A 523,322-nucleotide genomic window follows, 5' to 3' on the forward strand; every position below is an offset into this window, starting at 1 on the left:
TTACCGCCGCTTCCGGGGGCGCAGGAAATGCGCGTTGTCCGGGATCCTCCGGCGCGGGCCACCTGCGCGCGGGGCGGGAAGGCGCTTGGAGAAAACGTCCCGCGCCGCGACCCGGGACAGGCAGTGATGGAGCAGGGACTTAGTTTGCCTTTTAGTTCTTGTATAAAAAGAAGTTTTGACGTGAATATGATTCACGCTAACAGTGGGAAACTCTGGGCGGGGCGCGGTAGCTCACACCTGTGATCCCTGCGCTTTGGGAGGCGGAGGCGGGCGGAGCTCTTGAGCCCAGCAGTGCGGACCAGCCTGGGCAGCGTGGCTAGACCCCATCCCTACAAAAATTACAGCAAGTAGTCGGGCGTGGTGGGCTCCTGTGGTCCCATGTACTCCGTGGGCTGAGGCGGGAGGATCGCCTGAGCCCGGGAGGTCGAGGCCGCAGGGAGCCGAGATCACTGCAACTCCAGCCCGGTGGACAGCGAGACTCTGCAAAAAAAAAAAAAAAAAAAAAAGCAGGCCGGGTGCGGTGGCTCATGCCTGTAATCCCAGCACTTTGGGAGGTCGAGGCCGGTGGATCACCTGAAGTCGGGAGTTCAAGACCAACCTGGCCAATATGGAGAAACCCTGTATCTACTAAAAATACAAAATTAACCGGGCGTGATGGTGCACGCCTATAATCCCAGCTACTCGGGACGCTGAGGCAGGAGAATTGCTTGAACCCGGGAGGCGGAGGTTGCAGTGAGCCGAGATCAGGCCATTGCACTCCAGGCCTGGGCAACAAGAGCAAAACTCCGTCTCAAAAAAAAAAAAAAAAGGGCAAAACACAATTCGGGTGGGAAGGGCAGTGTGCAGCGTTCTCCGTTGTCTGTTCTGCCCCGAAAAGCTTCCCCCCTTTAGGTTTAACCTGCGCCCCAACGCTCTGCATCAGCGCCGCCCCCGACCCCGTGCAGTTGGAAACACTGGGCGCCTCCCTGCTGGGCCCCTTCACACCCCGGTGGTGGTGCAGCCCTGCCTCCCGCAAGACAGCACTGCCTTCGTGCTGGACACAGTTCTACCGTGGAGCCTGGAGTGCCTGTAGCACAAATCCCCAGAATTGGGAAGTGCCCAGCTTTGGGCCACTGTGATCCCTGGGTCTTTCCTGTGCGCGTAGTCTCGTGCCGCCTTCCACCCCAGTCCTGTGTCCTGTGCCCCGGTTCAGGATACTACAATTATTCTCATTATTTCATGGGGTTATTCCAGCTTTTCAGGTTCTTCAGTGCCTGATTCCATGAATGCTAACTTTTTTCATCCTCATAGTTCCTCGGGTTGTCTCTGAATTTTCACCCAGTTGCCTACCAAGATGTTCTTTGTGTCTAATGCAGGGGATGGTGCAGGTCTGAATATCTTACTCACAGCTCACCTTTTTGGTGCCTTTGATCCGTGTTAGGAATTATCCACATCTTCTCTCTGGGCAGTATTCTACTTTCTTTTTATATTGACCCAATTATTTTACTGCTTTGGTGTGTCTTTTCTCCTAACACATATGGGTTCACTTTGAAACCCTGAAACCCACATTTACAAAAACATTTTCAATATGAAACATCGTTCCATGACTCTTTACTGGAGCACCATCAACATTTACATTTCCAGACCACCCACTGCCCAGTGGTTTTCTTGGTCTCAGTACTTATGAAAACGGTCTGAAGGTTTGTTTTGTGTTCCTAAGCGGTAGACACGCGCACAACACTGCCTGTCAGTTATTTCTCGGAAACTAAATCAGCCCTTCTGTTGCCATCCTATCATGCTTCAGGGGTGCCTGTGCTAGTTTTTAATTCTTTGTTCTAACACTTAAATGTTTGCTCAAACGCCCATATTAATACTTCCTCTGAGTTTCCAAAAGGATTTACTTTCTTACTGGTTGGGATGAAGCTGCCTGAGGTTCCCACCTGTTACTTTTCCTTCATTTATTGGACCATGTCATTCCATTACATGTCAGCCGTGGAGGTTTTCAAACTGTGGTCCCTGGACATGTTAGAAATGCAAATTCTCAGGCCGAACCAGGACTGAATAGGAAGATCTGGGGTAGGGTCCCTCCAGGACTGAATTGGAAGATCTGGGGTAGGGTCCCCCCAGGACTGAATCGGAAGATCTGGGGTAGGGTCCCCCCAGGACTGAATCGGAAGATCTGGGGTAGGGTCCCCCCAGGACTGAATCGGAAGATCTGGGGTAGGGTCCCCCCAGGACTGAATCGGAAGATCTGGGGTAGGGTCCCCCCAGGACTGAATCGGAAGATCTGGGGTAGGGTCCCCCCAGGACTGAATCGGAAGATCTGGGGTGGGGTCCCCCCAGGACTGAATCGGAAGATCTGGGGTGGGGTCCCCCCAGGACTGAATCGGAAGATCTGGGGTGGGGTCCCCCCAGGACTGAATCGGAAGATCTGGGGTAGGGTCCCTCCAGGACTGAATCGGAAGATCTGGGGTGGGGTCCCCCAGGACTGAATCAGAAGATAATGGGTGGGGTCCCCCAGGACTGAATCAGAAGATCAGGGGTGGGGTCCCCCCAGGACTGAATCAGAAGATCTGGGGTAGCATCCCCCCAGGACTGACTAGAAAGATCTGGGGTGGGGTTCCTCCAGGACTGAAATCGGAAGGTCTGGGGTGGGGTTCCTCCAGGACTGAAAACGGAAGATCTGGGGTAGGGTCCCTCCAGGACTGAATCGGAAGATCTGGGGTGGGGTCCCCCAGGACTGAATCAGAAGATAATGGGTGGGGTCCCCCCAGGACTGAATCAGAAGATCTGGGAGGGTCTGGTGCTGTGCACCCCGACATTCCCTCACTACCCCACTGCCTCTCCCTGCCCTGTGGTCACCACAGCAGCCGCCTCTGCAACCTTGACCATCAGCATGCAGGTCCCAGGGCTTGGGGGTCTCCCAACCCAGGCACCCCGACATCCCTTCACTATCCCACCACCTCCCAACCCGGGCACCCCGACATCCCCTCACTACCCCATCGCCTCCCAACCCGTGCACCCCGACATCCCCTCACTATCCCACCACCTCCCAACCCGTGCACCCCGACATCCCCTCACTACCCCACTGCCTCTCCCTGTCCTGTGGTCACCACAGTTGCTGCCTCTGCAACCTTGACCATCAGCATGCAGGTCTCAGGGCTTGGGGGTCTCCCAACCCGTGCACCGCAACATCCCCTCACTACCCCACCGCCTCTCCCTGGCTCTGCCTCTGCGTGGCTCCTCTCCTGCTGCCGCCAGAAGGTTTTTGTAAAGCCCGACTCAGGGCGTGCATGGCCTCTCCCTCTCCCACACATGGGCTCCCCGTCCCCTCCAGCTCAGCAAACACACAGCGCATCCAGGAGCCACGTGGGACCACAGTGTCCCATGGCCGGTCCCCCAGGTCCCTTGGATGTCTCACCCTGGTGAACCCCTCGCTCCAGCGCCCTCCAGGAAGCCCCCGTCTCCCCATACAGAAGGGATCTCTTCCCTCCTGAGCCATCGGTGCCCGACCCTCCCTCTCCTCTGTCGCCCCATTTGTGGCAAGTCAGCCACACCCGTGAGCCCCGGAGCTCTGTGAAGGCCGTCACGGCTCCTTATGACGGCGCCCAAACAGTGCAGGCGGCCGGAAGCTGTTCCCTGATGAAAGAAAGGAAGAGGAAAGGAGGAGGGAGGGAAGAAGGCCTTTTCTTGTCCCGAGAGACTTCTGTAGGAATTTTTGGGTGATACTGAGCATGGTAGACCCAGGTCATCTTTCCATGAGAGGGGCCAGAGTACCGCAGGCTCAGCCGCGGTCAGGGGCTCAGGGCGCCGGGGAAGCATTCCCGTGGGCTGCCCCCACAGGCCGCCTTTGCCACCAAGACCCACTCTTCCAGCCAGGCCTTGGGCCGGCCCTGCTTTCCCTTCGGACAAGGTCTTCAGTCCACAGAGAGGATGGCCCACCTCCTGCCCCTGGGTCAGTGCGCAGCCCCAGGGAGGAGCTGTGTGAACCTGGGAGGTGCTGGGGAGCAAGGGTGCTCCACCAAGGGAGGCAGGAGGCCGGAGACCAGCCCAGCCCAGGAGGAGCCTGACCAGGAGTCCCACCAAAGCCACTGGACCCGGGGAGCCTCCAGTGACCCAGCCTTGGAGGGTCAGCACTGTCCCTAGGAGCCTCCAGTGACCCAGCCTTGGAGGGTCAGCACTGTCCCTAGGAGCCTCCAGTGACCCAGCCTTGGAGGGTCAGCACTGTCCCTAGGAGCCTCCAGTGACCCAGCCTTGGAGGGTCAGCACTGTCCCTAGGACAGAGTCTGCTTCGCACACAGGTCTCGCTGTCTGTGGAGGCTGCAGGCCCCGATGCCTGGGCACACGGACTGACGGCAACCCTCGGGGTGGGAGGCCCCAGATGGGACTTCCTGGCCTGCCCGGGGTGGCGGGGGGGCGGGTGTGGGAGAGGACGGAGCGTCTGTGTGCATGTGTGAGAGCCTCAAGGACGGCATGTCTGTGAAGATGGCTTCTCCCAGCCGCGGCTGCCTTCCGTGTGTGGGCAGCGGTGACGGAGCCGTGACCTCACGGGACAGACAGCCTTTGCCGTGTGGTTTTCCCGCCTCTGATCCCTTTCCTGGGCTGAGGATCCTGGCTCTGGGGCTCAAGGTGTGGGGTTCGCCAGCACCGGCTCCTGCCATAGACATCCTGGTGGCCCTGGCACAGGCCCGTCCTCCAGCATGGTTCCTAGACCCCCCACGCAGGACCCCTAGGCCCCTGAGGGTTGGCAGGAGTGAGGCAGGCAGTCACCAACTGCCCTTGGGTGAGGCTGGTGGCTGGGGGGGGACCCAGCAGGTGCAAGCCAGGCCATCCCCAGCAGCCGCCGGAGCCCATGTCTTTCCCACCGCACAGCACAGCCAGGACATGGGGGTCAGGCCATTACTTACGCTTCTAGTCCTTACATCACCCATAACTCACCCCTAACCTGTGCCTGGCTATGGGGCCCGCAGCCTGGGCTCCACATAAACACAGGCCAGGAAGTCCCATCTGCAGCCTCCCACCCCAAAGGTTTCCGGCAGTCCGGGCTCCCCAGGCACCGGCCCTGCAGCCCCCACAGACAGGGAGACCCGTGTGTGAAGTCCGGGCTCCCCAGGCACCGGCCCTGCAGCCCCCACAGACAGGGAGACCCGTGTGTGAAGTCCGGGCTCCCCAGGCACCGGCCCTGCAGCCCCCACAGACAGGGAGACCCGTGTGTGAAGTCCGGGCTCCCCAGGCACCGGCCCTGCAGCCCCCACAGACAGGGAGACCCGTCTGTGAAGTCCGGGCTCCCCAGGCACCGGCCCTGCAGCCCCCACAGACAGGGAGACCCGTCTGTGAAGTCCGGGCTCCCCGGGCACCGGCCCTGCAGCCCCCACAGACAGGGAGACCCGTCTGTGAAGTCCGGGCTCCCCGGGCACCGGCCCTGCAGCCCCCACAGACAGGGAGACCCGTGTGTGAAGTCCGGGCTCCCCGGGCACCGGCCCTGCAGCCCCCACAGACAGGGAGACCCGTCTGTGAAGTCCGGGCTCCCCGGGCACCGGCCCTGCAGCCCCCACAGACAGGGAGACCCGTGTGTGAAGTCCGGGCTCCCCGGGCACCGGCCCTGCAGCCCCCACAGACAGGGAGACCCGTGTGTGAAGTCCGGGCTCCCCGGGCACCGGCCCTGCAGCCCCCACAGACAGGGAGACCCGTGTGTGAAGTCCGGGCTCCCCGGGCACCGGCCCTGCAGCCCCCACAGACAGGGAGACCCGTGTGTGAAGTCCGGGCTCCCCGGGCACCGGCCCTGCAGCCCCCACAGACAGGGAGACCTGTCTGTGAAGTCCGGGCTCCTCAGGCACTGGCCCTGCAGCCCCCACAGACAGAGAGACCCGTGTGTGAAGAATCCGTTTGAGGGACACTGCTGACCCTCCAGGGCTGGGTCACGGAGGCTCCAGCGGCTTTGGTGGGACTCCTGGCCAGGCTCCTCCTGGACTGGGCCTGGGCTGGTCTCCGGCCTCCTGCCTCCCTTGGTGCAGGATCCTTGCTCCCCAGCTTCCCTGGGAAATCCGACGCCTTCTGATCCTGCATGCATCCCGCACCCCTGACGCTGGCGGAGTTGCCTTTCTGCGTGTATAGCTCCTAACAGGGCAGCACAGCCGTTCTGAAACCTCACACGTCCTCACTGGGGTGGCTGAGGCTGGGCCACCTGGTGTTCACCTCCTGACCCTGGAACTGTGCAGAGAACCTCTCTTCAAATAGGGGGCAGGTCTTTGTGGCTGTGTTTAAGTTAAAGATCTTGAGATAAGGAGGTCATTCTGGATGAACCCGTTGGCCCTACATGCACGGCAAGTGTCCTTACACAGAGGCAGAGGGAGGTTAGACGCAGGCAGAGGAGGAGGCCGCCTGGCGACCGAGGCAGAGGTGCAGCAGTGCGGCCGCGGCCCAGGGACGCCCGGAGCCACAGAAGCTGGCGGAGGTGGCAGGGTCCTCCCCTGGAGCCTCTGGAGGGAGCACGGCCCGTGGACTCGATTTCAGACCCCTCCCTGCTGAGCGGGGAGAGAATGAGTCCCTGTTGTTTTGAGCTGCCCAGACTGTGGGGATCTGCCATGGCAGCTCCAGGACCCTCAGACCTTCGGCTCAGAGCCCCTCCAGCACTGAGCAAGACGACCACTCAGGACTGCCCCTCCCCGCCCAGCCAGCGTGTGCCTCGCTGCTCACCCGACCATGCGGCCCTCAGTTACAGATGCCTGCCCGGGATACGTGGGACGGGGGCTGCGGCTTCCCTGGGGACGGGGTGCGTGGAGCCTGCCTGCAGCCGTGTTCCTGTTTAGGTGCTGAGTGAAGCTGGACCTGGGTGGGACGGGGCATTCTGCCCAAGGGTCTCTTGGGGGGGTCCATGAGGACTGTGTTCTGACGATACTGCCCTCCTTCCTGAGGCTGCCATGGGGCTCCATGGAGGCCATGGGGTGGTGAGGACGGAAGAACACCTAGGCTGGGCTCCCGGGACCCCAGCAGCAGCTGAAGGCACTTGGAGCACCACAATTCCCACCCACGGGCCAGGCAAGGCCAGAACCGTCCCCAAAGAAGGGAGCAAGGAGACACGGCCTTTTAGTGATAATATCATAACCAAAAAGTTCTTTAACATTTTTTCATTTTTTTCTGTCACTGAATATTTTTTAAATTATATGTCCATTTTTTTATTATTTCACCCATCTAATCATTGCCATCTATACCAAACAAAAAAATCTATGCACCAGTGTTCACAAAGCATTTAAGATGCCTGTGAAATGTAATAAGAACTAACTGCAGCTGCACAATATTCCCTCGTATGTATGTTATCACCATGCTGACGCTGGGCACTCAGAGCATTTACAGGTTTTTATTATAATGAATTCTGCAATGAACATCTTTCTATATACATTTTTGTGAGTACTTTGCATTATTTCCTAAAATAAATTAGAAGAAGGAATGATGAATCGGAGAATGTAAACACTTGGGGCTTTTGAAACACACAGTTTTTATAGAGTCTGTAGTTTTAATTCAGGGAGATTGTTGTGTCTCAGAAGATATTTCATGGTGAAGTCTCATCTGATGGCCCTTCCTCGTCCTCTGCAGAGCCGTGTGTGCAGGGCCCGGGGTGCGGACCGGGCGGTTGTTCAACACAGTGAGTGGCAGCGGGAGTCCCGAAGGTTCTCAGGCCTTGTCTCCGTGGAGGGCATTTTGTGGCCTCTCCCAGGGCAGCCGGCAGGAGCCAGGCGAGAACAGATGCGTCTGTAGCAGGAGGGCGTTGATGCCTCTGAGGTTGTAGCGAGGTTGGTATTTACCTTTTCCTCCTGGTCCGTTCTGAAGCTCCAAAGAACGGTCAGTTTAATACAGAGACACAATTACAGCAAGCATCTAGTGTGAGGCGAGTCACGCATTTTGGCCAGAATTACTCAGGGCGTTGGAAAATCACAAACCTTTTCAAGTAACTTGCAAATTGCTAGCATTCTCTCTGCAAGACAAGAGACGCTGTCTGTGCCCTGACCCCTGACTCCACACCCCAGCTTGTTCTGCCCCTTTCTGATTGTTCTAAGTAACTGACATACTTAGAGCAGTTTAGAGCCACGTCGTGGCCTTTTGAGGCCGGCGTGCTGTGATATTTTCCTACAGAGCACGGTCACTTCCAGAGGCGAGAGAGGCACAGAATTCTATTCTGAGAATCCCTGGGACGCACGCCACGGTGGCTGTGAGTATGAAGGCAGATGCTGCGGAACAGCCTGGAAAGGATGTGGGGTCCGTGGCCCCTGGCAGTGCCCGGAGCCGAGCAGCCACCTTCCTGGAGGAGAAGGCCTGGGCCAGATGCCTGAGAATGACACACGCAGGCCCAGCTGTTCTTCAGAGATACAGAGCGACCCACCGTCTGCTTTGCTGGGACTGTCCAGTGTTCGCAGGGAAAGTCCGGCATCCGGCATGCTGGGGCGGTGGCTGCACCAGCTGAGAACCAGTCTCTGATTTTCGGGGTGAGAAAAGTAGAGGTGGGTGCTCTACCTGAATGCTCACCAGCTCAGGGGTGCGGCTGAGCAGTGGACATCAGTCAGACATCTCTGTGAAGTGTTAGCGAGAAGAGTATCATGGAACCATTAGCAGCCGCTTGAGGTTAGGCCCAAACCAGTGGGGCCCACCGCATCCAAACACTCGGGGCCACCTGCCGTCATCGGGGATAGGCCCTCCTTTCTTCTGAGCGGGGATTCTCTTCCTGCCTCGAGGGAGCAGTTTGGCTACAAAGCTGCCTTTGAGAGCGAGACCCCGTCTCCCCTCCCTGCGTTCCCAGGACTTTGTGAAGAAGAGAAAGTGAGTGGCTCTTCCTTTCTCCTGGATCTCGGCTGTGGGGCTGCCCGCCGCCCTCCTACTCTCACCCTAGGCTACCTGACCCGTGGAGGCCGGCCTGAGACAGACGCATCCCCGAACACCAAGTGCCCCATCTTCTAGGCCATTCCAGGGACTGATGAGTCAACATGGGCTTCTTATCCTAATGTTTTAATTTGGAACTCTGCTATTGATCTGATGTTTACAAAGGAACCCATGCGTGACATTAAACTGTCAAAAGAGAAGCCTGCACCCTGCGAGAATTCCTGCCTGAGATACTGTCTTTTTGTGAGTGTAAGTGCAGAGAGAGCCCACGCAAACCGCAGGACACCAGAGCCACCGCCCTGCCCCTCCAGGCTGCCGGCACTCAGGCTCACCCTCTCTGGAGGAGCCATCATTCTGGCCTCAGATTCTCCTTCCAAAACACTGCAAATAGAATGTCAGGCAAAGAAAGAAAGAGCCAGGCACACATGGAGAGATGGCAATGTGAGTATAAGCAGTGAGAAACCCAGCGAATGAAAACGTCTACACGAGAATGCAGACGCAGCACCCTCAGACGCCAGCTGCAGAGAGCGCTGGAGACATTGTCCATGAGAAGAAAAAGAGAAGGTCAAGAACTGCAGTGGAGAAATAAAAATTACACAAAAAGGAAAGATTTGTTTTTTTTTTCTTTGCTGATTGTATTCTTCCTATTCTCCCTCCACTTTCTTTCTAGAACTCCAACTTTTCTCATTGCGTTCTCTATTTTCTCATTGCAGTCTCTATTTCCATGCCTATTTGTAAATGCAATGCAAAAATGATTGCCTGGGAGAAATACAAGCGATGTTTCAGAACTCAGTAAGTGGGTTTAAAAATAGTTTAGATATCACTGAACAATAATGAATAACTAGAAAGTAGGTCAGAAGAAGATTCTCAGAATGAAGGACAGAAGCATAAGGAGGAAAATAGAGAGAGCAAGTGTGAGGGACTGAACCACGTCTTCCCAGAATGCACATGCAGAAGCCTGGCTTAGTTCTGGCTGCCATAACAAAATGCCATAGACTGGGGGCTCAGAAACAACAATGCATTTCTCACAGCTTTGAAGACTGGGGAGTCTCAGATCAAGGTACCGGCAGATTCCGTGTGTGGTGAGGACCGGCTTCCCTGGTGTGTCACTGCGTCCTCACATGGGGGACGGGGGAGGGGCGCTCTGGGGCCTCTTTTATGAGGACACCGATCCCATGATCAGCGGTCCACCTTCAGGACCCCGTCCCTACCACAGGCCCCATCTCCTAACACCATCGCCTTGGGGATGAGGATTTCAACAGATGAATTTTGGGGAACATGGACATTCAAACCCTCACAAAGCCCCACCCACCAAGGTGAGTCTGTCTGGAGAGAAGACATTAGGGAGGTAATTAAGGTGAAGTGCAGCCAGCAGGGTGGGGCCCTGATCTGACAGGACTGGAGTCCTTATGAGAAGAGGAAGAGACACCAGATTGTGTGCGTGTGTGTGTGTGTGCGTGCGTGTGTGCATGTGTGTGCACGTGTGTGTGGGGTTGTGTGTGTGTGCACATGCGTGTGCACAGAGAAAAGGCCTTGTGCACACAGGGAGCAGGCAGCCCTCCACAAGCCAGGAAGAGAGGCCTCACTAGACTAACCCTGTCCCTGTGTTGATCTTGAACTTGCAGCCACCAGGGTTGTGGAGCCCCTGGTCTGTGGTGGTGGCTTATGGCAGCCCTACTGCCCCAGTGAGATGGGAAGAGACAGCAGATACAATGAGAAGACACCACACGTGAGTAACTGGAGTTCTGGGAAGAAGAGAAAGAATAGGCAAAATCAGTATTTAAAGTGGTAATGGCTGAAAATGTTCCCAAACTGACGCAAGACATCCCGGCCCCGGTGGGCTGCTTCTGACCCTGTGACCCAGGGCTGTCACCGCAGGAGCCTCCCTGGCCGCCTGGCTATTTGCTGTCACCACAGCAGGCCTGCTGCGGCTGCCCCCCCTCTGCAGATGCCACCGGGTGCCCTGGGGAGCGGCAGGCACTTCCTTTCCTGCACTCAAGATGCCCACGTTTTGAAAACCCGAGGGGGCGCATTGGATTCTCCACCTACACATTTTCAAAAACCAAATCCGGTCAGTTCCACCAGGACTCCTCCGGCTTGTGCCAGAGTCACACCCTCCCCGAGAAGACACGGGAAAGAGGAGGCGCTCGGGCACTCGGTGGAGCGGCTCCGCCTTCAGGGGCAGCCCGGCGGGAGGTCGGGAGGAGCAGAGGCTTCTGTGACGTTCTGGGGTTCTCAGAACATGATCACCTCACAGGGTTTCTCCAGAGGCCCTTTGGGTAGCATTTGGCAGACCCTGTCCCCACCAAAGACCAGTGGTGAGAGCCCCCGCTCCAGTACAGAGCTGTCTACGCAGCTGGCCATGGGCGGTGCGTGTCTGCAGGGGACTCTTCTCCCACTCTCCAGCTCTCCTCACTTCTGCCTCCTGCCCCCTCGGGGAAAAAGAGAGGCTTCCTAGGCAGAAGTGCCCCTCCCAGCTCTGCACTCTCTGCCCCTGGGGGGGAGCCAATGTCTGATCATAAATCTCTTCACACACTCACACTTGCACCCCCGAATAGACCCCACAGGCTGCCCCGCCTCCCAGAGAACTTCCCCCAGAGACAGCCTCTGCCTGTCAGGGAAGCAAAGTGACGTGCTGCTCAAGAATGTCCCCAGAAGGCTCCGGCGCTTGAGACAAAGTTCAAGGGCAAGGACATTCGTCATTTCCTGTGGTGTGCTGAGGGCATTGATGATGTCTTTCGAAAACACCCCACCTGTGTTTCTCCTCTGCTCTTACACCTCCCAACAGCAACAACACCGACAGACGACTTCTGTGAGCAAATATGCGGCTTTTTTCACCAACAAAGAAGCAATAGATTCTGCAGTGGACGCCAGCTGGCTTTTCCCTGTCCCACGAATCCCTGGCCAGCCCTCAGTTCTTGCATAGACATGCCATTTCAGTGTAAATTTATTTGAGAGCAAGGCCATTGTTAGTAATTTTCCCAAATAAAGAAATGCAGTGTTAATTTGATATTTGAAATTCCTTAGAATTGAGATCTGCATCCCAAGAAGAGCAACCTCCTCTCTTTCCTTCTTGCTTTTTCTCTTCCCTCCTGCATTTTCATCTGTCTCCCTGTGTTTCTTGGTGCCTTTGCCCCTCTGCTCTCATTGGCAGGCATCTAGCCTGGGCCTGATGCGTGGCTGCGACGATGGTAACTGGCTGTGTAACCAGATCCTGACGTTTGATCCGTCACCATCTAGCGAGGGTGGATGAAACCCGCCTGGGACTTGCTGTGCAGAGGGGACGGGGTCAGGAGCCAGCTCCCAGGCCGACTGCGGCCTTGCAGGTGATGTGGGAAAAGTCGCCGAATCCAGCCATCCAAACATCACACACCCATTAACTCCGGCAGATGCGAATGGTTGATGTTGGTGATGCCGGTAGCCAGCTTCACGCTGGCCTAATACCTGGGAGGGGGACTGGCTGGGACACTGTGGACCTGAATCTTCCTCGGATATGCTCATTGCAGAACGAAGGTTGGAAGAAAGCCATTCTGGTGACTTGGCCAGCCTCACCAGCCTGTCCCCTCCTCGAACACACACCTGCCCTCACTCTGTGCTGTCTCTGGGACGGGATCACATTTGGAGCTGGCCAGGTCTCTACCTGGTCTCTGATGGTCTGACCTCTGGGAGGACACTTCCGTCTGCCTGCCACACTTGTCCTGGCTGCAGTAGGTTTCCTGAGACTGGACAGGAGCCCCATCCATGCCCGGGAAGATCCCAGCTCCCCTCAAGACTCCTGTGACCGCTCCAAGTTCAGGTCCTCAAAGTCATCCTGACTCCAACCCCTGGCTCTGCCCCCAGCTTGGTTCTGCTGCACGAAGACCCAGACCCCAAGCCTGGCCCCACAGTTCTCCCCAAGTTCAGAATTCGGTGACCCCACCAAGGGCGGGGCCGGGGAGCAGGGGCGATCGCGTGCAGGAGACCTTCAGGGGAAGGGGAGACATGGCTCCCGACTCAACTTGCTGCTATTTTAGGGCTGGGCTGCTACCAAGTGCAGCTTCCAACCAAAGGGCCTCGGCCCCTGATTCCCTGCAGAAGGCGGTGGCGTCAGCACATCCTGCTCTTAGCACCTCTGCTCCTTCCACCTACCCCAGGGGTGCCCTTGGGGGGCCGGGTCTTCAGGGGAGCATGGCTGGGCTCCCTGCTCCCTGTGACTGCATGCCCACTGGGCGGTGACTCTCCCAAAGGAGGAGGGTCTGAGGGCCTCCGGGCTCTCCTGGCAAATACTGGGGTCAACAGAGCTGGCACGTATCCCTCTCGGCTGATTTCCTCCTATTTTTTAATGGAAATAAGCAAACAAAAAAACAAAACAAGACATAATTTCTAGACAAAAAGGCTTTTTCACATAAAATTATGAATGTTGCAAGGTTTCACTACTTGTCATTCTAGGAGGGGGTACAGAGAACTTGCAACACCTCCCCAGGTAAAACCAGCCAGGGCTGCCTTTGCTGGTCCTGCCGGTCTCCGTGACAGGGATGTCACAGGGCTGCAAAGAGGGTTCCAAGGGCCCCAGCTGGTGCCCACCTGCCAAGAGGGAACTGCAGAGCCTTGGCCTCTGGGCCACCAGCTTCCCTCTCCCAACCGCTGCTCACTCCAGCCACCCAGGAGTGAAGCCAGGTGCCTTTCCTCGTCCTGCTCCTGGTCCCCGGTTCACCTCACTTCCGGCCGCCTCAGTTCCTTGCTCCATCTCAGCCCCCAGGGAGACCCCAGGCAGTGAAGAGTGAGACGTTTTCCCCAAGCAGAGAGAGTGCCCTCCTTGCCTGCTGTGAAGGTGACTTCCGCACAGACTCCGCCCCGTGCCCTCCTTGCCTGCTGTGAAGGTGACTTCCACACAGACTCGGCCCCCTGTCCCTCTGCTCTTGCCGACGGGTCTTATTTTGGGTCTCGTGTCTCCAGGCCCTCAATTTGTATTTATCCCCCATTCCTAGAGTTTCTGCAGGATACTGAAACCAGCCCCCCTGGTTTTGGGGTGGTTGTGAATCAGTGTCTCCTGTTCCTTGGAGCCCCCTCTGTGCTCCCCAGGAAGCAGGAAGTGGAAGCCCCCACTTTAATCCTACCAGGGCAGCCTCACTTTTACCTACATTGATTTGTCCGTGTGTGTTTTGACGTCCTCTCTGAGCATGGCTGGGCACAGCAAGTCTATTTCCACTCCCTAAGCATGGGTGGTCCTGGCTGGCAGAGGGGACGGAGGCAAGGTCCAAGACTCTGCTGTCCCTGAGGTTCTGGGGCTCAGGCTGCTGGAGGCGGTGCCAGGCGGGATGGAGGTGTCGAGGTGCCTGGGCACAGATAGTACCCTCAGAGAGGGGACCGGCCTGGGGGACCACGCAGCTGGTATTACGGCCTGCTTGCACCCCATTGGCTGGAGCCTAGTCACATGTCATTCACTGCAAGGAATGCTGGGCCGGTCACAAGTCACTCGCTGCAAGGAATGCTGGGAATACAGCCATCCTGTGGGCTGGTGAGCAGCCGGGCATCTTGGCCACTCTCCTGTGGAGGGTTAGGTGTGGACAAAAAGTATTTGGTAAAAAGAGTTTGAAACCAGCAATGAGACCCTCCCCAGCTCTGCCCTTTCTATGTCCCACATAAGTTGTTTTTCTTTTAGTAACAGGGAGGGGCCTGAGCCAGCCTGGCCTGCTGCTGCTCCCACACCTCCAGGACTCCTCCACAGGCAGGGTGGGGCCGCCACCAGCTCTGCCCAGCAAACTGTGGGCACAAGGGCTGGGGGTCAGGCTAGGCTGAGGCAGCTTCTATTATGCCTGCTCTGTGACCCAGAGACCATAGCCCTGGGGGCTTTAGGAGGGCCACCGGCCTGGGTTCAGCAGTGACATGAGTGACACACAGACCCTTTGCTTTGAGCCAGTGGGAGGTGGGTGTTACTGCAGCGCAGTCCCCGCCTTGGTGATGCCACCAGCATGTGCGGCACTCACCTGCACTGCAGGACCACCCCCTCTGTAGGACCACCTGCCTCCTCGCCCCACACACAAGCCCTCGGGGGCACCTCTTGGCCCTTGTGCCTGTGCGGAGCCTGATGCCTATTTGAATAAATTATTAGAAAAATTATTAGGTGAGGCCGGGCACGGTGGCTCATGCCTGTAATCCCAGCACTTTGGGAGGCTGACACGGGCGGATCACGAGGTCAGGAGATCAAGACTCATCCTGGCTAACATGGTGAAACCCCATCTCTACTAAAAATACAAAAAAATTAGCTGGGCGTGGTGGCAGGTGCCTGTAGTCCCAGCTACTCGGGAGGCTGAAGCAGGAGAATGGCGTGAACCTGGGAGGCAGAGCTTGCAGTGAACCAAGATTGTGCCACTGCACTCCAGCCTGGGTGACAGAGCAAGAGTCCGTCTCAAAAAATAAAAATAAAAAAAATTATCAGGTGAAAGGAGCCAGACATGAAAGCAACCATGTGTCCTGTGATGGCGTTCATATGAAATGCTTGGAATAAGCTGCTCTATGGAGGCAGAAAGCAGATAGGGGGCAGCCCGAGGCTGCGAGGAGAGGGAGCTAGGAGTGAATCCAGGGCTCCTTTTCAGGGTGATAGAAATGCTTTGCAATTAGATCCTAGTAATGCCAATATACTAACAACTACACCTCTTTCAGATGCTGCAGGTGGACAGGTGACAGGTGGGGACGCGGTCCCTGTCCCTGGCACTCCCGTCAAGAAGGCACAATCCTCTGTGCTTAGGGTGGGGGTGACTTGGCTGCAGACGCTCCTGCCCCGGCAGAGGCCGTTTCTTCCCAGACTCCCATGTGGCCCTGAGTCACTGGGGATCAGAATGAGCATGAGAATGTGGATTCGCGGGGCCCAGGTGGGGTTTTTTCACAAGCCCCCGGGGGCAAGGCTGAAGCTGGTAGCTCAGAAACTGGAGCTGGCTGTCAGCATCAAAACACTGCTCAGTGACAGGGGCTGTATGGCCTGGGGCAGTCCAAGAAAATCATCCAAGAGTGAAGGAAGAACTGTTCTGAAGCCTTCCGGCCTCCAGTGAAATTCCTTGGATGGGAAACCCTGGGGAGGGAGGGTCCCCATTCCCCCAACCCCACTCACCCCGACAAGGGACAGCTTCCCTGGGGACGTCCTCGGACCCGCCCTGCGTACTCAGATATTTAGACGATGTTCTGATATTCAGTGATTTTCAGAGTAATGGTGTTAAAGTTACACATATATATGCAAAAATAAGAAAATAAACGAATTCCTATTCCTCCATCTAGAGAACACTACCCGTTTTACCTTTTTTGGCGTTTCTAAATAAAATCTTCAAACGAGATCGTGCTGTTCCTGCTATGTAGTTACTTTTAATTCTCTCAGCGATGTCTTAGAGCACCTTCCTGTTTAAAGGAGCGAGCGCCTGACGCGAGCGAGCCCGCGTTCACGGGCAGTTTTACAATGGGATGCCGCAGATGCATTTCAAGGCATAAAACAGAGCTCCCCCGCACCCCGCCGGCAGGTGGATCTGATTTTCCTCTGCTGCAGCGTTTGCTGAAACCGAGCTCCGCCGCACCCCGCGGGCAGGTGGATCTGATTTTCCTCTGCTGCAGCGTTTGCTGAAACCGAGCTCCCCCGCACCCCGCGGGCAGGTGGATCTGATTTTCCTCTGCTGCAGCGTTTGCTGAAACCGAGCTCCCCCGCACCCCGCGGGCAGGTGGATCTGATTTTCCTCTGCTGCAGCGTTTGCTGAAACCGAGCTCCCCCGCACCCCGCGGGCAGGTGGATCTGATTTTCCTCTGCTGCAGCGTTTGCTGAAACCGAGCTCCCCCGCACCCCGCGGGCAGGTGGATCTGATTTTCCTCTGCTGCAGCGTTTGCTGAAACCGAGCTCCCCCGCACCCCGCGGGCAGGTGGATCTGATTTTCCTCTGCTGCAGCGTTTGCTGAAACCGAGCCCCCCCGCACCCCGCGGGCAGGTGGATCTGATTTTCCTCTGCTGCAGCGTTTGCTGAAACCGAGCTCCCCCGCACCCCGCGGGCAGGTGGATCTGATTTTCCTCTGCTGCAGCGTTTGCTGGGGGCTAAGGGTGAGAACCGCGGGAACGAACTCACGCGCGGCAGCGTCGGGAAACCCGGCCCACAGCGCCACCGTGTGGTCTCCGCGTCCCCCGTCCGGAGTCACCCCGAGCCGGTTCCCTTCCTGCCGTCCCCAGGAGCCGACGCTCTGAGGGTTTGTTTTCAAACACTCCAGCTGCGCAAGCATCTTCTCAGGGCGTCCTGCGCGCCGCCCACACTCTCCTGTGGATGGTCCCCCGGCTCCGGCCGAGTCCCTCCCGGGAGGGCTTCCCCGAGGCCTCCCTCCGTCCTGGGCAGTGGCGGGGCTTGCAGGAGGCCTCGGAGCTCTGTCGGGGCCGGACGGACCGCGGTCCTGGCCAGCGCGGGGACAGAAGGGAGGACGCCTTGGAAGGAGGTGGAGGCCAGAGTCGTGAGCGGCCCTGAGGAAGCCGGCGAAGGCGCAGACGTGCATCCCGCCGGCAGGAAGCCGCGCCCGGCGCGGTCATGCTCGGCCTCAGTGATCCGGGCGGGAGAGACCGAGGCAGATTCTTCTCACACCCACCAGGGCCCCGGATCCAGCCAGCGCCGGGGCAAGCGGACCCCGGGCCGTCTACACCCGGGCTTTCCTTCCCAGCTTCCCCGCTCTCAAATTCAGTTGAAAGTGGGTTTGTAGGCCGGGCGCGGTGGCTCACGCCTGTAATCCCAGCACTTTGGGAGGCCGAGGCGGGCGGATCACGAGGTCAGGAGATCGAGACCACCCTGGCTAACACGGTGAAACCCCGTCTCTACTAAAAAATACAAAAAATTAGCCGGGCGTGGTGGCGGGCGCCTGTAGTCCCAGCTACTCGGGAGGCTGAGGCAGGAGAATGGCGGGAACCCGGGAGGCAGAGCTTGCACTGAGCCGAGATCGCGCCACTGGATTCCAGCCTGGGCGACAGAGCGAGACTCCGTCCCAAAAACAAACAAACAAACAAAAACAAATTAGGCTGGGCATGGTGGCTGATGCCTGTAATCCTAGCACTCTGGGATGCTGAGACAAGTGGATTGTCTGGGCTCAGGAGCTCGAGACCAGGCTGGGCAACATGGCAAAACCCCATCGCTACTAAAAATACAAAAAAAAACAATTAGCTGGGTGTGGTGGCACATGCCTGTAGTTCCAGCTACTCGGGAGGCTGAGGCAGGAGAATGGCGGGAACCCGGGAGGCAGAGCTTGCACTGAGCCGATATCGCGCCACTGGATTCCAGCCTGGGCGACAGAGCGAGACTCTGTCTCAAAAAAAAAAAAAGAAAGTGGGTTTGTAAGAAACCACGTTTACAAGCAAAAGCCACCCTCCGACCTTCTGTCACAGCAGTTTTAAGCGTGTGAGGTCTCCCGCCCCTGGCTCTCTGCGGCAGCAGCAGCCTTGCGCTTTCCGAGGTAATGGCAGCCCCACCCTGCTGGGCGCCCGCCAGCGTCTCCCTGTCACTCGAAAGACAGTGTCCAAACCCCTGCCTGTTACCCCGGGCCCTGTGGGTCTATCCCGGCTGCTCGCCAGCTGTGGCCTCCTCAGACAGCCTCCTTTCCCCCAATCCCAGCCTCAGCCCCTCGGACGCTTCTAGGTGGGGAGGCCCTGGCAGGCTCCAGGAGGCTCAGGTAGACCTCGGGGGATCAGCCACCAGGCGTGGTGGCTCATGCCTGTAATCTCAGCACTGTGGGAATCCGAGGCGAGCAGATCACTTGTGATCAGGAGTTTGAGACCAGCCTGGCCGACATGGCGAGCCCTGCCTCTACCAAAAATACAAAAAAAAAAAAAAATTAGCTGGGCGTGGTGGTCTGCGCCTGTAATCCCAGCTACCTGGGAGGCTCAGGCATGAGAATCACTTGAACCCAGCAGGCAGAGGTTGCAGTGAACTGAGATTGCACCACTGCACTCCAACCTGGGTGACAGACTGAGACTGTCTCAAAAATAAAAGGTGATCAGGAAGTTCTTGTTTTTGCTTTTTGTTTTTCCCCCTGTGGAACCCTTTGCTCTGCAAAAGAGAAGCGTTTCTGTGGTGGGGCACTCAGCTCCCCCCATCCCCCCAGAACTGCTGATCCCACCGTCATGTGTGCATTCTTGAGGCGGCCTGAGACATGGCTTTGAAAAACACTGCTTGCGCCGGGTGCAGTGGCTCATGCCTGTAATCCCAGCATTTTGGGAGGCCAAGGTGGGAGGATTACCTGAGGTCAGGCGTTCAAGACCAGCCTGGTCAACATGGTGGAACCTCGTCTCTACTAAAAAATACAAAATTAGCCGGACGTTGTGGTGTATGCCTGTAATCCCAGCTACTTGGGAGGCTGAGGCAGGAGAATCGCTTGAACCCACGAGGCAAACGTTGCCGTGAGCCAGGATTGCACCACTGCACTCCAGCCTGGGCAACAGAGTGAGACTCCGAAAGAAAGAGAGAAAGAGAGAGAGAGAGAAGGAAAGAAGGAAATAAGGAAGGAAAGAAAGAGAAAGAAAAAGATAAGCACCGGTTGAAACAAGAAAGGAACACAAATATTAAAATCTTAGACTTTTCCATATACCTGTTGGCCACTTGTATGTCTTCTGTTGAGAAATGATCTCTTGTCCACTTTCTATGGGATTACTTATATTTTTTTTCTGTTGTTTGATTTTCTTGTCTATTCTGGATATTGGCCCCAAAAAGCAAGCGAAAAAATGCTCAACGTCATGAATCACTGAGGAAATGCAGATCAAAACCACAATGAGATATCATCTACCCCAGTTCAGATGGCTTTAATTAAAAAAAAAAAACATAACAAATGCTGGCGAGGATGTGGAGAAAGGGGGCCCATGCACACTGTAGGTGGGAATGTAAATGAGTACAGCCGCTATGGACAACAGGATTGAGTTCTTAAGAAATTAAAAATAGAGCTACCCTATGATCCAGCCATCCCCGCTGATGGGTATTTATCCAAAGGAAAGGGAATCCTGTGTGAAAGGGAATCTGCGCCCCCCTGTTTACTGCAGCACTGTTCACAATGGCAAAGATATGGAACCAACGTGGGTGTCTATCAATGGATGAATGGATACAGAACACGTGGTATCTGTACGCGATGGAACACTCTGCAGCCATACACAGGAATGAAATCATGTCGTCTGCAACAACATGGATGGAATTGAAGGCTGTCATGTTAAGGGAAGTAAGCCAGGGTAGAAAGACAAATGTACCATGTTCTCACTCATTTGTGGGCACTGAAAGAGTGGCTCTCACAGAGGCAGAGAGTTGGCTGGTGGTTCCCAGAGGCTGGGCAGCGTGTGTGGGTGAGAGGTAGACATAAAGTGAGGCTGGCTACGAGGCACAAACATGCAGTCAGGTGAAGGAGTAAGTTCCAGTGTTCCATAGCACAGTTCACAGACCAAAGGCAACAATCAGTTACTGTATATTTTTCTTCTTTTTTTTTTTTGGAGTCTCACTCTCGTCCCCCACCTCAGGCTGGTGTGCAGTGACGTGATCTCAGCTCACTGCAACCTCTGCCTCCTGGGTTCAAGAGATTCTCCTGTCAGCCTCCCGAGTAGCTGGGATTACAGGCACTTGCCACCACGCCCGGCTAATTTTTGTGTTTTCAGTAGAGACAGGGTTTACCAAGTTGGCCAGGCTGGTCTCAAACTCCTGACCTCAGGTGATCCACCCACTTTGGCCTCCTAAAGCGCTGGGATTACAGGCGTGAGCCCCGCACCTGGTCCACTGTATATTTCAAAATAGCTAGAAGAACCGGAATCTTCCCAACACAAAGAAATAGTAGATGTTCGAAGTGATGGATACACTATATACCCTGATTTGATCACTACGTGCTGTGTGCACAATCAAAATATCACAACTGCCCCATAAATATGTACAATTATGTATCAATAAACACTTTTCAAAAACATTTAGCTTTGATTACAAAGACATTAAAACCTGTGACACTTCAAAAAACACCATAACAAAACAAGCAAAATCCAACAAAAACCGGAAGCACGCTGTGACAGTTCTGACATCTGATGTCCTCAGTGTCTAGAGGCCTTACGAGAAGAAGGAAGGCACAATCGAATGAAGTTAGATGTGGAAATAGAATCACAACAACCCAGAAAGATGCAATTTGAGTTTTAACAATGAGTTTAGCAACCTGCTTAAGATAGTAATAGTCAATGTTGGCAAATATTCAGCGGAATACACATTTTCAGATACTAGTAGCAAAAGTATCGATTAGTGTAATTTTGTTCTGGAGAGGGGTTTGGTAATATGCACCAGAAGCCTTCCAATTTGGCTGAGCTAGTAATGCTGCCTTTAGGGTGATAAACTGGCAAGTGGTCCAAATCCGCTCTGCGGCCTGTTGCTGCACGGCCAAGAGCTCGGAACGGTGCGTGGTTACGTTGAAAGGGCTGTGAAAACAGCGAATAAGGAAGAGTGTGCGGTGGAGACCATCTTCCCCGTCCCCGCCCCCAGCACAATACTGACTCTAGCTCTCTGCAGAGCACGTTTGCAGACCCCTGATCTATGTGGAGGAGTAAACAAGTAAACAACAAAACGGTCCAGGTGTTCATTTTGCAGCATTTAGAAAATGTTGGTAAAAATAAAGAAGTAAAGGGCCTAAATGTCCATCTTTCCAACCTCATGGAAGTAGTTCAATCGATTCTGGCAAATGCAAATCCTGTCATGTTCGGCAGCCGCTACAGGTAGACAGTGCTGCCGAAGAACTTCCCGTGACATGAGAAAACACTCATGAGAGGGTCGTGCTAAGTGAGAGCATTAAGTTATACAGACAACTTTATTCCATTTTTAATTTGAAGGTGTATAAATAGAAATTGAAAGAAAGAAAATACTTTAACATCTTAATTACTGGGTGTTCATCCTGGGCGTGGGGAAGCAGGAGCTGCGGGTGAGGGTGATGGGGGGTGTGAGGGGTTTGCGGGGTGGTGGGAGGGGATCCCTAAAGTGACAGAGTCCTGGGAGCCCAGGGCTTTGACTCACCACCTGGCAGTGCAGCCATGGGATCCAGCTGGCCTCACTGGACACTGACATGCTGTGAGAGCTGGGGTGGGTCCTGGGGAGGGCAGGGCCAGAAAAAGGTGGGGCTGGGGAGGGTGGGGCCAGGGGAGGGCAGGGCTAGGAAGGGGTGAGGCCTGGGGAGGGTGGGGCCAGGGGAGAGTGGGGCCAGGGGAGAGTGGGGGATGGGGAGGGGTGAGGCCTGGGGAAGGTGGGGCTGAGGAGGGGTGGGTCTGGGGGAGGGATGAGGCCTGGGGAGGGGTGAGGCCTGGGGGAGGTGGGGCTGGGGAGGGGTGGGGCCAGAGAGGGCGGAGGTGGGGTAGGACAAGGTGGGGGAGGGATGACGCCTGGGGAGGGGTGGCCTGGAAAGGCCAGGGCTGGGGAGGGTGAGGCTGGGGAGGGGTGGGGCTGGGGGAGGACCGGCCTGTGGGGCAGGGCCTATGGGGACATGGGGCCTGGGTCCTCGGGGCCTGGGACAGTGTCACTCTTCCCTTCCTTGGCTCATCCTGTGATTGGCAGAACCTCTGCCAGGCCCTGGGCTCCTGCTGAGCTCCTGCTGAGAACAAGGCAGCCTGGTTTTTCTTTGACTTCCTGCCCCCAAGGTTGATGAGGGGATGGAGGGTCTGGAGCAATGGCCCAGACAGGGTGGAAGTTCCCTGGGGAAGAAGAGGGTGCCTGGAGTGGGTGGGTGCTCAGGGACCTTTCCAGAGGAGGGGTCTCAGGGTGAGGGCTCCTCAGGCCCCCGAGTGTGGGGCAGGGTGGGTGCACAAGCAGAGGCCGTGGGGGAGGTGCTGGGCCAGGGGAGGGCAGGGCCCATTCTTAGGAGGAGCCTGAGGGTGGAACAAGAACAGATAAATTCTCGGGAGGAATGGGGTCCCTCGCCATGGGGGGTCCTGGAACAATCCATGGAGGCCTGTCCCTCTCCCTTCTCCCACCCCAGTTCCGTGCTTCTCCAGAGGGCCAGGCTGGCCACGCTGTCCCTAACCCACTCCAGGGACCACATGAGTGTAACGTGGATGTTGGAGAGAGCCAGGGCTTGGAAGTCCACAATCTGGCCGTGTGGCCTTGGGATCCGGCAACCTCGCAGGACGCTGTGAGGCGGGGCGAGGGCCGTGTGCAGGGAGGATGCTGTGCGTCCCCCAGGTGCCCTGTGCAGGACAGTAGCTGAGTGCTCCCAGGGGCCACCCTATGTCACACCCAGTGTGGGGGGCCCTGAGGGCAAAGGGTCCAGGGGAGGACATCAGGAGTGCCCTCCCTGTTGGAGGCTGGACTGGCCCTCCTTCCCCACAACTGGGTTTTAGGTTGGGGCAGGAGGGAGGGACTTAGGAATGAACACGATCAGAGTAGCCTCTGCTCCTGCTTCCCTTGGGTCCCCACCAGCCTGGTGACTTGCTGGGGGGACACGAGGAAGATGGGGCGTGGCTGAGGCTTGGGTGGTGGGGAAGAGCCAGCTTGGGCCGGGTGTCTCTCCGTGAGGAGAGGGACCCTGGCAGGCCACGCCGAGGCCTCACAAGGAACTTGTGGTTGATGCTTTCCAAAACAGGCCCTTGGCATTTGGGCGACAGCCAGGCAGAGCTAGCCCGGTGGTGGAAGACACCCTGCAGCACCGGTTTCCCGATGAAAACTTGACGTTCGTGTTTTAAGAGCTAGCTGGGGGACTGGGAGCCGGGTCCTCTCCGAGTGCCAGGTCAGCCGATGGCCTGTGACCTCAAGTGTGGGGTGGGGTCCCCTGTCCAGGGGTCTGAGCTTCTCATGCGTCTGGGCCCTCCGTGCTCCAGCATTCTCAGGTTCTTTTTGGGGGGGGCACCTTGTGGGGGCCACACATCGTGCGTGACTCCCCAGAGGGCTGGACCTGGCTGCTGCCTCCCCCTCCCCGGGAAGCGGCTGGCCAGTGCATCAGGGAACACAGGTCTCTTTCCTCTGTCTTCCTCCATCAGGCTCCGGAAAGCTTTCCCCAGAGAAGATGCCCGAGAGCAGGGGTTGCCTCCCGGGGCTTTTGTGACCCAGCCTGTTTCTCCATCCAAGCTGCATCCTCTGGGTGGGGGTGTCTGCACCTGGGGTGTGTGAGAGAGAGTGAGTGAGGGAGCGTGCCTGTGCCTGTGTGCGTGCATCTGTGTTCCTGCGGGCTGTGCCTCTCTGTGCACGTGTGTGCAGCCATGCATGCGTGTTCACACGTGTGGAGTGTGTGCGTGTGTCCGTGCCTGGGTGTTGCGGGTGGTGAGGCTGGCAGAGCGTCCTGACCCCTCGGGCCCCAGGCCTTGTCCCTCTTCTCCGTGTCCCAATCTTCCTTCAACCGCCCGCCCCGCCCCTGCCTTTGGTGGCCTGGAGTCCCCACCAGCTCTGGGTACTAGGGCGCCGGGCAGCGCGGGAACTAACGGGCAGAGTCTGTTGGGTCAGGATGACTGAAAACAGGCCCTGTCTTCAGTTTAGGCTCAGGCGGAAACCCCCCGGGGGCCTCTGGGGGCTGCGGTCGGTGCCAGGGGTCCCGGGCAGCTGCCTGAACGCGCACAGCGGCTCCTGCCCCGCAGCCTCCGCCCCGCGCCCGCGTCCTCGGGCCGGCAGCGCCCCCTGGTGCCGCCTCGGGTCTGTGCAGGGCCGGGCGGGCTGCGCGGAGCACCTGCAGGCGCCTCCGTGGGGGACAGAAGACAGAGGGGCTGACCAGGTCTTCTACAGGTCAATGGGCGATCAACAGCTGGACGCGTAGCAGGGGGCAGCCAGGTGGCCTAAGAGAATTCAGCAAGGCCGACTGCAGGCCGAGAGTCACCGGGAACTCACCTGGAAGGAGTGGATGTGGCCGCCCCAGGACCACCCTGTTCCAGGTGCCCGGCCCTGGCCGTGGAGCCCTTGGACGTATCTGTTTCTTTAGCTGCAGCGAGCGGGGTCCCGGTGCTGAGCAGAAGAACCTGTGCTGCGGTCCCTGTGCTCCCTGGCAGCTGTGCGAGGAACTCTGACCTTTGGGGCCCCTGGGCACCTACCCTGTTGGTTCCTGCTCTGGGCTGCCGAGGGCTGGGTGCTGTGCTGTGTAAAAGGCTGTATGGACGGGGCTTCTGTGTCCCCAGTCAGGCACTGCACCCTTATGCTCCCCTCAGGGGCCACACCACCTGCAGTGGTCCCTGGAGAGCAGAGGAAAGGTCCCCCTGGGCCAGATGGGGGCAACTGGTGGGCATCCTGCCCACCGACTGCTGGCGGGGCCTGGCTCTGCAGGAACGGGGGTGCGTGGGGGGCAGGGCCTTTCCCTCCAGGAGTGGTAACAGATCAAAGAACATCTACCCCAAACCAGACCGGACTCAGCACACACCTTACCCAGGGCTCCAAAGACACCATAGTGGGGAGTAGAGAGGGAAAGAGACCGACAGAGACAGAGAGAGGGAGAGATTCAGAGCAAGGCGGGGTGGGGTGCGGAGGAGAGGAGGAGAGACCCCAGCCCTTCTCACCTCACAGACCGCTCGGGCTAACTTGGCCCCACCCCCACCATCCACCCTCCAACCCCACCCCCACCCGCCCCCAGGGCTGAGCAGAGACCTCTGGGACATGGTCACGCACACACAGAGCCTGTCCCAGAAGGCAGGACCCCGTCCCTGCCCCAGCTTCCGGCTGGCAGGGCTGTGTCAATGACTTCTGGCCAAGCGACCCCAGGAAATGGCTTTCTGTGGGGTCAGGTGGCTCCTCAGTGCCTTTTCCCGGCTTTTCATGTAAAATCATGGCAGGCGGCATCGCGAAGTGTCCCACACCCCTACAAGCTCAGGGGGAGGCCACCTTTACCCACAGGGCCAAAACGTGGGCGCAGGCTCCCCTCTGCAGTGGACGCGCTGAGGGCACACCGAGGCCCCGGCCCCCTCAGCGGCATCAGAGCAGCACACAGGGCCCGGTGAGGGTGGCCTCCACCCCTCCACCACACCAGGCACGGCTCGGAGCCAGGCCGGAGGGAGGGCCCGGCTCTGCAATGCAACCAGTAGTTTCCACACTTGGCTGTGAAGAGCGGTGTTTCCTGACAGAAGTTTCTAGCACATGTGTGCTGGCGAGGATGCGGTCGTCTACTTGCTGGGCACACACGGTGCCAGGCTGAGTGGAGGCCCCCAAAGATGTGCAGCCCCGCAAACCTGTGAGTGCCGCCTCAGATGGCAACATGATGACAGGTCTGGAGCGGGGAGAGTCTCCCGGGTCACCCACCTGCACCCTGTGCTGGGCCAGGTAGTGCCCCCCACCCCACCAAGATTCACATCCCTTCTCCGGGGAAGACGTGCGCGATGTGACAGCCCGTGAGTCCGTCCATTCCGGGGACACTATGGGGGTCACTGCGGGGGGCGGGTAAACAGAGGTGCTTCAGCCCACACAAACAAGCTAATTGAGTTTTTCTGTTTGTTTGGTTTTGAGCGAAAACGTGAACATTTTGTCCAGCTGCTTTTTAGATTCAAGAGCAGGAGCAGCCAGCGCTGCTGAGGCAGTCACACGTATACAGCTTCACGGAGCAAGCACCCAGCCAGGGCCTTGCTGACTGTGGCTGCTAATAAAACAGCAGCAATTTAGTTTCATAAAATTGCTAATAGTTTTCTTAAAATGCCATTGCACTTAAGCATACACAGGGACACCCCCATCGTCTCTGCCCTCCAGCGGGAGGGTATGAAGCTGGAGACTGGAGACTGGCCAGGGACAGAGGCAACTACTCCCTGAAATGATGTCACCCTGTGCAAGCACCTTCCCCAGGCCAGGCCAGGCCTCAACACCCCCCAGCACCTTCCCCAGGCCAGGCCTCAACACTCCCCAGCACCTTCCCCAGGCCAGGCCTCAACACCCCCCAGCACCTCCCCCAGGCCAGGCCAGGCCTCAACACCCCCCAGCACCTCCCCCAGGCCAGGCCAGGCCAGGCCTCAACACTCCCCAGCACCTCCCCCAGGCCAGGCCAGGCCAGGCCTCAACACCCCCAAGCACCTTCCCCAGGCCAGGCCAGGCCTCAACGCCCCCAAGCACCTTCCCCAGTCCAGGCCAGGCCTCAACGCCCCCAAGCACCTTCCCCAGGCCAGGCCTCAACACCCCCCAGCACCTCCCCCAGGCCAGGCCAGGCCTCAACACCCCCCAGCACCTCCCCCAGGCCAGGCCAGGCCTCAAACCCCCCAGCACCTCCCCCAGGCCAGGCCAGGCCAGGCCTCAACACTCCCCAGCACCTCCCCCAGGCCAGGCCTCAACACCCCCCAGCACCTCCCCCAGGCCAGGCCAGGCCTCAACACCCCCCAGCACCTCCCCCAGGCCAGGCCAGGCCTCAACACCCCCCAGCACCTCCCCCAGGCCAGGCCAGGCCTCAACACCCCCCAGCACCTCCCCCAGGCCAGGCCTCAACACCCCCCAGCACCTCCCCCAGGCCAGGCCAGGCCTCAACACCCCCCAGCACCTCCCCCAGGCCAGGCCTCAACACCCCCCAGCACCTCCCCCAGGCCAGGCCACACACCCAGGGTCCAGGAGGTGGGAGTGGCAGTCTCATCACCAAGCTGGAAGCAAGTGCCAGCCCATCTTTTCACTCATTGTCTTATTTCCTCAAGGTCCAAATTCTAGGGAATGAATTCAGACAATCCAGCTTGATCCATATGCCCAACCCTTGGTGATAGGTTTTAAAAAAACAACTGTTGGCCAGACAAGCGGCTCACACCTGTAATCCCAGCACTTTGGGAGGCTGAGGTGGGCAGATCACCTGAGGTCAGGAGTTCGAGACCATCCTGGCCAACATGGTGAAATCCCGTCTCTACTAAAAATACAAAAATTAGCCGGGTGTGATGGCGTGCACCTGTGGTCCCAGCTACTCAGGAAGGTGAGGCACGAGAATCGCTTGAACCCAGGAGGCGGAGGCTGCAGTGAGCCAAGATTGCTCCACTGTACTCCAGCCTGGGTGACAGAGCAAGACTGCGTTTCAAAAAAAGAAAAGTTTCTGATAAAGTGTTTCTGGGGAAAAATGTTATCTAAGGAGTAAAGAGGGGGCTTACTCTGTTCTCTGAGACTCGTGAGTTGACTGGGCACATTGTGGAAAGAATGCAGGCTAGGTAAATATTTCTGTTTGGCTGGTCACCTCTGCCTTTTCGGTTGTAAGACTTTACTTGTACTTGGGTTTGAAGAAGGGTGGCCATGGCCAGTACATGCTACTGAAGGAGTGACTCTGCTTACAGGTGCTTATGGCGAGAGCTGCAGGCCAGTCCATTAGTGCTGTTTGTAGTGTTTGGAATAGTTACAGTCTGGGAACCTTCTGCAAAAGTGTTCAGGTGGCCATTGGCTGAACCTTCCACTCTAAAACCTGACCTTCAAGAAGGCTTTTCCTGAGTCCTATGAGCCCTCTGCCTCCTACTCTTACTCCTGCCCCAGCCTTCCCGGAGACCCTGATGAGTATGAGCCTACCTTGGAAGCCACAGTTCCTCCAGGACTAAGGTAATGCTGAGAACCCTACAAATCAGGGACGAAAACCAAGGTCGCGAAGCCTGGATTTTCAGGGTTTATAGAAATTCTTAGGTGCCTTCTCCCTGTGTGCTGTCAGGGCAGTGGGGCTGACAGAGGCACCCATTTGCAGCAGAACTGGGGTGAGGCTGAGGGGATCAGAAAGGGAGGAGCAAGGGGTATTTTCTGGGTCAACACGGGCCAGCTTATCTTGTGCAGAAGGATGTCTCAGGGGTATTTTAAAGCAGCCTTTATCTTGACTACCCTTCAATACAGATATACTTTTGTACATTCCCTCTGTATTTCAAGGAAAAGAATTTTTTTCTCAAAACGCCTCTAAAATTAACTCTTTAATTTATGGAAAATGACTCATTTACAGCTAATTCAGTAAGCAGATAAGAGGAAAAAATACTCCACAATGCCACCATTCTAACAGAACCACACTAATTTTTACGTATGTTTTCCTTACGTATTTTTTCTCACCATATTTTTGCATAACTGTAATTATGATGTACATATGCTTTTTATATAGGTAAACTTCTTAATCTGGAATAATTTTAGATCCGCAGTAAAGTTGCAAAGACAGTACAAATTTGTCACACAGCCCTCACCCGATTTCAGCTCTCCCTAACGTTACCATCTTACATTACTGTAGTACTGGACATTTCCCAAAACTAAGGAACCAACACTGGTACGTTACTTTTAACTAAACTCCAAATTGTATTCAGATTTTGCCAGTTTTTTCAGTAATATCCTTTCTCCATTTCGGAATCCCACCCGGGATCCCACGTGGCATTCAGTCATCCTATCTGCTTAGTCTCCTCTCGTCCGTGACGGCATCTCTCTTTCCTTGTTTTCGAGACCTTGGCAATTTTGAGTATGGTCACGTGTTTTGTAGAAAGTTCCTCGAATTTTGCTCCTGTGTTTATGTTGTTTGTTGTTTTTCTCATGATTAGACTGAGGTTATGGGTTTCTGGAAGAATGTCAGGGAAGATGCACCCCTTTCATTGTATTAGTAGGTACATGACATCCAATGACATCTTTGGAGATGTTAACGTTGATTACTTGGTTAAGGTCGTGTTAGCTCTCTCTACTGTAAAGTTGCTATTTTCCTCTTTCTATATCCTTTTATTTAAAAAAGTGAATCACTAATTCCAGTCCGCCCTCAATGGGAGAAGGAATTAAACTCCACCTCCTGGGAGAATTTACGTATTTTGTTTAGAATTCTTCTGTGAGAATTTATTTATTTGGTCATTTATTTATGTAAGTATGGACTAATAAATATATATTTGACATACACTTTTTCTAACTTCTTCTCACATAACATTGTGTTACAAGACTTTTCCCCCGTGTTACTATCATAATTTATTTTTTTGTTTGAGACAGAGTCCCACTCTGTCGCCCAGGGTGGAGTGCAGTGGCGTGATCTCGGCTCACTGCAACCTCCGCCACCCGGGTTCAAGCAATTCTTCTGTCTCAACCTCCTGAGTAGCTGGGATTACAGGCGCCCGCCACCATGCCCAACTAGCTTTTGTATTTTTAGTAGAGACAAGGTTTCACCATGTTGGCCAGGATGGTCCCAATCTCTTGACCTCGTGATCCGCCCGCCTCGGCCTCCCAAAGTGCTGGGATTACAGGCGTGAGCCACTGTGTGCGGCTCACTATCATAATTTTTATAACTGTCATTTTGATGGTTGCATCAATTTTTTTATTTTCCATTAACTTTTTACTTTCATAAATTATGCTGCAGTAAACATCTTTAAACAATATTCTGTGATTCTTTGTACTCTCAGCTCTGGCATGGTGTCTGGAACACGGAAGCATCTATAGATGTTTGGGATTGACGGATGATTGAATGAATAAATAAATGCTGGGCTGCCATTGTGAATCAATGGTCCTTGTTTTCCTCTTCCACAGTCTTTCCAATTTTGGAATATGATCATCTAAAATCTAAGTTAAATGTTGAGAACAGAAGTTTGGGAACTTACTGGAAATCAAGCTTTGGCTTTCTGTGAACTACACCAGTTTGTAACAATGAACAAAAGGGCCTTAGAACAAAGTGAAGGTTTTGTACTGTAAGCTATTTTCCTATCTCTAGTTGAAAAACATTTGAACATTTTATCAACTTCAGCAGTCTTTCACACGGCTTTTTCATTCTCCTCTCAGTTTAAATTGTAAATATGAAGATTTTTAAATATGTAGGGTGTGTTTACAGCATATAAATATCATCTTATCTCCTGGTTTAGTCCCTGGCAAGGAAAGAGCTGGCAGTTTAATAATAAAGTGACTGAAGGACATTTGGGATGTGTGTCCTCTGATGATGACTGCTGGACAAACACAACAGGAGCAGTTGCAGACAAAGTAGCTGAGGAAGAAGACAGGAGATGAGGACACGCTCACTACTGCAGAGACTTGGTGAGCACTAAGAGGGGAGGTAGAGGGGGTCACAATCCCGCCCCTCATGCCACAGTGTGCTGGTGCTTTTTTTGTTTTGTTTTGTTTTTTTGAGACAGGGTCTCACTCTTCATCCAGGCTGGAGTGCAATGGAGCAAGCTGGGCTCACTGCAGCCCTCGCCTTCCAGGTTCAAGTGATTCTCATGATTCAGCCTCCCGAGTAGCTGGGATTACAAGCACATGCCACCATGCCTGGCTAATTTTTATATTTTTGTAGAGATGAGGTTTTGTGATGTTAGCCAGGCTGGTCTTGAATTCCTGACCTCAGGTGATCCCCCTGCCTCGGTCTCTCAAAGTACTGGATGACAGTCGTGAGCCACCGCGCCCGGCTCCTCATCCCACGAAGTGCTTCTAATCATTGTTCCACTGAGGAGCAGGGAGGAAAATAATGTATGATCAAGAACACCTGAATTTGTGTGCTAGTGGCAGAAAAGTAATGAGAGATTTATTTTAGAGGAAAACATCGACAGAACTTGATGACAGGGAGTAGGAAGGAGACGATGCCTGATGAGCTCAGTGTGCCACTTACAGAGGAAGTTGAAGACAATTAATTTTCAAACCTGGGTGACTAATGGTTAGGTTTTGGGAAATACGGAATTTATGCTGGTTTTAGACACGCTGGTTGGAGATACATGGGAAATACGGTATTTATGCTGGTTTTAGACACACTGGTTGGAGATGACACGGGAAATATGGTATTTATGCTGGTTTCAGACACACTGGTTGGAGAGGACAAGGGAAATACGGTATTTATGCTGGTTTTAGACACGCTGGTTGAAGATGACAAGGGAAATATGGTATTTATGCTGGTTTTAGACACACTGGTTGGAGATACATGGGAAATACGGTATTTATGCTGGTTTTAGACACACTGGTTGGAGATGACAAGGGAAATACGGTATTTATGCTGGTTTTAGACACACTGGTTGGAGATGACAAGGGAAATACGGTATTTATGCTGGTTTTAGACACACTGGTTGGAGATGACATGGGAAATATGGTATTTATGCTGGTTTTAGACACACTGGTAGAAGATGACACGGGAAATATGGTATTTATGCTGGTTTTAGACACACTGGTTGGAGGTGACATGAGAAAGACGGTATTGATGCTGGTTTTAGACACACTGGTTGGAGATGACAAGTGGACATTTAAGGGGAAATGTTGAGAGAGTTGCAGCGTAGAGCTGGAGCTCCAGTGGGCCAGGAGCAGAAGGGAAAGATGCTAGCTGCTCACAGAAGTGGGAACTGAAGCATCTAAGGCAAGTCAGATGTTGCGGAGAGAAAGACACCTCATTTTAAGTGACAGTTACACCAAGGGTATGGGCATGGGGCACATGTCCCATGCACCAGAAACCCAGAGAAGTGAAGTGGTTCGCTCGAGGTCTCATGGCAAGTTAGAGACACGGCCACTCCACCTCACTTTCCTTGATGTGTGTGGTCCAGTTTGCTTTACATTATAACACAGAAACCTTCTCAATGTTGTTCAGATATACCTGCTTTACAGTGGACACATACCATTTCTTGACAGTCAAGGCAGGCTGACAAAAGACAGAATTTTATTTCCTTAGTTTATTAAAGATGACAATGAACTGCCAGGCTGCACAAGCACCACGGCAGGTGGAAACGCAGTTCAGAGCACAGGCTGCACACACGGGACATCTCTACTAAGACTCGCACTCCTTTTATGTTAATTCAACGAAAGCTCTAAATCCTTGGCAGAGAACGTCAAAAACAGCCTCATTTAAGTGGAAAATATTTGTCTTCCACTCTTCTGCTATGTCTTGAATCTTGTCTCCACCTGGTAAGCAAACTATGTTTTTTTTCTTTCCCTTTACTTACAGAAAGAACACTATCACCTGCCTTCATTTAGAAGGAATTCTCTTCAGTGCATTCAAAGCTTCTCCCCGCAACAGCAGGGAATTTTCAGATAGTGGTAAGTTGCAAAGTGCTTCCAAAATATCCCATCCTCTACCCACTTCCCCCCTCTTGAATAAATAACTGGGTATTTGGACGGTGATGACGGCATCGTGTCAGAGTCACTAAAACAGACGCACGATCTAAAGGGATGGGGTGCGGTTGAGGGAGCTGGGGAAAAATAAGTGACAAGTGAGGAGCCTATGAGACTTTTATAAACTCCTGGGTCTGAATCTGGGACCTAACCCCTAGTTAAACTTGAGTTCTGTGGGGTCATTCTTAAAGCTCCCTGAAGGACCTGGGCACTTCTAGTCACAGCGCTTCAGAACTTCTGGGACTTGGCTTTTTGAGTCTCACTATGAACAGAAGGAAGAACAGCCTCAGGGTCTTCTAGCCCTACATGGCTTTCAGATCCCAACTTTGAGGCAGAGGAATCAAGGGCAGGGGCCAGTTCCCACATGTTCCCTCTCACGCTGGTGGAGCCTCAGCCCTGGCCATCACCTTAATGCCTCTCCCACTTCCCTGGGAGACTCCTTCTTACCGCCAGCTCAAGCTCTCATCAGCTTCCACCAACCACAGGCAACTTTCCGTTCAGCTTCCGGGGCAGCACCCACGCCCATTTCTTTCCTACCAGCAAGCAACTATGAGAAGACAAGCCCATGGGCAGAATTCAATCCCAGAACAAAAATGATGCAAGCTTTAGTTCACAGAGCTGCCAGCTCTTGGAGAAGCCACCCTGACCAGTGTTTTCACAGAGGTTAGAAGCTGCATCAACTTAAGGAACATCACAAACACACACATGGCCCCACCCAAGGACTTCACCGTCAACACGCACATTAACGGGGGGGGAGAGGGGAGGCAGCACACCAAAATCAGCATTATCAAAAGGACTTCACCATCAACACACATTAACGGGGGGGAGAGGGGAGGCAGCACACCAAAATCAGCATTATCAAAAGGACTTCACCATCAACACACATTAACGGGGGGAGGGAGGGGGAGGCAGCACACCAAAATCAGCATTATCAAAAGGACTTCGCTGTCAACACACACATTAATGGGGGGAGGGGGGCAGCACACTAAAATCAGCATTATCAAATGAACAGATAAACATTACCAGGCTACACAGAGTTAAGTGCATAATTGGCATAAAGGCTCTTGTTACCCCAAGAACACAGGGACATTCACACTCACATCCACAAACCGTCAAGTTCTGTAACAGCACTAATAGCAGGAAGCTTTTCTCCAACTTTGACCAAAGAAGCTAAGGCAAGAGAGACTCGGCCACCAGGGAAGGACCCAGCTCTGCTGCAGGAAGGGGAGAGAATGGAGTCGGGTTGTACTTTTACTCAGAAGCACAATGACCATCTAACAGAGGACAGAGTCATCAGGGACACGCTAAGAAGATGGTGGGTGAGGTTCCTGTCCTCACCTTAGGATGGCATCAGGGACCTGCCTGAGCTTCAAAGATCACACCTGCACCAAAAAGCCAGGTTAACTAAGAGACCTTAACACCAAGAGGGGGCCGACCGCTCCTCCGAGTAAGCGCTCCTTCAGCGACAGAGCTGTCGCCTCACGTATGCTTGCGGCGTAAGGCTACAGGTGAGCCTGGCCTAAGCATCAGTTCTGTTCTTTGCTTCAAGATCACCAGGGTAGATGAAGAAAGTCAGCCTGTGGCATCATCTATGCTTCAAATATTTCAAACAGGAAATCCCAGCAACACAGGGACATTCACAGCTGCCTCTGAGGTCTCTGAGGAGTCCAGGATAGTCATGATTGTTCTGTGGCCCCCAAAATACCCAAATAAGTGGACGAAATGCCCATGATGTAGTCCTATTCTCTGCTGCTTCTCCTCGGGGCACAGTCTGACCCCAGTCCAGGACAGGGAGAGGGAAAACGCCATCCCCGTTTCAGCAGCAGGAGGAGAGGTGGTTGAGAAAGGCCTGGCTCAGAAGCTCCAGAACTGAAACAAAGGAAAATTGGAAATGATACCTGACATGCAGGTGAAACCTAGAGGAGAAGGCCACAGACGCTGGAAGAACTTGGTCTTGCTGTCTCTTCCACTGACAGAGGCACTAGAAGCTTCACTGAAGGACCCGCATGTCAGTTCTGATGAAAACACCTGGTGTTTACAAATTATCTGTCACCACAGACTCTGGACCCATCAACCTGCCGACGGCTGACTGCACACAGACGTCAGACAAGTCAGTAAAAAAAAAAAAAGAAGCCCCAGGTGAGGCGAGTCCTTCAAAGAGTGGCTCAGTTCTGCAACAGGTGTGACCCGGCCCGGAGGGAGGGCTGCACGTGCTTTCTTCAGGTGGCCTCCAGGACGGCGGCTTCCAGGGCCAGCGCTTCCGCGGGCTCCTCCTCGTAGTCTGACAGGTAAGATTCCAGGCTCTGCCTGGCCAGTGCCTCCCGCCGGGCCTGCAGCCGCTCGCAGCGCGGACAGCTTCCAGACTTGAAGCAGGCTTTATGGTAACACGCTTTACACTCTACTCAGGTTGGGAAGGTGGGGGAGAGAAGAAAACAATTTGTATTATCTCCAGCTAGAGGTCAGTTGCTGCCACAGACCCTTCTCGCCACCAAGGCGTGGTGTCCCCTGGGGAGGCCCCGCGAGGTGCTGAGTGGCACCGAACTCTTGCTAACAGGGGTGGCTCCGGGGAATCAAGGAGCCCTGTGTTCAGGCTCACTTGCCCGATGCCTGCACCTGCCCTCACCTTCACAGGTCCGGCACTTATGGAGCTCAAAGGGAAAGATGACGTCATCCTCATTCTGACAGAATTCACAGATGAAGCCTTTGGCTTGGCAGAGCTGGGGAGGAAAAACACAGATGGCAAAATGAGGAGTGGCACATCAGGAACTGGCACGGGAGGGTGAACACCAAGGAGGGGAGTGGTCTACAGGGTTCTGCTGCCCACAGGGAGGAGGCCTGGGCTGGACTCAGAAGCATGAAAGCTAAACTAGGGCCAGGGCCGGGCAGCGTTAGACAAAGCTGTAGGCAGGAGATCAGACAGGCACCAGCCGGAGAAGCTCCGACTCCCAGCGCGGCTCTCCATGAAGAGAGGAGGAGGAAATGGCCACAAAGGGCTTCCTAAGCCGACAGTCCCATCTGGGTCATGATTTTATTTCAGAATAGGAACCACAAGCAATTAAGATAAAATGTGGAGACGAGGCTGTTCCTGAAACACAGCTCCAAGCCTGGAGTCAGGTTGTAGTGAAGGATTTCCAGTTCCTCCCAGACACACAGGGTTTCCTACCTGTGCCCAGCTCGAATTCTGGGACGGTCACAGGAACATAAACTGGGCATAGGCTAAGACAGGAAGTTCTAAAAGTGTAATGTCTGCATTTTCAACATGTTGAGTAGATGACGACAATAACGACGTGCGTTTGAGGAATACATAAAGTATACAAAACGCTGTCATACAAATTACCCCATCAACCCTCAAAAATACTGAGAAGAAAGTAAATTATTCTCTTCATCTTAGAGCCAAGAAAATTGAGGCCTCAGAGGGGACAAAGTATTTATTTTGGTCATAATGACTGAGAACAACAAATGACGGCCGAGGGTAGACTCCCTCTCCAGATTCCAGTCCAGAGCTCTCCTCTCACATCATGACAACTGCCTTTTTTTTTTCCACTCTTGTCGCTCAGGCTGGAGTGCAGTGGCATGATCTCGGCTCACTGCAACCTCCGCCTCCTGGATTCAAGCAATTCCCCTGCCTCAGCCTCCCGAGTAGCTGGGATTACAGGCACCCGCCATCATGCCCGGCTAATTTCTGTATTTTAGTAGAGATGGGGTTTCATCATGTTCGTCAGGCTGGTCTTGAACTCCTGACCTCAGGTGACCCGCCCACCTCGGCCTCCCAAACTGCTGGGATGAGAGGCCTGAGCCACCGCGCCTGGCCAACACTTCCTGAGTGAAAGTCTACTCGGTCTTGCCCGGAGCTACCCAGGACCGCAGCCAGCACCAGCTCCTCCCCTCACTCAAGGTTCTTTAGATCGGGACGATTTGGCTGCTCTCCAGGCTAAGGAACAGCAGCCCTTTCCAGTTCCTCTCCCAGTGCTGACTAGCCACTTCAACTTCCTCAAGCTAAGTGGCAAGAACCCCAGGTCCACCACCCTCCCTGTATCCCTAAAAGCAAGGGCTCAGCTGCATGCTACAGTGAGACTTTCTCACCATGCATCTCTCCACATGGGCAGCCCCTGCCCTGGTGAGCTCAGCAAGCCGGGGCCCCAGCTCCCCCTTCCTGGTCGCAGTCAGGTCATTCAGTGAGTACAGATGGAGATCCTCTGTCAGGTGGCCTGGGACTGTGTCGAAGGCATCCAGAAGCCTACAGGGAGTGACAGGAGGCAGGGGAGGGAATGATGGCCTGGGACTGTGTCAAAGGCATCCAGAAGCCTACAGGGAGTGACAGGAGGCAGGAGAGGGAATGATGACCTGGGACTGTGTCAAAGGCATCCAGAAGCCTACAGGGAGTGACAGGAGGCAGGGGAGGGAATGATGGCCTGGGACTGTGTCAAAGGCATCCAGAAGCCTACAGGGGGTGACAGGAGGCAGGGGAGGGAATGATGGCCTGGGACTGTGTCGAAGGCATCCAGAAGCCTACAGGGAGTGACAGGAGGCAGGGGAGGGAATGATGGCCTGGGACTGTGTCGAAGGCATCCAGAAGCCTACAGGGAGTGACAGGAGGCAGGGGAGGGAATGATGGCCTGGGACTGTGTCAAAGGCATCCAGAAGCCTACAGGGAGTGACAGGAGGCAGGGGAGGGAATGATGGCCTGGGACTGTGTCGAAGGCATCCAGAAGCCTACAGGGAGTGACAGGAGGCAGGGGAGGGAATGATGACCTGGGACTGTGTCGAAGGCATCCAGAAGCCTACAGGGAGTGACAGGAGGCAGGGGAGGGAACGATGACCTGGGACTGTGTCGAAGGCATCCAGAAGCCTACAGGGGGTGACAGGAGGCAGGGGAGGGAACGATGACCTGGGACTGTGTCAAAGGCATCCAGAAGCCTACAGGGGGTGACAGGAGGCAGGGGAGGGAATGATGACCTGGGACTGTGTCGAAGGCATCCAGAAGCCTACAGGGAGTGACAGGAGGCAGGGGAGGGAACGAACAGTGCATGTGCCACATCGTAGTAGAAGGATCCCTATCCAGAAACTGCAGAAAGTAATGAGGGTGGGCACCCATCAGCCAGCCCAGGGTTCCAGGCCGCCGCAGCCGTTCCACGCTGCTAGGTGTCTGGATGGCAGGAGTGACTGATTTATAGGCTCCTGCAGAGTGGCCCATGTGAGACCCAGCCTGCGAAGAGAGGTGGCCTGTCCTGGATGGAATGACCACAGATCCCCTTCCAGAGAGAAGGACACAGATACAGTTACTGCTGTGGCCTCCTGTTTACCACTTTACAGTTCTGCAAAATCTCTCTACTCTCCTTCGTTACATAACAAGAGCCAAGCGCTGGGATGTGTCCCTTTCGGAGACAGCAACGTGGCCAGAGGGCTCTAGCTCCAAAAGGACTTACTCCTTGGCCAGTCGGCAAGTCTTGAACATGTTCTTCATGTGACACAGCTGGACCCGCAGCAGCTGAAAAGAAAGAGAGGGGGGCAGGAGTGGGAGGGAGATGTGAGAAGAGGAATCCAGTGTGGGAAGCCCAGGGCCTTTAAACCCTGGGGTTCTAGAAGCCTTGCATGCTGCACCCAGAGCAGACTGTCCTACGCTCTAACTGACAACTGGCTTCAGACTGTCCTACGCTCTAACTGACAACAGGCTTCAGACTGTCCTACGCTCTGACAACTGGCTTCAGACTGTCCTACGCTCTAACAACTGGCTTCAGACTGTCCTACGCTCTAACAACTGGCTTCAGACTGTCCTACGCTCTGACAACTGGCTTCAGACTGTCCTATGCTCTAACAACTGGCTTCAGACTGTCCTACGCTCTGACAACTGGCTTCAGACTGTCCCACCCTCTAACTCGACAACTGGCTTCAGACTGTCCTATGCTCTAACTGACAACTGGCTTCAGACTGTCCTGCGCTCTAACTGACAACTGGCTTCAGACTGTCCTATGCTCTGACAACTGGCTTCAGACTGTCCTACGCTCTAACTCGACACCTGGCTTCAGACTGTCCCACATTCTGACTGACAGCTAGCTTCAGACTGTCCTACGCTCTAACTGACAACTGGCTTCAGACTGTCCTATGCTCTAACTCGACACCTGACTTCAGACTGTCCCACACTCTGACTGACAACTGGCTCCAGAGTGTCCTATGCTCTAACTGACAACTGGCTCCAGACTGTCCTATGCTCTGACAACTGGCTTCAGACTGTCCCACGCTCTAACTCAACAACTGGCTTCAGACTATCCTATGCTCTAACTGACAACTGGCTTCAGACTGTCCTACGCTCTAACTGACAACTGGCTTTAGACTGTCCTATGCTCTAACTGACAACTGGCTTCAGACTGTCCCACACTCTGACTGACAGCTGGCTTCAGACTGTCCCATGCTCTAACTGACAACTGGCTTTAGACTGTCCTATGCTCTGACAACTGGCTTCAGACTGTCCTACGCTCTAACAACTGGCTTCAGACTGTTCTACGCTCTGACAACTGGCTTCAGACTGTCCTACGCTCTAACAACTGGCTTCAGACTGTCCTACGCTCTGACAACTGGCTTCAGACTGTCCTACGCTCTAACTGACAACTGGCTTCAGACTGTCCTACGCTCCGACAACTGGCTTCAGACTGTCCTACGCTCCGACAACTGGCTTCAGACTGTCCTACGCTCCGACAACTGGCTTCAGACTGTCCTATGCTCTAACTCATCAACTGGCTTCAGACTGTCCTACGCTCTAACAACTGGCTTCAGACTGTCCTACGCTCTGACAACTGGCTTCAGACTGTCCTACGCTCTAACAACTGGCTTCAGACTGTCCTACGCTCTGACAACTGGCTTCAGACTGTCCTACGCTCTAACTCGACAACTGGCTTCAGACTGTCCTATGCTCTAACTGACAACTGGCTTCAGACTGTCCTATGCTCTAACTGACAACTGGCTCCAGACTGTCCTACGCTGTAACTGACAACTGGCTTCAGACTGTCCTACGCTCTAACTCGACAACTGGCTTCAGACTGTCCTACGCTCTAACTGACAACTGGCTTCAGACTGTCCTACGCTCTAACTGACAACTGGCTTCAGACTGTCCTACGCTCTAACTGACAACTGGCTTCAGACTGTCCTATGCTCTAACTTGCTCTAACTCGCTCTGACAACTGGCTTCAGAGTGCCCTCTAGTCAGGGAAGGCCCCTCCACCAGGTCTGTCTGCCCGAGTCACATAAGCAGTCTGGGCAGAGGAGTGCTCCGAAATTCCAATTTCTTACTCGATACCCGATTCCTCATTCATTCACTAATGTTTTTAGTGAAGGAAGAAATTCTGCTTTTGCCCTCGAGTGCTATCTACAGCTTCCTAGCTGCCATTGCCACGTTTGAGGCTCCAACTAGACAGATAACCTGGGAAATGGGAAGAGATTAAGAAAGTACATAGTGAGGGCATGAATGGAGAGACGGTTATAGCTTTGACGCTGCGATAACCAGAAGTGTGGTAATTGTGGGAAGCCCTATATAACCAAGGGAGGGGACAAGGGGAGGAGACGAGGGGAGGGGATGGGGGAGGGGACAAGAGGAGGGGATGGGGGGAGGGGACGGGGGAGGAGATGAGGGGAAGAGACGAGGGGAGGAGAAGGGCAAGACTCTAAGGTGGCCTTTTCCAAGGTCTTACCCGGACTTGATTGAGCAGCTTGACCTTCCTATAGAGGGCACTGTTTATGTCCTGCACGTTGAAGAGAGGATCATTCCAGATCTTAATGAGCAGGTCCTTGGAGAAGTTGCTGACGTAGTACTTGCTGAAGTCCCACTTGCGCAGAACCCGGCTGGGGATGGCCATCTGGGCATTCTCGTGGCAGCACTGGCAGAAGTACTTGCCCAGGTACTCACAGTACCGCAGTCGCTTGATATAATCTGGAAAAACCGGAAAGCCAGAAAGCCAGATGTAACTTTCCCATCTACAAGCTGGGAAGGCGGCTCTGCTGTTCCCTTGAAAGGGCAGAGAGGGACAGCCAATGGCCTCCAGCAACCTCTGTCTGAGTTCCCCAAAGCTTGCAGAAATCCACATAGTCGATCCTGGGGTGATAATGTCCTACCTTGGAGGCCCTGAGGAAATAAAACCAGCTGGAGATAGTAAGATCCCGCCTTACCAGCTAGCTGGAACTACCCAACTTTCCACAGGATACAGTCCTGGCCATGTGCTCCCAGAAATCATTTCCCTCCGATTGCCAGCACTCTTGCCTACTACGAACCTTTCTTTCTCCTTCCCTACTTCTGCCATGCCACCTCCTGCTACTGCCTTTGACACGCCACCTCTCCCTACGTGTCGGGGAGGGTACAGAGCCTCTGGAGGCAGCATGGTGGAAGGGAAGGCACTCACCAGGGTCAGTCCGGATGCCACATCCTGCACAGCGGTAATTCTGCTTGGCCACGGCAATCTTCCTCCTGAGGAAGGGTAAGGACAGGGCATTGGCACAGAGCAGCTGCGTGAGACCTTGGAGGTGTGAAGGAGTGAGCACACATACATACAGCTCCAGTTAAGTATGGGAAGAGAGGGGAATTCACCTATGTTTTAGTTGGACAAAAATGAACCTATTGGGAGAGCCAACTCCATATAGGATTTAGGTCTAGGCAGTGACTCTGCCCAGTAATGAACCACACATTCTGTACAAATATAAGGAATGAGACGTGGTAAAGGAGAGAGAATGACAGGAGAGAAAAGCATCCATCCATCTTAGAAAGAGAAGAAAAACCAGCAAGCCCACACAACTACTGGGAGGAAAGCTATAGGTTGGGAATGCCAGCAAAACAAAACCCGCCTCGTTTCCAATTAGCTCCAGGAATTAAGAGTAAGAAACGAAGGACCAAATGGACGACGCCCCCCTCTGCCTTTAGATGAAGAGAACGGTGTGGGAAGGACAGCTGGAGGCACGGACAAGTGGGTGAGACGAAAACCCTGACAATCCAAAGAGGACGGATCTGTGCTCCAAAGGGCACAGACACTGGCCACTCACGTTGGGGCTGGATGAACATTAAAAATTATCTGAGGCCGGGGGGGGGCCCACTCCAAGTTGCCACGAACACGAATCCGCAGCTTGTAGATGTCAGCGTGCTGCCCGTCATCCGGTGAGATGGGCAGTGAGTCAGGAATGGGCAGGAGCTGCAGGAGAAAAGCACAGTTGGGGTAAGTTCACACGGACGGGCTTGGGAAACACAAATGCAGGACCCTTTTGGCCATGACAGAGCATAACGAGTGAAAGACATTTCAGGAACACCACAGGATAAGGGCTTCAGGGAACCTCAGAAACAACCAGGAGGCGCCAAGGTACTACAAGTGAGGGCCGTGGGTTCCAAGAAGCAAACAGAAACAGCCTACCAGGGCAGTGGCCCCACGGCTCATGCTGTCCCTGCACCCATCCCAGGACCCTTGCTGTGCCAGTGTGTTTCATGCCTTAAAGACAACTGCAGAGCAAAGAATCCAAGCGATTCACTTTTGCGTAGTGTCTCCGAGGTGGTCACAAACCAAACATGACTGAGTCTGGCGAGCAGTCCTGTGAATAAGGACCGCGAACACGCCGTCATCTCTGCTCTGACAAGGCGAGCAAGCATTCACTCGTTCATTTATCACTTGACACATTGTAATGAATGGCTTCCATGAGTAAGGGGGGAACACCCAGGCTCATTCCAGACTAGGGACATGTGACGAAGGAAAACAAGGTCACAGAGGCTCACGATGGCCCCTGGGTAGGAAGAAGAGCTAAGGACCTACCTTCTGAGGGGCATCATGCTCCGGGACAAGCCACTCCAGCTCCGAGGCGGCTGGAAGCTGCATCCCCTCAAACTGCTTCAGGAGCCCCATGGCCACCGCCTCAGCAGACGTGGAGTGCAGGAAGCAGTGGGAGCTGGAAAGGGGAGAATCAAGGACGGCTGAACACAGGGAAAGGATGGGCAGATGCGAGGCTTCCCTTCATGATCTCATCCCCCACGCAGCAACTTCTGGGCTGGGAGAACACCCACAGCACCCCGGCCTGTTCATCACCCTCACACATGGGACAGTCAAAGTCCACTAGTCTCATGGTCCTAAGACTTCGGTTCAAGCCCCACTTCCTGCCACTGCACGGCACTGCTAATGAAGGACTCTGTCACTTCCTTTCTCTGAACTTCAGCTCCTCTAACAGCAAAATGGAGATTATAATGCCTGCTTACAAAACAAAGTGAGTAAAATTGCTTTGTGGACTACAAAGCGATTTTTCCTCCCAAATGAGCTACTGTTTCCCCTGGTTGGGTCTATGATGTGGAATCTGTTCAATTTGATTTCATAACCAAAAACCATCATCACTGCTCTCTTTTGAGACCTTCTGGGGCCTCTGGTTATGATGAGAGTCAGCAGAGAAGGAATAACTCACTTCCAGCTTTGCCTCCACGAGAGCCCATCCCAGTGGGACCAAAGAGCTTCTGCTTTCTTCCCGTGGGCTCGGCACCATCAGCAAGCCCCTCCCTTTAACCTCGCCTCCTCTTACATCTGGATGGCTTTGCCCAGCCATACACCAAGAACTGGGTTTGTTTCTCTACATATCCTAAGGTTTTCTTTTCTTTTTTTTTGTAAAAAAAAGTACTCACAAGGACTGGGAGGAAACGAAGGATTTGCTGCTTGAGGCTGTGTTCCTTCTGATGTCAGCATCTACATGGAAACCAGAGATAAGGGGAGCGCAATGGAAAGGGGGTGGGTAAGGGAACCTGGAATCTATTACAAGGTGCTCCCAGCTAAGCTCTCAGGGTAACAGCCAGGTGCCACACTCTATGCAGGAGAAAGAAGCAGGTGAAGCTCTAAACACAGGTTATAATTTGCCTCTATCCAAATCAAAACCAGGCTGAATTAGTAACATTATGCATAGCACTGAAAAGGTCAAAGTGTTACAAACTCAGGCAGAAAGACAAACTCAGCTTTGGTGTAAAACAGTGAATGAGAAGACGAGCATCCTAAGGCACACAGGGACACAACCCCTCATATGCACAAACACAAAACAAAGGACTCAAATCTCTCCCTCACTCTCCACATCTTAACCTTTCTCAAATGGTAAGCTCCCTTAGGCAGTAACTCTGTCTGGCTTATATATATATACATATATATATATACACACACATACATATATATATATATACACACACATATATACATATATATACACACGTATATACATATATATACACATATATATACGCACACACATATATGTGTATATATATATATACACACACGTATATATATACATATATAAAAAACATTTAGTGCCTAACACATAACTGGGATCATAGAGGTTCTCATGAAATATATGTGAAATTGGAACTTTGCTTCTAATATTTCACCACTGTTGCCATTACCCAGAATGTTAGAAGTGTCTGCAGTTTTGCCTCTAACATGTCATCACTGTTGCCATTTTACCCCTGAATGTTAGAAGTCTTCTGTATCCTTAGAAAAGCTTCATGGAGGAAAAGGAACTTCTCTACAGCTTTGCAGCTCTCTGGAGATGCCTGGTTACCAACACGTTTTGACAAAGATGGTCAACATGACCTCTGAGGCTAGTTATACAGGAAACTGTGGCAGACTTTCCGTAGCCTATTTCTGACAAAGGATTTAGAAGACGATTTCTAATAATGATGTGCTGAACCTCCAGAGACCTCAGAGGCCTCATCTACCCAAATACTTTTGATGGGGGGGATGTGAAATACAGCAGTTATGTTCAAGCCAGGCAGACACAGCCTATCCAGGTCATGAAAACAAGACTGTTCTGATAAATACTCTCTCTCACGTCCTTCGCTGCCCAGTGAAAAGACCTTTCTTTCCTAATGAAGCTGACACAATGACCAATCTACCATGAGCACTCAGAAGGACACCAATCTTGTATGGCATCTCTGTGCACTGGGCTGTGAGCAGCTCTACTGTTCCTCACGTTTCCTCTGTATGCAGATTTTTGTCTGGACAACTAGATTATAAAATCACCCTAACAAGAAATAAGATTGTGTCTTATTCTTCCCTTGGCTCTAAAATACTTAACACAGGGCTCATATACAAACATACACTCAAATAACATTGTTGACAAACTAATGTCTTCAAAGCTACATGTATGAGTAAGATAACAGAAGTCAAATCTGTTGGTTTTCCTATGTTCTCTGAGCACAGGACAAGACATCCACACATTTTTGCTCGTAATTAGCACAGCCTATTTCACAACAAAGATGTTCAAGTATACCATGTTTTCTGGCGGAATCTGTGCCACAAAATCCAGATCCCAGTGCACTGCTAGCTGTCTTATTTCTAGCTAGTTAGTGCTGGTAGAGAAAAGAAACACAGTAGAGGTGACAGTAGGCCAGACCTTCACAGACTGTTTGGTTTGCAACATTTATTTGGGTAACACTTACACTGCCTTGGGCTGTACCTAAGTCTTGCCTTGTGCTAGGGGCCCTCAGAGTGCTTTGTACATAAAGGTTTTCAGAAAACGTTTTCTGAATAAATGATTAATTGGCTAAAAGCAATTAACAGCTATTTCAAATTCCATCCTGTTTGGGAGTAACACAAAAGAAAAAAAAAATCTTAGCTATCCCTGAATAAGGAGCTAACCAATTTTCTTATTTTCGTGCCAGGCTATTAAAGAAAATACTACATGCCAGAAAGAACAGACAGGTGGTAATTCACGGTTTCTAAGGAAACCATTGCCTTCATAAAACTATTTAGCAGTTCTTTATCCTCACAGAGAAGAAACCTTTTTTTTTCCTTTGAGAGAAAAAATCATTCTCTCTTCAGAAAATACAATTGAGTCACACTGTAACGTGTTTCTTCCTTTTACTAGAGGTAAAGTGAGGTCGGAGGTACATGCAGGGGCTTCCTAGGCAATCATGAATATGTCCAAGAGTGGGGAGGGGCCACCCAGCTTCGGAGGCAAGGCTCTGACCCCAGACTGGAGGGAGAGAAGCACACTCGTCAAAGGGGCCATGACCCCTGACCCCGGCCAAGGACCACGCAGCTCTGCTGGTCCTGGGCCTGCACTGCAGCCCTCATCACTCTCTGGTCGGTTCAAGCAGACAACTAAGTTGATGCGGGTGAAACCCTACTGAAGATCTGGATAAAAGCAGACCAAGGGCTAAGCCAGAGAACTGAGGAGTGAAGAGACGGGGAGCTGCCCATCTGGATGGATTCAACGTGTCCCAAGTGAGAGCACTTAAGAAGGAGGTCCGAGACGCTCAGCATCCAAGTGGAATTTAACATAATTCTGAAACTTTTTATTGATTTTTTTGTACAAAAACAAGTATTGTTTTGCAAAAGAACTGATTTCAGGTGCTTCTGATGCATCAGATATTAGGTTGAGTCATTGCAGTTTTTGCCATTACTTTTGCACCAACTTCATAGAATAAGGCCATTATTACTGACTGAAAAAAGTTTAAAAATATAAAAACAAGTAACAACAAAAACAATGACAAGTTATAAGGAGAAGAATTTGCTGCGTGTCCAGACACTGGTATTGAACGATCAGAGAAGAGCTGGTTAAAACCTTGGTATCTCAGCAAACTATGCAAATTTTTAAACAAAGTAAGTGAGTCACAAGAAGAGTCAACTTCAGAATGTACTGGCCAGTTTGATGCCGGTTTCCATCCTGCTTTCTTTCTAGAAGATAAGGTGATACCCAACGTATCTGGGAATCCAACTTCAACACATTTTCTGTAATTGCTGACTCAAAAGGAAACACTTCAAAATGGAGAACCCAAAGTATTCTTGTTTTATAAAGAGAAAAAAAGTAATTAAAAAAGGGATGGGGGAGAAGGAACTGATTACCTTGACCTTGAATTGGATATAATTTTGAAACTTGTCAGAAAGTATAGCTCATCAACGTTCCTTTTTATCTATTATGCCAGCTATCAATTTATTGTCTTTCAACTCCAAATCTGCCCTTGTTTTTGCCTGCTCTGCAATAACGGAGCTGGACACAGAAACATTTCTCCTTTGCCAGCTGGCATGATGTGAGGCTTTGCGGTAGAGGGCGCTGGAGGGGTGCTGGAAGCAGAAGGGGTTTCTCCGGCTGGCTCTGGTTGCTCCTCTAAGCTGACTCCGGGGGAAGCACACCTTGGGCAGCTTTGCAGCAGAGTGCCACGAGTGACGCCCTCATAAACAGCTCCCTCGGCACCTGCCGGAAGAGCTTCCCTGGAGAGCTTTACAGTGAGTGCCACTGGCCTACCACCTTCCCACAGAGGGCTTTCACCAGTACCCTTGGGTTCTGAGATAGCACCTCCCATGGGCACCCTCCCTCAGCACCCCAGAGAACAGTTTCCTGGTGACAGCTGCTGGCATGCCACCTCCCTGTGGAGAGCGTCCCCTGGCACCATCTCAGGGCAGCTCTGTGTTTCAGGGAACCCCACCATCCAGCAAGCCAGGACGTCTGGATCTCAGCCTTGGGGATGTATCACTCCTTCACATTTATTCCTACCCCAGATGCTCCATCTCAGCCCCAGGGATAGTGACTGCTCCTCTATCTGCTCCTCCTGTGCACCCCCCCCTTTTTTTTTTTTTTGAGGTGAAGTTTCACTCTTGTCACCCAGGCTGGAGTGCAGTGGCATGATCTCGGCTCATTGCAACCTCCACCTCCCAGGTTCAAGCAATTCTCCTGCCTCAGCCTCCAGAGTGGCTGGGATTACAGGTGCACGCCACCACACCCGACTAATTTTTGTATTTTTAGCAGAGACACCGTTTCACCGTGTTGGCCATGCTGGTCTTAAACTCCTGACCTCAGGTGATCCGCCCGCCTTGGCCTCCCAAAGTTCCAGGATGACAGGCGTGAGCCACCGCTGGTCTCAAACTCCTGACCTCAGGTGATCCGCCCGCCTCGGCCTCCCAAAGTTCCGGGATGACAGGCGTGAGCCACTGCTGGTCTCAAACTCCTGACCTCAGGTGAGCCGCTCGCCTCGGCCTCCCAAAGTTCCGGGATGACAGGTGTGAGCCACTGCTGGTCTCAAACTCCTGACCTCAGGTGATCCGCCCACCTCGGCCTCCCAAAGTTCCGGGATGACAGGCTGAGCCACCACGTGCGGCTTCTCCTGTGCACTCTTGAGAGTCTTCTTTACTCCTCATGAGCCAGTTTCCCATTCCATGATTCCCACATTATAGTAGAAATAATTCTTTATATTAAACTTTCCCTATTCAAATTACTGTGTAGTTTCTGTCTCCTGATCGGACCCTGACTAGATACATCTATGCACAAGATGAAAATTCAGGAAGAATCTACAAAGGAAGATAAAGAAAAATTGATGCAGCTATAATAGAAGAAGATGGAGATGGGGAAAAAAATAGCAACAACAAAACTCTAAATCCAAAGAAGTTGAAAAGACTGTCTGAGATTGGGACCTTATGAAAGATATCAAACCAACTTGGCAGACACCATCAGCAGAAGTAGATGACATGAAAGACACAAAAGATGACGCATCACACATTGGATAATTCCATTTATACGAAGTGTCCAGAAAAGGCAAATCTACAGAGACAGAAAGACGAGCAGCTGAGTGGGGCTGGGAGTGGAGACAGGAATTCACCGTAAACTGACACAAGGGATACTACTGGGGTGATGACAATGTTTTCAGGCTGGATTATGGTGATGGCTGCACAACTTGGTAAATTTACCAAAAATCGTTGAGTTGTACACTTGAAGTGGGTGAATTCTTTTTTTTTTTTTTTTGAGACAGGGTCTTGCTCTGTCACCCAGGATGAAGTACAGTGGCATGATCATGGCTCACTGTAGCCTCGACCTCCCCAGATCAAGCAATCCTCCCACCTCAGCCTCCAGAGTGCTGGGATTACAGGCACGCACCACCACACACAGCTAATTCTAAAATATGTTTTTGTAGAGATGGGGCCTCACTATGTTTCCCAGGCTGGTCTCCAACTCTTGGCCTCAAGAAATCCTCCTACCTCAAGCCTCCCGGAGTGCTGGGATTACTGACATAAACAGTCAGTATGCCCAGCCTAAAAAGCAGCTTTTTAATTGAAAAACATTTCACATTCTTAGTGTAAAACCTGTCATGTGTATAAAAATTTTAAAGCCCCCAAAATGGGGAAAGGAAGCATGCTAGAAAGACCAAATCAAGGCCTGCCTGGTGGTGAGAGCAGATTGGACATGCTCTGAGGGAGAAGTGGCTGACACTCAACACATGCCCCCACAAAGGACTGGGACTAAACACACCGGAAACCAGTTAGAAAGGGAGTCAGGATAACTCCTCCTCAGGCAGGGAAGACTCATGTTAGAATCAATGACAGTCGTTCAGGAGTAGGAAAAAAAGGAACCTAATTACTTTTATTTCTCTAATCTTAAAAAAATTAAGTTGATACCATAATATTTGTACATATTGACAGGGCACAAGTGATATTTTGATACATGCATACAATGTGTAATGGTCAAATCAGGGTATTTACAATATCCATTGATTGAACATTTATCATTTCTCTGTGTTGGGAATACTTCGAATCTCTTCTAGCTATTTTGAAATACACAATATGTCAACTACAGCCACGCTACTGTGCTACTGAACACTAGAACTCATCCCTTCTAACTGTATGGCTGGACCCACTAACCAACCTCTCTTTACGCCCCAACCCACCTCCTCCCCAGCCTCTGTAACTATCACTCTCATCTCTACCTGCATGAGATCAACTTTTTTAGCTCCCACATATGAGTGAGAACACGGGAGCTCCTGTAATATTTGTCTTTATTTCTCTAAATCTTGATCTAATCTTACGTAATTATTTCAAATTCTAATGCCCAACAATATTAAAAGTTTTAATAAAAAGTTCTGGGCCTGGCGTGGTGGCTCACTCCTGTAATTCCAGCACGTTGGGAGGCCGAGGCAGGCAGATGACGAGGTCACGAGTTTGAGACCAGCCTGGCCAACATGGTGAAACCCTGTCTTTACTAAAAATACAAAAATTAGCCAGGTGTGGTGGCAGCTGCCTGTAGTCCCAGCTACTTGGGAGGCTGAGGCAGGAGAATTCCTTGAAACCGAAGGCAGAGGTTGCAGTGAGCTGAGATTGCGCCATTGCACTCCAGCCTGGGCAACAAGAGCGAAACTCCGTCTCAGAAAAAATACAAAAGTTCTGAGTTTTGTTGTTGTTTTTGTGTTTTAAAGCCATTCTGAGTAGAAAACTGCTACTTTCTTTCAATTAACCTCACCTACAAGAAACCTACTTGTTTGGATCACAAAGCAAGAACAAACATCTACAGCAGTAAATCCTACTTGTACACAAAGTACCCAGAAGAGATGGTACACAAAGTACTCAGAAGAGATGGCTTTTTAAAAGTTGGCTCTGCAAATTCAAAGTTCTAAAGAGACAGTAAGCTTCATATCATTCTATCCTACTTTTGCTGTCTGAATGTGTGGCAGGAGCTTAGGTATAGGTTTGAACTAAAATTCTTCATCTAACTATTCCTTTCTAAACTATCCACTACCTCCATCAGTCACAATGGCCACTAAATCTAAATTTATCACCGTAGGGAAGGATCACCAAGGACAAACTTGTGAGGAAGATTGTTGGGGTCACATGAGGAAGAATCAGTGAGTATCTGAATTGTTCCTGGCTTGTTGTTCTGGCTTAGCTCCAGTTTCTTCCAACTAGTTCTCCAGCCTCTACAGTCCTCGTAACCTTGACAGTTATCACATGATTAAGTATATACGAAAGCTGGTGCAACATTCTCACACATGCATCTACAAGCACATCCACGCTTGCAAAGTAGGCTACCTGAGAACATCGAGGCCAGTGACACTGACAGTCCGTTCTTTGATATGTGAGTCAGGTTAGATCCTTCGCTACCATCTGTGTAATAATGATGATAAAAGGGGGCCCTTAGTATTCCAGCAGGAAATAAACTAATATTCTATACCACATGTTCCTGGAATCAAAACTTGCCATTTGCTCCCAAACATGAAATGGCGTTTAGGAACTTGCATCCTTGGGTAGGTGCTCACTCTAGCTTGGAGGAGAGTTACTGCTACTTCCTATGCCAAGCCCAGCCTCAAGGACCTCCTACGACAGTGGTTCTCAGCCACGGGTGATTATGGCAATGACGGAGGCATTTCTGATTGTCTTGATACTGGGGAGGGGTTACCGCTGGCATCTAGTAGGTAGAGGCTAGGAATGACGCTAAACATCTTACAGTCCACAGCCCAATCCGTCACAGCAAAGAATGACCTGGCCCACGTGTTGGGAAACCCCGGCCTAAGGTCTTTTCCTTTAAGGATTTCTGTTCTGAAACAACTAGAGAATTAGCTGATTGAACATCTCCTCAGGGCCTACAACTGCAGCAACAGTTTCTAACAGGAGTGCGCTTTGGGCCTCTCTCTCGGCAGGCTCCTTACAGACTGCACAGCTTCCCGGATCCCTGCTTTGCTGCAGGACACAGATGTGGTAGTCAAGTGGACGGATCTGAATTTACCTCACTATTCTCCTCCTGAAATTCTGACTGCTGATCCCGGGAGTGAGGTCAGACCCTCTTTCTTTTTTTTAATTAGGAGATGAAGTCAATCACAGACTATGGTATAACAGTAAATAGATATTTTGTCTTTGTCTCCAGTTCCTGGTGAGAATTCCTAAAATTCTTGGAATTTCTTGAATCATTCAAGAAATTATTCAAAAGACGCCCCTTTCAATCATACCTGAGTTTATGCTAATGAGGAGACTCCTGGCAGGCCCCTAGATAGACAGCTTCACAATTGGGGCAATTGGGGGCTATCGAAAGAACCAACCACGTCATTAGAGGGTTGGAGCTTTTACTCCCCCATCACCTCCAGGGAGGGGAGAGGGATCGAAGACTCAGCCCAGTCACCAGTGGCCGATGACTTAATCGATGGTGCCTATATAATGAAACTTCAATAAAAACTTGAACAATGATGTCCAGGCTTCCTGGTTGGCGAACACATCAATGCACCTGGGAGGGTGGTGCCCCAGACACCACGGGGGCAGGAGGAGTTCCTGTGCTCGTGATCTCTTCCTTAGTCCCTGTGTGCTTCTTCATGTGGCTGCTCATTGGGATCCTTTACAACAGGCTATAAGCATAAGCTTTCCCAAGTTCTGGGCATCATTCAAGCAAATTATCCTGCCTTGGGGAAGGGGGTCGTGGGAATCTCTGAATTTGTAGTCAGCCTACAAGCAGAAGGGCAGGTAGCTTGGTGACCTGTGTCTGGCATCTGAAGCGGAATTAATCTCACAGGACTGTAGCTGCAGGATCCGTGCTAACTCCAGGTAGTTAGTGTCAGAGCTAAATTGTAAGTCACCCAGTTGATGGTAGAGAATTGGAGAGGAGTTGGAAAATCACATACAAACAACCAAACAAACAAAAGGAGTTTTAAATGACTACCTATTGTTGTCATACATAGAAATCAGAGACATTAAGGAGAACATAGAAGGAAGACTTCCTGAATACCTCGAAAATGTGGGAAAAAACGGAGTTTCTGAATGGGAAGAAACGTGTGGTTCCTCCATCTGGAGGCCTGTGCAGGCGAATGGGCTCTCTAGATTGTGTAAACAGGAAATCAAAGCCTCTTGCAACACAAGACCTATCTGTCATCACATTATGTTATAATGGAGAATTATAGATACAGTTCACCTCTGTCTACATACACAATGTTGTGACAGAGAATTATAGATACCATTCACTTCAGTAAGGAAACTACTCTTAGTTTCACCCATGAAGGAAGAGCGTTTGTCCCTGAACTGTTTTTTTTGTTTGTGTGTTTGTTTTGCTGATGGGAACTTGAAGAGATCTATGATTTGCAGGAGTGGGACATTAACCTGATTTAACACAACTGCCTTCCCAGACTGGAACCCCACTGTTCCTCTATGCTGATACTCCCACCACCACCACCACCACCAATAAAAACAGAGTCTGTGACTGTGCTGAGCAGTGAGCACCGACCGCAAGGGCAGAAATTCAAGCTCTACTTTGTAAACCTGATGTTTTTCCTCTTTTGTCCCCCTGCCCCCAATGATTCTTTTTGTCCTTTTCTCTTTTGAACACTCTGAAACAATTTCAGTTGTGTTATGGAACCCAAGAGAATAGGACTCTAATTTCAAGTGGTATGGACCAGCCCTACAAGCTGAAAGGAGGAGTCAGAGTGGGAACCCAGGAGAAAGACACCACTGAGGAGGACGCGTCAGGGTGACATCAATGAGCAGCCACTCCACCTGGAACACCTGCTTCCGGTGTTCTTCCCTACTGAAACTGTGAAGGGGTTTTGTTTTTAGCAGAAGGCTGTCCCTTACAATAGCTAACAACAATCCATAATGAAGATCTTCTACTTAGGAAACACTTCGCAGCTTATCATTCTAAATGGAAAGAAACGGAATAAAAGTTCCCTTGTAACAAACTGTCACTTCTTACCTTGGATTTCAAATTCATCAACCTCATCAGCAGAGCCAGAGTCAGAGAGCTGTGCCGAATCACGTGAGCTGAACTGGGAGCTGCTGGAGGTGACCCGAAAGCCTGTTATGTTTAAAAACAAAAAGGAATAAACAGGGCAGAAAGAGGTCTTCTTGTCCTTCCAGTGTCACAATATAAGGGACCTGATATGACCTCAACAGAGAGAAATGGAAACTTTCCCTTTAGAAAGTTTCAAGTAAATAGAAGGTACTACTATCTGGGAAGCAAATCTGGGAGCAGTGTTCTTAGGTCTCCTCATATCAGAAAGCTATTTTGGAAGGGAGCTATTCCTTTATTTATATATATACATATATATATTTAGAGCTGGGGTTTCACCATGTTGGCCAGGCAGGTCTCGAACTCCTGGCCTCAAGTGATCCACCCGCCTCGGCCTCCCAAAGTGCTGGGATTCCAGGCGTGAGCCACTCTGCCTGGCCTGGAAGGCAGGTATTTCTGATGCAGGAAACGGAGCGACTCTAGGATGAGTATTCCTAGCATGGTAGAAAAAAAGCAGGACTACATAGAAATATCTGACAGCAGAGGAACCACTGGTTTGGGCACCAGGCCTTATGCTGAAGCTGGGAAAATGTGGGAACAGAAGCATCCACAGGCTCCACTGACTTCCGTGCTCAGCCTCCTGGTACATGGGGAGCAGGTTCTTGGTGCGGATTTGCTGGCGCCGAAGGCGGATCTTCTGCTTCAGCTCCTGGATCTCTCTATCACTGTCTTCCTCTTCCACTTCCTCCTCCTCTAGGCACTGGCTCATCATGTTGCACTTCATTAGCTCGATGGCAGCAATTAAGGACTCTGAGATGCTGAAGTGGGCATTCTCCTGGCGGAAGGAGAGCACCAAACAGGCAAAGAGTTAGAAGTATTGAATGACATACTCATTATAATGTGGAAAGGGGAGTTTCCAAGATAGGAACTGTTCCTGCCAAAAACACCCTGGAGAAATGGACATTTCTACTATGAGGAAAGCTGATGGCTGGAAAACCTATTCTAGGTTTTCTTCACTCTCTTACTTTGCCAAGCCTGTCCCTTCCTGTCTCATTTCTACATAAAAATATGATAGAGAAGAGGCCCAGGATTTCAATCAGGTTCTTTCCCAAAATCATACACCTGTACACAAAATATTAAGGTAAATGCTATGTCTCAAGATAAAAGTGCTTTGTAGTCTATAAAATGCTACACAGATGTCATTTATTGCTTATCTGAGCCTTAGAACAAAAGATAGAATTTGATTCTGGAAACAGTATTTACCTAAGGTGCCAGAGTCAAGGGAACCGCAATCATGCAGCAAAAACAATGCTGCCAGATGCAGCGGCTCACACCTGTGAATCCCAGCACTCTGGGAGGCCAAGCCCAGGAGTTCAAGACCCCAGACGCAGCGGCTCACACCTGTGAATCCCAGCACTCTGGGAGGCCAAGCCCAGGAGTTCAAGACCCCAGAGGCAGCGGCTCACACCTGTGAATCCCAGCACTCTGGGAGGCCAAGCCCCGGAGTTCAAGACCCCGGACACATGGGCTCACAGCTGTTAATCCCAGCACTTTGGGAGGCCAAGCCCAGGAGTTCAAGACCAGCTTGGGCAACACAGGGAGACCTCCCCCATCTCTACAAAAAAATAAAAAAAATAGCCAGGTGTGGTGGTGCGTGTTTGTAGTCCCAGCTACTCGGGAGGCTGAGGCGGGAGGATTGCTCGAGCCCAGGAATTTGAGGCTGTAGTGTGCCATGACCGTGACACTGCACTCCAGCTTAGGTGACAGAGCAAGACTCTTGTCTCAAAAAAACAAAAACACACACACAAACTTGATGCTTCTCTGCCCAGGTTGGCTTCTAAGATAAAATCGCTAATAATTTGGACTCAGTGAGGGGCACGTGCTCCCTGCAGAGTTCCTCAGAAACAGAACTTGCTGAACTTCCCTTTACTGTGAACTTATCTTTACTGTAATCTATACCCAAAACCTCATCAGAACAAATGGCACCACAGACCTTCAGACCCAGTCTCCCAACTCACGAGCTCTTCATGAGGCCCTCGATTTCCCACCTTTTCCAGGTCGGCACAGCTGCCGAAGTCTTGCTCAGAGAGGTAGCTGATGAGGGACTGTCCTTCTGATGGTCTTCGGAACATGCCTTCCCCTGAGCACAGGTACCGACCACCTTCTGTGGGAAATGGAATGTGGATGAAACAGCCAGGCTTCTTCAGGAAGTCTTAAGCTTTTGTCATTAAAGATGCTCCCAAGTCTTCCCAGGTAACTGGGAATTAGAGGTTGGAAGAAGATGTCTACCTTCTAAAAGAATTTCTTGCACTTTGGGAGGCCAAGGCAGGCGGATCACAAGGTCAGGAGTTTGAGACCAGCCTGGCCAACATGGTGAAACCCCATCTCTACTAAAAATACAAAAATTAGCTGGGCGTGGTGGCACATGCCTGTAATCCCAGCTACTCAGGAGGCTGAGGCAGGAGAATCATCTGAACCTGGGAGGCGGAGGTTGCAGTGAGCCAAGATCGCACCACTGCACTCCAGCCTGGGCAACAAGAGCAAAACTCTGTCTCAAAAAAAAAAAAAAAAAAAAGAAAGAATTTCTTGGACTCTTAGAATCCCAGAACACTAAGCCTCTTGGTTGGAAAACAGTAGAATAAACAGAGAGAATCCTTCTGCCATCTAAAATTAAAGAGAACATGCTCTCCCTCGTACCATAAAGAAAAAACAAAATAAAAATGTAGAACTTTGGGCTGGGAGGCAGAAAAGGACACAAATGGCTTCCTCCTCTGCATGATTTCCACATAGAGTCTGTCTGCTGGTTACTAAGCCCAGATACTCCAAGGCCTCTTTTCAAGGTCCGTCTCATCCACTCAGAGAGCCATCCCATCTGGACCAGCCGACGTACCCAGTGCCAACACCCAGCACGTAAGAGAGGGTGGGACCCCCAAGTCAGAGAGCCATTCCATCTGGACCAGCTGACGTACCTGGTGCCAACACCCAGCGCGTAAGAGAGGGTGGGACCCCCAAGTCAGAGAGGAGCAAGAGAAATGGCAGAGCAGTGTGATTTCTAGCACGGGGGTTAAAAATGACAAAAGAGTGACTGAGACTGTAACAGTGTGTACCCTCTGGAGAGCTGAGATGAACCCCAAAACTCAGAGCTTAGCAGGCACAAGGGGTGAGCAGAGAAAATATACAATTTTAGCCCTGGCCTTCCTAGTACTCACCATATTCCATGTACAGAGAGCTGGGTGTGCTGACTTCACTGCTTTGACCAGAGTAGGGCAAAGGGCCTCTCAACTTCGCCTTATCATTGCAGGATTCTAATGACGATGACCACCAGCGAGTAAAAACATACAAAATGAGCAACAGGTACATTCCCAACTCTGGAGTTTCAACATTTAACTGCACCCCTTCCCAAAGCCCTCCCAAGCAGAAGAGAGGCGGCACACCAATGGAACAGCCCAAGGGTACAGAAACACAGGCAGGGAAGGAGATGGCAGGTCAGTACATTCTAAGTGGAAAAGAAGAAACGTGATCCAGAATGGGGCAACATAAAGGAAAGAATCAAATCAAAATGGATTCATGGAATTTGCTTCTCTTTACTTACATCTTTTAACCAAACATTACAGGAATATCAGCTGATTCCTATCCTCTTGACAAACCAATTTAGAAAAGTCTTTAGATGGTAAAACAAAGACAAGTGCATTGAAACTTTTCTGACATCTTGACATTAGGTTTTAAAGTAACATCAGAAGATTTACATTCACTAAGGAAATAAAATTCAGCAGCATCCTAAAAAGAAGCATCAAGGCAGTGCTGGAGAAGCCCAGGGAGAGGGCCCTGTAAGCAAAGGGCTCCGTTACGGGGCTCGGCTCGGCCTTACTGAAGAAGGGAGGGAGGGAAGGCTGGCGAGACAGACAATGCCTGGGACAGGAAGAGCGAGAGCTGGGAGGGAGAACAGTAGCAGGCAGGGTTTGCAGGAATAAGAAACTGATATTCTTCACAAGGAAACACAACATTTCCAGGACCACAGAAGGAAGAACAGGTGGAAAAGCAGGTGGGTGGTTGAAAATGAGCAGGATGCTGTGGGAGAGTGAATGACTGAGCTGCATCTAACCCTTTTCCCTGACAGATGTTACCAACTTGCTCCTCTCACAAAAAATGCTACTCTGTGCAAGAGACAATTTTGTGTTCTTCTTGGGCCTCAAAGACTTCTGGTAGCCCTGGCCATGGGCTCTGTTCCTTCCTACTGAACTGAGGACAAACTAGTAGTCGCCACGATGCCTTGGTAAAAAACCATGACATGACTTGGAAGGGACCTTCAAGATTCCCAAACAGCACACAACACAAACTCCACCACGACCTTAACCTCTTTACAACATGTGGCCATTCAGCCTTTATTTACTGAGTTCACTACCTCCTAATGCCACCATTTAACTAATTCTTAGAATTCCCTTACACTCACTTGTTATCTGCCTTCTTCCAATTTCTTATCTCCTTACGAAGAACGCTATTCTAAATGATGGTCCTACAGACTTTATTCCTCTTTAACCATCTGTTTTCCAAGCTAACATACCCAATGGCCTCACCCACTTCCAGGAGGCCACGGCTTTCAGCCCTCTCTCACTACTCTGCCTTGCAGACACATTCCAGTGTTCATGTCCATGAATTATGGTACCCAGGACGGAACACAAATCTCAGTTTGAACACCACCATGAACACCAAGGAAACAGACTGAAATCACTAGAAGAATCCTATGCAATAGCTGGAATGGGGTGCAGGGATTTACAGGGAAATGAAAACAGGTGAAAGAAAAAGGAAACGGAACTGCAGGAGAGGGGAAAAAAACAAAAAAACAAAAAACAAAAAAACCAAACATGCAAGTATATCTAAGACCACAGAAAGGGGATAAAATACATTCTGGTGTTAATTCAAGGAAAATAAAGTAATCCATAGGAAGTATTCGGTTATAAGAAAAATTCTGGGCCAGGTGTGGTGGATCACGCCTGTAATCCCAGCACTCGGGAGGCCAAGACAGGAGGATCACTTGAAGCCAGGAGTTCAAGACCAACCTGGGCAACGTGGTGAAACCCTGTCTCTACAAAAAAAAAAAAAGTAAAAAAGATTTTAAAAAAGAAAAAAAGTCTGCTACTGATTCATCATGATGCCTCAGACAAATAGCAGGCCTCAGTTTCACCTTTGGGCAAAACTGAATTGATAAGTCTTGACTCTGCCTCCCAGAAGCTGTTGAGAGACTGAACGAGGCCTTTGGAATTGTGTATAGAAAACACATCATATGAAACACTGGTATCATTTTATAGACAGTTCCAAGCATCACAACAAGACCAGGCTAGCCAGACTTGATTTGACACCAGACTGAAGGAGGTTCTGAACTAAGAAAGGTGGTCACAGAACAGAACAAAGAGGAGGTGGAGGACCGATTCCCAAACCTGCAATGGGATCTTCAACTATAATGGTGATATTCCTGGGGCCTCCTGCCGGTAGACAGACAGGTGCAGAGGAGAGTCCAGATAGAGCAATGAGAATACAGAGAGAGAAAAAAAGTGTCCTAAATTTTACCCAGCAGAAGTGGGGATGGAACTCCCAAGAGGAAACCCCAGTTGTGAAGGATGGATGGCTTGTCCAAGAAGCTGCGCGTGACCCATATTTCCTCAGATCCTTCCGCACACATTTTCGCGGGCTCCCTTTTTCCAAGGCAGGATTCCACTGGAATCCATATGGATTCAAGAATGGGGCGGGAAAGTTTTACATGCTCAAAGGCCAGTGGCTTGGAGTACAGCAGACATCAGGCCTGCAGCAGGAGATGTGAAGTGAGGGTCCAGCCCAGTCATCTTCACATCTAAGAAAGCTCATGGGAAGACAGGCTTTGATTTGGAGATTCTTCTCCTCAAGATTTCCAACAAGTTAAATCACATTCTTGAGGGAAAACAAAGACAAAAGTTTGCAATTCTGAAGGTTTCAGATGAGGGCCTTAGCTCTCACCTTTCCAGAAATTACAAAGAGAAAGCAACGCTATCTCCAGTTGCTAAAGAAACCGCCCCCTCTTTTTTTTAGGTCCTTGAATTTTTCACATTTTATTTTTATATTTTATTTCTGGGGCTTTCCTGACCCAGAATGGCTTTGAGCACAAAGCTCCATGCTATACTTCCTCTTATGGAGATCCTACTACAAACAAAACCCAACCAAAGCCTGCCGGATACCACAAGCCGGGAAGGATGATGGCAGGGAGATGGCAAAAGCAAGGAGCCCCACCTTCCCCACGAGTAGGCTGCCCCTGCTATCAGCTGGTGTTTGGTGAGGGAGGTCCCAGCTGCCAGGGCCTCCTTATCTGACGGCCTCTCAGCCTGAATCAGTGATGTGGCCGTCAGCCCCACCGACTCAGTTGCTGGATCGCATCACCCTGCACTCACTATAGCCTTCGTTTTAATTAGAAACCCCAGTATCTCTCTGCCTCTCTCACATTGGTATTATTACACCCTGGGCAAACTTCTAAGACGTCACAGGAAATGACAGAACTTAATGGGATTATTTTTAAAGCTCAATGATACTTTCCCCAATCCAAGAGATACTTTGAAAACTCGCACTGTGATGAGTCACGCTATCCTCTGATGTTACCAAACTAGTAAAGAATCCAGGAAAACATTTAATATTAGCAATGTATAAAGAAACAAACATAAATAGACTTAGAGATTTTGAGTCTCAGTATTTCGTTATAAACTTCTTTCATTACAAAACAAGATGTCGTATCGCCAGAAACAGAACATCTCTTTCTGCCATCTGAAGAGTCCCCATAACAAGCCCTCTCTTACTCTCAATTCAGGGTCATCTTGCTAACTAGCAGCCAGTGTTCCTCATTACCTGGAGCTCCTCTGGAGGCAATGCTGGTATCCGAATGGGAGCGAATATGGCTTTTCTTTGCCCCACTGGTGACGGTGAGTGTCTGCCCCTCTGAGAAGCTGGACCTGCGGAGGACACTGGACAGCTGGCTCTCCCCACCTCCTTCCTGGTCCCCTAAGGAAGAGGCAGCAGAATCTGGCTTCTGGGAGCTGCTGGAGGAGAACAAATTGGAACTGCTGCTCTCGGCATTGCTGCTGTGACTCTGACAGCTGGCAGTCCGGCCTCGGGGGTCCAAGTTGCCAATGGCCAGGTACTCAGGCCCCTCACTGGCATCACCTGGGGAATCATTCTGGCTGCTGACCCAGGATGCCTCTATGGGGCTGGTCAGAGTACTGGAGCTCATTTCATTTGGGGTCAAAGGGGAATCCCTGGCTAGTGCAGAGACTGAAACTGGGGGGGCTTGGATGGTTTGATCCTCTGCTGGTGAGACGCGCCCTCTGCTTTCTTGAGGTTTCCGGGGAGGGCCAGAGAGTGAAAAGGAAGTAGATCTTCTCTCTAGAATATAAAAGGAAATGGTAAGGGGAGCAAGGGTGAGGTGGAATCCTGCAGTATGTATGAAGGACTGGGTGACCAGGACATACGATGTCACCTCAGAAACGGCAAGTCAAATAAAGTATAAAATTATTTAGAAGCAGCTAAGTCAAGAGTATGGGCTCCTGAGACAGTGCTTTATTGCTTATTAGTATGCATTCCTCATCTGAAAAATGAGCATTAAGAGGACCGTTTGAAGGCTCAAATGGGATAACACATACAAACTGAACACAACAGAGCCTAGTACATGATTGGCAATCATTCGGTGTTAGCTAGTATTGAAATGCCTTCTTGGCAATGTGGATTAGAAACCCAGGGGAATCTACAAACATCTCTCTCTTCTGTTACTTCATGATTCTACTGAATTATTTCAAGCTAGTCACTATATAACTTGTAAAGATGTCCCTTATTAAGAAAAACTACCAACCCAAGTCTCAATTTTCCAAGCCTATGAGCAACCACAAAGTCTTCTTACTTTCCAGGGCTGGGGATAAATGTAATGACCACTTTTTCCTGTCCCCATACCTGAGCCATTGTTGGGCACGGATTGTTGGAGGCTAGAGAAGGACCCAAAGTAGGAATGCTGAGCATAGCTGTTTGGAGGGGTGTATGTGGAACTGGGCAGGGCTGTCAGGCTCTGGCTCTTTGTCACCAGCAGCGGGCTCTCGTGCTTTCTGGCAAACTAAAAAGCAAAACAAAACCAAAAAATGTGTCAGAGTTGAGGACAAAGGGCCTCAGAGTGGGGGCAACGCAGTACTGCAGAAATGCCGTAGAAGCTACCTTTGCAGTAGGCCTGGACTTTAGCCAGAGCCTGTAGATACAGCAAGGCTACCTTCTACTACAGTATGTAATTTACAACTGTGAAACCACAGCATCTGCACTGGAATCCTTCCAGGTGTTAAACCAGGAGTACTTTATTACAGAGGCAGCACAACAAAGTGCTGATGTATGTGGAATCAGAAGTCAGACAGACTAGGGTTCAAATCCAGGCCCTGACACTTATCAGCTATTTGATCCAAACTTTGGACCACGTATCTACTCTGTGCCTCAGCAGCCTCCTTTATAAAATGAGATCAATGCCCACTTCACAGGGTTATGAAGATTCAGTGAGATGATACATTTATCATACATAGCACCGTGCCTGGCACATACAAAGTAGTAAATGGATAGTAACCAACAATCAAAATTAAACGAATCAGGCCGGGCACAGTGCCTCACACCTGTAATCCCAGCACTTTGGGAGGCCAAGGCGGGCAGATCACTTGAGGTCAGGAGATCGAGACCAGCCTGGCCAACATGGCTCTACTAAAAATACAAAAATTAGCTGGGCGTGGTGGCGTGCACCTGTAATCCCAGCTACTCAGGAGGCTGAGACAGGAGAATCACTTGAACCCGGGAGGCGGAGGCTGCAGTGAGCCAAGATCATGCCACTGCATTCCAGCCCAGCCTGGACAACAAAGTAAAGACTCTGTCTCAAAACAATAATAATAATAATAATTAATTAAAAGAATCTGGAGAGATAGAGGATCTGCTTCTCTAAGAAGTGGGGACTCTGATTCCATTCTAGCTAAGGCACTGACTGGAGTATTAGTGATGGGATAAGTTAATTTTAGGCAACAAATTTTCTTTGTACTATAAAATTTTCTTTACATCAAAGAAAAAAACACGAAAAAACTGACCCCGTGTAACATTAAGCTATGCCAGGTCTGACACTAAGCCCTACCCAATTCAGAACCATCCCTCTTTTCCCCAGATCTTTGTCAAGGCTTGGTATCCTTTGTCAAAAGATACCACAGGTTTAACAAAATCTACCTCCCCACTCCCCAGCTTAGGTCTACTAAGCACACGACCTAAGCCTAGACTTTCTACTTCAATAGGTACTTAATGGTACCTCCCCTCCTCCAAGCATTTTAAATGAAAGCCGGCCGGGCGCGGTGGCTCAGGCCTCTAATCCCAGCACTTTGGGAGGCTGAGGCGGGAGGATCACAAGGTCAGGAGATCGAGACCATCCTGACCAACATGGTGAAACTCTGTCTCTGCTAAAAATACAAAAAAATAGCTGGGTGTGGTGGCGGGCGCCTGTAATCCCAGCTACTCGGGAGGCTGAGGCAGGAGAATCGCCTGAACCCAGGAGATAGAGGTTGCAGTGAGCTGAGATTGCACCACTGCACTCCAGCCTGGGCAACAGAGCGAGACTCTGTCTCAAAAAAAAAAAAAAAAAAATGCAAGCCTTTCAGCTCACAAAAATGGCTAAGTGAAAAAGTTTGCTGTAGAGGGCTACATCCTGCTGAGCTCCAGGGACCCAGCATAGACGTGGATAATTCCTTGTCCCCTGTACCATGGACGCGTCGATCTGAGCCAGGAGGCGGGGGTTGTTCTGTTCCACTGCTTCCAGGCACTGCAGCATGGCCGTGACGTGAGCGTCACTTAGCAGGAAAGCAGCATCTGGGGAGAGAAAAGCTGCCACAGTGATAGAGCCCATCAGGGAGGCCTTGAGAGAAGCTTGAGGAAGCAGAAAGGGAGAGGTAAGGATGAATGAGGAGGAGGGTGAAGGCAGATCAGAAACAAAGTAGAGGAGAGGCTGAAGAACGCGAGGTGCATCAAAATGGCCAGGGCAAGAGGCTTCAACGTCAGAAAAATCCAGATTTGAATCCTGGCTCTGAGTGACTTTGGCCAAGTCGCCTAACCTCCTGGAGCCCTGCAGATTGGAAACAGTAGCACCAATGCCCAACTCTCGGGGCTGCTGTGAAGATACTGGACAGCAGTGACGGGCACACAGGAAACTCGTGGTAAATGGTGGCTATTCTTACGGTTTGTGTGTGTGGCCGTAGGGGACGACCTTAACATAAAGTTGGATTGTGTCTTACTTGGGAGGTGAGAGGTAAGTCTGGATATATGTTTCTGAGTAGAATCCCTATGGCATCAAGTGAAAAACAGGAGGCCCTGCCGGGCACGGTGGTCACGCCTGTAATCCCAGCACTTTGGGAGGCCAAAGCGGGCAGATCACCTGAGGTTGGGAGTTCGAGACCTGCCTGACCAACATGGAGAAACCCCATCTCTACTAAAATTACAAAATTAGCTGGGCATGGTGGCACATGCCTGTAATCCCAGCTACTCGGGAGGCTGAGCCGGGAGAATCGCTTGAACCCAGGAGGCGGAGGTTGCAGTGAGCCGAGATCACGCCATTGCACTCCAGCCTGGGTGACAAGAGCGAAAGTCCATCTCAAAGAAAAAAAGAAAAATAGGAGGCCCTGGTACCAGAGGGGTAGAGGATAGTGAGGTGGGTGACAACGAGGAAGCACAGATAACAGTCCTAAGTGGCCTCTACCTACCTGTGTAGAATTTTCTGATATACTGTCTATCCCCGAGCAAGGGCCGGAGCTGGGCTGAGAGGCAGTGGTACTGCAGGCTGTGCTGCAGCCACAGCTCGGCAACAGCATGTTCACTGGCACCATCGGCACTGCTCTGGTCGTTCTCGTGCACGCTGATGAACTGGGAAGCAAAGGGGCATGAGTCAAAACACACATCCTGGTAGATACGGCAAGATTGAGGCCTAATGACCTGAGAACTAAATTGAGACAGGTAAGGGAAATGCTTTGAAAGGCTTCACCCTGGGTCCCATGTAGGCAGGCTTTTTTGAAAATAGCAAAACTTTTTTTCCCTTCCCCAGAGGAGAAAAAGTGGCCTGGACCAATGGGTTTGCATGCCTTTTTTTTTAAAGCAAATAAAGTCAGTCCCTACAGGGATAATTAATTTCCTTTCCTCAGCTGATAGGCAACTGGACATATTCCCTCCTTGGAGCCTAGAAGATTCTTCGGACAGAGCCTCAAACAGTGAAGACCCACAGCTCTGCCAGCACAGCCGCTCTGCTCTCACTCTTACCTTCTCCACGTGAAGGGCTGAGTGGGGACTGAGCCACCGGATGTCTTTCACGAACTGCCAGTAATCAGTCTGGCGGTGGCACGCCTGCGAAGGGAACACACACGATGAGCAAATCACGACCATTCTGGAACAGATCTAGTTCTAGGGTTGGCATTCAAAGACAAGAAAAGGACCACAACCTTCCCTTGCCTCATCAAAGGTTCTTAGCAGCAATCAAAGGATACACACAGAGGCCAGGGGTGGTGGCTCACACCTGTAAACCCAGCACTTCAGGAGGACTGCTTGAGTCCAGGTAGACTGGCCCATCTCTACAAACAATTTAAAGCTTACCCCGAGTGGTGGGACATGCTTTAGTCCCAGCTACTCAGGAGGCTGAGGTGGGAGAATCACTTGAGCCTGGGAGGTCAAAGCTGCAGTGAGCCATGATTGTGCCACTGCACTCCTGCCCAGGCAACAGAGTGAGACCCTAACTCAGAAAAAAAAAAAAAGGAATTAAAAAAAAAAAGGAATACTACACTTGACATATGTTTACCCTTTTAAAGAATAATTGTTAAAGATTATTTTAATCATTCTTTTGAACAGGTAACATATGCATATGACATACAAGGTATACAGTAAAAATAATGTTTTCTTTTTCTTTTTGTTTGAGACAGAGTCACTCTGTCGCCCAGGCTGGAGTGCAGTGGCGTGATCCAGCTCACTGCAACCTCCACCTCCCATGCTGAAGTGATTCTCATGCCTCAGCCTCCCGAACAGCTAGAACTACAGGCACATGACATCATGCCTGGCTAATTTTTGTATTTTTAGTAGAGACAGGGTTTTACCATGTTGGCCAGGCTGGTCTCAAACTCCGAGCCTCAAGTGATCTGCCCGCCTTGGGTCACTTGTGTTGGGATTACAGGCATGAGCCATCGTACCCGGCTGAAAATGATGGTTTCTACTCCTTTCTCTCTACCGTTCTGTTTTCTAAAAAATAATTCTTAAAACTGGTAAAGAGCTATTTGTTAAAAGCCAGAGCTGGATGTCTTTAGCCCCTACTGCAAAAGCAAAATCAAATAAGGAAACATCTATTTTTCCACGCCACCCAGGTCAGGGAAGAGCTGTGGAGGCAAAGAAATGCCCAGACCAGATGAAATGGTCTCTCGCTGGGACAGGCCTCAACATGCAAAATGTTTGTACCATAACAACCCAATTGTTGTTTTTCGATAACCTTTTCTGAGACTACTGGGTAGGGATTAAAACTAAAATCTAAATAATTAAAAATATATAGAGCTAGCACAAGTATCAAGAGACAGACCAGGCCAGGCATGATGGTTCATGCCTGTAATCTCAGCACTTTGGGGGGCCGAGGTGAGCGGATCACTTGAGCCCAGAGTTTGAGACCAGCCTGGGCAACATAGCGAGACCCCATCTCTACTAAAAAATCCAAAAAGTTAGCCAGGTGTGGTGGCACATGCCTGTAGTCCCAGCTGCTTGGGAGGCTGAGGTGGGAGGATCACAAGTGCCCAGGAGGCAGAGGTTGCAGTAAGCCGAGATCGTGCTACTACACTCCAGCCTGGATGACAGAGAGAGATCCTGTCTTAAAAAAACAAACAAAAAAAGAGATAAAGACCAATCAATGGAACAAAATAAATAGCCTGAAAGAGACCTTAAGATATATCAGAACTTAATACACGATCTAAAACCACCTCAACAGTCAGAGGTGCTTCTTTGTAAAAAGTCTTTCTTCTTGCCTCTATACTGGGAGGGTAGAAGTGAGAACCGGAAGTGTCAGATGTGCAGGCTCTTTTGACAATAAACATCATGAAGACCTTCAGTATTCTGGTGGTAGTGTGGCAGGGACTGTGGTATCTGGTTGAGTGGATTTTAAGTGGCCAGCCAGTGTTGGGCAGCCATGGGACATCAACTCCAGCATGTCTCTTGGTTACATCATTTTTAAGTGAAAAGCGTGTAAAATTGTGGCCAGGTGCGGTGGCTCACACCTGTAATCCCAGCACTTTGGGAGGCCGAGGCGGGCGGATCACGAGGTCAGGAGATCAAGACCACAGTGAAACCTGGTCTCTACTAAAAATACAAAAAAATTAGCCGGGCGTGGTGGTGGGCGCCTGTAGTCCCAGCTACTCGGGAGGCTGAGGCAGGAGAATGGCATGAACCCGGGAGGCGGAGCTTGCAATGAGCCGAGATCGCGCCACTGCACTCCAGCCTGGGTGACAGAGCGAGACTCCGGTCTCAAAAAAAAGAAAAGCATGTAAAATTGGTTTCTTTTCTTCAGACAAAATTTTAAACTAACTTAAACCCTTAAATAAACTACTTTTTTGTTTGGGAAAAAAATGGAAAAAATTGATTATTCAAGAAATATAGTTGAGAAAATTGGCTGGCTAGAAGTAGACCAATTTAGGCATTCTCCTCAAATCATATAAAATAAATATGATTTATTTTATAAATTCCAGAATAAATTCCACCTGTATTGAAGAGTTAAAAAGGAAAAGGGAAACTACAAATCCACTAAAGAAAAGTAAGGATATTGGATTTCTATGCAGATAAAACTTTCAATGTTTAAAAGCAGAAGTGCAAATCAAGCCGGGTACAGGGGCTTACGCCTGTAATCCCAACACTTTGGGAGGCTGAGGTGGGAGGGTCACCTGAGTCAGGAGAAGTTCGAGACCAGCCTGGTCAACATGGTGAAACCCTGTCTCTACTAAAGATACAAAAATTAGCCAGGCATGGGGCACATGACTGTAGTCCCAGCTACTCGGGAGGCTGAGGCAGGAGAATCACTTGAGCCTGGGAGGTGAAGGTTGCAGTGAGCTGAGATCAAGCCACTGCCCTCCAGCTTGGGCAATAGTGCAACTCTGTCTCAAAAAAAAAATAATAATAATGCAAGTTCTGATTCAGCAGGTCTTTCCTTGCTACAAAAGTGCAAATCATAAAGGAAGAGAGAGAGGGATAAATTTTATTAATAAATTTCTTTACATAAAAAAAGAATGTTTAGCATTTTTTATAATAGCAAATAAAGAAAAATATGTAAACAATTTTTTTTTTTTCCCCAAGACGGAGTCTTGCTCTGTCACCCAGGCTGGAGTGCAATGGTGCAATCTCGGCTCACTGAAACCTCTGCCTCCCAGGTTCAAGCGATTCTCCTGCCTCAGCCTCCCGAGTAGCGGGGATTACAGGTGTCTGCCACCATGCCTGGCTAATTTTTGTATTTTTAGTAGAGATGGGGTTTCACCATGTTGGCCAAGCTGGTCTCGAACTCCTGAACTCAGGTGATCCACCCACCTCAGCCTCCCAAGGTGCTGGGATTACAGGCGTGAGCCACCACACCCGGCCTATATGTAAACAACTTGAACATTTATCAGTAGAGTACTGATTAAATTAGGGTACACTTGTAATATATACACATTAAAAGCAATGCTACAAAGAAAAAAAAAGACTACAGTGGTAGACTCAAAAAAAAAAAAAAAGAGCAATGCTATATTCTTTGCTGAAAGAATGGCTTTCCAATTCTCCCAACCTTGACAAAGAAGCACTCAAGTTGGGTACAGATAATTCTCTAGAATAAACATGCACTTTTACTCCCACCAATTGAGTTGTGGCTTACCAAGAATCAGTTATTTTTGTTTCCAAACCTATTCCTGTCAGTTGTACTTGTTATAATTTCACATTTAAAGTAATGATTATGCACTTTGAGGAAATGACTGTATTTATAAACACTAGTATGCTCTGAAAAGCCTTTTCAGTAAAGGTAAGTCACTATAAAGAGTTGATACCGAATTAGGTGGAGGCAAGACAATTTTCAGAAGTTAGGGGAAAACTGAAAAATGAAAATTTTATATTCATACTACAGGATTTTTTAAATTGCTGGCTCAGTATAAAAGAAATTGAAACTGGAAATTCTATCTGATGTATGAGGGGCATAGTTTATATAAGAAAGATGATACAGACTCCATCAGTGGGCCCATACTCACAGAATAGGCTTTGACCCAATATCCTAAGATTGTTGAATAGATATAAATTCATGTTTTAAATTAAAATAAAATGTTTGAGTTACATATATTATCACTACTTGATTTCCCTCACTTCAATCAGTTAATGATCCAGGTCATGTTGCATAAGTAGTTTTTTCCTGTTCTTATCGAAAAATGCTGTGGAGTTCACAGGGTAAATAAAAGAACAAATGTTTGCATGTTGAGGGAAAAACCACCACCATCACCACCACCACCACCAACAGATGCTGTAAGAATGAGGAACTACCCGCTACCATAATGAAAAGCTACTATGGGTTTTTTTTTTTCTTTGAGACGGAGTTTCTCTCTGTTGCCCAAGCTGGAGTGCAATGGCGCGATCTCGGCTCACCGCAACCTCCACCTACCAGATTCAAGCAATTCTCCTGCCTCAGCCTCCTGAGTAGCTGGGATTACAGGCATGCACCACCATGCCCGGCTAGTTTTGTATTTTTAGTAGAGATGGGGTTTCTCCATGTTGGTCAGGCTGGTCTCAAACTCCCCACCTCAGGTGATCTGCCTGCCTCGGCCTCCCAAAGTGCTGGGATTACAGGCGTGAGCCACTGCGCCCAGCCTGAAAAGCTACTATATTAAAACTGAGTGGTGATGGCAAATAAACAGAGAACAACACACCAGAATAGAAATCGAGAAGTTGATACAAATGCATAGGAAATTAAATACATTCCAAATAAATTACAGATGGAACAATTTGAATGTAAAAAACTAAGCCATAAAAGTAATAGACAAAACCATGGGAAAACACTCTTAATAACTGCAGAGAAGGCTGGGTGTGGTGGCGCACGCCCGTTTAATCCCAGCATTTTGGGAGGCAGAGGCAGGCGGATCACTTGAAGTCAGGAGTTGGAGACCAGCCTGGCCAATATGTGAAACCCCGTCTCTACTAAAAATACAAAAATTAGCCAGGCGTGGTGGCATGCACCTGTAATCCCAGCTCCTCGAGAAGCTGAGACGGGAGAATTGCTTGAACCCAGGAGGCGGAGGTTGCAGTGAGCTGAGATCGTGCCACTGCACTCCAGCCTGGGCAACAGAGTGAGACTCTGTCTCAAAAAAAAAAAAAAAAAAACACACAGTAGAAAAGCCCTTTCTAAGCACCACACAAAGCCCTAAGAGAAGTCATAAAAGAACTGATTAATTTGACTTACTAAAAGTCAGATATTTTGGCACAGTAAAAGCCACCATAAGAAATGTCAAAAGACGGCCGGGCGCGGTGGCTCATGCCTATAATCCCAGCACTTTGGGAGGCGGAGGCGGGTGGATCACCTGAGGTCAGGAGTTCAAGACCAGCCTGACCAACATGGTGAAACCCCATCTCTACTAAAAATACAAAATTAGCTGGGCATGGTGGCACATGCCTGTAATCCCAGCTATTTGGGAGGCTGAGGCAGGAGAATCGCTTGAACCCCAGAGTCAGAGGCTGCGGTGAGCTGGGATTGTGCCATTGCACTCCAGCCTGGGTAACGAGTGAAACTCCATCTCAGAAAAAAAAAAAAGAAAGAAAGAAATGTCAAAAGACAAACTAGGAAAAAATATTTGCAACTCCCATTACAAAGACTAATTTCCTCAATAAATAAAGAATATCTATAAATCAGTAGGAAAAGACTAAATCTATTGAAAATAGGAATAAAACAGGAAAAAGTTCACAGGGAAAAAAATTCAATGACACTTATAATATCTTTTCATGCTAAGAGAAGTGTAATCTTTTACTTTTTTTTTTTTTGAGATGGAGTCTTGCTCTGTCGCCCAGGCTGGAATGCAGTTGTGTGATCTTGGCTCACTGCAAACTCCGCCTCCCGGGTTCAAGTGATTCTCCTGCCTCAGCCTCCCAAGCAGCTGGGACTGCAGGCACATGCCACTAAGCCCAGCTAATTTTTGTATTGTTAGTAGAGACAGGGTTTCACCATATTGGCCAGGCTGGTCTCAAACTCCTGACCTCATGATCCACCTGCCTTGGCCTCCCAAAGTACTGGGATTACAGGCGTGAGCCACCACGCCTGGCCTCTGGTGAGGGTATTTATATACATAACTTCCTGGAGAGTAATTTAGCAATAGCTATCAAAATATCAAATACACATGCCCTTTAAGAATTCTAGGAATTTATCCTACGGTAAAGGGCAAAATTATTTATACACAAGCACTGTTACTAATAGCAAATGATTGGAAACAATCTAAATATCCATTCACCAGGGGACTGGCTAAATAAGTGATGGTACATACGTACAATGGAATATTATAAAATGACAGCTGTAAGAAAGAATGAAGAAGCTCTCTATGTAATGATTTCAGATGAATTACAAAACATATTAAGTAAAAAAGGCAAGATACAGAATAGTTACTACAGTATGCTATTATTTATATTTAAAAACTTGCAGGTATAGCAAAGAAAATCATTGGTAATTGCTTTTATAAGCATAAAAATTCTCTGGAAGGGCTGGGCATGGTGGCTCATGCCTGTAATCCCAGCACCTTGGGAGCCAAGCTGGGAGGCTGCCTGAGGCCAGGAGCTTGAGACCAGCCTGGGCAACATAGTGAGACCCTGTCTTTAAAATTTTTCTTTTTTCTTTTTATTTTTTATTATACTTTAAGTTTTAGGGTACATGTGCACATTGTGCAGGTTAGTTACATATGTATACATGTGCCATGCTGGTGCGCTGCACCCACTAACTCGTCATCTAGCATTAGGTATATCTCCCAATGCTATCCCTCCCCCCCTCCCCCCACCCCACCACAGTCCCCAGAGTGTGATATTCCCCTTCCTGTGTCCATGTGATCTCATTGTTCAATTCCCACCTATGAGTGAGAATATGCGGTGTTTGGTTTTTTGTTCTTGCGATAGTTTACTGAGAATGATGATTTCCAATTTCATCCATGTCCCTACAAAGGACATGAACTCATCATTTTTTATGGCTGCATAGTATTCCATGGTGTATATGTGCCACATTTTCTTAATCCAGTCTATCATTGTTGGACATTTGGGTTGGTTCCAAGTCTTTGCTATTGTGAATAATGCTGCAATAAACATACGTGTGCATGTGTCTTTATAGCAGCATGATTTATAATCCTTTGGGTATATACCCAGTAATGGGATGGCTGGGTCAAATGGTATTTCTAGTTCTAGATCCCTGAGGAATCGCCACAGTGATTTCCACAATGGTTGAACTAGTTTACAGTCCCACCAACAGTGTAAAAGTGTTCCTATTTCTCCACATCCTCTCCAGCACCTGTTGTTTCCTGACTTTTTAACGATTGCCATTCTAACTGGTGTGAGATGATATCTCATAGTGGTTTTGATTTGCATTTCTCTGATGGCCAGTGATGATGAGCATTTTTTCATGTGTTTTTTGGCTGCATAAATGTCTTCTTTTGAGAAGTGTCTGTTCATGTCCTTCGCCCACTTTTTGATGGGGTTGTTTGTTTTTTTCTTGTAAATTTGTTTGAGTTCATTGTAGATTCTGGATATTAGTCCTTTGTCAGATGAGTAGGTTGCGAAAATTTTCTCCCATGTTGTAGGTTGCCTGTTCACTCTGATGGTAGTTTCTTTTGCTGTGCAGAAGCTCTTTAGTTTAATTAGATCCCATTTGTCAATTTTGGCTTTTGTTGCCATTGCTTTTGGTGTTTTGGACATGAAGTCCTTGCCCATGCCTATGTCCTGAATGGTAATGCCTAGGTTTTCTTCTAGGGTTTTTATGGTTTTAGGTCTAACATTTAAATCTTTAATCCAAACGGAGATATAGATCAATGGAACAGAACAGAGCCCTCAGAAATAATGCCGCATACCTACAACTATCTGATCTTTGACAAACCTGAGAAAAACAAGCAATGGGGAAAGGATTCCCTATTTAATAAATGGTGCTGGGAAAACTGGCTAGCCATATGTAGAAAGCTGAAACTGGATCCCTTCCTTACACCTTATACAAAAATCAATTCAAGATGGATTAAAAATTTTTTAATTAAAAAAAATTCTCTGTAAGGAAACTAGTAAGTGGTAGTTTTTTATGTGATCAGAAGGGAGCAAGACTTTTCACTGTATACAGTTTTATACTTTTTTGATTATCTAGCTACGTAAAATACAGTGTTCAAAAATTAAATATTTTTCAAGTTATGGAGTGATATATATAGTACAACCTTAATGTTTTTTTAAAACACATAAATACATAGAAAAAAGCAGAAAATATACCTCAATGTTAGAGTGGTGACTATCGCTTGGTGTTGGGATTATGGGTGATATTTACTTTCTTCTAAAGTCTTTTAGGTATTTTCTGAATTTTCAACAAAGAAAATATATTACCTACATTACATATTCAGAAAAAAACCACAGAGGTCTTTTTTTTATTATTGATTTTTTTTAAATTGGACCATCTATGCTGCCAAGAACTAGTTTCTTCTTGATTGTGGCAAAAGGAGGAATCCTTTCACTTCTCCTATTCAGCTGAGCAATCTCAGGGGCTAAATGTCTCCACATTTCTAAGCAACAGAAAAGAGGCTATCAAATATGCCTTGCCTTCTGGAAGGACTAAAAAGGTAGCCCAGATGCAGCTGTCAAGAAAACTGAGATCCCTCTAAGAATACGATCATGATGTTACAGCTTTCCTAAGGCCCTGAGTGAATTTTTAAAAATACAATTCACATTCCACAACGCATCCTCCTGAAAGCCCAGAGGGGACATGAGCAGCATGAATCACCGTATCAGCCCCTCCTCCCTACGAGGGCACAACACCCAGAATAGCTCGGTGATGACGCAGCAGCCTGAAACCTTTGAAAGCCCTCATCTTTCTGAGGGAGGAAATGAAAGCGAAAAACAAGTTCTTGACGCAGACTTTAATTCTCAGATCTTTACCAGGCAGAACAGAGCAGCAAGGAAACCGGCACGGATCTTTTGATTCTTCCCACTAGAGCCTGCAGTTGCTAAATGTGTGTGTGTCCATATGACAAATCTGCCTGATTTGCTCTGCTTCTGATTACTAACACTACTGGGGTTCTCAGGATAGGAGGCATGTAAAAAAGGCGAGAGAAAAGATAAAATAAAAACAAATGAAAAAAATTAAAAATACTATTGCTATTTTGCAGATGATCATATGCTTTGATATTTTTCATTCTGATGACCAGATACTTTCACAGATATTATCACTTTTTTTTTTTTTTCTGAGACGGAGTTTCGCTCTTGTCACCCAGGCTGGAGTGCAATGGTGCACTCTCAGCTCACTGCAACCTCCACCTCCCAGGTTCAAGCGATTCTCCTGCCTCAGCCTCCCGAGTAGCTGGGATTACAGGCATGCACCACCACGCCCGGCTAATTTTGTATTTTCAGTAGAGATGGGGTTTCACCATGTTGGTCAGGCTGGTCTTAAACTTCTGACCTCAGGTGATCTGCCCGCCTCAGTCTCCCAAAGCGCTGGGATTACAGGCATGAGCCACTGTGCCTAGCCAGATATTATCACTCTTAATAACTATAACAAGATATGTGAATAGTGTTTTGCATTTATCAAGCAGCTTTCATTTGAGATTCTCATTGATTTGACTTCCATTTCTCTTTCAGGCACAGATAGTGAAACTGTCTTGTAATATGGTTAAGTGATTACTCTAGATGACAGTTTAATATTAGTAACAGGGCCAAGAGAAGAACCCATTTGCTATTAGGACACAAGTACCTGACCCATTGAGTGGCAGTGCCACTAATCTGGTAGCTATTTTGGTCAGCAGCCTGGGAAACTTGCACTGAGTTTCTGTAAAACACACTGGCAGGATTCCCAAGTTTCTGACTTGGGAGACTGAGCAGGTCAATGCCACAAATAGGAAGAAGGGCAGTCTCATGAGAGAACATAAGTTTAGTTTTGGTCATGTTGTGCTCGGGCCTGAAAGACAGCCAGACAGTAAGGTACAGGAGACAGCTAATCTTCTGGATTTAGAGTTCAGCAGAGAGGTGAACCTGCTGAACCCTGAGGTGGGGGTCATCAATGGGTGAGTGATCGTGCAATGTGAGCGATGAGACTGCTTCAGGAAAATACACAGAGTAAGAAGAGAGAAGGGCATACGGCAGAATTGCATTAAAAAAAATTCCAGGCCAGGCATGGTGGCTCATGCCTGTAATCCCAGCACTTTGGGAGGCTGAGGTGGGCAAATCATGAGCTCAGGAGTTCAAGACCATCCTGGCTAACACGGTGAAACCCTGTCTCTACTAAAAATACAAAAAAAAATTAGCCGGGCGTGGTGGCGGGTGCCGTAGTCCCAGCTACTCAGGAGGCTGAGGCAGGAGAATGGCGTAAACCCGGGAAGCAGAGCTTGCAGTGAGCTGAGATCACGCCACTGCACTCCAGCCTGGGCGACAGAGCAAGACTCTGTATCAAAAAAAAAAGAGAATACAAAGACAAAAGAGTTATATAATTTGCCCAGCACCACTCAGTTAATGGTGAAGCTGAGATTAAAATGTGAGCAGTCTGATTCAAAAGTCCGTAATTTTAACTGCTACGTCACTTTATTTCCCATGGATGTGAGCAATGAGTCTAGATTCTGATCTAGGTTCTAACTGACTCCAAAGACTTTTGTCAGTCTATGATACAACGTTGCCTCCTCAGTCCTAGGATGGTGCTTTTTGCTGTTTTGGGTTTGCTTTTTTTGTTGAGACAGGGTCTCCCTCTAGGCTGCAGTGGCACAATCACAGCTCACTGGAGCCTCAGCCTCCCAGGCTTAAGCAATCTTCCCACCTCAGCCTCTGGAGTAGCTGAGTCTACAGGCATGCACCACCATGGCTGGCTAATTTTTTAAATTTTTTACAGAGATAGGGATCTTGCTGTGTTGCCCAGGCTGGTCTTGTATTCCTGGCCTCAAATTTCTAGTGATCTTCCTGCCTCAACTTCCCAAAATGCTAGAATTATAGGCATGAACCACCACGCCCAGTCAAGTATACATACTTTAATACCAATTAGTTGATTAGCTCTTTTCCAATGTGATTGCTGGCTGAGAATAAATTCTGATAAAAAAGAAAGATGAGCTTAGAGTTCCAGGTAGTTATACTAGGCCCTGACAGGGGAGGACGTGAGAGAGAACACACAATTATGCCTGTATTTGTGAGGTCTGATTTTTTTTTTTAAATAGGAGGATACTAAACCCCAGTGACTCACTTGACAACTTTATCCAGAACCAAAATGTATTTAAAACACTGCAAATGGAGTAACTGCCAAAGAGAAAGCAGAAACCTTTAAGTATTATTGGATTCTACTCATTTCAAAACTCAAAGCTGATTATAGAGTTTTTGAGGATATAAAGAAAAAGAAACTCGGCCAGGCGCAGTGGCTCACGCCTGTCATCCCAGCACTTTGGGAGGTCAAGGCGGGCGGATCACCTGAGGTCAGGAGTTCGAGACCAGCCTGACCAACATGGAGAAACCCTATCTCTACTAAAAATACAAAACTGGCTGGGCGTGGTGGTGCATGACTGTAATCCCAGCTACTCGGGAGGCTGAGGCAGGAGAATCGCTTGAACCCGGGAGGCAGAGGCTGTGGTGAGCCGAGATCGTGCCATTGCACCACAGCCTGGGCAACAAGAGCGAAACTCTATCTCGAAAAAAAAAAAAAAAAAGAAAAAGAAACTCAACATCAATAAAGTTTATATTTTAAAAATTTAAGCTACAATCAAACTACCATTCATAAGCATCAACAAGGTATCTATAAAGTAAAACTCAAAGGGTATTCTAAATATGACAACATTTTATAAATAGTTCTCGGATTGTCCTAGGATGCTAGGAGGAAAATTTAATGAGTTGAGTCATTGTGTCCTCCTCCTCTTCCTCCCCATCATAGCACATACTAGGAGAGCTCTTCCTATTCTCTTAATGCTTTACGTACCACACCAACCATAGAGGTAGGCAGATGCTACCTCATTTCACTGGTGAGGAAACTAAGGCACAAAGAGGTGAAGTATTTTGCCCAAGGTTACACAGCTAACACATGAAGGAGCTGAAAACTGAATCCAGGCAGTCTGGCTCTACCCTGAGCCACAGTACCTATTAACTACTCGTGTCGTAGTTAACATGAGTTAACTACTAACTCTTCTTTTCCCTAGTCACTTTTATGCCTGCTAGTTTTCACAGATACTTTGAGGATAAAGTCTCACTATCCTTACAAAGAAAGCATATTAATTCTTTCTTCCCATTATTAATTTGAAGTAAAGATAGTAATAATAAAAGTCTAAATTTAGGGAACAAGATGAAAATTCTAATTCAAAAAGAATCACAGGAAGAGCTGATTATTTTGTCTCAGGAAAGAGACGCTGATTCTAATTACACGAATCTTATCAAGCCTAAGCAATTAATTATCACTAGAACACACTGGCTTCTAGACAAAAGGATTTCCCACAGGGAAGTACTTTTAATGTAACTGAGCACATGGAGTTTCATCTTTTCATTCTTCTGTTGTTGTGAGATAGAGTCTCACCCTGTCGCTCAGGCTGGAGCGCGGTGGCGCGGTCTCGGCTCACTGCAGCCTCCGCCTCCCGGGTTCAAGCGATTCTCCTGCCTCAGCCACCTGAGTAGCTGGGATTACAGGTGCGCGCCACCACGCCCGGCTAATTTTTGTAATTTTAGTAGACAGAGAGTTTCACCATGTTGGCCAGGCTGGTCTTAAACTGATCTCAAGTGATCTGCCCCACTTGGTCTACCAAAGTGCTGGGATTATAGGCATGAGCCACTGTGCCTGGCCACCTTCTCATTCTGTAGAAACATTTCATGCATGAAAGTCAGAAATAAGTGAACATATTTTTGCCTTGGCTGTTTTTCTTCCTTTATCCTACCTACTTCTGAAAAAAACCAGCATGGTTTTAAAACCAAAACTAAGATTCAGAAGAAAAAGCTTCCTGGCTGTGGTTGGCTAAGACTGGTCCTCCAAGATGTCTACATTCTAATTCGTAGAACCTGGGAATGTTGCCTTTTATGACAAAAGTGACTTTGCAGGTGTGATTAAATTAAGGATTTTGAGATGGGGCAATTATACTGGATTGTCCACGTGGGCCCAGTATAATTGTAAGAGTCCTTAAGAGGGAGGTAGGAATGGTCATAAGGAGGGGGGAAGGCAGGAATGGTCCATAAGGAGAGAAAGGGATGTGAAAGCAGAGAGGGCTGGGCACGGTGGCTCATGTCTATAATCTCAGCACTTTGGGAGGCTAAGGCAGGAGGGTCACTTGAGACCAGGAATTCAATACCAGCCTGGGCAACATGGTGAAATCCTGTCTCTACAAAAAACACAAAAATTAGCCAGGTGTGGTTGCATGTGCCCGTAGCCCTAGCTACTTGGGAGGCTGAGGTGGAAGGATTGCTTGAACCCGGGAGGTCGAGGCTGCAGCGAGCCATGATTTTGTCATTGCATTCCAGCCTGGGTGACAGAGCGAGACCCCGTCTCAAAACACAAACAAACAAACAAAGGGGGCAGAGAGCTGGGTGTGGTGGCTCACGCCTGTAATCCCAGCACTTTGGGAGGCCAAGGTGGGCAGATCACAAGGTCAGGAGATTGAGACCACTGAGACCATCCTGGCTAACACGGTGAAACCCCGTCTCTACTAAAAAATAGAAAAAATTAGCCGGGCCTGGTGGTGGGCGCCTGTAGTCCCAGCTACTCGGGAGGCTGAGCCAGGAGAATGGTGTGAACCCGGGAGGCGGAGCTTGCAGTGAGCCAAGATCGCACCACTGCCCTCCAGCCTGGGTGACAGAGCGAGACTCCGTCTCAAAAAAAAAAAGGGGGGGGGGTCAGAGAGAGATTTGAAGGTGCTATGCTGTTGGCTCTCAAGATGGAGGAAGTGGCCAAGAGCCAAAGAATGCAGGAAACCTAGAGAAGCTGGAAAAGGCAAGGAAGTGGATTCTCTGTGGAGTGTCCAGAGGGCGTGTGGCCCTGCAGACACCTTGGTTTCAGCCCCGTGAAACTCATTTTGGACTTCGATCTCAAGAACTGTAAGATGATAAATCTGTGTTGTTTTAAGCCATTAAGTTTGTAGTTACTTGTTACAGCAACAATAGGAAAGTTTTAAGTTGACCTAATCTTTTGTTGCTGATTTGCTGTCCTACCCAGTGATTTATTCATTCCATTAACATCTATGGTCCATCAGACACGATGTGAAACGTTCTGTATATTAAAAAAATGAATTAAGTCACAGCTGCTCTCAGGAGTCCACAGACCAGTGGCCTCCTCCCTGCCAATGCGACTGTTTCTTTTCAACAAGTGAGTCAGCCAATCTGGCAAAAAAAGGAGTTCTGCGTACCTGGTCACGGATAAGCCCGTGATAGAGGATGCTCTGCATGTCCCTGCAAAGCCGCTCCAAGCCACCATACTTAGACCAGACGTTGGGGCTGTTGGTTGATACCAAACCCTCCACCGTCGTCTTCAAATTACCCAGCAACTGCCAGTGCTCCCTCCTGCAAGGGCATCAGTTACACCAATGGTTAGTTACCTTTGCTGTACTTGATCCTGATCATATCAAAGAAAGTCTAAGCCGAGGAGCCTCCTGCCCCACATCCTAACATTCTCTCCCCTCTTAATTTTCACTTGGGCGCAAAACTCAACTCTTGAGAGAATTAAAGTTGTGAACGATACTAATTTAAAGACAAAAAACAAAAAGCAAAAACCCTCACATTCAAATGGTACATTATGCTTTGTAAAGGGATTCTCATCTACTGTCTCACTCAATCCTCACATAAGCAGCTTATAACCCTAACTTTATAGGGGTATAACCCATTCAGATCCATTTTTATTTTTTGAGACACTTAACTCTGTCACCCAGGCTGAAGTGCGGTGGCATGATCACAGCTCACTGTAGCCTCCACCTCCCAGGTAGAGGTGATCCTCCCACCTCAACCTCCCGAGTAGCTGGGAACTACAGATGTGCACCAACACACCCAGATAATTTTTAAATTTTTTGTAGAGATGGGGTCTCACTATGCTGCCCAACTCCTGGCCTCAAGTGATCCTCCCACCTTGGCCTCCCAGAGAGCTGGGATTACAGATGTAATCCACTGCACTCAGCCTAAGATCCATTTCTTAACAATGACAGTACCTGCACAATATACAAAAAGATGAAGGCATCCACACAGAACCAGACATCTTTTGCCAAACAAAAAAGGCCAAAAACAACTTCTTATTTCCTATATTTCTAAGCGCTAACTACAGCATCATGAAGGACAGAAACTGTAGGACTAAGGCGGTCACTAAAATGTCATTTATGATCATACTGTAAGAAATGGCCATCGCAGAGGCCAATGGACTGCCAACTTTTGCCCAGTGACTCTGCATATCCTATGCCTCTTCCTCAGAGCAAACTAGCCTCTGATTTCTTAGTGACACAGTCTTCACATGTGCCAACAGGTTACAATCTGGTCTCACAGGCCTGAGAATCAGTCTGACTCATGACGTGACTCTGCATACCTGTGTTCTGATTCATTCTGTACTGATCTTACAAGGTTAACTGTTAAAGAACATCATGAGGCTGGACGCAGTGGCTCACACTTGTAATCCCAGCAATTTGGGAGGCTGAGGCGGGTGGATCACCTGAGGTCAGGAGCTGGAAACCAGCCTGGCCAACATGGTGAAAACCCATCTCTACCAAAAAATACAAAAATTAGCCAGGCGTGGTGGCACATGCCTGTAATCCCAGCTACTCGGGAGACTGAGACAGGAGAATCGCTTGAACCTGGGAAGTGGAGGTTGCAGTGAGCTGAGATCACGCCATTGCACTCCAGCCTGGGCAACAAGTGTGAGATTGTCTCAAAAAAAAAAAAAAAAAAAAAAAAAAAAAAAAGAACATGATAAATCCCAAAAGCAAACATTAAGTACTCTATCATCCTAGGGCTTTGATTCCAAAATTACACAAAGAGCATTGACATCTTAGAAACTTTGAGCATTCAGATCTACCTATAATTTCCTCTGGACAAAGCTGAAGAATTTCCCTTCCTCACAATGAAGTGTCCCTAAGGTGCCAAAGCTACAAAAGAATGTGGCTTTTATTCTAAGATACACCAAACAATCTATATTTGGTATCTGCTCATGTAGAAGAAAACTTCTGTAAAAATTTGATTTACATAGCTACCGTATTTAGTGTCACCTTTTTAAAAAATTTTGATTGATACATAATTGTACATATTGATAGTATACAATGGATACATTGTGCATTGATTGCAACAAAGTAATTAGCATATCCATCACCTTAAATATTTATCATTTCCCTGTGATGAGAACATTCAAAAACCTCTCTTCCAGCTATTCTGAACTACACCATACACTGCTGTTAACCCTCGTCATCTTACTGTGCACCAGAACGGACTCCTTCTGTCTAACTGTCTGTCCCCTTGGCCCTGTTGACCGATCTCTCTCCATGCCCTTCTCCCGCCTTACTGTGCAACAGAGCACCAGAACGTACTCCTCCTGCCTAACTACAACCATGTACCTGTTGACCAATCTCTCTCCATGCCCTTCTCCCGCCTTACTGTGCAACAGAGCACCAGAACGTACTCCTCCTGCCTAACTACAACCATGTACCTGTTGACCAATCTCTCTCCATGCCCTTCTCCCTCCTACCCTCCTCATCCTCTGGCAACCACTATTCCACTCTCTACCTCCATGAGAACAACTTTTTAGATTACCGAGTAATAGCATGTGACAGCTGTCTTTCTGTGCCTGGCTTATTGCCCTTAATGTAACATCCTCCAGGTTCACCCATGTTGCCAAAACTGAAAGAATTAAGGTTGAAGTGTATTCCATAGTGTATATACACCCCATTATCTTTAGCCATTAATCAGTTGATGGACATTTTTTTTTTTAAGACAGAGTCTCACTCTGTCGCCCAGGCTGGAGTGCAGTGGCATAATCTTGGCTCACTGCAACCTCTGCCTCCCAGGTTCAAGCGATTCTCCTGCCTCAGCCTCCCGTGTAGCTGGGACTACAGGCGCAGGCTACCATGTCTGGCTAATTTTTGTATTTTTAGTTAGACGGGGTTTCTCCATGATGGCCAGACTGGTCTCAAACTCCTGGCCTCACGTGATCTGTGCACCTCGGCCTCCCAAAGTGCTGGGATTACAGGCGTGAGCCACCGCGCCTGGCTGTTGATGGACATTTAAGTTGATTTCATACCTTGGCTATCATGAATAGCACTGCAATAAATAGAGGAGTGCAGGTATCGCTTTGATACACCGATTGCGTTTCCCCTGGATATATACTCAGTATTGGGATTGCTTGATCACACAGTAGTTCTATTTTTAACTTTTGGAGGAACCTCCAGACTGTGTCGCATAATGGCTGTACTAACTTACATTCCCACCAGCAGCGTGTAAGGGTTCCCTTTTCTCCCCATCCTCACCAACACCGGCTATCTTCTGATTTTTTTTAAATGTGCAGCGATTAGATTTGGTTTGCTAGTATTTTGTGAAGGATTTCTGTAGCTATGCTCATCGGGGGTACTAGCCTGTATTTTTCCTCTTGTGCCCCTCTGTAGCTTTGGTATCAGGATAATGTTGGCCTTGTAGAATGAGTTTGGAGGAATTCTCTCTCCTTCGATTTTGTGGAATAATTTGGGAAGAATTGGTATTAGTTCTTCCTTGAAGGTGTGGTAGAATTCGGCAGTGACGACATCGGGCCCTGGGCTTCTCTTTGATAGGAGACTCATTACCGATTCCATCTCATTACTCATTATTGGTGTGTCCAGGTTTTCTGTTTTGTCATGATTCAGCATTGGTAAGCTGTATGTGTCCACAAATTTCTTCACTTCTTCTAGGTTTTCCAATTTGTTGGCACAGTTACCCATAACAGCCTCTAGTGATTCTTCATAGTTCTGTGCTGTCAGTTGCAATGTCTCCTTTTTCTCTCTGATTTTATTTATTTGAGTCTTTTTTCCCCCTTGGTCTAGCTAAAGGTTTGTTAATTTTATCTTCTGAAACAAACAACTCTTTTGTTAATCTTTTATATATATATTTTTTCATTCTCTATTTCATTTATTTCTGCTCTGATCTTTATTATTTCTTTCCTTCTACTAATTCTGGGTTTGGTTTGTCCTGGTTTTCTAGTTTCTTGAGGTGCAACATTAGGTTGAGATCTTTCTACTTTTTGATGTAGATGTTAATTGCTATTTTCTTCCCTCTTAGTACTACTTTTGCAGTATCCCACTGTTTTTGGTATGTTGTGTTTCCACTGTCATTTGTCTCAATAAATTTTCTAATTCCTTCTTAATTCTTCATTGACCAACTGGTTGTTCAGGAGCATGTTGTTTAATTTCCACATATTTGTATAGTTTCCTAAGTTGTTCTTGTTATTGATTTCTAGTTGTATTGCACTGTAGTCACAAAAGATACTTGAATGGCCGGGTGCGGTGGCTCATGCCTGTAATCCCAGCACTTTGGGAGGCCGAGGTGGGCGGATCACTTGAGGTCAGGAGGTCAAGACCAGCCTGGTCAACATGGCGAAACCCCATCTCTACTAAAAATACAAAAAAAAATTAGCCAGGTGTGGTGGTGTGTGCATGTAATCCCAGCTACACAGGAGGCTGAGGCAGGAGAATTGCTTGAACCCAGGAGGCAAAGGTGGAGCTGGGATTGCACCACTGCACTCCAGCCTGGGTGACAGAGTGAGACCCCATTTCAAAAAAAAAAAGAAAGAAAAAAGAAAAAATACTTGGTATGATTTCAGTTTTTAAAAGTTTGTTGAGACCTGTTTTGTGGCCTACCATATGATATCATATATCCTGGAGATGGTTCCATGTGCTGCTGAGAAGAATGTGTATCCTGCAGCTATTGAGTAGAATGTTCTGTAGATGTCTGTAGTCCATTTAGTCTAGGATATAGTTTAACACTGCTGTTTCTTTGTTGATTTTCTGTCTGCATGATCTGTCCATTGCTGAAAGTGGGGTATCAGAGTTTTCAACTGTTACTGTATCAGACTTTCTCTCCCCATCTAGGTCTACTAATATTCACTTTATATATTTAAGGTGCTCCCATGTTGGATGCATGCATACATATATACAGGCATCCAACATGGGAGCACCTTAATATATAAACACACACACACACACAACTGTTATATCCTTTTGCTGAATTGACTCTTTATCATTAATGACATTGACTCTTTTCACAACTTTGGATTTGAAGTCTATTTTCTCTGATATAAGTATAGCTACTCCTGCTGTCTTTTGGTTTCCATTTGCATAGAGCATCTTTTTCCATCCCTTTAAGTCTATGTATGTCCTCACATGTGAAGTGAGATTCTTGGAAGCAGCATACGGTTGGGGCTTATTTGGAAGGTTTTTAAAAATTCATTGAGTCACTGTCTTTTATTTGGAGAATTTAACCCATTTACATTTAAGGTAATTATCGATAAGTAAGGTCTGTTACTTGTTTTCTAGTTTTTTTACTGTTCCTTTCTTTCTGTTACTGTCTTCTGTTGTGGCACTTGATTTTCTCTAGTAGTGTGCTTTGATTCCTTGCTTTTCAATTTTGGTGTGTCATAGATTTTTGCTTTGTAGTCAGCATGAGGCTTACAAAACACATTTTGTAGTTATAAAAAGTTATTTTATTTATTTTTAATTTTCTTTTTTTTCTTGAGACATAGTCTCACTCTCACCCAGGCAGGACTGCAGTAGCATTATCTCAGCTCACTGCAACCACCATCTCCTGGGTTCACCCGATTCTCGTGCCTCAGCCTCCTGAGTAGTTGGAATTAGAGTTACAGGCACCTGCCACCACACCCAGCTAATATTTGTATTTTTAGTAGAGACGGGGTTTCACTATGTTGGCCAGGCCAGTCTCAAACTCTTGACCTCAAGTGACCTGCCCACCTCAGCCTCCCAAAGTGCTGGGATTACAGGTGTGAGCCACCATGCCAGGCCCATAAAAAGTTATTTTAAACTGACAGTGACTTAAGTTTGATCATAAAGATAGGAAAAGGAAGAAACAAACAAAACCTATACTTTAACTCCATTCCTCCCCAAATCTGGAATTTTTGAAGTCCCATTTTACATATTTTTATATTGCCTATCTCTTTAGTGTCTTCATCTTTTTAGGATCGTTTCTCCTAATGATATAATTATCAATATCAGAGAGTTGAAATACTAAATTCAACTGAAGCTCATACACACTGGTTTGATTAAACCATTATGCCTGAATCTTAGATGCAAGTAAACAGATCACAATGGAGAAATAAAATATCCTTTCCCAGCCAGGCGCAGTGGCTCACGCCTGTAATCCCAGCACTTTGAGGGGCTGAGGCGGGCAGATCACCTGAGGTCAGGAGTTCGAGACCAACCTGACCAACATGGAAAAACCCCGTTCTCTACTAAAAAAATATAAAAATTAGCCAGGTGTGGTGGCACATGCCTGTAATCCCAGCTACTCGGGAGGCTGAGGCAGGAGAACTGCTTGAACCTGGGGGGTGGCCTAAGTGGCAAGGGAGAGTATAACCCATCCCTACATAAATCATTTTCATCAACGCACAACGAAGCCAATCTCAGAATAAAATCCCAACTACCTTCTTCTGGGAGGATCTTGACCACATCCCTCCTTTAAAGAGGAACAGAAATTGCTTAAGTGACCCAAATAAGTATATCTGGGGAAAACCAGTTTTCCTAGATGCCAACTCAGTCTTAAGCTCACCATGTTATAATAAGTATGTTATAATAAGTAACACTCAAGATTAAAGTAAAAAGCTACAAAACTCTGTAAAGTATTACACTATATAACTAATACATAACTAAAACATAATCACTAAAAATATATGACATGTGAGTATCTTATATGTGATATATATGAAATATATAATAAATAGTAAATAAGTGAAAGTACTATGTAATTGCAAAGTGTGATTCAAGGTAAGAAATAGATACTGGTCTATCTTCAATCCCCAAATACTCTTTTTAGTGGTAAAGGAAACAGCTTCAGCTTACTGGCATGTCCCTTCCACAGTGAGCTCTTTATCTGGGACAGGCCCATGGATCACAGCTGAAAGTCAGGTTGTCCCAAGTCAGGTAATGATTTGATCCCCAAAGTGAAGGAAGAAAGATGTGACATCCACATAATGGAATACCATGAAGAATGAAAACTTTTGACCAAAAAGTTTCTAAAGCTAATTATAGCATATTAAAGTATAAAAAGCAGAATGTAAAATTAGATTTACGATCTCAATATAAAAATATGAAAAGAAATAATACGTTAATAGTGGTTACCTTTAGTAATATGGGGGAACTGTAGAGAAGAGCAGAATTGTTTAGGGCTTTCCTGAGACTAGCAATTAATAAAGGATCAGTAGACTGGGTGTGGTGGCTCACGCCTGTAATCCCAGCACTTTGGGAGGCTAAGGCAGGTGCATTGCTTGAGCTCAGGAGTTCAAGACCAGCCTGGGCAACATGCAAAATCCCGTCTCTACAAAAAAACTAAAAAAATCCCTCCCCACAAAAATAGGAGCAATAATCTGAACAAACCAGAAGCTGGAAAGTACCATAAAGGATTTTTTAAATACTCAGTATCAAGGGCTTCGAAGTTGGAAGACTGTGGTCAGGCAAGTGTCCCTGGGACTTTTAATGCCAGAAAGTACTTCCTGGAAAGAAGTAATGGGTTCCTCCTTCAGGTAGAAAAAATATAATTAAGTGAAATAATTATTGGTAACACTGAGGTAGCAAGAGACTATCACGTGTGTTTAATGTTTCTTCTTATCTGGCCATATATTTGCTATTTTTAATTATCTAGTATTTAACTTGCAGGCTGTGTAGTTGAATGTGCTCCTTTTTACATAAATAATATGCTTTAAATAAATAACATGCTTATAGGAAAAACATACTTGACTCTCTTATATAGTCTCTCAGCTCTGGGGCACCTGGGAGAATGTAACCATCGGCCAGTCCCATACATTTCATGGCTGACAGGAGAATCTTTTTTTTTTTTTTTTTTTTTGTAGAGACCAGAGTCTTACTATGTTGCTGAGATTGGTCTCAAACTCTTGGGCTCAAGCAACCATCTGCCTCGGCCTCCTAAAGTGCTAGGATTACAGACGTGAGCCACTGCACGCAGCCAAAGGAGAATCTTAATGTACAGGAGGGAATAAGCAGTACCTGTAAGTATGCTTTGTAATTCGACACCTATTTAACACCTGAGTAACATCAAATGCATTGAATTTCAACAATCAGTGGATTTAACATACGGATGAAAAATCCCTTATGTCAGAAACCTAACCACCAACAAACTCCTTAGCATGGAGGTGAAAAATTCTCCATCATTGGCCCCAGTCTAAATACCAACTTTGCTGCCCAGTACTCCTCAGGTTAGGTACGGGGACCTCATCACACACTATTACAAACGTGCCAACCTCACTCTACTGCCATGATCTTATTCATGCAGAGCTCTCCACCTGGAACGCCTGTTCTCACCCCATTCAGGGATTCAGGTCCAGCTCTAATTCAACTTTCTCTCAAAAGGTTCTAAATAATCTGACCCACTATAGCTCCTTTATTAGAACTCCAAAAGCGTATGATGTCGCTATACCATTCCTTCTAAAAATACTTTAAGACTGTTGTTTAATATTATATAGCTTGTTTCCTGAAGGAAAGGGACTATGTATCTTCTATTTCTTTTGTATTTTATTTTATTTTATTTTTTATTTTTATTTTTATTTTTTGAGACGGAGTCTCGCTCTGTCGCCCAGGCTGGAGTGCAGTGGCGTGATCTCGGTTCACTGCAAGCTCTGCCTCCTGGGTTCACACCATTCTTCTGCCTCAGCCTCCCGGGTAGCTGGGACTACAGGTGCCCGCCACCACGCCTGGCTAATTTTTTGTATTTTTAGTAGAGACGGGGTTTCACTGTGTTAGCCAGGATGGTCTCGATCTCCTGACCTCGTGATCCACCCGCCTCGACCTCCCAAAGTGCTAGGATTACAGGCGTGAGCCACCGCGTCCGGCCTATTTTATTTCTGAGACAGAGTCTCGCTCTGCCACCCAGGCTGGAGGGCAGTGGTGCGATCTTGGCTCACTGCAACCTCTGCCTCCTGGGTTCAAGCGATTCTCCTGCCTCAGCCTCCTGAGTAGCTGGGGATTACAGGCACCCACCACCACACCCAGCTAATTTTTGTATTTTTTAGTAGAGACGGGGTTTCACCAAGTTGGTCAGGCTGGTCTCAAACTCCTGACCTCATGATCCGCCCGCCTCAGCCTCCCAAAGTGCTGGGATTACAGATCTTTTGTATTTTAATAAGCAGGAAGAAAATGTCACCCAGTAGAAAGAAAATAGACATCATAGTCATTCAAACTGAATTTGAATTTGAATCTTAGCTGCTCACAAACTAGATGCACATTCTATTTTTTTTTTTTTTTTTTTTTTGAGACTGAGTTTTGCTCTGTCGCCCAGGCTGGAGGGCAGTGGTGCGATCTCAGCTCACTGCAACCTCCGCCTCCCGGGTTCAAATGATTCTCCTGCCTCAGCCTCCCAAGTAGCTGAGATTACAGGTGCCTGACACCATGCCCAGCTAATTTTTGTATTTTTAGTAGAAATGGGGTTTCACCATGTTGGCCAGGCTGGTCTCGAACTCTTGACTTCAAGTGATCTGCCTGCCTCAGCCTCCCAAAGTGCTGGGATTACAGGCGTGAGCCACCTCACCTGGCCTAGATCCACATTCTTGACCAAGCTATTTAAACTCTTGAAGCTTCAATTCCCTCACTGTAAAATGGAGACAACAATTGCTTCACAGAGGAGGGTGTAACTGACAATCTAGGGGAAGCATTATCATAGAGCAGAGAATAATATTCTCTTTTCTCTGTCATTTTCCCCCTGTGAACTTCCATTGCATAAATCTAATAAATCCAACAAAATCAGGAAGGGTACCTAGAATAAAGCCTTCTTACCCATTCTGCTTAAAAAGAAAATTCTGCCAAAAATTGTAAAGGATTGGACAGTCTGCAGCATAATGAAGTTTGGTTACAGTGTTCCACATCCAAACAGTATCTCCACTGCGTTTAAACCAAGGTCAGGTCTGCGGGTAAGCATGGATTGCAAGGCCCTGTTGATGCTGTTGGCCCTCTCACTGAAGTAGGAAAGCTAGGAAGGACTTCCTCAAATACTGGATATGACTTTTATATGGTAAAGACTTAAATCTGCTTGACGGAATGGAAGAAACTGTCAAGGTGTTACTGCGGCACAATAAGGCTGATTTCACGAGACATATAAGAAAGACAATCTTATTACTTCACCAGGCTCATGTTATACTGTCTAGGTAGCAGAATGCTTTACAAACAAGGTAAAGCAGGCACACAACACCACTTTAATAGCAATGGCACGGGAGGAAAGACAAAGTGTTTCAGTCTTTTCAGTTTCAGGTAGATGATTTAAAGGTAAAAGGCACGCTGGGCACAGCGGCACATGCCTGTAGTCCCAGCTCCTCAGGAGGCTGAAGCAGGAGGACTGCCTGACCTATGCTGGGCACAGCGGCACATGCCTGTAGTCCCAGCTCCTCAGGAGGCTGAAGCAGGAGGACTGCCTGACCTATGCTGGGCAAAGCGGCACATGCCTGTAGTCCCAGCTCCTCAGGAGGCTGAAGCAGGAGGACTGCCTGACCTATGCTGGGCACAGGGGCACATGCCTGTAGTCCCAGCTCCTCAGGAGGCTGAAGCAGGAGGACTGCCTGACCTATGCTGGGCACAGCGGCACATGCCTGTAGTCCCAGCTCCTCAGGAGGCTGAGGCAGGAGGACTGCCTGACCTATGCTGGGCACAGCGGCACATGCCTGTAGTCCCAGCTCCTCAGGAGGCTGAGGCAGGAGGACTGCCTGACCTATGCTGGGCACAGTGGCACATGCCTGACCTCAAAAGTTCAACTCTAGCCTGGGCAACAATGTGAGAACCGTTCAAAAAACAAAAACAGCTGTGGGGAGAGGAAAAGCTTCAGGCTTAGAGTCCTTGCAGTCCCCTCCTGGGTTCTGACAACAGCAGCTTCCCCCAAAGCTTCAAGGGTATGTTTCTGTAATTTTTGTACTAAAAATCGAACTAGCAATTGCTAGTTTGCTTTAAAATCATGTGATCATCCTGCTTTGCTACTAGCTCTATGTAAACTGTTAACTCCTAGGATAATCAAACAGGGACGGGAAAGAAAGAAAACAGGAAATATAAAAACGTGAAAAAGTGAAAATGAATAGGAGAAATGCGAAGAAAGTGGCACTTCCAATGACAACAGTTCCACTAGCATCTGCCCATCTGTAAGAGGGATGACCACAACGTTAATGTCTTCATTCCTCAAACAAATATTCACTGAACACCAACTACATGTCAGGCACTGGGCTAGGCACTGGTGCTTAAAGAAGCGTTATAGCGGTTAAAGAGGAAGAGTCCCATCTGTCAGAGAATTCAGAACGTGATGGGGGAAATGGACACTTATATAACCATGCTATGAAGGGAGATGTCAGATGTGCTCTAACAGAGAGGGGTGCCTTCTAAAGGAGCGTCATTTAAGGGACGACTAAGAGCTCTCCAGGCAAAGAGGGAGGTATTGCAGTGAGTGTAGAAAAGCAAGAATGAGAATGGCGAGAAAGATGTGAGAGTGGGTGTGTGCCATGGTTTTGTAATTGGAAACTTCATTAAGTACTAACAGAAAGATTCAGGTCGGGCGTGGTGGCTCACGCCTGTAATCCCAGCACTTTGGGAGGCCGAGGCGGGCGGATCAGGACGTCAGGAGAATGGCGTGAACCCGGGAGGCGGAGCTTGCAATGAGCCGAGATTGTGCTACTGCTTTCCGGCCTGGGCGACAGACCGAGACTCCGTCTCAAAAAAAAAAAAAAAAAAAAAAAAGATTCAATACCAGGGTGAGGAGTTTTGACATGGAAAATATTCTGTTTTCAATGGGAAAACCACTGAACCGTGCTTTTGTTTTTTTTTTGTTTTGTTTTGTTTGTTGTTTTTGAGACGGAGTCTCGCTCTGTCGCCCAGCCTGGAGTGCAGCGGCGCGATCTCGGCTCACTACAAGTTCTGCCTCCCGGGCTCACGCCATTCTCCTGCCTCAGCCTCCCGAGTAGCTGGGACTACAGGAGCCCGCCACCATGCCCGGCTAATTTGTTTGTATTTTTAGTAGAGACCGGGTTTCACCATGTTCGCCAGGATGGTCTCGATCTCCTGACCCTGTGATCCGCCTGCCTCGGCCTCCCAAAGTGCTGGGATTACAGGCGTGAGCCACCGCGCCCGGCCCCTGCTTTTGTTTTGTTTTGTTTTTTTGAGACAGTCTCGATCTGTTGCCCAGGGTGGAGTGCAGTGGCATCACCTGGGCTCACTGCACCCTCCGCCTCCCAGGTTCAAGCAATTCTCCTGCCTAGCCTCCTGAGTAGCTGGGATTACAGGCGTGCACAACCACATCTGGCTAATTTTTTGTATTTTTAGTAGAGACAGCATTTTGCCATGTTGACCAGGCTGGTCTTGAGCTCCTGACCTCAGGTGACCCACCCACCTCAGCCTCCCAAAGTGCTGGGATGACAGGCGTGAGCCACCGTGCCCAGCGTAGTGTAGTAGTTTTACCAGGCAACCTCAAAATAACTGGCATTTAGGAAACGGAGGGAAAGTGAAGTATCATCCCTAAGCCCCAGAGCATCTGGCTGGAGTGATAGCTAGACGGAAAACAATAGGGAAGCCTATCACATAAGCACACTACCGGGGGAAGTGGGAAGCTAAGCCAACACTCTAGGTCCCAATGTGTTCAACTCGGATGAAGGAGCCACTGAAAGAGGAAGAACAAGTGATACCCTTGCAAACAGTCACTTGTGGGGGAGACACTCGCCTTATTTAAAAAAAACTAGCAAGGGGTGGATTCGACATTTTTCCTACTTCCTACGTATCAGGCTCTCAGGAGCTTTATGCACATTGTTTTATTGAATCCTCAGAACTTCTCAGGCAGGAAAGTATTACTCTTCCTACTCAGGCAGGTTACGTAAAGTAACTTGATCAAGTTAAGCCAAATTAATCCGTGAACTAGGATTCAAATGCAGGTCTGACTTTAAAGCCTATTCACATTTCATTATATCAACTACTTAAGGAAAATACACTGAAAACTTTCATCCTTCATTTTTAAAATGACACTACCGGCTGGGCACAGTGGCTCATGCTTGTAATCCCAGTGCTCTGGGAGGCCAAGGCGGCAAGATCCCTTGAGGCCAGGAGTTTGAGACTGGCCTAGGCAACATGGTGAGACTCTGTCACTACAAAAAATCTGAAAAAATTAAAAATTAGCTGGGAGTGGTGGCACACACCTGTAGTCCTAGCTACTGACGAGGCTGAGGTGGGAAGATCACCTGAGCCCAGGAGTTTGAGGCTGCAGTGAGCTACGATTGCACTATTGTACTCCAGCCTGAGTGACACAGTGAGACCCTATCTTTAAAATATATAAATAAATAAATAAAAATGATGCTATCTCATCAAGAAGACTGTTTCTGAACTGGGTATTTCATTGGCCATAGAAAGGTTATGTTTGCAGTAACCCAGTCACAAAGCCTCAATTAATAGGCACAAGGAATGTGTATTTACCAGTTGTGTATCTGGAGCTAAGGAGGCCATCAGTACCATGAAGCCTCATTAAACAACGCATTCTGAATTAACCAGCCGCCAACACAGTATGCCTATAACAATGACGGGAGTGACTTTGTGAGGATAACCCCACTACTAAAATTAAGTTTTGATTAAAGTTTTTTGGTTAAGAGGCAATCATACAAAGAATAAAAGACGGGAAAAGATTCTGCAAAGGAGCTATCCTACTGGCCTGAATGACAGGCACAGAATGCTGTGAAATTTATTCACTATCTTATACTTCTGTTGTTACTATTAGCATAGTGAGAGGCAGCATAGGGTCAGTATTAAAAGTACAGACTAGGGCGGGGCACAGTGGTTCACGCTTGTAATCCCAGCACTTTGGGAGGCGGAGGCTGGTAGATCCTCTGAGGTCAGGAGTTTGAGACCAGCCTGGCCAACATGGCGAAACCCCGTCTCTACTAAAAATACAAAAAATTAGCTGGGCGTGGGGGCAGGCACCTGTAATCCCAGCTACTTGGGAGGCTGAGGCAGGAGAATTGTTTGAACCCGGGAGGCAGAGGTTGTAGTGAACCAAGACGGTGCCACTGCACTCCAGCCTTGGCGACAGAGCAAGACTCTATCTCAAAAAAAAAAAAAAAAAAGTACAGTCTCGGGCCGGCATGGTCGCTCATGCCTGTAACCTCAGCACTTTTGAGAGGCCGAGGCTGGAGAATATCTTGAGCCCAGGAGTTTGAGACCAGCCTAGGCAACATAGTGAGACCCTGTCTCTAAAAAAAGAAAAAAAAAAAAAAAGCGCAGACTCTGGTGCCGAACTGCCTGGGTTTGAATCCAGTTCTGCCAGGGATTAGCTGTACAACCTTGGCAAGTTACTTACCCTGTCCATTTCTCAGCTTTCTCATCTGTGACATAGCGATAACAGTAGTACCGACCACATACAATAGTTATAGGGATTAAAGAAGTTAACGCAGTATTCATATCTTAATACCTTAAAACAATTCCTGGCATGTGGTAAATAGCGTTTGTTACATACATTAAAAAAATAACTAACCCAGCCTCCCTCACATGAAGTGGTAGAGGGAAATCAAAATAATCCTAAAACGTGTTTAGAATTTACATGGGACCTTTCACACGAAGCATGTCACAGACATCTGCAGGAAGAATAAATAGTTCAAATAGGCAAAGCAGAAACTGAAACATGGAAAAGGGAAGTAAGATGTTCAGTTTCACTTAGCACAGATCATTCTCAGATCTCAGGCAGGAGCCCCAAAGTCCTGTCAGTCCAGGTTTTGTTCAACAGGCCACTTTGCACATAAAAGTAGAGTCACCCTTAAAAATAGCAAGTCTTCACCCAGGAACATCTCATAAATCTTCCCTTGTTGATATTTTCTCAGAGGTAAATATTCTGCTTCTAGTTTTTGGATCCCAGCTGCTCCTGAGACCATCATTATATCTGAAACTGTTTCTAAATGTCAAGTGAGGTCAGGCCTGGTGGCTCACACCTGTAATTCCAGCACTTCGGGAGGCCGACGTGGCGGGGGAGAATCGCTTGAGCCCAAGAGTTAGAGACCAGCCTGGGTAATATGGTGAGACCCTGTCTCTACAAAAAAGTTTTTTAAATTAGCCAGATGTGGTAGCTGGCACCTATATCCCCAGCTACTTGGGAAGCTGAGCTAGTATAATGGCTTGAGCCCAAGAGTTGGAGGCTGCAGTGAGCCGTGTTCACGGCACTGCGCTCAGCCTGGGGGACAGGGTGAGACTGTGTCTCAAAAAATAAAATAAAAATAAAATAATAAATGTCAAGTATGACTCCCTTAAGCCACATTCCTGCTCTCGCCTGTCAGCATTCCAGCCTCTTTAAAAAAGATTAAGACCAGAGTTATTAATGAAGCAAACCCTAAATATGGAAGGCATCTCTACAGACTCCGATTCATCATTTAGTCAAAGTAGTTCGGGGTTTCTTTGGCTTTTTGTTTTTTGAAGACAGGGTCTTCCTCTGTCACCCAGGCTGGAGTGTAGTGGTGAGATCTCGGCTCAATGCAGCCTCGACTTATTGGACTCAAGTGATCCTCTCGCCTCAGCCTCCCGAGTAGCTGGCACCACAGGTGAGCACCACCACGCCGAGCTAATTTTTGTATTTTTGTAGAGACAGGGATCTCCCTAGGTTACCCAGGCTGGTCTCAAACTCCTGGACTCAAGCGACCCGTCTCAGCCTCCCCCAAGGTGCTGGAATTACAGGTGTGAGGCACCGCACCCGGTCCAAAGTAGTTTTTATATTTTAAATCCCCAATTTCTAGAAGATATGAGCTTTCTGACATGGTTCCATATAAATAAATGTGAACTTGCTTAGTTTGCATTGGAGGAAAAAGTGACAGGTTTGAAGACGAAAAGGAAATGACACAGAGGTCCTGCCACTCTCTGACAGGGATTCGGCAATGACAAAGTGCAGAGTTTCTGGTCTCATTAGCAGCCCCCGCCCCCACCGCACTGCCATGACACTCGCTCACTTTCTCCCCAGGCTCTCCTCGCCTTCATCCCCATGCTCATCTCTGCCTAAGCTCCTTCCGAGGCCACTCATAACGCTTCACCTCTGCTCCCAGGAATTCTTACATCCTCTTCGCGTTGGCCCCACTTGCTGTCACGGCAAGTTTCAGTCAGGGTGGTGCCCTGCCCCTACCTATAGACTCTGGCCTGTAAAACCTCACTGCACCCCTCTGGCCTCTTCGCCCAGTCTCTCAGCAGCCACCTCCTCTCCAGCAGTCTTGGATCTGAGCTTCACCCTCCTCTGCTGCCCTTGCCCTCCGCAAATCCCACCCACCCTCTTCACCCTAAGCCCGTTCCTTCGTCCCATCCCCGCCCCGCCCGTCCCTCCTCTGCGAAATGCTTCCCAAACAAGTCCTCCGCAGCCGTCGTCCTCAAGACTCGTCGCGCCCGGCCCTTCTCTCCGTGACCCCGCGCCCTCCCAAGCCTCCCGGGGCTCCGGCGCCTGTCGCTGCCCCGACTCCGCGGCGGCTCCCAGCCCACCTGCTCTCCTCAGGCAGGCGCTCCTCGCCGCCTCTGAGCTCCATTCCCGCGCCCTCCGGCCGCATCCGGGGCGGTGAGGCCGCCTCTTCGCCCAAGAGAGGCGTCCCTGCCGCTTCGCCCTTCAGGGCTCCCGGGGCCCCCTGGGGCCGGAGGAGGCACCTGCGGCCGGTGGGCTCCGGGTGATGCGCTACACCCGGGCGGCGGCAGCGGGAGGGACTGCCGCCTGGGCTGCGGCTTCTATCGCGGCCACCCCCACTTCCGGCTCCGGGGACTACAGCTCCCGGCGAGCACTCCGAGGCTAGGCCGCTCCCGCAGGACGCGTCCTCCAATCCCAGGCCGCGCTCGCAGACCGCGCCCCTCAACGCCAGGCCGCTCCCGCAAGCCGCGCCCTCCAATCCCAGGCCGCTCCCGCAGGCCGCGCCCTCCAATCCCAGGCCGCTCCCGCAGGCCGCGCCCTCCAATCCCAGGCCGCGCCCTCCAATCCCAGGCCGCGCTCGTGGATTACTACGCACCCGGTGGTTGGCTGGGCCGGCTTGCAAGCGGCGGGGGACCTTGGTCTCAGGCATCCGTGCCGGGGCGGACCCTTATTCACCCCCGTGACATTACACGCTGGGGACCGAACTCAGTCCGAGATGTAGGCTAGGCAATAACGCTAATCTAATCCCGGTACGATTAACCCCACTCAGCCCGCCCTGGCTTAATGTCCGCTGGTGGTGTTTGGAGACCTCGAGCATTTAAATGAAGCGCTCACAAACAAGAGCACAGGTTGCTTTGGGATCATAAAAGAGCAGGAGAGAAAGGCTTCTGGGGGCTCTCGGAAGATGGATGTCAACGCAGAGTTTTGAAGGCTGAGTACGGGTTAGTTAGGAGAAAGAAGAGAAGGTGGAGAGAGCAACACGGCAGATACAAGGAAGGAAGTGCTGGCTTGGGAACTGCAGGTGCTGGGTAGCCAGAGCTGGGAAGGAGTGAGCAGCAGCATGGTGTGGGCATTCTGGTGTGGGGAAACCAGATCATGAAATGCCATTTTAAGGAGTTTGGATTTTATCCTGAAAACAATCAGCAAATCAAGCATATGCAAATCAAGAAGTGATTTGATCGAATCTGATGAGAAAGCCACTTTTGACAATGTGGACAGGAGATGGGGCAGATATAATACTATATTGAGGTAACGGTGGAAGGCTAGATAGGAGACTGGTCATCCTTATGGGGGATAACCAAGTAATGCTAAGAAGTGAAGCGAACCAGTTGAAAGAAACGTGGGCCTAGGGTTGCCAGATACTCTGGTTTCTCTTTTTTCTTTTTCAAAGACGGGGTCTCTCTCTGTCGCCCAGGCTGGGGTGCAGTGGCGCAATCATAGCTCCCTGCAGCCTGGAACTCCTGGGCTCAAGCAGTCCTCCTTCCTCAGCCTCCTGAATAGCTGGGACTACAGGTGCGAGCCACCACACCTAGCTATGATATTTTGATTTTTTAAAAGAAGCTAGGATCTGCATTTTTAAGCACAACTTCCAAATTTTTAAACGTTGGCAACAAATTTTTTAAACTTTCAACTTTGCACAGGCCAAACACAGCTTGTCTGTAGGCTGAAGGTGGCCCTTGAGTTGCTAGTTTGCAAACCCAGGCTTAAACTACAGCAGCGGTTGAAGAGAACAAGGAGGCTCAGATTACAGCAATGTGAAGGCAATAGAATCAGCACTACTCTATAAAGGACTGACTGTGGCAAGTGAGGGAGAAAGAGGGATCAAGAATAACTCCGTGAAAAACTAATGACTCTATTAAAATAATATATGGCTTTTAGGTATTTTCAAACTTGACAAAAGTGTTTTGGCAATTAAAAATGAAATGAAAGAGCCTCTTAAAGCCATTTATGATTTCATTTAGGTTAAAAAAATACTCTCTTTCAAACTTTCTCATTTTCCTACTAAACGATTATACTTCTTTAAGAAAGGGGCAATATTACTCATTAGGGTTTCTCTTCCTTCTGTGACTTTCTTCTCTTTTGGAGACGCAGTCTTGCTCTGTCACCCAGGCTGGGGTGCAGTGGCGCTGCCACAGTTCACTGCAGCCTCAACCTCCTCAAGCGGATCCTCTCACCTCAGCTTCCCAAGTAGCTGGGACCACAGGCAGTGCCACTATGCCCAGCTAATTTGTTTTTTTTTTTTTAATTTTTGGTAGAGACAGGGTCTCACTATGCTGCCTAAGCTGGTCTCAAATTCCTGGGCTCAAGCAGTCCTCCTGCCTCAGTCGCCCAAAAAGTATTGGGATTACAGGCATGAGGCACCATACCTGGCCTTACTTCTAGTTCTATAAATGTATGAACTTTATTTTTTGGCATACAGTATAATCCCAAATTAACACTATATTATTTATTTATTTATTTTTGAGACAGAGTTTCGCTCTTGTTGGCTAGACTGGAGTGCAATGGCGCGATCGGGTTCAAGCGATTCTCCTGCCTCAGCCTCCTGAGCAGCTGGGATTACAGGCATCCGCCACCACGCCCGGCTAAGTTTTTAGTAGGGACAAGGTTTCTCCATGTTGGTCAGGCTGGTCTTGAACTCCCGACCTCAGGTGATCCGCCGGCTTCGGCCTCCCAAAGTGCTGGGATTACAGGCGTACTAAAAAATACAAAAAAATTAGCCGGGCGTGGTGGCAGACGCCTGTAATCCCAGCTACTCAGGAGGCTGAGGCAGGAGAATGGCTTGAACCCAGGAGGCAGGGCTTGCAGTGAGCCGAGATCGTGCTACTGCACTCCAGCCTGGGCGATAAGAGCAAGACTTCGTCTGAAAAAAGAAAAAAAAAAAAGGCCGGGCGTGGTGGCTCATGCCTGTAATCCCAGCACTTTGGGAGGCCAAGGCGGGCAGATCACGAGGTCAGGAGATGGAGACCATCCTGGCTAACACAGTGAAAACCCGTCTCTACTAAAAATACAACAAAAAATTAGCCGGGCATGGTGGCGGGCGCCTGTAGTCCCAGCTACTCCGGAGGCTGAGGCAGGAGAATGGCGTGAACCCAGGAGGCGGAGTTTGCAGTGAGCCGAGATCGCGCCACTGCACTCCAGCCTGGAAGACAGAGCGAGACCTGGGCGACAGAGGGAGACTCCGTCTCAAAAAAAAAGGCAATCAGCTTTATCAGGAAATCCTAGGGGCCAGAAGCGGTGGCTCACGCCTGTAATCTCAACACTGGGAGGCCCAGGCAGGCGGGTTACTTGACACCAGGAGTTCGAAACCAGCCTGGCCAACATAGTGAAACCCTGTCTCTACTAAAAATACAAAGAAAAAATAGTCGAGTGTAGTGGCACACGCCTGTAATCCCAGCTACTTGGGTGGCTGAGGCATGAGAATCGTTTGAACCCGTGAGGTAGAGGTTGCAGTGAGCTGAGATTGTACCACTGCACTCCACCCTGGGTGACAGAGTGAGACTGTCTTAAGGAGAAAAAAAAGAAATCCTAAAACTAAAATTGTAGCAAAAAGGCTGGAAAACAGGCTTTTTCTCATATGTCCAAGTTCAAGTTACATGTACTGGATTTTCTTTAAAGCCATTAATAAATATGACAATAATCTGCACTAGCCATGCATTCACCGATCCCATCCCTGTACTCTCCCTCATAATCCTGAACCCCTTCTTTTGTTTTTTTTTTCTTTTGAGATGGAGTCTCGCTCTGTCACTCAGGCTGGATCATGGATCCACTGAAAATACAAAATACGAAAAATTAGCTGGGCATGGTGGCAGACACCTGTAATCCCAGCTACTCGGGAGGCTGAGCCAGGAGAATCTCTTTAACCTGGGAGGCGGAGGTTGCAGTGAGCTGAGGTCATGCCATTGCACTTCATCCTGGGCAACAAGGCAAGACTCCGTCTTAAAAAAAAAAAAAAAGAAAAAGAAAAAGAAATTTTTTAGTATAATTGGCAAAATTTGAACATGAACCATAATTGGATAATAGTACTGCATCAATGTTAAATTTTCTAAACTTGGTAATTTTGCATGGTTATGTTAAGGAATATCCCTAGAAATATATTCTCTTTTTTTTTGAGACAGAGTCTTGCTGTGTTGCCCAAGCTGGAGTGCAGTGGCACAATCTCAGCTCACTGCAACCTGTGCCTCCTGGGTTCAAGCAATTCTCCTGCCTCAGCCTCCCGAGTAGCTGGGATTACAGGTGCCCAACACCACGCCCAGTTAGTTTTTATATTTTTAGTAGAGACGGGGTTTCATCATGTTGGCCAGGCTGGTCTCGAACTTCTGACCTCAAGTGACCTGCCCACCTCAGCCTCCCAAAGTGCTGGGATTACACGTGTGAGCCACTGCACACAGCCCTTAGAAATAGATTCTGAAGAGTCATAATTCCTGCAACTTCCTCTCAAATTGTCTAACAACTAATATCTCTATACAGAGAGAAAGCAAATGTGGCAAAACATTAATTGGTGAAGTAGAGGATATATGGGTATTCATTGCGCTATTTTTGCAACTTTTCTCTACATTTGCAAGTTTAAAAAATAGTCAAGGTTCTGCTTTCATGGGGACCTAAAAAAATGGTCAATGATCTTAGTATGGTTTTGTTTTCTTATGACTGTATCCTGCTAAATATAACAAAAATTTTAGTGTTTCACGTGGAAATTTTTAATCTTGTAATGATTAACTTTAAAGATAGTTTAAAATTAATTTATGTTTTCCCCATAGGTAGCAGTTCTAAAAGTCTTTTAAGCCAATTTTGCCAAATGACCAATTCACTGACTTTACCAAATTTACTGATTTACCAAAATTCTTTTTCTGTTAGGCATATATAAAGTTTATGGTAGTTCATCTGATGAGATGATTTTAAAAGCTTTTGAAGAATTTTGCCAAGTTTTAATTACTTAGCTTTTATTCTGTCTTTACAGCAACATTTCCATCCCCTCTAAGCATTTAGTAGTGGTTCATTTATTCAATTATATAGGAACTGGCTGGGCGCAGTGGCTCATGCCTGTAATCCCAGCACCTTGGGAGGCCGAGGTGGGAGGATCACTTGAGGTCAGGAGTTCAAGAACAGCCTGGCTAACATGGTGAAATCCTGTTTCTACTAAAAATTCGCCAGGCATGGTGGTGGGCGCCTGTAATCCCAGCTACCTGGGAGGCTGAGGCAGGAGAATCCCTTGAACCCAGGAGGTGGACATTGCAGTGAGCTGAGATTGCACCACTGCACTCCAGAGATTGCACCACTGCAACAGAGCAACACTCCGTCTCAAAAAAAAAAAAACCCAAAAAACTATATAGGAACACTTTTGCCAGCCACGAACGGTGGATAAAAATGTGTGCTTTTTCTTTTTTTTTGAGACGGAGTCTCGCTTTGTCACCCAGGCTGGAGTGCAGTGGTGCGATCTTGGCTCACTGCAACCTCTGCCTCCCAGGTTCAAGCGATTCTCCTGCCTCAGCCTCCTGAGTAGCTAAAATTACAGGCGCCCGCTGCCGCCTGGCTAATTTTTTGTATTTTTAGTACAGACGGGGTTTCACTGTGTTAGCCAGGACGGTTTCGATCTTCTGACCTCGTGATCTGCCCGCCTCGGCCTCCCAAAGAAAATGTGCAATTTTTAATGTTAAAATGAAAATTTAAAAAATCTTATTTCTAACCCGAGTGCAGTGGCTCACGCCTGTAATAGCAGCACTTTAGGAGGCCAAGGTGGGCGGATCGCTTGAGGTCAGAAGTTCGAGGCCAGCCTGGCCAGCATGGTGAAACCCCATCTCTACTAAAAATACAAAAATCAGCTGGGCGTGGTGGCGGACGTCTGTAATCCCAGCCACTTGGGAGGCTGAGGCAGGAGAATCGCCTGAACCTGGGAAGCGGAGGTTTCAGTGAGCCGAGATCCCGCCACCGCACTCCAGCCTGGGTGACGAAGTGAGACTGTCTCCAAAAAAAAAAAAAAAAATCTTATTTCTAGACTGAGCAAATCCTTAACATAGTCGACGAATGTTCGTTTTGTCCCTGCCCCAGCTTCCTGCAACTCTCGCTGAGTAAAGCTGCACAGAAGGGACCCTCCACTGCATGAAGAGGGTCAGAGCTTGAGTGGCTGCTATGTGCAAGACGCTGTGCTTTAGTTAGTCTCCCCCAGCCTGGGCTCCTCATCCCAGAGCAGGGAACCTGCGGGGCACAGAGAGAAGAAGCCTGGGAGAAGGAGGAATGCCTGAAGACCCGCGACCCAAGAATCCTGGCTCCCTAAGCCTTCCTGGACTACAAATCCATCCAGTACAAATTGAGGATATCTTTGAAAAACAAACAGTTTTATGTAAATGGGGGGAATTTTGCACTTTATGTAAATTTGTTTAGCTTTGGAAAATGCCACAGTTGGTCATTCAGTGAGTCAATCTAGAACCCCTGGTGGTCAAGACTCCTGCCTTCCCTAGGGAGGGCAAGGCCTAATAAGCTGAGAGTTCAGGAAGAATTCCCCTTCAAGTTCCCTTGTCCACCCAGAGCAGGTTCCCCAGTCACACAGAACTGATGCTCAGGGACTTAGTGGCCAGGAGTGCTCCTTTAAACTTGCTAGCTGAGGCGGGCAGGCTCCTCCGGAGCGCTTGAGTTTCTTAAGGGCAGCGGCTATGCCTGCCACCCCGTCTGTCGTGTTCTCTGCGGTATCCCCAGCCTCTAGCGCAGTGTCTTGAGTTTCTTAAGGGCAGCAGCTATGCCCGCCACCCCGTCTGTCGTGTTCTCTGCGGTATCCCCAGCCTCTAGCGCAGTGTCTTGAGTTTCTTAAGGGCGGCAGCTATGCCCGCCACCCCGTCTGTCGTGTTCTCTGCGGTATCCCCAGCCTCTAGCGCAGTGTCTTGAGTTTCTTAAGGGCGGCAGCTATGCCCGCCACCCCGTCTGTCGTGTTCTCTGTGGTATCCCCAGCCTCTAGCGCAGTGTCTTGAGTTTCTTAAGGGCGGCAGCTATGCCCGCCACCCCGTCTGTCGTGTTCTCTGTGGTATCCCCAGCCTCTAGCGGTGTCTTGAGTTTCTTAAGGGCAGCGGCTATGCCTGCCACCCCGTCTGTCGTGTTCTCTGTGGTATCCCCAGCCTCTAGCACAGTGTCTTGAGTTTCTTAAGGGCGGCAGCTATGCCCGCCACCCCGTCTGTCGTGTTCTCTGCGGTATCCCCAGCCTCTAGCGGTGTCTTGAGTTTCTTAAGGGCAGCAGCTATGCCCGCCACCCCGTCTGTCGTGTTCTCTGTGGTATCCCCAGCCTCTAGCACAGTGTCTTGAGTTTCTTAAGGGCAGCAGCTATGCCCGCCACCCCGTCTGTCGTGTTCTCTGTGGTATCCCCAGCCTCTAGCGGTGTCTTGAGTTTCTTAAGGGCAGCAGCTATGCCCGCCACCCCGTCTGTCGTGTTCTCTGCGGTATCCCCAGCCTCTAGCGCAGTGTCTTGAGTTTCTTAAGGGCAGCAGCTATGCCCGCCACCCCGTCTGTCGTGTTCTCTGTGGTATCCCCAGCCTCTAGCGCAGTGTCTTGAGTTTCTTAAGGGCAGCAGCTATGCCTGCCACCCCGTCTGTCGTGTTCTCTGCGGTATCCCCAGCCTCTAGCGCAGTGTCTTGAGTTTCTTAAGGGCAGCAGCTATGCCCGCCACCCCGTCTGTCGTGTTCTCTGCGGTATCCCCAGCCTCTAGCACAGTGTCTTGAGTTTCTTAAGGGCGGCGGCTATGCCCGCCACCCCGTCTGTCGTGTTCTCTGCGGTATCCCCAGCCTCTAGCGCAGTGTCTTGAGTTTCTTAAGGGCGGCAGCTATGCCCGCCACCCCGTCTGTCGTGTTCTCTGTGGTATCCCCAGCCTCTAGCGCAGTGTCTTGAGTTTCTTAAGGGCGGCAGCTATGCCCGCCACCCCGTCTGTCGTGTTCTCTGTGGTATCCCCAGCCTCTAGCGGTGTCTTGAGTTTCTTAAGGACAGCGGCTATGCCTGCCACCCCGTCTGTCGTGTTCTCTGTGGTATCCCCAGCCTCTAGCGGTGTCTTGAGTTTCTTAAGGGCAGCGGCTATGCCCGCCACCCCGTCTGTCGTGTTCTCTGCGGTATCCCCAGCCTCTAGCGCAGTGTCTTGAGTTTCTTAAGGGCGGCAGCTATGCCCGCCACCCCGTCTGTCGTGTTCTCTGTGGTATCCCCAGCCTCTAGCGCAGTGTCTTGAGTTTCTTAAGGGCGGCAGCTATGCCCGCCACCCCGTCTGTCGTGTTCTCTGTGGTATCCCCAGCCTCTAGCGGTGTCTTGAGTTTCTTAAGGGCAGCGGCTATGCCTGCCACCCCGTCTGTCGTGTTCTCTGTGGTATCCCCAGCCTCTAGCGGTGTCTTGAGTTTCTTAAGGGCAGCGGCTATGCCTGCCACCCCGTCTGTCGTGTTCTCTGTGGTATCCCCAGCCTCTAGCACAGTGTCTTGAGTTTCTTAAGGGCGGCAGCTATGCCCGCCACCCCGTCTGTCGTGTTCTCTGCGGTATCCCCAGCCTCTAGCGGTGTCTTGAGTTTCTTAAGGGCAGCAGCTATGCCCGCCACCCCGTCTGTCGTGTTCTCTGCGGTATCCCCAGCCTCTAGCGGTGTCTTGAGTTTCTTAAGGGCAGCAGCTATGCCCGCCACCCCGTCTGTCGTGTTCTCTGTGGTATCCCCAGCCTCTAGCACAGTGTCTTGAGTTTCTTAAGGGCAGCAGCTATGCCCGCCACCCCGTCTGTCGTGTTCTCTGTGGTATCCCCAGCCTCTAGCGGTGTCTTGAGTTTCTTAAGGGCAGCGGCTATGCCTGCCACCCCGTCTGTCGTGTTCTCTGTGGTATCCCCAGCCTCTAGCGCAGTGTCTTGAGTTTCTTAAGGGCAGCAGCTATGCCCGCCACCCCGTCTGTCGTGTTCTCTGTGGTATCCCCAGCCTCTAGCGCAGTGTCTTGAGTTTCTTAAGGGCAGCAGCTATGCCTGCCACCCCGTCTGTCGTGTTCTCTGCGGTATCCCCAGCCTCTAGCGCAGTGTCTTGAGTTTCTTAAGGGCAGCAGCTATGCCCGCCACCCCGTCTGTCGTGTTCTCTGCGGTATCCCCAGCCTCTAGCACAGTGTCTTGAGTTTCTTAAGGGCGGCGGCTATGCCCGCCACCCCGTCTGTCGTGTTCTCTGCGGTATCCCCAGCCTCTAGCGCAGTGTCTTGAGTTTCTTAAGGGCGGCAGCTATGCCCGCCACCCCGTCTGTCGTGTTCTCTGTGGTATCCCCAGCCTCTAGCGCAGTGTCTTGAGTTTCTTAAGGGCGGCAGCTATGCCCGCCACCCCGTCTGTCGTGTTCTCTGTGGTATCCCCAGCCTCTAGCGGTGTCTTGAGTTTCTTAAGGGCAGCGGCTATGCCTGCCACCCCGTCTGTCGTGTTCTCTGTGGTATCCCCAGCCTCTAGCGGTGTCTTGAGTTTCTTAAGGGCAGCGGCTATGCCCGCCACCCCGTCTGTCGTGTTCTCTGCGGTATCCCCAGCCTCTAGCGCAGTGTCTTGAGTTTCTTAAGGGCGGCAGCTATGCCCGCCACCCCGTCTGTCGTGTTCTCTGTGGTATCCCCAGCCTCTAGCGCAGTGTCTTGAGTTTCTTAAGGGCGGCAGCTATGCCCGCCACCCCGTCTGTCGTGTTCTCTGTGGTATCCCCAGCCTCTAGCGGTGTCTTGAGTTTCTTAAGGGCAGCGGCTATGCCTGCCACCCCGTCTGTCGTGTTCTCTGTGGTATCCCCAGCCTCTAGCGGTGTCTTGAGTTTCTTAAGGGCAGCGGCTATGCCCGCCACCCCGTCTGTCGTGTTCTCTGTGGTATCCCCAGCCTCTAGCACAGTGTCTTGAGTTTCTTAAGGGCAGCAGCTATGCCCGCCACCCCGTCTGTCGTGTTCTCTGCGGTATCCCCAGCCTCTAGCGCAGTGTCTTGAGTTTCTTAAGGGCAGCGGCTATGCCCGCCACCCCGTCTGTCGTGTTCTCTGTGGTATCCCCAGCCTCTAGCACAGTGTCTTGAGTTTCTTAAGGGCAGCAGCTATGCCCGCCACCCCGTCTGTCGTGTTCTCTGCGGTATCCCCAGCCTCTAGCGCAGTGTCTTGAGTTTCTTAAGGGCGGCGGCTATGCCCGCCACCCCGTCTGTCGTGTTCTCTGTGGTATCCCCAGCCTCTAGCGCAGTGTCTTGAGTTTCTTAAGGGCGGCAGCTATGCCCGCCACCCCGTCTGTCGTGTTCTCTGCGGTATCCCCAGCCTCTAGCGCAGTGTCTTGAGTTTCTTAAGGGCAGCAGCTATGCCCGCCACCCCGTGTGTCGTGTTCTCTGTGGTATCCCCAGCCTCTAGCACAGTGTCTTGAGTTTCTTAAGGGCAGCAGCTATGCCCGCCACCCCGTCTGTCGTGTTCTCTGCGGTATCCCCAGCCTCTAGCGCAGTGTCTTGAGTTTCTTAAGGGCAGCGGCTATGCCCGCCACCCCGTCTGTCGTGTTCTCTGTGGTATCCCCAGCCTCTAGCGGTGTCTTGAGTTTCTTAAGGGCAGCAGCTATGCCCGCCACCCCGTCTGTCGTGTTCTCTGTGGTATCCCCAGCCTCTAGCACAGTGTCTTGAGTTTCTTAAGGGCAGCAGCTATGCCCGCCACCCCGTCTGTCGTGTTCTCTGCGGTATCCCCAGCCTCTAGCGCAGTGTCTTGAGTTTCTTAAGGGCAGCAGCTATGCCCGCCACCCCGTGTGTCGTGTTCTCTGTGGTATCCCCAGCCTCTAGCGCAGTGTCTTGAGTTTCTTAAGGGCGGCAGCTATGCCCGCCACCCCGTGTGTCGTGTTCTCTGTGGTATCCCCAGCCTCTAGCGCAGTGTCTTGAGTTTCTTAAGGGCAGCGGCTATGCCTGCCACCCCGTCTGTCATGTTCTCTGTGGTATCCCCAGCCTCTAGCACAGTGTCTTGAGTTTCTTAAGGGCGGCAGCTATGCCCGCAACCCCGTCTGTCGTGTTCTCTGTGGTATCCCCAGCCTCTAGCGGTGTCTTGAGTTTCTTAAGGGCAGCGGCTATGCCTGCCACCCCGTCTGTCGTGTTCTCTGTGGTATCCCCAGCCTCTAGCACAGTGTCTTGAGTTTCTTAAGGGCAGCAGCTATGCCCGCCACCCCGTCTGTCGTGTTCTCTGTGGTATCCCCAGCCTCTAGCACAGTGTCTTGAGTTTCTTAAGGGCGGCAGCTATGCCCGCAACCCCGTCTGTCGTGTTCTCTGTGGTATCCCCAGCCTCTAGCACAGTGTCTTGAGTTTCTTAAGGGCGGCAGCTATGCCCGCAACCCCGTCTGTCGTGTTCTCTGTGGTATCCCCAGCCTCTAGCACAGTGTCTTGAGTTTCTTAAGGGCGGCAGCTATGCCCGCAACCCCGTCTGTCGTGTTCTCTGTGGTATCCCCAGCCTCTAGCACAGTGTCTTGAGTTTCTTAAGGGCGGCAGCTATGCCCGCCACCCCGTCTGTCGTGTTCTCTGTGGTATCCCCAGCCTCTAGCACAGTGTCTTGAGTTTCTTAAGGGCAGCAGCTATGCCCGCCACCCCGTCTGTCGTGTTCTCTGTGGTATCCCCAGCCTCTAGCACAGTGTCTTGAGTTTCTTAAGGGCAGCAGCTATGCCCGCCACCCCGTCTGTCGTGTTCTCTGTGGTATCCCCAGCCTCTAGCACAGTGTCTTGAGTTTCTTAAGGGCAGCAGCTATGCCCGCCACCCCGTCTGTCGTGTTCTCTGCGGTATCCCCAGCCTCTAGCGCAGTGTCTTGAGTTTCTTAAGGGCAGCAGCTATGCCCGCCACCCCGTCTGTCGTGTTCTCTGCGGTATCCCCAGCCTCTAGCGCAGTGTCTTGAGTTTCTTAAGGGCGGCAGCTATGCCCGCAACCCCGTCTGTCATGTTCTCTGCGGTATCCCCAGCCTCTAGCGCAGTGTCTTGAGTTTCTTAAGGGCAGCGGCTATGCCTGCCACCCCGTCTGTCGTGTTCTCTGCAGTATCCCCAGCCTCTAGCACAGTGTCTTGCACATAGGAGGACCTCGAACTCTGTTGAATGAACGAATAAATGAGCAAACAAATTTTGAGATTAAAAGGCAGAAGACTAGAACAGGAAAAGTTTACAACAAAGGAAAAGGGCAACACAGAAGAGGGACAGAAAGCTACAGCAAAGTGGCAAAGAAAAGCTACTGCAGCAGAAGACAGTAGCAGACGGGTAGAATGGAAAAAATTGAACAGAAAAGAGAAGAGAACCTGTAGTGTATATGTAAGTAGTTTAAGGGAGCTACGAATTAGCTATTGTTTATTAATAACTAATATTGGCCAGGCGTGGTGGCTCACGCCTGTAATCCCAAAACTTTGGGAGGCCGAGGTGGGTGGATCACGAGGTCAGGAGTTGAAGACCAGCCTGACCAACATGGTGAAACCCCGTGTCTACTAAAAGTACAAAAATTAGCCGGGCGTGGTGGCGGGCGCCTGTAATCCCGGCTACTTGGGAGGCTGAGGCAGGAGAATTGCTTGAACCCGGGAAGCGGAGGTTGCAGTGAGTCAAGATTGCGCCACTGGACTCCAGCCTGGGTGACAGAGTGAGACTCTGTCTAAAAAATAAATAAATAAAAAATAACTAATATCAGCTAATAATTAGTTATTATACCTAATACATATTATCTATATATCATATAATATAAATTATACCATACTCCTTTAATATACCAGTATAATACATATTACATCAATATGATTTCTAGATATCCTCTTTTGAAAAGCAAAAGAGTTAACATAAGAAACAGACAAATGAATTACAAGAAAAGGAAATTACATACCAGTGTCATTCATGAAAAGACAAAATTCTTGGCAAAATATTAGCAAGTCAAATCCAACAACATGTAAAAAGGATAATATACCATGACCAAGTAGGTTTATCCCAAAAATGCAATATTTGGAACATCAACATTCAAAAACAAAATCAACATTCAAAATTTGATAGCCAATGTAATTCGCCATATTAATACATTTTGTAAGAAAAACCTTTTGATAATCTCTAGATACAGAAAAAGCATCAGATAAAACTCAGCATTTATTCATGATTAACTCTCAGCAAATCAGGAGTAGAAGGGAACTTCCTCAACCTAATAAAAGGCATTTTTAAAAATTAGCATCATACTCAATGTTGAAAGACTGAACGCTTTCCCTCTGGGGTTGGGAACAAGGCAAAGACGTTCACTTTCACTACTCCAATTAAACATGATACTAGAGTCCCTAGTCAGTGCAATAAGGCAAGAAAAAGAAAAGGCATACAAATAAAAAACAGTTATGCTATGTGAAATAATCCAGTTAAAAAGTATATACTGTATGATTCCATTTATTAAAAATACTAGAAAATGCAAATTAATCTACAGCAACAGAAAACAGATCAGTAGTTGCCTAGATAGTAGGTGGGGGGTAAGGATTACAAAGGTGAGCAAGAAAACTTTAGAAAATAATGAATATATAATAATATTTATTCATATTATCGTAGTGTTTTCACAGGTATATATCCTGTACACCTGTATAAACTGCATACTTTCAGTATGTGTCTTTTATTATCAAATATATCTCAAAACTAAGTAAAGGGGGATTTAGGCTGGGCGCGGTGGCTTCACGCCTGTAATCCCAGCACTTTGGGAGGCCAAGGTGGGCAGATCACGAAGTCAAGAGATCGAGACCATCCTGGCCAACATGGTGAAACCCCATCTCTATTAAAAATATAAAATTTAGCCAGGCGTGGTGGCACGCACCTGTAGTCCCAGCTTCTCAGGAGGCTGAGGCAGGAGAATTGCTTGAACCCGGGAGGCGGAGGTTGCAGTGAGCCGAGATCACGCCATTGCACTCCAGCCTGGGCAACAGAGAGAGACGCTGTCTCAAAAAAAAAAAAAAAGAAAGAAAAGAAAAGGGGGATTTAAAAGGCAAATCAAGCCAGGTGCAGTGGCTCACACCTGTAATCCCAGCACTTTGGGAGGCTGAGGCAGGCGGATCACCTGAGGTCGGGAGTTCGAGACCAGCCTGACCAACATGGTGAAACACTGTCTCTACTAAAAATACAAAATTAGCTCAGCATGGTGGCGCATGCCTGAAATCCCAGCTACTTGGGAGGCTAAGGCAGGAGAATTTCTTGAATCCGGGAGGCAGAGGTTGTGGTGAGGTGAGATCATGCCACTGCACTCCAGCCTGGGCAAAAAGAGCGAAACTCCATCTCAAAAAAACAAAGGCAAATCAAACTGATAAAAAGTTAAGGGGTGAAGTGTGTAAGAGTTTACTACCTTTGAAGAAACGTAGATTTCTGTGCACATTATGAGAAAGGAGCCAGAAAGTGTTAACAGAAAACTATGAGGTTGAGCTGGGCGCGGTGGCTCACACCTGTAATGCCAGCACTTTGGGAGTCTGAGTCGGGTGGATCACCTGAGTTCAGGAGTTCGAGACCAGCCTGGCCAACATAGTGAAATGCTGTCTCCACTAAAAATACAAAAATTAGCTGGGCGTGGTGCCATGCACCTGTAATCTCAGCTATAGGGGAGGTTGAGGAAAAGAATAGCTTAAACCCGGGAGGCGGAGGTTGCAGTGAGATCGTGCCACTGCACTCCAGCCTGGGCAACAGAGTGAGACTCTGTCTCAAAAAAGGAAAGAAAGAAAGGAAGAAAAGTATGAGGTTGAGAAGGTTGCCAGATTTAGCAAATAAAATAAGACTCCCAGTTAAACCTGAATTTCAGTTAAACAAATGTCAACCTTCAATAATGAGATTCAGAAAATATGACTAAGTATAAAGTTTACTGCAGCACAAAGCTTGAGGATAGCCATCCAGAAACATGATTCCAAAGGAATGGGGTCAGTGCTCCAAAGTGAGGAGGCCAAGATTTCACTTATATAGGCAGAAACAGTTGTAACAGTTTGATTAGTATAACTTGCTACATTCCAAGGAAGATTCCTTTAAGATTCTGTGAGGAGGTGTAATGTTCTCAGGGGTCTTATCTCTGGCACGCCTCAATCATTCCAGATCACTTACAGGAAAAAGCAGAAGTTACAACTACATGCTGCTTGACTCATGCCATATAGCCATGTCCCTCTCAAAGCTCAGAATAATTTAAAGTTTCAACAGCTTTAAGTTTGAATTATTTTATTTCACACAATGAAATGATTCTCTGTTGTAAATATATCCTAAATATTACATGAAACTTACTGTAGTTAAAAAAAAATCACTGTTTATCTGAAACGTGGGACATATTTGTACTAAACAATTGTCCGTTGTTTATCTGAAATTCAAATTTAGCTGGCCCTGCATTTTATCTGGCAATCCTGGAGGTTGTTTTATCTACATTGTGTGAAACGAAGTCTTTTAAAAGGGCAACTGCTTGGATCCCATGTTTATTTTGACTTAGGCGAAGCTGCGGAACTGCTGTACACCAACAAAGGCTGAATGCCCACGTCCAGTCCAGGGCCTTGTTCACAGCAGGTGCTGAGATATTCTTTGCTCTTCAAGCTGTGTGAAGATAGGGTGTGCATCCGTCTTGCTCACTTTTTTTTTTTTTTAATCCCCAGGGCCTATTACAGTGCCTGACGCTCAATGAATATATGATTAAATGAATAGCTACCTCTCCTGCCCCAGAAAATTGCAGGGTTGACCTTTTAACCCTGGCCCTTGTGGTTGGCTGATGGACTTCTTGGACAGGACCCAGTTCCGATTTCTTGGCTTGTCTTCCTCTTTATTTTTACTGTGTGTTTCTCGGGTTGCTATTTTGTTCTGTTTTGTGTATGAAAAGACCTGCCATTACCCACAATGCTTCACTCTTGCTTTCTTGCCTTTCCCTCTGGAATCTGGGGATGGCTCCTAGGCCCCACGACTCTCAGCCCTTGGGGAAACCTGAAAGTCTGAAACACAACAGCTAGGACTGTTTAATCAAATACTGCAGCATGGCCTTTTGCACTATAGAGACTGGGGATAAGGCTTTGGTTTGGGGGAGAAGATCAGGATAAAAGAGAATCTTTTTTTTTTTTTTTAAGACAGGGTCTCACTATGTCGTCCAGGCTGGTCTTGTACTCCTGGGCTCAAGTGATCCACCTGCCTTGGCCTCCCAAAGTGCTGGGATTACAAGCGTGAGCCACCGCACCAGGTCGAGAATCTTTTTTATATTAGTGGTAGGGAGGATTTTATACATTTGGGATTTTTATCTGTCCTATAAATACCTGAAGTACAAAATGCCTCCAAACTCTAATTGCATTAATTTTCTTCCATAAAATTAAGAACTTAACCTAAGGATCCTCTCTGTAGTTTACTCTCACAAATGAGCAGAGATGGTAGAAGTTATTTCTAGTGACAGAAGGTGAATGTGGAGAAAAATGACTTGTGCTTAGAGGATTTTAAATATACTTTTCATACTCACTATTCTTACTCCTTTTTCTGGTTTTGAAGATGGGTATGAGGTCCAGAGACTCTCCCAAAATCATACAGTGAATAACTAAAGTCAGTGAAAAAGTTATCACTCAATAAAACTCAGGTCTGGGCCCACGACCCAGTTTCTGTAGGTTTTTTTTTTTTTTTTTTTTTTTTGAGATGGAGTCTTGCTGTGTCACCCAGGCTGGAGTGCAATGGCACGATCTCAGCTCACTGCAACCTCCGCCTCCCGGGTTCAAGCGATTCTCCTGCCTCAGCCTCCCAAGTAGCTGAGATTACAGGTGCCCACCATCATGCCCAGCTAATTTTTTTATTTTTTATTTTTTTATTTTTTTTATTTTTTAGTAGGGGTTTCACCATGTTGGTCAGGCTGGTCTCAAACTCCTGACCTCAGGTGATCCGCCCGCCTCGGCCTCCCAAAGTGCTGGGATGAAAGGCGTGAACCAGTTTCTCTGGTTTTTAGCAGTCCAGACAAAGGAAGGGGCTTCAGGGTGAGACAGTAGTAAAATCAAGCACATTATGCTAAGGACATACATGATATTCTCCTTGACATGCCAAATATTATTCCTGAGTTTCCGAGTCCACACTTTCCTCCACTATTAAAGTTTCTTGTGCCCCTTGATAAGTGTGTGGTTCACTCTTCCTATATTGTTATGTCTTTGTCATGAGAAAAAAAAGAGACATCTTAACCTTTGAGAATAAGAAGTTATTTAGAATATTCCCAAAAGCCTAACAAAAATCATACATTTCCCCAAGATAAGACTACTAGGCTTACAAAAAAGTCATGGTTCTTTGATTTCAGCTGGAAACATAATCTGTGTGAAGACTCCTGGTTTTATCCGTGCTACATATACAGGAAACGTTCACATTTACTTTTATTGTTAAGGTGACCGCAAAATTGTCACTGCAAGCTTTGCTTTAAATTCAGGCCTGGAAAGGGGAGCTGGAACAGCTGGCTTTACTTTTTAAGTGACATGCATAAGAAATATTTTAAAACATGGGATCCCCAAGCAAAAAATAGTAAATGTGTCATTGGTGTTGAAGTTGGAAGCCACATGACATTGTGACATGACTAAATTAAGCAGAGGCTACTGTGGTTTTGAGATGGCTGGTTTCCATGCTAAAGGAATTTCTGCATTTTATGAATTGGAGAGGAGAAAGGCGACAGAGATTTCTAGGTGGACAGAATGCACCTGGCATTGTCCTTAGATGTAAATATCCGAGATAGTTTTAAGCTGTATGAGGGTGATATAACCTAAACGCTTCCACATAAACGCAGTTACTTCAGGGAAGGAGAATGAGGTAAGAAGAGAGGTAAATACCGTATGTTGTAAACGGAAAAAAGTTATCATGCAGGAATTCATCAAATATTAAATTGTTTTCCCGTAGGGATGATTAAAAAGTAAACGAACCCTTCTATCCATTCCCAATGCAAATGAATTAGAAGAAAACGCAGCTACATCAACAGAGGTACTTACCCCTCCCGAGGGAAGCTGAGGTCTTATCAGGGTAGTGAACACCGTGCCAGATGTTTTGAGAGTGCCGACTGAGAGAAGGTACAGACACGGGAAACGTTAGCATTTACTTTGGATGTTAAGGTGACGCAGGAACCGTCACTGCAGCGTTTGCTTTGCGTTCAGATGCGGCAGCTCAGCGCAGCTGTAGGTGGAGGAGCGTGCCAGGGAGCGGGGAGCTGGGATGCAGCTGCAATCTACACTCGCAGGGGTCTGTCCTGCCTCCCGAGGCTGCGTTGCAGTGGGCGCGAAAGGCTCGTGTGTACCGAAGTATAGGGGACCTGTCTGCAGCAGGAGGGACTCGAAGGACACGGAGGATTATGATATCACTGAAGGCATAAGATTCAGAGGTGCCCGCGGTCTAGCATCCCCCAGTTTGGGCGGAAAGTCGAACTGCTCACAACGGCGGTCCTCGCGAGCGCCTAGCACAGCGGCTGCAATGCCTCGTCCGATCCTGCGAGGGCCGCTAGGAGCGAGTCACGGCGCGGGGCCGCTCTGGTCGCCCGCGAGTGTCGGTGGCCCCGCCCCGCCCGCAGCCGCGGGTGGAGACCGAGGACGGCGCCGGCGCGTGCGCGCTCCCTCGGTGCGGCGGGCTGCGTGCGCGGGTGGGAGGTGGCAGGCCTGCGACTCCGGCCTTGTCCGCGCCCGCTCTCGGCGCGACGTCCCCAGCCATGAACCGGTTTGGTACCCGGTTGGTGGGAGCCACGGCGACTTCTTCGCCGCCGCCGAAGGCCCGCAGCAATGAAAACCTCGACAAAATAGATATGTCTTTGGGTGAGGGGCCGAGTTGGACCGAGTTGGAGTGCGGGGGAGGGCGCGGGTGGAAGCCGGCGGCGCGGTTTGTGGGGGCAGGGGCGGTCGGCAGCAGTTGCCGGCGGAGTTTTCTCGCTGGTGGGCGGACCCGAGCAGAGGCCCCGAGGACAGCCGGGAGCGCAGGCTCGACGCCAGGTGCCCGGCTGGACCGCGAGGGACCCGGGCGTCCCCTCGGCCGCGGCTGTCGGAGGAGGGGCTGTGGAGGCGGGGGCCGGGGCGCTGCGGGCCCGAAGGTTCGCAGGGTCGCGGGGGGCGTCTCTTCTCCCCAGAGGGGCTACGGCTCGCCGCTCGCCGGCTCTTTGTGAGGAAAGATCTGCGGGTTTCCCCGGAGCGCGTTCGCGGTGGGCGTTATCGGGGAGCGGGGGGAATGGTCCGACCGAGCCGTTCTCTCTGAAGAAACGCCTTGGAGAGGCCGGCCGGGGCTGCGGTCGGTTAAACCAGCGCTTCCGGAGCTTTCCCTGGTCGCCGGGCGTTCCAGGCCGGCGCCGGCCATGGCTGCCGGGCGCGACTCTCGGGGCCACCTCCGGCCGCGGCCCCGGAGCGTCTGTCAGAAAGGAAGCAGCGCTCGGCCGCCTGTGGGATGTGGTTGTGTATTGAGCGCTGCCTAGAAAAGCACAGTCTCCCTCTCCAGGCCTCAGAGCTAGTTAATGGAGGAAAAAGCAAACATCTTTGAAGGAGAGATGATTGCTGTGGCTCGCTTGAGAAGCCAGGTAAAGCGTGGGGTTCTTGAGCGCATCTGAGAGGGTGGCGTGGTTTCTTGCCGATTATATAAAAACCGGGAGGTTGGTGATTCCATTAAAATCCAGCCCTGACACTACCGAGGCACGAGCCGCTGTGGTTAGCTTAGGTGGGCTAAAAGTACGAATATTTTTGTCGGGATTCAAGTGATGGCGTTGGGTGTAAGTCAGCTCTGCCAGGTGTTTGGCCGGCAGTTTTTCGGATATTTGTAAAGTACCTGACTAGTGGATTCCGAGGCGTACCCTTTCCCAGGACGGTCTTTAGGGTGATAACCGTCTTGGAAACCTTCTTTCGGTTTTCATTTCTTCCCATTTGTCTTGTGTGTCTTTTGTTGTGGTTTATCTGGAACATTTTTGGTTCCAGGTGAGATGGGAACTATTGATTTCTACGATTGCCACAGTCAGAATCCAGTATGTGAACTAAGCAAATGATCAGAAATAATAGGTTTGGCCTCAAGTCTTGCCTTGCTGCTGGTTAGTAGTGAGCTTGTAAGAAATGAGAAAGCCGGGGCTGGGCGCGGTGGCTCACGCCTGCAATCCCAGCCCTTTGAAGGCGGAGGCGGAGGCAGGCAGATGGCTTGAGCCCAGGAGTTCGAGACCAGCCCGGGCAACAAGGTGAAATCCCATGTCTACTAAAAATACTAAAATTAGCCGGGCGTGGTGGCCGCGCGCCTGTAATCCCAGCTAAGACATGAGAATAGCTGGAACCCGCGGGCGGATGTTGCAGTGAGCCGATTGCGCCACTGCACTCCAGCCTGGGCGGCAGAGCGAGACCCTGTCTCCCCCCGCCCCCCACCCCAAAAAAAGAGAGAAACCTTTTGAGGTAAGGCCAAGAAATAATGTAATAATGAATAGTTATTGAGCGCTTACTACCTACCAGGTCCTGTACTAATAAGCATTTTATATGTTAACTCAGTTTATCCTCATAATAACTCTGTGAGGATTCTAGCGATGGAGAGCACGGAACCCAGAACCACATTGTCTCAGTTCAGGTCCTGGACTAAGCATTAAATTAATTAATTAATTAATTATTTGAGACGGAGTCTGGCTCTGTCGCCCAGGTTGGAGTGCAGTGGTGTGATCTCGGGTCGCTGCAACCTCCGCCTCCCGGGTTCCAGCAGTTCTCCTGCCTCAGCCTCCCGAGTAGCTGTGATTACAGGCACACGCCAGCACTGGTGGTCGGCTAATTTTCATATTTTTAGTTGAGACAGGGTTTCACCATGTTGGCCAGGCTGGTCTCGAACTCCTGACCTCAGGTGATCTGCCTGCCTCGGCCTCCCCTACAGGCGTGAGCCGCCGCACCCGGCCAGCATTTTATATATTAACTCAGTTTATCCTCATGATAAGTCTGTGAGGGTTGTACTCCTAGTGATTGACAGCATGGAATCCAGATCCACACTGTCTCCTTTCAGGTCCTGCCTCTGCCACTTTGTAACCATGTAACCGTGGGCAGATGATTTCCCAGTGCCTCATCTGTAGAAAGGTGATAGTAAGTAGTGTTTACCACATAGGGTTGCTGAAAACATTAAACGAGTCAGAAGGCATATGTGAACTGCTTAGAACAGGACCTGGTACACAGCACTGTATTTTTCCACATACACTATATATATGTGTGTGTGTATGTATGTATGCCTTTATTTTTATACATACACTATAGTATGTCTGTATATATGCCTTTATTTTTCTACATACACTATATGTGTGTATGTCTATATATGGCTTTATTTTTCTACATACACTACATATATGTGTATGTATGTCTATGGCTTGGTTATTTTTATACATACACTATATATGTGTGTATGTCTATATATGGCTTGGTTATTTTTATACATACACTATATATATGTGTATGTCTATATATGGCTTGGTTATTTTTATACATACACTATATATATGTGTATGTATATATGGCTTGGTTATTTTTATACATATACTACATATATGTGTGTATGTCTGTATATATGGCTTGGTTATTTTTATACATACACTACATATATGTGTGTATGTCTATATATGGCTTGGTTGTTTTTATACATACACTATATATATGTGTATGTCTATATATATGCTTTTGTTATTTGTTGTTATTTCCATTTTACAGAAATCAGAGGCATAGAGAAATTAAGTAACTTGCTCGAAGTCATACAAGGTAGTTAAGTGGTGGTGCCAGGATTTCAGTCTGATTCTAGAGCCTCAAGCTGTTTTACACCTAGATTTCTTACGTTTCTAGGTTTTCTGTTTACTTTTTTGTATGTGTTTTGTTTGATGATTAGTACGTTCAAGTGAAGAAAACTGAGGGGTAGTTCTCTTGGAGGTAGCAATGAAGTGCTGTGGAGAGCTGAAACAGCTTGATATCTTTCTTTCCCCCAGGAACATGCAGCAGTCCCTCTATTGCCTTTCTTTTGGTGAGAATTTTACAGAAATGGGATGAAGAGATCATCCCATTTCTATCCTAGACATCATCTATCCTAGGCAGTTACTATGCTTTGTGAATGTTTAATCTTACCAGGTTTGCAGAGGTTTTTTTGTTTTAAATCATGGCTTTGCCAGGTGTATATGAATTTCACATAGAGTACCAAGTTTACCAATAGCTGGCCTCGTGGTTCAATTCCTTAATTTGAAAATCGGTGTTACGATGATACTTATTTCATAGGATTGTTGTGAATTAAGTGAATACATGTTAGAACTGTTGGTACTAACATTGCTGATGCCTGTGCTGTAGTACTTACCACCACCACTGCTGCTACTGCTGCTATTACTATTACCATGTATATTCCCCTAGTGCTATGGAAGAAACTTAAAATAGCTCATTGTAAGGAATTTTTTTTTTTTTAAATTCTGATACCTGTGTATCTATTCATTGGGCAGGAGAAAGTCGTTTTCTTTTTTTACATTGAAAGAATCCTCTCGGCCATGGTAGCTCATTTGACTTATTTGAAGATATAGGTAGTAAAATGTTGAAATGTGAAATGTAATTTTATATTTAATATGCTCTGCTACTTCTAATTTTTAGTTATATTTAGACTTTATATGCTGTATTTTATTTTATTTATTTATTTATTTTGAGACGGAGTCTTGCTCTGTCGCCCAGGCTGGAGTGCAGTGGCACGATCTCGGCTTCCCAGGTTCACAACATTCTCCTGCCTCAGCCTCCCAAGTAGCTGGGACTACAGGCGCCCACCGCCACACCCGGCTAATTTTTTGTATTTTTTAGTAGACACGGGGTTTCACCATATTAGCCAGGATGGTCTCGATCTCCTGACCTCGTGATCCGCCCACTTCGGCCTCCCAAAGTGCTGGGATTACAGGCGTGAGCCACCGCACCCGGCCTATATGCTATATTTTAAGATGAACTTTGTTAGTCAGAATTGTACTTTGCCTTTTTTTTTTAATGCTCCCCAGACCAAATTCATTTTTTTTGGTTTACTCTCAAGGCTTGAGATTTTAGACTTTTGATGAAGAGTAAGTAGCACTTTGTGAAAGGAAAGTAGTGTCTCATAAATAGTGTCTTCCTTGGTATTCCCTTTATGCTTGTTGAGATACATGTTTATATATCTGATGTTGACCTTTTAATTTTTTACAAAAGTTTTTGAGTGCCCTTAACTTTGATGAACTTTTTCGTAGTTGGACATTAATTTCAAGAAGACAACTAAATATTTTGGGGAGATTTGAGATATTTTGTTTGAATATTTGAGTGTAATTAAGAGTCTTAAAGATTAGAGATTGGTTAGGTAGAACAGTAATATATTACAAAGGACCTTCAAGTTATATTTCCTTCTCTGACTTCTGGAAAGACTATAGTGACAAAAAAATGAGTTTAATTAGTTTCATAGAGTTTTATTAAGAATTTGTTGACTGTATGCAATTTCTTTGTTTTATTTGCTTTCTCAATTATGAAATAATACTGGAATTAGGACTATGGAGGAAATGTTTGTGTTTTTTTTTTTTTCTTTTTTTTTTTTTTTTTTTTTTTGAGAGACAGTCTTACTCTGTTGCCTAGGCTGGAGTGCAGTGGCGTGATTGTGGCTCACTGCAGCCTTGACCACTTGAGCTCAAGGAATTCTCCCACCTCAGCCTCCTGGGTAGCTGGGACCACGGGCATGCACCACCATGCCTGGCTAATTTTTAAAAATTATTTGTGGAGATGAGGTTTTGCTGTGTTGCCCAGGTTGGTCTCGAACTCTTGGTCTGAAGCATTCTCCCATCTCACCTCTAAAAGTGCTGAGGTTACAGGCATGTGCCCAGCTGGATATTTCTCAAATGAGTATTTTTGTCTTCTAGTAACCTCTTTTAACAGATATAAATGGGAATCTGGAGTACATTTAGTTTTCTGGTCTTCACTTTGTTCTGTTGTGTATTTTTGTTTGTGAATTACCTTGGGGCAGTTTGGAAGTATGTTTGGAAGTAATGAGGCTTAGATCAGTGTAGAAAGAAAAATAAGGTAACCTTGAAGTACTTTGCTAGAGGTGAGTCATCAGTATTTTTTGTACTATACCTTTATTATGGCACTTGTTTAATTTTGTATTTGCTATTTGCATGTCTGTTTCCATCAGTACTTTTAAACTTATTTAGAAAAGGGACTGTATTTTACTTTTGTTTCAGTTACAGCACAACCTGACACATATATTCGTTGCATGTAGTATATGCTCAATAAATATTTGCTGAATTTCAACATTTAGTACTTTAGTTGAATGGTTTAATTTTTGATTACCTATATATTGGAAGGTGGTCATCTTTTTTTACTTTTTCTTTTTTTTTTATGGAGTCTCGCTCTGTCACCCAGGCTGGAGTGCAGTGGTGCGATCTTGGCTCACTGCAACCTCTGCCTCCCGAGTTCAACCAATTCTTCTGCCTCAGCCTCCCGAGTAGCTGGGATTACAGGCATGCACCGCCATACCCGGCTAATTTATTTATTTATTTATTTATTTGTATTTTTAGTAGAGACGGGGTTTCACCATGTTGGTCAGGCCAGTCCCGAACTCCTGACCTCAAATGATCTGCCCACCTCAGCCTCCCAAAGTGCTGGGATTATAGGTGTGAGCCACCGTGCCTGGCCGGAAGGGGGTCATCTTTAAAAAATGGAGGCTTCTGTGATTATGGGAAGTAAGTAGGAAAATGGAGGCTTCTGTGTTTTTGGGAAGTAGGTAGGAAAATGGAGGCTTCTGCGATTATGGGAAGTAGGTAGGAAAATGGAGGCTTCTGTGATTATGGGAAGTAGGTGGGAAATTAGAGGCTTCTGTGATTATGGGAAGTAGGTAGGAGAATGGAGGCTTCTGTGATTATGGGAAGTAGGTGGGAAATTAGAGGCTTCTGTGATTATGGGAAGTAGGTAGGAGAATGGAGGCTTCTGTGATTATGGGAAGTAGGTGGGAAATTAGAGGCTTCTGTGATTATGGGAAGTAGGTAGGAGAATGGAGGCTTCTGTGATTATGGGAAGTAGGTGGGAAATTAGAGGCTTCTGTGATTATGGGAAGTAGGTAGGAGAATGGAGGCTTCTGTGATTATGGGAAGTAGGTAGGAAAATGGAGGCTTCTGTGATTATGGGAAGTAGGTAGGAGAATGGAGGCTTCTGTGATTATGGGAAGTAGGTAGGAAAATGGAGGCTTCTGTGATTATGGGAAGTAGGTAGGAGAATGGAGGCTTCTGTGATTATGGGAAGTAGGTAGGAGAATGGAGGCTTCTGTGATTATGGGAAGTAGGTAGGAGAATGGAGGCTTCTGTGATTATGGGAAGTAGGTAGGAAATTGGAGGCTTCTGTGATTATGGGAAGTAGGTGGGAAATTAGAGGCTTCTGTGATTATGGGAAGTAGGTAGGAGAATGGAGGCTTCTGCGATTATGGGAAGTAGGTAGGAAATTGGAGGCTCCTGTGATTATGGGAAGTAGGTAGGAGAATGGAGGCTTCTGTGATTATGGGAAGTAGGTAGGAGAATGGAGGCTTCTGTGATTATGGGAAGTAGGTAGGAGAATGGAGGCTTCTGTGATTATGGGAAGTAGGTAGGAGAATGGAGGCTTCTGTGATTATGGGAAGTAGGTAGGAGAATGGAGGCTTCTGCGATTATGGGAAGTAGGTGGGAAATTGGAGGCTTCTGTGATTATGGGAAGTAGGTGGGAAATTAGAGGCTTCTGTGATTATGGGAAGTAGGTAGGAGAATGGAGGCTTCTGTGATTATGGGAAGTAGGTAGGAAATTGGAGGCTTCTGTGATTATGGGAAGTAAGTAGGAATAACTTTTGTAAACAGGCTTCTGCTTGATTCATCAGGTAAAGAAATACTGTGGCCAATAGCACTCTTCATTAATTGGTAGATCTGCTTTGGGCTATTGTAAAATGGCTGATTCTTGTTATTATCCTCTTATGGAAGTGCTTTCAAAGTAGAAAAGAAGTTAGGAACGTAGGACATCTATCAGCTAGAAAATGAAACTGATTAATTGAGTTAAGTTAAAATGAAAATAATTGGCATTTCCTCTGTCTTAGATGATATCATCAAGTTGAATCGAAAGGAAGGGAAGAAGCAGAATTTTCCAAGACTAAATAGAAGACTCCTCCAGCAAAGTGGTGCCCAGCAATTCAGGATGAGAGTGCGATGGGGAATCCAACAGAATTCTGGTAAGTTTTGAAAGTAAGCTTTAATGGAAAGCTGTTATTTGTGTGTTCATAGTGTACTGTCTTTAGCATATGCTTAACGTGGAGGAAATGCGTCAGTACTCTTTGTGTTTTGCGTTTCCTCTATGCCTAGGTTTTTGTTTAGATCTAAAACCTGGTAAAAATTTCAGTAGCCTTCAATAGGCGTAACACTGTTTCTTAAACGTTGTAAGTCATTTAAAAGTAACTTCAGTTTATACACAGTCTAAATTATATTCAGAGTTTAGAATTGCAAAGGATCTTATATATCATGAGCTCCTATCTCCATCCAAGTGAGATGTTCCTTTAACAGTCTGTCTAATGGATGACTAACTCCAGCTTAAATATATTCAGTGAAAGAGCATACTACCTCACAAGCATGAGCCACTATGCCTGGCCTCTTAATTTGAATTAAAGCATGCCTATCACTTCGGTAAAGTTATAGAAAGCAAATTCTCTTTTGTATATGAGAACTCTTTAAGTATGTGGAGACTACTGTTAAATTCTGCATAGAAAATGACCTCCAGACTCCTTATCTTATCATCCAAGAACTTTAGGATTTGTGAAATCTTCCAAAGTTGACACTCAGAAATGAATGCTTTAGATATAATGTGGAACTCTACACATTTAGTTATTTTTGATAATCTGGAAGCTTATTTATAACCATCTTGATTGAAGGCAGTAATTGAACACTAATATATATGGCTTGTTAACTTCTTTATCAGCAATATCAGAATTTTAGAATAAATATTTGTTGAAATAAAAGAACTAAATCTTTTTCAGATATGTAAAAATATGTTTGACAAACTAACTTCCAAATTGATTTTTATTCTATATGTTGAAAAACATAAAAATAATCTCCAGTAGGTTGAACATAATTAGTTCTGTGTTTACAGCTAATATCCCATTATATCCTCAAAATATGTGTAACTGAAGCTGAGCACAGTGGCTTATGCCTGTAATCCCAGAACTTTGGGAGGATCAGTTGAATCCAGGAATCTGAGACCAGCTTGGGCAACACAGGGAGACCCTGTCTCCACAAAAAATATAAAAATTAGCCAGGCGTGGTGGTACCTCTTTCTGGTCCCAGCCACTCAGGAGTTTGAGGTGGGAAGATGGCTTGAGCCTGGGAGATCAAGACCACAGTGAGCCATGATGGCACCACAGCACTCCAGCATGAGACTCTGTCTCAAGAAAAGTACATATAACTGAGATTGGGCCCTTAAAAAAAATTATTCATCTCTAATAATTTTTTGAATAGTTGAACCTAAGGGAGTAAATTTCATGACAGGTATTTAACTGTAGCAAATGAAGTTTAGTTCCAGTGATTTATATTTAAATTTTTTTTTGAGACAGAGTTTTGCTCTTGTTGCCTAGGCTGGAGTGCAAAGGCACGATCTTGGCTCATTGCAGCCTCTGCCTCCCGGGTTCAAGCGATTCTCCCGCCTCAGCCTCCCAAGTAGCTGGGATTACAGGCATGCGCCACCATGCCCAGCTAATTTTGTATTTTTAGGAGAGACAGGGTTTCTCCACGTTGGTCAGGCTGGTCTCGAACTCCCAGCCTCAGGTGATCCACCTGCCTCAGCCTCCTGCCTCAGCCCCACAAAGTGCTGGGATTACAGGCGTGAGCCACTGCGCCTGGCCTAAATATTTCTTATAAATGTTATTGAACATACTATATATTTTTGTATTATTTGTTTTTAAAATAACTGTTGAGAGTTCATAGAACCAGAAATATATTTATTAATTAATGTTTATCAAATATTTAACATGAATATATTTCAGTGTTAAATACTTGATAGAAACCCTAAACTGATTGGGTCCTAGGGGGTACATAAAGATGTGGTCTTCTACTTCAAGGAATTAATTTCCAGTGTTAGAGATAAGATGGAAAAGGTAGTGTGGGAGAAACGTTGTAAGAGAAATTCAAATAGTATTATAGGACTTTAGAGATTTTGTACTAAGAAGATCAGGAGTGATTTAATGGATAAGGTGAAATATGATCTGGTCCATGAAGTGTCAGAAAAGCTTTCCTTTTATGGATGTTATGATCTGAGCCTTGAAATAAATGATATCTAGGGGCAGCTTAGGATCTCATAAGATTGAGCTTGCCCTTGTATGTTTATTGCTTACATGTGACATGGGCTAAAATAGAACAGCTGCCACTGTTACTGAATGTACAGAGATAGAGGATTGTCTTAAACTCTGATTGGCTAGGAAAAAGTTCAGATTTCCATGTTGTAATGTCAATGAGGATGTTAGCTTGAGGTAAGAGAAATAAGTAGGACAGAGGAGCTCTTTGCAGATCCGCGGTATGATTTCTGATGGCTGAACAAGTCAATGAATGAAATCTTTAACTTCGTGTGTGAAAAATAATTTAGGCACTCAGTAAATACTTGGAGAAACAACCCAAATGTTCTTCAGTGGTAGAACGTATAGAGTTGTTCTTCAGTGGTAGAACGTATAGAGTTGTTCTTCAGTGGTAGAACGTATAGAGTTGTTCTTCAGTGGTGGAAAGTATAGAGTTGTTCTTCAGTGGTAGAATGTATAGAGTGTTCTTCAGTGGTAGAATGTATAGAGTTGTTTCTCAGTGGTGGAATGTATAGAGTGTTCTTCAGTGGTAGAATGTATAGAATTGTTCTTCAGTGGTAGAATGTATAGAGTTGTTCCTCAGTGGTAGAATGTATAGAGTGTTCTTCAGTGGTAGAACGTATAGAGTTGTTCTTCAGTGGTAGAATGTATGGAGTTGTTCTTCAGTGGTAGAATGTATAGAGTGTTCTTCAGTGGTAGAACGTATAGAATTGTTCTTCAGTGGTAGAACGTATAGAGTTGTTCTTCAGTGGTAGAATGTATAGAGTTGTTCCTCAGTGGTAGAACGTATAGCGTGTTCTTCAGTGGTAGAACGTATAGAGTTGTTCTTCAGTGGTAGAACGTATAGAGTGTTCTTCAGTGGTAGAACGTATAGAGTTGTTCTTCAGTGGTAGAATGTATAGAGTGTTCTTCAGTGGTAGAACGAATAGGGTGTTCTTCAGTGGTAGAATGTATAGGGTGTTCTTCAGTGGTAGAATGTATAGAGTGTTCTTCAGTGGTAGAATGTATAGAGTTGTTCCTCAGTGGTCGAATGTATGGAGTTCTTCAGTGGTAGAACGTATGGAGTTGTTCTTCCGTGGTAGAACGTATGGAGTTGTTTTTCCGTGGTAGAACGTATAGAGTTGTTCTTCAGTGGTAGAACGTATAGAATGTTCCTCAGTGGTAGAACGTATAGAATGTTCCTCAGTGGTAGAACGTATAGAGTGTTCCTCTGTGGTAGAACGTATCGAGTTGTTCCTCAGTGGTAGAACATATCGAGTTGTTCCTCAGTGGTAGAACGTATTGAGTGTTCCTCAGTGGTAGAACGTATAGAATTGTTCTTCAGTGGTAGAACGTAGAGAGTGTTCTTCAGTGGTAGAAGGTACAGAGTTGTTCTTTAGCGGTAGAATGTGTAGAGTGTTCTTCAGTGGTAGAATGTATAGAGTTGTTCTTCAGTGGTAGAATGTATAGAGTGTTCTTCAGTGGTAGAATGTATAGAGTTGTTCTTCAGTGGTAGAATGTATAGAGTTGTTCTTCAGTGGTAGAATGTATAGAGTTCTTCAGGGGTAGAATGTATGAGTTCTTCAGGGGTCTTCAGGGGTAGAATGTATAGAGTTCTTCAGGGGTAGAATGTATAGAGTTGTTCTTCAGGGGTAGAATGTGTAGAGTTTTTCAGTGGTAGAATATATAGGGTTGTTCTTCTGTGGTAGAATGTATAGAGTTGTTCCTCAGCGGTAGAATGTATACAGTTGTTCTTCAGTGGTAGAACATATAGAGTTGTTCTTCAGTGGTAGAATGTATGGAGTTGTTCTTCAGTGGTAGAATGTATAGAGTGTTCTTCAGTGGTAGAATGTGTGGAGTTGTTCCTCAGTGGTAGAATGTATGGAGTTGTTCCTCAGTGGTAGAATGTATAGATTTGTTCCTCAGTGGCAGAATGTATAGAGTGTTCTTCAGTGGTAGAATGTATAGAATTGTTGTTCAGTGGTAGAACGTGTAGAGTTGTTCTTCAGTGGTAGAACATATAGAGTTGTTCCTCAGTGGTAGAATGTATAGGGTTGTTCCTCAGTGGTAGAATGTATAGGGTATTCTTCAGTGGTAGAATGTATAGAGTTGTTCTTCAGTGGTAGAATGTATAGAGTTGTTCCTCAGTGGTAGAATGTGTAGAGTGTTCTTCAGTGGTAGAATGTATAGAGTGTTCTCCAGTGGTAGAATGTATAGAGTGTTCTTCAGTGGTGGAATGTATGGAGTTGTTCTTCAGTGGTGGAATGTATGGAGTTGTTCTTCCGTGGTAGAATGTATAGAGTTGTTCCTCCGTGGTAGAATGTATAGAGTTGTTCCTCAGTGGTAGAATGTATAGAGTGTTCTTCAGTGGTAGAATGTATAGAGTTGTTCTTCAATAGTAGAATGTATAGAGTTGTTCCTCAGTGGTAGAATGTATAGAGTGTTCTTCAGTGGTAGAATGTATAGAATTGTTCTTCAGTGGTAGAATGTATAGAGTTGTTCTTCAGTGGTAGAATGTATAGAGTTGTTCTTCAATAGTAGAATGTATAGAGTTGTTCCTCAGTGGTAGAATGTATAGGGTTGTTCCTCAGTGGTAGAATGTATAGAGTGTTCTTCAGTGGTAGAATGTATAGAATTGTTCTTCAGTGGTAGAATGTATAGAGTTGTTCCTCAGTGGTAGAATGTATAGAGTGTTCTTCAGTGGTAGAATGTATAGGGTGTTCTTCAGTGGTAGAATGTATAGGGTGTTCCTCAGTGGTAGAATGTATAGAGTTGTTCCTCAGTGGTAGAATGTATAGAGTGTTCTTCAGTGGTAGAATGTATAGAGTGTTCTTCAGTGGTAGAACGTATAGAGTTGTTCCTCAGTGGTAGAACGTATAGAGTTGTTCCTCAGTGGTAGAACGTATAGAGTGTTCTTCAGTGGTAGAATGTATAGAGTGTTCTTCAGTGGTAGAATGTATAGAGTGTTCTTCAGTGGTAGAATGTATAGAATTGTTCTTCAGTGGTAGAATGTATAGAGTGTTCTTCAGTGGTAGAATGTATAGAATTGTTCTTCAGTGATAGAATGTATAGAATTGTTCTTCAGTGGTAGAATGTATAGAGTTGTTCTTCAGTGGTAGACTGTATAGAGTGTTCTTCAGTGGTAGAATGTATAGAGTTGTTCTTCAATAGTAGAATGTATAGAGTTGTTTCTCAGTGGTAGAATGTATAGAGTGTTCTTCAGTGGTAGAATGTATAGACTTGTTCTTCAGTGGTAGAATGTATAGAGTTGTTCTTCAATAGTAGAATGCATAGAGTTGTTCCTCAATGGTGGAATGTATAGAGTTGTTCCTCAGTGATATAATGTATAGAGTGTTCTTCAGTGGTAGAATGTATAGAATTGTTCTTCAGTGATATAATGTATAGAGTTGTTCCTCAGTGGTAGAATTTATAGAGTGTTCTTCAGTGGTAGAATGTATAGAGTTCTTCAGTGGTAGAATGTGTAGAGTGTTCTTCAGTGGTAGAATGTATAGAGTTGTTCTTCAGTGGTGGAATGGTATAGAGTTCTCAAAATGTCATCAGGCACCCTCGGGGATCCCTAAGACATGGGGGATCCACAAGATCAAAACTAATTTCATGTTAATACTAAGGCGTTAATTGTATTTTGACTCTTACTCTCTCAGGAATGTACAGTAGCCTTTTCCAGAGTCTACATGATGTCTGATAATTAAAGGAGATTGAATGCAAAAGCAGGATCTTAGTTCAGTGGGCTGTAACAAAGTACCATAGACTAGGTAGCTTATAAACAACAGAAGTTTATTTTGCACAGTTTTGGAGATTAGCAGTTCAAGGTCAGGATGTCAGCAAGGTCAGGTTCTGGTGAGAGTTCTCTTCCAGGTTGCAGACTTTGGACTTCTTTTGATGTCCTTGTGTGGCAGAAAGAAGGCTAGAGAGCTCTCCAGGGTCACTTTTGTAAGGACACTAATCCCATTCATGGTGGCTCCATCCTCATGACTTTACCTCCCAAAGCCCTCTCCTGTTAATACCATCACATTAAGTGTTAGTATTTCCACATGTGAATTTTGGAGAGTTACAAACATTCAGTCCTTAACAAGCAGTTGTGAGAATCTAGTTGTCTTCTATTAAGGCAGACACCAAAGAGATCCAAAAACAATATACCACTCTTCTTACTAAATATTTTTATTTGTTTTGGAAAATAAAAATAACTAGGCCAGGTGCGATGGCTCACGCCTGTAATCCCAGCACTTTGGGAGGCCGAGACAGGCAGATCACAAGGTCAGGAGTTCGAGAGCAGCCTGGCCAATATGGTGAAAGCTTGTCTCTACTATAAATATAAAAATTAGCCGGGCATGGTGGCGGGCACCTGTAGTCCCAGCTACTCGGGAGGCTGAGGCAGGAGAATCGCTTGAACCTGGGAGGTGGAGATTGTAGTGAGCCGAGATCGCGTCACTGCACTCCACCCTGGGTGACAGAGCAAGACTCTGTCTCAAACATAAAAAAGGCCGGGCGCGGTGGCTCATGCCTGTAATCCCAGCACTTTGGGAGGCCGAGGCAGGCAGATCATGAGATCGGGAGATTGAGACCGTCCTGGCTAACACAGTGAAACCCTGTCTCTACTAAAAATACAAAAAATTAGCTGGGCGTGGTGGCGGGCGCCTGTAGTCCCAGCTGCTCAGGAGGCTGAGGCAGGAGAAAGGTGTGAACCTGGCAGGCGAAGCTTGCAGTGAGCCGAGATCGCGGCCACTGCACTCCAGCCTGGGCGACAGAGTGAGACTCCGTCTCAAAAAAAAAAAAAAAAAAAAAAAAAAAAAAAACTAATGGATACTAGGCTTAATACCTCAGCGATGGAATAATCTGTACAGCAAACCCCCGTGATACATGTTTACCTGTGTAACAAACCTGCACATCCTACACGTGTACCCCAACCTTAAAATAAATGTTAAAATTTGTTCTTTTTCATTTAAAAAGAGATGTTTACCCTATGTGTAATGAGTTTATTATTATTTTTTAAGTGAAATGGTTTTTAACTATCTTATTAATAGTTTTTATTTTGGCCGGGCGTGGTGGCTCACCCGTGTAATCCCAGCACTTTGGGAGCCCGAGGTGGGTGGATCACCTGAGGTCAGGAGTTTGAGACCAGCCTGGCCAACATGGCAAAACCCTATCTCTACTAAAAATACAACAATTAGCCGGGTGTGGTGGCACATAGCTGTAATCCCAGCTCCTCGGGAGCCTGAGGCAGGAGAATCGCTTGAACTGGGGAGGCGGAGGTTGCGGTGAGCCGAGATCGCGCCATTGCACTCCAGCCTGGGCGACAGAGTGAGACTCTTGTCTCAAAAAAAAAAAAAAAGTTTTTATTTTAATTGCAGTAAATATAACCCACAGACACAAAAACTTTGGAGTCCTCAATTGTTAAGCATATGAAGAGGTTCGTGCTTGTAATCCCAGCACTTTGGGAGGTGAGAGCAAGAGGATTGCTTAAGCCAAGGACTTCAGGACCAGCGTGGGCAACATAGGGAGACCCCGTCTCTACAAAAAAAAAGAAAGAGTGTAAAGAGGTACTGAGACTAAAAAGTTTGAGAATGCTATTCTTACTAGAGGTAGAAGAGTTGGGAATATTTGTATGTTGCTTTGGAAAGGAGCCAATAATATGATTACATATACTGTAGAATGTGACATTTCCCAGAAAATCCCTCAAATCTTTATTTAGATGATAAAGCTCCTGAAATTATTGGGACATATGATGTATGTGGAAAGAAATTCATGAATAGATTAGTCTTGGGATTCAAGAGAAAGATGAAAATGTCTTTCTCTAGTTTCAGCTGTTGTCAACCTTAGTTGCACCTGCGGAGCTTTGTGAACTAGACGCTCTGGCGGTATTTTATTTCTACTGAACCAGGACCTGTAGAGGTAGGGCTTGGAGGATTTTTTTTAAGCTCCATGGATGATTCTGATACCTAACTGGTATTAAACTACTGCTCTGGTGGAGCTGAAAATGTAAAAGGGTCTTCATAAAGGGTGGTAGTTGAAGTACATGGAGAATGTGGGTACTCTGGAACTCTGCAGAGAGGCTCAATGAATGAAAACTAAGAAAAGACTGTTGCATTGGATGATGTCTTTAGTACCCCTTCATAGTGCTTTTTAGAATATAAGACAGTTACAGAGCATAAGAGGGAAGGGGAGATAATTGGGGCAGTATGTATACATTTTTCTTACTTTATGTAATGTGACAATGAAAGGGTAAAGAATATAATCATTGCTAAAACAGATACAGCTAATGAAGTTTGTTCAAAGGTAGAAAGGTGGGAGAACGAATCATATAGGCCTGATTAGAAAGCAGAGGAGGAGGCGGGGCCAAGTGGCTCACGCCAGTAATCCCAGCACTTTGGGAGGCCGAGGTGGGCAGATTACGAGGTCAGGAGTTCAAGACCAGCCTGGCCAACATAGTGAAACCCCGTCTCTACTAAAAATGCAAAAAAATAGCTGGGCATGGTGGTGGGCGCCTGTAGTCCCAGCTACTCAGGAGGCTGAGGCAGGAGAATGGCGTGAACCCGGGAGGCGGAGCTTGCAGTGAGCCGAGATCGTGCCGCTACACTCCAGCCCGGGTGACAGAGCGAGAGTCTGTCCCAAAAAAAAAAAAAAAAAAAAGCAGAGAAGGCAACACCTTGGATAAGAGAAAAAAAAAAAAACAGCAGAAAGATTGATAAGTATGGGACCAATGTACTGTACTATCAATAGAAATAGAAAGCGCCAAGGGATAGAGTTCTATTCCATACTTTTTTTTGGGGGGGGGGGGATGGAGTCTTGCCCTGTCACCCAGGCTGGAGTGTGGTAGTGCGATCTTGGCTCGTTGCAACCTCCGCCTCCCAGGTCAAGCGATTCTCATGCCTCAGCCTCCCCAGTAGCTGGGATTACAGGTGTGCACCACCACGCCTGGTGGCTAATTTTTATATTTTTAGTAGAGACGAGGTTTCACCATGTTGGTCAGGCTGGTCTTGAACTCCTGACCTCAAATGATCCACCCGCCTCACCCTCACTAAATGCTGGAATTACAGGCGTGAGCCACGGTACCCAACCTTATTTCATACTTAAGATCTTGTTTTAATCCATTTGATTCCTATTTATGAGAGTTTCTTGTCAGTCTTTCTCATCTAGTCCTGAAATTTTGGTATAATAATGGGTTCCTCCTCCTTTTAATCGTTTCTTTTTTGCCCTGCAAACTCACTTATTCTTTTGGAATATTTTCCAGTTTCTTCCTTTCTCAAGGAAGATTGTTAGCATCAGTCTTATCAGATTATCATACAAATTATAGTACTCAGCCCAGTGCCTAGCACAGTGAAGGGTAGCTGTTACATTATTTAACACAAATAGCAAGTCATTGTATATTGGAATTAATTTTAATGTACAGTTTTTCCCAATATGGTTTAATCTTCATCTAGTTGCAATTTTAGAAGGAAACCACACATAGGGCAGCAATAATTTGATTTAAAAACTAAAGACTTTAAGCCAGCCGTGGTGGCTCACGCCTGTAACCCCAGCATTTTGGGAAGTTGAGGCAGGCAGATCACCTGAGGTCAGGAGTTTGAGACCAGCCTGGCCAACATGGTGAAACCCTGTCTGTACTAAAAATACAAAAATAGGCCGGGCGCAGTGGCTCACACCTGTAAACCAAGCACTCTGGGAGGCTGAGGCGGGCGGATCACGAGGTCAGGAGATCAAGACTATCCTGGCTAACACAGTGAAACCCTGTGTCTACTAAAAATATAAAAAATTAGCCAGGCGTCGTATTGGGCACCTGTAGTACCAGCTACTTGGGAGACTGAGCAGGAGAATGGCATGAACCCGGGAGGCAGAGGTTGCAGTGAGCCGAGATCACATCACTGCACTCCAGCCTGGGCAACAGAGCAAGACTCCGTCTCAAAAAAATATATATATGTATAACTGGGTGTGGTGGCAGGCACCTGTAATCCCAGCTACTCGGGAGGCTGAGGCAGGAGAATTCTTTGAACCCAGGAGGTGGAGGTTGCAGTGAGCTGAGATCATGCCATTGCACTCCAGCCTGGGCGATAGAGCGAGACTCTGTCTCAAAAAAAGAAAAAAAAAAAGAGTTTGCTTTACTGTTTAACCTAGCATTTCACCTTCTAGAAACTCACATCTTCAGAAAATAATCATGGATGTGTTTAAAAATATATCTGTGGTTCTATTGTGATATTATTTATAATTAGAACTAACTGAAATGATTAGTATAAAGTTGGTTTGGATCAAGTATGGCATATTAAAAAGTAATGCGATAAAAGGATGTCAAAAACATGGGATAATATTTTTGCAATATAGGTGTGTGTTGTGTTTGAGACTGGTGTGTGTGTGTGTGTGTGTGTGTGTGTGTGTTTGTGTTTGAGACAGGGTCTTGCTCTGTCACCCCAGCCTGGAGTACAGTGTGATCTTGGCTCACTGTAACCTCTGCTTCCCAGGCTCAAATGATCCTCCTGCCTCAGCCTCCCTATTACCTGGGACTACAGGTGCGCGCCACAGCACCCGGCTAATTTTTGTATTTTTTCTAGAGATGGGGTGTCGCCATGTTGCCCAGGCTGGTCTCGAACTCATGGGCTCAAGCAATCCATCCTTCTCAGTCTCCCAAAGTGCTGGGATTATAGGCATGAGCCACCATGCCCAGCCTGCAGTACAGGATTAGTGTAGGGCTACAAAATAGTATGTAGAGTTGTGTAGTTGCCGAAAGATTGACTCAGTTCACCTTCTACTATAAAATTGAGGCACTACTATAAAATTGAGAATTACTACAGATGATAGTCTTGAGTTGCTTAAAAATAGTTAAAATCAAAAATGTTAACTTTTAAAATATATGTATACAAGTAAAAGAAAGACTAGAAAGACAGAATGTCAGTGGTCATCTCTAGGTGGTAGGCTGATGGGTGATGTTTATTTTCTTATTTGTACTTTATGTGTTTCTAGGAATTCTGCAGTGAACATGTCTATTTTTTAATTTACCCTTTTTTTTTTTTAACGGGCAGCCCCTGAACCAGAGTAGGTTCAGAGACACTCCCAATTTATTTTTTATTTATTTACTTTTTTTGAGACGGAGTCTCGCTCTTCGCCCAGGCTGAAGTGCAGTTGCACGATGTCGGCTCACTGCAAGCTCCGCCTCCCAGTTCACGCCATTCTCCTGTCTCAGCCTCCCGAGTAGCTGGGACTACAGGCACCCGCCACCACGCCTGGCTAATTTTTTGTATTTTTAGTACAGATGGGGTTTCACTGTGTTTGCCAGGATGGTCTCAATCTCCTGACCTTGTGATCCACCTGCCTCGGCCTTCCAGAGTGCTGGGATTACAGGTGTGAGCCACTGCACCTGGCTGCTATTTTTTTTTTTAACTAGAAAAAAGTATTTACTTATTTATTTATATATTTATTTATTTTTTAATCTATTTATTTTTTGGAGACAGGGTCTCACTCTGTTGCAGCCTAGAACTCCTGGGCTCAAGCAATCCTCTCACCCCAGCCTCCTGAGTAGCTGGGACTACAGGCATGTGCTACTATGCCCAACTAATTTTTAGAGGCGAGGCCTCACTATGTTGCTCAGGTTGGTCTTAAACTCCTGAGCTCAAGGGATCTTCTTCCCTCGGCCTCCCAAGTGCTGGGATTACAGGTGTGAGCCACTGTGCTCAGCCTAAAAAAAGTATTTAAATAGGTAAGATATGTAATGGAAAACCAAAGTTGGTAATGTCACATGCTACAGATTAAAATGTGTCTGTTGGCACTCACTGGCAACTTTAGCAAAAGCAATTTGAATGGAGTAGGGTTGAAAATGAAGCCAGATTGCAGTGTGCTGTCATAAGTAAATTGGAGATGAGATAGTGATTCCACTCTAGATCAGCACTGTTCAATAAAGATTGAGCACATATGAATATATTTTAGTAGCCCAATATCTTTAAAATATTTCACTATATAATTTATATAAAATCATCAGTGAAATATTTTACCTTGAAATACCTCGAATCAGACTAGTGCTTAACTTCAAGTACTCAGTAGCCGCATATGGTTAGTATCTACCATAATGCACAGGTAAAGACTCGACAGACTGTCCTGTTTGTTGAGAAACTAATGACAAAAGAGTATGGCCAGAGGCAGCATGTGAGAATCCTCTAGTTATTTATAGTCCGGTATAGCCACAGAACCCTTCCCAATGCAGCAGATTGCCTTTTTAAAATGAAGTATTTTATGTAATTTAAAAAACATAAATAATAACATAATAAATGTTCATAAGTTCCCCCTTCCTTGGGAAATAGAATATCCTGTGACCGTCCCAATTGAATTGTTAAATTGACATTTTCTTCTCTTTTTGCCCTCCTATAGGTTTTGGTAAGACTAGTCTGAATCGTAGAGGAAGAGTCATGCCTGGAAAGAGACGTCCTAATGGAGTTATCACTGGCCTTGCAGCTAGGAAAACAACTGGAATTCGAAAAGGAATTAGTCCTATGAATCGTCCACCTCTAAGTGACAAGGTAGGATGATGGCTTAATCCTGGATTAGATATCCTTTTCCTTTATTTGTACTAACATTTCTGTGAATAAGCTTAAGAGAGAATTTTATTTGTTTTTATGTAGTACTTTGGGACTGATATAAAAAAATTTAATATCTAAATTAAAATCATTGCCATGCATAAAGAATACCTAAATTTCCACATTCTCAAATATAAGTAAGTTTTTTGTTTGTTTGTTTTTGTTTTTTATATATAGAGTCTTGCTCTGTTACCCAGGCTGGAGTGCAGTGATGTGATCTTGGCTCACTGCAATGTCCACCTCCCAGGTTCAAGCAGTTCTCCTGCCTCAGCCTCCCGAGTAGCTGGGATTACAGGTGTGTGCCACCACTCCCAGCTAATTTTCATGTTGGCCAGGCTGGTCTTGAACTCCTGACCTCAAGTGATCTGCCCACCTTGGCCTCCCAAAGTGCTGGTATTACAGGCGTGAGCCACCGTGCCTGGCCGAAAATTAAGGGTTTTTTTGTTTGTTTGTTTGTTTTTGTTTTTTCAAGACAGAGTCTAGCTCTGTCGCCCAGGCTGGAGTGCAGTGGTGCAATCTCGGCTCACTGCAACCTCCGCCTCCTGGTTTCAAGCAATTCTTCTGCCTCAGCCTCCCTAGTAGCTGGGACTACAGGTGCGTGCCACCATGCCTGGCTAATTTTTGTATTTTTAGTAGAGACGGGGTTTCACCATGCTGGCCAGGCTGGTCTCAAACTCCTGACCTCATGATCCATCCGCCTCAGCCTCCCAAAGTGTGGGGATTAAAGGCGTAAGCCATGGTGCCTGGCCAGATTCAGAATTTTTAATGTGATTTAGTCAATGGATATTTATAAAGTACTTCTCATATACTTAATAGAAGAATCCAGATAAAGTATAAGATAAGGTGCATATTTGTCAAGAACTTTAGAGAAGTCTTTATGGACAATATGGATATCTGAATTAGGCTTTAATGATGGATTTAATTTATGCATGTGGAGGAAGAAAAAGAGGATGTTTCATGTGCTTTTGTTTTTTATGATACTTTTCGCCTCTAACCACGTCTACTCCAGTGTCTTTGCTGTCATAACTTCCCCGCTTTTTCTTTTTTTTGGCATGCATTTGTTTTGGAACTTGGCTTTTTTAAATATAGAGTATCAAAAATCATGTTTATAGAAATTATTCCCTGATTTATATCTATGGCTCTCTGATTCTTCTCTTGAGTTCCAGAGCCGCGATTCCCCATCACCTGTGGGTCCCCCGAGTACCTCACATATTTTAAATATAATGTGGGGTTTTCATCTTTTCAGTCATGTAGACTGTACAGTTTCAAGTTGTTTGTTTCTCCGTCTCCCTTATCTGCACATTCAAGCAGTTGTCAATCCTTGTTCTTTCTGCATCTGAAATGTTTATTGTAGTAGAGTATATAGAAAAATGCAATTTGATTAACATAGTTTCTTGCCTTCTGATAGAATATAGAACAATATTTTCCAGTGTTAAAAAGGAAGGCAAACCTTCTGAGACAAAATGAAGGGCAGAGGAAACCAGTAGCAGTTCTCAAGAGACCTAGCCAGCTAAGCAGAAAGTAAGTGCTCAAAAATAATAATGTGTTATTTTGCATTAAAAACACTTCCTGCATTAAGTGGTGTGAAGAATGGATTTGCAGTGATTTTTTTAGTTATCTGGTCATTTTCAAGACAGGTATTTGGGATGTCTATCTGAACATCCACATGGATGTATCCAGTAATAGCTTGTTTATTAGATGAATTCTTACTGATGAAGTTAACCGATACAAGCTTTTTAAAAAGCATCACTCTGCTTCTTTACCTCTTTGACATATGGAATAAAATTGCAAAAGCTGATCACTTTAGTAGAACTCTCTTTTTTTTCTCCCTGTTTTTTGAGACAGGGCTTCTCGATCTGTTGCTGAGGCTGGAGTGCAGTGGCGCCATCACTGCTCCCTGGAGCCTCGGCCTGCCCTGGGCTCAAGCGATCCTCCCACATCAGCCTCCTGAGTAGCTGGGACCACAGATACATGCCACCATGCCCTGCTAATTTTTTTTTTTTTAATAGAGACAGGGTCTCACCATGTTGTCCAGGCTGGTCTCAATTCCTGGCCTCAAGTGATCCTCCCACCTCAGCCTCCTAAAGTGCTGGGATTACGGGCATGCGCCCCTGTGCCCAGCCCTGGTAGAACTCTTAACATCTTAGTGGGAATTATTCAAAATTGAGAATTCTGAAATCTCAATTTGTTACTCAGTCTGGATGGCTCTTACTAGAACACTGAATCACAGTGTATGTTATTTGTGGAAAAATCAAACTAGAAAGGGAGAATTCTTCATGAACACTTGTTAAACTGACATTATTTTTATACTAAATTGAATAATAAAAACCAAAAATTATGGCCTGTGAGCTGGGTGCAGTGGCATGTGCCTGTGGTCCCAGCTACTTACGAGGCTGAGGCAGGAGGATCACATGAGCCCAGGATTCAGGGCTAACCTGGGCAACATAGTGAGACCCCCATCTCTGAAAAAGAAAGAAAAGAAAAATTATGATCTGTTGTTACGGCATTCTGTTCTCTGTAAGGACAAAGTAGATGAAGTTGATGAGGTGTGAAGTTTCCTTATTCAGTTTCAAGTATTATTTATTTATCTTTCGTGGAAGATAAGTCAGCAAAAAAAACCTGGAATGAGGTTTTTAAAAAATGCAGTGGCTGGGCACAGTGGCTCATGCCTGTATTCCCAGCACTTTGGGGGGCTAAAGCAGGCGGATCACCTGAGGTCAGGAGTTACGTGGCAAAACCCCATCTCTACTGAAAATGCAAAAATTAGCCCGATGTGGTGACCGGCGCATGCCAGCAATCCCAGCACTTTGGGAGGCCGCTGCATGTGGATCACCTGAGGCCAGGAGTTCGAGACCAGCCTGGCCAACATGGTGAAACCCCATCTCTACTAAAAATACAAAAATTAGCTGGACGTGGTGGTGCATGCCTGTAGTTCCAGCTATTTGGGAGGCTGAGGCAGGAGAATCGCTTAAACCTGGGAGGCGGAAGTTGCAGTGAGTCAAGATGGTGCCACTGCACTCCTGCCTGGGTGACAGTGAGACTCTGTCTCAAAAAAAATAAAAATAAAAAAACAAAAAATGGAATGGCTGGAATTGCAGTTTTAACCATCATCTTTTGGGAATCACTTGATAATACCTTTTGTGAAAGGAGACCTTCTCAAATAAGAACCCATCATTTACGTGAGACTTACATGTTAATTGGGTTAGCTAGGGCAATTTTGAACTTGAATCTCTGAAAGATTGGAGGTAAGACTAGGGAATCTGTTAAACACTTGTTTATATAGTGTTTCATATTTATCAATACATCAGTTGAAGACATGGAATGTTAGAGGATTGAATATTTCATAGATAAATATGAAATTTTAATTTTTCGTACTTCACTAACTTCCTATAGAAAGCAAAAGAAATTAGGTGCCGCAAACCACCATGGCACATGTATAGCTACGTAAGAAACTTGCACGTTCAGCACGTGTCTCAGAACTTAAAATTAAAAAAAAGAGTTGGTGACAGTCATAATTAAGAGCATTGTTCTGTGCATGAAAGAACAAGAAATAGAAGAGTATAAGTTTTTCTGTGGTTTGTATATTTTTTGAGATGAAGTCTGTGTCGCTGGGCTGGAGTGCAGTGGCGTGATCTCGGCCCACAGCAACCTCTGCTTCCCTGATTCAAGCAATTCTCATGCTTCAGCCTCCTGAGTAGCTGGGACTACAGGCGTGTGCCACCAAGGCTGGCTAATTTTTGTGTTTTTAGTAGAGACGGGGTTTCACCATGTTACCCAGGCTGGTCTCAAACTCCTGACCTCAAGTGATCCACTCACCTCAACCTCCCAAAGTGCTGGGATTACAGGTGTGAGCCATAATGCCTGGCCTCTATGGTTTATATTAATACATAATGGTTTCTGAGTGAGGAAGGAAGAGAAAGCTGGAGGAGGAGATGTTATTTTTCAAAGCTTTCTCTTTATTTTTGGTCTTCAGTTTATTTTAGGTCTTCAGTTTGGCCTATGTGTGGTTTTTCTTTGTACTAATCCTATAAATTGTAAAGTTATGTTTTCACCAAATATAGGAAATAGCACTAAAAATGTGATTATTAATGTCTTCAGAAGATATATGGGATATTAGAGGATTGAATATTTGGAAGATAAAGTGGTTTGAAATTAACAGGTGGTTATGTGCTATGCTTCGGAGGGAGGTATCTGTTAATCAAATCTCAGTAGCTTCATGTTAATAAGGAAATAATTCAGAGTTGTTTGTTTCTTGCACCTCATGTTTGCAGCCTGTGAATTTAACTGTTTTTGCTTATTTTTCCTCAAGATGTTTGAAAGTAGTTAAATGGCTTAGCATGGCCTATGTGTTTTTGTTGCAGAAATAACATTCCAGCTAATTTTACCAGGAGTGGAAATAAATTAAATCATCAGAAAGATACTCGTCAGGCAACTTTTCTTTTCAGAAGAGGCCTGAAGGTATTTAAAAACTTTGGCAGTGTTTTTGTTTGTTTGTTTTTTCCCAAAGAGGATCCTGAGCAGCCACCTTTAGTAAGCCTCAGTCATAGGCAGCATTGGGTTCAGGATGTGAGGCACATGGTAGTAGATTAGTTCTTTCTGTTGTATGTTTTTTATTTCCCATCTTTTCTTACCCTCAATAGCAATGTCTTATAAGAATTTAACTCGTTATTTGGGAATAAACCTGTATTTGCCACTCGTTCTCGTGTAGGAATTCCAACAGGGAACTGTTGCCAGAATAGCGTGGGCCCCTCCGCTGCACTCACGCACACGCCCCACTGGGTTAGGAAGTTCTAGAATAGCACGGGCCCCTCCGCTGCACTCACGCACACGCCCCACTGGGTTAGGAAGTTCTAGAATAGCGCGGGCCCCTCCGCTGCACTCACGCACACGCCCCACTGGGTTAGGAATTTCTAGAATAGCGCGGGCCCCTCCGCTGCACTCATGCACATGCCCCACTGGGTTAGGAAGTTGTAGAATAGCGCGGGCCCCTCCGCTGCACTCATGTACACACCCCACTGGGTTAGGAAGTTCCAGAGCAGGATCACTCTTTGGATTCAAATCCTCTGCTTTCTGTGGTACCTACTGCTTTTTTTTTCCCTTCAGGTGCAGGCCCAGTTGAATACAGAACAACTGCTAGACGATGTAGTAGCAAAGAGAACTCGTCAGTAAGTTTCCATTTGTTTTTTAAGATGTTATTTCAAAACTCCCAGAATACTAACTACCCAAATTATCATGTACCTCAGTCCAGAAGAAATTAATTGAAACCCAAAATAAAATTCAGTCTGAAAGCTGGGCATAGTGGTGCTACACACCTGTAATCCCAGCTAGTTGGGAGACTGAAGCAAGAGAATTGATGGAGCCCAAGAGTTCAAGGCTGTGAAGTGCCATAATCTCACCTGTGTATCGCCACTGCACACCAGCCTGAGCAGCATAGCTCAATGCCACTGCACACCAGCCTAAGCAGCATAGCTTGATGCCACTGCACACCAGCCTGAGCAGCATAGCTCGATTGCCACTGCACACCAGCCTGAGCAGCATAGCTCGATGACCAGTGCACACCAGCCTGAGCAGCATAGCTCGATCGCCAGTGCACACCAGCCTGAGCAGCATAGCTCGATGACCAGTGCACACCATCCTGAGCTGCATAGCTCGATCGCCAGTGCACACCATCCTGAGCAGCATAGCTCGATCGCCAGTGCACACCAGCCTGAGCAGCATAGCTCGATCGCCAGTGCACACCAGCCTGAGCAGCATAGCTCGGGCTATGGAGACTGTCTCCAAAAAAATTTTTAAACATTGAGGCTAAAATAAATAAATCTTGTTTTGTCCTTTGTTAATTTTCCCCAAAAACCTTTTGAGTTTTCATGTGTCGATATTTTAACAGTTTTAGTGCCACGTAGATTACTTCATTTTTATTATTTTTATTTTTTATTGGCTATACCATTTTAATGAAACAGCTTTTTCTTTTTCTTTTTTTTTGCTATAACTGCTTTCATATAAATGAACCTATTTAGGGAATGAATAGAATAAAATTCAGTAGAGCTTTTAGAAAATTTGTACAACTTTAAAAACAATAGTTTTCCTTTTCACAGTCTTTTTTTCTTAGCCCTATAAAAAATCTTTTGAAAATCTATTTTATCCTGTTATAATCACACCTCCTAAGTGTGAGTTGTAACATACTAATTCCATCAGTGTGATTAGGTTTTGAGATTAAACTATTTAAAATTATGACTACTTTTTGGAAAATAAAATATATACACTTGGCCCTCTGTGTCTCAAGGGAATTGTTTCCAGGCCCATTGAAGAGATTAAAATCGTCACATACTCAAGTCCCTTTCAATCCGCGGATTGTCTCTGTGTCTCAGGGGAATTGGTTCCAGGCCCATTGAAGAGATTAAAATCCTCACATCCTCAAGTCCCTTTTAGTCGGCCCTCCATATCCGCGGATTGTCTCTGTGTCTCAGGGGAATTGGTTGCAGGCCCACTGAAAAGATTAAAATCCTCGGATACTCAAGTCCCTTACAATTGGCCCTCCATATCCGTGGATTGTTTTCATTCTGCGGTTGCAACTGATTGAATACATGGACGTAGAACCTGTGGATACAGAGAGCTGGCTGTAAAACATGGTCAGGGTCCAGATATGGCGCCAACTGTGGGGCATGATTTTTAGCAATTGGAGTGTTAGGAAACTGTGAAGCTGATACAGGTGGTATTCTTTAGCACAGGGGTCATGACATTAGAAACCATGGGGAAAGAAATAATAATTGTAGCCTTTTTGCTTCTGCAGTGAACAATATTTACATAATCGTGATCATATAAATGTTATTTGTTTTGAACTTTGAGAATCAACCTGTTAGACAAAGCACAAAATAGTTAATTTGAGAACAATATAATGTAAATGTCCGATTTTGACTAATGTGAATATAAAGGAAGAGCTGACAGAAAGTGAGAGGTACAAACAAAGGAGCAGAGGTGGAGGGAAGGAATAGAGGCACTATTATCCTTTCACATAAAGCTGGGGGTGGCTTCAAGAGATTCTACTGAAAGAAACAGAGATTTAAGTATTTTCAGTTACAAAGGCCTGGAAATAGTGATACAGCCATCAAAATGTTTCATGGTGGGTAAGGAAACTGGAGGATAGTTTGACGAACTAAATCTTTATTCATCATAGCAATTTTTTTTTTTTTTTGAGATGGAGTCTTGCTCTGTTGCCCAGGCTGGAGCACAGTGGCGCAATCTCAGTTCACTGCAACCTCCCCCTCCCGGGTTCAAGCAGTTCTCTGCCTCAGCCTCCTGAGTAGCTGGGATTACAGATACCCACCACCACACCCCACGCCCGGCTTAAATTTGTTTTTTTTTGTTTTTGTTTTTTTGGTAGAGATGGGGTTTCACTATCTTAGCCAGGCTGGTCTTGAACTCCTGACCTCATGATCCACCTGCCTCTGCCTCCCAAAGTGCTGGGATTACAGGTGTGAGCCACTGTGCCCGGCTGCAGCAAGGTTTTTTTTTACTATGTAAGCATCTTGTTTAGTGAATTGGAAGTAACCAGCAAGCAGTAAAAACAGGTTAAAAGTGCTGCCTCTGGAGAGTAGGAATAGAAAGCAGGAGAATAGTGGGGTGAGGGACTGTTGCTTTTTATTAGAAGTTCTTTTGTACTATTTGATTTTTTTTAATTTGTATACATTTATTACACTGAAAAATATTTAATAAATTAATTCAGATGCCCAGTTCCGCACCCAAGATGTTGATTTATTATATCGTGGTGGGGTTCAGGTACTTATTTCTTACAAGCTAAGAAAAAGTAATGGCTACTTTTAATGTTCATTTTTATTTTGAATATACATAGGGTTTATCAACTTACATTTAATGAATTTTTTGGATTTTTTTTGAAACTAGATGGCGGACTTCCACCACAAATGGAGGGATTTTGACTGTATCTATTGACAATCCTGGAGCAGTGCAATGCCCAGTGTAAGTTGTTTCTTTCTTTTTGCAAAAATTATAACCTCTCATTACATGAGATCATAAGAAAGTATTGGACTTCTGCTCAGAGAATGATGTCCAAGTTAGGATGAACCAGGAAGACAGTAATACCTGTGATACAATATGGAAACAGTATATGGTGTAAAGTAAAGTGAGAGCTTTCTTGATTCCTGATTCTGCAGCCCTAAATGACCACGTTGGAACAGTGTTTTTTATGTTTTAAAAATTATGTGCATGTATACTCTATGTACCCTTTTTTTGGAGGCAAGGTCTGGCTCTGTTACCCAGGCTGGAGTGCAGTGCCATGATCATGGCTTATTGCAGTCTTGACCTCCCAAGCTCAAGTGATCCTCCTGCCTCAGCCTCCCGAGTCCTGAGGAGCTGCAGCGACAGTTGCCCACCACCATGTCTGGCTTTTTTGTTTGTTTGTGCCCAGACTGGTCTTGAACTCCCAGACTTAAGCCGTCCTCTTGCCTTGGCCTCCCAGAATGCTAAGGTTACAGGCGTGAGCCACTGCACCTGACCCAATATGTATATTTTTGTGTACAATAATAAACGAGATGATGGTATACATGGTACTTCTCCTAATCCCTGTAATGTTTTCGATGTCTTTATTTTTCAGACCATACAGACCTACGTTTTCTTTAAATTTATTGCTTTATAAACTTTGTCAATTTATGGAGCTTATGTTCTATTCAACCATCTCTTGATTTTTTTAAGAGATAACGTCTCACTCTGATGCCCAGGCTAGAGTGCAGTGGTGCCACCATAGCTCACTGCTGCCTCGAACTCCTAGGCTCCAATAATTCTCCTGCCTCAGCCTCCTGAGTAGCTGGGAACATAGGCATGCACCACCACACCCAGCTAATTTTTTTTTTTGTACAGATGGGGTCTTGCTGTGTTCCTTAGGCTGGTCTCTAACCCCTGGCCTCAAGCGATCCTCCTGCCTTGGCCTCCCAAAGTACCGGGATTATAGGCCCGTGCCACAGTGCCTAGCCCTCCAGCCATCTTAATGATTGAAATGAAAAGAATGTAGGATGGGTACCTAGGACTTTAGAGGTTGCTTTATTTTAATGGAAGATCAGGAGTTAGGAATCACCAAACATTCCAACTTGTTGAAAAGTTTGTAGTTCTATTTAAAGAGATATTCTCTGAACAATTATATATTTTAGTCTAGAGTAGCCAGTGACACTTTTTTTTGAGAACACAAATAAAATGGCCCTAATACATTTGAACATGTGTACAAGATGTCTTAAGTACCAAGTGAATTTATTTTTCTTTTCATTGTTAAGCTGCTCTGATATTTTAATATTTTTCTAATAGAACTCAGAAACCACGATTAACTCGTACTGCTGTACCTTCATTTTTAACAAAGCGGGAGCAAAGTGACGTCAAGAAAGTTCCTAAAGGTGTTCCCCTGCAGTTTGACATAAACAGTGTCGGAAAACAGGTAAAAAAACGTTTTCTGTATTTTCTTGGGTCATTTGCTGAGAATATTTTAATTAACAAAGTATTTATTATAGTAGTGAATTATAAACAAGGTATCCTAACTGCCCGCGAAACCTAGGGAACCACTAATCTGCTTTTGTCTGCCATTTGCCTATTTTGACATTTCATATAAATCAGCTCATACGGTGTACATTTGTGACTGAATTCTTTCACTTAGCATAATGTTTTAAAGGTTCATCTATATTGTATGCGTGTTTAATTTTGTTTTCCTGCTGAACGGTGTTCATCATATGTATATACCACATCTTATTTATTCCTTCATTACTGGATGGGTATTTGGGGTGTTTTCAGTCCTCGGATATTAGGAATAATACTGCTCTGAGCATTTGTGCAGAAGTTTTTGTGTGAGCATCTGTTTTCATTTCTCCCTGGTAAATACCTAGGAGTAGAATTGCTAGGTTTATAGTAACTCTGTATCTAACCTTTTGAGGAACTGCTGGACTGCTTTTTTCCTAGAAGAGTCTGTGCTACAGCTTAATATTCCCACCAGCATCTATGAGGGTTCTGAATTTCTCTACATCCTCACCAACACTCACTGTTATCTGCTGTTCGACTATAGCCATCTAGCAAGATTACAGGATACAAGGTTAATAACAAAATTGTCAAAACCAACCAGGTGCGGTGGCTCACACCTGTAATCCCAGCACTTTGGGAGGCCGAGGTGGGGAGATCACCTGAAGTCAGGAGTTCGAGACCAGCCTGGCCAACGTGGTGAAATCCTGTCTCTACTAAAAATACAAAAATTAGCCTGGTGTGGTGGCTCATGCCTGTAATCCCAGCTACTAAGGAGGCTGAGGCAGGAGAATTGCTTGAACCCAGGAGGCAGAGTTGGCAGGGAGCTGAGATCGTGCCACTCACTCCAGCCTGGGCAACAGAGCAATACTACATCTCAAAAAAAAAAAGGTCAAAACCACATTGACAATTTTGAATTAACCATATTAAGCTTGTATCCTGTAATTTTGCTAAATTCACTTACTTTTGTATTGACTTTGTGGATTCCTTAGGACTTTTTTTTTTTCTTTTTTAATGAAACGGTCTCACTCTGTCACCAGGACTGGAATGCAGTGGCATAATCATAGCTCACTGTAGCTTTGACCTCCCAGGCTCAAACGATCCTTCCTCCCACCTCAGCCTCCTGGGTAGCTGGGGATACAGGCACACATCACCACACCCAGGGATTCAGGCACACACACCACCACACCTGGGGATACAGGCACACACACCACACCTGGGGATACAGGCACACACCACCACACTTGGGGATGCAGGCACACCACATCTGGAGATAAAGGCACATACCACCACACCTGGGGATACAGGCAAACACCACCACACCTGGGGATGCAGGCACACACCATACCTGGGGATGCAGGCACACACACTACACCTGGAGATACAGGCACACAGCGCCACACCTGGAGATACAGGCACACACCACCACACTTGGGGATGCAGGCACACCACATCTGGAGATACAGGCACACACCACCACACCTGGGGATACAGGCACACACCACCACACCTGGGGATGCAGGCACACACACCACACCTGGAGATACAGGCACACACCACCACACCTGGAGATACAGGCACACACCACCACACTTGGGGATGCAGGCACACCACATCTGGAGATACAGGCACACACCACCACACCTGGGGATACAGGCACACACCACCACACCTGGGGATGCAGGCACACACCATACCTGGGGATGCAGGTACACACACTACACCTGGAGATACAGGCACACACCACCACACCTGGGGATGCAGGCACACACACCACACCTGGGGATACAGGCACACACACCACCACACCTGGGGATATAGGCACACACACCACCACACCTGGGGATACAGGCACACACACCACACCTGGGGATACAGGCACACACACCATACTTGGCTAATTTTTATATTTTTTGTAGAGACAGGGTTTCAGATAGGGTTTCGCTACATTGCCCAGGCTGGTCTTGAACTCCTAAGCTCAAGCCACCGCCTGCCTTCTGTGGCTGGCCAGCTTAGGATTTTCTGTGTAAACAATCATTTCATTCTCCTAATTCCTTTCCAATCTTTAAACCTTTTCTTTTTCTTGCTTTGTTACAAAGGCTAGGACCTCCAGTCCAATGTTGAGTAGAAGTGGTGAGATGTATACTTGTATGCATGCCTTGTTCCAAAGCCTGAAGAGAAAGCATTAAATATGTCACCATTTAGTATGATATTAGGCATAGATTTTTTTTTTTTTTGAGATGGAGTCTTGCTCTGTAGCCCAGGCTGGAGTGCAGTGGCGTGATCTTGGCTGACTGCAACCTCTGCCTCCTGGGTTCAAGCAATTCTCCTGCCTTAGCCTCCTGAGTAGCTGGGATTACAGGCATGTGCCACCACACCCGGCTAATTTTACTGTATTTTAGTAGAGACAGGGTTTCACCATATTGGCCAGGCTGGTCTCGAACTCCTGAACTTTTGATCCGCCTGCCTCGGCCTCCCAAAGTGCTGGGATTACAGGCGTGAGCCACCATGCCTGGCCCAGTTTCTTTTTTTTTATTTTTTATTTTTATAGATTCTCTTTGTCAGATTGAGGAAGCTCCCTTCTATTCCTGATATGCTAGAATTTTTATCAAGAATGGGTATTCAATTTTGTCAAATGCTTTTTTTGGTATCCTTGAAATAATGTGAAATTGAAGATACAAAGGATGGATAGAAATTTGACCAAATTGGCCTGGTGCGGTGGCTCACGCCTGTAATCCCAGCACTTTGGGAGGCCGACACAGGTGGATCACTTGGGGTCAGGAGTTTGAGACCAGCCTGGTCAACATGGAAAAACCCTGTCTCCACTAAAAATAAAAAAATTAGCCGGGCGTGGTGGCACGTGCCTGTAATCCCAGCTACTCGGGAGGCTGAGGTGGGAGAATTGCTTGAACCCAGGAGGCGGAAGTTGCAATGAGCTGAGATTGTGCCACTGCACTCCAGCCTGGATGACAGCCAGACTGTCTCAATAAAAAATAAAATAAAAAAAATTTGACCAAATTTGTTTTGCTTATTTTTATTTTGTTGCTATTATTGTTTTCCAGAAATGGTATAGTTTGTAGATGCTGTTGTTAAAAAAAAAAACAGATTTTCATTTGAATTTGATTTGAATTTCTGTGTTGAACTCACCATAATTCAAGAAAATTTGCTATAAAATATTTACAGGTCTGAAGAGTTCTTACTTTTATCAGTGACATCATGAGTTGGTGGCAGTGTTTACAGAGCCTGAAAATAATTCAGATAGGGGCTCTGGGTATATGACTTCTAGGCATTATAGCATATGTGTGTTTTATATAGTATATAATGTAGGCTTTATATGAGGTCATACATGTAAATATTTAGGAAATTTTAGCTGTCATTACTTGTAATTAATCATAAGATCACATTATTGTTCCAAAGCAAATATGGCTTTCAGTAAAGTTGTTAATTGTTGCTTTGTTGTTGTTTTTGCTTTTTTCTTTTCTCTAGACAGGGATGACGTTGAATGAGCGGTTTGGGATCCTGAAGGAACAAAGAGCCACTCTCACATACAACAAAGGGGGAAGCCGCTTTGTCACCGTGGGATAGGTCCCATGTCAAAGGAACTTTTGAGTGATGACTCTGAGAAGTTGAATTGCTTGAAGAGTTCATCACGGAAATTCAAGAAACTTTACTTCAAAATATTCACAAGGCTAAATAACTCTTATTTTTATTTTTGAAGGTTTTTTTTTTAAAAAAAAAAAAACGTATAAAATAATGCCCTGAAAGAATAATAGGGATTATACCTGTCTGTTCTTAAAGATTTCATGGTTGGCTCAGACAGAACAATCATCTGTTTGACTTCTTTGGTTCCTCATGCAGCAGAAGGAAGACAGAAAGATAGAAATTGATTATTTTTATGATAGTGGTATTCAGGATCTCATCACCTTTGCCCGTGTTTTAGACTTTGTCATGGTAAATCCTGGTCTTCATAAACATGAGTAGGTCCCTTTGTTGCTGTCACTTGCCCTTTAATAGTGTTGATGTAGTCAGTGCCATTGCCTTTTCTTCATTAGAGACACAGAACAATGTATTAGAATTTCCAGCTGTGGGTTTGAAGACTTAGGGGGACATCCAGAACGTGCTTCCTCTTTCAGACGGTGTAAAGTCCCCTGGAATTACACAGCTTTAGTGCTGAGCTTTTAACAGGAAATGTGGCCCTAGGTATTAGTCTTAGTTTAAAATGTTGGTGTTTAGAGACTGTAAATGCGTATTCACAAAGTTATCTGATAGGGCCTTGGAGGAGAAGGTCCAGTTTTAAAAAATGACAGTTTGTGTTTAATAAATGAAGGCATGAGAGGAAGTAAGTAGCAAGTTGAAGGACAGGTGGTTGAGATGAAACACTTCAAAACCCTGGTTATAGGTGTACTGTTTGGATGTAGCATAGTCTTGAGTCTAGCGTCCACAAAGAATTATTCAAATGATATTTAGAATAATTATAACTATTACATTGAATGGAGTCCCTTGGATATTTTGATAGTAAAATTAATAGCCATAAAGTCCTAGACTTCTTATTTGAAGTTAAAATTTCTTATTTGAAAAGTTGAAATTTATGAGCTTTGAAGATTGCTAAATTAAATAATTTATAGCTCCAAAAACAAAAATATACTTGTATATGTCACAGAGAAAAAATGCAAAATTTATAATAGAGTTACATTAACCTTGTTGTTTACCTTTCACTGATTTCTTATATGGTATAAATTAAAGTTCAGGCATTTATGGGGAGAAAAGGCCCTCCCCACCGACCCGCCACCTGCCACCTCTGACGGAGTGGGAGAAGTTAGTCTGTGCCAAGATAGTACTGAGTCCTCAGATGTTGTATACTGTAAATTACGGTATAATGCCAAATGCAGCAAAATCTTCCAGCTGTACAAGTTTGGTCATTTTGAAGCTTGACATTTTAGTTTGCCATTATGTTAAAAACATCTAAATAGGTGTTAGTTTCTCAGGAGTAGATTGTTAGTGTTGACTTTTCCTGTAAAGCAGACATTGTTCTTGGCCTGCCCTGCGTTGTATACTAGATTTCATTGTTGTCTCTCATGCTTCTTGAGTTGCTTCATGGTTTATGCTCGCCATGGAAAGCTATCAGTAACAGTTTCATGCTTATACCAAAGAATTAAATCTGATCTTTAATATCTGATATTTTCCTGGTACTCGTACTGATAAGGGATTATTGGAAGTCAGTCACAGAATTTGGAAATAAATTCTAGTCTCTCCTTAGCTATTTGATGCTTTTCATATAGGCCAAGAACTCATTGCAAAACATTTTTGCAAGGATGAATGCCTGTATTTGGTCTAGGAACAGTACATTTTAGTCTGATTTAGAATTACTGGTAGCTTATTTTAAAGCAAGGAAAAGCAGCTGAGCTCAAGTTTGCTGTCTTTAGAATGGTTTGTGAAAATATGGTATAAAGGTGTTTTCATTTTCCTGTTCTTACCTATTATTGTATAGAGCTATTCATGCCATTTTTTGGGAAAACTTCAAAAATTGCCCCAAATACTGACATTGAGTGCATTAAATAACAAATTATCTTTGGTATATTAAACTTTTATTCTTCATGCATCTGTAATTTAATTTTAAGTATAATGTTTTGCCTTTGGTACAACTAAATTAAAACTCTTGGTGGTCACATATTGTATATAAACAAAACAATATGCTTTGTTGAAGGAAAATTTTCTTTATTGGAATGTGGTTGTAATCCTTGTTCAGTTCTTAAGTTTAGGTTTTTTTAAAAAACAGGATGCAACTTAAACTTTTCTTTGCATCAAGGTATATGCAAAACATTGGTGCCATGCATCACCAAATGAAAGTTTGTATTTAACGAGGAGGTGCTTTACACTGTACTTTTTGGTGTTTTTTGGAAAAGTTACATTTAGATCTATTCTGAAGCTGTTCATTTTTAACAAATAAAATGTTACAGGTTTCACATGATTTATTCTCAGCTCTAAAGATTGAGTTGTGGTTTTTAGATTGTTCTATGTTACGAAGAACTTTGTAGTGGTTATCTATATTTGTAGTTTTTAGGGTGTGAAACCTTATCTACTAGCAAAATTGGTAAATCACTGTAGACTCTTCTATTAGCATCCCTCTCTCTTTTGATGATTTCATTTGTAGCTCCAACAAATGAATCTAAAAAGAAGAATCCAGGCCGGGCACGGTGGCTCACGCCTGTAATCCCAGAACTTTGGGAGGCCGAGGCGGGCGGATCACGAGGTCAGGAGCAAGACCAGCCTGGCTAACATAGGGAGACTCTATCTTTACTAAAAATACAGACATTAGCTGGTGTGGTGACATGCGCCTGTGGTCCCAGCTACTTGGGAGGCTGAGGCGGGAGAATTGCTTGAACCCAGGAAGCAGAGATTGCAGTGAGCCGAGACCACGCCATTGCACTCCAGCCTGGGTGAAAGAGTGACACTCTGTCTTAAAAAAAAAAAAAAAAGAATCCAGTATACTTTGCAATGCAGAATATTGGGTTAGATGAGCCTTTAGAGACCAATCCAGTTTAACCCCTCCTTTTACACCTTGGTAAAGTGAGTCCCAGTGTTTTCAAGACTTGCATGTGGCAGAGTTATTTTTTGAGCTCAGATCTTCTAATTCTTAATTGATAATAAACTGCTTTGGTGAATTAACACCCACAGAAAATAGTGGAATGGTGTGTGGTTTTCAAATACGTAAGAATTGGTAATAGCCATGCTTTAGCATTTTTAGCATGGTAAGTAAATCTATTCTACCAGTGATGGTTATACTTTATTACTTTGCTATTCGGGTTAGGTAGACCTGTTAGAAAAGTCCAGTGTTCCTAATCAGATATGCATTTTTTAAAAACAGGCATAAACCCTTCACCACAATTTTAATTACAGTCATCCCTCAGTATACACGGAGGATTGGTTTCAGGACCCTTGTATATACCCAACCCTGCGCAATACTGAAGTCCCACATCTGTGTAAACGAAAAGTTGGCCCACTGTGTACATGGATTTTGCATTCCAAGATGTTGTTTTGCTTCAAAACAATTTGCTTATAAGTAGACCCAGGTAATTCAAAGCCATGTTGTTGAAGGGCCAACTGTTTAAGCCAATCGTAAAATACTGTGTCTGAGGAAACAGGCCTCATTGCTCAGCAGTGAGTTTTTATTAGACTAGGTATGTATATCATTATTAATATTTTACTGTTAATAGCTTTGTAATTCACACAAAATATACGGGCCCAGAGTAATTTTTGTTGATTTATTTTTACTATAAGGAGATAAGAGAAAAAATAGCTCACTTGGCAGCACAGAAAATGAATACCATATTGGCAATATTAAAGCAGAAAATAATTCATTTCTGATCAGTAGTGCTTTCAGTTTTCATCAGAATTATTATTATTATTATTTTGCCACTGTGAAAAAGCAGTTAAGCATGTAAAACTTCCCTTTAGAGAGGGTTCTTTTTGGATAGATCAATTTGGAACTAGCTTCTTTTTTTTTTGTTAAATGATACTTCAGTAAACACAGCATTTACAACAAGAATTGTGGACTGTGGTGGACCATTAATAGGGTTTTAAAGATTTACTTAGAAATTGTAGACTTCTGATATCTTTTATTTCCCTCTCACCACAGTTTATTTTCTTTTTTCCTTTTTTTTTTTTTTCTTTTTTTTGAGATGGAGTTTCACTCTTGTTGCCCAGGTTGGAGTGCAATGGTGCGATCTCGGCTCACCCCAACCTCCGCCTCCCGGGTTCAAGCAATTCTCCTGCCTCAGCCTCCCGAGTGGCTGGGATTACAGGTGCCCACCACCACGCCCAGTTAATTTTGCATTTTTAGTAGAGACGGGGTTTCTCCATGTTGGTCAGGCTGGTCTCAAACTCCCGACTTCAGGTGATCTGCCTGCCTCGGCCTCCCAAAGTGCTGGGATTACAGGTGTGAGCCACCGCACCCAGCCTACAGCTTATTTTCTACCTATGTTTAACAGGAAGCTTGATAACACAAGCAAATGTGATGCCATTCTGGGACTGAAATGTCATCTTATGAGTGTATTCAGATGAGGTATACCAGTGTTTAAAGATTAGTTGGAAGTTATTCTCCTAGTGTGCATATTTAATTTCTACTTACTCCATTTCCCTTTAATGAGAAAAGAATCATATTGTCTGAATTTTCCTGTATAAAGTTTAAAAAAGTTAATTAGGACTTGTTTTTAAAGGAGTAAGCAATGGAAGGATCAAACATTTATTAAATATATTCAGCAAATATTTAAATGTATTCAGCAAGGAAGAGAATGGGATTCATACTGCTTTGAGTTTATAAAAGCGGAGTTTTTTTATTTTTTGAGATGGAATACTCTGTCACCCAGGCTGCAGTGCAGTGGCACAATCTCGGCTCACTGCAACCTCTGCCTCCCAGGATCCTTCCCGGGTTCAAGCAATTCTTGTCCTTCAGCCTCGTAAGTAGGTGGGATTACAAGCTTGAGCCACCACAGCCAACTAATTTTTGTGTTTTTAGTAGAAATGAGTTTTCACCATGTTGGCCAGGCTGGTCTCGAACTCCTACCCTCAGGAGATCTGCCTGCCTCAGCTTCCCAAAGTGCTGGGATTACAGGTGTGAGCCACCACGCCCGCCCTAAAAGTGGAGTCTTTTTTTTTTTTTTTTTTTTTTGGAGACAGTCTTGCTCTGTTGCCCAGGCTGGAGTGCAGTAGTGTTCTTGGCTCACTGCAGCCTCTGCCTCCCGGGTTCAAGCGATTTTCCTGTCTCAACCTTCCAAGTATCTGGGATTACAGGCACGTGCCACCACACCCAGCTAATTTTTGTACTAAGACGAGGTTTCACCGTATTGGCCAGTCTAGTCTCAAACTCCTGACCTCAGGTGATCTGCCCGCCTCTGACTCCCAAAGTGCTGGGATTACAGGCATGAGCTACGGAGCCGGCCTAGAAGTGGAGTCTTAGAAGGAGTGACCATGATATGTTTCTACTGAGTAGAAGGGGGAAGGGAGGACATAACCTTTGCATGATATAGTGAAATGCGGAGCTGGAAAGAACTATTAAGATTTGAGTGAAACTTTTGCCCCCTGTGTTGAATGAGTTAACTTTCAGTCTGTAAAATAAACAGGAAGAAGCTGGGAAGTACACTGTATCAATTGCTAACACTGAATAACCTGCGCTGCCTGTTTTTTCAGCTTCTGCTCCCAGACCACAGACCAGTGGTGGAAGAAGTTACAGATCCCTGTAAGCCACTTTGCTCCTGGCCTTTGTACAACTATCTTTCATCATTTCTTTTATTCATCATTAGACTCTTTGGTGAACTCCCCACAAAGACTCCATTTCCTATGTCTCTTTCTCATAAGACGCTGTCACCGACTTTATGGAGATGACTGAGAGAGTGGGGTAAGAATTCCCTCATAGTCTACCTTTACTTTGTAGCTGAAGCCTCAACTCCTTAGAAGTCACAGCGTTAACTGCTCAATCTATCTTTCCTTCCATCCTTCCTTTACCTAGGACTTGTTCTCATGTAATAGTATATATAGCATCTTCAGTTTCCCCCATATGCACAGGTCTTTCTTTTGGCTTTTTAAATATCTACATATCTTTTTTCTTTTTATTTTTTGAGACAGAGTCTTGTTCTGTCGCCCAGGCTGGAGTGCAGTGGTGCGATCTCGGCTCACTGCAGCCTCCGCCTCCCGGGTTCAAGCAATTGTTGTGCCTCAGACTCCCGAGTAGCTGGGATTACAGGTGCCTGCCACCATGCCTGGCTAGCTTTTATATTTTTAATAAAGCAGGGATCTACTGACTTGGGAACCCTGTTTTCCTTAAAAATTGTAATTCTTTCTTTTTTTTTCCCTAGATGGAGTTTCCCTCTTGTTGCCCAGGCTGGAGTGCAATGACATGATCTCGCCTCACTGCAACCTCCGCCTCCCGGGTTCAAGTGATTCTCCTGCCTCAGCCTCCTGAGTAGCTGGGATTACAGGCGTGCACCACCACACCTGGCTAATTTTGTATTTTTAGTAGAGAGGGGGTTTCTCCATGTTGGTCAGGCTGGTCTCGAACTCCCGACCTCAGGTGATCCGCCCACCTCGGACTCCCAAAGTGCTAGGATTACAGGTGTGAGCCACCACACCCAGCCCAAAAATTGTAATTCTTTTTCCTTTCCTCATAACCTCTCGTGTGTGTACGTAATCTATTTTGGTTTCTACTGCTTTCCACTCATTTTTATTATTTTTTAAAATTATTTTTCATTTTTAGAGATGGGATGTCATTCTCTCCTAGGCTAGAGTGCAGTGGCACAATCATAGCTTGCTGCAGACTCAACTCCTGGCCTCAAGCAAACCTACCTCACCATCCCAAGTAGCTGGGACTACAGTCAGGCACCACCACGCCTAGCTAATTATTTTAAAAAATTTTAGAGACCAGAGGGTGGGAGGTGGGGTGCCCTCACTATGTTGCTCAGGCTGGTCTCGAACTCTTGGCCTCAAGCAATCCTCCCACCTTACCCTCCCAAGTAGCTGGGATTACAGGCACAAGCAAGGGTTGACTAATTTTTTAACTCCTAAAAATATACTCAGTCCTAGGATAGCATAGAGTTTAATATATTAAGGACCTTAAAATCTTGTTGAATATTCAAGCATCAATCTATAAGCTTGGTCAGTTCAGGGCTAGCATAGTATGTTGCTATTACAATGGGATGTATTCATACATATAGATAGGAATGAGGCCTATTACAGAGAACTTGACAGAATTTAGTGTAGATGTGGAAGGTAATAAGCAATCAGATGACAATGGTGCATTTGAAAAGGTACATCTGGCAACTAATTCTACAGCATTGTAGCATTAGTGTGGAGTATATGAATAGATAATCAGTCATCGTAGTTGAAATCTCCCTAAAAAGTAAAAAAACTGCCCTTAAATAGCTTAATATCTTTCGAAGAATAACAGTTTTAGGAAGCCCAGGATAACAAAAACCTATATATGCATTGGATAAATGTTATTTGCTGGGGATGACAAATACGTCACCTGCCATTGTGACCCACGCTCATAACATGTATGAGCTCATAACATATGTATGGTTATGTATCATGGAACTCGTTGCTGAAGTAACTAGAATGTATTGAGAGTTTATAGAACAGCTCTCTGGGCAGCTGTTACTAATCAACTTTGGCACTGGGATTAAACATTTTTATACCTTCTAGCATTTAGCAATTCATGCCAATTGAGGTGTCATTGAAGAGTTGGGGCTTGAATGAGAGGATCTCTCCATCCTTATTTTTCTTTTGCTCTCTGACACGAACTTTCTGATCTGTGGCCTTCGTATCCTCCACAATTTACCACTTTAAGTCGTATCTGGATGTGTTCATGCTGATCCATCTTCTAGTCTCACCTTCCAGTTTGTCCTACTTTATAATCCTTCAGGTTTAATTCAAAACCTAATTTATCCATGATATAGCTTTCTTTTCTCTGAACTCATAAGTAAGCCCCATCACTCTTAGCCCTTTTTTGTGGGCCTGTCTGGGTTCCATAATTAGATTGTGATCCTCTAGGAAAGGATTGTACCTGACAGCCTCTTCTATTTCCCATAGTAAAACTAGTTGATTAATTGTTGGTAAAATTTACATCATATAGCAGAAATGGCTTCTTCAGTAAAACAGACTGAAGAATATGCTAGAGACTGGCTGCAATATAAGTGAGGTCTAATTGGTTTTAAATGAAGTATTTTCCACTCTTTCATTACTTGAGTGGTTTCAATTTAGAGCATCTCTTCGGTTCTACCTTTAATTCCCACATTTAGATTACAGTGAGATCATTTTCTGTTCCTCAATTTTGGTTCCAGACCAACATTTTAGATTTTAATACTACTCTAATCTTGCTTTATCCAACAATAAAATCTTGCCAAAAGTACAAGTACTATTGAAGATATTTGTTGTATTTTCATTAAGAAAAGCTATTTTATAAAAGGGATGGATGATATAAAATAATACGTTTTTAATGAGAATTTTGAGCCCAATTAGCACGTTTGTTTCTTTGTTTTCTCTCCAGCAACCATAGTAAGTCCACCAAACCTTGATTTAGATCATCTGGTAATACAATGAAGTTGGGAAACGGTTTAGGTCGTATCTCAGAGGGTCCGCTCCTCTCACCGTCCAAGTTTCTGCAGCAACAGTGTTAAGAAAGATTCCTTGCCGGGCGCGGTAGCTCACGCCTGTAATCCCAGCACTTTGGGAGGCAGAGGCGGGCGGATCACTTGAGGTCAGGAGATCGAGACCATCCTGGCCAACATGGTGAAACCCCGTCTCTACTAAAAATACAAAAATTAACCGGGTGTGGTGGTGCGTGCCTGTAATCCCAGCTACTCGGGAGGATGAGGCAGGAGAATAGCTTGAACCCAGGAAGCAGAGGTTGCAGTGAGCCGAGATCGCGCCACTGCACTCCAGCCTGGGCGACAGAGCGAGACTCTGTCTCAAAAAAAAATAATTCTTAATTTAATGCTTAGTCGACTCCACTACTGAGGGAGCAAGGCGGAGAAGTTTTGATGCGGAGCGTTGCCTGAAAGATGTTTTTGTAGAGGCATTTTAGAAATGCCCCTGGGAGGTTAGAGTAGGGGGCTGCTCTGGATTTGTGAGGTCCGTTTTAATTTCCCTTGAAAAGCGCATCATGTGGGCGGGGGCAAGCGCCTGGCTGCGCCGGGGGGCACCGCGGTGCTGCCCATCACGAGAACCGTCCGGGGTCGGTCCGTGAGCCCCTTTCTCCGCCCACCCAGCGGTCCGGCCGCGCATGCGCTGAGCTGGCGGGCCCGAGTGTTGTCGGCTGGGAAATGGCGGCCGCGGGCTTGGTCGCTGTGGCAGCGGCTGCCGAGTACTCTGGCACGGTAGCGTCGGGAGGTAACCTCCCTGGTGTTCACTGCGGCCCAAGCTCCGGGGCAGGCCCTGGTTTTGGCCCGGGCTCGTGGAGCCGCTCTCTCGATCGAGCCCTGGAGGAGGCGGCGGTCACTGGGGTGCTGAGCCTGAGCGGCCGGAAACTGAGGGAGTTTCCCCGGGGAGCGGCCAACCACGACCTGACGGACACCACCCGGGCGGGTGAGCGGGGCGGGGGGCGTCTCTGCCCGTCGGAGACCGGGCGCCGGGAGCCGCCCCGGCCGGGGGAGGCGGATGCGGGGGAGTTACAGCAGCTCGTCCCGTAGGCGCCGGGTCCGGACCCGGGTAACGGGGAGAAGCCGACGGCGCCAGCCCTCCGGGCCTGCGCCAGACCCAGAGGCTGGGGAGAGGCGGCGGGCGGCGGCATCTCTCGGGGAAGGGGGCCGGAGTGATTGATGGATGATTTTTTAGGCTTTCTGAGGAAAATCAGTTTCTGCCACGGCGGAGGTAGACCCTTGCCCCGCCCCGGTTTCTGCAGGCCCTTTCGGATTTGGGGTGCCGAATGGACCTGCTAAGACGGGAACGTTAGCGCGAGCTCTTCACAGATCAGAGTAGCAGGGGTGTCTGGACGAGCTGCATTGTCAGGAAGGGTCGGTCTCAGCCCTGGAGTTTTTTCGAAAGAACTGTTGGGGAGCGTGTGTTTAAAGTGGACCCGAAAGAAGGGTTGGGGTGTGTGTGTTTAAAGTGAACCCCAAAGAAGTGCTGGGGTGTGTGTGAAGTGAACCCGAACGCTGGAACGTCTTTCTTCGCCTCCATCTAGTTGACTTACAAAATAAATACGCTTGTAGAAATAACTAGAGCCCACCTTCCGACTCCCATTAGTTTCCTCTTCCACTCCTCATGTCCTCCAAAAAAAAGTTGAAGCAAACTACTTAGAAAAGATAGTCTAACATATCTGTACTTGCTATTCCTTTTTAAAGCATTACTTCGTGTTATGTATGTTTTCGAACACAGGAAAGAGAATAAGAAAGTAGGTATTATTTGGCTTTCTTAGTTGTGGCGAACAGTGTCTGGTGCCCGAGTTGTTCATCATCATGTTTGCAGTGCCGTCATCACTGCTCACTGCAGCCTCGACCTCCCGGGCTCAGGTGATCCTCCCACCTCAGCCTCCTGAGTAGCTGGGACTACAGGCAGCCGCCACCACGCCCAGCTAATTATATATATATATATATGTTTATATATATATAATATACATATAAATATTATATATAAAATATATATATATATTTTTCGAGACGGTATCTCGCTCTTGTCTCCCAGGCTGGAGTGGAATGACACAATCCCTGCTCATTGCAACCTCTGCCTCCCAGGCTCAGGTGATCCTCCCACCTCAGCCTCCCGAGTAGCTGGGACTACAGGCGCCCGCCACCACACCCGGCTAATTTTTGGATTTTTATTAGAGACGGGATTTCACCATGTTGGCCAGGCAGGTCTCGAACTCCTGACCTCAGGTGATTCGCCCGCCTCGGCCTCCCAAAGTGCTGGGATTACAGGCGTGAGCCACCGCGTCCGGCCAATATTTTGTATTTTTTTGTAGAGACGGGGTTTTGCTATGTTGCCCAGGCTGGTCTCCAACTCCTGGGCTCAAGCTATCCGCCGACCTCGGCCTTACAAAAGGTTGAGATTACAGGCGTGAGCCACTGCGGCTGGCAGTACTTGGTGTCTTATTTTATTTTAAAATCTTAGATTGAGCACATTTTCTGTGCTTTGCAGTCATTAAAAGTTTATAAGTATTACATATGATTCACTCATTTTGGAAAAATAAACAGAACTGTTAAACTAAAGAAGCTATTCTTTCCAAAGAAACTTTTGCTGTAGTTTAAAATAGAAGAAATTAAATGCCTGCTTATTTAATCTCTTTTTGGAAACAGTTGAACTGAATATTTTTTAGTGATTTAAAGTTTCTTGCTAAGGTAAATATGAGCAGCCACTTTCCTTTTGTGTGTGTTCTGGTAGACGGCATGTAAAATTATCATTCACACCCCAAATTTCCTGCTTCTGTTTAGGAGATGGCTATATGGTATAGTGATTTCATATTGGTGTGAGTCATTTCATTGTTACTACATCAAGCCTGAAGCTAAGGAACAAGTTGATTACAGGAGTCTGTCTAGCTTATTATCTCACCTGCTTTTCAGTAGTTCTAGGAGCACCGTGTTGAGTCCTTAAATATTTTATTGACTAAGAAAATCCAAGTGCATTTATGAAGAATAATAAGTAATACCAAAGAGGTTTTTCCTTACTGTGCTCTGAGTTTTTAAGTATGGTGTTGCCTACACTTTAATAGTTTTGTATAGAAACCACATTTTTTGTTGGTTGATTTTTCATCTGGTCAAAACGTGTAAAAAGAAAATAAAAAGATTACAAGGTATTTTATAAGCTATTAGACTAGATTCATTTCTAACATGTAGTAATATCACTTATGAAATATAAAAAAAAATCTTTGGCAGACCTTGCTCACTACCCAGTCTCTGAATTGTTTTAAACAGATAATTTAATGCCAATGACATCATTTATTGAGTGTTCACTATTTGTGATTCATTGTGTTAGATATTTTGAAATATACTGCCTTGTTAAATGCACACAATAATTTGTGGATTAAATACTATCCCCACTTTACATGTGAGGGATCACCTAGAGAAAGTCATATGGCTATTACCACTATATAGTATCAGTGGTAGGATTTTGGCCCAGGTTATAGTTATCACCACTATGTAGTATCAGTGGTAGGATTTTGGCCCAGGTTATAGCTATCACCACTATGTAGTATCACTGGTAGGATTTTGGCCCAGGTTACAGCTATCACCACTATGTAGTATCACTGGTAGGATTTTGGCCCAGGTTACAGCTATCACCACTATGTAGTATCACTGGTAGGATTTTGGCCCAGGTTCATCTAACTCTGTTCTTTCCACTGTACCATGCAACCTCTTCATATAGAAATAGGTGTTGCTGTTCCTGTTTTTACAGATGGTGGAAACCAGCATTTAGAGATGTTCACTAATTTGCTCAAAGATCTGTGGCTAAAGGACAGAGGAGAGGGTGTTAGCCAGGAGTTTAGTCTAGTTTGAGGTGACTCCAAAAGCCATAGTCTGTTTTTATGGCAGGTACTTTGATTAATTTGGGACCAACTTATGGTAGTTATTAGGTATGCTTAGACCTTATAGAAAATTTAAAGCCAAGTAAAATTAGTTGAATGCTAATATATAAAAGTTGCCTTGTATACTGTTTTTTCATAATGTGTAGCATGTACATGGTAGAGCTGTTGTCCTTCAAATTCATATCCTAGGGAACAGCATATATTGCCCATATTTATAATTAGACATGATTTTGAACTTATTGGGAACGTTTTCTTGAGACTTTCTATGCTGTTTATTTTGAAAGGTTAATCTGGCTGGGCCCGGTGGCCCTCGCCTATAATCCCAGCACTTTGGGAGGCCAGGGCGGGCAGATCACCTGAGATCGGAAGTTCCAGACCAGCTTGGCTAACATGGTGAAACCCGGTCTCAACTAAAAATACAAAAATTAGCCAGGTGTGATGGCGGGTGCCTGTAATCCCAACTACTTGAGAGGCTGAGGCACGAGACTCACTTGAACCCAGGAGGCGGAGGTTGCAGTGAGCTGAGATTGTGCCACTGCACTCCAGCCTGGGTGACAGAGTAAGTGCTGTCTCAAAAAAAAAAAAAAAAAGAAAAAAGAAAAATATTAATCTTTTGGAAAAGGGGAATATTTATTTGGGAATGGGTGACTTGATCCAGTGGACAAGGAAAGTCTTAGAAGACATCACAGAAGACTTCTTGAAGCAGAAAGGATATAACTTGGATTTGGGCAAGCAGAAACAAGAAGGAAAGCTATTTTAGGCAGTGGTGGACAGCACTCAAAAAATGTTAAGAGTATAAGGGACATCAGTTAATTTTGCCAGTCCATCATTCAGTCCCTTCTGGTAACAGTACTCCAATTTTCCTAGGGAACCACCCCTCTCAGTTATATGAACCCCACCCTGGCATAGGGTATGCCAGTGACTCAGGCCTAGCTAATGGTCAGTCAGTATATAGTCCATTGCTCTGACCATAGTGATGGTTCAGAGGTGGGCCCATTTTGCAATCAGCACACATGAGTAACTGAATTTTTTGTTGAACTATTGAGAAAGAGGCATGCTTTGAGCCCTGGGGTTGCTGAGAGAATAGGATGTGAGCCTGGAAGTTACCAATAGGTGGGAAGCAGAGCCAAAAGATGGAAGTTCTGATGGCAGTGTTTGTACCTTTGGGTCAGCCACCATGCCTAAAGTCAGTGCTATCTCTGTACTTTCAAATTATGTGAGCTAATAAATTCTTCTTTCTGCTTAAGGTGAGTAAAAAAGTTTTTTTTGTTTTGTTTTGTTTTTTTGTTTGTTTTTGAGATGGAGTCTCGCTCTGTCACCCAGGCTGGAGTGCAGTGGGATGATCTCGGCTCACTGCAACTTCTTTCTCCTGGGTTCAAGTGATTTTCCTGCCTCAGCCTCCTGAGTAGCTGGGACTACAGGCGCCCGCCACCACGCCTGGCTAATTTTTATATATTTAGTAGAGATGAGGTTTCACCATATTGGCCAGGCTGGTGTCAATCTCCTGACCTTGTGATCCGCCCGCCTTGGCCTCTCAAAGTGCTGGGATTACAGGTGTGACCCACCGCACCTGGCCAGAATTTTTTCATGATAAAAAGTTCCTGACTAATACAGTGAAACTGCCCATGATGATATTGTGGTGAGACAAATTTGGTCAAAATAAATTATTGGATTAGAGAATATAAGAGCTGCCTTTCATATATGAGGAAGCTAGATAGCCAATAGCTTTAGAGGTCAGCATTCATTCAACAGACATTTATTGACTAAAGGACTTCGGCAGTTATCGGTGTATGAAGAGGACCAAGACACTCCCTGCCCTGACAGAACTCAAGGGATCTAATGGGGAGATAGACGGGTGGAAGGATTGTTTGAATTGTGCAATAATAGCACAACTACTATGTTTTAGGCATTATGCTGGGTAATGTAGAGGAAACAAAAATGAGGCCTTACGAATATTTTTAAATCTAGTAATCTGGTTGGGTAGCTGCATAACAGAAAGCTGTGAGGGAATGAAATCCTGGTACACTGAGATCATACTGGAAAATGAAAATGTACAAATGCTGATTGAATTTATTTAAAAAAGGACAGAAGGAGTCCAAGATAACTGTTAAACCTGTAAGACCAGAAAGATGGTAATGCTATTGCTTATAATAGTAGCTAACATTTATTGAGGTCTTAACATATTCCAGGTATTATGCTAAGCTGTGTGTGTGTGTGTGTGTGTGTCTATATATAACATGAACAAAAACAACCATAGTAAGTTGTAAATACTATTTTTGACCCCATTTTACGTGTGAGAAAATTGAGGCTCAGGAGATTAAATAATTTGATCAAGGTCTCCCAGCTAATAAGTGACAAAACTAGGATTCAATTTCTGATACATTTGACCCTAAAATTTGTGTTATTGATCAATAATTATACCAACAAGTTGGGTTCCTGTAATCTCTTTGGTTTGCCCAATATCTTTGAAGGGTTGGTAGCACATCTAGTGAATCATGTGGGACAAATAGAAACTAGAGCTTTAGAATGTAGAGTGACACTTTAGGAGGCTGAGGTGGGTGGATCACGAGATCAGGAGTTCAAGACCAGCCTGGCCAACATGGTGAAACCCTGTCTCTACTAAAAATACAAAAAATTAGCTGGGCATGGTAGCACACACCTGTAATCGCAGCACTTTTGGGGGCCGAGGTGGGCAGATCACCCGATGTCAGGAGTTCAAGACCAGCCTGGCCAACATGGTGAAACCCCATCTCTATTAAAAATACAAAAAATTAGCTGGGCGTGGTGTTGCATGGCTGTAATCGCAGCTACTTGGGAGGCTGAGGCAGGAGAATTTCTTGAACCCTGGAAGTGGAGGTTGCAGTGAGCTGAGATCACACCATTGCACTCCAGACTGGGCAACGAGCAAAACTCTGTCTCAAAAAAAAAAAAAAAAAAAAAAAAAGGATGTAGAGTGAAGTTAATTAAGGCTATGGAATAAATTCAAGAGAGTCATAGTGAGAGTTTATAAGATTCTTGGAGGAAGGACGTAGAGAATGGAAAAGGTAGGCACTGTCAACTCAGGGAGATACCAGCATTTTAAAAGGTGGAAAGAGGAATCAGTCTGGGAAAAAACAAAAACAGAAAAAAGATTCAGTAACTAGGCCTGTACTAGAATTCATAGAATCCTAAAACTAGGCCCGGGCGCAGTGGCTCATGCCTGTAATCCCAGCGCTTTGGGAGGCCGAGGCAGGTGGATCACCTGAAGTGAGGAGTTTGAGACCAGTCTGCCCAACACGGTGAAACCCCGTCTCTACTAAAAATACAAAAAATAGCTGGGTGCTGTTGGCAGGCGCCTATAATCCCAGCTACTCAGGAGACAGGCAGGGGAATCGCTTGTGCTGCGGAGGTGGAGGTTGCAGTGAGCTGAGATGGCGCCTCTGCACTCCAGCACGGGCAACAGAGCGAGACTCCGTCTCAAAAAAAAAAAAAAAAACCAGAAAAATCCTAAAACCAGAAGCAGAAGGAACCATAGTGACCTTCTAAGTTATTTCACAAATGAGAAGCAATCTGAAGCTGGGTGCAGTGGCTCACGCCTGTAACCCTAGCACTTTAACACTTTGGGAGGCTGAGGCGGGTGGATCACTTGAGCCCAGGAGATGGAGACCAGCCTGGGCAACATCGCAAACCTCGTCTCGTAAAAAAATACAAAAATTAGACAGTTGTGGTGGAATGCATCTGTAGTCCCAGCTACTTGGGAAGCTGAGGTGGGAGAATCGCTTGAGTCTGGGAGATTGAGGCTGCAGTGAGCGGAGGTCGTACCACTGCTCTCCAGTGTGGGCAACAGAGTGAGACCCTGTCTCAAAAATAAAATAAAATAAATAGATAAATAAATGAGAGAGAAGCAATCTCAGATTAAATGATATTCTTAAGGTTGTATAGTGAGCTGATACTGTTTTACACAAGGCAAATAAGAGTCATAGCTGAAGCTTGAAGAAAACTCTTGAATGAAATACAGAAAACGAGAAAGCAAAGACTCAGCATTGGGGTAAAGCCTACAGGTGAGAGCAGGATGCTGTGGGCAGGTGGACTACGATTACACACAGAAAAAGGAAACTGACATGTGGCGGTTGAGCCAAAGTAATGCAGTGTCATTGGAGCTATGAGAATTAAAATTTTCAAGAAATGAATACTTTCTAGGTAAGAAGAATGAGGACTGCTAAAATGCCATTTAATTTTCCAAGGAGGCAGTCTGTAACTCACAAAATTATCGTTTCATTAGTCTTGGAAATACGGACTACAGTACCAGGTCTTAATTTGAGATTGTGTTTTTCTTGGATCCTTGTTTATGTCTATTTTGTAACAGTCACAGTATATGCACTATGAATTTTTCTAGAACTGTGCTGTGTAGTATGGTAGCAACTAGCCGTAAGTGGTTATTAAAATAGAAATTTAAAACTTGGTTCTTCATTTGCACTAGCCACATTTCAAGTGCTCAGTAGCCACATATGTCATTTTGGACAGCACCTTGGACCAACCTCCTCTCTGTCATACTGGACAGCACAGATAATAGAACTCTAACTCTCTCATCACTGCAGGAAGTTAGGTTAGACAGTATGTTAGACTCCCCTGAGATTGGTCTTAAAAGGGAAGGGGAGGTAGTAGGATGGTTTCTTTAGGGGAGGCGAGAAGATGAACCATAGAGGACCACTGAACCAGTTTTGAGAGTACGGGAGTGGCAGCAGTGCTGGGGCCAAGGAGTTCCCAGGTTCCAGTTCCTTTTACAGTGGCTATATTTGGGAGCTGGATGGTTAACGTTACTTCATATTATAACATCAACTATGACTTTAAGTGGTGTGGTTATATACATGTTTCTTGTTCTTTCCAGTTCCTCTGTAAAATATCCCAGGTGCGCTTGGGAAAAATGTATGGTCAGTGTGGTAATTCACACAAAGGAATATTATTTTGAATTCCTGAAGCAGCCGGCAATATCAAATGCAGTGTGACTAATTTTAGAATCAAACTAGTAGTAAAAATGTAAAGCATTTCCTTATTCACTTTTAACTTTCTTCTTTGCTCTTCACAATTGCTAAATTTTTATTGTTTGAAGGAAGTCTTAAACCTTGGATTTAAACTGGTTTAACTGATTTCTTATTTAAAAACTGGGTAATAGATTTTCCCATTAAAAACAGGTTTTTGGCTAGGCGCGGTGGCTCATGCCTGTAATCCCAGCACTTTGTGAGGTCAAGGTGGGTGGATCACCTGAGATCAGGAGTTTGAGACCAACCTGACCAACATGGTGAAACCCCGTCTCTACTAAAAATACAAAAAATTAGCTGGCTGTGGTGGCACGCGCCTGTAATCCCAGCTTCAGCTACTCGGGAGGCTGAGGCAGGGGAATTGCTTATCCCGGGAGGCAGAGGTTGCAGTGAGCCGAGATCACGTCACTGCACTCCAGCCTGGGCAGCAGAGTGGGACTCCCTCTCAAAACAAAAACAAAAAACAAAAGAACAGGCCGGGTGCAGTGGCTCATGCCTGTAATCCCAGCACTTTGGGAGGCCGAGGCAGGTGGATCGTGAGGTCAGGAGTTCAAGACGAGCCTGGCCATGATGGTGAAACCCTGTCTCTACTAAAACTACAAAAAAAAAAAAAAAAAAAATTAGCCAGACGTGCTGGCAGGTGTTTGTAATCCCAGCTACTCGGGAGGCTGAGGCAGGAGAATCGCTTGAACCCCGGTGGTGGAGGTTGCAATGAGCCAAGATCACGCTGATCGCGCCACTATACTCCACTCCAGCCTAGGCGACAGAGTGAGACTCTGTCTCAAAAAAAAAAAAAAACCCCACAGTTTTTTAAAAATGATTTTCATATCATAGAGAGTGGGAAGGTAAGCCACAGTCTTCTTAAGATTTCCAATAAATGCAACAGATTAGATCCAGAATATTTAAGAATGTCTATACACAAGTAAGAAAAAGACAACCCAGGAGAAAACTGAGAAAACACTTGAACTAGTACTTTACTAAAGAGGAATTCCAAGTGGCCAATAAATATTTGAAAAGGTGCTGAACCTCATCAGTAATCAAGAGAATGAAAAATAAAACCACAGTGGGTACTACTTTACAAGTTGATGATTCCAAGTACTGGAAAGAACATGGAGCAGTGGAGACACTCATACGATGCTGTGGGAGCTTGTGGGAGTGTGAATTGGTGCCTCAACTTTGAAAATGCTCTGGAACGATCCAGGAAGGTTTAAAATACACATATTCTGTGACTCAGAAATTCCACTCTTGAGATAAATCCCTCAGAGAAAGTTGTGTGTATGTATACCAGGATATATAGTATGATAAGACTGTCCATAGCATTATTCATATTTGACAAAATAGAAACAACTTAAGTGATGATCACCAGTAGAATGGATAAATCAATTGTGTGAAAATGAGCTGGCCAAGTGCGGTGGCTCACACCTGTAATCCCAGCACTTTGGGAGTTTAAGGTAGGTGGATCACAAGGTCAGGAGTTCGAGACTAGCCTGACCAACATGGTGAAACCCTGTCTCTACTAAAAATACAAAAAATTAGCCGGGTGTGGTGGTGGGCGCCTGTAATTTTAGCTACTCAGGAGGCTGAGGCAGGAGAATCGCTTGAACCTGGGAGGCAGAGGTTACAGTGAGCTGAGATCACACCACAGCACTCCAGCCTGGGCAACAGAGTGAGACTCCATCTCAAAAAAAAAAGACAAGAAAATGAATGAGCTATAACTATATGCAGTTGCAGGAATGAACCTTAGAAACATAATGTCGAGAAAGTGAAGTGTGAAGCATAATATATACAGTGCAAATATATTTAGTAAAGTTCAAAAACAAAAAATATAAGTGCTAAAAGTACAAAGAAAAGGAAATAATTGCCATAAAAACCAGGATAATGGTTACCTCTAGGGGAGAAGGAAAAAGCTGTGATTAGGAAAGGGGGCTTTGGGGTGGGAGTCAGGGATATATTTCTGAAGTATTGGAAATACTCTGTTTCATGACCTTGGTGGTGATTATATGGTTGTTCATGTTATACTTTTAAAAAATTGAATTGTACGTTTATGATTTATTCACTTTTCTTCATTTATGTTCTACTTTTGTTGAGGCTAACTTCTTCATTGTTAACTCATGTATTTCTCATGGCACCTCTTCTTTTTGGCCATCTCTTTTTAAATTCTCTTCCTTTCTCTCTACCATCCCTCCTCCCCAGTTAGGCACTTATTGTTTTCTTAATACCCTGTGCACATTTTTTTATTGTCACAGTAAACAAGATCATCTTTTCTTCTACTAGATTGGCAGCTTCTTGAAGGAGGTATATTAGTTTTCTGTTGCTAAATAGCAAATTATTACAAATTTAGCAGCTTAAAACAGCATCCATTTACTATAGTTCTATAGGTTAGGAGTCTGGACTCAGCTGAACTCAGGGTTTCACAAGACTGAAATTAATGTGTTGTCAGGATGGGCTTTTATCTGGAGGCTTTGGGGAACAGTTTGCTTCCAAGCTCATTCGAGTTTTGGCAGAATTCAGTCTTTGTGGTTATAAAACTGAGGTTCTTATTTCCTTTCTGGTTGTCAGCCTCAGGCCACTCTCAGGTCCTGGATGCCACCTGTATTCTTACAACATGGCCCCCTCCATCCTCAAGCCAGCATTGGTGTGTCATCAAACACTTCTCATGCTTCCAGTTTCTCAGACTTCCTCTGCTGCTGCTATCCAGAGGGTTGATGTGATGAGACTGGGTTTACCAAGATTGTGCCTCTTTTGATTAATTCTAAAGTCAACTGATTAGTAGACTTCATTACATCTGCAAAATCCCCTCTTCCACATAAGGAAGATACTCAGGGTATGAGATCCTGTATTCACAGTTCCAGGGATTAGAGTGGTGTCTTAGTCCATTTTGTGCTGCTATAACAGCATACCACAGACTGAGTAATTTATGAGTGGAAATTTGTTGGCTCACAATTTTGGAGGTTGGAAAGACCAAGATCTAGGTGCTGCCATCTAGTGAGGGCCTTCTTGCTGTGTTATATTTTGTTGAAGATTTTTCCATGTATGTTCATCAGTGGATAGTGGCTTGTAATTTTATTTTTTGTGTCTAGCTTTGGTATCAGGGTAATGCTGGCCTCGTAAAATGCGTTTGGAAGTATTCCCTTCTCTTTAGTTTTTTTAAGAGTTCGAGAAGGATTGTTATTAGTTCTTCATATGTTTGGTAGAATTCAGCAGTGAAACCATGGCTTTTCTTTGGTGAGAGACTGTTACTGATTCAATCCTTACTCATTGTTCAGATTTTCTGTTTCTTCATGATTCAATCTTGGGAGGTTGTATGTTCCTAGGAATTTATGCGTTTCTTCTGAGTTATCCAGTTTGTTGGCATATAACTTTTGAGTATTTGTTGAATGAATGGATGGGTGAATGATAAAGCGAAAAGAAGTGATTGAGAGCCTGTTCACTTTCATAGCTTTGGAACAGTGACGCCTGCCTGCTGTATAAAGTAACTGGTTTCAGTGGGGACCCTGGGAGTTTCAATCAGAACATTCTCAAGGATAATACTAGTGAGTATGCTTCTCTTTGGTGTGAAAAAGTCAAGCATTCAGAACTTTTAAAATTGGTGTCATAGAGGATAAGAGAAATGATGTTACATGTGCTAAGAGTTGTTTTCTCAAAATAAATGTCAACTTCTAGGTATTTGGGAACTTTCACAATGGATTCATTGATTATAATAAAAGGAATAAAAATGTTAAACCTTATATGTAGTGAAAGAGGCTTTCTCTGTTTATCCAGTGTTTTCAACTTTGGTAGTTGTATGTCTCACTTGTGTAAGGAAAATCTTAGTCAGATAATGTGGTCATGCTTCTTTTAGCCTAGAAAATTTGTGGCTTCTGGCCATCTATTATCAAGTGACAAGCTGTAGCACATTGATTTTCAGGCTTTAGTGTTGTGCATAAAATCACCTGGGGCTCTTTTTAAAAAATACACATCCCTGGGTCTGATTACTAGAGAGATTCAGGAGATCTGGGGTGGAGTCCATTAAACTACATTTTTAACAAGCATCCTGATGGTACTAGGTGCAGGTAGTTAAGAACCACTTGAAAAACATTTCCTTAGAATTTGCTACTTTAGCCAGGTGTGGTGATTTGCGCCTGTAATCCCAACTACTTGGGAGGCTGAGGCATGAGAATCACTTGAACCTGGGAGGTGGAGGTTGCAGTGAGCTGAGATTGCACCACTGCACTCTAGCTTAGGCCACAGAGCGAGACTGTTTAAAAAAAAAAAAAAAAGAATTTGTCCTTTACTCTAAAAGTTATTCTGGAGGATAGTGGTTTTTCACATCTGGTTCTATGGCATGCCATAGAAGGTTCGCAGGACCTTGTGAGAAATGCAGAATTGCAGGCCTCATCTCGGAATAAGAATCTGCATTTGCATTTCAGCTTAAGCACTGCTGTAACGTTAACCAGGTAATTCTTTTTCCAAAGGGTCTCAGTAAGTAAATAATTGGCCTTAGTTAATTTAACCCATATGACATGGGGCGACCAAATTGAATACTTTCAACATCAGTCTATTAAAAAATGAAAAGGGACCGGGTGTGGTGGCTCACACCTGTAATCCCAGCACTTTGGGAGGCTGAGGCAGGTGGATCACTTGAGGTCAGGAGTTCGAGACCAGCCTGACCAACATGGTGAAACCCCATCTCTACCAAAAAATACAAAAATTAGCCAGGCGTGGTGGCGTGCACCTCTAGTTAGTTCTAGGTACTAGGGAGGCTGAGGTGGGAGAATAGCTCAAACCCCAGAGGTGGAGGTTGCAATGAGCCAAGATTGTGCCACTGCAGTGGCCAACAGAGTAAGACCCTGTCTCAAAAAAAGAAAAAAAAAAAAGACCCACTTTGTGGGTGGCAATAAGCAAAGAAGAAAGTTATGACACTAGTTGCCTTGTTCCTAGGATATGATGTGCTGAACATATCATGGATATGTACATGGCTAGAGTTTGATGTTAGCAAGTCCTTTTAGACTGTGCCTTGCCTCAGCTGCACCCCTCCTTAAGTTATACTGGAAAATAAAAAAACCTTCGTATGTCATCCTAGTAGGTATGGTAAGGATCCAGAGTGCAGAAATCCCATCGTGTATCCAGAGCTCAATTATCTTGTCCTCACTCCTATCCTGAGGACTGGGGCTTTCCACCCAAAATTGTTATACCAGAAACAGGGCTCTACTTCTCATTGGTGTATTTGTTTCTAGTACCTACTTTTAAAAGACTGTTACTTGCTCAGCTGCTTATCTTGCTTGTGAAGACAATGTTTAGTAACACGAGGAAAACTACAGACATTATCGTGGTCCAATCAACAGTGACCATCACAGGTTTGTTAATTTTGCTGTTTTATCATAATACTTGCAGTTAGTAAACACTTCCTTATTTTCTAACGTAAGAATGACAAATAGAACTTAAAGACATTTCCAATAGAATTTATCTGTACCTCGATTATCCACTCCTTTTTTTTTTTCTTTTTTATTTTTTTGAGACAGAGTCTCACTCTGTCGCCTAGGCTGGAGTGCAGTGGTGTGATCTTGGCTTACTGCAACCTCTACCTCCCGGGTTCAAGTGATTCTCCTGCCTCAGCCTCCTGAGTAGCTGGGACTACAGGTGTGTGCCACCACACCCGGCTAATTTTATTTATTTATTTATTTATTTATTTATTTTGAGATGGAGTCTCGCCCTGTCACCCAGGCTGGCGTGCAATGGCATGATGTCGGCTCACTGCAACCTCCGCCTTCCAGGTTCAGATGATTCACCTGCCTCAGCCTCCCAAGTAGCTGGGATTACAGGCGCCTCCAACCACGCCTCGCTAAGTTTTGTATTTTCAGTAGTGACAGGGTTTCACCATGTTGGCCAGGCTGGTCTCGAACTCCTGACCTAGTGATCCACCCACCTCAGCCTCCCAAAGCATTGGGATTACAGGCGTGAGCCACCACGCCCGGCTGCTAATTTCTGTATTCTTAGTAGAGACGGGGTTTCACAATGTTGACCAGGATGGTCTCAATATCTTGACCTCGTGATCCACCTGCCTTGGCCTCCCAAAGTGCTGGGATTACAGGCGTGAGCCACCGCGCCCGGCTGCTAATTTTTGTATTCTTAGTAGAGATGGGGTTTCACAATGTTGACCAGGATGGTCTCAATATCTTGACCTAGTGATCCACCCGCCTTGGCCTCCCAAAGTGCTGGGATTACAGGCGTGAGCCACTGCGCCTGGCTTCCACTCCTTTTTTTCACACAAGAAGGGGGATTTTTCATAATATGTATTGATTTTTTCATAGTACCCTGAATGTTACCTTTTTAGGATCTTTATGAATCTGAGAGATTCAGAATGTTGACGACTGACTGCCTGCTGCATTCCATACTCACATATCATTGCTTAAACCATGTGTGGCAAAACTTCTTTCCCGCTCCAACGTTGATTACTACTGATAACCTGGAAATTATATTCCAAAAGCAAAACGATTTTCTAGGTTCATCTTGTTTTCCCCTCTCCTAACAAAGCAGTTATCCTTAAGGAGCCTTGGTTCCTTTTAGTGAGCAGTAGGACCCAGGACTGCAGCCTGTCTCCTGGAGCTCATTGTATAACATTCCACACAGAAACTGATACCAGATAGCAATAAAGACTGTTTAGCTTATTTCATCTGAAGGAGCAGGAGCCTTTCAAAATCGTGAATGTGGTCAATTTTAACCCTTATTTGACCAAATTTCTTTTCTTATCTTAATATAGAAGCTTTTCGATTGATACTCATTTATGATCTGTGTTACCAACTTTTCCCATTTTCATTCCCAGCATGGACACATTTTATGTGCTGTGTTAGTATATATTATACCAAAGTATATTTTGAATTAAAATACCATCAAAAGCTTTAGAAACATCAACATTTAAATGTCACCTTGTGATTGGTCATTTTTAATAAATCTCCTTTTTGTGATGCCGCTGAGCCCATATATTGGAAGGTTCCTAAATTTTACTTACCTGCGTTTACTCAGTATAGTCAGCCTGATTTCCTGTCCATATTCAGCAGATAATTCAAGGCTACTTTCATCAAGGATGTATTTTCTTTCTTTAAACAAAGGATTACTTATGAAATATATGCATAATGACTTTCTAGCATAAACCTGATTTACTTAAACTAACATACTAGGTAATCTAACAGCCATTACTTAATTTCAAGGTAAAATAATTTTATCGTTTAGAATACATAGTACTTAATTAGTTCACAGAACCTGTGCTTCTGTGAGCAACTGTGGTCTTTGCAGAATGCAGTGAATTTCTTGCTGTTACATTATGCTGCCGTGTCCAAGAGGCAGTTCTTTACGTTTCCTGAGGTCTTGGTGTGACCCGTAACTTTCCATTTTTCTTGTTATTTTATTAGAGTATGTATCAAAGGTTTGAAGTATTTTTATTCTCATATTTTTCTGGAGGAAGAAACCTTCCTGCAACTATATCACAGTTGCAACTTCTTAGTAATATTATGTTCAAGTTTCTTAGTACAATTTCCAAATGTGGGTCACAGAGACACACAGAGATCATTACAAACACAATCATTTAGTTTCTTTCAGGAGGAAACAACTATTGCTCTTAGTTGTAAATATTCAAACCATTTTCTTGGACTAGAAATCTTGACCTCTTCTGCCAGTATACAGTTCTCTCGGGCACACGGTAGCTACCACAGAGCACTGTTCTGGAAGTGGTTCCCAGGCCAGCAGCAACGTCATCACCTAGGAAGTTTTTAGAGGTTTACATTATTGGATGTTACCTCAGACACGTGGTATCAGAAATTCCAGGGTAGGGCTGAGCAGTCTGTTTAACAAGCCCTCCAGGTCAGTCTGACGCCTGCTGAAGCTGGACAACCACTGCTGTGGAATGTAGAAAATCTCATGGTAATTATATAATTTATTCATAAAAATTCCCAACAAATTTAGTATAGTAATTACTTTTGAGAGTTCACAGAGAAATTTATCTAAATTTTAGACTTCCAGTTTTGGAGGACTAGTATTTTAAGTCTTCATGGTTACAGCTTTGCATCTGGAAGTTCTAGTGCGTTGCTTTTTTGCTCTGGGGAAACTGTGATGCTCGGTTATATCATTCCCCCCAACCCATATTTTTTTGTTAAAAAAAACTGAAAAGCTTCCTGTTACTTTTTAGGAATCATTTTGGGGTGGGGGAGGGATAAAGTGCTGATCATAATATGAAAACATTTTATTAAAAGCTTTATTGCCGGGTGTGGTGGCTCACGCCTGTAATCCCAGCACTTTGGGAGGCCGAGGCAGGCGGATCACCTGAGGTCAGAAGTTCGAAACCAGCCTGGCCAACATGGCGAAACCCCGTCTCTACTAAAAATACAAAAATTAGCCGGGCGCGGTGGGGGCGCCTGTAATCCCAGCTACTCGGGAGGCTGAGGCAGGAGAATGGCTTGAACCAGGGAGAGGGAGGTTGCAGTGAGATCGTGCCATTGCACTCCAGCCTGGGCCACAGAGCGAGACTTTGTCTGAAAAAAACAAACAAACAAACAAACAAACAAAAACCAAAATGTTATTAAATACTTTAAAAAAAGTATAATGATCTCCCTACTGCTACCTCTACCCCTAGGAGAATACAAGAATAAAAATTCCAGGAGATATTGAAAGGTGGTAGGGCAGGGAGCCTGAGTGAGACTCAGAAAATAGCCCCCATTTCTTCCCATTGTAATTTTTTTTTTTTTTGAGACAGAGTCTTGCTCTGTCACTCAGGCTGGAGTGCAGTGGTGTGATCTCAGCTCACTGCAACCTCCGCCTCCTGGGTTCAAGTGATTCTCCTGCTTCAGCCTCCCGAGTAGCTGGGATTACAGGCGCCTGCCACCACGCCTGGCTAATTTTTGTATTTTTAGGAGGGACGGAGTTTCACCATGCTGGCCAGGCTGGTGTCGAACTTCTGACCTCATGATCCACCCGCCTCGGCCTCCCAAAGTGCTGGGGGATTGCAGGCGTGAGCCCTCGTGCCCAGCCCCCATTATAATTTTTTTAACTTTTCTCTCTTAAGATCTGAAGGAAAATCCAGTGCAGTGGCATGGCGGGGTGCAAGCATATCATAGTTAGCTAACCTATAATCTCTATGCATCCTAAAGGTAATATTAAGTAAGAATCTCAGTGTCTGAAGAGGTATTTTAATGATGGTATCTAATATTTGTGCTAAATGATATCTTTCAAAATCCCTGATTTTTACTAGGATAATGCAGCTGCCTATTAGTCACATACCTGTTTTTCAGCATTTTAAAATAATTTATAATATAGTGCTTTGTACAAAAGACCTAGTATACTTATGCATGGGCTTTGAATTCAGAGAAATCTAGGTTTGCGTATTGATTCAGTCTCTTACTAGCTTTGTGTGACTCATAGGAAAGTTTTCTAACCTTTGTAAATGGCAGTTTCCTCATCTGTGCAATGTCTACCTCATAAGGAGGTTTTGTAAATTAAATGAGATTATAGCCGTATGGAGCAATAAACAAAGGTTCCAGTGCATATATGTGCTTAGCAAATGTTATTTGAAAATTTTCACCTTTCTTTTCCTTCCTCTGCTTGCTTCAATGCTGTATTTTTTTAGTTAGTAAAAATATATTCTCTGCCTGTGTTTCAGTCACTGTTCTAGGCATGGATATACCTTTTGAATTATGCTTTTTGAATGTTAAATAAACCAAGTCCAGTTTGTTATAAAATGTTTTTAGGCCAGGCATGGTGGCTCACACCTGTAATTCCAGCACTTTGGGAGGCCAAGGTGGGAGGATTGCTTGAGGTCAGGAGTTTGAACCAGCCTGGGCAACATAGTGAGACACTAGTTTCTACAAAAAGTAAACAAAATTAGCTGGGCATGGTGGCGTGCATCTGTAGTCCCAGCTACTTGGGAAGATGAGGCAGGAGGATGGCTTGAGCCCAGGAGTTTGAGCCTGCAGTGAGCTGTGATTGCATCACTGTACTCCACCCTGGGTGACAGAGTGAGAGCTTATCTCAAAAAGTAGGGGGGTGGGGAGGGTGGAGAGGAAATAATATTAAAAAAAAAAAAGTTTTTAGTTTTGTTATTCTTATTTTACATTTCATTATGGTGTTGTAAAATATATATAACAGGATTAAATTGCTATATTGTAACTGCCATGATCCTAAACTGACATCTTCCTTCTAATATGAACAGTGAAGATAGTTGACTGGTTACTACTAGTAATTAGTATCATGTTTTCCTGGAGTTTTTTGCTGAAGTCATTTTTTGTAATGTATCATTTAGTTCCCTTCTGAATTGTACTTGAAGGATTTTGTTTTACCTTGAAATTTTTGGTTATCATTTTAATGGTTTTCTTTTAAAACTTCTAGAGAAAGTCTTTATTGTATTGATCTATAGCTTTTTTAAAATTTGAAGTGAGAAGTTACCAAATAATAATTTTATGTTTGGCAGCAAAGTTTTCATCATAATAATGCCTCATAAAACACCTTTTCATAGAACAGCTTTCATTTGTTTTTGTTACACAATTTTTACATTTCACAATTAAGTGACGTTGACCTTGTCCCAGTCCAATATATGTCACCAATTAAGCAAGACTAGAACCAGGTTTATAGATTACAAGGAGAGTCTCTTAGCTAAATTAAATCTGAGTTTGATTTCATTTTTTATTTCTCTGGTTAAATTTCCTTATAAGTTTTCTCATAGCCGAGCTTTGGAAATATGTACCAAAATTTTATCAGCCTACTTACATTTTTCAGCATCCCACTCTCCTAGGGTATGTGGAAAACATAACTGGGGAAGAAAGCCTTTTTTTTTTTTTTTTTTTTGAGACAGAGTTTCGCTCTTGTTGCCCAAGCTGGAGTGCACTGGTGCTATCTTGGCTCACCGCAACCTCCACCTCCTGGATTCAAGCAGTTCTCCTGCCTCAGCCTCCTGAGTAGCTGGGATTACAGGTGCATGCCACCACACCTGGCTAATTTTGTATTTTTGGTAGAGCCGGGGTTTCACCATGTTGGTCAGGCTGGTCTCGAACTCCCGACCTCAGTGATCCACCCGCCTTGGCCTCCCAAAGTGCTGGGATTACAGGCGTGAGCCACCGCGCCTGGCCAAGAAAGCCATTTTTTCAAGTCATTCAGAATATGTGATTGCTTTTCCTGAGGGGCAAACTGATAAAACATGACATGTGGACTATCCTTGATAACTTTTCCAGTAAGACACTTTTTTCTTAAGGTTCTTACCTCTATCATATTTTTGAAGGAGAAGAACGTGCAACAGAAAAATCAAGGAAGCTTTTTCTTCAGAGGGCTGGGACTAAAACTGCGTCTGGATTTGGGTGTAGGCTTGCTAAAGAGGGGGACACGTCTCCAAATTGAAAACCTAACGACAACCGACATACAGAATGGTAAGATCTCTAGGCATCTCCCCTGCTTGGCTGATATACTCCTCTGATTATTGGAGTTTTTGGAGAAAATCTAGGGGAAAAGAGAAAAGATTTTAAGGTATCGGTACTTACAGAACCCAAATGAAACAGCCAGGTCCCTACACTGTACCTTACAGGGAAGTGTACATACAGAGCTTCCACCCAGAATTTCAATGTTACGGGTTTTTTTTGTTTTTGTTTCTGTTTTTTTGAGACGGAATTTCAGTCTTGTTGCCCAGGCTGGAGTGTAATGGTGCGATCTTGGCTCACTGCGACGTCTGCCTCCCGGGTTCAAGCGATTCTCCTGTCTCAGCCTCCCGAGTAGCTGGGATTACAGGCATGTGCCACCACACCCGGCTAATTTTGTATTTTTAGTAGAGACGGGGTTTCTCCATATTGGTCAGGCTGGTCATGAACTCCCGACCTCTGGTGATCCACCTGCCTCGGCCTCCCAAAGTGCTGGGATTACAGGTGTGAGTCACTGTGCCTGGCCTATGTTTTTAAATATGAAAAGAAAACTAAATACTACTAGATAGTTGAAGAACATTTCTCTTTTTTCTTTTTTCTAATTTTAGTAGAGACAGGGATCTTACTGTGTTGCCCAGGCTGGTCTCAAACTCCTGAGCTCAAATGATCCTCTCACCTCAGCCTCTCAAAGTGCTAGGATTACAGGCATGAGTGCCTGGCCTTGAAGAACATTTCTGACATCAAAGAGAAGAACATAACAAAAGGAACCCAGAGAAAACAGACAGTGCTGACAAAAGAAAAACTTCCAAAAATCTGGAATCAGTATCCTAAAAGTCAGAAAAGAAGGTACTGCAGACATGAAATATAATAAGGGTCTCTAAGAAAAGGGCATAGGAATGCCAGACATGGTGGCTCACTCCTGTAATCCCAGCACTTTGGGAGACTGAGGCAGGTGGATCACCTGAGGTCAGGAGTTCAAGACCACCCTGGCTAACATGGTGAAACCCTGTCTCTACTAAAAATACAAAATTAGTTTGGTGTGGAGTTTCACCATGTTGTCCAGGCTGCCCTTGAACTCCTGACTTCAAGTGATCCACCCGCCTCAGCCTCCCAAAGTGCTGGGATTACAGGTGTGAGCCACTGCATCCGGCCCCTGAGACCCCATTTTTACAAAAAATTTAAAAGAAAAATTAGCCTGACATGGTTCCACATTCCTGTGGTCCCAGCTACTCAGGAGGCTCAGGTCAGAGAATCACTTGAGCCCAGGAGTTCCAGGTTTCAATGAGCTGTGATTGCACCACTGCACCCTAGCCTGGGCGACAGGGCGAGACCCTGTGTCAAAAAAAAAAAAACAAACAAACATGCATACACACATACAAGAGTTAAAAGTGATTGCTTTAGAGGAGCAGGTATTGGGAGTTAATGAGGAATTAGACCTCTCCTGTTTGGGTGCGAATTTTTACTTTCAGCCTATATCCTTCTACTTGAAGTGAGTTTCTTGTAAATAACATAGAGTTGCATTTTTTTTTTTTTTTTTTGAGACGGAGTCTCGCTCTGTCGCCCAGGCTGGAGTGCAGTGGCGCGATCTCGGGTCACTGCCAGCTCCGCCTCTCGGGTTCACACCATTCTCCTGCCTCAGCCTCCCGAGTAGCTGGGAGTACAGGCGCCCGCCACCACGCCCAGCTCATTTTTTTGTATTTCTTTTTAGTAGAGACGGGGTTTCACCGGGTTAGCCAGGATAGTCTCGATCTCCTGACCCTGTGATCCGCCCGCCTTGGCCTCCCAAAGTGCTGAGATTACAGGTGTGAGCCACCATGCCCGGCCGCATCATGTTTTTAAATCCACTTTGCTAATCTCTGTATTTTGGTCATTTGATCTGTCTTTTAGATAATTTGTATTTCATATCATTGTTGATGTGTTAGGGCCTAAGTCTGCCATTTTATTTGTTGTTTCCTTTGTTTTCCTTTCTGTGTTCTTTTTCTTGCCTTCCTATGGGGTTCGTGAACATTTTTTAGAATTCCATTTTTATTTCTCTGTAGTGTTTTTGAGTGTATCTCTTTGTGTAGCTCTCTTTGTTGCTGCCCTAGGTATTACATGAGAGAAGTCTAACTTGTCAGTCTATTGGTATCCTTATTTTATGAGTTTGAGTGACGTATAGAAACCTTACCCCCTTCACGTCCCTTTTCTTTCCCTGTTATAGTTGTCTTAAATATTTTCTCTATAAATATTTAGAATCACATCAAACAATCTTATAATTTTTGCTTCCAATATAATTTGGAAAACTCAAGAGAAGGAAAGTCTTTTATATTTACCCATATTTTTGCTTAGAGTTATGTACTGAATTTTGTCCGTCACCCACAAATTCGTACATTGAAGTCCTAACTCTCAGTACCTGCGATTGTGTTTGGAGGTAGTACTTTTAAAGAGGTAATTAAGTTAAGATGGCATCATTTGGCTGGGCTGTAAGTCAATACAAGTGATGTCCCTGTGAGAGGAGATTAGGACAAAGACAAAGAGGAAAGATGATATGAAGACTCAGAGAGAAGACAGCATCTGCAAGCCAGTGAGAGAGACCTCAGAAGAAAGCGACCCTGCTAACACCTTCATCTCAGACTTCTAGCCTCCAGAATTTGAGAAAATACATTTGTATCGTTTCAGCTGCCCACTGTGTGGTATTTTATTGTGGCAGCTCTAGCAAACTCATACGCTGTGTCCTTTCTTGGTGTTTTAAGATTCCTTTCTTTCACCCCTTACTTTCTATTTAGAGAACTTCCATTACTCATTCTTTTAGATTACATCTGCTGCTACAGACTCTCTCAGTTTTCATTCATCTGAGAATGTGTTGATCTCCTCTTGATTCCTGAAGGACATTTTGCTGGCTATATATACAATTCTGGGTGAACAGTCTTTCTTTTAGTGATTGAAAGATGTTGGGCCAGGCGCAGTGGCTCATGCCTGTAATTGAAACACTTCGGGAGGCCGAGATGAGCAGATCACTTGAGCCCAGGAGTTTCAAGACCAGCCTGGGCAATGTGGCGAAACCCCATCTCTCCAAAAATTAGCTGGGCATGGTGGCACATGCCTGTAGTCTCAGCTACCTGGAAGGCTGAGGTGGGAGGATCACTTGAGCCCAGGAGATCAGAGCTGCAGTGGCCGTGATCGTGCCACTGCACTCCAACCTGGGTGACAGTGAGACTGTCTCAGAAAAAAAAAAGGATGATGTTCTGCCACTTCTTTCTGGCTTCTGTGGTTTCTGATATGAAATCTACTGTCATTTCAATTGTCTCTCTCTTACCGCTTTCAAGATTTTTTTTTTCTTGGCCAGGCATGGTGGCTCATGCCTGTTATCCCAGCAGTTTGGGAGGCCACCGCAGGAGGATCACTTGAGGTCAGGAGTTCAGGACTAGCCTGGACAACATAGTGAGACGTCTTCTCTACAAAAAATACAAAAATTAGCCAGGAGTGGTAGTGTGTGCCTGTAGTCCCAGCTCCTCAGGAGACTGGGGTGGGAGGATCTCTCGAGCCCAAGAGGTAGAGGTTGCAGTGAGCCATGATTGTGTCACTGCACTCCAGCTGGGGTAACAGAGTGAGAACCTGTCTAAAAAAAAAAAGGACTTTTTTTCTCTGTCTTCCGTTTTCAGAAGTTTGGCTATAGTGTGTCTTGTGGATGTCTTTGGGTTTATCCTCTTTGGGGTTTGCTCAGCTTCTTGAATCTACAGGTTCATGACTCTTGCCAAACTTAGGAAGCTTTCACTTCAGTTCATTTTTCAGCCCTGAGAAATGCTGAAGTATTCAGCCCTGAGCTCCTTCTCTTTTGCCAGGATTCTGATGACATGAGTGTTAGATTATTGTTACAGTCCCATAAGTCCTTGCTCTGTTCAGTCTTTTTTTTTTTTTTTTCCCCAGTCTGTTTTCTCTCTGTTGTTCAGGCTGGGTAATTTCTGTTCTGTCTTGCAGCTCACTGATTCTTTCCTCTCTGCCCTCCACTCTGCTGTTGAACACATCCATTGAGCTTTTTCTGTGTGTTTGTTTGTTTCCCCTTCATATCTTCTTTCTTGAGACCTTCTGTTTTTTGTTGTTGTTGTTGAGGCTTTCTGGTTTTCATTTGTTACAAGAGAGTCTGTAATTCCTCTCTGAAGCATTCTTAGGATGGTCTAGCATCTCTGTCATCTTAGTGTTGGCATTTATTGTTTTTTATTTGGTTTGAGATCTTCCTGGTCCTTAGTATTATAAATGTTTTCAGTTGTGCATTTTGGGGATTATAAGAGTCATTACAGTCTGGCAAGGATGGAAATTTAGGCTCCCCATGTAACCTTTGAGTAGGGGTGAGGCTACTCAAAGGTTGCATGGGAAACCTGTTTTTTTCCAGTTTTTTTCTGAGATATTTGGGTGGAATAGAGCAGTTATTATCTAAAAGTTTTCTGTCTTGCTAAGCTATCCTTTCCTGGTGCTTTATTATTATTTTGTTATTTTTATTTTTTGAGATGGAGTTTCACTCCCAGGTTGGAGTTCAGTGGCACGATCTTGGCTCACTGCAGCCTCCGCCTCCTGGGTTCAAGGGATTCTCCTGCCTCAGCCTCCTGAGTAGCTGAGATTACAGGTGCCCACCACCACGCCCAGCTTATTTTTGTATTTTAGAAACGGGGTTTCACCACGTTGGCCAGGCTGGTCTCGAACTGCTGACCTTAGGTGATTCACCAGCCTCTGCCTCTGAAAGTGCTGGGATTACAGGCATGAGCTACCGTGCCTGGCTATTTTATTTTTAAACTTGGAGAGGTCAGCTCCAAGTCTGGGATGCATGAGGCAAAAAGAAAACCCAGGGAATTCATTGCTATTGTTCCTTGAGTCCTGAGGTTCCTAGCCATCTTCTCTCAACCTTATATCTGTTTTATGTATATTATCTTGGGTTTTTAGTTATAAATTAAAATTTTACATAATTTTAGAGATTTTTAAGGTACATGTCACTAACAAGAGGCAGATTACATTTCTACTTTGAGTATACACATTTAATTTTTTAAATTATTGTGGAGAAAAAAACAGAAAAAGGAAAAAGTACATTTGTTTCATCTTCCCAGAAGCGGAAGTCACTAAAATGGCATTTAAAGTTATATAAATATACTATTTTGAGAAAAATAAAAGTTAACAGTTTTTAAAAGATAACCTAAAGTCAGGTTAAAAAAAATATGACTTTTGAATGAAAAGCATTAGAAAAACTATGTTTTGTGATCTCCCTGGGTTACATAATTAATATTAATAGCTAAAATGATTTTTATTGCATTATCTCAGTAAAATTTTCATGGGAATGGTAAGGTGGTTGAAAACGAAAAGGAAATACCTAAGCAAGGAGTGTTTTTAAATGTGACAGATGTAAACAGAAAGTCTGAAAAGTGTAACCCACTCTCATGACTCATCACGGGGTCTTCAGTGACTGCGCTGCTGTCTATGTTCTTGGTGTTTAAACTTTGGTCTGTGGGACGCACCATGAACAGTATCATTGTGATTTGTTAAATAGCTATCAAATAATATTTTAAATTATTACTTTTATATAATTCTTCAGGGACTTTTTGAAAATAACTTTACTTTTTAGTTTATTTCATACTGATTGTGTATTTCAGAAATTTTCATAGTTTGCATTTACCATTTCTTTATATGTTAAAGGATATTATTCCTATAATATTCTTTACAGTTTTACATTGCTCAGTGTTGAAAATCTCTTATACAGATTATTTGTCATCATCCCTGGCCATTTTCGCATTCATAGTAGTGTCTGTTCTCACAGAAAATGATGGTACTGTACATGTGGGTTTTGCATAACGGGCTGATTGGGTAAGGATGATGTCACTGCGTGGGGCCGCCTGGAGGAGTTATTAGAAGAACACAAGACTTTTGACTGCTGGCATTTCTTAATAAATGCCATACTGTTGAAAACATTAATTTGCGTTTGGACTGGAATGAACCTTGGTTTTCCTGGCTTCGTTACTGAGATTTAAAGAAATAAGTCCTAATGTCATAATTACATAGCCAAATAGAATGAAATATGAAGCATTTTTCTCCCTGGCAGAGAGAAATGGGGTTAAGAAGGAAAGAAGTTACTAACTGCCAGTCTCTGTTACACAGTTGTGAGACTAATTTTTGAGATTTGAAGTTCAGGAATACTTTGAAATTTTGTTTCTGTAATTTGTGTATTATTCATTTTATTGCTGAGACATAAGATATGGTTATTAGAAAAGTCCATAATTTTAGAGATTTTTAGGGTACATGTCACTAAGAGGAGGCAGATTACATTTCTTTTCTACTTTGAGTACTACATGTTTGATTTTTTAAATTGTTGTGGTAAAATATGCCATTTTATCCATTTTTAAGCATCTGTTCAGTGGTATTAAGTACCTTCATACTGTTGTGCAGCTATCACCAACTAAATCCACTTCCAGAACTTTTTTCATTATCCCAGACTGCAACACTGTATGCGTTAAACACTAACTCCTCATTACTTCCTGGTAATCATTCTGCTTTATGTCTTTTATGAATTTGGCTGTTCTAGGGACTTCATATAAATGAAATCATATTTATCCTTTGATGTCTGGCATATTTCACTCCATAATGTTTGCAAACTTCATGTTGTACCATGTCAAAGAATTTTATTCCTTTTTGAATGTAGAATAATATTCCATTGTATGCTTATAACACATTTATGGAAATATCTGTTCACCCATTGGTAGACATTTGGTTTGTTTCCATCTTTTGACTGTTGTGAATAATGCTGATGTAAATATTGGCCTACAAATATCTGTTCAAGTCCCTGCTTTCAGTTTTTTTTTTTTTTTTTTTTTAGGTGGAGTCTCACTCTGTCGCCCAAGCTGGAGTGTAGTGGCGCCATCTCGGCTCACTGCAACCAAGCTGGATCATATGGTGGCTCTGTTTTTAGTTTTTTGAGAAACTTTCAAACAGCCTCCTGGGTTCAAGTGATTCTCCTGTCTCAGCCTCCCAAGTAGCTGAGATTACAGGCACATGCCACCATGCCTGGCTAATTTTTGTATTTTTTGTGGAGACGGGGTTTCGCCATGTTGGCCAGGCTGGTCTCGAATTCCTGACCTCAAGTGATCCACCCACCTCGGCCTGTCAGAGTGCTGGGATTACAGGCGCAGGCCACCACACCCAACCAGTTGTTTCATTCTATTCCCAGAAGTGGAATTGTTGGATTGTATGGATCATAAATATACTTCCGTGTTTGATTTTTTGAGGAACTGCCATATTCTTTTCCACAGTGGCTGTTTCCACCCAGCAAAGCGCAAAGGTTCCAATTTCTCCACATTCTTACCAACACCTGTTGTTTTTTCCTTTTTTAATAATAGTTATCTGAGTGGGTATGAAGTGGTATCTTATAGTTTTTTAAATTTCTTTGAGTACGTAGTGGCTGCATATATTTATGGGGTCTGTGAGGTACTCTGATAGAGCCATACAATGTGTAATAATCACATCAGGGTAAATGAAGTATCCATTACCCCAAGCATTGATGCTTTGTGTTACAAACAATCCAATTATACTCTTTTAGTTATTTCAAAATGTACAATAAATGATCGTTGACTGTAGTCATTCCCAACAGTGACTTTTATGATTAAAAAGAGAAAACAGTGGTAAGCAAATGAATCTCACGGTAATTAATTAAATCAAAATGGGTAATGATAGAGGGATGGTTTGTCATCATATTCCTTTGTCCTCTGCATTTTCTGAAAGTTTGCAGCTGATCCAGATGCTTAATCAGACTCAGGTTCTGTTCCTTTGGCAAGACCATAGGTAATGTTCCGTTCTTCTAAAGGGAGGCATATAATTTCTTTTCTTTTTTTTTTTTTTTTGAGACGGAATCTCGCTCTCTTGCCCAGGCTGGAGTACAGTGGCTCCATCTCTGCTCACTGCAACCTCTGCCTCCCAGGTTCAAGCGATTCTCCTGCCTCAGCCTCCCGAGTAGCTGGGATTACAGGTGTGTGCCACCATGCCCTGCTAACTTTTGTATTTTTAGTAGAGATGGGGTTTCACCATGTTGGGCAGGCTGGTCTCAAACTCCTGACCTCAAGTGATCCACCCGCCTCAGCCTCCCAAAGTGCTGAGATTACACGCGTGAGCCACCGCGCCTGGCCTGAGGCATGTAATTTCTGATTATCTTTTGTAAAGATAACAGTCATTGATGTTCAATTCTAGATCCATTAATTCATAGGGCTTTCAAAATTGTGATATTCTATCATTCTTTTTTATTCATAACTAGAATACTTTTATAGAGAGAGATGCTCCCATCCATTGTTTACTCAGTGATACCTTTATATAGGGAAGGCAGGATAAATGTTTGATTTTTTTCTCTTTATTTCCTCAAATGTTTGATTTTTCCTTCAGTTGTATTAATTCGTTTTCATGCTGCTGATAAAGACAGACGTGAAACTGGGAACAAAAGGAGGTTTAATGGAACTTAAAAGTTCCACATGGCTGGGAAGCCTCGGAATCATGGCGGGAGGCAAAAGGCACTTACTTACACGGCAGTGGCAGGAGAAAATGAGGCAGGAACAAAAGTGGAAACCCCTGATAAACCCGTAAGATCTCGTGAGACTTAGTCACTATCACGTGAATAACACGGAAAAACCGGCCTGCATGATTGAATTACCTCTCCACTGGGTGCCTCCCACAGCGTGCGGGAATTCTGGGGAATACAATTCACGTTGAGACTTGGATGGGGACACAGGCAAACCGTATCACCAGTTTACAAGATAGTGTATTAGTTCTCTGTCATCTTTTCTGAGTGTGTGTCATAAACTCATGTAGTTCAGTATATGTGATGAATTTCAGTCTACTGCAGTCATCTTTATCAAAGCTTAGATTGCCTCATCTTTGGCCATTGGGAACAAAGATGGTTCCTGAGTCTTTGTGACCTGACCTTGACCATCTTTGGTGAATAAAGGGACAGTGTTTTTTGTTTTGCTTTTCAAAAACCTCAGCATATTTTCTGTGCCTTTAGGAAGGTGGATTTTAGGGATCTATTTGTTTTAGGATATTTGGAACTGATTGATACGATCTTTGATATAATTTGTAAGCAGATATGCCTTAGAAGTTGTGTTACTTTTAAAGAATAATAGTTTTATTTTTTAGTTTATGTGGAAAATCAAAAGATTTCAATAAAATAAGTTCCAAGGACTGATTTTAAACCTAATTTAATTTTTCTTTTAGACCTGTCGCGAAATCGCCTTTCAGAAATTCCTATAGAAGCATGTCACTTTGTTTCTCTGGAAAATCTCAACTTGTACCAAAATTGTATTCGGTATATTCCAGAGGCAATTTTAAACCTACAAGCTCTAACATTCTTAAATATTAGGTAAGAATATTGTTTTCTTATTTTAAATTTTTGGTTTTATGTGATCTTTTCAATTTTCCCCTCTCTTTCCCTAAAATATTTACCTATATATATGCTATCTATTCATATCAGCAGTTTCTGTATGTGCTCTTGGATATATTAACAGTATTTCCTATGTCCCTCCAGTTTCTCTCTTTATCTTTGGCTTTGCAGTACAGATGCTCCCTGACTTACTACAGTGGGATTACATCCCAGTAAACCCATCTAAGTTGAAAATGCATTTCCCACATAATCCACCAAACATTATAGCCTAGCCTAGTCTACTTTAAATGTGCTCAAAACACTTATCTTAGGCTACAGTTGGGCAAAATCTTCTAACACAAGGCCTATTTTATAATAAAGTATTGAATAGCTGATACAATTTACTAGATAGTGTAGTAAAGTGTGGTTTCTACTGAATGTGTATTGCTTTCCCACCATCATAAAGCCAAAAAATTTTAAGTCAGCTGTTGTTAGTTGGGGATGCCTGTAATTAACAAACCTTACTGAGCCATTTGCCTGAGGAGCTTGCAGCAGTCTTGTAGCAGTGCTTCTCCAATTACATTTTCTAATTAGCTTCATTAAAAGAATAATAGATCTGAAATTACTTTGTTTCTTGTGACCATGTATTTTTGCATATTAAGTTCCGAATGTATGAATGCATTTATTCAACTAGTCTACTCCACTTTCACATCTTAAAATAACTCTTGTTGTTTTATTTCACTATAACAGTTGCAAATGTTCATTGAATATAATGTGCAAATGTGGAAAAATATAAAGGAAATTCATCAAAATGTATCTTAATTTTATAAGTGATCTTTTCCTTCTGTTTTTCCAGGCTTTTAGTCAAATTTTTAAATGAGTTTTCCTCTTATCATGAAACATTCTTTAAAACTATTTTTGTATGTAATTATTTTGTTGTACAGTTTATATACTGTTGAAAATAAATTTTCCTCTGGGATCTTAGTTTCTTCCAGTTTTCACCATGATAAAAATAATATTAGTAGAGAATTTTGTATGCAAACGTTTACTTTTCTCTCTCCTTAAGATAGGTGACTGGGAGTGGAATTGTTACTGGGTTAAAAAGTGTGGCTTATGATCTCAGTGAAAGATCTTACAAACGGGGAGGGAATTGGTCCTAAGGAGTAAGAGGTTAAATTTACATATGTAAAGATCTAATTTATTTTTATCTTGATAGATGTGGGTTGTTTTTTTTTTTTTCTTTTTCTTTTGAGACAGGGTTTTACTCTCGTTGCCCAGGCTGGAGTGCAATGGTGCGATCTTGGCTCACCACAACCTCCATCTCCCGGGTTCAAGCCATTCTCCTGCCTCAGCCTCCCGAGTAGCTGGGATTACAGGCACATGCCTCCACGCCCGGCTAATTTTGCATTTTTAGTAGAGACAGGGTTTCGCCATGTTGGCCAGGCTGGTCTTGAACCCCCGACCTCTGGTGATCCACCTGCCTTGGCCTCCCAGAGTGCTGGGATTACAGACGTGAGCCACTGCGCCCAGCCGATAGATGTGTTTTATTATTTTACTTTTAGTTCTGGTTTGCATGTTTTTGTATAAACAAAAATTCTTTACCTGTAACTTAGTTGGTATGATCTATGAAATCACAACTTACTGCTTTTTTTCCATAGAGCTACATTTTCACCATTTATGTGCATTTGATTATAATATTGTAATGATGAGGGAAGTAGATTACAAGTTTTGTTTATAAATCTTCAGAAGTAAGGAGGATGATATTATCCACCTTTTAAAAAATCTTTTCCTACATAAATGTTACTTTAATAAAATAATACTATGTTTATGTAGTACCTCATTATTTACAAAGGAGTTTTATTCTGCAAGAGCCCTGTAAGATAGGTAGGGAGATACTAAGATCTTCAGTTTACAGATGAGAAATCTCTGTAAGATGCAGATTAAGTTCAACACTGTGCCTGTAACCATAAAGCTGACCACCAATAAAAGGAAGGCTAGAACTCCAGTACCCTGTTTGTTTCTTGCAAGACTCATATTTGTTATTTTACTGAGTATAGCGTGAGAAAGAGAGAAAATTTTTCTTCAGTGGTGGACTCTGATTCTTCTCTCTTTCTACTTACCCATTTAGTCGGAACCAACTGTCAACATTGCCGGTACACTTGTGTAATTTGCCATTGAAAGTCTTAATTGCTAGTAATAACAAATTGGTGTCACTTCCAGAAGAAATTGGACACCTTAGACATTTGATGGAACTTGTAAGTTAATATTTTTGATTGTCCAACGTGTGTGTGTGTATGTATTGTGTGTGTGTGCGTGTGTGTGTGTGTGTGTGTGTATATATATATGAAACCTTGGAGAGAGATATGTATACAAAGTCATACCATAGTCTTTTATATGGCAAGGATTTATTATTGATATATGTTTTTGACTTATTTTCCAGTATTGGTAATGAATTGTATACTGAATTTTCCGTACTCAAGTGGTTGGCACACAGAATTAAGAACGGAAAGTACAAGCCTAATTGGCCCACACAGATGGGAAAAGGTCATTAGAATTAGGTTCTAACCAATATTAAATGATTTCTGTGTCATTAAATTTTTGAGATATGTTAATATAATTGAATTTTTCAAAATAAATTTGTTTGTATCATCAATATTCTGATTTTTGATTAGCTCCTGTAGGGGAATGGCACTACAAAGGTCAGGTTTATTTTTTGTCTTACATTATATCTTTAGACGCTATCTCCCACTCTATAAAGTAAAATATACTTCATTGCCATGTTTGTTTGTTTGTTTGTTTGTTTTGAGACAGAGTGTTGCTCTGTCGCCCAGGCTGGAGTGCAGTGGTGCAATCTCGGCTCACTGCAAGCTCTGCCTCCCAGGTTCACGCCATTCTCCTGCCTCAGCCTCCTGAGTAGCTGGGACCACAGGCACCTGCCACCATGCTTGGTTAATTTTTTTGTATTTTTAGTAGAGACAGGGTTTCACCGTGTTAGCCAGGATAGTCTTGATCTCCTGACCTTGTGATCCGCCCACCTCGGCCTCCCAAAGTGCTGGGATTACAGGCGTGAGCCACCGCGCCCGGCCCTGTTGCCCTGTATTTTCTAAGACACTTAATTGAACTCCTTCACCAAATCACTTCTTGAGTATTTACCTTCTGAGCATGGGAATAATAATTTTATCATTTAATCACCATAATAATATTATGAATTGATTACTAAAATTATTTTCATTTTATAGCTGAGGAAGCTAGCACTCAAATAGGTTAAATAACTTGCCTAAGGTTATATAACAGAAATAGTATTTGAAACCAGACTACCTTAACTCTTTCTGAAGTGGTCAAATACAATTATGTCCATTAGGATTTAGGGATATGGTTTCGTGTAGGTTTATTAACAAAGATGGAAGATGGTTATCATAAATTAACACATATGTAATATAGTTGGATCACTTTTTCCAGGTAGATTATGAATATAAGAGGTTACATGGGAAAATCCACAAATATATTTAAACTAGAGTCTACATTCTAGACCACTATTTTTGGAGCCAGTTAGAACTAGGACATAAAGATCAGAATGTATGTTTATCAGCATCTCTTCAGAACTTGGGTTAAAAACATGAACTAGAAGTAAACTATAATTCAAATTCTTATTTTCAAATCATTTAAACATTTTGTTTCTACTTATTCAATCCTAAATACTTAAAAGATAGAGATGTGTTATAGAAGCTGCTTTTTGTTTTCTACAAAAATGGTTAATTGATATCCTCAGTCATATAAGGAACTTGTGGCAGAATAAGAATTAGTGTCCCAGCCAGGCGCGGTGGCTCACACTTGTAATCCTAGCACTTTGGGAGGCCGAGAGGGGCAGATCACCTGAGGTCAGGAGTTCGAGACCAGCCTGACCAACATGGTGAAACCCCATCTCTACTAAAAATACAAAAATCAGCTGGGCGTGGTGTCACGCACCTGTTATCCCAGCAACTTGGGAGGCTGAGGCAGGAGAATCGCTTGAACCCGGGAGGCAGAGGTTGCAGTGAGCCGAGATCACACCACTGCACTCCAGCCTGGGCAACAGTGAGATTCCGTCTGGAAAAAAAAAAAAAAAAAAGAATGAGTGTCCCTAAAGCTCTCCATTCCCATCTAATGGTCATTCAGCAACATCCTTGTTGGCTCGCTCTTTTTTTCCTCTTCATTAAGTGAAAGCAAACTGCTGTTTTCAACATACGTATTTTCTGAGAGATTATACATTGCTATTACCTTTTGGCTCAGACTCGATTTTTCTATGCTTTCAACTTTTTTTTTTTTCTAGCTAGGATTTGAACCTATATCCTTTCAACTTCTTTTAGAACCATTTTAATGCCTAGAGCATTGGACTCAGAAGTCTAGCTTCTGGCCGGGCACGGTGGCTCATGCCTGTAATCGCAGCACTTTGGGAGGCTGAGGCAGGTGGATCACCTGAGGTCAGGAGTTCGAGACCAGCCTGGTCAACATGACGAAACCCCATCTCTACTAAAAATACAAAAATTAGCTGGGTGTGGTGGTGGGTGCCTGTAATCCCAGCTACTTGGGAGGCTGAGGCAGGAGAATTGCTGGAACCCGAGAGACGGAGGTTACAGTGAGCTGAGATTGTGCTATTGCACTCCAGCTCGGGTGACAACAGTGAGATTCCATCTCAAAAAAAAGAAAAAAAAAAGTCTAGCTTCTGATTCTACTTCAATTATTGATTGGTAGGAAAAGTAAAAATAGTATTTTCTCTAAGGATACTTTAAGGAAATTAACGTTTGAGGCTTATTGAAAAATTTGGCAAGCAGTCTCTTTTTATTCTTTTTTCTTTTTTAAAAAAAGAAAATAGAGACAGGCCCTTACCATGTTGCCCACGCTGGTCTGAAACTCCTGGGCTCACGTGATCCACCCACCTCGGCTTCCCAGAGTGCTGGGATTACAGGCATGAGCCACCATACTCGGCAGCAAGCGGCCTTTTCTAAATAGTAAATGTATTATTTTCTTTTAGTCATATTGGAAGAATTTTAAGTGTTAATGTGGCAGCTTCTCTCTGTTCATATAATGATGGGTTTACAAATTATTTTGGCTGATCTCAGAATTATGGTATTCTGAATTTATTAATCTTCGAACCTGTAGGTAGTCTCTTTTCAGAACCATTGAATTAAGCTATTAAGTGAGATACGAGAAGGTCTCCCAAACATATCTAATTTTATAGACAGTGTAAAGCAGACAAGTTTGTAATGTTAGGACAATCTTTATTTTGTATCTTTTCAAAATAGGATGTGAGCTGCAATGAAATTCAAACTATACCTTCCCAAATTGGTAACCTGGAGGCCTTGAGAGACCTTAATGTAAGAAGAAATCACCTAGTACATTTGCCTGAAGGTAAGAAACTATGAAATAAGAAACCATGAAATAATTGTTTTATTATTATTATTATTATTATTTTTTTTTTTTTGAGACGGAGTCTCGCTCTGTTGCCCAGGCTGGAGTGCAGTGGCGCGATCTCGGCTCACTGCAAGCTCTGCCTCCCGGGTTCACGCCATTCTCCTGCCTCAGCCTCCCGAGTAGCTGGGACTACAGGCGCCCGCTACCACGCCCGGCTAATTTTTTGTATTTTTAGTAGAGACGGGGTTTCACCGTGTTAGCCAGGATGGTCTTGATCTCCTGACCTCGTGATCCGCCCGCCTCGGCCTCCCAAAGTGCTGGGATTACAGGCGTGAGCCACCGCGCCCGGCCTGTTTTATTATTTTAAAGCTCTCTCAGACCAATCAAGACAAAAATGTATAAGGGTTACATCCAGGCTGGGCGCTGTGGCTCCTGCCTGTGATGCCAACACTTTGGGAGGCCGATGAGGGAGGATTGCTTGAACGCAGGAATTCGAGACCAGCCTGGGCAATACAGGGAGTCTGTCTCTACAAAAAATTAACAAATTAGCCCAGGGGGCTGGCGCACTCTTGTAGTCCCAGCTACTCAGGAAGCTGAGGTGGGAGGAGTCCCTGAGCCCAGGAGGCCAAGGCTGCGGTGAGCTGTGGTGGTGTCACTGCACTCTAGCCTGAGCACCAGAAAGAGACCCTCTTTAAAAAAACGGGGTGGGGAGAGAGAGAGAGAGAGTGTGTGTGTGTCTGTGTGTGTTTGTGTGTGTGTGAGAGAGTATGTGTGTGTTACCTCCAGTGTTTGAAATCTAATGGTTTATTTAATAGTGTTATCTGTTCCATTGTGGATTTTAAAAGCCTCTTCAGTGAAAAGGTTTGATAACTCTTGACCTTTGATTTTATTTTTAGATCTTGTCAACCGATGTAATTAATAACTCAGGGTAGGGTCCCTGGAAATTTCAGTAAGCATGACTGTTTGGGGGAAATGTAACATGTTTGGATAAGGGGATAGTGTAGTATAATGAAAAACATTTCTGCAGTTAGCACTCACTTAAAAATGGACTTTGACCTGAACTTAACCGGTCACTGGAGATGTTCAAACAGAGGCTAATGAACCATGTGGAGGTGATGTGTAGAGTGAATGATAAATGGGGTGAGAGACTGCACTAAGAGACGGGTTATTTACTTAGGCTGACTACAAGCTCTGATGTATGTATTTGATAAAAATGATTAAACATTAATGAAGTCTAGTTTATCAATCTTTCACAAATTAATGAAACAGAATGCTAGAAAGGAAGATGAAAATGAGAGCTATTATTTTATGAGATCCAGAATATATATTTCTTCCTATATGTTTCTGCTCATCACCCAGCAGTAAGAGTCATCAGCTCATGGCAAGTCTTGTCTCAACCGTGCTCTCATTTACTTTCCCCTGCACTATTCTCTAGATTAATTTGAATCAAATACAGAAATTTATTGGTAAACATTCCAGAAAAACAAGGAATCTTCTCAAGGTATTTTCATGACAGTGCTTTTCTGGGTTCTTTGACAAAATATGACTTACAGTGTACAATCAATATTTTGTTTGTGTTGAGACAGGGTCTCACTCCCATTACTCAGGCTAGAGTGCAGTGGCACGAACATGGCTCACTGCAGCCTCGACCTCTCAGGTTTAGGTGATCCTCTCACCTCAGCCTCCCAGGTAGCTTAGACTACAGGCACTTGCCACCGTGCCACCTACTTTTTGTATTTTTAGTAGAGACGAGGTTTTGCCCTGTTGCTCAGGCTGGTCTCAAACTCCTGGGGTCAAGAGATCCACTTGCCTCAGCCTGTCAGAGTGCTGGGATTATAGGCGTGAGCCACTGTACCTGGCCACAATACATGTTGAATTAACTAATGATGTTTTCGCTTTCCCTGTGGAATTCAAATATTTATACCAATTTGATACAGCATAATATTTAGTTCTAACATACTAGTGGAGCTTTGACATTTTGGATTCCAAGTAAATGTGTAAGAACGTGACCTTTTCAGTCCACTTTTATATACTTACTGCAACCAAAACCTTGCGTGTCTTTCCTCTCACTTGGCTTGTCCAGGAACCTTCACACTTTTTATCCTCAGGGCCTTCCTTATTTTCTCCTGGTTCTGTTTGCTACCAACTCAGGAATGTAAATGAAGGTTAGCAAAACCAAAATCATGACCTCTAGGACCTTATAACCCCAAATTTCTCCCTAGGGTTACCTCTGTACTCAGGACTCGCCTACTGTGGTTGGTCTTCAAAGACTTACGCCTATAATAATATTTAGTGTGAAATCAATTAATGAGAATATTAGGGTTTTAATCAAAATGAAAATTGAGCATTTCAGATGACAATGGAAGCTTAATAGTTTTATCAACTAATTTATTTCTGTATCTTATTTTGATTGTAGACTGCCGACAAAATGGTTTATCACACAAATAGTTTCAATTTTTTTTAACAGTTTATTTATAATCTCAGCACATACAGTTGAACTGAGTTGGCAAGTGAAGCTCTATTCCAACAGCTACATTCGTTCGTGTGGAAGTTTGTGTTACTTAATTGGTAATTTCTAACATTGCAATTTGGTACATGTCATATATCTTTTGTTATATTGCCATTTGGATTTAAAATTAATTTTTACCAAATAATATGTTACATCATTCAAAAAATATTAAAAAATATTAAGAATCTTTTTTTTTTTTTTCTTGAGACGGAGTCTCACTCTGTCACGCAGGCTGGAGTGCAGTGGTGCGCTCACTGCAAGCTCCACCTCCCGGGTTCATGCCATTCTCCTGCCTCAGCCTCCCGAGTAGCTGGCATTACAGGCACACACCACCACACCCAGCTAATTTTTGTATTTTTACTTCTTTTTTTTTTTTTGAGACGGAGTCTCACACTGTCGCCCTGGCTGGAGTACAGTGGAGCGATCTTGGCTCACTGCAACCTCTGCCTCCCAGGTTCAAGGGATTCTCCTGCCTCAGCCTCCCAAGTAGCTGGGATTACAGGTGCCCGCCACCATGCCCAGTTAATTTTTTTTTTTTTTTTTGTATTTTTAGTAGAGACAGGGTTTCATTATGTTGGCCAGGCTGGTCTCAAACTCCTGACCTCATGATCCGCCTGCCTCAGCCTCCCAAAGTGCTAGGATTACAGGCGTGAGCCACCGTGCCTGGCCTTTTTTGTATTTTTAGTAGAGACTGGGTTTCACCATGTTGCCCAGGATGGTCTTGATCTCCTGACCTCGTGATCCGCCTGCCTCAGCCTCCCAAAATGCTGGGATTACAGTCGTGAGCCACCGTGCCCAGCCAAGAATCTTAAATAATGTCGTTCCCCTGCCTCAAACTTCCCTGCACACCAATTTCAATGGCCAAAAGTGTGTACCTTCATTAAACTCCTTTGACTCTTTTTTTTTGAGATAGGGTCTCACTCTGTTGCCCAGGCTGGAGTGCATGGCATGACCAGAGCTCACTGTAGCCTCGAACTCCGTGGGCTGAAGCCATCCTCTCATCTGAGCCTCCCAAGTAGCTGGGACTGCAGACATGCACCATCACACCCAGAAAATTTTGTATTGTTTTGTAGAGACAAGGGTCTCACCATGTTGCCCTGGCTGGTCTCCTGGACTCAATCCGCCCACCTCAGCCTCCCAAAGTGCTGAGATTACAGGCATGAGCCACAGTGCCCAGACTGCTGACATATTTCTAACTGATATGTTTTTATAGCTATTGCTGGTTTGGGCAACCTTGACACTTATGTCAGCTTCCTATTGTGATGACAGATGAGGATTTAGTTTCCTTACACTGTCATCATACCATGCCTTTACTGCTTTCCTCCCATCTTCCCAGTGTAGTTTTAGCACAACTTCTGATTAAATTGTTACTCAGTGTTCACATTACTGTAATTATGTAAACATTGTTCCCTGCCAATTCAAGTGATGTACTCTGATTTTATTTCCTTTCTTGTACATGTTTTTTTCTTTTTTTTTTTTTTTTTGAGACAGAGTCTTGCTCTGTCACCCAGGCTGGAGTGCAGTGGCATGATCTCGGCTCACTGCAGCCTCCGCCTCTCGGGTTCAAGCAATTCTCCTGCCTCGGCCTCCTGAGTAGCTGGAATTACAGGCGCCCGCCACCATGCCCAGCTAATTTTGTATTTTTAGTAGAGATGGGGTTTCACCATGTTGGTCAGGCTGGTCTCAAACCCCTGACCTCGTGATCCACCCGCCTCGGCCTCCCAAAGTGCTGGGATTACAGGCCTGAGCCACCACGCCCGGCTTTTTTTTTTTTTTTTTTCCTGGAGGTAATAGTTTCTTATCTTTTTATATGCTTATTTTTGTGTGTGTCTATGGCTAATTCCACCCTCTTTTTCCAGCAGGCTTTCTAGTCAGACCAGATTCTCTATCCCTTTTTTCCCTGCACTTCTGCCTCACTGAGCCCTTTTTTTCTCTTCTGATATGGACTGGCTGTTCTCTGGTATTGCTGCCCAGCTTTTTTTTTTGAGACAGTCTCACTCTGTCACCCAGGCTGGAGTACAGTGGCGCGATCTCAGCTCACGGTAACCTCTGCCTCCCCCTCCCGGGTTCAAGTGATTCTCTGCCTCAGCCTCCCAAGTAGCTGGGATTATAGGAGCCCGCCACCACGCCTGGCTAACTTTTGTATTTTTAGTAGAGATGGGGTTTTACCATCTTGGCCAGGCTGGTCTTGAACTTCTGACCTCACGATTCACCCGCCTTGGCCTCCCAAAGTGCTGGGATTATAGGCGTGAGCCACTGCGCCTGGCCTGCTGCCCAGCTTTCTTTCTTCTGTGTTAAATACTCTGAGTCCTAGACTCTGGATCTTCCTCAGTTACTCCCTGTTTTGCTGGAGGACATCTCCTAGTAGCTTCCCAGGAACACGTCATGGGAGAACATATTTTTGAGACTTCACTGGAAAATAAATGTCTTTATTCTATGTTCCCCCTTGATTGTTTGATTATAAATCCAGGTTGAAAACTATTTTCTTTCAAGACTTTTAAGTGTTTTTTCACTTTCCGCTTTCAGTGTTTAAAATTGATGGTTGAAAATCTGATGCCATTCATTCTTAATCCCAGTCTTTTGTGACCAGCTTTTGCTCTCTGGAAGATTTTAAGATGGTCCCTGTTTATCTGCTGCTCTGAAATTTTATGTTAATGTGCCATAGTATGAGTTGTTTTAATTTAATGTGCTGGATACTTGGTGGGCCCCTTTCCAAACCAGAGATCCATATCTTCCGTTTTGGGAAATTGTTTTATATCTTTTTTTTTTTTTTTGATAGTTTTCTTTCTTCTGGTTTCTCTGTCCCCTTTTTGAATTATTTTGAATTGGATGTTATTAGACCTCTTTGTTGATCCTCTTTGATTTTTTTTTTTTTTTGAGACAGACTCTTGCTCTGTCGCCCAGGCTGGAGTGCAGTGGCGCAATCTCGGCTCACTGCAAGCTCCGCCTCCCGGGTTCACGCCATTCTCCTGTCTCAGCCTCCCGAGTAGCTGGGACTACAGGCGTCCACCACCACGCCCAGCTAATTTTTTGTATTTTTAGTAGAGACGGGGTTTCACCGTGTTAGCCAGGATGGTCTCGATCTCCTGACCTCATGATCCACCCGCCTCGGCCTCCCAAAGTATTGGGATTACAGGCTTGAGCCACCGCGCCCAGCTGATTTTTCTTATATTTTTTATTATTCATTTCTGTGTCATTTTGTGTTACCTTATGGTAAAATAGTTCCAACCATTCTTATGAATTTTTAATTGCTACCATTATATTTTTTCATTTCTACAAACTCATTCTGTGATTTTTAAAAAATATTCCTTTTATGTTTCAGTGATTAAAGACCTTCTCTTTCTGAAACTAAAGATAGTCTAGCTTTTCAAAATTTTCTTCTGCTTTCTATAAAATACCTGTTTCTTCTGAGTTCCTTTTTTTGGTTAGTTAGTTGGTTTTGATGTTGGAGATGTCTAAATGTCTGTGGATCATATACTATCTTTATATGGCTGATTAGAAGTTCTCAGTATACTGGGCAGAAATTGTATAATGGTAATTAAACAACAAGCTGTGTATTTTATTAGAAGAAATTCTGTATCATTATATAAAGGCCTTTTATATGGGACTGTGAAGTTTATCCAGAGAAAGAAGCTCCATTTCTTCTTCGTTATTGTGTATATTCTTAAGTACAGCCATTCCTGGGATGAAGTAGGATAGGGTGGGGTGGGAAGGTGCTGAGGTCTTAATGTTAAGTGTGTAGACTTTGACTTATCTCCTCCATTTTCAGCTGGCAACTCCTCCTGACTTTTGTCATCCTATTGTGCCTGGGATCCCTTAGTTCAGAGCATTTTTGATTCAATTTCACTAGAAAATAACTTGCTGATTCCTGGGAACATTGGAGAAGGATAGTGCCCCAGCTGTGTTAGTGGGGGCTGTTGACCCAGGCATTTAACTGTTCTTTATGTAGAGTGTTATCTAATCCTTTTGTTATCCTCACCTTTTTGTGGTATCAGGGCCTCCAGCTTCTGAGACTTTCTGTAGTTCTGAGCGGGTCAAAGCTGCTTTTTATTAGTAATCCTGTCTATAGGCAACTGGATCTCATTTTTACCACTTTGCTACCACTTTTCTCATTTTTACCACTTTGCTACCAGTTAATCACTAAAAGAGAATGGGAGTAAATATCTGTGTTAAAATCACATTTAACTAGAAGCTTTGTAAAAATTCTCTAGTTGTAAAACATCATTAATTGTTCATTTCCATTTTACCTTCTTGCAGAGCTGGCGGAGTTGCCTTTGATACGGTTAGACTTCTCATGCAATAAAATTACCACAATCCCTGTTTGTTATCGGAACCTCAGGCACCTACAGACGATCACCCTAGATAACAATCCACTACAATCACCTCCTGCACAGGTAAACCATAGTGGAAGCATCAGGTAAACCATGGTGGAAGCATCAGGTAAACCACGGTGGAAGTATCTGGTAAACCATAGTGGAAGCATCAGGTAAATCATAGTGGAAGCATCAGGTAAACCACAGTGGAAGCATCAGGTAAACCATAGTGGAAGCATCAGGTAAACCATGGTGGAAGCATCTGGTAAACCATAGTGGAAGCATCAGGTAAATCATAGTGGAAGCATCAGGTAAACCATAGTGGAAGCATCAGGTAAACCATAGTGGAAGCATCAGGTAAACCACGGTGGAAGCATCAGGTAAATCATAGTGGAAGCATCAGGTAAACCATGGTGGAAGCATCAGGTAAACCATAGTGGAAGCATCAGGTAAACCACGGTGGAAGCATCAGGTAAACCATAGTGGAAGCATCAGGTAAACCATAGTGGAAGCATCAGGTAAACCACGGTGGAAGCATCAGGTAAACCATAGTGGAAGCATCAGGTAAATCATAGTGGAAGCATCAGGTAAACCACAGTGGAAGCATCAGGTAAACCACGGTGGAAGCATCAGGTAAACCACGGTGGAAGCATGAGGTAAACCACGGTGGAAGCATCAGGTAAACCATAGTGGAAGCATCAGGTAAACCATGGTGGAAGCATCAGGTAAACCATAGTGGAAGCATCAGGTAAACCATAGTGGAAGCATCAGGTAAACCATAGTGGAAGCATCAGGTAAATCATAGTGGAAGCATCAGGCAAATCATAGTGGAAGCATCTGGTAAACCATAGTGGAAGCATCAGGTAAACCACGGTGGAAGCATGAGGTAAACCACGGTGGAAGCATCAGGTAAACCATAGTGGAAGCATCAGGTAAACCATGGTGGAAGCATCAGGTAAACCATAGTGGAAGCATCAGGTAAACCATAGTGGAAGCATCAGGTAAACCATGGTGGAAGCATCAGGTAAACCATAGTGGAAGCATCAGGTAAACCATAGTGGAAGCATCAGGTAAACCATAGTGGAAGCATCAGGTAAATCATAGTGGAAGCATCAGGCAAATCATAGTGGAAGCATCAGGTAAACCATAGTGGAAGCATCGCATGGACTTTTTTTGGACAAAGGATGAAATTTAAAATTTCATGTACATTTATCATTCGGTTAGAAAATAATTTCTTTTAAAATGGATTCACATACATATGTATTTTTGAGAAGCCTTGAATTAATGGATTAGAAGATAATGTTTCCAGAAGTATTTTTCCTTTCTCTAAATTGGTATTTCTTTTTAAATTGAAGAATTCTTCCCTAAATTTTTTTCTAATAAAATTTTAGTTAATTTCTTAATTTTTTCTTGTAAAATTTTAGTTAATTTCTTTATTTTTTTCTAGTAAAATTTGAGTGTAGACACCATAAATGCTAGAGACAGGCCAGGTGTGGTGGCTCATGCCTGTAATTCCAGCACTTTGGGAGGCCGAGGTGGGCAGATCATGAGGTCAGGAGATCGAGATCATCCTGGCCAACATGGTGAAACCTCGTCTCTACTAAAAATACAAAAATTAGCTGGGTGTGGTGGCTCGCGCCTGTAGTCCCAGCTACTCAGGAGGCTGAGGCAGGAAAATCACTTGAACCCAGGAGGTGGAGGCTGCAGTGAGCTGAGATGGCGCCACTGCACTCCAGCCTGGGCGACAGGGTGAGACTCCGTCTCAAAAAAAAAAAAAAAAAAAAATGCTAGAGACAGATAAAAATACTCAGCTTTCAGAGCTAAAAACTATCAGTAGATTTCTTTTTCTGATCATTGTTATTATAACCTTCCTAATTCTAAAGTCACAAATTCCTACTTTAGACAGTTTGGTCATTTGTTTACCAGTGACTGAAATGAAACTATACAGTAATAATTATAAAGTAGCTTTACATGTAGATGCTGGACATCCTACAACCTAGAAATTTTTGCCAACTCATTATTTTCCCTCAGCTCTTTTATTTTTTTATTTTTTTGTGAGAAGGAGTCTCGCTCTGTTGCCCAGGCTGGAGTGCAGTGGCGCGATCTCGGCTCTCTGCAAGCTCCGCCTCCCGGGTTCACACCATTCTTCTGCCTCAGCCTCCCAAGTAGCTGGGAGTACAGGTGCCCGCCACCATGCCTGGCTAATTTTTTGTATTTTTAGTAGAGACGGGGTTTCACCGTGTTAGCCAGAATGGTCTCAATCTCCTGACCTCATGATCCACCAGCCTCGGCCTCCCAAAGTGCTGGGATTACAGGTGTGAGCCACCGCGCCCGGCCCCCTTAGCTCTTTTTAACTCTGCAGTTTATTGACGATTTTGTACAAGCATATGTTACTCTTTTTTTTTTTTTTTGAGATGAAGTTTTGCTCTTGTTGCCCAGGCCGGAGTGCAATGGTGCGATCTTGGCTTACTGCAGCCTCCGCCTCCTGGGTTCAAGCAATTCTCCTGCCTCAGCCTCCCGAGTAGCTGGGATTACAAGCGCCTGCCACCATGCCCGGCTAATTTTTTGTATTTGTAGTACAGACGGGATTTCACCGTGTTGGTCAGGCTGGTCTTGAACTCCTGACCTCAGGTGATCCACCCACCTCAGACTCCCAAAGTGCTGCAATTACAGGTGTGAGCCACTGTGCCCGGCGGCATATGCTACTCTTTATGGCAACTATAAAACTTTATGAGTAAACTTCCTAACAATAGAAGGGTCTTATAAGCCTCAAGAATTTGTGTTTTGACTTCTGGGACAAGTAGCAACGAAATATATGTAATGTTTCATGATTTCCTGCTCTTCTCTCTCAAAGCAGAATCAAAAACATAGTTGTATATGATTGTTGGATTCCTAAAAGTAAAAGTTGCTTCATGTAATCTAATGAGGAGAAATGCTTTAAATCTCTGACTATGCAAACTAGTCAGTGTGATAAGTTTATTTGATATTTGAAAAGTATAATCAAAAGTTATTTATTTATATATTACTGAAATGTATTAGTGACTAGAAAATGAAAACATATTTACCAGTTAAACACCTAAAATAACACTTAACCAAATAATATAATTTATTAGTTTTTAAATATTACTGTATGTACTTGATAGAAATGCCTCCCTTTCCCAATGTATGTTACATAAAATGTTGATATGATAAAAAGGAGCATACTTCAGATGAGTAATAATTTGGCTACATCTGTGTGACTTTATTTAGATATGTATAAAAGGCAAAGTCCACATATTTAAATACCTGAACATACAAGCTTGTAAGATTGCTCCAGATCTGCCGGATTATGATAGGAGACCGTTGGGTTTTGGCTCCTGGTAAGTATATTCTGTCCTTTTATCTATCATATTTTTTATACAGAGAATCAAATAAAATGGATACTTAAATTTGCCTGAATGTTTGACTAAAGGGAAATAACCTGTTTTAACACTGTTATTCTCAGAATGCTTGTATTGTAAAGTTGATTACCTAGATCTGGCAAAGTCTAGTTCTAAGGGTTTCTCAACCTTGGCACTGTTGACATTTTAGATCAGATAATTCTTTGTTGTGATGGGCTGTCCTGTACATTGTAAGACATTTAGCAGCATCCTTGGTGTCTGCCCATTAGATAGATGCCAGTAGTACCCTCGCAAAGTCTCCAAATGTCACCTTGGGGCCCTCCAGTTGAAAACTACTGGTCTGAGTGACTTGAATGCTAACTTTAGCTCTGCTGCTGAGGTAACTAGCTGAAGGCAAGTCATTCCTACTTTTTGAGTTTCATTTTTTCTACAAGGAGTCAAGAGTTGGATTTGTTGACCATTAACATCACTTCAGGATCTTTTAATCTATGAGTCCCTCAGCTACACAGCCTGTGACTTATAAGTCATCTGCAGTCCCAACCATCTGGAACAATCTCTTTTTTTTGAAACAAGGTCTTACTATGTTGCCCAGCCTGGTCTCAAACTCCTGAGCTCAAGCATTCCTCCCACCTCAGCCTCCTGAGTATGGAGCAGTCTTAAGTAGCAAGAATTAAATTCTTAGGCCTTTAAACAAGCAGGATGGATGTTTCAGTCAAAGTGAAGTAATGTTTATGGACTTTACTGAAAAGAGAACCTCTCAGGCCTTCTCTTGAACCTCTCAAGTTTTGCTTAAAAGCACAGTCCTAGTAAACTTGCCTCATTGGAAGAACAAGAATTGCAGAGGTGTGATTGTTTTGAAGCTGGATAATAATGAGTACATGAGGTCTCATGCTATTCTGTTTGCTTTGTTTCTATTTGGAATTTTTCATATTAAAAAATTAAAGCCCATTTAGTTCTAATAGTTAAGTGACTGCCACATTTCTTGTTTTTTAGAAAATTGATCTGTTTAATTTCAAATTTTAATTGTTAAAATAACAAACTTGGCAGTAACAGAGTCTCTTTTCGGCAGCCATGAAGAACTGTACTCAAGTCGCCCTTATGGAGCCCTTGATTCAGGCTTCAATAGTGTGGACAGTGGTGATAAGAGATGGTCAGGGAATGAAGTAAGTGTTTTTTATATTCCGTGTGTTATAACACCTGATTAAGAGAAAACAGAATGATGAAAATGAAAAGCATCTTAACTGGATTCGGTTTCTCACTACATAAAATACAGAAAAGTCAAGGTGGAGGCAAGATTCCCACCCTCTCCAGCAGAACTGGCATTCTGCGTCCTTACCGGCTTTCTGTCATGTGGATTTCCGCCTGTTTCCTCATTGCCTCATGGAAATAGTTTCATATCATAGAAAGGCAAACAGGAGCTGAGCCAGTTGAAACTGAAGCCTACAATCTGAGTTGGGGGGTTTAATCTCGAGCAGAGGTGCTAGATGGTGAGAAAACAAGTAGGACTTTCGGCTGATGGGTAGAGACAAGGACCTTAGTAAAGAGTATTCATGTGCTCAAGAGGAATAACTTCCTGGCTAATTCTGTCGTTTTTCTCGTTTTTAAATTATTGATATTATGTTTTCTGCTCTTAAAAATTACTGTGTCCACAGAGGTCTACAGAAGAGAAAAAGTAAAAAAATAAATAAAAATTACTAATGTGTAATATTTTAGCTATGCATTAAGTTATTAAGTAAACTTTTGTTAGCAAGACTGATAACCTACTATTTATAACATTGTTTTACTGTGAATTGAAACCAAATTAATTTTAGACCACATCCCATTTGAAATTTGGAATTACTTGTGTTTGTATGTCTTGGTGGGTGGGTTCATAAATGTGCCTGTATCAATACAGATATATATGTAGATATTTTAAATCTATATATATAATTTATGGAGTCATGAATCTTTTTTATTTTTTGAGACAGAGTCTTGCTCTTTCACCCAGGCTGGAGTGCAGTGGCACGACCATGGCTCAAGCAGTCCTCCCACCTAAACCTCCTGAGGAGCTGGGACTACAGGCTTATGCCACCATGCCTGGCTAATTAAAAAAAAATTTTTTTTAGAGACGGGCTCTCCCTATATTGCCCAGGCTAGTCTCAAACTCCTGGGCTTGTCATTCCTACCTTGGTCTCCCAAAGTGTTGGGATTATAGGCATCAGCCACCACTCCAGGCCAGATTTTTATTTTTTTGAAATAGGATCTCGCTTTGTCGCACAGGCTGGAATGCAGTGGTGGAATCCTATCTCATTGCAGCCTCGAACTCCTGGGCTGAAGCGATCGTCTCGCCTCAACATCCCAAGTATTAGGATTACAGGCATGTGTGAGCACACCTAGCTAATCTACTCCTGGCCTCCAGTGATCCTCCTGCTTTGGTCTCCCAAAGCGCATGGATTACAGGCATGATCTGCCAGGCTCTAAAATGATTGTTTTTAATGTTTCTGCTTCTTTTTTAAGCCTACAGATGAATTTTCAGATCTGCCTCTTCGAGTAGCAGAGATTACTAAAGAACAAAGACTACGAAGAGAAAGCCAGTACCAAGAGAACCGCGGCAGTTTAGTAGTAACAAACGGCGGAGGTAAACATAATTCCGGTGACAGCTAAAGTGTTTGCGACCATTTAACTTTTTAAAGTTGTCTTTTTCATACCCACTCCTTTTGTTGGTGTATCTATAGCTTCTTCACTCTTCTTTTAAAGACTTCTTTTCATATATGATTGAAAAATACTATTTTCCATTGGGATGAAACTATGATTTCTGGTTTCAGTCAGAGTTAAAATACACTATTTCTCCCTTGTTTTTATTTTGGGAGGAAACTTTATTAGAGACAGTACACCTGGAGCAGATCTTTGTTAATCTGGATTTAACCACGACCTTTTGAAGTACCATTCTCCCTTTTTAAGATTCTTGCTGTGGTCATTATTTGATCTCTTTTAGGAATTTAGTCCTTTTTTTTTTTTCAGTGTTTACCTTTTCTTCACCTGGAATTGTCAGATGCTCTTCAAGGTCATCTGAATCACAGTTTTCCTTATTCTGACATTAAAGAATTTGTAGTTCGTTAGCAAGCAGCACTCTCTGTACTTGCTTATACTTCTGAAGCAGACTCTTGATTTTCGCATTCAATTCTGTATTGCTTGAATTGGTTTGAATTTAATGTTTAATGTTTAATTTCATATTTAAATTTTGAGGGCCAGTTATAATGGAAAATAACTTTGATTTTCCAGAAACCTATTGCTTATCCGAGGAGAGCTTTCATTTCTCAGCGACGATTTCAGTTAAATGGTTTGCTGTCCTTTTCCTTACCATCTTAGATTCTTTACTCCTGTTGTTACCATTTCATTTACATTTCAGTAGTTGTCTTTTAAGTGTTTCTCTCATATGAGGTATCTTTCTCCATCAGTTTATTTAAGACTTAAAATAATGTTGAGATCTGTGCCGGTATGATAGCCACTAGCCACGTGATAATTATTGAGTATTTGAAATGTGTATTTTAGGCTGGGAGTGGTGGCTCATGCCTGTAATCCCAACACTTTGGGAGGTTGAGGCGGGTGGATCACTTGAGGTCAAGAGTTTGAGACCAGCCTGGCCAACATGGTGAAACCCCATCTCTACTAAAAACCAAAAAAAAAAAAAAAAAAAGCAGGGCATAGTGGCATATGCCTGTAATCCCAGCTACTCGGGAGGCTGAGGCAGGAGAATCACTTGAACTCGGGAGGCGGAGGTTGCAGTGAGCCAAGATCATGCCACTGCACTCCAGCCTGGGTGACAGAATGAGACTGTATCTCGAAAAAAAATCAGAAATGTGGTTTTTCCAAATTGATATGTATTGTAAGTATAAAATACACATCAGATTTTGAAGACTTCATTTGAAAAAAAGCGTGTAAAATAGTAATATTTTGCATTGATTATATGTTGAAGTGATTTAGACATATTAGACAATGTAAAATATTAAAATTAATGCTGCCTCTTTTACTTTAAAAAATATGGCTACTAGAAAATTTCAAACGACGTATGTGGTTCACCTTCATGGCTTGTGTTATTTTTCTCTTTGGCCACACTGGTCTAGATTGTATGAAGAAGTAAAGTTACTTTCTTCAGAAATCATCTTAATATAAACCATTAATTTAGTCAGAAAAGTTTTAGCACATTTAAAAAATGCATTTATGTACCTGGTTTCTAATGTGGATGTAAACTTAGAACCTTTTCATCTTTTTTAGCTATTAATAAAACTCTAATAACTCAAAATTCAATTTTATATTAATTGTATTCACAGAATTATTTATCAATAATTGAGTCAGAAGACTAAATTGAGAAATAGGCTTCCCCAAGTTCACTGTTCCAGCAACTGCGATTTTTAGGCAGCCTGTAGAACGTCATGAAGTAACGGGTTGTGGTTTAATGCATCTCTGGAAAAACTATCTTAGTAGGAAGTTTTTTTTTCTAGTGTGCCATTTTAAGTAGTTGTTTCATTACTTTTAAACTTAAAAATAATGGGGGATTCCCAAACTTAACAGATGAACAAGATGTGGCTAAAAATAATTTATATACGTCTCCTCACCCTAAAGCATTTTGAGAAGAAGAAACTCCTCAAATGAATCCCTTCCCATCCATAAACTATTATAAAATATCTACATTGCTGACCTCTAGCAGATAGTTTTCCAAATAGGACAATCTTTGTTCTGATCTTTTTTGTTTCTGCTTAATTGACAACAATTACAGGAAGGGAGATAGTAGTCAGAAACTCTTTCTCAAGTCCAGTTTACTCCTACCTTTTCTCTTTTTTGTGTGTGGCCTTTGACTTTCTCTTGAGTTGACTGTGTTCGGTTTCCCACCTGCCATCTCCTCACGGAGATATTAAGCCCCAGACCTAAAACACGAAAACACAAAGATGCACCTTTCAGTCTTTAAAAATTGGTCTTCGCTCTTTGTCTCACAAACTGAAACTACTGTGTTTAAAACAGAAAGGGGCTGTCCAAAGAAAAATGGTAGAGGTCTCTATTTCAATAATTATCATCAATTGCTACATTCTTTAGTGAATTAGGACTAAGGTTTTCTGGAGCCTATTTTTGTGAGTGGCCATGAACTAAATAATAAACACTTGTGTGCCAGGCACGTTGGCTGATGCCTGTAATCCCAGCACTTTGGGTGGCCATAGTGGGCTGATCGCTTGAGCACAGGAGTTGGAGACCAGTGTGGCCAACATGGTGAAACCCCGTCTCTACTAAAAATAACAAAAGTTAGCCGGGCGTGGTGGTGCACACCTGTAATCCCAGCTACTCGGGAGGCTGAGGCAGGAGAATCGCTTGAACGTGAGAAGCAGAGGTTGTAGTGAGCCAAGATTGCACCACTGCACTGCAGCCTGGATGACAAAGGGAGACCGTGTCTCAAAAAAACAAAACAAAATATAAGTAAAATTAATTTAATTTTTTTTTTTGTTTTTGAGACGGAGTCTCGCTATGTCACCCAAGCTGGAGTGCAGTGGTATGGTCTTGGCTCACCGTAACTTCTGTCTCCCGGGTTCAAGCAATTCTCTTGTCTCAGCCTCCCGAGTAGCTGGGACTACAGGTGTGCGCCACTAAGCCCAGCTAATTTTTGTATTTTTAGTAGAGACGGGATTTCAGCATATTGGTCAGGCTTGCCTTGAACTCCTGACTTCAGGTGATCCACTCACCACCTCCACCTCCCAAAGTGCTGGGATTACAGGCAAGAGCCACCAACCTTGGACATAAAATGGGTAAAAAAAAAAAAAAAAAAAAAAAAAAGACTTAAGTAATTTAAAGTTTTTATCATCCCTCCCACTTTCAAAATAGAAAATCATGGGGAAAAGGAAATAAGTAAATGTCTTTTATTGGCTATCTAATTTGAATTTTTTTTCTGGTGTGTGTGTGTGTGTGGGTGTGTGTGTGGTGTATACAGTGGAACATGATCTGGATCAGATTGACTACATAGACAGCTGCACCGCAGAGGAAGAGGAGGCCGAGGTGAGACAGCCCAGGGGACCAGACCCAGACAGCCTTAGTTCGCAGTTCATGGCGTATATTGAACAGCGGCGAATCTCTCATGAGGTAGGACACAGATTGAAGCCTAAATATGTTGCTATCCCTTCATAAAAATAATTCATAATAGTATAAAGTTTCGTTATATCAGTGATTTGTTGACTGAAGCCTAATTGTTTTCATTATGTTCACTTCTGATTTCAGTCCTGAGTTTTTCAGATTTATTCAGAAAACTCAGACAGCAGCCTCAAGTAGGCTTTAGGTTTATTTTTCAAACAAGAAGAAAGATTTCAGAATTTTGCAGGAGGAATAAAAGAAGTCTAGGTACTGTTAAGGCCTTGGAAGAAAGTACAAAGAAAAATACAGTGATGCTTTTCATTGTTGTTTTTATTGCTTTTTTATTGTTACTAACTGATAAATCATAGTTTGGTCAGTAGTTAATTAACAGTTAAACCAAAAAGTTGACTTTTGTGGCAACATGCAGACTTAACCATAGAATTTTTATAATATGCTGAATTATATTGGAGCTTTTGTGCTAAGTCACACAGAACGTAAATTGTTTGCTATTAAAGTTCTTGGGTATCTCTTAAGTGGAGCATTGAATTGCCTTAGAAAACAAATGTGCATTCAGCCCACTACAGAATCTCTGCCAGTTCCCCAAGGGTCTCAGATAGAATAGCATTCTTCAGTCTATCTTGTCAGCATAATAAAATGGCTTCACTTTAGTGGATGTGATGTTGATGTCTGGAGCTGGTTTCAGGCTCTGAGCAGTGATTATTTGAGAAACACTTGGGCCCTTTTAGAGAATGATGTATTATCCTTTTAGAAATAGAGAAGAATCTCTTTGGTCTGAGACAGCTAAAAGGAAAGAAAAAAAAAAGAAATAGAGAATAATCATTTCAAGTGGGACATGTTGTAGAGTGATATTATCATTCTTTATTTAATGAAGCAGAGTCACCCTGTCGCCTAGGCTGGTGTGCCTTGGCACGATCTCGGCTTACTGCAGCCTCTGCCTCCCAGGTTCAAGTGATTGTCCTTCCTCAGCCTCCCGAGTAGCTGGGATTACAGGCACCTGCCACCATGCCCGGCTAATTTTTATATTTTTAGTAGAGACTGGGTTTCACCATGTTGGCCAGGCTGGTCTCAAACTCCTGACCTCGGGTGATCTGCCTGCCCCAGCCTCCCAAAGTGCTGGGATTACAGGTGTGAGCCACCGCACCCAGCCAGTATTATCATTCTTTTTTTTAAAAAAAAGGGCCTTGGTTTTTCCTATCTGAATACTTTTGAACACCGTATTTTTTGTTGGTAAAGAGACACACTTGTATTTAAAGTTGGATAAAATTATATAAGTCAAAGTCCTACAGCCCAGAGATAGCAGTGTACTAGGTGACTGATGAAACTACTTGTTGAGGCTGCTGGAGCAAGGGGCAACTAACTATTTTGCAATAAAATTAACAATGACACATTATAATCCTTAAAGGAATTCATTTTCTTTTTTCCTGGTCTTTCTCTTTGATCATGTTATGGTTACTTAGGCTGTATAAATGGAGTATCTCTACTAAAAGTGAAAATGCCTATTATACTACTATAAAAAAATAGTATTTCTTTAATTCATTGTATTGTTTTGTAATAATATTTTTAAAATTCTGGCTGCCTGTTACGTATGGTAGTCTTTATGACTTCAGTGTCATAAAGCTTTCATAAAATTTAGCATCTGTGAAAATGTGATGAGGCAGCATTATTTTAGATGGTTTCACAACCAGTGAAGTATCTTTTTATTTTCCTGAACACTATCTAAAAATGGAATGTTAAAAACTAACCTATGTGAGGTGTTAAACACTCTACTATTATTTAATTTTATTATAATACTTGTCACATACATAGACCATTCCTGTCTGAACATGGTATGATTTTTTTTTAATTAAACCAATGTCACATTCATTTTGTCATGAAAATTTCGTGTGCCTCTTAGAATAATTTTAGATAATTGCAGTATCATAAAACTAGGATGGGGCTGGACGTGGTGGCTCACACCTGTAATCCCAGCACTGTGGGAGGCCAAGGCAGGTGGATCACTTGAGGTCAGGAGTTTGAGACCAGACTGGCCAACATGAAGAAACGCTGTCTCTACTAAAAATATATATTAAAAAAAAAAACTTAGCTGGGTGTCATGGCGGGTGCCTGTAATCCCAGCTACTCGGGAGGCTGAGGCACGAGAGTCACTTGAACCTGGGCAGCGGACATTGCAGTGAGCCAAGATTGTGCCACTGCACTCCAGCCTAGGTGACAGAGCAAGATTCTGTATCCAAAAAAAAAAAACTAGGATGGTAAGTCACTGATATAACGTCCTAGGAGAGATTTGTGTTTATTTTTTAAAGTGGTATAGCTTGGCCCGGTGGCTCATTCCTGTAGTCTCAGCCACTTGGGAGGCTGAAGTAGGAAGACTGCTTGAGCCCAGGAGTTTGAGACCAGCCTGAGCAACATAGCGACACTCTGTCTCCAAATAAACAAAAATTTTAAAATGGTGTATTCACTAAAATTAGAAAAATTATTTTTGCATCAGAGTTGTAGAATTGTAGTTTATTATTTGGGATCTCATGTCCAGACTTTAAGACAGTCAGTTGTTAGCCCTTTGAAGTAACTCACCAAAAGTTTCTAATGATGTGTGATATACCTATTTCTTGGAGGTAGATGCTATTTCTTGGAAGTAGATGGTAAGTAGTTTTATGTTTGATTTGTAGATATCCTTTTTGGGAAAGTTGTTTTCTTATTTTTCCCTTGATGAATAACCATTTTGATGATTATTTTTGGTGTTGAAACAAGATTGTATTGCTTCTATAGGTTTTCCTTTGATAACCTTTAATCCTCTACCTTTGATTTATAATTTTATTTTTCAGTGCGTGGTCTGTATTTTAAACCAGTTTAATTTTCCTCAGTAATACTTTTTGAAATTGACCTTTTACTCTTTGGTTTGTAGATAAGTAAAATTGCCAATAATATTTTCCTTTTAAATACGGTATTTTACCATAAATAGAAATTACTTTTTGTTTTATCTTGATATTCACCGACACACTCAAGACTGTTTGTATGAGTATGATAAGAGACAATTTGTTGTGATGGATAAATAAAGAAATGTAATCTGCCCAGTGAACTCACTATTACCAGAAATATTCAAGAGAAACTGAGCAAATGTCAGGGTAGGGTAGGTGGGAATTTCTGTCCTAAATGGAAGTCTGTTAGTGACCTCTTCGGTTCCTTTCTAATTCTAACATCTTATTATTCAGTAAATATTACTGTGCTTGGTCACTGTAATGTATATAATACAGTGAGAAGGAAATCTACTTTCTTATAAAATAAAATAAATGTTTGTGGATTGTGAATGTTTTTGTTTATTAAAGCAGCAGTATAGCATATGATGCTTTTAAACTTAAAGTTTACATTTGAAGAGTCTATTAAAATATTTTTTAGTGTAATGTATAAATTAAATGACAAATTGGATGTGAACTGTGTAATCGCAGTGTTCTGGATTAATATACTAAATTTATTTATTTCTGTCCTCTGGCCTAGGGTTCACCAGTAAAGCCAGTAGCCATTAGGGAGTTTCAAAAAACAGAAGATATGAGAAGATATTTACATCAAAACAGGTTTGAAAAACCAATTCTACTTAATTTGTTTCTGTCTTAATCATGAGAGCATAAAGTAATTTTGGTTTTATGCAGATCTGTGTGTAATAAAGATGTTTATATGGCATGTATTTAGAACTGAGCGACGGTGTGCTTTTTTGTACTCATGCCATAGAAAAGGTAAAAACTGATTTGATTCTAAATTGAGACCATCTAAATCATTACCTACACAGTTAATCGATCTGAAGATACTTAGTAGCAATGAGATTTTGTGGTGAAGCTATATGGATTCGTGCACAAAAAGGGCTAAAAGAATTTCAGGACTGGGCATAGTGGCTAACACTTGTAATCCCAACACTTTGGGAGGCCAAGGCGGGAGGCTTGCTTGAGCCCAGGAGTTTGAGACCAGTCTGAGCATCATTCTACCCCTCTACAAAAAGAAAAAAAAATAGCCTGGCATGGTGGTGCATGCCTGTGGTCCCAGCAACTCAGAGGCTGAGGTTGGAGGATCGCTCGAACTGGGAGGTTGAGACTGCAGTGAACCCAGTTTGTGCCATTGCAGTCCAACCTGGGCAACAGAGTGAGACCCTGTCTCAAAAAAAAAAAAAAAATACAAAATACAAAAAACGAATTTCGAGAGTTCTAATTTTTTTTAACTTACATTTTTGACTGGATAACAGAGAGAAATAGTCAGAGACAGTGATATGTATCACCAGTCCTGTCTCTGTTAATACACTCTTTCCACTGTACTTGGTGCCTCTCAGAATATTTTGAAAATTAGGCCCTGTGCGGTGGCTCATATCTGTAATGCCAGCACTTTGGGAGGCTGAGGCAGGTGGATCATTTGAGGTCAGGAGTTCGAGACCAGCCTGGCCAACGTGGTGAAACGCCGTCTCTACTAAAAATACAAAAAATAGCTGGGTGTGGTGGCACACGCCTGTAATTCCAGCTACAGGTGGCACACGCCTGTAGTCTCCAGGCTGAGGCAGGAGAATCGCTTGAACCCAGGAGGCGGAGGTTGCAGTGAGCCGAGATCGCACCACTGCCCTCCAGCCTGGGTTACAGACTGAGACTCCATCTCAAAAAAAACAAAAAAAGAATATTTTGAAAATTAGCTTGATCGTTTAGAGCACTGCTTCTCATTCTTGAATTCCAGAATGTTTCTTGCCATGAAGAATTTCACAGTAGTTGGAAATTTCAGCCTTTAGTTCTTTGCCTTCTGGTTTTATGAAGTCTTGGTACACCTATTCTTAAGTGACGGTGAATTTACGTAGTTCTTATACTTGACAAGGTATTAAAGGTAACTCGGGGGACTGAGCTATAGATGGAATAAATGTGTAGGGAGAAAAAAGACAGACATCTCATCACTGTGACATTTATACTCTTATCACTTAACTCATGGAGATTTAATTAAATTTGGTATGCTTTGAAATTTATTTCAGAATGTCTTTTCAGTTGCCATGTGTCCTTTTATTGAGAGTGTAGTCTTTTGAGATTCCAGTTTTATGCAGGAGTTTCCAGTTACGTTCCCCACCTTGAGTGGGCCTGCGTTTTATATCTCCTGCCCCTCTCACGTCCTGCATCCATCATAGGTGAAGCTCAAGAGCTCCAGGATTTAGTAGAAACCCTCAAGGTAAAAGCTGGCTCTTTCACTCAGTTACCTTATGTGTTAGTTTTCTGTTGCTTGTGTTACAGAGTTAGCAGTTTAGAACAACACCTCTTTATTATATTATACTTCTGGAGGATGGAGCCTGGGCAGGCCCCGCTGGGTTCTCTACTTAGAGGCCAAAGTCAGGGTATCGGCTGGCCTGGATTCTCATGTGGAGACTGTGGAGGAGAATTCATTTTCACGCTCCTACATCTTGGCAGAATTCAGTTTGATGCAGTTACCGGTCCCCATTACTGAGGTCCCCATTATTTTCCTGGCTGCCAGCTGGTGGCCATTCTTGGTGTTTAGAGCCCACTCACATTCCTTCTTCATGGCTCCCTCCATCTTCAAACCAGGAATGACAGGCCAAATCCTCCTTACGTTTGTAATCTTTCTTACTTCCCTTTCTGCCACATCTCGCAAATTCTTTTGCTTTTAAGGGCTCGTGATTATATTAGGTCAACCTGGATAATCTCCCCATTTTAAGGCCAGCTGATTAGTAACCTTAATTTCATCTGCAAAGCCTTTTTTTAATGTAATACAACAGCATTCACTAGAGTAAGGCCAGGGACCAAGATCATGGAAGCCAAAAGTCTGCCTACCGCATCTTAGTCCAGAGTTCCTGTTTTTACTTCTTTTTGAAGGTCTGTGGATTCTTTATTTTCATGGCACCTTAGCAGTACATTTTAAAAGCTTGTTTTATTTTATTCAGCATTTTGGTTATTTCCATTGGAAGAGTCATTCAGGGCGTTTAGTCTGCCACAGTGCTGGAAACTAAAGCTAGGATTACATGTTTTGTTTTGTTTTGTTTTGTGACAGGGTCTTGCTCTGTTGCCTTAGGCTGGGGTGCAGTGTTGTGATCATGGTCACTGCAGCGTCTACCTCCCAGGCTCAAGCAATCCTCCCACCTCAGCCTCTGGAGTAGCTGCAGCTTCAGGCGCGTGCTACATACTCAGCAAATTTTTTGTTATTTTTAGTAGAGACAGAAATCTCCCTATGTTGCCCAGGCCGGTCTCAGACTCCCAGATTGAAGTACTAACCCTCCTGCTTTGGCCTCCCAAAGCGCTGGGATTACAGGTGTGAGCCACTGCACCCAGCCATGATTACTGTTTAACTCGGGGTTCCATAGCACAGTCCTTGGATAAGAACTCCATACTTGATCCTAGTAACCAGTTAGGCTCTAGGATCAATATATACTTCATGTTTTTAATTAGCCAGTATTTGTGAAATATCTACTATGTGCCAAGTTCCTTTCCAGATGTTGGGATATAGCTATGAACTTAGTCAAAATTCCCGCCCTCCTGGAGCTTACATTCAAGTGAAATGTTGAATTCGAACCTAAAAAGACACAGTCGCCTCAGAATGACTGACAGCTCTCAGACCAGCAAGACTTGTCTCTAATCTGAATAACATGTTAACAAAAAGACTCTACCTCAGCAGTCTGTCAGTTACAGCAACTCAAAAACATTGAGTGAGCATAAGGAATCCTCTGCTAGTGAGCTGAAAAGGAAAGCTTGCTTACCCGTTTTTTTCTTCCAGTTCTTTTCCCCCACCCTCATCCAACACATACATTTCTTCCCACCTACCACTCCCCTACCGCTACCCACATAGAGTCTACCCTACTGGGAGATCATAAACATAGGGAGATATAATAAATAAAAAGTGTGAATGTTTTGTAGTATTTGCCAAGATGGATTATGTAAATTTGAAATTGAAACTAGCAAAAAATATGTTTTAAAAAAATTGTTAAAATAATTTTTTATGGGCTGGGTGCAGTGGCTCATGTCTGTAATCCCAGCACTTTGGGAGCCCGAGGCCAGCAGATCACCTGAGCTCAGGAGTTCCAGACCAGCCTGGCCAACATGGTGAAACCTGATCTCTACTAAAAATACAAAAATTAGCCGGGTGTGGTAGCTTGCACCTATAGTCCTAGCTACTTGGGAGGCTGCGGCAGGAGAATCGCTTGAACCCTGGAGGTGGAGGTTGCAGTGAGCCGAGATTGCACCACTGCATTCCAGCCTGGGTGACAGAGCAAGACTCTGTCTTAAAAAAAAAAAAAATTATAGGGCCTACTTATAATTTGAATAGCATTTTAGTTCAGGAGAGATGATAATACCAGACTAGGTTCTGTAAAGTGTGTTATAGCTTCTATAAGAAGCAATATAGAATTAACATTTAGATAAAACCTGGAAGTTTTTTTGTTTCATGTTATATAGACAAAGCCAGAAAAGCTACTCACATTAATTATGTGATTTTGTAAATAAAGAAAAACAGAGAAGGCAGTTTAGTCTGCCTTATCCTGGCCGGGTGTAATACACCTGTATTACCTGTATAGTGCTGGGTGTAATCCCAGCACTATACTGGCTGGGTGTAATACACCTGTAATCCCAGCACTTTGGGAGGCCAAGGCAGGTGGATCCCCTAAGGTCAGGAATTCAAGACCAGCCTGGCCAACATGGCAAAACCCTGTCTCTACTAAAAAATACAAAAAATTAGTTGGGCATGGTGGCATGCACCTGTAATCCCAGCTACTTGGGAGGCTGAGGCAGGAGAATTGCTTGAACTTAGAAGGCAGAGGCTGCAGTGAGCTGAGATTGTGCCCCTGCACGCCAGCCTGGGCAACAGATACGCCGTCTCAAAAGAAAAAAAAAAAGTCTGCCTTATAGAGATAAAAGTCTGGTTTACTTAGCTCAAGTAAGTTCAAGATTTAAAGGAGATACATACATGTTACCTGCATTTTTGTTTTTTATGTCTCAATATTCCACACTTTTTTGGGAGAGGGTGCTACTGTCATTCATTCAAGCAATATTTCTTAAGCACTATAGTGGTTCTGTCTCTGTTCCAAATCCCTGATATTTTAGAGTTACTTTTTAGTGGATGTAGACAAATATATGTAACAAGCATGTTTCAGGTACTGCTAGGTGCTATGAAGAAAAATAAAGCAGGATAAAAGAGATGGTAGGGTGAGGGAAGAGTGCAAGTAATGTTAGATGCCATGATAATATTTCAGTAGAAACCTGAAAAAGAGCAAACATTATGGATGTCTAGGGGTGAAACATTCTAGGTGGAGGTTCTGAGGTAGGAACATGCTTTTGGTGTATTCAAGAAACACCCAGGAGTCTGAGTAAAGCAGGACAAATCTGGGATGTGAGATGAGAGTTCTGCTGTGGTTATGTTCTATTTCAGGTACCTACAAGACATCCAAGTGGAATTATCAAGTAAGCAGTTAGATTTATGAGTTTGGAGTAAGGTGGCAAGAATTAGGGCTTGAACAACCAGAAAAACAAACTGAGCGGGGTGGTCATGGAGATAGGAGAAAGAGGGTGGTGTCCTAGAGGCTAAATGAGAATGGTTGTTGTTTTTGTTTTTTTGAGACACGGTCTCTGTCACCCAGGCTGGAGTGCAGTGGTGTCATCATAGCTCATAAGCAGCCTTGATCTCCTGGACTCAAGATCCTCCCGCCTTGGCCTCCCAAAATGCTGGGATTAAAAGCATGAGCCACTGTGCCTAGCCTTGAAAACAGTGTTTGAAGAAGTATAGAGAGGAATGAACAACATCACTTACTGCTCATAGGTTTTTTGTTTTTTTTTTTCCCAGATGGAGCCTCACTCTGTCGCCAGGCTGGAGTGCAGTGGCGCGATCTTGACTCACTGCAACCTCCACCTCCCAGGTTCAAGCGATTCCCCTGCCTCAGCCTTCTGAGTAGCTGGGACTACAGGCGCGCACCACCACACCCGGCCAGTTTTTCGTATTTTTTAAGTAGAGACGGAGTTTCACCATGTTGACCAGGATGGTCTCTATCTCCTGACTTTGTGATCCGCCCGCCTTGGCCTCCCAAAGAAGTGCTGGGATTACAGGCGTGAGCCACTGCACCCGGCCCTGCTGATAGGTTTAATAAGGGGAGGACTAAGAAATAGCTATTGGATTTGGGGATGTCAAGATCATTGACAAACTTGTGAGGTGAAAGAACAGTTTTAGTGAAACTGAAAGGACGGGACGCAGATTGGATTGGGTGCAAAATACAGTAATGAGATAAAGTGGAAACAATGGGTTTACTGGCTTTTTAGAGAAGTATTGTAAAAAGAGGGTAAATGAATATATGTACTTGTAATCCCAGCACTTTGAGAGGCTAAGGTGGGTGGTTTGCTTGAGCCCAGGAGTTCGAGACCAGCCTGGGCAACATGGCGAAACCCCATCTCTACCAAAAATAGACAAAAATTAGCCAGGCATGGTGGTGCACACCTGTAGTTCCAGCTGCTTGGGAAGCTGAGGTAGGATTGCTTAACTCTGGGAGGTGGAGGTCTCAGCTGAGATCGCACCACTGCATTCAAGCCTGGACAACAGAGTGAGATGAGACTCTGTCAAAAAAAAAGAAAGAAAGAAAGAAAGAAAGAAACATAGTTAGAAAGAAGATTTAAAGGAGATACATACATGTTATCTGCATTTTTGTTTTTTATGTCTCAGTATTCCATGCTTTTTCGGGGGAGGGTGCTACTGTCATTCATTCAAGCAATATTTCTTAAGCACTAGAAAGTGCTTAAGAAAGTAGAAAGAAGGTGTGTATTAAAAAATTGAAAAGCGGCTGGGCACGGTGGCTCACACCTGTAATCCCAGCACTTTGGAAGGCTGAGGTGAGTGGATCACCTGAGGTCAGGAGTTCAAGACCAGCCTGGCCAGCATGGTGAAACCCCGTCTCTACTAAAAATACAAAAATTAGCCGAGTGTGGTGGCGAGTACCTGTAATCCCAGCACTCAGGAGGCTGACGCAGAAGAATCTCTTGAACCTGGGAGGTGGAGGTTGTGGTGAGCGAGATCGTGCCACTGCACTCCAGCCTGGGTGACAGGGCATGACTCTGTCTCAAAACAAAACAAAACAAAAATTGAAAAGCATTTTTAAAGTTTAGTGTTCAGGTTAGGGCACATAAACACACTTGAGTTGGTTTATTTGGTCCTTTCTATGTTTTGTTTCAGTTCATCTACAGATGGCCGCTAAAAGCTATGGGAAATTTTAACAGTGAAATTAGTAATCTAGGGAGAAATTTGCAGTTAATTCCTGTTACTCTAAATGTGTAATCAGGGCGTGGCGCGGTGGCCCACACCCGTAATCCCAGCACTCGGAGGCCTCGGTGGGTGGATCACTTGAAAGCTCAGGAGTTTGAGAGCGACCTGGGTTAACCTAGCAAAACCCGGTCTCTACAAAAACTGCAGAAATAAGCCTGGGTTGGTTGACACACACCTGTAGGCCAGCTGTTCGAAAGGCTGAGGCGATATTATCGCTTGAGGCCAGGAGGTCGAATCTGCAGTGAGCCATGATCACGGCATTGCACTCCACCTTGGGCCACAAAAAAAAACAAAAACAAAAAACGGCTGGGCGCAGTGGCTCACACGCCTGTAATCCAATTACTTTAGGAGGCTGAGGTGGGAGGATGGCTTGAGGGGCAGGAGTTTGAGACCAGCCTGGGCAACATAATAAGACCCTCATTGCCACAGAAAAATTAAAAAAAAAAAAAAAAAAACAAAGACAGCTGGGCGTGATGGCTGGAGCCCAGGAGGTCAAGACTGCAGTGAGCCATGATGATGGGTTTTTTTTGGTTCCCCTAGTTAGCACACTGATTTCAGTGCCTGTAGGTCAGCCTGATAGGCTAATCATCATAGTTTTGGAGGCCACGTCCTAAACGTCAGACAGTAACTAATCTTGCCAGTTTTAGTTTCAGACACAAAGATGAGTTACAGAGACTTGAGCAATGAAATCTGTTTCAGGAAAAGGATAAATAGTAAACTATAAGAATTAACACTGATAGCAGTGAGAAGGAAGTACTACTTTTTTTTGTTTTTTTAAGCATTAAAAAGGGCTTTGTATTTTTCTTAAAAATAAAAAAACCAGAATCTTTATTTCTGTGTTAAAATTGCTTCATCGATTGAAAATAAGAGCAGGTGTGCTTTATAAGTACAGTTACGAGGTTCTGTAGTTGATAAAAATGACTGTATGTAAAAGGATCTCAGTTTACATGTATCGTGTTTTAATCATGGTGGTAACAAAGATAATAGTTATTTGTGTTATAAAGAAATGATACTGTTTGCAAGGTGATCTCAATTAACTGTATTGTTGGTATTGGCTGACGTAGACAGTTGATACCACATGAAACGTGAGTTGGAGGCATCAGATTTTCCTCTGGTTTCACTTAATGACTTGGACTTAGGTTTACAAAATGCAGCTACTCCTTCAATGCTAACTAGGCAGTTTGCTACTGATTAATAGAAAGCTACATTTACAATAAAAATTTCATTTGTTTTTTATGTATCTGTTTGTCTTTTTATCAAAGAGTTTTTTTCTTTCTTTTTTCTTTTTTGGGTCAGGGTTCCAGCTGAGCCATCTTCCCTCCTGTCACTATCAGCAAGTCACAATCAGGTAATGTTTAGTAGTTGTGTTTATTTTTGCTTTTTAAACTAAGATGATTTTTTTCTTTTATAATACTTAAATTGCCATTAATTGCCAGGTATATTTAAGCATTACTAGCTGTCTCAATCGATTAATATAACATATGTACGTGATACTTGCTAACAGTGTTTTTAGACACTAGATAGAAAATCTTTACCTTCATGATGGCTTTATAGTATTAGTTTGGTGCAAAAGTAATTGCAGTTTCTCCCATCACTTTCAATGGCAGAAACTGCAATTACTTTTGCACCAACCTAATATATATAAGAACCGTGCAAAGATGGGAAAAGATTAGCCAATAAACACATTTCAAGCAATGCTAGGTGACTTCAAAGCAAAAGTTGCATGGGTCAACAGTAGTTCCCTAAATTGATAGGGAATATTGGTAACGTGATCCTCATTTTTACTTTCGTATGCACAATAACGCTTTGGTTCCAGCTGTCACACACAGACCTGGAACTTCATCAGAGAAGGGAGCAGTTAGTAGAGCGCACTCGGAGAGAGGCTCAGCTTGCTGCCCTGCAGTATGAGGAGGAGAAAATAAGGACCAAGCAGATCCAGAGAGATGCTGTCCTGGACTTTGTCAAAGTGAGTCGTTTGAATGATGCTGTTCAAGCTGCTGACTGGCTAAGTGCTTATTTGTTTGGTCAGGCCCGTTGGTTTTTATTGTCCATTAAAATGTCGACCATTTTTCTCTCTGTAAGGAATCTTGACTAAATAGAGTGTCTGTTTTACTTGTGTCTATCTGCATGAGGACAGTACAAGTCATTATCTTATTAACGGTAAATCTGTCATTGGACATGTCACTTTACTATCCAGCTGCCATTTCCTCAATTTCTAGTGTCATAGTAAAGATCAGTAAGATGAAAGTGAAAGTGCTGTGTGAACCATAAAAGGCCCGTGCAGATGCAAACTGTTACTCAGACCTCTCTCCAGCTTCCTCGCTTTCGTAAATAACAAAAGTTTGCTAGCCTCACAGGCTTAATCCTTTGCAGGAACTTTGATTTGTTCCTTTCTGCTCTCCACACACATTCAATTAACAACGCCATTAATATTTCTTAACGTTTTGCAGCTTCTATAGTAGTGCCTGAAACGTTGTCATTTTATTTTACCTGTGTTACTTATCTTTTTGTTCTGAAATCGTCATTTTTTTCTTCATAATTAATTATTTGTAATTTTGTTTACTTAATATCTGTCTCTCATTTATCTGTAAACTCCATGAAGGTAAGAACCATGTCTGTTTTACTTACTGCTGTGTCCCTAGACCTTAGCAGGTCTTAGCTCATAGTAATGGTCAATAAGTATTTGTTGAATGATTAAATGAATTTTTCTTGTCCACTGAAGACTTTCCTGTATTTCATACTTTAACTAGAGACCATCTTCTTTAAGTACAATGCATATGTCTGTTTTACTGTTTTACCTGATAAACTCTTTTTTTCTGAATGTACCAGACCCTTGGCGATGACGTTTAACTCTCTTTCTCACCTGATTCCTCTTCACCCAACAAGTTCCCTTGTCTCTTGTTTTCTATAAAAATGCAGGCAAATCTGGCCGGGTGTGGTGGCTCACGCCTGTAGTCCCGGCACTTTGAGAGGCCAAGGTGGGTGGATCACCTGAGGTCAGGAGTTTGAGACCAGCCTGGCCAACGTGGTAAAACCCTGTCTCAAGTAAAAATTAAAAAATTAGCTGGGCGTGGTGGTGCATGCCTGTAATCCCAGCTAACCAGGAGGCTGAAGTGGAGGAATTGTCTGAGCCCGGGAAACGGAGGTTGCAGTGAGCTGAGATCGCACCACTGCACTTCATGCAGCCTGGTTGACAGAGTGAGACTCCATCTCAAAAAAAAAAAAAAAAAAAAAAAAAGTAGGCAAATCTTTTGACCAATAGCGAAAATACTAAAATTAATATTCCTACAAGCAGAAGTTCACAAAGGTACCTCCCTCCCTCAAAACCTTGTCTGCCCTGAGATGTTTCTTCTTTTTGTGCCTTTTCAACCCTCATAAGAATTGTTAATGTACTAATGGCCATGTTCTCTTGTCCTCCTTTATCTCTGTCATTGTATTTTCACACAAGTCATCTAATACTATACATACTATATCTCCTAATTTGTCTAACCATTTCTCTTTCCCTTAAGTCCCTGCTTGATTTGTTACTACATACAAACTTTTTTATATAGTTCTCTTGAAACTAACGGAAATACTTTATTGGTTTATTCTTAATAGGTCATTTGGAGGTGTTCAGGTTTCACAGATGAGGAAGCTGTAGGTCTAGGAAGATTAAGCAATGTGGTCATTTATAGTACATTTGTTTTCTTAATCAGGAGGCAAACCTCGACTTCTGAAAGCCTAACTTGGTTCGTGCATTTGACTTGATAGACCTCTATGGAATGCTGGTTGTACAAGGAATATAAAGATGCATAAAATACAAGCCCTGCCCACCAGGCACAGCTTAGACCTTATCAGGGAAATAAACACAAATAAAACAGAAAATAAGGCAGCTTATAATGAAAGTGCTAGTTTTATATTCAAAACAGTAGAAGACTTAGAGAACAAGTATCATCAGAATTGACCTCAAAAAGAAATTATAGGGACCCTGAAGAGTGAGTAGGTAGGATTTAGCCAGGAAGAAAAGACTGGATGATGGTGTAGGGGGGTTCGTTCTAGGCTGAGGAAATCTAAACAGGATGGGAGCTGGGAATGGCCTTGTGTGATTTGTAGATTTAAAATAATGGCACTTGCAGGAATCACCAGCTGGCCTAGAGAGTTTGTATTGAAGACTTATGGGAAAAATGAATTATTGAGATGATGATAATCGTACTTAAAACTTACTGAATGCTTATTATGTAGTAGGCACTATTTTAAGTACATTATATATATTTACTCATTTAATTCTCCCAACTCTCTTTAGGTAACCATTTTTTCTTTTTTTTTTTTTTTCCTTTTAATTACATTTATTTTAATGCTGAATTTACTCCCGTGCCGTAAGTTTTTGTTTCTTCAGTTTCTTCTGGGATATCTTTTTCTTCTGGGCAACCTCCTCTTCTGGTTTAGGAACAATCTGTTCCTTTTCCGTAAGGATCATCTCAGTGTGGCAGGGAGAGCTCGTGTATGGGTTAATCCGACCATGAGCTCTGTAGGTCCGGCGGCACATCTTAGGTGCTTTGTTCACTTGGATATGCTCAATGACCAGAGAACCTACATCTGAACCCTTAAGTTCAGCATCACTCTCTGCATTTTTAAGCATGTGCAGCAAAAATTCAGCACTCCTTCTGGGCCACCGACCTTGTGTCCAGCCCCACTGCTTGGCCTGCGCACACCTGCCAACTCCATCATTGTAATGTCGGAATGGTACACGCTGTTTCTGTAAAGTGACATCTTTCAGATACTTCGTGGCTTTTCGTATATGCATACCCTTGGTGGCCTGAGCAGTTCCACGAGTGTTCTTAAAGTGAACACGAAGATTGGAACCTCTTGATTTGCATGATTTCGTGGGGTTCTCCGGGTCAAGTGAATAGCGAACCATTTTTCACAGATTACCTCAGGCTGCTTAGGGAAAGAGCCCATTTTTTCTTTTTATGAACAAGGAAACACGCTCGAGAGAATAACAGTTTACTAAGATTAAATACTCAGGAAGTGGCAGGATTAAAATCCTGTGATTAGAACAAGGCAGGTTGGCTCTGAAGCCTATTCTGTGAGCACAGTCTGTGCTGCCTCTCGGTAATAATGGTTAACACTGAATCTTAAGTGCTGTTCTATGTGTTTTGCATAAATTAACTTACTCAGTTTGCCTTCTGTAGAAGTCACACAGCCAGTAAGAGATAGTCAACTTGTAGAGAGTCTTGATTAAATGTCAAATTAGTGTTGGATCTTGATCTATTAAGTAAAAGAGAACACTTGAGTTTCAAAGCAGGAAAAAACATGAGAAGAGAGAGACTTCTGAAAAACTAATTGACTTGCGTTAGAACTGGTTAGGAAGAAAGAGACTAGAAAGAGGAAAATGAAGAAGGAAATTGCAATAGTTAGACTGGGGTGCAAAATAAGGCATAAAAACCAGATGGTTTCTAAGGGTCCTGAGGGTTGGCAGTATTGCAGTGACAAGAGCCTGAATTCAGAAATCTCTGCATTTGAATCCAGCTTTGCCACTTGCTGTGCGCTTGACTTTCAGAAAGTTACTGAGCCATTTTATGCTGTTAGGTTCCTCCTGTGTGTGATATTTAACTATTAAATATTAACTGTCTCAGAATTATTATGGATATACCTAATGCTTAATACTAGTATGGTAGATGCTATATCCCCTATTACTATAATAAAATGGATTTGCTGAATTACCTATAAGAGAGATGGTGAATAAATCACAGATGGTGAATAAATCACTGAAGAGGGTGAAAAAAAAGAAGCTCCCAAAGCAAGGTTTGGAGGCTGAAAGATGGTTTCAAATGAGGGTCTAGCATTGTGGAAAGAACGCAGGCTTTGCAGTCGGAAGGCAGGCCCAAACCAGTTATGCTGCTGACGAACTTGGAGACCTTGCACGTGCCGCATAACCTCTCTTCTCGATTTTCTCATCTCTAAATGAATATGATGATGATATTTTATCTCACACAGTAGAAGAATCACTGAAATACTGTGTACACAGTGACATACAGTAGAGCACGTTGTAAAGCAGGGACCACACCAATGCTATAATGTTATTATTAGATTATTAGACATCACACGTTGGAGAAAATAGCCAGTTAGTATGGGACATTGTGAGTTTGTTTTTGAATGTGTCAGATATGAGGTGGAGTGGGGTTTCCAAGTAGAGAGTTTCCATAGACAGTTGAAAACACAAACCTGAGATCTGCTTCTAGCTAAAGTTATTAGCATTCGAGTGATACTAAAGCCATTAGAGGGAGAGAATAAGTTCATCGAGTAAGAGGTCAATATTCTGATTGTAAATGTGTTTGTGTAGATATATGTATAGTTTTTAAAATTTCTATCTAAACATTTTCTAACTAGTAAATCTAGAAAAATGCTATAAACAAGAGGTAAAAAAATTAATGTGAGTGATTATTTTAGTAAATAGAATTTGTTATTTGCAGTGTTCCAGGCTCTAACCAACTTCCTTTTTTGGGGGGTTTTGGGATTATATAGCAAAAAGCATCACAAAGTCCACAAAAACAGCACCCGCTCCTAGATGGCGTAGATGGTGAGGTAAGTTGATGTAATCTCCTTTTCTTTGGAGTTGATTATTTTTGCAATGGAAATGAAATGTTTACATGTAATTGTCATGTTTTCAGTGCTCGGAATATTGCCGTTTTTCTTTTTCCACCTCACAATATTCTCCTTATGAGGGAGATGATACAAGCCAAGGAGTTTACTAGAATCTATAGATCAAGGCTTTTTTCAGCTATACACATCCATCTAGAGATGATATTTCCCTCCCTGACCCCCACCAGAGGCACCGTCCCCGTCTCCTCCACTTTTGAAGCGTTGTGTGTAGAGTCCTGGGAGCCTTACCTGGTACAGGTAAATGGAGTGGCTACTAAACAAAAAAAGACTCTTACATAGGATTTCAGATTCAGTGCTATCGATGATAACACTTATTTTATAATATCAAATAGTACATTTTTCTTACAGATTAACAGAAAATAAATCACTTAACCTTTTAAAAATCTACACACCTCTTTTGATCTGTTAAAATGAAGCTTACTAAATGTTTTTATTGTAGTTGGCTTTCTCATTAACCATTTTCCCTTTAAAAACCTACCAGTTTTTTCTTTTTCTTTTTTTTTTTTTTTGAGACAGAGTCTCACTTTGTCACCCAGGCTGGAGTGCAGTGGCGCGATACTGGCCCACTGCAACCTCCGACTCCCGTGTCCAAGTGATTCTTCTCCCTCAGCCTCCCAAGTAGCTGGGACTACAGGTGTGCACCACCACGCCTGGCTAATTTTTGTATTTTCAGTAGAGACGGGGTTTCACTGTGTTGGTCAGGCTGGTCTCGAACTCCTGACCTCATAATCCACCTGCCTCGGCCTCCCAAACTGCTGGAATTACAGGCACTTAATTCCACTGCGCCTGACCCAGTTTGTTTTAATTTATGATCATTACCTCCTTGAAAAATGCATAAAAGCGTTGTTTCATGTGAATTTTGACTTTGCTTTTCATAAAATAAGTTATTTGAAAACCTAACACGTGGGGCTTTACAAGCAACAATTTTCAGTGTTTTTAAAGCACAGGAGTTTCTGGTATGGAAAAGTGTATTGTTTGAAATGTTTTCAATTGTCCATTAGAAAGGTTTTTAAAAAGTTTTATCAGACATAGAACTACTTCTGTTTTTTTATGTTAGAACATTATATATTTGTATAATACCTCAAAGATTGGCTCCAGCATGTTCACTTGTCTTTTCTTCACCTGGTAATAATTCTAACACATTTTCGACAACCAAAGTTTGATAAATTTAATGTGTGTTTTCTTTTTTACCCCAATATTTCCTTCTTGATGATTGTTTTCAAGTAATTCATTCTCAAGAAAACTAAAGCTCCACAGGAAAATAACATAAACAGTTCTAAAAATTGTAATTGTACTTTTCATTTTGCTTAAGAAAGAAAATGAAGAGATACTTAGACTAGAAATTATGACTCTGGGCTTCTTGTTTGTCACTGGCTCACTAAATGACCATAGGTTCTTTATGTTATTGTTACATCTCTCTCCAGCTTTCTGTTCCCTCCTTGCTTTGTAAGGTTTTAGGCAATAAGATCGTATTTGAAGTTGTTTAAACTCTGGGAGAAGATCAGTACTCAGAACCAACTTACTGACTATTATAATGCATGAATTCCAGATGATTGTGAATGTGGTCCTCTATGTCAGCGTCTTCAAAAGTATGTCTTAATATGTCTCTTCCCTTGTGTGTGTATTCGTGAAATACGTCACACGTGTGCGTAGTTTGTTTCTGACATGGCTTCATTTTTCTCCATCTCTCCAGTGCCCCTTCCCATCCAGAAGGTCTCAGCACACTGATGATAGTGCCTTGTGCACGGTAAGAGTTTTGCACAAAACGGAGTTTCGCATTTCTGTGTTTAGAGATTGTACTTTTTATTCAGAAACTATCTAAACCATAAAACATGATGAGCATCATTACTAAATGCTTTATGAAGAACTAAACCATTTTCCCACATGACCATTTGTGATTGACCCAGTGTTTCAAAGTTCTGCAGCTCACATCTTTGTCAGTGCCACCAAAAGGAAAACATTTGCCTTGAGAACCATATTGGCTTTGTGTGTGCTAGGAATGGAGGCATAACATAATATTCATGTTTTAAATGTGTCTAATTCCAGGAGCACTTACTTTATTATTCATTAATTTGGCTCATGGGTCACCTGTATGTTAAGGTGACTCATGACACTGATTGCACAGCCGTATATTTGGCATCCAATTTTATGATGTATTTTCAGCTACTGAAAATCCTTCACTTTGGTTTTAAATACTTACAGCTCAAGATTATTCCTTCATGTTCACTTTTTAAACCCAAGGAAACATTAACTGCTGATTGTGTTGAACACTGGCTTACTCTTATTGCCTGTTTCATCAGCTCAAAATGAGTATAAGATGGAAGGTTTATTTAACGTCTTATTAGCCTTGCGAAAGAATTCTAACCATTTCTAGAATTTCTTTCCCCATCATGTTTTATGTGATTGTTTTCATAGTAGTATGTTCAGAGGTCTAGTGCCTACAGTGCTAGTAACTGCTGCCAGGATGCATCCTGCTGCGTGAGCTGCATGCCTCAGCATGACATTCCCGTTACATCAGCTTCCGTGGTCTGTTCGCATTGCTGTGTATTCCACAACCTTCATTTCCTTTGAGATGGATAAAGCACCTTTTAACTGGGCGGTCTTATACGTGAATACAATCATCACACTCTAGAGTTTTAGTTTAAGTGAATTGGCCTAAGAAGCGAATAATAAGTTAAAAATGTAGACAAATATTGAGAGCCTCCGACGATCCAAACACTTACCAAAATTATCTCATTTACTCCTCACAGCAACCTTAAGAGTGAAGGTTAAACTTATCACCTTTTTACAAATGATTACTGAGGCCCAGAATGTGACTTGTCCAATGTCGCATAGACAGTAAGTGCAAGGCTGGGAATCCACATCTGTCTGGCTGATGGGAGAACCTGCATTAAACACCATACTGAAACTGAAAACCGTTTAGGAAACCGAAGGTTTAATAACACATGGAATAAGTGGTATAAGTCTGAGTGCCAAGACTTTTTTGTCAACAAAATAGTGGAATTTAGAAAAACAACAACAGCAAAATCCCCTTAGTGCGTAACTTGAAATTCCCTTCGGCCGTTTGTCAAAACACACTCACTTAAGTTTTAGTTCTCACTATTCATATCTGATCCTCCAAATTAGACGGCCTTTAAAACACATCTCACATTTCTTTGTCTGCCAAATAGTGTCCAACCAACACTGTGCAAAAAGAGTCGTATTTTAAATAAAACCTCATATTATCAAAACTGCTTCAGAAGGCTCCCGTTGCTTAGAGTGAAGTCCGAACGTGGCCTCGAAGCTCCTTCGTGCTCTACTGCCTCCCTCTCCAGTCTCCTCTCTGGGCTTGTGCCATACCAGCATTCTTTCCAGCTCTTCAGATATCATAAGCCCTTTCCCATCTCAGACCTTTGCAAATGCTGTTTCTTTTACATAGAATGCCTTTCCCTCCCTGCATGTACCCCTTGATTAATTCCTACTCATCTATCAGGTATTTGTTTAAATGTCCCATCTTTAACATGACTTTTCGGCAGCCCACTACCCTTAAATCAGCCCACAGTTTGACAGTTAAATAAACTGACAGGAGCTCCAGTACGTTTGATGAAAAGGAGGCCCAGGAAGTATACATAGTGTATTACTGTTGTCACGGTAATTTTTTTATCATGGTAGTTTTATTTGGGTGTTTATTATTTTATTTTGTATTTTTTAATTTTATTTTATTCTTTATTTTTATTTATTTAATTATTTTGAGACAGAGTCTCCCTCTGTTGCCGAGGCTGGAGTGCAGTGGCATGAACATGGTTCCTGGAAGCATCAGCCTCTTGAGTAGCTGGGACTACAGGTGCATGCACCACACGTGGCTAATTTTTTTATTTTTTTGTAGAGTCAGGGTCTCACTGTGCTGCCCAGGCTGGTCTCTAACTCCAGGGCTCAAGCAATCCTCCTGCCCCAGCCTCCCAAAGTGCTGAGATTACAGGCATGAGCCACCGTGCCCAGCTTGTTTATTCTTTTATTATCTCTTTTCTGTTGGACTACTAGACTATAAGCTTCATGAACACAAGGATATTCTATTTTGTCTTAATATACCTTAATACACTCCATCCCTACCACAGTTCCTGGGATATATTAGGTGCTCAATAAATATTTCCTGAATGAACATATAAATTCTGTGCATCTACTGATTATTAAATTGTTTCGTGATGAAAAGGTCTGATGAATGATACCATAAGGTAAATGCTGAATTTGATTTAAAGACCTTGAAACTTACGATTTGAAATGAAGATTTATAACAGCTAATATCAGTTTACACTGACATTGTCTTCGGGCTGCCCCTCAAGCTTCTATTAATATCAGTTTACACTGACATTCTCTTCGGGCTACCCCTCAAGCTCCTGTTAATATCAGTTACACTGACATTCTCTTCGGGCTACCCCTCAAGCTCCTGTTAACATCAGTTTACACTGACATTCTCTTCGGGCTACCCCTCAAGCTCCTGTTAATATCAGTTACACTGACATTGTCTTCGGGCTACCCCTCAAGCTCCTGTTAACATCAGTTTACACTGACACTGTCTTCGGGCTACCCCTCAAGCTCCTGTTAATATCAGTTTACACTGACATTGTCTTCGGTCTGCCCCTCAAGCTCCTGCTAGTATCAGTTACACTGACATTCTCTTCGGGCTACCCCTCAAGCTCCTGTTAACATCAGTTTACACTGACATTGTCTTCGGTCTGCCCCTCAAGCTCCTGCTAGTATCATTTACACTGACATTCTCTTCGGGCTACCCCTCAAGCTCCTGTTAACATCAGTTTACACTGACATTGTCTTCGGTCTGCCCCTCAAGCTCCTGCTAGTATCAGTTACACTGAGATTCTCTTCAGGTTACCCCTCAAGCTCCTGCTAATATCAGTTACACTGACATTCTCTTCGGGCTACCCCTCAAGCTCCTGCTAGTATCAGTTACACTGACATTCTCTTCGGGCTACCCCTCAAGCTCCTGCTAGTATCAGTTACACTGACATTGTCTTCGGGCTACCCCTCAAGCTCCTGCTAGTATCAGTTACACTGACATTCTCTTCGGGCTACCCCTCAAGCTCCTGCTAGTATCAGTTACACTGACATTGTCTTCGGGCTACCCCTCAAGCTCCTGTTAACATCAGTTTACACTGACATTGTCTTCGGGCTACCCCTCAAGCTCCTGTTAATATCAGTTACACTGACATTGTCTTCGGGCTACCCCTCAAGCTCCTGTTAACATCAGTTTACACTGACATTCTCTTCGGGCTACCCCTCAAGCTCCTGTTAACATCAGTTTACACTGACATTGTCTTCGGTCTGCCCCTCAAGCTCCTGCTAGTATCAGTTACACTGACATTCTCTTCGGGCTACCCCTCAAGCTCCTGCTAGTATCAGTTACACTGAGATTCTCTTTAGGCTGCCCCTCAAGCTCCTGTTAATATCAGTTTACACTGACATTCTTTTCGGGCTACCCCTCAAGCTCCTGCTAGTATCAGTTACACTGACATTCTCTTCAGGCTGCCCCTCAAGCTCCTGTTAATATCAGTTTACACTGACATTGTCTTCGGGCTACCCCTCAAGCTCCTGCTAGTATCAGTTACACTGACATTCTCTTCGGGCTACCCCTCAAGCTCCTGTTAACATCAGTTTACACTGACATTGTCTTCGGGCTACCCCTCAAGCTCCTGCTAGTATCAGTTACACTGACATTCTCTTCGGGCTACCCCTCAAGCTCCTGCTAGTATCAGTTACACTGAGATTCTCTTTAGGCTGCCCCTCAAGCTCCTGTTAATATCAGTTTACACTGACATTGTCTTCGGTCTGCCCCTCAAGCTCCTGCTAGTATCAGTTACACTGACATTCTTTTCGGGCTACCCCTCAAGCTCCTGCTAGTATCAGTTACACTGAGATTCTCTTCAGGCTGCCCCTCAAGCTCCTGTTAATATCAGTTTACACTGACATTGTCTTCGGGCTGCCCCTCAAGCTCCTGCTAGTATCAGTTACACTGACATTCTCTTCGGGCTACCCCTCAAGCTCCTGTTAACATCAGTTTACACTGACATTGTCTTCGGGCTACCCCTCAAGCTCCTGTTAACATCAGTTTACACTGACATTGTCTTCGGGCTACCCCTCAAGCTCCTGTTAACATCAGTTTACACTGACATTGTCTTCGGGCTACCCCTCAAGCTCCTGTTAATATCAGTTACACTGACATTGTCTTCGGGCTACCCCTCAAGCTCCTGTTAATATCAGTTTACACTGACATTGTCTTCGGTCTGCCCCTCAAGCTCCTGCTAGTATCAGTTACACTGACATTCTCTTCGGGCTACCCCTCAAGCTCCTGTTGCTTTCGTCTACATCAGGTCTCATTTTAAAAGAATATGAGGCTCATTTTACCTCTTCTTCCTCCACTCCTAGTTTTCCTTTTTATATTTGACATTGGCAGTAGTTCCAGTACCTTTGATTATAAAGCAGGCCCAGGAAATCTAAACCCCAGAAGTATACACAGTGTATTACCATTGTCACAGTTTTGCTCTTTGGTATATTTTTATCTTCATTATTTGCTGCCTTAAGATAGATTTTGTGATACATATAATACATTGTGTGTTACATGCTGCTTTTGTTAAATAAAAATATGTTAATTCTCATTAAAAATACAGTTGTATTTATTTTATTGACCATATACATACCTTTTCCTAAAAACCCGTTTGTTTTCTTGTTCATTTATCTCATAGTTTAGAAATTTATGGTCCTAGTTTAAATTTTTAAAAATTACTTATAAAGACTTCACTGTTTTTAAGCTCTTGGCATTTTGTTGTTTTAATAGGTAAAACCTTATCCAGGGCTCTTTGTGAAAGTATTGTCTTCTCTGATTTCCACTCTCCATGTGGCAAATGAGAAAAGTTGTCATGTTTTGAGCACCTCTTACCTGTAATCAAAATTCTATGTAATACTTTAAATTTTTTTCTTTTTAATTGACAATAATTATATAGATACAATCTAACTATATCTCTAATACAGCTAACCAGTTGTTATGTTGGTTGGTGAAAGATAAAGGATTCGAAGAAAAGGGAAATTCCACCTTCCCCTCTTATAGTCATTAGGAGTTTCACAGAGGCAGAGATGAAATGCCAGTTCCTCCTTTAGGTTGATGCAGAATCCTCATGTCCTAATTATAATATATCTAATTTGGATTAATGTTGAAAAGATATTGTTTTTATTCATGCCAGTTCTGCTTGGTTAAAATCCCTCATCGTAGGAACAGGACTCACTAGTTTCAAGGCTACTATGCTAACAATGTTGATGTTCTGTTTTATTTCTGCATAAAATCATTTTTCAGAAATCATGCCTCTCATTTCTTGATTAATGTGGCATGAGGTATTGAGACTATCCTGAATTATACACGTGGAAAAACTGTGTCCATGGGTTTTTGTCCCCCAAATATTCTCTTCCTGCCCTGTCAGTAGCTTAGTAAACCATTTGAAAGATTGTCAGTGACCTTTCCTTTTCTCATTTCACTAGTCAGATCTGCCTGCCTGACATTTGCTAACATAATTGCTGCCTTCTGTTTCTTCTCTTTCTCATTTGAAATGTAGTCGCTGTCAGGGTTGAATCAAGTGGGCTGTGCTGCTACCCTGCCTCATTCTTCTGCCTTCACGCCTCTTAAGGTATCTCTTGTTATTGTAATTCACCAGGAAGTTTGGGGAGGAGGTGGATATAAGGTCTTGAATTTTTCGGTGAATTGATCTAACAATCTGAAATATAGGATCGCATAAATATACCTGTTTATGGAACTATTTGTTTAACATTGATTTCCCTTGAAATTTTTTGAAAGTTTTATGATGCTAGAGATAGTCATAGAGCTCACATTAATTCTTCGTATTCAGATTGTTTGATGTGTCATTCTGATTTTTTTATCAAAGGTGTTTTTCTTGTGAGTTATTATTTCACTTTGGTTAGTATATAATATTGAATTAACTCTGTTGTCTAATGTGCACGCAAAATAATTTGAGTCCAAAAAAACTATCACTACCAAAACCTTCTACAGTAGGGGTCAACCAACTATGGCCCCTAGGCCACCTATTTATAAGTAAAGCTTTATTTTTACATAGCCAGTCCCTTTTGTTTATGCATTGCCTATGGCTGCTTGCACAGTAAACAGCTGAGGTGGAATAATTGTGACCAACATCATATACCTACAAGCCTAAAATATGTACAGTCTGGCCCTATAAGAAAAAAAATCGCAAACCCCTGCTTTTTATCAGCAATAATGTCATAAGAGATGATACATTCCACCTTCTGGAAAAATTTAATCTAAACTCTAAAAATTAAGAACCTGTAGTATTTTATTTTTTGAAGGCCTCTAGGAGTGGTAATTCCATATTTGTTATCACTGGATATGTACAAAATGATCAATAATTCTCACTGTCAAGAAGACCTTTGTCTAACTTACAACTGTCCTGCTGTGGTTTATACTTCTTTTCTTTCCAGAGTGGAGATTTTCTAGTTATTTAGCATTTTTTAATGTAAGAATCCTTTTTTTTTTTTTTTACACAAAATACAATATTTTTTTAATGTAAGAATTTAAAAACAATTACGATGCCATCCTTAGCTTCTTCCTAAATAAACTCAGATTCTTTTACATGCCTTTCCCAGACTGTTCATCTTTAATGAATTTTCACAAGTTCTGTGCCCTCCATTCTGGCTTCATGGTCCAAACTAGAAATACATCCCTCGTTAGAGCTTGCTCATTTAGGGTGATTTTTAAATTTTTGATCTTCATTTTGCTCAGTATCCACTGCAATTCTCAAATGTTTTAGTTATACCTCTTCTATGTGTTGAGACAGGGTCCTGCTCTGTCTCCCAGGCTGGATCCTCCCTCCCTAGCCTCCTGAGTAGCTGGGAATACAGATGCGCACCACCATGCCTGGCTGACTTTTTAAGTTTTTGTAGAAACAAGGTCTCACTGTATTGCCCAGGCGGGTCTCAAACTCCTGGGCTCAAGAGATCATCCTGCCTCGGCCTCCCAAAGTGCTAGGTGTCAGCCACTGCGCCCAACCTCCTTCAACTTCTAAATGACAGTTACTTTCCACATGTTGTATTCTTTATTTTTTCTTGAATATTTAATTTTGCTGTTTGAATATTTTTACTTGTCTCATGTACCAGAATACTTTCAAATTGTTGCATTGAGCCAGGCACACTGGCTCACACCTGTAATCCCAGTGTTGGTAGCCTGAGGGGGAATACAATTGAGGCCAGGAACTCAAGGCTACAGTGAGCTGTGATCACACCACTGTACCCCAGCCTGGGACAGTGCAAGACTGTGTCTCTAAAAACATTAAAACCGAATTCTTGTATCATGCCCTTTTTTTTTTTTACTTTTTAATTTTTGTGGGTACATAGTAAGTGTGTATATGGGGTTCATGAGGTATTTTGATATAGGTATACAGTGCATAATAATTATATCAGGTAAATGGGCTATCCATCACCTCAAGCATTTATCCTTTGTGTTACAAACAATCCAGTTATACTCCTTTAGTTATTTTTAAATGTACAATTAAATTATTGACTGTGATGACCATTTTGTACTATCAAATGCTGGATCTTACTCTTTTTATTTTTTTTGGACCCATTAACTGTCCCCATTTCCTTCCCCCACCCTCCCACTACCCTTCCCAGCCTCCGGTAACCCTCAGTTTAGTCTTTCTGCATTGTGCTTTTTTAAATGCTGACCCCAACTTTTTTTTTTTTTTTTTGAGACGGAGTTTTGCTCTTGTTGCCCAGGTTAGAGTGCAATGGCACAATCTCGGCTCACTGCAACCTCTGCCTCCTGGGTTTAAAGCGATTCTCATGCCTCAGCCTCCCGAGTAGCTGGGATTACAGGTGCCCACGACCAAGCCCGGCTAATAACCTCAACTTTATAACAACTGTAAATCTGAGAAACCTCCTCTGGTTATTGTTGAGCATGCCCTACATACCTGGATGCCTCCTGAAAAAACTTCATAATTCTCTTCCATGTGAACCCTTTGCTAGCCGTTCTCAACTGGGATCCTTACTGGAACAACACTGAAAATTATTTCAGCAACTTTTTTTCAAAATGATCTCAAGGAAGGTCCATAACTGGCACCATTCTAGATGTATGGGAGACAAGTTAATTTGTTGTACTCCATGAACACCTTCGGGCATTGTGGCTTATTCAGAGTCATAACTGAGAGTTGTTTTGACTGTGCCAAAAGTTGTGTGGTCCAGACAGACCACAGTGTCTTGTTCTACAGTGACTGTCATATGAGATTAAAAATAAAACTTCACTAGATTTAAGATAGATAAGTCTTTTTTTTCTATCCGACCTGCTGTACTGTCAAATGATTATTTTAAAAGATTTATTCTTTATTTTTTAGTATCTCTATTACTTTCACAGCAATTATACATTATACTTATGAATTTATTTCTTTTATTGCTTAGCTAGGCTTAAAAGTTGAGTTTATATCAGTTCTGGGTTTTTTTTCTTTCCATTGCCTAAATTCTCTAGTGAGAGATTATTTCTTAACCTTTTTTTTGCTCTCCAGTTTTCCAAGAGTTCCCAAATGTAGTTAATGGCCTCACAGTGATTTAAGCTAATGATTTTTAGTATCCTAGAATGCAAGTCACTTAGATTTATAGCTTTAATAAAAATACATTTCAGAAACCATTTTTACAAGTCTCCTCTCCTCTGGCTTTGTTTTCATCATACCCAGTTGTATATTATCTGTTGCTGTTTCTTTCTTTTTTTTTTTTCCTTTGAGACGGACTCTTGCTCTGTCGCTCAGGCTGGAGTGCAGTGGTGAGATCTCAGCTCACTACAAACCTCTGCCTCCCAGTTTCAAGTGATTCTCTTGCCTCAGCCTCCCAAGTAGCTGCGATTACAGGCGCATGCCACCACGCCCAGCTAATTTTTGTATTTTTAGTAGAGATGGGATTTTACCGTGTTGGCCAGGCTGGTTTCAAACTCCTGACCTCAGGCAATCTGCCCACCTCTGCCTCCCGAAGTGTTGGGATTACAGGTGTGAGCCACTGCGCCCGGCCTGTTGCTGTTTCAAACCGAAGGAGAGAACATTTGCTGCCCTTCATTGTTGTTTCAGCTCTTCTCATCTCATAAAGTTGCCTGTTAACTTTCTCCTTTTATTCCTTAATACTTTTAAATTTCTAGTCTATGTCCTGTTAATAAGAAGTGTTTTTTAAATTTCTAGTCTATGTCCTGTTAATAAGTGTTTTTTAAATTTCTAGTCTATGTCCTGTTAATAAGTGTTTTTTAAATTTCTAGTCTATGTCCTGTTAATAAGTGTTTTTTAAATTTCTAGTCTATGTCCTGTTAATAAGTGTTTTTTAAATTTCTAGTCTATGTCCTGTTAATAAGTGTTTTTTAAATTTCTAGTCTATGTCCTGTTAATAAGTGTTTTTTAAATTTCTAGTCTATGTCCTGTTAATGTTTTTTAAATTTCTAGTCTATGTCCTGTTAATGTTTTTTAAATTTCTAGTCTATGTCCTGTTAATAAGTGTTTTTTAAATTTCTAGTCTATGTCCTGTTAATTGTCCTGTTAATAAGTGTTTTTTAAATTTCTAGTCTATGTCCTGTTAATAAGAAGTGTTTTTTAAATTTCTAGTCTATGTCCTGTTAATAAGTGTTTTTTAAATTTCTAGTCTATGTCCTGTTAATAAGTGTTTTTTAAATTTCTAGTCTATGTCCTGTTAATAAGTGTTTTTAAAATTTCTAGTCTATGTCCTGTTAATAAGAAGTGTTTTTTAAATTCCTAGTCTGTGTCCTGTTAATAAGTGTTTTTTAAATTTCTAGTCTATGTCCTGTTAATTGTCCTGTTAATAAGTGTTTTTTAAATTTCTAGTCTATGTCCTGTTAATAAGTGTTTTTTAAATTTTTGAAAATATTTTTTCCTCCATTGTCTAGAATAATCTCTACCTTGAATGTTTCTCTTTTTGTATTATTGGTCCTTGAACATGTCTTTGTTTAACCAGTTTTCTACTTATTCACAGCCCTGGAAAATAAACATAGTCTTTTACTTCCTTGTAAAGATATCTGGCTTTTGCCTCATTTACCTGTTCATTCCTTTTACCAGTTTCTGTTACTCTTGTTTGAATTAAATTTCTTATTTAAATTTCCATTTTTTCTCAACACCCAGAACTTAGTTTACTTGCATCTGTAAACCCGATGAACGTGTCTTTTCCACTTAAGATGTGAACACACTGCCTTACGAGCTCAGCTCACTGTTTAAATCTTAGTTCTCCACCTGTGATATCAAACTAAGGAATTGTTACCAGAAAATTGTCTCCAAGTGAGTCTTGAGAATTTTCTCAACATATGGCCTTGGTTTATTTATTTATTATTTATTTATTTATTTTTAGCAGTTAAAATTATTTGTCCTCATTTATCTGACCCAACTGTAAGTAGCGATGTAAGAGTTCTGAAAATATTGAAACCAATGGTAGGGAAAGTATGGGAGCAGATTTGTATGTTTGTGTTAGTTTTAGAGTCATTATGTCCAGAAATGTGCCTTAGTCGTATCATAAAGTTATAGTATATTTAGATTATATTTCAAGGCAATTAGATGTCAAGGCCTAAAAAACTATTAATGTTATTCTAGCTTTTCTTTTATTTATTTATTTATTTTGAGATGGAGTCTCACTCTGTTGCCCAGGCTGGAATGCAGTGGCGCCATCTCGGCTCACTGCAACCTCCGCCTCCATGTTCAAGCGATTCTCCTGCCTCAGCCTCCCAAGTAGCTGGGATTACAGGCGCCACCACCATGCCCAGCTAATTTTTTTATTTTTAGTAGAGACGGGGTTTCACCATGTTGGCCAGGATGGTCTCAATCTCTTGACCACGTGATCCACCCACCTCAGCCTCCCAAAGTGTTGGGATTACAGATGTGGCCCATCGCGCCCGGCCTATTCTAGCTTTTCTTAATTGTACTCCCCTGCCAAGTCTTCAGCAGCTTTAACCTAGTCAACCTACATTTCTTTGTAAATTAGCTTAACTACATTTCCCTTTCTTTAGGTAAGCTTTGTAACTGTTTAGCTAGTTCTTCCTCCTTTTTACAGTTCTTTTGGTCAATGAATTGAAAATGTCTTGGACTCAAATACTAGTGTAGAAAATATATCTATCATCTCTTAAACATCTTCTCTCCTAACCGAAATTAGGAAACCTATATTACTTTTTAAAAATATTAAATTTTATTCTCCAGAGAAAAAAGTACTTTAGAAACTATTGTGGAGAAATACTATTAGAAAATAAAATGTTGCTTTTTCTTTCTCATGTATTTCCCAGTAACATTTTCTGTCTTAGGATGATCATTTTTCATAGTCTTAGGAAGAGCTTGTTAAATAATGGACTGTCTTTATATAAACACAACTAGGCCGGGCGTGGTGGCTCATGCCTATAATCCCAGCACTTTGGGAGGCTGAGGCAGGTGGATCACCTGAGGGTCGGGAGTTTGAGACCAGCCTGACCAACATGGAGAAACCCTGTCTCTACTAAAAATAGAAAATTAGCCAGGTGTGGTGGCACATGCCTATAATCCCAGCTACTCGGGAGGCTGAGGCAGGAGAATCACTTGAACCCGAAAGGCAGAGGTTGTGGTGAGCTGAGAGTGCTCTATTGCACTCTAGCCTGGGCAACAAGAGCGAGACTCCATCTCAAAAAAATAAAAAATAAAAAAAGCTGGGCGTGGTGGCTCATACCTGTAATCCCAGCACTTTGGGAGGCCGAGGCAGGCGAATCACCTGAGGTTGGGAGTTCGAGAACAGCCTGACTAACATGGAGAAACCCCATATCTACTAAAAATACAAAAAAATTAGCTGGGTATGGTGGTGCATGCCTGTAATCCCAGCTACTTGGGAGGCTGAGGCAGGAGAATTGCTTGAACCCAGGAGGCGGAGGTTGTGGTGAGCTGAGATCGTGCCATTGCACTCCAGCCTGGGCAATAAGAGCTAAACTCCGTCTCAAAAAAAAAAACAAAAAACAAGAAAACAAAAACTTGGCTTTTAAAAATACAGAATTAATTCATTTCACCAAATCCTCATTTCTTTTTCTTCTTTTTTTTTTTTTTTTTCAAAGAGGGGGTCAGGCCAGGCACGGTAGCTCATGCCTATAATCCAGCACTTTGGGAGGCTGAGGCGGGTGCATCGCTTGAGCTCAGGAGGTTGAGACTAACCTGGCTAACATGGCAAGACACTGTCTCTACAAAAAATGCAAAAATTAACTGGGCATGGTGATGTGTCCCTATAGTCTCAACTACTTGGGAGGCTGAGGTAGACGGATCACCTGAGCCTGGGAGATCATGCCATTGCAATCTAGCCTGGGCAACAAGAGTGAGACCTTGTCTCAAAAAGAGAGAGAGAGAGGGAGAGAGAGAGTCTCCCTCTGTCACCCAGGCTGGAGTGCAGTGGCACAATCATTACTCACTGCAGTCTTTCATTCCTAGGCTCAAGCAACCCTCCCTCCTCAGCCTCTACAGGAGCACACCACCATGCCTGACCAATTTTTTAGATGTTTTGTAGATACAGGGTCTCACTATGTTGCCTAGGCTGGTCTCAACTCCTGCTCTCAAGTAATCCTCGCACCTCAGCCTCCCAAAGTACTGGGATTACAGGCATGAGCCACTGCACCTGACCCAAATTCTCATCTCTAGACTTAATCGTGAAGGAGAGTTACCTGTTTTTTGTCTTTTATAATTTCAAAATTACCATAAAAGTAGAAAGTATTTCTTCTTGAATAACAATTATTGATATATATCTGTTTCTCCACAGAGTGATGACAGACCTAATGCTCTATTAAGTTCACCTGCAACAGAAACAGGTAATAGACACAAAGGTGCAATTAACCACATCAAGATTATAATTCTTTATTTTTTTATTTAAAAAATAATAATAAATAGAGACGAGGCCTTTCTGTGTTGACCAGGGTGGTCTCAAACTCCTGGGCTCAAGGGATCCTCCTGCCTTGTTCTCCCAAAGTGGTGGGATTACAGATGTAAGCCACAGCACCCGGCTAAGATTATAATTTTTTACCAAGATTTTCCTAAATTACTTGTTAGAGAGCTGTGGCTGCTTTTTCTGAGATAGAAATCAGATACAGAATTGGAAACCACTGGGTTGTTTTTTTTTTTTTTTCCCATTTTTAAATTAAATTGGTTGCTCAGCTAGTCAGCCATTTGATATGAATAAGTGAACAACAGCCGTAGGTCTGCGGGAGACTGTTCAATATGTTAACATTCATTCCGCCTTTATTGATAACACCAAAAATAACATGACAATGTAAAATACATACGAGCGGTCCTCCTGCTTTCATGATGATTTTCTGTACCAGACTTTTCATTATTAAATAGAATTATTTTATGTCATTGCCATGTTTAATTTTATTTTTTACTTGTTACTTTTGTAACTTGTATGTCTGCTATTATATTTTCATCTCCTTTAATCTCATTTTATTTTTCATGCTAATTTAGTTCATCATTCCCCTGCATATTCTTTTCCTGCTGCTATCCAGAGAAATCAGCCTCAGCGCCCTGAAAGCTTCCTTTTCCGAGCAGGTGTCAGGGCAGAAACCAACAAAGGTAGGTGGTGGTGATTTTAAAAGCCAGGAGCGAGGGGAGGTTTACACAGTGACGCTAGCTGTTAGGTGGATGCTTTTAAACTTCTGCATATAGTATAAGACAAAGCTATCAGCTCGGCAAAAGCATGTGTCTGTGATCTCACTGATACTAAAGCAGGAAAATCTCATCTGAATTTGTTTGGATGAGAAAGTTTCTTAGTGCCACCTAAGAGCAGGTTATAGAGTGTTTGAACAAATAAAATGCGCTTTCGAGGCTTTAGAGAATGTTCTTTGTCTTGGTAATGAACTCTTTCACATTTTTCTATTGATAAAAGCTGTTTTCTTAAAACAATAATTGTTTTAAAATCTACTTTAAGTCTCATGTTCTTTTAGTTAATAATGACAAATTTCTCCCTGGTCCCCAAAGAAGTTACCTGGGAGTGGAAACAAACATTTCAAGTCAAAAATAACAACTTTTGTCATGGTGGTGTGTGCCTGTGGTCCCAGCTACTTGGGAAGCTGGCGGGGAGGATTGCTTGAGCCCAGGACTTCAGGGTTACAATGAGTTATAATTAAAAGCACCACTGTTCTCCAGCTTGGCCAACAGAGCAAGACTCTGTCTCTTAAAACAAACAAACAAACAAACAAAAATAAGGTCAGGCGTGGTGGCTCACGCCTGTGATCCCAGTGCTTTGGGAGGCCGAGGCAGGCAGATCACTTGAGGTCGGGAGTTCGAGATCAGCCTGGCTAACGTGGTGAAACCCTGTCTCTATTAAAAATACAAAAAATGGCTGGGCACGGTGGCTCACACTTGTAATCCCAGCACTTTGGGAGGCCAAGGCGAGCAGATCACGTCAGTTGAGGAGTTCATGACCAGCCTGGCCAACATGGCAAAACCCCGTCTCTACTGAAAAAATACAAAAATTAGCCGGGTGTGGCAGCAGGCGCCTGTAATTCCTGCTACTCAGGAGGCTGAGGCAGGAGAATTGCTTGAACTTGGGAGGCAGAACTTGCAGTGAGCCAAGATGGCGCCACTATACTCCAGTCTGGGCGGTAGAGTAACAAACTGGCCAGGCATGGTGGCAGGCGCCTGTAATCCCAGCTACTCGGGAGGCTGAGGCAGAGTCGCTTGAACCCAGGAGGTGGAGGCTGTAGTGAGCTGAGATTGCGCCACTGCACTCCAGCATGGATGACAGTGTGAAACTTATGTCTCAAAAAAAATTTAAAAATAGGCCAGGCGTGGTGGCACATGCCTGTAATCCTCGCACTTTGGGAGGCCGAGGTAGATGGGATCACTTGAGCTCAGGAGTTCGAGACCATCCTGTGCAACATGGCAAAACCCCATCTCTTAAAAAAATACAAAAAATTGGCTGGGTGCGGTGGCTCACACCTGTAATCCCAGCACTTTGGGAGGCTGAGGCGGGCAGATCACGAGGTCAGGAGATCGAGACCATCCTGGCTAACATGGTGAAACCCCATCTCTACTAAAAATACAAAAAAAATTAGCCAGGCATGGTGGCAGGTGCCCGTAGTCCCAGCTACTCGGGAGGCTGAGGCAGGAGAATGGTGTGAACCCGGGAGGCAGAGCTTGCAGTGAGCCGAGATCGCACCACCGCACTCCAGCCTGGGCGACAGAGCGAGACTCCGTCTCAAAAACAAAAACAAAAACAAACAAACAAAAAAAGGCGTGGTGGTGCAGGCCTGTAGTCACAGCTACTTGGGGGGCTGAGGCGGGAGGATGGATTGAGCCCAGGAGGTTGAGGCTGAAGTGAGTCAAGATTGCGCGATTGCACTCCAGCTTGGGTAACAAAGTGAAACCCTGTCTCAAAAAAACAAAAAAAACACAACTTACCTTCAGTGTTACCAACAGATGCATTCACAGTAAGATTTAAAAGTCAAACTACAGATGCACTGCTGGTGAGAGTGTAAGAAAGCATGGAAGACTGTTATCAGTCAGCCTCTGTACCCACAGATTCTGTATTTATGGATTCAACCAGTCATGGACAGAAAAATCTTCAGAAACAAGACAACAATAATAAACAATGCCACAATAAAGAAATAATACTAATTTTGAAATACAGTATAGTAACAATTTATATAGCATTTACATTGTATTAAGTATTGTAAGTAACATAGAGATGATTTAAAGTATAGTATAAAGGAGGATATGCATAGTTTGTATGCAAATAATACTACATTTTATATGAGTGACTTGAGCATCCACAAAGTTTGGTATGAGAGGGGTGGTTTCTGGAACTAATTTCCCCTGGATACTGACGGATGACTGTGTACCCTATGACCAGCAGTTTTACTTTTGAGAAATATGTACACACGTGTACCAACAACATGTACAAAAATATTCATAGCAGCATTATTCATAATAGCCTGAAACTGAATGTCCATCAAGAGAATGGATAAATGAATTGTGGTATATTTGTACAATGGAATACCATATAAGCAATGAAAATGAACCAATTCCTATATACAGCAACGTGGATAAATCTCATAAACATACCATTGATCAAAGGAAGCCAGAAGCAAAAGAATACATACAATACAGCATAATTTATACAAAGTTCAAAAATGAACCAGACCAGCCTACAGTGTTAGAAGTCAGGGTGCGGTTTTGAGCACATTGGGTACTTACGGGCAAGGAGCATGGAAGGGGCTCCTGGGATTGGTAAGATTGCATTAAAAACCTGATTGTGTTCACTTGGTGAGGAGAATTTTTTGAGCACTGTGCTTACGATTTGTGTATTTTTCTGTGTATTAATTTTCAATAAAAACATTTTTAAGTGGATGTAATCAAACAAAAGTAGTTGAGTCAACTGGGTAATGAACATTACATATTTTTCTATACTATTCTCTGTTGTGTATATTTGAAAATCTCCATAATAAAAACCCTTTTAAAAAGTCAATCCAGAAAGTGGAAAGCAATATACTGTACTTGCAGGCAGTGGAAACCAATATACTGTACCTGCAGGAAGTAGAAACCAATATACTGTACCTGCAGGAGGTAGAAAGCGATGCACTGTACCTGCAGGAGGTAGAAAGCGATGCACTGTACCTGCAGGAGGTAGAAAGCGATGCACTGTACCTGCAGGAGGTAGAAAGCGATGCACTGTACCTGCAGGAGGTAGAAAGCGATGCACTGTACCTGCAGGAGGTAGAAAGCGATGCACTGTACCTGCAGGAGGTAGAAAGCGATGCACTGTACCTGCAGGAGGTAGAAAGCGATGCACTGTACCTGCAGGAGGTAGAAAGCGATGCACTGTACCTGCAGGAGGTAGAAAGCGATGCACTGTACCTGCAGGAGGTAGAAAGCCATGCACTGTACCTGCAGGAGGTAGAAAGCCATGCACTGTACCTGCAGGAGGTAGAAAGCCATGCACTGTACCTGCAGGAGGTAGAAAGCCATGCACTGTACCTGCAGGAGGTAGAAAGCCATGCACTGTACCTGCAGGAGGTAGAAAGCCATGCACTGTACCTGCAGGAGGTAGAAAGCCATGCACTGTACCTGCAGGAGGTAGAAAGCCATGCACTGTACCTGCAGGAGGTAGAAAGCCATGCACTGTACCTGCAGGAGGTAGAAAGCCATGCACTGTACCTGCAGGAGGTAGAAAGCCACGCACTGTACCTGCAGGAGGTAGAAAGCCATGCACTGTACCTGCGGGAGGTAGAAAGCCATGCACTGTACCTGCGGGAGGTAGAAAGCCATGCACTGTACCTGCGGGAGGTAGAAAGCCATGCACTGTACCTGCAGGAGGTAGAAAGCCATGCACTGCACTTGCAGGGAAACTGTGATGAGGCAGAGCCGGATGTTCTCCTAGCACTGCCAGTTGCCTTTCTGTCTTACATATTAATATTTTTATAGGTCATGCTTCACCCCTTCCTCCATCTGCTGCACCTACCACTGATTCTACAGATTCCATAACAGGACAGAATTCAAGACAGAGAGAAGAAGAGCTGGAATTAATAGACCAACTGCGTAAAGTATGTACATTACCTTTGATTTACACTTTTTCAGTGTTACTGCTATAGATCATAATCCTGTGATCACGTCTTCATTTGACACATCATTTTTATTTATTTTTTTTTTAGACGGAGTCTCACTCTGTCACCCAGGCTGGAGTTCAGTGGCATGATCCTGGCTCACTGCAGCCTATGCCTCATGGGTTCAAGCAATTCTTCTGCCTCAGCCTCCTGAGTCGCTGGGATTACAGGCGCCCATCACTGCACCCAGCTAATTTTTGTATTTTTAGTAGAGAAGGAGTTTCACCATGTTGGCCAGGCTGGTCTCGAACTCCTGACCTCAGGTGATCCACTGGCCTCGACCTCCCAAAGTGCTGGGATTACAGGCGTGAGCTTCCGTGCCCAGCTGTAATTTTTCACAGATTCAATGAGTGCCCATTGTGTGCCATGTTTTGTGATGAATGTAAACATTTTGCTATTAAGGAAATTCTTTTCAGCTATTTACTTAGAAAATGAGATAGATGGCTTATTCTATAAAGCTCAATTCCTAGCTCTACTCATTTAAATTTTTTCCTTTTTTCTACTTCCTGTTATAAAGAAATATTGTCAGTAATAATTTATATGTGTGTGCACACATATATAAATATCACACTTACACATATATAGTGAGTGATTGCCTCTTTATTTTATGTTGGAATTGAAGGAGAATCTAGGTTTTTTTTTTTAATCAGAAAGTTGTAAATGAATTTTTGTTGTACTTTGTACCACTATGTCCTGGCTGCCGTCCATATATATTAGATCTCCTTAAGTTAAACTTAGGATAGAGGGATAAAATGGATATTGTGGTACTTATTTCCTTTTTATCTTGATTTTTAATTAGATTTCATTATAACTCCCTTATGTCCTATATGTCAGTCTTTCTTCAATTAATCTATTACATGTTTTTTGTTCTTTCAGCATATTGAGTACCGGTTGAAAGTGTCTCTACCTTGTGATCTCGGAGCAGCTCTAACTGACGGTGTTGTTCTTTGCCATTTGGCCAATCATGTGCGACCTCGATCTGTCCCAAGCATTCATGTTCCCTCACCAGCTGTAGTAAGTTGATAATCCTAAAAAGCCTTGGCTATTCATCAGACATTTGTTAAGCACAGTGGACAGACATTTCTTAAGCATTGTGCTAGATATTAAGGATACAGATATAAAGAGTCCAGTCTCTACCTTCCTGGTCTCACTTCTACTCGAGAAGAAATAGACATGTATACAGTCACTTACAGCAGTGCGATAAATGTAAGAAAGGCATGTACAGTGTGTGTTATAGGGATATAAAAAGGGGCCACTTAACTCCACCTGGAGAGTTCAGGGAAGCCTTCCCAGAACGGGCAAAATTTGAACTAATTCTTGAAGTTTAAGAAGGAATTTTCCAGCAGTACAGAGAGGGAAGGGGGCCTTCCAGGCATAGGATTTCTAGATTCAGAAGCTAAGGAAAGTTTGGCTTTTACTTAAGGAATTGGTAAATTGTTCAGAATGGATCGTGCACAGGGTTGTAATACAAATGGTAAGGGGTAAGGCTAGAGACGTGAGCTGGGGCCGTGGTACAAAGGCCTTATGAACCGTGTCAAGGAAGTTTACCCTAGTACAGACAATGAGGATACACTGAATTAAAGAGGGAATACCATGATTCTAATTGCAGTTTAGAATGATGAATCTAGGCTGGGCGCAGTGGCTCATGCTTATAATCTTTGCAATTTGGGAGGCCGAGGCAGACGATTGCTTGAGCCCAGGAGTTTGAGACCAGCCAGGACAATATGGCAAAACCCCATCTCTACCAAAAATACAAAAATCAGCTGGGTATGGTGGCATGCGCCTATAGTCCCAGCTACTCAGGAGGCTGATGTGGGAGGATCACTTGAGCCCAGGAGTTCGAGGCTGCAGTGAGCCGTGATTGTGCCAGTGCACTCCAGCCTAGGTAAGAGAGCAAGACCCTGTCTCAAAGAAAAAAAAAAAAAAAAAAAAGGAATGATGAATCTAGGTGCTAAGTGAGAAATGGAAAAATTAAAGGTGGTACACTACAAAGATGCCCAAGCCAGGCTCAGTGGCTTGTGCCTGTAGTCCCAGCTACTTGGGAGTCTGAGGCATGAGGATCCTATGAGCCCAGGAGTTTGAGACCAGCTTGGGTGATCTTGTTTCTTAAAAGAAAAAGGAAAAGAGACTGGGTGCACTGGCTCACGCCTATAATCCCAGCGTTTTGGGAGCCCGAGGCTGGTGGATCACCTGAGGTCAGGAGTTCGAGACCAGCCTGGCCAACATGGTGAAACCCCATCTCTACTAAAAATACAAAATTAGCCAGGAGTGGTTCATACACCTGTAATCCCAGCTACTTGGGAGGCTGAGCCAGGAGAATCACTTGAACCCAGGAGGCGGAGCTTGCAGTGAGCTGAGATCGCACCACTGCACTGCACTCCAGCCTGGGCAAGACAGAGCGAGACTCTGTCTCAAAAAAAAAAAAAAAGAGAAAAGAAAAGAAAGATGCCCAATTAAAAGGCTGTTGTATTAGTCCAGGCCAGGAAGATAACAAGCCGGGACTAACTGGGCAGTGAGAGGGAAGAGGGGTCAGAGGTAAAACTGACATGATCTGTGACCGACCTCAGGTGGAAGATGAGGGAGAAAGTGCGTTCAAGATAACTGGCAGGTTCTCTTTGCACTGCTGGTCAGGTCTGGGCATCAGTTTCAGGATGGCAGTCCACAAAAGAGCAGGCTTTGGGTTGACACACCCCTCCTCTGTTTTCCTCACATTTTTATCATGAAAAATTTCAACCTTCAGAAAAGTGGAAAGAATCCTACAACGAACACTATTAAAGTCTGCACCTAGATCTGACATTTCTTGCATTTTGCCGCACTTGCTTTATGTATCTATATTTGTATGTGTATTTTAACTACACCATCCAAAACTTACAGATGTAATATACTTTTCCCCCAGTGTGTTTCAGGGACCTGTCCTAGGCCACCTTGCTCTTCCCCTAAGCCCATAGCCAGTGACGGACAAGCATGGGGCTGAGCCCTCCTACCTCAAGGAGGGAGTGTCGTGTGGTTCACACTTGTGAGCTCCCTGTGGGATCAAGCTGAAGCTGAGAAGGAGACAAGCAGGAGGATCACCTGTGGCTGGGAGTTTAAGACCAGCCTGGGCAATATAGTGAGATCCCATCTCTACAAAAATACTTAAAAAAATTAGGCGTGCACCTACTACTCAGGAAGCTGTGGCGGGAGGATCACTTGGGCCCAGGAGTTTGAGGCTGCAGTGAGCCACGATCATGCCACTGCACAACAACCTGGGCAACAGAGCGAGACCCTGACCCTAAAAAAGAAAGAAAGGGCCAGGCACGGTGGCTCATGCCTGTAATCCCAGCACTTTGGGAGGCCCAGGTGGGCAGATCACGAGGTCAGGAGTTCGAGACCATCCTGGCCAACATGATGAAACCCCATCTCTACTAAAAATACAAAAATTAGCTGTGCATGGTGGTGCACACCTGTAGTCCCAGCTACTTGGGAGGCCGAAGCAGGAGAATCACTTGAGTCCAAGAGGTGGAGGTTGCAGTGAGCCGAGATAGCACCACCACACTCCAGCCTGGCGACAGAGTGAGACTCTGTCTCAAAAGAAAAAAAAAAAAAAAAGACTGAAAGGAAATGAATCAAGTGTTGTGGTTACATTTAAATGATGAACTATGGGTAATTAATTTTTTTGGCTGTTCCTCCAAGTTTTCTTTAGTGCAGGGGTCCCCAACCCCTGGGCCACAAATGGGTACCAGTCTGTGGCCTGTTAGGAACTGGGCTGCACAGCAGGAGGTGAACAGCAGGCCAGTGAGCAAAGCTTCATCTGTATTTACAGCCGCTCCCCATTACTCACATCACCACCTGAGCTCTGCCTCCTGTCAGATCAGCAACAGTATTAGATCCTCAGAGGAGCATGAACGCTGGTGTGAACTGCGCATGCGAGGAAGGGATCTAGGCCACGGGGTCCTTATGAGAATCTAATGCCTGATGATCTGTCAGTGTCTCCCATCATCCCCAGATGGGACTGTCTAGTTGCAGGTAAACAAGCTCAGGGCTCCCACTGACTCTACATTATGGTAGATTTCATTATGTATGATTATTTCATTATATATTACAATGTAATAATAGAAATAAAATACACAATAAATGTAATGTGCTTGAATCAGCCTGAAACCATCCCCCCAGCTCCAGCCCTGTCCATGGAAAAATTGTCTTCTGTGAAACCAGTCCCTGGTGCCAAAAAGGTTGAGGACTGCTGCCTTAGTGTTACACTGTTTTAAAATGGAAAAAAAAGTTTGTAACTATTCGTTCAAAGTTTTTCTATTTAGTACTTGCCTTCCAAAATCAAAGCCAATGTCTCAAGTGTGGGGTGACAAAGTACTGCCCACAGGCCAGCACTTCTTCTTGTAAATCAAGTTTCACTGGAACCCAGTCACACTTTCTTGTTTGCATATTGTCTATAGTTGCTTTCAAGCTCCTGGCAGACTCGAGTGGTTGCAACAGTTCTTTTTTTTTTTTTTTTTTTTTTTTTTTTTTTGAAACGGAGCTTTGTTCTTGTTGCCCAGGCAGGAGTGCAGTGGTGCGATCTCAGCTCCCCAGAACCTCTGCCTCCCGGGTTCCCGGGTTCAAGTGATTCTCGTGCCTCAGCCTCCTGAGTAGCTGGGATTACAGGCGTCCACCACCACACCTGGCTAATTTTTGTATTATTAGTAGAGACGGGGTTTCTCCATGTTCATCAGGCTGGTCTCGAACTCCCGACCTCAGGTGATCCGCCCACCTCAGCCTCCCAAAGTGCTGGGATTATGGCGTGAGCCACCGCAGCTGGCGTTGCAACAGTTCTTATGGCCCTCAGAACTAACATTTATTATCTGATCCTTTAAAAAAAAGTTCGCTGACCCCCTAGTCTACAGCATTGAGAGTTATGAAGTGATTGCCAGGAGTATTTCTAAAGTTAGCAAATATTTTTTAATGTTGCTAGTAGGCTGGGCATTTAGCTCATGCCTCTGATCCCAGCACTTTGGGAGACTGAGGCAGGCAGATTGCTTGAACTCAGGAATTCAAGACCAGCCTGGGCAACGTGGCGAACCCTGTCTCTACAAAAATTGCCCAGGTGTGATGGCATGCAACTATAGTCCAGCTACTTGGGAGGCTGAGGTGGGAGGATCACCTGAGCCTGGGAGGTCAATGATACAGCGAGCCAGGCTTGCGCCACTGCACTCCAGCCTGGGTGACAGCGAGACCCTGTCCCAGAAACAAAACTTCTCTAGTAACACATTTTCTTTTCCTCATTTCAGCCTAAATTAACAATGGCGAAATGCAGGCGAAATGTGGAAAATTTCCTAGAGGCTTGCAGAAAAATTGGTGTACCTCAGGTAATAAATTTATCATTTTTTATGTTGCCTAAATAGACTTGGTTGTCCTAAAATTTTAGAAATGCAAATCTCTAAAATCTTATAGGACTAGCTCTGAGCTAAGTCGATCATAATTAACATGACTTTGTGTTACAAGAGTCAGTATACTTTTGAACAGTTTTCCTTGATTATTTCCAAGGACCACACAAAGAAATTATAAATATATAGATTGAAATAAGTATAAGTAATTTGAAATAATTATTCTATTTTCCTAAACTTTCCCACTTGCTATTTGACAACTAAATATATCCTTCAAAAACTAAGTATATCTCAGATTGAGAATGCTGCAGTTGGCTTCAGTGTTCTAACACTTGCTTTGATACTTTTTAAAATGTTTTAGACTTCCAGAAATGTTGAAAAAATAGCCTAGAGTTCCTTTGTATACTTCACTCAATTTCTTCTAATGTTAACTAACGTCTAATACAAACATAAGGACAGTAATTCAAACTAAGTAACATGAGAACAATACAATTAACTGAATTACAGGCTTTATTTGGATTTCATCAGATTTTCCATGAAGCTCTGGTTCTTTGGAGTCTGGCATGCAACAGGCCATTTCTAAGCTGTTGTCCTGCTATGAGGATTTATTGCCTCCAGCTCAGTTATAACTTTATTGCCCTTTAATATTACAAATAGTTAAATTTATTTATAGATGCGATTAAGGGAAATGAACTTGATACAGTCTTATCCAATAACCCCTTTAAAAAGCAATTATATTAAACCAACTAAGTATTATACTATTAAGGAATATTATGTGGTATAAAGACAAATTTAAAGAAATAAATGACTTGGTGCCATGTGATACTTTTTCATTAACCACGACCATTACAAGTCTTGTTAACATATTTTGTCTATAGCCTGCAAGGAGGAAAACATGATTCTTCTCTATCACCTTCTAATTAGGTATCAGTAACTCAGGGGTGGCCCTGGGGCTCATCAACAGCTCTACCATTGCTCTCAGAGTTTGGTTCCTGTTCCTGTAGCTTCCATGACAGTGATTCTCTTTACCCAACTCACCGCACCCATGACAGTGATTCTCTTTACCCAACTCACCGCACCCATGACAGTGATTCTCTTTACCCAACTCACCGCACCCATGACAGTGATTCTCTTTACCCAACTCACCGCACCCATGACAGTGATTCTCTTTACCCAACTCACCACACCCATGGCAGTGATTCTCTTTACCCAACTCACCGCACCCATGGCAGTGATTCTCTTTACCCAACTCACCGCACCCATGGCAGTGATTCTCTTTACCCAACTCACCGCACCCATGGCAGTGATTCTCTTTACCCAACTCACCGCACCCATGGCAGTGATTCTCTTTACCCAACTCACCGCACCCATGGCAGTGATTCTCTTTACCCAACTCACCGCACCCATGGCAGTGATTCTCTTTACCCAACTCACCGCACCCATGGCAGTGATTCTCTTTACCCAACTCACCGCACCCATGGCAGTGATTCTCTTTACCCAACTCACCGCACCCATGACAGTGATTCTCTTTACCCAACTCACCGCACCCATGGCAGTGATTCTCTTTACCCAACTCACCGCACCCATGACAGTGATTCTCTTTACCCAACTCACCGCACCCATGGCAGTGATTCTCTTTACCCAACTCACCGCACCCATGACAGTGATTCTCTTTACCCAAGTCACCGCACCCATGGCGGTGATTCTCTTTACCCAACTCACCGCACCCATGACGGTGATTCTCTTTACCCAACTCACCGCACCCATGGCGGTGATTCTCTTTACCCAACTCACCGCACCCATGACGGTGATTCTCTTTACCCAACTCACCGCACCCATGACGGTGATTCTCTTTACCCAACTCACCGCACCCATGACAGTGATTCTCTTTACCCAACTCACTGCACCTCTTTCTAACTAGTCAGGAGTTGAATAGGCCACAGCATCACATGTTACAAAGTGAAAGAGAGAGCGCCCAGCTCCACAGAGCATCTGCGTCAGCCAGCAGGATTCCCAGGATTGTTTTTCTCTTATGAAAGTAGATCATCATTCTATTATTTATTTTTTACTTTTTTCTTTTGCTGTTTTTTTTTTAACTGAATTATACAAGAATGGAAATTTACATAAAGTGGTAGTTAGCAAACACCTTTTTGATTCCTATGGACAAATTGAAAGCAAAATTTTCGTTTTTATATTATGTTGTTTTATAAAGGGTCATCTTTTAGAACAGACCTTTTTAAATATTTTGAGAGCACTGAATATGGTTTCTGAAGAAATAACATACATTCTTTTAAACAAGTTTATTCTAATAGTGCACATTAGCCTCCGGTTCTTCCCTTCTGCTTCCTAAAGAGGTTCTTGCTACACAAACATCCAGTGTCTGCTCTAGTTCCCTGCCACAGTGTCTTTAAACAAAGAGAGTATGGCATGGGTTGGTGCAGAGAATGGGAAATGCAAAATAGACAGGAGAGTGCTGAAAATGGCCCCACTCAAGCAAGTCATGTTGACTTACCAGGTGTCAAAACCTGTTGAAAGGTCTAAGCCTGTCCGCGGGGCTTTCGGAAGCATCCTCTGAGGGTCTCTGAGATTTAAAGTCCGTACCTTGGAATTATTTCAGGATGTTCCCACCATCAGCCAACAAAGTACAAAACAGTGTGCCTTAAAATACACATTTAAGTTGGTATTTGCATGCAGTGGTTGACCATGTTTGTTATGGGCCAGCCTGCCCCTGTTCCTACCAGAGCTGTGCTGTTGGAAGGCAAGTACGGAGAAAAAAAAAATACAGTTTTAAAAGACTGGGTCTTTTTCCAGAGCGGTTAGGCTGAGGTTTTGATGCATCCTCCCTCCTTCTCCGTCACCAGAAAGAGGAAATGGACGTTCCCATAGGCTGCCCCTTCCTTCTCCCCTTCCGCCTCCCACCCACGTCCCCACCACAACCACTGCCAGTTTTACACGGCTTCCTAGCATGCTGCTACTTCTGCTGAAAAATTAGTCATCTGTCTAGAACAAAGTGAAAGAAAATGAATAAACGCACAAACTCGTAGGTTCAAACTAGCCTTCTGAGGTCCCTCTGCCAGAGGAAGAGAAGAAACTTCTACCTCCTCGTCTTCCTTTTTCTCCTGGTCTGCAGGTCATTCTGGCCTTTACTTAAACATCCCCACTTTGCTCTGTGTGACTTGAACATTGGGAATGTAATAATGACCACTTTTGAAAATGTAAAACAGAAAACAGTATTACAAATATTTTTGTCAGATTCTATACCCAGGTAAGATAGATAAAGACAAATAATTTCCCTTCTCTGTGTAACTTTTAAAGTGTTGTACAAGTTAAAGTATGAGTGAAATACTGAAGAACAAGGCAGTTATTAAAAACCTCTGATGACATTGGGCATGTGGGTATTTGCTTTATTTTTATGCTTCTATTCAATATGCTACATTCAAAAAAACCGTAATGGGTGATTAAAAACTTGTATCTGAGTCCAGTGTCTTTTGTCCCCAAGTCGTTATGTTACGTGTTAAAGGATGTCTGTCTCCCTGTTGTCAAGTCCATGCTTGTTTGTATTTATTTAATGAATTTTGCAATCTGTAAAATGGAGGGTTTGGACGATCTCTGAGGCCCTTAACAGCTCTGCGTTCATTTTGAACACATTCTCGAGCTGGACTTGGTTAAAACAGACACCCCCTGGCCAGGCGCGGTGGCTCAGGCCTGTAACCCCAGCACTCTGGGAGGCCGAGGCGGGCGGATCACGAGGTCAGGAGATCGAGACCAGCCTGGCTAACACGGTGAAACCCCGTCTCTACTAAAAATACAAAAAGTTAGCTGGGCGTGGTGGCGGGCACCTGTAGTCGCAGCTACTCGGGAGGCTGAGGCAGGAGAATGGCGTGAACCCGGGAGGCGGAGCTTGCAGTGAGCGGAGATCAGCGAGACTCCATCTCAAAAAAAAATAAAAAATAAAACAGACACCCCCTGATTTTTAGAGGAATGCCAAGTCATTGAATGTATTTGGCTTCTGGGTAGTAAATTACCCCCGGATCATGAGGCTTTCCTCAGTCTTTGAACCTTTTTGATGTACATGGCTTTCTCCAAAAACGTCCGTCTCCTCAGCCTCTGCAGTTTTCGTCCTTGCTTTCTGACCTACATTTTTTTTTTTTTTTAATAGAGAATGAGTCAGGAAAGAGGTTGCTTCACACACACCTCACTACTTTCAGGCCTCATACGACCCTAAACCAACATCCACTTCTGTGTATTGTATTTTTTTTTTTTTTTTTTTTGAGACGGAGTCTCTCTCTGTCACCCAGGCTGGAGTGCAGTGGCGCGATCTTGGCTCACTGCAAGCTCCGCCTCCTGGGTTCACGCCATTCTCCTGCCTCAGCCTCCCGAGTAGCTGGGACTACAGGTGCCCGCCACCACGCCCGGCTAACTTTTTGTATTTTTAGTAGAGACAGGGTTTCACCATGTTGGCCAGGATGGTCTCGATCTCCTGACCTCGTGATCCGCCCACCTCGACCTCCCAAAGTGCTGGGATTACAGGCGTGAGCCACCGCGCCCGGCCTGTGTATTGTATTCTTAATGTTCAGACCAGTCACCAACAAACGAATTTTATTCTGCTATTTAGTAGTAAGATCAGGCTCAGCATGGAGAAGATTCTTTGTAGTTTGGGTTTTCAGCGTTTTATTTTTGTTCCTCAATGTAAAAATGTTACAGGATGTGTATATGTGAATATGACTGAGATGATCATATGAATTCTATACTCAAATCTGCATTTCTGATCCACTGACTTTGTTTTTCTGTTTTCCTTTCCTGCTTACACTTTGGACAGGACAATCTTTGTTCCCCTTCCGACATCCTTCAGCTAAACCTCAGCGTTAAAAGAACTGTTGAAACGCTCCTTTCTCTTGGGGCACACTCAGAAGAATCCAGTTTTGTCTGTCTCTCTCTGCAGCTTCTGGGTTTTGTGGCATTTTACTGTACTGTGATGTTAACTCTCTGTGTGCTTTATTACTGGCTCTTCCCCGCTCGCTGAAAGATTGCACTCCGGTGACTTTCTGCCTCATTCCTGTGCTTGGTAAAGGAGGTTTGTTTCTCATGCAGAATTATTTACATAAGTGCTTTTTCTCCCTGCTGGCCCTCAAAGAGCTAACCCATAAAGGAGGTAAATCCTTTCTTTATATTTGCAGATGAGCACCCCCTCACATTAGTAAACATTTATGATTGCTAACAAAGAGTAAAAGACCAGCATTTTTTCTTCTGGTCATCCGTCCATTCTCCTGGCCTGTGGCCTTGTTTCTCTTACCATAAATGCGGAAACATTTTTACTAATACAATTCTGAACTTGTACTTCGAATATGACATGTAGAGCTTTATTTCCAAGTCACACAATACAACTCCCCTCTGGCCGTTTTTCCGTGCCTCAGCACAAGTGTTGAAATTGTGGAGTGACTGAACCTTTGCAGCAGCTGCTCGTGAGGAGAACCGTCGTGCCTTTTCTGGTTTTGGCCGCACCCGGTCACTTAGATTTCTGCTTTGAACTGTGTCCTGAGATCCTGAATCCCCCCTTTGTCGGTAGGCACAGGTCCATCTAAGCATTTGCGGTCTGGACGTTTCAAAGGTATTGGCCATAATTTTAATAATTTTAGTTTGGTCAGAATGTTCAGTTTGAAGATCACCCAGATTCCCTAGACTGCTCTTCTGAGCCCAGTCTATACGCTGTATGTGCTGCACACGAGCAGATGGGCTGGAGCTGGCCTCTCAGGGTGGGCACCTTCCAGATTGTGTTTGTTATGTGTGACTGAGGTTCACTCCCAGCATTCTGTTTAAAATTGGAATTTATGTGATTTCTAACATATTCAAACCTTCTTAATAGTGAAACAGTAGCAGGAGAAGTATTAGGGCAGCAGTCCCTGTTCTGTGCTCAAGGCAGTGAATATTGTCTAGCTCTTTCAGAATGCGTAGCACTTAGCTGCTAGACGTTAATGCTGGAAACTATAATTGCGGTTAGATTCTAGTTTCATAAGTGGTGTTTCTGAATATTCAGGAACCTTCTAAACTCTGTTAACAAAATTGGGATAAAGGATGAACTCAAGTGTGAAGAGAGATTGTGAGGAGCATAATATCCGGTTGTAGAATTCAGCCTGAGGGAGGAGCATAACATCCGGGTGTAGAATTCAGCCTGAGGGGCTCACTGGTTTGGTTTTCTTCCATATGAAATGGGACAGCTATTTTCACAGGTCAAAAGACTGTTCACTATTAATGCTGAAACACTCAACACTGTGTTGATGAAAACTTCAGTTTTCTGTGTCAGTAGGTGCCTTTCAGACTTTGGGGAATTGGGTTGAATTGGGTTATATTTTTAAGATGTCTCAGAGTTGAAACACCTGTTAAAAAACACACACAGGCTCTCATGTGGTTTAGGGGTTGTAATTGTACATTCTCTTGAAAACACACAGCACTCCCTCTAGTCCAGCTGGGAGGTGAGGGCGCTCCAGAAAGCACAGGCTTCTGAGTGTGAACACCGGCTGCGCAGGTCCTAGGGCGCTGCTGAGAGGAAGAGATCAGGGAATCAGCCTTGGAGAAAGCACGTCTCTTCCGACAGCAAAACACTGGGCAGGTTCATTTTAAATATCATTTATCTAGACTTGCAGTTGCACTCAAAGTATTTCTACAAAGTTGCTAGTTTTTTTAGATCAAAAGATTACAGTTACCTCATTTTATCAAAATAAGTATTAAAAAGTAAGCACAAGTACCAATAACTGCCTCAAAAATACTTGTTATATATTTTATTGTAACTGGTTTTATAAAATTTCCTAGTAATATCGTCTCAATGAAAAGCAAAAAAAAAAAAAAAAAACCCAACTAGTTGTTTTAACAAACATATATAATCTTTTTTTAGTGGCACCAGAATTCTATATTCTGTTCTTTGTAAGAGCAATCTCTTTTCTTTTGGAATATTTAATCTTAACAGAAAGCTAGTGATAAATGCTGTTCTTGAGATTTGCCTTTTTCTCTCACAAGAAAGGGTTAACCTAACAAATTAACGATGCACACATTAAGGAAGCGTTTAACTTCCTCAAGCAAACAGTGTCAACACTTCTCACATGTTGGTAATCAACATGTTCCTGCCTAAGCTTACATAGTAGTTCCCTGGAATAATTCAGGCTGTTAAATACCAGGATATTAAATCCTTTACATTTTCAAATACTGTTTTTAATTCTGTAATTCAGGTTTTTAATTCAGACAGGCCCTTCCATGAATTATTCAAATTAGGGGGAAGTTTCTCAAGAGCTCAGGATACACTGAGTTTCTTGCCCTATCTGGTCTGGAAACCCTGGTTTTCACAGTCAGGATTATAATGCAGATAGCGTAGAACTCATGTAGGCTGAGTTATGTTTTCAAACTATCTTTCATTCTTGTGGTAGGGAACTTACCCTCAAGTGTAGTATCTTTTACTCTTGAGCCATCTGGTAGCGTGGAATTGTTTTTCTATTTTTCACCTGCCTATTTTATAGACCTGTATTGACCTTTTATTCATCAGGGATAAAGGATGTTGCTTTCACCCTGCGGTATTGTTTTCCCTCTGTTGTATGTATAGATATATGCTACTTGTCAATTTTCCAATTTTGAAAATGATCTGTATGTACTTTTAGTTGTATTAATAAAGTGACAGTGAGTGTCAGACACCATCTGTCTAACTCATATTTACACTGAGGTCAGTTTCCCAGGTACTAATTTTCATATCTAAGTTGATGATTGTGAAGGGGAGAAGTGCTTATTTTTTCCTTTCAGTTCTATGATATTCATCCGATTTTCTTGTTTGTTTTCATGTTACGTTGTCCCTTTCAGGAGCAATTATGTTTGCCTCTCCACATTTTAGAAGAGAAAGGTTTGAGCCAGGTTGCAGTGACGGTCCAGGCTCTCCTGGAACTTGCCCCACCCAAGCAACAGCAGCACCAGTTATCTGCTGTTTGAGGATCCCCAGGACGGTGGGCACTGGCCTGGCCAAAACAAGGAACAGGACACCGTGATTGCTGCTGCCAGCTGTCTGCTTAAACAAAGCTCTTATGTGTTCTCAGAAGGGACCGTTCCCATGATTCCTAACAGGAATATTTTGCTTCATTTCTCCATTTTAGGGGAGGTTATTTCCATTTCCATTGGATTTTTTTACGAAGACACCATTGGTTTTCTCAGATGAAACTTCTCTTACTGAAAACCCAGCACCTAACTTGGCTGTGTTTTCCTGGAGAGCAGGCGTGTTTCACGTGCCAGAAAGCACATCTTCTGTGTTAGGCACAAGCATGCTGTGCCATTGTTTTTACCTGGTCTCAAGACAACTGGTCTGCTGGTTTCTAAACTTGGTTGTTCATTAGACTCTCCTGGAGTATTTGTTAAAATACAGATTCACATTCAGTAGATCTGGGGTAAGGCCTAGGAATCTGCATTTTCAACAACCATTGCACATGTTTTTGTTTTTGTTGGAGAAGGAGTTCTGCTCAGTCGCCCAGGCTGGAGTGCAGTGGCATAATCTCAGCTCACTGCAACCTCCGCCTCCCGGGCTCAAGCGATTCTCCTGCCTCAGCCTCCCGAGTAGCTGGGACAACAGGCGCCCGCCACCACGCCTGGCTAATTTTCTTGTATTTTTAGTAGAGATGGGATTTTGTCATGTTGGCCAGGCTGGTCTCAAACTCCTGACTTCAAGTGATCCACCTGCCTCGGCCTCCCAAAATGCTGGGATTACAGGCGTGAGCCACTGTGCCTGGCCTCCCAGAGTGCTGGGATGACAGGCGTGAGCCCCCGCGCCCGGCCTCCGAGAGTGCTGGGATTACAGGCGTGAGCCACTGTGCCCGGCCTCTGAGGGTGCTGGGATTACAGGCGTGAGCCACTGCGCCCGGCCCATTGCACGTGTTTTTCATGTAGTGGAACCACTGTTCAAAGCTAGATATTTGTATGTTTGCGGGGGAGGGTAATGGCCCCCTGCATTTTTCACCCACATTTAAAATCAAAAGCTATATTATGAGGAGTTGGACTGTTCTGTCAAAGGCAAAACAAAAATAATATAGAAGGCCTAGGTTTTGCATAGTCTTATTTTTTTTAAGAGTTGGGGTCTTGCCGTATTGCCCAGGCTGGTCTGAAACTCCTGGGCTCAACTGATCCTCCCGCCTCAGCCTCCCAAAGTGCTGGGATTACTGGAGTGAGCCATCGGGCCTGGCCCAGATTTTGCATAGTAAAACAGTGAAACAGATACAGTTGTATTTAAGGTCAGTATTCTAGGCCTCCCTTCAACTGCAGTCATACCATCATAGAAGATAGTTCTATGTCATCCTGTTATCTGGACATTATAATAAACAACAAGCCCTCTATACACAGGTTCCAAATCCCATTATCTAGACATTATCAACAACAAGCCCTCTCTCTATACAGAGTTTCCAAATTCTGAAGCTGATAGCGCACTTGGTCTCACTGAGCCTCCCTCCCCGCCCTCCTGCTGCTCCTCAGACATCTGGGCCTGCAGACACATTGCAGTTACAGCACATACACTTCTAGCTCGGAAAAGCCTAGTTTCTTGTATTTCTTTCAGGTAACTGCCAGTTTCTGTGGCCGAATTAAAGCACTTACAGCATCTTCCTAGCTGGGTGTGGTGGCTCACACCTGTAATCTCAGCACTTTGGGAGGCTGAGGCGGGCAGATCACCTGAAGTTGGGAGTTTGAGACCAGCCTGACCAACATGGAGAAACCCCGTCTCTACTAAAAATACAAAATTAGCTGGGCGTGGTGGTGCATGCCTGTAATCCCAGCTACTCGGGAGGCTGAGGCAGGAGAATTGCTTGAACCCAGGAGGCGGAGGTTGTGGTGAGCCAAGATCGTGCCATTGCACCCCAGCCTGGGCAACAAAAGCGAAATTCCATCTCAAAAAAAGAAAATGCGCCCCATCTCGCTCCACCACAAGCGCCTTTATATACTCAATGATGGGTGGAGGAAAAGGGCCCAAGGGCTCACACCGCACAGGAGCCTTTACTCAAGTTTCAGCTAGTTTTCCTTCCCCTGCATTTTGAACTCCTTTTAGTTGTTGGTGATATCCTTTGGTGTTCACTGCCTTTGTAAAACAAGTAAATAAAGTAAGCGGAAGATATCTCTTTTGTTTCTGTAGTTGTTAACTGTTCTGGATTTTCTTTACAATGCATCCATTTGGGCATAATGTTATCCCTCTTTTTATCAGGTAAATGTAGCATCTAAAAGTAGCTTTGGATCAAATCATGTTGAATACCTGGTCAAAGTAATGTTTTCTTCCTTGTTCTTGCAGAGAAACAAATTCATCAGAACATTACCACTTGACCAGGTTTAAAATTGTATAACAGGCTGGGCATGGTGGCTCATGCCTATAATCCCAGCACTTTGGGAGGCCGAGGCAAGAGGATCACTTGAGCCCAGGAGTTTGAGAGCAGCCTGGGCAACATAGCAAGACCCTGTCTCCCAAAAATTAAAAAAAAAAAAAAAAAAAAAACCAGGTGTGGTGGCACCTGCCTGTACTCCCAGCTACTCAGGAGGCTGGGGTGGGAGGATCACTTGAGCCTGGGAGGTTGAGGCTACAGTGAGCCATGGCTGCACCACTGCACTCCAGCCTGGGCAACAGAGTGAGACCCCATCTCTAAAAATAAATTGTATAACTTACAACATCTAACTTCAATGCCCAATCTTATAGAACAAAAGTAAAATGTCTTTATGTAAGACCCCATTATATTTACAGTTCCCAACAGACCCACCAACTCTTATATACCCTTATATAACTTGTTTAGAATTTAGCCATGTGCATTTTTAAACTGTGTTTGTCAACATTAAGCCTCAGTACAGTCTCCAAATTATATGCCACCAGAAATGAAATTCAGCAAAGGACAGGATTGTTTTTAACATACGCAAGCCAGCCTGGCCAACATGGTGAAACCTTGTCTCTACTAAAAATACAAAAATTAGCTGGGCGTGGTGGTGGGCACCTGTAATCCCAGCTACTTGGGTGGCTGAGGCACAAGAATCGCTTCAACCTGGAAGCCGAAGGTTGCAGTGGGCTGAGATTGTGCCACTGCACTCCAGCCTGGGCAACAGAGCGAGACTCTGTCTCAAAAAAAAAAAAAAAAAACCCCCACCAAACCAAAAATATACTATGCAAGGAATAATTCTAGAAGACATTACATAATGCAATACTTGCAACATTTGCAACTAATTTTCCCATAGGGATAAATGGAAATTTCAACTTATTTCAAATTTTGCACATATTATGAAACCTTATTAATGTATTTTTATCAAACTAAATCAGATTTGTATTTGAATTGTTAGGAAAAACCATGTGCAGTTTTGGCTGATAATTGCAGGAAAAATATCAAATACTTTGAATTTTTTTCTCTTTTTTCAAACCCTCTGCAGAGGTATGAAGGTATGAATTTCTTTTTTATGTCAAGATGCAAAATCAAATCATGATGCTTTTGTTGGGAGAATTTTTGTATTCAGTATTTTGTATGTACCTTTTTTTTTTTAAATTGGAAAGCACAATTCGGTTTAACATTTAGCTTTGCTTGACTCCAGTGTAAGATGAAGATGACCTTGTCACAGCTCCCCTGACCTGAAGCAGAGCCCTTCCCATCACTGACAGTGTCGGGGGTTGAGAGTCCCCCAGCAGAGCCCTTCCCATCACTGACAGTGTCGGGGGTTGAGAGTCCCCCAACAGAGCCCTTCCCATCACTGACAGTGTCGGGGGTTGAGAGCCCCCCAGCAGAGCCCTTCCCATCACTGACAGTGTCGGGGGCTGAGAGCCCCCCAGCAGAGCCCATCACTGACAGTGTTGGCGGCTGAGAGCCCCCCAGCAGAGCCCTTCCCATCACTGACAGTGTGTCGGCAGCTGAGAGCCCCCCAGCAGAGCCCTTCCCATCACTGACAGTGTGTCGGCAGCTGAGAGCTCCCTCAGCAGAGCCCTTCCCATCACTGAACAGTGTTGGCGGCTGAGAGCCCCCCCAGCAGAGCCCTTCCCATCACTGACAGTGTCCGGGGCTGACAGCCCCCGTAGCAGAGCCCTTCCCATCACTGACAGTGTCGGGTTGAGAGCCCCCCAGCAGAGCCCTCCCATCACTGAACAGTGTCAGTGGCTGAGAGCCCCCCAGCAGAGCCCTTCCCATCACTGACAGTGTCTGGGGCTGAGAGCCCCCCAGCAGAGCCCTCCCATCACTGAACAGTGTCAGTGGCTGAGAGCCCCCCAGCAGAACCCTTCCAATCACTGACAGTGTTGGGGGCTGAGAGCCTCCCAGCAGAGCCCTTCCCATCACTGACAGTGTGTCGGCAGCTGAGAGCTCCCTCAGCAGAGCCCTTCCCATCACTGAACAGTGTTGGCGGCTGAGAGCCCCCCCAGCAGAGCCCTTCCCATCACTGACAGTGTCCGGGGCTGAGAGCCCCCGTAGCAGAGCCCTTCCCATCACTGACAGTGTCGGGTTGAGAGCCCCCCAGCAGAGCCCTTCCCATCACTGACAGTGTCCGGGGCTGAGAGCCCCCGTAGCAGAGCCCTTCCCATCACTGACAGTGTCGGGTTGAGAGCCCCTCCCATCACTGACAGTGTCTGGGGCTGAGAGCCCCCCAGCAGAGCCCTCCCATCACTGAACAGAGTCAGTGGCTGAGAGCCCCCCAGCAGAACCCTTCCCATCACTGACAGTGTTGGGGGCTGAGAGCCTCCCAGCAGAGCCCTTCCCATCACTGACAGTGTCTGGGGCTGAGAGCCCCCCAGCAGAGCCCTTCCCATCACTGACAGTGTGTCGGCAGCTGAGAGCTCCCTCAGCAGAGCCCTTCCCATCACTGAACAGTGTTGGCGGCTGAGAGCCCCCCCAGCAGAGCCCTTCCCATCACTGACAGTGTCCGGGGCTGAGAGCCCCCCAGCAGAGCCCTTCCCATCACTGACAGTGTCTGGGGCTGAGAGCCCCCCAGCAGAGCCCTCCCATCACTGAACAGTGTCAGTGGCTGAGAGCCCCCCAGCAGAGCCCTCCCATCACTGACAGTGTCTGGGGCTGAGAGCCCCCCAGCAGAGCCCTCCCATCACTGAACAGTGTCAGTGGCTGAGAGCCCCCCAGCAGAGCCCTCCCATCACTGACAGTGTCTGGGGCTGAGAGCCCCCCAGCAGAGCCCTTCCCATCACTGACAGTGTCTGGGGCTGAGAGCCCCCCAGCAGAGCCCTCCCATCACTGAACAGTGTCAGTGGCTGAGAGCCCCCCAGCAGAACCCTTCCAATCACTGACAGTGTTGGGGGCTGAGAGCCTCCCAGCAGAGCCCTTCCCATCACTGACAGTGTGTCGGCAGCTGAGAGCTCCCTCAGCAGAGCCCTTCCCATCACTGAACAGTGTTGGCGGCTGAGAGCCCCCCCCAGCAGAGCCCTTCCCATCACTGACAGTGTCCGGGGCTGAGAGCCCCCGTAGCAGAGCCCTTCCCATCACTGACAGTGTCGGGTTGAGAGCCCCCCAGCAGAGCCCTTCCCATCACTGACAGTGTCCGGGGCTGACAGCCCCCGTAGCAGAGCCCTTCCCATCACTGACAGTGTCGGGTTGAGAGCCCCTCCCATCACTGACAGTGTCTGGGGCTGAGAGCCCCCCAGCAGAGCCCTCCCATCACTGAACAGAGTCAGTGGCTGAGAGCCCCCCAGCAGAACCCTTCCCATCACTGACAGTGTTGGGGGCTGAGAGCCTCCCAGCAGAGCCCTTCCCATCACTGACAGTGTCTGGGGCTGAGAGCCCCCCAGCAGAGCCCTTCCCATCACTGACAGTGTGTCGGCAGCTGAGAGCTCCCTCAGCAGAGCCCTTCCCATCACTGAACAGTGTTGGCGGCTGAGAGCCCCCCCAGCAGAGCCCTTCCCATCACTGACAGTGTCCGGGGCTGAGAGCCCCCGTAGCAGAGCCCTTCCCATCACTGACAGTGTCGGGTTGAGAGCCCCCCAGCAGAGCCCTCCCCATCACTGACAGTGTCTGGGGCTGAGAGCCCCCCAGCAGAGCCCTCCCATCACTGAACAGTGTCAGTGGCTGAGAGCCCCCCAGCAGAGCCCTCCCATCACTGACAGTGTCTGGGGGCTGAGAGCCTCCCAGCAGAACCCTTCCCATCACTGACAGTGTTGGGGGCTGAGAGCCTCCCAGCAGAGCCCTTCCCATCACTGACAGTGTCTGGGGCTGAGAGCCCCCCTAACAGAGCCCTTCCCATCACTGACAGTGTTTGCAGCTGAGAGCCCCCCCAGTAGAGCCCTTCCCATCACTGACAGTGTCGGGTTGAGAGCCACCTACAGAGATTTTCTGTCAGCAGTTTCCCAGTATTTCAGACTCATAATCTGTGTTTAGCACTCCAGTGTTCTCTTGTAATAGCCAGGTCTGGAAACGACCCATGGAAAGAGGGGCCTTTGTATTCTGCTAGAACACAGAGCATAGTAGTAGATCACTTTTCTGAAGAGCTTTTTAAAATACAGCTAATCAAGGAGTTTGCGATTTCTCTTACTTTCTACAGCTCAGCAGTGACTAATGATGTGTGACTATGCTAATGAGTTTGATGAATTCGTAAAAACTAAGCGCTTAAATGGTTATAGAAATGAAAACATGGATATTTAGAAGCCTTTCTATATACACAGTGCAGTTGAGATGGTTTACAGCAAATTTCATTTTATTTCTGAAAATGTTGTAAACATGTAATTAGTGAAAGATTTTGCAAAACATTGTCCTGTATTTTTGTCTGTAAATATATTGCATAAGTTCTAAGTATAAATATGTCAGTATCATGTATGTTATTTTAAATTGCCTGTACGCCACTTTACACATTGACATTCAAATAAAAGCCAACACTTCAGTGGCGTGTAATAAAAGCTGATTGGAGCGTGTTCATACCTGAGGTGTGGTTCCCTTGGCAAAGGTGAATCAAGGAAAGAGCATCTCATTTCCAGAGGGAATGTCAGTGGAAATGGGGGCTTCGGGACAAACTTTTGAGATCAAATTCATTTTTTAAGGAAGTACAGATATCAAGACTGAGCTTTATTTGGAGTTAGATAGAAGGCTTAATTCATGAAATGTATGTGACACATTAGGACAACTTTGCTCTTGGAAACCTTTAGCATCCCAAGGCATTGTTTTGACTCATCAAGGCAAGCATGATCTGGTGGGTGCATTTTTTTTCTAGGAGACGAGGGAGAGTGACAGCTTTCCTATTTGCCAGGCACAAGTTAGATATTTTCACACACCTGATTTCTTTTCATCTTAACACTCCATAAAGTGGGGATTGGTGGCTCTAGTGTTTGACTTGTCAAAAATATCTCCAAACTAGCCTTCCAGAGAACCTGTGTCCCCATCTTTATAGTTTGTAAAGTTGTATATCCTAACATCCTATTTCTAGCTTGTATTTATAATTTGTATCCCTGTTTCCTAGAAAAGTTGCTGAAGCAGCTTACAACTGGATATGTATTCCATGCCATTTTCACCTGAATAAAAACACCAAAGTGACGATAAATCTAAAAGGCAGGCAGGAACCAACATTTATTAAAACTTTGCTGTGTATATATTATGCTGGACAGCTAATAACATCATATTGTAATTCCTCCTGAATACTTTTGCTCATAAGAGTTTTTTCACTACAGACAAATTGGGTAAAATCAAAATCTGACATTACAGGAATTACTCAAGTTTCAATGCGTCACTGTAGCTAAGCCAGTGAACTCCTTTGTTCTGCTGAGAAAGAGCAAGAAGAATGAATCTTCACAGGACTACTAGAAACTTCTTCCCAGCAAGGTATGAGGAAGCCCTAAGTCAATGGTGTAATCCTAAATCAGGGTTTGAAAACCCACCTAACAGGCAGAGTGAAATTAACAGGCCAAGTGAAATTATCAGGCAGAGTGAAATTAACAGGCCCAGTGAAATTATCAGGCGGAGTGAAATTAACAGCCCCAGTGAAATTAACAGGCAGAGTGAAATTAACAGGCAAAGTGAAATCAGGCTTCCCTGGGAAAGTCTCAATAGGAAACAACCTGTAGATGAGTCATCTTTGAGGTACCAGGTGTTTCTTAACTCTCTCCAAGTCCTTCCCACCTCCAGAATACCAGCAGAAAACACAGAAGAGAACTTGGTCACTTCTTCTTGCCTCTCCTCTTATCCTTGCCTTTACCTTTGCCTTTTGAATCCTTGCTATCAACTTTGTCTTTAGGCATCTTGAAACCACCAATTTCTCTCCGTATCATAGTGCCTCGCCACCAGGCCTGGAGCTGGAAGAGAAAAGGGGAGTGAGTATGACGTATGCTATGCCTGACAAGCTGCATTCTTTCCACATAAAGGGACTGTTGAATAAAGTAACTTCTGTCTGACAAACAGTCTCTCTCCAGGACATGGAAGTAGCCAGGCACGTAATCACTTCAGCGATGCTCTCCTGTCCTGCAGGACCCAGAGCTTAAGCCATGGACTCAAGAGTGAAGTTCTCAAGTAAAAATAAAGAAAAGGAACCTGATTTGGCCTATTTTTTCTTCACCCTTAGAAATCTGACTTCTTATACTGCTTTCCTTGAAGAAAGTCCAGGTTCCCCATACTTAACAGCTATTTGAACCAAAAAGAATGTTAGTTACCTGGGCCAAGGGCAAAAGCACTCAGCCAAAAATGCACAGATAATGCCAGGTGCGGTGGCTCGTGCCTGTAGTCCCAGCACTTTGGGAGGCTGAGGTGGGCAGATCACTTTGAGCTCAAGGGTTTGAGACCAGCCTGGGCAACATGGCAAGACCCTGTCTCTACAAAAATACAAAAAAGAAAAAAAATTAGTCAGGCCTGGTGGCTTGTGCCTATAGTCCCAGCTGTTTGGGAGGCTGAGGCGGGAGGATCTCTTGAGCCTGGGAAGCAGAGGTTGCAGTGAGCAGAGATTGCGCCACTGCACTCCAGCCTGAGTGACAAAGTGAGATGCTGTCTCAAAAAAAAAAAAAAGCACAGATAAGTCTAGATGACTTTTATAGGCTTGCTTGTGCATTTCATATATTTAGTGATTGCTTAAAAGATCAGTTGTCCTAGTACTTTTAAAAAAGATTTAGTTAGCTTTCTTGAATATCTTGGTTTTTAGATAACAGTTGTTCTCAATACGGTCTCTACTGCTTTAAAGTCAGACTAAACCCTAAAGACTGGAAGCAAATCCGCTAGTGAAAAGAAAGCAAACGTGCTCTTCAGCTCGTTCTTAACATGTTTGTTGTAAATTCAGGAATACTGACAAGTTTTATGGGGAAACACCATTGAAACTTGATAAATACTTGCTACTTACACATCTGACTCCTTATGGGAAGCCCAACTTTGGGTCTGGATACCTGGTCCAGAATGTGGTATAAAACTTAACTATTTTAGATCACCCTAATATACAACCCAAACTACAGTGTACCCACTAGGGCCTCGACCTTCAGAGAGAAGGGCCAGCTCCAGACAGGTGCCGTCCAGCTTTCAGTTTTTGCTTGCGAGTATTTCACGTGATCTGTGACCTGCCAGTTTCATCATCACTGAGACACACAAGTTCACATAAAACTAAAATATCTCTATTTTTTTCTAACTTGCTGCTTATCCTTCCCACCTAAGCAGCTTGTATCAGAACCCAGCAGATAGTCTGGGCTGATGTATAAGCAGGATTTTAAGAAGTAGGAGGATATTAAAAAGAATCATTCTGTCAAGAGCTGGTTTTGGTTAGACATAGTAATCTTATATTTCGTCTCTTGGCCTAGGTTTTGCTTCCGCTGCTAACCACCTCTTTTTCCCCAGATGAAGAGCTGGGGGCACGTCCTTTTCTATGTTAACTGTCTCCCTGCACCATGGACTGTTGGCAAATTCTAATAATAACAAAAGTCCATGCTTCTTCTCAGATCTGCAGTTCCTTGATATACTGAGATGTGTTTGATAATGAATGGGAAATGCTTTTGTGTTCCTCAGTGTTAAGCCAGCTGTGGCGAGATACTGATTATGGTTCTTTACCTTTATAACGCTCTTTAATTCCAAGAGATCCTGTTCTACCTTCTTCTTGCTCCTCTCCTTTTCTATACGATCTTCAATGATGACCTGTTCATACTCTCTTATCTGCAAAGATAGACATTCATCATTTGTTATAGTACTCTCTTGGCTAAGCTGTAGCCCAGCCAGCCCTGCACTTTTAATATAAAATTTCAAAATAAAACATGCTCAATCTAAAGATAAACCAAAGAAAAAAATGTAATAGATTCCTAGATGGTAAATATTCACATATTAACTTTATAATTGTTCCCAAAACTTTTTCAGTTTTAATAATTCAAATTTAAATTCTATCTTTTATAAAAAATGAAATATGAATTAATGTGTGATCAATGATCTCAAAATAATATGGATTGTTTTTTAAACTTTGGGAGAATGTACATACACAAATAGTCAGCTGTCTTTTTTGTTTGTTTGTTTGTTTTGAGACAGAGTCTCACTCTGTCTGTCACCCAGGCTGGAGTGCAGTGGCGCAGTGTTGGCTCACTGCAACCTCTGCCTCCTGGGTTCAAGTGATTCTTGTGCCTCAGCCTCCTGAATAGCTGGAATTACAGCCGCGTGCCACCATGCATGGCTAATTTTTGTATTTTTAGTAGAGATAGGGTTTTGCCATGTTACCCAGGCTGGTCTCAAACTCCTGATCTCTAGTGATCTGCTCGCCTCGGCCTCCCAAAGTGCTGGGATTATAGGCGTTAGCCACCATGCCCAGCAGTAGCTGACTTTTGAAAGAAATTTAGGAAGTTCTGCATTTATTCCATAATGAAACCATAATCACAAGCTTGTTAGAAATCATCACTGACTCTCTCCAGAGGTCGTAAACTAAGAATAATCACAGTATCTGTCTCAAGGGGCTGTGTGGGTAGCACCTTGGACAGAGTAGGCACTACGTAAGTTAGCTACTGCAGCTGTCCCCGTCAGCAGCAGCAGCATCTAAAAAGAATCCTGGTGGTTTATAAGCGCACCTCTGCTTTTGACCCCAAATAGCAATACCCAGCTACTGTGGCTTATTTGCCACTCCTTCCTCGGTGAGCACCCTGATTCCTTCCACTCCCTCCTCAGTGAGCACCCTGATTCCTTCCACTCCCTCCTCAGTGAGCGCCCTGATTCCTTCCACTCCCTCCTCAGTGAGTGCCCTAATTCCTTCCACTCCCTCAGTGAGCGCCCTAATTCCTTCCACTCCCTCCTCAGTGAGCACCCTAGTTCCTTCCACTCCCTCCTCAGTGAGTGCCCTAATTCCTTCCACTCCCTCCTCAGTGAGCACCCTAATTCCTTTCACTCTGTCCTCAGTGAGCGCCCTAATTCCTTCCTTACCATCTTTGCCAGGTCTTGAAGGTGTGCTAAGTCACTGGCCTTTGCGGCTTTGAGAGCATTTAGTTCATTCTGTTTCATTTCTGTGTCCTTATCATATTTCTCCATCCAGAACTCCAGCCTCTCCTCAAGTTTCTATTTGGAAAGAACATGAAAACATGGCATTCAGCAGACACAAAACGCTGTATACTGTATGATTCCACTTATACAAGTTTCAAGAATAAGCAGAACATTCCATAATGAGAGAAGGCAGAACAGTAGTTACTTACCTGGGTGGAGAGTTGGATTTCTGATTGGGAATGGGGGTGAGGGGGACTTTGGGATGCTGTAAATGTTCTCTGTATCTTTATCCAGGTGGTGGTTACATGAATGTGTATACATAACTGTTCATCAAACTATACACTAAGTACTTACACATTTTACTTGTATGTTAGTGAATTTTAAAATAGGGGGCCAGGCGCGGTGGCTCACGCCTGTAATCCCAGCACTTTGGGAGGCTGAGGTGGGCGGATCACCTGTGGTCAGGAGTTCGAGACCAGTCTGACCAACGTGGAGAAGCCCCGTCTCTACTAAAAATACAAAATTAGCCGGGCATGGTGGCGCATGCCTGTAATCCCAGCTACTAGGGAGGCTGAGGCAGGAGAATCACTTGAACCCAGGAGGCGGAGGTTGCGGTGAGCCCAGATCGCGCCATTGCACTCCAGCCTGGGCAATAATAGCGAAACTCCGTCTCAAAAAAAAAAAAAAAAAAAAAAAATAGGGGGAGGAGGGTAATCTAGATGTCTGGATAAGGGAAGTTGCAATGAAGAGGAAACAAAAGGTATGTAGAAAAGTCTGAAGGATAAGGAATAGCATTGGATCTCTCTTTGATTGACAGCACTAAATCCTAGTCAAGAAGGATACAATGTATTCAAAATTCTAAAAGAAAATGAATGTAGGGCCGGGCGCAGTGGCTCACGTCTGGAATCCCAGCACTTTGGGAGGCCGAGGTGGGCAGATCACAGAGTCAGGAGATCGAGACCATCCTGGCTAACACGGTGAAACTCTGCCTCTACTAAAACTACAAAAAAAAAAAAAAAAAAAAAAAAAAAAAACCAGGCATGGTAGCAGGTACCTGTAATCCCAGCTACTCGGGAGGCTGAGGCAGGAGAATCTCTTGAACCCAGGAGACAGAGGTTGCGGTGAGCCAAGATTGCGCCACTGCACTCTAGCCTGGGTGACAGAGTGAGACTCCGTCTCAAAAAAAAAGAAAAAGAAAGAAAAGCAAATGAATGTGAATCAAAGATTCTACACATAGCCAACCCAGCATTCAAATGTAAAGGAAAGAAAGACTATACTCAATATTTCTGAGAGAGTTATTCGAGGATGTACTTCTGTAGCAAAATAAAATGAAAGAGATATATTAAGAAATGGAAGAGAACCAGTAAAACATGTATTTAAGCTATGTGATAGTTTTTAATCATAAATCATAATTCAGAATTAAAATCCCAAAGTAGGCAGGATAGTCTAGTTGAAAGAGCACAACTCTGGCACTGAAAGAAAGTTTACTTAAATTCTCTAAGCTTCTGGTTCCCTCATATATAAAATTCTATACCTAGCCAATAATACAGTATTACTATTACAGTCATAGTACAAACCTCAGAGGGTTGTTGTGATGCTGAAATAATCCTTGTGAAGTCCACCCACAATGCGCATATATATACATAATATCTGCATATATATTATCACTATATATATTTACATATAAAGTGAATGACTTCAACATGGGATGAAGAGAGAGAGAAGAGGTTAGTGAAGTCTCTTTGCCTTAATAAAGGCAAAAGAAGGTATAAACATTGACTAACTCTCGACAGAGAAATTTTAAAAGTATAAAAATATATGTTAACATTTTAAGAGTTGTGCTCACTTCAGTAACATATATACCAAAATTGGAACAATACAGAGATGATTAGCATGGCTCCTGCGCAAGAGTGACACACAGATTCGTGAAGCATTCCATATTTGTGTACTTTCTAGAAACAAAAAATTTAAAGGTTACCCCTAAAAGAACAGAAATGTGTAACTTTCAGACTCGGGGACGATGCACCTCAAGAGTGAAACATTGAGAAGTTCCTTAGGTGGCACATAGCATAGAATTTTTTAAAAACATGGCTATAGTCAATCATTGCGATTACACTGAGCGGGGTGGCTTGTGCCTGTAATCCCAGCAGTTTGGAAGGCAGAGGTGGGAGGACTGCTTGAGGCCAGGAGTTTGAGGCCACCCTGAGCAACATAGTGAGACCCCATCTCTACAAAAATGTTTTAAATTAGCCAGGTGTGGTGGCGCCTGTGGTCCCAGCTACTCAGAGCCGAGGCAGGGTGATTACTTCAGCCCAGGATTTGAGGGTGCAGTGAGCTATGATTACGCCACTGCACTCCAGCCTGGGCAATGGAATGAAACCCAGTCTCTTAAAAAAAAAAAATCTGATTATGTTAGAACAACATGTCAGTTTGGTGCTGTCACATCTCTTACATATTCTCTTTCTTCCTCTTGTTAACACTTAAAACAAAAACAAAAACAAACAAACAAAAAAAGCAAAGAGGGAACAGGCTCCAGACAGGCAAAAAGATCTGGCTACAAGGTAATAACATCATTTGGTATTTTTTGCAATTCTATTTACATTTTTTTATTTATTTATTTACTTTGAGATAAGGTCTGGATCTGTCATCCAGGCTGGAGTACAATGGCACAATCTTAGTTCACTGCAACCTCCACCTGGAGTACAAGGGCACAATCTTAGTTCACTGCAACCGCCACCTGGAGTACAAGGGCACAATCTTAGTTCACTGCAGCCTCCACCTGAAGTACAAGGGCACAATCTTAGTTCACTGCAACCTCCACCTGAAGTACAAGGGCATAATCTTAGTTCACTGCAGCCTCCACCTGGAGTACAATGGCACAATCTTAGTTCACTGCAGCCTCCACCTGAAGTACAACGGCACAATCTTAGTTCACTGCAACCGCCACCTGGAGTACAAGGGCACAATCTTAGTTCACTGCAACCTCCACCTGAAGTACAAGGGCACAATCTTAGTTCACTGCAACATCCACCTGAAGTACAAGGGCACAATCTTAGTTCACTGCAACCTCCACCTGAAGTACAAGGGCACAATCTTAGTTCACTGCAACCGCCACCTGGAGTACAAGGGCACAATCTTAGTTCACTGCAACCTCCACCTGAAGTACAAGGGCACAATCTTAGTTCACTGCAACCGCCACCTGGAGTACAAGGGCACAATCTTAGTTCACTGCAGCCTCCACCTGGAGTACAAGGGCACAATCTTAGTTCACTGCAACCTCCACCTGAAGTACAAGGGCACAATCTTAGTTCACTGCAACCGCCACCTGGAGTACAAGGGCACAATCTTAGTTCACTGCAACCTCCACCTGAAGTACAAGGGCACAATCTTAGTTCACTGCAGCCTCCACCTGAAGTACAAGGGCACAATCTTAGTTCACTGCAGCCTCCACCTGGAGTACAAGGGCACAATCTTAGTTCACTGCAGCCTCCACCTGGAGTACAAGGGCACAATCTTAGTTCACTGCAACCGCCACCTGGAGTACAAGGGCACAATCTTAGTTCACTGCAGCCTCCACCTGAAGTACAAGGGCACAATCTTAGTTCACTGCAACCTCCACCTGAAGTACAAGGGCATAATCTTAGTTCACTGCAGCCTCCACCTGGAGTACAATGGCACAATCTTAGTTCACTGCAGCCTCCACCTGAAGTACAAGGGCACAATCTTAGTTCACTGCAACCGCCACCTGGAGTACAAGGGCACAATCTTAGTTCACTGCAGCCTCCACCTGAAGTACAAGGGCACAATCTTAGTTCACTGCAGCCTCCACCTGGAGTACAAGGGCACAATCTTAGTTCACTGCAACCGCCACCTGGAGTACAAGGGCACAATCTTAGTTCACTGCAACCTCCACCTGAAGTACAAGGGCACAATCTTAGTTCACTGCAGCCTCCACCTGGAGTACAAGGGCACAATCTTAGTTCACTGCAGCCTCCACCTGGAGTACAAGGGCACAATCTTAGTTCACTGCAACCTCCACCTGAAGTACAAGGGCACAATCTTAGTTCACTGCAACCTCCACCTGGAGTACAAGGGCACAATCTTAGTTCACTGCAACCTCCACCTGGAGTACAAGGGCACAATCTTAGTTCACTGCAGCCTCCACCTGGAGTACAAGGGCACAATCTTAGTTCACTGCAACCGCCACCTCCAGGGCTCAAGTCATCCTCCCATCTCAGCCTTCTCAGCAGCTGGGACTACAGGTGTGCAACACCATGTCCGGCTACTTTCTTGTATTTTTTGGTAGTGATGGGGTCTCATTATGTTGCCCAGGCTGATCTCAAACTCCCAAGCGATCCACCCACTTTAGCCTCCCAAATTGCTGGGATTACAAGTGTGAGGCACCATGCCCAGCCTATTTATACTAATTTCTATTTATGGAAGGTGATACTGGTTTTTCCTTTTATAGTAATGATATAAAAATCTTAATTTAAAATGAATTGATTTATCTGTTTTGGTGAGTATTTAGGTAGAAAATATTGACCGGGTGCCGTGGCTCACACTATAATCCCAGCCAGCACTTTGGGAGGCCGAGCAGGTGGATTACTTGAGTCCAGGAGTTTGAGATCAGCCTTGGCAACATGGCAAAACCCCATCGCTACAAAACATAGGAAAATTAGCCAGGCACGGTAGCATGCATTTGTAGTTCCAGCTACTTGGGAAGCTGAGGCAAGAGGATCACTTGAGCCCAGGATGCGGAGGTTGCAGTGAACTGAGATTGCACCATTGCACTCCAGCCTGGGCAACAGAACAAGACCCTGTCTCAAAAAAAAAAAAAAAAAAAAAATAAGTAATTACTGCAACTGGGATGCATTGTCAGAAAAAAAATGAAAAGTTAAAAAAAAAAAAAAAGGCTGGGCGCAGTGGCTCACACCTGTAATGCCAGCACTTTGGGAGGCCAAGGCGGGCAGATCACCTGAGGTTGGGAGTTTGAGACCAGCCTGACCAACATGGAGAAACCCCGTCTCTACTAAAATACAAAAAACTAGCTGGGCGTGGCAGCACATGCCTATAATCCCAGCTACTCTGGAGGCTGAGGCAGGAGAAATGCTTGAACCCAGGAGGTGGAGGTTGTGGTGAGCCAAGATCGCGCCATTGCACTCCAGCCTGGGCAACAAGAGCAAAACTCCGTCAAAAAAAAAAAAAAAAAATAAGTAACAGGTGGTATACAGATATTACAAAACTATGAGAATGGCATGCAAATAACTAGAGTTTGGCAAAAAATTGAACAATAAAAATTCTATCAATCCAAGAAAAGAAGGAAACAAAATAAAGTATAAAAATTAATTACAAACAAATGAAAAATCACAATAAAAGTAAGCTGGGGTAAATCCTTTTGTCTTAGTCCATTCCAGCTGCTATAACAGAATGCCGGAGACTGGGCGGCTCATAAACAAATTGATTTGTCACAGTTCTGGAGGCTGGGAAGTCCCAAATGAAGGCACTGGCAAATCCCGTGTCTGGTGAGTGCCTGCTTCCTAGACTGCCATCTCTGTGCTGTAACTTCACTTGGCGGAATGGGAAAGGGATTTCTCTGAGGTCTCTTTTTTAAGGGCACTAATCTTATTCATTAGAGTTTCACCCTCTATCACCTTGGGAATTTGGATTTCAACATATGGATTTGGGTGACATAAAAATTGAGCCCACTGTACTACCCTCTGAAAGAAAAACTTCTTTCCCCTTCAAAAAAAATCCAGCTATGAACTACTTAGAGAACTACATGCCCTTGACATGTGGGGATTATTGCAATTCAAGGTGAGATTTGGTGGGGACACTGAACCGAACCATGTCAGATGGTGTTTTTGTAAAGATCAATAAAATGGTCAAACCTTTAATAAGTTTCAATAAGAAAAAAGGAAAGAAGACACATCTTTTTAAAAAGTTAATGAAAAAGATTTCATTACTACAGAAATGAAGGACTTTTTAAAATTGTAAAAAAAAACTATACAGTATAGCTTTATGCTAATAAATTTGAAATCAGTGTTTAGATGAAATGGATTATCTTCTAGGAAGACGTAAGTTACAAAAAAGACTCAAAAAGAGATAAAACAACCAGAGCAAAAGGAAAGCAGGTTTGACAATTAATATCTGGCAAAATATAAATCAATCAAGCCAAATATAATTAAGAGAGACAAGGGATATTTTATACTAATAAAAGACAAATTCTAGATATTACAATTATGAACCGCTATATTCTTTTTTTGGGTCTGTTTATTTATATTTGCCTCAGGCCCAAGATAGCTGCTGATGGAACTTTTATGTTGTAATAACATATTTTAGAATATATATAAAGCAAACATTATTAGAAATAATTTCTGTACAAGATATTAACAGATCCACAATCATCTTAGGAAACTATCACACGTCTCTGAAATTAATAGGTCAGGTAAGCCAAAATAAGTAACAAAATGAAAAATCTGACAGCTAGACTAATAGACATTTATAAAATGTTGTCTGTAACAGAGATTGCACACTGTTTCAAGTACCCATGGAATATTTATATAGTCTGACCATAACCATAAATCCGAATAAGAGCTTGACAAATTCCAACAAGCATAAACCTTTTTTTTTTTTTTTTTTTTTGAGACAGAGTCTCGCTCTGTCACCCAGGCTGGAGTGCAGTGGCCCAATCTCTGCTCACTGCAAGCTCCGCCTCCTGGGTTCATGCCATTCTCCTGCCTCAGCCTCCCGAGTAGCTGGGACTACAGGCACCTGCCACCACGCCCGGCTAATTTTTTTTTTTTTTTTTTTTTTTTTGTATTTTTAGTAGAGACGAGCTTTCACCATGTTAGCCAGGATGGTCTCGATCTCCTGACCTCGTGATCCACCCGCCTCGGCCTCCCAAAGTGCTGGGATCACAGGCATGAGCCACTGTGCCCGGCCAAGCATAAATCTTACACTTCACATTCTGAGACCACAATGCAAGACAGTAAGAATAGAACCTCCAGTGACGGGGCTGTTGTGAGGACTAGGAAGCCTACACTCTTCCCTCACCTCCTCCAAGTACCCAGACATTTAAGAAACACCCTTTTAAATAATTCTTGAGTTACAAAGGAAAGAACAAATTATAAACTAAAAATCATTTGGAAAGGAATGACAATGTAAGCATTATATATCAGATCCTGTAAATTACAGCCAAATAGTACTCAGAAAATATATTGGTTTACATGCATTTACTAGAAAATAAAAAAGTAGAAAATAAATGAATTGAACATTTAGGAAACTAGACAGATTAGCAACATAAACTCAAAGAAAGTGCAAGAAAATTACTCAAAACAAAAACCAGTGTGGTAGAGAAAAAGCAGATTTGCTCAAGAAAAGCAAAAGATGGTGTATTAGTCTGTTCTCATACTGCTGATAAAGGCATATCGGAGACTGGGTAATTTATAAAGGAAAGAGCTTTAACTGACTCACAGTTCAGCATGCCTGGAGAGGCCTCAGGAAACTTACAATCATGGCAGGAGAGAGAACGAGTGCCGAGCGAAGGAGGAAGCCCCTTATAAAACCATCAGATCTTGTGAGAACTCACTCACTATCACGAGAACAGCATGAGGGAAACCAACCCATGATTCAATGATCTCCACCTGGTCTCGCCCTTGACATGTGGGGATTATTACAATTCAAGGTGAGATTTGGGTGGGGACACAGAACCAAACCGTATCAGATGGTGTTTTTGTAAAGATCAATAAAATGGTCAAACCTTCAACAAGTTTCAGTAGGAAAAAAGGAAAGAAGACACATCTTTTTAAAAAGTTAATGAAAATGATTTCATTACTACAGAAATAAAGGACTTTTTAAAATTGTAAAAAAAATTACAGTATACCTTTATGCTAATAAATTTGAAATCAGTGTTTAGATGAAACAGATTATTTTCTAGGGAGACGTAAGTTACAAAAAAGACTCATAAAGAGATAAAAGATCAATAATCCTTTTTTTACAGTTGAAAAGGTAGCCAAATAGCTCCAATTAAATATAACCAGACAAAATTGTTTATGATTGAATTTTATCAAGCTTCAAGGAATAGATAATGTTTTCACTGAAGAAGGCATTAGCTAAAAAATAAAATCATAGTAATAGTCTGGTTTGTTTTGTGTTTTTATGTTTCAGAGCGTAAAAAGATGGAAAGCTTCCAATTCACGCTGCCAAGCATAACTCTGACAGCAATACAACAAAGCAGCACCAAAAAATACACCTACAGGTTAATCTCACTTGTGGAATATATAAACACAAAGTAAAAGTCTAGGCTGGCTGTGGCGGCAGGTACCTAGAATCCCAGCTCCTTGGAGGCTGAGGTGGGAGGATTGCTTGAGCCCAGGAGTTCAAGACCAGCCTGGGCAACACAGTGAGAACCCCTGTCTCAAAGAAAAATTTAAAAAATCCATGGTATTGATCTTGTGTTTACCCAAGAATGCCACAAGACAACACAAAATAAGGGAGAGATAAGATATCAAAAGGAAAAAAAGAAAAATGAAAATCAGTAGAAAGAAAATGCAGCAGAGGCTGTGCAGAGTGAGAGGGCGAAATAGAAGCCTCCACTGATAGTTCCCCCCACCACCCAGAAACACTAAATTTGACAACTATCTGTACAAAAAGCACCTTCATAAGAACCAAAAATCAGGTAAGCAATCGCAGTACCTGGTTTTAACTTCGTTTTGCTGAAAGAGGCACTGAAGAGGGTAGGAAAGACGGCTTTGAATTGCTGACGACACTCTCCACCCCCTGGCAGCAGCCACACGGCACGGGTAGGATCTGAGGGAGGGCGGGCGCGGCACCTGAGATGTGCATTGAACTCAGTGCTGCTGTCACAGTGGAAAAAGCAAAACCGGGTTGAACTCGGGTGACGCCCACCCATGGAGGGAGCACTGAGACCAGCCCCAGCCAGAGGAGAACCACCCAGCCCAGCGGTGGGACCCGAGTCCCAGCAAGCCTCAGCATCTCGGGCTACGCCGCTCTGGGGTCCTCAATACACCTGAAAGGCGGTCTAGGCCAGGAGGACTACAACCCTCTACAACCCTTATGCAAGCCCTGGTCCTGGTGCCTGTGGACTTGGGGGACTTGGACCTAGTGAGACACCAGCCGTGGTGGTTAAGGGAGTGCTTGTGTCACCCATCCCCCAACCTCAGGCAGTGCAGCCTCTAAAAGAGATTTCCCCTTCTTCTGTTTGAGGAGAGGGAAGAGTACAGAGGACTTTGTCTTGCATCTTGGATACCAGCTCAGCCACAGAATAGAGCACTGGGCAGAGGACACCAGCTCAGCCACAGCAGAACAAGGCACTGGGCAGAGGATACCAGCTCAGCCACAGTAGAATAGAGCACTGGGCAGAGGACACCAGCTCAGCCACAGTAGAATAGGGCACTGGGCAGAGGACACCAGCTCAGCCACAGAAGAACAAGGCTCTGGGCAGAGGACACCAGCTCAGCCACAGTAGAATAGGGCACTGGGCAGAGGATACCAGCTCAGCCACAGCAGAACAGGGCACTCGGCAGAAGATACCAGCTCAGCCACAGTAGAATAGGGCACTGGGCAGAGGACACCAGCTCAGCCACAGCAGAACAAGGCTCTGGGCAGGGGACACCAGCTCAGCCACAGTAGAATAGGGCACTGGGCAGAGGATACCAGCTCAGCCACAGCAGAACAGGGCACTCGGCAGAAGATACCAGCTCAGCCACAGTAGAATAGGGCACTGGGCAGAGGACACCAGCTCAGCCACAGCAGAACAAGGCTCTGGGCAGGGGACACCAGCTCAGCCACAGTAGAATAGGGCACTGGGCAGAGGATACCAGCTCAGCCACAGCAGAACAGGGCACTCGGCAGAAGATACCAGCTCAGCCACAGTAGAATAGGGCACTGGGCAGAGGACACCAGCTCAGCCACAGCAGAACAAGGCTCTGGGCAGGGGACACCAGCTCAGCCACAGTAGAATAGGGCACTGGGCAGAGGATACCAGCTCAGCCACAGCAGAACAAGGCTCTGGGCAGAGGATACCAGCTCAGCCGCAGTAGAATAGGGCACTGGGCAGAGGATACCAGCTCAGCCACAGCAGAATAGGGCTCTGGGCAGAGTCATGAGGCCCCCACTCCAGGCCTTAGCTCCTGGGTGGCCTTCCTAGACACACCTTGGGCCAGAAGGGAACCCACTGCCTTGTAGGGGAGGGCCCAGTCCTGGCAGGATTCATCATCTACTGACGAAAGAGCCCCCGGGCCCTGAATAACCAGCAGGGGTCCACAGGGGTACACCATGGGCCTTGGGTGAGACTCTGAGATGTGCTGCCTTCGAAGACATGGTAGTGGCTATGGTGAGAGACTCCTGCTTGAGAAAAGCAGAGGAAAAAGTAAGAGGGACTCTGTCTTACACCCTAGGTACCACCTCAACTACAATGGGGTAGAGTACCAAGAGGCTCTTGGAGTCCCCAGTTCAGGCCTTGACTCTTTTTTTTGAGATGGAGTCTCACTCTGTTACCCAGGCTGGAGTGCAGTGGCACGATCTTGGCTCACTGCAACCTCCACCTCTGGGGTTCAAGCGATTCTCCTGCCTCAGCCTCCAAGTAGCTGGCATTACAGGCACTTGCCACCATGCCCGGCTAATGTCTGTATTTTTAGTAGAGACCAGGTTTCACCATGTTAGCCAGGTTGGTCTCAAACTCGTGACCCCAGGTGATCCACCCCCTCTCAGCCTCTCAAAGTGCTGGGATTATAGGCATGAGCCACTGCCCCCGGCCCAAGGCCTTGACTCTTGGATGGCATTTCTGGTCCTGTTCTGGGCAAGAGGGTAGCCCACTCCCCTGAAGAGTAAGTCCCAGGCCTGGCAGCATTCACCACAAACTGACTGGAGAGTCCTTGGGCCTTAGCTGAACATCAGCAGTAGCCTGGCGGCACTCTCTCTCCATGGGCCTGTGGTAGTAGTGGCCATGAGCAGCGGCTCCTCTGCATGTGGAAAGCAGATGGAAGAGGAGGAAGGACTTTGTCTTGTGGCTTGAAGGCCAGCTTAGCTGCAGGAGTTTAGAGCATAAGGTAGACTTCTAAGGTTTTTGACTCCAGCTCTTGGCTCCCAGACAGCATCTCTGGACCTGCCCAGGACCTGGGGGGACTGGCCACTCTGAAGGGTAGGATACAAGCCTGGCTGATTTCGCCACCTGCTGATTGTAGAGTCCTAGGGCCTTGAGCGAACATAGGCGGTAGCCAGGTAGTGGTTACAGCCTTGGGTGAGACCAGGTGCTGTGCTGGCTTCAGGTCTGACCTAGCACAGTCCCAGTGGTGGTGGTCACCAGGGGGCTTGTGTCACCCCATTCTCAGCTCCAGGTAGCTCAGCAAAGAGTTAGAGACTCTGGGAGAAAGTAAGGAAAAAGAACAAGAGTCTCTCCCTGGCAATCCAGAAAATTCTTCTGGATCTTATCTAAGACCACCAAGGTGATACCTCTACATGTCTGCATGAACCACAGAATTAGGGGCTTGGAGTGTTCCCTAATGAGGTACGGCTTAGACCACAACACTCAAGTCCCTTCGTATGCCTAGAAAGCCTTTGCAAGAAGGATGAGTACAAATAAACCCAGACTGCAAGGACTACAATAAATACGTAATTCGTCAATGCCCATATACCGATGAACATCCAGAAGCATCAAGACCATTCAGGAAAACATGACCTCACCAAACAAATGAAATAAAGCACCAGGGACTAACCGTGGAGAAACAAAGATATGTGACGTTTTAGACAGAGAATTCAAAATAGCCATTTTGAGGAAACTCAAAGAAATTCAAGATAACACAGAGAAACAATTCAGAAATCTATCAGATAAACTTAACAGAGATTGAAATAATTAAAAAGAAGCAGAAACTCTTGAGTTGAAAAATGCAAATGACATACTGAAGAAGGCATCAGAGTCTCAAGAGCAGAAGTGATCAAGCAGAAGAAGGAATTCGTGAGCCTGAAGACAGGCTATTTGAAAATACACAGGAAAGACAAAAGAAAAAAGGATAAAAGAAATGGAAAGATATTCCATGTTCATGGATTGGAAGAATCAATATTGTTAAAATGTACATTACTACCCAAAGCAATCCACAGATTCAATGCACTCCCTATCAAAATACCAATGACATTCTTCACAGCAATAGAAAAACAATCCTAAAATTTATATGGAACCACAAAAGACCCAGAATAGCCAAAGCTATCCTGAGTAAAAATAAACTGGAAGAATCACATTACCTGATTTGAAATTATACTATAGAGCTATAGTAACCAAAACAGCATGGTACTGGAATAAAAACAGACACATAGACCAATGGAACAGAACAGAGAACCCAGAAGCAAATCAATAAATCTACACTGAATTCATTTTTGACAAAGGTACCAAGAACAAACACTGGGGAAAGGATAGTCCTTTCAATGAATGGTGCTGGGGAAACTGAATATCCATATGCAGAAGAATGAAACTAGACAGCTATCTCTCACCATTTACAAAAATCAAATCAAAATTGGTTAAAGAGTTAAACTTAAGACCTCAAACTATGAAACTACTAAAAGAAAACACTGGGGAAACTCTCCAGGCCATTGGACTGGGCGAAGATTTCTTGAGTAATACCCCACAAGCACGAGCAACCAAAGCAAAAATGAACAAATGGATCATATCAAGTTAAAAAGCTTGATGGTGGTGGCTCACACCTGTAATCCCAGCACTATGGGAGGCTGAGGCAGGTGGATCACTTGAGGCCAGGACTTCAAGGCCAGAGGTGAAACCCCACCTCTACTAAAAATACAAAAATTAGCCGGGCATGGCAGTGCACTCCTGTAGTCCCAGCTACTTGGGAGGCTGAGGCACGAGAATCTCTTGAACCCAGGAGGCGGAGGTCGCAGTGAGCCAAGATTGTGCCACTACACTCCAGCTTGGGCGAGAGAGCAAGACTCTGTCTCAATAAATAAATATATAAAATATAAAAGGCTTCTGCATAGCAAACAAAACAATTAAAGTGAAAAGACAACCCAAAGAACTGGAGAAAATATTTGCAAACTACCTATATGACAAGGGTTTAATAAACAGAATATATGAAGAGCTCAAACAAGTCTATAGGAAAAAATCTAATAATGTGAAAAATGGGCCAAAAGGGCCGAGTGTAGTCACTCACACCTATAATCCCAGCACTTTGGGAGGCCTAGGCTGGAGGAGTGCTTGAGCTCGGAGTTCAAGGCCCGCCTGGGCAACAATAGTGAGATCTCATCTCTCTCTCTCTCTTTCTCTCTATGTGTATAACATATACATACATACATACATACACACACACACACATATATATACATACATATATATATATATATATTTTTTTTTTTTTTAAAGGGCCAAAGATCTGAATAGGCATTTCTGAAAAGAAGACACACAAACACCAAACAGACATATAGAAAGGTGCTCAGCATCACAGATCATCGGAGAAATGCAAATCAAAACTACGAGACATCATCTCACCCCAGTTAAAATGGTGTGTATCTAAAAGACAGGCAATAATGAATGCTAGCAAGGCTGTGGAGAAAAAGGAATCCTGGTACGGTATTGGTTGGTGGAAATGTAAATTAGCACAACCACTATGGAGAACAGTTTGGAGGATCTTCAAAAAACTAAAAATAGAGCTACCATATGATCCAGCAATTCCACTGCTAGGTATATACCCAAAAGAAAGGAAATTAGATGTTGAAGAGATGTCTGCACTCCTATGTTTATTGCAGCACTGTTCACAATAGCCAAGATTTGGAAGCAATGTAAGTGTCTACCAACAGATGAACAGATAAAGAAAAGGTGGGGCCGGGCGTGGTGGCTCATGCCTGTAATCCCAGCACTTTGGGAGGCCGAGGCGGATCACCTGAGGTCAGAAGTTTGAGAACAGCCTGGCCAATATGGAGAAACCCCATCTTTACTAAAATACAAAAATTAGCTGGGCGTGGTGGCGCACACCTGTAGTCCCAGCTACTCGGGAGGCTGAGGCAGGAGAATTGCTTGAACCTGGGAGGCAGAGATTGCAGTAAGCCAAGATTGTGGGCAACAGAGCAAGACTCCCTCTCAAAAAGGAGTAAATAAATAAATAAATTTAAAAAGGTGGGACATATAAACAATGGCGTACTATTCGGCCCAGAATGAGATTGTGTCATTTGCAACAATATAGATGGAACTGAGGTCATTATGTTAAGTGAAATAAACCAGGCAGGGGAAGACAAACTTCACATGTTCTTCTTTGTGAGAGCTAAAAATTAAAACAATTGAACTCATGGAGGTCGAGAGTAGAAGGGTGGTTACCAGAAGCTGGGAAGGTAGTGGGGGATGCGGAGGGTGTGGGGATGGTTAATGTGTACAAAAAAGTAGAAAGAATGAATAAGACCCAGCATTTGGTAGCAAAACAGGGCGACCATAGTCAATAATTTAATTGTAAATTTAAAAAGAACCAAACGCGTGTAATGAGATCATTTGTAGCACAAAGGATAAAGGCTAAGGTGATGGAGACCCCATTTCCCCTGATGTGACTCCCACGTGTCGCACGCCTGTATCAAAGTACGTCATGCACTCCATAAGTATATACACCTACTATGTGCCCACAAAAATTAAAAATTAAAAAAAGAAAAGAGTTTAACATAGAAACAATTTTAAGTCTATAAATCAGTTTTTCAGCAGTCTATTAAAGGAATAACAGGCCGGGTGTGATGGCTCACACCTGTAATCCCAGCACTTCGGGAGGCTGAGGCGGGTGGATCACCTGAGGTCAGGAGTTTGAGACCAGCCTGAGCAACATAAGAAAACCTGTCTCCACTAAAAAAAATACAAAATTACCCAGGCATGGTGGCAGGCGCCTGTAATCCCAGCTACTCGGGAGGCTGAGGCAGGAGAATCACTTGAACTCGGGAGACGGAGGCTGCGGTGAGCTGAGATCGTGCCACTGGGCAACAAGAACAAAACTCCAATCTCAGAAGAAAAAAAAAAGGAATAACACATTATGATCGAGTAAGGTTTATCCCAAGAATTTGAAGATGACTCAACATCAGCAAGTCTATTAATGTATTTCCCTTTATTAACATATTAAAGAAGAGAAAACAATATCATCTCAATTAATGAAAAAAAATCCATCTCAAAATTGAGTACTCATCCTGATGAGAAGAAAAACTTTTAACAAGAACAAAAAGATACTTCCTGAAGTTGATAAAGCTTGTCTACCAGAAACCTACAGAGTAAATCTCACAGTTGATGATTAAAAAAAAAAAACTCATTTGTGGCAGTTACCAATTTACTGCCTGTCAGCTCCAAATCCACCTCTTTGCTTTGTGAAAGTGGATGCTTGCTGTGAACGTTTTTCTTGCCAGCTGACAAAATGCTAAGCTGTGTCAGTAGAGGGCGCTGGAGGCACACGACAGGAGGGCGTCTCACTGTCCGGTCACCAGAGTGCGGCTGCCAACGGTGTGTGGGTGGGACACCCGGCCGCACTTGTCCACCCACACGCTTTACTGAGACCGCGCAGGAGGATTCCTGCTGGCCAAACACGTTATGACCTAGTAGGGTTTATCCCAGGAATTTAAAGATGACTCAAATCAGCAACTCTGTCAATGTATTCTACTTCATTAACATATTAAAGGAGAAAAAATAACTCAATGGACAAAAAAACTGTTTTTCTTTCTTGTTTTTTTTTTTTCCCTAATTGAGTACGCATCCAGATTAGGAAAACAAAACAAAACAACAAAAAAAACTTTTAGTAAGGTCCACAGTTTCCTGCTTGCCAACCTTATCCTGCCAGCTGTGAGCCAGCTCTGGCCCAAGGCAACCCAGCAAACATCGCCGCCATCCAGGGGGCACAGCCGCACCCTCTCCAGTGAGGCCTGCATCTTACCCGCCGCCATCCAGGGGGCACAGCCAAACCCTCTCCAGTGAGGCCTGCATCTTACCCGCCGCCATCCAGGGGGCACAGCCGCACCCTCTCCAGTGAGGCCTGCATCTTACCCGCCGCCATCCAGGGGGCACAGCCGCACCCTCTCCAGTGAGACCTGCATCTTACCCGCCGCCATCCAGGGGGCACAGCCGCACCCTCTGCAGTGAGGCCTGCATCTTACCCGCCGCCATCCAGCGGGGCACAGCTGCACCCTCTCCAGTGAGACCTGCATCTTACCCGCCGCCATCCAGCGGGCACAGCCACACCCTCTGCAGTGAGGCCTGCATCTTACCCGCCGCCATCCAGGGGCCACAGCCGCACCCTCTCCAGTGAGACCTGCATCTTACCCGCCGCCATCCAGCGGGGCACAGCCGCACCCTCTCCAGTGAGGCCTGCATCTTACCCGCCGCCATCCAGCGGGCACAGCCACACCCTCTGCAGTGAGGCCTGCATCTTACCCGCCACCATCCAGGGGCCACAGCCGCACCCTCTCCAGTGAGGCCTGCATCTTACCCGCCGCCATCCAGGGGCCACAGCCGCACCCTCTCCAGTGAGACCTGCATCTTACCCGCCACCATCCAGGGGGCACAGCCACACCCTCTGCAGTGAGGCCTGCATCTTACCCGCCGCCATCCAGGGGGCACAGCCGCACCCTCTCCAGTGAGACCTGCATCTTACCTGCCGCCATCCAGGGGGGCACAGCCACACCCTCTCCAGTGAGGCCTGCATCTTACCCGCCACCATCCAGGGGGGCACAGCCCCACCCTCTCCAGTGAGACCTGCATCTTACCCGCCGCCATCCAGCGGGGCACAGCCCCACCCTCTCCAGTGAGACCTGCATCTTACCTGCCGCCATCCAGGGGGGCACAGCCACACCCTCTCCAGTGAGGCCTGCATCTTACCCGCCACCATCCAGGGGGGCACAGCCCCACCCTCTCCAGTGAGACCTGCATCTTACCTGCCGCCATCCAGGGGGGCACAGCCACACCCTCTCCAGTGAGGCCTGCATCTTACCCGCCACCATCCAGGGGGGCACAGCCCCACCCTCTCCAGTGAGACCTGCATCTTACCCGCCGCCATCCAGCGGGGCACAGCCCCACCCTCTCCAGTGAGGCCTGCATCTTACCCGCCGCCATCCAGGGGCACAGCCCCACCCTCTCCAGTGAGGCCTGCATCTTACCCTGGGGAAGGATCCTTCCCCTTCCACCCCCAAGTATGTCTAGTCCAATAACAGCTTCAGTAACTGAGGAAACAACGACAGAGAGGGTCCACAGAACAGGTGGGCTCACAGTCAGACTAGTTAAGGCTCCATCTGTCACCTAACCACCATAATCTCCCATTTTGACTAGTGGCCACGCTGTCACTTTGGGTCCCCGTGCATGAACATCAATTCAGAGCCAATGCTTCAGTCATCTCAGAAGGCCTGGGTAGTTTGCTTTCCCCAGTGCTCAGTCACTCTGTAAATAGCACAGGTCTTCTGAGTAGGGCCTAGAGGGAGACTTACAGTAGGTACTTGCAGCAGGGCTGCAGAGTTCATTCTTTGGGGGAAATCCCCCCACACCCTCACACCCCAGTTCATAAAGGGGCCCTGGGGCTGTGAACTGACTCAGTCCTAAGAGCTAGGGGAGAGGCCGTGACTCTCTGCTGTGGTGATTCAAATCAGGTTTCTGGCTACCAGACCCAGAATTTTTTTCTGTTATACTTGAGTAGGCAGCCCATCAATTTTGTTCCTAGAGATACCATCATTCATTAGCCATTGCCAAGAATCCCAGTGGCCAAAGGCATTCTGATTACATCTCCGCCGCCCTTCGTGGTAAATGTGCCCACCTTATCTCTGACAATTAAGTGCTCCCAGTTATCCGGAGGCACTTCAGGATCCCATCACCCCACTGATACCAGGAAGCTCATCTCAATGACAACATCCTTAGGGTCACACCTGCCTACATAGGAAAGCAAGCACAGAGCTTTTAGAGAGGCAGATGCTCCCCTCACTATTCTATTTCTCAATGTCTTAGTAAAGAAGTGTCTTCTGGGCCTTCTCATGGTTAGGAATGGGTGCTTGGTGGTAGACGTGTAAGTCACACATGATAAATCCACTGTGACATTCCTGTCTCCCTACATCTTTGGATTCTCTCCCCCAAATCATAGCAGGGAAGCTCTGGCATCTCCACCTCATCAAATGTAGGCAAATGTTGAGTCACCTCCTGCTGCTCAAGCTAAACCATGAAATCCAGACTCTCTGGTAAGTGCATCTATATCAATGAATTAAAATGGAGTGTGATAGCCTACCCTGTTGGATCTAACACTCTCAGAATCAACTCGACATGTTTCCCAGGTTTCTTCCAATATTTATTAGCAAAATCTTACCATTCTTTTGCTGTGTAAGTGATTTCCTTCTGAGTTAGTTATCTGAGTTTTATGTCCCCCTGTAACATGCTAAGATTTGACCCTAGTTATGGATCCAGTGACAACAGGGGTGACTGTACCAGGTCTGAAGACTGAGCAACCCTTTCCAGGGCACCCTCCCAGATGAAGTTATCACAGGGGTGACTGTACCAGGTCTGAAGACCGAGCAACCCTTTCCCAGGCATCCTCCCAGATGAAGTTATCACAGGGGTGACTGTACCAGGTCTGAAGAGTGACCCCTTTCCCAGGCATCCTCCCAGATGAAGTTATCACAGGAGTGACTGTACCAGGTCTGAAGAGTGAGCCCCTTTCCCAGGCATCCTCCCAGATGAAGTTATCACAGGGGTGACTGTACCAGGTCTGAAGAGTGACCCCTTTCCCAGGCATCCTCCCAGATGAAGTTATCACAGGGGTGACTGTACCAGGTCTGAAGAGTGAGCCCTTTCCAAGGCATCCTCCCAGATGAAGTTATCACAGGGGTGACTGTACCAGGTCTGAAGAGTGAGCCCTTTCCAAGGCATCCTCCCAGATGAAGTTATCACAGGGGTGGTGACTGTACCAGGTCTGAAGACCGAGCAACCCTTTCCAAGGCATCCTCCCAGATGAAGTTATCACAGGGGTGACTGTACCAGGTCTGAAGACCGAGCAACCCTTTCCCAGGCATCCTCCCAGATGAAGTTATCACAGGGGTGACTGTACGAGGTCTGAAGAGTGAGCCCCTTTCCCAGGCATCCTCCCAGATGAAGTTATCACACGGGTGACTGTACCAGGTCTGAAGAGTGACCCCTTTCCCAGGCATCCTCCCAGATGAAGTTATCACAGGGGTGACTGTACCAGGTCTGAAGACTGAGCAACCCTTTCCCAGGCATCCTCCCAGATGAAGTTATCACAGGGGTGACTGTACCAGGTCTGAAGAGTGAGCCCTTTCCAAGGCATCCTCCCAGATGAAGTTATCACAGGGGTGACTGTACCAGGTCTGAAGAGTGAGCCCTTTCCAAGGCATCCTCCCAGATGAAGTTATCACAGGGGTGGTGACTGTACCAGGTCTGAAGACCGAGCAACCCTTTCCAAGGCATCCTCCCAGATGAAGTTATCACAGGGGTGACTGTACCAGGTCTGAAGACCGAGCAACCCTTTCCCAGGCATCCTCCCAGATGAAGTTATCACAGGGGTGACTGTACCAGGTCTGAAGAGTGAGCCCCTTTCCCAGGCATCCTCCCAGATGAAGTTATCACAGGGGTGACTGTACCAGGTCTGAAGAGTGACCCCTTTCCCAGGCATCCTCCCAGATGAAGTTATCACAGGGGTGACTGTACCAGGTCTGAAGACTGAGCAACCCTTTCCCAGGCATCCTCCCAGATGAAGTTATCACAGGGGTGACTGTACCAGGTCTGAAGAGTGAGCCCCTTTCCCAGGCATCCTCCCAGATGAAGTTATCACAGGGGTGACTGTACCAGGTCTGAAGAGTGACCCCTTTCCCAGGCATCCTCCCAGATGAAGTTATCACAGGGGTGACTGTACCAGGTCTGAAGAGTGACCCCTTTCCCAGGCATCCTCCCAGATGAAGTTATCACAGGAGTGACTGTACCAGGTCTGAAGAGTGAGCCCCTTTCCCAGGCATCCTCCCAGATGAAGTTATCACAGGGGTGACTGTACCAGGTCTGAAGAGTGAGCCCTTTCCAAGGCATCCTCCCAGATGAAGTTATCACAGGGGTGACTGTACCAGGTCTGAAGAGTGAGCCCTTTCCAAGGCATCCTCCCAGATGAAGTTATCACAGGGGTGGTGACTGTACCAGGTCTGAAGACCGAGCAACCCTTTCCCAGGCATCCTCCCAGATGAAGTTATCACAGGGGTGACTGTATCAGGTCTGAAGAGTGAGCAACCCTTTCCCAGGCATCCTCCCAGATGAAGTTATCACAGGGGTGACCGTAACAGGTCTGAAGAACGAGCCCTTTCCCAGGCATCCTCCCAGATGAAGTTATCACAGGAGTGACTGTACCAGGTCTGAAGACCGAGCAACCCTTTCCCAGGCATCCTCCCAGATGAAGTTATCACAGGGGTGACTGTACCAGGTCTGAAGACCGAGCAACCCTTTCCAAGGCATCCTCCCAGATGAAGTTATCACAGGGGTGACTGTACCAGGTCTGAAGACCGAGCAACCCTTTCCCAGGCATCCTCCCAGATGAAGTTATCACAGGGGTGACTGTACCAGGTCTGAAGACTGAGCAACCCTTTCCAGGGCATCCTCCCAGATGAAGTTATCACAGGGGTGACCGTAACAGGTCTGAAGAACGAGCCCTTTCCAAGGCACCCTCCCAGATGAAGTTATCACAGGATCTTCAGGCAAAGGAAGTGCGGTGTCCTCAGACACAGGAGGGCAGGGTACTTCCGCTGCCAAGGGAGCTTTAAAGTGATTTGCCAGTTTCATCCGAATCTGAGCAGGTGTTCTCATTCCAAGTTTCAGGGTCCTGTTCTTTCCCTGTGAGTGCTCTAACTTGCATATCAGTAACTTGGCATGACTATGACAAACTCATGTGTAATCCTGACTAAAACACCAGAACAGTGGTGTTGTATTAACAACCAATAATAGAAAAAGGATTCCCCATTGTCACTACTACAACCAACAAGTACACTGGACTTTCTAGCTAGACAACAAGCCATGAAATGAAAACAGACATATAAATAATAAAAAGGATAATATAAAATTGTTATTTGCATGCAGTAAGATTTTCCACCTAGGAAATCCAAATGAATCCACTGAAAAACCATTAGAGGGTTTAACAAATCCACAGCAATACACAAAAGAAATACCTTTCCACATACCATACACTTAGAGAGAGAACCAAGAAGGTTTCGCAATGTTATCACAGAAAAACCTGGAAACAACCTAAATCTACTGACAGAATGGTTCACTAAATTTCAGTATATTCTGAGTGTGAGATATATTCTATCAATCAGCTGTATTGCTACAGAAAACATTAAAAACAAAGTAAATGTAAGAAGAAAACAACAGGCTCTGGAACACTATATATAGCATGATCCAATTTACTTAAGAAACAAATACTAGGCCGGGTGCAGTGGCTCACGCCTGTAATCCCAGCACTTTGGGAGGCTGAGGCCAGCAGATCACTTGAGGGCAGGAGTTCAAGACCAGCCTGACCAACATGGTGAAACCCCGTCTCTACCAAAAATACAAAAATTAGCCAGGTGTGGTGGCAGGTGCATGTAATCCCAGCTACTCGGGAGGCTGAGGCAGGAGAATCACTTGAACCTGGAGGCAGAGGTTGCAGTGAGCCGAGATCGCGCCATTGCACTCCAGCCTGGGCAACAGAGCAAGACTCCTCTCAAAAACAAAACAAAACAAAAAAACACCACTGAGAATAGGTATGTTTTTAGGTATAAGTATGTATATGAAAAGAAATACGTGTGGAAGAAACTTCCCTTCAGAAAGGGGAGTAATTTAAGAGGGCTTTCACTTTCTTTAACCTACGTATTTCTGTCTGAAATTGTAGCTGGACGTGGTGGTGCACACCTGTAGTCCCAGCTACTCAGGAGGCTGAGGTGGGAGGATCACTTGGGCCCAGGAGTTTGAGGCTGCAGTGAGCTATGGTGGCACCACTGCACTGAAGCCTGGGAAACAGAGAGAGACCCTGTCCGTAAAAAATAAAAAATAAAAAAATATGTACTTATGTATTGCTTGTGTTATTGGGCTGAAGATCTGGGAAACTCTGGCGTCATCCCTTCATGATCCATTTATCTACCAACTCACTGATAAATATCCAACACCTGCCAGGTATCTCACACTTGAAACAGGTAACATGATACATAATTCTTAAAGTGCAGGGCTACAGAACCCTAATTCTAATAGCCTACCAGATATTTTTTTCAGTAAAGACCTGCAAGAGAGCATCTACAAATTCTCCTCTTTAACCACACATTTGGAATCCTTGACTGAAAACTCATTAGCTTTTTCCAAAGGCAAGCTGTATTATAACTAAGCTGGAAAATTTTCTCTTTATTCATCCAACAGGGATATTTTGAAAGACTCCAGCTGGGGCTGGGCACGGTGGCTCACGCCTGTAATCCCAGCACTTTGGGAGGCCGAGGCAGGTGGATTACCTGAGGTCAGGAGTTCTAGACCAGCCTGGTCAACACGGTGAAACCCCGTCTCTACTAAAAATACAAAAATTAGCTGGGCGTGCGCCTGTAATCCCAGCTACTCAGGAGGCTGAGGCAGGCGAATCGCTTGAGCCCAGGAGGCCGAGGTTGCAGTGAGCCAAGATCACGCCACTGCACTCCAGCCTGGGCAGTAAAGCAAGACTGCATCTCAAAAACAAAACAAAACAAAAAAAAAAAAGAAAGAAAGAAAGACTCCAGGTAGACTTAGACATAATTCTAACCTTAGATATATTATAGACCCAGCTTGGTTATTAGTATTGAAAATGCTCTTAAAACCACCGTGTCATATATATTTCACACAAGAAGAAATAAATTGAGTAAACATGTAGAAAAATGTTATGTTCACCTGTTAATAAGCAAAAATAAAAAATAAAACAACTCATTAAATTAGCAGACTTTGAAAAATATTGAAAATGGCTACTAATATTGAAGAGACCTTGAAATTACTGCCTGCAACACTGCTAACGGCAGCACAGATTCGAGAGTATTAGCAATGTTTATTAAAAGTCACAAAATACTAGTCTCTGAAACAAAAATCTCATGACTGAGATTGGCTTTTAGTAAATAGTTGCCATGAAGAAAAACAGTTCTTTGGGCAAAGCTTTAATGAGTGCATTATTTATAATAACAAACTTTAGAAACAACCTAAATATAAAAAAAAAGTGTAACAAATAAACTGTGGCACAACCATTCAATGGAACATTAAACACAATTTTCAATTATTTTATAAAGAAACTGTAATAACATAAAAAATGAAAAGCAATGAGTAATTTTAAAAATCTTCACTCAACTGGGAATGTTATTTTTATAGTGTAAAAGATTAGTAAATTTTTTTTTTTTTTGAGACAGATTCTTGCTCTGTTGCCCAGGCTGGAGTGAGTGGCATGATCTCGACTCACTGTAACCTCTGCCTCCTGGGTTCAAGCGATTCTACTGCCTCAGCCTTCTAAGTAGCTGGGATTACAGGCGCCCGCCACCATGCCTGGCTAATTTTTGTATTTTTAGTAGAGACGGGGTTTCTCCATGTTGGCCAGGCTGGTCTCGAACTCCTGACCTCAGGTGATCTGCTGGCCTCTGCCTCCCAAAGTGCTGGGATTACAGGCGTGAGCCACCATGTCCAGCCTTTATTTATTTTTCTTTTTTATTTATTGGCCACTATACTATTGGGAAAAAATTTTAAATATAGTCATAATTTAAAAATAATTAATTTAAAAATTATGTCTTTTTTTGGTTTTTGTTTTTGAGACGGGGTCTCGCTCTGTTGCCTAGGCTGGAGTACGGTAGCGTGATCTCAGCTTACTGCAGCCTCTGCCTCCCAGGTTCAAGCAATTCTCCCACCTCAGCCTCCTGAGTAGCTGGGATTACAGGCGCACCACCATGCCCGGCTAATTTTTGTATTTTTTAATAGAAACAGGGTTTCACCATGTTGGTCAGGCTGGTCCCAAACTCCTGAACTCAGGTGATCCACCCTCCCCGGCCTCCCAAAGTGCTGGGATGACAGGCGTGAGCCACTGTGCCCAGCCCATAAATTTGTAGGTCATAATTTGACTTAATAAATTTTAAGTCATAAATTAAGTCATAATTTGAAAATTATGAGTATACAGCAATATAGAAATCGAAAAATTTCTTATGTAAGCTCAATGATAAAAGCAGAAAACAAAATTTTACCTGTACTCTCTCAAATTACAGCTATATAAGATATCTATTCAGATGCATAACCCTGAAAGAAAACATGAGCTAAAGTTCATTAGGCTGAAAGAATGATGGTTGGTTTTTCTTCAAAATATTCTTTTTGTTTCCTCAGTATAAGCAGAGTACAAAAAAAAAAGTCAAAGCATAGAAAAGCTGTGGGGACCCACCTGCTGCTCCTTTCTAAGGAACATTTCAATCTCTGTATGAGTCCGGGCCTCTTCTTCGGTTTTCATCCTGAGTTTCTGTAAGAACAATCAGATACCAGTACGTCTTCCCCGCAGGGCTGGGAATCAGAAGTTCTCAAGATGAGGGGAGCAGCTCGGTCGGTAGCTGAGGCTCCCTTTACCAGCTGGGATCCCGGGCTTTCAGTTCCCTGCAACTCCTGTTCACCAACACTGCAGAGCCACGTGGCGCGGCACTGCCTGGACTGCGTGTGTCCCTAACGAGAGGAGCACAACCCCGTGAGCTGCATAGAGGTGCCCACTGAAGGACAGAAACGGTGCTCCAAGGGCACAAGGCTGTGGGGCTTCAAAAGGGGAATGCCGGAGTGCCAGGAAGAGTGTTGACGTGGCCTTGAGCCACGCCAGTCTCAGAGCGAGGAGTCCTCCCACACACAAATTCCACGGCCTAAGGACGTTTGTTCCTCCTTCCCTCTTCCCATCTGCCTGCTGCTCTTTCTTGTTTTCTTTTCTTTTTTTTTTTTTTTTTTTGTGAGAAGGGAGTCTCCCTAGTTGAAGTCTGAAGTTGCCCAGGCTGGCTTCAAACTCAAGGATCCTCCTGCCTCACTGCCTCACCTCCGATTAGCTGGGACTAATGCCTGGCTTTGCGTGCGTGCGTGCGCGTGCGTGCGTGTGTGCGTGCGCGCGTGTGTGCGTGCGTGCGTGCGTGCGTCCGTGTGTGCCATTTAGCATTCCCCTCAAAGAAGATCTACCACTTCTTTCTTCCTCCTGGTGTTTTTCACCGTGACTTCTCATCCTATAAACTCAGGTTTGAACGAAGTTCAGCTCTCTTGATGCTGTTATTTCTTACTGGAGGAGTGAAAGGTACTGGGTAGATGAAAGAAACAGCAGCAAAATCCTGCCATAACTAAGCACCTCGTTTTGCCCTCTCCCTATAATTAGTCAGAAAAATGGTGATTGGTTTGCCAAAATAAGAAGTGACCAAGGAGAGAAAGTGCAGCCAATTTTCAAAGTCATTATGAGGCGGGAGATGGAGGCTACAGCCCACTGGGATCTCTGCTTGCGAACACGCATATCCTCATTTAGGCTTTTATTTTCAACCTTGCCGATAGAGATGGAGGGAAATCTTTGTCTCCCTCCTTTGTTAGCTGAGAGGGGATCAGGAGTGACAGCTCAATTGCCATCTCCTGGGTTCTTGGCTAATGTCCCAGGGATTACCTCAATCTCTTCCACCAAGAGTTCCTCTGTTCTGTTACACTTTTTCTGGGTCTGGGCAATCTGCAGCTCGGTATTGGTTTTCATGTAGCGATTCTCCAAGTTGGATTTTGCCTTCATCTCTTGCAGTTGGTCCTTGAGGTTAGCAATATACTCATTCTGACTCTGTAGTGGAAAGACCAGGTTTCTAAATTGAAAATACATTCTACCTCCATTCAGTTCAGTCAGCGGCTTACGGTTCCCTTTTATGCGTATAAATCAATAAGGAACTGGAACTATTTTTCCGCTGTCACACAATGGGAAATTTAGCCAACAATCATGAAGAGTATAGATGAAAGTGAGTAACACAGCATTTCTAAGAATCAGGGCGCATCAGGGCTGTGAGATTAGTTCCCAGGCACATTATTGCTGTACTCCGTATGTCCCACACAGCTTTCTCATTTTGGTAGGAAGAACACTGGTCAAAATGATCAAAAGAACTGACTTCCCACCCAGGCCTCCAGCTGTGTGAACTTGGCCAAGTCAAATCTCCAACTTTTTACTTTCTATAAAACAAACACACAAACATACAAACACCCAACCTGCCTGAAGTATCTCAGAGAGTGATTATTAGGTTTCCTTGAGAACACGTGTGAAAATGCTTTCTTTTTGCAGGTCACCAAGTGCTTGGCAATTGTGAGGACTCAATAGTCATTAAGAAAAATATTTATTCAGCACCAGGCACTGAGCTAGGCTCTAGGAAAATTGTGGAGATCTAAACAGACATATTCCCTTCCCTCATAGAGCTTACAATCTAATAGAAGAGAGGTGGTTAAAAAGAGACAAACACATGTGTAAACTTTCAAAAATTGTGCAAAACGATAGAAAAGGAAGGCTCGAGAGGCTGTGGGAGGAAATAACAAGGGAGGAGTACATTAGACTCTGGAAGGTCTGAGAAGGACTCTCTCGGGAAAGCGATGGCTCATTCGATACCTGAAGGACAGGTAAGCCCACCACATGAAAAATAGGCTTGGCCAGGCACGGGGGCTCACGCCTGTAATCCCAGCACTTTGGGAGGCTGAGGCATGGCGACCACCTGAGGTCAGCAGTTTGAGACCAGCCTGGCCAACATGGTGAAACCCCGTCTCTACTAAAAATACGAAAAATAGCTGGGTGTGGTGGCAGGCGCCTGTAATCCCAGCTACTCGGGAGGCTAAGGCAGAAGAATCACTTGAACCCGGGAGGTGGAGGTTGAAGTGAGCTGAGATCATGCCACTGCAGTCCAGCCTGGGTGATAGAGCGAGATTCTGTCTCAAAAAAAAAAAAGAAAAGAAAAAGAAAAAAAGGAAAGAAAAAGAAAAGAAAAATAGGGTTAAGGGAACTCTAAAAAAAAAAAAAAAAAGAATAAGTATATGCCAAATCCTGAAGCAATCAAGACCTGGATACATTCCAGGAGCTGAAAGAAAGCTCCGGAGGCTCTAGCCTAGTGAGGGTTGAGGGGAGGACAGGATGAGGTTGGAGGTCGGTAAGGGCACCACACAGGACCCCGGAGACCCAACTGAGAAATTCAGATTTTATTCCAGCTGTCATGGGAATCCTTGGAAAGCTTTTAGTCAGGGAGGTAACATTTGTTTGAAAAGAACTGTTTGGGAGGAATCAGTGTGTGAGTAAGTCCACAGGGAGGGGACCTGACGGCACAGGAAACAAGCACACGACTAGCAACAAAAGTGCTTCAACCCGAGACCTGCTCCTCTAGATACCAACCGCCTTTCTTCTCTTTTTACATTTTTTTTGAGACGGAGGCTCGCTCTTGTTGCCCAGGCTGGAGTGTAGTGGCGTGATCTTGGCTTACTGCAAGCCCCACCTCCCGGGTTCGAGCGATCCTCCTGCCTCAGCCTTCTGAGTAGCTGGGATTACAGGCGCTCACCACCACACCCAGCTAATTTTGTATTTTTAGTAGAGATGGGGTTTCTCTACATTGGTCAGGATGGTCTTGATCTCCCGACCTCAGGTGATCCACCTGCCTCGGCCTCCCAAAGTGCTGGGATTACAGGCGTGAGCCACCACACCTGGCCTCCAATTGCCTTTCGTCTTAACCATGTAAGTAGGGTAGAATTAGTTATTTTGTATTAAAAAAATTTTTTTGTTTAGAGACAGGATCTCCCTCTGTCACTCAGGCTGGAGTGTAGTGGCTCGATCGCAGCTCACTATAACCTCCAATTCCTGGGCTCAAGCGATCTTCCCAAGTAGCTAGTACTACAGGTGCATGTCACCATGCCTGGCTAACTTTTTAATATTTTTAGAGATGGGGGTCTCACTCTGTTGCCCAAGCTGGTCTCAAACTCTTGGCTTCAAGGGATCCTCCCGCCTTGGTCTCTCAAAGTGCTGGGATCACAGACATGAGCCACTGCGCCCGGCTTTTTTGTTGTTGTTGTTGTTGTTGTTTTTTGAGACGGTCTTGTTCTGTCACTCAGGCTGAAGTGCAGTGGCATGATCACGGCTCACTGTAACTTTGACCTCCCAGGCTCAAGAAATCCTCCTGCCTCAGCCTACAGAGTAGTTGGGACTACAGGTGCATGACATCACACTCAGCTAATTATTATTATTATTGTAGAAATAGAGTCTCACTATGTTGCCCAGGCTGGCCTCGAAACCCTGGGCTCAAATGATCCTCCCACCTCAGCCTCCCAACATGCTAGGATTACAGGCAGGAGCCACTGCTGCAGCCAGCCTCTTTTCTTTCTTGAGATAGGGTCCACCGTGTCCCCCAGGCTGTAGTGCAGTGTCACCAGCATAGCTCACTGTAGTCTTGAACTCCTAGACTCAAGGAATCCCCTCTCTCCAGCCTCCCAAGTACCTAGGGAATTAATTCTAAGTAACCATTGGAAGAAAAAACAAAGTGGTAATTGGACAAATCCTCCGTTAAGGAAAGCAAGCATAGGTAGCGGTGTCCAATCTTTTGGCTTCCCTGGGCCGCATTGGAAGAAGAAGAATTGTGTTGGGCCACACACAAAATACACCAATGATGAACTAAAAAAAAAAAAAATCACACAAAAAAATCTCTCATAATGTTTTAAGAAAGTTTACGAATTTGTGTTGGGCCCCAGTCAAAGCCATCCTGGGCCGCATGTGGCCTGCGGGCTACAGGTTGGACAAGCTTGACTTAAAGTATCATTAGGCCCCAACCCGGTGGGGTGGCTCACGCCTATAATTCCAACGCTTTGGGAAACCAAGGCAGGAGGCTCGCTTGAACCCAGGAGTTCAAGAGCAGCCTGGGCAACACAGTGAAAACCTGTCTCTACAAAAAAATTTACAAATTAGCTGGGCCTGGTGGCATGCGCCTGTAGTCCCAGCTACTAGGGAGGCTGAAGTGGTAGACTCCCTTGAGCCCCGGAGGCCGAGGCTGCAGTGAGCTATGCATATGCCATTGCACTTCGGCCTGGGCAACAGAGCAAGACCCTGTCTCAAAAAGGTCCCTAAGATGAATCAGAACGGAATTCTTCAAGTTATTTTGTCTACTAGCTTCTTGATATAACTCTGCAGAATCATTCTAATTGTATGACAGTTATTCCAACTAGATCAGAATCATTCCTAAGAGACTGAGCATCTCTGGCACAGAATATGCTATAGGCCCTTTGAAAATATGTCTTAGTATTTCATATTCTCTTACAAGTTGTAGGATTGCAGGCAAATTACTGGACCTCACTAAGCCTATTTTCTCATCTGTAAAATCCTGCCCAGGCTGGAGTGCCTGGCACAACTTATATGCTCAATAAATGTTGATGAAATGAATTTTAAGAGATGTCTGCTTTTGGCTCATTGTTTTTCTTCCATTCTTTCTATACGCACTTCCCTTCTCCCCTGTCTTCCCCATTTCTCTTTTTTCTTTTTTTTTTTGAGACAGAGTCTCACTGTGTTGCCCAGGCTAGAGTGCAGTGGTGCAATCTTGGCTCACTGCAACCTCTGCCTCCCGGGTTCAAGCGATTCTCCTGCCTCAGCCTCCCAAGTAGCTGGGATTACAGGCATGTGCCACCATGCCTGGCTAATTTTTTTATTTCTTTTTAGTAGAGATGGGGTTTCACCATGTTGGCCAGGCTGGTCTCCAGCTCCTGACCTCAGGGGTTCTGCCTGCCTCAACCTCCCAAAGTGCTGGGATTACAGGCATGAGCCACCATGCCCAGCCCATTTTTCCTCCTCCTTCCTCTTCCCTCCCTTCTATTTCCAAATTGTATGGCAGTCAGTGAATCTTTTTTTTTTTTTTTTTGAGACAAGGTCTCTCTGTTGCCCAGGCTGGAGTGCAGTGGTGCGATCTTGGCTCACTGCAATCTCCGCCTCCCACCTCAACCTCCCGAGTAGCTGGGCCTACGTGTACATGCTACCACGCCACCACACCCAGCTAATTTTTTGCTTTTTTTTTTTTTTTTTTTTTTTTGGTAGAGATGGGGTTTTGCCATGTTGCCCAGGCTGGTCTCAAACTCCTGGTCTCAAACAATCCACCTGCCTCGGCCTCCCAATGTGCTGGGATTACAGGCATGAGCCACTGTGCCCGGTATAGGTTTGAATCTTTAGGAAGACTAGAGTTAAAGCGAAAATGTGATGGTTTTACTTCTTCATCAACTGGAATCCTTTTACCTATATAATCCCTTAGATTTCCTTCAAGGTCCACCTTATGTATCACTCAAGTAAATAAAGCCTTTTGCAGAAAACCTCAGCCCACGTTGATAACTGTAGTTTTGTTTCTCACAGAATCTAAAGAGTGTTAGACAGGGATTTATTGAATAGTGTCCGTACATACAAAAATATACTTTTGAAAACTCAAGAGCATGTTCTGGTAATTTTTCTTTCTCAAATGGAATATTAAGACTTCAGAGTAACAGTCTGAAGATCAGAAATGCAGAGTTAAAAGTCTTTAGCTTCTGCCCATGGTAAACAGAAGGTACTGCATCATGGAAGTGTTTGTTGTTGTTGTTGTTTTAGACCGAGTTTTGCTCTTGTCGTCCAGGCTGGAGTACAGTGACGTAATCTTGGCTCATTGCAACTTCGGCCTCCCAGGTTCAAGCGATTCTCCTGCCTTGGCCTCCCAAGTAGCTGGGATTACAGGCACCCGCCACTACGCTGGGCTAATTTTGTATTTTTAGTAGAGACAGGGTTTCTCCATGTTAGTCAGGCTGGTCTCAAACTCCTGACCTCAGGTGATCCACCTGCCTCGGCCTCCCAAAGTGCTGGGATTATAGACATGAGCCACCATGCCCGGCCAATGTAAGTGTTTATAAGGACGTACAACATTGGCTGTGCCAAGCCAAAGGCATCTGGTTTTAATGCCGTTGCCATGGGCCTCTGAGTACCCTGAGTTCCTTCCTGGATTGGTATTTTGCACAAACATTTTAATGGCCCTCCACGGTGACCGTGTGGAAACACAGAGGAAGATATAAAATCCTGACAGGCTATGATGGTAAAACCAAGATCGAGACATACTAACAAGCGAGCGGAAGTGCTATTCCGTGTCCTCTTCTCCCCAGTGTGTGAGAACAGCCAGCCTAGAAGCAGTGGGGTACAGGCTCCTTTTCAGAGTTTCACTAAGAAAAGATTTGCCTTCACTACAACCTCGAATCCGAGTTGTCCATGGTGTCGGGAACCTTCCTCGTGGTCAGGTCCATGGACTGATGCATCACAGTTTTGGGTTTTCATGGCAGACCAAACATTACTTCCAAATCCCAAAATTGCCTTCAGATCGGGACCTCTGGACTTGTTATTCGAATTCAGAGAAGCATGATTTACTAATAAAAAGAGGCAGTCTACCAACTCGAGTTAATAAGGCTGTGATGGCTGCCATAATAACGTGAGCCAAGGGCTTTAATGGTAGTGTCTGCTTTCATAACTGTACAAAAAGTACAGAACGGAGTACTAGTTCCTGGAAGTTTGGAAGCTACTATCTGGGAAGTTGGCACTTGTCTTAGACCTCAGGCTTCCCCTCTGGTTGGGTAGCAAAAGGAAAATGGTAATGTTGTCTATTAAAGAGACAAAAGCCACAGGAAAAAAATAGTTCTCTATTAAATTAACATTTACAGCCAGGCTCGGTGGCTCATGCCTGTAATCCCAGCACTTTGGGAGGCTGAGGCGGGTGGATCACTTGAGGTCAAGAGTTCGAGACCAGCCTGGCTAACATGGTGAAACCCCATCTCTACTAAAAAAAAAAAAAATACAAAAATTAGCCAGGTGTGGTGGTGTGCACCTGTAATCTCAGCTACTTGGGAGGGTGAGGCAGGAGAATCACTTGAACCCGGGAGGCAGAGGTTGTAGTGAGCTGAGATCGCGGCACTGCACTCCAGCCTAGGAGACAGAGTGAGATCACATCTCAAAAATAAAATAAAATAAAATAAAATAAAATAAATTAACATTTCTATTTGCTGTCTATGACTTAGAATACCAGCTGATACTATACGAGTCCATAGACTCAGAATAAACTCTGAGCTCCAGTAATCCTAGTTACTTGGGAAGCTGAGGTAGGAGGACTAGTTACTTGGGAAGCTTGAGGCCAGGAGTTCAAAACAAGCCTGGGCAACAAAGAGAGAGCCCCCCCATCTCAATAAAAAAAAAAAAAAAAAAGGCCAGTCGTGATGGCTCACGCCTGTAATCCCAGCAGTTTGGGAGACTGAGGCAGGTGGATCACCTGAGGCCAGGAGTTTGCGACCAGCCTGGGCAACATGGCAAAACCCCGTCTCTACTAAAAACACAAACATTAGCTGGGCCTGGTGGCATGTGTTTTACTATTGTTTTTGTTGCTGCTATTAGATTCAATGCTAGGCATTGATAGTTTTGATGCTATTGTAAATAATATATATAAATTTTCAATTTTCTATTCTAAATCTGTTGCTGATGTATAAAAGATAGATTTTTATATATGAATCTTGGTTCTTTTTTTTCCCCAGGAGTTTCATGAAAGTGCTGATCCATTGTTATCCTGCTTTGGATGTTGATGTTCAGAAGTCTGAAACTTTTTTTGCTTTGTGACTCTTTCTTTTTGCCGAGTATCTAAGGCAATTAATCCTACACATCTAAGCTACCACCAACACTTTCATATACAAAAACCTGCCATTCTTGTTGGCATCATTTTCTGACCCACAGTTCCCTAATGTGCAAATACTTCCTATCTTCTTGTTTTCCAACCTTGACCTGACTACTGGTTTTCAGTAACTCCGGGGATTTAACCTGATTTCATCTTGGTCGACCCGACTACTGGTTTTCAGTAACTCTGGGGATTTCACCTGATTTCATCTTGGTCGACCCGACTACTGGTTTTCAGTAACTCCGGGGATGTAACCTGATTTCATCTTGGTCGACCCGACTACTGGTTTTCAGTAACTCTGGGGATTTCACCTGATTTCGTCTTTGTCGACCCGACTACTGGTTTTCAGTAACTCCGGGGATGTAACCTGATTTCATCTTGGTCGACCCGACTACTGGTTTTCAGTAACTCCGGGGATTTAACCTGATTTCGTCTTGGTCGATCCGACTACTGGTTTTCAGTAACTCCGGGGATTTAACTTGGTTTCGTCTTGGTCGACCCGACTACTAGTTTTCAGTAACTCTGCGGATTTAACCTGGTTTCATCTTGGTCGACCCGACTACTGGTTTTCAGTAACTCTGGGGATTTCACCTGATTTCATCTTGGTTGACCCGACTACTGGTTTTCAGTAACTCTGGGGATTTCACCTGGTTTCATCTTGGTTGACCCGACTACTGGTTTTCAGTAACTCCGGGGATTTCACCTGATTTCATCTTGGTCGACCCGACTACTGGTTTTCAGTAACTCCGGGGATGTAACCTGATTTCATCTTGGTCGACCCGACTACTGGTTTTCAGTAACTCCGGGGATGTAACCTGATTTCGTCTTGGTCGACCCGACTACTAGTTTTCAGTAACTCTGCGGATTTAACCTGGTTTCATCTTGGTCGACCCGACTACTGGTTTTCAGTAACTCTGGGGATTTCACCTGATTTCATCTTGGTTGACCCGACTACTGGTTTTCAGTAACTCTGGGGATTTCACCTGATTTCATCTTGGTTGACCCGACTACTGGTTTTCAGTAACTCTGGGGATTTCACCTGGTTTCATCTTGGTTGACCCGACTACTGGTTTTCAGTAACTCTGGGGATTTAACTTGGTTTCATCTTGGTCCACCCGACTACTGGTTTTCAGTAACTCTGGGGATTTCACCTGGTTTCATCTTGGTAGTTCTTTTTTGTTCCAAGGCTTGCCTTGGATCTTCTAGTCTTGGTTTCTTTCTTTCTTTCTTTTTTTAAGACCCACTACGAAGCAGAATCTTGGTTTCTTAACCTATTTTTTTGCTGATGATCACAATATCTGAATGATATTCTGCTTTAATTTTACTTTGGCTGAATGTAATGGCTGAGAATATAATTAAGAGGATATGTCTCAGGAGCAAGTGTTGTTGCTGTTAGGAAAATTCTACCATCAACAGGTGTGGTCCTTATGGTAGAATGGGAGTTAACTGGCAAAGTGCTAAATCTGAGGTTTCTTTTGACATTGCTTTGGAGGGCTTAAAAGGAGACTAATATAAATATCTTCTGGCCAGGCACAGTGGCTCACATCTGTAATCTCAGCACTTTGGGAGGCCGAGGTGGGTGGATCACCTGAGGTCAGAAGTTCAAGACCAGCCTGGCCAATATGGTGAAACCCCATCTCTACTAAAAACACATAAATTAGCCGGGTGTGGTGGCCTACACCTGTAATCCCAGCTACTTGGGAGGCTGAAGCAGGAGAATCGCTTGAACTCGAGAGGCGGAGGTCACAGTGAGCCGAGATCGAGCTGCTGCACTCCAGCCTGGGCGACAGAGCTAGACTCCATCTCAAAAATAAAAATAAATAAATAAATAAATAAATATATCTTCTATTTTAAAACATACTTAAAAGATACTTATCTTCTATAAGATAATGTCAAAAGATTCATGACTTTTAAAATAGAAGATATTTATATTAGTCTTGTTAAATTATGAGAGTTTTTCAGGGAAAAGAGTTAGGAAACCTCTGAAAAAGTCTATTCATTACAGAGAAAACTTAAACACAAACTAGTTTTCATGAAGTTTCCCAGAGAAGAAAAGTAGTTTTTAAAAAATATAAGCTACATGCAGAGGGTTAAGAGGGATAATGACATCAAGACCTAGAGCTACCTAAGGTGCTTTGTAATTGGCAAATACAAAATAAGAGAAGGCGTTAGGCAATTTGCTTGGAAGACTTACAGATAATATCTTTAAAAAAAGTCTAGTGACTTTGTTTTTGAGACGGTCTCACTCTGTCGCCCAGGCTGCAGTGCAGTGGGGAGACCATAGCTCACTGCAGCCTCAACCTCCTAGGCTCATGCAGTCCTCCTACCTTAGCCTCCCACGCAGTTAGGACTACAGATGTGTACTACCACATCCAGATAATTTTTTTACTTTTCCAGTTATTTTTATAAGTTATTTATTTATAGAGACAGAGTCTTGCTATGTTGCCCAAGCTGGTCTTAAACCCCAGGCCTCAAATGATCCTTCCACCTCATAGTGACCTTTTAAAAACAATTCTTCCATATAAACTTACAATATTCTCAGGCCCAGTGCAGTGGTTCACACCTATCATCCTAGCGTTATGGGGGGGCCAAGGCAGACAGATCACTTGAGCTCAGGAGTTCGAGATCAGCCTGGACAACATAGTGAAACCCTGTCTGTATCAAAAATTTAAGAAATTATCTGGGTGTGGTGGCAGGTGCCTGTAGTCCCAGCTATCTGGGGGCTGAGGCAGGAGAATCATTTGAGCCTGGGAGGCAGAGGTTGCAGTGAGCTGAGATCACTCCACTGCACTCCAGCCTAGGTGACAAAGTGAGACCATGTCTCAAAAACAAAACAAAACAAAAAACAGTAAAAAATAAATAAATAAAAATATTCTCTCAGCTGGGCATGGCAGCTCATGCCTGTAATCCCAGTGCTTTGAGAGGCCAAGGAGGGAGAAACACTCGAGGCCAGGAGGCTGAGACCAGCCTGGGCAACAAAGCAAGACCCCACCTCTACGAACAATTAAACCGCAGCCTGGCGTGGTGGCACGTGCCTGTAGTCCCAGCTACTCAGGAGGCTGAGGTGGGAGAATTGCTTGAGCGCAGGATTGCAATGAACTATAATTGTGCCATTGCACTCCAGCCTGAGTGACAGAGTGAAGATCCTGTGTCTACAATAAATAAATAGGCTGGGCACGGTGGCTCACACCTGTAATCTCAACATTTTGGGAGGACGAGATGGGCAGATCACCTGAGGTCAGGAGTTTGAGACCAGCCTGGTCAACATGGTGAAACCCTGTGTGTACTAAAAATATTTTAAAAATTAGCTGGGCATGGTGGTGCATGCCTGTAGTCCCAGCTACTCGGGAGGCTGAGGCAGGAGAATCGCTTAAACCCAGGAGGCAGAGGTTTCAGTGAGCCGAAATCATGTCACTGCACTCCAGCCTGGGTGATGGAGTGGACAGGGTGAGACTCCATCTCACTCCACCAAAAAATAAAAATAAAAATAAAATATATAAATAAAATAGTTTTCCAACGTCTATGTAGGGAATAACGAAAATTCCCTTCTGTGAAGCATAAACTTGTCCAAACAGCTGGTCAGTGAAAAGCTGATAACAGGCCATCCTCTGTAACTTTCTCTTTTCTTTTTTTGAGACGGAGTCTCGCTCTGTCACCAGGCTGGAGTGCAGTGGCACTGTCTTGGCTCACTGCAACCTCCGCCTCCCAGGTTCAAGCGATTCTCCTGCCTCAGCCTCCTGAATAGCTGGGACTACAGGTGCGCACCACCACACCCGGCTAATTTTTGTATTTTGAGTAGAAACGGGGTTTCAGCATGTTGGCCAGGATGGTCTCGATCTCTTAACCTCATGATCCGCCCGTCTTGGCTTCCCAAAGTGCTGGGATTATAGGCGTGAGCCACCGCGCCCGGCCATCCTCTGTAACTTTCTAAACTGCTCCTAGAAAAGTTGTCAGTCATCCTAATACAGCCGGTTTCTAACTGCTTAGGTTGTAGCCCCAACTTTGTTTTGCAAGTCAATTCCTTAAAACTTGGGATGCATTTTCTTATAAAAGTAAACTAGATACGAGGTTAGGTCCTAATGACCACAAAAGCTCGCAAATCCACTTTGTCCTCAAAATACAATACAAATAACATAATGAAGCCCAACCACTATGTATGAGAAGGTTCATAATGTGCTGAATGTCTTCTTTAGGAATATACTTTTCCATCTGGGATGTGAGAGTACAAGAGAGTGCCTGAGACAAGGCCCCCTGTGGGGGAGGGTGGGGGTGTATGTGGGGTGGGATATGAGGATGGCATGAGGTCCCTGTGGGGGAGGGTGTGGGTGTATGTGGGGTGGGATATGAGGATGGCATGAGGTCATCTGTGGGGGAGGGTGGGGGTGTATGTGGGGTGGGATATGAGGATGGGACGAGGTCATCTGTGGGGGAGGGTGGGGGTGTATGTGGGGTGGGATATGAGGATGGGATGAGGTCATCTGTGGGGGAGGGTGGGGGTGTATGTGGGGTGGGATATGAGGATGGGATGAGGTCATCTGTGGGGGAGGGTGGGGGTGTATGTGGGGTGGGATATGAGGATGGGACGAGGTCATCTGTGGGGGAGGGTGGGGGTGTATGTGGGGTGGGATATGAGGATGGCATGAGGTCCCTGTGGGGGAGGGTGTGGGTGTATGTGGGGTGGGATATGAGGATGGCATGAGGTCATCTGTATGTGGGGTGGGATATGAGGATGGCATGAGGTCATCTGGGGGGGAGGGTGGGGGTGTATGTGGGGTGGGATATGAGGATGGGACGAGGTCATCTGTGGGGGAGGGTGGGGGTGTATGTGGGGTGGGATATGACGATGGGACGAGGTCATCTGTGGGGGAGGGTGTGGGTGTATGTGGGGTGGGATATGAGGATGGCATGAGGTCATCTGGGGGGGAGGGTGGGGGTGTATGTGGGGTGGGATATGAGGATGGGACGAGGTCATCTGTGGGGGAGGGTGGGGGTGTATGTGGGGTGGGATATGAGGATGGGACGAGGTCATCTGTGGGGGAGGGTGGGGGTGTATGTGGGGTGGGATATGAGGATGGGACGAGGTCATCTGTGGGGGAGGGTGTGGGTGTATGTGGGGTGGGATATGAGGATGGCATGAGGTCCCTGTGGGGGAGGGTGTGGGTGTATGTGGGGTGGGATATGAGGATGGCATGAGGTCATCTGGGGGGGAGGGTGGGGGTGTATGTGGGGTGGGATATGAGGATGGGACGAGGTCATCTGTGGGGGAGGGTGGGGGTGTATGTGGGGTGGGATATGAGGATGGGATGAGGTCATCTGTGGGGGAGGGTGGGGGTGTATGTGGGGTGGGATATGAGGATGGGATGAGGTCATCTGTGGGGGAGGGTGGGGGTGTATGTGGGGTGGGATATGAGGATGGGACGAGGTCATCTGTGGGGGAGGGTGGGGGTGTATGTGGGGTGGGATATGAGGATGGGATGAGGTCATCTGTGGGGGAGGGTGGGGGTGTATGTGGGGTGGGATATGAGGATGGGACGAGGTCATCTGTGGGGGAGGGTGGGGGTGTATGTGGGGTGGGATATGAGGATGGGATGAGGTCATCTGTGGGGGAGGGTGGGGGTGTATGTGGGGTGGGATATGAGGATGGGATGAGGTCATCTGTGGGGGAGGGTGGGGGTGTATGTGGGGTGGGATATGAGGATGGGACGAGGTCATCTGTGGGGGAGGGTGGGGGTGTATGTGGGGTGGGATATGAGGATGGGATGAGGTCATCTGTGGGGGAGGGTGGGGGTGTATGTGGGGTGGGATATGAGGATGGGACGAGGTCATCTGTGGGGGAGGGTGGGGGTGTATGTGGGGTGGGATATGAGGATGGGATGAGGTCATCTGTGGGGGAGGGTGGGGGTGTATGTGGGGTGGGATATGAGGATGGCATGAGGTCATCTGTGGGGGAGGGTTGGGGGTGTATGTGGGGTGGGATATGAGGATGGGACGAGGTCATCTGTGGGGGAGGGTGGGGGTGTATGTGGGGTGGGATATGAGGATGGGATGAGGTCCCTGTGGGGGAGGGTGGGGGTGTATGTGGGGTGGGATATGAGGATGGGACGAGGTCATCTGTGGGGAGGGTTGGGGGTGTATGTGGGGTGGGATATGAGGATGGGATGAGGTCATCTGTGGGGGAGGGTGGGGGTGTATGTGGGGTGGGATATGAGGATGGCATGAGGTCATCTGTGGGGGAGGGTGGGGGTGTATGTGGGGTGGGATATGAGGATGGGACGAGGTCATCTGTGGGGGAGGGTGGGGGTGTATGTGGGGTGGGATATGAGGATGGGACGAGGTCATCTGTGGGGGAGGGTGGGGGTGTATGTGGGGTGGGATATGAGGATGGCATGAGGTCCCTGTGGGGGAGGGTGGGGGTGTATGTGGGGTGGGATATGAGGATGGGACGAGGTCATCTGTGGGGAGGGTTGGGGGTGTATGTGGGGTGGGATATGAGGATGGCATGAGGTCATCTGTGGGGGAGGGTGGGGGTGTATGTGGGGTGGGATATGAGGATGGGATGAGGTCATCTGTGGGGGAGGGTGGGGGTGTATGTGGGGTGGGATATGAGGATGGGATGAGGTCATCTGTGGGGGAGGGTGGGGGTGTATGTGGGGTGGGATATGAGGATGGGATGAGGTCATCTGTGGGGGAGGGTGGGGGTGTATGTGGGGTGGGATATGAGGATGGGATGAGGTCATCTGTGGGGGAGGGTGGGGGTGTATGTGGGGTGGGATATGAGGATGGCATGAGGTCATCTGTGGGGGAGGGTGGGGGTGTATGTGGTGGGATTCGAAGATGGGAACTAAGAGCTCCAGGGGGTTGGGGTCTCGCAGGGCTCTATATTCCAGACACACCTGTATGACCCAGGCCAGCTCTCTAGTTGCTATCTTTATATCTTCTGTTTTTTTTTTTTTTCCTGAGACAGAATCTTGCTCTGTCACCCAGGCTGGAGTTCAATGGTGCAATCTTGACTCACTGTAACCTCCCAGGGTTCAAGTGAGTCTCCTGCCTCAGCCTCCCAAGTAGCTGGGATTATGGGCACCTGCCACCATACCTGGCTAATTTTTGTATTTTTAGTAGAGATGGGGTTTCACCATGTTGGCCAGGCTGGTCTCAAATTCCTGACTTCAGGAGATCCACCCGCCTCAGCCTCCCAAAGTGCTGGGACTACAGGCGTGAGCCACCGCGCCCGGCTATGTTTTCAATAGTAAAGGAATGCCAGAGGAAACAACGATCTTTTACGCGTAACTCTTCTCTGCTTGAGAAAGATGGCTTCCATATATTTAATAGCTGTGTTAGCTCGGTCACTTTTGGTGTTAAGCAGGTAATTCTTACCTGGACTTCAAATTGCCATTCCTTTTTGACATTAATTAGCTGTTTTTGAAGTGATATTATCTGTTTTCTTCCTTTTTCCTCCCTAGAAGATATAAGAATGGTTTGTGTTTAGAGCAGTGCTTCTCAAACCTTACGTGCACAAGGACCACCCCGCACATAAGAAAACCAGATTCCTGGCCTCTTCCCCCAGAGAATCTGACTCAGCAGGTCTGGGAGGGGCCTGAAGTGTGCATCTCTATCGAGTTCCCAAGCGATGCTAACAGGGCTGGTCCACGTCACATTTTCAATAACACGTTTTAAAAGACAGATTTGTTTTAATAGATTGGAGGAAGATTCTCTGGCTTGTCAGTGTTGAATCTAAAAATAGCTGCTGCTGAGAAAAAGTGAAGAAGAGAAGGACAGCAAGAGGAGAAAGAAGAATCCTTTCTACTTTGGGCACTTTAATTACATATTCTAACCCTCACAATAGCCTGATTTCTATTTTACCGATGAGAAAATGCGGTGTAGACAGCTAAGGTAAGTTGATGTGCTGGATGTGAGAATGTGCCTCACCGATCTCCAACTACAGGGGGCGTAAGTCAGCAAGGGTCCCGGCTTCTAGGCTCTGCAATCCTCTGTGTGTTCTGAGGCCACACTGCCCACAGACTGCTCCCATCCCATTATTAAGTGTGGCAGGAATCACATGGGATGGGCCTTTCCTGAGGAGTCAGGGCGTCTCTGATGGTTGACTTTGGCTCAAGGACTCCTGATGACCTTGCCAAACACAGCCGTGTCTTCCAGCCTCTCCTTCACTGGGGGTCGGCCTTGCACTGGTTCTGAAGGTTCCCTCCCCATTTTCTCTCATGCAGATCTTTCCCCTGATAAAATCTTTGCATGAATAATTCCATCTCAGCATCCATTTTTCAGAAGACCTGGACTAACACACTTGCCATGGTCACACAAACAGTAAATGGCAGAAAGGGGTTCAAACTCAGGACTGTCGGACACCAGAGCCTGTGAACTTAACTACTTTGTGTGACTGTTCCTCAATCTACTCTGAGAAACAGCCTTCTGCTTCTCTCCAGCAATCCCATTATTTAGGTTTAAAACAAACAAAAAATAGCAAAACAATACCAGAATAAACAAAACAAAACAAAACAAAAGAAGACTTCTCACTAAACTGCAGCTAGGTAAAGATTTTTACTCAAGAATTTCTATTTTTATGTATTTATTTTTCTTTTTTTGAGACAGAGTCTCACTCTGTTCTCCAGGCTGGAGTGCAGTGGCACGATCTCGACTCATTGCAACCTCCGCCTCCCGGGTTCAAGCAATTCTTCTGCCTCGGCCTCCTGAGTAGCTGGGATTACAGGCATGTGCCACCACACTGGCTAATTTTTGTATTTTTAGTAGAGATGGGTTTTTACCATGTTGGCCAGGCTGGTCTCGAACTCCTGACATCAGGTGATCCACCCGCCTTGGCCTCCCAAAGTGCTGGGATTACAGGTGTGAGCCACCGCGCCCGGCCAGGAATTTTTAGAAAGCACATAGGTAATTAACTAGAATCTTGAGATTGTCATTGCCAAAACAAACTATAGATTATGTACTTCCCACTCATAGATAACAAAAAATAGATAAGCTACAGAATGAGTACTTTCCGTCTACTATTACTTCAATATCCCAAGGAAAGGTTTATTGAAACAAACAAATATCATTTACATGAGATTATAAAAGTGCCCATTTTATACATATACACCATGGAATACTATGCAGCCATAAAAAAGGATGAGTTCATGTCCTTTGCAGGGACGTGGATGAAGCTGGAAACCATCATTCTCAGCAAACTGTCACAAGGACAGAAAACCAAACACCGCATGTTCTCATTCATAGGTGGGAATTGAACAGTGAGAACATATGGACACAGAGAGGGGAACATCACACACCGGGGCCTGTTGTGGGGTGGGGGGCTGGGGGAGGGAGAGCATTAGGAGAAATACCTAATGTTGATGACAGGCTGATGGGTGCAGAAAACCACCATGGCACATGTATACCTATGAATCAAACCTGCACGTTTTGCATACGTGCCCTAGAACTTAAAGTATCAAATGCAAAGAAAGTATGAAGAGAAATAAAAATCACCCATAATCCCACTATCTGGAGTTAACTATCATTGAAATTTTATTATATTTCCTTCCAGTCAATACACACTATACTTTTTTTCTTACAAAACTAAGTTATATTATGGGTATTATTTTTATCCTAACTTTTTCACTTGACATAACTATGTGCTCTTTCTCATTTTATTTAGCAGGTGAACACATGCATTTATTTCTGTTCCCTCTTTTTTGTTTGTTTTTTGTTTTTTTGAGGCAGAGTCTTGTTGTGTCGCCCAGGCTGGAGTGCAGTGGCGCGATCTCGGCTTACTGCAACCTCCACCTCTCGGGTTCAAGTGATTCTCCTGCCTCAGCTTCCTGAGTAGCTGGGGACTACAGGTGCGCACCACCATGCCCAGCTAATTTTTGCATTTTTAGTAGAGGTGGGGTGTCACCATGTTGGCCAGGCTGGTCTCGAACTCCTGACCTCAAATGATCCACCCACCTCATCTTCCCAAAGTGCTGGGATTACAGGCGTGAGCCACCATGCCCAGCCCTCTGTTCACTCTTGAAACAATACTAAAATAACAGGCAAGAAATAATGAAAGGTGTAAACCTATAAACACAAAGAGATTGGGAGAAGAAACGATGCAGCTGACAGACATCAGCAAAATTAAAGAAGATATAAAGCAGACAAGAGAAAAATGAGATCTAAATGTGTACAGAGTGAGAAGCTAAGAAGAAGAAAACAGAATAAAGCTACAGGCCCCCCAGAAAAGCTCAGCACATGAAGGCACTACACATCTTCGAAGGCACAACTGTGCCACAGGGCTAAATCCAGGTGGAGCGATCAAAAGTCTGGCAAAGGAGCAGGATGACCTGATTCCCTTCCCCAGCCCTGTGGCCAGGCAGCTGCCTTTCCTCCTCTCGGGAGATCATGGGTGTTTGGTTAGTTTTGGCCAGGTTGCCTGGAATGGTTGAACCAAGGATTTGGACTTGCAGACGGACACCAGACACAGCTGGAGGTGGAGATGAAGGACCATGCTAAAAACAGGGGGACCAAAAAACATTCTGCTTAGTGGATGGTGAGTTTCCCCAGCCTTTCCCTGGCTAGCTCTCAACACATGGGTAGTCAGAGAATAACCACTGACAATAACCATTACTTCTTCACTGCTCCTCACCCCTCCCAGCAAAGATTGGTAGATTCTTCGAGAATGCTGACTACACCAAGGGAAAAGATGTACTTTTCTTTTCTGCCCAGCCATGCTACAGTGCAGTGTTGTCCACATGCACAGAGCAGAGCATCCATCAGCTTCTTGGCACTTCACTCTTAAATACAAACGGACAGCCAAAGATGACCAAACACAATTCCCCTAACATTAAAAACAGAGACTAGAGCCAGGTGCAGTGGCTCACACCTATAAGCCCAACACTTTGGGAGGCCAAGGTGGAAGGATCACTTGAGGCCAGGAGTTGGAGACTAGCCTGGGCAACATGGCAAAACCCCATCTCTACAAAAAAATACATAAAATTAGCTGGGCATGCCTGGGTCCCCAGCGACTTGAGGGGGCTGAGGCAGGAGGATTGCTTGAGCCCAGGAAGTCGAGGCTGCCGTGAGCCAAGATCATGCCACTGCACTCTAGCCTGAGTGACAAAAAAGAATACTATAAAAAATGAAAAACTCAGGGAAGAGCTCTTAGAAATCACTGTTAGCATAACATTTTGAAAAATTAAACACAAGAGTTGGAAGATAAGGCCAGTTGTGGTTGGGGTTACAGGCGTGATCCTAGCACTTGGATTACAGGCATGATCCCAGCACTTTGGGAGGCCGAGGCAGGTGGGTTGTTTGAGCCCACGATTTTGAGACCAGCCTGGTTAACATGGTGAGACTCTGACTTTACAAAAATAAAACAATTAGCCAGGCATGGTGGCACACACCTGTGGTCCCAGCTACTTGGGAGGCTACTCACTTGAGCCTGGGACCCAGGATGAGGCTGCAGTGAGCTGTGGATCGTGCCACTGCACTTCGGCCTGGGAGGCAGAGCGAGACTCAGTCTCAGAAAAAAAAAAAGAAAAGAAAAGAAAAGAAAAGAAAGAGCCTGTGTTCCCAGCACTTTGGGAGGCCAAGGTGGGCGGATTACGAGGTCAAGAGATCAAGACCATCCTGGCCAACATGGTGAAACACTGTCTCTACTAAAAATACAAAAATTAGCCAGGCGCAGTGGTGGGTGCCTGTAATCCCAGCTACTAGGGAGGTTGAGGCAGGAGAATCACTTGAACCCGGGAGGCAGAGGTTGCAGTGAGCCAAGATTGTGCCACTGCACTCCAGTCTGGTGACAGAGCGAGACTCCATCTCAAAAAAAAACAAAAAAAGAAAAGAAAAGAAAAGAAAAGAAAGAAAGAGTTGGAAGACAAAGTTAAGGAAATCTCTCTAAGAATAGAATAAAAACAATGCAGATGGTAAATGAGCAAAAAAGGACAAGAAAAATGCAGGATCAATCATTACAGGATCAACATCCAAAGGGAGTTCCAGGCCGAGCGTGGTGGCTCACGCCTGTAATCCCAGCACTTTGGGAGGCTGAGGTGGGTGGACCACTTGCAGTCAGGAGATCGAGACCAGCCTGGCCAACATGGTGAAACTCCATCTCTACTAAAAATACAAACATTAGCCAGGCGTGGTGGCAGGCGCCTGTAATCCCAGCTACTTCGGAGGCTGAGGCAGGGGAATCGCTTGAACCTGGGAAGCGGAGGTTGCAGTGAACTGAGATCGTGCCACTGTACTGCAACCTGGGTGACAGAGCAATACTCCATCTCAAAAAAACAAAACAAACAAACAAAAAAAAGAGTTGTAGACAGAATTCATAAATTGAAAGGTTCTGGAAAAGAAAAACTTTCCTTGGCATTCATTTGTTATTGTTCAGTGATTTTCAATGAATTCAATCTATTTTTTTTTTTTGAGACGGAGTCTTGCTCTGTCACCCAGGCTGGAGTGCAGTGGTGCGATCTCGGCTCACTGCAAGCTCCGCCTCCCGGGTTCAGGCCATTCTCCTGCCTCGGCCTCCCAAGTAGCTGGGACTACAGGTACCCACCACCACGCCCGGCTAATTTTTTGTATTTTTTAGTAGAGATGGGGTTTCACTGTGTTAGCCAAGATGGTCTTGATCTCCTGACCTCGTGATCCGCCCGCCTCAGCCTCCCAAAGTGCTGGGATTACAGGCGTGAGCCACCGCACCCAGCCGAATTCAATCTTAAGAAAGGTTACTAGAGAAGGAACAATGGTCTTGATATATTGTAAATACAGATAATGAAGGCCTAGAAATCTGACTTATTGTCCCAGCAGAACTAGGAAGAAAACCCAAATTCTGACTTCTAGTTATCTTCCCTGGAAAGCACATGGTTGGTTTGCTTTAAAATTCAAGGATTTCCAGTAAGAGTGTTTTAGCACTTTAAAATACAGCAAAGCAAGTAAACCTAACATGACTCTGACCTGGCGATGATGTCATAGAAATGCATTTTGTTTTCCCTCTCTTTGCTCAAAGCTTGCAGGAGACTGTTGTAAGTGGCCGAATCTTGCAACTCCTTAATGGTATCTGCAATCACGTCGCTGAAAAACTGCCTGTAAGGAGAAACAGACCAACAAAAAATGAGTTAATAAATTCTATTTTCAGCTGGGCATGGTGGCTCAACCCTGTAATCCCAGCACTTTGGGAGGCTGAGGCAGGCGGATCACGAGGTCAGGAGATCAAGACCATCCTGGCCAATATGGTAAAACCCCATCCCTACTAAATATACAAAAAAATTAGCCAGGCGCGGTGGCAGGTGTCTGTAATCCCAGCTACTCGGAAGGCTGAGGCAGGAGAATTGCTGGAACCCGGGAGGTGGAGGTTGCGGTGAGCAGAGATCGCCACTGCACTCCAGCCTGGCAACAGAGTGAGACTCCGTCTCAATAAATAAATAAATAAATAAATAATATTTTCAGGCCAGGTGCAGTGGCATGTGCCCTAATTCCAGCTACTTGGGAGGCTGAGGTGGAAGAATTGCTTGAGCCCAGGAGTTTGAGATCAGCTGGGACTACACAGCAAGACCTGGTCTCAAAAAATATATATATGTATTATATATATATGTATTTATATATGTATAATATATATGTATTATATATATAATATACATTATATATGTATAATATATATGTATTATATATATAATATACATTATATATGTATAATATATATGTATAATATATGTATTATATATGTATTATATGTGTACTATATATGTATTATATATAATATATTATAATATATATTATATATTATAATATATTATAATATATATTATATATTATAATATATTATATTATATATTATATTATATTGAATTATATATTACATATTATATATGTATAATATATTAATATAAAATAATATATATTATACATATATATATAAAAAATACATATATTATACATACGCATTTCCCTACATTCACAAAGGACTACAGAAGTCACACAAGTTAAGACCCAGGCCAGGTGCAGTGGCTCACACCTGTAATCCCAGCACTTTGGGAGGCCAAGGCGGGTGGATCACTTGAGGTCAACATAGTGAAACCCCATCTCTACTAAAAATACAAAAATTAGCCAGGTATGGTGGTGCCCACCTGTAATCCCAGCTACTCGGGAGGCTGAGGCAGGAGAATCGCTTGAATCCAGAAGGCAGAGGTTACAGTGAGCTGAGATTGTGCCACTGCACTCCAGCCTGGGCAACACAGCCAGACTCTTGTCTCAAAAAAACACAAAAACAAAAACAAAAAAAACGCAAAAGTTTGATTAGGTCTTTAAAAAAATTTTTTTTAATGATTTAACTTTTTCAAAATTATGAAGTATTTAAAAAATTCAGAAAGTATAAAGAATAAAATAATGAATATTTATGTACGTAACACCAAATTTAAATATTTTACCATGGTAGAGACTTGGTTTTTTTTAAAGATTACATGTGTCAGATATATCTGAAGTCTCTAGTCCCAGCCCCCTCAATCTTCCCCAGAGATAAACACTCTTCTGAATTTGGTGATTATTATTCTCTAGCATGTTGTGATACTTTTATTATGTGTTTGTGTGTTTTATTTAAATAATACATGTAGTTTTACATGTTATTATTTTTATTTCATTTTTTTTTGAGATGGAGACTCGCTTTGTTACCCAGGCTGGAGTGTGGTGGTGTGATCTTGGCTCACTGCAACCTCTGCCTCCTGGGTTCAAGTGACTCTCCCGCCTTAGCCTCCTGAGTGGCTGGGAGTACAGGCATGGGCCACCTCACCCAGCTAAAAAAAAAAAAAAAAAGTTTTCTTTAATTTCTAGTTTGCTAAGAGGTTTTTAGTGTTGGTTTTTATATGTTGAATTTTGCCAAATGCCTTTTCTGCATCTATTGATCTTTCTATTTATTTTTTTACATTTTCTAATGCTAAACTATTTTTGCATTCCTGGGATAATTCTAGTTTTCATTATGATGTTCCTTCTGGGTTTTTTTTTTTTTTTTTTGAGACAAGAGTGTCGTTCTTGTCGCCCAGGCTGGAGTGCAGTGGCACGATCTCGGCTCACTGCAACCTCCACCTCCCAGGTTCAAGCGATTCTCCTGTCTCAGCCTCCCGAGGAGCTGGGATTACAGGCACGTGCCACCACACCCAGCTAATTTTTGTATTTTTAGTAGAGACAGGGTTTCACCATGTTGACCAGGCTGGTGTGAAACTCCTGACCTCAAGTGATCTGCCCACCTCGGCCTCCCAAAGTGCTGGGATTACAGGCGTGAGCCACGGCGCCCAGCCAAACGTTCACATTTTCGAGATGAGTAAACCAGGTTCAGGAAAGTTAAGTGACTTGCCTGTGGTCACATACCTAGTTTAAGAAAGAGCTGGAGACATATAGCCCGGGTTTCCTAATGCGTAGTCCGCTGTTCTTCATGATCCTCTCCTAAGTGTAGCTGTTTAGGCCGGGCACAAGAGCTCACACCTGTAATCCCAGCATTTTGAGGGGCCGAGGCAGGAGGATCGCTTGAGTCCGGGAGTTCAAGACCAGTCTGGGCAACATAGTGAGACCCCCTCCCCCCACCCCATCTCACAAAAATTAAAAAAAAAAAAGGCTGGTCATGGTGGCATGTGCCTGTAGTCCCTGCCACTTGGGAGGCTGAGGTGGGAGGGTCGTTTGAGGCTGTAGTGAGTCATGTTTGCGCCACTGCACTCCTGCCTGAGTGACAGAGTGAGACCCTGTCTCAAAATAATGATAATAATAAAATAAAAATTAAAAACGGCTATTTAATGTTTTGACACAGTTGGCAAGAATTATAGTTACTATTTTACATAACAACTCAAGGGAGAGGGAGATTTAGAGAATAGCCAGTTTTAGCTGGTATGGTAAGGAAGTCCCCTTTGCTTTAATCTTTCCAAGAAAAGTAATTTTGTGGCCGGGCGCAATGGCTCATGCCTGTAATCCCAGCACTTTGGGAGACTGAGGCGGGCGGATCACCTGAGGTCGGGAGTTCGAGATCAGCCTGGCTAACATGGTGAAACCCTGTCTCTACTAAAAATACAAAATTAACCAGGCGTGGTGACGCACGCCAGTAATCCCAGCTACTCGGGAGGCTCAGGCAAGAGAATCGCTTGAACCCAGGAGGCAGAGGTTGCGTGAGCCGGGATTGTGCCACTGCACTCCAGTCTGGGCGACAGAACGAGACTCTGTCTCCAAAAAAAAAAAAAAGAAAAGTAAATTTGTGATTTTTTAAATTGTTAATTAATTAATTAGAGACAGGGTCTCGCCCTGTCACTCAGGCTGGAATGCAGTGGCATGACCGTAACTCACTGTAACCTCAACCTCCCCGGCTTGAGGGGTGCTCCCCCGCCTCAGTCTCCTCAGTAGCTAGGACTAAAGCACGCCACCACGCCCAGCTAATTTTTTTCATTTTTGTGGAGATGAGGTCTCGCTATGTTGCCCAGGCTGGTCTTGAACTCCTAGCTTCAAGCACTCCTCCCACTTCAGCCTCCCAAAGTGCTGGGATCACAGGTGTGAGCCACCGCCTGCAGCCAGGAAAGTAACTTCAACATGACCATTCACGTTATAGTCTCTGTTTCTGCTTTCTTCAGCCCTTTCTGCCTGTAAAGCCAACCTCCTCTGCCCAGGTCATCAGAACAGTACTTCTACTTCATAGAATGAGGTGTTGCCTGATTTAGAATTGCAAATAAAAGCCAATTAAGATGTTTAGATTTGTGGCCGGGCGTGGTGGCTCACGTCTGTAATCCCAGCACTTTGGGAGGCTGAGACGGGCGGATCACCTGAGGTCAGGAGTTCAAGACCTGCCTGGCCAACATGGGGAAACCCCATCTCTATTAAAAATACAAAAAAATTAGCCGGGCGTGGTGGTGGGCACCTGTAATCCCAGCTACTCGGGAGGCTGGGGCAGGAGAATCACTTGAACTCAGGAGGCAGAGGTTGCAGTGAGCCAGGATTGTACCATTGTACTCCAGCCTGGGCGACAGAGTAAGACTCTGTCTCAAAAAAAAAAAAAAAAGATATTTAGATATGTTGTAATTTTGTCTTTTGACAGTAGTATGTTATGATAAAATAATTAATTCAGTGCAATAAGACAATAATGCATAAAGATGAGTACAGCAAGGAAAGCATACACAAGCTTCCTACAAATTCCCATTTTAAATTCATAAAGAGTTGTAGTTTTTTTGTTGTTGCTGTTTTGCTTTTTAAGTTTTTTTTTGAGATGGGGCCTCACTGTCACCCACGCTGGAGTGCAGTGGCACAATCACGGCTCACTGCAGCCTCAATTTCCTAGGCTCGGGTGATCCTCCCACCTCAGCCTCCAGAGTAGCTGGGACCACAGGCCCACCACCATGCCCAGCTACTTTTCTTGATTTTTAGTAGAGATGAGATTTCACTATGTTACCCAGCTGGTTTCAAACTCTTGGGCTCAAGCAATCCTCCCACCTTGGCCTCCCAAAGCATTAGGATCACAGGTGTGAGCTGCCACGCCTGGCCTGTTGTAGTTTTTATGTCCTTGATATTTTGATTTCCACTTGATTCTGGATAACTGGTGGAGATGTACATTTTGTGAATATACCCTGGGTTTCAGATGGAATATAAATCTAAAACTAATCCCCTACAAATAATTGCGACTGGTATTTTGGGTCTTTCAGGAAAAGATACGAGCCACACACTGAGAATGAAAAGGACATGAACCGGGCAATTTATAAGCAGGTTGCCTTTCTGTCCGATGCAGATCTGGGCCAGGCTGACTTTAGCAAGATCTTACCCTTGGTTAGGGTCGAATACCGAGGTCAGCAAACTTTTTCTGTAAAGAGGCACGTAGTAAATATTCGGCTTTGCAGGGCGTAAGTTCTCTTTGGCAACGACTCAACTCTGCATTGTGGCATGAAAGCAGTCACAGGCAACGTGTAAACAAATGGGCAATGCCGTATTCCAATAAAGCTTTTCAAAAACAGACTTCAGACTGGATTTAGCTAGTGGCCCTGGGTAATTGCAGTAAAAACTCTCATTTACCAAAAGTTCTTAACGTAATGTTACACCCTCTTAACAGGCTTATTTGTCATCGAGCCAGCTGACAACAAAAAATTATGAGACAATGGGAATTTAGACTGCCTTTAAGAAACCCTCAGGATTAAAACACAGTTTGGAATTTGGCTATGTAGAATAATAATAGCTATATAGTAGCTATTAATGGATAAAGCATCACAATAGCTACCAAGCTGTGCCAGGTACTAAAGCCTTATTTCTAACCCTTACACTAAGGTTGCAAGGTTGCTATTATGGTCTTTTTCTTTTCTTTTCTTTTCTTTTCTTTTCAAGACAGAGTCTTGCTCTGTCACCCAGGCTGGAGTGCAGTGGTGCCATCTCAGCTCACTGTAACCTCCGCCTCCCGGGTTCAAGCAATTCTCCTGCCTCAGCCTCCTGAGTAGCTGGTGCCGAGGCACCTGAGATTACAGGTGTCCACCACCACGCCTGGCTAATTTTTGTATTTTTAGTAGAGATGGGGTTTCGCTTTATTGGCCAGGCTGGTCTTGAACTCCTGACCTCGTGATCCACCAGCCTCTACCTCCCAAAGTGCCGGGATTACAGGTTGAGCCCCCACGCCCAGCCCATTCTCATTTTTAATAATTGAAAACAGCCAGTGTGGCTGTAGTCCCAGCTATGTGAGAGGCTCACTGGAAGCCAGAAGCTTGAGGGCGGCAGTGCTCTATGATCTCTCCAGTCAATAGCACTGGCTTCCAGCCTGGGCTACAGAGTGACCTCGTCTCTAAAAAATAAACAATCTGCAGGTATACAGCTGAAGGAAAAAAAAAAAAGAAAAAAATTTAAAAAATAAATAAAATAAAAATTGGAAACAAAGACAAACGGCTGGGCGCGGTGGCTCACGCCTGTAATCCCAGCACTTTGGGAGGCCGAGGCGGGTGGATCACCTGAGGTCAGGAGTTCAAGACTAGCCTGGCCAACATGGTGAAACCCGTTGTCTACTAAAAAATACAAAAATTAGCCGGGCATGGTGGCGTGCACCTGTAATCCCAGCTCTTCAGGAGGCTGAGGCAGGAGAATTGCTTGAACCCGGGAGGCGGAGGCTGCACTGCGCCGAGATCAGGCCATTGCACTACAGCCTTGGTGACAAGAGCGAAACTCCATCTCAAAAAAAAACAAAAAGACTTAATAACTTATGCAATATCATATAGCTGCCTTGCTTTCCATTCATATCACCCTGCCTCTAGGCAGTCTTTAGCTAATTCTATTCTCAGCAGTCATTTTGCATACACAGTAATGACTTACCTGTAGACGAGAGCAGTCAGCCACCTGGGCGCCCCTTCGCTCATCTATGTGTAAATACGTTATTCCACTGCCAAATGTCTTCCTTCCTTACCTATCAATCTGAATTTTCTTCAGTGTCTCTGTAGTCATGATGGTCTGCCTTGCAGGTTTTTTGAAGACAAGATCCTGCATTTTGTTAAACTCCACAGCGAACCGGCCTCTGTGTCTGATTTCTGGCAAGTTGGGTCCTTCCTCAGTTATTAACGGACTGGGTATTTTTGTGATTGTTGAAGTCATTGGAAGTTTGTCTAGACTCGTTCCTTCTAGATTCATTTCTCTGCTTTTCTTTTAAAACAATAAACAATTAGAAAGAATTTTTTTAAAGAGACAATACAACAAGAAAGAGGCCTTTGTGTACATTTTTCAACATTATCTTCTCTGACTTCTACTCTATACTCCAAGAAAATGTGCCCCTTTCTTCAGCCACACCAAACCACACATGCCCTGCTGCTAACTTCACACAACATTCCTCTTCTCCGTCATTCCCCAACTTACCACCTGGTACACTCTGCTCAAAAGTAAAGTTCTTTGTGAAATATCTCTGTTAGCAGGCATTTCTCATGTTGTAATTTTTTATAAAGTATCTCCATCAGGTCGTGGTTTCTAGGGTCGGGGGGACAGTGTCTTAGAGATCTTGGTTCCACTTCAAGAAAAACTTTTTTTGAAGACTAGTCTCAAGTTATTTTTGGAACAAGATTGGATATTCAATAAATGTGGCCATCTTTGTAGTCCCATTGCTTAGAACAATGACTAGCATATAGCAGAGACGCAAATGTTCCTTGAACATATGAACTTGAAATACAAATAAAAAAAGGAGAATCATACTAAAAGCAGAGGTTGATAGTACATTTAGTGGTGTGGTGTAGACTTTGAGGATCATGGAGGGAAAAGCCAAAATAATTTTTTTCAGAACCAAACTTGAATATTAAGGGACCGCAGGAACGGCCTACGCCTTTCAGCTGATGGTGCTGACTGTTAAGGGACGGCAGGAACGGCCTACGCCTTTCAGCTGATGGTGCTGACTGTTAAGGGACCGCAGGAACGGCCTACGCCTTTCAGCTGATGGTGCTGACTGTTAAGGGACCGCAGGAACGGCCTACGCCTTTCAGCTGATGGTGCTGACTGTTAAGGGACCGCAGGAACGGCCTACGCCTTTCAGCTGATGGTGCTGACTGTTAAGGGACCGCAGGAACGGCCTACGCCTTTCAGCTGATGGTGCTGACTGTTAAGGGACGGCAGGAACGGCCTACGCCTTTCAGCTGATGGTGTAAACTAAACTGTGGCTAAAAGCTTGAGCCACTGAGGCACACGATGCAGCGACTACACATACGGATTCTGAAGCCATGTTTGAATCCTGCTCTGTCTCTCAACTCTATTGACCTTGGGCAACTAGTTAACATCTCTGTGTCCCCATTTTCCCACTGGTAAAATAAATGGTTATTATTTTAGATTTTGCCTAAGGCAATAAGGGGAAATGTAAGGTCTAGGAGGCTCCACTGTCTTTTTTTTTTGAGACGGGGTCTTGCTCCGTCGCCCAGGCTGGAGTGCAGTGGTGCGATCTCGGCTCACTGCGACCTCTGGGATGCCCCATTTTCTGAGTTCCCTAACCACTATTCCTCTACCTTTATACTTGGACATCTGGAAAAGGAACCAAATGTGTCTCATGGCCTGATTTACTGATTACTAGAAAGAAATGTGAATTTTTAGAATAGAATTAAAGAAACGAGCTAAGTGTTCTAGTTGACGCACTAAAAAAAATTTTTTTTTTGAGACAGAGTCTCACTGTGTCGCTCAGGCTGGATTACAGTGGCACCATCTCCACTCACTGCAACCTCTGCCTCCCGGGTTCAAGCGATTCTCCTGCCTCAGTCTTCCAAGTAGCTGGGATTACAGGCCCACACCATCATGCCCGGCTAATTTTTTTGTATTTTTAGTAGAGATGAGGTTTCGCCATTTTGGCCAGGCTGGTCTCAAACTCCTGACCTCAGGTGATCCACCTGCCTCGGCTTCCCAAAGTGGTGGGATGACAGGCGTGAGCCACCGTGCCTGGCCTCTAAAAATTTACATATATATATATATATATATATATATATAATAATATATTTTATATTGCACGTGCTATGTACAAGATAGGGTTTTTTACCGTAAGGAAAAAGAGAAGAAAAACAGTATTCCCTGCAAGAAAACTCTTTCCAAACTTTGGTCAAATCACTCTCATTTCTGGCAGAACCACGTATATTAATATATTTTTCATCCTTTCATCTCGTAATTCTAATACATGAAAATGTATCTGGAGATGGCCTTAGCCATAAAAACGGCTTTAAAAGAGGGAAAATGCTAACCTTTCCTCTCAAGGTTGTTAAAAGGCTCAAGGATGTCAAGCCTTTGGGAAAGGAAACATCCATATACTAACATTTAAAAATATACAGCCTAGGCCCTACAGGGCGGTGGCATCTTCAAATTCATGAGTCAGAACAACTATAGTACCATGAAATACAAACCAAAAAATATTTTAAGAGATTCACAATTTTTAAAAGATATGAAGCTAACATATTGAGAAATGGGCTTTTAAATTGCTATTAATCAACATGATTAAAGTTACTATAATTATACATATTATATATTACTATTTACACTACAGTAAAATCACAAGGAGGGTTTCTGTTGAGTCAGAAAATTTTGTGGGTAAAAGATCACTATGATAAACCAGAAAAAAACAGTGCAAAAGTTTCATTCATTTACTGGAGTAGTGACCGCTGCTGAACACTGTCGATTAATTTAGGATTTTCATTCTTGATATTCCATGATGGCAAATTACTCTTTTCAAAGGCTGACAGCAGGTAGCATCGAAAAGACTTCATTTATTAACTGAATGCCTTCCCATTTGTTTGTCCTTCTTTCCTTCCTTCCTTCCCTCCCTCCCTCCCTCCTTCCTCTCTCTCCTCTCTCTCTCCCCTCTCTCCTCTGTCTCTTTCTTTCCCTTCCTTCCTCCCTCCCTTCCCTCTCCCTGCCCTCCCTTCCCCCTCCCTCCCTTCCTACCTTCCTCTCTTCCTTTCTTTCTTTTCCTCCCTCCTTCCCTCCTTTCTTCCTTCCTTCCTCTCTCTCTCCCCTCTGTCTCTTTCTTTCCCTTCCTTCCTTCCTCCCTCTCTCCCCTCCCTTCCCCCTCCCTCCTCTCCCATCCCCCTCCCTCCTCTCCCATCCCCCTCCCTCCTCTCCCATCCCCCTCCCTCCTCTCCCATCCCCCTCCCTCCTCTCCCTTCCCCCTCCCCCTTCCCCTCCCTCCCTCCCTTCCTCCCTTCCTTCCTTCCTTTCTCTCTTTCTCTCTTTCTCTTTCTTTCTTTCCCTCCCTCCCTCCTTCCTTTCTTTCTTTCTTTCTTTCTCTTTCAACAAGGTCTCACTCTGTCACCCAGGTTGGCGTGCAGTGGTGTGACCTTGGCTTGCTGCAGCCTCAGTCTCATGGGCTCAAATGATCCTCCCATATCAGCCTCCTGAGTAGCTGGGACTACAGGCGTATGCCACCATTCCTGGCTAATTTTTGTATTTTCTTGGTAGAGACGGGGTCTTCTATGCTGCCCAGGCTGGTCTCAAACTCCTGGCCTCAAGCATTTCTTCCACCTTGGCCTCCCAAAGCACCCATTTTATTTTTTATTCTTGCTGAAGGAGATAATAAATAGGAAGAATACACCAGTCTCTTCTGTACTATTTGTTAGCCAGCTTAAATTGTTAAGATTAGCCTCTTATTTTAAATGCAGTGGAAGATTTTGTTCTTAGATTCTTATCTGTTTGCCCTTCATAAGTTAACAAGGAAGTTAACTTACATTATACAATTCCTGTGATACTTACAGCATTTTAAAACTACCCCAAAACTCGCAGAATGCCAGCTCTGGAAGGGTTCTATGGGTCATTTAGGTAAAACTCCATTACAACTTACAAATGAGAAAACTTAGACCAAAAAAGTGAAATGATTGCTAACAGCACGTAACTATATCCCAAACGTCTCCTGACTCCAAATCCATTGTTCTGTAAAATCTTATCTAAACTTTTTAAACTTTAATGAAAGCTTTAAGAACCCGGGCTGCTCGGGAGGCTGAGGCAGGAGAATGGCGTGAACCCGGGAGGCGGAGCTTGCAGTGAGCCAAGATCGCGCCACTGCACTCCAGCCTGGGCAACAGAGCGAGACTCCGTCTCACAAAAAAAAAAAAAAAAAAAAAAAAAGAGCCCAGGCTGTATATATAACAATAATAATTTAGAAAATTTGAAATTTTAATGGAAAATTAAAGGGAAATTTAATTTTCTTCTCTTGATAAATATGGACTTCTTTACTGTTAGAAATGAAAAGCAAAAACAAAACAAACAAAATGAAAAAAAAGCAATTTACCCTCTTATTTATATAGCAATTTTCAATGGTCATAGAATCAGACATAAGAATATCTTCTGGGCTGGGTGCGGTGGCTCACGCCTGTAATCCCAGCACTTTGGGAGGCCGAGGTGGGCAGATCACCTGAGGTCGGGAGTTCAAGACCAGCCTGACCAACATGGAGAAACTCCGTCTCTACTAAAAGTACAAAATTAGCTGGGCGTGGTGGCGTAATCCCAGCACTTGGGAGACTGAGGCAGGAGAACTGCTTGAACCCGGGAGGCGGAGGTTGCGGTGAGCCTAGACACTCCTGGGCAACAAGAGCGAAACTCCATCTCAAAAAAAAAAAAAAAAAAGTATCTTCTGAACAAGTTATATAATGTTATTATTTATAACTTGATAAATGTGTACTTCTATTTATAAATTGTTTCCATTTTATACCTACAACCTAAGTTACTGAAATGTACAAGAGCTTAAAAATGCATAAAGACTTTGCTCACTACTAAGTTAATTTTCTGATAACTCAGTGCTGCTTCACAGAGGATTCATCAATGACAACAAAGTCATTTTAGATTAAAGCGTTAAGAGTGGAGTTGAATTTCCTCCCCCTAGTGTTCAGTTAGGTTGCAGCAGCTGAGAAATACAAGTTGGGTGGGACAACTCAGTAATTCCATCTCTTCAGTATATAGGTTGTATTTATACTGATTTCAGTAGAGGCCTTTTTGGGTAAAACCAATATACTGGAAAAGGATATTCTGTCTGGTAATATACCTTGAGTTATGGCAATTTCACTCCATCAGTTGAGAGTGCATATCTCAGATAGTTACTGTAGCCCCTTTATCTGAAATAAAGGTGCTATTTCCCACGTGATATTTAATGGCACCAGCCTGGACAACATAGTGAGATCCCATCTCTATAGAATTTTTATAAAAAATTAGCTGGGTGTGGTAGTGCAGGCCTGTAGTCCCAGCTACCCAGGAGGCTGAGGTGGGAGGATCACTTGAGCCTGGGAGGTAGAGGCCACAGTCAGCCATGATGGCACCACTACACTCCAGCTTAGGCCACAGAGCGAGACCCTGTCAAAAAAAAAAGAAACAAAGAAGGAAAGAGAGAGAGAGAAAGAAAGAAAAATAAGTACATTTAACGGGATAGGTACTATAAATGAGGGAGAAATAAAAAATAAAGCAAAATTAACTCATGGTGAGTGGGTCTATACCACGCAGATGCTCTGTCTCCCTTCGTACTGAACGGGCATGATGTAGTTCAGAATAGAGAGCTGGTCTGTGGTGTCCTCCAGAACTGCCGAGATCCTCAGCACATCTGGAAGGGACAGTGGCTCTAGGGTTTCCGGGATTTCTGGGATGATTTCTATGTCTGTTTCTTTAGGTATTCCTTCTTCTTCTACGGTACTAGGTGGTTCGCCTGTCACTGACACCGTCATCTCAGAATGCCAAACTTTTGGAGGAAGGTTTGAGTCTTCCAGGCTGTCTCTAAGGAAAGAATAAAGAAAAAATAAGTCAGCAACCAATATTTAAACATTACTTTAACTCAAAAGCACAGGCAGCAACGTGCTGGGCTCCTGTGATATTCACGTTGTCGTATAATAGAACCTAGATGAAAAAAAGGAGGATTTGGCGTGTGATTCTGCTAAGTATCTTCCGTTTTGACCAACCAAAGGCAAACAACTTACTCTTTTTTTTTCTTCTTTTTTTGAGACGGAGTTTCGCTCTTGTTGCCCAGGCTGGAGTGCAATGGTGCTATCTCAGCTCACCGCAACCTCTGCCTCCCAGGTTCAAGCGATTCTCCTGCCTCACCCTCCCAAGTAGCTGGGATTACAGGCATGTGCTACCACACCCGGCTAAGTTTGTGATTTTATTTTATTTTATTTTATTTATTTATTTATTTTGAGACGGAGTCTCGCTATGTTGCCCAGGCTGGAGTGCAGTGGTGCGATCTTGGCTCACTGCAAGCTCTGCCTCCTGGGTTCACACCATTCTCCTGCCTCAGCCTCCCAAGTAGCTGGGACTACAGGCGTCCACCAACACGCCTGGCTAATTTTTTGTATTTTTAGTAGAGACGTGGTTTCACCGTGTTAGCCAGGATGGTCTCGATCTCCTGACCTCGTGATCCGCCCACCTTGGCCTCCCAAAGTGCTAGGATTACAGGTGTGAGCCACCGCACCCGGCCAGTTTGTGTTTTTAGTAGAGATTGGGTTTCTCCATGTTGGTCAGACTGGCCTTGAACTCCTGACCTCAGGTGATCTGCCCAACTCAGCCTCCCAAAGTGCTGGGATTACAGGCGTGAGCCACCGCGCCTGGCCTACTGTTTAATAAAGGTATGTAGTTCGTGCAATTTGGCTATTCTGGTCAATTTGAATTTGAGCCAAAATTAACTTTTTTTTCCCTAGGAGTATCTTAGATGCTAACCAAAAGTGTCTCATGATGAGTGAAAAACAGAATGTGGTATCCAGCCTCCAAGGGGGCCCAAATGATTCTCACTTTCTAGTGTTAACGCCTCTGCGTAGTCTACGCCACACTGAGTAGGACTAGCCTATGTAACCAGAAGGTTATGGTGGGAATGACAGAGTGTGACTTCCAAGGCTAGGTGATAAAAGACATTGCAGCTTCTGCCTCACTCTCTCAAATCTCTCACTGTGAGGGAAGACAGCTGCCTTGGTATGAGGACACTTCAGCAGCACTGTGGACACATCCATGAAGGTAAGGAACTAAGGCCTCTGGCCGGCAGCCTGCACCAACTTGCCAGCTCTGTCAATGAACCACCTTGGAAGTGGATACTGCAGCCCCCATCAAGTCTTCAGATCATTGCCACCCCTGGCCAACTTCAAGTTCAGGAGAGATCTCAAGCCAGCACCATCCAGCTAACCTGCTCCTAACCTTGGGACCCACAGAAACTGTGGGAAAGAATAAATGTTTATATTTTAAGTCACTAAGTTCTGGGGTAATCTGTTACGCAGCAATAGATAAGGTATACACAGAAATTTAACAGAAGGCATAATTTAAATACATGTATACAAAAAACATTGGAATTTTAAACATACTCTTCCATTCTTCTGTAGCTTCGTTACCCTCCGTGGTATATTTATAATCTCACAAAAGTGCAGTTCCCTAAAATGGGAAAGAAACACTGAGATTAGTTTATGGGCGTCTTGAATGATGTTTCAGTGATTTCTATACCATTTCATTAAGAGAAAATTAAATGATTACGGGAGGTGTGACTATCGCCTCTTTGTGCGGAGTGGAGCAGTCCCAGAGGCGAAAGAGCCTCCTACATCATGGAGTGCAGGTCTATGAAGAAGTCGACTGAGTTATTACTGCTCTACCAAACTCAAGACACATGCACTCTGTGAGCCTCTTCTTTAGGTAAATTAATGTTCAACGTGGTTTTAGTATGTTCTATTATATCACCGATTTTTAATTGGTAATCTCTATATACTTGATTTTTTCTATCATTCTGATTACTGTAATATTTAATTAGGTCACTCAATTCATCTTCTCTGCCAGATAACAGAATTTGCTCCACATGGACTTAGAGGAATAAGTGAGATGACACTTAGAAAAACTGTATTAATTGGGGCCGGGCGCGGTGGCTCACGCCTGTAATCCCAGCACTCTGGGAGGCCAAGGCGGGCGGATCACGAGGTCAGGAGATCGAGACCATCCTGGCTAACACGGTGAAACCCCGTCTCTACTAAAAATACAAAAAATTAGCCGGGCGTGGTGGCGGGTGCCTGTAGTCCCAGCTACTCGGGAGCCTGAGGCAGGAGAATGGCGTGAACCTGGGAGGCAGAGCTTGCAGTGAGCCGAGATTGCGCCACTGCACTCCAGCCTGGGCGACAGAGCCAGACTCCGTCTCAAAAAAAAAAAAGGAAAACTGTATTAATCCTGGAAATCAGTTTAACATTGCTATCAAGATGTTACCCCTCCTCAGTAAACCAAAATCCTTTCTGCTTATATGAGCTTTACAGTGAAAACCCCTATGGAGAAGTTTGCGTTGTACTGAATGGACAGTGAGTGGTGAGTTTCCAATGTAAATTTGTCCACAATAAAGTAACTCTGAGAGAGGTGGTGCAAATATGACTCTTGCAACAAAAATCTTACATGCAAAAATTCAAACACACAAAACAGAATCTTCACATAAATTTGAAAAAGTACTTCAGACTAGCCAAATGTCCTGATGCAGGGGCAGTTTTAGGAGGAAGTAGCATGGTATTAAGCAGAATATCTTTCTTTTTTTCTTTTCCTTTTTTTTGAGATGGAGTTTTTCTCTTCTTGCCTAGGCTGCAGTACGATGGCGCGATCTTGGCTCACTGCAACCTCTGCCTCCCAGGTTCAAGTGATTTCCCTGCCTCAGCCTCCCGAGTAACTGGGATTACAGGCTCACACCACCATTTTGTATTTTTAGTAGAGACGGGGTTTCACCATGTTGGCCAGGCTGGTCTCGAGCTCTTGACCTCAGGTGATCCACCTGCCTCAGTCTCCCAAAGTGTGGAGATTACAGGCATGAGCCAAGGCGCCCAGGCGGATTTTACTTTCTATTTCCATATCTCCTAAGCTGGACCTAGTTGTTGCTGTGTTTGTTTGTTTCCTTGTTTTCTTTTTTGCTTGAACTACTCCAACAACCTCTAAATTGGAAGTGATCTTTTAATTTTTAAATTTTTTTTTTTTGATATCCTGACAGAAGGTTCAGGAAGTGAGCTTTTTAAAATGAAAGGGTGATCTTTTAAAATGGAAAATCTGATCATGTCCTTCCCTAGAACCCTTCAATGGTTTCCCGTTGCCTTAGGACAAAGAAGAAAATTCTTGACTTGGTCCACAAGGTCTGTATGATCTGGGCCCCTCTGTTCCTCTCTAGACCCAACTACAACTGCGCTTTCCTTGCTCTCTGGGCTCCAGCCACAGTGGGCTTCTTTCAGTTCTTCTCTGGACTCATGCTCCCTTGCAACTCAGGGTCTTTGCACCTGCTATTCCTTCCAGTGGAGCCACTCTTCCCTCACCTCTTCACCGTGTAAAGTCCCACTGACCCATCACCAGCTTAAGACAGTGTCATTTTTCTAGGTCAAATCTCTAACATTTTCTGTGCTCTGAGAGATGGACCCGTATGGAGTATATCCAGGGGAGATTCCAGAAAGAGATTCAGTGTAGAGAAGTGAGATCAGACATTTATTCTCCCTGCTCCTTCTCTGCCAGAATATAATTGATTGGTTATGTTCCTCTATCAAAGGTCATGGCTCCTGTCAGGCAATTCTCTCCAAACGTCTCTCTCTGGGCTTGGGTAACTATTCCTTTCCTAGGTCCCGGGAGACTCCATCATCCCTTGTAGTTTCACTGCTGCTTTACCTTTTTTTTTTTTTTTTTTTTGAGACGGTCTCACTCTGTCACCAAGGCTGGAGTGCAGTGGCAGGATCTCAGCTCACTGAAACCTCCCCCTACCAGGTTGAAGCGATTCTTGTACCTCAGCCTCCCAAGTAGCTGGGATGACAGGCACACACCACCACCCCTGGCTGATTTTTGTATTTTTAGTAGAGACAGGGTTTCACTATGTTGGCCAGGCTGGTCTCAAACTCCTGACCTCAAGTGATCCACCCACCTCAGCCTCCCAAAGTGCTGGGATGACAGGCGTGAGCCACTGCGCCCGGCCCATACTTTGTTTTAAAAAGTATTCTTATCATGCTCTACCAATGGTCATCACCTGCAGTTTGAAAAATGCCTTAACTGACACTTGTCCAAGTGATCCTTTCGCTGACTCGTCAGGCCAGATCAGGCTTCTGGGCATTCATGCCACTACTTTCCCGCAGAGCTGTGTTCACAATTTGTTACGTTAGTGTCAGTTTCCCCCCACTAGACAACTGTTCCATGAAAGCAGCAACATGACAACGATGCTCACAGTTGTATCAGGTGCTAAGTCTCAGTGCTCAATAAGTATTTGTGGAACGAATAATACACGAGCAAACGAATAAAACTCACACTTAATGTGTTATTCCTCCCAGGAGGACTTCCATATAGAACTTTGACAAATTAATATCTAATAGTGAAATTTCTAGCACATTTCTTTTTGGGACAGGGAACACTGGGTGGGGTAGTAGGCTACAAGGTACAAGTTCTATCCTGTTGTATTTAAGAGAGGATCTGATTTTAAAAGTGACTTATATACATCTATTTCATACAACTTCGGAGTCATACTTTACTCTCTCTCATTCCTCATCCACCAGCAAATCTTGCCAGAATTTAAATATATTCAGAATTCCAGTACTCAATATCCTCTGTTTACACACCATCACCTCTCATCATAGTCACTACAGGAACCTATAATTATCTTCCTGCTGATACCCTTGCCTCCCTTCAGTTTCAACACAGTGACTTTGTCAATATAGAAGTCAGATAGAGTCACCCTTCTGTTCAGGACCCTTAAATAGTTCCCATCTCAAAGCAGGGGAAGCCTCTTTTACATACTTCCCATCTCAAAGTGGGGAAAGCCTCTTTTACAGTGGCCTCTCTGCTTAATTTTCTCCACAGAAATTATCATCTTCCAACGTGTCATCTATTTTACTTGCTCATTGTCTTGCTCCGCCTCGTAGGATATAAGCTCCACGAGGGCATAGATTTGTTTACTGCCGTGTCATCCTACACAAACCTTGGTACAGGGTAGCCATTCATTAAACTATGTGTTAAATAAATGAATGAATCCATAGGGTAACCCAAATAAATATGCAATAATTCGGAAATGTGAATCTCTGGCGTCCACTAATCCACCTCTACAAGTATCTACGGAGGACCTACTAGGTGCGGACACGAGGCAGCTAAACGAGTTCTCCTAAAAGGGCGATAAAGCCTCCTGCAGGCAGTCCTCCTCATACCTCGGATCCAAAAAGAAGAATGGAGGTAAGAACTTAAGTCATTTCATTCATTTTTTTTTCTTTTGTAGAGGTTGGGGGAGGTGGTCTCACTATGTTGCCCAGGCTGGTCTCGAACTCCTGGCCTCAAGCGATCCTCCCGCCTCGGCTTCCCAAAGAGCTGGGTTTACAGGCGTGAGCCACTGTGCCCAGTCTCATTTCTTGAAAGAGATAAATAAGTAGAGGGGAGAAAAGAAGTATAGAAAAAGAAAAAAGAGAAGGAAGAGGTCCTGCTGCCTTCGTGCTCCCGGCCTTTCTCTTCCGTGCTAGGTTAGGATCCCAGAATTTCCGTTCTGTCTATTGCTGTGTGTATCGAGGGAAAAGCACCCCCCTGTTGGCAAATCAATCTTACAGTCAATCATTCTTTAGGCAGTGGGAACATCCTCCACTCAGGGTTCGCCTTTCCACCTACGGCGTCCGCGGACGCAGGAAGTAAACTAAGTTGTTTCTGTGGCAACGCACAGCTTTGGCGGATTTAGCTGGCTACCATTTTGCCTTCCCTTGTTCCCAAGTAGTACATTTTGCAGCCTACCAAGATGAAAGGACTTAAGAAAATAATTGTAAGAGTGCTATTGAATGTGGCTTATTTCAGTGCGAAGCCGATTTCCGAGGATTGCTTTTCTGGCGTTTGGAGAAGATGCCTAAATTGAGGGCGGAGTCGAAAGATGTTTAATCCCACAAGGCCACGCGGCGGGGCCTCGTCCTTCTCTTACCGCCATCTTGGCTCCTGTGGAGGTGAGTGAAGCGCCTGCTGCTGAAATTTGGGGGCAAATAACCGGAGTAGGTTTTTTCCTGTGCCTTGGCGAGTCGCCGGTGCATATCGGAGTCTCTGCCAGCCATTGATTTCTACGGGTTTCAAGAAGAGGGAGAACAGGATGGAGGAGATGTTGGGCTGATGGTGCTTGGTCCCCTGACACCCGGAGAACGGCTGCCCGGGTTATCCCAGTTAAATTCCTGGGCCTGAACGGAGTGAAACGATGTTTTTGTTCGTCTGCAGTTGTCCATGAGGCAGTGCTTCCTTCATCCGTTTCCTCCCAGTCCATGCCTTCCTTGGCTTGTCTGACCAGTCTCTTTCCTCAGCTTTTCTCCCCCAGCCATTGCATAAAAGTCTTACGTGTGTGTTTCTCTTTAAGTCTTCATTTCTTTTCCTGAGTGTTGCCTACTGATAACGGCATGCATTTTCTCAGGCTTTTCTGAGAGTCATTTTTGTGACTCCTGTCCCTTAGTTTTGTCTTCATGCTGAAGTTTGCTTAGATACCAGCTGTTCTCTGAGGTTTGAATGTCTTGCCGGACCCTGCGTTTCATATGGATGTTCTGGCATTGTTGTCCCCGAACTCTTACATGAAACTCCCATCCAAAAGGAATTTGCTTTAGGGGCTTAAACGAGAGGGGACGAGGTGGGAAACTTGTGTGGCTTGGTTTTAAACTAATCTTTTTGTTTGTTTTAAGGCCTGCTGGGAACGGGACTAACGGGACTTCTAAAAGGAACTATGTCTGGAAGGTACGCGTTTTAAATATAGTTCTTTATTTTTGTGTGTTAGACGTGAACGTAAATGCGAGCTTAAAATTGGCAAGAAAAAACTTAGATGTTTGCTCTGAGTAACTTTTGGGTGGGGGTGATTACAAGTCAGATTGGTTTTTTGAAGCTTATGTTTCATGTTGTGTATCTTTTGTGTCTTAGGCTGTGGTCCAAGGCCATTTTTGCTGGCTATAAGCGGGGTCTCCGGAACCAAAGGGAGCACACAGCTCTTCTTAAAATTGAAGGTGTTTACGCCCGAGATGAAACAGAATTCTATTTGGGCAAGAGATGCGCTTATGTATATAAAGCAAAGAAGTAAGTTTATGACACTGGTAGGTTTTGGGTTTTTATTTGAGATCTGCCTCATTTTCTTTTTTATATAACGGAGTCTTGCTCTGTTGCCGAGGCTGGAGTGCAGTGACTTGGTCTCCCTCACCGAAACCTCCGCCTCCCGGGTTCAAGCAAGTGTCCTGTCTCAGCCTCCCGAGTAGCTGGGATTACAGGCGCCGGCCACCACGCCCGGCTAGTTTTTGTATTATTAGTAGAGACAGGGTATTGCCATGTTGGCCAGGCTGGTCCCAAACTCCTGACCTTAGGTGATCCGCCCACCTCGGCCTCCCAAAGTGCTGAGATTACAGGCTTGAGCCACCGCGCCTGGCCTCATTATCCTATTGAAATAATAAACAAAAGATTCAGCTGAAGTACTTGGTATTGGTTTTTTTGTGTGTGTGACAAGAGTCTCTGTTGCCCAGGTTGGAGGGCAGTAGCGCGATCTTGGCTCACTGCAGCCTCTGCCTCCTGGCTCAAGCGATTCTCCTGCCTCAGTCTCCTGAGTAGCTGGGCTTACAGGGGTGTGCCACCATGCCCGGCTAATTTTTGTATTTTTACTAGAGAATGGGTTTCCCCGTGTTGGCCAGCTGGATTGGTATTGCTGTGGCTTCTATTTTGCGTCATTAAGGAACTTAATGGGGAGTTTTAGAAGGACGTTACTTCTGAGGGTGGTGTTGGATTTAGGTGCCCTTTGCACTTGTAAGCAATAAAGGAGGTAATTCCTTCTATTGTGATCCTTTTAAGGTTTCTAATTTTTTTTCTCGGCTCCTTTTGCCAGAATTTAAGGATTTTTAGGACACTTGTGCTTAATGCATTTTGTTAATGCCTTAAAATTATGGGTTTTTTTTTTTTTTTTTTTTTGGAGACGGCGTCTCACTGTCACCTAGGCTGGAGTGCAGTAGCACTATATCAGCTCACCGCAACCTCCGCCTCCCGGGTTCAAGGGATTCTCCTGCCTTAGCCTCCCGAGTAGCTGGGATTACAGGCGCCCGCCACCCATGCCTGTCTAATTTTTGTATATTTAGTAGAGATGGGGTGTCACCATTTTGGCCAGGCTGGTCTTAAACTCCTGACCTTGTGATCCACCCACCTCAGCCTCCCAAAGTGCTGGGATTACAGGCAGGAGCCACTGTGCCCCGCCCCTTGTTTTTTCTTTTCTTTCTTTTCTTTTTTTCTTTCTTTTTTGAGACAGAGTTTTGCTCTTGTTGTCCAGGCTAAAGTGCAATGGCACGATCTCAGCTCACTGCAATCTCTGCTTCCCAGGTTCAAGTGATTATCCTGCCTCAGCCTCCGAGTTAGGTGGGATTACAGGCGTGTGCCACCACACCCAGCTAATTTTATGTTTTTAGTAGAAACGGGGTTTCACAGTGTTGGTCACTCTGGTCTTGAACTCCTGACCTCAAGTAATCCACCTGCCTCGGCCTCCCAGAGTGCTGGGATTATAGCGCAAGTCACTGCACCAGGCCAAAATTAGTTTTTATGCATGCCTAAAGATGTTTATGCTGTAGACTTTTTTTTTTTGAGACAAAGTCTTGCTCTGTTGCCCAGGCTGGAGTGCAGTGGTGTGATCTCAGCTCACTGCAACCTCAGCTTCCCCAGTAGCTGGGATTACAGGCGTGCACCACCACACCCGGCTAACTTTTGTATTTTTAGTAGAGACAGGGTTTCACCATGTTGGCCAGGCTGGTCTCGAACTCCTGACCTCGTGATCCACCCGCCCCAGCCTCCCAAAGTGCTGGGATTACAGGCGTGAGCCATCGTGCCATTGCACCTTAGCGTGGACAACAAGAGCAAATCGTATTGTCTTCACCCACTCCAAGCCAATTAAAATCTCTGGCAAAGTGTTTTAATCATTGCCCCACCTTTTCTTCTACAGCCAATGTGTTCCTTTAAAATTTTAAGTCAGGTGCAGTGGCTCACACCTGTAGCCCCAGCATTTGAGAGCCCTAGGTGGGAGGATTGCTTGATGCCAGGAGATAGAGGCTGCAGTGAGCTATGATTGGGCCACTGTACTGCAGCCTGGGTGACAAGACAACCCCGTGGTCTTTAAAGGAAATATATATAAAGTCATATCCTTTGTACATTGCTCGAACCTCAGTAGTTTCTCTCATTCAGTAAAAGCCCGTCATTAAGAGCTCCATAATTCTCTCTATCTCAGCTGGGATTAACCCCTTGGTGTCTTCAGTCTTTCCTCTGGCCAGGACACACACTCCTTGGCCCCAGTGCCTGCGCTAGTCATCCCCTGATCACTTCATGGCATTTCCCCTCCCTTTCCAGTCTTTGTTCCATGGTCACCTCAGTGAGACCTTCCTTGGCTATTTAAAATGGCAGGTAATTCCTCCTTTCTGTACACACAAATATCCTCACACTTGCCCTTTTTTGCTATTTTTTCAACATTGCCTCTGTTATCATCTGACCTATGTATTTTCCTTAAACTTATTGGGTTATCATGTGAAAGAGATTTTTGTTTTATAGCTGCTGTATTTTACAGAAGGGCCTGGCATACAATAGTTACTCGGTAAGTATCTGTTGAATGAATGGTGTTCTAGGCATTTAAAGTTTCTCAGGTGATGAAGTGGGTAACCAGGGTTGAGAGCCACTCGTGTAGAGGTCACCTTGAATTTGTATCCAACTATATCAGCTTGTATTCCTCTTCTTTCCCTTTTTAAAATCAGCAATACAGTCACTCCTGGCGGCAAACCAAACAAAACCAGAGTCATCTGGGGAAAAGTAACTCGGGCCCATGGAAACAGTGGCATGGTTCGTGCCAAATTCCGAAGCAATCTTCCTGCTAAGGCCATTGGACACAGAATCCGAGTGGTGAGTATGGTTTTTAGCAAAATGGACGTCTGATGAATCAGACTAAGTTCAAGGTGTTGCGCTTTGACTTCTGAGGACTTCTGTGGTTGTGAAATTGACACCAGTAAATTATGCTGCAAAATTTGTGTATTGCAGAACACTGGAGAGATAGTAATTGAAAGAATAGGTGTTTGGTGGTTTGTTTTTTGTTTTTTGTTTTTTTTTTTTTTGGGAGACAGGGTCTCACTTTGTCACCCAGGCTGGGGTGCAGTGGCATAATCACAGCTTATTGCAGCCTCGACCTCCTGGGCTCAAGCAATCCTCCCACCTCAGCCCCCCAAGTAGCTGGGACCATAGGCATGTGCCACCACACCCAGCTAATTTTTGGGGTTTTTGTTGTGTTTTTTTGAGACAAGGTCTCACTTTGTCACGCAGGCTGGAGTGCAGTGGCATGATCTCAGCTTGCTGCTACCTTTGCCTCCAAAGTTCATGTGATTCTTGTGCCTCAGCCTCCCGAGTAGCTGGAATTACAAGCGTATACCACCATGCCCAGATAATTTTTTGTATTTTTGTATTTTGTTTCTCCATGTTGCCCAGGCTGGTCTTGAACTCCTGAGCCCAAGTGATCTGCCCACCTTGGCCTCCCAGAGTGCTGGGATTATATGCTTGAGCCACCACAGCCAGCCTTGAATAGTTTTCTGGTGAAGATATTTATTGGGCACTGAAGTAATTGTTAGAAAGCAACAATTCAACAGTTACGCCTGGCATAATTGTTAATATTTTGCCATTTCCATCATGTCAGTCTTGTTAGAACAGGTGTTAGTAGCTTTATTTTGTACATGAAGAAAACAGACCCATGTTCCTAGGTCTCAGGTCTTTGGTGCCAGCCTTGGACTCTAAATTTTTCTCAAATAGTTCGTACTTTTTCTTTAGGGTCCATTTTGGAATGTAGACTGTATATTCTTGGGACCAAGAATATATGCATACCATGTATTCTTGGGGCCAGGGGGTACTGTTGAACCCTGCTAAGTGGTTCATTAGGGTTTATCAACAGAGGAGGCTTTTACTCTGTCTTTAGAAGCAGCAAAATTAAATGTACCTTCAGTACATGTTTTTCTTTTTCTTTTTTTTTTTTTTGAGACCAGAGTCTCATTCTGTCACCAGGCTGGAGTGCAGTGGCGGGATCTTGCCTCACTGCAAGCTCCCAGGTTCAAGCGATTCTCCTGCCTCAGCCTCCCGCGTAGCTGGGACTATAGGCATGTACCATCATGCCCAGCTGATTTTTGTATTTTTTAGTAGAGACAGGGTTTTACCATGTTGGCCAGGATGGTCTCTATCTCTTGACCTTGGGATCTGCCCACCTAGGCCTCCCCAGTGATGGGATTACAGGTGTGAGCCACAGCACCTGGCCAGTACATGTTTTTTATGAGTGCTGGTTCTTACGGTATGTTCACGTAGAGACTGAAGGCTATAAAAACTTTCTTTACCACTAGAACATGTAATTGGTAGCCTTTCAGAGATTTATCCATATTACGGTTCTTGATTTGTAGACGTATATATAACATTCACCTAATGTTTTATGTGTTCTTTTTTCCCCGCAGATGCTGTACCCCTCAAGGATTTAAACTAACGAAAAATCAATAAATAAACGTGGATTTGTGCTCTTGTATTTTTCAGTGGATTAAAAAACTTACTACCTTAAATTGATTTGCTACATGCTTAAAATGATGGAGGATGCCCAGCATTTTTGGAGTACAAGGAGGTCAGAGAGACATGTGATGAAAATTACAGGGCGAGTACAGAGATTTAGAAGGGAACGGGTTTTAATGTGAGTATCTTTGACAGAGTCTTGCTCTGTTGCCCATGCTGGAGTGTAGTGGTGCTCACTGCCGCCTCACATTCAAAGGCTCAAGCAATCGTCCCTTGGCCTTTGAAGTAGCTGGGACCACAGGCTCACGCCACCATGCCTGGGTCATTTTTAAATTTTTTGTAGAGAGGGTCTGACTCTTGCCTATGCTGGCTTCAAACTCCTGGGCTCAAGCAATCCTCCTTCCTTGGCCTCCTGAAGTGCTGGGATACAGGTATGAGCCACCACGCCTGCCAAGTGCTTTGTGATACTATGCATTTGTTCAATACAGATTGGGAAACCTAAAATTTGAATGGAGATTATGTTGATGGGCTTTGGCAGTTCATTTGGATAGACTGGGATGAGAAGCTCTTGGGACTTGTGACTGGACAGAGCATTCCAGTATATTAAAATAAAATTAAGCCATATTACTCCACTCATAAAAAGCAATCCTATGGTAGGTACATGGAGGTTGGGAATAGTGCACGGAAAGGTGGCAGCTTTCTTTGCCTTCATGTTTTAATCTGGTAAAGTGCAAGATTGCACTTTAAGCAGGCCTCCTAAATATTTTAGATTTCTTGGGGATATGCTAAAATAAAACAACTAAGGCATCAGTTTTGCAGTATGGTTTTTTTTGTTTTTTTGGTTTTTTTTTGTTTGGAGACAAGGTCTTGTTTTGTTGCTTGGGCTGGAGTGCAGTGGCGTGATTACAGCTTACTGCAACCTCAACCTCAACCTCCTCGGCTCAGGCAAACCTCCTGCCTCAGCCTCCTAAATAGCTGGGGCCACAGGCATGTGCAGCCACAACCAGTTAACTTTTTAGTTATTTGTGGAGATGAGCCTCACTATGTTGCCCAGGTAGTACTAGATTTCTAATTGATGCAGTAACAATCTTTTTTTCTGCCCCCTGAGGGTTACTGATGTCTACAGCACAGGTATTAACAGATCTTTAAATTGCACTGAAAATGTCAACAAGAAACTGGGAGTTTGCCACCTAAGCCCTTTTGCAGTTTTGAAGCGTGTATGGCTTCTCTTGTCTATGCTGCAAAAGAATTAACATGCTAGAAATGTATTAGGGTAAGAGGGTGAAAGAAAGGATTGGGTAGGAAGAGCACACTGGCTGTTGTGTTACTTGGTCTTCCATCTCCTGGAGACAGGACTGGGAAGGAAAGTTTTTGTAGTAAGGGAAAAGAGTGGTAATACTGTCCAGCTTTCCCGCTTCCCCTTCCTCCAGTAACATCCTGTTACAAATCTGTTAACCTACAAAGAGGGTAGTGAGATATACTGACCCAAGAGAAAGCAAGAAGCCCTCCCCCAGAGGTCCCTCTGTGGCAGTTCTAAGAAAGGTTTGGTCAGTCCAATGGTGGTATGCAAGCCAAAGCTGCCATTGTTGGAGTCCCGTGCTTCGTGGACGTGGGCTTGTGTTAGTACTCTGCCAGGCTCATTAGGATTGTGGTGGTTTTTTTTTTTTTTTTTTTTTTTTGAGACAGTCTCGCTCTGTCGTCTAGGCTGGAGTGCAGTGGCGCAATCTCAGCTCACTGCACGCTCTGCCTCCCGGGTTCACGCCATTCCTCCTCCCGGGTTCACGCCATTCTGTCTCAGCCTCCCAGGATTGTGGTTTTAAGGCAAACAAAGTGCACTGATGCTGTATTCACCAGAAGTGAGCAGTACTTCAAGGCCGGAAGTTGGAAGTTGTATATTAGAATGCTAATGAAATTGAACTTGGGAATTAATGCAGTCAGCGGGTGGAAGTGCTGATCTTGGACACCCACTCCAAAAGGCCAACATAAGCTAAAAGTACCTACTGTGTTCACTGTGCCAGTTAAGTAGATGTGATCAGTAGTACTCGGGGTATTCAGGGATAGAGGCATGTAGGTATACTGGCTGTGTAACATAAAACCGTAAAGTGTAGAGGAAGAAATACGGCGGCATCTCAAAGAGGAAATGGCAGGAAGAATTTAGGAACACAAGTGGCTGACTGGAAAGTCCAGAAAACTAAAATGCCACATGAGAGGTCTCCTGTACTGTACTGAGGATCTTAGGCTTAAGATTGTTCTTGAGTGTAATACAATGTCACTGAAGAACTTGATTCACAGGAAATTTTAAAATTTACTCATTTGAGACGGTTTCTGTTGCCCAGCCTGTAGTGCAGTGGTGTGATCATAGCTCACTGCACCTTTGAACTTCTAGGCTCAGGCAATCCCCTGCCCACAACCCCCAGAGAATCTGGGACTATGTGTGCATGCCAGGCACGTCCAGCCAATTAAAATTTTTTTTCGGGGTCCCAGGCTGGTCTCAATTCCTGGCCTCAAGTGATCCCCCTGCCTTGTTCTCCTAAAGTACTGGGACTACAGATGTGAGCCACCAGCTCAGATTTCAAATCCCAATGGCAGCCCAGCATAAACAAGGGAAAATTAGGTGGGCTTTTCAGTCTCAAATGGAGAATTCTAACATGTTTCTGGCTTTGGGGGCTGGATGGGTAATGGTGCATTTACAAAGTTGGGGAATCAGGAGATGGTTTTGTGGGAGGAGCTAAAGTTGAATTTGAGGAAGCTGTAAGATGTTAACCTGTGGACATATCCATGAAGACAGATGGGTATTTCAGGTCTGGGTTAGGCATATGGAGAAGTGGATGGTATTCTGAGTGGAACAGACGAGAGCAATGGAGGTGCTTACACGGTAAGTGGTAGGCATCTGAGCAAAGTGGGGAAAACAAACGGTTGAGACTTTAACTCGAGTAACTTACATGTGCAATGGCAAATGAGACTCAAAAGCAAATACATGCTCTTCCTTACTGAGATGATGCAGCATTTGTAAATAATAAATGTATGTTTTTATGTTTTTCTGCTCCCATATGGAAATTAAGTCAAAAGTACTCAAGTCACCGTTGCCAAAGGAGGAGTCCCGTGGTTTACAGGAAAGGGCTTGCGTGGCTGGTAACTTGTCCACTACGCCATTGAAACAGCTTTGCCTCCTGGCTGGGCGCGGTGGCTCAACGCCTGTAATCCCAACACTTTGGGAGGCGGAGGCGGGCGGATCACCTGAGGTCATGAGGTTGAGACCAGCCTGGCCAACGTGGTGAAACTACGTCTCTACTAAAAACATAAAAATTGGCCGGGCGTGGTGGCGTGTGCCTGTAAACCAGGCTACTCGGGAGGCTGAGGCAGGGGAATAGCTTGATCCCGGGAGGCAGAGGTTGCATTGAGCCGAGATTGTGTCACTGCACTCCAGCCTGGGCGACGAGTGAAACTCCGTCTCAAAAAAAAAGAAACAGCCTTTCCTCAGCATAACACTATTGTTACAGCCAGGAGCTTAGGATGACTGGTTCCATTCTTTATTCACAATAGCAATTTATTTGTGGTATTGTAGTGGAAAGGGCACGTTTCCTAAGTTACAAATGTGGTTTGGAATCCCACCGTCCACTAGTTGTGGGATGATACACACATTTAGTGAGTATTTACTTGTAAAATGGTAATACTTAAAACACCACCCCATCCTCGTATCTCAATCTCCACCCATAGTTTGTAACTTGAGGTTTTCCTTCTTTCCTACTCCTTCATTTCCCAGTATAGTAGCTTACCTATTCAATTCCCGTTGAATGACTTCCAGCTCGGTGAGTTCGTAATTTTACTTCTTAGTGTCATGAGCCACTGGGATTTGTCCCAATTTCCCATTTTGTATAGTTCCTCACGGCTCAGTTTCGAAGGCAAGGTTTCCTTAATGGCCAGGATCCCCTTATCTCAGGTGCAGTGGCAATTCTTGGCTGGAAACTAAAAGATGGAGTTGAGTAAAACAGTAAACGGTGTATCATAGATTTTTATAGGAAATGGCGTTAGTTAAGTAATGGGCCTAAAGTTGGTGACTCAGGATAAGTAAATGAAAGTATTCCACTCACCTTTTCATGCAGAGGACTACACTGAAAGATTTTGCAGAGGGTTGTATGTACGTCTAAACACCTGGCACCTAGTAAGTGCATGTCACTTTGGTAAATGAAAGAACTGAAAAACTGCCTCAAGACACCCACATACGGCCAACGCCCGCTAGCCTTTCTTCCTCCCACAGCCCCACTCACGTGGGCCTCCAAACAGTATTTATTGGCCGGCTTCGCGCCACGAGACGCGATGGACGTGATCGCCGCCCTCATCTTCTGCGGCGAACTTCTAGCGGGTGACGCTGTCCAATCGGAAAGCGCCTTTCCGCCGGCTGGGCCCTCCGCCTGCCCCCAGCGGCGAGGGGCGGGGCCGGCGCGGGCGCAGAGGCGTCACGCACTCCATGGTAACGACGCTCGGCCCGAAGATGGCGGCCGAATGGGGCGGAGGAGTGGGTTACTCGGGCTCAGGCCCGGGCCGGAGCCGGTGGCGCTGGAGCGGGTCTGTGTGGGTCCGAAGCGTTTTACTCCTGTTGGGCGGGCTCCGGGCCAGCGCCACATCTACTCCCGTCTCCTTGGGCAGTTCCCCTCCCTGCCGGCACCACGTCCCCTCTGACACTGAGGTAGGGCGACAGGGGCGGGAGCGGGCCCTCTCAGGGTAAAGTCACCCAGAAGGAGCAGGCGTAGGAGATAGTGACTGGGAGAAGGTGTCCTGGATGAGAAAGCGAAATTGGGGCAGAGCCTGAACTCTTACAGGCCTGGGACCCGCTCTCAGCTCCCTACACCCTGCAAGTTGGCTGTTAGGCGCTCAGAACAGTATCACTTCTGTGCGGAGGGTTGTGCTTAGCAGTGGCCCTCGAGGAGTGGTTTTCAAACTTGAGCGTGCATCACAGTCACCCGACGCACATGGTACAACACAGATTGCCGCCCTCAGTCCCCCACTTAATGACTCAGTAGGTCTGGGATGAGTCCCCAGAGTTGACAGTTTACGTTCCCAGCTGGTTGGTGAGATATGCTTGTCCGGGGACCACTTTAGGAACCGCTGACCTGAAGTTTCGGGAAGACATTGAACGGAGAGCCAGATAGAGGCGTTGGTGGGACGTTGGGGGCTCACTGGAGACAAAATTCAGGTTTCTTTTCACGTTATGTCGTCACTTTGTTTGCTTTACCCGGTTCCTCTGCTCTGGAAGTGCCTGCCCGCCTCCCATCCCATTTTTCTCTCTGCTTAAATTCTTTGTCTCATTTCAAATTCCCTAACCTCAAGGCAGCCTGCTGAAACCACCACAGCGCAATATTCTTTTCATTAAAAAGTACATCGTGTCTGTACTCCCTCCTGGCATTTAACCAAGTACTGCTATGGGATAATGGCTTATTTTTTAGGCGTATCTTGCCTTTGCAGTTAGATTATAAGGTTCCGTGGGATAAGGTTTGTGTTTCATACTTTGATTCCTTCACAGTATTTAGGTCAGAGGTGGGTCCACGATAATCCATATTCTTTGAGAAAGGGAGAGTACCTGGGGCAGGGCTGCATGCTGATACACCTACACATGTTCAGTTCAGCCCAGAAATCTAAAGACACTCATTTTTATGGTAATTTCCCAAAATGTTACATGCATACTCTTCATAACCAAGTGAGCCAAAATATTAACTTCGGAGTTTATAGCTTTTTTGCAGCTTTTATCATGACACTGCATTTTGGCTGAATTCTTTAAAAAAAATTTCCCACAAAACCCTGCACTTCTCTCTTTTAATTTGGATTAAAATAAGAGAAAGAGTCCTGGTCCCTAATACGTTTCGCTAGTTCCTCATAGAGTATATAAATACCCTGTCGTCCTCACTATTCTCCTTGTTTTAACCTGGACACAGAGTATAGCCAGGAACTACAGTGTTCACAGTAGTTAGGCTAATGACTATACCTCTGTTCAATGCTACAGGAAATTACATAACTTTTTTGGTTTTGGTGGTGTTGGTGAGCTACAAAACAGTTTTACTTTTTAACTGGTTCTCAACTAAAACCTGTAAGTTTTGTTTTTACCTTTTATTACGCCGGTACAAACAACATCAGAATAATTTAATGAACCCGCATGGACCCATCACCTAGCTTTAACACCTAGCTTTAAGGTTCCACCATTCTTGTTTCATATACTTTCAGCCATTCCCCAACCCCCGACTTGAGTTACTGTTCTTTTGAAGTTTTTTGGTAAAATTTACATATATTGAAATGCCACAAATGTATCCATGCACATCCACATAAAGCATACAACCCATCACAACATAGAACGTTCCCATATCTCCAGACGTTCCCTCCTGTCCTGTGCCAGTCTCCTGCCCACCCCAGGCAACTAGTTTTCTAATTGTTTTTTTTAAATACTAGATTAGTTTGGCCAATTCTAGAGCTTCGTGTATTGAATGGAATTATATGGTATGTACTCCTCTGTATTTGGCATCTGCTCAGCATTATGTCTGTGAGATTCGTGTTGTATGTGATAGTAATTTATTCCTTTGAATTGCTGAGTATTCCATTGAATACTTATATCACAATTTGTTTTTCCATTATCTTGTTCAAAGATGGGTATTTTGGTTGCTTCCAGATTTTAGCTATTATAAATATAGCTGCTGTCAATATTCTTGTACAGTAATTTTTGTGGATATATGTTTTCATTGTTCTTGGATAAATACCTAGGGGTGAAATTACTGGGTCAAGGGTAGGTGAATGTTTATAAAAAATACTAACCCTTTCTCCAAAATACTCTACCATTTTACACCCCCATCAACAAAATATTAGTTATGGTTGCTGCATATCCTCACCAACAGATGTCCTTTCTAAGAAATCTTTAAATACCCCCTAGGTCATAAAAATATTCTCCTGTGTTCTAGAAGCCTTCACTTTTAGGATTATGATTCATCTGAAATTAATTTTTATATATGATGTGAGATAGGGGATCAATATCCTTTTTTTTTTTTTGCCCCATATGGGTATTCAGTTGCCTGGATTATGTACCTCTGTAATAAATATTGAAATCAGACAGTATTGTTATTGTAAGCATTCCTGCTTTGTTCTTCCTTTTCAAAATGATTTTGGCTATTTTAAGGCTTTTATATTTCCGTATAAATTTATTTATTTTTTGGCAGGGGGAGGCTCAAAGACAGATCCATATAAATTTTAGAGTCAGCTTCTCAGTTTCTTCAAAAAAGCCTGATGGGTTTATGATTGGGATTGCATTTACTCTATAGATGATTTGGAGATAATTGACATCTAACAGTATCAAGTCTTTCAATCCATGAACATAATGTATGTTTCTCCATTTATTGAGGTGATGCATAATTTTTCTCAGCAAAAATGTATAGATCTTGCATTTTTTCTTCTGTTTTCTTTTCTCTCTCTTTTTTTTTTGTTTTGTTTTGAGACAGTCTTGCTCTGTCACTCAGGCTGGAGTGCAGTGGCAGAATCATAGCTCACAGCAGGCTTGAACTCCTGGGCTCAAATGATCCTTCTGCCTTAATCTCCCAAGTAGCTGGGACTCCCAAGTATGCGCCACTACACTTGGCTAATTTTTTGTTTTTTGTTGAGACAGAGTCCAGGTGGGTCTTGAACTCCTGGCCTTAGGCGATCCTCCTGCCTCGACCTCCCAAAGTGCCAGGATTACAGGCATGAGCCGCCATGCCCAGCCAGATCTCGCATGTTTTTTGTTAAATGTTTTCCTGAGTCTTTTATTTTTTGATGCCATTGTCAGTGGAATTATGGTTAAAGTTTTCCAATTGTTTGCTGCTAGTATGTAAAAATACACTGCTAGTAGGTAAAAATAATTTTTGTATATTAACCTTGTCTTCTGAGACCTAGCTAAACTTATTTATTCTACTAGGGTTTCCTCCCTTACAATTTTTGATGTTAGCAATGTATTAACTATAAATAGGAACAATTTTTGTTGTTGTAGTTTTGTATCATTTATGTATTTTTCCCCCTTATTGCTCTGGTGAGGACAGGCAGTTCCAGGCTGAGCAACAGTGAGACAGCACGCCTCCTTGCCATTTGTTCCTGATCTTGGGACCAGTCTCTGACCATTAAGTATGATGTTAACTTTACATTTTTTTGTAGTTCCCTTTATCAGACTGAGAAAGCTCCCTTTGGTTTCTGGTTTCCCGAGGGTTTTTATCCTGAATGGGGACAAATTTTGTCAAATGCTTTTCGTTTTTTCTGGTAATTATTGAGATAATCGTATAGTTTCTCACTTTATGAACTGTTATGTGGTAGATTACATTGCATTTTCCAATAGTAAATCAACGTTGCTTTTTTGGGATAAACCTTACTTGGTCATGTTGGCTTTGGTAATTTTCTTTAATGTTTGTTTCTATTTCATTGTTTTCTGTTCTTTGTTATTTCCTTTTTCTACTTATTGTGGATTTAGTTTGCTTATATTGTTAGGCGGAAACTTAGATGACTGTTTTTTAACCTTTTTTTCCTTCTAATGTAAACATTCAAAGATTAAATTTCTAAGTACAACTTTAGCTGCTCTTCACAAATTTTGACACTTTGCATTTTAATTATCATTTAGGTTAAATTTTTTTTGTTTGTTTTTTGTTTTTTTTTGAGACAGAGTCTTGCTCTGTTGCCCAGGCTGGAGTGCAGTGGCGCAATCTCAGCAGAGCAACCTCGGCTTCCCGGGTTCAAGCGATTACCCTGCCTCAGCCTCCTGAGTAGTTGGGACTACAGGTGCACGCCACCACACCCAGCTAATTTTTGTATTTTTAGTGGAGATGGGGTTTCACCATGTTGGCCAGGATGGTCTTGATCTCTTGACCTTATAATCTGCCTGCCCTGGCCTCCCAAAGTGCTGGGATTACAGGCGTGAGCCACCACGCCCAGCCTAAAAAAGTTTTTTAAGAGACAGGGTCTCGGTCGGGTGCAGTGGCTCATGCCTGTAATCCCAGCACTTTGGGAGGCCGAGGTGGGTGGATCACCTGAGGTCAGGAGTTTGAGACCAGCCTGGCCAACATGGCGAGACCTGTCTCTACTAAAAATACAAAAATTAACGAGGCATGGTGGTGGGCACTTTTAATCCCAGCTATTCTGGAGGCTGAGGCAGGAGAATTGCTTGAATTCAGGAGGTGGAGTTTGTAGTGAGCTGAGATTGTGCCACTGCACTCCAGCCTGGGCGACAAGAGCGAAACTCTGTCTGAAAAAAAAAAAAAAAAAAAAAGAAAGAGACAAGGTGTCCCTCTGTCACCCAGGCTGGAGTGCAGTGATATGATCATAGCTCACTGCCACCTCGAACTCCTGTTTTCAAGCAGTCTCCCCGCCTCAACCTTATGAGTAGCTAGGACTTCAGCCACATGCCACCACACCTGGCAAATTTTTTATTTTTATTTTTGTAGAGACAGAGTCTTGCTGTGTTGCCCAGATTGGTCTTGAACTCCCAGTTTCAAGCAATCCTCCTGCTTCAGCCTCCCAAAGTGCTGGGATTACAAGCGTGAGCCACTGCACCTGGCTGAGATTATTTTATTTATGGTTTAGAATATGATCTATCCTGTTTAATTTTTCACGTGTACTTGTGAAGAATATATATTCTATAGTGTTTTTTTTTATTTTATTGTTTTAGAGATGGGATCTCAGTATGTTGCCCGGGCTGGTCTTGAGCTCCTGGACTCAAGCAATCCTCCTGCCTTGGCCTCCCAAAGTGCTGGGATTATAGACATGAGTCACTGTACCTGGCCTATTCTGTAGTTATTGAATATAGATTTCTATACATGTTAATAAGCTGAGGTGATTGATACTTTACTTCAGATTTTCTCTATTAAAAACTATTGGCCAGGTACAGTCACTCATGCCTATAAGTCTAGCTCTTTTGGAGGCCGGGATGGCAAATCGCTTGAGCTCAGGAGTTCAAGACCAGCCTGGGCAACTTAGTGAAACCCCGTGTCTACAAAAAATACAAAAATTAGCTGGGTGTGGTATTGTGCACCTGTAGTCCCACCTACTTGGCGGGGCTGAGGTGGGGGGATCACTTGAGCCCAGGAGGTGAAGGCTGCAGTGAGCCAGGTTTGCACCACTGTGTTCCAGCCTAATAAAGACTGTATTAATACAAGAGAAAATAGGTGTATTTAGCTTGCTTGTGGTTCAAGCTTACATGTGTATCTTTTCAGTTTCCTACATTTACCCGTGTGTATGTGTGTGTGCTTGTGCATTTTAGGCCTTACAATATATATCTTTTGTTTATTGCATGTTTTTATTTTTGAGACAGAGTCTCTCTCCGTTGCCCAGGCTGGAGTGCAGTGACACAATCTTGGCTCACTGCAACCTCTGCCTCCTGGGTTCAAGCAATTCTCCTGCCTCAGCCTCCAGAGTAGCTGGGATTACAGGTGCCTGCCATCATGCCTGGCTAATTTTTGTATTTTTAGTAGAGACAAGTTTCGCCATGTTGGCCAGGCTGGTCTCAAACTCCTGACCTCAAGTGATCCACCCGCCTCAGCCTCCCAAAGTGTTGGGATTACAGGCATGAGCCACTGCACCTGGCCTATTACATCTTTAATGTTAATATTCACTGTCTGGGGCATGATGTTGAATAAGAGTGGTGAGAGTAGACATCCTTGTCTTGTTTCTGATCTTAGAGGGAAAACATTGTCTTCCACTATTAAAAATATTAATTGTGGAGTTTTGGGGTAGGTATGCTTTATAAAATTAAGAAAATTCCCTTCTATACCTAGGTTGCTGAGAGTGTTTTTTTTTTTAATCATGGATGGATGTTGAATTTTGTTAACTGTCTTTCCTGCACCAGTTGATACAATCATGTGGCTTTTCTTCTTTACTCTGTTGATATTATGAGTTACATTGATTGATTTTTTTGAATGTCAAATCAGCCTTGCATTCTTGAGATGAACCTCACTTGGTGATGATTTATTACCCTTTTTACATTTTGCTGGGTTTGAGTTGCTAATATTTTGTTGATGATTTTACATCTATGTATTTTTATTTTTTTAGAGACAGGGTGTTACTCTGTCATCCAGGCTGGAGTATAGTGGCACAATCATAGCTCACTATACAGCCTTAAACGACTTGGCTTAAGCAGTCCTCCTGCCTCAGCCTCCCAGTTAGCTAGGATTACAGGTGAGAGCCACCACACCTGGTTCATTTATTTTCATGTTTAGTGGATATGGGGTCTTGCTGTGTTTCCCAGTCTTGTCTAGAGCCGCTGGGCTCAAGGAGTCTTCCTACCTTGGCCTCCCAAAGCTCTGGGATTATAAGTGTGAGCCACTGCACATTTACATCTATATTAATAAGGGATATTGGTCTGTAGTTTTTTTAATTTAATTTTTTAAATTTTATATTTATGGTTTTTTACCAACTACCTGCAAGGATATTGGTCTGTAGTTTTCTTTTCCTCTCTAATAATAACTTCAGGTTTATCGGGGGAACCCGCCCCCAATATTTCAACGTAGGTTCTTTCTATTTTCCCTAAGTGTCAGCCAGCTGAGAAATAAAGAGAAAGAGTACAAAGAGAGGAATTTTACAGCTGGGCCTCCAGGAATGACATCACCTATCAGTAGGACCGTGATGCCCGCCTGAGCCGCAAAACCAGCAGGTTTTTATTAAGGACTTTAAAAGGGGAGGGGGTGTACGAAGAGGGAGTAGGTCACAAAGATCACATGCTTCAAAGGGCAAAAAGGAGAACAAAGATCACATGCTTCTGAGGCCAGTAAAGATCACAAGGCAAAGGGCAAAGCAAAGATCACAAGGCCAAGGGCGAAATCAAAAACTCCTGATAAGGGTCTGTGTTCAGCGGTGCACGTATTGTCTTGATAAACATCTTAAACAACAGAAAACAGGGTTTGAGAGCAGAGAACTGGTCTGACCTCAAATTCACCAGGGTGGGGTTTTTCCCCACCCTAATAACCCTGAGGGTACTGCAGGAGACCAGGGCATATTTCAGTCCTTATCTCAACCGCATAAGACAGACACTTCCAGAGTGGCCATTTATAGACCTCCCCCCAGGAATGCATTCCTTTCCCAGGGTCTTAAATATTCATTGCTGGGAAAAGAATTTAGTGATATCTTCCCTACTTGCACATCCATTTATAGACTCTCTGCAACAAGAAAAATATGGCTCTATTCTGCCCAACTCCTTAGGCAGTCAGATCTTATGGTTGTCTTCCCTTGTTCCCTAAAATTGCTGTTATTCTGTTCTTTTTCAAGGTGCACTGATTTCATATTGTTCAAACACACATGTTTTACAATCAATTTATACAGTTAGATACAATTATCACAGTGGTCCTGAGGTGATGTACATCCTCAGCTTACGAAGATAACAAGATTAAGAGATTAAAGTAAGACAGGCGTAAGAAGTTATAAGAGTACGCTGGGCGCGGTGGCTTACTCCTGTAATCCCAGCAATTTGGGAGGCCGAGGCGGGCGGATCACGAGGTCAGGAGATCGAAACCATCCTGGCTAACACGGTGAAACCCCGTCTGTACTAAAAATACAAAAAAAAAATTAGCTGGGTGTGGTGGCAGGTACCTGTAGTCCCAGCTACTTGGGAGGCTGAGGCAGGAGAATGGCGTGAGCTTGCAGTGAGCTCAGATTGCACCACTGTACTCTAGCCTGGGTAACAGAGCAAGACTCCATCTCAAAAAAAAAAAAAGAAAAGAAATTGTAAGTGTATTATTTAGGAACTGATAAATGTCCATGAAATCTTCATAATTTATGTTCAGAGATTGCAGTAAAGACAGCCATACAAAAATAAAAGTATTAATTTTGGGAACTATATGTGTCCATATTAAAATGAAATCTTCACAATTTATGTTCCTCTGCCGCACCTCCAGCCGGTCCCTCCGTTCGTGGTCCCTGACTTCCTGCAACACAGGTTTGGTATCAGGATAATGCTGGTCTCATAGCATGAGTTGGGACATGTCCCATTTTCTTCTATATTCAGGAAGAGTCTCTGTAGAATCAGTGTTGTTTCTTCCTTAAATGTTTAGTAGAATTCACTAATTAAGCCATCTCAGTCTGGAATTTTCTTTTTTGAAAGTCATAAACTATGAACTCATATACTTTGATATTGGACTATTCAGGTTATTTATTTCTTAACAGTGTTTTATTAAGTTATGTCTCTCAAAGAATTTCACTTCATTTAAGTTGTCAAATTTATGGACATGAAGTTTTTCATAACATTCCTTTATGATCATCTCTAAATGGCTGGAAAGTCTATAGTGATATCTTCTGTGTAGTTTCTGACATTGGTAGTTTGTATTCTCTCTGTCTTTCTTTTTTTTGAGATAGGGTCTCACTCTGTTGCCTAGGTTGAAGTGCAGTGGCATGATCACTGCTCACTGCAGCCTTGAACTCCTGAGCTCAAGCAATCCTCCCACCTTAGCCTCCCAAAGTGGGAGCATGGTATCAGCCACCGTGCCAGCCTTAGTGCTTTCTTTGAGTTTAATATATATATATATATTTTTAGTATCTTAAGGTGGAACCTTAGATCATGAATTTGAGATCTTTTTTCTAAAATAGGCATTTAAAGCTATCAGTTTCCTCTAAATACTCCTTTAGCTGTATCCCACAAATATTAACTTGTAATTTTATTTTCATTTAGTTCTATTTTCTAATTTCCCTTGTAATTTTCTCTACTAACTAAGGGTTATTTAGAAGTTTGTTGTTTGATTTTTTTCAAAAGTATTTGGGGATTTCCCAGATATTGTTCTGAAATTGCATTCTAGTCGAATTTTGTTATTGATAGAGAGCATCCTTTTTACCAGTTCTTTTATGTCTTAAAGTTTGTTTTATGGCCCAAAATATGATCTAGCTAGGTGAATGTCCCACACGTACTGAAGCAGAATGTACAGCACAAAATATTGAGTGTTTGCTCCAGTGACTACAATATATGTAGTGTACTTATGATATCATTTTCAACAGCATAATTTCATTCATTTTGCTGTTGTTGTAATATAATATTGTAAATATATTAATATATGACTTCTTTATATATTTTAAACCTCACAATTAGGCCAGCACCGTGGCTCATGCCTGTAATCCCAGCACTTTGGGAGGCCGAGGCTGGCGGATCACCTGAGGTCAGGAATTCAAGACCAGCCTGGCCAACGTGGTGAAACCCTGTCTCTACTAAAATTACAAAAGTACAAAAATTAGCTGGGCATGGTGGCAGGTGTCTGTAATCCCAGCTACTCAGGAGGCTGAGGCAGGAGAATTGCTTGAACCCAGGAGGCGGAGGTTGCAGTGAGCCAAGATTGTACCACTGCACTCCAGCCTGGGCAACAGAGAGAGACTGTCTCAAAAAAACCCAAAATAAATAAATAAAATAAATAAAAAAATAAACTTCACAATTAAAAATTTTACAATTTTTGCTTTAAATTTTATTTGTCTCCAAAGAAATTAACAGAAGAAAAGAAGTGTGTATAATTGTGTTGAGGATTCCCAAGACCACTCCAGGTTTGGTGATTGCTAGGTGGCCTCACTAGATTCAGCTTGTTGTCATACTCACAGCTGAGATTTATTACAGTGAAGGCATACAAAGTAAAATCAGCAAAGGGCAAAGGATCATGGGACAAAGACTAGAGGAAATTAGGCAAAAACTTCCAAGAGTCCTCTCCTAGTAGAGTCACTTACACCTGCTTAATTCCTTCAGCAGTGAGTTGTGACAGCGTGCACAAAGTGTGGTCTACCAGGGAAGATTGCCTGATTCTTAGAGTCCAGGGTTTTTATTGGAGGCTGGTCATGTAGACAAAATTTCAGCCACTGAAATTTCAGACTCCAGAAGCAAGCAAATGTTCAACATAAACCATATTGTTTCTGCAAATAGTTTAGACACTATGAGCCATCCTTATAACCTAGTGAAGTTTTAAATGACACTTCCAGATGCCAGCAAAAGGTCAACCTTGCAAGCAGGACTTCCTACAGAGAGCAGCAATCTCTGACCTGCTGTGTTGACTCTTCTGCACAATAGTCTTTCATATCTATTCACATATTTACCATTTCCAATAGCTTTTATTCCTTCCTACAGAAACAGGTTACCCTTTTGTGTTATTTCCATTCCCACGCATAACTTCTTCTAGCATTTCCTGTAGTGTAGGTCTGCTGGTGATGAATTTTCTCAGATGTATGTGAAATGTCTTTATTTCCTCTTCATTTTTGAAGGGTACTTTCATTGGATATAGACTTCTGTGTTGAATTTCTTTATTTTAGCCCTTTCCTGTTTACTTCATTGTCTTCTGTTCTTTATTGTTCTTCACAGAAAGTCAGTGCCATTTGTACTTCTCTTCCCTTCCTATGTATAATGTTGTGTTAGTTCTCACACTGCTATAAAGATACTACCTGAGACTGGGTAATTTATAAAGGAAAGTGGTTTACAGTTCCACATGGCTGGGGAGGCCTCAGGAAACTTACAATCATGGTGGAAGACGAAGGAGAAGCAAGGACCTTCTTTACATGGTGGCAGGAGAGAGAAGTACAAGCAGGGGAAATGCCAGAGGCTTGCTTATAAAACCATCAGATCTTGTGAGAACTCACTCACTATCATGAGAACAGCATGGGGAAACACCCCCATGATCCAGTCACCTCCTACCCTTGACACATGGGATTACAATTCAGGATGAAATTTGGCTGGGGATGCAGAGCCAAACCATATCAAATGTGTTGTTTTTCTCTCATTGCTTTCAATATTTTATCTTTATTTTTAGATGTCACAAGTTTGCCTATGATGTACCTGGTTGTTGTTTGTTTGTTTTTGGGGACAGAGTCTCACTCTGTTGCCCAGGCTGGAGTGCAGTGGCATGATCTTGGCTCACTGAAACCTCCGCCTCCCGGGTTCAAGTGATTCTCATGCCTCAGCTTCCTGAGTAGCTGGGATTATAGGCATGAACCACCGCACCCAGCCTTGTTTGTTTTTTATCCTGCTTGAGGTTTAGTGAACTTCTTGGATCTGTAAGTTGATGTCTTTCACCAAATTTGAAATTTTTTAGCTGTTATTTCTTTCAAATATATATTCTGTCTCATATTTTCTCCTGTCCTTGTAGGACTCTAATTACATATCTGCTAGACTGCTTGGTACCCATTCTCTGAGGTTCTGTTCTTTTTTTTTTTTAGTCTTTTTCATTTCTCTTCTTCGGATTGGATAATGTCTAGATCTATCTTCAAGTTCACTGATGCTTCTGCCATCTCCAATCTTCTTTTAATTCTTTCTAGTGAATTTTTTTTTTGAGACTGTCTCGCTCTGTCACCCAGGCTGTAGGGTGATGGTGCAGTCTTGGCTCACCACAACCACCATCTCCCGAGTTCAAGCAGTTCTCCTGCCTCAGCCTCTGGAGTGCTGGGATTACAGGTGTGCACCACCACACCTGGCTAATTTTTGTATTTTTAGTGGAGACAGGGTCTCACCTTGTTGGCCAGGCTGGTCTGGAACTCCTGACCTCAAGTGATCCAGCCACCTCAGCCTCCCAAAGTGCTGGGATTACAGGCATGAGCCACCGTGTCCGGCCCCAATGAATTTTTCATTTTAGTTGTTATACTTTTAAGCTCTAGAGTTTCCATTTGGCTCTTTTTTCTTTGGTTCTTTTCATAGTGTCTCTTCTGAGGTTCACTATCTGCTTACTCATTATGTGTATGTTTTCTTTTAAGTTCCTGAACACATTTCAGCTGCATTAAACTAGTTGTTTAAATTCAGGTCATCTTAGGGTCTGTTTCTATTCCCTGCTTTTTCCCCCATTGTGGATCTCATTTTCCCATTTTGTTCTCATTGCTGCTGATTTTTTATTAAATAATGGACACCATAGATAATACATTGTAAAGTCTGGATTCTGTTGTATTTCTCTGAAGAATTTTTTTTTTTTTTTTGTAGCTGGCGTTTAACTTAACTGTGTTCAAAATTCCAAACTCTTATCTCCTGTTGTTGGCAACATTTATTCTTTGCTGGGTTTTATCGCATACATATGTAATTTCATTGTCAGCCAAGGAATTTAGTGGTCAGTCAAATATTTGACTGGGTTTCATATGCAGATTTTGGGGTACCTTCTGTGTCTTCTTCTCTTGCAAGATTTCCTCTCTAACTTCTAATTTTCTGGTGATACAAGTTCTGAACATTTTGCTGTAGCTCCTCAAGCCAGTGAGGCTCTGACTTCCTGTCACTCCAAGAGACACAGATTAGGTAGTGCTCTCAAGCAAAAGTTAGACTTGCAAATCTCAGAGATATAATTCCTGTATTCCAAGAGTAGATTCTTGCAGATTCTGTCTTTCTCCCTCCCCCAAATACTGTCAGACAGTATATTTTGTCCGGACTTTGTAATGTGTTATCTGTGGGGAGGTTAGTCATGTAATGGGTTCCTAAAATGTACCATATCCATATGCTGTGCTCAGACATTTCTGATTTTTTTTTTTTTTTGAGACGGAATCTTGCTCTGTTGCCCAGGCCGGAGTGCAGTGGCAAAATCTCGGCTCACTGCAAGCTCCACCTCCTGGGTTCTAGCAATTCTCCTGCCTCACCCTCCCAAGTAGCTGGGACTACAGGCACCTGCCACCATGCCCAGCTAATTTTTTTGTATTTTTAGTAGAGATGGGGTTTCACCATGTTAGCCAGGATGGTCTCAGTCTCCTGACCTTGTGATCTGCCTGCCTCAGCCTCCCAAAGTCCCAAAGTGCTGGGATTACAGGCGTGAGCCACCGTGTCTGGCCTCTGATGGTTTTTTAAGGGCCATAAAATAATCTGTTACCTGAAGATAGGTTGGAATGGAATGAGTAAAATACTGGAGGTAGGGTGTCAGGCCATCGTAGCAGAGCAGGCAATACGTATTGTGAAAATCTATGACTGTTACTATGTTATATTAATAGATCAAACGTAGTTTTCTACAAAATATAGAATTCTATTTTCTTGTATAAATCTGCAGAAATAGTATAAAAATAAAAATGTGGTTGTCCATTGCTGGAATTATATGAGTGAGATAGTATACAGCTTACTTTTAGTTAAGCTAACACAATTTTTTCTTTTGTACATCAAGAGTTTCCTAAAGTGTTGATACTGCTGAGACCTTTCTTGACTTCTTTTGTTCATCCCTGAAAAAATCATGTAAATAGTAAATGAGAACTGGAGAAAAAATTCAAAATGGAAACCTCTTTCATAAATAAATTTTTGTCCTCTTTTAAAGTAATTGAAGATACTTTTGGTCTCTTCCTGTCATTTTCTCAAGACTCAAAATTGGCTAAACTAGAAATTATATAAGAAACTAGAAATAAGTGACAGAGAACCCTAAAAGCTTTTTGGCAGCTACTGTATCCATAATGATTTAGTCATGTGACTTGAATTTATGGTTCTTGCCTTCCAAATGGCAGCCCTTGCTTGGGAGAGCTTTGAGGTTCAAGAATGCTGACACGGTGGAATATGGGCCACAGAACTTTTTCTCTGGGTATTACACTTGAAATTTAGTTCATTAATTTTAAGTTTGGATCGCAGTGGGTTAATCTGTGTGTCTTAAAAAGTTTTCAAATTCATTTCCTTTTTTCAGGTCATAAATAAAGTTCATCTTAAGGCAAATCATGTGGTCAAGAGAGATGTTGATGAGCATTTAAGAATCAAGACTGTCTATGATAAAAGTGTTGAAGAGTAAGTACACCATTGTATTGTCATCTTTTTCATTATTAATCTAAATGTTAAAGATATTTTTGTCTGTTACCTGAAGTTCTAAGAATCCATAGATAAAACTTAAGGACTAGTGTAGCTTCAAAATGGAATTAAGCTGAAAATGCATTTTAGTCTGAAAATATGAAAGCCACGGGATATGATTAAAGTCTTTATGAATAATTTTCTTTTACCATCTTCCTTTCCTGGTCAGTCATGAATAATTTAAACAGAACAAATGTGGATCTACTTGGATGTGGACAGTAACAGACCTGGAAGGTACTCTTCAATAAGTACTAGTGTTACCAGAAAGAGGTCTGGCCCAGACTCCAGGAGAGGGTTCTTGGATCTCTCATGAGAAAGAATTAGAAGCAAATCCCTAGAGTAAAGTGAAAGCAAGGTTATTAGAAAAGTAAAGGAATAAAAGAATGGCTGCTCCGTAGGCAGAGCAGGCCCAAGGCCTGCTGGTTGCCCATTTTTATGGTTATTTCTTGATTACATGTGCTATGCCTCTGAGAGGTAATCCTTATGTTTTTATGTCATTATTTTCAGGTTGCTCCCTGAGAAAAAGAATCTTGTAAAGGTATGTAATAAATACTCATAACTTGAATTGGACACTTAAAATTTTATTGCATGGAAATTCTACTTCAGTAAAGAAAAATATATACATGACTTTTGTGACTGAGTGAAAGGTGTTGGTAGTGAAAGTGCTGATCATTTCACAAAAGGTGTCTTTGTGATGCTCTCATGAAAACTTTGTTGGTATTGGGCATTAAATTAGTCTTTTTTTATAATTTGATAATCAGTCTTCTCATTTTTCTGCTTGCTTTCTCAAGTTTTTGGGGAGCAAATCATGCAGAGAATAGGGTGAAAAACAATTTTTGAAACACATTGACAACACTGTTCTCTTGGTGGAAATGTTTATTTTCCTGAGGATTGATTGACCTGATAACCACATCAGATTTTTAACTGTATGGAGACACACACACACGCGCGCGCATGCACTCACGCACACACATGCGCACGTGCACGCATGCACGCACGCACACGCACGCACACATGCACACGCATGCACGCACACATGCACACACACACGCACGCACACATGCACACACACAAAGCCAGTTCACTATGGGCGACAGAAATTGGTGACTTTAATTAAAGGTAAGATTTTCTTAACATAAACTATCTTAGTGTTGGAATCATCTAAGTCAGTCCATCATTCATAGTAATCTAGATTAATAGTTGAGATATATCGCAGTTTTGTTAAAGGTGTAGTATCGAAGGAAAGTAATATTTAATTAAAAATAAAAAATAGTTGAGATGTATGTTTTCTGGCTTTCTATTTAAATGGGGCTAGGGAAAGAAATTTCTGCCTAATGCTGTTTTCCCAAGCTGAACTAGAAAATGGGGGAAATTCTTTTCCTCCTAGACTTACTCTCTTCCTACCCCTTGCCATACAACCTTGACTAACTAGTATCTGTATTCCAGAATTATAAAGCTTTTTTTCATTACTATCCTGTGTTTGCTTCTTTTAAATATAATTTATCTCTTCCTTATAATTCTGTTTGTTTTTTTTTTTTTAACTTTTATTTAGAACAAGCTTTTCCCACAAGCGATTTCTTATTTAGAGAAGACTTTTCAGGTCCGTCGACCTGCGGGTGCTATCTTACTTAGCAGGTATGTCACATGAAACACAGATCATTTTCTTCAGCCGTTTAGTACTCTGCCTTTCTCGTTCTATGAACATGGCAAGGTACGAAACTTATACTATAATTTTATTATGCTTGTTCTTAGGGACCTAACTGCAAGGTATTTAAAAAGAATAAAAAAGCACCTGCTGGATAATCATTCTTTCCCTGACCTTTCATTGTGAGATGGTCTACTGAATTTTTTCTGGGTGTAGTTATCCCCTGTTCTCCAGATCACCTTTTTCCCTCTTTCATGTGGATACAGTGTTGGCTTTATGAAGTATTTGGGTGTTTAAAAACCCAAATCAAGAGGATTTCCTATAGAACCCAAATTCTTTCTTAGCTACTTTCCTGACTAAAATAGTAACGTTATTAATGAAGTAATATAGCAGCTACCAGTTGGTTTCCATGTTTTTAACTGCTATAAAATATTCTCTTTTTTGTATTTAAACTTTGATGTACAAATGGACTGAAGACAATGTGCAACAAACCAATACCTCCGGAAGGAAAACGATCCTCACAGGTACTGCACCGGGGAGTGTGCCACACACACAAAGTGCGGCCCTGTTATTGTTCCTGAGGAACATCTCCAGGTATTTCACCCTGCTCTTGGCAGTGCTTTTACACCTGAGGGGATTTTGAATTTGTGAGTGTCACAGAATTTTTACAGATTCAAGTTCAAAGGCTTAGTAGCTTCCTTGGTCTACAAAAAGTAATCACAGATATGCTGATTTTATTCTTTTATTAGCTTTCAAGTGAGTTTAATGGTATTTTCTTTCTTCACTCCTCCCCACAGGCCTCCCTGCCCCTGTTTATCTTGGTCTGCTGAATCAGTTTAGCTTAGAATATTATCTTGTCTTCCAAAATATCTTTTAGCAAGGCATATATCTCAGTTTTTTAAAGGACAGTCTGACATCTCTTAAGATAAAAAATATGTATGCCTCAACCCAACCTAGAAATTTATTCCACAAAATACTAATGGCTACGTAATATATGTTTAAAGGTGTTCTTTGCAAAACTGTAAATATGCCTATTTAGGGTATTAGTTAAGTTATGGTATAACCACGTAGTAGAATACTGTGCAGTTGTTCAAAAGTGAAGGAGATCTCTATGTACTGACTTGGAAAGATGTTTAAGCTCTTACATGAAAAAAAGGTTGCGAATCAGTATGCAGTTAGCCCATTTTATTTGAAAGTATAGAAACACAGACAATAAAAAATGATCAAACAATCTGGAAGTACACACATTAAATCTGGATACATATAAAAATTATCAAACTATCTGGAAGTACACACATGTTAAATCTGGATACATATAAAAATTATCAAACAATCTGGAAGTACACACATGTTAAATCTGGATACATATAAAAACTATCAAACAATCTGGAAGTACACACATGTTAAATCTGGATACATATAAAAATTATCAAACAATCTGGAAGTACACACACGTTAAATCTGGATATATATAAAAATTATCAAACAATCTGGAAGTACACACACGTTAAATCTGGATACATATAAAAATTACCAAACAATCTGGAAGTACACACACGTTAAATCTGGATACATATAAAAATTATCAAACAATCTGGAAGTACACACACGTTAATTCTGGATACATATAAAAATCATCAAACAATCCGGAAGTACACACACGTTAAATCTGGATACATATAAAAATCATCAAACAATCTGGAAGTACACACACCCTAAATCTGGATACATAAAAAATTATCCAACAGTCTGGAAGTACACACACGTTAAATCTGGATACATATAAAAATTATCAAACAATCGAAGTATACACACGTTAAATCTGGGTACATATAAAAATCATCAAACAATCTGAAAGTATACACACGTTAAATCTGGATACATATAAAAATTATCAAACAATCTGGAAGTACACACACGTTAATTCTGGATACATATAAAAATCATCAAACAATCCGGAAGTACACACACGTTAAATCTGGATACATATAAAAATCAAACAATCTGGAAGTATACACACATTAAATCTGGATACATATAAAAATCATCAGACAATCTGGAAGTACACACACGCTAAATCTGGATACATAAAAAATTATCCAACAGTCTGGAAGTATACATGTTAAATCTGGGTACATATAAAAATTATCAAACAATCTGGAAGTACACACATTAAATCTGGATACATATAAAAATTATCAATCTGGAAGTTTACACACACGTTAAATCTGGATACATAAAAAATTATCAAACAATCTGGAAGTATACATGTTAAATCTGGATACATATAAAAATGTTAATCATTTCTTTAAGAGATTGTTGGAGAAAGTGCTTTTCTTTCGTAAGTTATGGAGATTTTTGTGAGGTTCTGAGTTTTCTTATTGAACATCTATTACTTATATCAAAAAAATAAAAAATTTAGGCCGGGCACAGTAGCTTACACCTGTAGTCCCAGTACTTTGGGAGGCTGAGGCAGGCAGATTGCTTGACTCCAGGAGTTTAAGACTAGCCTCGGCAACATTGTGAAACCCTGTCTCTACAAAAAATACAAAAAGTTAGCCAGGAGTGGTGGTGTGCACCTGTGGTCCCAGCCACTTGGGAGGCTGTGGTGGGAGGATTGCCTGAGCTGGGGACGTCTAGGTTGCAGTGAGCTACGATCTTCCCACTGTACTCCAACCTGGGTGACAGAGTGAGACCCTGTCTCAAAAATAATTAGATAAATAATAATATCTCAGACTATGCCTAAGCTAAGCTATTGCTTAATAAAAAACTACAAGGTCAGGCATGGTGGCTTACGCCTGTAATCCCAGCACTTTAGGGGGCTGAGGTGGGCGGATCACCTGAGGTTAGGAGTTCAAGACCAGCCTGGCCAACACGGTGAAACCTTCTCTCTACTAAAAATACAAAAGTTAGCTGGGCATGGTGGTGGGTGCCTGTAGACCCAGTTCCTCAGGAGGCTGAGGCAGGAGAAGCTTGAACCCAGGAGGCGGAAGTTGCAGTGGGCCCAGGTCACACCACTGCACTCCAGCCTGGGCAACAGAGCAAGACACCGACTCTGGCTCAAAACTAAACTAAACTAACTAAATAAATAAGAATACAGCATATTGTCATTAACCATAGTCACTGTGCTTTACAACAGATCTCTTGAACTTATTCCTTCTAACTATAAACATGTATTCTTTGACCAACATCTCCTCAGCTCCCACTCCCTAAAGTAATTGATTTTAAAAATTATAAACGCGTGTGTTAGAGAAGGAAGAATAAACAATGTGTATTTTCTATTAAATGAAATGAGAATTTGGTTTTTTTCCCTCTACAAGCATTGCTTACACCTTAAAAATAATAATTTACTGATTTTTCTGTTTCTAATTTGGAGATTATGATTACTTGGGAATTCTGATAGAAGTAGCTTTCAAAAAAGCGACCATTACAGAGGCAAATAAGATTTGCTGGGCAAGGTGCGGTGACTCACGCCTGTAATCCCTAATCCCTGCACTTTGGGAGGCCAAGATGGGGGGATTGCTTGAGGCCAGGAGTTTGAGACCAGCCTGGTCAATATAGTGAGACCCCGTCTATATATATTAAATACACTTTTAGGCTGGGTGCGGTGGCTCATGCCTGTAATCCCAGCACTTTGGGAGGCCAAGACAGGCCGATCACAAGTTCAGGAGTTCGAGACCAGCCTGGCCTATATGGTGAAACCCTGTCTCTACTAAAAATATAAAAATTAGCTGGGCATGGTGGCAGGCACCTGTAATCCCAGCTACTTGGGGGGCTGAGGCAGGAGAGAGCTGAGATCACGCCACTGCATTCCAGCCTGGGTGACAGAGTGACTCTGCCTCAAAAAAAATTTTGTTTTTAATAATAAAAGATTTGCTTAGAAGATTAGAAACAAGGGGAGATGACGCATACCTTTATATTGTTTGAATTTTTAACAAGATGTGAATTACATTATAATAGGAAATATATTTCCATTAGGTAAGATTTTTTTTACCACTTAGTTTAGAATTAATTGTAGATTCAAAGAAAGTTGAAAAAAAAGCTACTTTTAGGGAAATCCCTTCATCTAGTTTCAGAGTTTTAAAACCTTTTATATTTCTGTCTTTTCAGCATCCTGTTTGGTTGGCCTTCCTTTGTAAATAGGAATTATTTAATTGAGATTATAGGTTTATGATCATTTTATGTAAAGTGGACATTTCATTAAAATAAATTCAGAATTAGAGCTAGGTATTGAGTAGACAGGGAGGTATGGCTTTTGATAAAAGTTTAGGGATAATAAAGATTAAATTGTACTGTGTTTATAGTGTAGATTTTACTATAAGATTAAATGCCACTACAGCTAACTTTGTCTCTGTTCTGGCCTTCTGGTGTCTCCCGTGGGTGCAGCAATGCCGGGTCTACCGTGGGGGTAAGTGGCCTCATGGAGCAGTGGGTGTACCAGACCAAGAAGGCATCTCAGATGCAGACTTTGTTCTTTACGTTGGTGCTCTGGCCACCGAGAGATGCAGCCATGAAAACATCATCTCTTATGCAGCCTATTGTCAGCAGGAGGCAAACATGGACAGGTAAACTTTCCTCCGGGACTTAGTTTCCAAGATCTAATGTGGGGACTCTTAAAGCAAACTGTATTTTTAGTGTTAAGATTACAGGAATCGTGCATTTGCCAGATCGCCTCTGGTAGACAGGAATAGCATGCTGCCTGGGTTTGGAGTGGGGTTAGGAGACCGTGATTAGACTGTTATTAATGTGATAACCCAAGTTTTTAGTCAAAGTGAAAGAGAGAACAGTGAAGCACTTCGTTTGACTTTTCTCCCTGCCGTTCCTCTTCCATTTTGATCCTATCGTTTTTGCCAAAATTCCAAAGAAAAAGTCTGCTGTCAAGTGGGCCAAGTGTGGTGGCTCACGCCTATAATCCTAGCTCTTTGGGAGGCTGAGGTGGGAGGATCACGTCAGCCCAGGAGCTCGAGACCCGCTTGGGCAACATAGTGAGAACTCATCTTGACAAAAAATAAAATTGGCCAGGTGTGGTGGCACGCACCCGTGGTCCCAGCTACTCAGGGGGCTGAGGTGGGAGGATTGCTTGAGCCTGAGAGGTTGAGGCTACAGTGAGCTGTGATCATGCCACTGCACTCCAGCCTGGGCACCAGAGTGAAACCTTGTCCCCCACAAAAAAGAAAAAACAAAATGGCTGGGTGCAGTGGCTCACACCTGTAATCCCAGCTCTTTGTGAGGCTGAGGCGGGTGGATCATGGTGAAACTCTGTCTCTACAAAAAATGCAAAAATTAGCCAGGAGTGGTGGCGTGCGCCGGTAGTCCCAGCTGCTCAGGAGGCTGAGGTGGGAGGATTGCTTAAGCCTGGGAGGCAGAGCTTGCAGAGAGCTGTGATTACGCCACTGCACTCCAGCCTGGACCACAGAGCCAGACCCTGTGTCCAAAAAACAACAATAATAATAATAAGTCCACTGTCAAGAGAATTTTCTTTCCAGGTGACTCCTGCTCTAAGGCAACAATTTGAACTTTAATTTTAGGACTTCTGTGCTAAAACTGTGAAGAAAGGTGTTAATAATGACTGATCATCTAATTGTCATGTAATTTGTTATATGTGATTCACTTAGCCAAACATCACTTAGACATTCAGAGTTCTCTTCATTTACAAAAGATTTCAAAAATTTTTCCTGTGAAGCAGCTCAGCTTTGAAATGAAAAGTTATATATGCAGAAGATTGCCTGTCACACACCAGACAAATCAAGTAAAGGCAGTAGAAATTGCCATATGTCTCAGAATAGATTGTATGTAACATTCTCAGATCTCAGTGAGATTAGATTTGAGATTAGCGATTAGCTGACTTCAAAGGGAGTCAGCTAGTCTTTTTTTTTTTTTTTTTTTTTGAGACAGAGTCTCGCTCTGTCACCCAGGCTGGAGTGCAGTGGTGTGATCTTGGCCCACTGCAACCTCTGCCTCCCGGGTTCAAGTGATTCTCCTGCCTCAGCTTCCCAAGTAGCTGGGACTACAGGTGTGCACCACTATGCCCGACTAATTTTTGTATTTTTAATAGAGACAGGGCTTTCACTATGTTGGCCAGGCTGGTCTTGAACCCCTGACCTCAGGTGATCTGCCTGCCTTGGCCTCCCAGAGTGTTAGGATTACAGGTGTGAGCCACTGTGCCTGGCCTCAGCTCGTGTTTTGACCGATAGATGGATGTTTAACACCTCAGCAGTGGTCCTTTTATGCACATGAATTAGTTAACTAACTTCTCCTAGATACGTTAGAAGAAAAAGCAGTTACCTTCATTTTTTTTGTTTTTTTTTTTTTTTTTTGAGACGGTGTCTCACTCTGTTGCCCAGGCTGGAGTGCAATGGCATGATCTCGGCTCACTGCAGCCTCGACCTCCTGGGTTCAAGTGATTCTCCTGCTTTAGCCTCCTGAGTAGCGGCGACTACAGGTGCGCACCACCACACCTGGCTAATTTTTGTATTTTTAGTAGAGACAAGGTTTTGCCATGTTGGTCAGGCTGTTCTTGAACTCCTGACCTCTGGTGATCCACCTGCCTTGGCCTCCCAAAGTGCTGGGATGACAGGCATGAGCCACCACGCCTGGCCTTGAGTTCTTCTTTTTCAAGGAAGTGAAACCTTCCTTCACAATTGCTATATTGTATTAATTCATTTCATGAATATTTGAGCAGCCAACAGATGAGGTAAACAAAGTATAGATGTGCATCTGCCTCATGGAACTTATGAATTGCAGAAGGAGACAGGTATTAAATATTCCTGCAAATAAATATGTGATTTCAAAGTATGATAAATACTTCATAGAAAATGAATAGAATGTTGTAACATAGAGGAGAATAAAAGAGGAAACACCTTGTAGATCAATTGAACAAGGAAGACCTCTTTGAAAAAGTGAAACGTTAGCTGCAACCTGAACATTGATAGGCTGTAGCCAAATAAAGAGATGTGGGGAGAGCTTGTGAAGGCAGAAGCCATGTGCACCTGTTGCTTCAGGAGCCCCTCAGTGGACACTGTCGGAGGACAGGTGCTTTGACAGGCAGGCAGGATTGTTTTCTTCCAAGTGCTGCAGGAAGCCCCTGAAGAGTTTTAAGCCTGGAAGTGAAATCCATTTTATATTTTAAAGGTCACTGTGGCAATTTTTAAATAAAAGAATTGTATTCATACTTTTTCTAATTCTATGTCTGTTGCTATTACCTATGAAGAAAATATAAAGTATTTAACAATTTAAATAAGATAAATGTACTTTATAAATAGGCAGTTATACTTTGATGAGGTTTGTGGTGTTTCTATGTAAGATGTTAAGATAGTGGTAGGAGAACTGAGCTTGGGGTTCCTCGGCATTGTTCATTGGCCACAGCTTTTGAAAGACAGGGAGGCTCATGGTGGAACTGAATTACTCTGGACTCTTGAGTCCTAGTCTGCCTTTGGACTTGCAGGTTCTAGGCACAGAGAGAGATGTAGAAGTGTGTAGATTCTAAAGGGTGTAGAATTTGGAAGAAGATGATGGGAAGGTAGAAATATTTATGTGAATGTAGGCAGTGTTGGAGCAGGAGAAAGGGAATAGCAAACAGATAAGAAGGGCCAGCGACTTTCAGCAATCTGAACCACTCATTTATTGCCCCATTTGATAACTGCTTTCCTCTCTACCTGCTTGTCTCTGTGCCCGTAGATATACTGAAATGCTGAAGTCAAATATGGATTTTGCAACTAAAATAGTGTTAGAATTTGAGCCTTTCAGTTCATTCTTTTTTGGGTATTATATTGATATATTTCAAAAATTCACATTAAAGTATAATCAAGTATGTCCTTTTGTGGAAATAGGGGTTGATTTGCCATGCCATAGGAAAGCAGAGGATACATGTCTTAAAAGTAAGATAGTGATGGTACAAAATTGCATTGGATACTTTGCAAAGATTTTTCTGTCCTTGAGCAGTATTTGATGGAGAAGTAAATGTTAATAAATATTGTTCTGGAGTGTAATTTAAAAATTCAATGTCTGTTTTGACAGGCCAATAGCAGGATATGCTAACCTGTGTCCAAATATGATCTCTACCCAGCCTCAGGAGTTTGTTGGGATGCTGTCCACAGTGAAACATGAGGTTATTCATGCCCTGGTAAATTCTAGCCTTACTGTTCTTTCCTTCATGCCTTGATTTTCTGCTTAGTATGTTCTCATTTTTATACATATATTCCACTTTAAGGTGATGTGGATTCCTAGACTCATGTTCGTGCACATGTACCCTAAAACTTAAAGTATAATAATAATAACAAAAAAATTCAAAAATTAGCGGGGCATGGTGGTGTGCACCTGTCGTACCAGCTACTTGGGAGGCTGAGGTGGGAGGATGGCTTGAGCCCAGGGAGGTTGAGGCTGCAGTGAGCCGAGATTGTGCCACTGCACTCCAGCCTGGTGGTAGAGGCCGACTTTGTATCAAACAAACAAACAGAAAGATTTATAAAGCTTTTTCCTCTTTTAAAATTCTAAGATTGAAAAATGAACGATACTGAAAGGCCTATGGAAGTATATAGATACGGCAGAGCCCTGGGCTGCTGCTGCTGCTGTTTGTTTGTTTTTTGAGGCCCCATGATGGCCCACTGCAGCCTCAGCCTCCTGGGCTCAAGTGCTCCCACCTCAGCCTCCCAAGTAGCTGGGACTACAGACATGTGCCACTACACTTGGCTAATTTTTTTTTTTTGATAGAGATAAGGTCTCGCTATGTTGCCCAGGCTGGTCTCAAACTCCTAGGCTCAAGTGATCCTCCTGTCTCAAGACTCCTAAAGTGTTGAGATGAGAGGGGTGAGCCACTATATCCAGCCCTCTGCTGCTGCAACCTCCTGGGCTCAAATGATCCTCCCACCTCAACCTCCAGAGTAGCTGGGACCACAGGCACGCACCACCATGCCCTGCTAATTTTTGTATTTTTAGTAGAGATGGGGGTCTCGCCATGTTGCCCAGGCAGGTCTTGAACTCCTGGGCTCAAGTGATCCCCCCGCCTCAGCCTCCCAAAGTGCTGGGATTACAGGCGTGAGCCACCGCGCCCAGCCCTTCTGCTGCCGCTTCTGATAACCATGTGAAAATCCTTATAGGGAGAAAGTAGTAATGATTTGCCACTTCCTCAAATTAAAGGAAAGGAAAGTGTCAGCTAAATATTTTTTTACATGTTTATTTGAACACATACGAATGTTTATCTTCCCAGTAATTTTTAATTAAATTTATTGTAAGCAAGTGTCGGTCTTGGCCACGTATCTCAGTCTCCAGCTTCCATCTTTTCAGCTCTGGTCCAGCTCTTGTTCAGAAGTGATACCTGATAGCTGATACCTTCCCAAAAAAGGAAGAAGGGCCCGGCGCGGTGGCTCTCGCCTGTAATCCCAGAACTTTGGGAGGATTCTTCTATATATATAAGAAGGCCAAAATAACTTTAAAACGCAGACAGACTTTCAAAACCATTTCATAATGTACACACACACACACACACACACAAAGCAAACAGGAATTAAAAACACAACAGCTGGTGTTCTTTATGGTTTTAAAATTCTAGTCGTGCTTGGAAATATACGACAGTAATTAATGTTTGTAGTATTTCTACTGAATATAAATTTAAAATATATAATACATTTTAGAAAATTTCTCGTTAGAAATATTTACCTCAAGTAATCAGAATTTAAAATTTATAAATATGGAACACTTAATTGTTGTTCAATTCCAGCGTAGGAGAAGTTCCTACAGAAGCACTGGCATGGTGCTTCTACGTTCCCGTTAGTATCAGTGCTCTCTTTTGATCGCAGGCCTGTAATCAGCCTTGATGTTTTTCACTTGAAGACATTTTGAACTTTTTCTTATAGGGTTTCTCTGCTGGGCTGTTTGCGTTCTACCATGATAAAGATGGAAATCCTCTCACTTCAAGATTTGCAGATGGCCTCCCACCTTTTAATTATAGGTATTTTTGTTGTTGTTGCTCTTGTTCTCCTCTTTTAGGAGGGTGCTAAGACTAGAATCTGAGAATCACAGTATATTAGATGCCATAAATAATAATGTCTTCATGGCAAACCTAAGGAAATTGTAGATATTAAAACAAAATGGGATGTAAGAGGCCATTTTATGAAAACATAACTTGTGAGATGTAAGTAAGGAGGAGAGAGATACCCACACACAAGAACCATTCTTAAGCTGATAATTTGCAGTGCTTCCTTGCATTGAGGATATTCCTCAAAAGCATCAAACCTTCCGGCCAGGCACAATGGCTCATGCCTGTAATCCTGCACTTTGGGAGGCCAAGGTGGGCTGATTGCTTGAGCCCATGAGTTCAAAACCTGCCGGGCAGCGTGGCAAAACCCTGTCTCTACAAAAAAATACAAAAATTAGCCAGGCATGGTTGCATGCACCTGTAGTCCCAGCTACTTGGGGTGCTGAGCAGAAGGATCAATTCAGCTCAGGAGGCTGAGGCTGCAGTGAGCTGTGATCACGCATCTGCACTCCAGCCTGGGTGACAGAGTGACTGTCTCAAGAAAAAAAAGAGAAGCCTTCCAGTAAAAATGAAGATAATAGAGTAATAAATTCAGTTGTTACAGATATAAAGAATTGGATTTTGCTTTAACTGTATTTGGGGAAACTGTTAATCTTGAAGTATGAATGATAAAGAGAGATTGGAGTGATTAATAAGGTAAAAACTTTATTTTCTGGCTGGCTTTGTTCACTACTTATGTGTAAACGTTGCCTTGCCATGGAAAAACAGGAATTAAAAACAACCTCTCTAAGGCATGGTTAGATGAACAGATAACGTGATAACAAATACAACAAAATGTTAATTACAGAATCTAGGTGAGCTGGTTGATTATAAGGGTGTTTAGTAAACAATTCTTTTAATGTTCTGTATGTTTGAAAATTTTTTTTCTTTTTTCTTTTTGAGACAGAGTCTCGCTCTGTCGTTCAGGCTGGAGTGCAGTGGTGTGATCTCGGCTCACTGCAAGCTCCGCCTCCAGGGTTCACGCCATTCTCCTGCCTCAGCCTCCCTAGTAGCTGGGACTACAGGCACCTGCAACCATGCCTGGCTAATTTTTGTATTTTTAGTAGAGACGGGGTTTCACCATGTTGGCCAGGCTGGTCTCGAACTCCTGACCTCAGGTGATCTGCCCGCCTCGGCCTCCCAAAGTGTTGGGATTACAGGCATGAGCCACCGCACCCGGCCTATGTTTAATATGTTTGAAATTTTTTTTTTTTTTTTGAGACGGAGTCTCGCTCTGTCGCCCAGGCTGGAGTGCAGTGGTGCAATCTCAGCTCAGTGCCAGCTCCGCCTCCCGGGTTCACGCCATTCTCCTGCCTCAGCCTCCCAAGTAGCTGGGACTACAGGCGCCTGCCAACACGCCCAGCTAATTTTTTGTATTTTTAGTAGAGACAGGGTTTCACCATGTTAGCCAGGATGATCTCGATCTGCTGACCTCGTGATCCACCCGTCTCGGCCTCCCAAAGTGCTGGGATTACAGGCGTGAGCCACCGCGCCCGGCCAAAATTTTTACAAAACAGTATTGGAAAAGAAAACTCTCTTCATATTTTCTGTTCTTTTACTGAGAATGAAAGATTTATAGGAAAATGGTAGAAGTAGTCTAGGGAATAAGCCAGAAAAAAAATGACTTAGGTTACAGGGAAAAATAAAAATTGATATCCATCGTAATTTTCTATAATAGATAAATGTGTTACTTTTGTAGTAGTGCTTTTATTTATGCAGGGTAGATTTCCCAAACTGGGATTGCTGATTTAAAATCTGTTTACACTATAAATTTTAATAGAAACTGCCATGTTACATTTTTTTTAAAAGGTATAGCAAAGCACATTCCCACCAGGTGTGTATGAGTGCTTTTGTTACCACTTTATCAGTATTGGATATTATAGATCTTTTTTATTTTTAAGCCCAATTTGATGGATTAAAAGATGGTATCTCATTGTTGTATTTCCAGGACTATAGTGAGGTTTTAGCCATTTGCATTTTCTCTTTGTACACTGCCTATTTATTTTCCTTGTCCAGTCTTTTAGGTTAATTTTCCCTTTCTAATCGCGTTGTAGGAGTTCTTTATAAATTAGAGATATTACTCCTTTTTCATGCTTATTATAAATATTTCTCCTAGTTTATCTTTTTATTTCATTTATCATGCTTTTGCCATGTATAGAAAAGTTTTTAAGTTTTTTATCATTAAATTCATCTTTTTTTTTTTGAGATGGAGTCTCACTATATTGCCCAGGTGGGTCTCGAACTCCTGGGCTCAGGCAAGCTTCCTGCCTCCGTCTCTCAAGCAGCTGGGACTACGGTCACATGCCACTGTACCCCAATGTTTTTTTCTTTGTTGCTTAAGGCCTCAAAAGATTATAAAAATATTCTCCTACATTTATTCTAGTAAATTATTATTCGATTTCTTTACATTTATAGCTTCAATGCATTTGAAATTTTTTTGGATTTATGTATTTTGGGATTCTTTTGTAAGGTGCATATATGTTTATAATTGTTATATCTTTATGCTGGATTTACCCCTTTTTTTTTTTTTTTTTTTTTTTGAGGCAGGGTCTCACTCTGTTGCCCAGGCTGCAGTGCAGTGGCACAATCACGATCACGGCTTACTGCAGTGTTGATCTTCCCAGGCTCAGGTGATCTTCCCACCTCAGCCTCCTGAGTAGCTGGGACTACAGGAGTGTGCCACCATGCTCATCTAGTTTTTTATTTTTATTTTAAATTTATTTTATTATTTTTTTCGATGGAGTCTCACTCTGTTACCCAGGCTGGAGTGCTGTGGCGCGATCTCGGCTCACTGCAACCTCCATTTCCCAGGTTCAAGTGATTCTCCTGCCTCAGCCTCCCGAGTAGCTGGGATTACAGGCATGTGCCACCACACCTGGCTAATTTTTGTATTTTTAGTAGAGACGGAATTTCACCATGTTTGCCAGGTTTGGTCTCATACTCCTGACCTCTAGTGATTCGCCCATCTTGGCCTCCCAAAGTGCTGGGATTACAGGTGTGAGCCACTGCACCTGGCCTATGTAGTATATCTTTTTATCCTTTTACTTTCCACCTATTTGTGTTCTTTAGTCTAAACTATGTCTCTTGTAGATATATAGTTAGAGCATGTTTTTAAATTCATTTTTCCAATTAACCCTGTTCTGCCTGCTACAGTGGCTGTCAGGTTACTGGTTTTCACCATGATTGTGGGCTGTCGGTTTTCAAGGCTGCCCGAAAGCTGGAGAGAGGGCATGGAAACGCACCACACCGCTCCTGTTTCTACGGAGATTCATCAATTTTTCATGAATAAATGCTTTCTGCATTGCTATAAATCTTTGATTAATTTCCAAAGTTTAAGAAGTTGATTTCACCAAGTTGGGTGGTTTTTTCATAGAGGAGAGAATTTTGAGAGATTTTTACGCTGTCATTTTTGCTTCTGACTTTCTGGAATTTATTTTTGTATGTGGTGAAAAAGGGATTTAACCTTTTTTTTCTAAATGGATAATCAGCTTCACAGCAGTTGTTAGATAAATTCTACTTTCCCACTAAATTAATATGGCATTTTGTTGGTTATGTTTCCTTATATACTTGGATATCTGTGAACTTGCTTTCATTTTATCCTGTACACTTGTCAAAAGGAAGTAATTCATCATCATCTTAGCCAAGTGCTAGCTATGTGAACTTGAACAAGTTACTTCATCTCCCTGAACTTTTGTCTCTTTATCTGCAAAATAGTGATGATAATCTCATAGGGTTGCTGAAAAGATGAAATTTAAAACACTTATCAGGGCTAGGCCCAGTGGCTCACGCCTGTAATCCCAGAGCTTTGAAAGGCTGAGGTGGAAAGATGGCTTGAGGCCAGGAATTCGAGACCAGTTTTGGCAACATAGCAGATCTTGTCTCAACAAAAAATAAAAAATAAATTGAAAACAATTTTTTTGGACTGGATTTCATTCTGTCACCCAGGCTGGAGTGCGGCTGTGTGAACATAGCTAACTGCAGCCTTGAACTCCTGGGCTCAAGTGATCCTCTTGCCTCAGCCTCACGAGTAGCTGGGACTACAGGCACACACTACCATGCCTGGCTTATTTTATTTTATTTTATTTATTTTGTTTTTGAGACAGGGTTTTGCTCTGTCACCCAGTCTGGAGTGCAGTGGCACGAACATGGCTTACTGCAGCGTCAACCTCCTGGGCTCAAGTGATTCTCCTGCCTCAGCCGCCTGTGTAGCTGGGACCACAGGCCTGCACTACTGTGCCCAGCTAATTTTTAAATTTTTTGTAGAGACAAGGTCTTCCTGTATTGCCTAGGCTGGTATCAAACTCCTGGGCTCAAGCAGTCTTCCCACCTCGGCCTGCTGAGGTGCTGGGATTACAGGTGTGAGCCACTGCACCCAACCAAAAAATTAAATTTAAAAAAATGTAGAAAGGAAAATACTTATCAAGTACTTTGTTTGGACTTGATACATAGGAGGTTCTCAAATATTTTAATTTCATATTGATATTTATAAAGACTTTTTACAGTAAATGTAAATATTTTTATATTTAAAATGGTGAATTTTCAGTAATAATTGTGTTTTAATTCTATAATTACAGTCTGGGATTATATCAGTGGAGTGATAAAGTAGTTCGAAAAGTGGAGAGATTATGGGATGTTCGAGATAATAAGATAGTTCGTCACACTGTGTATCTCCTGGTAACGCCTCGTGTTGTTGTAAGTATTATCAGACTTCACGTCTCATGAGCCATCTGTTCTTTTCCTTTACTGTGGTCCTTTCTTTACTCATCATTATTGTTTAAGAACTTATAATATTTTAGAGCCTATAGTAGGAAAAGTCATATAAAGGGAATGCAATGAAGCTACGGGCCACGAGAAATCTGAGGAAATGGAAACTTGGCAATGGCTCTCACGGCTCCTATCCCACCCAGTGCTTTAGGCCAGTGCCTCCTCTGTTGTGATGCCTCTTAGGACCACTGGTACTATTTCTATAATGACTGATCATTTTCTTTGGTGTCTGTATTAGTCAAGGTTCTCCAGAGAAACAGAACCAATAGGATGTGTGTATATATCTATACATCTGTATACACAAAGAAAGAATACGAGAGAGGAGGGGAGGAAGAGATTTCTTTTTTCTTTTATTTTCTTTCTTTCTTTCTTTTTTTTTTTTGATACAGGGTCTCACTCTGTCACCCAGGCTGGAGTGTAGTGTTTTCAGCTCACTGCAACCTCTGTCTCCTGCGCCAAAGTGATCCTACTACTTCTGCCTCCCAAGTGGCTGAGACTACAGGCACGCACCACCACGCCCAGCTAATTTTGTTTATTATTTTGTAGTGATGAGGTCTCGCTATGTTGCCCAGGCTGGTCTCGATCTCCTGGGCTCAAGCAGTCCTCCTGCCTCAGCCTCCCAAAGTGCTGGGATTACAGACATGAGTCACCACACTTGGCCAAGAGGTAACTTTTGAGGATTTGGCTCACATGACTGTGGAAGTTTGGCGAGTTCAAATCCGATGGGATAGGCCAGCAGGCTGGAGACTCAGGGGATTGTTGCCCTTGGAGTCCAAAGGCAGAATGACTTCTTATTCAGGGGAGGTCAGTCTTTGTTCTCTTCCGGCCTTCTCCTGATTGGGTGATGTCTACCCACATTATGGAAGGTGATCTTTACTTCAGAGTCCACTCATTGCAATGTTACTCTCATTCCAGAAAACACCTTCACAGAAACATCCAGAATATCTGGGCCAAATATTTGGGTACCATGGCTATTCTCCTTTCCCCTTTTCCTTGACTTTGTACAGCTCTCTGACTTCTAAAGTTCTGCACTGCTCTTGGGCTATTTCCCATCTCTGAAAATCTCTAACTAAAGGACAGATAGAACCCAATGAGCAAGGTTTTATTCTACTGAGCAACTTTTTTTTTTTTTTGAGACAGTTTGCCTCTTGTTGCCCAGGCTGGAGTGCAATGGCACGAGCTCAGCTCAATGTAACCTCTGCCTGCTGGGTTCAAATGATTCTCCTGCCTCAGCCTCCCAAGTAGCTGGAATTACAGGCTCCCACCACGAAGCCTGGCTAATTTTTGTATTTTTAGTAGAGACGGGGGTTTCACCATGTTGGTCAGGGTGAGACCCTGTCTCAAAAAAAAAAAAAAAAAAAAAGAAAAAAGGAAATTTCTTCCTCCCCTCATCTCATATTCTTTCTCTGTGTGTACATATATATAGATGTATACACACATCCTATTGGTTCTGTTTCTCCGGAGAACCTTGACTAATACAGACACCAAATGATCAGTCATTATAGAAATAGTACCACGGATCCTGAGGTATCACAACAGAGGGGGCACTGGTGACCTCAGGTGATCCGTGCGCCTTGGCCTCCTGAAGTGCTGGGATTACAGGCGTGAGCCACTGTGTCTGGCCAGAATCGATTTTTTTGGACAGCTAAAAGTGACCAACCTTTAGTTAGACTAAGAAGATGCAAATAACATAAGAAATGAAAGAGGAGACATTACAGCTGATACCACAGAAACACAAAGGATCATGAGAGACTGTTATAAACAATTATATACCAACAAACTGGATAACCTAGAAGAAATGAACAAATTCCTAGACAAATACAACTTATGAAGACTGAATCATGAAGAAATAAAAAATCTGAACAGGTTAATAACGAGTAATGAGATTGAATCAGTAATAAAAGTCTGCCATCAAAGAGAAGCCCAGGACCAGGTTCACTGCTGAATTTCACCAAATGTTTAAAGAAGAACTAATAATCCAGTCCTTCTCAAACTTTTCCAAAAAATTGAAGAGGAGGGATTACTTCCAGACTTTTTTTTACCAGGGCAGCAATACTCTAATAACAAATTTAGACAAGGCCATAAGAAAAGAAAATTACAGGCTAATATTCTTGGTGAGCATAAGTACAAAAATTTTCCAACAAGATACTAACAAGCTGAATTCTATAACACGTTAAATAGGTCATCCATCATGATCAAGTGAGATTTATCCCCAGGATGCAAGGATGGCTGAACATAGCAAAACAGTAAATGTGATCCATCTCACTGACAGAATGAAGGACAAAAACCATATGATCATCTCAATAGATGCAAAAAAATCATTTAGCAAAATTCAACATCTTTTTATGATAAAAAACTGACCAAATTAGGTACAAAAGGAAGATACCTCAGCACAATAAAGGCCATATAAGAGACACCCACAACCAATCTTATACCCATTAGTGAAAAATGGAAAGCCTTTCCTCCAAGATCTGGAACACTCTTACCACTTGTACATAGTATTGGAAGTCATCGCAAGAGCAGTCAGGCCATAGAAATAAATAAAAGGCATCCAAATAGGACCAGAAGAAGTGAGATAGTTGCTGTTTGCTGATGATCTTATATATAGAAAACCCTAGAGACTCCATCAAAAAATTATGAGGATTAATAAATACAGTAAAAGTTGCAGGATACAAAATCAACACACAAAAATTAGTAGTTTTCTATATACTAACAGAAAACTACCTGAAAAAGAAATCAAGAAAACAATCTCTTTTACAATAGCTACCAAAAAAAAAATTCTTAGGAATAAATTTAACCAGGGAAGTAAAAGACCTGTACACTGAAAACTAGGTGAAAGAAATTGACACAATAAATATAAAGGTATCCCGTGTTCATGGAGTAGAAGAATTAGTATTGTTAAAATGTCCATACTACCCAAAACAGTCCACAGATTCAGTGCTATCCCTATCAAAATTCCAATGTCATTTTTCACAGAAGTAGAAAAAAAATCCTCAAATTCATATGGAACCACAAACACACCAAAAAAAAGAAAAAATAGCCAAAACAATCATGAGCAAAAAGAACAAAGCTGTTCAGGCAGTGTGATGCCTCCAGCTTTGCGGTATTTCAAACTGTACTGCAAAGGCATAGTAATTAAAATGTCATGGTCCTGGCATAAAAATAGGCACATTGATGAATGGAACAGAATAAATTATGATTAATTTATTGACTTGATTATGATTAACCAATTATGGTTAATTGATTTTTAATAAAGGTGCTAAGAATACACAATGGGAAAAAGTCTCTTCAATAAATGGTGTTGGGAGAACTGGATATCCATATGCAGAAGAATGAAATTTGACCTTTATCTCACACCATATATACAAAAACCAACTCCAAACATATTAAATAAACTTAAGACCAGAAACTGTAAAACTACTAGAAGAAAACATAAGGGGACAACTACATGACATTGGTTTGGGCAATGAGTTTTTGGATTGGACCCTCAAAGTGCAGGCAACAAAAATAAAAACGGACAAATGGGATTACATCAGACGCAGAAGCCTCTGCACAGCAAAGGAAACAAAAGTGTGAAGAGACAGCCTAGAAACTGAGAGAAAATATTTGCAAGCCATACATCAGAAAAGGCGTTAATATCCAAAATATGCAAGAAATGCAAACAGCTGTGTACAAACAGCCCATTTAAAAAAATGGGCCAAGGACCTGAATAGACATTTCTCAAAAGAAGACATGCAAATTGTGAACAGGTACGTGAAAAAATGCTCAACATTACTAATCCTTAGGGAAATGAAAATTAAAAGCACAATGAGATGTCATTTTATGTCTATCAGATGACTGTTAGCAAAAAGACAAAAGAGCTCTCGCTTTGGCAGCACAAAGACTAAAATTGGAATGATACAGAGAAGATTAGCATGGCCCCAGTGCAGGGATGACATGCAAATTCATGAAGCATTCCATATTTTAAAAAGAAAAGAAAAGAAACAAAAGATAAGAAGTGTTGGTGAGGATGTGGAGATAGTATAAATTAGTACAGCCATTATGGAAAACTGGAAGTTCTTCAAAAAACTAAAAATAGAATTACCATATGCTCCAACAATCCTTGTTCCATGTTTACACAACAGATTTGAAATCAGTTTGTCAAAGAGATGTTTGCACTCCTGTGTTCACTGCAGCGCTATTTACAACAGCCACATTCCAGAATCAGCCTAAGTGTCCATCAGCAGATGAGTGGGTAAAGAAAGTGTGTTATACACAATTGACCCTTGAACAACATAGGTTGGAACTGCTCAGGTCCACTTACTTGTGGACTCTCTGTCACCTCTGCCACCCCTTAGCAAGACCACCCCCTCCTCTTCCTCCTCCTCAACGTGAAGACAAGGATGAAGACCTTTATGAGGACCCACTTCCACTTGATGAATAGTGAATATCGTTTCTCTTACTGATGATATTTTTATAACATTTTATTTTCTCTAGCTTCATTGTAAGAATACATCACATAATACATACAATATACAATATATGTGAGAATTGACTGTGCAGTTACTGGTAAGGCTTCTAGTCCATGGTAGGCTATTAATAGTTAAGTTATGGGGAAATCAACAGTTATACACAGATATTGGACTGCACAGGAAGTTGACACCACTAACACAATGGAATACTATTCAGCCTTAAAAAGGCGGGAAATTTTGTCATTTGTAAGAACATGGGTGAAACTGGAGAACTGATGCTAAAAAAGGAACAGAAAGACAAATACCTAATGTTTTCACATTTCACGTGACATCTAAAACTATTGAACCCCGAAGCAGAGGGTAGTGGTTATAGAGGCTGGGGTGGGGGGAGATGGTAAGGTGATGGCCAAAGGGTACAAAATCACAGATGGGAGTAACACTTTTTTTTTCTTTTTTTTTGAGATCTGTTGCACAGTGTGGTGAATATGGTCAATAGTAGTGTATTGCACAGATTTAAATTACTGAGAGTAAATTTAAAATATTCTCACAAAAAAAAGTATTTGAAATGATGGCTATATTAGCTCCATATAATTATTTCACATTGTATTCATAAATCATAACATCACTCTGTACTCCATAAATATATATGGTTATAACTTGTCAATTTAAAATAAAATAAAAAATTTTAAATTGTTATTGACATGAGTTACAACTGTCAATCATCCTAGTCTATAACATTTTTTAGCTATATGTTACAAAAGTGAAAATCTTCAGAGAGAAGATACTAAGAGAAGTAGTAATTTCCTAGCAAAGAAGAGTGTGACTGCATTAAAATATTTAGTTATATTAAAAACCATATTTTAAAAAGAAATTCTTCTTTCTCAACGAAGTAATTCTTTAATGTTAACTTATTCTATTCATGTGATGAAAAGTTTGCCATTATCTTATGGTACTTTTGTACCATATTTGTTTCTGATTTTTTCTCTGGTTCTTAGGAGGAAGCACGAAAACATTTTGATTGTCCAGTTCTAGAGGGAATGGAACTTGAAAATCAAGGTGGTATGGGCACTGAGCTCAACCATTGGGAAAAAAGGTTATTAGAGGTCAGTTTGTTTTTAAATTTTCCTAGACTTTATTTAATGAAAATATTTCATAATTATGGTAAAAGTTATTCAAGCAGGTTATAAACTGAAAAATGTTTACGTCGCTTTACCCCTTCAGCTCTCCAGATGCACTTTCCAGATACAATCACTCCTTACTTTTTTTGTATATACTTTCATAAATGTTACATATGTATGTGTGTGCAAACACATGCTGAATTGTCTATTTTTTCATGGGTTCACATATTTATGCAACTTTTTTCACTTTTTACAAGGCACTATAGGTGCTTCTGCTATAATGCAATGTATGCTTTCCTGAAAAACCTTTTTCTTCAAAATTGGACACTAGAAATAACAAGACTTGTGGGAAAAACAGGTAAACAGATCACTAACAGAAACAAATAAGTCATATAGAACTATGAGCTCCATTTTAAAAAGACATCAGATTTTCAATAAATGAAGTCCTGTATCTACTCTAGTATTTCTTTAATTAAAATTTTTATATTTTTTAGAGACAGGGCCTCACTGTGTCATCCAGGCTGGAGTGCTGCAGCTATTCACATGCATGATCATAGCACACTACAGCCTCGAACTCTTTTGGGCTCAAGCAGTCCTCCTGCCTCAGCCTCCCAAGTAGCTGGGATCACAGGCAAACACCACTGCACCCAGCTTACTCTAGTCTGTGTGTTCATTTGTTCGTTCTTTTCTTTTGTTTTCTTTTTTCTTTTCTTTTCTTTTGTTTCTTTCCTTCTTTCTTTCTCTCTTTCTTTCCTTTTCTTTTTCCTTTTCCTTTCCTTTTACTTTTCTTTTTCTTTTTCCTTTTCTTCTAACTTTCTTTTCTTTCTTTCTGTCTCACTCCACTTGGTCAGGCTAGAGTACAGTGGCATGATTTCAGTTCACTGCAGCCTCAATCTCCTGGGCTCAAATGCTTCTCTCACGTCAGCCTACTGAGTAGCTAGGAATACAGGCAGGTGCCACCACACCCAGCTAATTTTCTTTTTGTTCTTTCAGTAGAGATGGGTTTCACCATGTTGCCCAGGCTGACCTCAAACTCATGGACTCAAGCAATTCACCCGCCTCAGCCTCCCAAAGTGTGGGGTTACGGGCATGCATTCCGCACCTGGCTACTCTAGCATTTCTTTACCTTCAACATCAGCAGTAGTAATAACCCATGGTAGCTGGATGAGGGATTGTAAATCTGAGTACTGAGGACAGGGGTAAAATGTACATAGACTTGTGAGAACCACACAGTAAACACTTGCACACAGAGCTGCTGGCTACACCGAGCAGCACATTATACACAGTACAGCATTTTTGTGTTGCTGTGTTTGGCTGTCTTAGTATACTTGGTGTTTAGGCCTCATCACAAAATACTCACATGCAGGGAAAAATCAATGAACCAACATGATTCCTTGTTATACTGATGCCATTCCCTTATTTACGAATTTCACATGAGTTCATTCACATCGCAGAAACACATGCTTTCACAGAATAAACTGTATACTTGGATCTACTCATTTTTTCTATATGAATGTAGCATAACAGTTCTGTGTTAATGAACACAGTTCATGGTTTAAATTTTGTGTTTTAGAAAATGTAATGAGCAACTTATTTATATCTGTGATACCCAGGATGGGGTTTCAGGTGGTGTTTTTAGATTCAACTAAGCAGTCAAACTCACAGGACCTAATCAAGCCATGTTGAGAAAAGATTCCCTTCGAGAAGGATATTAGAAGGAATACACAGCGTGCCAGCGCAGTAGAACCAGGCATTCCTCTTGGGCTCCACATAGCAGTGGAAGGGCTGTCATCTGTGCCTCTCTCCCTCCCCTCAAGTACCAGAGCACAAGACCACAATAGACAGATGGGAGGACCAGCCTGGCTTAGAAAGATGATGTCCCAAATAGGAACCAGTATCTTTTTTATTTTTAGAGATCTGCTTAAATAGATAGTTGCAGCTTATATACATCATGCCTAAAGTTAATACAATTCTGGAAAGAATGAAATTAGTGCTTGTGATTACTGTTCTTGTCTAGGTGACCACAGAGTAACAATGATGGAAACTTATGGAAGGGACGTACATTTATTCCTCCCATGGGAAGTGTGGTTTTTTTTTCCTTAAGAAATTTTCTTAAGTGACTCCCTTTAGAAAGCTGTAGATTGGCCAGAAATGAAAATGTTTGTGCTTTTCAGCAGAAGCGCTGAGAGTAGTAATTTCATTAACTTCTCTCAAATCAACTTTGTGCCCTTGAACTATTTTTTTTTTAAAGCATGGTATCACAGTACTTGAGATGGCCACCTGGTGTTCAATGGAAAGATTTAAAGAACACTCAGAACTGTCCAAAGATGAAATAAGCTCTGTAAGAGGCAGTGAAGTCCTCATCATTAGGTGACCTCCTGATAGGAATTGTATGATGTGAATTAAAATATTGGGTAGATGGTAGAGCATGATGATATTTTAGACCTTTCAAGGAAGTCCTTTTACCCCATGATTCTGTCCCACTTGTTTTGCATGTTACACATGTTTCTGTGATCACAGAGTTGAAGGTGATGAAAACATTTTCAGTGTAATTCAGACAGCTGTTCTCCCTGACCCCAAATTATCTGTGCATTTGCCTCAATCACCCACTTTGCTTTACCTGGAGAGTATAATATTTCTGTAGTATTTCTGTTTCCGTATAGATTTATCTTCATTCATCACAGAGTTCTAAATGCCAGCTGCCTGCCATTCCAAGGGAATTGAACACAATGGAAGCACTTAGGGCAGAAAATAGATTTCACTTCAAGGTTCAGTCTAGTCATCTTAAAGGTTTATGTATTTCACCACTTTTAAGTGAATGTCTTGTCAGCCTCTCACAATTGAAACATTTTAAATATGTATATCAGAGGAATTGCAGAAAATATTAGGAGTTGCAGAGAATCTAGTCTAATTAAACTCTGTTGGTGATTTTCAGAATGAAGCGATGACTGGTTCTCACACTCAGAATCGAGTACTCTCTCGAATCACTCTGGCATTAATGGAGGACACCGGGTAAGACAGCTGTGACAAGAGGATATGAATTGTTTATGAAAATGAAATTAATACTGAGCTTATAGCTTAAGAAAATGCTGACATTTTATGCTGAAGCAAAATATACTTATTAATTATTTGAATCTTGTACAGTTAGCTGTCCGTTATTCATACCAACTCCATTCATTCATTCAATAAATACTTTTGTTGTTGGTTTTAAAATAGGGTCTCACTCCTGTTGCGCAGGCTGGAGTGCAGTGGCAATCTGGACTCACTAATCCTGGACTTCCCGGGCTCAAGCAATCCTCTCACCTCAGCTTCCTGAGTGGCTGGGACTACAGGCACATGCCACCATGCCTGGCTAACTTTTTGTATTTTTAATAGAGTCGGGGTTTTGTCATGTTGCTCAGGTTCACAAACTTCTGGGCTCAAATGATCCACCCACCTTGGCCTCCCAAAGTGCTGGGATTACAGGCCTGAGCCACCTCACCTGGCCTCAATAAATGTTTGAGGCCCCGAGACATAGTAATAATTAGGACATATCCCTGATATGATTTGTTTTCGAATAAGCAGGGGCTGAGCCCATATGAAGGAAAGAGTAAACAATTTTTAAATTATAAAGGAAAGACTAAACAATTTTTAAATTATGAAGGAAAGACTAAACAATTTTTAAATTATGAAGGAAAGACTAAACAATTTTTAAATGACTGGTTTTTTATAAAACAGTGGAACTTTCAGGTAAAGCCATGAAATACTGTTTTGTTTATTTTTTTAAGTAGAGACAAGGTCTCACTCTATTGCCCAGGCTGGTCCCAAACTCCTGGGCCCAAGCAAGCCTCCTGCCTTGGCCTCCCAAAGTGCTGGGATTACAGGCATGAGCCACCACGCCTGGCAGAAATACTGCTTTTAAATGAAATCTTTTATACAACCCCTACATATAAAAAAAATGAAAGCTGCTTTAGTAGAAGCATTGTTACCTCTTACTCTTTCTGAGACAGTCTGAGAGAAAATTAGAAAATTGAATCAAATTTGAAAATTAATGGTAGAGGTGCTATTAAAACCATGAAAATTGTTGACACTACCTTCACTGTTGAGAGGTGAAAGAGGCAAAAGCATTTAAACATATAGAGGTTATTCTTTCTTTTTTTGAGACGGAGTGTTGCTCTGTCACCCAGGCTGGAGTGCAGTGGTGTGATCTTGGCTCACTGCAACCTCCACCTCTCAGGGTCAAGCGACTCTCCTGCCTCAGCCTCCTGAGTAGCTGGGACTACAGGCGTGCATCACCACACCCGGCTAATTTTTGTATTTTTAGTATAGATGGGGTTTCGCTATGTTGGCCAGGCTGGTCTGGAACTCCTGACCTCAGGTGATCTGCCCACCTCGGCCTCTCAAAGTGCTGGGATTACAGGCGTGAGCCACCGTGCCCAGCATATCTCATCGAGTTTTATGAGACTTAAATGAGTAAATATCTGTAAAGCTCTTAGTACAGCGCTTGGCACACTGTGAGTGCCAACTAAGTGTGAGCATCATATAAAAACCTGAGCTAAGGCTTCATGAAACAGTACTTACCCTGACCACCTACAGTGCAGTCCTTTATTGTACTGAGTTTTTATTTTTATTATTATTTTTTATTTTTAGTTTTTAGTTTTTAAAGAGAGAGAAAGAAATGTTAATCAAGATCCGCTACGTTGGTTTGACAACTCACTAATACTCAGAAACTCTCTGTTTCTAATGCCCCCTCTACTCCCTCACTAGTGCTCATCCTTCTGAGTTGAGCTAAAGTTGCTTCCTCAGAAAAACCTTCCCAAATTCTTCAGACTAATGTAGGTTTTTCTGTTACTGTGTTCCTGTTAGCATCATATACTTCTCCTTTGGAATATTCATCACACTTCAAATGTTTTCTTTTAGTATCTGTCTTCCCTACTAGATTATGATCTTCATGAGAGCAGGTTCTGTTTATTGATTCACTACTGTAGCCTTCATTTAACAAAGTGCCTACCATGTGACAAATGCTTAGGAACTGTTGACTGCTAATACAGAAAGAGCTGCAAAGAAACGGTTATCAGGAAGGTCTCATGATGTGTAGCTGGAGTGCCCACCTGGGGATGGAATAACAGCGCTGATAAGATATTCTGCGCTCATCGACATGTACCTTCACAAAGGAGTCTACTTACTCCACATTTTATTCATAGGGCTAAGAGCTTCTGAACCTGAGCACTGCTACAATAATTGCTAGTGCACAACATTAGGGGCACCTGTCACTATCTGGACAGTTTGACCTTGCTGCGATACCAAGTTAGCTAGTAACGTAACTCACATTGTAGTTGCAGAAGTTGCAGGCATTTTGGCATTGGAGCACCGCGACTCCTTCAGTTTCTGTCTGAGTGAGAGTTTTGTTCGTTGACAGGAGAGAAGTTTTGGAAGATGCTACATTACACATTTGTTTGATTTTGTAGTAAGGTGGTACAAGTGGAGGGGATAATTCTTATCTCCCCAACTTTCAAGCCTATTTTTTTCAATATTATTATTTTTTATTATAGAGATGGGGTTTCGCCACGTTGCCCAGGCTGGTCTCAAACTCCTGAGCTAAAGTGATCCACCCACCTTGGCCTCACTAAGTACTGAGATTTCAGGCGTGAGCCACTGCGCCCAGCCCTCAGCCTATGTTTTTATTTACTGTTTTGATAATGCTAAAGGAACAAAATATAATACACACAGGTAAGAGACTATTTTGTATAATTTTATAACTTTTGCAAGCAAATCTTGTCTCTAAAAATAAATAAAAACTAAAACAAATTGATTGCTTTCAATTAAATTTGTCTGGAAACTCAATCAGTGCTTTCTTTTTTCTCTTACTAGAACTTTTTTTTTTTGAGACAAGGTCTCACTCTATTTCCCAGGCTGGAGTGCAGTGGCATGATCCTGGGCTGAGGTGATCCTGCCACCTCAGCCTCTCAGGTAACTGAGACTATAAGTACACACCACTGCACACCTGGCTAACTTTTTGTATTTTTAGTAGAGACAGGGTCTCACCATGTTGGCCAGGCTGGTCTCGAACTCCCAACCTCAAATGGTCAACCGCCTCAGCCTCCCAGAGTGCTGGGGTTACAAGTGTGAGTCACTGCGCCCAGCTAGGACATTTAAAAAGTATTGGACATAGGCTGGGCACAGTGGCTCATACCTGCAATCCCAGCACTTTGGCAGGCCAAGGCGGGTGGATCACCTGAGATCAGGAGTTTGAGACCAGTGTGGCAAACATAGTGAAACCCCGTCTCTACTAAAAATGCAAAAATTAGTCAGACATGGTGGTGCATGCCTGTAGTCCCAGCTAGTTGGGAGGCTGAGGAAGGAGAATCACTTGAACCCATGAGGCAGAGCTTGCAGTGAGCTGGGATTGTGCCACTGCACTCCAGCCTGGGTGACAGAGCAAGACCCTGTCTCAAAATAAAATAAAGTGAAAATTACAATAGAAATTTTATACTTATGTCAAAGTATAAAAGTATTTAATACCTCCATCATAAGCCTGGTTATGGAATCCCTGTGTAGCAGTCCCTGTGCGGCAAGAACGTTGTGAATGATCACTTACAGTGATGGCCTCTGGCCTCCAAAATCTTTCTTAAGGTCCTAATGTGCTCATTGTTGAGATTCTCAATTGTTATGCTAGAGTTGTTTTTAAAAGGACAGCAGTAAAAATTGCTTTGTTTGAATTATTCCACAGCTGGTATAAAGCAAATTACAGCATGGCTGAGAAGTTAGACTGGGGCCGAGGAATGGGCTGTGACTTTGTCAGGAAGAGCTGTAAATTCTGGATTGATCAGCAGAGACAAAAGTAAGAATGCATTTCCTCACAGTGTCATTGATTACACAGTTCCTTTCTGACTTTATTCTTTATCCTAAGCCTAAAATGCTATTTTCAAAATGTAGTCTGAGCAGTTCAATTTTAAAATATATAGAAAACCATCTATAGTTGGTTGGTAATAATATAGTGAGAAGTAGCTGTAAGTAGTTTTTAATCATATACTAAAGGAATCCACAGTGAAGGGCCCACAGCCATGAACATTTCTATTCAGCTTATTAGAACTCATAAATATATATATTTTACAAACCTTTTGTTTCCTCTGTCATTTGTGGTGTTTTCTTCAGAGAATGCACCTGTAAACATAGATGCAAATATTGATTCAGTATCAAAAAAAAGGCACTTTTGAATAGGGGTTTCCAAATCCAGATGCATATTATAATCACCTAGCAAGCTTTTAAAAAATACAGAGTAAGTTTGCCATCTATCTATATATCATCTATACAGATATATATCATACAGAGTAAGTTTGACATCTATATATCATCTATACAGATACATATCATACATAGTAAGTTTGACATCTATATATCATCTATACAGATACATATCATGCAGAGTAAGTTTGACATCTATACAGATACATATCATACAGAGTAAGTTTGACATAGATATATATAGATGATATATATCTATATATCATCTATACAGATATATATCATACAGAGTAAGTTTGACATCTATATATCATCTATACAGATATATATCATACATAGTAAGTTTGCCATCTATCTATATATCATCTATACAGATATATATCATACAGAGTAAGTTTGCCATCTATATATCATCTATACAGATATATATCATACATAGTAAGTTTGCCCTCTATCTATATATCATCTATACAGATATATATCATACATAGTAAGTTTGCCATCTATATATCATCTATACAGATATATATCATACATAGTAAGTTTGACATCTATACAGATACATATCATACAGAGTAAGTTTGACATAGATATATATAGACGATATCTATCTATATATCATCTATACAGATACATATCATACAGAGTAAATTTGACATCTATCTATATATCATCTATAAAGATATATATCATACAGAGTAAGTTTGACATCTATATATCATCTATACAGATACATATCCTACAGAGTAAATTTGACATCTATCTATATATCATCTATACAGATACATATCATACAGAGTAAGTTTGACATCTATACAGATACATATCATACAGAGTAAGTTTGACATAGATATATATAGATGATATATATCTATATATCATCTATACAGATATATATCATACAGAGTAAGTTTGCCATCTGTCTATATATCATCTATACAGATATATATCATACATAGTAAGTTTGCCATCTATCTATATATCATCTATACAGATATATATCATACATAGTAATTTTGACATCTATCTATATATCATCTATATAGATACATATCATACATAGTAAGTTTGACATCTATCTATATATCATCTATACAGATATATATCATACATGTATATATACAGTTGTTCTTTAACCATGGAGGATTGCTTCCAGGACCCCCCTAGATAACAAAATCCATAGATGCTTATGTAAAAGTTTCTTATATAAAATGGAATAGTATTTGCATATAACCTATGTATATCCTCCTGTATACTTTAAATTACTTCTGGGTTATTTATAATACATAATACAATATAAATGCTATGGAAATAGTTGTTATACTATATTGTTTAGGGAAAAATGACAAAGAAGAAAAGTGCCCATGTTCAGTACAGATGCAACCATCATTTTTTCCCTGAATTTTTCTTTTCTTTTTCTTTTTCTTTTTTTTTTTTTTTTGAGACAGAGTCTCACTCTGTTGCCCAGGCTGGAGTGCAGTGGCGCAGTCTCAGCTCACTGCAACCTCTACCTACTAGGTTCAAGCGATTCTCATGCCTCAGCCTCCTGAATAGCTGTGATTATAGGCGTGCGCCACCACTCCCGGCTAATTTTGTAATTTTAATAGAGATGGGATTTTTCCTTGTTGGCCAGGCTGGTCCACACCTGTAATCCCAGCACTTTGGGAGGCCGAAGCGGGTGGGTCACTTGAGGTCAGGAGTTCAAGACCAGCCTGGCCAACATAGTGAAACCCCATCTCTACTAAAAATATAAAAATTAGCCAGGCGTGGTGGTGGGCACCTGTAACCCTAGCTACTCAGGAGGCTGAGGCAAGGAAACAGCTTGAATCCAGGAGGCAGGGGTTGCAGTGAGCCAAGATCGCGCCACTGTATTCCAGCCTGGGTGACAGAGTGAGGCTCTGTCTCAAAAAAGAGAAAGCAACAACAACAACAAAAATGTTACATGAATGAATTCATATTGTATGTGAACTTTTGAGTGTGGCTTTTTTTACTCAGCATAATTCTCTGGAAATTCATCCAGGTTGTTGTATGTATCAATAATTTCACTTTTCATGGCTGGTTAATATTCCGCAGTATGATACACCACAGTTTGTTTAAACATTCACACTTTGAAGGACATCTGGATTGTTTCCAGTTTTGGGCTATTATGAATGAAGTTGCTGTGAACATTTATGTACAGGTTTGTGTGTGAACATATATCTTTATTTCTCCAGAAAAAGTGCCAGGAATGCAGTTACTGGCTCATTAAGTAATTACAGGTTTAGTTTTGTAAGAAAATGCCAAACTTTTTAATTCCTGACAGTGACGTGTAAGTGATATAGTTTCTCCACATCTTTGCCAGCATTTGGCGTTGTCACAATTTTTTGTTTAATCGATTCTGATAGGAGCGTAGTGATATTTTATTTTGGTTTTAATTTGTGTTTCCCTAACGGCTAATGATGTTGAACCTCTTTTCGTGTGCTTACTCACTGATAATATATCCTCTTTGGCAAATTGTCTCTTTGTCTTTTTTTTTTTTCTGAGATGGAGTTTTGCTCCGTCACCCAGGCTGGAGTGCAGTGGCGCAATCTTGGCTCACTGTAACCTCTGCCTCCCAGGTTCAAGCAATTCTTTTGCCTCAGCCTCCAGAGTAGCTGGGACTACAGGCACGTACCACTATGTCTGGCTAATTTTTGAATTTTTAGTAGAGATGGGGTTTTACCATGTTGGCCAGGCTGGTCTCGAACTCCTGACCTCGTGATCCACCTGCCTCAGCCTCCCAAAGTCCTGGGATTATAGGCGTGAGCCACTCTAAAGCCAATTTTTTAATTGGATTGTTTTTTACTGTTGAGTTTTGAGAGTTCTTCATGTATTTTGGGTATTTTGGGTGGTAGTCCTTTGTCAGATATGTGGTTTGCAAATATTTTCTCCCAGTTCATAGCTTGTCTTTTTGTCCTTTTAACAGGGGCTTTTGTAGGGCAAATGTTTTTAGTTTTGACGGAGTCCAGAATATCAGTTTATCCTCTTACTGTGTCTTTGATGTCAAGTCTAAGAAGTGTTTGCCAAGCTCTAGATCTTGAAAGTTTTCTTATGTTTTTTTCAAAAGTTTTGTAGTTTACACTTTACATTTAAGTCCATGATTCATTTGAGTTAAGTTTTGTATAAGGTGGGAGACTTAGATCAAGGTTTGTTTCTTTGTGTACAGATAGGCAATGGCTTTAGCACCATTTGTTGAAAAGGCTATCTTTCCTTCATGGAATTGCTTTTGTGCCTTTGGCAGAAACCATCAGTTGGGTGTATTTGTGGTGATCTGTTTCTATCTGTTTCTGTGTTTTCCGTTCTGTTCTAGTGATCCATGTGTCCATGCCTTCACCAATAACACACAGTCCTTAATTACTGTAATTATTTAATAAGTCTTGAAATTGGGTAGACTGATTCTTTCCACTATTTTAAAATTGTTCTGGCTGTTTTGGTTCCTTTGCATTTCCATCTACGTTTTACAATTATCTCGTCTGTATCTGCCAAAAGACTTGCAGGGATTTTGTTAGGAGCTGCATTAACCCTGTGTGTCAGTTTGAGGAGAATTGACATTTTTACTGTGTTGAGTTTTCCAATCCATAAACATGGGAGAGAACATTCAGTCTTTCATTATTAAATATAATGTTAGCTGCAGATTTTTTATACATGTTCTTTATCAAGTTGAGAAAGTAGCTGTCTATTCCTGTGTTTCTGAGAGCTTTAATCATGAATGGATATTGCCTTCTGTCAAATGCTCTTTCTACTTTAGTTGCTATGCATAATCAAGTGATTTTTTTCGCCTGTTAATATGGTGGACTTCATTGGTTGATTTTCAAATATTAAATCACCCTTGCATTCCTGGAGTAAACCCCACTTGGTGATGGCTTATAATTATTTCTGTATGTTGCTGAATTCTATGTACTATTATTTTGTTGTGGATTTTTGTTTCTATATTTGTGACGAATATAGATCTGGAGTTTTCTCTTTTTTCCCCAATTATTTTACCTTTAATTAATCAGTATGGCTCTCAGAACAATTATATTATGTCAGTTAAACTTGATCTTTTTCAAATCTGACACATTTTGAAAAACAGGTATATCCTTCCAGTAAGAGAGATTTAAAAAATAATAGTAAGAAGAAAATTTATGAAATACATAATAATTATTACTAAATGAGCAAATAATGGGCTCTCCTGTCATACTTAATATTGACTTGATTTAAATTATTATTTATGGCCAGACATGGTGGCTTACACTTGTAATCCTAGCACTTTGGGAGGCTGAGGCAGGCTGATTGCTTGAGCCCAGGAGTTCAAGACTAGCCTGGACAACATGGCGAAAGCCCATCTCTACAACAAAATACAAAAATGAGGTGGGCATGGTGGCACATGCCTGTAGTCCCCAGCTACTCAGAAGGCTGAAGCAGGAGGATCACTTGAGCCCAGAAGCTCAAGGCTGCAGTGAGCTATGACTGCACCACTGCACTCCATCCTGGGCATGTCTACATAAATAAATGATTTATCTAATACTCTGAAGAATAAATCCCAGTATATGATGAGGTGTTTATCATGCTTTATTTTTATTTTGATTCAGTTCAAAATATTTTTCTCTTTTACTTCAAAACTCTTGTGTCACTTCGAGTTCAAAATATTTTTAACTTTCTCTTGAGATTTCTTCTTTGACCACTGTATAATTTAGAAGTGCTTTGTTTAATTTCCAGCTATTTTGAGATGTTCCAGCTATCTTTCTGTTACTGATTTCTAGTTTAATTCCATTGTTGCAAGAGAGCAGAACATGGTATGATTTCTCTTTTACATTTGTTAAGGTGTGTTTCATGGCCCAGAATGTGGTCTGTCTTGGTGAATGCACCGTGTAAGCTTGAAAAAAATCTGTTGTCTGCTGTTTTTGGTTGAAGTAGTCTGTAGAGTCTGCTATATCCAGTTTGTTAATGGTGCTGTTGAACTCAACTATGTCCTTACTGATTTTCTGCCTGCTGCATCTGTCCATTTCTGAGAAATGGATATTCAAATCTGCAGTGATAATAATGGATTCATCTATTTCATCTTGCAGTTCTATCCATTTTGACTTACATATTTTGACACTTTATAGTTAGGTGCACACATGTTTAGGATTGTTATATTTTCATAGAGTACTGATTCCTTTATCATTTTGTAATTCCTCTCTTTATCTCTGATCATTTCCTTTGAAAAGAAAAAAGTTCTTTTTTGTACCATCTTTGTCTAGTTTCTGTATCAGAGTAATACTAGCTTTATAAAATGAACTAGGAAGTTTTTCCTCCTCTTCTATTTTTCTGGAAGAGATTGTACAAAATTGGTGTTAATTCTTCTCTAAGTGTTTGGTAGCATTCTCCAGTGAAACATCTGGGCCTGGAGATTTCTCTTTTGGAAGTCTTAAAATTGTGAATTATTGTGAATTAAACTTCTTTAATAGTTACAGGGCTATTCTTATCATCTGTTTCATAGTGCATGAATTGTGGTAACATGTTTTTTGAGGAATTGGTTCATTTTGTCTAAGTTATCAAGTTTATGTGTATAGGGTTTTTTGTAGTATTCCATTATTATTCTTTTGACATCTGTAGGGTCTGTTTTAATTTGTAATTTTTGTTGGTACATACTAGGTGTATATATTTATGGGGTAAATGAGATATTTTGATATAGGCATACACTGTGAAATAATCTCATCATGGAGGATGGGATATCCATCCTATGGGGTCTGTTGTGATATCTCTTTTCAGTCCTGATATTGGTAATTTTGCATGTTCTCTTTATCTTTTTCTAGAGGTTTGCCAATTTTACTGATCTTAAAGAACCAGCTTTTTGTATTGTTGATGTCTTCTATTGTTTTTTTGTTTTCAAATTCATTGATTTCTGCTCCCTGCTATATCTTTCCCACTGCTTGTTTTTGGTTTATTTATTTAATTATTATGATGATGATTATTTTTTGAGATGGAGTCTCACTCTGTCGCCCAGGCTGGAGTGCAGTGGCACAGTCTTGGCTCACTGCAGCCTCCGCCTCCCGGGTTCAAACAATTCTCCTGCCTCAGCCTCCCAAGTAGCTGGGACTACAGGTGCACACCACCACACCCTGCTAATTTTGTATTTTTTAGTAGGGATTTCACCATGTTGGCCAGGCTGGTCTTGAACTCCTGACCTCAAGTGATCTGCATGCCTTGGCCTCCCAAAGTGCTGGGATGACAGGTGTGAGTCACCACACCCAGCGTTTTTTGTTTTGTTTTATTTTTAAAGACAAGGTCTGTTGCCCAGGCTTGAGTACAATGGGTGCGATCATGAGGCTCACTGCAGCCTTGACCTCCTGGGCTCAAGCAAACCTTTCTCCTCAGCCTTTCGAGTAGCTGGGACTACAGGCACACACCACCACACCCAGCTACATTTTTGTATTTTTGTAGAGACAGGGTTTCACTGTATTGCTCAGGCTAGTCTTGAACTCCTGGGCTCTAGCAATCGGCCCACCTCGGCCTCCCAAAGTGCTGGGATTATAGTCGTGAGCCACTGTGCCTGGCCTATTTTTCTCTTCTTAATCTTGATTTTTGAGATTATTGATTTGAGATATTTCCTGTTTCTAATGTAGCTATTTGTTGCTATAAATTTTCCCCTTAGCATTTCTTTAGCTTTATCTCACAAATTCCAATATATTATATTTTTATTTTCATTCAGTTCAATGTATTTTTAAAAATTTTTCTTTGAGATTCTTCTTTGACCCATCGATTATTTAGAAGTGTGTTGTTTAGTATACAAATATTTGGAAATTTTTCTGTTATTTTTTGTTGTTGAATTGTATTTGGAGAATATATGCTGTATGATTTGAGTTCTTTTAAATTTGTTCAGGTTTGTTTTATGGCCCAAGATATGGTCTTATCTTGATATCAGTTTTTTATTTTTTTTATTATTATACTTTAAGTTTTAGGGTACATGTGCACAATGTGCAGGTTTGTTACATATGTATACATGTGCCATGTTGGTGTGCTGCACCCATTAACTTGTCATTTAGCATTAGGTATATCTCCTAATGCTATCCCTCCCCTCTCCCCCCACCCCACAACAGTCCCTGGTATGTGATGTTCCCCTTCCTGTGTCCATGTGTTCTCATTGTTCAATTCCCACCTATGAGTGAGAACATGCGGTGTTTGTTTTTTTGTCCTTGTGATAGTTTGCTGAGAATGATCGTTTCCAGCTTCATCCATGTCCCTACAAAGGACATGAATTCATCATTTTTTATGGCTGCATAGTATTCCATGGTGTATATGTGCCACATTTTCTTAATCCAGTCTATCATTGTTGGACATTTGGGTTGGTTCCAAGTCTTTGCTATTGTGAATAGTGCCGCAATAAACATACGTGTGCATGTGTCTTTATAGCAGCATGATTTATAGTCCTTTGGGTATATACCCAGTAATGGGATGGCTGGGTCAAATGGTATTTCTAGTTCTAGATCCCTGAGGAATCGCCACACTGACTTCCACAATGGTTGAACTAGTTTACAGTCCCACCAACAGTGTAAAAGTGTTCCTATTTCTCCACATCCTCTCCAGCACCTGTTGTTTCCTGACTTTTTAATGATCGCCATTCTAACTGGTGTGAGATGGTACACCAAAAGCAATGGCAACAAAAGCCAAAATTGACAAATGGGATCTAATTAAACTAAAGAGCTTCTGCACAGAAAAAGAAACTACCATCAGAGTGAACAGGCAACCTACAGAATGGGAGAAAATTTTTGCAATCTACTCATGTGACAAAGGGCTAATATCCAGAATCTACAATGAACTCAAACAAATTTACAAGAAAAAAAACAAACAACCCCATCAAAAAGTGTTTTTTTATTTTTTAAATTTTTTTGAGACGGAGTTTCACTCTGCCACCCAGGCTGGAGTGCAGTGGTGCAATCTCGGCTCACTGCAGCCTCTGGTGCCGAGTTCAAGCTCTTCTCCTGCCTCAGCCTTCCAGGTAGCTGGGACTACAGGCGCCCACCACCATGCCCGGCTAATTTTTTTCTTTGTAGTAGAGACGGGGTTTCATTCTGTTGACCAGGCTGGTCTTGAACTCCTGACCTCAGCTGATCTGCCCGCCCTGGCTTCCCAATGTGTTGGGATTACAGGCGTGAGCCACCGTGCCCAGCCAATCTTGATATACATTTCATGGGCACTTGAAAAGAATGTACATTCGGACGTTGGGTGAAGTGTTGCATAAATGTCAATTACATCCTGTTGGTTGATGATGTTAAGTTCTTCTATATCCTTGCTGATTTCCTGCCTAGTTGGTCTATCAGTTGTTGAGAGAATTCACCACCATATCAGTCTTTGAGTCCTGAAGTCCCTAACTAGTCTGACTTCTCTGTACCCTTCAGAGCCCCCTAACTAGTCTGACTTCTCTGTACCCTTCAGAGTCCCCTAACTAGTCTGACTTCTCTCCACCCTTCAGAGTCCCCTAACTAGTCTGACTTCTCTCCACCCTTCAGAGCCCCCTAACTAGTCTGACTTCTCTGTACCCTTCAGAGTCCCCTAACTAGTCTGACTTCTCTCCACCCTTCAGAGTCCCCTAACTAGTCTGACTTCTCTCCACCCTTCAGAGTCCCCTAACTAGTCCGACTTCTCTCCACCCTTCAGAGTCCCCTAACTAGTCTGACTTCTCTCCACCCGTCATAGTCCCCTAACTAGTCTGACTTCTCTCCACCCTTCAGAGTCCCCTAACTAGTCTGACTTCTCTCCACCCTTCAGAGTCCCCTAACTAGTCTGACTTCTCTCCACCCTTCAGAGCCCCCTAACTAGTCTGACTTCTCTGTACCCTTCAGAGTCCCCTAACTAGTCTGACTTCTCTGTACCCTTCAGAGTCCCCTAACTAGTCTGACTTCTCTCCACCCTTCAGAGCCCCCTAACTAGTCTGACTTCTCTGTACCCTTCAGAGCCTCCTAACTAGTCTGACTTCTCTCCACCCTTCAGAGCCCCCTAACTAGTCTGACTTCTCTCCACCCTTCAGAGTCCCCTAACTAGTCTGACTTCCCTCCACCCTTCAGAGTCCCCTAACTAGTCTGACTTCTCTCCACCCTTCAGAGTCTTCTTTTGTTTCTTTAATTTACAGTGTCTGGGTTTTTAGTTGTACTTAGAAGGAGGAATAGAGAAAAGCACATCTAGTCCATCTTCCAGGAATTAGAAGTGGTACTTATATTTCTATTTTTATATTTAAAAAAAAATTCCCCTGGTGGGCCAGGTGTGGTGTGGTGTCTCATACCTGTAATCCCAGCAGTTTGGGAAAAGGGAAGATGGCTTGAGCCCAGGAGTTTGAGACCAGACTGGGCAACATGACCCCATCTCTACAAAGTAAAAAAAATTAGGCTGGCATGGTGGCGTGGCCCTGTAGTCCCAGCTACTTGGGGGCTGTGGTGAGAGGATCCCTTGAGCCCAGGAGGTCACAGCTGTGGTGAGCTGTGAGCATGCCACTGCACTCCAGTGTGGGTGACAGCAAGACCCTGTTGCAAAAACAAAAAAAAAAAAAAAAAAAGGAAAAGAAAATACTATTCTCATCTTTTCTCACCTAGGTTAGGTCATAAAGCAATTTAAATCACTTGTAGTTTCTACTAAGGAGTCTGACCTCTGAGTTGTAACCCTAATGTGAAGATAATAGGCAGTAGCCGGAAGCACCGGCAACCACTCTGGGTGTCCCCAGCTTGTTACCCCTGCACTACAGCTTGACCTGCCAGTTCTCAAATTTTGCTGCTTATGAAAATCGTCTACAGAACTTGAAAAACTCTCCATACCTCGGTTACTAATTAAGTCATGACTGTGCTGAGAGCCGGGCACTGGCATTGTGTGAGTTTGTTTTAATAAATTCCCAAGTGATTTTATGTGTAATGGAGTTTGGGAACCACTGTTCCGGTGTGTCAAAGGAAGTATGTAACTCACACTGCAGCTGCAAGAGCTTAGGGAGGTTTTTGTTTGTTCACTTTTCTGTTAACAGTTGCAACTCTGTTTATTCCCCTTTTGGTCCCAATTATAACATCACCTAAGACCAGAAACAGAAGGGACTTCTACTTCTTTATTCTTAAAAACTAAAACTGTGGGTCCCCTGAATTCTCTCCTGTCCTTTGATTCTTAAGCCACTGTCAGCAAGGTTTTTTTTGAAGTCCAAATAGTAAATATTTTAGGTTTTGAGGGTTATTACAGTCTCTGTCACAACTACTTACCTCTACTTTTATACAGCAAGAGGCAAAACAAATGGGCATGGCCATGTTCGTGTCAACTTCCCCATCTCTACAGAAAGTAAATGAGCATGGTGGCACATGCTTGTAGTCCCACTTGCTTGGGAGGCTGAGGTGGGAGGATTGCTTGAGCCGAGAAGATCAAGGCTGCAGTGAGCAATGGTTGTGCCACTGCACTCCAGCCTGGGCAACGAAACCCTGTCTCAAAAACAAAAAATCGACAAGGAAAAAAAAAACAGGTTGTGGTCAGGATTTGACCCAAGAGTTGAGTTTGCTGACCCCTGTCACAGTCATTCAAATGTCCCACTTGTGAGGCATTGAAGTTCAGAATCATTTACAGGATAGAAGCCATCTTCTGACATCACAGACCCAGTCCTCCTGTATGTATGTTAGAGATTCCAGTGTGGCTGTTCTTGAGCACAGGGGCTGATGCTTAACTTCTGGGCTTCGTCAATTGTGACTCTTCTCCCAGACCCAGTCTGCCTGTATGTATGTTAGAGATTCCAGCGTGGCTGTTCTCGAGCACTTCTGGGCTTCGTCATTTGTGACTCTTCTCCATTGTTGGGAAACCAGGGTGAGAAGGGATTGGTTGAGTGAGCGTAGGCAGAGCCATACTTCTTTGAATCACTTGAATCTGCACCTACTTAAAATAAGGTTCTTTCTATGTTCGAAGCAACTAAAACTGATAAATCGCCCAACTCCTCTGCCTAGCTCATTTGGTGTTAATATTGGCTCTAGAGCTATACTGTCTAATATGGTACCATTAGCCACATGTAGTTAAACTTATATTTAAATTAAAGTTAAATACCATTTAAAATTTAGTTCCTCAGGGCCGGGCATGGTGGCCCATGACCGTAATCCCAGCACTTTGGGAGGCAGAGGTGGGCAGATCACGAGGTCCAGAGATTGAGACCATCCTGGCCAAGATGATGAAACCTGGTCTCTACTAAAAAAACAAAAATTAGCTGGGTGTAGTGGCACACACCTGTTGTCCGAGCTACTTGGGAGGCTGAGGCAGGAGAATTGCTTGAACCCGGGAGGTGGAGCTTGCAGTGAGCCGAGATCGCACTACTGCACTCCAGCCTGGCGACAGAGCAAGACTCTGTCTCAAAATAAATAAATAAATAAGTTCCTCAGTTAACTAGCCACCTTTGAAGTGACATACATGATTAGTGGCTACCATATTGGGCAGCACAGATGTACACCTTTTCCCGCTCTCTTGACAGTGCTTCTCTGGAATTTGTAAGCCATGAATCTTAGACAGCTCTAACTTTGGAATGTTTAAAATCACGAAGTTTTAACTTCTTTTTTCCTCTTTATTCATTTAGCCAAAACTCATTTTATATAATTTAAAGTAAATATAATATGCCTTTTGGTTTTAGACAAAAAACAGAAATGACTTTCATGGTATCAAGAAAGTAACTGATTAAGAACTATTGGAACATGAGCTTCCATATTCATTGGAAGCTTTATCATGGGAAGTTAAAATATTGCCTTATATGAAGATTTTACGAAAATGGTATAAACAGCGGAAATCACATTTATTGAGTAGCCTGCATGTGCCAGGCACTGAGTGCTTTGCGGTTGAAGCTCAGGAAAGTTAAGTAAATTCCACAGAAGTGTGGCTGGTGCTGGTGTTTGAACCCAGACCTGTGTGACGACTTCAAAGCCTTTGCTTTCCTGTTGCGCCGTGCTGCTTCCCATTTGCTGAAGACTGTGGCAAGTATTTTACGTGTTTCATCTTAGGAAGCTGTAACTCCCTAAAGATGTATGCTGAGACACCATGTTCATTTAAATAAGACAAGTCATCAATTTTCCTTAAAATAAGAAATATTTAATACAGGCTTTTTTTCCCTTAAGAAATATGTGGAAGAAGAGGAAAATTGTCAATAATTCTATTACAATTCGGTAGACCAGTATTAATAGGATTTCTATTATTTAGGAATACTGAGATTTTATCTATGAAGCTGCTATTGTGATATTAATATAATTTTTATATCTTCAACTGTCAGTTTGATGACTGCTAAGAATTACAGGTTTGTTTGAAGGTTATTTTTGCAAGACAGTGCAACAGATTCTGATATCTTTTGATAATTTACATGCCTTTTTTCAAATTATACTTTCAAGATTACATTTAACGGAACAGAGCAAGTTGGTAACAATTAGGAATATTCACACAATCTTTATTTTGCACAGGAAAATAAGATTGTCTGGTGAAGGTGGTCAATTAAACAAACTGTCAGATTATTGAGCAGAGAAAATTCCACTCTTTGTAGCTGCAGGGCAGAGGGGACATTGCCTCCATCTGTTTCCGAGAATCCCATTTGTTAATTATGAAGGTTTGTATTTTTAGGCCAGGATCTGGAATTCCATTTGTTGGCTGTATAACGGACTTGCAGTATTTTCTTTGAAGTTTGATACCATGGTACTTCTCTTTGTTTGCAGGAGACAGATGCTGAGCCCTTACTGTGACACGCTCAGAAGTAACCCACTGCAGCTAACTTGCAGACAGGACCAGAGAGCAGTTGCCGTGTGTAATTTGCAGAAGTTCCCTAAGCCTTTGCCACAGGAATACCAGGTAGAACGGGGCTGGGGCACAGTTTCAGGAATCAGCTTTTCAAAAGTAGTCTCCATTTTAACTAAAAGAGTAAATTCTCTTAAGATTCTTAATTTATAAGGCCTTGTTTGTTTTCTGTAAGTTAGAAAAAAATGGAATAATGCTTCCATTTCTTTATAACTAATGTCCTAATTGATAGCACTTAGTTAAAATCTGGCAGTGTCTTATAATAATGGCAAGAATAATTTGAATATCTGATCTGTTTTTACCTGTTTATGTTTTCTAATTGTTTCCAAAGCCTTGCTATTTAAATTCCTCTAATTTACACAGAAAAAAAAAATCTTTAAAGAAAATAACTTAAGTACTCCAATCCAGTTAATTAGAAGACTTGGAAACCCTGCTTTGGAAAAGATTTGATTCATGGGATCTGAAAGATTAAGGAAATGGTCCCACATATCTTGTCTGGATCTCTGATTTGACCTTTATGTTTCTTTTTATCTTTTATCTTTTTTTCCGAGACCGAGTCTCACTCTATCGCCCAGGCTGGAGTGCAGTGGTGAGATCTCAGCTCACTGCAGCCTCCCCTTACCAGATTCAAGTGATTCTTGTGCCTCAGCCTCCCGAGTAGCTGGGTTTACAGCTGCAAGCCACCATGCCTGGCTAATTTTCATATTTTTAGTAGAGTTGGGGTTTCGCCATGTTGCCCAAGCTGGTCTTGAACTCCTGGCCTCAAGTGATCCATCTGCCTCGGCCTCCCAAAGCGCTGGGATTACAGGTGTGAGCCAACATGTCTGGCTACTTTTTGTATTTCTAATAGAGACAGGGCTTCACCATGTTGGCCAGGCTGGTCTCAAACTCCTGACCTCATGTGATCTGCCCGCCTCAGCCTCCCAAAGTGTTGGGATTACAGGCGTGAGCCACCATATGCCTGGCCGTGACCTTTAAGTTTCTTGTTGCCAAAGCTATCTTTAAAAAGCCTCAACTTTACCTGCCATTTATAAAGGAACCTTTTGTCAGAAATGATGTCTCGGAAGCTAATTTAAAATAAAGCTGCTGAATTTTAAGCTTCCTACACATATTTATGAGCTCACTGAATGCTTCAGATACCATAAAATAGTAAATATATTCATAGGCATAGTGATATAACTCAATAAGTTGGTGGAAAATGTGACATCTTTAAAAATTTATCTGGTGCATCCAGGGGTGTGAAAACACATACAATTATTTTATTTTTATTTATTTATTTTTGGAGATGGAGTCTTGCTGTGTCACCAGGCTGGAGTGCAGTGGTGCAATCTCGGCTCACTTCAACCTCTGCCTCCCAGGTTCAAACTATTCTCCTGCCGCAGCTTCTCAAGTAGCTGGGACTACAGGTGTGCGCCACCACACCCAGCTAATTTTTGTATTTTTTTTTTTTTTTTTTTTTTTTAGTAGAGACGGGGTTTCACTATATGTTGGCCAGGCTGGTCTTGAACTCCTGACCTCAGGTGATCCGCCCACCTCAGCCTCCCAAAGTGCTGGGATTACAGGCGTGATCCACCATGCCCGGCCATAAAATTAATTTAAAAAAAAAAGAACAATAAAATTTATCTGGTGCCTTGTACCTTTGGTATTCAAAGTATTTTATAGATATGATCTCGTTTATTTTCTCAGATTTTAATTTTTTCAAGTTTGTCAAAACAACGTATAAACTGCCTCCTAAAAACTCTTGAAACATTTATTTAAAATGTTGTAACTGTATGCATTAGTTCTGTGTTTTGTCAACTCTTAAAACTTCTTTTTGCTCAGTGTAATTAAAACTACTTCATGCTGTTAAAACATTAGTCTAATTTAACATTATGATATATAACTTAAGACTCATTTACTTACCTTGCTTATTTGTAAAACTATAGCAACCTTTAAGTACTCCTCTGGTGGTTTATTACTGTGTTCTTTATTTGGTGCCATTGATGAAGAAAGGTACATTAGTATCTTGTGTGATGTGGCATTAAAGGGTTGCGAGAAATTGCCTGTGCACTTCCTCAATTTTATACAGAATGTTTCTTACTTTCTTGTCTTCCCAATATTTTTTCTGCAGTACTTTGATGAACTCAGTGGAATACCTGCAGAAGATTTGCCTTATTATGGTGGCTCCGTGGAAATTGCTGACTACTGCCCTTTCAGTCAGGAATTCAGTTGGCATTTAAGTGGTGAATATCAGCGCAGCTCAGATTGTAGAATATTGGAAAATCAACCAGGTTAGTCGGCTAGTGAAATGAAGTATTATATACATATTAAAATTATGTATTAGCAATATAAAATTGTGGTTAAGGGCACAGACCCTAGAGCAGGACTGTCTGAATTTGCTTTATAGTTCAGCTGCTATCCATATGTAAGAAGTGACTTAACTTTTCCCTGCCTGTTTCTTCATCTGTACGATGGAGGCAATACTTAGAGAGTTGTGAGAATTAAATGAATTAATGTAGTAAGTACTTACAATTGTGCCTGACCCATCGAAGGGATTATTCGCGTATGCATGCACACACGCTATATTTTGGTCATACCTTCTAGCTGCACGGCACTTTCCATTTGCAAAGCACTTTCATTCTTCTGAAAACATGATGAGAAACATAAGGAAGATATTACTGTATTTCCCAGATAGGCGGATAGATACTACGTGATATAGTTAATTTGTGTCAGTGCAAGATCCTCCAATGCCATCCTCTTTTTATTAAAATACCTCAGATAAGCTGCTTTTTCCTCTCGTGGGGAATGTGCATTTTATGTAAGATAGAAGCAACATGTCACTCTTCAGATAGCAAAACAATGTTCTTGTCTCATGGCCAGTAAGATATACCACCATATTATTTGTTTCTTCTTAATACATATAAATGAACAAGATATCAAAGGAATAAACAGTATGGCAATTGGGTATTCTGCAATAATAGTTACAGCTCATACTAATTACCTTTGTAAACAGAAATGTTCTCACATCTGATGTAAGAAAGAGCAGTAAGTAGTTTTTCTCTCTGTGTTCATCGGAAGTTTTCACCTAGTCTCCAAACCCCCACCCCATTCCATACTTTATTACAGACTAAGGCATTTACATTCTAAATTTTTGTATTCTTACCTTTTACTCTTAAACTTGGCAGATGTAACTGGATTCCTGCAGTCATTTTTCCCCATCATTCATCTATTTAATAAATGTCCTGGCCAGGCGCAGTGGCTCACGCCTGTAATCGCAGCACTTTGGGAGGCCAAGGCAGGTGAATTGCTTGAGCTCAGAAGTTGGAGGCCAGCTGAGCAACATGGTGAAACCCTGTCTGTATCAAAAATACAAAAAATTAGCCAGGTGTGATGGTGCACACCTGTGGTCCCAGCTATGGAGGAGGACGAGGTCAGAGGATTGCTTGAGCAGCCCAGGAGGCGGAGTTTGCAGTGAGTCGAGATCATGCCACTGCACTCCAGCCTGGGCAACACAGTGAGACCCCACATCACATAAAAATAATAAATAAATAAATATCCTAACAACTTATAACCACTCAGCGGTTCCGTATTAAAGCAAAAGAAATGCACACATCTGTCAGTTATGGATTTGCCAGAGATGTACTATCACATGTTATTGTTTTAGAGCTGGAGCTGGCAAACGTTTTTTGTTAACGGGGAAAATTATAAATATCTGGGGCTTTGTGGGTCATAAGGTCTCTAGCTTTCTGATTCAGCTCAGCCGTTACCGTCTGAAAGCAGTTACAGACAGTATGTACGTGAATGAATGTGCCAGGATTTGGCCTGAGGGTTGCAGTTTGCTGAATTCTGTTTTATTATTATTATTATTATTATTTTTAGAGACAAGGTCTCACTCCGTCACCCAAGTTGGAGTGCAGTGGCACCATCATAGCTCACTGTAACCTGTAACTCCTGGGCTCAAGTGATTCTCCTGCCTCAGACTCCCCAGAGCCAGGACTACAGGCATGCACCTCCACACCTGACTAATTTTTAAAAATTTTTGTAGAGATGAGGCTTGCTATGTTACCCAGACTGGCCTCCAACTCCTGGCCTCAAGCGGTCCTTCCTCCTTGGCCTCCCAAAGTGTTGAAATTATAGGCTTGAGCCACCACATCCAGCCCTGAACCCCATTTTAGACACTGATCACTATAGTTTTTAAAGACTCTGATACTCAAAGGAAGTAAAGAATTCTGTTTTATTCTAATTTGCATTTTTTAGCTTATATAATTCAGATTTATCAAAACTGACATAAAACACTTCTCTCTATAATATTTTTAAATGGGCTAATTGAACTCTCTACTTCCCCAAAGAAAACTTATTGTAAAGAGTCTAAAGAGAGCAAATTACTGCTCGGGTTTAAGAGCTTTGTCCCCTTGTCCATTAGAGGCCTTTCATTCCTCTGCAGGTTTGTGCTTACTGTGAGATTAGATCAGCATCTTACTAGGTTGGTGGAAGAGTAATTGTGGTTTTGCCGTTAAAGTCATGCGAAAACCGCAATTACTTCTGCACCAGCCTAATATTTGTGGACTTCCAGGAGGTGGCACAAGTTGAAGATATAAGAAAGTTTTCAAATGTTGCAACACCCCCCAGAAGTCTGCATTATATAAATCGCTTGGCCTCATCCTGTCATGAGTAACTTGGAGGCGCCTCCTGTTTAGACCATCAGTGAAGATGATTTTATCTTGCTATCTAGTCATCTAATGATTCTTAGTGCTAGTTCTTCTATATATTTAACCTAGAAAACGCTGGGCCCAGTTTTATTCCCTTGTGTCTGATGCAGTAATTTTCTCCCATTAATTCCTTTATTAAGAACCTAGTGTGAGTTTGGAATCCTGTGGATCCTAATTTTTTTTTTTTTTTTTTTTGAGACGGAGTCTCGCTCTGTCTCCCAGGCTGGAGTGCGGTGGCGCGATCACGGCTCACTGCAAGCTCCACCTCCCGGGTTCACACCATTCTCCTGCCTCAGCCTCCCGAGTAGCTGGGACTACAGACGCCTGCCACCATGCCCGGCTAATTTTTTTGTATTTTTAGTAGAGACGGGGTTTCACCGTGTTAGCCAGGATGGTCTCCATCTTCTGACCTCGTGATCTGCCCACCTCAGCCTCACAAAGCCCTGGGATTACAGGCGTGAGCCACCGTGCCCAGCCTACCCTAATTTTTTAAATTTAAAATTTCCATGAAACATGTCTGATTTTTAAAGCAACTTTTAATCATAAAAATGGAATGGTTCAGTTTCTTGTTCTTTGAGCCAAAAGTCAATTTTTAAGGAGACTTTTCTTCTTTGCCTCAGAAATTTTTAAGAACTATGGCGCTGAAAAGTATGGACCTCATTCCGTTTGTCTAATTCAGAAATCAGCATTCGTTATGGAGAAGTGTGAGAGGAAGCTGAGTTACCCAGACTGGGGAAGCGGATGCTATCAGGTAAGCTTATGTTTGTTATTACTTGTGCCAAATATTATGTGATTTTATCTCTTTTATGGTTTTATATTTTAAATTATATTTTCATATTTTATGTCATTAATTTACTGATCAATACTGTATCTTGTTTATGTAAATATTAGTTTGGATGCTTATGTTTTATGAAAATATGGTCATTTCTTTAGAAAAAGTGCCTCTTAAAAATATATATGTAATTACTGTAATGTTACTTCTGGGCATATATTCTGAGGAAGTAATGGTAAATAGGTAATTTTGTTCTTGAGCAAATATTACTTTGTAATGGAAAACATGTCAATTTTATTTCAAAAGGTCTGAGGACCTCATGGGTTATAAGAATTAGTAAATCAGGCTGGACGTGGTGGCTCACGCCTGTAATCCCAGCACTTTGGGAGGCTGAGCCAGGAGGATTGCTTGAGCCCAGGATTCGAGACCATCCTAGGCAACAAAGCGAGACCCTGTCTCTAAAAAAATAAAGAAAAAAGAATTAATAAATCAGTTGCTGATTAATAATAGGGTGTTCTTTCCTTTGTAATTAGAAATCAAAAAAGGGCAAACTACAATTTTTTTTCCTTTTTCTTTTTCTTTTTTTTGAGACAAGGTCTTGCTCTGTCAGCTAGGCTGGAGTGCTGCTGCAGTCACGGCTCACTGTATCCTCTACCTCCTGGGTTCAAGCGACCTTCCCACCTCAGCCTCCTGAGGAGCTGGGACTACAGTGTGTACCACACACCCGACTAAGTGTTTGATTTTTTGTAGAGAAGAGGTCTCACTATGTCGCCCAGGCTAGATTAGAACTTCGGGCCCCAAGCAATCCTCTTGCCTTGGCCTCCCAAAGTACTGGGATTATAGATGGCGGCCGCCATGCCTCGCCTACTATTTCCTTAATTATCATATTTGCACATCTGATATTATATGACATCACCTTATTAAGGACTTATAAACATGTAGCCATTCTGTGACTTAGGAGCATCCAACGGAATGAATCTTCTGCACCCTACAAATGGATGTCAGGGAGGACAGCGTAAGTCTGAGAAATGCAGAATAAGCATTCCTGTGCCATTTCAGCTGCAAGAGCTAAACGGACCTTTATAACTGGAAATTTAACTCTTATCATTAGTTACTTATCAAATTAACGTTTTTTTTGGTAACTGCTTTTTTTCTTTTCTGTTTTTTCTTGAGACAGGGTTTTGCTCTGTCACCCAGGCTGGAGACAATGGTGCGATCGTGCTCACTGCAGCCATGGACTCCCAGGCTCAGGCGATTCTCCCACCTCAGCCATCTGAGAAGCTGGGAGAAGAAGGTGGTGGTGCACACCACCACACCTGGCTGATTTTTCTTATTTTTTGTAGAGACAGGCTTTTGCCATGCTACTCAGGCTGGTCTCGAACTCCTGGGTTCATGTGATTCACCTGCCTCAGTCTCCCAAAGTGCTGGGACTACAGACATGAGCCACTTTGCCTGACCTGGTAATAGCACTATCAAGATATATTTTACATACCATACAATTTATGTAAAATTAACTTTTTTTTTCATTTTTCCTCTTTTGGGACAGGGTCTTACTCTGTCACCCAGGCTGGAGTGCAGTGGTGTGATCTCAGCTCACTGCAACCTCCACCTCCCGGTTCCAGAGATTCTTGTGCCTCAGCCTCCTGCACAGCTGGAATCACAGGCATGCGCCACCATACCCAGCTAATTTTTGTATTTTTAGTACAAAAATTGACCAGGCTGGTCTCAAACTCCTGGCCTAAACTGATCCTCCTGCCTCAGCCTCCCAAAGTGCTGGGATTATAAGCATGAGCCACCACTCCTGGCCGAATATTTCTTTTCTTTCTGTAACAAGATATTCTAAGCTCACTTTGTTCTTTGTCTACCCCTGACGTGGAATTAACCATTTCTCCAGAGGCCCCTAGTTACTTTTAATGGAGTATGGTGTTTAGAGACTAAGATCTGGGCGGTAATTATACTGTTGATTGCTTTTGGTGGAGTGTTTGGTGTTAGAGACTAAGATCTGGGCGGTAATTGCACTGTTCATTGCTTTTAGTGGAGTGTGGTGTTAGAGACTAAGATCTGGGCGCTAATTATACTGTTCATTGCTTTTGGTGGAGTGTTTGGTGTTAGAGACTAAGATCTGGGCGCTAATTATACTGTTCATTGCTTTTAGTGGAGTGTGGTGTTAGAGACTAAGATCTGGGCGGTAATTGCACTGTTCATTGCTTTTGGTGGAGTGTTTGGTGTTAGAGACTAAGATCTGGGTGGTAATTATACTGTTGATTGTCATTGATAATAACATTTGGGAATTGGGAATACCAGCTCATCAGGCCCTCTTAGTAAGGTAGGAAATATATGTATATGTATCAGTACACTCTCCTGTGAGTGTGTGTGTGTGTGTGTGTGTGTAAGTAACCATGAGTTTGCATCAGTAAGGTTGGTTTGATTCCATCGGTTGGAGACCTTGTCTGATACCAAAGCATTTATTTTAGTTTTCCACCTTTTCACATATGTACTTCCTTCACCAACAGTGAGAAGTCCAGCTGCTGTCATCTCAGCATGTTTACTCATCTGATCTATCCACATCCGTCCACTTTCTCCCACTCCCATTACCCTCGTCACCCGGCCAACTCTGCGTGACCTCCCGGTCACACACCTCCCCCACCCCTCCAAACAGATCACCTACCTTGCCTCACTTAACGGCTTTAGACGTAATTGCTTTTGAGGAAGGGGAAAGGAGAAAGGGAGGGATCACTGGGCTTTTTTTTCTTAAAATTGTGGCAAAATATATATAACATAAACATTTCCATTTTAACTGTTTTTACGTGTACAGTTAAGTGGCACTAAATACATTCACGTTGTCGTGCACATTGCCGCCGAGCGTCTCAGAAACTCTGTACTCACTAAACAATCCCTCCCTCTTCCTCCTCCCCCAGCCCTGACAGCCTCTATTCTACGTCCTCTCTCTGTGGATTTGCCTAATCTAGATAGTCCTTATAAGTAGAATCATACCATGTTTGTCCTTTTGTACCTGACTCCTTTTACTTAGCGTGGCGTTCTCAGGGTTCATCCACATTGTGCCATGTATCAGAACAGTATTCCTTACGGTGTTCCTTTATGTCTCAATAACACTCCATTGTATGGATCTGTCACGTTTTGAATCAGTTGATGGACACTTAGGTGGTTTGCGTCCACCTCTTGGCTATTGGAGTCTTGCTGCAGCGAACACTGGCTTCCGCGTATCTGTCTGAGTCCCTATTTTCAGTCTACTCAGCAGTAGAATTGCTGTATCATATGGCAATTCTATGTTTAGCTTTTTTAGGAACTACCAAACTAGGTTTTTTGTTGTTGTTGTTGAGGGGTTTTTGGTGTTATTTTGAGGTTTCTTTTTTATTATTATTAATAGACTTTATTTTTTAGAGCAATTTTAGGTTCACAACAAATTTAAGCAGAAGGTACAGAGAGTTCCCGTATACCCCTGCTCCACACACTCGTGGCCTTCCGCACCATCAGCATCCTGTACCACAGAGGCATTTTTGGTACAATTGATGAACCCACATCATCATCCAAAGTCCATATTCACATTAGGGTTCACTCTGGGTGTTTTCGATGAACCGACATCATCATCCGAAGTCCATGTTCACATTAGGGTTCACTCTGGGTGTTCTACATTCTGTGGGCTTTGACACCTGTAGGATATTCGTCCATAAGATAAATGAGTTGTTGAAATGGACTTTGTTATAAGTTAAAGATTGGCTATCTGTGGCTAAATAATTGCTGAGACTAACATAAATAAGAATAAATGAAATAAAAAGTGGGATGAAATACTTCAGGTGAAAGTTCAAAGGGAAACTGTATTATCTCTGTACAAAAGAGACCTTTAAGCGTGTGTTTTCATGTCAACCCTTTGTGTTCTTAACATGTTTTTCCCTGATGAAACTGAGATCATGGACCTTATCATATCACCTTTTGTGCTGATGGCACCTTTTAATATAAATTTTTAAGTAATTTATATATTGATTAAATAAGTCAGCAATTCACATGGTGAAAAATTCAAAAGATGCAAAAGAATGTACAGGGTACAGGAAAAGCCTTTCCCAGCCCCGTCTTTTAGTCACTCACTTCTCCCTTCGGAGGGAAGTAATATTACCAGTTTCTTGCATCCTTCTAAAGATAAACTCTGTGCAGGCACAAATTTATATTTTTGTTTCATTTTTTACACCAATAGTATCAAGTTACACATACTGTTCTGTGGTGTGTATTAAAGAGTCGTTCTTAGTATCATCTTACATCATTCCAGCCCCATGTCTGAACTGGCTGTGGACGTCTCAAGTACATTTGGTTGTACTTTGATCATTCTGAATTCAGTTCCTCCAAAATCCAGTTTAGGAGCCCTCTCTCAACAACGCTGCATTTCGGCTGTGTTGCTTCCAGCACTGGTCCCAGTCTCTCTAATTAGAAACCAGAATGATCATTTTCTACTCTCTGTTCTATAAAGACGGATCAATACAGACTAAGTCTTTAGATTACTCTCCTATTGAAATCTCTTATATCTATTTTATTTTAGGTTTACCTTCATAGTTCAAGCCATTATCACTTCACAGTTTCCTAACTAATTTCCCTCCTCTCATCTTACTTCCATGACCACGTTGATCCTTTTAAAATTTTAGTTTTGATCAAACTTATACATGCAAATAGTTTGAAACAAATTTGTTGTCTGCTTCCAAAAAACTACAGCCTCAGGCCAGGCGCTGTGACTCATGCCTGTAATCCCAGCACTTTGGTTGGCTGAGGCTAACACTTGAGGTCAGGAGTTCGAGATCAGCCCAGGCAACATGGTGAAACCCCGTCTCTACTAAAAATACAAAAATTAGCCGGGCATGGTGGCCGCCTGCCTGTAATCCCAGCTATTCAGGTGGCTGAGGCATGAGAATCGCTTGAACCTGGGAGATGGAGGTTGCAGTGAGCCAAGATCGCACCACTGCACTCCAGCCCCGGCAATGGAGTGAGACTACATGTAAAAACAAACAAACAAACAAACAAACAGAAAAACACACAAAAAACTAGAGCCTCTGTTATTACTTCCCTAATGTTTATTACTTCTTCCCAGAGTCTTCACTTTCAATTCTTAGTTGTTGTTTTGTTGGGGGTGGAGGAGTCAGGGGAGACTTACTATTTGCTTTCTTATTTTTTTTTATTATTATTACTTTTTTGAGATGGATTCTTGTTCTGTCTCCCAGGCTGGAGTGCAGGTGGCATGATCCCTCGGCTCACTGCAACCTCCGCTTCCCAGGTTCAAGTGATTCTCCTGCCTCAGCCTCCCAAGTAGCTGGGATTATAGGCGCCCGCCACCATGCCTAGCTGTTTTTTTTTATTTTTAGTAGAGAGAGGGTTTCACCATGTTGGCCAGGCTGGTCTCAAAATCCTGACCTCAAGTGATCTGCCTGCCTGGGCCTCCCAAAGTGCTGGGATTACAGGCGTGAGCCACTTATATTATTCTTTCATAAGGTTTGAATTTCAAATGTTAGCTGTTGACTTTGGAAAATAAGAATTTAGTTGGTTCGCCTCGTCCTCTTGCTGTGTTCACTTCCTCTTTCCCCATCGTACACTTCTTGTTTCCCACCCTCCCAGTGGTGATTATGGATAAATACGTATTCACTGCTTACATTACCAGGACTATGCAGACGTGGCGCCTGGTAGCATGCAATCGTTACTTCCCCGTTCTCCCCAGTATTTCGTTTTCTCTGGATTTAAGATCTTGTTTTTTCATGCAATTAGTTTTCTTTGTATTTAGCACTAATTCAATTCTAAGCTCTTCTCCCAGCTGGGCTCATCTCCTTTCAGTAGAACCAGATACCTGAGGTATTCTATCCATTTCATCTTGAGGAAATCTCTTCTGGACATTTCTGGCCTGTGCTAATCTCGACTATATAATCCTTATGTTGGCAGCACAGCTGGCATCTTGGGATCTCGAGTCAGGATCATCCTGGAGGTCCCTCTGGTCCCTCTGTCTCTCTCATATTGGATCCCCTCCTTCATGGATTTTGTGTCATATTCTTTTTTGGATTTTTTTTATTTTAATGGAACATACCTTCTAGTGGAGATTTGAGGAGTATGTGACGGAGAACAGTGTTGAGACTTGCATGTCTGAAAGCATCACTGTTCCATCGTGACGCCTGCTGACAGCGTGGGAAGGCGGGACCTCACCTCTGCCCTCAGGGTCCTCAGCTAGGCCTGAGAATGAAATAGGCATAAGCCCGATGAACAGGAGGAAAACATACACATTTATTTAATCTAAGTTTTACATGACACAGGAACCCACATGAGTAAATGAAAACTCGAAGTGTAAAACCTATATACTTTTATACTACATTGAACAAAGGGAGACAGTTACAGAAAAGTAAAATGTATGCGGAGGCTAAAGGAAGATAAGAATTATTTTAAGAAGGTCTGTTTGTACCAAATTCTTTGGCTTTGACTCTCCATATTGGTGATAAAAATGTTTGTTTTCTCCTGGAAAAGGAAGGGTATTATTCATGTGGGAGTTGTGTCTTCTGCTTTCAGGAGGAAAGGGGATGTCAGAACAGTCTTGCTGGGTCTGCTGTGTTGAAGTCCCTTTAGCTGGAAACCTTTGTGCCAAAACAGCACATTTTGGGGTGGCGTGTTCTGCCATCCTTCAATAGCTTGGGTGGGTATAGCTTTATTTTTGAAAATTATTTTCCTAATGGATGATTGGGTGCAGGAAAAAAAGAAAGAAAATTATTTTCCATCAGAATTCTGAAAGCATTTTTCCTTTGTGTGCTGACTGTCAGTGTCATTCTGAGTTTCAATTGCCAGAATCTTTTTTCTTTCTTCTCTGGAAGCTGTAAATTCTTAATTTTAACTTCGCATACCACATCCTCACCTGCCAAGCCCCAGTATTCCAAAATTTAATGGGTTGATTCTATGTTTGGTGATCATTAACAGCCTGTTCATATTCAAGAAGTGACTGGAGCCTGGCACAGTGGCTCACACCTGTAATCACAGCACTTTGGGAGCCCGAGACAGGCGGATCACTTGAGGTCAAGAGTTTGAAAGCAGCCTGGCCAACATGATGAAACCCCTCATCTACTAAAAATACAAAAATTAGCCCGGTGTGGTGGTGGGCGCCTGTAATTCCAGCTACACAGGAGGCTGAGGCATGAGAATCACTTGAACCCAGGAGGTGGAGGTTGCAGTGAGCTGAGATGACACTATTGTACCACAGCCTGGGCGACAGAGTGAGACTCTGACTCAAAAAAAAAAAAAAAAAAGAAAAGAAAAGTGCCTGGAAGCCAGTTTGGAAGCTCTGAGCACACACATAGGGCTTGTTGACTGTGGTCTCCCTATGGGGCTCCTTCCTTACAAAATCTTTGATGTCCGTCCTTTTGACGGGTCAGATTGGTCAGAGAAACTGCCAGTGACCTGCCTAAGTTTATATGCTGTCAGAGTTCTAGGAAGGAAGTCGATTTTGAATGCTTTAACCTGTAAACTTCGAGTCCTTATTTTCATGATGGCATCCCAGCTCTCTGCTGTACTTAGTTTTCCCCAGAACAGAAAAACTCTGTTTTACCCTTTCCAAAAAATAAATCTCCAGTATGCTGGTGTATTAGTCCATTTTGCGTTGCTGTAAAGGAGTATCTGAGGCTGGGTAATTTATGAAGAAAAGAGGTTAATTTTGGCTTACAGTTCTGCAGACTACAGGAAGTATAAGTGCTGTCATTGGCTTCTGGTGACGGCTCAGGAAGCTTACAGTCATGGCAGAAGGCAGAGTGGGGGCAGGCTTATCACATAGAGCGGGAACGAGAGAGGAGGGAGCTCCCGACCTCTTGAACAAGCAGATCTCCGGGGAAGTTATTCCTGTGGGGAGGGCACCAAGCTATTCATGAGGGATCCATCCCCATGACCCAGACACCTCTCACTAGGCCCCACATCCAACACTGGGAATCATATTTCAACAGAAGATTTGGACAAATACCCAAACTATATCAGCTGGGTTCGGAACGAACTGGTCCAGCTGCTCGCAGTGAGGGAGAGGAATGCTGGGGTCTGTTTCTGAAACAGACGTTTATCTAATCCTTTTGATTGTAGCTCTTACTTCTTGGTACCAGGTGTGGCTGTGGCAGTCCTGAGCCCTCTTTGTGTTCTGCAGATCAGTTTCTTCCTGGCTCTTCCTGTTGCTGGATTTTGATTCAGCTTTCCTGAGTCTGTTATGTCTGCTGCTACCTGTACATCTACCCTCCTGCCCACACTTAATTCCCAGAATTCCACAATGAGAATACTTCAACTTCAGCAAGGGAGTTTTCCTCTTGTCCTATCAACACTCTCATATAATTCTCATCTCTAAGCCATGTGCATTCTGCTTCCCAACCTGTAACATCTGCCCGGCAGTGATCCAAATCCTGTGTACATCCTTAGGATACAAATGCTGTCTTCCATGAAAGTTTCTAATATTTGTTCTTGTTTCTACCATTTATTGACTCTTAATCATAAAATAGTCTGGTACTGTTCATTTTTTGCTTTTTCTTCTAATTTCAAAATACAGTTAGTATTTTATAAAAAAAATTATTATTTTTATTATCTTTTTTTTTTGAGATGGAGTCTCACTCTGTCACCCAGGCTGGAGTGCAGTGATGGGATCTCAGCTCACTGCAACCTCTGCCTCCTGGGTTCAAGTGATTCTTATGCCTCAGCCACTTGAGTAGCCCACCATTACGCCTGGCTAATTTTTGTATTTTTAGTGGAGACGGGGTTTCACCAGGTTCGCCAGGCTGGTCTCGAACTCCTGACCTCAGGTGATCCACCTGCCTTGGTGTCCCACAGTGCTGGGATTACAGGCATGAGCCACTGTGCCCGGCTGAAAAAAATTTTTGTATCCTACTCCTCTTTCCTCAATTGAAACTGCTAGAGGGCAGGCACTGTATCGTGTACTTTTTTAGTGTCCTTTTCAGCGCCAAGCACGGCGCTTGATCAAGTCTCGCTTTAAAGAATAATGATGTTGCACTGTAGCTGTGGTGATGCTTACTTGATGTGGATCACGGAGTGACAGAGAAGAGGTCACACTTCATTGTTTGTTTTTGTGATATCTTAAAACAAATTTTCAAAAGAGTGATATATTTCAACTTAACTGATGATAGAGTTATTTCAAAATGACTTCAAATATACTTTTGAACTCTTCTTTTGAAATTATCTTTAGTAGTTTAATAGTCACCTAAGGAAATCAATCTTAGTAATTTTGTGTCACACCTTGTCTTAACCAGGTTGGTCAACTACCTTTGCTGGACTTGCTTCTGGGCAACCTTGGGCTATTTCCAAAAATTATATCTACTTGCTACTTAAAAATTTGCTACCATCAGACAGGTTCAGAAGCATGCACTGACTTTGAAGATAGGTCCAAGAGAGAAGTTTCAGAAGTGTTTAAAGGGAAGTAGCATAATTGAATGTGAAGTCTTTGTAGAAAACAACTTTGAGGTTTTTTTTTTAAATAGTTAAAATTTTTGGCTGGGTGCAGTGGCTCACGCCTGTAATCCTAGCACTTTGGGAGGCCAAGGCGGGCAGATCACCTGAGGTCAGGAGTTCAAGACCAGCCTGGCCAACATGGTGAAACCCCATCTCTACTAAAAATACAAAAATTTAGCTGGGTGTGGTAGCACAGGCCTGTAGTCCCAGCTACTTGGGAGGCTTAGGCACGAGAATTGCTTGAACCCGTGAGGCAGAGGTTGCAGTGAACCAAGATCATGCCACTGCACTCCAGCCTGGGCAACAGAGTGAGACTTGGTCTAAAAAAAAAAAATAAATTAAAATTTTAAAAAATTACTATTTCTAAATGTTTTAAAAGTTAGCATTAATGTGTTTTCTTTTGCTTTTAAAAACTGATTTCATTAGCTATCACGTGCAAATGAGCTATGAGTCTTGCCTTTAAAGATAAAGTCTGGATAAAATTCCTGTGACTGAGCAGAGCATTTGGGGTAGGGAGAAAGAATGAAGAACTTTTGCTGTGTTGCGTTTCTATGCTGTATAATTCTTGTTTGTTTATAATAAACATTTTTATAATTTCAAACCCCAATTAAAATTTGACTTATGGCCAGGTGCAGTGGCTCAAACCTTTAATCCCAACACTTTGGGAGGCCAGGGTGGGTGGATAACTTGAGTCCGGGAGTTCGAGACCAGCCTAGGCAACATGACAAAACCCAAACCCCATCTCTACAAGAAAATACAAAAATTAGCCAGGCATAGTGGCACATGCCTGTAGTCCCAGCTACTCAGGAGGCTGAGGTGGGGGGATCACCCGAGCCCAAGGTAGTCAAAGCTGTAGTGAGCCAAGATCGCCACTGTATTCCAGCCTGGGCAACAGAGCAAGACCCCATCTCAAAAAAAAAAAAAAAAAAAGCTGTATGTGTGTGCCCCCTTGTAATTTTTGGGAAAAGTGTCCATAGCTTCCATCAGATTCTTAAAAAGGTGCTAGATTCAAAGTTTAAGAACTCCTGCCACACAGAGTGTAATTCTTTTAGGACCTAAATAACCCTCTTTTGGTTGTTTTTTTTTTTTTTTTTTTTGGACACGGAGTCTTGCTCTGTTGGCAGGCTGGAGTGCAGTGGCACGATCTCGGCTCACTGCAACCTCTGCCTCCCAGGATCAAGCGATTCTCCTGCCTCAGCCTCCTGAGTAGCTGGGACTACAGGTGCATGACACCACGCCCAGCTAGTTTTTGTATTTTTAGTAGAGACAGGGTTTCACCATGTTGGCCAGGATGATCTCGATCTCTTGACCTCATGATCTGCCCGCCTCAGCCTCCCAAAGAGTGGGATTACAGGTGTGAGCCACCGCGCCCGGCCAACTTAACTCTTTATATGAGGTTAATGTTATGCCCACACTGCAAATTGTGCTTTATAGCCAATGTTTTTAGTAAGTTTTAATATATTTTCCTGTAGTTGAAGGAGAAATCTCTTAGAATCTTACTGACCTGATATTTATTATTTTTATATATCTATTTTTTTCCTGTTTGAAGGTTTCTTGTTCTCCTCAAGGTCTGAAAGTTTGGGTCCAAGATACTTCATATTTGTGTAGTCGGGCTGGGCAGGTCCTCCCCGTCAGTATCCAGATGAATGGCTGGATTCACGATGGAAACCTGCTCTGCCCATCATGTTGGGACTTCTGTGAGCTCTGTCCTCCAGAAACAGATCCTCCAGCCACTAACCTGACCCGAGCTCTGCCACTTGGTGAGTGCTCTCTATGGTTGGAATAAAGAGGGAAAAGTGAAGGGGGTGAACTTCTCTTACAAAATGTTGGCATTTCCCTTCAAGGAAGCTCTAAAACAAGTTGAGTTTCTTCTCGGCTGATTGCATTTTTATGGGAAGTTCCTCCTTCCCACCATTATCGGAAATCTAAGGTAGGTCAACTTGACACTTTTGAGTAAGAGCAAGGGTGAGGAACCTTTCTGGTGAAGAACCTCTGAGTTGCACAAAATTATTCATCAAAGATCACAAAAAGTGAACGTTGTATCCATTCATTTGGAAATTAAGGGTAAACAAAATTCTGCTCATTAAATACAAAAAGTAATTAAATATATTTTAGTCATATCATAATCAGCTGAAGTGAAAGTGAGGGAAAGACCTGGAAAAGATACCGAAAAAAGGAATTGGTATACCCACAAAGAGGGGAAAGATGCAATAACACACATGCGAAATGAGACAGAGAGATGTGGGCTGGCAAAGACCGGGGGGTTCATTGAGGAATAGGACCGAGTGCTTGTTCTGTGAGACTCCAGAGAATGGAACTGGCACCAAGAGATTGAAGTTATGAGGAGACAGATGCCAATTAAACCCTTTAGAAGCAGGAGGGGAATGCAGAAAACACCCTTGAGAAGAACGCCTTCTCCATGAAATTGACGGTGTTCAAACTGAGGCTGATAATGCATTGCTGAGAGTATAAAAGCAGAATTCATCAATTCACAATTAAAATTTTGATTTAAATGACCTATGAGATTTTTATGGCAGTTTGACATTTCAGATTATGAACAATAAAAACCTTATGCAATGTTTCATTTTCTCAACTAGAGGTGTTTTTTAGGTGGAACTGCATTGCCCTTTGCCTAGTCCATGGTGTGATTGAAAATAGAAGGCCACACTCAGTTTTCAAGTCAAAGTTTCTCCACCTCTAAGATTAACTTCCCTTCTTTTCCAAATCCTGAGGACCTCATCTCCTAGGGGCTGTAGGCAGAGGATGAGTTTTGGAAGATGAGTACTTGTGTTGGGGGTCCCCAGGAGCACCTTAAATTTGTTGGTTCACCAGAAGGACTCACAGGACGCAGCTGCTCATCATAGTACTCATGGCTAAGATTTGTTAAAGTGAAATGATGCAGAGCAAAATCAGCAACGGGAAGAGGTGTGTGGGGCAAAGTTGTGAGGAAACCAGTTCCCAGCCACCAGCAAAGGCCCTCCTTGCATGCAGAACTTTCTAAAGATAGCAGTTTCAGGCCTGCTGTATTAACTCTGCTCTACACAGTACTCCAAGTGAGGCAGCTGAGTTTTCTGCAGTTACAATCATAATGACACAATGAATTTTATTTGATATAAAATCTTAGGTCAAGGCAGGTGGATCACTTGAGGTCAGGAGTTCAAGATAAACCTGGCCAACATGGTGAAAACCCATCTCTACTAAAAACACAAAAATCAGCCACATGTGGTGGTATGCATCTGTAATCCCAGCTACTCAGGAGGCTGAAGCAGGAGAATCACTTGAACCCGGGAGGCGGAGCCAAGGTCACACCACTGCACTTCAGCCTGGGCAATAGAATGAGACTCTGTCTCAAAATAAATAAATAAAAGCTCATCTTTATTGTTTAAAATATTTAAAAGGGCAACTCATCCTAAAATAAGGTCAGGTTGGCCTCATCTCCCTACTGCTATAAAAATATTTCCATTATGAGAACTGTTTTAACCTATGAGGACACCTCATGGCTGAATTAAAATATACCTCTAGTGCCCAAAATCTGTAGAATCTTCTGCTGTTTCAAAATCAAGTCTGATTGATTGGTGATATGAATGTATGGGTAGATATTTAGAAATAGGGGACCATATGTTCTGGTCTGCCTGAGACCATCCATATGCCTGTTGTCATTATTAATAGTCCTCTCCCTTGCATCCTCACAGTCTGTCTGCCTGTTGTCATTATTGCTGGTCCTGTCCCTTGCCTCCTCACAGTCTGTCCGCCTGTTGTCGTTATTGATGGTCCTCTCCCTTGCCTCCTCACAGTCCGTCTGCCTGTTGTCGTTATTGATGGTCCTCTCCCTTGCCTCCTCACAGTCCGTCTGCCTGTTGTCATTATTGATGGTCCTCTCCCTTGCATCCTCACAGTCTGTCCGCCTGTTGTCATTATTGATGGTCCTCTCCCTTGCCTCCTCACAGTCCGTCTGCCTGTTGTCGTTATTGCTGGTCCTCTCCCTTGCCTCCTCACAGTCCGTCTGCCTGTTGTCGTTATTGATGGTCCTCTCCCTTGCCTCCTCACAGTCCGTCTGCCTGTTGTCATTATTGATGGTCCTCTCCCTTGCATCCTCACAGTCCGTGTGCCTATTGTCATTATTGATGGTCCTCTCCCTTGCATCCTCACAGTCTGTCCGCCTGTTGTCATTATTGATGGTCCTCTCCCTTGCATCCTCACAGTCCGTCTGCCTGTTGTCATTATTAATAGTACTCACCCTTGCATTCTCAAAATGTACTAGTTTGTGTTGATAAATTATATGGTCACCCTACTTAGAAGGTACAAAGAAAGAATAAAGGAAGAAAGTTCTTCACCCCATCTCAGAATAACCAAGATCTTTATCTTTGCTGGGGTACTACCCCAAGGCAATTTTTTTTGGATACCATTTTTTAACCTTGACATAGTGGATACATCATTTCTTCCTCCATATATTTTTCCTCCATTAAAAAAGAAACAAAAACTTTTTTATACCTGGGTTTTGCTCTTGATTTAGCTCTCAAGGTGGTCCTTGTTTACTTTTTAATAATCACTGCTCTTCATCTGTCAATATTTAATTGGTATGATTTATCCCAAAATTGTTTATAGAAAGTCAGTTTTTGTTTTCAACTCTAGATCTTTGTTCCTGTTCCTCGAGCCTGGTGGTCACCCTCTGGCTTCTGCTAGGCAATCTGTTTCCTCTGCTGGCTGGATTTCTTCTGTGTATATGGCACTAGGAATGGAAAAGTGGATCTTCAAGATATTCTTTTATGTTATGTTCTTGTGAACAAAGCACAAAGTTTGAGTGAGTGCCAACCTATGCAGATGGTAGAAGTGGCATTCCTTGCTTTGGCTTGGAAGAATTGACGACCATCAGACCTTGAAGCAGAACTTCACAGCAGCCTGTCCTCATCAGCAACCCAACCACCTTCATCAGCAACCCAACCACCTCATCAGCAACCCAACCACCTCGTCAGCAACCCAGCCGCCTTCATCAGCAACCCAACCAACCCAACCACCTCATCAGCAACCCAGCCACCTTCATCAGCAACCCAACCACCTCATCAGCAACCCAACCACTTTCATCTGCAACCCAACCACTTTCATCAGCAACTCAACACCTTCATCCGCAACCCAACCACCATCTTCAGCAACCCAACCACCTCATCTTGGAGAAGGAGAAGGAACTGCAAGCCACCAAGTCTTCATTTTTCAGGGTTTGTAATCTTCCCAAAGTTTTCCTTTGAAAATAGGATAATGGGTGGAATTTTCAGAGTGATTACATACCTCAACATTTTTATTAACATACAACAATGGGAAAGTTCATCATCCATATACTGCAGTCACTTAAACAACAGCTAATTATTGCAAGATTAGAATTGGAGATCTTGTCCTCAAAAGTATAAATTGTCCTTTGAGTTATAGAAAATAATGGAATTGGGATTTCTACATATCATTATTATACCTATTTTAAATTTAATGGCAGCCAGGCATGGTGGTGCCTGCCTGTAGTTCCAGCTACTTGGGAGGCTGAGGCAGGAGGATCGCTTGAGCCCAGGAGTTCAAGGCTGCAGTGAGCTATGATTGCACCACTGTATTCCAGCCTGCACAATAGAGTTAGACCCTGTATCTTAAAAAAAAAAAAAAATTAATGGCTGGTATATAGTAAACTTAATTCACTGTTCCCATTGTTTGTTCTAAAGAATTTTTTAAAATAATGTTTCATTAAATCTTATGATTTAACCGTGCTTGCCCTTTTTGCCAGCTATGTGGCAGTTTACGGCAGAACTGCTGTCAGTGTGCTGGTAGCCCTCTGTATTCATCCCTCTTCAGAGCTCAGCTTCTGGTTGTATTCTCCATGAGTTTAATAATGACATGAAAAAATGTGGAAGCCGAGAGAGTAAAATACTCTGCCCTGTGAAAACGTGGAAGACATGCAAACAGAAAAAAACATAATTGTATTGTTTTAGATAATATTAAGACAACTGTGAAACAACAAAAACACAACTATTCCTTTGTGACCGATGAAGATAAAAAGAAATTCTGGTAAAGACAGGTATGCAGTTTTTTAAAATGGGTTAAGAAATTGTTGCAGAAGAATTTCTAACATCTGAAAATGGTTTTATGTTTAAGAAGGATGGTCTGAATTGTGTACTAATAGCAAGGTATAAGTTTGGTGTAGAGCCTATCCAGTAGCGTCCACTGTACCACTTTTAAGTAAGACTCAGTCCACAGAAGCTGGAAGATTGCCTTCGCTTTAAATATCCTTTACCTTCTGCATTTGACACTCCTCCTGTTACTACATAGATTCCGGTCCCCAGAAGCAATTTTACACTGGTACTAGAGCTTACCAGCCCCATTTAGTAATTCCTATTTGAAATTTTTTAATGGCTAGATGAGGTTTAACAAGAATATGAAAAGAAAAAAGAAAAAATATGTTCATGAATGATAGGCGATGCCCATTCTTTCTCTCAAGCTAATGAAGTCCTATGGCATTGTAACCACAACCCTCGGACAGACTCCTCCTATTCCTCCATGGCATTGTAACCACAACCCTTGGACAGACTCCTATTCCTCCATGGCATTGTAACCACAACCCTCGGACAGACTCCTCCTACTCCTCCATGGCATTGTAACCACAACCCTCGGACAGACTCCTCCTACTCCTCCATGGCATTGTAACCACAACCCTCGGACAGACTCCTTCAGTTCCTCCTTTCCTCATCCTTCCCTGCTTTTCGTCCATTCAGCATATAGCTATTCAGTACTCCATTGAAGAAATTATGCTAAGTGAGCAAAGCAACATAATTACTAAGAATTAATTCTGATTATTTGGCACTAGAGCCAACAGCAACCCCAGCACAGAGGAAAGTTGCTTTTTTTTCAAATGCATACATTTAAAGTATGTATTTGCATGCAGTTTTAAATGGGAGGTATTTGTCATTGTGAAAAGCTGGGAATCTCAAACATAGTCAACTTAACTAAAAAAGAAGCTAATACAGGTTGAGCATTCCTAATCCAAAAATCCGGAATCCAAATTGCTCCAAAATCTGAAACTTTCTGAATGCTGACCTGATACTACAAGTAGAAAATTCCACATATAAGTACTTAACACAAACTTTGTTTCATGCACAAACTACTAAAAATATTGTATAAAATTACCTTCAGGCAGTGTGTGTAGTTATATATGAAACATGAATTTCATGTTTAGACTCGGGTCCATGCCCAAGATACCTCATTAGGTATCTGTAAATATCCGAAATCCAAAAAAAAGTCTGAAATCTGAAACACTTCTGGTCCCAAGCATTTCAGTAAGTGATGCTCAACCTGCGTAATGGTCTGCGGGCCAGTGCTCATTTTCTGCCTATGTTGTACATACTTTAAATTGCGTAAATTAAAAGTCAAAGCAAAGAGTCTATTTTTAAAGAAACTTACAATAATCTAAACATATACTTCTTATGATTATGAATCATCCTGCAAAGCTGTATGAAGAATTTTACCAAAAATACAATGAATTAATCATATATTTGAGAGTCACAGTGATAGGTTCGACTATATTTTGACTGTTGTGTAGTGGCACCATTTAGGTAGTATTGTTTCTGAGCATGGTGCTTTTTATACTTGAAATATATTTTTGCTTTATTTTTTATTGATATAATTATATTTGCACTAATGGCTTTCTGAAGAAAATATTATAGATGACATTTTTTGTATATATATTTATTAAGCTTGGGAACCTGGTCGCCCAGTGTTTTCTCTGGACACATGTGAAACTGGATAAAGTATGGATAAAGTCTTGAGTTCCTCAGGGTAACTGTGTTGATATCTCCCGTCCTCTTCAGTAAGGCTTGAATATGATTTTACTCATCATTGATTCTGCATAGTGTACCCAGCAAGACTTAGAAGGACACTGAACCTGTCAGAGATTTTAAGAGGCACATTTTAGTCACTTTGAATATGGTAGTGGTGGGTGCGGTGACTGAAGCCTGTAATCTCAGCACTTCGGGAGGCCAAGGCAAGCAGATCACGAGATCAGGAGTTTGAGGTTACAGTGAGCTGATCGCACCACTGAACTGCAGCCTGTAATCTCAGCACTTCGGGAGGCCAAGGCAAGCAGATCACGAGATCAGGAGTTTGAGGTTACAGTGAGCTGATCGCACCACTGCACTGCAGCCTGGATGACAGAGTGAGACTTTCTTGGGAAAAAAAAAAATGACAGTGAAGCAGACTTTTAGAATCCGAGATGTCATTGCGGAATTATTGGTATAAAATTCAGCTGCAAAGTGAAGAAATTGAAATGGCCCACACGTTGATACCCTGTGGCAGGTTATACCCTTCATGTTAGCAAAGACAAAACCACGTCGCTGTGTTAAGAGGGACAGGCTGGGCCGGCTGCAGCTGTAGTGGAAGTGAGGGACACAGGGAAGGAATGGGGAGCAGCAATTTGGGGACAGTAGACTGGAGTCACTTTCTGACTCAAAAAGGGTCAAGTACTTATTAAAAACTATCTTGGTTTTCTGTTCAGACTTAGGCTCATTTTGATCATTTTAAGGTCCCAGTTGTCAAAAATATCAAGTGAATTTGTCTCAGGTTTTCAGAAACAAAATTTACAGGAAGGAAGCAAAAGCCATGTCAGTAGCCTTGAGCTGACAGCTTTAAAGAAACTGGCAAACAGGTAGGTTGTCCTCATATAGATCCTTCCAGTATTCTGAAAAACATCCTTTTATTTCTTAAAACCAGTAACCCTTACATTTTTCCTATAGGATACTTATTTTTGTTGAGATCAAATAGACATTCTATAAATGTTATAAATTATGCTTGCAGTTATTCAGCCTATCTAGGCTTAAGGTTTATCAATATTTGAAGTTGAAACATCATCTTATGAGGTTTAGTTTTAGGAAGATAAATAAATAAATATATCAAAGTATTTCATAAAGTTGTATCAATGTTCCTTCTAACATTAGAAGACTTACTGACTGAGGCCATCTGTGAACGACTAGGCGATCTCTCAGAATCCTTCCAGCTCTAATACCCTCTGACTAACACTCACCCAGAATTGCTGTCTGTGCTGGCTGTGATCTGCCTCCAGGAGCATACGCCATCCTGTGTGCTGTGTCCATCACAGTGTCTGTGCTCGGTGCCTTACCACTGTCCGTGTCCTTGGACGCTGACTGGACAGAGAGGAGCCTGTCTCTCAGGGCACATGAGTCGTCGTGGCAGGAGGAGACAGGCCTCAGTCACAGTGTCACAGACCCTTGTCACAGTGGACACTAGTCATTCCTGCCATGTCCTTGCAGCCCAGGAGGACTAAAAAGATTTTAATGAAGTCTGTGTTACTCATTCTGAAGAAAAGAACTTACCTGAGAGGAGTAATATTTTTTTAATATATATTGGGTCAGGGATGGGGATGGAGTGGTTGTTTTATGTTTACATTTTTAATAAGTAAAATAGAAGATTTAAGAACTAATATTTATGGTATTGAACTTTAAGTGTAATATATTCCTTAGAAAAACACAACTTTAATAAAAATGGAAACTAATTTGCATCCTGTCTTTATTTAACACCATCAGTTTTTTAAAAACCTGGATGAGGGCTGGTCACTGTGGCTCATGCCTGTAATCCCAGCACTTTGGGAGGCCAAGGTGGAAGGATTGCTTGAGCCCAGGAATTTGAGACCAGCGTCTCAAATTCAAATAGGGAGGCCGTGTCTCTACAAAAAATAAAAATAAAAAATTAGGTGTGGTAGAGCACACCTGTAGTCCCAGCCACTCGGGAGGCTGAGGTGGGAGGATCACTTGAGCCGGGGAGTTAGAGGCTGCAGTGAGCCAAGATCACACCACTGCATTCCAGCGTGGATGACAGAGCAAGATCCTGTCTCTAAAACAGTCATGGACTCTCTTTGGGGAAGACAAGGTGTTTATTACGAAATATAATCAGTTTCTACTTAAAGGTGAGTAAAATTGTCCTACTTAAAGAGTGGAGACAGGTCTAGTTAAGCAGGAAAGAGCAGACTAAAGCAATTCATAGACAATTTGGTCTATGCTGTGGGCCAGAAGGTTCGTTGCATGACCACCCTGGCACATTCAAGCACCACACTTGACACAGTGGCATCAAGTACGCTGTGGCTGTAGTCCTGGAGTGTGGTTTCTTCCCATAACCTGCATGTAGCACAAGAGAATGTCCCAGGAGGTCCCTTCCTCATGTGCATTTAGAGCCGCTCTGCCTGTGACTTGGAGCCAAGTGCTTTGTGAAATTGATCCAGTATCGTGTGCGTGACTTAATTGCTGGACCGAGATCTTTGTGGGGATTTTCTGATATGTTGTGTTTTTAAAGTTTTACAGATTGCATATAAGTAGCTAAAACTAAATACAATAAATTACCTCAGATAAATACAATATTATTTGCCCAGCATACTGAAGATAAAGCTATATCTCATATATTACTTTGTTTACACTACCTTTGGATATGTTCATAGAATATACTATTTTAGGGGGCATTATTACATAAGTCTTTTGTTCACAACCTCACCAGTAGATATGCAGAAATGGAGGAGTTTATTTAAATCACCTTTGTTGGGATCCCATTAGAAGTTCATTTTTTTTAAATGTTTAAAATGAATTAGGGAGATGGGTCCAAATACGTGACCCAAATATTTGTCCAAATATTCTGATAGTCGATGCTTTTTCCATTTTATATTATAGAAATATTTTAATGCCTATAGATGTTATGTCTTAGATGCAAAATCATTTTAATTCTCAGTGCCACTCAATTTTTTTCAATTTCAGTAGAGACATTAGTGACTCAACAACTTTCTGACATTGCCTTATTCGGAAATACTCAAATCACAGTATCTGAACATCTGGCTTTCCCCCACATCAGGTGTATCCTAGTGACATTTCAGGAGTGTACAGGCAGATGAGAAGAGGGTTGCCATGTGTTCACACTCATGAGTGTTCATAAGTGGAGATTTGGATGTATTTGGTTGAAGATACAATGTAAGTGAGGTTGCCACAAAGAACACAAAGAATAGAGTAATTGCTTCTTCAGCACAGCTTGCCTGCTGTATGAGTCTGTTTTCATGCTGCTGATAAAGACACCCAAGACTGGGCAGTTTACAAGAGCAAGCGGTTTAATGGACTTTACATGTCTACATGGCTGGGGAGGCCTCACTGTCATGGCAGGAGGTGAAAGGCACGTTTCACAGGGAAGCAGACAAGAGCAGAGAGCTTGTGTAGGGAAACTCCCCGTTTTAAACCCATCAGATCTCATGAGACTTACTCACTATCACAAGAACAGCACAGGAAACACCTGCCCCCCCCGCCCAATTCAATTGCCCCCCACTGGGTCCCTCCTGCAAACATGGGAATTCAAGATGAGATTTGGGTGGAGATGAAACCGCCTTCTCAAAATGATGACTGAGCCAGTGAAAGAGATCTAACTTAGCCGACTCCATCTTGCGTCTAACCTCCAAGCTGTCCTTGTTCATTCCTGGGCAAAGGCTGAACTAACTTGGGGGGAAACTTAGTTTATAGTCTTGGGTTCCATGGCCCTGATAGGACTGAACCAGAAGGATCCAGGGAAGGACAAACCCTGGGGCTGAGGCCCTATGACCCAATGGCCATTGGTGGCCTGGCCTTATGTCCCCAAGACACCCTGTCCTCAGGCCACAGACACCATGGGCTTTGGTCAGGTCCCAACTTCCCAGTAGTGTCCTGACACTAGCGGGTGCTGACTGCTGAGCCACAACCACAGTTCTGGGTTTTGGGTTTGGTAAAACCACCTCAGGGACAGAGTTCTGGAGTTGGGTTTGGCAGAAACCATGGCACCTCCCAGGGATGGTGTGTCACTCCTGCTTGCTACCAAATGTGCACATAGGCTGTCCCCCTTGTCCAGCCCATCCTGCTGGACAGGATGGAGGAAGTCAGGGAACATACACGGTGGACAGCTGGGGTGCAGGGAGAGGCAGGTGCATGCTCAGAGGTCAGACCCTGTGAGGGCTGTGGGGGCATCAGGTGGAGTGGACTCAGGTGCACCCTCAGTGCACTGGGCAGGTCTTAGGCCAGGCTCCGTGGACCCCAGCTGTGTGATGTGGTCACTCCCTGAGGGACTGCCGTCAGGCCCCAGTCACCCACCCTGGGCAGCACCGTCCCATCTCAGGGCTGGGCTTTCTGAGTCCTGAGACAGAACAGTACTGCCCAGGCCTGACAGACTGGGGGGCCCTGCCAAGTCCTCCATCCCTAGACCAGCCTCGCACACAGCACGGACAGTCTCTCACCTTCACCTTCAGGGCACTGACTGATCCTTTTCATTCTAAGGCAACCAAGGCCGAGCTGAGGACCTGCGCCAGGCTAGGAGCCAGTCCCCTCCCTAAGTGGGCCTGATGGAAGCACCATCCTTGTCCCAATCCACTACAAGTTTCAGCCCAGGAGACACACAGGGAAGGGAGGACGGGGTCTCCCTGCTGGCTGTCACTGGAAAAGCAGGAGCTGGGAGCAGAGGGAGCTCAGGGCTGGCGGGGGATGCTCAGGCCCATGGAGAGCTTGGGCTGCACCCCGGGGCTGCCCCTCCTGGGCTAGAGGCTGTGCCCTCTGCAGGATCTGAGAAAGTCCAGTCCTGAGATGGGACAGTGCTGCCCAGGGTGGGTGGCTGGGGCCTGACAGCAGTCCCCCAGGGAATGATCACATCACCCGGCCTGGGTCTAGGGAACCTGGGCTGAGACCTGCCCGGTGCACTGAGGGTTCACCTGGAGCCCACCCCACCTGATGCCCCCACAGCCCTCTCAGGGTCTGACTTCCCAGCATGCACCTGCCTCTCCCTGCACCCCAACTGCCCACGTGCCTATTCCCTGGCTTCCTCCATCCTGTGCAGCACATAGACTGTGACCGTCTCTCCAGCCACTCTGGCCTTTCCTTTAACTTTGTCCTGTCAGGATCTCTGAGCAAGATCCTCCAGGTCCATCCAAACACCTGCTTTGTCCACTTTTGACTGGGCTGTTGGGTGCCACTGGGCCGTCCCAGCTGTCCACAGGGCCCTCAATAACATGCATTGCACCTGTGATCTCCCAGCAGCGCTCATCACCCCCCAATGACCAAGTCCCTGCTGGCCAGACCCCACACACCAGGTCCTCCCCGACCAAACCCTCACTGATGATTGGACCTCCATCAGGAGGTCCCACTAACCAGGCCTCCGCTGCCAGGCCCACAGTGACCAGGACTTCACTGACCAGGACCTTACTGACAAGGCCTCACTGACCAGGACCTTATTGACAAGGCCTCACTGACCAGGTTCCACTGATTATGACCCCATTGCCTGGCCCCACAGATGAGGCCCCACTGACCAGGCCTCCAGGGAACAGGCTGCCACTGACCAGGCCCCTACTAACCAGGACTGAGGTGACCAGATGCCCCTGACCACGACCCTAGTGAGTAGACCCCAATGAACAGGCACCCACTGCTGAGATCCCTGCTGACCAGGTCACCCCACAGACCAGTGCTACAAAAGCCACAACTGACCCAGTCTTCTCTGACCAGGCCCCCATTGATTAGGTTCCACTGACCAGGCTGCCCTGACCAGGACCCCACTGACAAGGGCCTCACTGATGAGGACATGCCCACCAGGCCATGCTGACTATGTCCCTTGTGACCAGGTCTCCACTGAATAGCACCCCTTGACCTGGTCACCAGTGACCCAGCCCATGCTGACAATGCCACCACTAAGCCCCAGTTGACCAGGTCTCCACTGACCAAGCCCCACAGCCCAAGTTTGCACTGACCAGACACCAAACAACTGGCTGCCGCTAGGTCTCCACTCACTAAGACCCCACTACTAGATCCCCCTAATGAGACCCTCTCTAAACAGACCCCTGCTGACCATGCCCCCATTAAATAGGCCTCACTGACTAGGTCAGTCCCAACTGACTAGGTCCACTGACCAGGCCCACGCTGATCAGGCCCCTCCTAACCATACCAGAAGGCCAAGCGGCAATGAGACATTTCATATGGCAGGAGTAGGAGCAAGACAGAGAGAGGAAAGAAGAGCCACATCTTGTTATAAGACCAGATCTCAGGATAACTCACTATCAGGAGATCAGCATCAAGAAGATTAACCATTGGTGAAGGATCCGCCACCCACACCACCGCCCACTGTTTCCAGGCAGAAGCCTCCTGGAAAACCTCTGCTAGGGCGGTGCAGAAGGAAACTATGGGCTTGGAGCCCCCACACAGGAGGCCACCATCCTCCAGAGCCCAGATTCATAGACAAACCAACGGCTCACACCCTCAGTATGGAAAAGCTACAGGCACTCCACACCAACCCAGCCCATGAGAGCAGCCATGGGGGCTAAAGCCTGCAAAGCCACAGGTGCACTGCCCTAGTAGAGGTTTCCCATGAGCCTCTGCCTCTGCAGCAGGTTACCCCCCTTCCTGCTACCCCCTACCCTCTCACCACCCTACTGCCAACATACTCCTCCCTACCCTACCCACTCCTTTTTCTTCCACCCCAACACCCTCCTGTCATGATTAAGTCACCTCCCACCAGGCCCCACCTCCAACATTCAGGATTACAATTCACTTGAGTTTTTCTAGGGAAACACAGACAAACCATATTATTCAAACCCTGAGCCCACTGAATTTCATGTCCTTCTCACAGAGCAAAATACAATCAAGCCTTTACAAAAGTTCCCAAAAGTCTTCAATCATTCCAGCATTAATGCAAATGTAAAAATTCCACATCTCATCTGAGACAAGGCTACAGTCCCTTTGCCTATGAGTCCCTGAATGTAAAAGGGAGTTCTTTTCTTTCAAGGTACGGTGATGGTAAAGGCATTGGGTAAGCTTTCTCAATCCAAAGGGAAGAAATTTCCTGGGAAAATAACACAAATGGGACCACAGGCCCAATGCAAGTCCAAACCCAGAAGCCCAGTATCCATTCAATCTCACAGCTCCAAAATCATGAAGATAACTCACTATCACAAGGACAGCAATAAGGAGATGGTGTTTAATCATTTGTGAAGGATCCACCCCCCTCACCACTTTTCACCCCTCACCGCCACCATAATCCCCCATTTTCCCTATGCCCCCACCTTCCAACCCCCACTCCCCACCATGATTAAATCACCTTCCGCCATGCCCCACCTTTAACAATCCCGATTACAATTCCACATGAGTTTTGGCAGGGACACAGAGCTAAATTTTATTATTCTGTCCCTGACTCCTAAAATCTCATGTCCTTCTCACATTGCAAAATACAATGATGCCTTCCCTACAGTCCCCTAAAGTCTTATATCATTCCAGCATTTATACAAATGTCCAAAGCTTAAAGTGTCATCTGACACAAGGCTACAGTCCCTTAGGCCCACGAGCCTCTGAAATATAAAGCAAGTTAACTACTTCCAAAGCACAGTACTTGCACAGGCAATGGGTAAGCATTACCAGCCAAAAGGGAGGATTTTGCCAGAAAGAACAAAGCACAGATAGGACTTACAGTCTCCACACCCAGAAGGCCAGTCATTCAATCCTAAAGCTCCAAAATCACCCTTTTTGAAACCTTGTCCCACATCCAGGGCACAAGGGTGTGAGGGCTGGGCTCCCAAGGCCTTGGGCAGCTCTGCACCTGTGGCTTTGCAGAGTTTACACCCCACGGCTGCCCTCATGGGCTGGGCTGGTATTGAGTGCCTGTAGCTTTTCCCCACTGATGGTACAAGCTGTTGGGAGGGGGGTGGTCTATAAATCTGGGGTCTGCATGATGGTAGCCTCCAGTGTGGGGGCTCCAACCCCATATTTTCCTTTGGCACTGCTCTAGTAGAGGTTTCTTATGAGGCTCTGCCTTTTGGGGATGCTTTTGCCTGGACACCCAGGTATTTCCATACATCTTCCAAAATCTATACAGAGGCTCCCAAGCCTCTAGTCTCATGCTCTGTCCACCTAGTGGCTTAACACTGAGGAAGTTACCAAGGCTTCTAGCTCACATCCTCTGAAGCAGTGACACAGGCTGTATGTGTGCATCTTTCAGCCATGGCTGGAGCTGCAGCTGGAGCTGCAGGGATGCAGGCAGCAGTGTCCTGAGGCTGCACATAGAGGGAGATCATGGGACTGGCCCAGGAAACCATACTTCTCTCCTAGGCCCCAGGGCCTGTGACAGCAAGGGCTGCTGTAAATGTCTCTGAAATGCCTTCAAGGCCTTTTTCCTATTGTCTTGGCTATTAGCACTGGACTCCTTTTTATGCAAATTTCTGAACCCTTCCAGAATTTTTCCCCTGAAAATCAGCTTTTCTTTTTGACCAATTGGCCAGGCTGCAAATTTTCCAAACTTTTGAGTTTGCTTCTCATTTAATATAAGAGTTGGGACTCATTTAATATAAGTCTGAATCAGAGGTCATTGCCTCGGTCACACATAAAAGCACAGGCTGTTTGATGCAGACAGGACACATCTTGAGCTTTGCTGCCTAGAAGTTCATTCCACCAGACATGCACTAAGTCATCACCCTCAAGTTCAAAGTTTCACAGTGCGGACGGCAAGTCATCCAGGTGCCGAGGCAAGAGACCGAGGGCACGAGCTGTTCCAGTATAATAAAATATATAAAACAACAAGAGTTATACTAGATCTAGATCATAGACATGATTATCTACGAATATCATTCATCATTAGTTTGTAGCAATGACTCTTTATTCCAATATTATAATAATCCTCGCTCTATAATCATAACCTAGGAAAAGCCAGGCCATACAGAGACAGGAGCTGAGGGCACATAGTGAGAAGTGACCGAAGACAAGAGTGCGAGCTTTTCTGTCATGCCCGGACAGGGCCACCAGAGGGCTCCTTGGTCTAGCGGTGACGCCAGCGTCTGGGAAGACGCCCGTTGCCAAGCGGACTGTGGTCTAGCGGTAGCATCAGTGTCAAGGAAAAACACCCACTACTTAGCAGACCAGGAAAGGGAGTCTCCCTTTCCCCGGGGGAGTTTAGAGAAGATTCTACTCCTCCACCTCTTGTGGAGGGCCTGACATCAGTCAGGCCCACCCGCAGTTATCCGGAGGCCTAACCGTCTCCCTGTGATGCTGTGCTTCAGTGGTCACGCTCCTAGTCCGCTTTCATTTTCCACCCTGTACACCTGGCTCTGCCTTTTAGATAACAGTAGCAAAATTAGTGAAAGTACTAAAAGTCTCTAATATGCAGAAATAATGGTGTAAGCTGTCTCTCTCTCTCCCGCTCTCTCTCTGCCTTGGCTGCCAGGCAGGGAAGGGCCCCCTGTCCAGTGGACACATGACCCACGTGACCTTACCTATCATTGGAGATGGCTCACACTCATTATCCTGCCCCTTTTGCTTTGTATCCCATAAATAACAGTGCAGCCAGGCATTCAGGGCCACTACCAGTCTCCGCATCTTGGTGGTAGTGGTCCCCTGGACCCAGCTGTCTTTTCTTTTATCTCTTTGTCTTGTGTCTTCATTTCTACACTTTCTCGTCTCCACATATGGGAGAAAACCCACCGACCCTGTAGGCTGGAGCCTACATCACAGATCTCCAGGGCAGGGTCGCCGTGAAGCCATGTTCTCTGCTACAGCAAATCAAAAGTACCCTTGGCTTCTGTTCCTAGTAAGTTCCTCATTTTCATCTGAGACCTTCTAAGTCTGGCCTTTACTGTCCATTTTCCTGTCAGGCTTTTGATCACAAGTATTTAACAATTCTTTACAAAGATCCAAACTTTCCCTCATCTTCCTGTCTTCAAAGCCCTCCAAACTCTCCTGACCTCTGTTTGCTAGCCCCTTCTGAACTTGCTTCTGCATTATCAGCTATCTTTGTTGCAGCCTGGCAATGTGGTAAAGGAAGACAAGTCCATTTTGAGGGGGAAAATTCAAGAAGCCTTCAGATACTTGAATGAAAAGAAGCTGAGTGCTGATTGTCAAGACAACAGGGAAAAGGCCTTGAAGACATCTGATAGCTCCACTTTGCAGTACTAATATTCTCCATGATCATAAAGAAAAGAGCTTTAATCAGCCCATGATTCTGCAGGACTCAGGAAGCCACCCAATCATACCAGAATATCAAGGGGCAATGAGACGAAGGAGGTGGCACACCCTATTATACAACCAGATCTCCTGAGAAAAAGGAAACAGGCAGTTTTAGAAAAAAAGGAAAGGGGCAGAGATATGTGTTGACGTAAAGACTTTGAAGAAGAGATCTAGAGATCTTTCCTGACAAAATGTCAACAAAATGAAAGATATGCAGAACCATGTAGAGAAAGGCAATGACAGAAAAATGTTCATTAGAATCAGAAAACCAACTTAAGTGCTCAGTAAATAAATAGAAAAGTAGCTGTGTTCAGGGCTTCAAAGACACATTCCATTTAAAAAAAAATCTGTGATCAAAACATGAATGCTCATTTTACTCTTTTCAAGTTATGCATATATTTATATATATATAAAATTTATTTCTGTAAGACAGAAGTTTAATAGCATGTATACTTCATGTATACAACAGAAGGGCCCATGTAAAATGAGTAAATTTCCATGATATGTTTTATATTTAAAAGAAAAAGAGGCAGAAACAAAATACAAGCTACATATCAAGATAAATTTTGATGTTAAAGAATGACACGAATAGGTCTCCTTTAAAGAATTTGAATGCAGCAGAGAAGGGTACTGCAAAAGAAAGATGACCAAAGACAGCAAAAATATCTTCAGAAATTATCATTGAAACTAGATAATGAAGAGTGCAGTTGACATTACATGTCCAAGGCTTTGTCATTATTGTTTTCAAAATCATTAAAGAATAAATGGCTGGGTGCAGTGGCTCACACCAACTTTTTGAGACCCAGGTGGGCAGATCACAAGGTCAGGAGTTCGAGACCAGCCTGACCAACATGGTGAAACTCCATCTCTACTAAAAATACAAAAATTAGCCAGGTGTGGCAGTGCGTGCCTGTGATCCCAGCTACTCAGGAGGCTGAGGCCAGAGAAATGCTTGAACCCGGGAGGTGGAGGTTGCAGTGAGCAGAGAATGCACCATTGCACCCCAGCCTGGGTGACAGACTCAGACTCTGTCTCAAAAAAAAAAAAAAAAAAAAAAGAAGCGTAGCATTTTGGCATTCAAAAAAATTTCAGATTGTGTTGTTTCTTTTTTTATATGTTTTTAATATAAATTTTTTCATCCCAACCTTGCCCCAGCAGCTCAGCTGACTCCCGCCCCCATGACGCGCATGCCTATAATGTTGTGAGTTTCCAAAATGCATTTTAAAATAGATTTCGTTTAATTATGAAAATGCAGACATAAAATGAATTTGTATCTAGGTTTTAATCAAGTAATATTAGAGTTAAGTCAATTAATAAATGATTAAAATGTTCTACAATATGAAAACCATACCCAGATGCCTCTTCCTCTAATTCATGATTTTTCTTCCTTATTTGATCCACATTATACTCCAGTGATGATATTAACTCAAAAAAAGTTTTCTTAATTCTTCATTTTCTTCTTCAGGCTTGAAAAAGAAAGTGTTGCAATAAACATGCACACCTATGTTTATTGCAACACTTTCTTTTTCAAGCCTGAAGAAGAAAATGAAGAATTAAGAAAACTTTTTGAGTTAATATCTTATTCACAGTAGCAAAGACTTGGAACCAACCCAAATGTCCAACAATGACAGACTGGATTAAGAAAATGTGGCACATATACACCATGGAATACTATGTAGCCATAAAAAGTGATGAGTTCATGTCCTTTGTAGGGACATGGATGAAGCTGGAAACCATCATCTCAGCAAACTATCGCAAGAACAAAAAACCAAACACCACATGTTCTCACTCATAGGTGGGAATTGAACAATGAAAACACATGGACACAGGAAGGGGAACATCACACTCTGGGGACTGTTGTGGGGTGGGGGAGTGGGGAGGGATAGCATTGGGAGATATACCTAATGCTAAATGATGAGTTAATGGGTGCAGCACACCAACATGGCACATGTATACATATGTAACAAACCTGCACGTTGTGCACATGTACCCTAAAACTTAAAGTATAATAATAAAAAAATTTAAAAAAGCCTTTTCTTTGGCAATAGTTTTAGATTATTCTAGGTTGCAGATAGTACAGAGAGTTCTTGTATAACCCTCACCTGGTTTCCTCTAATGTTAACATTTTACATAACAATGGTACATTTGTTGAAATTAACATTGGTACATTACTATTAACTAAACTCCAGACTTTATTCATAAAAAAAAAAAGAAAAAAAAGAAAGTGTTTAAAATTATTTTTGTAAAATCTAGAGACCCTGTTCTATCTTAAAAATGTTATTTCTCATAAGTTGATGAATAATATGTATTTAGGCAGGTGTATAAAGCACATTTTATAAACCTGATGCCAATAAGGACAGATTTCAAAAATAGACGCTTTTCTTAAAACAGCTAAAAATGATTTATACTTTCATCATTATCTTTTCTGAAATTTAAGCTGCCAAAAATGAGGGTTAAAAGTGGGGGTTTTTACACATAAAATACTAAGGGTTAGTAAAAAAAAAAAAGAGTAGTTATATTTACATTTTAGTTTTTAAAGATGCTTTAGAAACATTGTCATTAATAGTTAAAGATATTCCAAGTTTTGTTAAATTACATCTTACTAAGATGATTTTTAGAAAACTCTTATCTAGTTCCCATTACATTTTTTATCCTCATCTGTCTTCAGGCTGATCTAAATATTCTCTGTTAGTATTCACCCATAGATTTCAGTTTTTTCCCTTTCTCTTAATCATTTCTCTTTAAATAAAGATTTTTTCTATAATAAAAACATAACTTTTGTCTACTTTTTGTAGATTTTCTATTATCCTGCTTCTCCCCTTCCATTGGACTCTATGACACATGGTCTCATCCAGAGATCTATTTTTCATCACTTATTGTGTTTTTTATACCGCAATCTGATTTTTAAATAATTCCAATAAAAAAGTGCAAGGGTCATGAAGGACTTTATCCTGCTTTACTCAGTAGCAACTGTGAGTAGACCAAATGCTCCCTCTGCTCCTCTGAACCCACTTTATTTCTAAATGCAGCAACCTCTGATGTTCAGTCCTATTCCTTTCTATTCCTGTTTTTTTGTTTGTTTTTTGTTTTTTTGTTTTTGTTTTTGTTTTTTGAGACGGAGTCTTGCACTGTTGTCCAGGCTGGAGTGCAGTGGCGTGATCTCCGCTCGCTGCAACCTCCGCCTCCCAGGTTCAAGCGATTCTCCTGCCTCAGCCTCCCACGTAGCTGGGATTACAGGTGCCCACCACCATGCCTGGCTAATTTTTTGTATTTTTAGTAGAGACGGGGTTTCACCATGTTGGCCAGGTTGGTCTTGAACTCCTGACCTCATGATCTGCCCACCTCGGCCTCCCAAAGTGCTGGGATTACAGGCGTGAGCCACCACGCCCAGCCACTATTCCTCTTTTAAATTCTCTCAGGACTCCTAAAATCTCAAAATTTTGACCCAGATTCCCTAATCTACATTTCCAGCTCTGACCTTCTTCTTGAGGCCTCTTCTTTCTCGTACACATATTATAGACAATATTCTCAACCACACACTCAGACATTGCCACTTGGTGCAGGTTACTTTTGTAGATAGTGAATCATGTATTTTATGTTGATTCTTATTGATGTTACTGTGCATATAGTGTTATTTTCTAATCTCGAAGGGGGATCGTCTCACCCTTAGGATATTGACCAGCATACTTTGTCCTTTTTTTTTCTTTTCTTTTTTTTTGAGATGGAATCACACTCTGTCATCCAGGCTGGAGTGCAGTGGCAACATCTTAGCTCACTACAACTTCCACCTCTTGGGTTCAAGTAATTCTCCTGCCTCAGCCTCCCAAGTAGCTGGGACAGAGGTGCACACCACCATTCCTGGCTAATTTTTATATTTTTAGTAGAGACAGGGTTTCACCATATTGGCCAGACTGTTCTTGAACTCCTGACCTCCGGTAATCCACCTACCTTGCCCTCCCAAAGTGCTGGGATTACAGGCTGAGCCACCACACCCGGCCCTTTTTTTCTTTTATAATGAAAACTTTCCCATGAGAATCAGATGGTCTATTATTTGCCTTTGTTTTCTTGTGAAGAATTTCCTTTCCATAGAGATATGGCATGATGAAAGTCTTGTTCTAAAGATTCTTTTGGGGGACACTCAATGATATCACTGGGAAGCTCCAGTCAAGTAGAGGTCTCCCTTCTTCCCAATCGAGATTCTTCAACTCAAAATGGTGCCCACCAAATGTCTTAATCCAGGTAGTCTCTTGCTGAGAAATTAATGAAATAAGAATCTTCTGAAGAAGTTAGAGGCTATTGACTGAGATGGCTTAAAGCTGTCCCTTATTAAATGTTTTACTCCCAAGGCAGAGATCAAAGTGGCTAATAATTCTATGCCTGATGTCTAACTCACTTCTATGGGAATCTATACAAAACGTTTTATTTATGAGAGAGAGTCTCGCTCTGTTACCCAGGTGGCCTGACCACTGCTCACTGCAGCCTCAATATCCCGAGCTCAAGTGACCCTCCTACCACAGCTTCCCAATGTAGCTAGGACTATAGGCACGCACCCCTATGCCTCAGATAACTGTTAAAATTTTTTTTTTGGTAGAAGCAGGGTCTCACTTGTATTGTGCTGGCTGGTCTCAAATTCCTGGGCTCAAGCACTGTTCCTGCCTCAGCCTCTCAAAGTGCTAGGATTACTGGCATGAGCCACCTCACCCAACCAGGTGTTTCGTGGAATGGTTTGAGAGGCAGTATCTACACAGAAGCCAGAAGGTCTGTGTCTGAATCCCAGCTCTACCAGATACTAGCTGTGTGACTTGAGCAAATTAACTTTCTGTGTCTCTGGTTCTTTATCTATGAAATGGAGAGAATAATACCATCTACTTCACTGGGATGTTGGGAAGATTAAACCAGGGACTGACATGAAGCCCTTAGGAAAGTACATGGTGCATGGAGAGCTACAGATAAGATTTGCTTAGAAGCACTTAGAAGAGTACATGGCACATAGTGAGCTACCGATAATATTTGCTATTAGCATAATAATTTTTACTGTTTTTTATATCTTGACAATTGTATGTGTTAGGCAGGTGGCATTCCAATGGAAGTGGTCTCCTATAGCTGCACTGAGTCATTCTTCACACTACTGAAAATGGCAGCAAATGGGGAGGGGGAGCATATAATTTATAGCTTACTTTTCTCTCTGTATGACTCAGTGGGCAACAGTCACATATGTACTACAATGTAAATAGCACCTCCTGGATTGAGTAGTACATAACCGACATGACCAGCAGAGACAGGCTGAGCCACGGAGCTGAAAACCCTGGACTCTACTGCTAAAGCAAGGCTTCCGAATCAATTTCCTCCCAGCAGCTGTTGCTGTGGCACTGCTTTCACGAGCGCTCTACTGAGCGCTAGGATTAAGGGGCTGTGCTGTCAATCGTCAGACAAGCTGCAGCCAGAAGTGTTCAGCTGACAAACGCAGCCATCCAGGAATACAGTTCCGTCTACACAGTGAAGGAAGGCAAATTTAGATTCCTTTTCCATACTGAGAAAAACATGAGCATTGGATTGAACAATTCTCCTCTATTACACTAATTGGTTTTCATTTCATATTTAATTGCTAAAAACACACTTAGAACAAAAGATTTACTGTGTCAGTGTCTCAAAGAAGAAATAATTGGTATGGTACATTTTGTTCTATGCTGAAATCTGCCAAGCTAAAATATTTTCAATTTATACAAGGATAGGTGACATGCATGTCATATATTATTTTCCCTTTAATCAAATTTATGATGAGACAAAATTATCTTCCATTAAAATTAAAGCCATGTAAAATCAAGGGCTAAGTTGTTCTGCAGACTGGGCAACAAGCGCTGAGTCGTAAGGTGAATGAGAGTCAGAGCAGGCAGAGAAAGCTTCATGAAGAGGAAATTGCCTGCCAGGTCTGAATGAATGAGGCTAGATGAGCAGAAACTGAGAAGGCAGGAAGGACAGCATGGGTAAAACTAGTGCCGAAATCTGCTCAATTAACTCTGAGGATAAAGTACAGTGGCAGGGAATTAAAAACATATGTCCATATAATAACCTGTAAATGAATGTTCACAGCAGCTGTTTTCATAATAGCCAAAAAGTGGAAACAACCTAAAGGTCCATCAACTGATGAATGAATGGAAAACTGGTGTAGCCGTGAAATAGACTGTTATTTGACAATAAGAAGAAATAAACTACTGATATGTGCTACAACATGGATAAAATTCTGAAAACATTATGCTAAGTGAAAGAGCCAGTTAGAAAGGACTTCATATTGTATGACCCTATTTATGTAAAATATGCAGACCACGCAAATCTTTGGAGACAAAAGTAGATGGTGGTTGCCTGCAACTGGGGTAGGTGGAGAGACACGGAGAAGGGTTGCAATCACGGCTAAGAGACGTGGGGTTGCTTCTCAGAGTGGTGAAAATGTTCTAGCATTGATTGTGGTGATGGTTACACAACGCTGTGAACACACTAACAGACACTGAGATGTACATTTTAAATGGTTGAACTGTATGACATGTGAATTATCTCTCGGTGAAACTTTAAAATCCAATGGTAGGATCAAGGTAATTTTCTCAACTCTCTATTTTAGATGTACATACTCTATCAGATCTGAATATTTCTATGCCATTACAGTATATTTTAAATGAAAGGGAGATGAAGGCAATGCCTAACTTTTCAAGTAGTTTGTAAATTAACCTAAAACATGTGCATTTCAAAGAACAGTATGATGGCCTTTCTGTACAAGTTAACCTAGAATCTATGAAATGAATAGGCACAGCTTCTGTGTCCATTCATGAAAGTGAAGAAATAAGATCAACTTTCTGGAACATTCCATTAAACACTCTCCTCTGACTTAATCTGGCTTGCCTCACCAGGGCAATAAGGAAATTATCTAAAAATACTGTTTAACAGGAAAAAAGCCAATTTTCTGTGAGGAATGATGTATAATTCTCAACTTTCCCAAGAGAAAATATTGTAAAACGTATGCAATTATTTTTCAAAATGGCAGAATAAAAGCCAGAGTTTAAGAAATAAGTGCATTATAAAGGTAATAAAATGGTAATAATTAATTATAATAAAAATAAAAAATCAAGCTGTCCACTGAAATTAGTATCCTAAAACAGTTTATATTATTCAACCAGCTACAGATTAACTGTCGACATGTTAAATTCCATACATATTTGACTTCCTACTTGAAATATAATTTCTTCCTTGAAGCCCATGTCTCATCCAAATTAATATGACAATGTGATGTACCTTCCAGTGGAGACTCTGACATAGGAAATTTTTTAAGATGACTGGCCAGTTGTTCTTGAGGTTACCTTACAGTCTCCTGATAAAATATTTTTGTTATTAATTTTATAAATTGCCTTATTATTAAATTATGTTAATATTTCACTCTAACATGCATACTTTGAAAATTATTACCACACACATGGATTAGCTTTCTTTTTCTCATATGTATACATTCTCCTATATTACTGAATTCAGTGAGGAACATAGAAAGTGTTGTCTTCCTGCCAAATTGGTATTCTCTTACATGACAGATTGATTCAGCCCACTATTCATTCATCTCAGACCCTCAACTCAACCTGAGTTCCTCACACATTCAGTCACCTGTTCAAATCCTTCCAACAGATTCCTATCTCAGAGTAAAAGTAAAATTCCCACGGCCTTCAAGTCCCCAGATAACATGGCCTCTACCTCCCTCCCTGAGCTCAGCTCCTACAACTCTGTCCCATACTCACTTCATTCCCACTCTACATGAACTCTGCCACCCCTCATTAGTCTGAAAATGGAGATTCAATGTCAAACTCACAAATCACAGACAGCTACAAGTATCTTTGTACTGGACAAAGTTATATCCAAATGACAGTCATTGAGACTTGAAATGTAAATTATGAGCTAATGATTAATAAAAATATTCAAAGTAAATTATAAATACCTACCAGTGGGAACATTAAATCAAATATTTTTTGCTAAAATTTACCACATTTATTCCAAATTGTGATTTTATAACAAGTAGATGTCTTTAAAATATTAAGTGGTCAGAAAAATACATAATGTGAGACTGACATATTTTCAGACTTAAGTCACATTGATATGAATCAAAATAAAGTTATGCCAACTAAAATACATAAAAGAGCCACTGAAGGAAAAGCACCACAAGACAGAGCAACACACTTCAGTTCATCTGGGAAATCTAGAACTAAGTGTCAAAGTGGCTCACTTAATTGAATCTTAATTTCAAAATACTTATTTCAGGTACAAGATATCAATTTATCTGCTTCATTATGGTCTTAAAATGTGACAACATAAAGACATTAAATTTATTATTTCAGCAGTATAAGACTACATACTGTATGAACATTACTCTGTAGCTACTAAAATTTCATAGGTGACATAATGTGTTTACTCAAAGGAAAGTATCTGTCAGCTCTACCTTTTATTTCCTGGAAACAAGGTATGTTTCCAAGCTGATACAGTAAACATATTTTTTTGGTTTTTTATTAAAACAGCTTTGCTAAAATATGATTTACATACTACAGAATTTATCTGTTTTAACATACAATTCAAAGATTTTTAGTAAATTTACCAGTCGTGCAGTCATCTTTACAATCCAGCTTTAGAACATTTTCATCACTCCAGGATGATCCCTCATGCCCATCAGCAGTCACGACCCATTTCCAGCCCCAGCCCTACAGAAACATTCATCTTCTTTCTGTCCCTATACATGTCTTTTCTGGATGTTTCATGTTAATGGAATTATACAGTATGGTAAATACATTTTCATCTATTTATTATTATATTGAACTAGATTCAACATATAGCCACAATGAAATGTTTAAATCTTCTTTCTGGAAGGTTAAATATATTTATCTTTCTTCATACTTACTTCTCCTTCTCCTTCTTCTTTTACATACTGAAACAGTTTTTCTTTTATAGAATTATATTCATTCATTAGTTTCTTATTTTTCTCTTCTAGAAGATCTTTCCACTCTCAAGACAGCCTCCTTGGATATTAATTACTATCTCTTTATCATTGCCTTCCTTATGAGCACCCTCTAGTTGTCGTTGAAGCAAGAGACTTTCACATTCTAGTTGACATAGTCTCTCCTCTACACAGTTGTGCTTTCTGGTGGATCGACTCCTTTAGCTTCCTCATTTGGATGAATCTGCTCCATTCCTTTATTCGATGCTGTGCTTGCCTTTGGTCCATCTGTACACTTTCTAAAGCCAATGTCTTTTCCCTGAGAGCATCTCTTGTCTCATGGAGCTTACCTTTTAAGGTATTGAACTTCATCTGAGCTTTAGAAAATTGTTCAGTAAGCAACTCATTTTTATCTTTTAGTTGAGAAACAGTAGAACTTATTTTTTTATGTACAGAAAAATTATGTGCTCTCTGTAAAACAAGTTCTAGGTCTTTCGTTTCTAAACTTTCATTGTGCTCATTTATAGCAGCAGCCAGCCTAGAATGGAAGAATTCAACTTCAGCTTCCAGTCCATCTGTGTGGTGTTCTTCCTTCTCCAATTTTGAATTCAGCCTTGTATTCTCAGCTTTGAGGCCATTAAGCTGTTGACAATACTGGGACATCGTTTTTGTTGTCATTTCCTCATTGAGTCTTGCACTTTTTTCAAAGTTAGCATTTATTTCTCTAATACTCTTAATTTCCTGAATATATTCCTTTTCCTTTTTGAGACTGTCATTTTTTATTGTGTATTATTCCCGTTTGAGTGTGGCAATATCTCCCTTCAATATGCAATTTGTATATATCACATCCTTCTTTTTTCTATAACTTTGAAAATCTTAAATAAAACAAAAGAAATTTTCAGCTAGCACTCAATAAAATAACATATCATGGTTATCTCTTAAGTGAAAGAACAACCTGTACATTCATGCAATTAAAAGTTGCTGTAAGTGGATATCCAACTGGAGAAAAAGTTGAAGCAAAACCTTGAACCTTAAAGAGCATAAATTTCAAAAAGTTCAAAACTTTATTTGAAGTCAATGAATCCATAAAACTAAAAACACACACATACACACTAGAGAACTGTTAAGAATATCAGAATTGGAAAAGCCTTTCTCTGAATTACAACAAACTCAAAGCATAAAGTAAAATATTAACAAATTTGACTAAATTAAAATATTGGAAAAAGGAAATTGCATTTATACTCTGATATCTAACCCAGATACCACCCTGTAGTAAGAGCTTTACCTCCACGTGTATTTGGACAGATAAAATTTCTCAAAGTTTTAGAAGTTCTATTTCCCTGATAATATTCTATTGTGATTTGACTCAACATTTTTAGTCAGTTATAAGAATTTCATTTACTAAATCATAAATCTAGACATTGTACTAAGCACTTCTATGTACATACATTGATGAATTTATTATCACAATTCTTAAAAAGAGAGGTTAAAAATATAAGCAAGCTGCAGGATGTTCCCAGGGCTTCTGACTCTACTTCTAGTTCTCCACCAGATCACAGTTACTTCTGTGGTGTAAATATATCAACACAAAAACAGAGAAACAAAAAGACACAGACATAAAATGTGTCTTCTGTCTTTGTCACCTGGATTCTCCATGAAATAGCCAGATTGAGAGGAGGTGACCTTGTGGGGCTTCAGAAACAGAAAAGAAGCTTTCCCTGTTCTGCACTAAGCTGTTATTTTCCCCACTGCCTTTTATCCTTATTTTTTCACTTGGATCCTGGGATATCAAAAAAGTGAAGGTGCTCACTGAAATAGAGGAACCAAAGTTTAGCACAACTCAAGGAGCAGAGTGACACTGCTGAGTTGCTAGTGCAGAATCCTAGAAAATGAGATGTTCCCCAAGTTTACATTCAATCACCACAAAAGTTTATAGCTGGAAGATATACAGAATAGTTGTCTACTCTAGCCCCATTATCTACTTGATAATAGAAGTAAAACCAAGAAATATTAAATAATTCACCCAAAGCTCCTAAGGTGGCATTACCTAGCACTTCATGGCACCAAAAGGGAAGATACAATTACATATTGCTGCATTACATAAATTACCAGATAAATATATCAAATTAGTCAAATAAATTAAAAGTGTGACTTTGGCAAAGCAATTTAATGCCTCAGAGGATGGCAGGAGGCCTCATCTGCTTTTAAGAAAATCTCTAGATTTTTGTCTATCTTTAGAACACAATGTACAGAACTCAGCTTTCCACTATAGAGTCAAATGATAAATATTTGGCTGAGAAGTTATGCTACTTACATGATAAAATCATACATGTCAAAACTTACCATATTTTATTAAACAACATAATGTAAAAGTGTGATTCAACAGAAACATTGGAGAGTGGTGATTTTTTTTAAATATGCAAAAGTATATGTATTTGTTTCCAAAAATATTTAAAATGGCCATTATGGAATTATAAGTTTAAACAGCTTGAGTCAGACAAATAAACTTGCATGCATGAAAGCACATTAAACAGACGTCTTTGGCTGATAATATTTGTTACAAGTCTCCAGGCTAGATACATTTTCATGTCTCTTCTCAGTCATTGTTTCCCTCCCATCGTGTTACCATTTTATCATTTAAATAAATGTAATTCATCTTTAAATGAATACAGTAAGAAGAATCTAGAGCTTATTTCTTTAGCAATTTTCTTTATGTTTAGCTGATTCAGAAGGTCACATGGTATATGGCTAAACTATTTTCCCAGCCCATGTGCCACTTGGAAGACTGATAGTGAGACTCAGGTTGACTAATGAACAAAGACTATGACAGTGTTTTCCAGAACTGTCATTTAGATAGCAGCACTGATCTACTTAGACACATAATTATGCATTTAGATAACCACACTGTAACTAGACACATGAGATTTTCTTGAGTAGAAAACCAGAATGAATCAGATAATTTATAAAAAGAAAAGCAGCAAGTGAACCTCTTTCTTTTTATAGTTGAGCTTTCCTTCTTCAAAGCCAGGAACGCTACTTGTAACATGCCCACCTCATTCTTAAGCCTTTGCATATCTTGCTGTAAGTCTTCTTCTAGATATGCTTTTGATGTTCTGTCACTATGGGGTGGAGAATAACTCACATTTTCTCATGCAGGTTTCATGCTTTTATAGCTATTAGCAGTGGGACTGTCTTATGTGGCTCCCTGAAACATACTTGCCAGTCATCTTCTAAGCTTTAGAAGAGCTTCTAAGTTCCATATGGCTTGTGGAACAAGTGCTTACTGGATTTTTGTTTTTGTAAGTGTCTGTAACAGCAGAAATACTGTGGCTTTCTATCTGTATCACATGCTTCATTTCTTTAGAGTAAACAAACCACAAATCAAACAGACTTTTTGGATCTCTAGACTGAGGCCAATGTCTAATGTCTAATTTCCAATTAACGGTATTTTGGTTTATATTTTTTTGTCATTTGCATATCAAACTCTTGGTCCTCTTTCATTTCAACCATAACTACTGGCTTCCCTAATTTTTCAATTTCTGTATCATTACAACAATTTTCTTCATCTCTGAGAAACAGGCTACATGTCTGGTTAGTTACAAGTTTTACAGTCTGATTTATTTTCATTTGAATAAAGCTTAGAAGATGACTGGCAGGTGTGTTTGAGGGACCCAGAGTATAAATACAATGAAAAGACAGGTTTGTGATGTTCTCCTTCTGTTCAGGCAATGCCTGGGATACTACAGAGTTCGACACTCCAAGATGCATCTGCTTCCTTGCAGTCAGGGATATGATTCATTGGGTTAGAGGGCACTTCCTTTAATTTTGTCCCTCTTTAGAGTTACTATGTAAGAGCTCTTCCTCAGGACAAACAGTAATTTTGGATTTTTCAAAACTTTCACCAATTTTCAGTTGAACTTTCTTGTAATTAATTTTAAAGGGAGCCTTGAATATACAGATAAACACTCTTTATCACAATTCTTACTCAGTTCTGGTTCTTGAGACATTTTTTTGCAGGTGCAAAAGTGGAAAATTAATTTGCTTGTTTTGTTTCTCAGATGTCTTTTCTGTTAGGGTGCATGTTTTAAAATTAACTTTATTCTGAATTAAGTAAGAATAAAAAAATAGAAAATAATTAAAATGTAACTGTAAAACTTAATCTATGTTTTGCTATCCCTAAGTTACTGGATTATAACTAAGAAGTAAAAAATAGTTTGCCTTGGCTTAACATAGGAGAAAAACATGAACCAGCAAGCTTAACTCTCACTGTTAGTTTGGACTAAACTTAATTCATTATGAATTAAATCTGCCAGAAATGGGCTCACAGATGATATGTAGTATTCTAAAGGCTTTCTCTCTTAAAAGGATTTTGACCTCAGGATACCATAAATAGTGAACCCCTACAGTAAATTCATATTTCTGAAGATTAACTGGAGAGTAGGCAAATGCTAAACTATTAGAAGCCAAAATGAACACCAATCAGAAAGAGAATAAATTTTTTAGATTCTACTTCAAATGCTATACTGTAATATGAGTGTTATCTAGATAGATTATCCACTTATATCCAGTTCTAATATACTCTAAGTCCCACTAGTGACAATGGATTAAAAGATTTTAATAACATTTACTATTTATACTAAAATAAGAAGGTTATTGTTTGTACCCTGATACCAAAGTCCCATTCTGGAAGTCATAATTCTCTTAATAGGCAGCTGGGTTGATTTTATGACCCCATTCTCTCCCTGAACATAGACACTGAAGGCAACCAGAGACCAAAAAACAGAAGAAGTCTTTAACCTCAGCACTGGTGACCAGCAACATAAAACTGCAGAGTTTGAACCACTAGCAACAATGACTCCTTTAACACGAGTTGAACTCAGTGGCCATCACTGTTAAATTGTTCATAATTTCTCTTGCTTAGTAATACAACTCAATTTTTGATGTTACTTTCTTTATCATGAAGAAGCTTATAAAAGTAAAAGAGCAAAGAGACTTCTGGAAATTTCTGGCCTCAATTCCAAGGGTACAGATAGCTATGAGTTACTGCAGACTGTAAGGATATTTTAAATTTTATAACTGGCTAAAATGTTTTAAAATTAAGTAAGAAATTATGATCTGTCTGTTGGATTCTAAAAGGATAGTCTAAAAGGTCACTTCTTTTGGACTATGCTGTGTTATTAAAGAAAAACCAACCAACCAATATTAAACCAGAAATTTAAATTGTTACATACCTCTGGCTGTTTATTTTCACTTCTTTCAAGCGTTTCTTGCTTTTCCTCTGAAGCCACTTTTAAGTCGTGTTCTGCAGACAAATCCATATGTTTAGTTAAAATGAATGACTTAGAACACTTAGATAAAGACTATAATCTTTATAAAAATGGATACAAAATAACATATACTTTTATTTTATAAATGGAGAGTTTAAATGAAGCTTAATGTTTACTGGAATATTTACATTTTAAAGAAATACTTCTAATTATCTAAAACCTCAACAAATCACTTAAGGAGACACTAGATATCAGCAGGTTCAAGCCATGCAAAAGTCTCAGGGTCACCCACAAATTATTCCACGCAAAATAAATAAGCAAAACTGCTGGAAACAAAGTAAAATTTAAAAATATAGTAAAAACATATAAAGTAATACTTTATTCTCTACTTCATAATAGTATCTTTTCAACAACATGCTAAGTGAGTTGTTATTTACTAATAATTTGCAAAATTTTGTTACCATTATACCTTTATTAGTGTATATCCTGATTTTTACATCTGAAATGTTTTCCTCTACTATTCTGACAAATTTATTTTCGTGTTTCAAGACTCTGAATGTAGGCTGGGCACAGTAGCTCACACCTGTAATCTCAGCACTTTGGAAGGCCCAGGAAGGAGAACTGCTCCAAGCCAAGAGTTTAAGAGCAGCCTGGAGACCATAGTGAAGCCCTGACTTTACAGAAAATTTGCCACGCATGGTGGTGTGTGCCTGTAGTCCCAGCTACTCAAAAGGTTGAGGTGAGAGGATCCCTTAAGCCCAGGAGTTTGAGTTTGCAGTGAATCTCGATCATGCCATTGCACTCCACCCTGGGTGACAGAGTAAGAACTTGTTGCGAAAAACAGAAAAAGAAAAAAGAAAAAATGACTCAGAATGCTATGTGAAGTCCTCCTTGAATCTGGCTATCTTTCTCCACGTACACAGGCGTCTCCTTCCTTGGGGCTCCCTTAGTACGTTGTCAAGTTTTCTAGTGTCACTCCACCATCTGAACTGCACATCATGTCTTTGCATGTCTATCCCCTTTGCTGCTAGACTGTAGCAATCATCTTCGTATAAACAGTCTTGATTTTACTAGATATTCCTGGAGTTCCTGCTAAGTGGTAGGCACTGGGGTTTACATAACGGGAATAAAAGCCATCGGGGATGGCTTTTCTAGAGACCACGCCTGAGCTGAGACTTAGACAGAGAGGCTCACCAGATTAAAGGAGGCAGAGGGCAGGAAAGGTAGCACATGCCAGGCAGCGGCAAGAGAGGGAGAGAAGCTTCCCAGGGTATATTTGTCTACATGAGAGGGATGGTGATGGGGGCATTACCAGCAGCTCAGTAATGCCAGAAAAAAGAGCAGACAGAGAAGGGGCTGCAGATGGAGATTTGGGCAGAAGCCAGTTTCTGAAAGCCTTATATAAACCAACAATTATTGTCATTTCTTAAATTTTTTTTAAAAGCAAAATAAATTTAAAAAGCATAATTCCAAGAAAAAGACCAACATTTTATTTTATCTTATCTTATTTGACTTTATTTTTTATCAGAGATGGGGTCTTACTCTGCCACCCAGGCTACAGTGCAATGTTGCTATCATAGCTAACTGCAGCCTCAAACTTCGAGGCTCAAGCAGTTCTCCTGCTTCAGCCTCCCAGGTAGCTGGGATTACAGGTGCAGAACACCACACCCAGCAACATTAAAAAAAAATAGACATGGGGTCTCGCTATGTTGCCCTCCTGGCCTCAAGGGATCCTTCTGTCTCAGCCTCTAACACTGCTGGGATTCCAGGCAGGAGCCACCATTCCCGGCAACACCAATATTTTCAAATGAATAAACTGGAGCGCCATCATTTTATTTTATCATGGATGGGTGAAAACCTTGTAATAAGACATATGTACTCCATGGATTTGTGACAAGGAAACTATAGCATTAATTATGGCTGAAGCTTCCCTTGTCTCCCAGTCGCTTTACATGGTTAAGAGTAGAGACACATAAGTGTCTTACCTTTTGCACCTTCTTCTCCTTTTTACAAATTTGCAGGCTTCATAGCTGTTGTTTCTGTCAAACGTGCAAGTTGTTAGATATTCCTTCTGCAAAACATCACCACTCTGCCTCCTTACATGGCAAAGTTTCATTCGCTCTGCATGCTTACCCTAAATCCCATCCATGTTTCAGAAGCTTGTGCTCATCACCACAAATTTAAAGGTGGATGGCATCTCACGAACATAATAAATACCTAGTAAATAATAACTACACGCTCCCAGGTGACATCTATCCTCCATCAATCCTCTACATAAGGGGTCAGCACACTGCAGACCACAGGCCAAATCCTGCCTACCATATGTTTTTTCTCAATAAAGTTTTATGAGAGTACAGTTGGGCCTGCTCACTGACATGCTACCTGTGACTGCTTTCACACACAATGGCAGGGTTGAGTAGCTACAACAGAGACCACATGGCCTTCAGCTGCTTAAATCTTTCTTGAAAAGAGACAGAGAGAGACCACATGGTCTAAAATATTTCCTACTCGGCCCTTTACAGAAAAAGCATGCCAATCCCTGAACAGAATGCCCTAATTCTCAAATCTAATCTAATGCCTCCCCGGCTCACCATTTTCCAATGAATTTCTAGACCAAACACTGCTGGCTCCCTATCCAAGAGCAGTTCCTTATTGTTTCTTGCTGGAGAAACACAAATCTATTTGGATATTTATTATCCCAATACCCCTCCCCAGCTTCAAAAGAGAAATGATTATTCTAAGCTAATCACATTTGCTTTCCCAGTGCCTGGTTTAGGAATGAGCATGTGGTGTGACCCAGCCAATAAAATATTACAAAAAGGGCCAGGCACAGTGGCTCATGCCTGTAATCCCAGCACTTTGGGAGGCTGAGGTGGGCAGATCACAACATCAAGAGCTCAAGACCATCCTGGTCAACATGGTGAAACCCCATCTCTACTAAAAATACAAAAATTAGCTGGGTGTGGTGGCACGCACCTGTAGTCCCAGCTACTTGGGAGGTTGAGCCAGGAGAATCGCTTGAACCTGGGAGGTGGAGGGTGCAGTGGGCCAAGATCATGCCATTGCACTCCAGCCTGGTGACAGAGTGAGACTCTGTCTCCAAAAAAAAAAAAAAAAAAAAAAAAAAAAAAAAAAAAAAATTACAAAAAGTCCCCTGCATACTTCTGGGTTTTCTCCCAATTTAATAGACACATGTGAAGAAAAGCAGCCCTTGTGAGAACATGATGTTTGGAGCTGTTGCTAAGTAGCCAACCATGAAAGGGGAAATGAACAAGATACTGCCAACATTGTAGCTGAAAGAGGAACAAGTGGGACCCAATTATATCACTGGACAATCAAAACAAGTCTGGTTCTTACGGTTTTGGCCACGGTTAGTTAGGTCTTCTAGTATTTGCAGCCAAAAGCATTCTACCTGAGAAGTTTCCCCTGGCCTACAGGATAAGATCTACTCATTTCTATACTATTAAAAGTCTTTTATTAAACTTGTTTCTAGACACAGGTCAAACAACAACAACAACAAAGTCTTTGCTAAGCTTGCCTTCACTGGCACATACTGAACATAATACATAATAACTATAAGCTATTTCCACCTCATTACCAACCACTCCTATACACTTTTTTTGCACTAGTAAATTTGAACTGCTCACAAACGCTACAAAGCTCACTCAGGTGTCTTACATTTTGAAATTGCTCCTCCTTTTCTAAAACTTTCGTTCTTCGTGGCTGCTGCTTCTGTCAAACATGCAACTTGTTAGATATTCCTTCTGCCAAGCATCATCCCTCTGCCTCCTTATTGGCAAAGTTCCACTCACTCTGCATGCTTACCCTAAATCTGACCCAGATTTTAGAAGCTTGCATTCATCACCACAAATGTAAAAGTGCCTGGCACATACTGAACATAATGCATACATAATAAATTATAACAATAAGCTCCCAGATGACATTGGACACACAGTAAGCACTACATAAGGTAGTAAATAAAATAAATGACAATGGTATTCACAATCTCCTAAGTGTATTTTTAAAATGTATTTTGTAACATTGGAAAAATGCTTAGTCCACTAAAGACACATGATAGTTATTTTTTAATTGGAAAAATGTATGAATGAATTAAAATATTTTTTCTTAAAAATTCTGGTTAAACACAAAAATTAAATAGTTATCTGTATTCTATTATGAGCACCTTAAAGACAAAAACTATTCAATTCCATCTTTGTCTGCTGCAATTTGCCAAACCTAACTTATAGAAGTAGTTTGATAAATATGTACTAAATTAATGGTGTCTTTTTACAGTTTAGATTGTACAATGCATTAGGTGTTATATTTTTGTTACTGTGAACCATTTTTATAATTTTATTATAATTTTTTGAGCCTACAGTTTGGCTAATGGAATATTTATTAAGATCATCTTTTGCCTAATGGTAACAGAGCATTTTTTTTTTTTTTTTTTGAGATGGAGTCTTGAGTCTTGCTCTGTCACCCAGGCTGGAGTGCAGTGGCACAATCTTAGCTCACTGCAATCTCCACCTCCTGGGTTCAAGCAATTCTCTTGGCTTAGCCTCCCAAGTAGTTGGGATTACAGGTGCCTGCCCTCATGCCTGGCTAATTTTTGTATTTTTAGTAGAGATGGAGTTTCACCATGTTGGTTAGGCTGGTCTCAAACTCCTGACCTCAAGTGATATACCTGCCTCAGCCTCCCAAAGTGCTGGGATTACAGGCATGAGCCACCATGCCCAGCCTGGTAACAGAGTCTCTTGTTCTAACAAAATTAATATTATTATGATAATTGTCCAGCACATTTTTAAAAACAGCTTGTTCTAAGAAGTGAATATATCTCATGAGGTTCCAACCTATGGAGAATGAGGAAAAAAATAGACCTTGTTTGTAGAAGAATATGTAACATAACTTCTGCTTCTTGTAAAGGAATTACTTTCCCATCTTCTGCATTCAATAGGTATCTTCAAAAATAATCTCCTATTTGTATGGGTGCACACTGGCTCAGTTTTATGGTCCTTATTGCCATTTGTTTATGGTATCAGAAAGGGATTTTTGAGTTCCCAGTTCTAAAGATAGTTACTTTCTTAGTGACACAAATTCCTGTGTAATACAGTTGACTCTTGAACAACAAGAGTTTGAACTGCAGGGGCCCACTTATATGTAGATTTTTCTTCTGCCTCTGCAACCCAGAGACAGCAAAACCAACCTTTTTTCTTCTTCCTCAGCCTAATCAACCTGAAGATGATGAAGATGAAGACCTTTGGGAGGACTCACTTCTGCCCTATGAATAGTAAGTACGTTTTTTTTCTTTTCTATGATTTTCTTTATAACAGCTTCATTTCTCTAGCTTACTTTATTGTACAAACATAGTATATAACAATGCAGCACATACCAAATATGCGTTCATGGACTGCTTGTGTTATCAGCAAGGCTTCCAGTCAATGGTAGGCCATTAGTTAAGTTTGGAAGGAGTCAAAGTTATACTCAGATTTTCAACTGCACAGGGATCAGAGCCCCTAACTGCCACATTATTCAAGAATCAACTATAATTAATATTTATTTACTAAATACAAACCATTTATTATAAAAATTAAATAGAAGATCCATTTGCATCAAAAGTCCAATTTGTAATGATGTGATTATAGAGGAAAATACAACATACTAACTTAAAAATCTAATTTCTTATTTATATTAATACAAAAATATCATGTCGAATTTCAGGGAACATAAGTAGGTAAATGCATTGTTTTCAGACAATACTGTGAGATTATGAATTAGCTACAACTAACTTCTTAACTCTGAATTCTAAACTAAATAAATTAAATTTAAAAAATTTATATACATATATATTTTAAACTGCTCTTTTATGATTAAAACTAAGTAATCTTACTTTTTTTTTTTTTCGGAGATAGAGTCTTGTTTTTTTATCCAGGCTGGAGTGCAGTGGTGTGATCTCAGCTCACTGCAACCTCCACCTCCTGGGTTCAAGTGATTCTCCTGCCTCAGCCTCCTGAGTAGCTGGGATTACAGGTGCCTGCCACCACGCCCAGCTAATTTTTGTATTTTTAGTAGAGATGGGTTTTGCCATGTTAGCCAGGCTGGTCTCAAACTCCTGACCTCAGGTGATCCACCTGCCTTGGCCTCCCAAAGTGCTGGGATTACAGGCATGACCCATCATGCCTGGCCTGTAATCTTACTTTTTAAAATCAATAAGACCACCAAGAGAAATGAGAAATTGACTAAAAGAAGTCCTACCTTAATTGTCATTTTGAAGATGATTTTAAAGTACTTATTTTTATGTTCCAAAATTTGTTGTTGAATGCTATGCATAATAAATGTAATAAATAAAATTACTATTTTAATACTGACATGAAAAATATTTACCAACTATGTTAAATTCTTAAAGCATTTCAGACAATATCAGAGCTAATATCAGAACTCTAATGTCCTATACACTTTAAAATTTTAAGCTCTATAAACTTACTAAGCTTCTAATTAAAGAAGAAAAACATGAAGTACTCATAAACTGAGAGAAGCATAGCCCAGTAAATTAATTCTAGTTAGCTTAACATCCTGGAAAGTGTCCTGCACTCAGAATAAGTCCTCACTTTGTAACCAATAGGTATTTTGTTTTCAGACCAGTTGCTTCTCTTAGGCTCCATGGCTTTTTCTAAAAAATAAGGATTTTACTACCTCACTTCACTAGGCTGTTAGGAGGATGTAATGAGATAACATGTTTAAATATTCAGAGAAATAGTAAAGCAATGGAATAATTTATTCTTGAACTGTATTGCTGAAACAATTTTGGAATCTCAAAACCTGATGGGTGTTTTTTCATAGGTTCTAATATTTGAATGTCACAGTTTTCAGAAAATGTTATTAAGTGCTAATTTTGGTTATTAGTTCTATTCATTGTGGCTTGTAGTTCAGAGCATTTTAGCTAATTCATAACTTGTAACTAAATTTATATATAAATATATTATTATCTCATTAAAATAGATTACCTAATTGTTCCCTATTACTGAGCTCATCAATCACACCAAGGGCAGAAAACTAATAAATATCAAAACCTGGCTTGGACAACTACCATTCCTTCTCTACCTCCTCAAACTCGGAGCCAGCAGGTCTGTGTTAGAGGCTGCATCTTCTTGGTCCTCTCCAACTGACATACAAGACAAAACCTGCTTGTCTTGTTTTTCGGTTCCATGAAAGAGATGCAAGTTGACGTTTCCTCATTTCCAAGTCATGGACTAACAACATGTTTGCATGTAACATCCCATATGTTACTCAGCGCTGTTCTCATTTCACAGATCACCTTACGTGAATACTTTTATAATAACAGTAACAACAATTTCAATATTGGATGTCTCCTGTTTTGGTCTGACTTGCACTGTTTCCTTGGAGCTAGTTAACAAATAGTCAAATGACCTTCTGGGGACTGTGCAAAATGTGGAATGCTTGCTGAATTTGTGTGCCATCCTTAGGCAGCAGCCATGCTTATCTGCTCTGTGTTGATCCAATCTTAGAATATACGCTGCTGAAACAAGTATAAAGCCCTGTTTTATACATGGATACTCATGAGTCATGGATGAGGCTTAGCTCTGTTAAATCCAAATTACCTAGTTTATATACGATAATTCTATTGAATGACTTCCTGTGAGGTAGAATTTTTAAATATTTTAAAAACTTGAGGTAGAGATGCAAGTAGCCTGAGAGATTTTCGTTGTTATGGAAACACATTACTTGAGGGGCCAACTGAAAATTGGTGCCCACTACTCTATTGCAGGATAATGTGGAACCTTCTGCTATCTAACAAAAGCTGCTACACAGGACAGAAAAAAGCCTCGAGGTACAGACGTGATAACAAAAGGGAAAGGGACCTCTGATCTCTTCCTGCCACATTATTTGAATGTCCCTGACTGCTGAAGACAATCCCAACTAACATTTGCTAGAGAAAAGATGAATACAGGTCTCAAAGGATAACTTACCATCAAGGTCTAGGCTAAGCCTAGCTAAGAGGTGGGCAACAAATAAGGTTTTTAGTGTTAGGGGAGGGTCAATTTACTCACTATGTGTGTGGGTAAAGCCAGGAGGCCTCACTGCCAGAGCAGTGTGCTGGGAACAACGGCTGAGCATATGTACATGAACTAAAAAACACTGTAGCTGTGAGCTTTGTGTGTGAGTCACCACAAAGAGTGAGGGGTCTGAATCAGTAAAGGCATCACTGTAGCTGTGAACTCTGTGTGTGAGTCACTACGAAGAGTGAGGGGTCTGAATCAGTAAAGGCAGCCTGGTGGCAAAGGTTAGTCATTACCAGATCGCAGGACCAGTTACAATGGCAGCAATACAAGTGAATCAATGGAAACAGAATATTTAGAATGGCCTTTTCCCCCTATCTTCTGACTTGTAAAGCAAGATTGTCTTCCTTGGACTTAGGGAACCCCTTAGCTTTTTGAAAAATTCAAAGGATGAAGGCATAGGAGATAGCCCCAGGGAACAATCCAAGACTTTCTGCTAAACTGGACATTTCAAGACCCAATAACTAATTAGAAAAGTCAGGCCAGGCATGGTGTCTAGCAGTTTGGGAGGCTGAGGCAGGAGAATCAGTTGAGCTCAGGAATGTGGGCAACATAGTGAGACCTTGTCTAAAAAAAAAAAAAAAAAGAAAGAAAGAAAAACAAGTAAAAATGTGACGCTATTTATATCTCACATATAAGGTTATATATAAGGTTATGCTTGGAATAAAATGAACACTGAGATCCCTAGGGATAAAGGTCTTTAAAAGTCCTGAAAGAAACTTGCACTCATTGCTACTTCTAACTAGTCTAGCTTTCTGTGTGATTTCTGGCTAAACAGTGGACTAATCATCAACAGCAGGTGCACTTGCCTGGTTCTTCACTAAAAATGCCACCATTTACTGTCTCTTACAAATTACAGCAAGCAAAAGTGGTGTATTTCCCTCCTGTAAGAAAGCAAAAACAATGTACAATTCACAAAATTACATATTTCTCAATTGAACTAAAAATCTCCTATATGATGCTATGAACTTAAACTTACAATATAACAAGTAAATGCAAAGCAGTCCCTTCCTTTTCACTCCTCTGTGCTTTCCCACACACTGCCTTGCAAACACCCCTCCTCTCCCTCCCCACGTTAACTTTGATCATCTCCAAAACTGACTTTATCTACCAGTCCTGAAAATCCTTGCTTCTATCACAGCATTTAGCACAATATGTTGTAATTATTTCACTGTTTCCCACTGAAACCAAGAGTTTCTTGAGGGCAAGGGCTGTGTCCTTTTTCTCTACAACCCTAAAACCTAATACATAGTAGCAAATGCTTTAGGTTTTTAAAATAAATTAATGATGAAAATTATTATCTTTAGAGCAGTGTTTCTTAAACTATCTTCCAAGGAATATTTGTTTTACCAGAAGAACTGTACCCCAACAGAAAGATGCCATGATCACCTGCATTTGAGAAGTATTACAAAACCGTATTATATGGCCAACAATCAAGAAATCCCTTCAACTTTGCCTAATTCCAATTTGACAATACTTTTTGTGGCAAACGTTAACATTTTAGGAACTAGAGTTTCAGGGATACAGTTGCCAGAACTTCCCAGTTCAGGTGGAGGTTTCCTCTGGGTGGTGCAAACTTGCTTGATTTACTTCTATAAATGGTGTCAGGATCCAATGTCAATGTCAGGCACTCCTGATCCAAATGGGTCACTAAGGAAATGAGCTCTGAATTAAGACAGACTGACTTCAATGCACTTATTTTCATTATTATTAAATAGTCCATGGGATTTCTCCTAATATAAGAGGATAGATTTTTATCTTAACTGTTAGAAAGCTCAGTATATTCTGTGTAAGAGAGACAGGTTAAAAGTGTTTGAAAATAAATATTAAAAAAGCAAAGCTCAGTAAGAAATTTTATTCTCAATTATAATGATAACCCTGGGATGCTAATGCAACTTTATTTTTTAAATCCATTTGTATTGGTTTCCATTCAAATTGCTATTTAACATTTTTTTTTACTTTAGGCAAAATGTAAATCAGAAATAAAATTACAATGGCTTATCAATAAAAGTTTTAATATTGATGTATATGGCTTATTTCTAGCATAATAAAAGCCAATAAGTCACTTGCATTTTTAAGGGACATTGTTGAGAAGCATGACATAATGTTTGCAATATTCATAAACTAGCCAACTCTCACCAGGAATAACCTAAAAAGGCTTCCAGGCATTCTTATGAGCAGATGACTATTTGTGGTATACATATAAAAAAGAGCTAAACAAACTTTTGAATTCTAAAATTGAACCCCATAATTGAGGGATTTATAAACTATAGACTATATATTATAAACCAATATACACTGTCTTGAAAATCTTGAAATCTTTATGAAAATATACTATAAAACAGGAGTTGTAAACTCAAATACTTATAAGGATGAGGAGATTACCTAAGTAAGTGAAGTACTCAGGTGGGCACAGTAGCAAACTGGAGAATATGTGCCTCCTACACAGGGCAACCTCTGCACAGCAGACCAAGCAGTGATGTGGTTCCGGGGACACCAGATTTGATTCTTAAGACAGGCCTGAGGTCCAGATTTCTGCATGAGTCTACTAAATTTTACATGCTAACTCAATTTAAAGAGGCAAATGAACAAATCTATGTGCCACAGTTAGACTATAGCCCTTGTGTATTTATAGTTTCCATGAATGTGTACTAAATGATTTTGTATAAACCAAGTATTTGCATGTGAAACTTTTTCTGTCTCTAGTATCATGTGTTTTATATAAAAATCAGCCCCTGATATATATATATATAATAAAAATTGCTGTTAAGACTCATAATACCCACCTGAAGAATTTTCCCAAAATTTATTCATTTGAAATCTGTTTGTATATTATTTTCCCAGATTGTTAACCAAATAGATAATTAGCTCATAAGACTGCTGAAACTAACTTATTAAAAGAATTCCTATAGTATTCTCACTGACTTCATGGATTTCAGTGTTTAAAACTGACATCCTGATTGTGCCAAAGCTCTATAAACTTAACAGACATACTGAGATAGTCCATAATACAACTTCAACTGAAAAAAAAAAAGGTTCAGGATTTGCTACTAATCTAATTGAGAAAATTTCACTTGTAATGAACATTTGTTGACACATAATCACTTGAATGGTGACAAAGGAACATGAAATTGTGAAAGGGTCAGGCTTTACCTATTGAAAGATTACCCACAAGCAAATTGCTAAAGGCTCTCTGAATGGCAGTGAATGATTCCTGGTGGGAAGGAAAAGGTGTATTTCTGTAAGCTGAGATATATTGCCAGCAATATTTCCTTTTACTTTCCAGTCACAAATGTAGAGAAAGATAAGTCAGGCTAACATTATTGGAAAGGAGAACTTTGAAGAAAGTAGCACCTATCAAATGCCAACTCTTTTAGAGATTTCTTATGTTTTTGAGATACGGGAATTTATATACTGCACTTACCTATTCTGTGGTTCTCAATCAGGAGTGTATTCAAACCCTGAGGTGTTTTTTTTTTCTGTTGTTGTTGTAAGAGACAAGAGTCTTACTATGTTTCTCAGGCTGGACTCAAACTCCTAGGCTCAAACAATCCTCCCACCTCAGCCTCCTGAGTAGCTGGGACTACAGAAACAAACCACTGTGTGTGGCTTCAAGAAAATATTTTTAACCATACCTGTTCAGACCTTATTAGCTCAGTTACATCAAAATCTTCAGGGGAAAGCCTACATTTGTACACTTTTAACAAAATTCCCCCAGGTCACTGTAATGCACAATTCTAGCTGAGAATTACTGCAGAGAATTACTACTGCTGAGAATTACTACAATCACTTCACTTTCATCACTCACCCACACCACCAATATCCTTTATCAGCTTGGGATGTGGCCAAAAAGAGAAAAGAGTATGAGATAGAGTTGTTTATTAACACTCCAGTTAATTTTCCTGGGTATGGGTAGAACAGGGACAAGTAAACTCAAAATCCCACTTGATTTTGCTATTTATAAGCTCCTTAACTCCCACCTTCCCACCAAGACATTCTAGATTTGAGAGGAGAGTTTGGACTCTTAGCTAAGTGGCTGTTTTTGCCAGGATGGGTAATAAGTCAGTCACTAATTCGTTCGATCATTTCCTGAAGTGTTTCTCACTTCATCACCAGCTATTCACAGCCAATCTGGTTTCCTCAGAGGCCTCTAAAAATTAATCTTTAAGCAAGTTTCAATCACTTTGTTTACCAAACCAAAAATAATTACCCCAAAGCTGAAGAGCATTTTGTCTCAATACATAAACTGGAAAAACAACAAACTAAAAAACAAAACCTCTTATTGGCATTTTTCCTCATTACCTAATTTCCAAGTGACCTACATGTTTTTGATTGCTCTCCTTTTCCTTCCCCATTTTTCCCTCTTAAACTTTGCCACTGAAAGGCACATCAGTTTTTTTTTTTTTTTTGAGAAAACTGTCAGCAGCAGCAAGATTTCCATTTATTGCAAGTTGCTTCAGTTTTGTTTTGAGTTTTAAGATAAAGCCTATTTCCAGGGTAAATTCTTTTCCTGTGTCTGCGTGTGTGTGTGTGTTTTACATAATTAGAAAAAAAAAATACACCTGGGGTAGGAAACAAATACTTGAAGAAGTTTTACCTTAACAAATTCACAAATACTTCCCATAAGTGCACTAAACAAGCTGTGCCCTCTAATGCTTCTTTAAAAGTATCAATATTTAAAGTAAAATCTGAGACAATTAAGCTATTTCAAGATATTTTCATTCAGGAATGCCTGATCATCCAAATATGAAAAATTGACTCTTACCTATGTCAATGTTAAAACAAATATTTTGAAAAGAAAGTTGATTGATCTATATACCTTGTTTAGTGCTTCAGTATTTGCATGGTGGGAAAGCAGGCTTCCTGCCAGTGAAGTCCCCTTATCATACACAGCATCATGAAGAGCAGTGTTGCCGTAGACATCCTCAATGTTTACCATCATGAAGAGCAGTGTTGCTGTAGACGTCCTTAATGTTTGGATTGGTGCCATGTTCCAGCAGAATAATGGAACACGTCTCTTCCTGGCAATATACAGCCTATCAGTGTTAGATGAAAACTTAGACTATAAATTCTAAGAATTCAAAATACATATTCCACAGGTTTCACCAACTAGTTATATTTAAATGAGATAAATTCATTTTAATTCTATGTATTTAGTGAAATCTTTTTCATGCTGAGAGAGTTGGCTACTGTATACCTTCATTAAAGGCATCCTGTTTAGTCTGTCACAGATGTCGATCTGGCATTTTCTGCTCAGCAAGAGAGTGACCACTTCTACACGGCCATAGGCAGAGGCCAAATGTAGAACAGGCCTAGGAGAGTGAGAGGAGTTTTCAGGAAATTGTAGTGCAGTATCTCAAAACCTACAATGGTTCATGTAATTGTAAACATTGAAGAGCATTCCTCTGCCTTCAAAACAAATAATTTTCTTTTGAAGAAAGTACATTTATTAGCTCTTACTGCTCACTCCCTTAATGAAACAGCAGCCTATTTGGACAGAATGAGCTTGGTGTTTGGATTCAGTTCAGCTGGGGCTTGAGTTCTACTTTGAACTCAGTCACGTACCAGGCATTGCTTAGCCTTTCTGTGCCTCATTTTCCTCATTAATAAAATAAAGATGACAATAGCAGCTAGTTCACAGGACACCATTGTGATGCTTAAATGGGAATCTATGTAAAGTATTTAGAACCATTTCTAGAACAAGCAACAACTCAATAATTGTTAGATTGTTGGTTTTTTTTTTTTTTTTTTTTTTTTTGAGACAGGGTCTTGCTCTGTTTCCCAGGCTGGAGTGTAATGGTGTATTACATATATTTCATATATTGCCTCACTGCAGCCTGGAACTCCTAGGCTCAAGTGATCCTCCTGCCTCAGCCTCCTGAGTAGCTGGGACCACAAGAGTACACCAGCATGCTCAGCTAATTATTAAAAAAAACTTGTAGAAGGAATGTTGCTTTGTTGCCCAGGCTGGTCTCAAACTCCTGGCATCAAGGGAACCTCCCATACTTCTATATCTATTGTCACTTTCAATGGTCACATATTATTCCATCCTATGGATGCAACTGAAACTTATTTATAGGACACATTCTGAGGGTTCTTTTTAACATAAATGCTGAGAAAAACAAAGTACATGTATCTCTATTTTCTAAAGGTATTTTAATACAATGGAATTGATAGGTAAATGGCATATACATTTTTAAAATGTGGTAATTACCACCAAATTATCTATTTGAAAAGTCATCAGTAACTTAAACTTTAGGCAGCGGTATAAGTACCACTGCTGTTTATTCTCACAAACATTGTGGATAGAAAAGAGTCTCATTCCTCTTTTAAATTCTTTTACGAGAAACACTAAGGATTTTTTCCTATGTACATAAGTAACTTGTGGATCTGCAAAAAAGTACTTTGCTCACTTTTAGAGTTGTTTTCTTGTGGATTTGATTTGAAAGAATTCCCTATAAAATAAAGATGTGCTTTTTATCTGTATATAAATGATATATATAACATTATATCAGTATTATATACAATTTTTTATATGTATAATCAGTTATATATCATAATATATATAATAAAAAGTAAATTCCCTGTAGGATGAAGTACACTTTTCATCTGAATATCTATTTATATATATATTAGTAAAAACATATACATAGTAAATATTTTTCAAGTATGTTATCGTTTGTTAATTTCTTATACACAGGGGGGTTTTAATTTTTTTTTTTTTTTTTTTTTGAGACAGAGTCTCGCTCTGTCACCCGGCTGGAATGCAGTGGCACGATCTCGGCTCACTGCAACCTCCACCTCCCAGGTTCAAGTGATTCTCCTGCCTCAGCCTCCCGACTATCTGGGACTACAGGCGCGTGCCACCATGCCAGGTTCATTTTTTGTATTTTTAGTAGAGATGAGGTTTCAGTGTGTTAGCCAGGATGGTCTTGATCTCCTGACCTCATGATCCGCCCACCTCAGCCTCCCAAAGTGCTGGGATTACAGGCGTGAGCTACTGCGCCTGGCCTGGGGGTTTTAATTTTTAGTTTGCTAAATCAACCTTCAGAATGCCTGCTTGTGAGGTCATTCTTAGGAAGGCCTTTGGCAATGTAAAAGGTACCTGTATAAATAAGCATTTGTGTTTTCTTCTGGTACTTTTCTCATTTTGCATATGTAAAAATTTCAATCTGTATTCCATCAGGAACTCATTTTTGTGACATAAAATTTCATTAGTTTTCTTCAAAGAGCAGGCATTTTATTAACAACTCAACCCTTCCTACTCATCTGAAATGTTACCATTATCAGTCCTTACATCTATATCTTACATATATTTCAGTGTTTCTGGGTTTCCATTCTGTTCCATGTATTTATGTCTTTTCAGCTGTTAGTAAATAATTGTGGGAATTAGTAGCACATTTTGATATCTAGAGGAGCAAGATATAAAAATTTTTAAATGTCATCACAATAGTAAGACAGCAGATGTCGTGCAAAAATGATAAATCCTTGATATTTTCATTCGGTTTATGTAAAACTGATAAACATGGCAAGAGCTCATGTTTTGAGAAAACTGAGCCTTCCCATTCAAGGAACCCACCTCCCACTTCCAAGTGTCCCTCTAAGAAGCTCCAGTAAAGAACCTGTCTACCTGGGTGGATTCGGACGTAAAACCGACACAGGCTTTTATCTGAGAACTTGCCGCCTGCTGAACATGACTCATGGTATTTTTGACATGGGAATGAGTTCTCAGTAAGCACCTCCATGACCCCACGTTTTAAACGTGTATATGCTCAACTTTGCGAGTTAAATCACTCAACTTCTCCACCAAGTGCTCCAGGCGGGGAATTGCCAGCGATGGACAGCAGCTGAGGCTCCGTTGGGCTCCGCTGCTCTGAGGGTGCCCAGCGCCCTCCAAGGCCCCCGTCCCAGGGGCTGCGGGGCTGCGGGGAAGCCGGGCCTGGGGACCCCCTCCCACCCCGGCGGAGCCCCCGCTACCTGTCCTGGGCTTCCACGTCCCGGCACCTGCGCGCCAGGCGGCGCTCCACCTCCGCGGCGTCGCCCTTGAGGGCCGCCCTGTGGATCTTCCGCAGTTCCGCGTCGCTGGTGTGGTACCCGGGACCCGCGTACTCGTGGCCGATGGAGCCCAGGACCGCCCGGCCCAGGCGTCTCCCGAAGCTGAAGAGCTTCCTCGTGGGGCGACTTCTCCTCAGACGCCCACCACCGGCTCCTGAGCCCCCGCGGCTCCTCGTGGCCTTTCCACTAACCCTAACCCCAAACCCGAGATGTAGCTCAGAATCCGCGACCCAGCCGGGTCCACCACAGCCTTCAGCAGCGACACTCGCAGCCTCTGACCTCTCAGCCCGCGAAGCCGTTAGGCGCGCGCCTGCAGCTCAGCGCCCGCGCGGACTCCGGAAGCCGCTCCCAAGCCCGCGCTGCCGACAGGGGGCGGCTGCGGCTCGGGCGCAGGCGCCGCTGGCTTGCGGGTTCTCCTGGGCTCGCCGGGGACGTCCCGTAGTCGCAGGCGCGCAACCCGCCCGGCCTGAGGGCCCGCCTGGCCGTGACCCCCGCCCCGCTCCTCCTCCGAAGAGAGATCGGGGCCGCTGGCAGGAGCTCTCCGCAGCCACCAGGGATGGGGCTGTGGGCCAGTTCCCGCCCCGGTGCAGCCGCCGCCGGGCAGACCGCCTGGCTTGGCCGCAGCCGCGGCATCTGGCTCCGGTTCTGCGAGGCTGGGAGCGCCGGCGAGCTTGGGAGCTGCCAGGCGGCTGCTGCGAGCAGGCAGAGGGCGCCTGGAGCTTGGGCCCTCAGGCGGCGGAGCATGGCCTGGGCGGCCTCGGGATCGCGAGTGCACCTGGCCTGAGAGCCTGCCAGGCCCTGCCCCCGCTCGGCTCCTCCTCTGCCGGAGCTCCGGACCGCAAGCCAGGGGCCCTCTGCAGCCACCGGGAATGGGGCTGAGGGCGGGTTCCCGCCCCTGTGCAGCCGCCCCAGGGCCGACTGCCTGGCTTGGCCGCAGCCACTGGTACATCTGGCTCCGGTTCTGAGATGTTGGGAGTGCGGGCGGGCTCGGGGGTTGCCTGGAGGCTGCTGCCTGCACACAGAAGGCGGCTGCAGCTTGGGTGCCCAGGCGGGCTGGAGGGGCATGGCCTGGGCGGCCCCGGGATCGCCAGCGCGCCCAACTGAGGGTCCCCAGGACGTACCTCCCGCCCCACTCCTCCACCGCAGGGAGTTCGAGGCCGCTGGCATGGGCACTCGGCATTCACCCCGATGGGGTTGAGCGGCAGGTTCTCAGTTCTCGCCCCTGTGCAGCCGCCGCCGGGCAGAATGCCTGGCTTGGCCGCAGCCCCCGGGACACCTGGCCCTGGTTCTGCGATGCTGGGAGCGCGAGCAGGCTCGGGAGTTACCAGGCAGTTGTTGCCTGCACACAGAGGGCGACTGCAGCTTGGGCGCCCAGGCGGCGGAGCATGGTCTGGGTGGGCTCCAGAACGCTGCGCGCCAGGCCTGTGGGCCCCCCTGGTGGTGCCGCCCGCCCCGCTCTTCCTCTGCCGGAGCCTGGAGCAGCTGGAATGGCCACTCTGCAGTCACTGGGGATGGAGTTAAGTTTTCTTATCCCATGCATGCACACGAAAAGGTAACTATTATGTGAGGTAATTAACATGTTAATTGACTTCATTTTGGTAATCATTTCAGAATGTGCATATAAACACATCACACTGTCCACCTTGAATATGTGCAATTTTTATTTCTCTATTAAACCTCAGTAAAGCTGAAAAAATTAACAGGATCGAAAGGATAACCCCGCAGTTTTATAGTAGTAGTTGGACACTTCAATACCTCATTTATGGGCAAGGACTTCATGTCTAAAACACCAAAAGCAATGGCAACAAAAGCCAAAATTGACAAATGGGATCTAATTAAACTAAAGAGCTTCTGCACAGCAAAAGAAACTACCATCAGAGTGAACAGGCAACCTACAAAATGGGAGAAAATTTTCGCAACCTACTCATCTGACAAAGGGCTAATATCCAGAATCTACAATGAACTCAAACAAATTTACAAGAAAAAAAACACAACCCCATCAAAAAGTGGGTGAAGGACATGAACAGACACTTCTCAAAAGAAGACATTTATGCAGCCAAAAAACACATGAAAACATGCTTACCATCACTGGCCATCAGAGAAACGCAAATCAAAACCACAATGAGATACTATCTCACACCAGTTAGAATGGCAATCATTAAAAAGTCAGGAAACAACAGGTGCTGGAGAGGATGTGGAGTAATAGGAACACTTTTACACTGTTGGTGGGACTGTAAACTAGTTCAACCATTGTGGAAGTCAGTGTGGCGATTCCTCAGGGATCTAGAACTAGAAATACCATTTGACCCAGCCATCCCATTACTGGGTATATACCCAAAGGACTATAAATCATGCTGCTATAAAGACACATGCACACGTATGTTTATTGCAGGACTATTCACAATAGCAAAGACTTGGAAGCAACCCAAATGTTCAACAATGATAGACTGGATTAAGAAAATGTGGCACATATACACCATGGAATGCTATGCAGCCATAAAAAATGATGAGTTCATGTCCTTTGTAGGGACATGGATGAAATTGGAAATCATCATTCTCAGTAAACTATCACAAGAACAAAAAACCAAACACTGCATATTCTCACTCATAGGTGGGAATTGAACAATGAGAACACATGGACACAGGAAGGGGAACATCACACACTGGGGACTGTTGTGGGGTGGGGGGAGGGAGGAGGGATAGCTTTAGGAGATATACCTAATGCTAAATGACGAGTTAATGGGTGCAGCACACCAACATGACACATGTATACATATGTAACTAACCTGCACAATGTGCACATGTACCCTAAAACTTAAAGTATAATAATAATAGAATATATTAAAAAATTAATGGATAGAAAAACCAGATAGAAGCTTGATGAGAAATGGAAGACCTGAACAACAGTATAAGCCATTTAGAGCTAATACACATATGCAGAACAGTCCACTCAACAACAGCAGAATATACATTCTTTTCAAGCGGATATGGAACTTTCTCTAGGATAGGCCATATCTTCATCCACAAAATATGTCCTAATCATTTTTAAAAGCTTGAAATCATACAAAATATAATTTACAATCACAATGGAAGAAACTACAGATACATAAAAAATGAAAACTGGAAAATTCACAAATATGTGGGAATTACAGAATACACTCAAACTAACAGTGAGTGAAGGAATAAATCACAAGGAAAATTATAAAACATCTTGAGACAAATTAAAATAAAAACAAAACATACCAAAACTTATTGCATACGGTGAAAGTAGAATTCAAAGGAAAATGTATGGCTATAAACAACTACATTTAAGAAAAAATCTCAAATCAGTAACTTCACTCTATACCTACGGGCAGTAGAAAAAACAAAAAAAGACTAAATCCAAAGCTAGAAGAACGAAAGAAATAATAAAGATTAGAGCAGAAATCAATAAAATAGAAGGTTGAAAAGCAGTGGAAGAAATAAACATAGCTAAAAGTTGATTCTTTGAAAGATCAAACCTTTCACTATATTTACTGAGCAAAAGATGGAAGACTCAGTATTAAAATCATAAACGGAAGTGGCACCATTACTACCCACTTTACAGAAATAAAAAAGGATTATAGGACTATACTGTGAACAACTGTATGACAACAAATTAGGTGCCCTGGATGAAATGGGTGAATTGCTAGAAAGACACAAACTACCAAAATGGCTCAAGAAGAAAGAGAAAATCTGAATAGACGAGGAGATTGAATTAGTAATCGAAAGCGATTTAACGAAGAAAGATTTATGACCAAATAGCTTCATTAACTGGTGAGTCTACCTAACATTTGAAGAATTAACACCATTTCTTCCCAAACTTTTCCGACAAAATGTGTGAAGAAGGAATACTTGCTAAATCACTTTTTGATAACAGCATTATCCTGATACCAAAGCCGAGATCGCGCCATTGCACTCCAGTCTGGGCAACAAGAGCGAAACTCCGTCTCAAAAAAAAAAAAAAAATTCAGTGTAATATACTATAATAGTAAAATGAATAAGCACATGATTATTTCAGTTGATGCAGAAAAAACATTGATGAAATACAACACCCGTTTATGATAAAAATACTCAATAAACTAGGCATAGAAAGGAACTTCTGCAATATGACACTAGGATATATAAAAAACTGACAGTTAATATCATGCTCAATGATGAAACACTGAAAGCTGTTTCCCTAACATCTAGAGCAAGGCAAGGATGGTGGCTTTGCCCCTTCTATTCAACATAGCACTGGCAGTTCTAGCCAGAGAAATTAGGCAAGACAAAGAAATAAAAGGCATCTAAATTAGAAATAAAAAAAGAAGTAAAATTATATCTACACATGATCTTATATCTATGAATCTCCAAAGAAAACACAAAACCCATTAGAACTAATAAAAGAGGCAGGATGCAAGACAAACATATGCAAATTAGTTTTATTTCTATATAGTTGTAATGAACTATCAAAACATTTTTAAAATCCCATTTATAATAGCATCCAGAAATAAGATATTCAGGCATCAATCTAACTATGGTGGTATACACAAAACTTTGCTGAAAGAAACTAAAGAGAGTTGAAATAACTGGAAAGATATTCTGTGTTCATGGATTGTAAGACAATATTGTTAATATGGCAATACCATCTATAGTAATCTATAGATTCAATGCAATACCATCAAAACCCCAAAGACATTTTTTGCAGAAACAGAGAAACTCATTCTAAAATTCATACAAAAACTCAAAGGATCTGACATAGACGAAACGATCTTGAAAAAGAACATTGGAAAACTCACATTTTCCAGATTCACAACGTGCTACAAATCTACAGTAATCAAGAGAGTGTTTTACTGGCATAAGACCAATTGACATTTAGAGCAATAGAATAGAATTGAGATCCTAGAAATTAGTCTTCACATATATGGTCGACGACTGTTCAACAAGGGGGCCAAGACCAGTCAATGGAGGAATGAACAGTCTGTTCAACAGCTGGGTATCAGTGCACAGGAGAGAAGTTAGACCCTTGCCTTGCACTATATACAAAAATTAACTCTAAATTAACAGAAGACTTAAATATAAGGACTAAAATGTGTAACTCTTGGACGAAAACACACAGGAAACCTTCATGACCTTTGAGTCTTAAGTGTTTTTTGAAATATGACAGAAAAGCACAGATAACAAAAGAAAAAATACATAAGTTAGATTTAATCAAAAACTTTCATGCATCAAAGGACACTGTCAAGGAAATGAAAAGACAACCCATAGTATGTGAGAAAATATGTATCTGATAAAAGCAAAATGTGTATCTGATAAAAGCTTAATATCTCAAAACTCAACAACAGAATTTCTAACATCCCAATTAAAAAATAGGCAAAGGACCTGAATAGACATTTCTCCAAAGAAGATAAACAAATGTCTAATAAGAACAAGAAAAGATGCTCAACACCATTATTCATTGATAAAATGGAAAACCAAACCAAAATGAGATGCCACTTTGCTTCCACTAGTATGGCTTTCATAACAACGACACAGAAAATAAATGTTGCTAAGGAGGTGGAGAAATTGGAGCCCTCATGAACTGGCTGCTAGGAATAGAAAATGATGCACTTGCTGTGAAAAACAATTTGGTACTTCCTCACAGAATCACACAGAGAACCAGAAATTCCACTCCTAGGTATGATACACAAAAAAGTTGACAGCAGGGTCTTGAACAGATATTTTTACACCAAAGTTAATTGCAGCATTATTCGCCATAGCCAAAAGGCAGAGACAACCCTTGTCCATCAACGAATGGATACACAAAATATAATACATAAATAATAGAATATTATTCAGCCATTAAAGGGGATGAATTTCTGATACATGCAACATGGGTGAAACTTGGAAACATGATGCTGAGTGAAGTAAGCCAGACATGAAATGACAAATGTTGTATGATTCTGCTGATATGAAATATCTAGAACAGGCAAATCTGTGAAGACAGAATGAAGATTAGTGTTTACCAGAGACTGGGGAGAGGAAGTAATGGTGAGTTACTGTTTAAGGGTACTTTATTTCTTTTTGTGATAGAAATGGAGATGCTGGTTGTACAACACTGGGAATGTACTTAATGCTATGAATTATGTACTTAAAATTGTTAAAATTTTAACACAATTAAAAAATTTAAATACAGATCTGATAATTATTTCTATATCCATTGTTATTTAAAAGTTATTTGCTCAGTTGCCAAATATTAAGGTTTTTCTGAACATACTTTTGTTATTGATTTTTAATTTAGTCCTGTTTTGCTCAGAGCACAAACTGTCTATGATTTAATTTCTTTTATATTTAGTGAGAATTATTTGATGGTCCAGTACTTGATCTATCTTGATTAATGTTCCACAGACATTTGAAAAGTAGATCTGATCATCATCACCTTTACTCTGTTGATGTCTGTTTCACATTTTGAAGTTTCATTAGGTTCATCCATTTAAGATTGTTAATTTTATGAACTGGCCTTTTTTGATTATGACTTGACACCTTTATCTTTGGCAGTACTCCTGTTTTGAAGACCACTTTATCTAATATTAATATGGGCACACCATGTAGGGTTAGTATTTGCATGGCACATTTACATCCATACTTTTGCCTAAATGATATAATAATTACTTTCCAAAACCACCTCCAAAGATGTTCTAAAACTATTATAATTAGGGATAGTTGCACCAGATCTTTCAAGAACTTTTAAATACCAGGGCTTAGATGACACTGATACCAGGGTACACAAAAATGCCATTAAGATACCTATTATAATTGGAATTTTCAGGGATCAGCTGATAAATGGCTTTCTGGTCCACCTTTCTCTCACATTAGTCTAATGGGTTTGTTAAACTACCCTGTGTTCATTGCCCTGGTCATCGAGGACATAATTGAAATGGATGTACACAGCAACTTACAGAAATTGCATTGGTTTGTTGAAATGTAGAATAAAATCAATTATGGTAGGGAAGACCAAGCAAAAGTTCCGGTATTAGGCAGCGCTTTTCATAGAAACAGAATCAATAGGACACACACACACACACACACACACACACACACACACACACAAACACACAGAGAGACAGAAGGATAGAGACAGACAGAGAGAGAGACAAAAAGAGATAAATAAAGAAAATTTATTGTGGAAATTGGCTCACACAATTATGGAAGACAAAAAGTCCCATGCTATGCCATCTGCAAGCTGGAGAACCAGGAAAGCCAGTGGTGTAATTCAATGAGTCTGAAGACTAAGAACCAGAAGAGTCAATGGTGTAAGTCCTGGCATCCAAACGCTCAAAAACTGGAGCTCCTCAGGGGAAGAGAAGATGGATATTGCTGTTATAGAAAAGGAAGCAAATGTGCCTTTCCTCTGCCGTTTTGTTCTATTCTGGCCTTCAAAGCTTGCGTGATGCTTGCCCACACTGCTAAGGGCAGGTCATCTTTACTCAGTTTACTGACTCAAATGCCAAGTTCCTCCAAAATCAGTCTCACAGTTTTCTGGGTACCCCATAAGCCAGTAAAAAAATAAAAGTAATAAAACATAAAATGGAATAGGAAATGGTAAAATAAAACATAAATGGTTAACATAAAATTCACCATCACATTCTCTCATGAAAACAGAAAATCAGCAACGAATAAGATGGCAGTAATAATAGCATTCTCAAAGATAAAAGGGGTGCAGGTGTCAAAGTCCCTAGCACATCCCCATTTAATGTACTGGAATGACCCATGCAAAATTTTGAATCTGGAGGATGATGGGGGAATCATGTAAATGTCAGCAACTGATAATTCCAAATGCATCTGCTGTGTATTGATATTATGTAGTATCTGTATTTTAACAGCTCAACCCAGCTTCTACTCTTGGTTTTGCGTCTATGATCTGACAAATATCACTTTCTATCCCTTTCATGAAAACAGATAAAAGGTATTTTCATTCACCAGGGTAGACCACAGAACATATTTGCTGTCTTGCCCAGGGCTATGATTGTGTTTTGTTATAATATGACCTGAAGTAACCTTAATAGTCTTAAAATTACAAAGACCAAAATATTGATCACTATATTGATGATATTAGATTTATCAGCCCTAGTGAGCAAGAAATGTCATTTTCTGATACTCTTGTACAGGAATGTGAACAATAAACCATAATCTGAAACATAAAACCTACAATCTTGAGACTGGCCTTTCACTGGTAAATATTTTAGGTTTGCGGTTGCCCTCAGTAATTCAGGATACCTTCCATGTAGAGGACAAGATGGTAAATTATTGCATTTTGTACCAGCTGACATATAAAAGCATCGCAGTGTTGGTTATGGTTCTCTGGATTTTGGGCACTATGTAAACACCCCACTTGGGAATACTGCATCAACCCATGTCTCCAATTTGTAATGGCTTTCAGCACAAGCAAGTCTTTTGTTCTCGTGAATTGGCAGAATTAAGAGAGCTCTTCATGACTGAGGAGGTTAAACAGAAGCTCTGGCAAGCCCCCATGAGAAAGTTTTAAGTTATGTTTATATATGTATATGTAATAAAAAGTAATAGAACGCAAAAGGGAAAAGTGTCTCAAAGTTTCTTACTCTGTGTAAAAATAAGTACTATTAATAGCTTTCATGCAGCGCTTAATTATAATAAATATTATAAAAATTGTAAATAATACATATGCATATTCTTCCTTTCCCATAAGCTACTTTTATCTTACATATAAAATACATCTATTTTCATTTTCCTATTTGTGACTACAGGACAATTTAAAAATTACGATCTGTATTTATTTTACTTCAGTGATCTTCGCTGAAAAAGTTTCAACTAATTTTATAACGAATTAGATATAATCTGATTAGATATATTAGATATAACCTGAAATAATCATATAATTTAAGAAGTGGAAGAGAACTTGGGTATTACTGTTTTATGGCATAAAAAAGGGCTGAAGTCAAATAATAATAACGAACGTTTCTTGATCATTTACTATTTGTTAGGAACTTTGTTACAATTAATTTTCACAACAACCCCATGACCCACGTAATAGTTTAATCTTGTTTATTTTTTGCAATAAATCTATGGTATAGGTACTATTAATATTACCAACTTCCTGGCTAACACGGTGAAACCCCGTCTCTACTAAAAATACAAAAAATTAGCCAGGCGTGGTGGCGGGTGCCTGTAGTCCCAGCTACTCGGGAGGCTGAGGCAGGAGAATCACTTGAACCCGGGAGGCAGAGCTTGCAGTGAGCCGAGATCGCACCACTGCACTCCAGCCTGGGCAACACAGCGAGACTCCGTCTCAAAAAAAAAAAAAAAAAAAAAAAAAAAAAAAAAATATATATATATATATATATATATATATCCAGCTAGCAGTTTTCCACAGGGATGATTTTGTCCCCCGAGGTAAACCTGGACATTTTTGGTTGTCACGACGATGGGGTAGGAGACAGTGGCATCTAGTGGGTAAAGACCCGAGACGCAGATAAACAAAAAATGGGAGAACGTCTGGGAGCAAAGAAATGTCCAGGCCAGATCTCAATGTATCAAGGCTGAGGAAGATTATCATAGAAGAAGAAACTGGATCTTTGAAAATTTATGTTTGCCTAAGACTCTTAAGTAAACAATGACAACCCAATAGTTTGTGGGGAAAACTTTGAAGCTACATAATAATAATTGATAATAATAATAATATAGATACTAATTTTCAAGTGACTCATAAAAAACCCTTAAATATCTAAAGTAAGGTTTATTCTATTTTTCTGACCCCCTTTCTTTGCTCTATGATATTTTGGTTCAGTTATATATTCTTTTTATTTAAACTTAAATAATGAATTTTCTTAATCTTTTCCAATTTAGATTCCATGAAAGCCTTCTCATATTGGAATTAGCAAATATTTGAAGACTCTTCTTACATGTTTGATTTGAGCACTGCTTAAGCATAGTATATATCTTCATGTTATCATACTTCACTCTTTCTTATTTGAAAGTACATTATTTTGACACTTAAATAACCTAAATTAGGCATATTTTTATATTTAGTACCTATGTGCTATGTCATTGATTTTTATTTTGATCTATCTTCTCTACTAATATTGCTGTCTTGATTTTAATATCCCAACATATATTACATTTCATATCATAAATACTTTGTGTTGTAGGATTATTGCTCCTCCTATAGCAAAGCAATAGTCTATTAAGGATATGAACTATCTGTTAAATCTTACATGTATTTCAACTTTGTTGAACATTTGAAGACATTTCTATATTTATTTTTCATTAATGACTCTTCATTATTGAGAGTAAATGTCAGTATCCAGGTGCTCAGTGAGTATCAGTAGTTGGAGACTGATCTAGAGCTCATGGGATTTAGCTCATAAATTACTTTTGTCCAGAGATTCCAAGACTGAGGGAAGGGTACAAATTGCTGTCTGCTGTAATACAGAGTAAAATATTGGGTGTGTAGTAAAATCGTCCTGCCAGACTTGTCCAATCTTACTATAGAATGTTGAGACTTTGTAAAGAAATGTTTAAATTAACATAACTTCAGATGACATATCTAGTAGTATAATGAGCTTATAATTTAATGGAAGTAAAACATTAACATTAAAAGATTATAAGGTAGATTGCACTCAGGGTGTTACCAGACAGAATCATTCTAATGCACTAGATAGAGGTGGATAGGATTGTAGTACAGCCATCCCTCAGTATCTGTAGGAATCAGTTCCAGAAGCTCCCAGAGTCACTGAAACCCTGTAACATTTACATATAACCTATGCACATACTTCTGTGCACTTTAAATCATCCCTAGACTATTTGTAATACCTAGTAAAAGGAAAATGTTATGTAAATATTTGTTATCATGTATTGTTTAAGTAAGGGAATAAAGTCTGTACATATTAAGTATGAACACAATTTTTAAAAAATGTTTTTTATCTGTGGTTGGCTAAATAGATGGATGTGAAACCCACAGATATGAAGGGGATTTGAAACTGGTAAAGTTTTATTGTTTATTTTAAATTTAAAATATAACCGTTACTTCATATTAGGAGTATATTAATAATAAATGTTTACTGCAGAATAAAATAAAGACAAAAAAGTAGTTATTTATATAGCTATATCAATATTTTTCCAAACATACTTGTATTATTTTGTTTGCAAAAAATGGAGAGCATACAGAATAACTGGATTTAATTCTTATTAATTCATTTATAATTTTATGAGAAAGATACTTTTGTTCACTCAACATTTTTCAAAATACATTTTAATGGTTACATAACATTTGATGCAATTCTACCATATTAATGTACTATATATTTAGCCATTTCTTCATTATTAGGCATTTACATTACTTTTAATTATTTTCTTCTAAAATTTTATAAATATCTTCACTCAGAAGTATTTGTTTTTTTTAAATTTATGTAGATTGGAATTACTGGGCAAATGTCTTGAAACTTTCTTATTTATTAAATATTTTTCCACCATGAGATTTTAACAGGTATTTGTCTTTGAGTTATTTGATTTTTATTTGATTACAGTTAACTGTTGTGTCCATCTGGAAATTATTTTTATATTAAATGTAAGTTCAAATTATAACAATATATTTCAAATATATAATTGAATTTTTAAAAGTAATATTTAATAATTCTTCATTCACTGATCCAAATGACACTTAAAAAATAAGTTTAACAAAAGCTTACTCTATTATCATGATTTTTAATTAATACAGTTTTTTAAATCAGATTTTCATTTCCTATAAGGGCACTCATTATTTTTTGTTACCTCTGTTCCCCTCTTATTTTTCATTCTTTTCTTTTTAAATTTCAACTTTTATTTTATATTCCAGGGGTAGATGTGCAGGTTTGTTACAAAGATATATGGTGTGATGCTCAGGTTTGGAGTATGATTGAACCCACCACCCAGAAATAAGTAGTTTCTCAGTCTCTCCTCTGGTATCCCCAGCGTCAGTTGTCCCCATCTTTATAACCATGTGTACCCAACGTTTAGTTCCCACTTATCAGTGAGAACACGTGGTATTTGGTTTTCTGTTTCTGCTTTAGTTCACTTAGGGTAATGGCCTCTGGCTGCATCCATGTTGCTACAAATAACAGTTTCGTTCTTCTTTATGGCTGTGTAGTATTACATGTTGCATATGTACCACATTTTCTTTATCCAATCCACTGCTGATGGGCACTTGGTTTGGTTGCATGTCTTTGCTATTGTGACTAGTGTTGCAATGAATGTATGGGTGTGTGTAGTGTATGCATCTTTTTGGTGGAACAATGTATTTTCCTTTGGATATTTTCATATATCCAGTAATGGGGTTGCTGGGTAACTTGGTAGTTCAGCTCTGAGTTCTTTAAGAAATCTGCAAACTGCTTTCTACAGTGACTGAACTAATTCACATTCCCACCAACAGTGTACAAGAAATCCCTTTTCTCCACAGCCCCACCAGCAGCTGTTATTTTTTGACTATTTAACCAAAAGCCATTCTGACTGGTATGAGACTGTATCTCACTATGGTTTTGATTTGCGTTTCTCTGATGATTAGTGATGATTAGCATCTTTTCATATGTTTGATGGTTGTTTGTGTGTCTTCTTTTCAATAGTGTCTGTTCATGTTCTTTGACCATTTTTTAATGGGGTTATTGGTTTTTTGCTTGTTTACTTAAGTTCCTTGTAAATTGTGGATATTAGTCCTTTGTTGGATGAATAGTTTGTGAATATTTCTCCCATTCTGTAGGTTGTCTGTTGTATTAGTCCATTCTCACACTGTTAAAAAGTACGTACCAAGACTGGGTAATTTATAAAGGAAACAGTTTTAATTGACTCATGGTTCCACATGGCTGGGGAGGCCTCACCATCATGTCACGAGGCAAAGGAGAAGCAAAGTCATGTCTTACATGGTAGCAGGCAAGAGGGCTTGTGCAGGGGAACTGCCCATTATAAAACCATCAGCTCTCCTGAGACTTACTCACTGTCATGAGAACAGCATGGGAAAAACCCACCCCCATGATTCAGTTACCTCCCACCAGGTCCCTCCCATGATACATGGGCATTATGGGAGGTACAATTCAAGATGAGATTTGGGCGGGGACACAGACAACGATATCATTTTGCCCTGGCCCCTCCCAAATCTCATGTCCTCACATTTTGAAACACAGTCATGCCCTTCCAATAGTCCCCTAAAGTCTTAACTCGTTTCAGCATTGACTCGAAAGTCCACAGTCCAAAGTCTAATCTGAGACAAGGCAAATTTCTTCTGCCTATGAGCTTGTAAAATTAAAAGCAAGTTATTTACTTCCCAGATACAATGGGGGTATAGGCATTAGATAAATACACCCATTCCAAATGGGAGAAATTGGCCAAAGCAAAGAGGTCACAGGCTTCATGCAAGTCTGAAATCCAGCAGGGCAGTCAGTTCTTGAAGCTCCAAAATGATCTTCTTTGACCCCATGTCTCACATCCAGGTCACTCTGATGTAAGAGGTAGGCTCCCAGGAGCTTGGGCAACTCTGTCCCTGTGGCTTTGCAGGATACAGACCCCCTCCTGGGTTGAGTTTCTGCAGCTTTTCCAGGAACACAGTGCAAGCTGTCAGTAGATCTACCATTCCAGGGTCTGGAGGAGGGTGGCTTTCTTCCCACAGCTCCACTAGGCAGTACCACAGTGGGGACTGTGTGGGGGCGCCGACCCCACATTTCCCTTCTATGTGAACATAAGCAACTTCTTACCAGTTCTGCATGAGTTGTTTTAGGTAATATAAATACAAGACCAACAATCTCTTATCTCCAAATTTATATTTCATTTTCCTCCAAGATATCAGGACCTTAGATACAAGATAGTGATTACACCACGTAAATACAATAAATCCAGAATGTGTGCGTGTGTACAATCTGTTTAGCTGTAATCTGTTCTCAACATGCAAACTGGTTATGTTTGAAAATGAAGTTTTGAGCTAAAAATATGTTTCCTTAAAAAATAGTGATTAGATTTCCAAGTGAGTTCATAAGACTCCATTTATCATATAAAGTATATAAAAGGAAAACGATTAAAGGAATGGTAAGGACGAGAATGTGGATCCTGGGAAATTAAGGAGCAGTGGTTAGAAGAGGTTTTTTCTCTCAGCCCTTCTGTTTGAATTCTCTTCATTTTTGCTGCTCAGGTTATCAAGGACTGCAGTTACAGAAGATGAATAAAGAAGTTTAAGAATAAATTGAGAAATACAAGTCAAGACCTTTACATGTTCATTATATTTCATAATTCTAAGTTGGCAACAGACAGATGTAGTATCCAAAAATAATGATGTGCTTTTTAAAATTTTTCTTTTCTTCCTCATTTCTTTCATATCACATCAGATCAACATTCTAGTTCACTGGGATTATAGCAAGGTAAGAAGTAACCACCAGGCTAATGTGTGTGTGATAGTGTAGAGTGAGAAACTGCATCTTGCCAGGGAGAGGATTTACAGTAATTAGGAGAAAAGTGAGCAAAAAACAGAGTTTGAAAAGCAGAGAGGAGGAACTGGAATGGGCTCTTTCTCTGTAGTGCATAAAAGCAAGTGTTTACAAAGTCTTACAACTTAGAACTTTAAAAGTAGCTGTAAGTCTATCTTGTACAATATTTACTAAATTCAAGAATTTCTTCCGAAATTTTCTGAAAAGTTAGTCTTAAAAGTGTCATAAGACACTTTCTCAGTAGGAGTTATTCTCTCAGTAGCAACAAGGGAGGGAGGGAAGTAAGTGGTTGAGCACATGGGCTCTGGAGGAGATTGTATGTTAAGTAGCAAACCTATAAATTTATGTAAAGTGATTAGAAAATACTGAACAGATCAAAATCATTGAAGAAAAAATTAAAATTTATTATCTTCCATTAAAAATAATAACAGAAGAATATGGTAACTTTGACATATTTATTTCATACTGCCCCAAAACCTTCACTTAGCTAATAGAAAATGAATAATATAACAATAACAACAATAGCCATAATAGCAACAATTAAAAAATACAAACCCATACAGACAAAGAAAACAGGAGAAAAATTAGTAGGTAAGAGACGGCTACATTTTGGAAATAACATTTGTGAATGAAAAATTTAAAAAGATGATTGCCTACAATGCAGATATCTCAAAAATTATATTTATCCTAGCAAAAATCTCTATAAAGAAGTGCTATTAGCCAGGTGTGGTGGTGCGTGCCTGTGGTCCCAGCTACTCGGGAAGCTGAAGTGGGGGATTGCTGGAACCCGGGAGGCGGAGGTTGCAGTGAGCAGAGATCGCACCACTGCACTCCAGCCTCAGTGACAGAACAAGAATTTGTCTAAAAAAAATAAATTTTTTAAAAATTAAAATAAATAATACATACATAAATAAAGTAGTGCCATGGGAGGTGATGCAAATAGGAAAAAAAATGTTTCAAGAAACTGGAATCCTGTATACACATCCTCAATCTAATATTGCCAGGCTTCTACCTCTCTGAAATCAGACAGCTGGTGGTTGTTATCCTGGAAAACATCTTATGTCCTATAAGAAGAGTGCTGAGACAGCAACCACAGCTGAGTAACATACAGAAATCAGGGAAGTTAAGGGTAGAAATTCTACATACTAATGGGAGAGACTTTATTAATCACCTGTTACTGCTAGGTTCCTACAAGGAACAGTGACAGTGGTACCCTCAGAAGGAGATCAGAAGATTGCACTGTAGTTGCCTGAACCACTCAAGAGAAAAGGCTTGGAGATACTGATATTTGCATGCCGTCCCTCAAAGTCATGATCTATCTATAGTCAATACTTAAAATTCATTCAGGAATTAAAATGAATAAAACAGAAATAAATGAAATAAGATGGATAAAATTTCATAAGCATTATGTTGAGATAAACAATGTTTCAGGATATTCAATTTACAAACATTTTTCTCATACAAAACAATAATATATATTTGAGGAATATGCATATGTGTATGAATGTATGAAAACATGAATGGGAATGTATCAAACCATCTTAAGAGGCTATCCTTAAGAGGTGATCTCTAAGAGGAAAGAATGGAATGTGTAAGTCTTATCTGTATCTCTATCATTTTGTTATAAAAGAAAACTGAAGCAAATCTGGAAAAATTATTTTTTGTATTTTAGGTTTTTTTAATATATAAAAAAAAATTTAAAAAATAAAGATATTTCTTCTGCTTAAGGATAGAGTAAATAACAGCATCTGGCTATTTCAGGACACTAAATTGCTGAAAGAGAAATGGGTGCTAGGTAAAGATAGGACACCAAAAGGCCATTTCCTGAAGCATTCTCAATGATGGTTGAGCAAGATGACAGTGTCCTCTTTCAGGACACCTGAAATCCAAGAAGGGCACCTTTTATATTACTTAAAAGTATCAGGATCAGGATGTCAAGAACATGGGAAGATACTGAGAGCACTAAAGCATCAACGCAGAGTTTTGCACAAGTAGATGAAAAGACCAAAAGACACTGGTAATAAAACAGTGAAGAAGAATTTAAGTAAAAGGAAGAAAATGCTAATTCTGATTTGATGGCTAACTTAATACAACTGTTAAGTTTAACCTAACGCTGCCTCCTTACATATTTTAAATTCGGCTTAATGATTTCTTTGTACATAGTGAACTATATCTAACTGAATGTGTAAACAGACTGTAATCTACTGTTGTGCCAATCACCGAGTTTCAGCCAATCAAAGATGGCCAACTGTTACAACTGTTAAAATAAGGCAAAAGCCAAATTGTCTGTTTTGGTACTTCACTTCCGTTTTCTCTATGTCACTTTCCTTTTTCTATCCATGAATCTTCTTTGACCAAGAGACAGCACTGGATCATCTCTGAACGTATTTTGGTTCAGGGGCTGCCCAATTTGTGAATCGTTCTTTGCTTGATTAAATTCTGTTAAATTTAAGGTTTTTCTTTTAACACAACTCTACATAGGCTAAAGCGTGGGTATTCTTTTCATTCAGTAACAAAGAACCATCAGTCTTGATAAGAAAATGGTTCAGAAAGAGGCATATAAAGAAATGGGTACAGTTCAGAAACAACAATAGGATGGTGGGTTTTGTACTGTTCTAAGGAACAATGACATTCTGTAGAGGTTTTGCAGGATCAGTCAAGTTATATGAGAAGGAAACTGGGGAAGTGTCTTTCAAGTTGCCTCTTCTGTGTTCATCAGAAAAACTCCATTTTTTATTTGTTTTACATATTAGATATATATATATAATGTTTGTAGGAAAAAGGCTATAATACTTAAATACATGTTTGAAATAATAGACAAAAGGACACATAAATTATAGGATAGCTTTATAAGTCTGCCTGACTTCATCATTTTTCATTTTTATTTTTATTTATTTATTTATTTATCTATTTATTTATTTTTGAGACGGAGTCTCGCTCTGTCGCCCAGGCTGGAGTGCAGCGGCGCGATCTCGGCTCACTGCAACCTCTGCCTCCTGGGTTCACGCCATTCTCCTGCCTCAGCCTCCCGAGTAGCTGGGACTACAGGTGCCCACCACCATGCCCGGCTAATTTTTTTTGCATTTTCAGTAGAGACAGGGTTTCACCGTGTTAGCCGGGATGGTCTCGATCTGCTGACCTCGTGATCCGCCCGCGTTGGCCTCCCAAAGTGCTGGGATTTACAGGCGTGAGCCACCGCTCCCGGCCCAACATTTTTTAATTTTAATGATTTAATTTTAATTTTAATGAAAGTCTTACAGATACTGCATTTAATTAATCTAGCCAAAACTGATTATTAATTCCACATAAAGTAAAATTCTGCTTTGTTTCTAGATCGTCAATCTTTTTAAAAAATGAATTTGCAGAAGAGATAATAACTTTAAGTAGTAGCAAATTAAACAATATGGTGAAAATTCAGTGTCTCAATGATGACAGCCATTGAGTTTGAAAACACACTTATTTGCATGTGTCTCCCCTCCCACTGTCCACATCGTGTAGCAAAATCTAAATTTGCTAGATTCTGACACAAGAAAAACTAGTTAGAATAACTCTTATATATTAAAGAAATACTATCAATAATTAATAACTTCCTAAATATAAAGTACCAGTCCCAGATGGGTCCACTGGTAGAATCTACCAAACATTTATGAAAAATATTATAACAATTCCTTACAATCTTTTTCAGAAGACAGAATCAGAGGGAATATTTCCTAACTCATTCAATGAGGCTAATATTAAAACAGCACAATGATATTACAATAAAAGAAAACTGCATACCAATGTTTCACATGAGTGTGTATGCAAAAATCCCCAACAAGACAAGACTAGTCATTGTAGTTTCACTGATTGGAACAAATTTAGATTCCCCTGCAGGATGTGGACAGTGGGAGAGGAGACGCATGCAAATTTAGATTCCGCTGCATGATGTGGACAGTGGGAGGGGAGACGCATGCAAATTTAGATTCCGGGGCATGATGTGGACAGTGGGAGGGGAGACGCATGCAAATTTGGATTCCACTACAGGATGCAGCGGGAGAGAAGACGCATGCAAATTTAGATTCCGCTGCAGGATGTGGACAGTGGGAGGGGAGACACGTGCAAATTTAGATTCCGCTGCAGGATGTGGACAGTGGGAGGGGAGACGCATGCAAATTTAGATTCCGCTGCAGGATGTGGACAGTGGGAGGGGAGACGCATGCAAATTTAGATTCCGCTGCAGGATGTGGACAGTGGGAGGGGAGACGCATGCAAATTTAGATTCTGCTACGCAATGTGGACAGTGGGAGGGGAGACGCGTGCAAATTTAGATTCTGCTACGCGATGTGGACAGTGGGAGGGGAGACGCGTGCAAATTTAGATTCCGCTGCAGGATGTGGACAGTGGGAGGGGAGACGCATGCAAATTTAGATTCCGCTGCAGGATGTGGACAGTGGGAGGGGAGACGCATGCAAATTTAGATTCCGCTGCAGGATGTGGACAGTGGGAGGGGAGACGCATGCAAATTTAGATTCCGCTGCAGGATGTGGACAGTGGGAGGGGAGACGCATGCAAATTTAGATTCTGCTACGCAATGTGGACAGTGGGAGGGGAGACGCGTGCAAATTTAGATTCTGCTACGCGATGTGGACAGTGGGAGGGGAGACGCGTGCAAATTTAGATTCCGCTGCAGGATGTGGACAGTGGGAGGGGAGACGCGTGCAAATTTAGATTCCGCTGCAGGATGTGGACAGTGGGAGGGGAGACGCGTGCAAATTTAGATTCCGCTGCAGGATGTGGACAGTGGGAGGGGAGACGCGTGCAAATTTAGATTCCGCTGCAGGATGTGGACAGTGGGAGGGGAGACGCGTGCAAATTTAGATTCCGCTGCAGGATGTGGACAGTGGGAGGGGAGACGCATGCAAATTTAGATTCCGCTGCAGGATGTGGACAGTGGGAGGGGAGACGCATGCAAATTTAGATTCTGCTACGCAATGTGGACAGTGGGAGGGGAGACGCGTGCAAATTTAGATTCTGCTACGCGATGTGGACAGTGGGAGGGGAGACGCGTGCAAATTTAGATTCCGCTGCAGGATGTGGACAGTGGGAGGGGAGACGCGTGCAAATTTAGATTCCGCTGCAGGATGTGGACAGTGGGAGGGGAGACGCGTGCAAATTTAGATTCCGCTGCAGGATGTGGACAGTGGGAGGGGAGACGCGTGCAAATTTAGATTCCGCTGCAGGATGTGGACAGTGGGAGGGGAGACGCATGCAAATTTAGATTCCGCTGCAGGATGTGGACAGTGGGAGGGGAGACGCATGCAAATTTAGATTCCGCTGCAGGATGTGGACAGTGGGAGGGGAGACGCATGCAAATTTAGATTCTGCTACGCAATGTGGACAGTGGGAGGGGAGACGCGTGCAAATTTAGATTCTGCTACGCGATGTGGACAGTGGGAGGGGAGACGCGTGCAAATTTAGATTCCGCTGCAGGATGTGGACAGTGGGAGGGGAGACGCGTGCAAATTTAGATTCCGCTGCAGGATGTGGACAGTGGGAGGGGAGACGCGTGCAAATTTAGATTCCGCTGCAGGATGTGGACAGTGGGAGAGGAAACGCATGCAAATTTAGATTCTGCTACGCGATGTGGACAGTGGGAGGGGAGACGCGTGCAAATTTAGATTCTGCTACGCGATGTGGACAGTGGGAGAGGAAACGCATGCAAATTTAGATTCCGCTGCAGGATGTGGACAGTGGGAGGGGAGACGCATGCAAATTTAGATTCTGCTACGCAATGTGGACAGTGGGAGGGGAGACGCGTGCAAATTTAGATTCTGCTACGCGATGTGGACAGTGGGAGGGGAGACGCGTGCAAATTTAGATTCCGCTGCAGGATGTGGACAGTGGGAGGGGAGACGCGTGCAAATTTAGATTCCGCTGCAGGATGTGGACAGTGGGAGAGGAAACGCATGCAAATTTAGATTCTGCTACGCGATGTGGACAGTGGGAGGGGAGACGCGTGCAAATTTAGATTCTGCTACGCGATGTGGACAGTGGGAGAGCAAACGCATGCAAATTTAGATTCCGCTGCAGGATGTGGACAGTGGGAGGGGAGACGCATGCAAATTTAGATTCTGCTACAGGATGTGGACACTGGGAGAGGAAACGCATGCAAATTTAGATTCTGCTACGCGATGTGGACAGTGGGAGGGGAGATGCATGGATGTGGATGGGGATTTGTGGAAACTCTCTGGATTTTGTGTTCAATTTTACTGTGAACCTAAAACTGCTCTAAAAAATAAAGTTTATTTAAAATATCTTGAAGACTATTTTTATTCATTTCAAAGTTTTATAACGAGTATGTTCAAAATTACTGGTGTAATTAAAATAAATCTGTATCTCCATGTTTTAATCTTACATTGTCATTCCCTTTGACGGATCCTCCAGATACTCTAATATCCCATCTTACCTGCTTACAGCCACTGTCTCCCCCTCCCTGCCTCCATCTTTCTCCCTCTTCCTTTTATTTTTTCTCCTTCCTTCTCTACCCCTCAGTTTTCCTTCTTTTGGATTATGCTGTGAACAGTAGACATTTTTTAAATTACCGTAAGTATTGAGGGCATATGACACAAACTTACGGTGGAATTAGGGCAGCCGAGCACAGTGTCTCTGCATTCACAGAACTGGGTCTTAGTTCGGGCCTCAGGCAGGACTGGGTCTGAGTTCAGGAAACTGTCGTCAGATAAAACCAAGTGTCTGGCTCTGTGATGGCCAGTCTGGTGACTCAACTTTCTGTCTCTATCTGCTCTTATAACCATATGACCCACTACTTCTCTTTGCTTGCCTGACATTTAGACTAGTTTTAATGAAGTCCATTTGACCCTACTAATTACCAGGAAAATAAAACATGCCTTCGGGCACATACACCTCACACGAGCCCCTGTACTAGCCAGTTAATGTGTAAAAGCTCTACCAAATGGTGTCTTTTCTTGGTCTATTAACCAATTATACAAATATCCCTCCTCTAACAGTCTTGATAGACATTCAATCTAGATCCAAATTCTATGAAGTTCATGTGTATTAGTTTACCAGTCCACTTCAGTTATCTGCTAAAGCCTTTGCGTTGTCCAGTTTTCTAGTTTTAAACGATCAGAGGAGACTGTCCGATAGATGAGACACTTTGGTAATATGTGGTAGTAGTACCAAAGGCCATCTATAGAGAAAAATCATGAAATTCTTTAATTACTTTGAATTCTGTATAAAAAATAGAAATATAAAAATAGTTTCTGTGATTTAAAATTGCTATTAAATAAAGACTTGTCGTATGCTTTTTAAAAAATTGTCCTTTTTAGGCAGAGAAGTAGTGCATGAGTTGGCAATTATTTAACTTATTGGTATAGATACATCTATATTTGTACTTATATGTATTTGTGTAGTGTGTGTACTTGTATGTGTATACATAAAAGAACACTAATGACTAAATATTGAACTTGATGACTTACATTGGAAACCCCGAGAAAGAAGGATGTCTTATTTGCGTCACGTACTACACCATAGCACACACTTAGTACTCAGAAAGTTAAATAATAATAATAACAATTGTGTAATAAAAATGGTCACGGGGACAGACTGGTAGAGGGAGAATGAAGTCCAGTAATAATAACTGATACAATACTAGTCTCCAGAAGAACATGTAATTTTTCATCTCTTTTACCCCCAAGATACTCTTAAAATTATTCAGGTGAAGTCTGACTCACAGAACTCCCAGCATAGACAAATGCAAGAATTTATAGTCCAAGTTTGTTGTAAGTAATGGATCAGTGCACATCTGGGAGAAAAGCATAAAAGAACAGTCAGATTGAGGTGTTTTATTTTTCATTCAATCTCATTTATTTGAACATTTATTAAATCTGCAGTGGGTGGTTAACTCATACTGTGGATGTCTCCAAGCCCTCAGGAGAGTGTTCATCCAAGAGACAGAGAGAGCCCCTGAGGGTCTATTTGGCAGAGACTGATAAAGAGATGAAAATATTTGAAAACATGCTATCTTCTCCAGACATTTGTCTGTACATTTGTATAACAGCTGTGGGTGAGACTTTTCCCCACTACTCAATGTTCTTTTCTCCCAAGCTGAGTGTAATTTAAAATATCTACACACACTGTGAATAGACATAGGGCATCACCTAAATTCAAATAAACAGTCTCTAGTCAGTGATGGTTTATGTGTAACCTAAACACTTTCTGGCCAAACTGGGGAGGGAGGGAAGGAAGGAAGGAAGGCAAGCTGTTACAATGATGGTTTATGTGTAACCTAAACACTTCCTGGCCAAACTGTGGGGGCGGGGGTAGGGAAGGAGGGAGGGAGGGACGGAAGGAAGGAAGGAAGGAAGGAAGGAAGGAAGGAAGGAAGGAAGGAAGGAAGGAAGACTGTTACAGTGATGGTTTATGTGTAACCTAAACACTTTCTGGCTAAACTGGGGAGGGAGGGAGGGACGGAGGGAGGGAAGGAAGGAAGGAAGACTGTTACACTAGAGATTTCAAAATGAAATTTAGGGGAGAGTAGTAGTACATAAACTATTAATAACCAATATGTTATAATAATTCAACTAAAATGAACAAAATTCCTATTATGGTATCTATGAACATGCTTTCTTAGAGTAAAATATTCTCATATCTTGGTAGGGCACTGGTTAAAAACAGCAAGGATTTAGAAGTCGAAGTCTTATCAAGTAAGTAGCAGACCCGTCTTCAGACCCTTTACAGAGTTATCCAAAAAGCAGTCATTTAAACAAGAGCAGATAATTTTTCTAGCTTTCTATTAAGTTTAGATGTTGTTACTACAAAATTTAACTTTCTTATAAAATTACCTGATAAAATTTTATACAATATTATGATATCATAGTATATCAAAATGTATTTATATGTCAAATAAATTGTACATGATATTGGAGACGCATGGATTGATGATGCGTATATGATGATTTTATGATAAGTTCCATTTAAATTCAGACAATTTCATTAGGCAGTGTCTGTCGACCACTAATTTTTTTTTTGGTTCCACTATTTGCACAGACAGCACAGCTGGGAAAACAGATTCACCCGACACAGTATCTTCCCCGTGTCTTTCTCCTCCTCAGGGAATCAGTTCATCAGTCAATCAAGTCATTTGGGACTGGAGGCTGAGTACTCCCTAACGTAGAAGGTCTCATTCCTGCATGCTTTCCTCAGCAGAGGGGGAGACGAGAAGGTCCTTTTAGGGGACACTGGCTGGGACATGCACTAACCCTTCTACAGTTGGAGGGCTCTGACCAGCAGAGGCAGACTCCGCCGCAGTAGGAAGGGATGAGGCAGCTATTCTGAACCTGGAGCTCCACCACACCTTGTCCCGTCTCACTGAGGCAATTTTGAGAGGCTGCCCTGGAATACGTCTTGCTGGTGGATGTTGAGAAACAACGTGGGCTTTGATGGGATTCGGGTGGTGTCTGCGGTGTGAAGACAGGAGCTGATGTTCAGCATTTAGGCTGTTTTTCCTGTGATCAGTTGGGTTACCTGTTTGGGACCAAGTCCATTTTTACTAGGGGGGCTGGGTAAATTCCACAGAACACAGTGGCGCTCCCAGGATGACTGAGGCAGGGTGAGAAAGGGGGAAAGTTTTTCCACCTACAGTTTTTGCTACCTCAGGAAATAGGGGCTGATTAGGTTACATCTGGCTGTGATCTAATCAATTCGATTTTGGTGCGTTTGATCTAATTATCTTCCCCATTTTTTAGGTAGAAAGGGCCATTTTATTTGGTATTTACTTTTTCTCTGCAGTTTTATTTCATCATATATGTATGGATCTAATACAGTCAACCATATCTTGATATTTGTTGTTTCTAAGCATTTGAGAAATTATAATATCTATGTATATAATTTTAACCCTATAATAAATTATCTTCTGTGCAAAATATATAACATATATCAATATAGGTATGTTTAATTCTGCATCTTGAAAGGTGAACAGGATCATAAATCCTTCCAGGTAGGAACTGGGACAGAAATCGGAAGAAATGATTCCCCAATCTTCTGATCCCTGTACTCCCGGTTCTTTGTTTCTTGTCACTATGACAGGATCCTGAAAATGTCTCCCCTTAACTGTGTCTAGGTCCCCAGTAGAACTACAGCAAGAAACTTTTCTTATTGAGGCTCTAATGAGTGGCAGGAAGGAGAAACCTGTTCAGCCAATAAGAGTAAGCCAAGCCCAGCCGAGGGACCTATAAAAGGCAGGTCCAGCCGACAAACCCACACTCTGCATTTGGACGTGTAAGATAGTAGAGAAGGGTCTCTACAATTTAAGTAGCAGAGGGATAAGACAGCGCACCTTTCACTTGAGCTTCAACATGGGAAAGGGAAATGAAGACCCCGATCTCCGCTGCTCCTCCATCCGATGTTCCACTGACCAGCCCCCTTTCCAACAGATCTCCTTTACAGGAAAGGGCTCAGATGAGAGGAAACCGTTCAAAGGAAAAGGCAAGACCGCCTCTTCCCATTCCAGTGAGAAGCACATACAAAGGCAAGGTAAGGCCTTGGGCTGCTCCTATGGAGGCTGGAAGGAGGGTTGGAATCAGGGATACTGAGCTATGTGTCTTTGGTAGGGTTTTATTTTGAGATTGGGGATGGGAAATGGCTTAGCGCCCTCAGGGGACTTTGAGAAACGTGTTCACTCATGACGCTGGCAAAAGAGCTTCACTTGAAAGACAGATCCGCAAAAATGCATCAGAGATAGAATATGGGACCCTGCCTAGGGAGAGGTGAGTCACCTAAGCTTTCTTTTGCAGTAGGATTAGAGCCAAATCCAAAAATCCAAAAGAGGAGAAGTCCCAGGAGACCAAGCCCAAAGCCAGAAACAGCACTGCTAGATTAGGTAAGATTTGACTCTTTGAAGGTGAGAAGGGACAGGGCAACAACACAGGCTCTCCTGGCAAGGAAACTGGGAGCTCCTTGGCAGCCAGGGCCGTACAGATCCTGGACACTGCAGAACAGAAGAGAGCTGGGGTTTGGTGGCAACCTGAGCTCCTGCGTGTCCAGGATGGACTAGGAATTTCAGGGTATTCAGTTGGAGGCACTATTTCAAACTCTCATTGGATTCAAAGAACCAGAGTCCAGCTCATATTGGGGAAACTTCACGAAAAGAAAAATCAGTTCCAAGGACAGCTGCCAAGACAGAGCAGGTAGAATCTTGGTGTTTTTTCTTGGTAATGGTGGTGTTTTTGTTGTTTGTTTGTTTGTTTGTTTTTTGTGGCCCCAAAGGGCAAATAATCAGGAAACTTTTATACATGTCTTCAGCAGGAAGGGAGTTTCTTAGTGACAAGTAAATTTTTGAGATCTTAGCTCTGAGAATATTTGTGGACTCACAAGGGGTTCAGCCTCACTTCATTCCAGTGCTGAGATGGTCAGGAAGGAGTGGGAGAGACAAGTGGGGTTCACCTGGGTGCACAAGAGGTTCTGGAAATGAGGGTCTGTGGGGACTGCTCTGACGAGTCTCTCACATGCATTCTCTGCAGGGAACTGTCCAGAAGAGGAACGCAGCTTGATGTTAAAAAAAAAAAAAAATCAAAGTCCTCCACTGCTGTGCACTACAGTGAAATCCAGGAGATCTGTGATGCCCACCATAAGGGACATTCGAGGGCTTGCACTGGGCACAGCCAGTGGCACAGGTCTGGGGCCCTAGGATTCCAATGACCAGCACTTGGAAAAAGCTTGGTGACCTCTGTTGGAGCTATGCTGGAGGCTACTTATCAAGACCTAGCCCAGGTGTGGGCACAGCAGGTCCATTTTCCACTGACCTGAGAGCAGCTCACATTGCTGACTTGGATCTGGGGGCCTCTGTGTGCCCAGGTGCAGACCTTCTATGCCATTGCCACCCAGGGAGCTTAAGTCTTACCTGCTGAGGGTTGGCTTGTCTCAGCCACACTGTCTGGTCCTGGGGATAGAGGCCCGAATAGAGAAGCTCACCCTTTTTTGGGCATGCTGTACCTGAGCATGTCAGTACCTGAGCATGTCAGTGGGTCCGATGAGGCTTGAGCTGAGAGGACCCTGACCCTATTCAGCAGAGGATGCAGCTCTGGGAATGAGAACGAGGACCTGCTACTGCTCAGATTTCTCTAGATGACCAGCAGTGACAATATTAGATGCACTGTGTTAATAAATGACAGAACATGAAGAAATCATAGGAAATAAATTTGAACGATATAATCAGAATGGTAAGCTCTGCATTTTGTAAAAGGCCGATGCTATAGACAAATTTTATATTTCATGTTAGATATGGAGGTCTGATGACAGTCATGCATTTCTATGTAATCAGGAAAATATTAGAATGTGATCATATGAGTTTGCATATTTTAGATTGTAGAAAAGAAATGTTACCCAGGCTGGAATGCAGTGACACAATCTTAGCTCACTGCAACCTCCGCTTCCTGGGTTCAAACAATTCTCATGCCTCAGCCTCTCAAGTAGCTGGGACTACAGGCATATACCACCATGCCTGGCTATTTTTGTTTTTTTTTGTATTATTAGTACAGACAGAGTTTTGTCACGTTGGCCAGGTTGGTCTCAAACTCAAGTGATACGCCAGCCTTGACCTCCTAAAGTGCTGGGATTACAGGCATGAACCGCCTTACCAAGAAATTGCTCCTCTTTTATTTCAGAATAGGTTGTAGGCTCTCACTCTTCTAGCCTGAACCCATGAAGTACTAATATCCAAAAAACATTAATAGCACTTGCTGTGGAAAAATGATTACACATTTTAAAGTTTGATATAATTATAGTAAAATTACCATGCAAGGTGTTTACTTTTAATATTTTTACAAAAAAATTAAGTAACGATATATTAAATGGTAAATGATTGTACTCATTTATTCACCTGCCTCATGTTTTCATTATAAACATCCTAAATTAAATCCTATTGTATTTTACACGTTTCAATTGATTGTATTGTATTGCAGGATATGGAGATTTCATAATATACTACCATAAAGTGTATTTTGTTATTTAACATATATTCTACTTGTATTTTATATTGAGGTCATACAATCTTTCATTATTTGTTGTAATTATTTGGTTGCTTTATAATTTTCATTATATGTAATAATGTACATTGATGTTTGGAATTTTAAATTTCAAGATAATTTTGTCTTACTTTCATATGGAATTAGTGTTTACTACAGATGTGAAAAAGAGAATGACTTATCTTTATTTCTGTGTCATCCTAACCCTGACCTCCCCACAGCCCATAGCTCTTGTCGTAGTCAGGAAATCGTGTTCTGTCACTCCAGTAAATGGGGCAATTCAATGATACCACACAGATATAAGTTGCAGATATAGAGCTTTTGTTCAAGACCAGTGCAACAGAAAAAAATCACAGGCATGTGAGTCACACAATTTTCGGGTTGTCAGTGCTTATAAAAATTATGCTTAAACTATGCTGTAGAATAAGTCTGAAACACCCTTACGTCTATTAAACAAATGCACATACCTAAATAACGTGTCTAAATAGGAATGTAAATATCTTAACGAAATGTACTTTGTTGCAAAGTACACTTGCAACAAATAACAATGACAGAGATACAATAGAATCATATAAGGTTGAAAAAATAGAGATGAGAAGAAAAACAGAGACAGCGAGAAAGGGAAAGATGGAGAGAGGAAAAGACAGACGGCGGCAGGGACATTGGAAAGGAGAAAAGAGAGCGAGGGAGGAGGAGAGGCAGGAAAGGGAGAAGAAAGGGAGGGAAGGAGCGAGGGACGGAGAGGAGCGCGCTCGTCCGCCTCCGGGAGCAGCAGCAGCCCCGGCCCCCGCGAAAGCTGCTCAGCGCCCAGGGCGGGCCGAGGGCTGGGCCCACAGCGGCGTCGGCCCGCGGGGCGCTCCCGTCCCTCCGGATCGCCTGCCTGGGTTCCCGCGCTGCGGAGAGATTCTTAGGAATCCCACTCCCAAGGAATGGGCGATTTCCCAAAAGACCAAGAGCCGCAGCTCAGGCGGCCGACGGCTTTTCACCCGCGCGGTCTACAGACCGCACATCCCCAGGCCGAGCCCTGCCACGGAGCGAGAGCCGGACGGTCCCGTCCACGCAGGAGTCACACTCAGGGCGACCGCGGCGTGATTTCGGATTCCACGTTGCTTTGCCCTCTGCGAGGGGGCCTGCTGGTCACTATCAAGGTATAGTAATTAAAGCAGCATGACACTAGAATAAAAACAGACATAAATACAAATGGAATGAAATAGAGAACTTAGAAACAAACTCATACGGCTAATTTTCAACAAAAGGGTCAAGAACATACAACGAAAAGTAAGACAGTTTCTGTAACAAACAGGGCTGGGAAAACTGGCAAGCCATAGGCAGAAGAATGAAACTAGAACCCTACTTCTTGCCACATACAAAAATTAAAATGAATTAAAGACTTAAACCTAACGCCTCAAACTGCCAAACTGCAGAGGTTGCAGTGAGCCAAGGTCGCATCACTGCACTCCAGTCTAGGTGACAGAGTGAGACACCATCTAAAAAAAAAAAAAGACATTCCTCACAGAAATAGAAAAAAAAATTCTGAAATGTGTATGGAACCATCACAAAACACCATAATAGTCAAAGCTATGCTGAGTATATAAAATAAAACTGGAGGAATTCCATTACCTGGTTTTAAATTATACTACTAACTTATAGTAATTAAAACAGCATGACACTAGCATAAAAACAGACATAAAGAAAAGTGGAATGAAATAGAGACCTTAGAAACAAACTCATACAGCTAAACTAAACTTATTTTCAACAAAAGTGCCAAGAACATACAATAAAAAATAAGACAGGTTTTGTAATAAATAGGGCTGGGAAAACTGGCAAGCCATAGGCAGAAGAATAAAACTAGAACCCTATTTCTTGCCACATACAAAAATCAAATTAAAATGAAACAAAGACTTAAACCTAACACCTCAAACTATCAAATTTTTACAAGAAAACATTAGGGAAACTCTTTAGGGCATTGGTTTGGGCAAAAATCTCTTAAACTATGCCCCATAAGCACAGACAACCAAAGCAAACACGGACAAATGGAATTACAGCAAGTAAGAAAGCTTTTTTAAAGTGAAGGAAACAATAAACTGAAGAGAAAACCCACAGAATGGGAGAAAATATTTGTAAATTACCCATCTGAAAAGCAATTAATAGCTACATGATATGGTTAGGCTTTGTGTCCCCACCCAAATCTCATATTGAATTGTAATCCCCAGGTGCTGAGGGAGAGACCTGGTAGAAAGTGATTGGATCATGGGGGTGGTTCCCCCCAGGCTGTTCTTCTGATAATGAGTGAGTTCTCATGAGATCTGATGGTTTTATAAGGGGCTCTTCCCCCTTTGCTTCACATACATGCTCTCTCGCCTGCTGTCGTGGAAGAGGTGCCTGCTTCCCCATCTGCCATGATTGTAAGTTTCCTGAGGCCTCTCCAGCCATGTGGAACTGTGACTCAATGAAACCATTTCCTTTATAAATTACCCAGTCTCGCCAGGTGCAGTGGCTCATGCCTGTAATCCCAGCACTTTGGGAGGCTGAGGCAGGTGGATCACGAGGTCAAGAGTTCAAGACCAGCCTGGCCAAGATGGTGAAACCCCATTTCTACTGAAAATACAAAACTTATCTGGGCATGGTGGTGGGTGCCTGTAATCTCAGCTACTCAAGAGGCTGAGGCAGAGAATTGCTTGAACCTGGGAGTTGGAGGTTGCAGTGAACCAAGATCATGCCAGTGCACTCCAGCCTGGGTGACAGAGCAAGACTTCATCTCAATACATAAATAGATAAATAGATAAATAAATAACCCAGTCTCAGTTTTTTTATAGCAGTGCAGAAACAGACTAATACACTACAATATATTGAGTTCAAAATATTCTATAGAAAAATTCTAGTAATCCAGTTAAAGAGTGGACAAAAACTTAAATGAACATTTATGAAAAGAAGACATACAAATGGCAAACAGACAAATGAAAAGGTGCTCCACATTACTATCATCATAGAAATGCAAATCAAACCCAAAATGAGATACCATTTCACCCCAATTAAGGTGGCTTTTAACCAGAAGTCAGTCAAAAACAAATGTTGCTAATAGCCAAGATTTGTAAGAGACCTAAATGTCCATCAACAGATGACTGGATAGAGAAAATGTGGTACATATACACAGTGGAGTACTATTCAGCTATAAGAAAGAATGAGAGTCTGTCATTTACTGTAACATAAATGGAACTGAAAGTCTTTATATTAAGTGAAATAAGTCAGGCACAGAAAGACAAATGTCAGATGTTCTCACTTATTTGTGGGTGCTAAAATTAGAAACAATTGATGTCATAGAGATAGTATAAGGATGGTTACTGGAGCTGGGAAGGGCAGTGTGGGAAATGGGGGATAGTGGGGATGCTAAATGGGTACAAACAATTTTTAGAAAGAATGAATAAGACAGTATTTGATAGCATAACAGGGTGATTATAGTCAAAAATAATTTAATTATACATTTTATAAAAACTAAAATGCTATTTTAATTGGATTGTTTATAACACAAGCTATAAATGCTTGAGGGGACGGATACCCTGTTTTTTATTATGTATTACTCATTACATGCCTGTATCAAAGTATGTCATGTACCCCCATAAATATATACACCAAGTATGTACCCACAAAAATAAATTAAAAATTAAAATTAAAATTAAAACCAAAGCGAGGAGAGTATAATGAGGCATATGTGACCCACGGCTTGAACTAGCTTTTCAGGTTAACTTTGGAATGTCCTTATCCAAGAAGAGGGGTCCATTTAGTCAATAGGGGCTTAGAAATTAATTTTTAGTTTATAAGTGGAAAAAAGAAGGATTTTTAATCCTGAGCCATAGCTCTCAATCAATCCCTGCAGGGAACCCTGTTCTTTACTCTGGAGATAAACACTAGTTTTCTTTCCCACTGAATAACACCACATTTCAAAATGAGGGGAAACATCTTGAGACTAAGATGTACAGCCTTATTAAATTTGATTTGATTTCAATTGTAATTAATTTAATCACGTATGTTCTAGAGTTTGTCTTCAGTCTTCTCCTACTTTAGGCCCATGATCTGCTGAATTTGCTCAGCTCCCTGCTCAGTAGCAGGAAATCAGAATTATCTAAAAACCTCATTGTGGCTGTCAGCGGTGGCTCATGCCTGTAATCCCAGCAATTTGGGAGGCCAAGGTGGGCAGATCACTTGTTGTCAGGGGTTTGAGACCAGCCGGCCAACAGAGTGAAACCCCGTCTCTACTAAAGATACAAAAATTAGCTGGGTGTGGTGATTCATGCCTGTAATCCCAGCTACTTGGGAGGCTGAGGCAGGAGAATCACTTGAACCCGGGAGGCGGAGGTTTCAGTGAGCCAGGATGGTGCACCGCACTCCAGCCTGGGCAGCAGAGCAAGACTCTGTCTCAAAATGATAATAACAGTAATTAATAAATAAAAATCTCATTGTGTTCCAGACAAAATTTCTTTTGCATATCAACTGTGTCAACTTGCATATTAACTATAATCATTTGTTACTTTATATCCAATCCTGAGAAATCTCTGAGGACTAATTTCACTCTTTTCTGCCATTTTGGTAAACATACCAAATGCCATCAAACAAAATGCACAAAATTCCTGAGAAATACATTTTCTCCTTGAGGAGTAGACTTGCTGTGTTAGAGGAACTCATGGTTACCAAGCTTCTAGTTTAATAAACATGACTAGAATTCTCTATCTTAATATGAGTAGCTAGGTACTCACAAGGCATCTAGAAGGTTAATACCTATAGTCTGAAAATAGTCACATTTTTTAGCTGGCCACAAATTACAATTGCAGAATATTTATGGCCATACAAGACATCTTCCACCAAGCCTAAAAAATGTATAAATGTCCTAGGAGTGCAGCATTTTTTCTTAAAGATAATATTAATGAGCTGGCTTAGGTCAACGGGTTAATGGTCACTGTTAAAACCAATAGCCCCGACTTTAGTGAGTACATCTGCACCTTCCAAGTTTAATTATAACTCTTTCTCTTTATAGTTACTTATAAGTACAGACACTAACAAAAGACAATGCATTCCTGCTCTTGTTTTCTGAGGATGTCCAACTCCGTAATGGAGTCATTTCTAATAAACTTGCTTCTTTCACCTCAAATTTCTTCCTGCACAAGATCTAAGAATCCTACTTTGTGATCTGTATCAGGACCCTCTTTTCCAGCAACATCTTTCAGCAATGCCATGAAGGGACACCAAGACAAGACCCCCACTCCAAGGAAAACAGTCCACACAGAATCAATCAGCTGGCAAGTGGGCTGTCTTTTAGAGTTGTGAAGCCATTCAGGTGGGCAAGAATGATTATCCACCATTACGTTAAGTGAGAGACCCTAGGGTATAATGTTAGGGTGAGAGACTCAGCCCAAAGTTAGAGACCTGGGGGTGTCATACTCAGATTAGAGGCCAAGCCCACAGGGTTAGAGGCCCTGGGGTATATTGAGAAGAATGGATTTGGCTAAACAAGATGTTTGCCACTTTCTCTTTTTGGACTGTCCACCTTGTGCGCTCTGTCCCTCACCTGAGTGCTCTGCATCTTGTCATCTTTCTGCTCACCGCCTCTGTTTTCTAGTAGCCTGGAGGCTGCCCCAGGAAAGAGGCCCCAAACAGTTTAGCTTTTACTTTTCTCAGTGATCCTCTGACTTTTAGCTGACTGCTTATTTAATTTGCCACTGGTCCAAGTGACACAAAAAAAGAGATGTCTTGGAACCTAGTATTTTTGTATCTTAATTATCAGAAAAGATCAGCAGTAACCTCTCCATCATTATGACTAGAAGTTGAAATGTATTTAACAGCCCTACATGATAAGATCAGATACGCCTGTTTAGTGAGAGCCTGTTTTATGACAACCCTCTGCAAACAGCCTCAAGATGGAGAACATGAGACTTTTTCTTAACAGTTTTCTCTCATTTCTTAACCATAAGGCCATCTTTGATGAGCTGGTATAGGGCAGCTGGACCCTACTTTCTAAACCCAGCATGTCACTTTTTTCCCGAAAGAGTTTTGTCAGTTTTGTCATAGCAGTTTTGTCATAGCATAGTCCACTTTGAAAATGGACTGATACATTACAATATACAAGTTACAGCCTTCCCATTTCCCCTGTTGGGCCTGACTTCTTTTTTTGCAGCTTAATTTGTTTTATAGAAGAGAAACTAAGTGGGAGGAAATACATTATATACAGGCTTCTCTGATGCTTGGTCAGGATAAAAAATTAAATTGGGCTTCTACATGTTTGATGGAGGAAAAGACAAAATAGGGACGGCACATAATTGATTACCCTTTTAATGCAAGTGCCTCTTAATATCAGGCTTTTCTTAGCTGGGGCTGAACTCCCCCTGCCAGTCTGAGCACCCCATAAGAACACTGTCAGACTCCTTCCAGTTCTGGTGAGATGTGCAACATGTTATTAATTCCGTCTAGTTTTCCAGGGTTATCTAGTGTCTGGTCATCCTCTTCTCCCTGCCCTTCGAGTCCTGTCTTACATACACACCCCACTCTCGAAACACCCGAGCTTCACCAGAACAACACGCAGTGGGGCCTCTTATCAGCTGGCAGACTTGAATGTTTGCCCTCTCTGGGAAGTGACAGATGATAATAAGGACACTATATAGGTATATGTACCCTTTTCTATGTCTGAATTAGCCATATGCAAGGAGAAACTAAAACAGTTTTCAGAGGTTCTGGGAAAATTCATAGACTAATTTAAGAGGCCAACCTGGATGTATGATTTGACCAGGCAGGATTTGCATATATTTATGTTTACCTGCTGCATGGTAGAAAAGCAGTGCATTATAGGAGTGGCTAGGGTACATGCTAATAGGGTGGCAGCCTGCAACCAGGGACATGACACCTATCAAGTAGGAGGCACAGCAGTGCCTGACTAGGACCCAAAAGAGAACTAGAATCTAGAAAAGACAAATGAATTAGGAAGAAAGTGGGATATAGAGAGATATAGAAATTGGGATAAAAAATTATGATCATTTGACTCCTTGAAGGAATAAAAAAAAAGTATGATAAAGCTTTTTAATTTTTATAAAGTCTGGAAAACTACTCAGAGAAAAGATGAAAACCTAGCCTTATTACAAGGGTAGATAATTTAGACTTTGAGGAAATACACCAACACTGACCCTGACTCCAAGAAGGGACAGGCATTGCTAGCAGTTTATTTTATAGCCCAGTCTGCTTCTGATATCTGCAGGAAGCCACCAAAAGCAGCCTTACACTTCCAGACTCCCATGGATCAGATTTTAGATTTGGATTGTGCAGTTTTCCATCACAGGAATAGGGCAGAGACAACATAAAATAAAGCAAATCTCACAAGAGGCCCAGCTTCTAGCTGCAGCCTTGTGCTCTCCACCACTTCAGAGGCAGCCCCTTAACCCCTGGCCCTCACAGAGGAAGTGAGAAGGTGAAAGTCCCAGTCTGTGCCTCTGGGCCACTGTGTCTTGGATACAAATCAATGTGCCTTCTGTAGGAAGGTCAGCCACTGCCAAAGGAAATGCACTGTGCTTCCAAGGGAGCCATCCTCAGAGCCCAGCAGACTCGAAAGTGGGAGGGCCTGATACTTCCTGCCTCCGCTCCCATTGGACTATTAGCTATCCAGAGATGGAGGAGCCTCAGGTGACTCTGGAAGTAGCAGGTAGGAGTATTAACTTCTTATTAGGTGTGGGAGCAGATTACTCTGTCCTGATTCAATACAATGGGCTCCTGTCTCCTCATGATGGACAAGCCCAAAAACACTGCCTGTCTTCTAAGTTGTCCTCCAGGGCCTCTGGATTTCTCGCCTGCCTTTTTAGTACTGTCTGAATGCCTGACCTCTTACTGGGGAGAGATTTATTGACTCAGGAGACCAAGTCATGGTCACCTTCACAGATCATAAAGCATAGAAAGTGTTACTTTTGTTCCTGACCCCTCAGGGGAAAAAAAGAAGTTAAGAATGAGCTGTCACACTTACCATCTGAGGTGTTGTCTCAAGTAAATCTTGAGGTTTGGGCCACACAGACTCTGGGAAATGCACTAAACACCTCCCCCATTCAAACCAACTTCAGCCTAGTTCTCCTGCCCTCAGAAGAGACAATACATTTTAAGGCAAGAAGCATGAGGGGAAATTCAACCCCTTATTGCCAAATTCTTGCCGTATGAGTTATTAAGGCTATGAGAGTCTCCTTACAATACTCGCATGTTACCAGATAAAAAGCCTAATGGCAAGTACAGATTTGTCAGAACCCTTAGAGCATTAAGAAATGCAGTTGTCTCCATACACCTCATTGTCCCCAGTACTTACCGAGTCCCAGGGGATGCAAGCTGGTTTACATTCTTAAATCTGAAAGACGCATTTTTCTGCATCTCAATGCATCCAGATTCACAATATGTTTGCCTTTGAATGGACTGATCCAGATACACATTCTGCCTCAAAACTAACATGGACAGTCATCTCTGAAGGGTTCTGGGATAGCCCCAACTTATTTGAAAATGGCCTAGCTAAGGACTTAAGAAATCTACAATTGGAAAGGGACGCAATTATTCAGTATGTAGGTGACTTGCTCATTGCTAGCCCAACTAAAGAAGACTCAAATAATAATACTGTTAAGTTGGTAAATTTCTTGGAAACTTGCAGATACAGGGCATCACAATACAGGGCTCAGATTTTGACTCAAAGACTTAAATATTTGGAATCTGTCTTAACCTCTGGAACTGATCAACATCCCTAGAAGATAAAAAAGTTATTTTAGTCACCCAAGGGTCCCAGTCCAACAAATGACTGTGGGCTCTTTTAGGAGATGGCTGGGTACTGCTGCTTATGGGTGCCCAGATTTGGACATGTAGCCAAGTCTTTATATGATACACTAAAGGGAAAGATTTAGAGCTCCTAGAACGTAATGAGAACTGCAAACAAACCTTCAATACTCTCAAGGAGAAATTGGGCTCTGCTGCAGCCATGGGAGTCCCCAAGTTGGATGCACCATTTTTTCTTTATGTGACCAAAAAGCAAGGCATAGGCCTTGGGTAATCTTGTCCCAAAACTGGGGGACATTCCAAGGCCAGTAGCCTAGTCTTCTAAGCAGATAGACCAGGTGGCCTCAGGGTGGCCTTGATGTCTTAGAGCTATTGCTGCTACCACTTTTCTAGTTGGCAAAGCTAATAAACTAACATTAGAACAGCACCTACAGGTTTTTGACCCCACACCAAGGGAAGGTGGTCCTGGAAGCTAAAGGGCACCAGTGGATAATAGGAGACCATTTATGAAAGTATCAGGCCTTATTGCTAGACCCTCCAGACATAACCCTTAAAGCCTGGCAAACCATCAACCCAGCTACTTACCTGTCAGAGTCCACAGATGCTCCCAGCCTTTCTGGCATACAGTCTGTATTAGTCTGTTCTCACGCTGCTAATAAAGACATATCTGAGGCTGGGTAATTTATAAAAAAAGAGGTTTAATTGTCTCACAGTTCCACATGGTCGGGGAGGCCTCACACTCATGGCAGAAGGCAAGTGAGGAACAAAGTCACATCTCTTACATGGCAGCAGGCAAAAGAGCTTGTGTAGGGAAACTCTTCTTTATAAAACCATCAGCTGTAATCCCAGCACTTTGGAAGTCCAAGGCAGTGGATGACCTGAGGTGAGGAGATTGAGGCCAGCCTGGCCAACATGGTGAAACCCCATCTATACTAAAAGTACAAAAATTAGACAGGCATGGTGGCAGGTGCCTGTAATCCCAGCTACTCAGGAGGCTGAGACGGGAGAATCACTTGAACCCAGGAATCAGAGGTTGCAGTGAGCCAAGATCATGATAATGCACTCCAGCCTGAGCAACAGAGCAAGACTATGTCTCAAAAATAAATAAATAAATAAACCATCACATCTCATGAGGCTTATTCACTGTCATGAGAACAGCATGGGAAAGACCCATCCCCTGATTTGATTACCTCCCACTGGGTCCCTCCCATGATATATGGGAATTATAGGAGCTACAATTCAAGATAAGATTTGACTGGGGACATAGCCAAAGCCTGTCACAGGTTATGAAACAAATTTATTCTAGCAGGCCAGACTTAAGACGGATGAATCCCTTGACCATCCCAAGGAAGAGTGGTTAACAGATGCAAGTTGTTTTATGCATCGGGAAAACAGGAGGGCTAGATATGCTATTATTAGCACAAGAGAATCAATCAAGGCACAAGCCTTGCTGGCCTCGACCTCAGCTCAAAAAGCTGAGTTAATTGAACTTACTAGGCCCCTGCAGTTGGGAAAGGATTTAAAAATTAACATTTACACTGATTCCAAGTATGATTTTTTAGTGCTTCATGCTTATGCTGCAATTTGGAATGGGTGGGGACTCCTGACCCCCAAGGGCTTTTCCATACAACATCATTCAGATTTTGAGCTTGTTAGAATGCTGCTTTGCTGCCAAAAAGTGAGCATAATTAATTGCAGAGGACATCAAAAGAGAGACTGACCGTGTAAAAGGAAATGCCCTTGTAGATGCCACAGTCAAGGCCCCTGCACTGAAAGGGCCAATAAAGCTTATGGGCGTGCTGGTCAGCATACATAGAACTGGGCCAGAATACCCTGAAGAAGAACAAAAATGGGCCAGGGATTGCATTTCAGTCCAGGGCCCCTCGGGCTGGCTAAATGATGGTAATAAATTACTAATGCCAAGTAGCAGTCATAGGAACATAACTCGGCACTTTCATGATTCTTTTCACCCTAGAAGGGATTCTTTGTTTCTGTTAGTGTCTCATTTGTTTATAGGGGTAAATCTTTTCAAGACACTAAAATAGGTGACTCAGCCCCGTGAGCTCTGTGCCTGACATGACCCAAACGGCCAGCAATTTTCTCCTCCAGTTAAACGTGTCCAAAATTGAGGAACTTATCCAGGTGAGAACTGGCAACTCTAATTTAACCTGATGCCTTTCTGCAGGAGATTCAAATATTTGCTAATGCTTACTGATACCCTCACTGGTTAGATAGAGGCATTCCCCACTCCATCTGAAAAATGTTTACCAGAAGAAACAACTCCTCAGTTTGGGTAATCTAAAAGCCTGCAAAGTGACAATGGCCCATCTTTCACAGCAGGCGTAACCCAACACCTATCCTCAGTTTTAAGATTCCAATATGACCTTCACTCTGTGTGCAGACCGCAGCCTCTGGAAAGGTGAAAGGGTTAATCCTAAAGAAGACTCTAGCTAAATCAGAGACCTGACTATCTCCAACACCCATAGCTTACTGCGGGTTTGAACTGCTCCAAAGTAAAACGTATAATTAAGTCCTGTTGAGTTCACATACGGAAGGCCTTTCCTAACCACAGATCTCCTCATAGATTAAATGAATCTCCATTACAAAAATGTCATCAATCTGGGACAGGTGCAAAGGCACTCTGTGAATATGGAAACAAGCGTCTTCCCCTCCCACATGGGAGGAAAATTCAGTTTCAGCTCAGCTAGGAATTTAGTCTTACTAAAGACGTGGGAGGAAGTTCTCCAGCTGAGCAGCTTTCCCCAACGTGGAAGGGACCATAGCAAGGACACCTGAGTTCTCCAACAGACGTTCAACGCCAAGGGATTCACAGGTGGGCGCACCTGTGTGGAAGTAAAGCTGTTGCTTATTCTGGGAGCCCAATCGGAGGCTGAGGGAGGTGGACGCGGGGCTATTTAAGCGTTAGCGGAGGGCGGGCTGGGTCGCTGCGCCTCTGCTCCTCCTTCTCGCGCTTCTGCTGCCGCCCTAATCCTGCTTTGGCCATGAGGGAGCTCGTGCTCACGCAGATCGGGCAGTACAGGAACCAGATCGGGGCCAAGGTTGGCAGCCGGGGCTCTGAGGGCCCAGCCCGGGCCTGCCGGGTGGCCGGGGAAGATGTTGGCAGTGGCGGGAGCGGTGCCCCTGCATTGCGGTCCCTGGGTTCCTTGCCGGGGATGGTGGAACTGGGTGGCTGGCGAGGCGGCTGGGGTGGACCCCAGGGACAGGGCGGCCTAGGGATGGGGGTGCGGATGAGGGTGGGGGTGGGAGAGGGGCTGGGGCGCCTCCGTGACTCAGCCCCGGCCTGTCTGGCCCCTCCTGTCTCTTGCAGTTCTGGGAGGTGATCTTTGCTGAACATGCCATCGACTCCGCTGGCACCTACCACGGGGACAGCCACCTGCAGCTGGAGCGCATCAACGTGTACTACAACGAGGCCAGCGGTGAGACCCTCGTCCTTCCCCCACCGCCCTCCTGGGAACGTGGCTCTCCCCTCGCTCATGCCCTCCCGCCCCACGCAGGTAGCAGGTACGTGCCCCGCGCTGTGCTCGTGGATCTGGAGCCGGGCACCATGGACTCTGTGCGCTCGGGTCCCTTCGGGCAGGTCTTCAGGCCAGACAACTCCATTTCCGGTGAGCTGCGGGCGAGGACTGGGGTGCGGCTCCTTAGGGCAGCTCAAAATCCAGGAACGCTCCAAGGTCATCCTGCGGGAACTGTGGCGCCAGGGCCCCTGAACACCCTCCTATCCGCCGAGTCGAGTCGCTCAATCCGCCTCTCCTAAACGGGCTTCGGGAGGAAGGCCCGGGTGTCTCCTCAAGGTGAGGAGCTACTGATGTCCTTGCCGGGAGCTGAGCTGGGGCCGTGGCTACTGCCTTTCCTGAGAATGGGCAGGAGCCACCTGCAGCGAGGTCTGTGAGCCTGTCTCAGGTTTGACTCCTGTCTTAATTTCTAACAGGGGAAGCTGCTGTCCTGTAACTCTGGGGGAGCGGGTTTCATTTGCTCCACCTGCAGGGCGAATGGTGCTTTCACCTCACATGTGACACTGGTGCTTTCTGCATTATGGTGGTGACCACTGATGACCGTATACCTGGCCGTCGAGTGACCGGCTGTACTGTCTTACAGGTCAGTGTGGGGCCGGAAACAACTGGGCCAAGGGACGCTACACAGAAGGCGCGGAGCTGATGGATTCAGTGATGGACGTTGTCAGGAGGCTGAGAGCTGTGACTGCCTGCAGGGTTTCCAGCTGACCCACTCCCTGGGTGGGGGGACTGGGTCTGGGATGGGTACCCTTCTCATCAGTAAGATCCGGGAGGAGTACCCAGACAGGGTCATAAACACATTGAGCATCCTGCCCTCGCCCAAGGTGTCAGACACCGTGGTGGAGCCCTACAACGCCACCCTCTCAGTCCACCAGCTCATAGAAAACGCGGATGAGACCTTTTGCATAGATAACGAAGCGCTATATGACATATGTTCCAGGACTCTAAAACTGCCCACACCCACCTATGGTGACCTGAACCACCTGGTGTCTGCTACCATGAGTGGGGTCACCACATGCCTGCGCTTCCCAGGCCAGCTGAATGCTGACCTGCGGAAGCTGGCCATGAACATGGCCCCATTTCCCCAGCTACATTTCTTCATGCCCGGCTTTGCCCCACTGACCAACCAGGGCAGCCAGCAGTACCGGGCCTTGACTGTGGCTGAGCTTACCCAGCAGATGTTTGATGCTAAGAACATGATGGCTGCCCGTGACCCCCGTCACGGCCGCTACCTAACGGCGGCTGCCATTTTCAGGGGTCGCATGCCCATGAGGGAGGTGGATGAACAAATGTTCAACATTCAAGATAAGAACAGCAGCTACTTTGCTGACTGGTTCCCTGACAACGTAAAAACAGCCGTCTGTGACATCCTACCCCGGGGGCTAAAAATGTCGGCCACCTTCATTGGGAATAATACGGCCATCCAGGAACTCTTCACGTGTGTCTCAGAGCAGTTTACAGCAATGTTCAGGCGCAAGGCCTTCTTCCACTGGTACACGGGTGAGGGCATGGATGAGATGGAATTCACTGAGGCCGAGAGCAACGTGAACGACCTGGTGTCTGAATATCAGCAATATCAGGATGCCACGGCCGAGGAGAAGGATGAGGAGTGTGCTGAGGAGGAGGTGGCCTAGAACTCTCCTTTTCTAGGTAAAGGGGGGAAGCAGTGTGGATTCTTTACTGTGTTCTGACAGCCATGTGTCACTATGCGCTTGTTCATTTGTGTCTTCACATCTCCTGCCGCATTTTAAAGCATTTCTATAGTATGCAGTTTTGACTAATAAAGTGTTCTCACAGCATCTGGTTTCACCTCCATCTTCCATGGGCCCTCTGGCTACTGCTGCCAGATGCACACAGTTGTCCTGCAAGGCGGAAGCTGTCTGGGTTCATCACATGCCCAGGAACAAGCATTCCAGTGGCTCCAGGAGGGCTCGGCATGGGCTGTGGACGTGGCAGGCAGGCTTCACGCAAACTTGGGGATGCCGTGGGCCTTGGGCATCGACGTGGTGGAAAACCTGTTCCTGAAGACAAGCCTTGGCTTATCCCATGTCCCAAACTTCTAGGGGACCAGCTGGCCATGTTTCTGGAACTTTAAAAGGGGTCAGCGACCCTGGTGGACAATGTCCCCAAAGTCCCATCTTGGAGTAGGAATGTGGTCAGACAGCTGGCTCTGAACCAGCAATGAAGGGTGGGCAAGTGGGACCCCAGCCACTCCATCACCACGATGGCCTGGGTGTGTTTGTGTGGCCTCATTCTCTTAATGAGGTGGGCATGGGATATCTGGCAGGGACTAGGCAGGAATCGAGCCCAGTGTCTGCTAACATGCACTGAACCCCTATGTAGAAGGGGATTAGGTCCTGGGGGCCGTAGATGCGGTTGCTGGGCCTGTGTGCTCAGGGCAGTCTCTCCAAAGGCCACAGATGGGGTTTCTGAACAGGACCTGGGGAGACAGGCAGGTGCTCACAAATGCTGCTTCCCCCAACTGGCAACCAGTGAGAAAAATGCCTGAGTGGAGGTCTGACCTGCCCCAGTCTGGAGGACTGATGCTCTCTGGAAAGGTGGCTAATGAGTACTGTCTGCTGTCTCCCTGTCCCCCACTCCAAAACTTCAGGGCAAAAATAATCCAAGATTGCCAGGATGATCCTGGTGAGGGTGGCACCTTTGGGGACAGGCCCTTCAGCCTGGCAGAGTCTCCTCCCCAGGCTTCTTGGGGAGCCTGGACTGCAAAAGCCTGCTTTGGGGAAGCTGTCAAATAAGAGCTGTGTGTGTGAGCTGGGTGCTGGGATGCATGCACGGACAGTGTTCTTCTCCCTGGCTCTCGTAGAACTTGTCCATGGCCTGTGTGATGGTCTCTTGGTAATTCCCACCCTACCCTCATCACACAGATAACATGAAGCCAGCATAGCCTGGGGGTGGGCAGATGTACAGGTTCTACTCCAGGTCCCCTGGGAATGCCCACCTGCCTCCGACGTGTCAGGGAAAGCAGGTGAGGCCCCTTCTTGTTCTCTGAATGTTGTCAATGGTCTATTGCAGCCAAATGGGAACAGGCAGGCAGGAGAGTGTCTCATCTCGAAAGAAGTGGCTCCTGGAAGCAGCTGGGAGGTGGGAGAGGTTCCCCATACTCCCCCACACTCCCCCACACTCCCCCACACTCGCCCACACTCGCCCAGCCTGTTCTAGGAGCAGGAAAAGGGGCCTCTGTGACAGCCCTCCTCAGTGGCTCTCACTGTCTAAGGGGTGTCCTTGCCCAACCCAGGTGTGCACCCATCTGAGATGGTCTTGCGTGGACCTGGTTAGGAAGGTTCAGCTGCAGCAACCACCGGAACCTGCCCACACCTGGTGTCTCCACTCACGCGTGGGGTTAGATGTTCCTCCCTCCTGTAGTGGCACAGCCAGACTGGCAGAGGGGGCAAGTCACCACTGCAGTTCCCACCTGGGTCTGAGGGGGGGTCAGGCTTGGTGACCATGTATTTCCCAATTACCTGGTTCCATCTGGGGGCTTCATGGACAGGAGTGGTGCTTTTCCAGGCCTTTTTTCCACGTGCCAGCTACAGGCCCAGATTTCCCGAGTTTCTGGAGCCCCTCTTCCAGCCTGGCAAGCAAGGCGTGTTGTAGGGGAAGGACGTCAACCCTACAGGCAGCAGAGTATGTTCTCTACCCCTGGAGGCCCCTGGTTGTTTACCTCTTTGGGTGAGAGTCGGGTTAGGATCTCAACATTCTTGTAGGACTTCAGAACTGTACAGACAGGGGCCCAGGAGGGAACAGGGGCTGGGACTGGCAGCTAACCAGAGTGGTGGGGGTTGTAGGGCTCAGTTTGGTCTTGCAGGGAATTCAGGGAGGCTTGGATTTGCTGAAGCTCTAGATGAGCTTGGGCTTGGATATGGAAACAGCATAGAGCAGGGGCCCTTCTGCATGCTTGACTCTGAGCAGTTGCACCCTGGTGCATTCATAGGTGTTCCCCACCTGGAGCACAGCTGTGGATAGAAGTAGGGAGAGCTGTGGAGGGAAGAGGAGGAGGAGGGAGTCTCAGGGCAGCCCCAGCATCCAGGCAGGGCCTCTGCAAGTGAGATGCAGATCCAGCCTGTTGGGCACTTAGCAGCTGCTTGGTCAGCTGCAGATCACCTGACCTCTGTTCACCAGTAAATGGGGGTTGCAGTAGCACTTACCTTCTGGGACTCCTGCAGCTTGAAGGGGCAGCACACACCACGTGCTGAGAAAGCACCTAACTCAGGTAAGCTTCTCCAAGAGCACCACATCAGATTAACACCCAACCTGTACAGGACACCATCAAATCTCCCCACCCCTCATTCCAACGGAAGAAAAGGGAGTCTCTGTCTTTGGGGAGCAAGCACAGGCCTATCTATGCAGTGGGCACATGGCCCAGGTGGGGAAAAGGCCCTTGGATATGTGCTGGTTTCACCAACCATCTGTGGGTTGGGTTTGGCCTGGACCCTGTACCCCAGGAGGCTGGCAGCCCCCTGCATGGGAGAGGACTGGGAGGTGGGTGGGAGGGCTGAGCTTTGAGGGAAGCCATTATTTGGCCTCATGGGAAGTGGTGCAGGTGGTTGTTGGTGGCTCCGTTTTGCAGGACCTGGGTCATCAGCCAAGGAGTGAAAATTGCCTTTTTATGAGAAATTGCTAAAATTGATGCAATCTCATAGTTGAAAAGGTGAGTAATGCTGACAGTTGGCTTCACCTGCCCCTTCCCCACAAGTAACTGGTGTTCAGAGGTGGATTTGGTTCCTTCCCAGCCTTTCCCGTTTGCATGTAGCTGCGTGCATGTACTTTTGTGTGTACACACACGTTCCCTGGAGGGGTTACTTTTATTTTTTTATTTGGGGGGATAACTAGTGAGGCAGCCTGACACTTGCTGATCTTGTCTTTTAATTGTGGAGTCCTCTATGGAGTGGGCATCGGGTACTTACTAGCTGGCCTCTGCCAGCTCTTTGGCTGCCCCACTTTCTGCCCTTCACAGACATGCTGGCCACCTGGTGTGACATTCAGTGGCCTTGTTTGCAGCTAGTGTGATGAGACAAGTGGATCAGGTACATTATAAACTGAGAAAGCACACAACATGCAGAGGGAAAGGATAAATGACCATGTGTGTACTGCTCGGCTGAAGTCCACATCACATGACTGAGATGACATTTTTTCACCTAACATTTGGGCCCTGAGAAACAGCATCTATGTTTTACTTTTTATTTATAACAGAGTTAGAAGAAGTACTACCAGGCTTTATTTTCCATTTTCCCCAACTCCCACTTTACCCCCTCAAGTTTACCTACCTCAGAGAGAAAGCGGAGCTCGCCTGGTTAATGACAGCCTGAAATTATTTGAGCCAGGTCACTGTGTAAAGGTCATACTGCTTCTGTCTCCTTGTGCATCACTTGCGCAGCTCAGATATTTCATAGCTCCCTGTATACAGGTAGCTGTGTTGCCCTCCTAGCCTGCTTTTTTGGTTTGATACATGCCTGGGAGCATGTGGGAGCACTTAAGGTCTAGGCTCATGGGAGGACAGTTCTGCCCACCCCAGCTCATCTCTCCAGCTCAGCCTGCATGTCTGCCTTCCTCCAACTGATTCCAGAGTAGGGGATGGGAGGTCTCACACTGACCTCAAGTTTATGTGACTTTTTCCACCTCTGCTTTCCCAGACAGCCCTTGCTGTGGGACTTGTAAGGAGATTTGTGAAGTCAGTATCTACTTTTCTTGTGTGGGTGTTTATAAATTATTCCCCTGGAGGGGAATAAATATTAGAGGTACTCCAAACCCCTAACATATAAACATCTAAGCCTGGCCCTTTTTTGGTGGTAAAATATATACAACATAAAACTTACCATTTTAACCATGTTTAAACATACAGTTGAGTGGCATCCAGTATAATGTGTTGTACAACCATCTCCTTTATCCATATCTACAACTTCTTTATCAGCCTAAACTGAAACACCAAACCCATAAATAAGTCTTCGAATAGAAGACTGATGCATTTGACTCTATAAAAATTAAAACTTTATAGGTGAGAAAAATGCCTCAAAGTCAAAAGTCAACAGACTGGGGAAACAGATCTGCAACATACATGACAGACAAAAAGCTAATTTGGGTAATATATGTGTATATATATAGCTATATAGCTATCCTAAATTATTAAAAGATCAACAGCCAAATTGAAAAATGGACAAGGGATGTAAAACAGTTCAAAGAAACATGTAGATTTTTAAATATTTGCTAATTTGTGGTAAAATATGTATAACAGAAAATTTAAGTACATTAAGTATAAATACATTGTTGTGCAACTATCACCAGTATCCATTCCAACCCTGTGTTATTATCCCAAAGTGAAACTTTGTATCCACGGAACAATAGCTCCCCTCTCCCTTCCCCCCATCCCCTGGGAACCACATCCTACTTTCTGTGTCTATGAATTTAACTGCTCTAGGTACACTAGAAAAGTGGAAAGCATGGAGTATTAGCATTTTTTTGTTTTAATGTTTTCAAGGTTTATGTTGTAGCATGTATTAGAATTTCTTTTTAAGGCTGAATAATATATCATTGTGTGTATTGATCATATTTGCTTATCCATTCATCTGTAGATGGACATTTGGGCTTTTTCTACTGTCTGGCTCTTGTGAATGCTGCTATAAACAGGGGTGTGCAAATTCCCACTTTCAGTTTTTTGGGGTATATACCCAGATGTGGGATTACTGGATCATATGGTGATTACTGTTTTCCACAGTGGCTGTGCCATCTTACTTTCCCACCAGCAGTGTGCAGGAGTCCTGACTTCTCCACATCCAGCATTTGCTGTTCTCTGGGGCTTTGTTGTTTTGCTTTGCTGGTGGTGGTGTTTTTGATGGCGGCTATGCTTACATGTGTCAGTTGGTATTGCACTGTGGTTTGGATTTACTTTTTTCTCATGATTAGTGATGCTGAGCACCTTATCCTGTGCTTGCTGGTCATTTGCATATCTTCTTTAGAGAAATGTGTATTCTAAAACCTTTGCTCATGTTTAAATTTGATTGTTTTGTTGTTGCTGAGGTCTTTACATAGCCTGGATATTAATTACTTATCAAATATATAATGTGTGAATATTTTCTTTCTCTTCATGAATTTATTTTCAATCTATTGATTGTATCTTCAGATACATAACAGCTTGTCACTTTGATGAAGTTCTTTTTATGTATTTTTGTTGTTGTTGTCTGTGCTTTCACTGTCATATCCAAGAAGTTATTGTCAGATTCTACGTTATGAAACATTTTTCCTATGTTTTCTTCTAAGGGTTTTATAGTCTTAGCTCTTACAATTAGATGTTTGGTCCATTTTAAATTAAGTTTATTATATGGTGTAAAGTAAGGGTCCAACTGTATTGTTTTCCATGTAAATATTCATTCTTAACACCATTTAAAAATATACTGTCCTTTCCCCATAGTTTTGACTCCCTTGTTAAAAATCATGACTGTGTTTTTTGGTTCTTTATTTCTATTGCATTGGTCTTTATGTCTGTCTCCATGGTGGTACAGCATTGTTTTGGGTACTGAAGCATTGCAGTAAGTTTGAAACCAGGAGGTGTTAGTCCTCTAACTTTGTTAGTTTTTAAGATTGATTTGGCTACTTGGGGTTTTTTGAGATTTCATCTGAATTTCAGAATAGGTTTTTCTACTTTTGCAAATATTGGAATTTTTATAGTGATTTTATTGAATCTGTAGATAACTATTGATAACAATGGCGTCTTGATGAGGTTTTGTCTTCCAGTCCATAAATACATGATGTCTTTTCATTTATTTGTGTCATCTTTAATACTTTCCTGCAATGTTTATAGTTTTGCTGTACAGGTTTTTCATTTCGTTGGTTAAGTGGGCTTCTAAGTATTTTATTCTTTTGATGCTATCATACATGATACTGTTGTCTTGATTTCTTCTTCAGATAGTTTGTTATTGTAGAAATACAACCGATTTTTGTGTCTTGATTTTTGTATCCTGCAGTTTTGCTGAATGTTATTTATTGCATCTGATAGTTTATCTCACAGAAACTAAAAGATTTTTAATATATAAAGTTATGTCATCTGCGAACAGAAAATTTTACTTTTTTAAAAGTTGGAATATCTTTTATCATTTTACTTGCCTTATTGTTTTAACTAACTAGAACCTTCAGTACTATATTAAATAGAAGTAGTAAAAGCAGGCATCCTTGATTTTGGTCTTAGGGTAAAAGCTTTCAGTCTTTCATTATAATGTTAGCTGTGTGTTTTTTTAAATATAACCTTATGTTAAGGTGTTTTATTCCTTTTTATATCTCATTAAGTATATTTTATCATGAACGTGGGTTAAATTTTGACAAATGCTTTTTCTTCTTTGATTAAGATGACCACATGAGGTTTTTTCCTTCTTTATGTTAATGTGATATTATGCTGATTTTCATGTGTTGGAACATACTTTTATTTCAGGAGTCAATTATACTCATTCATAGTGTATAATCCTTTTAATGTACTGCTAAATTTGAATTGCTGGTATTTTGTTGAGGATTTTTGCATCAGCATTTGTAAGGGATGTTTGTTTGTGGTTTTCTTATGGTGCCTTTGTCTGACTTGGTGTCGGGGTAATACTGTCCTCGTAGAATAAGTTAGAAAATGTTACCTCCTCTTCAACATTTTGAAAAAGTTTGAGAAAAACTGGTGTTAATTCTGCTTTAAATGTTGGGTAGAATTCAACAGTGAAGCCATCTGGTCCAGGCTTTTCTTTGTTGCTGGGTTTTTGATTACTGATGTCATCTTCTTGCTGAGTCTCCTTGCTGAATAGGTTTATTCAACTTTTCTGATTCAGTCTTAGTAGGTTTTTTTGTTTCTAGGAATTTGTTCATTTTATTTAGGTTACTCAATTTTTTAGTGTATAGTTCCTTATGGTACTCTCGTGCATGCTTTTTTTACTCCAAAAATTTGTTAGTAATGTACCCATTTTATTTTTGAGTTTAGTAATTTGAGTATTCCCTTTTTTTCTTAGTCAATCTAGATAAAATTTTGTCAATTCTGATCTTTTTCAGAGAACAAACTTGGTTTTGTTGATTTTTGATATTGTTTTTCTGTTCTCTATTTCACTTATTTCCACTGCTATCTTTATCATTTTTAAAATTTTGCTAGCTTTTAGTTGTCCCTCTTTTAGTTGTCCCTCTTTTAGTTGTCCCTCTTTTAGTTGTCCCTCTTTTAGTTGTCCCCCTTTTTCCCTCTGTTTTTAGTTCCTTAGGAGTAAAGTTGTTGATTCGGTATCTTGTTTTTTATTATCATTTATAGCTATAAATTTTTCCCTTATGGTACTGTTTTTGATGTATCTCTTAACTTTCGGTATTTCATATTTTTAATTTGTCTCTAGATATTTTCTGTTTTCTCTTGTGATTTCTTTTATCCATCCTTGAGTGTTTAATACCTATATTTTTAGACATAAAATGTGAAACCTACAAAATTTTCTTGATTTGTTACAGTTTTATTTGTTGTAAGTTTTTATTTAAGAATTAAATGTGTGTATCAACATTTGTTATGTTCTCATAAACTTTGTAATACATGGAGATTCCTGGTCCACATATATAAGCCTCTACATGAATATTATTTTGAAGCATTTAATTTTCTGTTTTAAGATTTCAAAGGTCTAAATGAAATTGAGATTTTGGTTTCTGAGATGAAATCATGGTAGGTGACTGATAAATGCTTAAAAATTAGCCAAAACTTAAAATTAAGTTAAAGTTTACCTTCAAGATTCAACCTGAATGAGTTGCCCTGTATTGCTGGTAATAAAAAATAAGTCTTTAATGGTATAAAAGCAAACTTCAGAGAATGTCTTTTTTTCCCCCATTGACATCTAAATTAAAAGCTATAAAAAATTTTGATGGCCTTATGCATTTTTTACTTTAGAATTCCAACTTTTTCTGGTTAAAATTTTTCCAAATAGATTCCTGTGTATTTGAAAGACAAATAATTTTTTAGTTGAAATGCTTAAGCAGTTAAATAAGGCCATGAAACTTTCTTGAACTTGTGGGAATCCATGAGAAAATCTGACATTATGTTCTATTCTCTTGGAAGGTAGAAATATCGTTTGACTTCTGTTTTGCTGACAAGAAATGTGGTCCTGAGCAAGGCTGCCTGGGACAATGACCTCACACATGGAAAACGCTGGAGCCCATCTGTCTCCAATCTGCTGTTTTCCAAAAATTAGGGAAGTTCAGTTTTCCCTTTGATACTCTCTGTTTCTACCAACCCCAACGCCAGGGCTGTCCTGCTTCTACAAGTGACAATGACAAATATAGGCTTGAAGGAAGATGAGCTGATGGCATTCCCAGCTTACTACCACTCCTTGGGGGCCTTATCTCACATACGTGGATTCAATTCATAGATTCAGGTGGGTGAGGATCTATTGTTCAGCTACATTAGAAGTGACTGCTTAAGACTCTGGTGTGTGGTGAAATGAGGCAGAATTTTCTCAATGCAGTGTTGGGAGAAGTTTCTCCTCATAATTACCATCTTACTATCACTAAATCATAGCTAAAATAAGGAAATTATTCAAGAAGAAATAGAAATGTAATCTTATGAAGACATAAATTTAGAGATTTGTGGAAAGCCCTTCATAATTTCATGGTGTTCTCTTTGAGCTGGGATTATAGTTAATATTTCATTATAATATATTAGCTGTTCTAGACTTTATGCATTTATGTAAAGTTTTCTTTGTTGTACTTTAAGTTCTGGGATACATGGGCAGAGCATGCATGTTTGTTCCATAGGTATACACGTGCCATGGTGGTTTGCTGCACCCGTCAACCTGTCATCTACATTAGGTATTTCTCCTAATGCTATTCCTCCCCCAGCCTCCCACCCCCTGACAGGCCCCAGTGTGTGATGTTCCCCTCCCTGTGTCCATGTGTTCTCATTGTTCAACTCCCACTTATGAGTGAGAACATGCAGTGTTTGGTTTTCTTTTCTTCTTTTTCTTTTTCTTTCTTTCTTTTTTTTTTTTTGAGACAAAATTTCACTCTTGTTGCCCAGGTTGGAGTGCAATGGCATGATCTTGGGTTATCGCAACCTCTGCCTCCTGGGTTCAAGTGACTCTCCTGCCTTAGCCTCCCAAGTAGCTAGGATTACAGGCATGTGCCAACATGCCTGGCTAATTGTGTCTATTTTTAGTAGAGACGGGGTTTCTCCATGTTGGTCAGGCTGGTCTCAAACTCCTCACCTCAGGTGATTTGCCCACTTCGGCCTCCCAAAGTTCTGAGACTACAGGCATGAGCCACTGCTCCTGGCCTGGTTTTCTTTTCTTGTGTTAGTTTGCTGAGAATGATGGTTTCCAGCTTCATCCATGTCCCTGGAAAGGACATAAATGTGTAGTATTCCATGGTGTATATGTGCCACATTTTCTTTATCCAGTTTATCATTGATGGGAATTTGGGTTGGTTCCAAGTCTTTGCTATTGTGAACAGTGCTGAAATAAACATACAGTGCATGTGTCTTTATAGTATAATAATTTATAATGCTTTGGGTATATACCCCATAATGGGATTGCTGAACCTTGAGGAATTGTCACACTGTCTTCCATAATGACTGAACTAATTTACACTCCTACCAACAGTGTAAAAGCATTCCTATTTCTCCACAGCCTCATCAGCATCTGTTGTTTCCTGACTTTTTAATAATCGCCATTCTAACTGGTGTGAGATGGTATCTCACTGTGGTTTCGATTTGCATTTATCTAATGACCAGGGATGATGTGCTTTTTTTCATATGTTTGTTGGCCGCATAAATGTCTTCTTTTGAGAAGTGTCTGTTCGTTTCCTTTGCCCACTTTTTGATGGGGTTGTTTTTTTTCTTGTAAATTTGTTTAAGTTCTTTGTAGATTCTGGATATTAGCCCTTTGTCAGACATATTGCAAAAATTTTCTCCCAATCTGTAGGTTGTCTGTTCACTCTGATGAGTTTATTTTGCTGTGCAGAAGCTCTTTAGTTTAATTAGATCCCATTTGTCAATTTTGGCTTTTGTTCCCATTGCTTTTGGTGTTTTAGTGATAAAGTCTTTGCCCATGCCTATGTCCTGAATGCCATGCCTATGTCCTGAATGGTATTGCCTAGGTTTTCTTCCAGGGTTTTTATGGTTTTAGGTCTTATGTTTAAGTCTTTATTCCATCTTGAGTTATTTTTTTGTATAAGGTATAAGGAAGATGTCCAGTTTCAGTTTTCTGCATATGGCTAGCCAGTTTTCCCAACATGATTTATTAAATAAGGAATCCTTTCCCCATTGCTTGTTTTTGTCAGGTTTGTCAAAGATCAGATGGTTGTATGTGTATGGTCTTATTTCAGAGTTCTCTATTCTGTTTCATTGGTCTATGTGTCTGTTTTTGTACCAGTACCATGCTGTTTTGGTTACTGTAGCCTTATAGTATAGTTCGAAGTTGGGTAGTGTGATGCCTCCAGCTTTGTTCTTTTTGCTTAGAATTGTCTTGGCTATTTGGGCTCTTTTTTGGTTCGTGAGAATTGTAAAATAGTTTCTTCTAATTCTGTGAAGAATGTCATTGGTAGTTTAATGGGAATAGCATTGAATTCTTTTATAAATTACTTTGGGCACTATGGCCATTTTCATGAATTAATTCTTCCGTATCCATGAGCATGGAATGCTTCTCCTTTTGTTTGTGTCCTATCTGATTTCTCTGGGCAGTGGTTTGTAGTCCTCCTTGAAGAGGTTCTTCACTTCGCTTGTTAGCTGTATTCCTATGTATTTTATTCTCTTTGTAGTAATTGTGAATGAAGTTCATTCATGATTTGGCTCTCTACTTGCCTGTTGTTGGTGTATAGGAATACTAGCGATTTTTGCACATTGATTTTGTATCCTGAGATTCTGTTGATGTGGTTCATCAGCTTAAGAAGCTTTTGGGCTGAGATGATGGGGTTTTCTAGATACAGGATCATGTCATCTGCAAACAAAGATAATTTGACATCCTCTCTTCCTATTTAAATACCTTTATTTATTTCTCCTGCCTGATTGCCCTGGCCAGAAATTCCAGTACTATGTTGAATAGGAGTGGTGAGAGAGGCCATCCTTGTCTTGTGCCAGTTCTCAAGGGGAATGCTTCCAGGTTTTGCTCATTCAGTACGATATTGGCTGTGGGTTTGTCATATATGGCTCTTATTATTTTGAGGTGTGATCCTTCAATAGCTAGTTTATTGAGAGTTTTTGACATGAAGGGATGTTGAATTTTATTGAAGGCCTTTTCTGCATCTGTTGAGATAATCGTGTTGTTTTTGTGTTTAATTCTGTTTATGTGAGGAATTACATTTATAGATTCGCCTGTGTTGAACCAACCTTGTATCCCAGGGATGAAGCCATCTTGATCGTGGTGGGTCAAGGTACCCTTATCAGTCTTAGGTTCAGTCTTTTTACATAATCCCATATTTCTTGAAGGTTTTATTCATTCTTTTTTGGTCTTTTTTCTCTATTCTTCTCTGTTCTTTTTTCTCTATTCTTCTCTTCCTGTCTTAGACAGATGGTTTTGAAGCTCTGAGATTCTTTCCTCCACTTGGCTTATTCTGCTAGTGATACTTGTGGTTGCATTGTGAAGTTCTCGTGTTGTGTTTCTCACCTCCATCAGGTCAGTTATGTTCCTCTCTAAACTGAATATTCTGGTTATCACCTTCTGTAATTTCTTTTATGATTTTTAGCTTCCTTGCATTAAGTTAGAATGTGCTCCTTTAGCTCAGTGTGGTTTGTTATTACCCACCTCCTAAAGCCTACTTTTGTCAATTCAGCCATCTCAGCCTGGGGTCAGTTCTGTGCCCTTGCTGGGGAGGTGTTGTTGTCATTTAGAGGAGAAGAGGCATTCTGCCTTTTTGAGTTTTCAGCGTTTTTGTGTTATGTTTTCTCATCTTTGTGGGCTTATCTACCTTTGATTTTTGACATTGCTGACCTTTGAATGGGGTTTTTATGGGGTCTTTTTTGTTGATGTTGTTGCTTTCTGTTTGTTTTTAACAGTCAGACCACTCTTCCCTAGGTCTGCTGTGGTTTTCTGGGGGTCCACTCTGGACCGTGGTCACCTCAGTCTCTCCTGCACCTGGAGGTATCACCAGTGAAGGCTGCGAAACAGCAAAGATCGCAGCCTGTTCCTTCCTCTGGGAGCACCAGTCCAAGGAGGTACCGACTTGATGCCAGCTGGAACTCTCCTGTAGGAGGTGTCTGGAGACCCCTGTTGGGAGGTCTTGCCCAGTCAGGAGAAACAGGATCAGGGACTGCTTAAAGAAGCAGTCTGGCTGTCCTTTGGCAGAGCAGGTGTGCTGTGGTGACTGCCAGGAGTCTCCAGAGCCAGCAGGCTGGAAAGGCTCAGTCGGCTGAACTGGGGAGACAGCAGCTACCCCTCTCCCTGGGGACTTCATCCCAGGGAGAAATCAGAGTTCTGTCCATAGAACTCTGGCTGGAGTTGCTAAAATTCCGATGGGGAGGCCCTGTCCGGTGAGGAGGGATGGATTTCGGTCTCACTTAAAGAAGCAGCCTGGCCACGATCAGGCACAGCAGCTGTGCTGTGTTATGGGGGACTCCTCCTGGTCCCTGGTGCCAGCAGGCCAGAGCGGCCAACTCAAACCACAGATAGAGTGGCTGCCCTCCCCCGGGAACTCGGTCCATCTCTGGCTGTCTCCAGCCTGCTGCCGCTGGCCAGCTGGAATTCCAAGCCAATGGGACTTGTGAGGTGCTGTGGGAGTGGGGCCTCAGAATGATGTCACTTGGCTCCCTGGATTCAGCCCCCTTCCTAGGGGAATGCACAGATGTATCTCCCGCTTTGCTGGAATTTTCGGGGCAGAGGATGCAAAACTCCTGGGCTTTCACGCATGCCCCAGTGAGCCAGCGAGCATTCCGCCGAGACTCCACACAGCTCTGTGCTTCAGACCCAAGGCCATGGCTGAGCTCACCAGGGGACCTCCCGATCTGCAGGTTGCAAAGATCCGTGGGAGAAGCATGGTTTCCCGGGCAGAGTCGCACAATCACTCACCGCCTCCCTTGGCTGCGAGTGGGGGCGCCCCTAGCTCCGTGCCACACCTGGGTGGGCCATCGCCCACTTGCTTTTCCTCACTCCCCGTGGGTTGAGCTGTCTGGCTAGTCAGTCCCAATGCAAGAACCTGGATACCTCAACTGAAGGTGCAGAATTCACTCGCAGTTTTCACTGCTCTCCGTGAGAGCCGCAGGCCACAGCTGCTTCTAAGAGGCCAGCTTGGCCCCATCTAAAGTATGATTTCTTAATACATGAGATGTTTTAAATACGTAACAATATTTATCACAAATAATATTTTGTCTCAATGTGATATAAAAATTGCTAATAAATCAATTCTTTTTTGGTTACCACAAAGCTATCTGGAAATGTAACATCTGCCATTTAGAAAATTTTTGTAGAGTTAATAGAACTTTACCTGAAGGGAGGCTGGCAATATGCATCATGATTTCAAATATTGTATTTGTTGTTTTGTAATTTTGTGTTTTTTAAAACTAAATATATTAAATTGGTTGTATATTACTTTAGGTAGCACTATTTGGCGATGAGAGAATAATAATTTGCAAAATATATATTCCTTATTATAAAAATGTCCTCTGTTTTATATTACTACCACTTCCTCTGAAAGTTTAAAATTGTAATTTTGTAATTAAAATATATATTCACAAATGTGACTTGTCAATGTGAATATTTATAATTTTAGGGTTTTTTTTTTTTTTTTTTGCATTTGGTAGGGACAGGGTTTTCTGGTGTCTATTCTTCAAAATAAAAGGTAGAGAGAATGGAATCAGGAAAGGTTAAAACACAAAGGAACACAATGATGATGATAGAGATTATTCCTTTGCGGCTGGCCAGGGACTAAAAATATCAAGAAGAAACATGATCAATAGAAAACCTGCATGTCCTTGAACATTATAGAATTTTAAATTTCTCTTAAAATTATTCATGATAAAAATCTCTGTACTTTGCACATTTAAGAGAGATAAAATCAGAGGGCAGGGGCCTCCCTGATCCTGATAAGAGCGCCCAAAGCACAAAGGATGTGTCTTTATCTCCTCCCAACTCCACGGCAGAAACAGTTGCTCTGGTTATCTTATCACAGTGATGCACAGAGACATGATGGTCAAAGAGCTTGCACACTTTAAAAAAGAAATGTTGGCTGGGCGTGGTGGCTCACATCTGTTATCCCAGCACTTTGGGAGGCTGAGCCGGTGGATCACGAGGTCAGGAGTTTAAGACCAGCCTAGTCAAAATGGTGAAACCCCGTTTCTACTAAAAATACAAAAATTAGCCAGGCACGGTGGCAGGAACCTGTAATCCCAGTTACTCGGGAGGCTGAGGCAGAGGAATCGCTTGAACCAGGGTGGTGGAGGTTGCAGTGAGCTGAGATCTAGCCACAGCATTCCAGCCTGGGTGACAGAGTGAGACTGTCTCAAAAAAAAAAAAAAGTTACATTATGTTGAGATTAAAAAAATGACATGATTTGTCTACAGATCTTTATTACTCTACCTCATTTACATTAAATTTATGAACAACTTAATAACACACAGGGCTTTTATTATTATTATTGTGATAATTTCTTTGTCAACATTATTTTTACCATATTGTATAAACAGCATTGTAAGACCTGTGACTGGTCATTGACAATATATACAATATGTGTATATTTGTACACAGGATCTAGCTCTGTCATTCTTGCTGGAGTGCAGTGGCACAATCACAGATCACTCCAGATTCAAACACCTAAGGTCAAGCCAGTCTCCCACCTCATCCTCCCTAGTGGCTGGGACTACAGGCATATGCCGCCACAGTCGGCTGGTTTAAAAAGAAATTGTAGAGACAGGGTCTTGCTATGTTGCCCAGGCTAGTCTTGAGCTCCTGGCCTCAAGTGATCCTCCAACACTGGCCTCCCAAAGTGCTGGGATTACAGGTTTGAGCCACCATGCCCTGCCTGCTCATATATTCTTCAATAATGAGATAAGAAAAACCTATCACCAGGCAGGATTTTTAGAGGTTTCCAAAACTGGAACATATGATTTGTGATCTAGCCCTTCCACTGTTGTCTTTTATCTCTGCAATAACAATTCTACTACTGTTTTCCTCAACCAGCTAAGAATTAAACGTCTCGAGATCATAAATGTCTATGTTTGTAAACGTCGTGATTCTGCCTGTACCCTGCATTAAGTTAAATTGTCAGAGAAATTGAGATGTATTTTAGTTATTTGGTTATTATCTTATAATTATTCTTTTGGCATTTCTGCATTTCACAAGGTTCTTTTCATGGAAATATCTAGTTAGAAAGAATAATACTTTTCTAAAATTGTGAGCTCAGTTTCTCAGGTTGCCAACTATTGCCACTGCACTAACCAACCTTCCTTCATCTGTCACATGAAACTCTCATAATCACTTTATGTTGTTGATAACCAGTCACAGGTCTTACAGTGCCGTTTATAGAATATGATCAAAGTAGTGTTGACTAAGAAATTATCAATATAATAATAAAACAGCCCAGTATTTTATTATATAAGTTGTATATATATTTAATTTAAGCCAGAGTACAAAGATCTGTAGACAAATCATGCCATTTAAAAAAAATCTCAACAAATTTGACATTATTATGAAGATGAAGAAACAGATTTATCAAGCTCTCTTTTCTTTAAATTTTTTTTTATTATACTCTCTTTTATTATATTATTTATGCTCTTTTATTATACTCACGTCCTCAGGTGCAGGTGCCGGGCCCTCCTCCAACAGTGATCTCCGGCTCCCTCCCCGCTCAGGGGCCACTCTGCTCTGATACGGGCTCTGATGCCGGCCTGCAGCTCCCCTGCTCTTGGTTTCTGCCTGGTGTCACCTTCTTCCACGACACCCAGTCCCAGGATGACTGACGCCCAGGGAGATCTGTCGCCTCTCCACAGAGACCACACGTGTTCACCCTCGGCAGCAACACGCTGCTCCTTCCTCAAGGCGTCCTGAAGCATTGTGCATTTTCACCGTTTCTGGGATGTAAAGAAGGAGGAATATTTGTCAGACAGAGAGAATACCGGTTCAGATGGTTGGTGGCTCAGATAGAGGTGGGGTTTGTTCCAGCCAGCAGCCCGTCCTGAGAACCAGGCTGGAAGAAACACCCTTCCCTGTGGCACCACAACACCTACACCGAGGTGTCTGTGCTGCCTGGAAAGCACAGCGGGTCTCCCCAGTGCTGGGGTCATCTGGAGAGCCAAGCACCTTCCAGGGGGGCCTCAAAGTGGGGGCGCAGGCCCCCCAGGGTGCCCAGGCCAGACCGCCTCCTCTCAGGTGGTTCAGCAAGAGCTTCCTTCTGCCTCAGATCCTTCCAGGGTGTGGACTTTCTTTTCCTATGATTCTTTTCTGACTTCACCTTACGTTACTCCTCTCCATACCTAGATGGTAAGCCCGGTGAGGGCAGGGACCCAGCCTCCCTCATTTGCAAAACAACCACAGTCCCTGCCTTTGAGCTGGGCTGTGGGTGCCAAGCTGGAGAGCATTTCACCCTCTCCCACTGCTGCTGAACAGAAACCACAAATTTAGTGGTTTAAAATAGCACAGATTTCTTCTCTTGCAGAGCTGGAGGTCAGAAGTCCGAAATGAGTTTCACTGAGCCAAAGCCAGGGAGTCAGCGGGGCTGGTCCCTCTGGAGGCTGCAGAACACCTGCTCTGCACCTCCTCCGACCTCTGCAGCTACTCGGCACCCAGGACAGCTGTGCGGCCTCTGCTGTGTCTGAGCTGCTGTTGTTCCATGGCCCTCTCTGTGAGCTTGCTGCCTCCCTCTCATAAGGGCCCTCTCATAAGTCATCTGGATGACCCAGAACAACCTCCCAATCTCTAGACACTTATCCCGACTCCATCCATAGAGCGCCTGTTGCATGTAAGGTAACGTGCCCACGGGTTCGTGGGATTAGGATGTGCACACCTTTGGGGGCCTGATGTAGCTGACCATGCCCACATCTGGTGGGAACCCACCTTCAGGGTTTCTTCTCCTTGGACACAGGCTACAGCCCAAGCCAAATGTCCCAGAGCCTGGAGCAGGGCCCCCCTCCCCCACTTTCCCCAAAGAGGCTGGCGTGGGAACAAAGCCCCTGTGTGGTCAGGAGCTGGGAGGGCAAGACAACAGGACAACAGGACAAGAGGACAACAGAACAACAGGGCAACAGGGCTACAGCCATCCCAGCTGGAGAAGATTCTCAGGGCTGAGGTGGAGGAGGTCGGGCCTCAGCCGGGCTCAGAGTGGACCTGCTGGTCCCCCTGTCACAGGAGGGAGGGGAGGTGGGACGGGAAGAGAGGGCCTTGAGATCAAGCCGTGCCCTGCTGAAGCCTGGCAGAGGGGCTGTGCCTCTGGGCAGCTGGTGTGAGCTGTCGTCTCGTGCAGCTGGTCTAGGATGGGGCAGAGGCTCGGCCTTGACCTCTCCCACCCCTGGTGCCGTTTGCCCCTCCACTCCAGGTGAGCACAGCTGGAGCAGCAGCTACCTCGAGGATTGGTGGCCTTTGAGGTTTTCCCGATGGACTTTTCAGGCTTCTACCAGCGGGGCCCCGTGACTGCACTGCCTCCTGGGAGCTGCTACTGGGAGAGGCAGCGGTACAATCCCCCCTGCCTAGAGTCGACAAGGGGCTTCCCCCACTGAGCTGAGACAAGGCCTTCTGTCTGCATCATGAAGCTGCGATCGCAGCTTCCTACAGCTATGAAACTCCCAGCTCAACCCACCCAGACTCAGTTCTGTTCCCTGAGACCTTCGGTCACAATGGCACACCTCGCCTGGGGTGGAACCTCCTGCTGTTTACAGCGATGAGCCCAGGGTGAGCAGAGACAAAGCACCAAGACACGCTCGTCAGAGAAGGGCTGGGCAGGACAGACACAGGCGGACAGGGTGGCCAGAGAGGCCGTGAGAAACGGACAAAACAGAGGGGGTGCATTTATCATCCCTTCCTCAGCACCTGACACCAGGCAGGCCCTGTGCCTCCCCAGTCCAACTCTTCCAGGCATGGCAGATGCTTGATAATTCCTGCGACTGACCCAAAGGCTTCACAGGTCAGATTCCAGCCAGGCCGAGCCTGTGAAAAGACTTTCTTCAGAAAGTCCAGACCATGGTGATCATGGCCATTACGGCTGGAAATGTTGGAAGACCTGCAGGGCACTGGGCTTGTACCTTGGCCTCTTGGACATGCCCCCTCCTCCCTCGTCTCTCCCCAGGGAGAGTCAGTGATGGTTCACCTGGTGCCAGGCTGTTCCCCATCCAGCAGGAGCCATTAGGGAGGAGCAGGTGGGCTGGGCCCCACAGACTGAGAGAATCAGGTCCCCAGCCCTGGAGAAGAGGGCACTTTAATGAGTGTATTTGGCCAATGGCCAGTCACTGAGGCTGTGGTCCTCCCCTGTCTCCGAGAAGCCCCAACATGGAAGGCTCAGGATAGAATATCCCCACGACCCTGCTCACCACCCTTCCCATGAGGCTCTGTCATGGGAGGCTGGATGCAGTGTGTCTTTAAAATGGTCTGCCCATCTCAGTCTCAAACTTTGGAAAGGGTTAACATAGCATTCCATGACCAGGATGCTGGGACTTTGAAGTTTCCCCTGCTAAACAGGACAGAGCCTCAAAAGAGCTCTTCCTCAAGCTGATTTAACCAGTCATTGGGTGGCACAGGCCATCAGCACTGAAGGCCGGCAGCAGAGAGATAAAGGGATGCAGCATCATTTATGCAAAAGCAGAATAAGATATTACCCCTTGCAGATGGCTTCTGGCATTTACCTTGTTGGATCTCATGTTAGCAACGACCGCCAACACTTCTGAACGGCAACACTTAACGAGAGTCTTTTCATTCTCCATGAAAAGAGTTGTCACAGAAAAATTTAAAGGGAAAGTGGCTTTAAACTGCCCATATCAAGTAGGAGTCTCTGGGGCTTGGCTGAGCCGGCGTTCCTCCTTTTAACTCTTCCATGTCGTTAGAGAGCCAGAGTTTGAAAGCCCTGGGACAGAAGAGGAGGAAGAAAGGGAAGACGAGGAGGACAAGGGGGAGGGAGAGGACAAGGAGGAGGCAGAGGAGGAGAATTAGGAAGAGGAGGAGGGGGATGAGGAGGAGGAAGAAGAAGACAAGGAGGAGGAGAGGGAGGAGGTGAAGGAGGAGGGGTCGGGGAGAAGGAGGAGGAGTCGGGGAGAAGGAGGAGGAGTCGGGGAGAAGGAGGAGAATGAGGAGGACAAGGAAGAGAATGAGGAGGGGGAGAAGGAGGAGGAGGAGGACTAGGAGGAAGAGGAGAATGACAAGAAGGAGGACAAGGAGGACAATGGATGAGGAGGAGGGAGAGGAGTAGGAGGGGTGGGAGAAGGAGAAGGGGGACAAGGGGGAGAAGAAGGAGTGGGGGAGATGGAGGGGCCAGAGGAGGAGGCAGCCGTGGTGGCTTGGGTGAGGCGTTGGATCCAGGGTGTCCTTGGCTGTTGCCTCCCTCTAGACCTCAGTCTCCTGTCCTGTGAAATGGGCAGGCACTGAGGACCCTGTAGCATCCCCAGCCCATGAGTGCTCACCCCCTTGATGAGCAGCATCACTAGCATGTAGAAATACGTTGGATTTAAGATATTTCCAAGCCATGGTCCTAAGTGGTGGCCACATTCCAGGCTCTCCCCAGAGGCGATGAGGAGCCAGTTGCTTGGCATAAGCCTCACTGTCGTGTTGTCAGCCTTTCCGCCTGCACCCTGGCGGGCGTGCAGGGCGTTCCGCTGAGATTTTCAGTTGCACTTCCTGATCACTACGAGGCTGAGCAGCTTTTCTCAAACTCATCAGCTATTTGTGTATCTTCCAAAGTGTTTGCTCAAGTTTTTGCCCATTTTTTAGCATTGGGCAGTAGTCTGTTGATTGCTGGGTTTCCAGAGTTGCTTACACATTCTTCATGGAGGTCTTTCATCAGGTGTCCCTGTTGTGTGTATTTTCACCCAATGACTTCCATTTTCTTGAGGTCCAATTTATCAATCTCCCTCCTTCCCCTGTGGCTGGTTTTTTTAAATGAAGTTTTTTTTATTTTAGAGCCATTTTGAGTTTACAGAATTGTTATAAAGATAGTGCCAGGTTCCCATATACTTCACACAGTTTCCTTATTATTAATGCCTTACATTATAATGGTACATTTGTCAGAATTAGCGAACAA

At 43.5% G+C, this 523,322-nt stretch overlaps 9 protein-coding genes, 1 long non-coding RNA gene, 3 other non-coding genes and 2 pseudogenes across 74 annotated transcripts; 8 read left to right on the forward strand and 7 right to left on the reverse strand.

The window, feature by feature from the left end:
• Positions 1 to 7,317: 7,317 nt before the first annotated feature.
• On the reverse strand, positions 7,318 to 21,657 carry LOC117979861 (uncharacterized). Its single transcript, XM_055110817.2, has 3 exons — positions 16,121 to 21,657; positions 13,971 to 14,376; positions 7,318 to 10,595 (listed from the first exon to the last, which is right to left on the reverse strand). The coding sequence occupies exon 1, from the start codon at positions 17,340 to 17,342 to the stop codon at positions 16,272 to 16,274; it is 1,071 nt and encodes a 356-aa protein (XP_054966792.1). The 5' UTR covers positions 17,343 to 21,657; the 3' UTR covers positions 7,318 to 10,595; positions 13,971 to 14,376; positions 16,121 to 16,271.
• A 10,608-nt stretch (positions 21,658 to 32,265) lies between these two features.
• RUBCN (rubicon autophagy regulator) lies at positions 32,266 to 112,967 on the reverse strand. Of its 8 annotated transcripts, none has more exons than XM_055110819.2 (22): positions 95,053 to 95,334; positions 78,775 to 78,928; positions 64,511 to 64,594; positions 63,961 to 64,120; positions 62,967 to 63,073; positions 61,154 to 61,310; positions 60,059 to 60,592; positions 58,630 to 58,674; positions 56,404 to 56,499; positions 55,243 to 55,355; positions 53,819 to 54,029; positions 53,159 to 53,260; positions 50,521 to 50,595; positions 43,368 to 43,428; positions 42,517 to 42,649; positions 41,762 to 41,907; positions 41,128 to 41,192; positions 40,423 to 40,661; positions 38,167 to 38,228; positions 36,824 to 36,977; positions 35,364 to 35,457; positions 32,266 to 35,138 (listed from the first exon to the last, which is right to left on the reverse strand). In XM_055110819.2, the coding sequence occupies exons 1-22, from the start codon at positions 95,115 to 95,117 to the stop codon at positions 34,960 to 34,962; spliced, it is 3,036 nt and encodes a 1,011-aa protein (XP_054966794.1). In that variant the 5' UTR covers positions 95,118 to 95,334; the 3' UTR covers positions 32,266 to 34,959. The 8 variants fall into 8 exon arrangements, with proteins under 8 accessions (XP_054966794.1, XP_054966793.1, XP_054966797.1 ...); XM_055110818.2 differs by having other exon boundaries at positions 55,243 to 55,358; positions 95,053 to 95,314; XM_055110822.1 differs by lacking the exons at positions 36,824 to 36,977; positions 95,053 to 95,334 and adding an exon at positions 112,830 to 112,967 and having other exon boundaries at positions 55,243 to 55,358.
• A 427-nt stretch (positions 112,968 to 113,394) lies between these two features.
• On the forward strand, positions 113,395 to 149,154 carry FYTTD1 (forty-two-three domain containing 1). Of its 2 annotated transcripts, none has more exons than XM_003806438.6 (9): positions 113,395 to 113,639; positions 120,892 to 121,023; positions 133,477 to 133,625; positions 135,091 to 135,203; positions 138,044 to 138,140; positions 138,786 to 138,847; positions 141,579 to 141,653; positions 142,989 to 143,115; positions 146,673 to 149,154. In XM_003806438.6, the coding sequence occupies exons 1-9, from the start codon at positions 113,537 to 113,539 to the stop codon at positions 146,769 to 146,771; spliced, it is 957 nt and encodes a 318-aa protein (XP_003806486.1). In that variant the 5' UTR covers positions 113,395 to 113,536; the 3' UTR covers positions 146,772 to 149,154. The 2 variants fall into 2 exon arrangements, with proteins under 2 accessions (XP_003806486.1, XP_054966817.1); XM_055110842.1 differs by lacking the exon at positions 113,395 to 113,639 and adding an exon at positions 114,380 to 114,388.
• A 1,718-nt stretch (positions 149,155 to 150,872) lies between these two features.
• On the forward strand, positions 150,873 to 258,650 carry LRCH3 (leucine rich repeats and calponin homology domain containing 3). Of its 27 annotated transcripts, XR_010111492.1 has the most exons (22): positions 150,873 to 156,260; positions 184,793 to 184,937; positions 187,066 to 187,192; positions 190,220 to 190,325; positions 197,095 to 197,231; positions 200,400 to 200,509; positions 201,600 to 201,693; positions 203,027 to 203,147; positions 206,484 to 206,632; positions 210,131 to 210,207; positions 218,192 to 218,243; positions 218,712 to 218,861; positions 223,400 to 223,459; positions 225,231 to 225,284; positions 231,133 to 231,204; positions 238,334 to 238,382; positions 239,032 to 239,139; positions 242,992 to 243,110; positions 244,047 to 244,184; positions 248,432 to 248,509; positions 256,367 to 256,994; positions 258,327 to 258,650. XR_010111492.1 is itself a non-coding variant. In XM_034958032.3 (21 exons), the coding sequence occupies exons 1-21, from the start codon at positions 155,999 to 156,001 to the stop codon at positions 253,548 to 253,550; spliced, it is 2,412 nt and encodes an 803-aa protein (XP_034813923.1). In that variant the 5' UTR covers positions 150,873 to 155,998; the 3' UTR covers positions 253,551 to 258,650. The 27 variants fall into 27 exon arrangements, 21 of the variants coding, with proteins under 21 accessions (XP_034813923.1, XP_034813925.1, XP_034813930.1 ...); XR_010111494.1 differs by lacking the exon at positions 239,032 to 239,139; XR_010111493.1 differs by lacking the exon at positions 231,133 to 231,204.
• LOC106634644 (large ribosomal subunit protein uL22-like) lies at positions 218,876 to 223,297 on the reverse strand. Its single transcript, XM_055110846.2, has one exon. The coding sequence runs from the start codon at positions 221,790 to 221,792 to the stop codon at positions 221,238 to 221,240; it is 555 nt and encodes a 184-aa protein (XP_054966821.1). The 5' UTR covers positions 221,793 to 223,297; the 3' UTR covers positions 218,876 to 221,237.
• Positions 258,651 to 264,024: 5,374 nt separating the features above from the next.
• IQCG (IQ motif containing G) lies at positions 264,025 to 341,922 on the reverse strand. 7 transcript variants are annotated; one of them, XR_008624985.2, is made up of 14 exons: positions 341,532 to 341,922; positions 341,217 to 341,406; positions 327,291 to 327,357; positions 325,449 to 325,722; positions 319,928 to 320,160; positions 313,492 to 313,620; positions 307,936 to 308,017; positions 293,520 to 293,681; positions 292,290 to 292,364; positions 282,758 to 282,889; positions 267,841 to 267,972; positions 266,497 to 266,598; positions 265,125 to 265,283; positions 264,635 to 264,770 (listed from the first exon to the last, which is right to left on the reverse strand). XR_008624985.2 is itself a non-coding variant. In XM_055110839.1 (13 exons), the coding sequence occupies exons 4-13, from the start codon at positions 327,296 to 327,298 to the stop codon at positions 264,636 to 264,638; spliced, it is 1,332 nt and encodes a 443-aa protein (XP_054966814.1). In that variant the 5' UTR covers positions 327,299 to 327,357; positions 341,217 to 341,406; positions 341,532 to 341,599; positions 341,709 to 341,869; the 3' UTR covers positions 264,025 to 264,635. The 7 variants fall into 7 exon arrangements, 6 of the variants coding, with proteins under 6 accessions (XP_054966814.1, XP_054966812.1, XP_054966813.1 ...); XM_055110839.1 differs by lacking the exons at positions 265,125 to 265,283; positions 282,758 to 282,889 and having other exon boundaries at positions 264,025 to 264,770; positions 341,532 to 341,599; positions 341,709 to 341,869; XM_055110837.1 differs by lacking the exons at positions 265,125 to 265,283; positions 341,217 to 341,406; positions 341,532 to 341,922 and adding an exon at positions 331,495 to 331,608 and having other exon boundaries at positions 264,025 to 264,770.
• Positions 269,736 to 269,842, forward strand: LOC112439358 (U6 spliceosomal RNA). Its single transcript, XR_003027656.1, has one exon. It is a non-coding gene; the product is annotated as a U6 spliceosomal RNA (small nuclear RNA).
• On the forward strand, positions 331,797 to 337,459 carry RPL35A (ribosomal protein L35a). Of its 2 annotated transcripts, none has more exons than XM_003806445.5 (5): positions 331,797 to 331,877; positions 332,592 to 332,643; positions 332,824 to 332,976; positions 335,667 to 335,811; positions 337,392 to 337,459. In XM_003806445.5, exons 1-5 carry the CDS (start codon positions 331,808 to 331,810, stop codon positions 337,413 to 337,415), a joined length of 444 nt encoding a protein of 147 aa, XP_003806493.1. In that variant the 5' UTR covers positions 331,797 to 331,807; the 3' UTR covers positions 337,416 to 337,459. The 2 variants fall into 2 exon arrangements, with proteins under 2 accessions (XP_003806493.1, XP_063458760.1); XM_063602690.1 differs by lacking the exon at positions 331,797 to 331,877 and adding an exon at positions 331,904 to 331,922.
• LMLN (leishmanolysin like peptidase) lies at positions 341,891 to 454,440 on the forward strand. Of its 21 annotated transcripts, none has more exons than XR_008624975.2 (20): positions 341,908 to 342,127; positions 356,004 to 356,101; positions 356,669 to 356,699; positions 357,714 to 357,796; positions 358,283 to 358,400; positions 362,193 to 362,371; positions 365,823 to 365,928; positions 367,658 to 367,752; positions 372,393 to 372,510; positions 378,029 to 378,136; positions 381,087 to 381,163; positions 384,861 to 384,971; positions 398,047 to 398,179; positions 400,236 to 400,395; positions 403,434 to 403,564; positions 414,594 to 414,804; positions 417,677 to 418,257; positions 445,819 to 446,008; positions 450,492 to 450,556; positions 453,053 to 454,438. XR_008624975.2 is itself a non-coding variant. In XM_055110832.2 (17 exons), exons 1-17 carry the CDS (start codon positions 341,909 to 341,911, stop codon positions 417,775 to 417,777), a joined length of 2,064 nt encoding a protein of 687 aa, XP_054966807.1. In that variant the 5' UTR covers positions 341,891 to 341,908; the 3' UTR covers positions 417,778 to 422,579. The 21 variants fall into 21 exon arrangements, 7 of the variants coding, with proteins under 7 accessions (XP_054966807.1, XP_003806487.1, XP_054966809.1 ...); XR_008624974.2 differs by lacking the exon at positions 445,819 to 446,008 and adding an exon at positions 418,806 to 419,096 and having other exon boundaries at positions 453,053 to 454,437; XR_008624983.2 differs by having other exon boundaries at positions 341,926 to 342,006; positions 453,053 to 454,440.
• LOC112439360 (U6 spliceosomal RNA) lies at positions 376,440 to 376,548 on the forward strand. The gene has a single exon (XR_003027658.1). It is a non-coding gene; the product is annotated as a U6 spliceosomal RNA (small nuclear RNA).
• LOC117979863 (uncharacterized) lies at positions 404,138 to 422,213 on the reverse strand. Its single transcript, XR_010111498.1, has 4 exons — positions 422,091 to 422,213; positions 409,659 to 409,801; positions 407,858 to 408,018; positions 404,138 to 407,256 (listed from the first exon to the last, which is right to left on the reverse strand). It is a non-coding gene; the product is annotated as an uncharacterized LOC117979863 (long non-coding RNA).
• On the reverse strand, positions 438,802 to 445,320 carry LOC117979567 (ankyrin repeat domain-containing protein 18B-like; annotated as a pseudogene).
• LOC112439396 (U6 spliceosomal RNA) lies at positions 452,710 to 452,814 on the reverse strand. Its single transcript, XR_003027690.1, has one exon. It is a non-coding gene; the product is annotated as a U6 spliceosomal RNA (small nuclear RNA).
• A 31,767-nt stretch (positions 454,441 to 486,207) lies between the features above and the next one.
• Positions 486,208 to 487,891, forward strand: LOC103783319 (protein FRG2-like; annotated as a pseudogene).
• A 12,745-nt stretch (positions 487,892 to 500,636) lies between these two features.
• LOC100975928 (tubulin beta-8 chain-like) lies at positions 500,637 to 502,981 on the forward strand. The gene is given in 5 exon segments (XM_063603030.1): positions 500,637 to 500,708; positions 500,978 to 501,086; positions 501,165 to 501,275; positions 501,766 to 501,846; positions 501,849 to 502,981. Coding segments are annotated over 5 exon segments (1,326 nt in total). The 5' UTR covers positions 500,637 to 500,651; the 3' UTR covers positions 502,817 to 502,981.
• The last annotated feature ends 20,341 nt before the right edge of the window (positions 502,982 to 523,322 follow it).

This window comes from Pan paniscus, chromosome 2, assembly GCF_029289425.2.
Source record: "Pan paniscus chromosome 2, NHGRI_mPanPan1-v2.0_pri, whole genome shotgun sequence".
NCBI lineage: Eukaryota > Metazoa > Chordata > Mammalia > Primates > Hominidae > Pan > Pan paniscus.

Coding starts and splice junctions, on each gene's coding strand:
- LOC117979861 (XM_055110817.2), bottom strand. CDS start 17,342: ATGCACGTCTGCGCCTTCGCCGGCTTCCTCAGGGCCGCTCACGACTCT.
- RUBCN (XM_055110818.2), bottom strand. CDS start 95,117: ATGCGGCCGGAGGGCGCGGGAATGGAGCTCAGAGGCGGCGAGGAGCGC. Junction 64,121..64,510: donor CAGCCCTTCACGTGGAGAAG/GTAAGAGTGAGA, acceptor TTTGCTTCCCAG/TTCATCAGCGTGCACGAGAA. Junction 42,650..43,367: donor TTCGTTTCCTCCCAGTCCTT/GTGAGTACTTTT, acceptor TCCCCTTTCCAG/CTCCCACTGCTTCCTGCACT.
- FYTTD1 (XM_003806438.6), top strand. CDS start 113,537: ATGAACCGGTTTGGTACCCGGTTGGTGGGAGCCACGGCGACTTCTTCG. Junction 121,024..133,476: donor GGGAATCCAACAGAATTCTG/GTAAGTTTTGAA, acceptor GCCCTCCTATAG/GTTTTGGTAAGACTAGTCTG. Junction 141,654..142,988: donor GGAGCAGTGCAATGCCCAGT/GTAAGTTGTTTC, acceptor TTTTTCTAATAG/AACTCAGAAACCACGATTAA.
- LRCH3 (XM_034958032.3), top strand. CDS start 155,999: ATGGCGGCCGCGGGCTTGGTCGCTGTGGCAGCGGCTGCCGAGTACTCT. Junction 203,148..206,483: donor AGTAGTAACAAACGGCGGAG/GTAAACATAATT, acceptor TGGTGTATACAG/TGGAACATGATCTGGATCAG. Junction 218,244..218,711: donor TATCAGCAAGTCACAATCAG/GTAATGTTTAGT, acceptor CTTTGGTTCCAG/CTGTCACACACAGACCTGGA.
- LOC106634644 (XM_055110846.2), bottom strand. CDS start 221,792: ATGGTTCGCTATTCACTTGACCCGGAGAACCCCACGAAATCATGCAAA.
- IQCG (XM_055110837.1), bottom strand. Junction 282,890..292,289: donor TCCTTAGAAAGGAGCAGCAG/GTGGGTCCCCAC, acceptor TTTTCTTCTGAG/ATTGGAGTTTTGTTCTTGTT. Junction 266,599..267,840: donor TTCAAGACCTGGCAAAGATG/GTAAGGAAGGAA, acceptor CTATCTTTGCAG/ATAAGAGAGTATGAACAGGT.
- RPL35A (XM_003806445.5), top strand. CDS start 331,808: ATGTTTAATCCCACAAGGCCACGCGGCGGGGCCTCGTCCTTCTCTTAC. Junction 331,878..332,591: donor CCATCTTGGCTCCTGTGGAG/GTGAGTGAAGCG, acceptor GTTTGTTTTAAG/GCCTGCTGGGAACGGGACTA. Junction 332,977..335,666: donor TATGTATATAAAGCAAAGAA/GTAAGTTTATGA, acceptor TTTTAAAATCAG/CAATACAGTCACTCCTGGCG.
- LMLN (XM_003806439.4), top strand. CDS start 341,909: ATGGTAACGACGCTCGGCCCGAAGATGGCGGCCGAATGGGGCGGAGGA. Junction 372,511..378,028: donor TGGTAACGCCTCGTGTTGTT/GTAAGTATTATC, acceptor TCTGGTTCTTAG/GAGGAAGCACGAAAACATTT. Junction 414,805..417,676: donor GACCCGAGCTCTGCCACTTG/GTGAGTGCTCTC, acceptor TTTCAACTCTAG/ATCTTTGTTCCTGTTCCTCG.